Source organism: Chiloscyllium punctatum, chromosome 17, assembly GCF_047496795.1.
Source record: "Chiloscyllium punctatum isolate Juve2018m chromosome 17, sChiPun1.3, whole genome shotgun sequence".
NCBI lineage: Eukaryota > Metazoa > Chordata > Chondrichthyes > Orectolobiformes > Hemiscylliidae > Chiloscyllium > Chiloscyllium punctatum.
In genome coordinates this window covers 51,543,685-52,120,400 of record NC_092755.1, presented here as the reverse complement: position 1 = coordinate 52,120,400, position 576,716 = coordinate 51,543,685, and the positions used below count along the sequence as shown (strand labels likewise).

At 41.9% G+C, this 576,716-nt stretch overlaps 3 protein-coding genes, 2 long non-coding RNA genes, 1 pseudogene and 1 gene segment (V, D, J or C); 3 read left to right on the top strand and 4 right to left on the bottom strand.

Moving 5' to 3' along the window:
* Positions 1-6,059: 6,059 nt before the first annotated feature.
* Positions 6,060-9,815, bottom strand: LOC140487687 (immunoglobulin lambda-1 light chain-like; annotated as a pseudogene).
* Positions 9,816-33,831: 24,016 nt separating this feature from the next.
* Positions 33,832-36,368, bottom strand: LOC140487645 (immunoglobulin lambda constant 7-like). The segment is given in 3 exon segments: positions 33,832-33,932; positions 34,583-34,801; positions 36,335-36,368. Coding segments are annotated over 3 exon segments (354 nt in total).
* Positions 36,369-67,580: 31,212 nt separating this feature from the next.
* LOC140487829 (transcription factor HES-5-like) lies at positions 67,581-69,350 on the top strand. The gene is made up of 3 exons (XM_072587121.1): positions 67,581-67,731; positions 67,845-68,025; positions 68,130-69,350. The coding sequence occupies exons 1-3, from the start codon at positions 67,657-67,659 to the stop codon at positions 68,381-68,383; spliced, it is 510 nt and encodes a 169-aa protein (XP_072443222.1). The 5' UTR covers positions 67,581-67,656; the 3' UTR covers positions 68,384-69,350.
* Positions 69,351-103,369: 34,019 nt separating this feature from the next.
* LOC140487828 (uncharacterized) lies at positions 103,370-105,006 on the top strand. The gene is made up of 3 exons (XR_011962948.1): positions 103,370-103,508; positions 103,641-103,812; positions 103,932-105,006. It is a non-coding gene; the product is annotated as an uncharacterized lncRNA (long non-coding RNA).
* Positions 105,007-118,455: 13,449 nt separating this feature from the next.
* Positions 118,456-120,614, bottom strand: LOC140487827 (transcription factor HES-5-like). Its single transcript, XM_072587120.1, has 3 exons — positions 120,482-120,614; positions 120,202-120,379; positions 118,456-120,099 (listed from the first exon to the last, which is right to left on the bottom strand). The coding sequence occupies exons 1-3, from the start codon at positions 120,557-120,559 to the stop codon at positions 119,834-119,836; spliced, it is 522 nt and encodes a 173-aa protein (XP_072443221.1). The 5' UTR covers positions 120,560-120,614; the 3' UTR covers positions 118,456-119,833.
* Positions 120,615-150,035: 29,421 nt separating this feature from the next.
* Positions 150,036-152,221, bottom strand: LOC140487826 (uncharacterized). Its single transcript, XR_011962947.1, has 3 exons — positions 152,001-152,221; positions 151,803-151,913; positions 150,036-151,690 (listed from the first exon to the last, which is right to left on the bottom strand). It is a non-coding gene; the product is annotated as an uncharacterized lncRNA (long non-coding RNA).
* A 10,879-nt stretch (positions 152,222-163,100) lies between these two features.
* ppil2 (peptidylprolyl isomerase (cyclophilin)-like 2) lies at positions 163,101-532,943 on the top strand. Its single transcript, XM_072587119.1, has 20 exons — positions 163,101-163,224; positions 166,182-166,231; positions 168,808-168,853; positions 170,494-170,556; positions 186,465-186,516; positions 238,470-238,521; positions 243,576-243,667; positions 264,094-264,183; positions 290,486-290,561; positions 295,428-295,588; positions 329,897-329,972; positions 350,305-350,411; positions 379,371-379,460; positions 400,604-400,637; positions 454,354-454,471; positions 455,398-455,454; positions 519,897-519,969; positions 522,844-522,906; positions 529,104-529,246; positions 532,308-532,943. The coding sequence occupies exons 1-20, from the start codon at positions 163,193-163,195 to the stop codon at positions 532,405-532,407; spliced, it is 1,575 nt and encodes a 524-aa protein (XP_072443220.1). The 5' UTR covers positions 163,101-163,192; the 3' UTR covers positions 532,408-532,943.
* Positions 532,944-576,716: the final 43,773 nt, after the last annotated feature.

The following is a 576,716-nucleotide window of genomic DNA, read 5'->3' as shown; positions in this document are numbered from 1 at the left end:
GCTGCTCCTGGCCTATGCAAGTAAATGTTAGCTTTGCAGGTATGTAGTTTAAGAAGATCTGGCACCTTTTACTTAACCAACCACCGACCAGCTTGTATATTCTGGTGCAGCTTTCAAGCTCCACCATGCTTTTTGTTACCACTCTAATAAAATTCACTGGCTTATCCTGTTTTCCTACATCTGGCTTCCCAATGCTTTCCCTAAACCTTTTAACTTCTCTGTCCCCTTCAAGGGTTTCCTGTTTTCCCTGTGGTAAGTTATCCTGATGATCTTCACCAAGATCTACCTTTCTCTTTCCAGGTGAGGATTTCTATTTTCCCCAACTTCTATCCCTCACAAAATGAAATTGACTTTGGTTGTCTAACTTTGCTCTATGAACCAATTCATAATCATCAGCCATTTCAGCTGCTAATCTTGCCAGTCTAACTCTCTGCCCTTCCACATGGGTTCTCACTACTTCACGAAATCGACTTTTCAACTCCTCCAAAATAATCATCCCTCTAAGAACGTCATAGGTTTGCTCTAGTTTCAATGCCCTTATCCACCTATCAAAATTACTGTTCGATCCTTTCAAACTCAATGTAAGTTTAAGCAGAGACCCTTCTTAATTTCCTGAAAAGTTGTCTGTAGGCTTCAGGCACCAGCTCATATGCACTTAAGATGGCTGTCTTCACCTCTTCGTGCGCCCAAGATACCTCCTCTAATAGTGATGCAATCACCTCACTAGTTTTACATACAGGCTTTGTTTAGATCAGTAAAACTCTCATAGTCACTGGTCACCACATTTGTTTCGCCACATTTTTAAATAAGATGAAAAAGACTTCCACATCCATATCATTAAATTTAGGCAATGCTTGAATACGTTCCAACAATTTCACACCATGCGTTTGGTTACCATGAGTTTGCTTTTCCTCACCCTTTTCCTCTCAAAGCTTACCTTCAGCCATCATCTCCATGCTTTTAAGCTGAATATCCTGTCTAAGTGCCAATTTCTGAAGCTCACACTCTGTCTCTTTGTCTCTCTCTTCAGCTGACACAATTCGTTCTTTTTCTCTTTCCCCTGCTTTTAATTACAATTTTTGGTCCAATGCCTCTAACTCAAGCTGCTTCATTTTTCATTGACTTTTAACCATTTCTAGAGGCTCTGATGGTGTTTCCAGCAAATTTAAATGCTGACCTATTGCTAAAATAGTCTGTTCTTTTTCTCATGGAAGGAGACAACTCCAACCCCAGCTTGTCTGCTAATTCCAGCAGCTTGGCCTTAATCACTTTTTGCAATACTGCCAAGGTCACTTCTTCCACCCTCAGAAAACTGTTGGTGACTGAAAGGTCCATTGTTATCCCTAGCACCGTTTAAACCAACTGAAGTCAACACCCAGAACAAAAGTCAGTAACACCTACCATTCGCTCCCTTTGAGCCCAACAATCCTAATTCTAATTTGGAACTACAGAACAAATTCCGTAAAGACCCCTCAATCTGTTATGGGCCAAGCCAGACTCTCTCAAAACATTGCAAGAAAGTAGCTCAGACCCTAAATTTGCCAATTATTTTAAGCAGGTGTAACGCAGATATTCCAGGAGTGATGCAGCTGAACAAACCACTTTTTTTTAAAAAAAGCACAATTTATTTACAAGATTACTGAAAGAAACACACACAAAAGAAAACAGAATGCCAAATAATTTAACGTATCCATAAACCTAACATCTCATCCCAACTTAATTATGCCTTTCCAAATACTAGCAACTTTCTATAAAAGGTAAAATCAAACATAGGGTCTCACAGGACTGAAGTCAGAGAGAGAGTATCAGTCTGAACCTGCTTCTTTCGGTTCAGCAGCATTTTCACACTACGACTAAAAACCAAGCAATACCAGAGTACACCGGAGCTGGGAGAACTGGCCACACAAATGTTTTATTTAAAACTTGACAGCTTTCTGCCCGAGGCAGCATCAGTTAACCATTATCAAAATTGCCCTGAAAGTCTTCAACCACAGACATTTCTGAGTCTGTGTCTTTTGGAACCTCTGAAAAAATAAGCCAAGAACACCATACCCTTGTTAAAAAAGCACCATCATCACACAGTGAAATTCTCTTCAATAATGATCACACTGTCCTGACTTATGGCCTGTCACTCCTGCAATGTATAAAAAATTCAAAGGTGACACAACTCTTTAGATTAAACATCAGTTTGACCAAAACCAAACCAATTCATTACTCTGCATTCCAAGCCAAATATAAACTACTCAGCATTGTCATCTGGAAACGCAGTTGAATGCCATCAAACAATTTACCTGTTTAGAGAGGGTAATCTCATTTGACGCCACCACAGTCAAGAAAATGATCTACAGGCTTTAGAAAAGCAAATCGCATATTCAGAAGAACAAGTGCAGCTGAAACTCAAAGTGAACTAAGATGTAACAATAACCACTGCTCTGCAAGATGTTGAGCCATGGGTTCTACTCCAACATCATATACACATTCCCTGCCACAGCGTCCTCAAGATCTGCCTGCCGTAGGACCATAGCACAAACACTGAAGTCTTGGAAACAGCTAATATTACCAGCATCAACGTCAGTCATCTCAGCTCCAGGGCATCCCTGCAGGAGCTCCTCGGGGTAATGTTCTCGGCATAACCATCGTCAGCTACTTTATCAATGGCCCTCCCTCCATCATAAGGTCAGAAGTGTAAATGCTTGCTGATCCTTGCTTGACGTTCAGCACCATTCATTACTCTTCAGATACTGAAGCAGTCCATGTTCAAATGAAACAAGTTCTACAGATATCCTGGCTTGGGCTAAGAAGTGACAAGTAATATTCATGCTACACAAATGACAGGTAATGACCACCTCCAATAAGAAACAGTTTAACTACTGATAGTTGATATTCAATTATGCTGTCATCACGGAATTCCCCATGATACCCATCCGGGGGATTAGTATTAACAAGAAACTGAGCTGGACTCACCATGTAAGCATGATGTCGACAAGAGCAGGTCAAAGACTAGGAATACTGTAGCGAGCACCTATCCCAAGACCCTCAAACCATGTTTATCATCTACAATTCACAAGTCGGGAGTGTGACGGAATACTCACTACGTGCCTGGATGGATGTAGCTCCAACAACACTAAAGAAGTTTGAAACCATCCAGAACAAAGCAGCCTGCTGAATTAGCACCCCATCCAAAAGCATCCATTCCTTCCACCACCAAATCTCTCACACAGCAGAGTGTATGTATTATCCATAAGATGCACTGTAGAAATTCAGCAAAATGCCCTTAGACAGCATCTTCCAAACCCATGACCACTTCCTTCTCGAAGGACAAAGCCAGCAGATATATGGGAGCACAACGACCTGCAAGATCCCCTCCAAGCCAATCACCATGTTAACTTGGAAAACAATATCACTGTTCCGATGGAGTAATGAGGGATGGGCAATAAATGTTGGCCAGCCGGCTACGCCCACGTCCCATGAATGATTTTTTTTTAAACTACCATTCTGAAGATGGGGAAATACTTGTTTGAAGGGATAGCAAGCAGGGGTTGTACTTACCTGGACAAAGTTTAGAAATTGCTTAAAATTACTCTAAAACTATGTGTGAGTTGTCACACTCCTCGGCAAACAGTGGAACTGGGTGATTAGGTCTTGAAAACATTTTGGAGAAAGGTTGGTGTAATGTTTTCCTCTTCATGAGTGTTCAGACTAGGAGGCGCAGGGACAATGTGCTGTCCACTACCATCTGACATTGGCAACGGGTGAATTAGATTGTTGCAACTAATGAGCATCTGCCAAGCAATCTGAACAAGACAAAATGGCAAGGGAAAAGTTGCTTTGACAGGAAGACATTTTGCTTTTACATTCATGATACTCATTCGAACAAATGTTCAGTCTCAAAGGATAGATCTGAACTGATGAGCTTGGTTCTGCATCTGATTCAAATAGTCAATGTAAAGGAAAAGAAAATCACTTCAGTCTGTTAAAGGTAACGAATTAGGACACACAGGATGGTTAATGTCTTGCATTGGGCTGTTGGTTACTACTTATTTCAGAAATATATATTTCAAAAGAAGTGCGAACCTATGGCGAGATGGTTGTGTTGGTACATTCTACGTAAATAGCGAGAGAGGGGGCGGTGCTGACAGGTTCTCTCAGCAACATAAACAATGTGACTTGTTAGAATTATTACATTCAATGAAAGAATTTCGGACTGAGATCTCATGTATTACACCTGAGCAGTGTGCAAGGGTCTTCATGACAGCCAGACTGTGTTGACAATTTGCCAGATTGGGGAGGTCTCTGCACTATAAGATTGATGAACCTGCAACGGGAAACAAGAGGTTTGGAGAGCCTTCGGGGTGGTGGGGGGCGGGGGAGCAGGTTTTGGCGTGTAAGGACAGGGGATGTGCTATGATACATGTAACATTCAAGAAGCTTGATACCACTCAGAACAAAGCAGCCTGCTTGATTTGCTCTACATCTGCAAACATTCACTCCCACTAACGTGGGCTGTCAGGAGCAGCTGTGCATACCATGCACAAAATACAGAAATCCATTAGCCTCGTTAGACAGCAAATTCCAAATTCACTACCACTAGCATCTAAAAGGACAAAGGCAACATATACAAAGGTAGCACCACCATCTGCAATTTCCCCACGAAGTCACTCACCATCTTGACTTGGAAATATATTGTCATTCCTTCAGTCATGCTGGGCCAAAATCCTGGAACTCCTTCATCACATCATTGGTCCACAGCAGTTGAATAACGTCGCCCACATCACCTTCTCAAAGACAATTCGAGATAGGTGATAGAAGCTGGCCTACATATCAAAGCCTACAATCCCATGTTTCTTTTGCCTGAAACAAGACGGCATTGGTATTGGGAATAAGAGGGACAACGTGCTAGATGCACTTCTGAGGATTTATTGAGGTATATTCAATGAAACCTGGGTCACCAGGGAAATAAGATTCATTCTGCCCTACTTCGTGATATATCGGCCCTGATGAGACGTACAATGATCAATCGCCTCTTTATATGAACAGCACTGGGATGAATATCAACGCGGCTCGCCCAACACGAATCTACCTCTTGGTCATAGCCCTCTGTCACTCGCCTGGTGGAAATAGGACTTCCCGATTAAAGCCCAGGTCCATCATCGGACTCTTGTCCTTCCCATTGACATATTCATCCACAACGATTAACATTGAAGATTATCCCAGACTCTCTTAATTTTGACACACTCAAATCACCGATTCTTGTAGGTTCTCAACCTTGAAATTGGTCCCTGTTATTTGTTTAATGCCTCCGATTTTTTTTTTCTCTTTGTTCTGGTTTTACCTTCTTTGCCTTCTTTGCCCAACATGCGCACCTTCACTTTCACTATTCTTTCTTAACTTATTTACATTTAGAGCCGTTAAGTCTGTTTATTCAATACCTCATGCTTTGCAAAATTACTCTCCAGCGCTTTCCTCTCGTTTCCCAATTGCTTCGTGCTCCTTTATTGAATGCTAACATTCTCAGGCATTGTACCCTATGAGAAATATAAGACGTCTCTTTTTTTAAAATCTACGCAAATATAGCTACACACAGTCGCAATCACCTTATGACAGGTACTCTTTTGGACCATGCGGAACATTATGTTTCTTCAGACCGTTGAGCACTTTGCACGATTTACTTCCGGGGGTCGAAAAGTACTGACATCGCAATAGATTTGACTCATTTTGACAGAAATGAAAGACGCCGAAATGAATGCTGGATTTGACGTTCGATCAATTGTTTTATTGAGCTGCGGTATTGGGATAGATTCAGAATGGTTAAATACTTAAGACACAATCACATTGTTCCTGTCTTTTATTCAGATGTATAGATGCAAACTAATAATCATTGGCATTTCGGTTAACACGGCGAGGTTGTAAAAACCAGTTTCTTTTACGGACGTTTCCCCCGCGATGAGCACTTTTTAAAACTTAACCGGAATGCAAATAATTTCGACCGTATTGTTACATGGGAGGTATGAACAGGAATAAACAAGCTTTCTCAATTGAGACAAGTGCAGTTTCCGAAATCACATACAGCTCGATCTCGAGATACATGTCTGAAACGCAGTTCTCCGAGTCTCATGTTTGACCCCACAGGAGTAACACTCGTGTGAGTTCCACTCTGAGGCTGACAAGTTCAGCTAGCCGCTCACACTGAACGTGTTGTCCGTCTCCTGCTGGACTCGACTAGTCTCTACACCGTTCTCCCTTGACACTGCCATCTACCGTCCACTCAATCTCCACAGCGCCCGGGTTAAAACCGCTCACCAAACACACCAGGGTCGCTGTGTTCTTTTCCGTGATTTGAACTGATGAAGGCGGAAGGAGGGAAACTGATGGTTCCCGCGGACCTGTTTAAAATAAATTAGGTTCATTTGATTTAAGGGACTGAATTTTTCGAAAAGGAGATTTCTTCCAAGATAATACGATTTAAATTATATCAGTCATGGAATACAATGATTAGTTTACTCAGTTTTGCGTGCATTTTAAAGTACTATTTAATCCGAAAAGGATTGAATCGGAGACCGGTTTGGTTTCGGTGTGACGAAATTAAATTTTGGCAGTCAATGGTGGGCTGGAGTGTTTCAATGCGTCTGACTAAGTTTACAGAGAAAATATGGTAAAAACAATGACTGCAGATGCTGAAAACCAAATACTGGATTAGTGGTGCTGGAAGAGCACAGCAGTTCAGGCAGCATCCAACGAGCAGCGATGCTGCCTGAACTACTGTGCTCTTCCAGCACCACTAAACCAGTATTACAGAGAAAATACGTCTGTTCTACTTTGTAACGGTATCCCTTGAAAAACATAAGGAGCACCTTAGTATTGCTGCTGATGGCAAGTCATGTAGCTGCCATGGTTCTACAATGAGATACCCAGGTGCCCGCCACAATTACAAATAGTATTGATAATATGAAAACATGAACATATGTTAAAGTTGTTTTGATCTGCTATCGTGGAGAAATTGTTATCAGTTTTATTACAAGTGGTGCGATCAACTATTGCTAATGTAAAACGGTTGACTAATAGTCAACTCTCACTTCTTCTTGATATTCAATGACATTTTTATCGCATTATATCTCCACTGTCAATATTTGATAGTTATCATTATCCAGTCAGGTGTTTAAAATGGCTACAAGAGCAGGGCAGTGGCAGGAAACCTGCAACGAAAAACGCATTTCCTGTTTTCCCCAAGCCTGATCGGTCATTCAAATACAGTTTCCACCGTACTCTCCAAACTCGGCATCATCCCAGACAAAGCAATCCAGTTAACTGGCACCCCATACACCAGATTAAAGATGATACCATGTACAAATGCACTGCACCGACTCGCCAAGGCTCTGAGAAATATACCTTCTAACTCCGAAATCTCTGCTACCTGGAAGGAAATGGATAACATGCTTGGGGGTACCACCACCTGAAAGTTGTCCTCCAAAGCATACCCCACCCTGTCCTGGGACTGTATCGCCGTTAATTCACTATAGCTGCTTTTAACCATCTCTCCACCCCCTTCCGCGCACACATACTGTGAAACAATAGGATGCATGAGAAGTCATAACGTCAGCCGAAATGCGAACAGACAAGTATAAACAGGCTGCCCGCCCATTGGCAGCTGTCTTACTCTGCTACCAAGTCCAAAATCTCACCAATACTCACTCGTGCTGCTTGAATGGGAAATGTATATGTCTAAGTCTCTACGAGCAAGGATTACCTCGCAGAGATATTGTGAGAAGTTATGTCTGTTATTTCAGTCACTTAAATATTCCTAACTCCACTAATGCCGCACATAATTGTTTTGATTCGGATTTGGCCTTCACTCGTTATTGACATCGAAATAACCAACAACTAATGTCAGATTCCCACAACTGAAAGAACAGGAAATCTCTGTCTGTAGTGCACATTCTCATTACACTGGACTATCTGACATCAATAATCAGAGTGCAATAAAATGAAGTGATCGCGCTCCTAACTCCATGCTCACACTTATGTTAATTCTAACAAGACCGTGTACTGATTCAGAGCTCCACCAGATTTTGTTGATTACAATTAAGACCACTATATGCGCCGATTTTATTGCAATCTCGCATACGCTTCTTCAGAGAAGCATTCGTGCTTCTTTGTGGATCATTTTGAGATGTCAGTTTTCCGTTGGATGCACCGCAATGAGCCAATGCACAATAAACGAAGAGCTTCCCCGTCCCTTCCACTTCACTCTCTGCGCTCAGTTTCAATCAGCATTCGGACTGAACTTCCGTTGTAGCTCAATACTGCGAAATTCTATGCAACTCTCGTCGCAGCTAAGAACGCTAAGGGAGCCGAGAACCCAAAAGACTAAAGGCGAAAGATACCAATTCTGAACAAGTGTCACTGGACATCTCCGAAGATGCTGCCAGATCTGCTGGTATTCTCCAACAATTTCTGTTTCTGTTTCAGATTTCTACTGTCCGCGGTTCTGTCTTTACTAAGGCTCAAGTTACCACCATTTTTGACTTTTCAATACCCTTCGTGTTCTGAAAAGGCGGTTTACGTGGGGTTACTTTTCTCGTATCTATTCAAGCACCTGGCGCTGGGCACCATCATTTTCGCGTGAAAATCGCTACTACGTCTTTTTGATAGAATGTTAGAGAGACAGGAAAAAAAACCATTATTGAGCTCAATCTCCTCACTGCCCATGGATCCACTCATTGTGTTCCCCGGCGACGATCGGCGACAAATGTAAAGAGTCCGAAATATATAATTAAAATAACAAGGAATATAGATTGTGGGCATCTACAGCCAAATAAAACCCAGAAATTTCTGGAGAAACTCAGCAAGTCTGGCAGCATCTGTGGAGAGAAAGCAGAGTTTACTTCAAGTTCTGATGAAGAGTGACCGGACTCGAAACGTCAACTCAGTTTTCACTCCACAGGTAACGCCAGACCTGCTGACTTTCTCGAGCAATTTCTGTTTTTGTCACTTGGACCTGTCCCCGTCCTCTGACACAGAGACTCTGGCGTCAGTTGTTATTGAGGCTGCGGTTAAGCAGCACAACACAGAACAAACCCTGGGCTCATTCAGCAGAAGACCTTTACAAACCTGAGAGACTCAGTTCTTAAATAGTTAATAGGGCAGTTCCAGATAATTTGGAATGAAATTATATTCCATTGTGAACAGGATGTTACATCTGTTGCTAAATAGAAAATAGTCACATATAGTACTTTGCTCTTAAACTGAATCAAATTTTAAATTCTTTAGGAAGAGGGCTTTTACTCACTGCCCACAATCAGCTTCGTGCCTGTGCCGAGAAGTAAACGTGGTATTCCATATGGCGCAGTAATAGTCCCCGGCGTCTCTCGATTCAACTCTGCTGATACTTAATATTCCTGCGTTGCCGGAGACAGAGCCCGAAAACCGATCTGGAACACCTGAGGCTACCAGCCCAGTGTTTAAGCAGATACCCAGGAGCATTTCCAGGTTTCTGCTGATACCAATCAATGGTGGCGCTTCCTAAGGAGGCACCAGACGGAGTGCAACTAATCTGGACGGTCCCCCAGGGGGAAGTCGATTTTGAAAGCGGTTGGTTTACCGCAATCTCTACGCTCGAAACTGGAGGGGAAAAAAAGCATTAGAAATCTTAGTGCTGTGTACTTTGATCAATTATTGAAACTATTGAATATATACGCATTGGAAAGGTCACCCCAAACAATCTGCACAAAATAGATTTCACAGTAAATCTAAATGTGAGAACATTCACCTGCAACACAGAAACAGAAAACAACAGTAAAACGTGCCCAGTCAGACATGGTGAAAGGTTTAACCAGGCTGAGTTGCATTGAGAGCTGTTTAACCAGTTGGATTCAGTACCTGAAAGGTTCACTCTTTTAATAAGACCGGACACCAAGAAGGTGTCGCCCTTTGCTGGTATGCAAATTAATAATTTCATCTCACCCAATCAGTCTCTGAAACCTAAAGACAATCTCAAAATCCCTTCAGCGAACAGCAAATACACGAAGAGTAATAGAAAACCAAAATGCAGCGGTTGCGGAAATTCCAAGATTAAACAGAAAATACATGTCTATATCAGTGCAGGAAATATCATAGAGCGAGAAATTGGATCCATGTTTCATTTCGTGACCTTTCTATAGTAGCTCAACTTGCCAAAAGCCTTAACCCGCTCCCAACGTGTATTCTGTGTGTTCTATATTGCTAAAATTGACTTGAGTCCTCGAAACGAGCACAATAAAAGATGTCAGAAACAGATGTAACATTTTGAGTCCAGCGACTTCTTCAGTTCCAAAGATCGTGAAACGTCACTTTTCTTTTCTCCACAGACGCTGCCAGACCTGCTGTGTTTCTCCAACGCTGTCTGTTTTGTTTATGATTTTCAGCATTCGCAGCATTTTTTGCTTATTTAAAAAAATATAACTTAGCTTCTTTGACACATCTACCCAACACCCAAATGTCACAGTGTTCCGGGTAAAGTGATGGGCTCCAGTCCTCCCAGCAATGGCTCCGACGCCACAACGCAGAATAATTGGTCACTGGGAAGGACAGTTATACTCACAGTACTTCCTGAACTGATATTGCCAGAATCTTCTGCTTATTCTCCGAATTTCAACATCCAAAGATCTTCAGTTCCAAAGATCGTGAAACGTCACTTTTCTTTTCTCCACAGACGCTGCCAGACCTGCTGTGTTTCTCCAACGCTGTCTGTTTTGTTTATGATTTTCAGCATTCGCAGCATTTTTTGCTTATATAAAAAAAATAACTTAGCTTCTTTGACACTTCAAATGTCTTAAGGGGTACCCTCCAAAGTCAGGGATATGACGCAGGCCCACTGATCAACCATATCTCATTAAATTGCGGAACAGGGTAGAGGGGCTGAATGGTCTAATCCCATCTCTATGTTCCATTGATTCTCCATTGGTCAGTCATGGCACCAAACCAGGTTGTGAAAAGAAATTGGGCGGAAAGGTAACAAATGGGGTTGAAGAACGGTCTCCGGCGTCCAATAGAATTGGGAAACCCAAGTGCGGGTGTTTTGGCCAACACGCGATTTCCATTGCAGATTGAATTATTAATGAAATCCCAATAATGTCTCACACAGCCAGGACGGTAAGAACAAACCTTTGGATTGGTGATTGAAGAGGTGATAGGTCAGTAACGCAGCAGATGGTGGGCTAATGGTCCATGGGTCCAAAAAGAGCCTGTGAATGAGTATAGAGTTAAATTCACATCGTTACTAACTCTGCTTTCGCTTCTTCGCCAACGGTTGCCCCCCTTTTGCTGAGATTAACATCTGTTATTGATACCGATTAAAAGTTTCTTCAGTTGGGGATATACCTTTATTCAATTTCACTATGCAAGTTTGGCAATTCATGTGAAACTGTTCTTCAATTTCTGATGAAATAACGCACCCGGAAGAGATTGCCACTTTCTTTCCACAGAAATCTGCAATGCCTGTGTTCCCAGGATTCTCCTGTTTTTATTTTGAAGGTTAAACTAGTTGGACCTAAGATGCAAGTATTTTGCAATCAAATCTTTTTATGTTTCATTCAAGATATATTGTTCTAAATACTTCTAGAAATGTTCTAGAGCCGTTTTCTGTAGAAAAAAAGATAATGTAAGAAGTAAAATGTGCTTTTTTCCAATAGTTTTGTGAAACTGGGTGAGATTTCAGGAAACAGCGCGTTTTAGTAGCATTTGAATTTATTGGAAGGAACTTCACTTGACAGTATAGCACAATTTCATATACGAAGCATTTTCTGAGTTTTCAAGTTGTGATTATTTACACGGGCTTCCTTCTGTTACGGGGGTATCCTTGTCTGTTATGGACAGCTGCGACGAACCCTCTTCTACTGAACCCATGAGCTTCATGGACACCTTTCTCAAAATGACGAAGTCATGGAGATGGCGTGGGGGTGGGGAGGGGGGGAGCAGTGTTTCAATGATCACAGACTCTCCCTTCTTCAAACTGCACTTTTGAGGTGAGCACAAGTATTACCACACAGCCATCGCTGCCCTCACATGCGCCCCCTGCTGCTCCATATCATGATGTCTCTCTTCTTCCTTCAAAACCGTTCGATATTGGCTAAACTACTACGTCAAAATTTGAGGTTTGACTTATTTGTCTCCTATACTAGCGTCACTTAACCTTTGGCCCAGTGCACACAGCAGGATGATCTTATACCTCTATCGGTTCTTCCTTTCTCATCAAGATCTGAGATTATAACTCAGGTAAAGCTGTTGCGAAACATGACAACGATCTTAGCTCCGCGCTCAAGGGAGTGCTTGAGGATATTCTCATAATAGCCCAAACACCTGAAACGGTTTTTCACTACCCTACCGATCCTTGCAGCAGTTGGCTCGATGAATACATGGGCCTGATGTGAAACTCTTCCACTTCGATTTATTGATTCAAAACGAAATCCAGCCAGGCATAAACAGGTTAATTTTGCAACCCTTCTCTCGGCGGCCCTCCCTAAATATGGTGTGGAGGAGCCGATGTTGGCCTCGGGTGGACAAAGTTAAATATCACACAACACCAGGTTCTAGTCCAACAGGTTTATTTGGAAGCACCAGCTTTCGTAGCGCTGCTCAAAAAACTAGTGCTTCCAAATAGATCTTTTGGACTAGAACGTAGTGTTAGGTGATTTCTAACTTTGTCCTCCGTAAATATTCGTAGATTGGAAAAAAGTTACTTGGGTCTGATTCAACGCTGGGACCTCGGTGATTTATACAACACATTAATGGCATAATTCAAGTGAAAATAATAACGTATCCAAGTTTTCTGATAATACAAAGCCAAATGAGAATGCAGAGTACAAGGCGGCGGAGGACGCAAACAGGCTGAAAATTCATAAAGAGGGGTTGATTGAATCCTAAATCAGATCAATGTGGACAAATGTGAGGGATGTAAACGCCTGAAGTATATTTGCATCTTTCTCGTATCCATGACCTGCCCCTGCAGATAATTCGGCGCTGGGTTGCTGCGGGACTAAGTTGCAGCCGCTGTCAATTCAGCGACTGTCTCATATAAATGAACGCATTCTAAATTGGCTGGCAGAGTAGACACAAACACTTGTGTTTGTCTCGGCTGAATGCAACATTCTGCTTCAAGACAACCTTCATCACAGCAGTGTTGAAAAGACCTGCGATCAAGTTCTACCCTCAAGATATTTAACTCGTTTTGGGACAAATTAAAATTTCCCCAAAGCATCTGTCACTTTCTGCAGGTAGGTTATCATTGTCTCATTAGTGGAAAGTGTGCACCCGTCACTCTATTTTTTTAGTATATATCTGACGTGTCCTATGTGTTGGTGAATAACGTGAAACGTGTACTTCTAAATTTGCAGGGGGTTTCCTTGTCTGTTATGGACAGCTGCGACGAACCCTCTTCTACTGAACCCATGATATGAGCTTAACGGACACCTTTCTCAAAATGACGAAGTCATGGAGATAGCGTGGGGGTGGGAGTGGGTCGGGGGGGGGGGGGGGGTGGTGCAGGGTTTCAATGATCACAGACTCTCCCTTCTTCAAACTGCACTTTTGAGGTGAACACAAGTATTACCACACAGCCATCTCTGCCCTCACATGCGCCCCCTGCTGCTGCATTTCACGATGTCTTTCTTCTTCCTTCAAAACAGTTCGATATCACGTTTGTGGAAAACCCACGGTTCTGCTGCAGGAACAACTTTCCATTGTAGACACTAAGCAGTTGCCACTGCTGAATTACTGCCGTCACCAATTGATATCCCCATTGACCCTGCGGACTGCTCAGAGAATTACATTTATAATTATTAGATATAACTAATTTTTTTGTTCATACGTGATTTCCATTTTCAGCTCATGACGTCCTCCTTGTACACAGAGTCACTGCGTCATACATCACGATAACAGATTCTTTGGCGCAAATAATCCATTCCGAATGTAATCCCGAACTAAACTCGTTCCACCTGCCCACGTTTAGCCCATACACTTCCAAACATTTTCTATTTGCTTACTTATCCAAATGTCTTTTAAATGTTCCCCCATCCACCACTTCCCTTGGAAGTTCAGTCCACACATGAGCCTCACTCTGTGCAAAAACGTTGCTCCTCATGTCTTTTTAAAATATTTCTCCGCTCACCTTTAAAATATGCCCTGTGTCTTGAAATTCCTCACCGCGGGGAAGAAAATCATATGCTATTCACCTTTGCTATACCCCTTGTGATTTTATAAACCGCTATAAGGTCGCCCCTCACCCTCCTACGCTCCAGTGAGAAAAGTCCCAGTCTCTGCAGCCTGGCAACGTCCTGGAAAATCTCTTCTGAACCCTCTCTAGCTTAATGATATCATATTTATAACAGGGTGATCAGAACTGGACACAGGACTTCAAAAAACGCCTCACCAACCTATTCTACAACTTCAACATGATGTCTCAACTCCTCTACTCAAAGCTCTGAATACTGAAGACAAACGTCCTAATCGTGTCCTAATCCGTTCTTAACTGATCTACATGTGGCGCACACTTCAAACAATTATATGCCTGACTCCCTGGTCTCTCTGTTCTACAACAATAGCTAAGACCTTTTTAACTGTATACTTTCTTCCTTATTGTATTAAAGTGCAATATCTTGCATTTATCAAAAATAAAATCCATCTGCCACTCCGCAGCCCATTGGCCCAACTGATCAAAATTTATTTTAGTCTTAGGTAACCTTCTTCATTGTCCACTATACCGCCACTTCTGGCGTCATTAGCATATGTAGAAGTCGATATCCTCATTCAATTCATTCATATAAATGACAAACAAAAGTGGATCCAGTACGGAACCCTGCAGAACACCGCTGGTAACAGGCTTCCAGCCGAAGAGACAACGCTGCACTCGCACTCTCTGTGTCCTACTGTGAATGCAATTTTGGATCCAATTGGCAAGGTCGCCCTGAATCCCATGTGATCTTACTTAACTAATTAGACTACGCTATGGAGTCTTGTCAAAGGCTTTGAAATGTCCAAGTAAACATCCTAACACTAGATGGAGACGGGTTGCTAGTTTCCAAAAGTCGCCAACTCGCCCTGTTAGGTGAGCTAATTTAGGAATGTTTCCCACCCACCCAGATGGAACTTCATTCGAAGACGTAGAATATCCGTGGGATCCGGTGGGGATGTCGTTGGTGGCGGGGGGGCGATGTTGGTGGGAGTGCAGCTGCGGTGTGGTTTCAGTATCCCCATCTGTGTGAATATACTGAAGCAAAGAGCGCGCTGTAGGTTCAAGCTCTGCTGTTTGTTTTCCGGTTAGACAATGATAGAAACTCTGCGGGAATATCTGCGGTAAACCTTCACATGAAATCACTGGTCCGATTATAGGTGAAGTGATCTGAAGCCAGGCTGGTGCTCCCGGGTTTGGACGAACAAGCCGCTCAATTCCTCAATGAAATTCCATGGCCACAAATCCCATTTCAGCCCTTCATAAGCCCCAGCCAATCAGCATCTTCTTGGTATTTCCTTTCAGTTCGCAAAAGCTCCGAACCCGATTGGACAGCGCTGCGTTTTGAGAATGGGGTCGGGGCATTTGTTGCCTCTCGGTCACCGATGACCAATGACCGAACTGATCTGTTTTAAACGCCTGGATTTACTTCCGAGTTTCTAAAGAAAAGCCAGCAAAAACCACAAACTTCATCCTGCCCCCTCAAAAGACCATCCTACAACCATGCTGTGCTGGCCGAGTGCCTGTTCCCCCGAGTGGAACGCTATAGCTCAGTTAAAGAGCACTCAACAGACATTCTGCGCCCTTCAGTGACCCTTCAGAGAAAAAATAATGAAGACTAAAAATCTTGACGATCACTCACCTTGCCTTTCACGACATTTCATACGATCATTACTGCTATTAAATCAAAAACAAATTGAATGGTTGCTCGTGCGGGGCGAACTTTACAGATAATAGTTAATGACAAGACTAGCTTTATGCTTAAAAGAACAAAGAAAATATACAGCCCAGGAACAGGCCCTTCGGCCCTTCAAGCCTGAGCCGATCCACCTGTACTGTCTGAACCTGTCGGTCAATTCCTAAGCATTTGTATCCCTCTACTCCCCGCCTAGTCATATATCTGTCCGGACGCATCTTAAATGAATCTACCGTGCCTACCTCTACCACCTCTGCTGGCAACGCATTCCAAACACCCACCACCCTCTGTGTGAAGTACTTGCCACGTGTATCCCCCTTAAACGTCCCACCTCTCACCTTGAAAGCATGACCTCTGGTTGTTGAATCATTCACCCTGGGAAAAAGCTTGTCTCTATCCATCCTGTCTATACCCTTCATGATTTTGTAAACCTCAATCAGGTTCCCCCCCATCCCCCCCACCCATCTCCTTTTTTTTTAGTGAAAATAAACCTAACCTACTCAACCTCTCTTCATAGCTAGCACCTTCCATACCAGGCAATATCCTTGTAAACCTTCTCTGCACCCTCTCTAAAGCGTCCACATCCTTTTGGTAATGTGGCGAGCAGAATTGTACACAATAAATGCGGCGGAATCAATGTGTTGCACAATTTTAACATGACCTGCCAGCTCTTATACTCAATGTCCCGTCCAATGAAGGCAAGCATACTATACGCCTTCTTGACCACTCAATCCACCTGTGCAGCAACTTTCAGGGTACAATGGACCTGCACTTCCAGATTTCCCTGTCCATCAACTTTTCCCAAGGCTCTTCCATTCATTGTATAATTCGCTCAGGAATTAGACTTGCCTAAATGCATCACCTCACATTTGTCTGGATTGAAAGCCATCTGCCACTTTTCTGCCAACTCTCCAGTCTATCTTTATCCTCCTGTATTCTCTGACAGTGCCTTACGCTTTCTGCTACTCCACCAATCTTGACATATTGCTCTGGAAAACTCTTCTGGATGCTTCGTACACACTTTACTCCATCCAGACCTCTGACGCTAAGTGTATTCCAGCCAATGTTGGGAAAATTAAAATCTCCCAGCACCACTACCCTATTGCCTCTACATCTATTCATAATCTGTTTACCTATTTGTTCTTCTACCTCACGCTGACTGTTGGGAGGTCTGTAATACAGCCCAACAATGTAGCTGCACCCTTCTTATTTCTCAGCCCCACCCAAAATGCCTCACTACCCAAGACCACCATAGTGTCCTCCTTTAGCACAGCCGTGATATCGTCCCTGACCAGTAATGCAACTCCACCCCCTCCTTTACTTCCCTCCCTGTCCTGTCTGAAGCGTCTATATCATGGAACATTTAGTTGCCAATTATCATGCCCTTCCTTCAACCAAGTCTCTGTGACGGTAATAATGTCATACTCCCAGACACCAATCCAAGCCCTAAGTTCATCTGCCTTACACACTATACTCCTTGCATTAAAGTAGATGCATTTCAGGCCACCAGTTCTTTTGCGCTCACCTGCTCTCTGCCTATTCTTCCCTTTATTAATGTTATCTTCATAATTCTTACAGTCTCCACCTCGCTGCCTACTTGTTTTCTCTTCTGGTTCCCAGTCCCTGCCACATTAGTTTAAAACCTCCCCAACAGCAGGAGCAAAACCTCCCTCAAGGACATTGGCTCTGGTCTGGTTCAGATGTCGACCATCCCTTTTGTAATAGTCCCACCTTCCCCAGAACCGGTCCCAAAGTCCAACAAATCTGAAACCCTCCCTCCTATACTATCTCTCAAGCCACGTGTCCATCCTGCCTATTTTTTAATTTCTATGCTGGCTAGCTCGAGATCACTACCTTTGAGGTCCTCCCCTTTAACTTCTCTCCTAGCTCCCTGAATTCTTCTTTCAGGACCTCATCTCGCTTTCTACTTATATCGTTGGTGCCTATATGCATCAAGACAACTGGCTGTTCACCCTCTACTTTTAGAATATTCTGCAGCTGATCAGTGACATCCCTGACCCAAGCACCTGGGAGGCAACATACCACCTGGGAGTCCCGTTTTCGGCCACAGAACCCCCCTATCTACTCCCCTCACAATAGAATCCCCTATGACTATGGCCCTACGAGTCTTTTTCCCACCCTTCTGAACAGCAGTGCCTGCTACGGTGCCATGATCTTGACAACTGCTGCCCTCCCCTGGTGAGCCATCTCCCCCAACAGTATCCAAAAGGGTATGCCTGATTTGGAGGGAGATGACTGCAGGGGACACCTGCACAGCCTTCCTAGTCTTTTTCTGTCTTTTGGTCACCCATTCACTGTTTCCCTCTGCAATCCTAACCTGCAGTGTGACCAGTTCACTAAACGTGCGATCCACAACCTCCTCAGCATCGCAGATGCTCCACAGTGAGTCCATTTGCAGCTCCAGAGCCGTCATGTGGTCAAACAACAGCTGCAGCTGGACATACTTCTTGCAAGTGTAAGAGTCAGGAACGTCTGACATGTTCCTAAGCTTCCACATCAAGCAAGAGTCACATGCCACGGGTCTGAGGTCCCCTGCCATTGTAAGCTTAGCTTTATATTAACTAACTGAAACCAAACAATGCACTTAAATAAAAGCCTTACCTTCAGGGTCTTTATTTTCCGGTTAGAGGAGGGGGGCGGGAGTGAGATACTACACGTGTAGTATCTCAAGTTTAGCCACTGCCCAAATATAAAATAAACCCTTACCTACCCAGCAGCCCTCACTTTGCTTCTCGTTCTCTCCTCGCCCCTCTGGCAAAATGGAGGCCCGACTCCCGAGGTAAGTCCCTTTTTATGTGGGAAAACTTACCCTTTCTGGCAGTCTTCGCTTCACTCCTCCTTCGCTCCTCGCCACTCTGGCAAAATGGAGCGGGATCAATTTTATTAAATGAGGACCATCCACATGAACCTTAGAACTCTCAACTTCTAAGCATGGAATCATAGGATCATACAGTACAGAAGATACCATTTGACCCATTGAGTCTCTAGCACCTCATTCAGACTGTGAAAAAAACAGACCATTGTTATGAAGATGTGGGTGTACTGTCCCTTTAAGAGAGTTAAAAGCTAGCAGAACTACCTGACAGCACCAAGTGTTCTGAATGAGGTTACAATGTAACACTTGGTGGAAAGATTAGCTGGGTTGCCTAGAAACAATAAAACAGATTTGAATTAGGCCAATCAGTTTAAATTATACCCCAAAAAATACCAAACTCCAATCCAGAATGAATTTCGTATATTTGACAATCTTAAAAGCCAATAACACAATCCAATGCTTTGGGGGTATAAAACTGGGGAAAATTGAACAGATGGGAGGAGAGCTGCCAAGCAACCCGCATCTGCAGACTGCCCAGAGAATAGCTCTCTTGAAGGTATCTTTATCATTCAGTGATCTGTGAAACAGAAATCCCTAAGAAGGAGAAAAGAAGACTGAGGAAGAGAAGATTTGACATCTGGCTGGTTTTGAAAATTTGAATTTTTGGTAAATCTTAATCAGTGGGCTTTATTGGACTAGCGTTGTAGAAGGGGTAGGTAAAAGATAGGTTGGAGGAAGGAGTTGTAAATAGTTGTTAGTTAATTATTCTCTGTTACACTTTAAGAAATAAAGTTGTTAATTTTTACTAAATAGTTCTTGGCCTCACGAATTTTCACAGATTACTGCACGGGATAAATCTTTCCAGTGTTGCTGGTTTAAGTTGAGCAGGAGGGTTTACCCCGTATCGCAGCACTACATATTCATATACAAATCCTGTCAAAATGCCATTCTCATTCAGTGGCTGCACTTACCATTGAACATGTCGGCAGGATTGCGTATGCGCAATGATATTGTCAAAGAATCAAAGAATTCCTCAGTGCGGAAGGAGCCAATTGGTTGTTTAAGTCTACACCCAGCCTGTGAAGAGCATCCTGCCAAGACCAACAGCTTGGCATCATTGCAACAATCAAAAGATCTGTGACAAAGGATTTAGCACACTCTTGGCACCCGAAATTTTGATATTCAGAATTTTGTTCTCTCTGACTATATATTTCCACAAACAATATTTGTGTCAAACCACGTTTTATTTTGTCTGCCTCTGTACGTGAGCCCGAGTTCCAGGTTTTAAATGAATATAATTTAATTACTGTTGCCCTGTCATGTGTTAAACAATAAGTGTTTGCCAATAAACAATGTTTTTGCTCGTGGAAGTAAGATGTGAAATGTATTTGTCGTGAATAACAGTCAGTAAATACATTGCTCAATTTGGTCGTTTGAAGGGTTAAGATTAGGATTAACCCTAACCCAACCCTTTCTCTCAGATTTTGAAACAGTGAAGCTCGATTTTCGGCGCATTAGTTTAATTTTGGTCACAACTGGTTCGTGGCAAACAGAACTGTATACAGCAATTTAAACACGGGTTTACCGATGATTTTTTTAAATGGAAAAAGTATTTCATTATTTCTTGTCCATTATTTTTCTACTAATGCATAGTAAATTCTCATTTGCGTTCACGGCAGCAAGTAACAATGATACGATTCCACTTATTGTCTAACAGATAACCGTTCATACTTAGCACTTCTTTTTATCATTATTAAATAATAGTCTATTCCCCAATTATTTAAATTTTGCAATATTGCATTTCATTTTCTAAACAATTATACAATGATAAGATGCATTCAAATCATGCACTGGATTGCTCTGCTTAGCTTTGAAATCTCGCATTTAGCGTTCAGTTGTAGTGTTACAAATGTATTCTTAATTCCATGCTCCAAATCACAAACATCTTAAATAAAACCTGTCCTCAACAAACATCGTTGGGCACCTAAAGGGATTTTGGAGTCCATTTGGCTGGTGAGTGGTTTGCCATGTAACCTGGCATTAATGGGGTTGTTTCAATTCCCACATCGAATGACGATTACCATGAAGCTCCTTTCTTCACCCGTCTGGCGCCTTGCTCAGGGCGTGGTAACCTTTAGGTCGAACTTCTCCCTTGAAAGGTCTCCGAGAACACAATTTTCCAGACGGTGAACCCCAATTCCTTTTCCATGTGAAGCATTTTATGAGCATTAACAACTTATATTTAATCATTACAATACGTTTTATTTCTATATACTGCAGTGAATATACCCAGGGTCTGTTCAAACAGCGAGTCCAGTGAACGCTTGATATGCCCTTTATGAAGCAAACCTGGGTTTATTTAAGTAAGGAGACAGTATAAAACAGTTCTCCAGCTATGGCATCAATAATGTCCTATATAATTGTAGAAAAAATTATTTGTTCTGAAACTCAAATCCCTTTCCAATAAACGTTACATACCACTTGTCTTCCTAATTGCTTGTTGCGCCTGCAGTGTCATTCAGTTATAAAGACATCCCTGGCTCTCTGAATGGAAAGATCACCAGATTTTCATCATCACTTACCTTATCAATGTTAACAACATCACGTTGAGTCACAGTATCTTCTCTCACTCATGTCCTTGCCCAAACATCAAAGCTATTCATCATCCCCACCCCCAAACCCCACACCTCCAACCCCCACCACCCACAGCTTCTTTGTATCCTCCATCCACCTGACTATAATCATGATACCACTTGGCCATATCACGCTACTCAGCCAGGACATTGCAGTTATTAAAGTATAGTGAAAATTGTACAGGCACAAGTATTGATACTGCAACACCCTGTTAGTTAAAGCATGTCAACCAGCAAATGGCCTTTTCATTGCTTATTTCTGTTTCTTGTCCAGGAACCAATGTCATTGTGAACTAGCCTGTGAGCACTAGAGTCATAGAGACGTACAGCATGGAAACAGACCCTTCAGTCCAGCCCATCCATGCTGACCAGATATCCCAACCCAATCTAGTCCCACCTGCCAGCACCCGGTCCATATCCCTCCAAACCTTTCCTATTCATATACCCATCCAAATGCCTCTTAAATATTGCAATTATACTTCCTCTGGCAGCTCATTCCATACATGTACCACCCTCTGCGTGAAAAAGTAGCCCCATAGGTCTCTTTTATATCTTTCCTCTCTCACCCTAAACCTATGCCCTCTAGTTCTGGATTCCCCAACAACAGGGAAAAGACATTGCCTATTGACCCTATCCATGCCCTTCATAATTTTGTAAACCTCTAAAGGTCACTCCTCAACCTTTGATGCTCCAGGGAAAACAGTGCCACCCTGTTCAGCCTCTCCCTGTAGCTCAAATCCTCCAAACCTGGCAACATCCTTGTAAATCTTTTCTGAACCCTTTCAAGTTTCACAACATCTTCCTGGTAGGAAGGAGACCAGAATTGCATGTGTGGCAATTAATTGACCCTATTTTGAAAGTCTTAATAGATCATGTCCATTGGTACCACTACTGAAGCAGCCACTGACTGCTTTTGAGTAACCTATTCTTGAGCTCCTAATAACATTATCACTAAAGTTAGGTCCGCAGGTCTGGAATTCCTTATTTATTTCTTCCACTTTTCTTAAGGTTATGTTTTCCAGCAACAAACCCTCAGAAACTTGGAAAATATAGGAGATTCTGGTAACACATAAAGAATGCATTTCTGCATGTACTGTGGCTAATTCCCAAAGATACCTATAATCACAGAGATATTTCACAAAACTCCTCATAATTTTATGCATCTCATTTGCGTCCTTCCTCAATCTAATCTGCTTGATGGTAAACAATCCTGCTGTGTCCAATCTCTCTTTATAATTGAAAATCTCCAGCCCAGGCAACATCCTGATAAATGTCCCCTGCACTCTCTCCAGTGTTATCAAATCTGTCTTACAGTGAGGATTCCACAACCACACACAATACCCAAGCTGTAATCTAGCCAATGTCCTATACAGAGCCAGCATAACTTTGCCGCTCTTAAACTCAAAGCCCCAGCTAACAAAGGCAAGTATTCCATGCCTTCTTAACCACCATATTCACCCGTCCCAGCATCTTAAGGGACTGACATGCCTGTGCATTAAGGCCTTCAGATCCTCAGCGCCTCCCAATGTAGTACCTTTCATCAAACTGGAGGAAGGGAAGGAGAGATTCAAATAAACTGTTTAATCATTTTACTCCTTTCTCAGCGGGGCACGAGAGTGGTCCTTGGATTTTTTTATATCAACCTGTAGATAGCCATTATTCAGTTGTCCAAAAAACCTACCTGTTTCATGAATGTCCTGGAGGGATGGAAATCTGCCATCTTTGATAGCTCTGGCCTACATGTGACTCCAGATCCACGGCAGTGTGATTGCCACTCAATTTCCCTCTGAAATGGCTTAACGAGCCATTCACTTGTACTAAGCTCGACAGAGTCTTGAAGAAGAAATGAAACCAGATGGATAACCTGGCATTGACCTAGGCACCGAAAAAGACAATGGCAGAAACAGCCCTGTTGACCCTGCAAAGGTCTCCCTACTAACATCTGGGGGCTAGTGCCAAACTTGTGAGAGCTGCATCATAGACTAGTCAAGCAACAGCCTGACTTAGTCATACTCAATTACATGCAATGTCCCAAATACCACCACCACCACCATCCATGGATAAGTCCTTTCCTGGCTGACAGGACAGACCCAGCTGAGGTGTCTGCACAGTGGTAAACAGTTGGGAGGGAGCTGTCCTGGGAGTCCTCAACATTGACTCTGCACCTCATGAATTCTCATGGTTTCAAGTTAAACATGGGCAAGGAAACCTTCTGCTGATAACCACGTAGCATCCTCCTTCTGCTGATGAATCCATGCTCCTCAAAGTTGAAGAATATTTAGAGGAAGCACTGAGGATGGCAAGGGCACAAAATGTACTGTGGGTGAGGGATTCAATGTCTGGATACTGGGAAAAAGATAAATCAAGAAAAAGGCATATAAGAAAGGCATTACAATCATGGCAGGACTTCAATAAGCAAGTGGACTGGGTAAACCAGCTTAGTAGCGGACTTCAAGGAAAGGCATTAGTGGAATGCCTGCACAATGTTTTTTTTGAGCAGCTGTGGGAGAGCCCACGAGGGAACAAGCAATTACTGCAGTAGTGGGTGGCACGGTGGCACAGTGGTTAGCACTGCTGCCTCACAGCACCAGAGACCCGGGTTCAATTCCCGCCTCAGGCGACTGACTGTGTGGAGTTTGCACGTTCTCCCTGTGTCTGCGTGGGTTTCCTCTGGGTGCTCCGGTTTCTTCCCATAGTCCAAAGTTGTGCAGGTTAGGTGAATTGGCCATGCTAAATTGCCCATAGTGTTAGGTAAGGGGTAAATGTAGGGGTATGGGTGGGTTGTGCTTCGGCGGGTCGGTGTGGACTTGTTGGGCCGAAGGGCCTGTTTCCACACTAATGTAATCTAAAAAAAGCAATCCTGGATTTGATGGTATGTAACAAGGTGGACTTGATTGCGAAACTAAAGCTGAAACAATCTCTGGGATGGTGATGATAAGGTGATAGAATTCACCCTGCAGTTTGAGAGGGAGAATCTGGAATCATAAATGTAACTATAAAAACATGAGGGAGAGTTGACCTAAATTGATTGGAAGGGGTACATAGCAGGGAAGTTGTTGACGCAGAAAAGCAAGAGTTGTTGGAGGTAATTCAGGAGGCACAGCAGAAATCTATATCGTGGAAGAAGAAAGATGCTGAGGGAGGACAAGTCAACCATTGCTGACAAGGAATGTCAGGAGCAGCACAAAATCAAAACAGCAAGCATACAATATCATGACGGTTCCTAAAAATACAATGAAATATGAAACTTACGTAGCTTTTTTTTAGATAGCTGAAAATTAAGAGACACCCAAGAGCGGACAATGGACCGCTGGAAAATGACGCTGGCGACATAGGAATGGGGAAGAAATAAATGGCAGAGCACATGGGCAGGCTCTATGCCCCAGTTTTCGCTGTGAAAGACATCAGAAGCATACCAGAATCTGATGAGAGTTGCAGGCAGAGGTGAGTGTAGTGGTCATCATTAAAGAGAAGGTACTGAGATAGCTGGATGGTGTGAAGCTTCATAAATCATCCACACCAGATGGATGACAAACTAGAGTTCTGAAGTAGACAGCTGAGGAAATTGCAGAGACTTATAAGGTAAATTTTCAGGATTCACTAGAATGAGAAAGGGTCTCAAATGACTTGAAAACGGCTAATGTAAACCCCTTGTTAAAGAAGCAGGGGAGGGATTGGAGGGGGAGGCAGAAGAGAGGAAACTGTCGGGTTCTTATGCTGAAATCATCCTTGGAAGATTTTAGAGTCTTAGGATGAGATTGTGGAATACTAGAAAATATAGGGTAAAATAGTGTTGAGTCAGCATAGCTTCGTCAAAGGGCTGTTGTGCTTGACAAATCTGCTAGAAATCTTTGAAGAGGTAATAAACAAGTTAGACAAAGGACAGCCAATAGATGTGATCTCTTTGGATTTCCAGATGCCTTTGACAATGTGCTGCAGAGGAGGCTGCTAAGTAAGATAACAGCCCATGGTGTTAGGGGCAAGGTAACAACATGTATAGAGGACTGGTTGACAAAGCAGAAAGCAGAGCGTATGGATAAAGGAGGTTTTATAAGGATGGCAGCTGACAATTATTGAAGTTCTGCAGGAGTCTGTGTTGCGATCAATTATTCTTTTCATGCATTAATGATCTGGACAAAGGAATTGAGGATATCATTGCTAATTTTGCAGATGACACAAATATAGGTGGAGGAACAGGTAGAGTTGAGGATATAGCGAGACTGTAGAAGGACATGGACAGGGTAGGAGAGTGGGCAACGAAATGATAGATGGAGTTCCATGTAGGAAAGTTTTATGTTATGCACTTTAGGAGGAAGTATACAAATATAGTCTAATTTCTAAATGGGAAAGATTCCGGAAATATGAAGGACAAAGAATTCTCTTAATGTTAACATGCAGGTTCAGTTGGCAGTTAGAAAAGCAAATGCATCATTCACATTCATTTCAAGAAGGTTATAATGCAACTGCAGATATTTACTTCAGAGGCTGTATAAAGTTCCAGTCAGACCACATTTAGAATATTGTGAGCAGTTCTAGACTCCTACCTGAGAAACAATCTGCTGGCCTTGGAGGGTGTCCAGAGGACATTTACCAGAATAATCCAGGGGATGAAGAGTTTGTTACATTTGGAGCAGTTGAGCACTCTGGGTCTGTCCACAACAGAAATTAAAAGGATGAGAGGGTGATCTGGTTGTACTTACAGAACACTGAGAGGCCTGGATAGAGTAGATATAGAGAAGATGTTTCCACTGGTAGGAAAGACTAGGACATGCAGGTGCCACCTCAGGGTGAAGGGGCAGCCCTTCACAAAGATGAGGAGGAATTTCTTCAGTCAGAGTCATACAGTCAGAAAGTCAGAGAGATGTACAGCACTGAAACAAATACTTCAGTCCAACTCATCCATGCTGAACAGATGTCGTAACCTTATCTAGTCCCATTTGCCAACTCTTGGCCCATATCCCTTTAAACTCTTCCTATTCATACTTCCATCCAGGTGCATTTTAAATGCTGTAATTTTACCAGTCTGCACCACTTCTGCTGGCAGCTCATTCCATAAATGCACCACCCTCTTTGTGAAATGTTGCCCCTTAGGTCTCTTTTATATCTTTCCCCTCTCACCCTGAACCTATGCCCTCTAGTTTTGGAATCCCCCACCCCACGGAAAAGACCTTGTCTATTTATCCTATCCTCGCCCCACACAATTTTATAAACCTCTATAAGGTCACCCCTCAGCCTCCAGTGCTCCAGGGAAAACAGCCCCAGCCTATTCAGCCTCTCCCTGCAGCTCAAATCCTCCAATTTTGGAAACATCCTTGTAATCTTTTCTGAAAGCTTTCAAATTTCACAACATCCTTCTGATAGAAGGGAGACCAGAATTGCATACATTATTCCAAAAGTGGCCTCACCAATGTCCTGTACAACTGCAAACTGACCTCCTAACTACTATACTTAATGCTCTGACCAATAAAGGAAAGCATACCAAATGTCTTCTTCACTACCTACAACTTCACTTTCAAATAACTATGAACCTGCACTTCAAGGTCTCTTTGTTCAGCAACACTCCCAGGGCCTTATCATTAAGCGTTTAACTCCTGCTCTGATTTCCTTTTTCAAAATGCAACACATAGTATTTATCTAAATTAAGGTCCATCTGCCACGCTGCAGCCCATTGGCCGATCTGATCAAGATCCCATTGTACTCTGGAGGTAACCTTCTTCGCTGTCCACTACTTCTCCAATTTTGGTGTTATCTGCAAAATTACGAACTATACCTCTGATGTTCACATCCAAATTATTTATATAAATGGCAAAAAGTAGTGGACTCAACTCCAATCCTTGTGGCACTCCACTGGTCACAAAACTCCAGTCTGAAAAGCAATCCTCCACCACTACCCTCTGTCTTCTACCTTTGAGCCAGTTTTGTATTCAAATGACTAGTTCTCCCTGTACTCCATAAGATCTAACCTTGCTAACCAATCTACTGTAAAGAACCTTATCAAATGCCTTACTGAAGCCATCACTCTGCCCTCATCAATCCTGTTAGTTACTTCTTCAAAAAGCCCAATCAAGTTCGTGAACACAAAGCCAAGTTGACTATCCATAATCAGTCCTTGCCTTTCCAAACACATGTTAATTCTGTCTCTCAGGATTCCCTCCAACACTGATGTCAGGGTCACCAGTCTATAGTTCCCTGGCTTTACCTTACCACCTTTCTTAAATAGTGTCACCATGTTAGCCAACCTCCGGTCTTCCAACACCTCACCTGTGACTATCGATAACACAAAATATCTCAGCAAAGGGCCCAGTAATTCCTTTCCTAGCTTCCCTCAGAGTTCTAGGGTACACTTTATCAGGTCTCAGAGATTTATCAACTTTTATGCATTTCAAGACATCTAGCACCTCCTCATCTGTAATATGGACATTTTTCAAGATGTCACCATCTATTTCCCCACATCTGTACTGTCAATGTACTTGTCCACAGTAAACACTGATGCAAAATACTCATTTAGTATCTCCCTCATCTCTTGTGGCTCCACACTTAGGCTGCCCTGCTGATCTTTGAAGGACCCTATTGTGTTGCTAGTTACTGTTTTGACATTTGGATTCTCCTTAACCTTATTTACCAGAGCTATTTCATGACCCCTTTTTGCCCTCCTGATTTCCCTCTTAACTATATTCCTAATGCCTTTATATTCTTCTGAGGGATCTCTGCTGACGATACCTGACATATGCTTCCTTCTTTTTCTCAACCAAAACCTCAATTTCTCTAGTCATCCAGCATTTCCTACAACACCAGCCTCTCCTTTCACCCAAACTGGACTGTACTGTCTCTGGACTTTCGTTATCTCATTTTCGAAGGCTCATTGCTGCAGAGGACTGTTGAGGTCAAGTCACTGAATGTATTGAAGACAGGCATAGGTTCTTGTATGGTAAAGAGATCAAGGCTCACAAGGAGGAGACAGGAGAAAGGGATTGAGAAACAAACCAGACATGATCAAGTTATGGAACGAGTTCAGTGGGCTGAAAGACAAATTCTGCTCCTATGTCAAATTGTGGGAAGTATGGGTTCCGTTTTACTGGACAAATATTTAATGAATTGCTTGGAATTACTATGAAGTTGTATGTGGGTTCTCGCTTGCAATCCTAAAGAGACATTGGAATTGAGTGATTGGGCCTTGAAAGGTTTGTACAAAACAGTTCCCTCAATGGTTTCAAATGATGCCCAAGTACTTACATGCCATCTGATCAACAGCTCTCTCCTCCATGAAATATCCTCTTCTCAGAGATGTTCAATTCAGAATTCCAGACTGAAAATATACTGTGAAATTTAGAAAAGAAAATTTCTGGGTTAAGAGCTTGTAAGAAAACAATATGGATCCATGATGGGATGGCAGTGGTGATGCCTTCTGTATAAATATAGGGGACTGCCAGCAATTCTGATCAGTAGATACAGCATGGCCCATTGGGAGTTGAAAACCAGGGTGTGCAAAATAGAGTTATTAAGTTAAATGAAACAACTGACACCTCATGTAGCATGCGTGAGTGGTCTGTGAATGTCTTCATCGTACTATTCAATGGTGACAGTTTAACAGATTGGGGAGGGCTCCAGAACACAGCAGTAACACCAGAATCATAGATCGTAGAGATGTACAGCATGGAACCAAACATTATCAAGGCATTCATAGCTGAGCATTTAGAAAACAGTGGCAGGATCAGACAGAGTCAACATGGATTTCTGAAGAGGAAATCATACGTGACAAATCTGTTGGAAATCTATGAAGATGCAACCAGTAGAGTTAACAAGAAGGAGCTGTATATTTCGACTTGCAGAAAGCATTTGACAAAGTCCCACATAAGAGATTATTGTGCAAGGTTACACCACATGGGATTTGGGGAGGTGTATTGACATGGATAGAAAGTGTTTAGCAGAGAGGAAACAAAGAGTGGAATTAATGGGTCCTTTTCAAATTGGCAGGCAGTAATTAGTGGGGTGCCACAAGGATTTGTTCTAGCTATTCACAATTTCTATTAATGATTTTGATGATGGAACAAAATTTAACATCTCAAAATTTGCAGATGATACCAAGTTGGGAGGATGGGTGAACTGTGATGAGAATGCAGAGACCCTTCAGTATGATCTGGACAGGTGGCGTGAAGGCAAATTGTATGTTGGCCTCCATTACAAGAGGTTTCAAGTACAGGAGCAGGGATGCATTGTTCCAGTTGTACAGTACCTTGGTGAGGCCACATCTAGAATACTGTGTGAGGTTTGATCTGCTTTTCTGAGGAAGGATGCTCTTGCTCTTGAGGGAGTGCAGCAAAGAGTTAACAGGCTGATTATGGGAGGGCAGGACTGACATATGAGGAGAGATGGACTAGTTTAGGATTGCTTTCACTGGAGTTCAGACCAATGGGGTGGAGGTGGGGGAGGGGGGGATGTCATAGAGAGTGGGCGAGACAGGGTAAATGCAGGGAGGATATTCACGATGGTGGGTACATCCAGAACCTGGGGTCACAGTCTGAGGATTCTGGGTAGACCATTTAGGCCAGAGATGAGGAGACATTTCTTCATCCAGAGAGTGGTGAGCCTGTGGAATTCATTACCTCAGGAAGTAGATGATGTCAAAACATTGTATTCATGAGCAGCTAGGTAAAGCATGGGCCAAATAGGATCAAAGGTTATGGAGATAAAGCAGGATTGAGCTATTGAATTGGACACAACTCCTCCCACCCTGCCTCTTATAAAAACATTATCCCTTATTCCCAATTCCTCAGCCTCTGCCCCATCTGCTCACAGGAGGACCAGTTCTGTCACAGCACACACCAGATGGCCTCCTTATTTAAAGGTTTTCCCGCCCATGTTGTTGATGATGCCCTCCAGGACATCTCATCCACTTCCTGCATCTCTGCCCTTGAACCCCACCCCTCCAACCACACAAGGACAGAACTCTCCTGGTCCTCACCTTCCACCCCATCAACCTCCATTTACAGCGCATCATCCTCCACCATTTCTGCCACTGACCAATGGACCCCACCACCAGAGATATATTTCCTTTTCCATCCCATCTGCTTTCCATAAAAACCGTTCCCTCCGCAACACCTTCGTCAGGTCCATGCACCCCCCCCCTCTCCCCCACCAACCCACTGTCCCATCCCGGCACCAGCCCCATGTCACTGCAGGAATTGCAAAACATGCACTCAAACCTCCCCCTTCACCTCTGTCCAAGTTCCCAAAGGATCCTTCTGCATCCATCAAAGTTTTACCTGCACTTCCACACATGTCATTTACTGTGTTCATTGCTCCTGATGTGGTCTCCTCTACACTGGGGAGACAGGACGCCTACTTGTAGAGGGCTGCAGCGAACATCTCCAGGACACCTGAACCAACTAACCCCACTGCCCTGTAGCTGAATACTTCAACTCCCCCTGCCGCTCTGCCAAGGACATGTAGGTCCTGGGCCTCCTCCATCACCACTCCCTAACCACCCAATGCCTAGAGGAAGAACGCCTCATCTTCTGTCTTGAGACCATCCAAGCCCACGGCATCAATGTGGATTTCACCAGTTTCCTTTTCCCCCCTCCCCCTCCTTATCCTAGTTCCAACTATCCAATGTGGGCGACACGGTGGCACAGTGGTTAGCACTGCTGCCTCACAGTGCCAGAGACCCGGGTTCAATTCCCACCTCAGGCTACTGACTGTGTGGAGTTTGCACATTCTCCCTGTGGCTGCGTGTGTTTCCTCCGGGTGCTCTGGTTTCCTCCCACAGTCCAAAAATGTGCAGGTTAGGTGAATTGGCCATGCTAAATTGCCCGTAGTGTTAGTTGCAGGGGTAAATATAGGGGAATGGGTCTGGGTGAGTGTGCTTCGGTGGGTCGGTGTGGACTTGTTGGGCTGAAGGGCCTGTTTCCACACTGGAAGTAATCTAATCTGCTCTCATGATCTGTCCTACCTGTCCATCTTCCTTCCCACCTATCTGCTCCACCCTCCTCTCTGACCTATCACCTTTACCCCCACCTCCATCTACCTACCCCACTCTCAGCTGCCTCACCCCCTCCTATTTATTTAACCCCCCCCCCCCAAGCTCACAGCCTCATTCCTGATGAAGGGCTTTTGCCCAAAACATCAATTTTCCTGCTCCTCGGATGCTGCCTGACCTGCTGCGCTTTTCCAGCACCACACTGTCAACTCTAATCTCCAGCATCTGCAGTCCTCACTTTCTTCAATTGGGTTGGGCGATCAGCTATGTGATGAATGGTGAAACAGGCTCTAAGGGCCGGATGGCCTCCTCCTGCTCCTATTTTTGTATGTTTCTATGTTTCTTCAGTCAAACTCGTCCATACCAACTGAATATCTTAAATTAATCTAGTCGCATTTGCTGCGTATTGGCCCATATCCATGTTATCCCTTCCTATTCTTATATTCATCCAGATGCCTTTTAAACATTGTAATTGTACCAGCCTCCATCACTTCCTCTGACAGTTCATTCCATACACACACCACCCGCTGCATGAAAACAAAACCCTTAGGTCCAATTGAAATCTTTCCCCTCTCATCTTAAACCTGTGCCCTCTAAGTTTTGGACTCCACAACCCGAGCAGAAAGACCTTGACTATACATCCTATACATGCCCCTCATGATTTCATCAATCTCTCTAAGGTCACTCCTCAGCCTCCCATGTTCCAGGGAGAATAACCACATCCTATTCAGCCTCTCCCTATACCTCAAACCTTCCAATCCCGGCAACATCCTTGTCAGCCTTTTCCTAACCCTTCCGAGTTTAACACCATTATTTCTATAGCAGGGAGACTAGAACTAAGAGAGTTTCCAGGAACAATGATTTTTCGCGTGTATAGACAGGCAATGTGGCTTGATGTATGCAGTGCTTAGGAAGCGTGATATACGCAGAATAAAGCAGCGTGCATGACAGGCACCCTATCTACAAATATTCACTCTCCCTATCACGGACGCTCAGTAGCACCAATGTGTGACATCTAAAAAGTCCATTACAGATAGTCACAAGCCTCCTTATACAGCACCTTCCAAGCCCAGGACGTGTTTCATCTGGAAGCACAGCATATATATATGGAAACGTCACTAAGTTCCCTTCCATGCCACTCCTGACTTGAAAATATATCATTTTCACTGTCATTCGGCCACAATGCTGGAACACCACCACCGCCCCGCCCCCCAACTACACATCATTGAGTGACTCCGCCCCTAACGGTCCACTGTAGTTGAAGAATGTCGCTCACACCACCTTCTCAAGGGCAATTAGTGACAAGCAATAAATGCTGGACGAGATAGCACAGCTCACGATCCCAGAATGCTTTCCCCCCTCTAACCTAAGTAAACCTTTACTCTAGTCAGGAAGGTATCAGTTTGGAGAAGCAATCACAATGTGCTAGCCACTCTTCCGAAAGTTTAATCCATATTTCCCTTGGGATCACTGCGGAAATCGGATTCATGCAGCCCTTTTACGGGCTCTGATTCGATTCGCAATGAGTCACCTCCTTGTTATAAAAGGGCATGTTTAGGAACCCCTGGTCGGCATGGATGAGTTGGGTTGAAGAGCGTGTTTCCGTGCTCAATGACTCTATACGAACAGCATCGATTTACGAGAATAATATCAGCGCTGCTCACCCGGTACCAGTCTGGAAAACGGTACACATTGAAAGTGGGCAATATGTTGTTTTCACAATAATGGAATGCTGGTTATAAAGCTGTTCCTTCGGTCTCAGCCCGGATACAATCGGGGCTCCCTGGTTTAAGCCCCGGTCCATGACTGGAATCTTGTTCTTTGTATCCACATGTTGATCTGCAATGATTTAGATTTAGATTACTTACAATGTGGAAACAGGTCCTTCGGCCGAACAAGTCCATACCTATAGCAGGACGAGCGACCCACCCAGACCCATTCTCCCACATTTACCCCTTCACCTAACACTATGGGCAATTTAGCACGGCCAATTCACCTAACCTGCACATTTTTGAGCTGTGGGAGGGAACTTTGGGGTCATGCGGAAGAGTACACTTGATCCGACCTTTGATCCCTGCACGTTTTTTCCCTTCGGGAGCCTGAATAATAAGAAGTCACGATAAAATTGACTCGCTTTGACAGGAATTAGAGAGACGAAAATGAAGGCTGCATTTGATGTTCGATTAATTGTTTTCTTGGATTCCTGTGTTGGGATAGATTCATAATTATTAAGGACTTAGCATACAATCAAATTATTGCTGTCTTTTGATCGACCTGATTGCATGTATAGATGTAAGCTTTTAAAATGTTCCAGTTTAAATCGGCAACTCTGCAAACAAAAGGTAACTTTTACAAACGGAAGTTTCCACCGCGACGACCATTTGTTTTAAAAATAACCGAAGTCCAAACAATTTCTATCGTTTTATCACATGGGAGGTATGAACAGGAATAAACAAGCTTTCTCAATTGAGACAAGTGCAGTTTCGGAAATCACATACAGCTCGATCTCGAGATCCTTGTCCGAAACGGAGTTGCCTGAGTCTCATGTTTGACCCCACAGGAGTAACGCTCGTGTAAATTCCACTCTGAGGCTGACAGGGTCAGATAACTGGATTAGTGGTGCTGGAAGAGCACAGCAGTTCAGGCGGCATCCGAGGAGCAGTAAAATCGACGATTCGGGCAAAAGCCCTTCATCAGGAATACGGGCAGAGAGCCTGAAGCGTGGAGAGATAAGTGAGAGGAGGGTGGGGGTGGGGAGAAAGTAGCATAGAGTACAATAGGTGAGTGGGGGAGGGGATGAAGGGCAGAGGAAATGACCTGGGAGTTGCAGTGGGAGAGGGACTCCCTGAGATTCTTGTAGAGAGAGGAGGATGTTTTTACCTAGTTGATTTTAACCCTACTGCGAATCCTCTTGCAAGGATGCCTGTCTTGAAGAAGTTTTCCTCCTCTCTCTACAAGAATCTCAGCGAGTCTCTCTCCCACTGCAACTCCCAGGTCATTTCCTATGCCCTGCAACCCCTCCCCCACTCACCCATTGTACTCTATGCTACTTTCTCCCCACCCCCACCCTCCTCTCACTTCTCTCTCCACCCTTCAGGCTCTCTGCCTGTATTCCTGATGAAGGGCTTTTGCCCGAAACGTCGATTTTACTGCTCCTCGGATGCTGCCTGAACTGCTGTGCTCTTCCAGCATCACTCTAATCCAGAATCTGGTTTCCAGCATCTGCAGTCATTGTTTTTACCTAGAGTCAGATAACTGCTCACACTGAACGTGTTGTCCGTCTCCTGCTGGATCCGACTGGTCTCTACACCGTTCCTCCTGACACTGCCATCTACCGTCCACTCAATCTCCACAGCGCCCGGGCTAAAACCGCTCACCAAACACACCAGGGTCGCTGTGTTCTTTTCCGTGATTTGAACCGATGAAGGCGGAAGGAGGGAAACTGATGGTTTCCGCGGACCTGTTAAAAATAAATTAGGTTCATATGAGTTAAGGGACTGCGTCTTTTAAACAGGAGATTTCTTCAAAGATAATACAATTTAAAATATGTCCATCCATGGAATACAATAAATAGTTATAGAGATGTACAGCATGGAACCAACCTGTCCATGCCGACCAGATATCCCAACCCAATCTAGCCCCACCTGCCAGCACCCGGCCCATATCCCTCCAAACCCTTTCTATTCATATACCCATCTAAATGCCTCTTAAATGTTGCAATTGTACCAGCCTCCACCACTTCCTCTGGCAGCTCATTCCATACACACACCACCCTCTGCATGAAAAGGTTGCTCCTTACATCTCTTTTATATCTTTCCCCTCTCTCCCTAAACCTGTGCCCTCTAGTTCTGCACTCCCCGATCCCAGGAAAAAGACTTTGTCTATTTACCCTATCCATGACCCTCATAATTTTGTAAACCTCTATAAGGTCACCCCTCAGCCTCCGACGCTCCAGGGAAAACATCCCCAGCCTGTTCTGCCTCTCCCTATAGCTCAAATCCTCCAACCCTGGCAATATCCTTGTAAATCTTTTCTGAACCCTTTCAAGTTTCACAATATCTTTCCGATAGGAAGGAGACCAGAATCGCACCCAATATTCCAACACTGGCCTAATCAATGTCCTGTACAGCTGCAACATGACCTCCCATTCCTGTACTCAATACTCTGACCAATAAAGGAAAGCATACCAAACGCCTTCTTCATTATCCTACCTACCTGCGCCTCCACTTTCAAGGAGCTATGCATGCGTTTCAGTATATAGTTTAATCCGAGAAAGGTTGAAGGTGACAGACTGGTTGGGTTTTCGTTTTGAAGAAGCAAAGCTGAGATTCAATGATAAGCTGCAGTGATACATTGGGTAGGACCGAATTTACAGAGAACAAAACAATTTATGTCTTTTCTAGTTTCTTAATGGCAGGCAGAATAACGCAATATCTACAACACTTTATACAGCTCCATGGCTCTCTATTGAGATATCAAGGTGCCGGCAACCATCAAATAGCATTATGAAAACATGAACCTATGTTAAAATTGTTCTGAAGTGCTATCATGTGAAGAAATTGTGACCATTTTGTTATAAGTGATACAGTCAGCTTTTGCTCATGTAAAACAAGTAACTGATGGACATCTCCCATCTCTCCTTGATATTACGATGGCATTACACCCTTACTAACAATAACCATTGGATTACAGTTGAGCAGGAATTGAACTGGAGCAGCCATATGATTACAATAGCCACAGATGCAGGGCATAGACTGGGAAACTTCCAGCGAAATACGCACTTTCCGATTCCCCTAAATCTTGTCGGCCATTCAAATGCAGCTTCAACAGTACTCCAGCAGCTCCACACCAGGCACCCCATTTATCATCTTAAACACTGTATCATGTACAAAATGTTTTGCATCAATTCACCAAGGTTTGGACAACTGCATCCTCTGCCACCCGGAAGGACATGGATAGCAGATATGTAGGTATAAAACCACCTGTAAGTTGCCTCCAAGACATACGCCAACCTGTTCTGGAGCCATATTACCGTTTATTAATTGTGGCTGTCTCTAACTGCAGAAGCTCCCTCTACGTTTACACCCCAGGAACACACCCTCATGAAATCTGCTCGCCACCACGTTCTCCAGATCAATTAGGGATGGGCAGTGGACGCTAATCGAGCCAGTGACACTGCCTTACACCAGCCTCCTCCACCCCTCCACCTCTCCTAAACCCCACCCCGCCACACATACAGACACATCGCGCGAAAGAATGAGAGATTAAGAAGACATTTTTAATCCTGAAATCAACAGATATGCCAACAGAAAAGTATAAATAGATTGTCCGCCCTGTAGCAGCCGTTTTACTCCTCCAACGAATCTTTAAATCTCACGATTTGGAGATGCCGTTGGTGGACTGGGGTGTACAAAGTTAAAAATCACACAACACTAGGTTATAGTCCAAAAAGTTTAATTGGAAGCACTAGCTTTCGGAGCGTCGCTCCTTCATCAGGAAGCTCCGAAAACTAGTGCTTCCAATTAAACTTTTTGGACTTTCACCTAGTGTTGTGTGATTTTTATCTTAAAATCTCACCAATGAGCGCTCCTTGAATGGGAGGTTTAGATCTAGATTACCTCGAGCAAGAAGTATGTCTACAAGATGTTCTGCGGGGTTAGGTATATTATTAAAGATTCCCAATTCCACTAAGGCTGCTCAGAATTGTAACTTCTGTTTCGCCCTTCGCTGATCACTGATATTGAAATAACCAGTAAATGAGATCAGATTCCCACAGCCTGTATGTAGTGCACATTCTCAATGCACTAAACTACCTGAAAATGTCAATAACCCGAGTGCAATAGGATCAGGTATTTCGTGCTCCTGAGCTCACGCTCACCTCTGCGTTCATTTTAACCACACTCTGCGCTGTTTCACCAGGATTTGTTTGTTACAGTAAAGTCCGGGCTGGTTTCATTGCCACTTTGCACACACCTCTTTAGATAAGTGTTTCCTGCCTTATTTGCTGTCGTCTTGTGAAATCAAAGCTTTCCATTGGGTGCTCCGCAATTAGCCAACAGGCAACAAATGAAGCAATTCCTAGTTGCTTTAACTACACCCAACGCGTTCAGTTTTTCCATTGCAACTCAAAGCTGCTATATTCAATGCAACAATAGCCGCAGCTAACAAAGCTGAACTCCTAACGTCTTCCACCCCTCCAAACACAATAAATACAGCGGCCCCCTTGTCTTCACTTTCCACTCCTCCTGCATCCGCATCCAACCGATCATCCTTAAACACTTCCGCCAACTCCAATTAGACCCCACCGACTCAGAACATCTTCTCCTCCCCACCCCTCTCTACCTACCGCCAGGACCGTTCCCTTTGCCACACCTTGGTTTGCAACCCACTCCTCACCAGCCTCCTGTGACAGCTACCCGATGAAGGAGCAGTGCTTTGAAAGCTGGTATTTCCAAATAAACCTGTTGGACTGTAATCTGCTGTTGTGTCGCCTCACACATCGAGTTCGCCCCCTGCTGTTCCATTCTATGATGCCTCCCTTCCTGCTTCAAAACAGTTTCTATATCACCGTTGTGAAAAACCAATCGTTCTGTCCTTTGACCAATATTCCTTTACTGAGTCGCTGTCACTGCTGAATCACCGCTGTCACCAGCTGATGTGGCCATTGACTCTCTGGACTTCTCAGAGGTGAAAGTTTGTAATTATTAGATGCAACAACTAATTTTCTTGTTCAGTCTTGATTTTTATTGTTTCAGCTAGTGACATCCTCCTTGTTCATCCGAACATTAGATTGAGTACTGTTGGTGATCCCCAAATTGCCTTGTTTGGGTGAGCTAACTCAGGAACGTTTCCTGTAAATGTCACGCAGCAGTTTAAAAAAGGGTGTAGGCAAAAGGAAGGTGACTATGAGCCAATTAGCTTAACATCTGTAGTCAGGAAAATGCTGGAGGCTATCATTAAAGAAGAAATAGTGAGACATCTGAATGGAAAATGTTCGATCAGGCAGACGCAGCATGGATTCAGGAAGAGGGGAGGTCATGTTTGACAAACTTGCTGGGGTTCTTTGAGGATGTAACAAGTGTGGCCAATGGAGGGGAACGGGTTGATGTTCTATACTTGGATTTCCAGAAGGCGTTTGATAAGGTGCCACACAAAAAAAAACTCATCCATGAGATAAGAATGCATGGAGTTGTGGGAATGTACTAGCATAGATAGAGGACTGGTTAACCAATAGAAAGCAGAGAATTGGGATAACTGGGTGTTTCTCTGGTTGGAGATCAGTCCTGAGTGGAGTGCCACAGTGGTCAGTGTTGGGCCCACAGCTGTTCATGATATGTATAAATGGTTTGGAAGAGGAGACTGAGTGTAATGTATCCAAGTTTGCTAATGACACTAAACTGAGTGGAAAGGCAAACCGTGCAGAGGATGATTTAGATAGGTTAATTGAGAGGGCATGGGTCTGGCAGATGGAGTACAATGTTGGTTAATGTGAGGTTATCCATTTTGGGAGTAAAAATACTAGGTCAGATCATTATTTAAAGTGTGAAAGCTTGCAGCATGCTGTTGTGCAGAGGGACTTAGGAGTGCTCGTACATGAATTGCTGAAAGTTGAGTTGCAGGTGCAACAGGTAATCAGGAAGGCAAGTGAAATATTGGCTTTCATTGCGAGAGGGAGTGTATTTAAGAGCAGGTAGGTACTGCTGCAGTTGTACAAGGTGTTGGTGAAGCTCCCACCTGGAGCACCCCCCCCCCCCCCCCCCCCACACCCACACCTGGAGTATTGTGTACAGTGCAGTATTGTGTGCAGCTCTGGTCTCCTTACTTGAGAAAGGATATACTGGCTTTGGAGGTGGTGCAGAGGAGATTCACCAGGTTGATTCCAGAGATGAGGGAGTTACACTATGAAGAGAGGTTGAGCTGCTTGGAACTATACTTGCTCGAATTTAGGAGAATGAGAGAGGATCTTATAGAAACATATAAAATTATGAAAGGGTTAGATAAGATAGAGGCAGGCATGTTGTTTCCATTAGTGGGTGAGACACAGACTAGTGGAATTGGCCTCAAGATTATGAGGAGTAGATTTACGACAGTGGTAAGGAGGAACAGCTTTTCCCAAAGAGTAGTGAATCTATGGAATTCTCTGCCCAAGGAAGCAGTGGAGACAGCTTCATTAAATATATTCAGGACATAGTTAGATGGTTTTTCTATGGTAAGGGAATTAAGGGTTATGGTGATAATGCAGGAGCTGAGACAATGGATAGATCTGCCATAATGTTAATGAATGGCAGAGCAGGCTCGACAGGCCAAATGGCCTACTCCTGCTTCTATTACTGTGAAACTATGAAACAATGACTGGGAGCAGGTTCTGAGATGTCACAAAGCCCTCAGAATCTGGGTCTGATATATGAGACTATGGTTTCAGTATTTCTGCATTGGGAATTTGCACCCCTAGTTGTGAGAATACACTCAAGCAAAGAGCACACTGTAGGTTAAAGCTTTGCACTTGGTTTCTAATTATCATTCAGAGAAAAAACAAACCTGCGGGAATACTTGCAGTAAACCTTCAGAACAAATCACATGCCCGATTCAAAGTGAAGTGATCTGAAACTAGGCATGAATGCTCTGCTCAACGTCACAAGGATTGGTGCTGGGTCTACTGTTTTTGGTCATTTATATAAATGATTTGGATGTGAACATAGGTGGTATAGTTAGTAAGTTTGCAGATGACACCAAAATTGGAGGTGGAGTGGACAGCAAGGAGTACAACAGGATCTTGATCCAATGGGCTGACGAGTGGCAGATGGAGTTCAATTTGGACAAATGTGAGGTCCTATGTTTTGGAAAGACAGGACTTATATAATCAGGCCAGGACTTATATAATTAACGTTGAGAGTGTGTTGCTGGAAAAGCACAGCGGGTCAGGCAACATTCAAGGAGCAGGAAAATCAATGTTTCGGGCCGGAGCCTTTCATCATTCATCATGATGGGCTCCGGCCCAAAACGTCGATTTTCCTGCTTCTCGGATACTGCCTGACCCACTGTGCTTTTCCAGCAACACACTCTCAACTCGGATCTCCAGCATCTGCAAACCTCACTATCTCTTTATAAACTTAATGGGAAGATTCTGGGGAGTGTTACTGAACAAAGGGACCTTGGACTACATAGTTTCTTGAAAGTGGAGTCACAAGCAAAGAGAGTAGTGAAGAAGGCATTTGGTATATTTTCGTTAAGTCGCATGTAGATAGGATAACAAAGTAGGCATTTGGTATGCTTTCCTTTATTTGAAAGAGCACTGAGTATAGCAGTTGGGAGGTCATGCTGTGGCTGTATAGGACATTGATTAACTGATGTGAACCAGTTGAAAACAAATTTCTCCCTATTTGCTATTCGTCATTGTTTATTGGATAATATTGGCATCGTTATTGATACATCCAATTAAATGACAGAATTTGCTGGCTAATCAAGCAGTATCCTACTTTTCATGGATTGGACTCACTAACCTGGACAAAGAAGGTGTGTGGCTTTGGAAAGATGTGGAAAGCTCTTTAAGTATGAGGATGAAAGTAAATACATTGTGTCCCTTTTAATAGGCGATTAACTTTAGGACAAATAGTGAGTGTTACTTTCAGTGAGCTTAGAATTTATCAGATTCAGACACACCTGCCTGGTTAGCACACAATCTTGGGTTTGATAACTAAGTACCAGAAGTCAACATAACCTGGTGCTCAGTCAGGCAGAAGCAGGTTTCTAGACTAAATCTATGAGAGCTGTCTATTGTGGTCTAATGGCCAACATATGTGGATTCATTGCACCCATATCCAGAGTCAGTGTGTGATGTACTTGGTGGACACAGCAGTAAGTCTTGCAATGACTTGAAAACTGAGGGAGACAGCACAAAGGCTTTTGGAAATTACACAGGAGGTTCTAATGGAAGAGGTCCAGAAGGATGTCCGAGATCAATGAGAGGGAAGCATACCAACTAGCTTTCCTCATTGTCCTCGTCCTATTGTCCCACAATCCTATAATGGCTGCTTTTCCTGGCCTCATGTCCTCTTCTCAACCTTCATCCACACCAAAGTAGGCCTTAAAGAAACTGCCTGGAATACATACCCTGTTTCCTGAGGTTTCACAAGGTGTTCAGTACAATGGAATGATGCAGCACTTGCTCTTTTTTAGAGAAATTGTCAGAAAATTCACAATGGAGCTTATTCAAGGAACAGATACTGTGGATTCTTGATAAGTGTGTACTGTTCAGGCAGGGAGGAAGTTGTCGAACATGGGAGCTGTGGTCTACTATAGAAGTTGAATCTCTCTTCATTCGGAAGAAGAAGGATTATGTGATGGCTCATTTAGGGTGCTTGAGAGTTACAAGTTAGCCAGGAAACACCTAAAGAAAGAGCTAAGAAGAGCCAGGAGAGGGCGTGAGAAGTTGTTGGTGGATAGGATGAAGGAAAATCATAAGGCTTTCTATAGGTATATCAGGAATAAAAGAATGACTAGAGTAAAATTAGGGCCAATCACGGAAATTAGTGGGAAGTTATGTATGGAGACAAAGGAGATAGGGGAAGCACTAAATGAATACTTTTTGTCAGAATTCACACTGGAAAAAGACAATGTTGTAGAGGAGAATACGGAGATGCAGGCTACTAGACTAGATGGAATTGAGGTTCACAAGGAGGAGGGGTTAGCAATTCTGGAAAATGTAAAAATAGGCAAGTCCCTGGGCCAGATGGAATTTATCCCATGATTCTCTGGGAAGCCAGGGAGGACATTGCCGAGTCTTTGGCTTTGATCTTTATGTTGTCATTGCCTACAGGAAAAGTGCCAGAAGACTGGAGGTTAGCAAATGTTGTTCCCTTATTCAAGAAAGGGCGTAAAGAAACCCTGGTAATTACAGCCCAGTGAGCCTTATTTTGGTTGTGGGTAAAGTGATGGAAAGGGTTATAAGAGATAGGATTTATAGTTGTCTAGAAAGGAATAAGTTGATTAGGGGCAGTCATCGCGGTTTTGTGGAGGGTAGGTCACACCTCACAAACCTTACTGAGTTCTGTGAGAAGGTAACCAAACAGGTCAATGAGGGTAAAGCAGTTGATGTGGTGTGTATGGATTTCAGTAAGGCATTTGATAAGGTTCCCCAAGATAGGCTATTGCACAAAATACAGAGGCAAGGGATTGAGGGTGATTTAGTGGTTTAGATCAGAAATTGGCTAGCTAAAAGAAGACAGAGGGTGGTAGTTGATAGGAAATACTCAACCTAGAGTTCAATTACTCATGGTGTACCACAAGGATTTCTTTTGGGATCACTGCTGTTCGCCATTTTTATAAATAACCTGGATGAGGGCATAGAAAGATGAGTTAGTAAATTTATGGATGTCACTAAGGTCGGTAGAGTTGTGGATAATGACAAAGTATGTTGTAGGTTACAGAGGGACATAGATAAGCTGCAGAGCTGGGCTGAGAGGTGGAAAATGGAGGTTAATGTGGAAAATGATTCACTTTGGAAGGAGCAAGAGAAATGCAGAGTACTGGCCTAATAGTAAGATTCTTGGTAGTGTAGATGAGCAGAGAGATCTTGGTGTCCATGCACATAGATCCCTGAAAGTTCCCACCCACGTTGATAGGGTTGTTAAGAAGGCATACGGTGTGTTAGCTTTTATTGGTAGAGGGATTGAATTTCAAACAATGAGGTCATCCTGCAGCTGAACAAACTCTGGTGTGGCCGCACTTGGAGTATTGCATACAGTTCTGGTCACCAAATTATAGGAAGGATGTGAAAGCTTTGGAAAGGGTTCAGAGGAGATTTGCTAGGATGTTGCCTGGTATAGAGGGAAGGTCTTATGAGGAAAGGCTAAGAGGTGACTTAATTGAGGCATATAAGATAATCAGAGGGTTAGATAGGTTGGATAGTGAGAGCCTTTTTCCTAAGATGGCAATGGCTAGCATGAGGGGACATAGCTTTCAGTTGAGAGGTGATAGATATAGGGCACATGTCAGAGGTAGTTTCTTTACTCAGAGAATAGTAGTGGCGTGGAACGCACCGTCTGCAACCATAGTAGACTTGCCAACTTTAAGGGCATTTGAATGGTCCTTGGATAGGCATATGGACAAGAATGGAATAGTGTAGGATAGATGGGCTTCAGATTGGTTTCTCAGCAGATATTCTAAGTAACACACAACTCATTAAAAAACACTAGATGAATATTCCTAACATAGGCTTCAGCTGCTTTCCCAAGTATATGGGCTAAATCTAACCATTTTTTGTCTAAATCTCATTTTCAGGAAGTTGACCAGAGGAATAAGATATTTAGCAATGACTAGGAATATTCACCTATTTCTTATGTTTGTACAAAATGAGATTGCAATTTATGAGATGCCTATGTGAAGAAAATGGTAATAAAATACTGAGTTTTTCTGTCCTGTTCAGAAAATATTCTAGTTAGTGTAGAGTACACTCTGCATTCATTCAATTGAATGACTGTAAACTTGTGCTCAGATTCCTGTGATATGACAATGAATCACAGCCAGCTGAAACATGCTGTTTGAACCCTATTATTTGATCAAAAATGTTGCTACATTTTCAAGCACCATTTAATAATGCTCCCAGTCTTGCAGGTGTGTATGCTGTTTACTTTGAATCTTCCAGAGTTTGGGGTATCTGTGTCCCTAACCCACTATATATCAGATACTGACTGAACATCAGTTGTACTTGTGCTATGGTCTCTGACTTCATCAAAGTCTTAAACCTCAGAAGTAATCGCTTAGTCTGCTGAAGATATGGGAATTTCATTTTGAACTTGATTGAAGCAAGTATTTGAGTCTGCTGAAGATATTTTCCTAATCAACCTGCAATACGTAATGATACATCTCTTGAACCCAGACCTTCTGACTAAGAGGTAGGGGCACTACCATTGTATCACAAAAGTCCCTCAATTCCAATGTTATACTGAAGAAATTTCTGATTTAAGCTCTGCAGGGCTTGACCAGGAAGTTTAGCGATCTGCAGACCTAATTTTGGTTTATATAGGCATTTTTTCTAAACTTACTCTGAAACAAATTCAAAAATAAGTATAGCTTCTATATCAAAATTAGAACACACGAAACTGGCTGGTAATTGTGGCGTTTTACAATCAGTAGTTCCCCTCCCCTCAATGACCGCTAGAGGGAGCCAGACTCTAGGAAATGGAAGGAGTAAATGACTGCAGATGCTGGATTTAGTACCAAAAACAACAAATGTGAGAGATCACAGCAGGTCAGACAGCATCCATGCAGAGAAAGCAAGCGAATATTTCGATCTGGATGTCTCTTTCTTAGAGCTGAAGTGAATTATGGAGGGGACAGCATTTATGCTATAGTTTGGGGGTGGTTGCGGGAGGAGTGGGTATAGGAGAAAGGAAGGGGGAGAAAATATGTTGACAGTTCAGATTCAGTAATCAGAATGTGAGAATGGCAGAGCAATGGTGACAGACTGGAAAGAACAGGCCGTCCCACTGGGGTGGAGGGAGGGGAGAGAGGACATGATAACAGAATGGAACATATAAAGCTAAAAGGGAAGAAATGGGAAATGGTTCACAATTTGATGGTGTTGAATTCAATATAGTGTTAAGTCCAGAAGGTTGTAAGATGCCTAGTCTAAGATGAGATGTTGTTCTCCAGTTTGTGTTGTGATTCACTGGAGCACTGCAGCATGCCAAGGACAGAATGCCTTCCATTTCTTTTCGCTTTACTTCATGTCCTTTCTCCCTTCCCCAGACCCCAGTGGGACTGTCTGTTCTTTCCAGTTAGAGACAAAAAAACTGCAGATGCTGGAATCCAAAATAGACAGGCAGGATAACACAGCAAGCCAGGCAGCATCAGGAGGTGGAGAAGTCGACATTTCAGGTATAACCCTTCTTTGGGTCCAAAAGTGTCAAATTCTCCACCTCCTGATGCTGCCTGGTTTGCTGTGTTCTTCCAGCCTCTTGCCTGTTCTTTCTAGTCTGGCAGTTAGACATACCATTGTTCTGCCCTTCTCACATTCCAGTCACTTAATCTGAACTATCAACATCCTTTCTCTCCAAGCACCACACTACCATTACCGTCCCTGACCAAATTATAGCGTCAATGCTGTCCCCTCCACACTTCACTTCACTTTAACTCTGGTGAAGAGTCACCTAGACTCAAAATGTTAGCTTGCTTTCTCTCATGGATACTGTCTGATTTGCTGTGATCTCCAGCATTTATTGTTTTCAGTCCAGGAAATGGAATCCACTTTGACCTCCAGCTAAAGGAGGAAAATCAGGCAAGAATATTTTCTTCACCATAATCATCTAAATCCTTTCTTCGCATAGCTAGGTTGTAATTTCCAGAGGTATAAAGGTCCTGGTGAATTTCCTCTGGAAATATTCCCCTTACCATGAAAGGTAACGGGGTTGTCTTCACTGAACGGTTGAACCAGAACATTAAATGAGATTATTTAAGTTTTAAGTATGCATGAATTTATCATAAAATAGCTAGCAATCTACTTATACAAAGAATATAAAATACCCAGCGAAATAAATCTTGCAAACGAAGTGTAATTAGTTCTTACATTGAGAGAGATTTCTGGCATATCAGGGAGGTGGAGTGTTACCTGGACACAGTGTTTCAGGATGCAGTGATGCTCCTTAGATTAACTACAGTTGTCAGGGACAGGAGGGTGTGACTATGAATGAGGTGGTTCAAGGAATCCAGGAGATGCTGCTGAAGGAGCCTCAACCCTTCAGATTTTCTAACAGGTTTGAGATTCTTGCTCCCTGTATTGCTGAGAGCAGGGACTGTAGGGAAGATGAGCAAACTAACCAAAGCACTGTGGTTCAGGGAACCATGCAAGAGGGGAGAGTAAAGAGAAATGTAATTGTAATCAAGGATAGTATAGTCAGGGGAATAGACATTGCTCTCTGTGGTCAGGATTGAGAGTCCTGAAGACTGTGTGGCCTACCTAGTTCACGATATCTCATCTGGGCTGCAGAGGAACTTGGAGTAGGAGGGGAACTATCCAGTTGTAATAGTCTACATCAACACCAACCATATCAGTAGAAAGAGGAAAGAAGTTCTGCTGAGGGAAAATCAGCATCTAGGGGCTAAGTTAAAAAGCAGAACCACAAATGTAATAATCTTCAGATTATAATCTGAGCCACAAGCTAATTTGCACAGGTTCAACAAGATTAAAGAGGCTGAAAGATTAGTGTTGAGAAAGGGGTTCAAATTCATGGGACATTGGCACCAGTACTGGGGAAGGAGGGAGCTGTTCTGATGTTATGGGCTCCACTGGAATCATGCTGGGTCCAGTGTCCTGGTGAATCGTGTAACTGAGGCTGCAGGTAGGGCTTCAAGTTAAATAGTGGAGAGGGAGGGTTTAAATACATGGAAAGTTATGGAACAAGGGAGCGGGATAGGGCTCAGCAGAGATTATTAATTTTACCAGAACAAGTAATAGGACAGAGAATATGGAAATGCTCAGGAATCTAAATTTCAGACATAGCAAGCAAGAGGACAACTGTGAGAAAGGGGGCAGTCAATACAGGACTGAGGGTGTTGCACTTAAATGCATGCAGTATATGAAACAAGGTAAATGAGCTTGTACTGCAGATGGAAATCACCAGGTACAATATCATGGTCATTACAGAGACTTGGCTGCAAGGAGAATTAAATTGATTGATTGGTGCAGTTATTGTTCCACTTTTGTTTGCAAATACAGTGAAAATATTGTACAATGTCGACATAAAAATAGAAGTTCAACATTATAGTCATTCATAAGTACATAGCCTTGGGCCTGGATTCAGGCTCTTCCACCCCAACATGAAGTAGTCAGCTAGCCTGGAGTACCTTCACTATGCCACTGCTGCCGTACAGTTGCCATTCGTCGGTGCCATCTTGACTCTACTGTTGCCACTGCCCACCACGAGTCTGCATTCATCAGGTGATGATGAAGAAGCAGCGCTCCAAAAGCTAGTGCTTCCAATTAAACCTGTTGGACTATAACCTGGTGTCATGTGATTTTTAATTTTGTACACCCCAGTCCAACACCAGCATCTGCATTCACATGGCAACTACACCAAAGAATGCACATCCTATTGAGGGGACAAGCAGATGGGCGGAGGGGCGGGGTTGCCTTGTTAGTAAGACACGAAATTAAATCAATAGCAAGAAGTGATATAGATTCAGAAGGCGTAGAATCTGTGTGGGCAGAGTTGAGAAACTGCAAAGGGGAAAAGGACCCTGAAGGGAGATATGTACAGGGTCCCGAGCAGAAGTCAGGATATGGGACAGAAAATAAATCATGACATTAAAAAGGCATGTAAGAAATGTACTATTATAATAATCAAGGGTGACCTCAATCTGGATTGGGATAATTAGGTTGCAGCAGATCCAAAGAAAAAGAATTTCTGGAATGCCTATGAAATGTTCTTGGGGCAGCTTGTGAAAGAACCCACTAGGGAAGAGGAAATTCTGGATTTGTTGGTGTGTAATGATGGGGACTTGATTAGGGAGCTTAAGTTAAGGTGAACAAACCCCTGGAGGCAGGGCAGTGACCATAATATAATAGAATTCAACCTGCAGTTTGAGAGGGAGAAGCTGAAATCAGATGTAACGGTATCAGAATTGTATAAAGGTAATCTAAACAGGATGAGGGATTCTCAGAGTTGGTTGGAATGGCAGTCTAGCAGGAAAGACAGTGGAGCAGTAATGACAGGAGTTTCTGAGGGCAAATTGGGAGGCAGAGCAGAAATTCATCCCAAGGAAGAAGAAACCTACTAGCAGGAGGAATAGATAACTATGGCTGACAAGGAAAGTATAAAAGCAAAAGAAAAAGGATAGTGTGTGGTGACGATCAGTGGGAAGTCTTTAAAAACCAGAAGAGGATAACTGAAAAAGCAAAAGGGGGAGAAGGTGAAATATAAGGTTAAGTGGGTTAGTAATATAAGACAAGATTGGAAGAATATTTTTAGATATCTATAAGGTAAGAGAGAGAGAGAGGCAAGAGTGGAGTTGGGGCCACTGGAAAATGAGGCTGGAGAAGTAGTAATGGGGAACAAAGAAATGGTGGAGAAACTGAATAGGTACCATGCACAAGTCTTCATGATGGAAGGCCCAAGTAGCATATCAGAACTTCAAGAGAGTCGGGTACAGAGGTGAGTGGCAGTCACTAAAGAGAAGGTACTGGGGTAGCTAACAGGTTTGAAAATGGACAAATCACCCAGACTGAATGGACTACACCTCAGGCCTCTGAAGGAGATAGCTAAGGAGATAGTGGAGGCAATGATGGTGGTCTTTCAGGAATGACTGGAGTTAGGGAGGACTGGAAAATGGCTTATGTAACATGCTTGTTTAAGAAGGAAAAGAAGCAGAAGACAGGAAATGTATAGGCCGGTTAGCCTGAACGCAGTCATTGATAAGATTTTAGAGCCCATTTTATTAAGAATGAGATCATGGAATACTTGAATGTGCACAATAAAACAGCATGGCTTTGTCAAGGCGGAACACCATTGATAAATCTCTAGAATTCTTCAAGGAGGTAATGAGCAAGTTAGACAAAGGAGAGGCAGTATTTCATGCAAAAAGATTTTTTTCGTGAAGTTAGATTTTTTTTAGTCACTTGTGGAATGTGGGCTTTGTTAACTGGCCAGCATTTATTGTTCATCTGTAGTTGTCTATGTAATCCTACAAATTTGTTCTGTGAAACCTTTTGGGCAGGCAGTTCTAAAAGGATAATGGAGAGCATCAAATTCATCTTGTTATAAGAAAGGTAAGCTTATGGAGCAAAGAAGTAGGAACATTTGTGAATTAAGAATGCAAGAACTAAATATAATGAAACGATGGAAGTTGTGAAGCCATTGGTTGTCCTGGTTGATATTTTGTGGACAATCTTTTACAAAGTTTTTGACAAAATGCCACTTATTAGATTGTTAGCAAAATTGAAGCCAAATGCATTAAAAGGGCAGCATTATTATAAAATACCACTCAGAAAAAGAATCAGAAATCATACTACCCACCACAACAGACCAAGGCACATAAACAGCAAGTGCAACATAACACCAGTGCTTCAACAGAGGCTCACTGATGATGTTACCTCGCATGGTGATGAAACATCTGACAACAAATCTACCAGCTCAGCAAGCAAACCTACAACCTGACAGTACACGGTACTCCAGCTCACCAGCACCCTGTACAGCCACAGCATGACCTCCCTGTTTTTAAAACTCCCCCCTCCATTACTGAAGGACAATGAAGTGCGGCATGGTGGTTAGCACTGTTGCCTCACAGCGCCAGGGACCTGGGTTTGTTTCCACCCTAGGCCGACTGTCTGCATGAAGTTTGTACATTCTCCCCATTTCTCCGTGTGTTGCCTCTTGGTGCTCTGGTTTCATCTCACAGTCCAAAGATGTGAAGGTTAGGGTGGATTGGCTGTGCTGGATTGCCCGTGGTGTCAACGGGTGAGCAGGCTATGGTGGATTGGCTGTGCTAAATTATGCATAGTGTCCTTGGATATGCAGGTTAGGGTGGTTTGGCCATGCTAAATTACCCATAGTGTCCTTGGATGTGCAGGTTAGGGTGGTTTTGGCCATGCTAAATTACCCATAATGCCCAGGGATGTGCAGGGTGGAGTGGTTAGGCCATGCGAGATTGCCCTTGGTGTCCAGGGATGTGCAGTTTGGAATGGTTTGCCCATGCTGGATTACCCGTGGTGTCCAGGGATGGGTGGATTTGCCCTGCTGAGTTGTCCATGGTGCCCGGGGATGTACAAGTTAAGGCGGTTTGGCCATGCTGGGTATGCCTGTGATGTTCAGGGATGGATGGCTGGGGATGGATTGGCTGTGCTCGATTGCCCATGGTATCCAGGGATGTGTAGGTCGAGCTGGATTGGTCATGCGGGATTACCCATGGTGTCCAAAGCTGTGTAGGTTAGGTGCATTAGTCAGGGCAAAATGTGGAGTAATAGGGTAGGGGATGGGTCTGGATGGGATACCCTACAGTGGGTCAGTGTGGACCTGTTGGTCCGAAGGGCCTGTTTCCACACTGTTAGGATTCAATAATTCTTGATTCTATGTCTAAAAGACAAGATGCAGAGAATAATAGTGATTCATTCTGTTTCAAACCACAGAGTAGTATATAGAGGAATTTTGCAGGGATTCGTAATTCGTAATGTTTTTAATCTACATTAATGACCTGGATTTAGATATACGTCGTATTATTTCAATGATTGCGGATAGTCCCAGACTCAAAAATATAATAAGTGGTGTGGAGAGTATAGACTAGCTAGAGAAATAACCAGAAAGTTGACAAATAAAATTTAACACAGAAATGTGAAGAGCAACAGCTTTGTCAGATGAATGCAAAACAGTCATATAAATTAAGTGGCACAATTATAAACGAACGTCTAGATCAGATAAGCTCAGAGGCAAAGGTACATAAATCTTTGAAGGTGACAGCACATGTTTCAAGCACGTTATATTCAGGACCCATGGTTTAATAAACAAAGACAATTAACTATTGGAGGCAGATGTTCGCAGGTAAAGGGACGGCTGGAAAATGGGAAGCCTTCAGAAATGAGATAACAAGAATCCAGAGGAAGTATATTCCTGTTAGGGTGAAAGGGAAGGCTGGTAGGTATAGGGAATGCTGGATGACAAAAGAAATTGAGGGTTTGGTTAAGAAAAAGAAGGGAGTATATGTCAGGTATAGACAGGATAGATCGAGTGAATCCTTAGAAGAGTATAAAGGCAGGAGGAGTATACTTAAGAGGGAAATCAGGAGGGCAAAAAGGGGACATGAGATAGCTTTGGCAAATATAGTTAAGGAGAATCCAAAGGGTTTTTACAAATATATTAAGGACAAATGGGGAACTAGGGAGAGGGACCCTCAAAGATCTGCAAGGTGGCCTTTGTTTGAAGCAACAGAAAATGGGGGAAAATCTAAATGAATATTTTGCATCAGTATTTACTGTGGAAAAGGATATGGAAGATGTAGACTGTAGGGAAATAGATGGTGACATCTTGCAAAATGTCCAGATTACAGATGAGGAAGTACTGGATGTCTTAAAACGGTTAAAAGTGGATAAATCCCCAGGACCTGATCAGGTGTACCCGAGAACTCTGTGGGAAGCTAGAGATGTGATTGCTGGGCCTCTTGCTGAGATATTTGTATCATCGATAGTCACAAGTGAGGTGCCGAAAGACCGGAGGTTGGCAAACATGGTGCCAATGTTTAAGAAGGGTGGTAAAGACAAGCCAGGGAACTATAGACCGGTGAGCCTGATCTCGGTGGTGGGCAAGTTGTTGGAGGGAATCCTGAGGGACAGGATGTACATGTATTTGGAAAGGCAAGGACTGATTCGGGTTAGTCAACATGGCTTTGTGTGTGGGAGATCATGTCTCACAAACTTGATTGAGTTTTTTGAAGAAGTAACAAAGAGGATTGATGAGGGCAGAGCAGTAGATGTGATCTATATGGACTTCAGTAAGGCGTTTGGCAGAACTGGCTCAAAGGTAGAAGACAGAGGATGGTGGTGGAGGGTTGTTTTTCAGACTGGAGGCTTGTGACCAGTGGAGTGTCACAAGGATCAGTGCTGGGCCCTCTACTTTTTGTCATTTACATAAATGATTTGTATGCGAGCATAAGAGGTACAGTTAGTAAGTTTGCAGATGACACCAAAATTGGAGGTGTAGTGGACAGCGAAGAGGGTTATCTCAGATTACAACAGGATCTGGACCAGATAGGCCAATGGACTGAGAAGTGGCAGATGGAGTTTAATTCAGATAAATCGAGGTGCTGCATTTTGGGAAAGCAAATCTTAGCAGGACCTATACACTTAATGGTAAGGTCCCAGGGAGTGTTGCTGAACAAAGAGACTTTGGAGTGCAGGTTCATAGCTCCTTGAAAGTGGAGTCGCAGGTAGATAGGATAGTGAAGAAGGCATTTGGTATGCTTTCCTTTATTGGTCAGAGTATAGAGTACAGGAGTTGGGAGGTCATGTTGTGGCTGTACAGGACATTGGTTAGGCCACTGTTGGAATATTGTGTGCAATTCTGGTCTCCTTCCTATCAGAAAGATATTGTGAAACTTGAAAGGGTTCAGAAAAGATTTACAAGGATGTTGCCTGGGTTGGAGGATCTGAAGTACAGGGAGAGGCTGAACAGGCTGGGGCTGTTTTCCCTGGAGCATTGGAGGCTGAGGGGTGACCTTATAGAGGTTTACAAAATCATGAGGGGCATGGATAGGAGTGGGGGTGGGGGAGCCCAGAACTAGAGGGCATAGGTTTAAGGTGAGAGGGGAAAGATATAAAAGAGACCTAAGGGGCAACTTTTCCACACAGAGGGTGGTACGTGTATGGAATGAGCTGCCAGAGGATGTGGTGGAGGCTGGTACAATTGCAACACTTAAGAGGCATTTGGATGGGTATATGAATAGGAAGGGTTTGGAGGGATATGGGCCAGGTGCTGGCAGGTGGGACTAGATTGGGTTGGGATATCTGGTCGGCGTGGACGGGTTGGACCGAAGGGTCTGTTTCCATGCTGTACATCTCTATGACTCTATGACTCTATAACTGAAAACAAGGAAGTTATCTTAACCTTTTTAAAATCATTGATTGGACAAAATATTGTTTTCAGTTTTGGCAACCACACTTCAGAAACAATAACAAGACTTTGAACTAGCCAACCCTTAGTAAGTTAAAAAGTCACTTTGGTTAAGTCACCTGTTAAACGAACAGGTTTAATTGGAAGCACACTAACTTTCGGAGTGCCACTGTTTCGTCAGGTGATTGTGAAGGAGCAGCGCTCCAAAAGCGAGTGTGCTTCCAATTAAACCTGTTGGACTATAACCTGGTGTTTTGTGATTTTTAACTTTGTACACCCTAGTCCAACACCGGCATCTCTAAATCATAACTTTTAGTAATGTAGGGAGACTAGAGAAACTGGGAGATTTCCCTCTAAGAGCAGTGAAGGTTAACACAAGTTTATTAGATGTCCAAAACCATGAAGCATTTTGATGCATAAATAAGGTAAACCTATTTCTAATGGGAAATTTGAAATGATCTGGAATGCGTTGCATTGAATGGTGATAGAAGCCAAATTGGTATTAAACTTTGAAGTATAAGTACACGACAGGCATTGCAAAATGCAAGTATCTATATAGCTCTTTTAAGCAGCTGGCACAGGAATGATTGCAAAGTGACTTTCAGTGTCATATCGTTGTTTCTCTCTTTGTTTCACTGCCAGTTGTTCCATGACAGAGTGACATGCATTTGTGAAAATTGGCCAAGAATTTCCTTGTAGGTTCTCTCAGTTCACACCAAACTGCCACGGACACCCCTGGCAAAACAAAATTACTTTATTCCATCATGAAAATCGCCTTTGCCTAATACAGTTGGTGCAAGCCTCTCAGTTGGATCGTATTAGCGTTAAGATTCATTCTATGGGCTTGAACACAAAATTTATATGTGGGAGTTGCGACCCATTTGATCAATCATTGAATTGATCAATCTTTCACTCCACTTTGCCAGGTGGAGTGAAAGATCGTAACAGCACTAATCAATGAACAGGAGATGAAGACTCCCCAAATATCCCCATCCTCACTGATGGAAGAGCCCAGCACGTCAGTACAAAAGAGAAAACTGAAATATTGGCATCGGTCCTCAGCCGGAAGTGCCAAGAAGATGAGCTAACTTGACCCTCTCCTCGTGGCCCCAATAATTTGATTCACTTCACAGGATAATAAGAAATGGCTGAAGACATTGAATACTACAAACACTATGGCCCTTGCTAATGTTCTGGCAATAGTCGTGAAGACTTGTGTTTCTAACTGTGCACTTAGCCAACTGTTTCAGTACAACTATAACATTGGCAACACGAGAAAATTGCCTAAATATGTCCTGTGCACAAAAAGAACAATAAATCCAACCCAGGTAGGAGCAATTTACTGCAGATGCTGGAATCTATACTGAAAACAAAAGATACTAGTGATTATAGGAGGTCTGGCAGTATCCATGGAGAGAGAGCAAGCTAACGTTTCAATTCCAGATCTGACATGAAGTGTGGAGAGGGCAGCATTTCTGCTATAGTTGGGGGATGGGCGAATGGGAGAGAAGAATGGTGACAGAGAAAGTAACAATACAGCCAGAAGAAACGGAAGACAGTCTGTGCTCGGCATGCTGCAGTGCTCCAGTGAATCACAGCGCAAACTGGAGAATAACATCTCATCTGCAGACTAGGCACCTTACAACCTTCAGGACTTAATATTGAGTTCAATGCCTTCAAATTGTCAACCATTTCCGGTTTCTTCCTTTTCTTTGAGCTTGAACTGTTACATTCTGTTATCATGTCCTCTCGGTCCTCCCCCCAACCTTGTGAGTCTGTCCTTTCAAATCTGACAGTTAGACACACCATTGTTCTGTCATTCTCATATTCCAATGACTTAATTTGAACTATGAATATCCTTTGTCGTCCAGCGCTCCACCTCCCCACGCCCCCACACATACAAACACAAAATTAAATGCTGTCCTTTCCACACCTCACATTAACTCGAGTGAAGAGTCATCTGGACTCAAAATATTAGCTTCCTCTCTCTTCCCATGGATACTGCTTGACCCACCGTGATCTCCATGAATCCAACCCAACTATATACCACCCTGTGAGAAACAGAGCTCACAATATAATAAATTTCAGTCCAAGTCAAATTCTGAAGCAGTGAATTTTATTGAAATGTTCTTGCAAGAAAAGGAGTGACTGGCAAGTAGCCACACGATCCAGAAATTACTCCACAATTTATACAATTTAATTCTCGGTACTTCCCCATTTACCTCATTGGCCTCCAAACCTACTGATATTCCTTTTTGTGTTCTGCCTCTACCCAGCTGCGCTCTGCCCTTGTTTACTTCTCCCCCTACTCCAAGCTGGGTGACCCTCCCCCCTATAAGTGACTTGGCTCACTTCAGTGCTGACATGAGGGAAATTTGCTGAGCTTGGAATATTTTGATGTTCTTTTTCAATTTATCTATTTGTCTGTAACATCTTCCATTGTTTGCAGGCATGTTCCATTCTAGTATGCACATTTTAGCTAACTCAGAAGAAACAATGTATCCCTTTACATAGTCTTCATTCTTGTATGCACATTTTAGCTAACTCAGCTCTTTGCTGAAATGATTATACACTGGTGTAGGTTAGTTCATTCACCTTGCATAAGCAATCATGGTTGCAGAAGTAACCTACTTTACCTATATCCCACAACCCTATTAGTGGATCATTGATGTGTTTTCAAATGACACTTGAAAAGGAATAACCAACTCGCTGATACACAGATTAGGTTCCATTCGCACCATTCAGCCTCTGACCTCACAATAGCATTGATCCAAAGATGGACATAACAGCTGAATTCCATAGGTGAGGTGTGAAAGACAGCCATTGACATCAAGACCTCATTTGGACAAGTCAAGTGTCAAGGAACCCCAGCAAAACTGGAATCAAGGGGAAATCTGTGTTTGGAGTCAGACCTGGTACATAAGAAGATAGCTATGGTTGTTAGGGAGCAATCATCTCAGTGCTAGGACATCTCTGCAGGAGTTCTTCAGGGTACTGTCCTAGGAGAAAGTGAGGACTGCAGATGCTGGAGATCAGAGCTGAAAATGTGTTGCTGGAAAAGCGCAGCAGGTCAGGCATCATCCAAAGAGCAGGAGAATCAATGTTTCGGGCATGAGCCCTTCTTCAGGAATCTACTGTCCTAGGCCCAAATATCTTTAGCTGCTTCGTCAATGACCTTCCCTCCAGTGTCAGAGGAGAAGTGGGTATGTTTGCTGATGATTTCACAAACTTCAGCACCATTTCTTAGACTCTGAAGCTGTCTGTGTTCACATGCAGCAAGACCTGGACAACATCCAGCCCCTGCGAAGTGCACAATTAATATTCATACCACATAAGAGCCTGCCAATGATCAGCTCCAACAAGAGGGAATGTAACCATCCCTCATTGACTTTCAATGGCATTACCATTGTTGAATCCCCCAACATCAAATGCCACAATAAGGTTACTATTAACCAAAAAGTAAACTTGACCAGCAATCTAAATAATGTGGCTACAACAGCAAGTCAGAGGTTAGGAATTCAGTGGTGAGAGACCAGGAGATCTCCTGTCTCCCCAAAGTCTTTAGGTAAAGAGTGAAGTTGGAGGACAAAATTGCCTGGGAATTTATGATATACCTGATAGGGTACCATACATAATGCCAGCAACATGAACAATTATTATCAAGAAACAGTCTGCTGTTTAGAATTTGCTTTTTAAATATCTTCTATTGATTCAGTGGAAGTATCCAAAATAACATGATTAACTGGCTGGGATAGAGAGTGCTTTCCTTTTACTTTACTATTCAGTTAAGTGCACCTCAGATGTGCACTTGTGATGCCAAGGTATACAAGCCAATAGGTTAATGCTGGAAAATGAGATTTGAATAGTAAAATGGTGCTGTTGACCAGCACAAATGCATTTGGTGTATGGGCCTTTTTCTGTTCTGTAGGTTTTTATGATTCTATGATTCTAAGTGAAATCCCCACTTTTGGTATAATGGGATGTCTGTTCTCAAAAAGTTAATAAAAATAACAGAAGAAAATAACAAGAATAGAAATATCCAAAGTGTACAGAACTTTTTGGGAAATGGGAAAATAGAGTTAGGCTATTCACATTATAACCTTCCAGATATCACACCCAGGTGTTTACAACTACACTAAATAACTGTATATATTAATATACAGCCTTTCAGCTGTTCAACTCTTTAAGACGCATAGTTGTTGTCACAGAGTCATCCAGAATGGAAACCAACCTTTCAGTCCAATTCATCCATGCTGACCATTTACCAAACTATAGGAGTCCCACTTGGTGTTGAAGATTGAGCCCAGTATGTGGAAAGAATGCACCATTTTTTCTGGGCAAATGACACTGGGGCAGACAAAAACAACAAGCAATTCTCTTGACAGCATGTAGACCCACAGCTTTTTTGGTTATTGGGAGCCTAACATTGCCTGAGGCACCAGATATTAAAACCTTTCAAAAGTTGACAAATTTAGTTAAGGAATATTATGACCTCAGGCCTCCTCTAACTCTGAGATGCTATCACTTTTACTCTGCATTTCAAGTACCGGGGAACCATATTGGGATTTTTGACGAGGTTAAGATAACTGGCAGAGGCATGTGATTTTGGTTTAACCCTAGATGAGTTGCTGAGAGACCATTTGGTATGAGGGATTAATGATATGACCATGCAGAAGTGCCTACCAGCTGAAAACCAACTGAACTTCAAACAGGCATTACGACTAGTTTTGTCATTAGAAAATGCAACAAATGGAGCCTCATGAGTTGCAGAGCATTCCGAAGGACATGGATACCCTTGGCAGGGTGACTGAGCATAAGTGCAAATAGTTGCATAGCCTCACTCAGGACATATCCTGAACAGAAGGACTCTAGGTCAGCCCACACTAAAACCCCAAAACAAAGCCAATCCTCAGCCAAATGGTTAAAATTTTCTTCAGGATCTGGGCCACAGACCATTGTAGTTACTGTCGGTATGTGGATTCAAGATAGCAAAAGATATCCCACCAGGTCTGAATTGAGTAAGAAAACTCATAAATCAGTATCCAGGAGACTGCAGGAACTGGAACAGTTCAATTGCTTAGCAACATTTAAATCTGAACCAATCAAAATTAACATCTGGTTAAATGGTCACCAGGTTCTCATGGCAGTTGATCCCAATGCTGCAGATCCTGTCTTTACCAAAATTCAAATAGTCTTCAGGTACCTTGGATGAGTATGCCACCACCATCACAGACTTTATCAGCAAGTGTGTGGAGGACTACGTACCGAAGAAGTCAATCTAGGTGTTCCCTGACAGGAAACCTTGGATGAATCAGGACACACAGAACCTGCTAAAAATCGAGCATGAGGCCTTCAGATCAGGAGACCCACTCAAATATGAGGAATCCAAGTATAACCTTCGCAGAGCCATTAAGACAGCCAAGGACCAATACCGATCCAAACTAGAGACCCTGATGGACACCTGGCAACTATGGCAAGAATTGAATGACATCACAGGTTCTAAAAAGAGACAGTGCAAGGTAGCATATGATGACATATCCCTCCCAGATTGTCTCAACGCCTTCTATGCTCGCTTTGAGCAAAATTTCGGCCGAGAGGTAACACCTATTCCAACAAGTCCTGATGAACCTATCCCAACAGTTACTGCATCAGAGGTCAGATCAGTTTTCCTTCATGTGAATCCAAGGAAAGTGATGGGACCAGATGGAGTATCAGACCGTGCACTCAGAGCATGCATTGAACAACTGGCAGTGGTCTTCTCAGACATCTACAACCTCTCCCTGCAGCAGGTCACTGGCCCTGCTTATTCCAAGAGGGCCAACATCATCCCTGTGCCTGAGAAGGCTCATGCAGCATGTCTCAATGACTACCGCCCGGTGGCCCTAACTTCAGAGGTCATGAAGTAAGTGCTTTGAAAGGCTAGTCATGGCAGGAATCAACTCCAGCCTCCCCACTACTCCAGATCACCTACTGGACTGACAGATCCATGTCAGATGCCATATCACTCGCCCTTCACTCAATCCCAGAACATCTTGACACCAAGAACAGCTCCATAAGTATCCTACTCATTGACTACAGTTCATCCTGCAACACTATTATTCCCTCGAGATTGATTACTAAGTGTAGTGATCTCGGAATAAGCCCCACTCTCTGCAACTGGATCCTTGGTTTCCTGACCCACAGGCCACAATCAGTGAAAATTGGAGTCAATATTTCATCATCACTACCACTCAACACTGGAGCCCCCCAAGGGTGCATACTCAGCCCCCTACTGTACTCACTGTATACCCATGACTGCGTCACCAAATACCAGACTAATGCCATTTACAGGTTCGCTGGTGACACCACCATAGTCGGTCGAATCTCAGATAGCGATGAAACAGACTACATACGGGAGGTGGGAAGACCTGGAAAAATGGTGCACTGAGAACAACCTAGCTCTCAATGCTGGATAAACCGAGGAACTCATTATTGACTTTCGGCAGGATGTAACTCATGCCCCCCTACACATTAACAGCAGAGGTGGAACAAGTGGAGAGTGTCAAGCTCCTGGGAGTGGTCACCCACAACAAGCTTTCTTGGACTCTTCATGTGGACACACTGGTTATAAAGGCCCAACGATGTCTCTTCTTCCTTAAGCAGCTGAGGAAATTTGGCATGACGGCAAATACCCTTGCCAACTTTTATAGGTGCGGCATCGAGAGCATTCTGTCTGGATGTATCACTACCTGGTATGACAACTGTACCATTCAAGATCGGAGATGGATATAGAGAGTGGTGAACTTGGCCCAGACAATCACAAAGCCCAACCAAGAACACACACACCAGCCAGTTTCGCAACAGTTTCTACCCTACTGCTGTTGCATACTGAATGGACTCACAAACCCCTAACATTCACCTGTAGCTGTGTTTTTGTTTTTGCCACTAATTACCTATTATTTACTATCTATGTGATCTGCCTGTATTGCTCGCAAGATAAAGCTTTTCACTGTGCCCTGGTACATGTGACAATAAATTCAACTCAATTCAATTCAATTCACTCTGGAATCCAACCCTGAAGTTTTCATAAGACCTCGGCCAGGCTGAGAACCTGTATGGGGAACTTTTAAAGAGTAACTTTAGTCCTAGTCTCTTCTGAGAAGCAGCTTGTTCAGTTACCACTGATTATCATAAAAGGCTCAGGCCCAAGCCTGATGGGATAAAATTGGTGGAGAAACATTCAACTTGATTGGCTCAAGATTTTTCAATTAGAAAATGGCTGCCTGAGTGAAGTCTTAATTAAATATTCAGACAGTTTTCTGGAAAGCCCAGGGATATCAAAGGAGGCAAGGCCACCTTACATGTTGACCAGGAAGTAATTCCATGATTCTGCAAGCACCAAGCAGTGCCATTTGCCTTATGTGGAAAAGTAGAGGCAGAATTCAGGAGTAAACAGCTTTTTTGCAGCTGCATAAATACTCAAGCCCTTGGATAGAGGACTTATATGCAAAACTGGCAGGGGAATTGTCCTTCAAGAAGCTGGACTTGAGCCATACATATCTGCAATTACGATTAGATGAGGATTCCCAGAAGTATGCTCTAATTAATAGCCTTAAGGGTTTGTACCAATGTATAAGACTGCCTTTGGGATTTTATCAGCCTGTGGCATTTTCTAGTCAACAATGGAGAACATTATACAATGTCTATCCCAGGGGCTAATAACCAGGAAGACCAATAAAGGGCATGTAGAGAACTTGGACAGGTTGCTTAAATGTTTCTCCGAGTTGGGTGCACGCCTTAAGAGGGAAAACTATGTGCTCCAGGCACCCCAAGAGACCTACCTAGGCAACAGAGTCGACAGACCAGGTTATACCCCTTGGACGATGAAGTGAGGGCAATCAAAAATGTTCTGGCTCTCACTTCTGTACCATGGCTTAGGTCTTTCCTAGGATTTGTGGGTAAGTACAAAGCTTTATACATAACCCAGTCTCCATCTTGGCAGCCTTATACCTGCTATTGTAAAACGGACAGTCTTGGAAAAGCTCTTGTAGCCAAGAAGTAGCCTTTAGGGAAGTGAAGCAGCTTCTATCATCATCCAAGGTATTGGCACATGACAATCTCAAGTGAGATGTGGTGCTGACATGCAATGCCTCCCCATATGGTATCAGGGTAATGTTGGCTCACCGGTGATGTAGCAGTGGAGGAATGTCTGATAACGCATGCTTTCTGGACTATGGCTGATGCTGATGAAAATTTTATGCTTGAAATGTTTACTCTCCTTCACCTCAAATGCTGTCTAACTGGCTGTGGTCTTCCAGCGCCACACTCTTTGACCCTGAATGAAAATATCTCCAGATAAAGATGGAAGGTTTGGCAGCCATTTTTGGTGTACAGACGTTCCACCAATAACTTTGTGGATGTAAATCTGTAATCGTAATGGACCACAAACTCCTGCTAGGGCGACTCAAACAGGACAGGCCTGTGCTGCCCATAGCTTCCAGTGAAATTCAGCGGTGGATTCTTATCCTGAGAAAAATTGGAACACTGTCCAGGAGGCCAAGTGACAAATGCCGATGTCTTGAGCCACCTCCCACTGGCGGGTATATCACCAGTTGCACCACCACTAGAAGAGTCCATTCTGATTTTAACCTTTCTGGACACCCTTCTGGTCACTGCTGACAATATCAGACCATGAAGACAAAAAGATCCCATCCTGGCAAAACCAGAACAGCTACTGGTGATGGGGGAAACAAAAGGGCTGTCACAATTAGGATTAAAACCTTTCTGGACCTCGTGAGACTAAATCAGCGCAAAGGATGGTATATTACTATGGGGAGCAAGAGTGATTGTCCTGAGCAAAGGTTGCTGCCAGATATTGGCTGAAATCCACCAAGATCATCCAGGGGTTTCCAAAATGAAGATGTTGGTGAGAAGTTCTGTCTGGTGGCCAAGATTGGATACCAGTGTAGATGGTAGTTCAAAGTTTGTGAGAAGATTTGTAGATCGGGTGCTCGTTGTTGTGGTTCTGTTCGCCGAGCTGGGAATTTGTGTTGCAGATGTTTCGTCCCCTGTCTAGGTGACATCCTCAGTGCTTGGGAGCCTCCTGTGAAGCGCTTCTGTGATGCTTCCTCCAGCATTTATAGTTGTTTGTCTCTGCCGTTTCCGGTTGTCAGTTCCAATGTAGATGGTAGTTGATAGGGCAATGCTCAGAGTGCCAATAAGGACAAACTTTACCACCAGCAGCTCCTTCACTTTCATAAGTATGACCGGATAATCCCTGGACTCTGTTACAAATTGACTATGCCGGCCCTTTCATGGGGTCTATGCTTTTAGTCATTATGGACACACATTCAGAGTGGTTGGACGTGCATAAAGTTCATTTGACAGCACAGTGATGATGATTGAAAAACTGCGAGCATCTTTTGCAACACACAGGCTCTCAGAAGTGTTGGTCACAGATAGCAGGGCTTGATTTAACAGCAGAAAATTTGTCTATTTTCTCAAGTCGAATGGCATTTAGCATGAAAGGACAGGTCCATATCATCCATTGTCCAATGGTCTCATGGAAAGAGCAGTCCAAACTTTGAAGGCAGGCTTAAAGAAACAGACTCTTCTAAGTGAGAGAGACAGCTTCCTTCAGGGGTCGAAGTTTGGTATCGAGACCATGGGAATGTCCTTGCATGGGTACGAAGCATGGTTGACATGAGGTCAGGTCCTGTGATGTACAAAGTTGGGGTAAGAGGGGAGATCCTGACCAAGCATGTAGACCACATGAAAGCTGTAACTTTGCAAACAGGCAGGAGCAAAAATACCCAGCCCCTCAGAACATCCAGCAAGGCTGTTAGAACCTGTGGGTTCTCCCTTCCACCTTGCATCGACAAAACCTTTGAGGATGAGATGGACACAGTAGATGTCACAGCATCAATGCCATTGCCACCTGAAGAAGATACATTTCTTCCGAGATGCTCTGGGCACAAGGGGTAGGTTTGTTGAATGTCGTCAGTAACCGAGGTAGAGTCAGACGAACCAGACCTTGTATGAAAATGCCCCAAGAGAAACTGCAGGAAATGAATGAGCCTGTGCCCCAGAACTTAAGAGGGGAACAAATGTAGTGAATGGAACAATGTCAGCCAGGTGGCCTCATAGACTATGAGTTCCCTCATTGGGGCTATTAACTTGGTCCAATCATGGAGTGCTGGCTGACAGATATAAACAGAAGTGTCAGGGGTTCTGCTCACTCTCGGAGCCAACTCTGAGCTAGCTGGGTCAGTGTCATATACAATGCACATGTAAATAAAGGGTGACATGGTGATATTGGCCTTCATGGAGTTACTCCAGAAGCAATTCTGAGATTCTGTGAAAAAGCCCAGAAGATGAGTTCATAGGTGTGTTTTCAGCAGATTCCTAAAGCAGCATTTTTAGTGGCAACTGGAGATTAGGTCTTTCTAGACCTGGTAAGGTGGAACAAGACAGGGTTAATAACAGAGAGAAGTTGGGGCTAAGAACCATATTTTGAATTTAAGTAATAGTAGTTATGACAAAAGTGAACTGGGGAACTAGTTTAAGCCATTTGTTTGCAGTAATTTTTTTTGGAAAGGTATTTAGTAACACTCAATAAATAATATTCCAGTGGAAAAGATTGTCCAGAGAAGGTTTCCCTCGCTGGCAAATATCCCCAGACAATCTTTAGGTGGCATTTTCTGATGAATAAATTTAGGCCAGAATATGGGAGGAGGGGGTGGCATAAGGAGGTGATGGGGCGATCTTTTCTAATCTGCTTTCAATGGTGCCCAAGGATTGTTTTACATTCACCAGAACAAGTAGGCAGTGCTTTGCTTTAATGCCATTCACCAACTTCAGCACTTGAATCATGTAGCATCCCTTCCAAATGACACTGAATCCTCTTCTGTACCCTCATGACAGAGACAATGCAGAAAACTTATTCTAAAAAATGGTACACGCGCAAACCAAACATAGTTAAATCTCAAACAAAAACAGAGAATTTACTGAAGAAACTCAGCAGGTCCGGCACCATCTGTGATGAGAAAGCAGGGTTAACATTTTGGGTCCAGTGACCCTTATCAGACTTCCAGCATCCACAGTTCTTCATGTTTTGTTTACAGTTATGGCTCAGTTCTATTAAATAAATCTGGGTATACAATCTGGACATTTAGGTATATGGTGATACTAATACATAAATATGCTTATAATCTGTAAGTGTATTGAATCTATGTGCAAAACCTGCAGAGGTTTAAAATAGACAATAGACAATAGATGGATGGATACATGAGTCTGGATGGATACATGAGTCGGAAGAGTTTAGAAGAAAATGAGACGAATGTTGGCAAATGGGACTAAATCAATGTAGAATATCTGGTGGGCACGGACGAGTTGGACCGAATGGCCTGTTTCCATACTGTACAACACTATGGCTATAAAAATGTATTTGTTAAAAGTACTCATTTATTAGTCCTGTGCAGCTATGATCTCAGGGTGAAATCTCTGTGGAACACAAAATATCCGTGTCGAACTTCTTGTAAGATTATTCGGAAAGATTACGCAAAACTGCTCTTTTATTTTGAAAAAAATCAATTTTCAAGAGCTGTCCCCTGTTCGCAGTTCACACACCACTTGCGTATACATCACTGGGGCATAACGCTTCATAATCTCAATTGCTTTAGTCCCTGAAATAAAATGAATGTCTCCATTGAGCTGCAATTTTACGTGCCCGGCAGCTTTCTGAATGTCCAAGTACTGCTTATTAAAGCGTGTGGTACCAGTAAACAGTAAGAGTGTTTGGGGTTGGGGCGGGGGGAAGTGGTATGCTATTATCTGACACGGTTAAGAGCACGCTTCGCCTCCAGAATGCATGCAGATGTTGCTGGCAGTTTCCCACGTGTCTAGAAGAAAGGCCAGTTTAGTAGCGGTCACAAGCCTGACCTGTCCATAAAAAAGCAAATGGACCGCAGTAATTGGCCGCGCATGCGCCTTCGCTTCCTCTATTCTCTTTCAAAAGCAGCAATTAAAATTAGCGCCTGACACGCCAATCCCAGTTTCTAGGGCACAAATATTAAAATGGAAGCCAACCCACAGAAATATCTGTTATACCTCTCCCATAGATTCATTGGTTGCCAGTAAAGGTATTTTCTAGTCATTTCGAACCGTGACTGCAACTTTGGGCTTCTTTCTCTATCTGGTCCTCGGCAGGTCTCAGTCAACCGAGTCTGTCACTATTCAGGAATCGAGATCAGAATTTCTACTCAACCTGGTCAGAAATATTACTACATATCTCTAGAGCAGGTGGGAATTGAACCTAGGCCTTCTGGCTTAGAGGAGGGATATTAACGCTGCGCTACAAGGGCCCTAGTAACTCGTCATGTTCACCTATAAAGTTTAAATATCAATCAAAGGATAACTTTTGTTTAAACCCCTTTTTTTAACACGGTCCCGATTCGTAAACAAGTACTTTCTCCACTCCCCTTCTTGCTACATTGAGCAGCTGTCCTTTCCAGCATTGATTTCTTGCTGATTCCCTGCAGTGTCGGATTATCATAACACCCATTTTGTTTACAAAAACATGAAAGAACTGCGGATGCTGGAAATCGGAAACCAAAACAGAAAGCGATGGAAAAACTCAACAGGTTCGGCAGCATCGACCTTTCATTAGGGGTTAACTTTTATTTATATTTTTTAAAGGAAGAAACGTGATACCAAAATAATGAAGACCCCGCCCAAATGAACTGATATTGTGATCCCTCTGAGAAAATGCAACCATGTACCTATGACTTTAAGATTTTATTGTAATCTAACAGCCTGAAATGTATCAAAATTGTGATTAGTGCTAGAGCGTGATTCATATAGAATTCGGCTTTTGATGCAGGTGAACAAAGCCAATTTTGAAACTTCCGCATAAACTCTGGGTCGTGCAGGTGTTTCCTATGTTCCTGAGTGAGACGAACAAGCTGAACTCACGGTGGATTGATCTGATCCAAGACATTTTCTGCAGCGCTGAGATCTCTGATACTGCCCGTTTCCCACGTGTTAAGAAACAAAGAGGACGCGTGCAGCTGGTGCCTTTCAACAGAGACTTGGCTCACATCATTTATTCGGGCATTAACCACCGAACAGTTGGTGAAATGGATCTGAAAAACTAACAGAATGTTGCACATACAGACTCCCACGTTTGAACAGATCATCTATTTTTCCTGTCTCTCCCACACACATCAGGCGTACACAGCGATGCACAGATACAAACATTAAACAATTATTAGGTACAACAGTCGGGTATTCATTTTATTTAAATCCCGCTGATTCAGTAACTTGATAATGGAAAACATGAGTTCCAGCAAATATTTCAGGACTAGAATATTTTTGCAAAGCGTTAATGCCATAAGATTAAAGTTATTGCAATCTGCTTCTTGGGTGCAACAATGAAGATAATTTGTCTTTGATCATAATGTTTTGGGAATTGATTTGTAATACACCCATGATCCTCTCTACTTTTATTTTGAAATGATATATTTCTCCAGCTTTAATTCAGCTGGATATGGTTGTGTCAACTGAATTAACTGGGAAACGGCAAATATCTAACCTTGCAGCAGGGGGCGCTCTACTACGGTTTAGATGATGTCACTGTGAGGACGATTTATTCTGCTGAATTTAACATGGTGTAGTTGATCAATGATGCTTATTGGTACCTGAAATGGAAATAATAACCTTCTTCACCTCCATCAAAAAAATAACAAATTCTATGTATTTACAAACAGAGCAATAACGAGTTGCATTGATTCACTCTCTTTGCTTGTGTTCTTTCCAATGCTACAAATCTTGCCTGAGGAAGTTCATTTTTGTACACACAAAAGTCTCCTGATTTAAACTCAAACTACATGATATATTTTCTTCTATATTCTTTAGGGGTTCTGAAACAGCTTATCAGCATGAAGTTTGCTAATATTAAATTGAGAAATGCAAAAGTATTAATAAACCTGTTCAAAAGAGGATCCCAATAGCTTGCCTTTCTGACCTATAGCAATACATATTAAGATGATTCCGATTTCCAAAAATTACCAATTGTGGGACTAAAAAGACGAGAGGAGACTGGAAAGAACTGTGAATGAAATGTTAGAAACTGGAAACGGAAAATGTACTCGTTTGAAAATTTTTTTTACTGTGAACGGTCACTTCTTAAAACGGACTGGAAGCTCACACCGATTGGATATTAGAAACGCGCAATTAACAGTAGTGGACAGAATGAACGTCCTCCGCATGCTAACATCTGTGATCTCAGGTTTTATTCTTCAAAGTAAAAAGGATGCGGGGGGGGGGGGGGGGGAGATTTCTTTAAAATGGACCAGCGGTGTACGAACAAGCATACTTTCTGTCACAGAAATCCCTCCATAACAATGACAGGAGGATCTTTCCCAGGGTCCTATAACCTCAGATGAGAGTAATTTCCTCTGACTTACTGTGTCATACGTGCCGTCCAGATGGTCCTCAGAGACTGCTGCAGACAAAGGATTGAAAACGGCCCTTAATTCAGCATTTAGAAAGAAAAGCTTCTGCTATTGTGGCTCCGACGCTTTCGATTGGCTGCCGACTGTGGGAAACACCAAGAGCAACAGGCACACGCTCTCTTATGGGTAGGAGGGCGGATAAATAGCGTGGCAGGACCCTTTCCCTCAGCAGCGTCTCTCCAGCCGATCCCAGTCTCAAAGCTAACTGCGGCGCAGTCTGCTCCGAAAGAATGACTCCTAAGACCTCCGGAGGCAGTCCAAAGGAATATTCCGAGGAAAAGATCACACGAAAGGAGAAGTACAAGGTAAGCAAGTCTCTGCGCTTTTTTTTAAAAACGGAATGATTCAGGGTTTTTTTAAACGTCTTGTGTTCTACATGAAAAGCTGTTGTTAATTCGCTTCGCTTTTCCTTGCTCAGTTGATGAAGCCAATTATCGAGAAAAAGCGCCGAGATCGCATCAACAGCAGCATTGGGCAACTCAAGGCTTTATTGAGGGAAGAATTTCAGAATCAGGAGCCCAACATGAAAATGGAGAAAGCTGACATCTTAGAGATGACCGTGAATTACCTGAAACTGCATAACCAGAGAATGTTCACAGGTATCTGTCACTGTGTGTTTGCTGATAAACCAGACTCTGTTGATAGCTCGTTGTCATTACCCAATAATATCCATCTAAGCCGGTTTGTTTGCTTCTACCTGCAGTGACCTACAGCAAGAGCCTCACCCAGAATTTTAAAGAAGGCTATTCCCGCTGTCTGCAGGAGATTCAGCATTTCAGCTTCTCCCCGGAGGGCACAAGCGACGTGCAGAACAAGCTGGTGAACCATTTGCACAGAGCTCAGGAGCCGGCTAAGGGCCTGTGTTACCCACTTCCTCCCCTTCATCTTCCAGCCTGTCAACCGGTAACCAAACAAGAACTGAAACCCAGCGTCACAGCGCTCTGGAGACCCTGGTAGGGAGAGGTGAAAGACGTTTGCTGTGAGCAAGGAAGAGAAAGTTACACGCGTGAAACGCTAGAGTTGTACCCTAGTGTGAAATAGTATTCCATAATGGAAGAACTGTTATTTAATGCTCTTCTCTGAAGAAAATCTAAATTATTTTAATATATGAATTATTTTCGTTTAATTTTAAAACGTACCGCCAGGTTATGGAGTATTCTGCAATATTTGTAGGTGACTAATATCATACATAAACTGGCAGCTAACTCAGTCATTGGGCTGCCTATTATATGTCGGCAGTGCTATCCGAGCTGTCCTTTTATAAAGGAATGTCAGTGATGTGTTGTGAGTAGTCTTCTCACTGAGGACTGTCTGTATCTTTTTTAAAAGGAAGTGCCTTGAGTTTATGCTGATGTACCAGTGTGCAGACGAGTGTCATAGAGTGCCTTGCATTATCGTGAGTTTTTCAACATTTAAAGATCAATCGGTTCGATTGTTCCTTGTGTATTGTTAGTGTGACAGATATTTTACTCTGTTCCATTTCGTAATATTCCCTGCATATTACAGGAACTTGCTGTTTGTATTATCTCCTGCACATTGATGCAAATTCTTCTTTGGCTATCTAAATGCTAGGAGAAAATGAGGACTTGCAAAAGGGCTTATGCCCGTTATGTAGATTCTCCTGCTCCTCGATGCTGCCTGGCCGGCCGTGCTTTTCCAGCACCACATTCTTCGACTCCTATCCAATGCCCTTGCCCTGTAACAATGCGGGGTACGAATCAAGCCTCAATCCCAAGTTTCACTGTATATTGCATTGTAACAATGCTGATCTAAATATATTCCTCTATTCATGGTTCTGGTTGTAAATATGTCCTATCTATACTGATGGTGAATCCATGCACAAGCTATAATCACAATCCTATGTTAAAATCGTTATTTCATTGTAACAATGCTAATTCTGAATAAATGATTGCATTGACAGTTCCTTCTCTGTGTCTAACTGAATGTATGTTAAGCAGTCCGTAATCCGTTTATAGATGGCAATTACACCTGTGCCACTAAAAGTCAAAACAGCTGAGATATGCTTATAAGGTATTTTTAGTGCAGATTTCCCACAACTTATATTATATTGATTTATTTAGGTAATTTCTCATTTTTATTGCTTAAATTAACGCTGTTTGTGTCTTTTAATGACACTTCATGTAAAATCTTTCAGACATGACTGATTGGGGGAGTGAATCAGTGTTCAGCTGCTAATTGCTGCCAATATTTTGACAGAGAGGATTAGCATAGAGTCCCAGTGATGGCACATACCTTACTCTCTGTCTCATATTTTCTGTCCAGTTCTGGTTGCTTGCTGTAATTTCTTCATTATTAGCATCATTTTATTCCAGCAAGTAAAGATATGTTGTGAGACAGTGGTAATTTCCCTACCTCTGGGATAAAAGGCACAGGTTGAAGTCTCACTGGCTTTAGTTCTGTGTGCTAACAGGTCTGAACAGGTTGATTACCATATCAATTACCACAAGCAAATTTACATTAAACAATTATTAGTTAATTAATCTTGGGTTGAGGCAAAATTTGTATCGCATTCATGAGTTAACCTTTCAATGTTTGACTTGACATGTACCCAATTACCACATTAAGGGTGGCAAGATCTGGATTTCATAGAGGAAAAGGCAAACGTGGAAACTGATAGGAACTCAAATATATCCTCAAAAGTTTAATGCAAGCATCATTCAGCTTTGTAAGGTTAAACTGGGCCTGCAGAGTTTTCCAGTAGAGTCTGTGTTTGGCTTTGGAGAAGGGGGATGGGGCAACTCAGTAAAAGACATAACTTGATAAGACTAAGAGAATAATTCGACATAGCTAATTGACTGAATGCACATACTTGGAAATGTACATCCACAACAAACATACTAAGTAAGGGCAGAAGTAGACATTCAGCCCCTCGAGCCTAAACCACTATTCAATCTGGTCATGGCTGATCTATTTGTATTTTGAATTTCACGTCCCCATTACCCTTGATTGCCTTGCCTAAGAGAAATTATCCACCTCTGTCATTAAAATATTTGAAGACACTGCCCCCAGAAGGTGTTCCATAGTCCCATAACACTTTGAGAGAACATAATTCTGCTCATCTCTGTCCTGAAAGGGCATGCATTTAAGATCACAGATTATGAGAGAGAGGGCCCTAATGGAAATGGCACAGGGCAAATAATTAAGAGGGACAGAGCATAGGTTCAAATCCCTTCATGTTAGTGGTGATGACCATGAAACTCTCCTCAATTGCTTTAAAAGAAAATCTTATTCACTAATGTCACTTAAGGAGTCAAATCCATTATGGTTATCTGGTCTGGCCCAAATGTGACTCCATGCTCACAGCAATATGATTGGCTCTTATTTGCCCTTTGCAATACCTGATCAAGTCACTCAGTTCAAGGTCATGTAGTGGTTCTGAGCAAATGTTGGCCTTTAAGTTGACAGTTGAATAGATTAGATTACTTACAGTGTGGAAACAGGCCCTTCAGCCCAACAAGTCCACACCGACCCGCCAAAGCGGGACCCACTCATACCCCTACATTTACCCCTTACCTAACACTACGGGCAATTTAGCATGGCCAATTCATCTGACCTGCACATCTTTGGACTGTGGGAGGAAACCGGAGCACCCGGAGGAAACCCACGCAGACACGGGGAGGACATGCAAACTCCACACAGTTAGTCGCCTGAGGCGGGAATTGAACCCAGGTCTCTGGCGCTGTGAGGCAGCAGTGCTAACCACTGTGCCACCGTGCCGCCCTGAACACAGGTGGCATTTATCGGAGTGTCAATGAGGGGAGAACAGGTCATGGAGTCAAAGAGACAAATAGAATGGAAACAGTCCCTTCGGTCCAACTCATCCATGCTGACCAGGTTTCCCCAGCTAAACTAGCCCCATTTCTGAAGTGAAAGCAGAAAGCCCCCTATACCCAGAGCCAGCCGGCAGCACCACCATTAACAGGAAGCAGCGAGCAAACATAAATGGGTATTTGTGAGGTTGGCAAGTTGAAGTAAGTGGAATGTCACAGGGCTCAGTGTGGGACCTTACCTATTTAGACCATACAAAATGTGGTGGCAGTGACAGTGAATTATATTGTGGATTGCTTAGAAGTGTGGGTGAACTGGGATCAAAGTAGTTGTTATCAGTTCAATGTACAATTTTACCAGTACAATGTACAATTTTATCATTACAATGTACAATTTTATTTTGTTTGCACACAGCTATCTAATTTAACAACTTCTATTGAATGACATCCACTCTAAGGGTTGGAGTATAATTGATCTTAAAATATTTTATTCATAACAATGTAGGACTCTCCATTGTTAAAAAAAGTTGCAGAAATAAAGTTGTCTTGATTTGCAGAATAATAAGGCAATGACCAGACATTTTTTTAAAGATCAACACCTTTCATGTCAATTGTTATTTGCAATAACATTCATTCCATTTCTGGAGTTTAATTTCCTTATATCTATGCTGGGACAATAAGCAAAATTGTTTTGACAAGTCTTTCTATGATTTCTAAAAGGATGGGGCTAACATTTTGTCAATAAGTATTCAGACTAATGTTCCAGAGACATGTCTTCAATTCCACTATAGTTGGGAGATAAATCAGTAATGAAACAGAAAGTTTGAAAAGCAGTATCACAATTGGCATTGACTTGGGAACTAGAAATGGCAAATATAGAATAAATGTGTCACCTGTAAAGCTGACCTCACTATCTTGTGGGGACGTGTCACAAACTTAGATAATACGGCCAAGTAGTCCTCAGTATAGGCCTTAAATAGTCACACTCATCAAATCAAATTTTAAATTCAACATCCTAGATATTTCACCATTATCCCTATTGTGTCCCATCCCACTGCCATAATACAACTGCAGGTGTTCCTTGGTTTTATAAAGCACTTTCCTTCCAACATAAGGTCAGAAGTCAGAATATTTGCTGATAGTTTTGTATCATTGCAACTCCAGAGATACTGACATTTGTTGCCGACAGATAGTGAGACCTGATAATCATTCAGGATTGGACTGAAAATTGGCAAGGAAGAGTTGCACTGAACAATTTCACACCAATGATGACTAAGGAAGAATCTAGCCTTTTGACATTCAAGAGACATTGCCTCAGGAAAGGCAATGGTCTAGTGCTATTATTGCTGGACTGTTAATCCAGAGACCTAAGTAATGTTCTGAGACCTGGGTTTGAATACTGCCACAGCAGATGGTGAAATTTGAATTCAATAAAAATCTGGAATTAAAGGCTGTAATGACTGTGAAACCATTGCTGATTATCAGGAAAAACCCACCTGATTCATTAATGTCCTTTAAGGAAGGAAACGACCATCCTTACCTGGTATGGCCTACAAGTGACTCCAGACCACAGCAATGTGGTTGACTCTAACTGCCCTCTGGGCCATTAGGGATGAGCAATGAATAATAGCCAAGGCAGCAACATCCTCATCCCACAAATGAATTTTTAAAAGCAGCAAATGACATCTCTGAACCCACCATAAACATCTATGAGCTTTCCATTGACCAGAATCTTAGCTGGATGTGCCATATCAATACTGTGAGTGTGAGACCAGGTCATGGGCCTAGAATGTTTCAGTAAATAATTCTCCTCTCTTGACTCCACAAATCCTATTCACTATCTGCAAGCATACTCTCCACTTGTCTGGTTAAGTTCAGTTTCACCAATGCTCAAGTTCCTTGATATCATCCAATGCAAAGCAGCCCACATTTTTCAGAATCTCATCACCACCTAAACATTCACTTACTTCACCAGACAGCACACTGACATTACTGTGTACTACATACATTGGAACTGCCGCCCCACCTTGAGAACACTTTCCAAACTCACAATCTCTACCACCTATACAAGTCAAGGTAAACACATCTTTGCAACATAACCAGAGCTGTTCTCCTTCCAAATGAGGCATCATCCTGACTTGTAACAAAATGGCAATTCTTTCACCTTCACTGGATTAAAATCCTGGAGCTCCCTTCCTAACATCACTGTATATGCACCAATATATTGTCACCACCACCTTCTGAAAGATAAGGATAACAAATTTATTGCTGACTTTGCCAGCCGCGCTCCCATCTCAAGAACGAATAACAAAATGGTGTGCTGCAATGCACCTTTTTATCTTAATATGTGAAACAAGATTTCCAGATGTCCAATTTCCACTCTTCAAGTGTGGCTCAACTCTGAAATGTCGATAAAATTCACAGTGAACACTTAAAACAATATCAGGTTGCTAAAGAGGGATCGGATTTCCTCTCAGGATAGCTCATACCTGACTATCAAGTTAACTCTCGAGATTACTTTTGCATAATGCCCAAAATATTGATCCTCCTGCTTTTCGGATGCTGCCTGACCTGCTGTGCTTTTCCAGCACCACACTCTGGACTCTGGTCACCAGCATTTGCAGTCCTCACTTTCTCCCTGTCAAGTTAAGTCTGTTCAATTAAACTGTCACAGAGCAGATCAAATAACTTCAGTGTGAAGACAGCAACAATTACACTGTTACATTGTGAAGTAATTGACAATTGACAAATGAAGGAAAAATAAAAGATTGTGGTACATGGAGTGGGAAAAAAGTTCACTTTAGGATGGATGCTTTTATGAGCTTTAACCTGTATTGTTCCATTTGACTACTTATACTTTCTACAGGGTCCAGCCTGTGCAGCTACTGCATAGGCTCAATATGGAATAAGTAGTTCATTGCCATGACATTAGTAACTCCCTCTTTAATGAGGTGAAACAAAGTCTGTCTCAACTCAACATTCATTCAAATTTCTACCTGAAGTCAGAGTTTTCACCTTTGGCTTGAAATATGAACAGATGAGTACTGACTGCAAGTGGATGAAGAACAGAAGGCTAGGTATTCGGCTTGATCAATGACATATTTATAGTTACTCAGACTGGTAACAAAACTACTTCTATGATTGCAAGTGTTTATAGCAGGAATCAATGGCAACATGGTTTGTAACATGGGACCTGCCTAATCTGCTGTGAATCTTCGCCACTTTTGCCATGCAATTTGATGGGCTGTTGACTTTGTTTTGGTTACATGTTCTTCCAGTGCTTCAGTGCTGGCTGTGTAATGCATTTTGCATGTTGCTAGGCAGCTGGAGACAAGCATCAGAAGCTCCAGTGATCACAGTTTGCACTGCCTGTGCCCTGGTGCTGATGTTACTCTACTCTGTGAATATATTCCTGTCCGCAGCCCACTCCTGGAGTATGCTTGACTCTGGTAAGGGTTGGCTTTGTCAGTGCCAGCCTAACAGCTGCCTCTATCTGTATCAAATGACTCATTGGGAATTAGATTGAAATTACATGATTGAGTTTTTAAAATAAATTATAAAGAAGATTTTGAAAGCAAAACAATGGACATTGTCTATGTGGACTTCTGCAAGGCATTCAACAAGATTCTGCATGGCAAACTGGTGAGCAAGGTTGGATCATATGGAATCCAGGGAGAGCTAGTCATTTGCTTACAAAATTGGCTTGAATGTAGGAGACAGATGATGGTAGTGGAGGGTTCTTTTTCAGACTGTAGGCTTGTGCCACAAGAATCAATGCTGAGTCCACTGCTTTTTATTACTTATATGAATTATTTGGATGTACCTATATGAGGAATGGTTATTAAGATTGTAGATGACACCAAAATTGGTGGTGCAGTGGACAGTGAAGAAGCTTATTTTGATCATTGGGTCAAGGAGTGGCAAATAAAGATAAATGTGATGTGTGACATTTTGGTAAGGCAAATCACTTAACAATCGGGTCCTGGGGATTGTTGTCAGACAAAGGGACTTTGAGGTGCAGTTTCATAATTCCTTGAAGGTGAATTTGCAGGTAGACAGGGTAGTGAAGCAGGTGCTTGGTACAGTTATCTTTATTGATCAGTGCATTGAGGATAGGAATTGGAACATCATGTTGCAGCTGTACAGAAAATTGGTTGGGCCACTTTTGGAATATTGCATTCAATTCTGGTCTCCCTGCTACAGGAAAGATGTTGTTGAAAGGATTCAGAAAGGATTTACAAGGACATTGCCAGGACTGGAGAGTTTGAGCTCCAGGAAAAGCTGAATAGGATGGGGCTACTTTCCCTGGAGTGTTGAAAGATCAAGGGGTGATCTTTTAGAAGTTTATAACATCATGAGGGGCCTGGATAGGATGAATAGACAAGATCATTTTCTCAGGGTAAGAGAGTCCAAAACTAGAAGTCATAGGTTTTAGGTGAGAGGGGAAAGAATTAAAAGGAACCTAAGGGGCAACTTTTTTCAGGGGGTGGTTGTGCATGGAATGAGATGTTAGAAGAGGTGGTGGAGGCTGGTAGAATGATAACATTTAAAAGGCATCTATCTGAAGGCATCCAAAATAGTTCAAGTACCTTAGATAGGTCAGTTTTTATCCATTGTGTGCAGGAGGGTTTCCTGACACAGTATGTAGATAGGCCAACAGCAGGCAAGGCCATAATGGATTTGGTACTGGGTAGTGAATAAGGCCAGGTGTTAGGTTTGGAGGTAGGTAAACACTTCAGTGATAGCGGCCACAATTCAATTATGTTTACTTTAGTGATGGAAAGGGATAGGTATATATTGCAAGCTGAGGTGAAGGCAATTATGGTGCAATTAGGCAAGATTTAGGATGCATAGGATGGGAAAGGAAACTACAGGGGAAGGGCACAATTGAAATGTGGAGCTTGTTCAAGGAATAGCTACTGCATGTCCTTGATAAGTGTGTACCTGTCAGGCAGGGAGGAAGTGGTCGAGCAAGGTAACTGGTTTACTAAAGAAGTTGAATCTCTTGTCAAGAGGAAGATTATGGCTAATCATGGATAGTAGTGAGAAGTTGTGCATGGAGTCTGAAGAGATAGAAAAGGTGTTAAATGAATATTTTTCATCAGTACTCACACAGGAGAAAGACAATGTTATCAAGAAGAATTCTGAGATACAGGCTATTAGATTAAATGGGATTGAGGTTCTTAAGGAGGAGGGGTTAGCAATCCTGGAAAATATGAAAATAGTTAAGGTGCATTTATCCCGTGATTCTCTGGGAAGCCAGAGAGGAGTTTGCAGAGCCTTTGGCTTTGATCTTTATGTTTTCATTGTCTACAAGAATAGTGCCAGAAGACTGAAGGATAGCAAATGATGTCCCTTTGTTCAAGAAGGGGAGTAGAGACAACCCTGGTAATTATAGACCGGTGAGCCTTACTTCGGTTGTGGGTAAAGTTTTGGAAAGGATTGTAAGAGATAGGATTTCTAATCATCTAGAAAGGAATAATTTGATTGGGGAAAGTCAACACGTTTTTGTGAAGGGTAGGTTGCACCTCACAAATCTTACTGATTTCTTTGAGAAGGTGACAAAACAGGATGATAAGGGTAAAGCGGTTGATGTGGTGTATATGATTTCAGTAAAGTATTTGATAAGGTTCCCGTAGTAGGCTATTGCAGAAAATATGGAGGCATGGGATTGACGGTGATTTAGCAGTTTGGCGCAGAATTTGGCTAGCTGAAAGAAGTCAGAAGTTGGTGGTTGATGGGAAATGTCCATCCTAGAGTTCAGTTACTAGGATTTGTTTTGGGGCCACTGCTGTTTGTCATTTTTACAAATGACCTGGATGAGGGCATAGATGGATGGGTCAGCAAATTTGCAGATGACACTAAAGTTGGTGGAGCTGTGAACAGCGCAAAAGGATGTTGCAGGTTATAGAGGGACATAGATAAGCTGCAGAGCTGGGCTGAGCAAAGGCAAATGGAATTTAATCTGGAGAAGTATGACATAATTCACTTTGGAAGGAGTAACAGGAATGCAGAGTACTGGGCTAATGGTAAGATTCTTGGTAATGTGGAAGAGCAGAGAGAGCTCTATGTCCATGTGCATAGATCCCTGAAAGTTGCCACCCAGGCTGATAGGATTGTTAAGAAGACGTATGGTGTATTAGGTTTTATTGGTAGAGGGATTGAGTTTTGGAGCCATGAGGACATGTTGCACCTGTACAAAACTCTGATACAGCCACATTTGGCATATTATGTGCAGTGCAGGTCTTCTCATTATAGGGAGGATATGGAAGCGTTAGAAATGGTGCAGAGGAGATTTACCAGGATGTTGCCTGATATGGAGGGAAGATCTTATGAGGAAAGGCTGAGGGACTTGAGGCTGTTTTCATTAGAGAGAAGAAGGTTAAGAGGTGACTTCATAGAGACATGCAAGATGATCAGCGGATTAGATAGGATGGACAGTTAGAGCCCTTTCTCAATGGTGATGGCTAGCAAGAAGGGTGATAGATGTAGGACAGATGTCAGAGGTAGGTTCTGTGCTGAGAGAGTAGATTAGATTCCCTACAGTGTGCAAACAGACCATACGGCCCAACAAGTCCACACTGACCCTCCGAAGAGCAACTCACCCAGACCCATTCCCCTACATTCACCCCCAACTGATGCACTTAACAATACAGGCAATTTAGCGTGGCCAATTCACCTGACCTGCACATCTTTAGACTGTGGGAGAAAACCGGAGCACCCGGAGGAAACCCACATAGACACGGGGAGAATGTGAAAACTCCACACAGACAGTTGCCCAAGTTGGGAATTGAACCCAGGTCCCTGGCGCTGTTAGGCAGCAGTGCTAACCACTGTGCCTCTGTGCTGCCCATGGTAAGGGCATGGAATGCCCTGCCTGCAACATTAGAAGACTTGCAAACTTTAAGGGATTTAAATGGTCATTGGATAAATATATGGATGTTAATGGAAAGGTGTAGGTTAGATGGGCTTCAGATTGGTTTCACAGCTCGGCGCAATATCGAGGGCTGAAGGGCCTGTACTGCACCAGAATGTTCTATGTTATATGTTCTACCTGAATATCTGAATAAGAAAGGTTTAAAGAGATATGGGTCAGCTGCTTCAAATGGGGAAAATAGGAGATCCGGTTAGCGTGGATGAGATGGACCAAAGGGTCTGTTTCCGTGCTGCATAACTCTATGACTCTATGACTCCATAACTTACTGCCACCCAACTATCTTGCTCTGTCTAACACATTTACAATCTGAATAAACATTTCCACAAATGATATATTCGCAAGTGTTAGTATTTAAGTCACATCAGGCTCAAAGGGCTAAGTGGCTTACTCCTGCTTCTATTTTCTATGTTTCCATGTGGTTCCTGGGATCTTGATGCTTTGGTGGTGGCTGAAGATGCAGTTGGTCTAGGCCAGGGATTCCATTGGCCCGGGTTTTCCTTGAGGCTTCCTCAGCATCTTCACAGATGCATGATTGGCCTGCCCTGGTCTGGGGTTCCTTTAGGTAGCTTTGGTGGTGGCCTGGAAATCCTTTCGGCAGCTTCCAGGGCTGTTTTCATCGGCACGATCTGGATCTGCCTGTGGCAACTTCAGTCAGTCTGTGACAATATATAGCATTTTCTTCAGCATCGTTTCTTCTTCTATTATCATGGAAGGACTGTTAATCTGAACTTTTTAGCTCTATTTTTTTCATTTATTGATTTGATTTGATTTTGTACTTTTGAAGGTCTGTAATGTTAGACTTTTTATTTTTTTGAAATTTTCTAAATTTTATTCTTATGAATTTGCACTCAAGAATCTGTACTTCAGTACCTTTGTACCTAAGATGTCGCTGTAAGTGGTGACTTGTACACTTTTCACTGTACCCATTTGAGTACATGTGACAGTAAAGGTAATTCATTTCAATGTTACTATAACTCATAATTTCCTTACTGATCAAAAATCTATCTCAACATTGAATGTATTTAACAGCCCAGCCATGAAAGTCTTCTGTGGTAAAGAATTCCACTACTCTCATAGGAATAAACGTTTTTCTCATTTCTGTATTACACAGCGACCTCTTACTCTGAGATTATTCTCTCTTGGTCTAGGCCCTCCCACAACCCTCTCTAAGGGTTGGCATGGTGGCACAGTGGTTAGCACTGCTGCCTCACAGCGCCAGAGACCCGGGTTCAATTCCCGCCTCAGGCGACAGACTGAGTGGGTTTGTGGGTTTCTTTGTGGGTTTCTTCCAGGTGCTCTGGTTTCCTCCCACGGTCCAAAGAAGTGCAGGTCAGGTGAATTGGCCATGCTAAATTGCCCGTAGTGTTAGGTTAGGGGTATTGGTGGGTGGGCGGGGTCGGTGTGGACTTGTTGGGCCGAAGGGCCTGTTTCCACACTGTAATCTAATCTAAAGTCTATCCTGTCAAGCCCACGAACAATCTGATGTGTTTTGATAAGGTATGCTTTTAGTCTTCTAATCCCAAATGGGTACAAGCTGAACTAACTCAATGCTTCCTCATAAGAAAATCTATCCATACGCAGGATGAACCTACTAAAACGTCTCTGAATTATCTCCAATGTCAGCATATCTTTGTTTAGATAAGCAGACCAAAACTGTCCACGGTATTCTAGTTGTTGTCTGGCTAATGTCTTGTATAGTTTTAGCGAGGCCTCCATATGTTTACATTCCATTCTCTTTGAAACAAATGCTAACATTCCACTTGCCTTTCTTGTACCCACTAAACTTGAATGCTTGCTTTTTTGATCTGCAGTCTTTTCCCTTATAAATAAATAATCAATTCTCCTATTCTTCCCGCCAAAGTGTGTAACTGACCACTTCCCCAAATTATATTCCATCAGTGAAAGTTTTGCCCACTCATCTCACTTGTCACTATACATATCCCTCTGCAGACTCTTTGCATCATCCTCACCTACTTGTCTTCCCACCTATGTTTGTGTCATCCAAAAGTTTGGCAATAGTATATTCAATTTTTGTCATCCAAATCATTAATATATATTATAAATAATTATGACTTGTTAATCCTATTGAACTCCACAAATTGCAGGCTGCTGTCTTGCAAATGTGCTACTTATTTCAACTCTCTTCCATCAGTTAGTTCATTTCTATCCATGTTAACATACTTTCACCAACGCTATGAGCTCTTAGCTTAAGTGGAGTACCTTATCAAATACCTTTTGGAAATCCAAATGTATTACAATGACAAGTTCCTCTTTATCTACCTTGATTGTTACCTCCTCAAAGAACTGCAATAAATTTGCCAGGCATGATTTCCCCATAAAGAAGCTATGCTGACTCTGCTTGGTTTTATTATGTGTGTCTAAAACTCTGCTATTGCAATATTATAATGGACTCTAGCATTTTTCCAATGACAGTTGTTGACCTGACTTGCCTATCCTATCTTTCTCTTCTCTGTCCCATTTTGAATAAGGATTTTATATTTTCAGTTTTCCAATCCTTTGGCTATCTTCCTGAATCTAAGGATCCTTGGAAGATTACTCCCAGTGTAGCTACAATTTCTCTTACTGCTTCTTTTCAAGTTTGACAATGGAAACCATCAGGTCCAGGGTACTTATCAGTCTTTAGCCTCATTACTTTCCTTAATAATTCTATTTTTTTGTGTGTATGATCATGATTATGTTTATTCTCTTCCCTGTTGAGCTCTTTAATTATTTAATATTTTGGGAATTCTATTTATGTTGTCTGTGAAGACTTATGCAAAGTATTTCTTCAACACCTTTGCCATTTCCTGGTTCCCTATTATCATTTCCTCAGCTTCATTCTGTAAGAGGTCTATGTACAGTATCGTCTTTTGTTTCCATTCTGTAATATTTAAAGAAGCTCTTATTGTCTGTTTTTACATTAGTTACAGGTTTGCCCCTTATTTCCTCCCTCTTTATTATTTTATTAGTCATCTTTTGTTGTCTTAATTAAAACTTTCTTGATTCTCTGGTTTGTCACTAACCTTTTACACTTTTTTTTTCTTTCAATCTGATACTATCCTTAACTTTGATCGTTAACCATGATTGATTTATCCTCTTCATCATTGGCATATGGCTTTGATGAGAGTCGCAAACTACTTTCTGAAACAGCTGCTATTGTCTTTCAACCACCTTTTCGGTGAAACTCCATTTCCAGTCAATTCTAACCAACTCATTCCTCATCTCTATATAATTACCCTTACTTAATTTTAACAGGATTGTTTCCAACCCACATTTCTCCCTATCAATTTGACTGTTAAATTCTGCCATATTATGGTCACTTTTATTGAATGGCTCCTTTACTCTGACTTATACTCCTTTATCAAACTTGTCTCACATATCGCCATAGTTAAAATAGCTTAACCCTGGTCAGATCGACAACATATTATTCCAGGAAACTGTCCTGAATATTTGCAATGATGTTCTTCATATCTGACTTTGCCTCTACATGAAGGTTAAAGTTTTGCATAATTAACATATCCTCTTTGCAATCCCCACTCTCATCCACACAACTTATAAGAATCTTATTACTTTAGGACAATTGCAGGGACAGAGGCTCCTTGAGGGCTGACCACCTGCCTCACCCACCATCACACCCTCCTGAAAGTGATCACAGACCAAGAGTGAATTAACCAACCTAAGGGGTGAGTTCATTTTCTGAGCAAACTGTCCTGGAAATTGGATATTTTGACATCTGTCATGGATATCTGTTGGAATAGATGATTAATGTGATTATATCTGCACATGTAGAAAAGCTCAAAGTTCCTCAAAGAGGAATCATGTTTATTCAATTTATTGGAGTTCATTGAGCAGTAATATGGGTTGTGGATAAAGATGAGCCTATAAACATATATCCTTGGATTTTCATAAGGCATTTGATAAGGTCCCACATCAAAGGTTTATTTTTCCACATGATGAGGGTATCACTGGCAGCATTTATTGCCCATCCCTAACTGCCCTGAAATTAGTTAAGAGTTAACCATATTGCTGTGGTTCAGGAGTCATAGACCAGGTAGAGCAGATTAGGTTAGGAGGGCTGCTCTTTCCCCAAAGACCATTAGTGAACCAGATGGATTTTTCCAACAATTGGCAACAGTTTCATTGTCATTATTAGACTCTTAATTCTAGATTTTTATTGAATTCAAACTCCAAAATCAGTTATCTGTGATGGTAGGATTCAAACCTGGATCTCAGGAACATTACTTGAGTCTCTAAATAGAGTCTAATGATAATACCTCTGGGCCACTGCCTCCCTGAGCAGAAAATAAAAGCTCATGATATAAGGGGTAAATATAGATATGGATACAAGATTGGGTGGCTGGCAGAAAAAAAAGAGTGTGCATAAATGAGTCTTTACCTGTTCAGTAAGATGTAATGAGTGCAGTCCTGCAAGGGTGCATTTTTGGGCCTCAACATTTTACAGTTTACCTCAATGAGGGGAGCAAAGGCATGATAACTAAATTCAGAGATGACACCAAGATAGGTTGGAGAGTATGATGTGAAGAAAACACAAGAAAGTTACAGATGAATATGGATTGGATGAGTGAATGGGTAAAAATCTTGTGAAAATATTAAGGTGTTCACTTTGTTGGAAGAATAACATAGCAATGTACTATTTAAACAGAGAACAACTACAAAATTCTGAGATGCATAATCAAGAATGATAATAAGATGCTATTATTGCAAGAGGAATTAAACATAAAAGTACGGATGTCAATCTTCAATTATACAGGCATTTGTGAGACTACACTGCAAATACTGTGCCCTCTTTTGATCTCCTTATTTAATGTTAATGTATTGAAGGCAATTCAGAGGAAGTTCACTAAACTGATATCTGGAATGAATAGGCTGTCTGATGAGGAGAGCTTGGACAGCCTTGATCTGTTTTCAATGGAGTTTAGAAAAGTAAAGATTGACTTGCTTGAAATGTGATCTGAAATGGGCTTGAAAATGTAAATGTGGAAATGATTTCTCTTGTAGGCTGGTCCAGAACGAGGTGGCGCTGTTTTAAAATTAGGGCTCACCCTCTCAAGAGAAGAGAGACTTATTTTCTCTCAGAACATTGCATGACTTTGAAACTCTCTGCCTCAGCTTATGGTGGATATAGGGAAATTGAATATCTTAAAGACACAGGTTATGCAGTGGATTTACTGGTTATCAGGAAAGATGGGAATGTGGAATTTCAAACACAGACAGATCAACCATGAATGTCTGAGCAGGCTCAAAAGACTGAATGGCTTATGTCTGTTCCTTCTTTTAAATTTTACATGCAGAGTTTCCTGCTTGATATTTGCTACTGGCTAGAATCCACTCTCAGATTGTACCTCAGAAAAATGCTGCTAATATAACATTAGAAATATTTATCCATAATCCATTTACATGTTGACCTCAGTGATTTGTTTTCATTGGAATGATGGAAGATAATTCACCATTCAACTCCACAAGCCAATTTTTTTCAAGGTGTTCATGGTTAATCTGTATCAGAACTCCACCCACCTGCCTTGGCTTCATATCACTTAATATCTTTCGTTAACAGAAGTCTCTCCATCTCAGATTAAAAATTATAAATTCAGCTGGCACTGATTATTTTTCAGACAGAAAGTTTAAAGTTTTTAATAGGCTTTGATGGCAGAAATCTTTCTTAATATCCCCTGAGTGCTCTGGCTTGAATTTGAAAGTGAGGTCCTTTTGTCCTTTTGTCAACTAAAAGTAGAAAAGGATTGTCCCTACCTATTGATATGATTCCTTAAAGATCATTAAAAATCAATCAAATTATTTATTAGTCTTCTCCTCCAATTTATTTAATCACAACCCTGGAAACATTACGGCAATTCTGGGTTTCATTCGTTCCAAGGTCATTTTTTCCTTTCTAAGGTGTGGTGCCCAGAATTGTATTCTATACACTAGATGTACTATAACAGGAGCTTTACATAACTGTAGCAAAATGTCTTCACCTTTGTGTGTAGCTCTGTAGATACAAAACCACCATTTTATTAGGCTTTTTGATCAACGCTATTACATTTCACTGATCTGTGCCCTTTAATCCATAAATTTATTAGGGTTTCCGCAAAGAAAATACATAAATCTATTAAAAATGTAATGCTTACTTATATCGAAATCCAACTGTTATAGTTTTATTCTTTCACATAATGACTTTCTTATTTTATGCTCCTCGAACGTTTTATGCCAATATTTGAGTAATTGGAAAACTCATACTTTCTCAACAATCTGTTCAGAGATGTTATTCTAAACCTCTAGGATAGATTGGACTTGAACCCATTACTCTTCATCCAGACTCAGGAACTATACCGCTGCACCAAAGAGTCCCTGTATGAGTCTATCTTGTGTCATGTCATTCTTAAATATAATGAATGGTTAGAGTCTAAGAACTGATCATAGTGGGAGTTCCAATTCCTTCCAACTCTAGTACATCCAAACTCCTGCTTTCTATCATTTAATTAATCTCATAATTAGGTCAAATTTGTTTTCTTTTGATTCATGAGCTTTCAATTGAACTTAAACTGAACCCTATTGAATGCTTTCTGAAGCACTATATAAACAATATATATAAACCTGTCCCTGTCCATTGTTTTTAATCATTAGATAAATTATGTATGACATACAATTTCCAAATTCATGTCAGCTTTCTCAAACAAATTCAAAATTATCTAAGTGCTCACTAGTCCATAGATTCCTGCAGCATTCCCACAATAGATGTTAGATTAATGAGTCATTTTCTTCCTTGGTGTATCTTCCTTGCCTTTCTGCAATGTACTGGGAAATATTCCAGTGGGATGTGGAGTTTTGCCAACAGCATTGATTCAGTTCCCACACCCACAGATATTATAACGAAGGACTCTCTTTCTCAACCTTTCTCCTTGCCAGTGGAGTGGCGACCCTCAGTTTAAACCACCACCAGTCATCTCTCTCTAATTATAGAGCAGCCCTATGTCAACTTTATCTTTGCCTTTTTTATTCTAGTGGTGTCAATGTTTTTTTCCAAGAGTAATTTGAATACTGGGTGAATCTGTATCCTGTATATCATCTGCATGAAACAAATGATTATCAAAGGGGAATTGTGTTGCATCCACATTATGTTGCTACAGCTTTTCTTTTGTATGTTCAAAAGTTATTAGCATATGAAAATATAATTAAATCCAGCAGATTAAATGGAATTTTGTTTTATACTTAATTACCTTTTTGCCTGTTTCTTTCACCCCAGGAAAGACTTTTGCATATTTCCTGATCAGAGCTCTGGAGCCGCTGGGATTTGAAGCTGGCCACTGCACCATGAGATCTCTTAGGGATGGAGGAGTTTTGTTTTCCCTTGAATGGTTTTGTTTATTTTTAATAATTTTCTAATCAATCTGTTCAGAGATGTTATTACACACCTCTGGGAGTTGAACACAGATCTCCCGGATTAGTGCTTTTATTGCACCACAAGTGACCACAGGAAGGACTTTTGAATGACACACCGTAATTACATACAAAAATTGGTATCAGTAATGGCTAAACGCAGACATTTTTCTAATTGACCTGTTCAGAGCAGGCAGGACTTGAACTGGGCCTCATGGCTCAGAGGCAGGGACACTACCACTGCACCATAAGAGCCCCCTAATGCCAAAATCCAAGGGCAGTTTGTAAAGTACTAACACTGTCTTAATCTGTGGGAATGGTTTGTCATTTCTACCTAGCAAATATTAGTTTGTTGTCTCTGCTTGGTTACAGATTCCTCAGTCCTGTAATTCTAGCTACATATGGCACTTGTGTGTCCCTACACCTGGACCAAGAGGCCTGGGTTCATGTCCCACCAGCTCCAGAGGGTTTTTATTATTCATTCATGGGCTATGGGCATTGCTGGCTATGCCAGTATTTCTTGCCTGTCCCTAATTGCCCAGGAACAATTGAGAGTCAACCTCATTGCTGTGGATTTGGAGTCACATGTAGGCCAGACCAGGTTAGGATGGCAGTTTCCTTCCCAGAATGACATTAGTTAACCAAATGGGGTTTTTTTCTGACAATGGACCAAGGTCATCGTTAGACTCTTAATTCCACTTTTTTATTGAATTCAAATTTTGCCATCTTCAGTGGCAGGACTCAGATCCAAGTCCCCAGGATATTACTTCAGTCTCTAAATTAACACCTCTGTGTAATAACATGTCTTGATTGATTAGAAAAGTAGATTACATGAAGAACAAAGGTCAGTGCGTGACTTTTGCCAAAAAGCAGTTGCAACTGATGTCTAGATGCCAATGCCTTCTACTGATTACTGTACCTGCAATATCTGACTTTTGTTTTTAATAGTCCTGCTACAGATGCTATCTGCAGTACGAGTTCCTCCCGTTACAGGCCATTGGTTTGAAGACAGATATGAAGCAGTTGCCACAGCCACTTTTGCACTTGGTGCAGATTAGTCGCGGTCAGGTCTAACAGCTGCTCGCTCAATGGCACTCCACTCAGTCTGATCCCATTGAAAAGAGCTGACACCCGGAACAGGGAACCGCAACATGTATTCCTGAAATTTCCAAAGTCTTTTGCCATTTCAACATACTACCTAAATAGTGACCAAAATCCATAAATATACTTTTTAAAAATCAAATGAAATAACATGACCAGAAATCAATTGTCAATGTACAATTTCTAGGGCATTATTTGGCCCAGCAACAGGAGACAGTATGGAATAGAGGATGAATGGACTGCAAAGACCAAGTGATGAAAGTGACAGTGGTAAATGACACATTCTTGTAAGGACATTTCTCCATGAAGTCACAAGATTACCTCCCAAATAAATGTAGAGGTGTAGCTACTTGCAATGATTGGGCTCCAGTCTATCAATGTCAGTGATGGGACCGCGATAGCCCCCATTTTCAGTTGTGTTGGCTTGAAGTTGCAAGATTCCCATATGCCACTGAGACAAACAGGTCAGAGGCGCAGCTATCACCAACACGACAAAGCAAACCCCCTACGTTTCATGAGCAGACGTTACTGAGGAACATATCCAACTACTTTCTGGTGAATGCTTGGATCTACAAGAGTTTCAGAATAGCTGGGTACCGCAATTAATATCACCAATAGACGCATTCATTATAAATGCGCACGGTTAAACATAACCTTTCATTATATCAATATTTGCTGATAAATTCCTGTGTGCGTATATCTGGACTCATAGAATCCCTAGTGGGAAAGCAGGCCATTCAGCCCATCAAGTCCATAGTGACCTTCCAAAGAATGTTCCACCCAGACTCACCCGTTACCCTATCCCTGAAAATGCAGTAGCCAATCCACTTAAGTCGCACATCTTTGGACTGTGGGAGGACACTGGAGCACCCGGAGGAAACCTACGCAGACATGGGAGAACATATAAACTCCACACAGACATGATTTGGAGATGCCGGTGTTGGACTGGGGTGGACAAAGTTAAAAATCACACAACACCAGGTTATAGTCCAACAGCTTTAATTGGAAGCACACTAGCTTTCGGAGCGACACAACCACCTGATGAAGGAGCGTCGCTCCGAAAGCTAGTGTGCTTCCAATTAAACCTGTTGGACTATAACCTGGTGTTGTGTGATTTTTAACTTTGTCCACACAGACAGTTGCCCAACGGTGGTATTGAACCCGGGCCCTGGCACTGTGAGACGGCATTGCTAACCACTGAGCCACCATGTGATAAAGCAGCGCAGCAGTGACATATATGCTCTATACCACTAATCAAAGGCTCTTGTGGCACCCTTGTAATGTCCTGAACTCAGAGGCCTGGGTTCAAATAACATCTCTGAGCATAGCATTGGAAGTAACAAAGAGGATTAATGAGGGCAGAACAGTGGATGTTATCTACATGGACTTCAGTAAGGCGTTCTACAATGTTCCTCATGATAGAACGGTTAGCAAGGTTAGATGTCACGCAATATAGGGAGAACTAGCCATTTGGATACAGAACCATCGCTCCAAGGTAGTAGATAGTAGATCCAGAGTGGTGGTGGAGGGTTGTTTATCAGACTAGAGGCCTGTGACCATTTGTGTGCCAAAAGGATCGGTGCTGGGTCCACTGCTTTTCCTCATTTATATAAATGATTTGGATGTGAGCAGAGAAGGCATTGTTAGGAAGTTTGCAGATGACACCAATATTGGAGGTGTCGTGGACAGCTAAGAAGGTTACCTCAGAGTGCAACAGGATCTTGATCAGATGGACAGAGAAGTGGTGAATGGAGTTTAATTTAGAGAAATATGGGGGGCTGCAGTTTGGAAAGGCAAATCAGGGCAGGACTTACAAACATAATGTTAAGGTCCTGGCGAGTGTTACTGAACAAATTGCTCTTGGAGTGCAGGTTTATAGTTCCTTGAAAGTAGAGTCACAGGTAGACAAGCATTTGTATGCCTGCCTTTATTGGTCAGTACATTGACTATAGGAGTCGGGAGGTCATGTTGCGGCTGTAGAGAACATTGGTTAGGCCACTGTTGGAATATTGTGTGCAATTCTGGCCTCCTTGCTATAGGAAGGATGTTGCAAAACTTGAAAACATTCAGAAAAGATTTAGAAGGATGTTGCCAGGGTTGGTGTGTTTGAGCTACAGAGTGAGGCTGAATAGGCTGGGGCTGTTTTACGTTGGAGCATTGGAGGTTGAGAGGTGACCTTATAGAGGTTTATAAAATCATGAGGGGCATGGATGGGGTGAATAGACAAAGTCTTTTCCCCGGGGTGTGGGAGTCCAAAACTAGAGGGCATAGGTTTAAGATGAGAGGGGAAAGATATATAAGGGCAGCTTTTTCACGCATTGTCCCTATATGGAATGAGACGCCAGAGGAAGTGGTGGAGGCCGGTGCAATTACAGTATTCAAGAGGCATCTAGAAGGGTATGTGAATAGGAGGGGTTTAGAGGGATATGGGCCAAATGCTGGCAAATGGGACTCGATTAATTTAGGACATCTGATCGGCCTGCACGAGTTGAACGGAAGGGTCTGTTTCAGCTGTACAACTCTATGATTTTATAAGAAAACAAAAATGGTTTGATCACAAGAAAGGGAGGGACTTATTGCAAAACTCCAATAAGACGGTTTCACAATCAGTGTGAATACAACGTTCTTATCAAGAACAGCTTAACAATTAGCAATCAAAATGTGGACCATATTCTTGATGCAGATATTAGAACAGGAATAAGGAGTCCCAATAAAATAATAACAATGTGGTACTGGGTATTGAGACCTTCGCTCATAACTGCTGCAGGCGGAAGCTTTCAAAATCCTTATTTAAGCCGTAGGTCCAATGGAGAAATCCGAGATTCTCTGCTGACAGGTTCATCTGGTTTTAGGGGAGGAGCATGCCCAGGATCTCCTAACGTCAAATAAACCTGAATCTGGCCGGAATTACAACTGAGCAGCTGTCCCGTGCAGATGCTGCTTTCAGTCATTCTGCAGGCGATAATCAAACAGTTCCTGCTGCTCTTCCACATTCTGGAGAGAGTCGGTCAGCAGTATGGGAAAATCCCGAGAGACCCGGAGCTGAGATGTACCTGTACAACAAAAAGCAGGACTGCCAGCAACAAGCTGGTATTCTGAAAACACCGAACCATATAGTGCAGTGTCTCAATCCCAAACTTCCCAACAACATAAAGGTGGAACAATTGGAGAGCAAGAACTTGTTGCATGAACCACCAGAAAATCTGTTTCAGAAGCCCCATTAATCCCAGCTAGAATCTAGCCCGTGTCTTGTTCGTCTGCCTCACCTCGACACCTTCTAGCCGCTTCAACCAACCGCCAGGAGGCAGGACAACGCTCCTCCCAGTGAGTCCAGGATGCCTGCAAAGGTGCACTGTAGAAAATTGATTTGGAGACGCTGATGTTGGACTGGGGTGTACAAAGTTAAAAATCACACAATAACAGATTATAGTCCAACAGGTTTATTTGGAAGCACTAGCTTTCCGAGCACTGCACCTTCATCACGTGGTTGTGGTGAATAAGATTGTAAGACACAGTATTTATAGCCAAAGTTTTTACTGTGATGTAATTGAAATTATATATTGAAAAGACCCGAATTGTTTGTTAAATCTCTCATCTTTTAGAATGACCATGTTGGTTTCAGTTCTTTCATATGTAAATCGCAAAACAGTGTTTAAAAGTTACATACTCAAGTGCACTTTAACAATTGGTGTCATGTCGGCCCAGGTAAGGTATTAACTCCCTGTGAGGCTGTCTGTGCCATTATGGGCAGACTGATTCTGATCTTGAAAAGAGGATTTACAGAATCTTACATGGACTCATGCAGTTTTTGAGCACAGTACAATATAATTCTGCTTCTGCATAAAGCTCTCGTGGCACATTGGTAGTGGACCAAGCTTTCGACTAGGAGGCCAGGGTTCAGGTCTCAGCTTTCCAGAGGTGTAAGATAACATAAGCTGAAGTTGACGGGGCAGCTCGGCAGGTCTGGCTGCTTTTCTTCAGAAGGGTCACTGGACTCGAAGCGTTAAGGCTACTTTCGTTTCACAGATGCTGCCAGACTGCTGACTTTCTCCAGCAACTTCTGCTTTTGTTCCAGCTTTTCAACATCTGCAGTTCTTTATTTTACTTTAGTGTGAAATCACATGTCTGAATAGTTTGATCTAAAATGTCTACACAAATCTCTTCAGAGCAGTTCCAATATGCTGATCCAATCCGTGTTGGTTTCGCTTCCACAAGAGTAAAAGGGGAAGGGCAAGATACTCCAACACTGGAAGATTCGCTCAGTGTCACACTAACTTCACAGCCCAGGTTATATTATCAAGTCCACAACAGAACGTGAGATCACGACCCTTCACAGAAGAGAATGTCACCAAGCGAGGCAATAGATATGGACTATCATTACCGTCTCTCTCCATTGTCCATAAATTCGCACAGTGCTGATAGGCACATATTGCAGGACACCGGTCATATATCATGGCACTTAAAACGAGATCTGAAGTTACCTTGAGTAGATTATAACATTCTTCCAATATGAAGAAACATAACTGTATTCTTCACTGGGCTTCTGTTAATCCTGTTCTGCATCACAGTGATGTGGCCACAGTCTTGTTGCATAGAACTGTAATCTTAAAAACGACTTCAAAAATAAAGTCTTCGAAGAATCAAATTAAAAATAAGCAATTTAAAATGATGATCAGTAGAGTAACTCTCTGAATCCAATGTATTACCCGGTTGCTCTCAGTCTGCCTGGTTTCATATTGCTCAGTTTACTGGATAGCTTCATCTATCAAAAATGTAAAGAGTAGTTATCAAATAATCCTTTGCGATCTCTGACATATTAGAATAGAAAGATTTCTCCCTCATAGACAATTACGTGCACGTTACTACACGGCAGAAGCGATTGTGTTAATCTGGTTTATGCTCTCAGTCAGTTTCAGCGCGAGAAGAGAATTTAAAAAGAATTTAAAATGACAGAAGCACTCTTTCAATATTATTCTGTTACAGTGCCAGTTCCTCTTACATGACCAAGTCTTGAAATCAGATGTAGAGGCAGGAACCATAAGACCATAAGACCATAGGAGCAGAAAATAGGCCATTCAGCCCATCGAGTCTGCTCCGCCATTCAATCATAGCTGATAAACTTCTCAATCCCGTTTTTTCCCGGTAACCGTTGATTCCCTTGATACTCAATAACCTATCGATCTCAGTCTTAGACATACACAATGGTCTGGCCTTCACAGCCTCCTGTGGTAATGAATTCCACAGATTCGTCATTCTCTGGCTGGAGAAATTTCTCCTTATCTCTATTCTAAAAGGCCATACCCTCAGGTGCTAGTCTCTCCTATGGATGGAAACATCTTCCCAACATCCACCCTGTCCAGGCCATTCAGTATTCTGTATGTTTCAATTAGATCCGCTCCCCCACTTCCTTTTAAACTCCATAGAATATGAACCCAGACCCCTCAAACTTTTTTCATGTGGGACCATTCTGAGAACCTCCTCTAAACACGCTCTAGGGCCAACACATCCTTCCCGAGATGTGGGGCCCAAAACTGCACACAATACTCCAAATATGGTCTGACCAGAGCCTTATAGAGCCTCAGAAGTACATCCCTGCTTTTATATGAATGTCCTGTCAAAATAAATGATATGATTGCATTTGCCTTCCTCACTCTTGACTCAATCTGCATGTTTACCTTGAGAGAATCCTGGACAGGAACTTCCAAGTCTCTTTGCACTTCAAAACAACCTTCTCACACAAACTTGCTCAGCTACACGTAAGCCTCCAATAACTGTTCATCTTCATTTCCAAATAGAGTAATACAATGCTAAGTGCAGATAATCAGATAGGACGTGAGCAAACTATCCATCGCCTTCAATGTGACACTGCTTCTAATCTGGAATGCAGGTTGACACGAGGAAGCAGCTCCAGCGATCTGAATTGGCTAACGATTTCTAAGGACAGTTTTTTTTTGCAAATTGTCAGCATCCCCCACTTTGGTAAGGCGGTGAACTGTCTACTGGGTTCAGTCTGAGTAGAAACAGAGAACATTATCTGGATTTTGAATTATGAGGAAGTGCTTTGTATCTAAGATCGGGCAAAAGGTGCAGAGCAGTCAAACCATGTTGCCCCTTTGTACGCAACCTTCTGGTAATAGTGACCAGAGTGACTGGGCGTTCAGCTGAAATTCAAAGAAATTCGTAAGACAGGAACAGTCTGATGGACAAGAAACCGACTTCAGTTCTTGTGTGGTGGACGAGGTGCCTTACCGGAGACTGGTTGGCGATTCCAAGGTTTACGTCTGAATTTAACTCGTGTTGCGAACTTACTCTATCTGAGCTCTGTTTCCCTGGCGAGGTCCACACAGTTGCAAATCCCAAGTAACTATTTCAGTAATTCACAAACATGTCAGTCAATATACAATACAGTTGGTGCTAATCTATCATGTTTGATTATAATCTGACTCTCGCTATATTTTACTTTCGATGGAGTTCTATTTACGAATACTTTTTACAAATGATTTTTTTTTCCAGGATTGAGGGGATCTGGCCTGGACCCTCTGTGGTAGGACTTGAAGCAAGGATTTGACGTGATCTTGTTTGCTCTAGCCCAGCCAATTTAGAGTGGAAACGCGTGATTTCTTCTGGTTTCCCACAATCCAACCTGCAATGGTTTCAGTCAGGGAGCACAATGGCTGTTCGTTCCTGAATGAGGATTTAGCAACACTGTTTGACTTATTGTTGAAGGGAAGGCTCGGGAAAGTTAGCATGGATCAATAAGCCTAAACAGATCAGCCCTACCGCCGCCGCCCCCATCCCCAGCCCTAATCTCGCCACTTCACCATCACGTACAACTATCTGCCTCATTCTGTACGTTTCCTCAATAAATGCTCCTGCGAAATATGAGTCTTAAATCGGGCAAAAAGTTTCGATATTAATGCAGTCATAGCTTTTTTCATAAGAATGACACATCAGCGGTGGGACGGTGGCTCAGCAGTTAGCACTCTTGCCTCGCAGTGAGACTTTCGACGGGTTTGCACATTCTCCTCGTGTCTGTATGCGTTTCCTCGGGGTGCTCCAGTTTCCTCCCACTGTGAAGATAGTATCACTTTAAAAATGTTATTTTTGGCCTGGGGTTCTTTGAAGAGAGGTTGTAAAGACAGAGGTACCCAAGCGCCGAGAGCGTCTTTAGGCTTTTTTAAAAAAAGTTTAATAATGGAGGGGGAGGGGCCAGTTCTCCCAGTTCAGGTTTCTCTACTTTTTATTTAACTATCGAAGTCACAGGATGTTGGAGTCCAGAGGGTTGCGAACCTCAGTAAATGATTCCTAACTGACTTTCTCTGAAATCTCTCTGGATGTGGCCCCCTCCTGCTTGTAAGAGTCTGTGTTTGAATTTATCTTTTTGTCAAAGGGTGTGTTCACGGATTGGAACAGTATCAAGTTTTCCAATAGTTAAGTTATTCTAAGTTCCGCTTTTCGTTTTTCAATGTGGTGTTTAAATAAATTCTGTTTTGCTTAACGCCAAGTGGTTTGACCAGCTGTATCACACCTGGAACACCCACTTCACATGTACCTTTGAAATAAGAAGTTAGAGCTTAGGCTACCTTCTTAAAATAATTTGAAGGGACCTGGCCTGGACCATAATGGCTCAGTTACTGTCTCCTTGACTTGTCCGACCTGCCTATCTTCTTTTCCACCTATCCACGCCACCCTCTCCTCCTTGACCTATCACCTTCATCTCCTCCCCCACTCACCCATTGTACTCTATGCTACTCTCTCCCCACCCCCACCCTCCTCTAGCTTATCTCTCCACGCTTCAGGCTCACTGCCTTTATTCCTGATGAAGGGCTTTTGCCCGAAACGTCGATTTCGCTGCTCGTTGGATGCTGCCTGAACTGCTGTGCTCTTCCAGCACCACTAATCCATAATGCCACAGTCCAAGCAAGGTTAGGTGGATTGGCCATAATAAATTGCCCATAGTGTCTAGGAATGTGTAGGCTGGATTAGGCATGCGGAATGCAGAGTTACTGGGACTGGGTGGGATGGTCTTCGGAGAGTCATGTGGACTCGATGTGCCTTATGGCCTGATTTCCATTTTAATGGAATTTTGATTTAATTAGACCATTTCATTTACTTAGCTACAGTGTTCTCTTAAGGGACTCACACTTTAACTCAGTTTGATTTGGCTTCGATGGTTTTTTTTAAAGTTTATTGTAAAGACCCCATGAGTAGCTGAGATTCATATTGGTCTGTGGTCAGACGTTGACAAGGATAAGATTAAACGCTAAAAGCAAAGCACAAAGGGGTGCAGGATTTTATAAACAAGGGCAGAAGTTACAAATGCAGGGAAGTTATGTTGGACTTGTCTTAAACTCTGGTGCAGCCTCATCTGCAATGTTGTGCCAGTTCTCGCCACCATACTTTATGAATATTTTGGAGATACCGGTGTTGGATTGGGGTGTACAAATTTAAAAATCACACTACACCAGATTATAGTCCAACAGGTTTAATTGGAAGCACACTAGCTACCGGAGCGCCGCTCCTTCATCAGGTGATTGTGGAGGACACAATTGTAAGGCACAAAATTTATAGCAAAAATTTACAGTGTGATGTAACTGAAATTATACATTGAAAAATACCTTCATTGTCTGTTGAGTCTTTCATTTGTTCGAACACCATGATAGCTTCACTTCTTTCATGTGTAAATCACAAAACCATTTTTTAAAGTATGAATTCATGCAGTTTTTGAGCAAAGTAAAATGTAACTCTGCAAGTACAAATTCACCCCACAAAATATATGTGTGCATGTGGGTTTTTGTGTCTGTCTGTGTGTGTGTCTGGGTTGGGGGTTGTGAGTGTAAGAGAGAGGGTATATGTGTGTGTAGTGAGTGTAGAGTGTCTTAAATCTGTGAGGGGTGTCCATGTGAGTGTGTGTGTGGTGGGGGTTTGTGAGTGTCTGTGAGAGAGAGTGTATATGTGTGTGCATGAGTGTAGAGTGGTCTAAGTCTCTGAGATAATGCCTGTGGGAGTGTGTGTGTCTGTAAGGGTGTGTACACACGGACACACACACACACGCACGCACGCACACACACGCACGCCCACACACTCACGGACACACACACACACGCACGCACAGACACACAGACGGACACACACACATACTCACGCACAGACACACGCTCACGCACACATACATATGCACACAGACGTATATAATACACTCTCTCTCACCACACACACACACACACACACACACACACTTCCAGTTGCCTCGTTGTGTTTTCCGTGATATGCAGCTAAAATCCCCACTCCAAATGTGAGCAGATCTGACCATAAATGCAGCGTTGAAACTTAATACAGCATAGAGTCTTCCGGAAATTGTTTTCTTTTCATTTAGAAATGGTTTCGGAAATATTTATACAAGACTGAGCTCTATTTAAATTTTAAACAAAGGATGTAAATTATGAAAACTCCGCATTAGAGCGGGCAGAAATATAGTAAGGAAAATATATTTACCAAGCGATTTAGGGGGTGACAGGCAGGAGTGGGTGGGAGCTCGCCTCCTGGTTGTGGGGTGGAGGAAGGGGAAGAAGCAAATTGGAAGCAATCCTCTGAGAGTTATGTTGCGGATCTTCACTTTTTTAAAAAAGCAAAATATTGCGGATGCTGTACATCTGAAATAAAACAAACAGAAATTGCTTCCAAAACTCAGCAGGTCTCCAGTATCTGTAGAGAGAGAAAAAGAGAGTTAAAGTTTCATGCCTGCTGAGTTTCTCCTGCACTTCCTGCAGATCTTCGTTTCTTGTTCCCCAAACTAACTCAGTCTTTTTGTTTAAAGGTGCAGTTAAACCGGAGTTTTCTTGTGCAGGTTTACAAATGTACTGATAAAAATGCTTGCACTTCTCTGTCTGAGTTCATTACTCTGAACATTACTTAGAACATATCACAGGAGCCGAACATTGTACTGTTTGCAATAACTGGATCAATTTTAAACCACAACACAATGTGCTGGTCTTTCAAGCTAAAGGCGTATCGATTCCACAGGCCAAGTTCTGTTATTATTTACTGGACTGAATTAAGTCCACTGACAAGTTGCACCGCTAGCAAGAACAGGGAGAGTGCTAATCACACTGCTACATTGTACAGTGATTAACAACTGGAGAAGTTTCGGCAATTAGAAGAGTTAAGTAAATAAAGTTTCAGATTCACTTCGTCCCTTGTAACAGTGACCTTACAGTAGAATTTGATTTGATCAAATTTATTAGTCACATGAACCGTGATACAGTAAAAAACGTTGGGTTGCGTACTAACCAGACAAATTATAGTTTACATTGAGTATATCAGGGTAATAGAACGGACTCCAAAATATAGTGTCACAGCTACAGAGAAGGTGCAGAGAAAGATCAACTCTAACATTTGAGAGGTCCGTTTATATGTCTGATAACAGCGAGGAAGAAGCTGTTCTTGAATCTGTTGGTACGTGTTTTCAAACTTTTGTATCTTCTACCCGATGGAAGAGGGTGGAAATTCGGTATTCTGAGAATCCCTGTTAACCACATGCGTTTTACTCAGTAATTGTTGGGTGTTTGGATGAGTTTGGGTAGGACACTCGCGAAAGAAGAGCTGAATCTAGAGGGAATGAATGTGTCGTCTGTGCAGGCCAGATGTTGTTGCTTTTGTAAACCATTTGCAAAGAGTCGGTGACCCGGCAGAGCCGATTGGACCCCGAGTGTGGGAACTCCAAAAAACACATGAAATCGCGGGACTGCCAACCTGTGACTCTCCACCAGACTAGCGTCGAGAAAGAGCAGGATGAGGAAACCTTCAGTGAAAGTGACTTCAGTCTCGCTATTACACATTGCACACTGTGTGATCATTGCGTGAAAACCGTGACAACATTACAATCAGCGAAGTTAATGCTGAGTTAAATAGCTCTGTAACCCGGTGATTTTTTTTCACAATTCAATTCTGTTTTTCAGTTGACGGATTTAATTTCACAGGAAAGTTGTTGAAGAGGGGCATCACTAACGGGGAATTTACCGTTTCTAATATAGGCAACATCATGTGGTCTGATTTCTGCAACAGCTACACTGTTGCTCTAGGATGTACCTTATATTCACAGCGGATCCATGCAGTGGTTCCAATGACTGAAGCAATTGGCGAGGCGCTTTGATCATAGCCATTACATATCTGTGAATGAAACATGAAGGCAAATATTTTCTGCTTTTCTGTTGTCACTTAGTCCTTTTGGCGCACTATGTAATACAAATTCTGAGAACTATTCTGTAAATTAGGCCAACAAATCAGTACAGCAGGAAACGATCCATAATGGCACAATGCACTGTATTTTAGAAAGCCCATGATCCGCAGCGTATCACTGTAGATGTCTAATATAAAGTGCTGTGTTTGGTCACTGTACGAACATATCAGCATTCAAGTCGCCTTGCCTCTTTACACGGAGTGCAGTCTACTCATATTTCGGCTGGTTGTGCCCCTCCATAATTCCTTCCTTTGGTATTGGTCGATTCATGTATATGTGTATCCTGTCTCACAATATTGGCTCGATAGAAACATAAAGTAATGAGGGTGCCCAGTAATCCTCATGTTGTCTGCTCTTTCATACAGTCAAGGTAAGGATTTCTGAGTGCTTAAACCAGCGAAGCTCACTCACATCCTTCTAATTACGTTGTGAATATGACAAAATATTTCGGCTCTATTACTTTGCCACCTGGATTATTCAAAACATTTATACTCTTTCAGTATAGGTTGAATTTTTTTTCCAACTACCGTCTCCAAATTTCCCGTAGTCGAAATCGCATCGAACTCCGATATTGCTTAGCGTCTTTTCTTCATTTTTAATTCTCTATTCTGCATGTTTCTGAACTATAATGTTTTCGCTGCACGCGCATTTCCTAAAACAGATCCTCACGTTCTGTTTATTTTTTCCCGGTTCTCCTTATTAAAACACGAGTCTATAATGTTAACGGTGATGAATAAAAGAGCAATCAAGCCTGTCATACCACAACATTGCAGCGTGTGCCCTTCAGGGTCTAGATATTAAATTGCTAGACTAGTAATCGAGAGATCTGAAGAAAAATCCAGAGAATTTCAATTCAAATCCTATCTTGAAATCATGATAATTATGCTATCTTCACTTATATTGCCACTAAACTCTTGTTTTGTGTCTTTACTTGTCCCATTATTATTTCCCCTTGCCATGCATCATTATCCCTTTTATTCTTAAAAGCCGCCCTATTGTTTTTTGCACCTCCCGCTTCTCTGACCTTTGTACTTGCTCAGATGTTGTTACAGCTCGAACTGACGCCCTGAAGCGTTAACTATGTTTATCTCTCAATACGTATTCCCCGACCTGTTGGGTTTTTAACGGCCCTTTTTCGGTTTCCCCCTTTTCCAGCTTTTCAATTGCAATATTTTGCCTTCATTTTATAGGAGTATTTGAATATTCACTTTAAAATATCTGGATGCCACCTACGAGGCTTTTAGATTAGATTAGATTACATCCCCTACAGTATGGAAACATGCCCTTTGGCCCAAAAAGTCCACACCGACCTTCCGAAGAGTAACCCAACCAGGCCAATTCCCCCACCTTATATTTACCCCCGACCAAAGCACCTAACACTGTGGGTAATTGAGCATGGCCAATTCACCTGGGGGGCACATCTTTGGATTGTGGGAGGAAACCTGAGCTTCCATGTAGACGCTGGGAGAATGTGCAAACTCCACACAGCCAGTCACCAGCGTCCCTGTGCTGTGAGGCTGCAATGCTAACCACTGAGCCACCGGACTCCGTCCAAAGCTCTACATCTTTGTAAAAAAAAACAAATACATAAATGTTTTATTGATTATAACATTTTAGAAATTTAAAGTGGAGTAGCAAAATGAACTATTTGGGTGCACGTTCCAGCAACATTTGAAACAAAGTTAATGAAAGAATTGGAAAGAACTTAAAAATGTTAACACCATTCGGCCAGAGTTTTATCATCAATTGTTGGTAACTACCAAAATGTTCATATTCTCAAAAAGCGGAATATGTTGTGTTTTGTCGAAACATTAAAATGCTTAACATCGATGTTGTCTGGTCGTTGACAGTAAGTTGGTTGATCATAAAATGGAGCTGCTTTAACATTAAAACCAAAACCATGCAATGAAATTACAGTACGGGGAAGGGGAGGGGGGGGCGGGGGTCATACTACGAGATTCTCAGGATTCTACTAGAAGTGTTAACGGTCCAGCAACATATGTCATAGTGAAGTCAAAAGCTGTTGGAATCTAAATATATTTTAAACAAATGCTTCTTATCTTAAAACAATTTTGTCTGGCTGTGTATATGTTTAGTTTCCGCTACGTTTCACAGCTTCACCAGATTCAATTCGATTAGGAGATACAGGGTACTGTTACATTTCTTGACGTCGATTGCTTGTGCGTGCATTTCGTTTGGCTATCAGCTAGGAAAATATAATTGGCTATTGTTTCACTAAATTATTAACTAAGCCGCCGAACAAATGGGACTATGCAGACATGGGAGAGCAGCTGTTGCATCCTGACTGCGGCAGGTTGATGTTTGTGGAATGCTTATGATCCGAGGCAGCTCTAGAAACTTAACAGTGGAATTGCTATTTTGGAGATAATGTGACACAGTGCAGGTGTTCCTAGCTTTGAGTCAGAGGGGCAGAGATCAAGTCCCACCTACTCCAGACCAGTAACAGATCTGCAAAGGCTGTTTTAAAAATAGATCGAGCTAGAGAAATTCTTGTTGAAAACATTGTGTGTCACCAGACACGGGAAGAGATATTTGGACAGCTGAAGAAGTCGATATAACTCTTTGGTTAAGTAAGAGTTTCCAGCTGGTCAATGATCAGAGAAAGACGATCTTGACGATGAACCCGATTGGTATAGGGTCCGGGAGGCCCTAACATTTATCAACAGGAAGAATTGCAATCTATGTGGATGAGAACCAGGACCCTGAGTTGTATGGTCAAACTGATAGTGGCACCATGGTAGAGGAAATCATTCAAGAGAGTGAGGAAGTGAAAAGAAATATGATAGAGGATACTAAAATTAAGGGTTGAATGCTGTTTTCTGCAACCACAAGATTATGTTGTCCATAGAGTTTCAGGATTAAAGACATTTCATCAAGAGCCAAGAATAGCTTGAAGAGTGAGTGGCAGAATTCAGTTGTCATTGTCTCACTTAGAATAAGTGGAACTAGGAATAATGCTCTGCTGTGTGCGTTTGAGGGGGTTAGGGTCCAACTTAAAAAGCAGAACCTCAGGTGGAAAAAGCGTTTTAGGATCCAATTTGCTCGGAGGTAATACTACACACTTCTGGAGAAGGTTGGGGCTTGAATCTGGGTCTCCTGACTCGGAAGTAAAGACATTACCAGTGGTTCACAAGAACCTTCCTCAGAAAGAGTGCTGTCTAGATTGTTACTTAAGACAGGTGTCAACTGACATACAGATAGCAGGTTAAGAGGATAAATGCGTGGCTGAAGGAGTGGTGTAGGACACGGGTGCTGTGCTTCGGGGAAAACAAGTTTGCTTCACTGGGCTAGATTCTCTTAATTGCGCTAGAACTAGTGTATTGGCAGATTCAATGACTGAAGCAACAGAAAGGTTTCGATAAAATAAAAGGATTCAAGAAAGGGAAATAGCAACAAATGAATTGTCAAGATCGGGGTCATATTCTGGGGAAAGGTAAGCGGTGGGTCAGGAAGGACCAGTGAGAGTGCCAGGAGAATCATACAAAAATGCCAACGGTAGCGGCATTGCATCTAAAGGTGGGAAGCATTCGCAACAAGTGAAATCAATTAATAGCAGAGACAGAATCAATCGGTTTAAACTAATCCCCATCACAGAGGCACAGCTGTAAAGTGACAAAGGTTGGAAACTACATGTTCCACTGCTCTTAATTTTCTCAAGAAATTAAGGGTAACCTTGATAATAATGGATGAGAAATTTACATTGATAGGAAATAGTCGTACGTAAGATAAAACAAGGAGGACAATCAGTGAGGATAGAGTTAAGAGACAGATAATTTCGATGAGGGTTATTCACAGTTATTCACCCCTAATAGTGCAGGGTAAACACTGCGAAATTAGAGACATTCCCAGAAAGGTTCATATATTAATCACGAGGGTCTTTTCTCTTAATGTATATTGTACAAACTATATTTGCAATAGCGGCGTGGCAGATGAGTTCCTGGAATGTAAATAAGATTGTGTTCGAATCTAATATATCCAGGAACAAACACGGGAACAGAATGTAGGCCTAGTATAGCGTGTAGTTTAGTCCCTTCATCTAAGGAAGAACGTCATTACTGTAGAAAGAATGCAACAGAATTCCATGAGATTGCTTCTTGTGATGAGAGAGGCTGGCCTGTGACTGAGAAAGCTCGGCCCATATTTCCATCAGTTTAGAAAACTGAGTGACGATTTGACTGAAACATTCACAATTCTGAGACTTTTGAAGGATAAATGCTGAGAAAATGCTTTCCAGTTGTGGAATCCAGAACTCAGAGCTCCAGCCTAAGAATAAAGCGCCAACCACGTTGCAATAAAACGAGGACATTGTTTTTTTTTATTTGAAAGGTTCAAATCATTAGAATTTTCTATCCAAGAAGCCCTGGGTGATCAGTCATTGAGTATTTTCATAGGCATGAGTTGGATATATTTTGTGGTGTATGCATGTGGACATGGGGATAATGCCGGGAGGTGGAGTTTAGTTAGCAGATCAACCGTACTACCACAAAACTTAGAACGGGCGAAGGCCATTGGGCCCCTCGAGTCTTCCTCACTATCCAATAAGACCATGGTTATGATGTGGCGTCAACTCCTGACTACCTTCGATTTCCCTGCTAGTCAGGAATCCGCCTATCTCCGTCTTAAAAATATATATTCAGTGGCTGCCTGTTCAATGGCAGAATGACCCAACGCAGTGACTATGCTATGCTCTTAAAAACTCATGATTCGTGGACATTGAAATTGTAGTCAACATAACGGATCAATCGCAGGCTCAGTATTCAAGGTGACTGAGCAGGCTTGCGCTGAGCTGTTACCTGGTGTAGACATCTAACCGAGAAGGGAAGTTGTCAAAACAACACCGCAGTAGATAAAATAAAATAAACTCCAAATAATTTATCCTTAAATCCGGATTATATGGAAACGCAAAGAAATGTTCTCAAGTGAGCTATTTAGTTACAAATTATCTTAACATACTTCAACTCCAGGCTGTTCCAGCGTCTATTGTGAACTTCAATAACTTGACCGATTAAGTTATATTTCAATTAATATTAATTTCAGGGCACACTTCGAAACACTTCAACATTCGAAAATTATTTCAACATTCAAAATATCTACAAACTGTTTAATGGATCAATCAGCGCTGTATGATCTTGACTGGAATTTATTTTATTTTTAATACAGTTTTTTGAACACAGAAGGCTAAAGAGGAGACAGATGTGCTTTTTGTTTACCTCTGTGTTGGGTGGCATGTTGGAGAATTTGTCTCAATTTCTCATAATCTGCGGCCCGGGATTATTGACTCATACCAGCTCTCCAGATGGTCCCATGCATTCAGTACAAAGGAACGTCAGCGTGGATAATTCCCCATTCAGAAAGAGCACTTTAGCCATTGTCCCTCTGACAGCAGCGATTGGCTGCTGAGTGTGGGAAACGCAAAGAAACTCGGACTCACGCTTCTCCCTGTCCTCTCGGAGCCATAAATACCGGAGATGTTGGTCAGAACCGCAACAAACAGAAGCTTTTAGGCTCCACTCCACAAGAGTTCACGGAGTGCCTGGAAGAATATCACTATCGTTTGGAGAGAGAATTTGGAAACGGAATCTCTTAAACTAACAACATAAGGTAAAATTATATTTAGAATATGTTGGATTAGCTTTGGCAGTCTATTTATTTTTTAAAACCATGATGTTTATATTGTGTTACATGGATATTTGGGAGTTTTCCTGAATCACTAAAATGTTCGCTCTTTTTCAGTAAATTCTAGGCGACAGGGAGAAGAGGTCGACAGGAGCATGCATCTCTGGTCTGCAGTCTTGGACTGGAAACACATTCAGAAACCAAGACAGATTCAAGCCTTTGCGCGGTAGCCGGCTGGTAATGAGAGGCGATTGTCTAAAACGCTTAAAAAGCAACAGCTGGATCCCGGGTAAGGCACCGTGTCCCTTACAAGCAACATTTGATTAAAAAAAACCCTTTACAATTCTTTCCTGTTCCCCAATCAGAGTGTATCACTAATTTTGTTGTTCTTCTTCTTTTAACTCATAGCCATGAGATTCGTATTGGAGAATCCAGCGGGTTCGACTCAAAGAAAATGATTTTCATTCTGAATTTATTAAATGGCTTCCCTCCAAGACGGGACACGGTCTGTGTACTTTCCATTCAGGTAAAGCGAGCCGGGCCTGGGGTTCAGCTCAACAGCGCCGTACATCGGGACAACCCGGCAGAGCTACAAAATAACGAGTGGATATTTTACAGACAGAAGGAAAGGCCCTGACGATAAATTACACAGACAAAACCAGAGATGTACTCTGGCGAAAAACAGTATTCCAAAGTGGAAGCAGTGTGATTAAAACCTTCATATTGAAGGAGATTGTCAGTTTGTTAAATGAATATTTCTGATATTTACCTGTACATCATATGGGAGCTGTGTATTGCAATATTTGTACAATATTTAATAACTTCTCTGTATATTCACAGTGAATGTCTATAGTAGTTGGAATAGCGACAAAAAGTATGTAGGAGGAATTTCTCCGTTTTGATTATTGTTGAAGTGCGTTGGAGATTGCAAGAAATCTGTCTCTTTACGTACAAGTTTGTATTTTGATAGAAAAAAAGGATACCCAGTAAACTGGGCAATGTATTTTACAATGTGAGAACAAACAGACCTGGTACTCCAGATACTTTAAACAGAAATGTCCACGTGATCAGTTTTATAAGTTAGTCAGAGGGGTTTCACTTAATCTCTCCATTCGTGGGAGCAGATCTTAAAGTTTAGCTCTGAGTACCACCCGTGATTACGTGGTGGTGATAATAAACGGATTCACAGGAACCCTCTAATAATTACAGTCAGGTTTCTTCATGTTGAAGAATGGGTAGTTTACTACGAGCATTAAGCAGTTACTCATCAATATAATGTCATATACATGTCCAATGTTTCACAATGCTGTTGAGTTTCTCAATGCATGTTCTTAATGAAATGTCCAGCGGCTTGAATAATAACCATGCGTTTGGTAGAACTTTCTCCAGGTACTCTGTCATGGATGGGAAGTTGATTTGTCTTCTTGTTGAAGATTATTTGTACTTTTGTGAAAGGCTGAATAAATAATGATTCTGTAAATGAGTTCAATTTGTGGAATGCAGTGTGTAAAATACATGGACCACGCCAGAAGGAAATCGATAATGAAGAAGGCATTGACATTTCAGATAGCAGTTCTAGCTCTCTGGAATATCCAAGAGACAGAAACGGTTTATCTTCGTCTTGGGTTGTTTGCACGAAAACGTTCAATATTTTAAAGTGTCGGATAGAACCACAAGAACGGCGCATTCTCCGCCTTCCTAGAACGAGCATGGGTTGACCTGTGAGGGAATATTACACTCGGCATCAACGTGGAGTGGTGAGGACATGTTTCCCCAGGATGTCCTGGCCCTAACGTTCTGACAAGCGTGTGACTTCCAACGCATTGCACTGCAATCTCAATGATTTACACCCAGAGCGAATCTTGAGCTGCTCCCGGGAGACGTGGCTCCAATGCAGATGGGAATTTTATTCATTGCCGGAGGTAAAAACTCAGCTTTCCAGCCGCGGGATGAAACGAGCCAGTTCATTTCAGGCAAGCGTGGGGAGCTCATTTACACAGCACGCTCACTAAAATGCAATTTTACATTTCTCTTCCCAATTATATTCTGTACAATCAATAGGGAACTTTAGACTCCAGGCTGCATACAAAGTGGTCAGCGGATGAGATAGTCAATTTGCTGGGGTTGTAGTGAACAGGGGATTTTAGTTCCTTTCTATGGAATCATTAAGATCCATGATGAAGAACTGGTAGAGGCAGCGTGAGGAGTCCAAGGTAAGGAGGCTGTCCCGGGTAAAGGGAGGGAGGGAGGCAAGAGCAAAAATTCCGGAGTAGGGAAGCTGGCAGAGGGAGAGGAGGAATCCCGAATGGAAAAACAGGAAGATTAGGGTAGTGGGGTTAGCCAAGGGAGGGACTGCGTGTATTTCTTTATTACTTTATTTTTCTACTTCATACTAAGAAGGTCTGTAATGTGTAACTTCTAATTTTGTTTCTTTATTTTTCTGCGTTGCACCTAAGATTTTGCACCCAGGTGCCTTTGTACCTCAGATGGCGCCGGAAATGACGACATTTTACACATTCACTATACTCCTGTGCCCATGTATTTGGATGCATGTGACAATAAAACGTAATTCTAAATCTTAGGAGTTGAGCTTCCTGTGAATGGGTGAGAGAGGGGATTTCCAGGTAGGGATGGTAGGACAGAGATGGTCCTAAAGGTCAGTTTTGTCTGGGGCGTGAACTGAACGGACTGGATAGCAACAGGAGCATTGACAATGGGGGGAGGGGGTGGAAATGGGAAGCAGTGCAATGTCAAACCCAGGGTAATATTCGGCTACTGCTGATCTCGTGCCAGGTCATAGAAATACATACACAGGTGGTGAAGATAATGGGAGGTGCCAGGGCTGGCATGGGATAATGATGGATATCCTGTAAGAGGGGAGAGAAGTCATGTGGCACTTGGTGATTATAGGGTCAAGTGTAAAGGGAACCGCTCAAGAATAATAAACGTGAGAGCAATGATCATTCTGGACGTGTCAAGGATGAATGGGTGACGTTGGTAAAAGGGCAGGGAAAGGAGAAAAGGTGGTGGAGCATGTTTCAAATTTAACGCGCACCATTTTGTGAGCCTCAACGCTGTGAAATTAGTCTGCAATCCTAGCTCCCATGCGACTTCCATCTGCACTCGCACATTTACATTGCTTGATGCCTTTAGTGTGCCAGCTTGCAGTGAGAATTAAATGTCACTTATCCTTATGTTCCTCTGCCCCTGTGCTCGCATAGGCTTCCCATATTAAGTGCCCCTCAGTCAGTTCACTATGCAGCACCAGGTCTTCCCCAGGATAGAGCACCTACCCAGGGGCTGATGTTTTGCTCGATGAGAATTGAGGATTATATCTGCAATAAATGTCATTGGTTGCGAATCCTATCAGATCAAATGGTTCAGTCGCAGTGACAGATAGAGGCAATGAGGAATTGACAGGAGCAAAGGGGTGTGATGGAAGGTGGTTATAGGAAGGGAGAAAAGCTGCACATACCATCATATAGATGAGTTAACTCCAGGAAAGGTAAGAGAGATAGGCAGGTAGTGCAGGAGCCTTCTGTGGCTATCCCCATTTCAAACAAGTATGCTGTTTTAGGGGGTAATGGATTCTCATGGGAATGTAGCATGAATAGTCAAGTTTCTGGTATCAAAACAGGCTCTAACGTAATGAGGGGTACATCAGGTTCCAAGCAATCAATTGTGTAAGGGGAGTCACTAATCAGAGGCACAGACAGGCAGTGGACCAGCAGTGGAAAATCCGAATGGTGTGTTACCTCTCTGGTGCCAGGATCAAGGATGTCACAGAGAAGGTGCAGAATATTCTCAAAGGGGAGAGGGACCAGCAGGCGGTCACTCTACACATTGGAACCAATGACATAGGAAGGGAAAAGGATGAGATTCTGAAGGGAGAAAGTTAGCCAGGAATTTTAAAAAGAGGTTCTCGATGGTAGTAATATCTGGATTACTCCCGGTGCTGTGTGCTAGTGAGGGAAGGAATAGGAGGATAGAGCAGATGAATGTGTGGCTGAGGAGTCGGTGTATGGAAGAAGGATTCACATTTTTGAACCATTGGAATCTCTTCTGGGGTGCAAGTGACTTGTACGAGAAGGACGATTGCACCTGAATTGGAAGGGGACTAATATACTGGCAGTGAATTTGCTAAAGCTGCTCGGGAGGTTTTAAACTAGTAAGGTGGTTGGGTGGGGGTGGGGGGTGGCTGGGACCTTGGGAGATAGTGAGGAAAGAGATCAAAATGAAATTGATACAGTTGAGAAAGGAAAAGAGTCAAACAATCAGGGCAGGCAGGGACAAAGCAGAGATCAAGGTAGGACTGATAAATTAAACTACATTTTATTTCAATGCAAGAGGCCTAACAGGGATGGCAGATGAACGCAGGGCATGGTTAGGAACATGGGACTGAGATATCATAGCAATTGCAGAAACATGGCTCAGGGATGGGCAGTGGGCTGTGAATGGAATTATATTTGCCAACTGTCTGCCTCTCTTCCGAGGTTATACTGCTGTCTGGGTGGCCTTGGAGAGGGAGCACACGGTGTCTATCCATGCTCTCGATGTCTTTAGAGAGAGGTGGGCACCATGGGGGAATACAGTGTTTTATTTCTCCCTCCAACTCCATTTTGCTTTAACCACTTCCCTCTCTCCCGACCTCCCCTTACTTCTGATGGCTTGCAATGCACATAATGGGCTTTACTTGTAAATATTTATTTGGCTACAATGGTGATTGCTGATGGTGATTAGTAGTTAAAAAAGGAAATAAACACACATAAAGACACAGTCATTTTGGTGGTGAGGAAGGACAGGCAGCTTAATATTCCAGGATATAAATGCTACAGGAAGGATAGAAAGGGAGGCAAGAGAGGAGGGTGATAGCGTTTTTGATAAAGGATAGCATTTCAGCTATACTTAGGGGGGATATTCCTGGGAGTACATCCAGGGAAGTTATTTGAGTGGAATTGAGAAATAAAAAAGGGATGACCGCTTTATTGGGATTGCATTATCCAGCCCCGAATGGTCAGCAGGAAATTGAGAAACAAATTTGTAAGGAGATTTCAGTTATCTGTAAGAATAATAAGGTGGTTATGGTAGAGGATTTTAAATTTCCAAATATAGTGTTAAGGGTTCAGATGGAGAGGAACTTCTTAAGTGTTTACAAGAAAATTTTCTGATTCAGTATTGTGGATGCAACTACTAGAGAAGGTGCAAAACCTGACCTACTCTTGGGAAATAAGTCAGGGCAGGTGACTGAGGTGTCAGGACAGGTGAGGGAGCACTTTGCGGCCAGTGACTATAATTCTATCAGTTTTAAAATAGTGATAGAAAAGGACAGACCAGATCTAAACATTGAATTTCTAAATTGGAGGAAGGTTAATTTTGATGGTATCAGGCAAAACATTACAGATATACTTTAAAAACTGCCAGAGGAAGCGGTGGAGGCTAGTACAATTGCAACATTTTAAAGGAAGCTAGATGGTATATGAATAGGAAGGGTTTGGAGGGATATGGGCTGTGTGCTGGCACATGGGACTTAGATTGGGTTGGGATATTTGGTTGGCATGGACAAAGGTTTTGTTTCCATGCTGTACATCTCTATGACTCTATGTTGGAGGCAGATGTTCTCAAGCAAAGGGATGGCTAAAAATGGTAAGCCTTTAGAAATTAGATAACAAGAGTCCAGAGAAAGTATACTCCTGTCAGGGTGAAAGGAAAGGCTGGTAGGTATAGGAAATGCTGGATATCGAAGCAAATTGAGGGTGTGGTTAAGAAAAAGAAGGAAGCATATGTCAGATGTAGACAACAGAGATCAAGAGAATCCTTAGAAGAGTATAAAGGCAGTAGGAGTATACTTAAGAGAGAAATCAGGAGGCAAAAAGGGCACATGAGATTGTTTTGGCAAATAGAGTTAAGGAGAATCCAAAGGGTTTTTACAAATACATTCAGGACAAAAAGGTAACTAGGAGAGAAAAGGGCCCCTCAAAGATCATCAGGAAGGCCTTTGTGTGGAGCTGCAGGAGATGGGGAAATTCTAAACAAGTATTTTGCATCAGTGTTGACTGCGGAGAAGGACATGGAAGATATAGAACGTAGGGAATTGGATGGTGACATTTGAAAAATGTCCATATTACAGAGGAGAAAGTGCTAGATGTCTTGAAATGCATAAAAGTAGATAAATCCCAAGGACCTGATCACATGTTCTCTAGAACTCTGTGAGAAGCTAGGGAAGTGATTGCCAGGCCCCTTGCTGAGATATTCGTATCATCGAGAGTCACAGGCAAGGTGTCAGAAGACTGGAGATTGGCTAACGTGATGCCACTTTTTAAGAAGGGTGGTAAGGACAAGCCAGGGAACTAGAGACTGGTGAGTCTGACATCAGTGGTGGGCAAATTCTTGCAGGGAATCCTGAGGGACAGGACTTGCTTATATTTGGAAAGGCAACGACTGTTTAGGGATAGTCAACATGGCTTTGTACATGGAAAATCATGTCTCATGAACTGGATTGAGTTTTTTGAAGAAGTAAAAAAGAGGATTGATGAGGGTAATGTGGTGGTCATGATCTATATCGACTTCAGGAAGGTGTTTGACAAGGTTCCCCATGGGAGACTGGTTAACAAGGTTAGATCTCATGAAATACAGGGGGAACGAACCATTTGGATACAGAACTGGCTCAAAGGTAGAAGAGAGAGGGTGGTGGTGCAGGGTTGGTTTTCAGACTGGAGGCCTGTGACCAGTGGAGTGCCACAAGGATCAGTGCTGGGTCCACTACTTTTGTCATTTATAGAAATGATTTGGATGTGTACATAGGTGGTATAGTTAATACGTTTGTAGGTGTAGTGGACAGCAAAGAAGGTTACCTCAGATTAGAATGGGATCTTGATCAGATGGGCCAATGGACTGAGAAGTGGCAGATGGAGTTCAATTTAGGCAAACGTGAAGTGCTGCATTTTGGAAAAGCAAATCTTAGCAGGACTTATACATTTAATAGTAAGGTCCTGTGGAGAGTTGCTGAATAAAGAAACCTTGGAGTGCAGGTTCATAGCTCCCTGAAAGTAGAATCACAGGTAGATAAGATGGTAAAGAAGGTGTTTGGTATGGTGTCCTTTATTGGTTAGAGCATTGAGTATAGCAGTTGGGAGATCGATCATGTTGCAGCTGTACAGGACATTGATTAGGCTACTTTGGAATATTTCATGCAATTCTGGTCTCCTTCCCATCGGAAGGATGTTATGAAACCTGAAAGGGTTCAGAAAATAATTACGAGGATGTTTCCAGAGTTGGAGGATTTGAGCTACAGGGAGTGCCTAAACAGGCTGGGGCTGTTTTCCCTGGAGCATCGGAGGCTGAGGGGTGACCTTGTATACGTTTATAAATCATGAAGGGTATGGATAGGATAAAGAGACAAGTCTTTTCCCTCTGGTCGGGGAGTCCAGAACTAGTGGGCATAGATTTAGGGTGAGAGGCGAAAGATATGAAAGAGACATAAGGGGCAAATTTTTCACACATTCCATGTGTATGGAATGAGCTACCAGAAGAAGTGATGGAGGCCAGTACAAGTGCGACATTTAAAAGGCATCTGGATGAGTATATGAACAGGAAGGGTTTGGAGGGATATGGGCTGGGTGCTGGCAAGTGGGACTAGATTAGGCTGGGATATCTGGTCAGTATAGTCGAGTTAGAGGGAAGAGTCTGTTTCCACTGTACACCTCTTTCACTCTCTAACTGCCGGCCAATCAACCATCGGCAAACTCTATCAAGCGGCAGCGCCACCGGGAGACTGTGGCTGCAGCTTGTATTACACTCAATGGATGTCGAGGATCATCTCTGGAATCGGCGGAAAGAAATGGGGATGGTTCCAATCAGGATTTCCTCCCGAACCTCCCTCGATGGTGGCACTGGGTTCCTTTGAGTGTAGGAGACCCTGAGTTCTCAAATTAACAGAACACAGTTGTGGTTCTCCCTGCATGCTGCGTTTCCCAATCGCCATTGGCTAACACCATTGTATTTTGCTCTTTTCCTGCAGAACAGAAGCTCAACCAGTTGATAACCATAGGAAAAAAGTAAACGTGATTGACAGATTAGAAATAGCAAATCTACTTGTATCGTAAGGGAGACCAAAACACAGGGTTTTAAGAATAAGGTGGTCCCTTATAAATCTAAGTAAAAAGATTTCAGACAATAATCATTTACCCAGGACACGCTTGGAAAAGTGAGATTGACATCGCAAGGGGTAGTGATGGCAAAATGTTAGATAAACACACAAGGAATGGAACAGTTAGGTATTTGTTCTTGACCGGAGGAGACTTGATGGGCCGAAGGGCGTTTGTTTCGTGCTGGGAGATCGCTATGACTCTACGTCTAGGATGTTACTTTGATAGAGTTAAAGGAAAGCGGCTGGGGATGGTGTGGGGGTAGGGTAGGGTTTCGGAAGAATAAACATTATATATAGAATATAGGACAGTTCCTGTAAATTTCTCTGTTGGACATTTTGTCTGGCGAATTTCAAAGCGATTGAACAGCGTCTTCACCTTTTACTTTTAAAGGAATTGGAGAAAACAAATCTCATGAAGTTTATCACGTTGCGAATACACAGCGACCAGGACCTTAATATTCGCAAAGTTAAGGAAAGTATGTTGCGGAAGCCTGGACTTAGGAGATTTGGATTTTGGGATATCATATTGTAGCTGTACAGGAGATTGATGAGGCCACTTTTAGAATTCTGATCTCCCTGCTATGGGACAGATGTTGTGAAACTTGAAAAGGCTTCAGAAAAAAACACACTAGCAAGGATGTTGCTGGGATTGGAGGGTTTGAGTTATAGAGAGAGGTTGGGGTAGTTTTCGCTGGGGCGTCGGAGGCTGAGGGCTTTATCAACCTTATACAGGTTTATGAAATCATGAGGGGCATAGCTAGGGTGAATAGCCAAGGTCTTTTCTCACGGTAGAGGATTCCAAAACTAGAGGGCATAGGTTTAGGGTGAAAGGGGAAAGACTTAAAAGGGACCGAAGAGGAAACTTTCTCATATGGAGGATGGTGCGCGTATGGAACGAATTACCACAGGAAGCGGTAGAAGCTGGTACAATTACCGTATTCACAGGATGTTGCTGGCTAAATCACCATTTGTTAGCCATCCCTAATTACCCATGGAACAGTTAAGAATCAGCCATCTTGCTGTGGCTCTGGAGTCACTGATCACTATTCAAAAGCTGCTGAAAGGTATGCCGCCAGTTCGCGGCAAAAAAAAACCCCGAAATTTACAATCAGAACTGATGCAGAGTCACCAGACTGGAAACATTAACTCTGCTTTCTCCCCACAGGTGCTGCCAGACCTGCTGAGTTTTCGCCAGCAATTTCTGGGTGTTTTTTTTTGTTTGACGTCACCCGCAGTTCTTTGTTTTCTTTTCTCGTTAGTTCGTGGTACTGCCCGTCACTAACTCGTCGTGTTGTGATGAGTTCAAACCCCGCTCACCCCTTCTGTTTTCTGCCATTCAATACTCACCCATTTCCGGTAACAGATCAAAGCACTGTTTCCAGGAAGCATCCAATGAACTCTCACTGGGACGTGGGTTTGCCTCCAGTCTTGTCTTTGGGGCAATGCTTATTTAGCTCCCATACCAAAATCAGAGAATCAAAGAATCCCTGCACTGTGGAAACAGGCCATTTGGCCCAACAAGTCCATACTGACCCTCCGAAAGTAACCCACCCAGACCCATTCTCCTACCCAATTACTCTACATTTCTCATGACTGCTGCACCTCACCTCTGCATCCCTGAACACTGTGGGCAATTTAGCACGGCCAGTTCACCTAGCCTGCACGTCTTTGGATTGTGGGAGGAAACCAAAGCACCCGGAAGAAACCCGCACAGACACTGGGAGAACGTGCAAACTCCACACAGACAGTCAGTCGCTTGAGGATGGAATCGAATCCCGGGTCCCTGGCACTGTGAGGCAGCAGTGTTACCACTGAACGGCCGTGCTTTATTTAAAAATGATTGCAGTTCTTGATAAATATTAATTTTGCAGTCACATGCCCATCAGCATCTGGGCTATAATTGGATTATGAAGAGGAGAAGGCTTTCACTAACCTGTCATGCATCGAGTGAAAATGGAGCCTGAGACCTTTCTGCACTCAGTGACGGACTATGATACATTACGGATATCATGAGTAAGACCCTTAAGGGAATACTGTGAGACACAGCACGGTTGTTTGTTGGTTGCCATGTCTATATCTTGGAGTGACTGACAGCAACGACTTCAATAATCCATCATTTTCAGTCAGTCACCTATATTTTTAAAAATTGCAACACACGCCGCTGCTTAAATTCTCAAATAGAGCGGCCGATTTTGGGGGAGCTGAAAATGCACTTTTTTCACTTACAACGACACTTGCAGACCTCGCTCCAAACTCATATCCTCCACGACTTCACGGCATGTGTTCCTCCCTTAAATACTTTATTATATTCCGCTTTCAAATATCATCTAGAACCAAATGTTACTGTTGTGGTCTTTCGCCAAACGTTCGTTGGAAAGTTCAAATAAACTGTTTACTTTGTTAGCGTTCTCAAAGAAACAAAGCGGCGGTCCCAGGCCCTCTATTTCTCTCCTCATTGCATGCCAGCTGCTTCTTATTCAGTTACTCAGCCAACCCTGGGACTCGCATTGTAAAAAGAAAGTGGGACTCGCAGTCCTGCAGGCGACAATATTTTTCTTTGGGTTTGAGCTTGCCTGGGTTATGTCGGTCACCGTACACACATTTTGACGTCGCACTCATTTGCTCTGAATCTTGCACGAGTGTTAAACGATTAACGTGAAAGGCACTACATAAGTGCAACTTGTTACTTCTTTTACGATACCATAAAACTTTCCTTTCTAGTATTTATCTGGACCAGGAGGTTGTACCTCTGCGATCATCGCAACAGCGCATTCTGAGAGCATGGATGTTTTAGACTCCAAACTCGTTCAGATTTACCCCTGCACTCTTCCCGTTTTACTGAGGTGCTAACCCTACAGTGGGAAAGCGGAGCTGGCTTGGGGATGTGAAAACTGAAATTGTCCACTCCCGAAAATTTCAATTTAAACTTGCTTGGGTTGTTCAGAGGCCTATTGTCCTTTCACGCGCTATCTCCAAATGCCACACGACTTGATGAAATATATTTTTTTTTCTGTTGATTAAATTAACCAAGCAACTCTCTAACATGACCCTGCACACTTTCTCTCATCCCCATCCCTCTCTCTCTCTCTCTCTGAACAATAGGGTAATCCATTGTCAGCTTGCCGCGCACACACAAGTTGCTTTCTTTATAATCTCTTCATGTGACAGAAATTCTCCTGCCCAACAGAAAGCTCTCTGTGTGCGTTTACTGACGCAGACAGAGCTTCCGTCCTTGTTCTTCACATGGAAGTAAATTGGCTTCATATCTACCGGAAAGCCAATGCTCTAATATTTAGGTTATTGCCAAATCGTTTCAAAAGAATCCAGGGATCCAGCGGAGATTTGAGTTATGACTGGCATCAGCTTGAAAGAGAAGCTGGGTAGAATCATGTTTGTCATTCTGTCCATATCTATCTATCTAACTAGCTATCCATTCTTCCATTTATAGATGTATCTGTCTGTCTGTCTGTCTATCTTTCAACTGGAATACTAACGCCCACTCCAATGCCTTTTTTGTCGCATTATATTCACTTCATTCACTTCGAATATCAATGCTGTACAACTGCACCTAATTGGACAAAATGGCGTTAAATATTTCTCAATCAACTAATTCGGAAAAATTGGGAGACAATATTATTCAACATTTAGAAAGAATAGGGTTAAGCAAGAGCACTCCTCTTATGAGTTTGCTAGTGGAATGCCGTGTCTAGCTCTTTTGAATTTGTTGAGACAACATGGATTTTAGCAAGGTTGTTGGCAATAATAGACATGGCAGAACCCCATGGGATTCATGGCAAGAGACAAGATAGATCTAAAATTTGCTCAGTGACGGGATGCAAAAGGTTAATGCTGATGGGTGTTTTGTCTCTGGCAATTACTTTCAGTAGGGTTCCGCAGGGTTCAGGGTCAGGACTAATCAATTTCATGATAAATGCGAACGAATAAATGTAAACATGCGGGGCAAGGGTGATGAAGGAGATTAAGAGGTTAAAATTATTGCAGAATATATAATATTTGGCGATGAGATTGGTGGTGAGGAAGAAAGTTGTAGATTACAGGGAGAGATTAACGGTTTGGTCAGATGGGCAATAAAATACTTATTAAATTAAATATGAAATTAAATTTAGCCTGCTGAAGTAAATTAATTCCACCTCCTGGATACCTTCTAAATTACATTAAATCAAATTCTGAACATGCTTTCCATGCTTTTATAGTTTTTGTGATACAGTGATAGTGTCACCCCTCTTAAAACAGCAAGCTCGGAGTTCAAGTCCCACCTGGCCTGGAGATGTGGCATAATATTTCCAAACAGGTTGCTTAAAACAAAAGAAGGCATCCTTCATTTGAAAGGGTAGGCGTAGATCAGACGCGCAAGGAAACTGTGCTAGAACTGTGTAAGACATTAGTTATGTCGCAATTAGAGTGCCTATGAGAAGTTTTGGTTGTGATATTACGGATGGATGTAATCACATTGCAAGAGCACACATGAGGTTTCCCAGGATGTTGGCAGAAATGGAGAAATCAGCTATGAATAAAGATCGGTTAGACTGTGGCTATTCACTTTGGAACAGAGAAGGCTGAATAAAGATTTAATTGATGTATAGAAAATTATGAGGGGGCAGACAGAGTGGATAGGAGAGGCCAATTTTTCTCCCTTATCGAGGTGGTGAATAATAGGGAGAAAATAATTATAAAAAAGAAATGAGAGTTGATGAAAATGCTGATGAGGTGGTCAAGGAACTCGATGCATGAAAGGATGCTCAAACCCTCAATGCTTTCAAAAATAGACCAAAAACTGAAAGTGAGTTTAAGCTGGATCACTGCTTTTTTTCTATTTCTGCACAGATACAATAGGTTGAATACTGGCTCCCTGTGCCATAATTTTCTATCATTCTAATTTCTCAATTTCGAGTCGAACAGTGTGGCACTGGAAAAGCAGAGCAGGTCAGGCAACATCCGAGGAGCAGGTGAGTCGACATTTTGGGCATAAGCCCTTCATCAGGAATGCTGCCTGACCTGCTCTGCTTTTCCAGCGCCAAACTTTTCGACTCTGACTCTCCAATATCTGCAGTCCTCACTTTCTCCTAATTTCTCAATTTGCCAGTTATGGGGGAAAAAATCTAGCACAAGATCAAACTCTGTCTTCAAAGAGTTAGTTTTGAAGAATTTCAAAGGATTCAATCCCCTGTCATTGAAACGTCAAAATTAGAAACAAAGGTAGACCATTCGGCCCTTCGAGTCTGCTCCACCATGCAATATGATCATGACAGATCAACCAACTCAGTACCCTGTTCCCACTGCTTTTCCATACCCTTTGATCCCTTTAACCCTAAGAGCTATAACTAACTCGTTGAAAACATTCAATAGTTGGCCCCAATCGCTTTCTGTGGCAGAGAATTCCACAAACTCACCACTCTCTGGGTGAAGAAATTAGGCTGTCTCCGGGATTAGATTGAGCAGATCACTTCATAGTACCTGTATTTAATATGACAAATACTGTCCTTCTCAATGGGTTTATAATTTTCTCTTAAATGATTCACTGTTCATTGAACAAGCTACTGAACAAAGTAAAGCTGAATTATTCGCCTATACTTGTTGCATGGCTACCATTGGTAACAAATGGAATTTGGTCAATTCACAAAGGGCATAGATTTATTAGTACTTTGTTTTTTTTCAGCGCTAATGACTTGAAGCGTGCTGAAGAAATTGGATTCGCTAAACTGGAATTTTCTGTTATTTTCCGCTTGTGTCAGCAACTCTTTCCTTCTGTCTTAAAAACCAAAGCACATTGAACGTTGTCGATCATCGCTGTGCATTAGTTCATCGAAATTAGGGAGTCGTGCATTACAAATCTAATTGTTGGACATTAAGAAGTGCTAGCTATTTAGAAACTGATGCACAGTTACTGAATGACCTGAAGTGCAAATATGTTAAATATACACAGTATCTTATTTTTAGTTTCTTGTCTAGTTTCTTGATTGTCTATTAATCAAACTAGTACCTTTCATTTACTCATTTAACATAAGCCAATGTATGATCACCCCTCATAGATCTTTGCAGCCATGCACTGTTTGCAATTCGTTTAGCTATTCCTCTTTTTATTATTCATCCCATCGCTGGCTGGGTCAGCATTTATTGCTCATCGCGAGTTGCCCTTGAGAAGGTGCTGAGAAGCTGCCTTCTTGAACCGCTGCAGTCCACGTGCTGTGGATTGACCTTAGAGAGGGAATTCCAGAGTTTTCGCCCTGCGATGGTGAAGGAACGGCGATGGTTCAAAGTCAGGTTAGTGAGTGACTTGGAGGGAACCTTCTATATGGAAGTAGTCGTGGTTTGATTGCGATTTGCTTTTGCCAATTGCTTACTCATTTGAATACTAATCCCCTTTCGCTAAAGGAAAACATTAGCTGGCTTCACAGACAGAAATTTAGAAATACCATTGGTACGACAATACTACATTTTTGATCCCAGACACCGGCATAAGAACTGTAACAAAAACAAAAAGTGCTGGCGAAACCCAGCAGGTCTGGCAGCACCTGTGGAGGAAAAACAAAGTTAATGTTTCAAGTCTCGTATGACTCTTCTTTAGAGTTTTATTCAGACTTCCAGAATCCACAGTATTTTGCTTTTATTAACGGATAGATCTGTGTTCCACAGATAAAGGAGACAGGGAGAAAATTAAAACAAATTTACGAACATTCAGGTCGTATTGCCTTTCGTGAATTATAGTGAACACAAGTCTGAAAAATCGGATTATCTAAATAACGTAAATAACTCGCCAATATTAGCTTCGTTTTAATCGATTTTATTCACGGTTGCATGTATATAATACAAGGCATCGTGTACATTCAATCGGGATATATATTCTGACATTGCAACTTATAATTGGATAACAGCAACTTCTGCAATTTTTTTTTCCCAAGTCTATAACTTGCGTTTGTATCGCTCTCTTGAGACAGATGAAAGCAAGCCACCAAGTAATTTATAGGGAACAAAAGCGGGCTCTCAGTTTGTACAGAGGGCGATAATTCAAAGATTTAGCGTGTTCCAGAGATGTGAGAAGGCGATCTTTCTCATGAACTAAATAGTGGATAAAATTTCAGCAAAAGATTCCAAGGTCGCCCAGCATTTAGTTCACCCTGAACAAGAAATCAGGAAAATTGCTGGAATCCTACCAGAGACACCACGGAACTAGGAAAAGTTTTGTTTTAATGATACAGCTTTGCCAATGATGGGCCTATTGGAAATTATGATTGAAGGAGTCTCAACATACTGTGGAATAGTCAGCATGTTGACTGAATACCAATGGCTTCATTGAATAGACGTGAAAGCATGTATTAATCACTGAGCAATAGCCGGAAATTATGGTGAATAGAGATCAGTTATGAGATTCTCCAAGCTAGTGCTAAGGACAGAAACGGAGGCGCTCATGCCTTGATTTCACTGGAACAGCTAGGAATGGAACCAGGAGAGTACAGTGCTGTAACGTTTGAGGCGGTTAACTGCGGAAAGGGTGACATTAGGTGCTCAGACTATATGTGGCCAGTCAGGTTAGGTAAATGCCATGCTTCCGTTCTTTGTCTAACGGATGTGGGACCTGGGCGGCGAGGTAAGAGCCCACTCTCGACCTGGCGACAGTGAAGACATGAAAGGCAATTAGAAGAGGGGCATGCGACCAGTAGAGGGCGATGGTGAGAGAGTGCAGGGAAATCCATCTCTGTGAGAGGATCAAAGAGTTGAAAGGCTGTGTATATGGTGAAGGAAATCGTGTAGTCACTGACTCATGAGTATTCTGGCAACACTCAGGGACCCGCCCGCCTAACCTCGTTACAAACTGACCCCCAAAAATTGCAGCGTCTCTTCACCATGAAGAAGTAAAAACGATCCCTTTCCAGGATCTGCGAGCACGTTTTTATTAATCACATTGATGACGATTATTGGAACGAGAAGTCTGACTAACCAACCGATAGCGCAAAATCAGGACATTCTTTATACAATGGCGCGCCCCGTAAATCGGGGGAATACGCTTTCTTCAATGTGAAGCAACCCTCACTACAGTTCCACTTTTACCACAGTTATCGCTGACACTGGAGAATGATTCTCCTACATCGTCTTCACCACCATCTGCAAACGGGGCAGAGTGTCCCACCCGTTCAGGCTGTGCGTTTTACCAGGGTCTCCAAAGGGATGCCTGGCTACACTGAGCTGCCCGCTCGCTGCCGGTCTGACAGGGAGCAGAGGACAGAAGACAGACAGGATAAGTCACGGAGGTCTTGGCCGGACACGGTGGCTGTCTTCTTTGGAAGCGTGTCACCAACTTCTTCTGAATGTCGCTCTTGTCTTCTTGAGCAGAGAAAAAGCGCAGAGCCTCTTGCAAACATCGAGAGTATCCTTCGTTATAGTCACGCTCCGGAGTGTTGGCCGGGCCGCTTGCTACAAAACAGGGGAAAATATTGAGAAAACACTGAGAGTCACTTAGACTACCTGGAACTGAGTGGATGGAAAGCAAGAAACGACAGGGATGACGAGCCTTACCTCTGAGCTGTTGGCTGTGGTACTTCAGGTAATTCACGGTCATTTTTAGGATGTCAGCCTTCTCCAGCTTCATATTGGGGTCCTCCGTTTGAAATTCCCTTCCCAGTAAAGTCTTCAGCTGGTTGATGCTGCTGTTAATCCGATCACGGCGCCTTTTCTCTATCGTGATCTTCATTATCTGAAAATAGAGCGGATTAAGTAAGTTTTTTTTTGATCTGGCTATAAGCGTTGAACGTCCTCAGTGCCGACGTTTATATTCACCGCATTCTTTTATGCTCACTTTGCTTTTCTGCTTGGCAGTGAATTTTTCCTCCGAGTATTCCTGGTTGATAACGTCGGCAGTTCTGGTCGGAGCCATGCCTGACAATTCAAAGAGACCAAAACGGGCTTTGCGCTTTTTGTAATACGGCAGGCGGGAATCCTCCTCTATTTATACCGCTGCATTTACATGAAAAAAGCGTGAGTCGGTGTTTCATGAGGTTTCCCACACTCTCTGGCCAACGAACGCTTTCAGAAGGACAATAGCCGCATCGTTGCCTTGTAAATGCCAAACTAATGATGGGCTTTGACATTGCTTTTGCGTGGGAATCTCTGAGGACCATCTGGACAGTCCGTGTGACAGAGCAAACCCGGGGGCAATTAGTCACGTTCAGAGTTATGAGAATCTGAGAAAGGTGATTTCATGTTCCCTGACACGGAGTCATATTACGTTGCAAAACGCCACTTTGGCATCGATCTCATTCTAAAGCAGAGATCGGTGGGCACCAGAATTAATATCGTGAGATAGAGTTTATGACCAAAGGAAGGTCATCTCCACGAGATGGACTGGCTTAATTACGCATTCTGCAAACGGAATTTAAATGTATTTGTCTAACTTCCTCCTGCAGGATAGTAAAGGACGTACGGCCGATGTGAAATAAACTGGGGAATGCACTGAATTTTGATCGTAATATAATCGCCAAATAGCTCTACCTAAATGCTAATTTCCTGAGGTGTTTATTGTTTTCTTGTACCTTTCATTATAGTTTATTTTAGGTAGTTCTACAGGATAGTTCAGCAGAACTCCGTCCTTTAAGATCGTATGTTCAAATCCCACTCCAAAGATTTGAGCACAAACCCCTCGCATGAATTCTTCGGTAGTACTGAGGGAGTGCCGCACTGTTGGAGGTGCTATCTGTGAGGTGAAACCAGGTCCCACCAGCGCTCTTAGGTGGCTGTAAAAAAAATCCCAAAACAATCCTTCAAAGAAAAACAAAGAGACTGTTCCTGGTGTTCAGGCCAATAGTTATCTCTCAATCAACATATCGACAAGTAGATTAACGTTTTATTTTCATAATACTGTCTGTGGGAGTTTGCTGTGCACAAATTAGCACTCCAGAAGTGCTTCAACCTTTGTAAAGGGACGTCGTGGTGCTACATAAATGCAAGGCGTTCTTTTTTCCACCCTGTTTTGATAACGTTAGGTACAGGATATTCTAATTACTATACTATTACAGGGTGGAATTCCGCTCTGTGGAGCCGCGTGTTTCGGTAACAGTAACAGATGTGTCAGTATAATGACTTGTCTTCCAGATGTTTAACAGGTGACACTCTTGCGAGCTAAACGAGTCAGAGAAGCTTGCTCGTGGCAGCAGCTCAAGCAGGGACAGCTGTTTCTAACTTAAGCTTGTGTATTGTGCTTTGCGCTGGGCCATTGACCCGTCACCTCTCAAAGCTGACACGTGGGAAACTTTCAACAACAATTAACTGTCGCCTGAGGAAAGAAAACGTGAATCCTGGCATCCTCCTCGCTTGTGACTTCCATTGACTTTGTTTTTGCATCAGGGTTAGCAGCTGATATTGACCATTTATTAAGCTTCATTTATCAGTAACTCAATCAATATGATGCACTCTCAAAAAAACCAAGAAATGTACTGATGATCAGATATAGTCCGTGCATATACATTTCACGCCGTACTGCACCGGTACCTTGGCTGAATCACTTTCAAACAGCAGTACTGGTCAGGTGGGCCGAAAAGTGGCAATTCCACGGAAGCAAGGGAAATGTCACTGAATAGGAAGAACCTGGGCTCATTGCAATGCACCTCCACAGATCCTTGAAGGTCGTGGAAAAGGTCGATCAGATGGTTAAGAGGACTGATAAGATATTTTATTTTATTATCCAGTGCGTTGGAGCAAAAGAACTGGGACGTTATGATAAAACTATTTAAATGTCACAGTCCATGTCAGCACATTGCAGGAAGAATGTGACTGAACTGGATGGATACTCAAAAGAATGTTGCTAGGAGTAGGGAAATTTTTATCTTTGAGAATGGATTGTAGAGTTAGGATCGTTCGCTTTGGGACAGAGCAGGGTGAGTGGAAATTTTAATTGGTTGGATAAAATTATCAAGGACCTCGATAAAGTGCCGAGAAATGACAAACAAAATCAGAAATTGCTGGAAAAGCTCAGCAGATCTGGCAGCATCTGTGGAGAGAAATCAGAGTTAACGTTTCCAGTCGAGTGACCCTTCCTCGGAACTAGAAATGACATATTGGTGTTAGGAGAGATGACAATAACCAAGAGGGATGGATTTAAAGTAATGTTTCAAAGGTTAGAGCCGAGTTTGGGAGAACTGATTTAACCCAGGGAATAGTGGCGTGTGCAATTCGTTATTTGAAAGTCTGGTACAAGTAGAAACGCCCATCACATTTTGTTTTTTAAAAAGTACTTGAATATGCATTTAAAATATTGCTCCCTCAGTGCTACAGACCAAAGAGTTGGGAGACACGAATAGCCTAGATACCTTTATATCAATGTTAAAAATCATACAACACCACGTTATTGCCCAACAGGTTTATTTGAAGTGCATTCGAAGTGCTGCTCCTTCATCAGGTGGCTGTTCAGCAGGATAAAAAAACACAGAAGTTATAACAAAAGGTCAGTGTCATGCAACTGATCCGATTAATAACAATCAATGTTTATTAAGACGTAATAGCAGTTCAGATTTGTTCAATATATCGGATCAGATGCATGACACGGTAATCTCTGCTATAAATTCTGTGTCTTCTGATTCTGCTCCACAGCTACCCGATGAAGGAGCAGCGCTCCGAAAGCTAGTGCTTCCAAATAAATTTAATGGATTATAACCTGTTGTTGTGTGGTTTTTAACTTTGTCCACCAGTCCAACACCGGCATCTCCACATCCTTTATAACAATGGTCACTGACATGATGGTGTGTCTTCTTGTGAGCCGTGACTGTCTGTTTCTATGTTTTCACAAGATTAGTGTAAAACACAGTGTCTCAACACCAGTAAAGTTAAAAAGAAAGCCGGCTTGATGGCATAATATGTCTCCTTAAATAATAACTCCTCCACCATGCACTGTAACCATTGGCCAAACGCCTTCGCTAAGAAGCCCTCTGCCCCACAAACATCAGCTGTTATATCCTTGCATGGGAACACCAGTTCTCCAAATCATACTGGTTTGGAAATATGTCCTCATTCCATCAAATCCCTGGATTAAAATCCATATTTAACAATCCCTACTTTTATCACATGGGCAACAGCGGTTCAAGAAGGCGCCACCACATTCTCAGGAGCATTTATCTGAGTGGATAATAAGTGGTTGGTCTTGCCAGCTACGCCCACATTCCACGAATGAATAAAACAAAACAGTTATTTCCCAGATGTTTGCCAAGTGCAGCACTGAGGCTTTTACAAAGCTCTAATCATATATATCAGAGCGTGTCAGTGCCTTTCAAGTCCATATAAGTGCGGGGCTTTTGTGCTGACGGTGCAGCTGTTAGACTCGACCTCTGCTAATCTGCAACGCGTGGGAAAGAGACCGGAGCAGCCGCCACGCATCCACTTTCAAACACCATCAAACACCAGGAGTAGGCTGTAAACAAGAACACCTCAATAGCGTATTCGCAGCGAGGGGTAACATCTGTAGGACATAAAGAAGAGGATGGACTTGCAGAACTTGTTATCTATAACTCGAATTACTGTATTTAAGAATTAAACAACTATTGTGCTTTATCAAAACTGATAAACTATTAATGCATGTTAGTAAAGACAATGAAGAGGTGCGTTTTAAAACAAAAACAAACTGAAATCCGGGAGATTACAAAGTTATATTGCATTATGTTGTGGATAATTCATTTGTCTATATACATTTCTGTTTTGGATGAAGAACAGCTTATAAGGGTTCTCCATAATAACAAACAATTGAAATGTTTGAATGCTGCAAAGTAATCATTGAGAAACGGTGGAAAATGTTTCTTTCCTCCGCTAAACAGCTGAACATTTCTAAACTAAATAACTAACAAATACTCAAGAAATTCAGGACATCACAGTAAAGAACCAGTTCCAGAAACGTAATGGTAATTGTTACATTTCGACACTAAAGGCGTAGGTTTGTTTCCGAATGAACTTATGCTTTGTGAGCACGTTCCTATTTATGTGAAATTCTATTCTAACAGGCATGTTATCCAGCTTGAAGTTAATATGTTCATCATTTGGATGTTAATATTGGCACGGGTTAATTTCAAGCCGGACCACACTTCAAACGTAGCAAACAAAATAGCGACGAGGCGTTACAATTATCTTCTCTGGTAGCAATCGTTTTTAGCTGAGCTATATTTGTTGTATTTCGTGAATGGAAATACAGGATTTCTTTCCGTCGAATGGTTTCCTTTACTATTAATATTGTTTTGCTTCTCTGTCATTAACGCTGCAATGCAAGATTACATTAATACCCTTATTCACATCTGGACTTACGGAAGTAACTTCACCTTGTACTATATATCTGCAAACTGAGCAATGACCCACCTGCCTCTCTGTCTCGTTTTAAGTAAAACTGATCAAATAATAGCAATGAAATTAACCGCAAGATAAGTAAGTAAATCAGAAGCAGGAGTTGGTCAGAATAAATAGATGTGAATGTGAAAATAGTACCTGCATTTGTATAGCAGTTTAACGTGGAGAAATATGTCGTCATTTTGTTTTCTGTATTTTTGACTGAGAACTAAAATGAGAGAAAAAACAGGACTCTTCCAAACTAAAGGATAGTGGAACGAATTGCTGCATTTCTACAAACAACGTTACTGAAACGCACTGTGTATGATATTTACACTACTGCTTTGTTCAAGCAGTGATAGAAGCTGTTTGTAGATGGCAGGAAACCCGTGTTTATGCATGTGTGTGTGTGCCTGTGTCTGTGTGTGTGTGTGTGTCTGTGTGTGCGTGTCTGTGTCTGTGTGTGTGCGTGTCTGTGTCTATGTGTGTGTCTGTGTGTGTGCGTGTCTGTGTCTGTGTGTGCGTGTCTGTGTCTGTGTGTGCCTGTGTGTGTGCGTGTCTGTGTGTGTGCGTGTCTGTGTGTCTGTGTCTGTGTGTGTATGTGCGTGTATAATTACATTTGGTTGATTAGTTGACTGTGCAAATGACCATCATCAATACGGAAGATCATTGGCCTGAGGACAATTCTCTTGTTCCTGGGTAGTGAACAGCGTGTGTGTGTGAACAAGACAGTGAGAAGCCTTGGACTGCTGGAAGAACCAGTGGAGTCTCTCTATCTCTGCTGTAAAAGTACCTGATGCCTGATGAAAGCTTCATTTTACCCCCCCCCCCCCCCACCCAACGGTTCCTGTTAGTTATTGTCTTTAACTAGTAATTAAAATACTTTGTAGCTAGTATACCAATTGCCCAAAGCCATCTGCAAACATGATAAAATAACTTGGAGAAGGCTGGCAGAGTTGTCGGACAGTTGTCTGACAGTCTTAAGTGAACTTCAAAAAGCAGTTTATTTGATTTGGCATGTAAGTTAGTGCATCTTTGTCTGCTGACGATAAGAAGAGAGCTATAACTAAAGTACTAGCATGGGCATTTGGATTTAATCGAAATGCAAGAGACAACTGAGTGCTCCACATAGTCAGAACCAGTTGATATTCACCTATTGTTGGAGAAGCTTGAGCATGAAGAGGAGATGAAAAAACTGGGGATGGAATTCCAAAGGGAAACAAGTGACAAAGAAAGTGAAATGAAATTAACAGTCAAGAAATGGAAATGAGAAAACTAGAATTAGAATTGCAATGGGGAAGATAAGAAAGGGAGACAGGAAGAGAGAGAACACAAATATCGGCTTGAAATAATGCATGAAGAAACCAATAGCAGCTGCTGATGTAGATTCTGACAGGGAGAATTCCAACTATAACCCAAAGTCCAGTAAGGAAATGTTATGCTTCTACAATCCAATAGGAAGGATGTTATAGAGTCGAGTCATAGAGACTTACAGCACAGAAACAGACCCTTCAGTCCAACTTGTCCATGCCGACTAGATATCCCAAACTAATCTAGTCACATTTGCCAGCACTTTGCCCTTATCCCTCCAAACCCTTCCTATTCATATACCCATCCAGATGCCTTTAAAATGTAATTGTACCAGCCTCCACCACTTCCTCTGTCAGCTCATTCCATACATGTACCAAGCTCTGCATGTAAAATTTGTCCCTGAGGTCCCTTTTAAATTTTTCCCCCTCACCCTAAACCAATGTCCTCTAGTTCTGGACTCCCCCAACCCAGGGAAACACCTTGTCTATTTACCCTATCCATGCCCCTCATGATTTTATAAACCTCTAAAAGGTCACCCCTCAGTCTCACCCCTCAAGGAAAACAGCTCCAGCCAATTCAGCCTCTCCATATAACTCAAATCCTCCAACTCTGGCAACATTCTTGTAAATCTTTTCTCAACCCTTTCAAGTTTTGCAACATCTTTCTGATCGGAGGGAGATCAGAATTGCAAAGTTCCAAAAGTTACCAAACCAATCCCCCGTACAGCCGCAACATGACCTCCCAATTCGTATACTCAGTGCACTAGCCAATGAAGGCAAGTGTACCAAATGCCTGTCTACCTGCAATTCCATTTTCAAGGAACTATGAACCTGGATCCCAAGGTCACTTTGCTCAGCAACTCTCCCTAGGACCTTACCATTAAGTGTATAACTCCTGCCCTGATTTGCCCTTACAAGATGCAGCACCTCACATTTATCGTAATTAAACTCCATTTGCCACTCCTAGGTCCACCGGGTCCATCTGTTCAAGATCATATCGTACTCTGTGATAACCTTTGTCACTGACCACTACATCTCCAATTTTGGTGTCATCTGCGAACTTACTAACTATACGTCCTGTGCTCACATCCCAATCACTTATATAAATGACAAAAAGCAGTGGACTCAGCACTAATTGTTGACACACCACAAGCCATAGGCCTCCAGTCTGAAAGGCAACCCTCCACCACCACATTCTGTCTTTGACTTTCAACCCAGTTCTATATCCAGACTGCTTGTTCTCTCTGTACTACATGAGATCTAACCTTGCTAACAAGTCAACAATGAGGAACCTTGTCAAATACCTTACTGAAGTCCATATAGATCACGTCTACCATTCTGCCCTCGTCAATTCTCTTTGTTACTTCTTCAAAAAACTCAATCAAGTTCGTGAGATATGATTTGCCACACACAAAGCCATGTTGACTATCCATAATCAGTCCTTTTCTTATCCTTTCTTATCCTTTCTTATCTTAAGTAAATCCTGTCCCTCAGGACTCCCTCCAAGAACTTGCCCACCACTGACGTCAGGGTGACCAGTCTATAGTTCCCTGGCTTATCCTCACCAACCTTCTTAAACAGTGGCACCACATTAGCCAATCTCCAGTCTTCTAGCACCTCACCTGTGATTATCAATGATACAAGTATCTCAGCAAGTGGCCTGGCAATCACTTCCCTAGCTTCCCATAGAGTTCTAGATACACCTGATCAAGTCCTGGGAATGTATCCAACTTTATGCATTTCAAGACATCCTGCACCTCCTTCTCTTTTTCAAGATATCACCATTTATTTCCCCACATTCTATATCTTCCATGTCCTTCTCCATAGTAAACATTGATGCAAAATACTTGTGAAATTTAAAATGTCCAGAAAAGATTTACAAGGATGTTGCCAGGGTTGTAGCGTTTCTGCAATAGGGAGAGGCTAAATAGGCTGGGGCTGTTTTCCCTGGAGCATTGGAGGCTGAGATATGACCTTATAGAGGTTTATAAAATCATGAGGGTTGTGGATATGATAAATCAAGGTCTTTTTCCTGGGGTGGGGGAGTCCAAGACAAGAGGATATAGTTTGAGGGTGAGAGAGGAATAAGAGGAAGTGGTGGAGGCTGGTACAATTGCAACATTTAAGAGGCATTTGGATGGGTATATGAATAGGAAGGGTTTGGAGGGATATGGGCCGGGTTCTGGCAGGTGGGACTAGATTGGGTTGGGATAACTGGTCGGCATGGATGGGTTGGACCGAAGGGTGTCTTTCCATCCTGTATATCTCTATGACTTTATGACTTAAAAGAGACCTATGGGACAACTATTTGGAATGAGCTGCCAGAGAAAGTGATGGAGGCTGGTACAATTGCAATGTTGAAAAGACATCTGGATAGGTATATGAATAGAAAGGACTTGGAGGGATATGGCCCAGGTGCTAGCAAATGGGACTAGATTAATTTAGGATATCTGGTCAGCATGGATAAGTTCAACCAAAGGATCTGTTTCCATGCTGTATGTCTCTCTGATTCTATGAATCTAAATCCCACCGAAATGTGAGTGAAAGTTTATGACGGCACTCTTTATGACCTGGTAGAGTTGAAAATCAATGGTTGAAGTGTTTCCAATGCAATAAAGCAGGTCACATTCTTTAAGAATGCTAGAGATTGTAATGCAAACTTACGGAATTTATTAGAGTATGAATCCAAAAACAGAACTCAAAAAGATCAGATTCTATCTGTAGTGATGACTAACTAACAGGGAGTAAACACTACTGTGAGTGCAGAAAAGGTCCAAAGGGTAGATGAGACAGATAAAGGGATTTTTTTTTCTAAAGGGAAGATAACCCTCTTTTCTTCAAATAATACAGCCTAGCTATACAAAGGGCTGCAGGGACTACACAAACTTATTTTGCTGGTGAAGGGTGTAGTTTTCCTTCTAGGAGGTTCAATGAAAACCTAAGTGTTGTTAACAGGATGGGTGGTAAGTGTATCCCAGTTCCATTATACAATGTCCAATTGACATATAACTTGTTGTCTGAACTAGTGATAGTCAAGATAGTTAAGAAATTGTGGACAGAGCTGATTACTTCTGGACATGATTTGACTGGAGCAGCAGTTAGAACTTCACCTAAAATCATGGAAAGTCCAAGTGAGGCTAAAGAGATGGAACAGTTGTATGAACAGATTCTGGGTAATATTCCATTGTGTGTAGTGGCCAGAGGATTGGCTGAACAAAGTCTATCAGTCCACCAACAGAGAGGTCATAATAACATCATAATCAGATGTTAGTTTAACTAAAAGTCTCTGTAACAATGGAGGTAATCATTTTTTAAAAAAATTAAGGCTCAGGAAGCAGATCCAGAATTAAATGCATTAGCATAGACAACTCAAGCTGAGGCTGAAGGAGTTCTGGAGTGCCATTATGCTAAAAGCATATTTTTGATGAGGAAGTGATGGTATCCTCACAGATCTGCATATTAAGACTTAATCATCAAATAGTGGAACTGCCCAGATATCATAAAGAGATGTAATGAATAGTACATGAAATTCCTATGGTAGGACATATCGGAAAACAGAAAACTCTAACATAGATAAGAAGGCATTTTGCCTGGCTAAGACTCCATAATAATTTTGTGCAGTTCTGTAAAATGTGTTTTGTGTGTCAGGTAATAAGAAGGCTCAGTACAGAATTAAACCAGCACTTTTGAAATGCATACCAGCTTTTGAAAAACCATGAAGGTGCCGGGTATTTGGCTCAGGGGGGCTGGGGTGTGCGCCAAGTCTTGGGAGGAGCGTATCAGCGAAGTGAGGCAGAAACTGGGCAGATGGAAGCTACGGTCGCTCTCCATCGTGGAAAAAAACCTGGTCATCAGGTGTGAGACACTGTCATTGCTGTTATACGTGGTACATGTCTGGCCTATTCCCAGAACCTGTGCCGCTGCAGTCACCTGTGCCAACTTCCAATTTATATGGAGATCAAAGATGGACCTGGGAGATCCAAGATGGCGGCGACTCAGCAAGTCTGAGTCTATAGTGCTCCTCCCAAGACCTAGGCAAAGTGGGCCACCCTCCTCCACCACACTCACCAAATCATTTAAAATAGTTTTTACTTAATGTAATTAGTGGTTCAGTACTAAATTTAAACAGTTCAGTCTCCTGTAAAAATGACTTGAGGGAAAGGAGCCCGCAGCTCTCAGCAGGCAGGAACCCCTCTCCCACCCTCCCCAGCTGCAGCAGAGACGTCCGCAGCCGCCCCGGGGGACTTACCTACGGTGGCGAGCATCACAGAAATAATCTCCAAACTCGAGGCGAAGGTCGATGCTTTCATTGAAGAGTCCCGAAGTCGAGGGAATTCATTCTCGGCCGTGCTACTAAAGGCCACGACCTCCGAGGCTATTGCAGAATCGGCCGTGGATCGGATCCGGACTCTTGAGCAGCAAGTCCGGACCTTAGCGAATCACATTGACGACCTCGAGAATTGAGGTCGTCGCAAAAATATTCGTTTGCTGGGCCTTCCCAAACAGGAAGAAGAAGGCCAGCTTAGAAGGTTCCTTGAATAGTGGCATCCACAGCTTTTAAATCTGGAGGCTGGATCAGGCCAGGTAAGGGTGGAATGGGCCTACTGGGATGCAATACTTGGGCCCGGTTCAAACCAGCGCCCCCGCCCAGTCCTGTTCCGGCTGCAGAGTTATAAGGTGAGGCAGATGCTCTTGGAAGCCTCCAGAAATCTTGGGAAAGAACTCCAAGCCATGACTTATAAAGGATCCAAGATTACGTTATTTCAGGACTTTTTCCCAGCTCTGGTCCGAAAGAGGAAGGCGTTTGATGAAGCGAAGAAGCGTTTAAGGGATTTAAACATTCAATAATCCTTGTGCCACCCAGCTATACTACGTTTCAGCTATGAAGGGTCCGTGTATAACTTTGGATCACCAGAGAAGGCCAAGGAACTTTTGGACTCTCTTAGATAAATTATAAGAGTTAATTGATGTTGTTTTGCCCTACCCCCACCCCGGTTTACCCCCCCTTTTTTTTCCCTTTCATTACCTTACTGTTTAACATTATCTCCGGGGGGGTGGTTAGAAGGGTTTATTTATTCATCCTTTACTTAGCAATTTTTCTTTCCCCTTTTATATATATATATATATATATATATAGGCCACGAGAGTCTAGTTAATGTAGATGGGGGGAAGGTGGCTACCTTATCTTATTTTACCTTTGTCCTTGGGAGCGGGGTTGTTTTCCCCTGTTATTTTGTATTAATATATTTAATTATTATTTGCTGAGACTGTAATTTTATAGTCATATATGTTCATATATAGTATTAACATTACCAAATATATGCAAGTGTTGGTGTGGGTTGGGGGTTGGGGGAGTGGATAGGGTACTCACTGTTAGTTGTAGTTCAGTAGTATACTTGAATTTTCTTTATCCTATCGTGGGGTGCCTGGGTCAAGGATGGGGCACTGGGAGAGGTTATGATGGGTTTTTTGGAAAGGAAGTGATGCCCCCGGGAATAAGGGGGAAGATCTCCGTTTAAATACATTTTATACTTTTTTTATTATTTAGAAATAGTTTTTTATTATATTGATCTGAATGTATTAAAGAGCTTTTATTTTTGTGAATTTTATATGCTCTATGCTCGGGATGTTTTGGATAGGGTTTCTTCTCCCGGGCGGGTCTCGGACTTGCCCGGTGATTATGGATGATCGGTCGATTAAATGGTGCACCTGGAATGTCATGGGGAGTAATTCACCAATCAAAAGGAGGAGAATATTATCGAACCCCAAGAAGGAGCGGATCGATATGGCGCTCCTATAGGAGACACATTTAACGGATAAAGAACACCTGAAATTACAACAGGGAAGAGATTATTTTCCATTCTCTCTTTCTGTGCAGGGAGAAACATTTTGGTAAACTGGGTGGCTGAGGGTCCTCATGGACTTTTGAGCTGGCACAGAATGATTATGGAATATACTCCCCCTGACTTCCTTACAAATATGGTGCACCAGGAGACAAAGCCAAATTATTCCATAAAAATATGGCAGCCTTTCTTGAATTACACAAATATGGTGCACCAGGAGACAAAGCCAAATTATTCCATAAAAATATGGCAGCCTTTCTTGAATTACACAAATACAGATATCTCAGTCATCCTACAAGGGCCTTTATTTAATTGAGAGGGTGAACCTGGCTGGTCCGGGGCCCCCTGGGAGAGGAATCCTGCATGAATACGGGTTTTGTTGTGATCTGATGTTAATACATTCCGAACATGTATAACACTGCTCAATTTATGTGTTATCCGTTTGGTTTTTTTTTTCTCTTGAATAATGTAAGAATTTTAATCATACACTCTGGTTAGTTGCAAGTTAGATAAGTAGTTAGTTGAGTTTTGTCTTTTTTTTCTCTTGGCATCTCTTTTTCTTGTTTGACAGATTTTGGTTATCATTTATTTACGATTTAACTGTATATCAATGTTTATACTTGGGTTTTTTTTAGTTTTCTTTTGTAAACTTGTAAAAACATGTTAAATTTTCAATAAAAATATCTATTAAAACAAAAGATGGACCTGGTTCGAAGGGACTCGATGTATAAAGATCTGGACAATGGGGGAAAAACACACCCAATGCCACCCTCACCCTGATGGGCACCTTTGTGTATGGCTGCATCAAGCTGTGCGTGGATCCCCCACACGCAAACACCAAGTGTCACTACATACTGAAGTTCTACCTGTCTCAGGTGTTGCGAAGAATGGGCCTGGCCTTGCTGCCACGGAACGCTCCGAGTAGTTGGACCATTCCGTATCACCTGTCCTTCGTGGAGAAGTTTATGAAGAAAAACACCTTTGACCACAAGTCCATCAGGAAGTGGTCAGCACGTAGTGTCCTTGAGACCCTTCGGGAACAGGAGAAGGCAGATCCTATCGAGCGGTTCCCTGAGCAGACTATCAAAGTCACACATCTCCTTCTGGAATGTGCCGACATAGAAGAGGTCTGGAGAGGAATGCAGTGGTGTTTGTCGAGGTTCATCCCAAGCAGCGCAGTGACGCAGGACTCCGTGCTCTACAGTCTGTTCCCTGTGATGCACACCGAGATGAACATCAACTGTGCCTGGAGGACCATCAACTCGGTGAAGGATGCTCTCTGGGCGGTCCGAAACCTGTTGATCTTCCAGCTGAAGGAGTTGACCCCGACTGAGTGTTGCAGACTGGCACATTCCAAGGTCTAGGACTACGTGTTGAGGAACGCGCTGAAGCTTGGGGCAGCTGCCATCAAGGCGCAGTGGGGAAAGACCACCGTGTAACATCTGCCTGCCTAAGAAGAACAGGGGGCCCACCCAGTCATTTGGGCTCTGCTGACTCCTCAGTAGAAGAGCTGAATAGTAAATGTACAGAATTGTATATAGGACAAATACATTTCGATGTCTGTATGTAAAGAAATGTAATGTGTGCGCAAGAATGGCATGACCAATTGTAAAGAGATCCAAATAATTTTATGAATTAAGTATATTTTTGAAATTAAAAAACCATTTAATCAGGTGATAATAGATTGTTTAGGACTGCTACCAAAACAAAAGCAGCGTATACAATTATGGATAGAACAAGATGATTTCCAGGAGCCATTCCTTTAAGGACCATTACAATGAAGGTTGAAGTGGAAAAATTAACTCATTTTTTTTATTCATTAAGGACTAACAATTGAGATACAATCTGATCAGGGTTCCAACTGTAGCCATGAAGTTTTCCATGACATTATAAGCATCTATACATATAAAACAATTGACGTTAACTGCATGTCATCAACAAACATTGAGATACCATCAGATTTTCAAAATTATAATTAAGACATATTGCTCCAAATACCCATGAGTTCGGGATTAGCTTTCTTATTATTTGCTGCCAGAGATGCTCCAATTGAATCATTTGTCCATTTGAATCCATTTGAAGTCATTTTGAGTTAATTTATGGCCATGAGATTAGTGTTCCTTCAAAATTGATTAGAGAAAAGTTCTTGAAACAAAAAGATAAATGTTCAATGTTGGAATGCATGTCAATATTTCTGCAAAGACTCACTGTAGTGTGCAGGGTAGTACAAGAGCATTTGAAGGCTTCACAAGTGAAAATGAAAGAATAGGCTGGCAAACACTCTGCAACTAGAATGTTTCAAGTGGAGGATTGACACTGTTAACTTTCTAAGGTAAATCCTGAAAGCAAAATTCAAAATACCAGGTAGTCAGGAAGATTAATAGTTTGACTTACCTGATAAGACAATCCGATTGTAGGAAAAATAATTGGTTATGCCACGTAAATATGTTAAACCAATATCATTTAAGGAGGAACAAATGTGTCAGATGGTAAGAGTAGTGAAGGATGATAGAGACAATAAGAGTGATGTCCAAAGAGAGATACACAGTTTTCATTATGAACCTCACAATTCATTTAGCCAAGGCAGAAATACTGGAACAATTCGACACTGTATTCTCATAATTAGAGGATGGAAATGGGAGAGTATTGCATGACTCTTAAGGAAGTGTAAAGTAACCTGATAAGATACACTTGGATTCATTGCTTAGATTGGGCATGATATGGTGCAGGAGAGTCAATATTGATAAACAGCACCTCTGTCAGTTGAGCCCAGAAAAATAAGCTCAAGTGGAATCAGAGATTCATAGAGTCACAGGGTCATAGAGTCATACAGGACAGAAATGACACTTTGGCCCAACTCATCCATGCCAACTGGGAAATCAGAAGATTGGGAAGACTACAAAAACAAACAGAGGATAACAAAGAAAGAAATAAGGAAGAAGAGGATCAAATACGAAGGTAAGCTAGCCAGTAACATTAGAAATGATAGTAAAAGTTTCTTTCAATACGTAAGAAACAAATGAGAGGCAAAAGTAGAAATTGGGTCATTCCAAATTGATGCAGGAAGGCTAGAGCTGCGAGATAAGGAAATAGCTGAAGAACTTGATAAGTGCTTTGTGCCAGTCTTCATAGAGGAAGACATGAGCAATATCCCAACAATTAAGGAGAGTCAGGGGGCAGAGTTGAGTATGGTAGCCATTAAAAAAGAGAAAGTGCTAGAAAACTAAAAGGTCTAAAAATCAATAAATCTCCAGGCCCCGATGGACTACATCCTACAATTCTGAGAGAGGTGGCTTCAGAAATAGTGGAAGCGCTGACTGTGATCTTTCAAAAATCACTGGAGTCGGGGAAAGTCCCAGATGATTGAAAAATTGCTGTTGTAACCCATTTGTTCAAGAAACGATCAAGACAAAATATGGAAAATTATAGGCTAATTAGCCTAACCTCAGTTGTAGGTAAAATTCTAGAATCCATCATTAAGGATGAAATTTCTAAATTCTTGGAAGTGCAGGGTCGGATTAGAACAAGTCAACATGGATTTAGTAAGGGGAGGTTGTGCCTGACAAACCTGTTAGAATTCTTTATAGAGGTAAAAAGTAGGTTAGACCAGGGAAACCCAGTGTATGTCATCTATCTAGACTTCCAAAAGGCCTTTGGTAAGGTGCCTCACGGGAGGCTGCTGAGTAAGGTGAGGGCCCATGGTGTTCAAGGTGAGCTATTGGCATGGATTGAGGATTGGCTGTCTGACAGAAGGCAGAGAGTTGGGATAAAAACTTCTTTTTTTGGAATGGCAGCTGGTGACAAGTGGTGCCCTGCAGGGTTCGGTGTTGGGGCCGCAGCTGTTCACTTTATATATTAACAATCTGGATAAAGGGACTGGGGTCATCCTGGTGAAGTTTGCTGATGATACTAAAAAGTTAGGCAGACAGGCAGGTAGTACTGAGGAGGTGGGGAGGCTGAGGAAAATTTTGAGACAGTTTAGGAGAGTGGTCTAGGAAATGGCTGATGAAATTCAACATGAGCAAGTGCGAGGTTTTGCACTTTGGAAAAAGGAATACAGGCATGGACTATTTTTTAAACGGTGAGAAAATTCATAAAACCAAAGTACAAAGAGATCTGGGAGTGCTAGTACAGAATTCTCTAAAGGTTAACTTGAAGGTTGAGTCCGTGATTAAGAATGTAAATGTAATGTTGTCATTTATCTCAAGAGGGTTGGAATATAAAAGCAGCAATGTGCTTCTGAGACTTTATAAAGCTCTAGTTAGGCCCCATTTAGAATACTGTGTCCAATTTTGGGCCTCACACCTCAGGAAGGACATACTGGCTCTGGAATGTCCAGCGGAGATTCACATGGATGATCCCTGGAATGGTAGGTCTAACATATGTTAATCAGCTGAGGATCCTGGGATTGTATTAATTAGATTTTAGAAGGTTGAGAGGAGATCTAATAGAAACTTACAAGATAATGCATGGCTTAGAAAGGCTGGATGCTGGGAAGTTGTTTCCATTAGGCGGGGAGACTAGGACCCATGGGCATACACTTATATTTTGAGGGAGTCAATTTAGAATGGCAATGAGGAGACATTTCTTCAGCCAGAGAGTGGTGGGCCTGTGGAATTCATTGTCACGGAGTGCAGTGGAGGCCGTGATGTTGGTTGTCTTCAAGGCAGAGATTGGTAAATTCTTGATCTCGAAAGGAATTAAGGGCTTTGGGGAGAGTGCGGTTAAGTGGAATTGAAACGCCTATCAGCCATGATTAAATGGCGGAGTGGATTCAATAGGCCGAATGGCCTTGCTTCTACTCCTATGTCTTATAATCTTATGGTCTTATCATTAAGCGTATAAACCTGCTCAATCTGGAAAATAATTTGCTTGAACCGCTGCTTTATTCCTGATGAAGGGCTTTTGCCCGAAACGTCGATTTCGCTGCCTCTTGGATGCTGCCTGAACAGCTGTGCTCTTCCAGCATCACTAATCCAGAATCTGGTTTCCAGCATCTGCAGTCATTGTTTTTACCTAGTTGGTGTTCTCTGACAATGTTTGTTCCTGGACTAAATGGATGAACCAGATTATGGTCTCGACTCTGAAATGTAAATGTCATCATGAAAATTAAGTCACATAGACTTCCATGGCTAGAAGATCATATTGATACTGTTGGCAGTGCCAAAATTTAAGATTGATGCATTGAAGAAGTGCAGACAAGTGTCATTAGCATTAATCGCTAAGGAGATATCCACTTTTATCTCACCAAATATGTTCTACCAACACTGAGTGATGCCATTTGGATTTACAAATGACCTAACTACATTCCAAAAGGGTATGAATCCAATTGCAATTGTACCAGCCTCCACCACTTTCTCTGGCACCTCATTCCAGACACGCACTCCCCTCTGCATGGAAAAGTTGCTCATTAGGTCCCTTATAAATCTTTCCCCTCTCACCTTAAACCTGTGCCCTCTAGTTTTGGACTCCGCTACTCTAGGAAAATACCTTGGCTATTCACCTATCCATGCCCCTCATAATTCATAAACTTCAATAAGGTCAACCCCTCAGCCTCCAACACTCCAGGGGAAATAACCCCAGCCTATTTTAATGGCTTCCATAACTCGGTTGTTAATGTAAACAATGTTGTTGTAATGCATGAGAAGGGCATGTCAGACAAATGGAAGTCTTGTTTAATCAATTACAGTTGCCTTGCTCCGTAATAAACTTAGTGAATTTGCGAAAGCTAGAGAAATTGCCACAAACATATCATAGGACAAGGAAAGGTATGCCAAGAATAACAAAAATGAACACTCTATTAGAATTTACAGGTAAGAATCTAAAGGAGAAGTCATGATGTTTTAAGGAATGTGTGGAATGAACTAGAAATTTGTGTGTAATTTTAGCATAATAGCTGTATTTTTAATGAATTTGTTAAAGAAACAAGCAAAGATGATATGGTCAGCAAATGTCAGGCAATTTTTGAGAAGCGGAAGACGATCCTAAAAAATGAACTGTTATTGGCCATACCTTGATTTTCCTAGAATTTTCAAAGAGAAATTAATGGTAATGATTTGGCAGGAGGTGCTGTTTAATTGCAGGATTATGAGTCAGGAATAGAAAAACAGTGATGCAATATTTGAAGAAACTAAACCAGTGTCAGATAAAATGCTTTGCTTTGGGATCAAATAAGTACTGATCCAAACTTGAATTTGGTGTTCAACCAGAGATACAAATTCAGCCAAGTGAAAGTCTATGGTTCTTTAAATGTTATGAAAATGGAAGAAATTTACACTTGATTGTTATAATCAAATAAATGGAAATAAGTTGGGACATGGGCAAGGTATGATGCTGGCACATCTGCTTCTATGTAGGATGAAACATTTATGTAATTTACACTGCACAAATCTGGTTCAATCCACAAATGTTTATACATATATACATCTTGGTGCAAAGAAACACATTTGCGCATCCAATTATACATGTACCAAGCCTGCACACATTGAATCCCATGCAATGTAATATACACTTGCACACATATATGCATATATAGATTCTTCTGCAAATATTTAATTTCTCTCACATATATTGCATAGCTACATAATCATGCCAATATATACTACTACACAGAAGTATACACTAGCAAATATAAGTGAATAGATACATACTTACACACACAAACACACGCAAACACAAAGATTGAATTATGTAAACAGATGATTGAAAAATGTCTGACTTAGTCATAAGTTATTAATAAGGGTATGTTCACAATCAAACATATTGATATGCATATAAACAAAAAGACTTGACTTAGATAAATAGGCAACAATGATGAGTGTAGACAACAATAGCTGATCCAATAGAGAATAGAAAAACATTCCGCCATGGGGGGTGGTTTAAGTACATAAATGCTACAGCACAGTGTAATGCTTTGATCTTTGAATAGATTACAAAGGTGTTTTCCAAACCTTTATAATTCTATGTGGTCTGTTTAGCTTTTATTCAGTAAAATTCAACCATATCAAATTATTTGTTTTGAAATGATTGCAAATGACTTGACCTCTGACCTACTTTATGTGATTAATTCATGACAATTCTACAATTGTCAATTCCGAGAATCAAAGTCAACACTAAAAAACATAAAATCGGTGGTCACTAAATTCCATTCTTGACTTAAATGGGTAGAAGCAGAGAGAATTCTGTTTATCATGCAAAGTGTAAGAATCAGAATAACAATTTCACAGATTGAAGTGCAGCTTGCAAAATCCAGGCTTTAGAATTTAGCATACCACTGTAAAGCCCTAGTATTCAGGATATCCATGAAAGGGTTGAACATAAGATAGATAACCTCCAGCTCTCGAGTAGTTTGGTTGTTGTGCCTTCTCTAATTTTCCTCCTGTGGGATGTTTAGGTGGTAGCTCCACAGAGGCTTGAGCCATGACTTTCTCGTCAATCATTGATATTTCTCTAGTTCTTTTCTACTCAATCCAGTTCAAGTAACTTACGTATATTATTCCTCTCTATCTTTATGTTTGTACAAAGATATTTAAAATGTTAACTAAATGCCATAATTTTGGACTTCATAATTGAAAGCATTAAGTACAAAAGCAGGGAGATAATGTTGAATTGGAATAAAACTCTGGTTAGATCTCAGTTGGAATCTGGGCGCCACACAGGTGAAGATCCTTGAGATGCTGCAGAGGTAAAATCCCAGGATAGTTCTAAGGATTGAGTAGGTTTCAGTTACAAGATTAGCAAAGAAATTTCTCTTTGCAACAAGGAGGGGAGATTTGATAGAGTTGCATCAGATTTTGTCAGGATAATTAAGGAGCAGGAGGGAGAACAACTCTTCATAGTAATTGATTACTTAAGGACTAGGAGAAACATAATTTTTGGAAAGAACTGCAGAGGAAATGTGAGAAAAATCTTTTTGACACAATGAGTGGTAACAACTTTGAAGTTACTGTCTACAAGGATAATTGATACAGAAACAATCCGTAATTTTGAAAGGAATTTGAATGGGCACTTCAAGAAAATAAATTATTGGGTGTAGGTACTAATGGTAAAGTGAGTGACTAGATTTCTCTGCATGGAACCACATGGATTCAATAGGACAAGTAATCTCATCTATGCCGGAAATAACTCTATGATTCTGCTAATAACTTCTGATTAACTAAAGAGAATTTATTATAAAGTTCAAATTTGTATTTGATCTGAAGAGTCATATTGGACTCAAACTATTAATCTTGTTTCTCTCACTCCACAGATGCTAGCAGATCTGCTGAATTACTTAACATTTTCTGTTTCAGATTTCCAGCCCCCCCCCCACAGTGTTTCACTTTCATTTGAGGACATCACTCATGAAGACCTAGCATCACTCAAATTTATGCTAGCAGCAACAGCTCAGAGATTGGCCTTTGCTCTTTAGATCACCTGCCTGCTGAAGGAGACCCTCCACATACATGGCACCTATGTTCAGGTATAATATTCTGTTCTGGGTCATGCGTGTTTTTAACAGTTTGTTGTGCTTATTGTCTGTGGCTGCTGTGGATATTCCTCCTGGCTTGGGATCATCAAGACAATCACAACAGATCCTTACTTTTCACAAAAAGACTATGAAAATAAACACTACCAATCATCTTAAAGTCAGCTTTCTTAATAGCAATACAGCATTAGGTGCAGGCAACACAACAGCAACAATGTCAAGGATGAGGCTATCAGCAGCAAAAGTGCTCATGTGGCACAGGAAATGTTCGGAGATTGAAATATGTGATCTCAGTGACAGTGCAGGTTTGTGTCAGCAAGATTGTGAACAATCTGGCGCAGCCTCAATTGTCTGAGAGAAAAGTGGCTATGTTGGCTACGCACAGTGGCTCAGTAGTTAGCACTGCTGACTCACAGCACCAGGGGCCTGGGTTCAATTCCCACCTGGGGTGACTGTCTGTGTGGAGGTGTCTGCATGGGTTTCCTCCAGGTGCTCTGATTTCCTCTCACAGTTCAAAGATGTGCAGGTTAGATGGATTGGCCATGCTATACTGTCCATAGTCTTCAGGGATGTGTAGGTTAAGTGCATTAGTCAGGAGTATATGTAAAGTAATAGGGTAGGGAATGGGTCTATATGAGATACTCTTCCGAAGTCCATGTGGGACTGTTTCTACACTGTAGGGGATTCTATGAAACTGAGTTTGTGGCAGAGACTGAAGTTAATAGCTTTGATCTTCCCAATATCTAAATAGCTCCACGAGTTGAAGACGCAAATGGCATGATCCACTTCCTGTGTTCTTATGACACTTTTTAACCCTGGCTCCTAGGAGATCTCAAACAAACCTCCAGAATGCTGGAGAAACTTAGCAAGTCTGACAGCAGCTATGAAGAGAAAAGCAGAGCCAGCATTTCGAGTGTGGTATGACTTCAGTTTTGCCAAAGAATTTCAGATTTCAAACATTATGCGTTTATTAGTAGGAAATCTCTGTTTTATTTGTAAAAAAAGACTAAATTGTTTATATCCGCCTGAGAGCAGACAGGTTGTCAGTTTAACGTTTCATCAAAAGCCCCTTCTATCTCAGTGCAATACTGACCTGTCAGTCAGGCACGTATTCACCCAATCAGTATGATTTTGTAAATTAACAAGAAACGTTTTATGAATGTTAACGGCATTTTTATTGTACTTTCGGTTTCCATTTCTGGGAGTCCTCTTTGTGGGTCAGTAGCACTCTTTGAGTCATCGTTAAGAGACCGGTGCGTACAGTGGCACCTGAGGTAGGTCTGGGATACCCTGCCTCTGAGCCCACAGCAGCTCCATCAGATGGTGAGTGTGGGTCTGAATTTCTTGGCGTTTCCCACACTCGGGCAGCCAATCACTACTGCCGGAGGGACAATGACCCAAACCTCTCTTTTCTGAATGAAGAATTAGCCACAGCGTTTTGACTTTTTCTTTAGAGCCGAGTCTCAAGGGGACCATCTGGAGATATGGCGTGAGCCAGTAATCCCGCGCCAGCGGGGCTCGTGTAAGGTCATGAGAACTGGGGGAGGGGGTTGGTCTCACACGTGGCACCCTACACACGGGCAAAACAATCCGTACTATGGAGCACCGCTTCATGCAATCTCATTGAGCTTCCCATATATTAGAGCTGATCTTTCTCTGCATCTTCTGTAACATCGTATTCTGTTCTATTATCTTGCTGTACTTAAGTTCACAAAATAATGAGGGGCATAGATAGAGTTAACTAGCGGTAGTTGTCTTTTGCCTAGGATTGGGGGAGTTTCATGACTGGGGGCACATTTTCAAGGTAAGAGGAGAGCTTTAAAAAAGACATGGGGGCAATTTTTGTTTACACACAGGTTTGTGTGTGGAATGACCTTCCTGAGGAAGTGGTGAATTTGGGTACAATTTCAACGTTTAAAAGACATTTGGGTAAGCAGTGAATATGCAAATTTGGAGGGATACGGGCCAGAAGCAGGCAGGTGGGACGAGTTTGGTTTGAGATTATGTTTTGCATAGACTGGTTGGACCAAAGGGTCTGTTTCTGTGCTGTGTATTTCTATGACTCTTTAAGTTATGAATTTCATACAAAACAATATTTTCACTGTATCTTGGTGCATGTGACAATAATAAATCAAATCAAAATCATTATGCTGGAATTTACAAGCACCAGTTTCTGGCTTAATGCAGCAAAGGCACAGTTTGTTATGTTGCAATAATTATAAGCTGTCGGAGTGCGATCCAAACACGAAATATGTGAGAAACAAAAACAAAATGTTAGAATGTGTATTTTGGCGAAATTAAAAGCGGCAAGCAACTTGCTAGAAAACAACTAGTAAGAGAGGTTCTTTCACATGTTCCTCTTTCACTCGTGCCTGGGAAGAGCTCGCTTTTGGGGGAGGGGGGTGAGGATCCGGGGCGACGCTGACTATTGTCCTCCCGGGGAACCTGTGATGCTCAGATGAATGAGCTCATTCGCGGCTCATTGAAAGGCAGCAACTGAGCGAATTCCTTTGTCTGCGGCACGTGGGAAACTGCAGGAATAACTCACTCCAGGAAGACGGCTCGTCGGGGTGTTGAATTCCCGCCTGTTTTTACGCCTCAGCCCCCCTCCCAAATCCCATGTATCAGAACCACATTTCAGGCACATTGCCAACCCATTCACCTCTGGGATTTAGACCGAGCGCCTCGTTTCTATTCAGAGAAAAAACAACTTCACTATTCGAACAAATCCACCAGAAAACACAGACCAATTGATTTTCTGCCCGTGTCAAGATGTTTATCTTAAGTTAGTGATCTTTTCAAAAAGGAAAGACTGTTCCGTTGCGCAACATAATTATGTGTTCTGATCGAATTAAAGCAACGGCAGATTTTTCTTTAAAACAAAAGCAGAAGTCGTTGGAAAAGCTCAGCATCTGTCTGACAGACCCGTTCTGTTGAAGGGTCACTGAACCCGAAACGTTAACTTTGATTTCTCTGCGCAGATGCTACCAGACCTGCTGAGTTTTTCCAACAATTTCTGTTTTTGTTTCTGATTTCCAGCATCCACAGTCCTTTAAAACAAAAACTCTCGTCTTTCACCCAGTTATGTCCATAAGACCATAAGACATAGGAGTGGAAGTAAGGCCATTCGGCCCATCGAGTCCACTCCGCCATTCAATCATGGCTGATGGGGACTTCAACTCCACTTACCCGCATTCTCCCCGTAGCCCTTAATTCCCCGAGACAACAAGAATCTATCAATTTCTGCCTTGAAGACATTTAGAGTCCCGGCCTCCACTGCACTCTGTGGCAATGAGTTCCACAGGCCCACCACTCTCTGGCTGAAGAAATGTCTCCACATTTCTGTTCTGAATTTACCCCCTCTAATTCTAAGGCTGTGTCCACGTCCTAGTCTCCTCACCTAACGGAAACAATTTCCTAGCATCCACTCTTTCCAAGCCATGTATTATCTTGTACAATCTTGTACAATGTCACATCGTTGTGAGTTAAAACCTGCACCTCCCCAGACCCTAACCTATCGGAACCATGGCATCTTCCAGTGTGGTTTCCTCCGGTGCTCCGGTTTCCTCCCACAATCCAAAGATTAGGTGGATTGGCCATGCTAGATTGCCCATAGTGTTAGGTTTATTAATCAGAGGGAAATGGGTTCTGGGTGGGTTACTCTTCAGAGAGTCGGTGTGGACTTGTTGGGCCAAAGGGCCTGTTTCCACACTGTCGGGGATCTAATCTAATCTTAAAAAGTCTGGAAGCAAGTCTGCCTTTCTAACCCCTTCACCAACAGCAACAAGTCTAGAGGGATTATAATCGTAAAGCTCAGGACCGTAGGAGTCCTTTTTGGCAGTTTATTTTCTCACACCCTGTTTCTTGTTCTGCTTGCACCTTCTTTTCACAATCTGTGAACATCCTCTTAACTCATATTTTTTCTCATGAAGCAATCTAATTTTTTTTATCCATACAATTGGTCGCTCCCCAACATAGCACCTTACAGCTAATTAACTACTCGCCCCACCCTTTCTCCCAAATATGCACACGTTCCCTGTTAAATAAAAAAAAACCGCGGATGCTGAAAATTAGAAAAAACAGAAACTGCTGGAAAAGCTCTACAGGTCTGGCTGCATCTCGCAGTGGATCCGAATCGATAACTCCGATTTCCCTCTACAGATGCTGCCAAACCTGCTGAGCTTTTCCAGAAAATTCTGCTTTTTGTGTCTGACCTCCAGCATCCGCGGTTTCCAGCGATTTCTGATTTTGTGCTCTCCTGTAATATTTATCAGTCCCGACAAAAGGTCTGTGAACCCAAAAGACCGACTATTTCATGCGCTCTCTGGCCTTTTGCTGTCCCGGTTAGTGAACAGCTTGAGCGGATTCTTTTTTTTTTTGACTGTGGGTTCTTTTGCTTTACTTAGTCTGTACTCAGTTTAAGGGGCAATTTGTTGAATTACAATTCCAGAAACTCTGTGCAATAGCTCTCCCACTGCCTCAGTGTAGTTGTGAATCGGCTGATAATGTGGAGCAAGGCAATTCCCAAAATTGCCTTCAGAGATGACAGTTAAGGAGCTATATATATCTTAGTGCCAGTGAATTCATATTGATTTGATTGAAATCCGAAAATCTACGTTTCACAGAAACCTAAAAAGTGTTACAGCGCAGAAGGAGGCCATTCGGCCCGTCGTGTGCTGTTTTTTTGCCAGACTGTCCCAGCCAGTCCTGCTCATGCCTTTAAACATTTTATCCGGTTCTGTTTTGAAGGCAACAATTGAATTGGGCTCCACTCCACTCTCGGGCAATGCATTCCAGATGAGGACCATTTGTTGGATAATTAATATTTCCTTCGAATGGTTTGTGGGTCCTTCGCCACTTCAAAGCAGTGTTCCCAGCTCCTCGATGCTTCTACCTGTTCGGATGGTTTATCTACGCTTTCCGAAACCCTCTCGCTACTTTCAACCTCTCGACTAACCCTCCCCTTAACATTCTCTACGGAGAACTGTCCCAGTTTCGCCATGCTATGGATGTAATTAAAATATCGAAGCAATTTCCTTTTGTTTACTTACGCTCTCCAATACCAGAGTTGAACACAATACTCTAATTGAGAAGGGAGTAGTGTTTTATAAAGGTTCCCCAAACCTCCTCTGCTTCATACTCACTAACCCTGTATGCTCTATTAATCACTTTCTCAACCTGTCCTGTCACCTTCAATGATTTAAGCCCAGGTCCCACTGCTCCTGCATTCTTTTTTTTAGAATTGCATACTTCCTTCTTTCTCTGAATTGAATGACGTCCACCACATACCTGCCCAGGCTATCTATGTCTTATTGAAATCTATCACTAACCGCCTCACAGACACTGCTCATCCACACGATTACTATCAATCAAGTATGAACAAAATTGCAGGACGACGAAGAAAGACCAGGAGACAGGGAAGAGCTATCGCTGGAACTATAGGCCGAATGGTCTTCTACGCACGCAGATTCTATTTAACAGAAGTAGTGTAAGTTTGCCACTAGACCAGTTTGCAATATACAGGGATTGAAGCAGTTCTCATGAGGAGACAATGGCACGTTCATTGTCCATTAAATGGAGGGAAAGTCGCACACTACTTTTTCTTCAATTGCACTCTCTTTAGTCACCAAGGCCTTGCCCTCAGCAACCCGTTGCCCATTAAAGTTCAGCTCCTTCAGGGTTATTTGCTTTGTGTTGTTGGTCAGGTCTTGACCTTTGACCTACTTTGTGTTAATGGCACGTGGGAAATTCTCAGCCACAATCACCCGATTGCATGAAGCAAATCCGTCACTAAATTGGAGAATAGCTTTGGTCACAGTCTTACAGCGCCTTGTCTTAAATAATCGGCAGCTATTGATAATGGGAGAAGGACCATCTCTGGGATCATATTCCGGAACACTGTCTGATTATGCTATTCTGCAATTCTTCCATCAATTCGGAGCAAACTGGAAGATACACACAGCTGTTGAGTACCTTAAAGGAATATTGAGCCAGGCATTTTAACACTTGGCAGCAATCTCTAGGAGGCAAAAAATACGTTCAAATGTGCCGTTTTGATTTTGATTTGGTTTGATTTATTATTGTGACCCAGAGAGTGGTGGCTGTGTGGAATGCTCTGTCCCAGAGGGCAGTGGAGGCCCAGTCTCTGGATTCATTTAAGAAAGAGTTGGATAGAGCTCTCAAAGATAGTGGAATCAAGGGTTATGGAGACAAGGCAGGAAGAGGATACTGATTAGGAATGATCAGCCATGATCATATTGAATGGCGGTGCAGGCTCGAAGGGCTGAATGGCCTACTCCTGCACCTATTGTCTATTGTTACAATACCGGAGTACAGTGAAAAGTTCTGTTTTGCGTGCAGTACAGGCAGATCATGCCATATTAAGATCATAGGGCGATTGAACAGAGCGCGGAATACAAAGTTACCTCCGCAAAGGAATTCCACAAAAAGGAATGATTTGGAGATGCCTGTTGGACTGGGGTGTACAAAGTTAAAAATCACACAACACCAGGTTATAGTCCAACAGGTTTAATTGGAAGCTCTAGCTTTCGAAGCGCTGCTCCTTCATCAGGTGGTTGTGGAGTACACAATTTCAGTTGCATCACACTGTAAACTTTTGCTATAAACTTTTGCATAGACCACCTGATGAAGGAACAACGTTCCGAAAGCTAGTGCTTCCAATTAAACCTGTTGGACTACAACCTGGTGTTGTGTGATTTCTACCTTTTAACACAAAAAGGAAGATCAACTTAGATTTGAAATTTGAGACACCCATTCAGAACAGCGGGAAAAAAAGCTGTCCTTAACCTATCGGTACGTGTGCTAAACCGTGTGTTAGAGTGTTGCTAAAATAAGAGCAGGAGGAATGTAACAGAAAAGCATTAAAAGGTATTTCCCTTAAGAGACCACAAACCTTCAGAGCAAAAGTAGCTCATTCAGCCCATCGAGTCTGCTCAGTCATTCAATGGCATCATAATTGATCTGATAATCCTTCATAACGTACAACAAAGAACGCTGATGCTGGAGATTCGAAACACAAACAGAAATTGCTGACGAAACAGTGTTAGCAATTCTAGTCCAGTGACTCTTCTTCAGAACTTTGACCTGCTGAGTTTCTCCAGCAATTTCTGTTAATCGTCAACTTGATTTGCCTGCCTTTTCCCCAAGACCCTTGACTCTATTACTGATCAAAATCTGTTCATCTCAGCCTTGAATATACTTAAAGGTTCCACAGTCCTCTGGTGAAGAATTCCAGAGAGCTCCTCCATCTTAAATACCTCATCATCTCTGTTTTAAATGGGTGACCCCTGGATTGTGCCCCCAGGTTCCATATTCTTCACTAAGGGAGGGACCTCTCTGCATATACCCGGTCAAGTCCCTGAAAATTTGTATGCTTCAATAAGGTGCCTCTTATGCTTCCAAACTCCAAGTACAGGCCAAATCTACTCAACCTCTCTTCATGAAGTAATCCCTCCATACCTGGGGTCAGTCTTGTGAGCATTCTCAGTATATCTTTCCATAAATAAAGTTTATGCTTCATTCATAGATTTTAATCTACAATGGTAAAAAAATCACGGTTAGCATCTCCAGTAGAAAACGCTATAAATCTACACAGTACTCCTGTCCGCAGCTCCTTCTCTGTTTCCTAGGGTTGCAATTATTCGTGCGATAACACTAGAGGGAGCACATCCTACACATTTGGCGTTAGCGCTTGCTCATTGAACAGAGAGCTTTTCAATGTGACTCCGTATTTTGTCTGAATTACGCTTAGTTTCTTTTGCATATCGGTCTCTGACAACGGTTTTCCTTTCCAACAAAATAATTTAATGGGAAGAAATTGCAACTTTTTAGAGAGCAACCACATTAACGGAGAGGCTCATGTGTCTAATAGGGTGACATTTAAGGTAAAAACTATTTAAAAAAACATAAAACAATACTTTTTTTTCAAATGATTCCAGAAGTTAATGCAAGATGCTTGGAAATTCCAGATAGGTATTTTACCCTGCACGCCAACAAAAAAATTAAGAAAAACTTGAACAATTACAGTATGCAAGCAAATGATTCATACAAAATGGGGTCAAAATCCAAGGATTAAGACTCAAATTATCTACTAACTTAATTAGTTACTCATCCGTGGTTAATAATACTGCACCTCTGTGCTATTTTGATACTCACTGACTCCATTTCTCTCCTTAATCCGCCTATCATCTCAGGATAATATTGCTCTGCTGTTTAACCTCCAGTGCACAGTACAATCTTTGGCAGTCTTTCGTGGTTCACGAAGATGTTTTATTTTAAACTTGTCTTTTCTGCTTTGAAACTTAGTAAAAACAAAACTAAAATGTTTTATTTTAAACTTCATGTCAGAGATCTTAAACCGAGACCACCCAAACTGGTGAAGAAGCACCTGTGAAGGTGCCATCCATCTTGAGCATCACTGACAAGCCTAGATAGAGACCATCTGCAAACAGCTGAAGGAATATACAAATTTCCCAGCATTCCACCCATCCACCTCTTCAAGCACTACTGCTCTAGCTGTGGCCTAACCAAAGTCCCATCCAGTTCCAACATGACTTTCCTGCTCTTATAATTTATTCTTCCCCTGATACAGGCAAGTGTCCCTTATGCCTTTTAAACTATCTTATTAACCTCTCCTGCCACCTTCAGTGAATTGTGGACACACATCCCAAGATTCCTCTGAGTTTCCTAATGTCCTGAAGCAGACTCATTTTTTTTCAGAATGTGAAGGAGGCAATGAAAATGATGCCAAGTGATCAGATTTGATGGGGGCTAATTAACTGTTTCATTGAGAAATGTCAAGCTGTTTCATTTCCAGTTGCAGATTCTGCTCCCTCTACAAAGCTGAAAGTAGTCAATCCATGCATGCCTTCCTTGCATTTACTGTGTATATTAGGAAGCTGCAATTCTCAGCAGCAGGACTACATACTTGACCATAATGGTGCCAATAACAGAGGGAGCTAGGGTCCCCAGGAGTCTGCCTTGCCCGTCTATGTACATTTTTAGGAGGATAAATCTACATATCTACATGGTCCACTTCAGAATTACACTGCAGTGGCCTCGCTTCCAATGCTTTGCTGAAGCCACAATATGGATGAGTTTGAAAGAATAGAATTAAATCCAGTTGAATAATCGACGGTGATCTATTTCAGCTAAATAGATGATACTGCCATCAATTTTCAACATTTGCCCGCCATTATTAGTGTTCAAATTGCACATTTAGTCATGAGGTGGGTGTGTGAGCAGAACTACCCTAGAAAAAATAATGATGCTACTCTTCTTTAATCAAATTTTAAACATCATTGATTTATAAAAATATATGCATGTTTTTCCAAGGGAGGATACACAAAAAGATGAATATAGTGCAGTGTACTCAGTAAATCGATGCACCGTTCATACAAGTCACAACACACAACGGTAGCTTAAAATAATTTTATTGGAAGTTTGTATTAATGCCCAGCATATTTACATGTATGCTGTAGTCTGAAATATATTTTCCAGAACAGTGCAACAAAGCAGTGTCGCGCTGCAAATCACAATTTGCCAATGTCACTCAATGTAGATCATTCATTATTAGCTCAGCAACATGATTTTAAATCCTTTCAGTTAATCACCATCACAAAATAGATACTAACGAGAGAACCAAACCAGCTGCGGTGAGCTCATCTATTCAGAATTATTGAAGTAATTCACATTTCTCCATCGCTTCTTCCCCTCATCTCGACTGTTTTGTTCAGACGCCCATCCAAACACTGATCAGTTTTTGCCTAGAGAAGTGCTTCTTCACTCCCGTTATAGTTTTTCTTTATATCAGTTTTAATCTATGCTTCTCTTGCTCTATGATTCAGATTCCGAAATAGTATCCCTAACTTTATTCCTTTGAATGCTGAGTGTATCTTTACATGACCTCAATAAAACATTAAAATATTATACCTTTCAAGCCATTCATAGAATGAAGAGCAGGCTAGAAGCTTTCAGGGCTCCAAATACCTGCTATTACTTTTTGTTTAAACAAAAATACTGATCAGCTTCAAAAAGTGAAATAACATCATCCCTTATATAGGGCAACAATCGCCTGTACAAAGTAATTTTGCAGCCCCCTTTCTTATATTTTACAGTCTTAGGTTTTACTATATCTTCTTTGTAATAAGGAACTGTTTTTTTTATTTACACAGAGCTTTTATTGTACTAACTGTATAAAACCTTCCCAGACTGATACAAGGGTTAGTTAACTCTCTATCTGCGACTCACTTCAGGTACTGCACATCAATTCCGAGAGATCTCTCCTCAACAACAAGTCACCTATTGACACCTACTTAGAGAAAGATGAAAAATAGTACTTTAAAACTACCCTTCTCTTTCGATCTGAAATCGCTTTACTGTACTTATTAGAATATTCTTACTAACCTTTCGGTGCGACAGTTATATGATTACAGCAACTTCACGTATAACTGCAATCTTTACAATGAACCTTCATAACGCTGAGAGGAAGTGAAACATCGAGGGTCTAGAAACGTTCTACTTCAACTTTATTCGAATAAAGTGCTCCGTGAATTAATCTAGATTTCTGCAAGAGACACAAACTCTTCATCAGAATAAACTATTCTCTGTTCCTGTCACACTTCAACAGGGACTTTAATATTAAAGGGTTCCTGCTACATAATTTCACAGCTATTACAACGACCCGAGAGACTATTGAGGGAAGTTTGTCGAAAACGGGCCATGAACTATGACATCGCTCGACTGGGGACCAAATGCTAATAAAGTATCCACCTCCTTCAATGTGAAGATATTAACAACGGTACTTCCATTGTGGAATACTGTCTAACACCAGAGGATAAACGGCTGGTGTCTCTATTGTGTAACTTCCACTTCCGGAGTCATATAAAATGTCCAGGTGTTTCAGCAGCGCTGGGCCCGAACGTTTTGCATGGCCGGGCCTGACAAGACGAGAAATACATATTTGAAGCTCGGTTCAAACGGCTGGGGATTTTCTTCTTAATTTGCATCTCAGTGTAACGAGTTGGCAGCAGGTCCGCGACTGCTCTGGTGTGCAATCAGTGGAACACGAACTAAAACACACGCAGATAAAATCTTATGTTACAGCGAAATTGATCAGGCAAACAAAACAAAATTACTGACATCATCTGTAGTCAATAGCATGTCAGAAACTCGGTGACTTACCCGAAACTTGTTACCGATTCCGTTCCAGGAAGTCATCCTTCCTTCCCAACGCAATGACTTCTAAATGTCCGAATTTAGCCAGTGCAAAATCTGCAATAATGCGTTTAACATCTGAAAAAAGAGCAAGGACACATTTTAACAAATGATTACTATCAATCAATTCGCGCCAATCTCAGCCTGTAGTCAATTTAACCTTACTTTAGCTTTCTCGAATTGCAATTGATATGGATTTGTAAGTAAGTCGACACCTTCTTGGAACTGGTAGTAAGCGGAGATGCGGGCTGCGGTTCTGACCAACATCTCCTGTATTTATAAGTGCGAGAGGACAGGGAAGAAGCGTGAGTCCGGATTTCTCTGCGATTCCCACACTCAGCAGCCAATCGCTGCTGTCAGAGGCACAATGGGGAAAAAGCGTTTCTCTCTGAATGAAGAATGATCTACAGTGTTTGAAGGGAGACCATCTGGAAAGTTGGTTTGAGCCAGTAATCCTAGGGCAGCGGGACTCGTGTAAGGTCATGAGAAGGGCGAGGGGTGTGAAAGAGCCGCCCATCAGTGTCACTGAGCACGGGGTGAAAGTTATACGTTTGTCTAATCTTCAGCATCTGGCGCGAAAATGAATCAAACAAATGTATTTTTTTCTAATCTTACGGCCCTCCCACTGAATCAAGTTCCCTGAAGTGTTCGGCAGTTCTTTTATCTGAATGTTTTGTGTGTGAATGGCTTTAATACCTTGTGGATTTTCAAAGGGAACAGTTTGAACAGAAAATGTTGGAAACACACGAAAGCTCCATTAGCCTCTGGATCAAGGACAGACTGATATTTGGATTGAGAACAGGAAATGTGAGATTCAGACCCTTGGGATTAAAACTGAGAGAACGCCAACTAATAGAAATAGGTATAGAAAGAGCTGGAATGAGGTGGAGATAGTGTAAATCCAAAAACAGCACATTTCAAAAGGAATTTCTGTTTGAAAATGCAGCTCCACATTTGCATGCAGTTGAGAGCAAGAGCTGTGAAAGAATCGTGAAGGATTTCTGGGGTTAATGGGCAGGGTCACAGTTCCCATTTGAGGTGCAGTTTGTACTTGTGTCTAATCTATGTTCCAAAGGGAAAATCCTGCGCTGCTGAAGTCTGAGATAGAACCAGAACGGGTTGGAAATACACAGCAGTCTCGGTAGCACCAGAAACAGAGAAAAAGTCTCCCCATTGTAGGTTACTGCAAAAATACAGAGGCATGGGATTGAGGGTGATTTAGCGGTTTGGATCAGAAATTGGCTAGCTGAAAGAAGACAGAGGGTGGTGGTTGATGGGAAATGTTACTAGTAGTGTTCTGCAAGGATCTGTTTTGGGTCCACTGTTGTTTGTCATTGTTATAAACAACCTGGATGAGGTGTAGAAGGATGGGTTAGTAAATTTGCATTGACACTAAGGTTGGTAGAGTTGTGGATAGTGATGAAGGATGTTGTAGGTTACAGAGTGGCATAGATAAGCTGCAGAGCTGGGTAGAGAAGTGGCAACGGAGTTTAGTGCAGAAAAGTGTGAGGTGATTCACTTTGGCAGGAATAACAGGAATGCAAAGTACTGGGCAAATGGTTAGATTCTTGGTAGTGCAGATGAGCAGAGAGATCTTAGTGTTCCATATACATAGATCCCTCAAAGTTGCCACCCAGATTGATAGTGCTGTTAAGAAGGTGTATGGTGTGTTAGCTTTTATTAGTAGATGGATCGAGTTTCAGAACCATGAGGTCATGCTGCAGCTGAACAAAACTCTGGTGTGGCCACACTTGGAGTATTGCGTGCAGTTCTGGTCACCACATTATAGGAAGGATGTGGAAACTTTGGAAAGGGTTCAGAGGAGATTTACTAGGATGCTGCATGTTATGGAGTGAAAGTTTCAGAAGGAAAGGTTGAGGGACTTGAAGCTGTTTTTGTTAAAGTGAGGAATGTTGAGAGGTGACTTAATTGGGGCATACAAGATAATCAGAGGGTTAGATCGGGTGGACAGTGAGAGCCTTTTTCCTAGGATGGTGATGGCTAGCATGAGGGGGCATAGCTTCAAATTGAGGGGTGATAGATATAGGACAGGTGTCACAGGTAGTTTCTTTACTCAGAGAGTAGTCGGGGCGTGAAATGCACTGCCTGCAACAGTTGTAGACTCACCTACTTTGTGGGCATTTAGATAGTCATTGGATAGGCATATGGACGAGAATGGAATAGTGTAGGTTAGATGGTCTTCAGATTGGTTTCACAGGGCGGTGCAACATCGAAGGCTGAAGGGCCTTACTGCGCTATAATGTTCTATGTACAAGCTTTCAGAGTGCTGCTCCTTCATCATCTGAAAGCTTGTAATTTCAAATAAACCTGTTGGATTATAACCTGGTGTCGTGTGACTTCTGACATCACAGAGTGTGGAGGTAGCAGAAGACCTGGAGTACGTCAATCATCTCAGATTTACCTGATATCTTCCTGGTGATTGTTACAAACAATGACCTCGTTGCCACATAGAGGTATACAGACCCTTTTTGTAGGATTTTCTGCACACAAATGTTTTCAGTTTGGTTCTATAGTCCATTCCCCCCTCTCGATAATGCCGGATCCTTGTGTTTGGAATGTAATATGCAGTTTTTTTAACTTTTTGGAAACCCAAGAAATTCATCTTTGCCACTCTGCATGTCCAAAGGGAGCTCCTACCTGAATAACATTTTCCCCCCAGTTTAATTGTGGTGAACAATGATGGAATATTATTTCATAGACTCACAAACACTTACAGCACAGAAGTGAGGTACTGGGACTATGGAGTCATAGAGACATACAGCATGGAAACAGACTCTTCAGTCCAAGCAGAGTTTTGATTAGAGTGGTGCTGGAAAAGCACAGCAGGTCAGGCAGCATCTGAGCAGCAGGAAATTCGACATTTTCAGTAAAAGCCATTCCTGATGAAGGGCTTTTGCCTGAAACGTTGATTTTCCTGCTCCTCGGATGCTGCCAGACCTGCTGTGCTTTTCCAGCACCACTCTAATCTAAACTGTGGTTTCCAGCATCTGCAGTCCTTACTTTTGACCTCTTCAGTCCATATCCTCCATAATTCAAAACTAAACTAGTCCCACCTGCCTGCACTTGGCTCATATCCCTCCAAATGTTTCCTATTCATATAGTTATCTAAATATCTTTTAAAAGTTGTCACTGTACTCGCATCCATTACATCCTCTGGAAGTTCATTTCACATATGAACCACTCCCTGTGTAAATAAAAATGCCTCTCATTGTCTTTTTAAAAATCTTTCCCGTCCCACCTTAAAATACATCTCCCAGTCTTGAAATCCCCTACCTGAGGGAAAGGACACCTGCCATTCACCTTATCTTGACAGTGCCAGTCAACTAAGATCTGGCTACAGCAATCCCATGCCCTTGTCTATTCCTCTGTATCTGAATACTGCTTAAACATTATGAGAGTTTCTGACTCTTTCAGGCAATTAGCTCCAGAGTCTCTGGCTAAAAAAAAATTCTCAACTTTCATTTAGCCTCTATCTCTTAAGTCTAATCCCCCTGATTTTTGAACCCCAACTATGAAAAAAAGTTTCTTCCAATGGCACCTCTTCTCCTCATAAACATATACACCTCTATTAAATCTCCAACTCAATCTTTGCTGCTCCAGAAAAAACAACCTCGGCCTAGTCAATCTTTCCTCATAGCTCAGCCCAGGCATATCCTGTAAATTTCTTCTGCAATCCAGTCTAGTACAAACATAGATTGCAGGGTGGCAGATGTAATCACACTATAAGAAAAAGGAAGGAAAGGAAAAGAAATTATATACCAGTGAGCCTAATGTCAGGAGTGGGGAAATGCTAGAGATTACTATAAAAGATGTGGGCGCCACGGTGGCACAGTGGTTAGCACTGCTGCCTCACAGCGCCGGAGACCCGGGTTCAATTCCCGCCTCAGGCGACTGACTGTGTGGAGTTTGCACGTTCTCCCCGTGTCTGCGTGGGTTTCCTCCGGGTGCTCCGGTTTCCTCCCACAGTCCAAAGATGTAAGGTCATGAGAAAGGTGAAGGGAGTGAAACAGCAGCTAGTCAGTGTCACTAAGCAAAGTGAAAGTTGTTTATTTGTCTAATCTTCAGCATCTGGTGCCGAAAATGAATCAATCAAATGTACATTTTAAAAAAATCTTAAAGCCCTCCCTCTGAATGAAGTTCCCTGAAGTGTTCAGCAATTCTTTTATCTGAATGATTTGTGTTTGAATGGTTTTAATACCTCATGGATTTTCAAAAGAAACAGTTTGAACAGAAAATGTTGTAAATACATGAATGCTCCATTAGCCTCTGGATCAAAGACTGAAATTATAGATGAGATTGCACAAAGCTGGTATTGGGTTATGAAAGGCAAATCACATTTAACCAATCTACTGCAGCTTTTTTTGAGGCTGCAACAAGTAGGAAAACAAAGAGAGATGTGTTACATTTGGACTTTCAGAAGGGAGATTTTTCTCTTATAAGAGATTAGTTGGTAAAATTAAAGCAAATGGGATAGTGGGTAATATATTGGCTTGCATGGAGAATTGGTTAAAGAGTCATCAAGATGTACAGCATGGAAGCACACCCTTCGGTCCAACTTGTCCATGCCAACCAGGTATCCTAAATTAATCTAGTCTTATTTCCTAACATTTTGCCCATATTCCTCTATATCCTTCCTATCCATGTACAGACCCAAATACATTTTAAATGTTTTAATTGTATCATCCTCTACTGCTTCCTCTGGCAGCTCATTCCATACATACACCGACCTCTGCCTTTCCCCTTTCACCTTAAACCTATGCCCTCTGAGTTTGGACTGCCCGACCCTGGGAAAAAGATTTTAGGTAGTAAGCCTACCATGTCACTCATGATTTTATAAACCTTGATAAGGTCACCCCTCAACCTCCGATGCTCCAGCGACAATAGCCCTATTCAGCCTCTCCCTATAGCCCAAATCCTTCAAGCCCAGCAACATCCTTGTAAATCTTTTCTGAATTCTTTCAAGTTTAACAACGTCTTTCCTGGAGCAAGGAGACCAAAACTGAACACAGTATTCCAAAAATAGCCTCACTAATGTCATTTATAGCTGCAACAAGATATCCCAATGTACTGACCAATAAAGGCAAGTGTACCAAATGCCTTCCTCACTACCCAAGATTTACAAGGATATCTACCTGTGACTCCACCTTCAAGGAACTATGAAGCTGCATCCCAAGGTTTCTTTGTTCGGCAACACTCCCCAGAACCTTACCATTGAGTGTATAAGTCCTGCTCTGATTTGCTTTTCCAAAACACAACACCTCACATTTATCTAAATTAAATTCCATCTGCCACTCCTCAGCCCATTGGCCCATCTGATCAAGGTCCCGAGATACGCTGAGATGATCTTCTTCATTGTCCATGACACCACCAATTTTGGTGTCATCTCAAATTTACTAACCCTCCTCCTATATTCATGTCCAAATTATTTATATAAATGATAAAAAGCAGTGGATCCGACATGACAGATAAGAAACAGAAAGTCAGAAACTGGAGCATGCAGATAAGGGGAGAATGTGCAAACTTCACACAGATAGTCATCCAAGGGTGGAATCAAACCCAGCTCGCTGGTGCTGTGAGGTAGCAGTGCTATCCACTGAATCACCATGTCGCCTCTATGTTAAGACTAGACTGAGAGGAGAGATTGGTTTGATGGAGCCTGTATTCATTAGAGTCGAGAATGATGTGACAGAATTTGATTGAAACTTGTAAAATTCTAACGAGGCTGGACAGACAAGATGCAGGAGGATGTTTTCCCTTGCTGGGGAGTTAGAACCAAGGGACACTTTCGCAGGATACAGGGTAGATTATGTACAATTGAGGTGAGGAAAGATTTCTTTGCTCAAAACGGAGTAATCCTATTGAATTCTCTTCAGTAATTTGTCAAGGCCAAATTACTGCATATATTCAAGAAAGCTTAAGATTCATTTTTAGATTTTACAGGCATGAAGGGATAGGGGAGAAAGTGGGATTATCGCATTGAGACAGATGATCGGCCATGATCATATCGAATAGTGGAGCAGACTTGAAAGGCTAAATGGCTAACTCCTGCTATTAGTTTCTATGTTTCCTATAATGTGGTGACCAGAACAACACATGATTCTCAGCCTAACCAGTGCTTTGTATAGTTCCAGCATAACCCTCCTTTGGCTGTACTCTCTGCCTCAGCTAATAAAGACAAGTATTCCACATGTCTTCTTAACCAATTTAATTACCTGCCCTGCTATCTTCATAACTGTGCATATTCATATTAAGGTCCCTCTGATTTCATTACTTTCCAGGATCCTATCATGCATAACGTAATCCCTCCCCAAATGCATTACCCTCATACTTTTCCAGATTGAAATTAGTTTGTTACTGCTCTGCCCACCTAACCTGTCCACTGATTTCTTCCTGCAGTTTACACATATCTTCCTCACTATTTATCATCTTACCAGGAAATTACAGGGCTGAAGTCCCCAGACATATCTTAACTAAGAGAATAAGGGCCCTTGTTTTTATTTCACTCTTATTCTGGCTTAAGGATTGATTAGAAATATTGTACTCTTGTTTACAGCATACAATCAACCACAGCACCTTATTCTATCAAATGTCTAAAATATTAATGATTGATGTAAAGTTTTAAATTGTCCTGACCGCTGTAACTTAAATCAAAATCCAGGCACAGAAAACAAGAGAGAAGTACTCACCAGTTTAGCTGCTTCCCTGTAACATTACACTTTGATCTGATTCTGGGACCTGACTGCTCTCGCTTCTCCTTTTAATCACATTGCTGCTGTGCATGAGTCCCATTGCAGGTCTGCTGCCAAACTGTCTGTTTCTCTGCAAGTGTCCACGCCTCTCTGCTGTAGTGCAGAAAGTTTGATACTCTTATTCAACATCACAACCCAATCGAAAGCTTGCACTGGTTCATGGGTCATTCACACAGTCTGTATGTCTGTCGAGCATCTATTAAGTGATGGGGCAGTTTTGAGACAGGCACATTTTATTGATTCAGTAGAAATACTTTGCAGATATGGTAAACAGAATGGAGTAACTGTTTCCTTTGGCAACCAAGCAATTGCTTTAACTTAGCCTAGGGTAAGTGCCTGAGTAATGACCTCCCACTGTGTGAGTGGAGTAGGTAGAAAAGTCACCAGCCCATTAATGGAGACAAAAGGAGTTTGAAATTGTTCCACATTCTGGATCATTGGCAGTGGAGTTGAATTGGTGGCGAGTTTTGTCTTGTGAGTTAATGCAGTGAGGGCAGTAAAGGGGACCCTGTAGGTAGCACTGAATAGTAAATGACATGGTGGCTATTTCTCTAACTGATTACCCAAACTGGTGACTTCAGAAATAGCCTGGATTGAAAGCTTTTAGATTGCACAATCCCATAATATGAAATCTTTGAATCTTCCCAGTCTGCTGGGGATCTAGGAGTTAAATAGAGGATATTTTTAGAATAAGCTTCCACTTTTCCTCTGAAAGGATGAACCCTTATTCTCCAAGGCACACCACAATTTTCCTATCAAGATGAGGTGGTAAAGCCATTTATCTTATGTAGAAAAAACCCCCAAAGAACTGCAGAGGCTGGAAATCAGAAACAAAAATAAACATTGCTGGAGAAACTCAGCAGGTCTGGCAGCATATGTGGAGAGAAAGCAGAATTACCATTTTGGATCCAGTGACCCTTTTTCAGAACAGTTCTGACCTGCTGGTTTTTTTCAGTATTTTCTGTTTATGTTTATCATTTATCAAATACAAATAATTATTTGCATACATGTATTGAAATAGTAACTGCACACATGCTATTGCAACAACTGTTATATGAGTATTGCTGAATACTACACATTTTACTGAAGCTTTTAGTTTTGCATTCATCAGGAAGTTTGCAAGAAATACCCCAAAGTAAAAATAAAACATTTATACTATATGAGAGGACAGTGTTGTTTGGTTGGCAAGTGGACTCGGATTGCCATGGAGAATGCACCATGTAATGATGATTGACAGAAAACTGTCAAGGTTTGTTTAAATTCTAAAACAGAGAAGTTGCCTCTGATTGGTCAAGGCATTGCCTCAGACACAAACTCTATTCTATATTGTTGATTTGAAACAGGTGCTACATGCGTACAGGTTCTTCCTGTCTACAAAGAACTGGGCCCTGTGTATTAATGCATGTAGCTTCCAGTAAACAGAAGTGCACCACATTGCAAGTCTAACTGACAATCCTAAATTGGTTGTTAGGATAATTATTTGCACACTCAGGATTATTTGACATATGCTGTCTATTTGTAGAATCACATCTAAAATGTTGGACACCATTGCACACTTTGTAAGTGTGTGTAAGTTGAGTACAGTCAGTACCTTGGTTATTGTGAACAGTTGAAGGGATATGCTTGTATGCTTATATTTGATACAGTCTGCCAGTCATTGGAATGTATGGTATACCTAGCATCACATCAGCATTGAAATTCATACACGACATTACCCATTTGTGTGATGGACAGCGTTTTCTTTTAGCTTAGCAGCAGTATCTTCTCAGTGGTGAATATCACTCATGTTGCTACTGCATAGTAGCAATGAAACATAGCTAACTTCATCTGTTGCTCAAACATTTGAGATAACTTTCTCTTCCAGTGTAAAATGAGATAGACTGAGCATGTTTAAGGATGAAACGTGATGGCCTTTGGTCCATTCATATATTTGTATGATATAAATCAAGAAGTGATATAATCCAGGGTCACCATTATACCACTGGATGGCTTTGATGAGCCGTATCAAATGATATTTTCCTTATCATGCTTTCTCTTCCCACTCTCACACCATTAGTTCTAGAGTCCACCAGAGATCTATCCTTCAGCTCCTTTTTATTCCCACATTAATACTGCTCCTCAGTGACAACATCTGAAAATTGTTCATTTTCCACAGGTATGCTTATGACACTTAGCTTATCCCAATATTACCACACTTGACTCCTCCACTGTCTTTGACATTATGCACATCCAATCTCCAGTACTGGGGAACAGGATCTGTCCCGATCTAAATAATAGTACACTGAAGTTATTGTCACTGCCACAAGTTGTTTCTCTGCTCACCATTTCCATTCATGTGCCTGACAACCATTTGAAGCAAAGCTGATAGCTTGCAATCTTGATTTTGTGTTCTGCACTTTTCCCATTTTTCAACCTCACATAAACTGTGTCATCCAAACTGATGTCCACATTTTAACCCGCAATAAGTCACACTTGCCCTTTACCTCCAGTACTTGCTAACCTCCATGGGCTCCCAATCTGAAAATAGCTTAAGTTTAAAATCTTCATACTTGGGTCCCACACTTCTTTATCTTTGTAACCACCTCCAGCACCCAAAGCTTTTGAAAACTCTGCACTCCTCCAATTCTGGCATCTTGTGCACACCCAATTTGAAATATTACATTATTGTAACGGTGCTTTCAGTTGCCTTTGTCAGCCACATACTCTGAAATTCCACCTCAAATCTTCAAATCTATTTTTCTTTCTCTCTCCTCCTTTAAGGTGCTCCTTAAAACTTAGCTCTTTGACCAAGCTTTCACCCAACTATTCTGTGGCTCAATTTCTTTTCTTTCTGTGGTTTGATGTTCAATTTAATTGTTAAGCAGCTTGGAATTTTGTTTTCCATGCTTTAAAAATGCAAGTTGTTGTTGTAAATATTAACCATCCCCACTTTTGTAAAATCAGTTTCATTTCATATTGTAAATGTGACCCCAGTTTGTACTGAAACCTGTCTTAATTAATGCTATTCTTTGCAACATTATGAATGCCTTTCTAAATTTAACACTATCCTGAATGCCCCAGATAAGGCACAGATAGATTTTGCTTGTTGAGATTTTATTTTTCAGTGGAATATATTTTTATTAATACTTTACAATCATGGAATAATTATTTTGAATTGCTTTGTTAAACGTTTTCCAGTGTCTATTTATTGGTGTTCTATTATTTGATTTGATTCATTATTGTCACATGTATTGAGATACAGTGAAAAGTATTATTTTGCATGCTATCCAGGCAAATCATAGCATATATAAATACATCAGGGTAATGGAGCAGAGTGCAGAATATAGTGTGACAACTACAAGGAACGTGCAGAGAGAAATCAAATTTAATATTTGAAAGGTCCGTTCACAAGTATGATAATAGTGGGATGAAGCTGATCTTGACTCTATTGGTATGTGTTTTCATACGTTTATATCTTCTGTTCGAAGGAAGAGGCTAGAAGAAATTATAGCAGGGGTGAGAGGGGTTTTTGATTGTATTGGTTGCTTTCCTGAGGTAAAGGGACATATGGATGGAGTCAATGAATGGAAGGCTGGTTTCTGTCATGGACTGGGCTGTGTTCATGTCTCTCTCTAATTTCTTGTGGTCTGGGCACAGCAGTTGCCATACCACACTATGGTGCATTTGGATAGCTTGCATCTACACATGCCTGGATTTCCTTAGCCTTCTGAGGAAGTAAAGACATTAGTGTGCTTTTTAACCATAGTGTCAACGTGGATGGACCAGGACAGATTGTTGGTGATCTTTACTCCTAGGAAGTTAAAATTCTTGACCAGTTCCACCTCAGCAGAATTGATACAGGCAGGTGTGTGCCCTCCACTCTGCTTCTGGAAGTTGATGACAAGCTCCTTTGCTTTGCTGACATTGATGGAAAGATTGTTGTCTTTACACCATTCTACTAATCTATCTTTCATTGTTAACCCTTGTGTGTGTGTGTGTATATGTATTTTAATAATCCACATATTGTGGGCATCACTGGCTGAGTCAGCATTATCGTCCAAGTCTAATAGTCTCTTGACCAAGTATTGATGAGCTGCCTCCTTAAACCACTGCAGTCCATGTCCTGAATGTAGTGATCTGGTGGCTCTTGGGGTGTAATGGTCGTGACCCTATCTCGTAAACAAAAGGACCAAGCTTCACGTCTCACTGTTTCTGACCCTCCCAAAGGTATATCACAACACAGCCGAACAGATTGATTTAAAATATCTATATAACGCCACAATTAGTCAAATAAATTCATAATTACTTCTCCTATAAACATTCGGAAAACCGTATAAATTCGATCCATTTAGAATGAGTGAAAAAGTAATGATTTGCCTTTTACAAAACGGACCCAAGCAGCAGATGCCCCCGTTTCTGCTTTTCTCAAAGACTCCTTTGTAAACTTCCCAGATGGCGCGGGTCGGAACGTTTCTCTCCGCGCCCCGGGTTTGCCCGGCCCCTTATTACAGGCGAACCGGTTGTCAGGCAGTGAGCGCAGTTCCGGCGCTAGGAGCAGTTGTTTGAAGTTGGAGTTTGTTTGAGGCAGCGGCAGCGGATCCGGACGCCATGGGGAAGAGGCAGCACCAGAAAGATAAAATGTGAGCCTCAAGTTCTCCCTGCAGTTGGGAGAGCGATTCCACCTCCACTTACCCTGCTTGTGACACTCAAACAGCTCACTCGGTTCTTTGCGAGCCACCCTGAGTACCTGTCCCTCTTTGATTTTGCATTCTCATGTTTCTTTTCAAATCCTTCCACTTCTTGCCACTCCCCATCTCTGTAATCTCAACTCTCCAATGTTGTATCCTCTTGGGCATCCTTGATATTAATTGCTACGCTAGACCCTAAATTCTAGAGTTAACTCTGTATTCTTTAAGATGCTCCTTTAATAGCTACGTGTTTTGATTCACCATTTGGTCTTCTTTTGTACTGCCTGTTGTTAATCAGTGCTTGAAGCACTAAATTAGGTGGCATGGTATGCTGATTTCTTGTGTAGCACTTCCTATTTCAGTGAAATTTTAACATTTTATTTCCACTCTATCTTCTGAAGGTAACAATTCTTCCTACCTTGCACCATCTCAGCTCTGTGTCCATTATTTAGGTGATCCTGCAGATGTTCCATGGAATAATGGAATATAATGCATCAAAGGCCACTTGAGGGATTGGAAACAGCCATTAATCTTGAGCATCTGGAAATGACAGTTGCATACCTGAGATTAACTGTAAATATTGCTGTTATTCTATGCAAAAGGATCCACGGCCTCCATTTTGTAAAGTTTCTTTTCATTTGTTCATGAGACGTCAGCATCACTGATTGGGCCAGCAATTATTTCTGATCCCTGATTGCCCTTTTGAATGGTCACCTTCTTGAACTGAGGTTAGGTGTACTTACAGTGCTGTTAGTAAGGGAGTACCAGGATTTTGAATAAGCAACAGTGAACGTAGAACATTACAGCTCAGTATGGGCCCTTCGGCCCTTGATGATTTCACAGGTTGGTGCAACAATCTGAAACCCACCTAACCTACACTATTCCATTATCATCCATATGTTTATCCAATGACCATTTAAATGCCCTGAAAGTTGGCAAGTGTACTCCTGTTGCAGGCAGGGTGTTCCATGTCCTTACTACTCTCTGAGTAAAGAATCTACCTCTGACATCTGTCCTAAATCTATCACTCCTCAATTTAGAGCTATGTCACCTTGTGTGAGTCATCACTGTGCAAGGAAAAAGGCTCTCACTGTCCACCCTATCTAAACCTCTGATCATCTTGTGTGTCTCTATTAAGTCACCTCTTAACCTTCTCTCTAATGAAAACAGCTTCAAATCCCTCAGCCTTTCCTCATATGATCTTCCCTCCATAAGTGAAAGAATGGTGATAATAATTCCAATTCAGGATGATGTATGTATTGGAAGGAGACATATCCGATGTTGGGGATATAAAAATATGGGCATTTTGAAAATTGCAGAGAGAGAAACTGTCACTGAGTGAGACCCAAGAATCTAGGAAACACTCTATCAAAGGTACCTTTTTCATATGAAACATATTCGCAGTAAAAAGAAAGAAAAAAGATGACCCAGGGAGATCCTCAGTCAGAAGAAGACAGACACTGAAGATGGCATTGACTGTGTGGTTTTGAAATTAAGTTGATGTAATTCTAATAAGTGTCTTATTGGAACAGTACATTGTTATAGAGTTGGAGGCAGATAATAAGCAGTTAAGAGAAAGGGGGGTTAGAATTGTGAATAGTTGTTGTTTAATGTCCACTTTTAGAGTTAAAAAAGAAATTGATATTATTTTCTTTAAATAGTGGAATTTGGGAGTTCTCTGTCACTCATATTTTCAGAGATTGTGAGGCAAGATGAGATTTACTGGATGTTTGGTTTAATTAACTGAGAGGTTCACTGCTGTGTTACAACAGCATTCTGCTGCTGTTGTGCATCAGTGTTGCTGGGAGTGAATGCTGAAGGTGTTAGAGAGGGTGCCAGTCAATGGAATGCTTTTTGTCCGGTATTAAGCTTCAAGAGTGCTATTGGAGCCACACTCCTCCAGCATGTGGAGCATATTCCATCACATTTTTGATTGTAAATAGCATACCGGCTCTGGGATGCAAATTGCCTGAGCTTTCCTTTGGAACTGGAAAGTTTTCCAGTAAACATTGCAGATATTGTGCTGAGGAGGGGACTGGGTGATTCGATTGACAGGCATATTATTGGGGAAGGGTAGAGTGTGCGTGCTGTCTTGGAGTATGTCTTGATCCAGCTGTCCCCTGACTCAATTCAATTCTCTTGCTCTCTTCTGCAAAGAACAGATTTAACTAGGATACATTTATTTCGTCACTTATCAGGGATGTATTCTTAGCTTTGCTGTTTAAAGCTGTCAATTTTTATGTACATTCCTTTGGGTGACCTGTGCATTCCTAAATTATAATCTGCTCCTCTTTTCTGTCAATGGATGAGCATGTCACTGGCAAGATCAACATTTATTGCCCGTGATCTAAGTGTCTTACCAGTCCATTTCATATGACAATTAAGAATGAGTGCACTGCTGAAAGTCAGGAGTGACATGTAGGCCAGACTGGGTTAAGTTACCTGAAGGATGCAAATGAACAATGTGTTCTTCATGACAATTGGTGATAGTTTAATGGTCACCACTATAGAGACCAGTTCCAGATTGTAGATATTTTTAATGAAGATGTTCAAAAGTTTTTTGACATACCTCTGGAGCAGTTGGAACTTGAAGCCAAGCATTTGTAACTCAGTGGTAGGAACACTACCACTGCACCATGTGATCACCCGGTTCCAGATTTTAATTTTTCCCGTTATATTCCGAAGTGCTATTACACACAACAAACAGCTTTTTCCACCACTACATCACCTGTGGCAACAATTCCAAATTTTATTCGTTGATTTTAAATTCCCTAAGGTGCTGTGATGGACCACAAACCCAAGTGCCCAGAGCATTGGATTAAATCTCTTGATCAGTAATCTAGTGACATTACCCCATCACTGCATTCTACTGTTTATAGTATTGCACTGAGTTTTATTTTCTTTTGCAGGTACATTACCTGTACAGAATATACAAATTTCTATGGTGGCAAGAAAGCAGGTAAGTAGGATTTGCACTGCACTGGAGTACCAGGGTTTCCGTTGATCTCGTTATTACACTGTGTAAACTGTATTTTCTATCTTACTGTTGATGCAAATTGCTTTTTAAATACCCTTTGATATTAGGTGATCTAATAGTTGTATAATTGGGTACATTTGCAGATGTCTCTTCCCTTTGGTTTGAGTTATTAATGATCGGCCAATAGCTGAGTAAAATATTACTGACACTCACAGTTTACAGATTCTTGTAGGTGGATATATAGTGGAACAGCGCTTCAGTGAAGTACAGTTAAAAGGCCCTGTTTTGTGCTATCATTCACTAAATCTGAATGTCATCCGCAAACAGTGTCAGTTTCCACGTACCCTTTGCTGGCACCAGTTTACCTCAACACCACATCTCTCGACCCCTTAACTGTGCATAAACTGTCTAACTTCATGCTCAATATTCAGTACTGAGTGAATGGAAATTTTCTCCAACTAAATATTGGAAAGCCATTGTCTTCTTAAATTCCATTCCTTAGCGACAACTCCATCCATTCCTAGCAATTGTGTGAAGCTGAACAGACTTTTTATAACTTTGGTGTTGTATTTGACCCTAAGATGAGCTTCTAATCACATATTTGCACCATTGTTAGTATTGCTTATGTTCATCTGTGTGACATAGTCACATCTGCCCCTGCCTCATGTTCATCTGCTGAAACCCTCATTCATGACTTTATCGCTAGACCTGACTCTTCCAATGAACTACTGTCTGACCTGCTACATTCTATACTTCAGAAATCTAAAGGCATCCCAAATCTATGCATCCCTTGATGTAACGTGGACCAATTCTGCTAATCTATCACCCTGGCTCTTGCTAATCTACAGTAGTTCCCAATTAGATAAACCTCAGTTTTAACATTCTCATTTTGTTTTCAAATCCATCTATGGTCTTGATCCACCCTATCCCTGTAATGTGCTCAAATTCCCAACCCACTGTGAGATCTAATTTTGATCTTTTGAGCATTTCCAAGTTTATTAATTCCACCATTGACAGCGATGTCTTAAGTTACCTATCCCCCACACTCTAGAATTCTTTATGAAAACCTCTCTACCTCTCAGCTTGTCTTTTCTCCTATAGGACATTTTAACCTACTCTTTGACCAAGGTGTTTGTTATCCACCCAAGTATTGCTTCATGTAGTTTGAGTCATACTTTGCTTGAGAAATTAGACAAAGAAGAGCCATTGGCCTTGATCAATTTTGATTTTCAGAAGACATTTGACAAGGTGTTGCACAGGAGGCTGCTAAAGATATCAAGAGCCTGTGGTATTAGGGGCAAGGTATTGGCATGAATAGAGAATTAGCTGACTGGCAGAAAACAGAGTGTGGAGATAATTGGATCGTTTTCAGGATGACAGCCATTGACTAGTGGAGCTCTACAGTGGTCAGTGTTAGGACCGTGACTACTTAGATTATACATTAATGATCTCGATGAAGGAACTGAGGGTATTGTTGCTAAGTTTGCAAATGGCACAAAGATAGGTGGAGGGACAGGTGGCGTTTAGAAAGTGGGGAGGCTGCAGAAGAATTTGGACAGGCTTGGAGAGTAGGCATAGGAGTGGCAGATGGAATGTAATGTGGGGAAGTGTGAGGTTATGCACTTTGGTAGGAAGAATAGAGGTGTGGACTATTTCCTAAATTGGCAAAGGCTTCAAAACTCTGTAGCACAAAGGAACTCGGGAGTCCTAGCTCAGAATTGTCTAATGGTTGACATGCATGTTAATTTAGTGGTTAGGAAGGCAAATGCAGAATTGTCATTCATTTGAAGAGGGCTAGAATACAAGAGCAAAGATGTATTGCTGAGCCTGTATAAGTCTCTGCTGAGATCACATTTAGAATATTGAGAGTAGTTTTGGGCCCCATATCTAAGGAAAGACTGGTGTTAGAAGGGGTCCAAAGGAGGTGTAGAAGAATGATCCTGGGATGAAGGTGATGTTGTATGAGGAGTGATTGAGGAATCTGGGTCTGTACTTATGGAGTTTAAAAAGATAAGTAGAGATTTCAATGCAACTTACAGAATACTGAGATACCTGGATGGAAGAGACATGGATAAGATGATTCCATTAGAAGGAGAGACTAGGACCCAAGGTGTAGCCTCATCATGATGGCACAACCCTTTGGAACCAAGATGAGGAGGAATTTCTTCAGCTGAGGGTAGTTGAGTAATTTAAGACAGAAATAGATAGGTTTCTGGTTAGTAAGTAGATCAAGGGTTACTGGGAGAAGGCAGGAGAATGGGATTGCGAAACATATTTGCCATGATCAAATGGTGGAACAAACTAAATGGGTCGAATTACCTAATTCTGCTTTTGTGTCTTTTCTTATGGTCTGACGCTCCTATGGAATGTCTTGGGGCATTTCTTTATGTTAATGCTGCTATGTAAATAGAATATTATATTGTTATCAAGTTCCTTGGTAGACTGGTTTGTATGTTGCTAAAATCCTCTTTTATAAAACATGTAGTTGGATCATTTGATTAAGATGTTAGGTAATTTCCTTCAAGAAAATAATTACTGATATTTCCTCCCCTTTGCAGTTATTCCACAAGCTAACTTCCGCCGCCTGCCCTTCGATCACTGCAGGTAAGGCCTTCTGGTTGCTGCTATGCAACAGTGTATTGTGCTCCTGAAAATACATTGCAATAATAATACAATAAAATTCAACTGCAGATTGCATTGAAGCTGAGAGACTTGGAACAGTGATTCAGTGTGAATCATTTGAATTTCCTACACTAAGGCCATGGCTTGAAGTCCATGTACTGTTCTTAGAATCCTCACTATTATCAATATCCTCAAGTTCCTTCCTGCCCCTCTTTCTGATATCCCATTCCGCCATCCTATTAGGCTGCAATTCCCTGAGAAATATTAAAGTGAAAGAGACTAAAGAAATATATATCTTTCAAGATACTCATATGAATTTGCAGATTCCAGTTTTCTTTGTTTAATTCATCAACCACTCTGTCTAAAATTTTACACATCATCCAGTAAAATGATAACCATCACATATTGAGTTATAGTATGATTATGTTTGCAATCTGTGTTAGGAGATTATATATTGTTTCTCCCTTTCAAATTTGCAACTGTGCTACCAGGAATTCAGAGTATTGGGTTATGGTTTGATGTCAGTTCCGATATCGCCAACCCTTGTTCATTCGTAAAGTTTTCCCTGAATTCTTTGAAACTTTTGAGAAATGAAAAGTGTGTTTCCAGCTCCATCTCATTATAGGTGCTTAAAATGTGAATCATTTGATTTTGTTTCAATAGTTTTGCTTTTAACGGTGCTGACAATAATACATAAAGATCCACTTAGTTCATTCAGAAACCAATTTTCCAGCATTTTTCGAAGTCTTGACTGAGTATTTAAGTTTAAATATTGAATTGAAAGAAGTCCTGCCACCTTCAATGATCTGTGCACATTACACTCTGGCCCCTCTACTCCTGCACTCCATTTAGAATTGTACCCTTTGTTTCATGTTGTCCTTCAGCGTTCCTCTGAACAAAGTGCGTCACCCCTCGCTTTTCTGCATTGAACCTCATCTGCCTATCCCCTCACTCCATCGACTTGTCAATCTCTTTGATATTTTGGATAAATAAGGCATTAGCATTTTGCATGTCTTTAGCATGCTGTATTCCCCCATCATTGAGGATAGGAATGCTTGTGGAGCATTCTCCCTCTGATTAGTTGTTTAATTATCTACTACTATTCATGATTGGCTAGCGGGACTGTAGAAGGGCTTTTGCCCGAAATGCCGATTTTGAAGCTCCTTGGATGCTGCCTGAACTGCAGTGCTCTTCCAGCACCACTAATCCAGAACTGTAGAACATAGTCTGGCCAAATAACTATTCCAATTTGTGAATCAATTCCAATATTTGATACAAGACATTAACCAATTTAAAAGTGATCTTTGGGCATTTTATGCACCTCGTACTGTGCAGACAAGTAACATTTAATCTCTCAGCTGTGTCCTGAACATAAGTAGGAAAAAAAAATGAAAATTAACTATTTGCATCTTGTTTCTTGGCAATTATTGTCAAAGTTATTGTCCAGAAGGCATTCCCCAAAGAGAATGTGCGTGCATTTTAATATGATCAGGTGAGAGGACTGAATATACCTCAATATTGTCAGTCCTGCAATAAGTGTTTATTTTAATTTTGCACATTAAAGACATTTGGACTTAATACTGGCCAATTCTTCCTTATCTAACTGTTGCGCTCTCTTCCAGCTTATCTCTTCAACCTTTTGAGTACCCTGTATGTACCCCTGATGGAATGGTGTTCGATCTCCTGTGAGTATAAAAGCCTTATTTGCACTTAGTACAGTGACGTCTTGTTTTAAAATTGCATTTCAGTTTGAGTAAGGGAGAAAAGTGCTGCAGTGTGAAATGGTTGCTGCCAGACTAGTTTGTGACTTTTGTCTGTACATAGAAAAGTAAAGAAGTCTTATCTACCACTTTGGAAGATGTGTTCTAACTAAATTTAGCACTGTCTCCATTTTCTGTCCTATTGATCTAGTCAGTTTATTGCTCCCTTTTTAGGCTGCTGTGTTTGTGTTTGCCTCTGTATCTTGTTCTTGTATTTAGAATGCTTGTCTCAGCTCCTGCTGAAATCACACACAGATGCTAGCTGTCTCTGGATAACAGATATGATTACTGAATGGCGTCTCAGACAGAAACAGTTGACCATTGTACATTGTAACTTCATTTATCTGCCTATCAATCCTTAATTCAGCATACCACTGTTTTGAGAAGCTAATTAATTTAAACAAGGATTTTGTTTTTTAAAAAAAGTTGTTTCTTAACTCACTCACGTTTGTCATATTGTTAAAAATGACTAAAGGACCATGAGTCATTATGATTGGAGTTACAATTATTCATGTGTAAGCAGCTACCTCCTTGAATTTTTGGAGTGAGATGGGAATCGTGATTGTTTTGTTTTTCGTCAGAATATTTTGTAAATATTGTATGCAATCTTAAGCTCATTGATCATGGTAATATTGTTATGTCAATGAAGTTAGAGAACCAATAAAGAGGTTATTGTTTGAAATCAGAAGTAAACACTGTGAGAGTTTGTGGGCAGCTTCTGAAAGGAAAGTTGGGTTAATATTTCTCTGAAGCATCTTCAGAGCTGGCGAACAGTGAACTACTATAGGAGAAAATGTGGACTGCAGACGTTGGAGAAGGGTTTATGCCCGAAACGTCGATTCTCCTGTTCCTTGGATGCTGCCTGACCTGCTGCGCTTTTCCAGCAACACATTTTCAGCTCTGCAGACGCTGGAGATCAGAGTCAAAAAGTGTGGCACTTGAAAAGCACAGCCGGTCAGGCAGCATCTAAGCAGCAGGAGAGTTGACGTTTCCAACATAACCTCTTCATCAGGGTGAAGAGCTTATGCTCAAAACATTACCTGTCCTGCTCCAGTGAGCTACTGTAGTCTTAAATTAGTGCTGACATTTAAACCTTGACAGCCTGGTTTTACTGTCTGTGTACTATTGTAGTTTCGATGTATGCTGCTCAGGTATTATTGATCATAGTTTCATCAGTATCATAGAGGCACTGAGGTTTGAAGTCACCATCCACCTTTAGAAGGTACAGCCTTTTCTATTTCTGGCTTTTGGCATAGTTTACGGTCTATGCTGTGGTAAATGAATGGAAGAGGCAGACAGTAAGTGCAAATGTTTTATTTGAGCAGTTCAAACTATTTAAGATGGTGGACAAGTGAGCACTTATTATTGATGAAACTTGCCTGTAATTATTTCCTTCAACTTTGTCACCACCGACTGCAACTATTTGCACCATTAGGTATAAACAATAACTGCAGATTCTGGAAACCAAATACTGGATTAGTGGTGCTGGAAGAGCACAGCAGTTCAGGCAGCATCCAACGAGCAGCGAAATCGACGTTTCGGGCAAAAGCCCTTCATCATTTGCACCATTAGTCTATCAGACACAGAAGCAACTATGTTTTACTGAATCAGGTGTCTGCAGTGCCATCTACTGGATATAAATGGGAATGCATACTTCAAACTTAATAGTGGCTTCCCTAAGTGTATGTGTAGAAGTGTATTAACAGGCTCTAACACAGTCCATGAGTATTCTCAAAGTTAGAGGTCATTTAGAAAATGACACGTAGTAGAAAAGGCAGTTGTAGGCATTTTCAGATATATTTTCATTAAGGTTCAATATTTGTCAATTAATGATTGTCCTTTAGTTCCTTGCCGGAGTTAAATATGTTGTTAAAATAATACAGGAATCTGAGGGCAGCTGCAAATGGAAACATTTTGAGCTGCAAAGAGAAAAATTGTAATAGACACAAGTCCATGTGATAAACGACAATACTGTTAAATTTGGAGATTTTTGGATACTTTACATAATATGTTCAGTAGGTGACAGTTGGAATACAATATAATTTTAATGTACAACTATTACTATCATAGCAGAGAGCCAAGAGTGGGAGCATGCATTTAAGTGAAGGTTGTTGAAAGGATTGAGGTTACATTAATAGAACGTAGAATACTAATTGGAAGTAGTTGGTTGGGCAGCATGGTGGTTAGCACTGCTGCCTCACAATGCCAAAGACCCAGATTCAATTCCCGCCTCAGGCAACTGTCTGTGTGGAGTTTGCACATTCTCCCTGTGTCTGCATGGATTTCCTCCGGGTGCTCCGGTTTCCTCCCTCAGTCCAAAAATGTGCAGGTCAGGTGAATTGGCCATGCTAAATTGCCTGTAGTGTTAGGTGGAGAGGTAAATGTAGGGGAATGGTTCTGGGTGGGTTGCTCTTCGGAGGGTCGGTGTGGACTTGTTGGGCCGAAGGGCCTGTTTCCGCACTGTAAGGAATCTAATCTAATCACTTTGGTGACATTTAAGAATTTAGAGCAGAATGGATCCAAGATGGCAGCACTCTGAGTGATCTGCTGTGCTGCGCTCTGTGCCATACCCCTGGGCAAGGTGGACCTCCCCTCCCCTCTGGGCCAGACCCGCGCCCCCGCGCAGTCCTAGTGCAACTCCTGCATTATAGAGAAAAACAATTAATAGTTGAAACAGCAAGAAGACTGGGAAGGAATTCACAAGCTTTAATATACAAAGGCTCAAGGATATTTTTTTTCAGGACTTTTCAGGAGCCCTAATTAAGAAGAGAAGGACATTTGATGATGTCAAGAAAGAATTAAGAGATCTGAACATTCAATACTCCTTGAGGTACCCAGCCATGATGCGTTTCGCCCATGGGGGTACAGTATATAACATTGACTCCGCAGAAAAGGCAAAAGACTTTGAGAAATTTTTGAATTGAAGGACCTGAGTCGGGCTGGGAGGGGAGGAGGCATCATTGCGGACAATGGTATGGGGATTTTTTTATTGCCATATTTTTACTTCTCTCCCCCTTTGTGGTTACTGGTTTAATATGTACAGTTTTGTTGTAAAATTGAAATTATTTTATATATCGGTTGATTGGGTATTATCTAGGTCTCTTTTTTTTTTACTGCTGTCCTTTTGATTTTGTATTGGGGGTGGCTATATCTGTTTTGTTAAGGGTTGTAGCTCCTCCAAAAATACTAAGAGAGTACTGAACAAAGTGCAGGTATGCCAGCTAAGATTGATTCCAGGTTTGGTGGTCTCACTAGATGCAGAAAAGGCAATTGATCAGATAGAATAGCCATATCTATTTGAGGTCCTAGAGCGCTTTGGTGTGGGGGATTCCTTTGCCAGATGGGTGGTGGTATTGTATAATGATCCTAAGGCGGCAGTCATTACAAACGGTATTAAGTTAAATAACTTTAACATTGGAAGAGGTAGTCGACAGGGGTGTCCTTTATCACCACTGTTATTTACCTGGGCGATTGAGCTGTTGCTGAAGCTATCAGGAGGGATCCTGAAATAGTAACGCCAAAGGTGGGATTGGGGGAGCATAAGATCACCCAATATGCTGACGGCATCCTTTTAATTTTGGCCAGTCCTCGACTGATTCAAACAATTAATTCATATGGTGGTTTCTCAGGTTATAGGATCAATTTTACAAAATCGGAAGCCATGCTGCTGGGGGGATTAGTGGAGGTGCCTGATCTGAAAGATGGAATACAGTTCCTGTTTAGATGGTCATCAAAAGGTTTTTTGTATTTGGGCATTTTTATTACCCCTTCCTTCCACCAGCTGTATAAAGCTAACTACGTACAACTGCTACAGAGGATAAACCAGGATTTGCAGCGGTGGAAGGGGTTAGCGTTATCATTGTTAGGCCAAATAGCCCTGATTAAAATGAACGTCCTTCCTCGATTACTGTACCCCATGAGAATGCTCCTGCTGGTGTTACCTAGACAAATGTTATGAGGCTCGATGGTTGGCTAGGCCCTTTATTTGGTGCCACAGGCACCCTCTAATTAAATTCACTAAATTGCAGCTTTTACAGGCAGAGGGAGGGGTGGATCTTCCAGATTTGAAGAAATACCAAATAAGTGCTCTATTTACATATGTTTGTGACTGTGTACGGGGAATTCGGAGTTGATTTGGCTTGATATTGAAGCCTCACAGTCAAAATGTCCTTTTAATTATTTTATTATTTATGGACAAGATGAAATCCATGACCCAACAGTGTAAAAGTCCAATTATTTTAAATACAGGGAGAGTCAGGGAGATAATGAGGCAAAATGAGGGCAATTGGTCTAAGCCTTCGCCATTTTCCCTGGAGCTTCGGAGGCTGGGGGGGGTCACCTTATAGAGATATATAAAATCATGAGGAGCATGGATAAGATAAATAGACAAAGTCTTTTCTCAGAGATGGGGAGTCCAGAACTAGAGGGCATAGGTTTAGGGTGAGAGGGGAAAGATATAAAAAAGACCTAAGGGGCAATTTTTTCACACAGAGGGTGGTACGTGAATGCAATAAATTGCCAGAGGAAGTGGTGGAGGCTAGTGTAATTGCAACATTTAAAAGGCATCTGGATGGGTATATGAATAGGAAGGGTTTGGAGGGATACGGGCAGGGTGCTGGCAGGTGGGGCTAGATTGGGTTGGGATAACTGGTCAGCATGGATGGGTTGGACCGAAGGGTCTGTTTCCATGCTGTACATCTCTATGACCCTATGATTCTATTTACCCCATTGGTGGGAGCCCAAGGATTTAAACCTGGGGCAATGGACTCTGGCTTTAATGCATGGGAGAATAATGGAATCTTTTGTCTGAGGGGCAGGTCTTGATGTCATTTAATCAGTTAAGTCAGAAATATGGATTGTCTAATCGGGACCTTTTCTGATAAGGGACTATATACAAAAGAAGACCACGCTCCTGGTACAGTGTTACAAATCAGATGTGGAGAAAAGAGTGCACCAGCGTATGATGCTCTTTCACTTAGTACTTCATATCATGTACAGAAAGGCCGTGCCCTGGGGGACATGGAAGGACTCTGTAGGACGTGGAATAGAGAGTTAGGAGAGGATATTTAATCGGAGGTTTATGGGAAGGCATATAGGGAAATGTAAGGAAAATTTCAGTGTGTAACAGAGTGCAGGCCATGCAATTGAAGATCTTGCATAGGGCTCATATGGCACCAAGAGGCTAGCTAAGTTCAAGAGAAGCACGTCACCAGGGTGTCCCAAATGTAAAATTAGTACAGGCACTCTCGCACACTGCTACCAGTCACGTTGTAAGATCCAGAGATACTGGAGTGCTATAGTAAGGGAGCTAAAGGACATCCTGGGGATTGAAGTTAACGTGGATCCAGTATTTCTTTTTTGGGGTTGCCAAATTTGCCATATTTGGGGGAACACGGGAAGAGATTGCGTAACATTCTAACCCACTGTGTGAGGAAGAACATTATAGTGAATTGGACATCAGAAAATCCACCAGGTCTTATAGGGTGGCGTAGGCTGGTAATGGAGCATCTCCCACAAGACTACCTCACAAATATGGTGCAACACAAATGCAACAGTTTTACAAGATGTGGTGGCGCTGACTTATCAGCAATATTAACTAGGGCTGTGGTATTTCCGTGGAAATCAGTATGGGTGCCCATGGGGCCCTGGGAGGAGGAGACTGGGGGAGAAAGAATTTGGGTACTGTAGATGGTGCTCCCACGGATGGGAGCCTCCGTGGAGGTGTGATGAGTGAGATATATCTCACTGCTTTATTCTAATTTAATTTAAGTTGTTTGAATTTAATTTAAGTTAGTATTTGTTTAATACGTTTGTAGTTTAAGTTAAGTAGATATGTATGTTTTGGTAGAATAGTAAGTTGTTCATTCACAACAGTACTGTGTTCTGGCTTTGTTGTACTGCCTTTTTTTCCTGTTTTGTTGATGATTTTTTTAAATTGATGAATGTTTTGTAAAAGATTTAAAAAAGGTTTTCAATAAAAATATTTATTAAAAAAAACCACAGAACAGTACTGGCAAATGGGACTGGATTAGGTTAGGATATCTGTTTGGCATGGGTGAGTTGGACCGAAGGGCCTGTTTCCATGCTGTACATCTCTATGACCCTATGAGTACAGCACAGTACAGGCCCTTCGGCCCTTGATGTTGTACAGACCTTTTATCCTACTCAAAGATGAAACAAACCTACATGCCCTTCATTTTGCTATCATCCAAGAGTTGTTTAAATGTTTCTAATGCATCTGACTCTACTACCACTGCATTCCACGTACCCACCACTCTGTGTAAGGAACCAACGTCTGACATCTCCCCTAAACCTTCCTCCAATCACCTTAAAATTATGCCCTCTTGTGCTGGCCATTTCTGCCTTGGGAAAAAGTCTTTGACCATTCACTCTATCTATGCCTCATCATCTTGTACACCTCTATCAAGTCACCTCTCGCACTTCTTCGCTCCAATGAGGAAAGCCTTACCCCTCTCAACCTTTCCTCATAAGACATACGCTCCAGTCCAGGCAGCATCCTGGTAAATTTCCTCTGCACTCTCTCTAAAGCTTCCTCACCCTTCCTATAATGAGGCGACCAGAACTGAAGACAATATTCTAAGTATGGTCTAACCGGGGATCTATAGAGCTACAGCATAACCTCTCTGCTCTTAAACTCAATCTCCCTGCTGATGAAAGCCAACACACTATACACCTTCTTATCAACCCTATCAATTTGGATGGCAACTTTGAGGGATCTATGGTCAAAGATCCCAGCATCTCTTTGTTCCTCCACACTGCCAAGAATCCTACCTTTAACCCTGTAATCTGCATTCAAATTCGACCTTCCCAAGTGAATCACTCCACACTTTTCCAGGTTGAACTCCATCTGTCACTTATCAGCTCAGTTCTGCACCCTGTTGATGTCCTGTTGCAACAGCCCTCCACACAATGTACCACTCCACCAACCTTTGTGTTGTCAGCAAACTTACTAACCGGCCCTTCCACTTCCTCATCCAAGTCATTAAAAAAATCACAAAGAGCAGAGGTACTAATGTAGATCCCTGTGGAGCACCACTGGTCACCAAGCTCCATGCTGAGTACTTTCCATCTACTACCACCCTCTGTCTTCTATGGGCCAGCCAATTCCGTATCCAGACAGCCAAATTTCCCTGACTTTCTGAGTGAGCCTACTGTGGGGAACCTTATCAAATGCCTTGCTAAAGGTATGTACACCACCTCTACTACTCTACCTTCATCAATATTTTTTGTCACATCCTCAAAGAATTCAATAAGGCTTGTGAGGCATGACCTGTCCCTCACAAAGCCATGATGACTATCTCTAATCAAACTATGGTTTTCCAAGTAATCATAAGTCCTGTGTCTCAGAATCCTCTCCAGTAATTTGCCCACCACAGACGCAAGACTGACTGGTCTATAATTCCCAGGGTTATCCCAATTTCCTTTCTTGAACAAGGGAATAACGTTTGCTACCCTCCAATTATCTGGCACTACTCCAGTAGACAGTGAGGACACAAAGATCATTGCCAAAAGTGCAGCAGTCTCTTCCCTCGCTTCCTGTAGTAACCCAAGGTATATCCCATCTGGCCCAGAGGATTTATCTATCTTTATCTTTCAAAATTTCAGCACATCCTCCTCCTTAACATCAACCTGTTCGAGCAGCAGTCTGTTTCACGTTATCCTCACAAAAATCAGTGAATACTGAAGCAAAGTATTCATTCAGGGCCTCCCCCACCTCCTCGGACTCCAGGCACAAGTTCCCTCCACAATCCCATGATTGGCCCAGCCTCACTCCAGCTGTCCTCTTTTTTTTCTCACATAAGTGTAGAATGCCTCAGGGTTTTCCTTAATCCTACCCGCTAAAACTTTTGCATGCTCCCTTCTTGTTCTCCTAAGTCTATTCTTCAGTTTCTTCCAGGCTACCTTGTAACCCTTAGAGCCTTTCTGATCCTTGTCTCCTCAACCTTAAGTAAGCTGACTGCTTCTTCTTGACTGGATGTTTCACATCCCTTGTCACCCAAGGTTCCTTCACCTTACCATCCTTTCTTTGTCTTAGTACTAGATAGGTTTGTTCCACTATCAGCAAGTGCTCCCTGAACAACCTCCACATTTCTATCATGCATTTCCCATATCTGTTCCCAATTTATGTTCCACAGTTCCTGCCTAATAGCATTGTAATTCCCCCTCCCCCAATTAAATACTTTCCCATACCTTCTCTCCTATCTCTCTCCATGAGTATAGTAAAGGTTAGGGCGTTGTGATCACTATCACTGAAATACTCTCCCACCGAGAGACCTAACACCTGGCTTGGTTCGTTGCCAAGTACCAAATCCAATATGGCCTCCTCTCTCGTCGGCCTATCTACATATTGAGTCAGGAATCCTTCCTAGACAAATCTCCATCCAAACTGTTTGAACTAAGAAGGTTCTAATCAATATTAGGGAAGTTAAAGTCACCCATGACAACAGCCCTGTTACTTCTGCACCTTTCTAAAATCTACCTCCTAATCAGCTCCTCTGTGTCTCTGTTGCTTTGGGGGGGGAATCTGTAGAAAACTCCCTACAAAGTGACTGCTCCTTTCCTGTCTCTGACTTCCACCCATGCTGACTCTGTAGATGTACCATCCTCGCCAACCTTCTTTTTGCAGCTGTGATACTAGCCCTGATACCACCCTGCCACCTCTTTTACCACCACCAACACCCCCACCCCACCCCACCCCATCCAACCCGGTCAGAAATTATTTGGAGTGTTGTGTGTCATTCTGATCAGAATTTTAGAGGTGAGAAGCTTTTTAAAGTTCATTTGTGGGATCTGGGTGTCACTGGGTGGGCCAGCATTTAATATCCATCCCTATTTCTCCTTGAGAAGGTGGTGCTGAGCGTCTACCTTGAACCGTTGCAAACCGTTTAGTGTAGGTACACCCAGGGCCGTAGTGGATGCCCAGGTGTTCCTTTTTTCAGACTTTCGAGCAGTTGATCCAACTGAATAGTTTGTTAATCCATTTCTGAGACCAGAAGGGCTTTTCTGTGAATCGACAATTTCATGGTTATCATTAGATGTAGAATTCTAAACTTTCATTGAATTCAGATTCCACCATCTACGGTGGTGGGATTTAATCCCAAATCCCCAGAATATTGCCTAGGTCTCTTGAATACTGGTCCAACTTAATGAACTGAGTTGGAAAGGGTGGACGCTCGGAAATTGTTTCCGTTAGGTGAGGAGACTAGGACCCGTGGACACAGCCTTAGAATTAGAGGGGGTCAATTCAGAACAGAAATGCAGAGACATTTCTTCAGCCAGAGAGTGGTGGGCCTGTGGAATTCATTGCCACAGATTGCAGTGGAGGCCGGGACGCTAAATGTCTTCAAGGCAGAGATTGATAGATTCTTGTTGTCTTGAGGAATTAAGGGCTACGGGGAGAATGCGGGTAAGTGGAGTTGAAGTGCCCAGCAGCCATGATTGAATGGCGGAGTGGACTCGATGGGCCGAATGGCCTTACTTCCACTCCTATGTCTTATGGTCTTATATTTCTTTGTAATTTGCTTGAAATGCTACAACCTGCAAGGCTATGGATGAAGTATTGAAAAGTGAGAGCTTTTCTTCAGTTGGCAAAAGTGAACAATGCTGAGCAGCTACCGTCTTGTGCTGTAAATTCCTGATTCCATGTTACCCCCTCTCACTCAAGTTTCTTTTATTTACTTGTGGGATGCTATTTTGTAAAAGCTAAAATTTGTTGCACAACCCCAATTATCTTTGAGCAGATGGTGGTGAACTGCCTTTTTGAACCACTGTAGTCTGTGTGGTGTAGGTGTATCCGCAGTGCTTTTGGGATAGGAGTTCCAGGATATTGACCAAGCAACTGTGAAGGAATGACTGTATTGTTCCAGGTCAAGATCCTGTGTAGCTCAGAGAGAAACGTGCAAGTGCGGGGTTGTATTCCATGTATCTGTTGTCATTGTCCTTCTCGGTGGTAGAGTTTGCAGTTCTGGCAGGTGCAGTTGAACGAACCTTGGTGAATTGGTAGAGTGAATCTCATGTGGTACATACTGCTGCCACTGTGAGCCTTTGTTGGAGAGTATGAATTTTGAAGATCTTGGGTAAGGTGCTGATCCAGTGGGTGATTTGTTCTGCATGGCATTAAGCTTCTTGAACATTTTTGGAACTGCACTCAGCCATGTAAGTGGGTCATATTTCATCATAATCTTGGCTTGTGCCTAGTAGATGATGGACAGGCAGGGAGATGAGATTATATTATATTAGATTAGATTCCCTTCAGGCCCTTCAGCTCAAGTCCACACCAACCCTCTGAAGAGTAACCCCCCCCCACCCCCCGACTAATGCACCTAATAGCTATGTTCAATTTAGCATGGCCGAATCACCTGACCTGCACGTCTTTGGAACGTGGGAGGAAACCTACACAGATTCTGGGAGAATGGCTGGATTTGTTTAAGAAAGAGTTGGATAGAGCTCTTCAGGATAGTGGAATCAAGGGTTATGGTGATAAGGCGACAGGATACTGATTGAGGATGATCAGCCATGATCATTTACTACCTAAATGGAGTCAAGTTAGGTAAAGGGGCAGTACAAAGAGATCTGGATGTTCTTGTATACCAGTCAATGAAGGCAAGCATGCAGGTACAGCAGGTAGTGAAGAAAGCTAATAGCATGCTGGCCTTCATAACAAGAAAAAATGAGGTACGAAGGTAAGCTGGCCAAAAATATAAAGGAGGATCGTAAAAGCTTTTTTTAGATATGTGAAAGGCAAAAAAATGGTTAAGACTAAAATTGGCCCCTTGAAGACAGAAACAGGGGAATATATTACGGGCAACAAAGAAATGGCAGAAGAATTGAATTGGTACTTCAGGTCTATGTTCACTGGGGAAGACACAAGCAATCTCCCTGAGGTAATAGTGGCTGAAGGACCTGAACTTAAGGGAATTTATATTTGCCAGGATTTGGTGTTGGAGAGACTGTTAGGTCTGAAGTTTGATAAGTCCCGGGGCCTGATGGTCTACATCCCAGGGTACTGAAGGAGGTGGCTCGAGAAATTGTGGATGTGTTGGTGATTATTTTCCAGAGTTCAATAGATTCGGGATCAGTTCCTGCAGATTGGAGGGTGGCTAATGTTGTACCACTTTTTAAGAAAGGTGGGAGAGAGAAAGCAGGAAATTATAGACCAGTTAGTCTGACCTCAGTGGTGGGAAAGATGCTGGAGTCAATTATAAAGGATGAAATTATGACACATCTGGATAGTAGTAACAGGATAGGTCAGAGTCAGCATGGATTTATGAAGGGGAAATCATGCTTGACTAATCTTCTGGAATCTTTTGAGGATGTAACTCTGAAGATGGACGAGGGAGATCCAGTAGATGTAGTGTATCTGGTCTTTCAAAAAGCATTTGATAAAGTCCCACATAGGAGGATAGTGAGCAAAATTAGGGCGCCTTGTATTGGGGACAAAGTACTAACTTGGATTGAAAGTTGGTTGGCTGACAGGAAACAAAGAGTAGTGATAAACGGCTCCATTTCGGAATGTCAGGCAGTGACCAGTGGGGTACCGCAGGGATCAGTGCTGGGACCGCAGCTTTTTACAATATATATTAATGATATAGAACATGGTATTAGTAATAACATTAGCAAATTTGGTCTCCAAATTTGAGGAAAGACATTCTGGCTATTGAGGGAGTGCAGCGTAGGTTCTTGGAATGGCAGGACTACCTTACGCTGAAAGACTGGATTTACTGGGCTTGTATACCCTTGAGTTTAGAAGACTGAGAGGGGATCTGATTGAGTCATATAAAATTATGAAAGGATTGGAGGCAGGAAACATATTTCCGCTGATGGGTGAGTGCCGAACCAGAGGACACAGCTTAAAAATACGGGGTAGGCCATTTAGGACAGAGATGAGGAGAAACCTCTTCACCCAGAGAGTGGTGGCTGTGTGGAATGCTCTGCCCCAGAGGGCAGTGGAGGCCCAGTCTCTGGATTCATTTAAGAAAGAGTTGGATAGAGCTCCCAAGGATAGTGGAATCAAGGGTTATGGAGATAAGGCAGGAACAGGCTACTGATTAAGGATGATCAGCCATGATCATATTGAATGGTGGTGCACGCTCGAAGGGCAGAATGGCCTACTTCTGCACCTGTTGACTATTGTCTATTGCCGGATGGCTCGATCTGCTTTTAGGGACATAGGAACAGGAATAAGTCATTCAACCTAGCGAACCAGCCAGCCTTTCAGTTAGATCATGGATCAGTTTCTACCTCAATGCCACTTTCCCGCACTTTCACCATATCCCTAATATTGTTTGTTCCCAGAAACCTGTCGATTTCTGGTTTAAAGATGTTCAATGATTGACATAGCACAGCCCTTGAGTGTAGAGAATTCCAAAGATTCACCATCCTCTGAGTGAAGAAATTGCTCCTCATCTAGGTCTTAAATGGCCCAACCCTTGGGGCTGTGTCCTCTGATTCTAGAGTCACCAGTCAAGAGGAACATCCTACTTACATACACTTAGTCACACCCTGTGTAAGAGTTTTAGAAGTTTCAATTTGGTCACCTCTTATTCTTCAAACTCTAAGGAATACAGACACCACTTATTCATTCTCTCTTCACTCAACAATCCAGCCATGCCAGGGATTAATCTGATGAACCTCTATGACACGTATATCCTTCCTATAATAAGGAGACCAAAACTGTACACATACTCTAGATGTAATTTCATTTTTGTTTGGTTTTTTTGTAATAGTTTTTAATTCAACTGAATGGCTTGCTATGCCACATCAGAGGGCACTATGAGTCCTAAGCATTGTACATGTAGGCCAGAATGGGTAAGGATAGCAGACGTCCTTTCCTTTTTGACATTAGTGAACCAAGTGGGTTTTTAATGACCATCCTGTAGTTTCATGTAACTGCTGCTGAGACTTGTTTTTTCATTTCTGATTCGTTAAGTGAATTTTTTTGTGTTTTGAAATTGTCTTTCTGAATTAATAGCCTGGGTTTCTGGTTTTCCAGTCTTGTAATATTACTCATATGCTACCCATATCCTCAAAAGTATTCAAAAACATTTTATCCAGCCAAATTGTTTCTGTTTGTGAAAGGTTCAATCATCAGAGAATGAGTTCAAAAATAAAATGCATGATGGAAGAATCACATTCGTTGATTTGTGCAAGAAAGGTCAATCAACTTAGAGTCATAGAGTTGTACAGCACGGAGACAGACCCTTTGGCCCAAACTGGTCCATACTGACCAAAATGTCTATGCATGCAAACCCCATTTCCCTGCACTTGGCCCATTTCCTTCTCAAACATTCCTATCTATATATTTGTCCAAGTGCCTTTTTAAATGTTGTTAGTATACCCGCCTTAACCACTTGCACTGGCAGCTCATTCCATACATGTACCACCCTCTGTCTAAAAAAAAAAAGTTGCCCCTCAGGTGCCCTTTTATACTTTCCCCTCTTACCTTAAACTGATGCCCTCTAGTCCTTGATTTCCCCAACCCTGGGAAAAATACTGAGTGCATTCACCCTTTCCATGCCTCATGATCTTTTACACTTTGATAAGTTCCCCCCTCAGCCTCCTCCAGCCTCTCCCTATATCTCAGACCCTTGAGACCTGGCAACATCCTTGTAAATTTCTTCTGCACTCTTCCCAGTTTAATAACATTCTTCGTATAGCAAGGTGACCAAAACTGAACAACAGCACTCCAAGTGGGGCCACGCCAACGTCCTGTACAACCGCAATGTAACTTCTGAACTTCTACACTCAGTGCCCTGACTGATGAAGGCCAGTGTGCCAAACGTCTCCTTTACTGCTCTGTCTACCTGTCATTCCACTTTCAGAAAGCTGTGAACTGAACTCCAAGATGCCTTAAGACCCTACCATTCATCATGAAACTCCTACCTTGATTTGACTTTACAAAATGCAAGGCCTGACACTTATCTATATTAAACTCCATTTGACACTTCTCAGCCCACTCTCCCAGCTGATTGAGGTCCTGCTGCAATTTCTGATAACGTTCCTTCCTGTACACGATACTGTCTATTTTAGTGTCATCTGCAAGCTTACTAATTGTGCATTGCACATTCTCATCCATATCATTGATATAGATTACAAACAGTAATGGGCCCAGCACCGACCCCTGAGGCACTCCCCTAGTCACAGGCCTTGAGTCCGACAAATATTCTTCCACTATTACCCTCTGCTTCCTTCCATCAAGCTAATTGTGGATCCAGCTTCCCCTGGATTCCATATGATCTAACCTTCCAGAGCAGTCTACTGTGTGGAACCTTATCAAAGGCTTTACTGAAATCCATATAGACTACATCTGCCACCCTGCTCTCGTCAACCTACATGGTCACTTCATCAAAGAATTCTAACAAACTCGAGAAGCATAATCTTCCACACAGAAAGCCATGCTTGCTACTCCTAATCAAACCCTGTCATTCCAAATGCATGTATATCAACTCTCAGAATCTTCTCAAGTAATTTATTAGATTAGATTAGATTAGATTAGATTACTTACAGTGTGGAAACAGGCCCTTCGGCCCAACAAGTCCACACCGCCCCGCCGAAGCGTAACCCACCCATACCCCTACATCTACATCTACCCCTTACCTAACACTATGGGCAATTTAGCATGGCCAATTCACCTGGCCTGCACATCTTTGGACTGTGGGAGGAAACCGGAGCACCCGGAGGAAACCCACGCAGACACGGGGAGAACGTGCAAACTCCACACAGTCAGTCGCCTGAAGTGGGAATTGAACCCGCTTCAGGCGCTGTGCCACCGTGCCGCCCACAGATGTTAGACTTACTGGTCTGTAGCTCCCAGATTTTTCTTTGCAGCCCTTCATGAATAAGGACCCAATATTTACTTACCCTCAGTCTTTCGGGACCTCTCCCATGCTAATCATGATGCAAAAATATCAGCCAGTGCCCCTGCAATTTCTTCTCTTGCAGTGTTCTTGGATATATCTGTCAACACCTGAAGATTTATCCACCTTCATACATTCTAATATGTCCAACACCACCTCTACTGTGTTATGCACTGTCCCCAGATATCACCACTAACTTCCCCAAGTTCCCAAGTCTTCATGTCTTTCTCCATGGTAAACATAGAGGAGAAATATTTACTGAGAACCTCTGCCATCACCCCCTGCTGTTCTACACTTAGGTGTTTACTTTGGTCCTTGAGTGATCCTATTCTCTCTCGAGTTATTATTTTTCCTTTGTACTGCAAATGTCAGAAACCTGAAATGTTAAAAAGTAAATGAAATTCAGCTTTGTGGTATCTAGATTGAATCAGAAAGGAGAAAAGTCACGTTAAGTTTTTAAGTTGCTGATGCTACTTCAGACATTTTTCCGATGCTGACATTTTATGTCTTTATTAAAAGACTTGTGGATTATTGCCATTGTGAGCTCGGAGTATGTATTTTCTTGTGAATGGAGAAGGGACTGAAGCGTATGGTAATAAAAGCAGCAGATGTCAAATTCAAACCATGTCACAGGATAGACTTACTGTCCCTTCACAAGCATCCAGTCTTTAACTGTTGTACCTTTTTAGAAAATCTTTTGTTTTTTTTTGCATTTTTCCCAAAAGCAGCTTAATTTTATTCTGAAATGGAATTCATAAAAACAAATTATTTAGTTGCTTATTATATTCAAATATGTTTTGGACAGGAAGTATTGATCAGTTATATGAATTAGAGGCACATATGTTAATCCACCGGTGAAAGGGTTCCTAATTCAGTGCACCAGTTAAATAGTTCATGAACTTCATTGTAACTTATCTTCTGTGTGTCTGTTTTCCAAAATTTTGTTTCTTCTTACAGGAGTATTATTCCATGGATAAAGAAATTTGGAACCCATCCAACCACTGGCGAGGTAAAATTCCTTTACTATGTACTTTCTGTTTTTCATTCAGTATAAAGGTTTCACAAAAATCTTTCCAATTATATTAAAAGAGAAAAGATACTCATGGGTATAGTGAGTTGTTTTAAAAAAATTAGAATAAGGAAGTGGAGTAATGAATTGTAGGGCAAGCGGATAACATATCTGACATTTCGGGAGAACTCATAGTGCATAAAAATAATCTCTATGAAGTTAACAGAGATGGAAACAGTATTAGAAGAAATCCAGGCACTAAAGATGGAAGATTTTTCAAAGCCTGCTGGTCTCTGCCACAGGATCTTTCAAATATTCCTTGAATTTGGAGTAGTCCATTCTGGCTGCAAAATATTGAGCATAACTATATTATTTAAGAAAGATAAGAGAATGTAAAAAGTTACAGATCTGCTTGTTTGATAACTTTGGATGGAAAGTTGATTAGATTCCCTACAGTGTGGAAACAGGCACTTCGGCCCAATTAGTCCACACCGACCCTCCGAAGAGGAGTAACCCACCCAGACCCATTCCCCTTACGAATGCACCTAACTCTAGGGGCAATTTAGCATGACCAATCCACCTAGCCTTAACATCTTTGGACTGTGGGAGGAAACCGGAGCATTTGGAGGAAACTCACGCAGACACTGGGAGAATGTGTAAACTCCACACAGACAGTCTCCCGAGGCTGGAATCGAACCTGGGTCCCTGGCGTTGAGAGTCGGCATTGCTAACCGCTGAGCCAACGTGCCGCCAAGTTATTGAAACCTATAAAAAGGAACAGAATGACTTGGAGGAATAGGGCTGATCAGAATTAATTACTGTGTATTTGTAAAAACAAGATCACGTGTGATGTACCTTTTAGAACACTTAAAGAAATAACAGCAGTAATAAACAGGAAAATGTCTATCAACCTAGTTTTATATGGAGTTCCAAAAGGCATCTGTCGGAGAATTGAGCCCAATTGATCAGAGACCACAAACAAGGATCGCAGTGAAATTGACAAATGGTTTATTAAACAAAGCGATATCGCGGGAAAGAAATTAACCTGGCTGACACAGAACTGATTCTCTGCACAGGTAGCCAAATGCTCTTCCCAGAACAGAACGTGCAGGCATGTTTAAAGGGGTACAACACAAAAAGGTGATAATTGTAAAGCAGTTACAGTACAATGATGAAAATTATAAAGAGATTAAAACAAGAATAAACTGAATGGAAGTTAATTAAACGTCCTGTGGTAGCAATTCATTTGTAATTGACACAGGAGATTCCAGCCATCTCTGAGAGTGGGTGAGAATGTCTTTTAGAGGATTCTTTGTATTTCCCAACCGCGTGAATATGTGTAAATGTCCCTTCTCCTGACATTCAGTTGTGTCCATTGTGTTCCTCCTGTGATTGAAGTCTTCCGGGGTGTCTCAGTCTGCCTCTTTGTTTCTGCGATATCGGTTTCAATGGGAAAGGAAGTGCCGTTAAGGTATTGGAACTGCAGTACTAATCTGGGCTGGGAGCTGAATGTGAAAGCTGTTTTAGGAAGTGTATTCTCTTGTCTGGGAATGGCTTAGCCATGTCTGGTTTTTTATGTTAACCCTGTTTGGCCAAGACTGGGGCACTCTGGGTAGTTTCTGTATGTGTTGGCAGGCTTGATTTCTGTGTTTTACACGCCAGCTTCTGTGGTTTTTATGTGGCCACGCTGTGGGTGAGCAGGGTGGCAGATCTTTCCCCACAGCATCCAATAAAATTCCACTTATGGGCAACTTTTTCCTCTATGGAACTCAAAGGACACACAGCATTAAAATCTGAATCAGGCCTTTGAAGAGAGAATTTTGGAAACATTTTTCATACAAAGAGTGATAGAAATGTAGAACAGTCTTGTACAAAAAAAGGCAGTAGGCACTAATTTAATTGTTAATTTTAAGTAAATAGCTCTGTAGAGTTTTGCTTTCCAAAATATTAATGTTTTTTTAAAAAAATCTTGATGCAACTGTTATTGGAATGCTGAAAAGAAACAGTCTAGATAAAACCAATGATGTGCTGATTGTCTCTTGGAAATGTTGTGTGTTGATCACCAAACTGATTTTGCCAGGTAATTGTATTTATAACATAAATCAGCCGTGAGCTCATTGATGAACAGGCACAAGAGTCCCATCATAGTCTCTTGCTGCTGAACTTCTTTCCTAATTCTACTGATGTCATTTGTACCTTATATATTGTTAGGCTTAAAGTACTTAACAGGTTCCTTAAGGTCTGATCAAAATGATTACAAGAAGACACCTGCACTGATATATAGGGGAAAGTGAAGATTGCAGATGCTGGAGATCAGAGCTGAAAATGTGTTGCTGGAAAAGCGCAGCAGGTCAGGCAGCATCCAAGGAGCAGGAGAATCAACGTTCCGGGTATGAGCCCTTCTTCAGGAATAGTCCATTCCTGAAGAAGGGCATATGCCCGAAACGTCGATTCTCCTGCTCCTTGGATGCTGCCTGACCTGCTGCGCTTTTCCAGGAACACATTTTCTGCACTTGTATATAGCCAATTTATTAGCTTTATCTACTTAATTAGCTTAATCTAATTAATATATATACAAGTTTAATGAGCAAATCTATTAATTTAAACTGCTTTATACACATTCACACTAATAATCCTTCACGCCAGGGATGTTGGACAGCTGGCACTTGGAGCCTTATCTCAGATTCCATGGCATTGCTTTCCTGAAACTCAGACCAATGGTGACGGCCCATGGCCCCAGTCTCACAAACCTGGCCCAAAGGGAGTGCCCAACAAGTTGACAAAGTCCCTGACGTTCATGCTATTCTGGTTACATGCTCTATTGCCAGTTTGAGTATTTTCAGTACTTTTCTAGGCATTCTACTGTGCGGCACACAAGTTGAAAACCTCTCCAGATTGCTCTATGTAAACTACATAAAAGAATGATTTGGAGATGCTGGTGTTGGACTGGGGTGGACAAAGTTAAAAATCACACAACACCAGGTTATGGTTCAACATGTTTATTTGGAAGCACTAGCTTTTGAAGCACTGCTTCTTCATCAGGTGTTTGTGGAAGGAGCAGCGCTGTGAAAGCCTGTGCTTCCAGATAAACCTGTTGGACTATATCCTGGTGTTGTGTGATTTTTAATTGTTGTTTCCACAGACAGTGAAGGTCATGCAACCAAAACAAGGTGTTTTTGACATCAGGCCTATTATCATATATTTTTGTTGTAATGTCTCATTGTCATATCCAGTTAACCCTTAACCAATAACCCATCATGGTGTGGTTTGGAGATATCACTTTTAAACCCACCACTACATTCTGGTGTACCCCATTTGGTCCAAATGTCCTGTTTTGTTGCTGATTAATCTATGTAATATTGTGATCTCTGTGAAATTAAATAATGTAAATAAATGCATTAATAAGCATTCTATGATACTGGCGTTCAGCGTTTTTACCTCTAAGTTAATTTCCTTGTTCTGGAAAAAGGCTCAAGAATGCACATGGCTAATACAGAAGTAAAACATAGGTGATGCTGCAAATCTGACATAACAACAGAAGATCAGGCAGCATCTTTAGCAGAAGAAATAATTCTGACCAATGAGTATCAACCTAACTGTCAACTCTGTTTCTTTCTCCACACATATTGCCTGGTCTGAGATTTTCCCAGGGTTTCCTACACTTATTCCACAAAAAGTTGAGGTCAGAGATTTTTCTTTTGAATAAGAAAGGCAGATTTTGAGATGTGGTCACCAGGTGCTGGTTCATGCAGTGTCCCAGATTTGCAACTGAAATGTGACAGCAGTTGAAAGCATGTCCACTATGAAAGAAAGAACCTGCATTCGCTACACCACCTTTCACGTTCTTAAAACATCTCACAGGCAAATCTTTATTTTAGAAATGGCTGCAAGTTCTGCAGCGCAAAGGCATTGCAAAGAGGAACCTGACATATTTGAAAAGCAACAGACATTTTAAAGACTAACACAGCTGTCTACTTTGTGTTTTTCTGAATGTTCTGTTTATATTTCCAATCAGGCTTATGGTTTACTGTAGCAGGGCGGGCGAAGTGATGGCTGTGACCTACTTATCTGTCAAGCTGGTAGTGTTAGCGGCATATTTGATGTGGTTTGATTTATTATTGTCACATTACCTAGGTACAGTGAAAAACTTTGATTTGAGTGCAATGCAGGCAGATCATACCAAACAAAGTACATAAGGGTAATAAACAGAGTGAGGGACACAATGTTACAGCTGCAGAGAAAGTGCACAGAGCGCAACATCAACGTAAAAGTTAAAATTTGAGATGTCCATTCAGAAGTCTAATGATAGCAGGAAAGAAAAACTGTTCTTGAATCTATTCGTACGTGTAACTGGGTGGAAGAGAGTGTAACCAGGATGGGAGGAGTCTTTTGATTATGTTGGTTGCTTTTCCAAGGCAACAGGAAATACAGATGGAGGCAAAGAATGGAAAATGTGCATACAGATGCTTCCTGCAGTCTATCGTGCCCACCAGGTATCATGGATGGTATGTGATAAGCAGGGGCCAATTTGGCATTATGGATAATCACTCCTTTTAGATCTATGGTCACAGCTGCCCTGTAATAAATGTTGCAAACAAATCAAGGCTGATGTAATTCTAGCTTTCAAAACATTTAAAGAAAACTAATGATGTGAACACTCAGTGGTATTTTATGAAAAACCTTTAGTCATGACTCCTGCAAACTCTGTTTTTTTGGAAATCCATTCAAGCTATCAGAAGTAAATTAGCTTTAGTGGAAAGTGAGTGTCACTGGTTTGGATTAGAAAGTGAGAAGTAATTGAGCCCCAAGTACTGTACCATATTGGTTGTGGTTCAGTAGCAGTACAGTGCAATCAACTAGATCATTAGTTGTGTTGCCTCAGTAATACTCTAGCTATAACAGCACAGCATCAGGTGCAGATGCAGAGAATAGTATCAGTTGTCATTCACCAGTAATAGTTATATTATCTGGAGTGTGTATTATTGCATCCACAGTACTGTAATGTCTTTGGGGTATGCTTTAGTAAACCTGCTACACTGTACCAACTGGAATATGAGGCACAATGCAATACTGCTGCACTATAGCTGATACAGGAAAGCTGCGCATTACAGGTGATATTTCAGTTGATATTGCATTGCCAGTGTACTTTAGCTGAGAGCTAAAACTCTTTAAAGACTAATTTAGCCATTTGACAGCATTTTTAAATTTCCCACTAGAATCATAAATCAAATCAAAGGTTTACAGGAAAGCCACACACACAGACCAAGTCCTAAACTATGAAAGCAACCACCCCAACACACACAAACAAAGTTGCATCAGGACACTATTCAAAAGGACCACAACACACTGCAGCACACCAGAACTACAAAAAGAGGAAGAGGAACACCTATACAAAGTATTCGCCAAAAACGGATACCCTCGCAATTTCATCAACAGATGCCTAAGGGAGAGACAATGGAACGAGGACATGCCGCAACCCAAAGGACTAGCCACACTACCATACATCAGGAGCATTTCTGAACTGACAGCCAGACTACTGCGACCACTAGGACTCATAACAGCAAACAAACCAACAGCCACACTCAGACAACAACTCACCAGAATGAAGGACCCGATACTCAACACGAGCAAAACTAATGTAGTGTACAAAATCCCATGCAAGGACTGCAGAAAACACTACATCGGACAAACAGGAAGACAATTAACGATCCATATACACGAACACCAACTAGCCATGAAACGACACGACCAGCTATCCTTAGTAGCCCCACACACTGATGACAAGCAACATGAATTCGACTGGGACAACACTACCATTATAGGGCAAGCCAAACAGAGAACAGCCAGGGAATTCCTAGAGGCATGGCACTCATCCACAGACTCTATCAACAAACACATCGACCTGGACCCAATATACTGGCCACTGCAGTGGACAGCTCGAACTGTCAACCGGGAGCGGCAGACACAGGCCACTATAAATACCGGAGAAAACAGCACAGAAGCACTTCACAGGAGGCTCCCAAGCACTGAGGATGTCACCTAGACAGGGGACAAAACGTTTGCAAGACAAATTCCCAGCTCGGCGAACAGAACCACAACAGAATCATAAAGCCCATGCCCACATTGCCATGAAGTCAGTTTAAACATCACCATCTCTTAAAATAGTACAACTTTTCTCAATTTTCCCATAACTGTCCCATAAGGTTTGTGTAAATTTCTTGGGACTTTTCAAGGGAACACCGCATCTGGTTACAGAGCAGAATGGTGAGGAACCTGGGAGCGAATAAGTGCTATGTGAGGCAGCAATGAGCAAACAATTGGAATGCTGGACTGTATTATGTAATCCATCAAGTACATGAGAGGGAATGCCATCCTATAGCCATACAGTGCTCTGGTTAAATTCTGCCTTGAACATGGCATCCAGTGATAAGATTGGGATGGAGCATTCAAATGGTGACTGAGGTGAAGTGATGATGCTGAAATATGTCATGGAAGAATAGACTGGAAAAACTGCAGCACCTTTGTGTTGTATGGAAACAGCTAAGAAGGGAACCTTTTGAGGCCTATCATTTTGATGCTGAACAGCACAGAGAAAATTTAGAACACCATTTAGAGTAATACAAGTTATAAGTAAAATGCATGTGCAGAAAAAATATTGAGAAACCATGTCAGGCCGAACTTCAAGGACCACCTGCATAACAATTTGGTGGGGACTATACAATCCTTGTATTCAGAGCTGAAAATGTGTTGCTGGAAAAGCGCAGCAGGTCAGGCAGCATCCAAGGAACAGGAGAATCGACGTTTTGGGCATCAGCCCTTCTTCAGGAAAGGAATCCTTGTATTCAATCAAGATACATCCAATGACAGGGATGCAATGATTTTTATTCATGTGAATAGATGAGCTCAGAAAGCTGAATTGAGAGTGGGGTGCTGCAAAAGCACAGCATGGTCAGGCAACACACAAGGGGCAGGAGAATCGACCTTTCGGGTATGAGCCCTTCATCAGAAAGTTGAATGTTAAGCCTCCCCTATATTAATGTTATAGTCCTTACAAAGCAATAGGTTTGCAATGAGTTTGTTTATGCATTTTTCTTCCACTAGATGGTAGTCTTAAGCTGCTGAAAACTTCCTTGTTTCTGGATTAGTGGTGCTGGAAGAGCACAGCAGTTCAGGCAGCATCCAAGGAGCTTTGAAATCGATGTTTTGGGCAAAAGCCCTTCATCAGGAATAAAGGCAGTGAGCCTGAGGCGTGGAGAGATATGCTAGAGGAGGGTGGGGGTGGGGAGAAAGTAGCATAGAGTACAATGGGTGAGTGGGGGAGGGGATGAAGGTGATAGGTCAGGGAGGAGAGGGTGGAGTGGATAGGTGGAAAAGAAGATAGGCAGGTCGGACAAGTCATGGGGACAGTGCTGAGCTGGAAGTTTGGAACTAAGGTGAGGTGGGGGAAGGGGAAATGAGGAAACTGTTGAAGTCCACATTGATGCCCTGGGGTTGAAGTGTTCCAAGTCGGAAGATGAGGCATTCTTCCTCCAGGTGTCTGGTGGTGAGGGAGCAGCGGTGAAGGAGGCCCAGGACCTCCATGAGCTCGGCAGAGTGGGAGGGGGAGTTGAAATGTTGAGCCATGGGGCAGTGTGGTTGATTGGTGCAGGTGTCCCGGAGATGTTCCCTAAAGCGCTCTTCTAGGAGGCGCCCAGTCTCCCCAATGTAGAGGGGACCGCATCGGGGGCAACAGATACAATAAATGATATTAGTGGATGTGCAAGTAAAACTTTGATGGATGTGGAAGGTGCTTTAGGGCCTTGGATAGAGGTGGGGGAAGAGGTGTGGGCGCAGGTTTTACAGTTCCTGCGGTGGCAGGGGAAAGTGCCAGAATGGGAGGGTGGGTCGTAGGGGACCGTGTACCTGACCAGGTAGTCATGGAGGGAACGGTCTTTGCGGAAGGCGGAAAGGGGTGGGGAGGGAAATATATTCCTGGTGGTGGGGTCTGTTTGGAGGTGGCGGAAATGTCGGCGGATGATTTGGTTTATGCTAAGGTTGGTAGGGTGGAAGGTAGGCACCAGGGGCGTTCTGTCCTTGTTCGGTTGGAGGGGTGGGGTCTGAGGGTGGAGGTGTGGGATGTGAACGAGATGCGTTGGAGGGCATCTTTAACCAGGTGGGAAGGGAAATTGCGGTCTCTAAAGAAGGAGGCCATCTGGTGTGTTCTGTGGTGGAACTGGTCCTCCTGGGAGCAGATACGGCGGAGGCGGAGGAATTGGGAATACGGGATGGCATTTTTGCAAGAGGTAGAGTGGGAAGAGGTGGGTTTGTAAAAATATCAGTGTCAAGTCGGTCGTCATTGATGGAGATGGAGAGGTCCAGGAAGGGGAGGGAGGTGTCAGAGATGGTCCAGGTAAATTTAGGGTCAGGGTGGAATGTGTTGGTGAAGTTGATGAATTGCTCAACTTCCTCGCGGGAGCACGAGGTGGTGCCGATGCAGTCATCAATGTAGCAGAGGAAGAGGTAGGGAGTGGTGCCAGTGTAATTACGGAAGATCAACTGCTCTACGTAGCCAACAAAGAGACAGGCATAGCTGGGGCCCATACGTGTGCCCATGGCTACCCCTTTGGTCTGGAGGAAGTGGGAAGATTCAAAGGAGAAATTGTTAAGGGTGAGGACCAGTTTGGCCAAACGGATGAGAGTGTCGGTGGAAGGGTATTGTTGGGGACGTCTGGAGAGGAAAAAAACGGAGGGCTTGGAGGCCTTAGTCATGGCGGATGGAGGTGTAGAGGGATTGGATATCCATGGTGAAAATGAGGCGTTGGGAGCCGGGGAAACGGAAGTCTTGGAGGAGGTGGAGGGCGTGGGTGGTGTCTCGAATGTATGTGGGGAGTTCCTGGACTCGGGGGGATAGGACAGTGTCAAGGTAGGTAGAGATGAGTTCAGTGGGGCAGGAGCATGCTGAGACAATGGGTCGGCCAGGGTGGTCAGGCTTGTGGATCTTGGAAAGGAGGTAGAAGCGAGCAGTGCGGGGTTTCCGGACTATGAGGTTGGAAGCTGTGGGTGGGAGATCTTCTGAGGTGATGAGGTTCTGTATGGTCTGGGAGATGATGGTTTGGTGATGGGGGTGAGGGGTCATGATCGAGGGGGCAGAAGGAAGAGGTGTCCTCGAGTTGGTGTTTGGCTTCAGCGGTGTAGAGGTCAGTATGCCAGACTACCACTGCGCCCCCTTTATCCGCTGGCTTGATGGTGAGGTTGGGATTGGAGGGCTGCACGTTGTGAGGGTGAGAGGTTGGAGTGGGGGAGGGGGGTAGACAGGTTGAGGCAGTTAATGTCCCGGCGGCAGTTCCTTGTGTCAACCTTAACATGATGTTACAAGTTTCTTATTTAGTTCCCTATTTGTGCACTCAAGTGTCCGTACACAGGCAGGCAAATTGCCTGAATCCTGGCCTCTCCCACTACTGCTGTGTAACCGTTTATGACAGTAATCATACAGACATCTCAGTGTGAACTGGTCTGTCCTTTTGCATGCTATAGGGAAACTCTTAGACTTAATTTGGCTGAGTGCCGCAGGTCAGATCAAAATCTTGCTATGTGAGGAATTAAGAGAGTGAGTTTTTTTTTCCTTACTGTGCTGTGCACAACACACTGGAGCTCCAGATTGGAGGGTAAATTATGGTGCCAAGGTGCTACTAATGGTTGGAAATTGTCAGGTAGAAGCTTGGGATCTATTATACTACTTTAGGACCGCTAAAATAAAATAAAATTTGTTCATACACCAAGCACAGAAAATGTTATAATCGAAACATTTTGGAGCAGGGTATGTTTGTATATGTGTTGGATCACACTTAATTGTAGAGTTATTGGGTCAGTTGAATAACTGAGTGGTAGTGAGTGTATGAATTTAGCAGAGCTTAAGGACAGCCCATACTCTTGTAATGCTTTGTATGTAAAGGATGACAAACAAATACCTTATGCTCTCTGTTATTTGCCCCCAAATTAATAAGCCTCATTACAATCCACTGACTGTGTTTCCTCAAGCCGTCTGTGAATCAATAATATTACAACACACATTCTGCTCAAGATTATTCTGTTCAAGTGTTTCAAAAGTGACACTCTGTAATTATCTCAACAAATAAGTTAAACTCTGAGCTGTCAGCAGCATTGCACCTTCAGTCACATTTAATTTTGAAGCTTAGATTCTTTCCATTCTGCCTCTGACTTGACTAATTGTTAAACAATGTGAAGATAATTTATAATCCCAACAGCTATTTGGATATATCTGAGCTGGCGTTGGGAGCTACTGCATTTTATTGATTAGGAGGATCAGTCAGAAAGTAGTGGGTTGAAGCTGACGTTCAATGTTCTTGTGGTTTAGCCTTTGTGGAGTAAAAACCTTGGACCTAAACTTCAAAATATTTGTGAGGTCAATGACTAAATTTAGTTGAGTGTTAATGCAGATTAAGGATGGGAATGTGATTATTAACCAGGCAGTTAGGGGATAAAAGTTTTAAACATTCGTTCAGGAGATGTGAATATTACCATCCCTAACTGTCCACGAGAAAGTGATGGTGATCTGCCTTTCTGAACTGTTGTAATCCCTGTGGTGTAGGTGCGTCTGCAGTGCTGTTGGGCAGAGAGTTCCAGTGATTGTGAAGGATATAGTTCCAAGTCAGGATGATGAGCAGCTTGGAGGGGAACTTGTATGTGATCTTCCCATACATTTCCTGTCCTTGTCCTTCTAGATTGTAGTGATTTGGAAAGTGCTGTCTAAGGGGCCTTGGTGAATTTCCATACCATATCTTGTAGATTGTATCTGCTGCCACTGCATTGATTGTGGGTATTGTAAATGTTTGCAGATAGGGTGCCAGTCAAGCAGGTTACTTTGTCTTGGATGGTGCCAAGCTTCTTAAGTGATATTGGAGTGATGGGTATTCCTTTGCACTTCTGAGCTGTGCTTTGAGAGATGGTGACAGGCATTGGGAAGTCAGGAGGTAACTTACTCGCTGCAGGATTCCTAGTCTCTAAACCACTCTTGTAATTACTGCAGCTACCTGGCTGGTCCAGTTCAGTTTCTGATCACTGATAAACCCAGAATGTAGATAAGGCAAGATTCAGAGATGGTAAGGCCATTAAATGTCAAGAAGCAATGGTTAGATTCTCTCTCGTTGAAGATGGCCATTGCATTAAACTCCTGAATAGTCAGCTCAAGCCTGGAAAGTATCCACTTGTTGCTGTATTTGAACTTGATTTGCTTTCGTATCTGAGGAGTGGTGATAGGAGGACCAACCTCTGAGATTCTATCTGTCCCATTCTTATTACCCCATTCAAGCTCTGAGATTTCTTGCTCTCATCAAGATGCCTGTACCTGAATTTGTTCAGCCTCAAAAAGATAGAAGAAATGTAATGTATAATAATATTTTATGGGGACAGATTTTTCTGGATTGTCCATTCCTGTCTATGATGTCTTGCTGGTGATTGTGGTAGTTTGAGATTGAGATTGCTTTCACCTGCCACTCCTAGGTGTATTAAACTCTGGAGAGTTCCTTGGCCAATGATGTAGTTGTGGGAAGTGAACTGTTTTCAAGTGGTGCTCTGGCTATGACAGATGAGGCATGATCCAGATAAGAACTGTCCCAACCAACTAGAAAATGGCAGAGAAGGATGATTTATTCACTATGACCTAGTCATTGACTGCAGACAAGTTACGAAGAATGAGAAGGGATAGCTTAGTTTTGTCTCAGTAAAGGTTTTTGATAAGAACCATTTCAGTATTGTGGTAGGGCAGAAGCCTGATTTGAGAAATTCAGTCATGGAAAATGGGCATTGATCTGGGAAGTAACAATGTGTAGAAAAAAGATTGGGAAGGAAAGGAGGATGGAGGTGGAGCAATAGATTGCAGTGATGGTGCAATCGCAAGTTGTGATACTTTGAGAAGAGGGTTGTTGCCAGAAAGCTGAGAAGATTTAAGCTCAAAGTACTCAGCCTTTCTCCATAGGATGTTACCAGCATCAATCTAATTGAACCTTCACTGTATTATCACTCAAGGCACATCTATGTGCTATATTAGATAGATATAAAGAAAAAAACTGCACAGTACTCCAGATGTAGTTCATTTTTGTTCATTATACTCGTCCACCTAAATTTCTCCTAGCATCAATTTTTAAACGGTTCACACCTTTATACTTAAAGCTTTTCTATTATTATCAATAAACAACTTTACACTTCACTCACATTATAATATACCTTCTTGCCAATTAATTTAAGCTGTTGATATCTCTTTGCACCTTCTTTGTGTTTTGCTCATCAAAGTACTTCTTGGTCTGTTTGGCTATTTGCAACATTGTTTATAATTTATTAATGTCCCATTACTCATTCCTGCATGCACCCATCAGTCACAGCCTCATTCTTTGAGATGCCTAGTTTATCCCAACTATGCTCTGTGTGGTAACTTACCCCACCCCTGCTCATATATTACTCTGAAATCCATGAGCCCTTATCTTGCACAGTAACTGTTTGGGTGGCAACTTATCACATGTTTTCTAGAAATCCAAATGTACTATAACTCCTGGAACCTATAACTCCTTGATCTATCCATCTTGTTACAGTCTCAAAAACACTAATAAGCTTTTCAAAATCAGTTTTCATTTTGTAAAATCTTTAGGTTGTCTGTCTATTTTGTGATTTTATTAGGTATGTTATTAAGGCCTCCTGCTGTTGTCATGTTAACTAGCCTGTGTTTTATCCAGTATGCCCTTTCTATAAATGTTTGAAAAATCATAAACAACGGATCCATCATCTCTGCAGCTCCCTTTTTTTAAAACCCTAGGATGTAGGGAGTGTAAGTTTCTCTCCTGATATAAATCATTTGATTTATCTCCTCCTTAATGGCTCCTTGCTTGTGTTCTGTTTCTGGTGTGTAACTTGGTCTGTTTAGAAATATAATTGTGTCTATTCACAAAATATAAGAGCTTTCACAGGGACATAACAAGGAGGAGAGTAGCTAAAATGAACTGCTCCCAAAGAGACAGGAGATATTATTGGAGGCATAAGAATGTTGAACAAATGTTTATTTTAGCTACTCTCCTTGCTATGTCCCTATGAAAGCTCTTCTAACCATTGGGGCACTTTTTATTCTGAAAATGGTTCCTATTTTCCAGGCCACATGTAGCCAAGAAAATCCAATTATGGAGTAAGAGATTGATTTTATGCATTTAGCACAATAATGCACAAATTTCTATTGATTTATACATATTGTCTTATATTATGCATCTTACTTGCTTTGTTCTGGTGCTGTACGGCATGCAATCTTAAATTTCCAGGTTGTTGTACCTCTTTTTTCAAATGATTTTGTGTGGCCACTTTGGTGGTTAGATCTGCACACTGAATGTTGTGTTTCTAAAATGATGGCACCAAATTGTGCTGTCTGTTGGTTCACAATTTAGAATGTTTTCTTTTCATTTCTTCTCCCCCAGTTAATCATTGCTTTTGACTGATGCAGCAGGGGGCTGTGGATAAAGATGTCATCATTCAGCCCCTGCATTTGAAAACATGGGAAAAATGATTAGGAAGCTAAGCACAATAACTTTTTGTTCATTTTTGTTCTTAAAAACTTGAAACTTGAGTTTTGGGTCAGATGTACTTTTTCAGTTGACTGTGATGATAAGAATGTTGAAAAGCATTCCTTTTGTCATGAAAATTTAAAAACAAATAGTTAGCAAGAGACAGATAATTTTAAACATCCTGGCGTGCTTCAGTTAATAATTGTTTTCAGTTTGGAAGTTTATAATTTTTTTGTAATATTAGCTGAATTGAAAATCCGGAGAGTTTGTTACAATGAGCTTTGTTTGCTCTCTTTGTTCAAACATGTTCTCGCGTGATTTTAATACACTTCTTTTGAGTTCCTGACCTTCTGTGAAGTGCTCAGTGAGAAAATATTCATTAACCCTTGGCATACCATTACATTACTAATTACATATATGAGTTGCAGAAAGGTAAACATTATTCCAGTTGACGTAGTTGGTAGAAGTTGAAATGGAGGCTCCTTTGCTGATTCACCCAGCCAATCTTGCTGAAAAGCTCACCATTGCCGTATGATTGGATTTGGCTCCAATCCCCTTGGTTATTGAGGTTGAATACCCTTTTGACAACCATAGTCGTATTGCATGGAAACAGACCCTTTAGTCCAACCAGTCCATGCTGAACATAATTCCAAATGAAACTTGTACTACCTGCCTGTTCTTAGTCCATATCCCTCCAAACCTTTCATATTCATGTACAGAGTAACCTCGATTACTTAATAGAAAACTCTGAGCCCAAAAGGAAAGACATTGAATCAATTAACCAAATAATCAATTATCTGAACGAAGTGGTGCCCACCCATCTCATTCAGATAATCGAGATTCCTATGTACATATCTAAATTTCTTTTAAACATTGTAGCTGTACTGACATCTCCACTTCTTCAGGAAGTTCATTCCACATGCGAACTTGTGTGTAAAAAAAAAGTTGCCCCTTATGTATTTTTTTCAATCTCTCTCCTCTCACCTTAAAGGTTTGCCTCCTAGTCTTTAGATCTCCCATCCTAGGGAAAAGACAACCACCACTAACTCTATCTGCACTCCTCATTATTTTATAAACTTCTATGACGTCACCTGTCAACCTCCTATGCTCCAGTGAAATAAGTCCCAGCCTTTCCTGCATTTCCTTATAACTCAAACCTTCTATCCCTGGCAACATCCTGGTAAATGTCTTCTGAACTCTCACCAGCTTACTAATATCCTTCCTTTCACTGGGCGACCAGAACTGGACACATTATTCCAGACGAGGTCTCACGAATGTCCTGTACACCCTCAACATGGCTTCCCAATTCAGGGATAACTTATCAAAACAGCACTGAGCTAGTATACTGGCCACTGGTCAGGTAAATCTTCAGCAGAATATAGAGCTACACACAATGAATTGATGCCTTTCAGGAGAAAGCAGATGGTAGAAAAACTTGAGTTGGGCAAGTCGAAAAGCTACAGTAATAGGCCATAAATAATTGAGATTCATCAGTCTAAGATTGAGCCTAACTTTGAAATCACTGGATAAGGACAAAAGAAAAAAGTGTACATTTGTAAAGCATCATTTGCAATCTTGTGATATCCAAAAGTTCTTTGCAGCAAATTGAATACTTTATAAATATAGTCACTGTTACAATCTAACAAATTTAGCAGTCCAGTTTGTGTACAGCAAACTCTCAAACAGCAATGTTATCATGACCAAATAATCTCTTTTTTTTGTAATTCTGGGAGAGAGATAAATATTGGCCAAGACACACATTTTTTTTCAGTATTACGATAGTTAAGCAGCAGAGATTTTCTATTAATTACAAAATATTTAAAAATTGCAGTCACGATTTTCCTGTGTGTGTGTGCTGTTTTTGAGAACTGTTGCATGCTTCAGTTAATGGAGCTGCTTCACACTTGGGTTCTTGGGTCTGGTTGTAGTGTTGTCCTTTTACAATGCTGCTGAACTGCAGCAGGTTGAGACATGTTTGCCCAGTGTACACCATAATCCCCAAGAGTCTAGTTATGCAGCATTGTGCTTTATTTTGAAGCTGTTGAGCTTCTTCCTGAGGTTAGAGCTATAGGAGATCATTGTGATCCAAAGTAGTGTATTTACCTCTGTGCCATTTGCACAGTTTGTATTCGACTGTTGTCAAGCTGATAAAAACCTTTAATCAAATAATTTTTAGTGCCATATATTTAGTGATCCAATCAAAATTGCTTCAGATACACAGGGAAATATTCAAAACCTAGGGATGTTTAACATAGTGCACTTAATTGAGAGACTGAGAATTCTCTCAATTAGAATTCTAATTATCATTTAGAATTGAGAAATGCTAAACAGTTAAATGAGCAATAAATGGTTTATGATTCCTCCGAACTCCAATTGTTTCTTTTTGGAAAGAGGTTTACTTTTCCAAACTGAATCTTGACCTTGAATTTCTATTAGAAGCAAGTTACATTTACGTAGCATTATTATGTAGAAAACTTCCTCGGAGTCTTTGGAGTAGACAGGCTGCGCTTGTGATAGAGTTAGTAAAGGTGACCAGATTGGAAAGGTTACATAAAACTTAGTTTCAAAAGAATAGCAGTTGGGAAAGGTCCTTGTGTACTGTGCTGTGTATGTTTATGCTTAGTTAAGTGGATTCGTAGAGAAGTGACAGCAAAACATACAGGGAGTTCTGGGCAATTAAGTACAACCAGTGTGTTGTGTCTCATCCTCCAGCTTGTAGCAAGCATATATTGTTTATCGTAATGTTCTGAAAATGCGTGGCTTGCCTGTCCAATATTGAAACAACTAATATTGATATCTCTAAGAGAACAGTCTGTTTCAATGTCCATTAAACCCTTCAGCTCTTCATTGCAAGTGGATTATGTTTTAATGCTGTCTTACTTTGATCATAGTTCAGTGTGTAAAATGTTTGAACCTGAAATTGTCAGTCATATGTCACTGCTTATGTGCTCACTTTGGTGCCCCTCAGGGAATGTGTTGTAAATAAATCTAAAGAGGACATTAGCCCCGAAGTGGGAGAAATAGTTGTATTTCATACGTTATTTATTCCTCAAAGGTCTCAAAGGTTTTGAATGGAAGCCTAAATTCTGGGAAGTGAAAATGGCATTTTCTGGTGGACTTTGTGCTAATGAGGTTAGGAATAGTTTGCACCATTATTATGCGAATGTAATTTGCCTGTTGAATGTGATGGCGAGTATTCCATTTAAACAGTGTTTGTTTTGTTTTCCATGTTATCCGTTGGCAGTAGCTGAGTAGCATCCACTTTTCAGCTCATTGCTGCATCTTGCATCATCTGAATTTGTTCAGCTGAAATTTCCGTTGATCTGCTTGTTCTATTTCTCTTCCATTGATAGGTTTTTCAGCTGCTGAACCGAGATTTTAATTTCAACTGCTGTTGTGATGTAGTCAATCCTGCTGTTTGTGTTCATTTTTTTTTGTAAATATATTTATTTTTAAATTTTTTTAACTTTACAAACATATAATATTATTGAAAAAAAACCAAATATCAGTATAATAAAAAGAAAAAAACACAAATTACAATACAATGACTATCTACTATTACAATACAATGACTATCTACCCTATAATACAAAGCAAACCCTAACACTGTGCAAAGCAACACCAAAAAATAGGAAGAAAAGCAAAAAATAATGAAAAAAACCCCACAAAATAGAGAACAGCTATGTTTGGCGCAAAGCTCTTGGCAACATCAATGGAAGTCTTTGAGATAGCATGTAGATTAACCTCTTAATTTGAAGCCGCTTTTGTTTTGTATTGAATATGGTCTTCATGCTTACATTCCATACACCATAGGGTGGAAATGGCAATCAAGAACAAGATCTAGTCCATTATAAGCAGTGCAGTTAATGCCTTGTCAGTAGTAACTTTGTAATTAATGATCTGTTTTGGCTAAATTAAACTAATGTCTATTTTAAGCATGCATGTTTTGAGTACTACAGACTGTATTGAACAAAAATTCCAAAGCACTGCAGATGCTGAAAATCAGAAATTGCTAGAAAATCTCAGCAGTTTCGATTATTAGCACGCAGTCCTCGCAGTGCTCACCTGGAATGGTTGGGTGCAGGGTAAAGTGCTATCTGGGATAAGGTGGGGGGGGGGGGGGGGAGGGGAGATGAGGAAAGTGGCGAAATTAACATTGATCCATTGTGGATTGGGATATCTGGTCAGCATGGACGAGTTGGACCGAAGGGTCTATTTCTGTGTTGTACATCTCTAAAACTCTATGGTTAGAAGGTCTTAAGGTGAAAGATGAGGTGTTCTTCCACCACGTGTTGGGTGGCTAGGATTTGGTGGAGGAGGAGGCCCAGGACTTGCATGGCCTTGGTGGAGTGGGAGTGGGAGTGGGAGGGGGAGTTGAAGTGTTTGGCTACAGGGTGGTGGAGTTGATTGGTGCGTGTGTCCCGGAGATGTTCCCTGAAACTTTCTCCCTTTAGTTGGCAACAAGAATGCCATCATGTGAGTAAATATACCAAATTATACATTTTAGCTACAATCTTAATACAAGTAACATTATTAAGGAAGCTAGTTTAACTATGCGAGTAGGGCAACCACTTCTATGTTGTATGTTTGGGGAGAAAAATAAGTACTTTTCATTTTTGCTGACTGGGTAAATGAGCCATCTACTATTTTACTGAATGATATGTGACTTTACAAAGACTTGCCTGATCTCATGAGGATGGTTTCTGAAGGATGCTACATTTTGCTTCAGCACCTCAATCCAGGGAATGAGGAAAATGAGAGAGAATTTGCAATCCATTTTGCATCTCTAGCTGATGTATGCTTGAACTTCAGGGGAGGATAAGACTGGCTTGAGCTTGAAAAGTCAGCTCATGTTTATTATCAAGACTTTTCATGAGGAAAAGTTAACTAATTGAAGGGCTGTTATGCCTGGGCACGAATCACTGTTTTTTAGAAAATGGGTGAAAAATATCAATAAACAGTTGTGCTATGCTGATGCATGAAGTTTGGCCTGATCCAAAAGAACCCATGGCTACAACTGAAGCTCCACCCAGAGTTTTAATAGCTTCTTCAAAGGAACAATATAAATAGAAATTGCTGACTGTCCACAGGTGTGATGACAGCAACAATGCTTTTGTAACATGCAGCACTTTTAATTGAAAACACCTCACTGTTTGGTAAGCAAACTTCACCTGTATACTTACTTGAAATTGCAATTCATTGCAAAGTGACTCAGCATTTCTCTTCCATTAACATCTGACTTAAATTTAGGGGAGACAGCTCAAGGCAGTAGTAGAAAGAAGGTTTCTGCAGCGGTTGCAAACAGTACTTTGTTATTGTTGTGCCGATGAAGTTGATTACAACCTAAACAACCTCTGCTTTCCTCAAGTCTGCATCCAAGCCAGTGCCTGACCTTTGTGAGCTACCCCTCCTTTCCCACCAGAATATGGTTGGGTACTGCTTCCCTTTTGCCATGAGAAGATTTGGGAAAGCCGATTGCGTTGACTGGGCTTGATTTCTTCTTTTGACATCATTTGACCATTCTGCTGGGTTGAGCTGATCGTGATGACAGTTCCCCTGCATAAATTTAGCGTTCTTACCCAAGTTACACAGCGTTTTATCCGATCGATAATAAACAGTAATCGAGGAAGTAAAACATGTTGTCTCAATTATTTTACATTTATTGAAGTGTAAAAATGAAACTGCCAATTAATCACATATGCCTTGTGTGAATCATTGAAGTAATGACGTTGAAATATCCTTAATAATCTGAATCTGTGTCTAGGTAATTAGAGTAGACACTACTATTGCTGTGGGAATGTTATTTGACATCGTGAATGGTCAGGTCTTAAGGAGTGTAGTGGAACACAGGAACCTTAGAGTTCAGGTTCACAATTCTCTGAAAGTAGAGTTGCTGGTAAACAAGGCAATGAAGAAGGCTTTTGGCACATTGGCTTTCATCAGCCAGGATGTTGAGTGTAGAAGTTGGGAAGTGATATTGCAGTTATATAGGATGTTGGTGAGGCTGTACTTGGACCACTGCTCAGTTTTGGTCACCTTGTTATAGAAAGAATGATATTAAACTGGAAAGAGTGCAGAAGAAACTTACAAGGATATTGCCAGGATTCAAGGGTCTCAGATACAGGGAGAGGTTGGACAAGCTAGGACCTTTTTCTTTAAAGCATACGTGACTGAGGGGGGCTCTTACAGAATTGTACAAGACCATGAGAAGCATGGATAGGGTAATGCACTCAGTCTTTTTCCCAGGGTTGAGGAATCGAGGACTAGAGGGCATCAGTTTAAGGTTAGAGGGGAAAGAATAAAAGGGCACCAAAGGGGCAACCTGTTTTACACAGAAGTTGGTACACGTATGGAATGAGCTGCCAGTGTCAGTGGTTGAGGTGGGTACATTTAACAACATTTAAAAGGCATTTGGCCAAATATCTGGATAGGAAAGGATTAGAAAGATATGGGCCAAGTGCGGGAAATGGGGTTAGTGTGGATAGACATTTTGGTCAGCATGGACCAGTTTGGACCAAAGGGCCTGTCTCTGTGCTGTAGGACTCTGAGTCGATGACATTCCATAATTTTAAAATGAACTCTTCGGGGTTAGTCACACTATCTAATAGTACTTATAAAGTTATACCTTTGTTAATAATCCAAAGCATAAAGCTATAACCTTTTGAAGGGATTTTGATTAGATTAGATTACTTACAGTGTGGAAACATGCCCTTCGGCCCAACAAGTCCACACCGCCCCGCCGAAGCGTAACCCACCCATACCCCTACATCTACATTTACCCCTTACCTAACACTATGGGCAATTTAGCATGGCCAATTCACCTGGCCTGCACATCTTTGGACTGTGGGAGGAAACCGGAGCACCCGGAGGAAACCCACGCAGACACGGGGAGAACATGCAAACTCCACACAGTCAGTCGCCTGAGGCGGGAATTGAACTCGGGTCTCAGGCGCTGTGAGGCAGCAGTGCTAACCACTGTGCCACCGTGCCGCCCACATTTACAGCAAGATTAACTGAATTACTGTGAAAGTAGAAGTTTCCATCGATTTTTAAATTTCTCATTGATTGCTTTCTGGGGTTCCTCAATAGTGCAGCTCTGGAGATGTAAACAGTAGAAACACTAACAGTGACTTCTGGATTTCCATGTTTAACTGAATGTATAGACTCCAGATGTTGCTGGCAGTTTCTGCGAAATAATGATTGAAAATGGTGATTTTTTTTTTACCAGCGTAACAACCAAGAGATCTGAGCCATGATCTCATGCCATTAGTGTAGCAATATTAATCCCTCAAACCAACATCATTTTTGGATCCCCTTCTAGGAAATTTATTTGCTAACCTGACAAGATGCATTCCCTATCCCAGCCAGCAACCTATTCCAATCCGCTGACACACAGGGCTGATTTAAAAGATACAGTCTTGTCAGCACATTTGAAGTATATCCATGAAAATCCGAGCATATGACTGTAACTGGAAAATAGCTGCTTGTTTACTTATTTAAAACATCTTAGTATATCAGACTGATGTGAATAACAGGGTGAAATATTTTATCATTTCGAGCTCAGATGCATAGTATGTTAAAGGGGCAACACTACAATTTACACTTCTTCCCACCCTACCTCTTGCAAAAATGCTATCACATATTTCCAATTCCTCCGCCTCCGCAGTATCTGCTCCCAGGAGGACCAGTTCCACCACAGAACACACCAGATGGCCTCCTTCTTTAAAGACCGCATTTTCCCTACCCACATGGTTGAAGATGCCCTCCAATGCATCTCATCCACAGCCCGCACCTCTGCCTCAAACCCCACCCCTCCAACTGCAACAAGGACAGAACCCCCGATCCTCACCTTCCACCCTACCAACCTTCGCATAAACCGCATCATCCGCCGACATATCTGCCACCTCCAAACAGACTCCACCACCAGGGATATATTTCCCTCCCCACCCCTTTCTGCAAAGACTGTTCCCTACATGACTACTTGATTCAGTTCCATGCCTCCCAACAACCCACCCTCCCCTCTTGGCACCTTCCCCTGCCACTGCAGGAATTGCAAAACCTGTGTCCACAACTCCCCTCTCCCCTCCTCACCTCCATCTAAGACCCCAAAGGAGCCTTCCATCTCCATTAAAGTTTTACCTGCACATCCACCAATGCCATTTAAGAGTGCTTTAGGGAACATCTCCGGGGCACCCGCACCAATCAACTCCACTGCCCCATGGCCCAACATTTAAACTCCCCCTCCCATTCTGCCGAGGACGTGCAGGTCCTGGGCCTCCTTCACCGTCACTCCCTCACCACCCAACGACTGGAGGAAGAATGCCTTATCTTCCGCCTCGGAACACTTCAAACCCAGGGCATCAATGTGGACTTCACCAGTTTCCTCATTTCCCATCCCCCCACCTTACCCTAGTTCCAGCTCAGCACCACCCTCATGATCTGCCCTACTTGCCAATCTTCCTTCCCACCTATTCACTCTACCCTCCTCTCTGACCTATCACCTTCATCCCCACCTCCATCTATCAATTGCACTCTTAGCTACCTTCTCCCTAGCAACACCCCCCCTCCCCATTTATCTCTGTCTCCTGGAGGCTCCTTGCCTTCGTTCCTGATGAAGGGCTTTTACCCGAAACAACGATTTACTGCTCCTCGAATGCAGCCTGACTTGCTGTGCTTTTTGACTCTGATCTCCAGCATCTGCAGTTCTCCCTTTTGCCTCCTACAGTTTATAGAGTCTATTCGTTTTCAGTTTGCAAAATATCAGCACAGTAAAGTACAAAGCAAGCAATTGATTCATTTTCAGGAAACGTCTGTGGAGATCCCGAGTAGGCTGGGGAAAAAAAGTCCCATGATATTGCTATGTTTAATTCTTTATATAGACACATAGATCTGAAACTAGGAATTGCTGACAGTGTAACCACAAGAATAGAAAATCTCATTTCAGTTGTCCTTTATCAGCACACTGCTGCTTCCTTTTATAACTTGTGGAAAGGAATAGTGCTATCTAATCACATCTCTGTAGAAGGACGAGGTTTTTCTGGTTCATTTATAGTGCACAGCTTTGCAATGGAAACAAGTGTTAGGAAAGCAGTCTAAATATGAACACAAGCATCTGAAAAATGATGTGGCCCCACCCTTCACCACTATTTTCTCCTTGAAAGTGCTGACTGCTATTGAGATTCATTCCATTATGTCTGTGTTTCATCCAGGTGTTGATTTTTCTATGTGTCTTGTTGATGAGCATTGAAGAGCTACGCATATTGCAGCCAAACCTAATCCTCTTTTCTATACTATTCAGCAGGAGTTCCTGGCTACTAATCAGGAACATGACCTTTGGATTTGCATTGGAAAAAGGGTATCAAACCTGTTCAGAGGCACTGAGGCTAGTTAGAATTCCCCTATGATTACCCATCCTCATTAAAATCAGATGACTTGGAACAAGCTGACACCTTGGCTTAGTTTCACAAAGAAAGATACATTTACCAATTGAGCCACTGCAGATGATAGCGATTGTCTCTAGTGGCAGGTTTTAATGTTAGTTTATATCATACTTCCTCAACTGTCTCACTCAATCGTAGAGGTGTCTGTGATCTCTATCTTTTGAACAAATCAGCAGTGGAAGGAGTTAAGATTATAGCTTCATGGAATTAGTGCACAAATTCCTTTTCCAGTATCCCATTTAACTACTCGGCTTTCACTTCTTCCCATAAGTTTCTTTTACTCGTAGATTCAGGTCAATGTCCACTCAAATTTAGAAACCTTTGAATTTCTGAGCAATTGTCCTTTGAGTCATTGCAGCTGAAAGCATCTTAATGTAATTTCTGTGTCCTCAAGTGTGCCACTCACACAGATGTGAAAGAACTGATTGACTTTACAACAGTGACTGCTTTGTAATGAACTTGTTGGTTAGTCAACAAAGGCATGTTTTGACCACTCAGCCATTTGTTCAACTGACATAACTATATGCCTGAACTTTAAAATGCAAATAAGTAAAACCCACGTTTAAATTAATTTATCGGATTTAAAATCCTATCAGATGCAATTTTACATCTGCTTTATTGTATTTTCATGTCGCTGTCAACTGCTATTGTGCTTAATCTGAGCCGTGTAAGTTCTAATGATATTACACTTTATCACGCTCTGTGGTTGTAATGCATTGTGACAAACTAGTTAAAAACTGCTAATTAAGATTTATTTTTTACAACATTTTATGGGATGTTGTCTTGATCTTCAGAACATCTAAACTGGCATTGAAGAACTAAGATTTCAGCTAAATAACTTTTGTAGGATGGAAGAGTGTTTTAACAACAGAGCAATATTTGAAAAAAAAAGCAGTAAATGCTGCAAACGTGCAACTGGTCAGACAGCATCTGTTGAGAAAAAAGCAGTTCATGCTGCAGGTTTATGACCTTTCATCAGATTTCCTTTTTTTTAAATATTAAAGTTTCAGACTTTTTCATTTTTTTCATTCAGATATGATAATTGATACCTGGATTGTTTTTCTATTTAAGAAATGGATGCTGAGTCAATTGAAATTTTAAAGAATGAAATTGACAGATTTCAATTAAATAAAAGTATCAAGGGCTATTCAGTAAAGGCAGTGAAGTAGTGTAAGAGTCATAGAGATGTACATCATGGAAACAGACCCTTCAGTCCAACTAGTCCATGCCGACCAGATATCCCAACCCAATCTAGTCCCGCCTGCCAGCACTTGGACCATATTCCTCCAAACCCTTTCCTATTCGTATGCCCATTCAGATGCCTTTTAAATGTTGCAATTGTACTAGCCTCCACCACTTCCTCTGGCAGCTCATTCCATACACGTACTACCCTCTGCATGAAAATGTTGCCCCTTTAGGTTGCTCATCTAAACCTATGCCCACTAGTTCTGGACTTCCCCCACCCCAGGGAAAAGATTTTGTCTATTTATCCTATCCTTGCCCTCATAATTTTATTAACCTCTATAAGGTCACCCCTCAGCTTCCAACACTCCAGGGAAAACAGCACCAGCCTATTCAACTTCTCCCTATACCTCTAATCCTCCAACCCTGGCAACATCCTTGCAAATCTTTTCTGAACTCTTTTAAGTTTCAGAACATCTTTCCGATAGGAAAGAGACCAGAACTGCACACACTATTCCAACAGTGGCCTAACCAATGTCCTGTACAGTCACAACATGACTTCCCAACTCCTATACTGAATACACTGACCAATAAAGGAAAGCATACGATACACCGGCTCCGCTATCCTATCTACCTGCAACTCCACTTTCAAGGAGCTATGAAACTGCACTCCAAGGTCTCTTTATTCAGCAATTGATATCCAAATCAGCCATACTCCTAGCTAGATCAGTGGAAGAAGTTTTAAAAAACTGAATGACCTTCTCCTGCCCTTATGAAATAACATGCAAAAAGGTGTGACCTAATATATTAAGCAACACCTGGTAGGAATAAATTGACGTCTGAACTCCTTCCACATGGTATACTTGCAGCTGTCAATGTAAATAGACTCTATTCCATCAGCGTAGATGCAAACCCTTATTGTTGATGTGCAAGGCCAATTTAATTAAGTGAGCCATCCCTTCCCCACAAAAGCAAGATTTAATTCTTCTTATTGACATCTAATCAACTTGTGAGCAATAGCTAACTTTCAGGATGTAAGTTTGCTTGCTAAGCTGGAAGGTTCACTTTCATGAAAATGAACCTTCCAGCTCAGCGAGCAAACCTACATCCAGAACCTCAATGAGCTATAAATCTTCTCAAAACTTGCTAACTTTCACGTAGCGTATGTTTCATCAAATTTTAGAGATAGCTACTGGCAATAATAAAACATTGTGAGATTTGCAAGTGTGATTTTTTGCAGTTGTGTGATTGTGTGTAATCACAAACATATTTGCCTATCCATTAGTCTCCACAGCCAGAAATTAATCTTTCACACTTTAGGAAGTTAAGAAAAATAAATCTCTTTGAATTAATGTCCTCTCTTTGAAATTAACCACCTTTTAAAAAAAAATTGTAGATAGGATGTAGATGTCGCTGACCAGGCCAGGAACTGTTGCATCTCCCTAATGGCGTAGGGAGCAGTTAAGAATCAAGAGTCAATGTTGTCGATCTGGAATCACATGGAGGCTAGACCAGGTAGAGATGGCAGATTTCTTTCTTACAACACATTAGTGAACCAGATGGGTTTTTAAGACAATTGACATCAGTTAAATGGCCACCATTAGACTAGTTTTTATTTCAGATTTTCATTGTATTCATGTGTCACCATCTGCCATAGTGGGATTCAAGCCTATATCCTCAGAACATGAACCTGAGGGTCTGAACTACTAGTCTAGTGACATTACAACCACACCACTTGTTCTGCAAGACCAAAGGATGTAGAAACAGGAATAGGCCATTCGACCCCTCAAGCCTGCACTGCCATTCAGTAGGATCCGATATTCCTGTTTTCTATACTCTTGATTCTTCTACTGATCAAGAATCTGTCTATCTTACCCTTAAATATACATAAGGACTCTGCCCCCACAGCTGTATGTGGCAAGGAGTTCTAAAGATTGTCAGCCCTCTTAGAGAAGAAATTCCTCTTCATCTCTGTCTGATACTAGCATCCCTTAATTCTGAGATTATGCCCCTTGAACCTAGTCTCTTTCCGCGAGAGGAAACACCCTCTCCGCATTTACCTCATCAAGCCTCTTAAGAATGCTATATGTTTCAATGAGATCACCTCTTATTCTTGTAAACTTCAGCCTTTGCTCATAAGATGACCCCTCTAAGCTGAGGATCATCCTAATGAACCTCCTCTGAGCTGCCTCCAATGAAATTATATCTTTTCTTAATTAATGGGACCAAAATTGCTCATAGTATTCCTGATATGGTCTCACTAGCACCTTGTAAAGTACAGTAAGACTTCCTTACTCTTATACTCCAAACCCTTAGAAATTAGGGCCAACATTCTATTATCCTTACTGATTACCTGCAGCAAGTATGCAAACTTTAAGGGTTTTATGCACTAGTCCCTTGAGTCCCTTTTTGTTGCAACTTTCTGCAGTTTCTTTACATTTCTTTACACCCTCAAAACATTTCTGTTCCTTTATTCTCCCTTCCAAAATGAACAACTTTGCAATTTCCCACATTACACTCCATTTGCTAACCTTTTGCCTGCTCACTTGTCCTATCGATATCTCTTTGTAACCATTGTGTATCCTTCTCACAAACTGCCTTTGCACCTATCATCGTGTCATCTGCAAACTTGGCTACATTTGCTTCCTTCCTCTAAGTTCCTGTGAGACATATCAAGATACCAAATTAATGCTTAAATAGTTTAAAAGGAAGAGGTTTTAGTAACTATGTAATGACACTGAAATTCTTATCCACGCCTTCCTTTGAACCTTAAGTTTTGTTAATGCTGTTCTAGCTAATCTTGCATGCTTCAACTTATACAGAATGCCAAGCACAAGTCATACCTATACAAAGCCAAACTTTTGTTTTTCTCGAGTCTAATCATGTTAATTTCAGCATTCTCATCCTAATTTTTAAATCATTGTGTGGTTTCCCCCCTTTGAATGTTTGGATCTTCCTGTTTTCTGTGCCTTATGTTATTCAACACTGAGCTTTCTCACTGTCCCCATTCCACTGCTCGTTGCCTCTTGTTTGAACATTGCTGCATTCTGGAATTTTCTGTGCAGTTCTTTGTCATCCCTCTACATACTTTGTTATATTCTTCACTGTTCAATTATGATGAGAAGAATTCCAACAATGACTTCTTCTCCACCTTCAAAACATTACATTATGATTCCCCAAAGTATCTGTCCTTGGTACCTGGAAAATTTTCACTGGTGCGAATTATCTGATGGGGTTAGCTGCCATATATACTATGATGACACCCCCTAGCTCTAGCTGTTCATCAGATTCCAGCCTTGGGTGACTCTGTTTACATGTCCATATGGGTTTCTGCCGGGTGCTCTGATTTCCTCCTACAGTCCAAAGTGTGTAGGCTAGGTGGATTGGCCACCTAGGATGAGTTTCGGTGGGGTGGTCTTCGGAGGGTTGATGCAGACTCATTGAGAAGAATGACCTCTTTTTGCTCTGTAAGGATTCTGTGATTCTAATTTTTTTTTCTTTGTCTGTGTTCACGTCCGTGCCATATCTTGATATACTTTTTCAAAGTTTTATTATCTAACTGTGGTGGATGCTGGGACACTGAATAAATTTAAGGAAGGGATGGACTTTTAATTAGTAGTAAGTTAAAAGGTTATGGAGAGCAGACAGGAAAGTGGAGTTCAGACCAAGATCGGCTATGACTGTATTGAATGGCGGAGGAGACCCCAGGAGCTGAATTGCCTACTCTTGCTCCTATTTTTGATGTAAAATGTTAAATATTTGATGTTTTTGAATCTAAAAGTAAATGTGAATAAATTCTGCAAATACTTTACAGTATAGGCCCAAGACCAGTTCAGTAAAGTTAAAAATGTATCTAAAATGACTGACAAGAGACTGAACAGCAGCAAAAATAATAAATGAACAGTGAATCAATGTGAGAGAGTTCATTTGGTTATATATATTTCCCTAAATGGTGTGCATTTGAAATATTATTCCAGTGAAATACTAATATAAATTTGGAGTTGAAATTGATGCATTTAATCTCCTTGTGGTATTGTACACAATGTGGTTTGTTTGTAGGTTTGGTGCCATAATGTGACTAGTCGTATGATGTATTTATTTCTTTAGCAATATTGCTCAATGTAGATTTCAAGTGCGTAGCGTTGATCTGATTTATGATTTTTTTCCATCTTTAGCCCTAAAGTAGATTATAATATTTTTGGTTTGGACATTTGTAAACATTTTCCATCTTACGATATCAACAGCACATTTTAAAGAGAAGAACACAAGTTCTTTGTCAAGTAATTACCTGCAGACATCAGAATATTGACTTGAAATCAATAAAGCTGAATGATCTTTTTTACAATTGGTAACATGCTTCTTTCCCTCAGCCCCCTCCACCTTCCAGAAATTTAATGAAAAGGAGCCAGTTGCTGTTCCTTTTATTGGGAGGAGAACAGATATTCTGTTGCAAATGAAACTGGTGTTTGCACGATTAATGGGGCAGTGACTGACACAGGAAGGTGGATTCCAAATTGTATTTTTCATGAATTTCTTTTTGATTTCTTATGATACTACCTCGCTACAGATGAACAGTCACTGGCTTTACATTTATCTCAATAGGTATCCATGTCTCGGTGCCAGCTGCACAGCCATCTGATTTGACTCATAAACACGGCTTTGTATTTTTGCCTATGGAGCAGGCCTGTGGGCTCAAGTGATGAAGGATGACGTCAGAGAGCTGGCTAATCTTGTTCACTGTGATTACTTGTCAGGAAACTGGGTCACAGCAAAGAGAGACGGATATTAGGATTGCATTGTTTTGGCTGCTGCCCTTTTGGTGCCAAGCTACAGGGAGTCTGGCACAGTGCATTCTTCAGTATTGTACCGTCAGATTGCAGTACCCTGCAACTGTCAAAACCGCTGTCAGTAGGCACTTGAGAAAATGAAGGGGTAGTTTTGTCTCTTGGGAGCTGTTATATCCACACTTTAAAGGAACTAGAAGGATGAATCCTGAGGCAATGTCTAGACTAAGCGTTGAATATCAATGACTAGTTTTCTTGCCCTCCCTTGTGAACATTCTCCTTATTTTCTTTATTTACAAAGCAACACATTTAAAAGTGTAATTGTTGTACTCTGAAATAATCCTTGTACCTTAATCAATTAGTGACTGCTTTTCAAGGCAAGCCATTCTATAAGAAACTTGGTCTCTATGCCTCTTGCAAGTGGGAGGAATGCTTCAACCAGAAAATTAATATTAAATTAGGAAGGGAGCAAGTGTATTTACAAAGTCTTCCTTCTGCTTATCTGATATTTCATGTAGATTTTTACGGATTAATTGAAGGTTTTATAGGCCGGAACTGTTGGATTCTAACATAAATAATAGCAGTGTCCATAAGGCCCTTGAATTTGAAATTATCTTCATTGTCAAGTGGTTGGATGAATAGTTTTATCTTATACTGTGGTACAACTGACCTGAGGGAATGAGTATTGAATCTGATCCTGGTAGCTGCTTCACAGGCATTGAACTGGAGAGCTAATGAATAAATCAACTTTTCTTTATTTTAATATGCTTCAGAATTTGTAGTGTAGCCAATGATGGTTTACTTTATCTATTGATACTTCATGTAGATTTTTATGGATTGATTGAAAACTTTATAGGCTAGAACTGCTGGATTCAAACATGAAAAATAGCTTCATAACATGCGCATAACACAGCCCAAAAGCAGGCAGTTAAGTGAACTGTTCCATGTTGATCATAATGCTCCAAACAAATCCCCTGTCATCTTTCTATATTTAGATTTATTTTAGATTTCAGTGAAAGCTGGGCAGCAGTTGTCAATTATGTTTTCTCAAAGGGAAAGGTACACTCACAGGAAATGGAATTTGGAGATGAGACCACAATTTGAAAGATTAGACCAAATGAATTTTCCATTGTCTGTGAAATGGCAGAGTGTAGAGCCAGAGTACCTTTGAGATCTGGCTCTTTTCTACTCCCCCTCCCTTCTTAACTGGCCTTCTTTGTTAGATAGCTAAGCCAAGTAATTTGATGTTTATAGTTGAACTCAACTGAACTTTTAAGATGGAGAATGGCAGCCAACTGATGATAAAATGTTTCTCAAATAATAATTTGATGTTGAGAATGAAAATTATGGACTCTGTCTTTACTCGGTTGTCTTCTATCTCTCTCGAACTCTTAAAGAGTTAAATACTCTTATTGTCTTCATCAAAAATATAGTTGCATTTGATGACCAGTAGGTGGCTGAAAATAAGAAGTTAAGCAGGATCTAGTGCACAGCCTTGTAACTCCTGTGGTTACAATACTATTGTTGTTATGTTCATGTCCAGTTGACGATATAGTACGTGCCATAAAATACCAGCCTTTTTTTAAGTAAAGTCAGAATGTGACAGTGGATTGAGAAACCTCTGAAATGTAGAGGGTAAATGAGCAAGTTTCACATGGGACCTGGTGTAAGCATGTCAACTTCAGGCACTGAGATTGAAGAACTTCCGAAGTGCAGAATTTGATCTGAAAACAGATCACCAACTGATGAAAGGTTACAATGACTAAACTTCTGCAGTTGCTTTCTGTTCAAAATGTTTTTAGACATTTGATAGACTTGGCAATAGGCACATGAACTTCCAGTCATTTTGATGTGTTTTTCTATTACGCACAATTATGTGCCCCACTCAAGACGGGTAAACACTGTATCGGGACAAAGAGGTAAAAACAATGACTGCAGATGCTGAAAACCAAATACTGGATCAGTGGTGCTGGAAGAGCACAGCAGTTCAGGCAGCATCCAACGAGCAGCGAAATCGACGTTTCGGGCAAAAGCCCTTCATCAGGAATAAAGGCAGTGAGCCTGAAGCATGGAGAGATAAGCTAGAGGAGGGTGGGTATCGGGACAGATAAAATGTAAGCTCTCGATCCTGGCTATGGTGCCTTAGTGGTTAGCACTAGTGCCTCACAGCACCAGGGATTGGGTTTGATTCCAGCCTCAGGCGACTGTCTGTGTGGAGTTTACACATTCTCCCCGTATCTGTGTGGGTTTCCTCCAGGTGCTCCGGTTTCCTCCCACAATCCAAAGATGTGCAGGCTAGGTGAATTGGCCATGCTAAATTGCCCATAGCGTTCAGGGATGTGCATTAGTCAGGGGTAAATATAGAATAATAACGTAGGGGAATGGGTCTGGGTGGGTTACTCTTCAGAGGATCAGTGTGGACTTGTTGGGCCGAAGGGTCTGTTTCTACACTGTAGGAATTCTGTGATCAGTGAGACCAAACGTATGGCCATGGTTGATAATTTCAGAATACCAACTTGCCCATTAAAAGCGGTTACAAAAGAATTGGTGCCTCTGCCCACATTTTAAAATGTAGCTATTTTTTAACAAAACAGTTCAATTTTTTAAAAAGTGTAATTCAAATGGAATATTTAAGTTGGGTGGCTTGAACTTTTTTTGAGAAATGTACTAATTGTTTAAACTACTCTAACCACTGTGCTTGTAGAAAATTAGAATTTCTTTCATTCAGCTAGTGGGCATATTTGGCTTTGAACTCATAAAATACCTCATTAAACATTGCTGTCCCCTCAGAAAAACAAGGTATGGATACTGTGTTAGTATCTTTTGGCATACCAGATAGCAAAGTATATTTGCTAGAACTTAAAGCATTCAGATTTCAATTTGAATCCCACTGTATGCTCTATATACAACAAAGTTAAATCCAAGACACAATCCATCATTACAAGAAATAGGATAATGAGCACTAGGAGTAAGAGTAGACAATTCAACCCCTGGAGTCTGATCCTCCATGTGATACAATCTTGGCTGATTTGAGTTTGACCTCAATTCCACTTTGCTGTCTGCTCCCCTTTAACCAGTTACTAATTAAAAATCTGTATCTCAAACTATTCAGTGTCCCGCATCAACCCCGCTCTGCGGTAGTGAATTCCACAGCTTCGCGACCCTTTGATAGATATTATTCCTTCTCAGCTGTTTTAAATCTGCCACCCTTAGCCTAAGACTGTGACCTCTTGTTCTAGATTGGAAACATCTGCCCTTTCGTATCATGTGCACCTCAATTAGTTCACCCCTCATTCTTCTAATCTCTGGAAATTATAGGCCTAAATTGTTGTATCTATCCCCTGAGGACAAGCCTTTCATCTTCAGAATTAGTCTAATGAACCTTCTCTGAACTGCCTACACTGCAACCACATCCTTCCTCAAGAGGGCCAAACTGGTCGCAGTACTGGATGTAGTCTCTCCAGTGCCTTGTACAGCTGTGACAACGCTTCCATGCTATTATACTCTATTCTTTTAGTAATAAATGCCAAAATTCAATTTTTCCTACATATTACTTGCTGTACCTACATATTAGCTTTCTGTGATTCATTGCCACAGGGGAACCCAGATCCGTTTGCACTGAAGCAGTTTGAAGTTTCTCTCTGTTTAGATACTTTTCATTTCTATTCTTCTGACCAAAATGGCTAATGTCTCACTTAGGAGAAAGTGAGGAATGCAGATACTGGAGAGTCAGAGTCAAAAAGTGTTATGCGTTCCTGATGAAGAGCTAATGCTCGAAACGTCTACTCTCCTGCTCCTTGGATGCTGCCTGACCTGCTGTGGTTTTGAGCACCACACTTTTTGGACTCGAACCTCTCACTTAGCCATGTTAAACTCTATCTGCCAAATTTTGACCTATTCACTTAACCTTTTCATATCCATTTGTAAGTTTCTTATTTCTTTGCAGCTTGCTTTACCACCAAATTAAATGTCATTTGCAAATTTGCTACTGTACCTTCTATCCCTACATGCATGTCACTAATATAAGTTGTGAATTATTAGGGTCTGAGGACTGAACCCTGTGGCACCCCACTAGTTACAGCTTGCCAATCAGAAAAAAGACCAGTTTAAACAGGGAAATCAGGAGGGCAAGAACGGGACATGAGATAGCTTTGGCAAATAGGGTTAATGAGAATCCAAAGGGATTTAATAAATACATTAAGGGCAAAAGGGTAAGTAGGGAGACGATAGTACCCCTCAAACATCAGCATGGCTGCCTATGTCTGGAATCGCAGGAGATGTGGGAGATACTAAATGAGTATTTTGCATCAGTATTTACTGTGGAGAAGCACATGGAAGATATAGAATGTGGGGAACGAGATGGTGACACCTTGAAAAATGTCCATATTACAGAGGAGGTGGTGCTGGATGTCTTAAAATGCATAAAGGTACATGAATAGAGGCATATAGGCCAAATGTTGGCCAATGGGTCTAGATTGATTTAGGATGTCTGTTTGGCATGGACTAGTTGGACCAAAAGGTCTGTTTCCATACTGTTCATTTCTACGACTCCCTGCTTTCTCTTGATTAGCCATCCACTATTCAACCTAATATATTACCCTCAAACCCCAATTGCTGTAGAGATAGGGCAGAGAAGATTTAACAGAATATTGCCTGTAGCTTTTGATAAGCATCAGGGTTATAGTTAACATTCCGTGCAGTTGGGTCCTTGTACAGTGCCAAACTCTCGTGTAGACCGCATCAAGTTAAGATTTCGGGCAACATATTTGGTAGGGATTTTCCTGCGAATGCATGTTAATTATACTGAGTAATATCACTATGAGCAATCATTTTTACACATACTTGAAATTGAAAGTTACTTTTGGTAAGGTTTTGGTTCAAACTATTGGCTCAATAAAACTTGCAGTTGTCTAGCTCCTTTAAGATAGTAAAACAAACTAGAAGCCTCACAGGACCATAAATAATTGTCTGACTCCAAAACCATATAAGGAGATATGGGGCAGATGATCAGAAATTTGGTCAGAAGGTAGTTTTTCAGGAGCATTCTTGGAGGATAAAAGAGATCTCATAATTGGAAGAGGTTTAAGGACTACATTCTGGAACTTATGACCTAAGTAGTTGATGGTATGACCACTGACAGTAGAATAATAAAGATTGGGGATGCACAAAATGTCAGGATTGCAGGAGTGCAGAGATCCCACACATTGCATTTCTAAGAAAAACGTTTCCTGAGACCAATTCATGTGAATAGTGCTGTGCTTGGTAAGCATTAATATCTTAAGTTGGCCTTTTCTCATTCCTAACTTTGGCCATACTGTTGATGAGACGCCAGGGAGGTAAAGTTCAGAGCAGAGATATTTCCATTTCTCTTTCAAGTGACTTTGACAGAACCCAGGGAGCTCTGTCAGCTGTACGTGGCATGAGTGATGGGTGGAAAGATAAATTGCCTTTCACTGGTGAGTCACAGTACATCACTAGTACAGTTCGCAAAATTAATATCAGCCAGGTGTTCAATCTTTATATTAAAATTGTGATGAGCTGACAGTTGTAGGAGAATTGAAGCTTAGAAAATGATTTCCAAGTCCAGTTCTTTTATACTGTAGTTCTTAAGTCTAGACCTTAATCCATGCAATGAAGAGATTAGAGTGAGGCTCAAATCAGAAGTGAACCTAATCTGGCCAAAACTTAAATTAAATAGACCTGCTACCCTGGAAAGTATTTTATTAACGATTTATGGATTATTCTCTGCTGTTGAATGAAACAATTCATCTCCTTTCCCTTTCTGAGCCCCTCTCATCTTTGAGTTTTACATTGGAATCCAGCAGCTAGTGATTAAACAATTCAAGCGTTTTGAACTCCACACGTGGATGAAGCTTCAAAATGAAAAATTGTGAAATTTAATGGGACCTTTGATAACAGCCTACTAATTCCTGCTATTTGCTTTGTGTATCAACAGTCTTCCCATTTTCAGGTCCTATTGTAGTCTTAACTACAAAAAAAAACTTGAGGAATTCAAAAGAGCTTCCTTAAACACAACTTATTACTGAATCAGCTATGGTATAGATAATCCTGGTAATTGGGTCTGCATTTATATATTTCCAGCAAGGAAATAGGATAGTGGTTTGCCACTTTTGGAATAATGTGTTCAATTCTGGTCTCCTTTCTATCGGAAGGATGTTGTGAAACTTAAAGGGATCAGAAATAATTTACAATAATGTTGCCAGGGTTGGGGGGTTTGAGCTGTCAAAAAAGTGGATATCGAGCAAAGGAAGATATTTGGACGCACCACTTCAAACATGATCAGAGGTGTTCTTTGAACACTGTCTGCTAAAGGGAAGTAGTCAGGCTCAGATGTTTATGAAGGGAATCCAGAGCATTGGGCCTAGGACACTGAGGGCAGAGGGTCAAAGAATAGAGGAATGTACAAGAGCGAAGTGGATTTTAGGGTGGGGCCATTGGGATGAGGAAGACTGTGCATTGTAGGATGAAAGAGATAATACTGAGAAATTGAAAAGCATGGTCCATAAAGAGACTTGAATATGATGTGGATTTGAAATTTAAGACTTCAGGGTCTGGGAGCCAGTGAGGACAGGAGTGTGTGCTTGAGCATTTTTATCATAATATGTTACTAAAACTTGGCTATCATTTCTTTTAATGTGCAATTTGTAAATATGGAAGTGACATTTACTATCATCCAGTGATCAGTTGGCAGTTCCATATATGGAACTAATCTAATTATAAATGCCTCACTAAGTTCTTCACTTATATTGATGAAAGTTCTCAGCTGGGGAGAAGTCTGGTGCAAATTTGTCAATTAAGCAGTTGTCACTTACTACTTTTGATAATAATTGTACCTTTTTTCCCTTGGGATGTTAAACACCCCAGTCATTGTTGTGTTAAGATTTCTTGAAACCTCTGTTGTTTGCTTGAACTCTATGTAAGTAATATGCCTTGAGCTATTGTTAAGTAGCAGTTGGCATGTTGGGTTATTGCTGTTTCTATCTACTCAAGCTTCGTGTCTGATGGAAGAAAGGAGTTCAGGGAGGTGCCTTGAAAATATAGCTTTTCAAAATGGCCTGAACATTTCAGGCATCCAATTGGTAAATGGATTACAGAGAATTGTACTGATCTTACAAAGCAAGTAGTCCCCAGCTGAGCTGAAATGGCCTAGTTTCAGAATGGATTGCAGCTAGAGCTTTAGGTTGGCCTCAATGTCTCACAAGAGAAAAAAACATGGAATTGTGAGCATTGTCTGGTGATCCCTGCTGAAATTCCAGTTATCACAGGACTCAGCTGAACTACAATACCTCCCACAGCCTGCCAAACTGCTTAGATTTGTCCATAGTAAATTAAGTTGAATTAGTTATTGAAAGACAGCAGGATTCATCTATTTGGAGATCTGGAAATTGATGAGAAAGGACAACTCAGTAATGTCGGATGACAATGATAGAGGGAATGATAATTAGGGTGTGAAAAGAAGAGTACAAATAGAAGAGTGAATTAAAAAATAGTGACCAGAATACAGGGACAGAGGAACGCATTGGCTAGGGGAAACTGGCCAAGGATGCTAAAGGGATAGGCGATGGCTAATATTTACTCTATACCAGACATGGATAAAGTTCAACAGTTGTACATCCCTGTCTGGTGTAAAAGTAAAACAGTGAAGACGACTTAACCATGGCTAACAAGGGAAATCAGGAACAGTGAGAAAGCCAAAGAGGAGGCATATAAATTGGCCAGAAAAAGCAGCAAACACAAGGACTGGGAGAAATTTTAAAATTGCCAGAGGATGACAAAGGGTTTAATTCAGAAAGGGAAAATAGAATATGAAAGTAAGCTTGCGGAAAACATAAAAACTGACTACAAAAGCTTCTATAAATATGTGAGGAGAAAAAGACTGATGAAGACAAATGTAGGTCCCTTGCAGTTAGAATCAGGTGAATTCATAATGAAGAACAAAGAAATGGCAGACCAATTGACCAAATCTGTCTTCACTAAGGAGGACACAAATAATCTTCAGGAAGTGCTAGGGGACAGAATGTCAAGCATGAAGGAGAGGTGAAGGAAATCCTTTTCAATCAGGAAATGGTATTGATGGGATTAAAACCTGAAATCCCCAGGGCCTGATGCTCTGCACCTCTGAGTATTTAAGGAAGTGGCTGTAGAAATAGCACGTACGTTGGTGATCATTTTCCAGCATTCTGTAGACTCTGAAGGAGTTCCAGTGAACTGGTGGTTAGCTAATATACTCCACTTTTTAGAAAAGGGGGGAGAGAGAGAAAATGGGGAATTGTAGACTGGTTAGCCTGACATTGGTGGGGGGAAATGCTGGAGTCAATCATTAAAGATGTAATAATTGAGCATTTGAAGTAGAGACAGAATCAATTCTAGTCAGCATGGGTTCACTGAAGGGAAATCGTGCTTGCCAAATCTCCTGGAGTTTTTTGAGGATGTGACCAATAGACTATGGTGAATTAGTCAATGTTGTGCATCTGGACTTTCAAAAATCTTTTGATAAGGTTCCATACGACATTGTAAGGAAAATTAAAGGTCATGGTATTGGAGATAATGTTTTGAGAGAGAACTGTTTGGCGGACAGGAAGCAGAGAGTTGGAATAAATGGATACTCTTCAGAGTGGCAGGCAGTGATGAGTGGGTGCTGCAGGGTTCAGTGCTGGGACCTCAGCTGATCACAATGTACATTAACTGGAATGAATTGAATGCAGTATCTCCAAATTTGGAGATGACACTAAGCTGGATGGCAGTGTGTGCTGTGAGGAGGATGCTAAGAATTTGTAGGGTGACTTGGACAGATTGGCTGATTGGGCAAATACTTGGCAAATGCAATATAATTTGGATAAATATGAGGTTATCCATTTTGGTCACAAAAATAAAGGAGGGCAGATTATTATCTGAATGGTGGCAGTTTAGGAAAAGGTGAGGTGCAACAAGAACTCTTTGTCATGGTGGAACAGTCACTGAAGGATGGCATGCAGGTGCAGCAGGCAGTGAGGAAAGCTGATGGTATTCTCTCCTTCGTAGTGAGAGGTTTTGAGTATAAGAGTAAGGATGTCTTGTTGCAGTTGTACAGGGCCTTGGTGAGGCCATACCTTGAGTACTGTGTGCAGTTTTCATCTGCTAGTCTGAGGAAGGGCATTGTGATTAATGGAGTCCAGTGAAGGTTCACCAGACTGATTCCTGGGATGACAGGGCTGACATATGAAGAAAGACTGTTTCGATTGGGCTTGTATTCACTGGAATTTAGAAGAATGATTGGAGATCTCATAGAAACATATAAAATCCTGATGGGACCGGATAGGCATAGATGCAGGAAAGGTGTTCCCAATGTTGGGGAAGTCCAGAACAAGGGGTAAGCCATTCGGGCTGAGATGAGGAATTTCTTCACTCAAAAGTTGTGAACCTGGGGAATTCTCTCCCACAGGAAGCTGTTGGGTCCAGTTCATTAGGTATATTCGAGAGAGTTGGATGTGGCCTTTGTGGTTAAAGGGATCAAGGGTATGAGGAGAAATTGGGAAAAGGTTATTGAGACTGCATAATTAGCCATGATTGTATCAAATGGTGGTGCAGCCTCAAAGGAACGAATGACTACTCCTGCACCTAGTTTCTTTGTTTCCAAGAGATGCTGAATAGGCTGGAGCAGTTTTCCCTGCAGCCTCAGAGGCTGATCTTGTAGAGGTCTATAAAATCATGAGGGGCATGGATAGGCTAAATAGACAAGGTAGTTCCCTGAGATGTGGAAGTCCAGAACTAGAGAGCATAGGTTGTGGGTGAGAGGGGAATGGTTTAAAAGGGACCTAAGGGGTAACATTTTCAGGCAGAGGGTGGTGTGTGTATGGAATGAGCTGACAGAGGAAGTGGTGGAGGCTGGTACAATTACAACCTTGAAAAGGCATCTGGATGGGTATATGAATAGGAAGGGTTTAGAAAGATATGGGCCAAATGCTAGCAATTGGACTAGATTAGTTTAGGATATCTGGTTGGCGTGGACGAGTTGGACCGATGAGTCTGTTTCTGTGCTGTACATCTCCATGACTCTATTTAGTTCTGTTCCCATTGCTGTAATTTGAATTTCAAACTAACCATTATAAATGCACGAAATTGTATCAATTGCCAACAGAGTTAGAGTGAACAACCGAAGTTTAATGTAAGTGGCCGACTGAATTGATGAGGTGTATTCCTTAAGATTGTATCTCATGATCTCACACCTTCAACAAGCCCACCTGTTAAAATGACCTTTTTATCTATCTTCTTTTTCATACGTAACTAATGAACCTGTGTGGGAGAGCAGGGAACCAGCTAAGTGGCTTTTTAAAGTGTAACATACTGTTTTTTTCTAGCTACAATAGTGGGTAAAGTGGGTTCTTTTTTGTTTATATGATTTTGTTGAGATCTGTCTCTTGATTAAACTTGAAAAATATAAGGGCTTGTGCTGCTCCTCGGATGCTGCGCTTTTCTAGCACCCCTCTCTCAACTCTGATCTCCAGCATCTGCAGTCCTCTCTTTCTCCTAGGGCAACCTGGAGCAATGTTTTTTTTTACAGCAGTAAGACTGCTATTTTCTGGGTCTGTAGATAATTTAGGTGCAAAGATGGGCCTTAGTAGAATGATGTGGGTGATTAGGGAGAGTTTCCATGTCACCGATGATTATGTCTGCAGGAAGTGTGTTTGGTTTCAAATCCTATTGGATTGCATGGATATTTTGGAGTGGCAGTTAGAGGCAATGAGGAATTTACAGAAAGAAGGGGGTGTCATGGATGGTAGCTGTCAGAAGGGATAAAAAAAGCAACAGATACAGTCAGATAGATATGTTTCTGTCAGGAAGGGTAGGAGAGGGAGGCAAGTTGTGTAGGAATCTCCTGTGGCTGTCCCCATCTCAAACAAGTATGCTGTTTTGGAAAATGTATGGGTGAGGGGGTGGACTCTCAGGGAATGTAACCAGGTTTCTGGTCCCAGACTGGCTCTAATGTAACGAGGGGTACGCCAAGTTCCAAGCAATCGGTTGTGATAGGGAATTCTCTAGTCAGAGGCACAGACAGATGTTTCTGTGGCTGACAGTGAGCAATCAGAACAGTGTGTTACCTCCCTGATGTCAGAATAAAGGATATTTCTGAGAAGGTACAGAATATTCTCAAAGGGGAGGGGGACCAACAGGAGATTGTTGTGCACATGGGAACTAATGACATAGGATGAGAAAAGGATAAGATTCTAAGGAGAGAATATAGGAAGTTCGACAGCAATTTATAAATGGATTATCTGGATTACTCCCAGTGCTGTGAGCTCGTGAGGGTGGGAGGAGGAGGAGGAGGAGGAGGATGGAGCTGGTGCAGGGAGAAGCATTCACAGTTTTAGATCATTGGAATCTCTTCTGGGGTAGAAGTAACCCGAATAAGAAGGACTGATTGCACCTGAGTTGAAAGGGAACTAGAATACTGGTGGGAAGGTTTGCTGCTGCTTAGGAAGATTTAAAATAGTAAGGGGCCAGAAGGAAAGGGTGGAGGGTGTGGGGATACAGTGAGGAAAGAGATCATTCTGAGACTGGTACAGTTGAGAAAGGGAGCAAGTCAAACAGTCAGGGCAGGCAGAAACAAAGCAGAGAAGAAGTTAGGCTTGATAAGTTAAACTGCATTTATTTCAATGCAAGAAGCCTAATAAGTAAGGCAAATGAACTTGGGACATGGTGGGAATATGGGACTGGGATATCATAGCAATTGCAGAGACATGGCTCAGGGATGGACAGGACTGGCAGCTTAATGTTCCAAGGTATAGATGCTATAGGAAGGGAGGCAATAAAGGAGAGATTTAGTGTTTTTGATTAGGGATAACTTTGCAGCTGTACTTAGGGAGGATACTCCTGGGAATAGGTTATTTGGGTGGAACTGAGAAATAAGAAAGGAATGATTGCCTTATTGGGATCGTATTGTAGACTCTCAATTGTCAGCGGGAAATTGAGAAACAAATTTGTAAGGAGATCTCAGTTATCTGTAAGAATAATAAGGTGGCTATAGTATGATTTAAATTTTCCAAACATAGCCTGGGACTGCCATGGTGTTAAAGGCTTGGATGGAGATGAATTTGTTGTGTGGACAAAAAGATTTTCTGATTCAGTATCTGGATGGACCTACTAAAGAAGGTGCAAAACTTGAGCTACTGTTGGGAAATAAGGCAGGACAGGTTACTGAGGTGTCAGTGGGGGCACACTTTGGGGCCAGTGACTATAATTCTAATAAATTTAAAATAGTGATGGAATGGATAAACTGGATGTAAAGGTTAAACTTCTATATTGGAGGAAGGCTATTTTTGATGGTATTAGGCAAGAACTTTCAGAAGTTGTTTAGGAACAGATGTTTACAGGTAAGAAGACGGATGGAATATGGGAAGTCTTCAAAAATGCGATAATAAGAGACCCGGGACAGTACATTCCTGTTAGGGTGAAGGGCGAGACTGGTAGGTGCAGGGAATGCTGAATGACTCGATAAATTGAGGATTTGGTCAATAAAAAGAAGGAAGCATATGTTGGGTGTAGAAAGCAGGGATTGAGTGAATCCTTAGAAAAGTGTAAAGGTATATTTGAGGGAAATCAGGAGGGCAAAAAGGGGTTTTGAAATAGCTTTGGCAAATAGAGTTAAGGAGAAACCAAAGGGGTTTTATAAATACATTCAGGGCAAAAGGGTAACTAGGGAGAGCTAGGGCCCGCTAGGCTATCTAAGGATCTCTGTGTGGAATCGCAGGAGATGGGCTAAACTAAATGAGTATTTTGTATCAATGTTTAATGTGGAGAAGGATATGGAAGATATGGAACATGGGGAATTAACTTGTGACATCATGAAAAATGATCATATTACAAATGAGGAGGTACTGGACGTCTTAAAATGCATAAAGGTAGATAAATCCCTGGGACCTGATCAGGTGTACCCTCAAAATCTGTGGGAAGCTGGGGAAGTGATTGCTTGGGCCCCTTGTTGTGGTACTTGTATCTTGTATCATGAATAGCCACAGATGAGGTGCTGGAAGACTGGAGGTTGGCTAACGTGGTGCCGCTATTTAAGAAAGGTGTTAAGGAAAAGCCAAGGAATGATAAACTGGTGAGCCTGATGGTGGTGGGCATGTTGTTGGAGGGAATCCTGAGGGACAGGATTTACATGTATTGGAAAGGCAAGGAGTGATTAGGAATAATCAACATGGCTTTGTGCACTGGAAATTATGTTTCGGGCATAAGCCCTTCATCAGGAATGAGGCTTGTGGGCTGAGGGGCTGAGAGATAAATGGGAGGGGGGTGGGGTGGGGCTGGAGAAGGTAGCTGAGAATGCAGTAGGTAGGTGAATGAGAAGATGATAGGTTGGAGAGGAGGGTGGAGTATACATTTACCTGTACCTCCACCAATGTCATCTACTGTATCTGTTGCACCCGATGTGGTCTCCTGTACATCAGAGATACAGGATGCCGCCATGCAGATTGTTTCAGAGAACGTCTTTGGGACACCTGCACCAACCAAACCCATTGTGCCGTGGCTTAACATTTCAACTCCCCCTCCCGCTCCGACAAGGACATGCAGGTCCTGGGCCTCCGCCATCGCCAAACCCTTGCCAACCGACGCCTGGAGGAAGAACGCCTCACATTCCACCTTGGGACTCTGCAACCACACGGGATCGATGTTGGTTTCAATAGTTTCCTCACTTCCCCTCCCCCCAACATTATCCCAGTCCCAAGCCTCCAACTCGGTACCGCCCTCCTGACCTGTCCATCATCTTTCCCATCTATTTGCTTCACCCTCCTCTCCGACCTATCGCCTTCCCCTTCACCTTCACCTACCTATTGCATTCTCAGCTACCTTTCCCCTAGCCCCACCCCCATCCCATTTATCTCTCAGTTCATTGATTCTCCTGCTCCTCAGGTGCTACCTGACCTGCTGTGCTTTTCCAGCACCACAGTCTAAACTCTGATCTCCAGCAACTGCAGTCCTCCCTTTCTACTTATGGAGTTTTAGAAAACCATGACGGGCATTGATAGCGTAAATAGACAAGGTATTTTCCCTGGATTGGGGGAGTCCAAAATAGACAGGTTTAGGGTGAAAGGGGAAAAATTTAAAAGCGACCTAAGGGGTGACTTTTTCTTGCAGGGGGTGGTGTGTATATAGAATGAGCTGCCAGGGGAAGTGGTGGAGGTTGGTACAATTACAACATTTAAAATTCATCTATATTGGTTATGAATAGGAAGGGTTTAGAGGGATATGGGCCAAACGCTAGCAAATGAGTCTAGACTTATCTAAGATATCTGGTCGGCATGGATGAGTTGGACTGAAGGGTCTGTTCCTATACTGTACACCTCTATGACTCTATTTGTTTTAATGCTCTTTCTTTGTTTACCCCAGATTGTTTGGTGTTATCAATATACAGTAATTGACGCTAAATATCCGAAGACTCCAGGGCAATCCTGGAGTGTTAGCAATTGGCAGCCCCAGTTATGACTGCTATTATGCTGAGCAGGTGCTGCATTGCTAGAGACACTGACTCATGAGAGACTTTAAAGACTGTGGTCTCTGTTCAGATACTGTTTAAAAGATTCTATTTCTCCATTCAAAAAAGGACAGATGTTCTCCTACTGTCCTCATTAACATTTCCCCTTAATCAGTACCAGCAAAATTAGTGAATAATAAGTTATTCAGCTTTTTGATATTTGTTGGACATTGCTATTGGGAACGAGAGCTTCTTTTCCAATGTAAAAAAAATCATGGCCCTCCCAAGTGTCATTTATTTTATAGCCTTTTAAAATGTTTTGGCATTATGACAAGCCTCAAGGCACCAGATTTCTTGCATTGCATTCTTCCAAGTTTACAGCTTTCCATATACAGCTTGACATGCCTTATGGTTGTCACTTTACAGTTTTAATGAAGAATTTTGAAATATACCCTCATCTGTCTGTAAATTGCATGGAGCAAATTTTGTACAGTTTAAGGTTTCTGTTAAATTTTCTGCTGTGAATAACTTTATAACAATTTCTGCATGTAAACCAGGTTTCTGATGGGTAGAAAGTTTCATCTTTCATTTGCTGCTGCATTACGACAATCATCAACAGGGTTGTGCTAAACTGATTATTGAGCAATAAAGAGAACACTGTAGAAGTATGGGAGTAAAATGATTTTTACTGGGAGTGTTAATGAGAGGCCTGGAATAATGATCCTGAGATAGCAATTGAAATCCTGCCACAGCAGTTGGGATTTTAAATTCAGTGAATTTAAATCAGTTTTTTAAAAATAAAAACAGCTAGTGTCAATAATGGTGCCTCTGAAAATATTGTATTATAAAAATCCATCTGGTTCATGAATGCTGTAAGGGAAGGAATCTGCTGTCCTTTCCTTACCTGGCCTAGTCTTGTTTGCATGCTCACAGCAATGTGGTTGACTCTGAAGAATTCTTTGATATGGCCTAGCAAACCACTTAATTGCAACCAAGATGCAGTCTTGTTACCACATTCTTGAAGATAGTTTGAAATCAGCAAAATAAATGCCAATGATGTCCTATGAAAGAATTTTAAAATTCACTATATTTCCTATGAATTCAGATGTGAGACAAAATCCATTATCAATATTTTAACAATGTGACCTTCAGGTTATATTTAGTGAAGAGTGCTGCATTTGACTGATTCAAAATGTTGGTAACATTCAATTCTGACCAGCAAGAGGGAGGGGCTTATTGCAAGTTCACTTGAGTTCAAAGGTTACAGGCAGTGAGTGAGTGTGTGTGTGTCAGAGAGAGAGGGAGAGAAGCACAGTTCATGTTAGGAGTGCTGTAGTTAGCTATGTTGCTGAGAGGCAGCTAAATTGTCAGATTCTTTGGAAGGGACTCAAAGTGAGAAGTTGAACAGCTGGATGGCTTTATACTGTGAGAACATGGGAGAGGTTCAAGGAGTTAGTGTTGGAGTCAGGTCTCAGAAGAAGTCCTGGAAACTGAGAAAGTGGAGAAATTATTAGTTTTGTGTTGGGGAAAGTTGTGAGGCTCAGAAGAAGCCTACAAAGATAGTTAGCTCAAACAATGAATTGAAAAGCTGAAAGATATAAAAGAGACCTGAGGGGCAACTTTTTCACGCAGAGGGCGGTACGTGTATGGAATGAGCTGCCAGAGGATGTGGTGGAGGCTGGTACAGTTGCAACATTTAAGAGGCATTTGGATGGGTATATGAATAGGAAGGGTTTGGAGGGATATGGGTCGGGTGCTGGCAGGTGGGACTAGATTGGGTTGGCATATCTGGTCGGTATGGACAAGTTGGACTGAAGAGCCTGTTTCCATGCTGTACATCTCTATAACTTTATGACTCTAAGCGATATTCGCTTGATACAATGAGCAAGATTGGAGCTTGGGCTGGTGGGAGGAAAATCAGGGGCAAAACTGGTCTGGTGAAACTGGCTGTTAGTGAAGAGCTTGAGTCACATTGGTTGCCCTTCTTTTCAAGGTCAGTCAGAAGGGAGGAGTTGCCGTGAATATTCACTAGAAAGCAGTTCTTGAGAGGGAGTTTCACGGCCTAGATTGGCAAATGTGAAGAATTCTAATCTTTTGTGAAGTTTAATGATACAAGATAACCTACTGTGTCATTAATACTTGGGGAATTGCTAAGAAATCCATTGGGTCTGTCTTAATCACATTTGCTATTTGATATATGCTGTGGGTGTTCAATCACATTTTATTACCCATATCAACCACATGTTAATTCTGTATGAAGAATGTAAGTCATAGATTATATTATTATTCTTAAACTAATTGCTGTTTTTCAAACCTTGGAATCTCGTGGTATTATTCTCTTAGGCATTTCTCTGAACCCCACTTTGTTTTATTTAAAAATAAAAATTAATATTCTCTTGCCAGATTGCAACATAAATGTGTGGTCTGGTATGGGATTGTAACAGATAACAGAAGATATAATCATTTTGAACCACTGAATACTAATGTTCAGATTTTTTTAAACAAATAAACTGGCTCGCAGCTACAAATAACTTGATGTATGTTTAAGAAACTAAAATCCATTTACATATGCTTTTATCAACTTTAAATCATCAGCTTCTTTAAAATTTAGCAAATTGGCATTCTATCGCTTAGTTGATGAACATTGTGCAGTTTGGATATATGCTTCCGAGATCTGATATTGCATACTTCAACCATGTGAGTGTTAAGCTCTCACGAAGCTGGTGTCACCTCTCCTGAACTCCGAAACTGATTAAACCATTTCTTGGAGAAAACAAAAATGTTCCGACTGCTAACAGTTTAATAATTTGGACATCATGGCAGCCAGTTGCCTGTACTTCTTCACAAGTAGCCAAACATTTTACAACCTTTTCTACTCCAGTGTATATGGAATGCTACAATTAAGAAATCTCATCTGGTCAAGGGGAATTTTTTCCCTGTGATTGCAATAAATTGCCTTTATGCAACTACTTCAGATTCCAATGCAGGCTTGGAAACAATTTAAGTACTGTGTATATATACCAAGAGTCTCTATCCCATGGTTTTTAGAGATGGGGTTGATTTAGATTTGAAGTAACAGATGTTTTTTGCTTTCAGAGATCAAGTGATATTCCTGTAAGGTTGTTTGCAAATCCAGGACAGGGAGAGAAATCCTACACTTGATGTGTTCCTATTCTCAGTGTTGGGTTATGGAAGAATTGAGCTGGGTCAGGCTTTGCTCTTTGCCCTTTTGAGAAAATAGCTGCTTGGGCTGGTCCCCTTTGCTGTTTGGCTGCAGATGTAAGTTGGCTGATGCTGTCTGCAAGTAAAGTTTTATGTTCAAAAATCTGAAGAACAAAAAAAAATTCAACGAAGTAATTCATTTAAAGGAAAACCCGCTCTTCTTCACTAACCCTTTGATGAGAACAGTTCCACATGTCTACATTTTGTCCTTGTATCTATTTTACTCAGTCAGTGTGTATCACAGCCAACTTGCTTCTCATGCAATAATACATAATATAGTACAGAAGTCCTTTGGCTCATCGAGTCTGCATTGACACGTGAGAAATACCTGATCTTCAACCTGAACCCATAGCTTTGAATGTTATGATGTGCCAAGTGCTCATTAAGGTACTTTACAAAAGAGAGGTAGGAGAACATTTTCTAGCACTGCACTCTCGAATTTGAGCTCCAGCATCTGCAGTCCTCACTTTCTCCTACTTGATTTTCACCTCACTGCCTACCTTAAAGAAGTTCTCCTCCTCTCTCTACAAGGATCTCAGTGAGTCTCCCTCTCACAGCGCCAGCCAGGTCATCTCCTTTGCAGTCCTGATAAAGGGCTTATGCCTGAAACGTTGACTCTTTTGCTCCTCAGATGCTGCCTGACCTGCTGTGCTTTTCTAGCACAGCATTCTCGACTTTAGTATTCTCGACTTTACAAAAGATGCAACACACCGCTACCACCTTTCAGGCAGTGCATTCGAGACCATTTTCACACTCCAGTTAAAAACATTTTCCCTCACATCCCTACGGAAACCTCCTGCCCCTCACCTTGAACTGGTGCCCCCTTGTGACTGACCTTTCAATTAAGGGGAACAGCTGCTGCTTATTTACTCTGTCTATACTGCTCATAATCTTGTATACCTCAATCAGGTCATCCTGCAGTCTGCTCCAACTAAACCCAAGCCTATCCAACCTTTTCCCATAAGTTAAATTTTCCATCCGAGGCAGCGTCAGAAGTGAACACAGTACTCTAAGCTATGGTCTCACCAAAGTTTGACACAATTCTAGTGCGAATTCCTTGCTTTTGTAATCTATGTCTCAATTGATAAAGGGAATCATCCCATGTGCCTTTTTTATCACCGTGATAATGTGCCCTCCATTTTCAGGGATCTGTGCACAAAGCTGATGTCTCTTTGTTCCACAGAACTTGCTAGTGTCATGTCATTCATTGAATATACCATTGTCAAATTACTCCTTTCATAGTGTATCACCTCACATATTTCAGGGTTAGATTTCATCTGTCACTTATCTGCCCATTTAACCATCCTGTTCATATTTTCTTGGAGCCCAAGACACTCAATCTTGCTGTTAACCACTCGACCAGTCTTTGTGTCAACCGCTAATGTGCAAATCTAAGATCCCCACAAAGTCAAATTTGTTATTTATATAAATGCCAAAAAATAGGGGACCCAGGACAGGCCCCTATGCCACTGGGCATTAGCTTCCAGTCATGAAGCAGCTGTCTGTCATCACCCTCTTTTTCCTACAACTGAGCCAAATTTGAATCCACTTTACCAAATTACCCTATATCATGTGTGAATTTGTCTACTTAATAAGTCTCCTATTTTGTTCTGACCCAGAGTCCGTACATCAGAAGTCAGTTTATGGTGATGACATGGGAACACTGGCCAACTTTATTTTTCTCTCCTCTCCAGCGAAAAAAATTGTAATATTCCCGTTGGTTAACTTCACCACTTAAATAGGAGAGACAGGGTATTCTGTGGCAAGTCAATCACTTGCAGACTCTTCAAAGCCTTTCCTTCACCAAGAAGCACAGATACATGCATTCTGGAACATTCGCTGTTGCCTGGATGATTGCATCTCCAAAACTGCTCAAGACTTTTGACAATATTCAAGACAAAGTTGTTCACTTGATAGGCAGCCCACCTTCACCTCCAAACAGTTGCCCCATCCACCAGTGTATACCGTCTACAAGGTTCACTTTGGCAACTTGTTGAGTCTCCCTTATGAACACTTTCCAAATTAACAAACTCTAATACCTTGAATAATTAGAACAAGAAGCTTCGAGTCACCACCACTTGCAAGACCTTTCCAAGTCTTGCGTCATCTTGACTTGGAAATATATCATTGTTCCTTTGTAATTGTTGGATGAAAATCTTGGAACTCTATCTAGGGATTGTATTGTAGTTTTACTTACGTCACATGGACTGTTGTGGTTTAAGTAGGTCACTCAGTGACGCTTTCTTAGATGAAATTGGGAATGAAAAGTAAATGTTGGTTTTGCCAGTAACTACAATCCTAACTGACTCAATCTCTCCTCATACGTCAGTTGTGCCATCCCGGGTATAAATTTAGTAAACATTCGCTAAACTTCCCTGTGGCAAGAAAATCCTTCTTCAGGTAAGGAGTCCAAAACTGTGCACAATATTCCAGATGTGGCCTCCCCATTGCTCTATTTAATTGCAGGGAAGCATCATTGTTCCTGTACTTGATGATCAAAGTACAGTTTGCCTTCTTTACTGTCTGTTGCACCTGCATACTTACTTTCAGCAACTGGTGCATGAGTACCTCCAGGTTTTGTTGAGTATGCCCCTTTCTCAATTTACAACCATTCAAATAATAACTTGCCTCCCTAATTTTGCTACCAAAGTGGGTAACCTCACATTTATCATGTTATATTGCATCTGCCTACTCACTCAGCTTATCCCAATGCAACATCTCTGCAGATGTAAGACTGTTAATTGTTTACAGAAATGCATAAAGTGCTCAACTTTACTTTCCAATGGAAAAGAGTGGCAGATTGTGGTCAGCCCACACAACAACAATGGCTTGCAATTATATTGGGTATTTTATAGTGAAACAACACAAGGTGCCCACACATAAGCATAAATAATCAAAATTTGACATTGAGCCATATAATAGATGTTAGGGTCAGTGCTCAAAAATTTGTTAATACACTAGGTTTTTAAGAAGTGTCTTCAAGGGGGAGAGAAAAATAGACAGACTAAGGGAGGAGTTTTGGCTTTAAACATCCAGGCAGCTAAAAACATGGTCAGCGGTGGTGGAATGATGAAATTTTTTTGTGGAAAAAGCCAGAATTGAGAAACATAGATGTCTTTGAGAGTTTAGAGTTGAAAGAATGTAGGGATAGAAAGGGACCAAATCATGGAAAGGTTTCAAATCAAAGGCATATGTTTTAAAATTAAGGTACTTGAGACATGAACAGGAGTTGATAGGTGTAGGTTAGTGAATGGAAGAGCTGGGTTAGTGAAACCTACTATGGGCATCTCCATTATTTTTGCAAGATTTTATTTTGGTGGGGAATGTCGATTTAATTTTAGAGGAGCAGCAGCAGCAGGAAGAGAACTGGGCTTGAAGAAATAAGAGAAAATAATACGACTCAAATGTGGTCCATTATAAAAGATTTATTTACTAGCAGTGCACTTGGACAACAGTGACAGGATCAGACAGAATAAGCATGGATTTACAAAAGAGAAATCATACTTGACAATCATCTGTCGGAATTTTTTTGCAGATGGAGCCAATAGAGTTGCTAAGGGAGATCCAGTAGATGTGGTTTATTTGGGCTTTTGGAAGACTTTTAATAAGGTACCACATAAGATGTTAGCATGCAAAATTAAAATGTATGTGATTGGGGGTAGCATACTGACATGGATAGGGAACTAGTTGGCAGGCAGGAAACAGCATAGGAATAAGTGGGTCTTTTTCTGAATGGCCAGTAGTGACCAGGATTGGACCCCAACTATTCACGATATGAATTAATGGTTTAGATGAGGAAACTAAATGTAATATATTCACATTTACAGATGTGAAAAATGGGTAGGAGGGTGAACTGTGTGGAGAGTGCTGAGATGCTTCAGTGTAATTTGGACAAGCCGAGTGAATGGACAGATGAAGTAAACTATAGATAAATATGAGATTCTTTGCTTTGGTAGCATAAAAGGAAACAGGTTTATATCTCAATGGTAACAGTTTGGGAAAAAGTGACTCGCATTGATATCTGGGTATGCTTGTGCATTATTTGCTGAGGGTAAGCTAACTCTATCACAAGTGCAACAGATGGTGAAGTAGACAAATAGTTTGTTGGCCTTCACAGTGTGGGAATTCAAGTGCAGGAATAGGGACGTATTGCAGCGATGTCTTGCTGCAATTGTACAGGGCCTTATTAAGGTGACACGTGGAATATTGTGTGCAGAGTTGGTCTCCTTGCTTGAGGAAAGACGTTTTGCTTACGGAGGGAGTGTAACACATGCATACCAGACTGGTTGGTAGGATTCATGTATGAAGAGAGACTAGATTGGATAGTACTATATTCATTGAGTTTAGAAGAATGGGGTGAAGTTTGAAAAAAACCGATACAATCCAATGGATAAAGTCAATGCAGGAAGGATGCTCCCAATGATCAGGGAGTCTAAAACCAGAGATCACAATTTAAAGATATCGGGTAGGCCATTCATCACGAAATCTCCTCAGCCAGATATTGGCTGCCACAGTATGTGGTTGAGGCCAAAACATTGACTATTTTCTAGAAGCAGTTAGGTACAGTTCATTGGGTGAAAGTGATCCAAGGGTATTCGGAGAAGGCAGGAGCAGAATATAGAGTCTGATGATCAGCGTGATCAAGTTAAATGTGCTTGATGTGCCAAATTACCTACTCCTATTTTCTATGCTTCTATTTTTTTGAGTCATCAGCAGAGTCACTCAACAGTATATTTAGTTCACACAGATTGGTAGGGTTTGTTAGTTAAGTACGACCTTTTAATTTGTCCCTAGGCAGACAGGGCAGCATTCCTAATTGTCCCAAGTGTATAATGAGTCAATCAAATAGTGTGGTCTGATATTGTCTATAAGCCAGCCCATGTTCCCAACACTGATTGATAGCAATAAACATGGTTTGTTTATATAATCTGGGTGCTATCTTGACATGCCTTTTCAATTTTGGTTGACATATTATTAGATTTATTTTGCCAACCTCTCCGGTCAATTTTAAACTGTTGATACTTGCCCAAGACCATAACCGCTCCACTGCACCCAGTTAAGAAAGAAATGGTGGGAGGGACCAATGTTGTGGTCAGTTGTGTAGTGGATGGGTAGATGGAAATGCTTAACCTGTTGCGCTGAATGAAGAAAGGCTAAGAATGGGCCTGCCTCAGCTTTCTGTCCTAGCGGTACTGCTTTATAATGTAAGATATTACAGAGGTGTATAGCCTTTGTTTTATTGATTGTATTTCAAACTAACTTTGTTAGTTATTTGCTAACTTTGTTTATCAAATTCTTCTTTTTTCGATTTCAGAAATTGGATGTTAAATCACTCATCAAACTGACCTATCACAAAAACAGTGAAGGTATGTACTTGCTGCCTGTTGCTGTAACAACACGGTATTCCATGTTCCATAATTTTCTTCTGGATTACAGAGCTTTAGGTTTTATTCCTAACAAATAGGCAATGAATTATGCCATTGCTCCAGAAAGAGTTCCATTCTTTCTTCCACTTGACACATAGAGACCTCAACATGTTTGAAAAGATGTGTGAAAAATCTGAACAAAATTGATTCCTTTCGCACTAACTAATTGGAATATTGCAGCACAAGAGCTTAGATTTGTGCAACTCCACAAATGTATTAAACTCAACTCTGAGGATACTTTAGGCAGGGTTTAGTTAAAAGTGGCAACTTTTTGAATGGTAGATAATGTGCCATGTTAGAGAGGAGAAAAAGGGGCAATAATTCTTGCCAGCAGACTCACTATCAATGTCCTGGGGGTTACCAAAGACCAAAAATTGTACTGGACCAGATAGAAATACTTCGGCTGCAAGAGCAGGTCAGAGGTTCAAGTCAGGAGTATAATAGAATACTCTGCACTCACATGGATGTGTGCAACTCCAAGAAAACTCAAGAAGCTCAACACCATCCAGTTCAAAGCAGCCTGTTTGATTGGCATTACATCTACTATCTTAATCATTCACTCACTGTACCACCAATGCACAGTGCATATGTGTGCTGTATAGAAGATGCACTGCAGCAACTTACCGAAGCTCCTTTGACAGCACATTCCAAAAAATGTGGTCTGCACCACCTAGAAGGATAAGAGCAGCAGGTAGATGGGAATACCACCTAAATTGCCTCCAAATCACTCACCATTCTGTTTTGGAGCTAAACTGTCATTTTTTCACTACCGCTGTCAAAATCCTGGAACTCCCCTTCAGAGTGTATAGAGTGTCCCTACAACCCAAATACTGCATTGATTTGAGAAGGCAAGTCATCAACGACTTCTCAAAGGGTTGGGCAATAAATGCTGGGTTAGCCAGTGATGCCAATATCCTCTGAACGCATTTATTAAAAGACACCGAAACAGTCTGGTTGTATAATGCCTTTTACTAATGCCAAAACCCAGGTCAGTTGTTGCTGAAATTTGATTGATTCACATTTGGGTGTCCTAGCATTGTAAAATAACAATGGATTTGCTCAAACCTGTTTTGCACAAGGAATGTGCATGACAAAACGAATCTTACTATGCTTCTCTGATCTGAACACTGCTACAGCCTAGACAGAAACCTGTTGTCATGGTTAAGATATTGTGCAAGAATACACTTGGCTAAACAAACTGAATGCATGCAAAACTTAGACAATGCCTTTAAATTTCTTTTAATGGCATCACCTCCAGCAAAAGCATAGGTATTTATGTAATTGTTTATGCGTACTGTACAGCACTCCACCTTGGTCTGAATTTAATGTGCATCATTTCAAAAGTGAGGGAGTATAGCCTATGAGAACGTTTATCTGATACCTAGAAACCTCTGAAATGCTGTTTCTATCTTCTGTTCAATTAGCATCTGACTTTATAACTTGCAGTTTGAATGAATGCAAATATAAAGTAAGAAGAATAAACTCCCAAGGTCACTTCTGCACTTTTACAATTGGAAAGGAATCTGGCTAATTCCTATAGAAAATTATCTGCTTGTATCTGAGGAAAACGAAGGTTTTAAAGCACAAGAGTTCCTTCTTTCTCTCTTCTACCTGCAGATTGTTGCTAGTATTTGGAAACTGAAGAGGTTAGGCCAGTGCTGTTTCAGTGACATCTGTGGTGACTGAGCCTCTGTGCTGTTAGTGTCGGTCCATTGTTGTTCTTTCCCATTTACACGGTTTTAAAATGAGCCAGAGTCATAGTTTAATGTTCAGTGAATGGTGTCAGAATGGTTTTATCATTTAGTTAGATTCCAGTTCCCTTATTGAATAAGTTAAACAAAGTATACACTGTAGCTATGCTGTTTGAAGACAGAAAGTCATTTTACAAGAATGGTAATTTCAGTTTTCCATGTTTTATTGTTTGGTGACTTTTGGTTTAGATATACTTCCTCAAACACCAGGCTAAAACTACTCACTGACCTCACATTTTGTACACTATGTAAATGACTCTAATTCAGATTTGTTGAGAAATCTCTGCTACGATCCCTTGCACAAGTTGTTAGATTGTATTTGCAATGCCTGATCTTGAAAAGCCACAGTTTCCCTAAGTTAAGCAGTTAAACAATAGTAAAGCTAAAGCCATTATCTTTAACCCCAGCCATAAAGTTCCAAAATTTGCTACTGAACCCATTCCTATTCCAAGTCACTCTCTCAAACTGAACCAGAATACAGGGCGACCGCCATATCTGCACAATCATTTTCCATGGTTTCAGTTACCCGCGGTTTACCGCCGCCCAAACATATTACAGGGAACGTTCCAGAACCATGGACTGGGGGTTGCCAGGAAGGTAAATTTCCCATTGAAATGAATGGGTTTGCTCCTATCCATCGATAGGTCTTGGAACATAACCCCGTGGATTCAGGGGCCTGCTGTATTGGCATTCTCAGCCGGCTAATTGATGTTTTGCTGAATTTCTATCCCGAATCATCTTCATAAAAAACAGCTTCTTTCACTTTTGCATAATTGCCAGACACTGTCCCTACCTTAGTTCAGCTTTTGCTGATTCTTTCCAGATCTATCTATTCCAATGCTCCTTGGGCTGGAGTTTTGCCCTCCACTGTCAGTATTCATCTCTTCATCCCTCTGGACCCACCTGGTTAGGTTTACTAAGAGATTTATTGTCCATTTAAATTGGAACAAAGGCATATATGGTTAATAGTTTTGTGACTTGTCACGATGCAGCAAAGTTCAAGGTCTTGACTATGTAGTTGCTCTTCTGGATGTTAATTATAGAACACAGTTCCATGTTTTAAGAGATCTTGGTTCTTTGCTGGATTTGTCTCAGTTGGTCATTTTTCAGCCTTGCACACCACATCCAGAGAAACAGACACCTTCACAATCTGTCTTCAAAACAGCATTGTCTTAGTCTCAATTCCCCTCATGCTTGGTAAGGCCTGAAGTACCTTCCCATTTATATGTTCTGTAGAAATTCTGTTAGTGCATTTCTGCAGCAGTTACTGTTTCACAAGAGGTAATTGATTTTTAATGTCTCATCCCATAAATACCTGAGAAATTTCAGAGTGATGTGAAATGGTAGGTCTCTCATGCTCCACAGGGGCTTTATTATCCATTTCCATCCCTTTTTTGTAGAAAGCAAAATTATGGAATTTGCAGCAGGCTAGTCTATCTATCAGCCTTGCTGTTTAAAACAAAATCGCAATTGTCTTTTTAGAGTCGCAGTTTTAACAAATCCAGCCATTTTAAAGGAAAATGATAAGTTGAATTTTTGAGGCAAAAAAGCCTTCTTGTAAGATGACAAAAATACATATTTTTCTTATTATATTTTGATTTCAACCTACTGTAGCTAAACTGGAAGGGGCCATTTTGTTGAATTTGACTTATTGTGTTCAAGTACTTTATAAATTGGCTGCCTTCACAGTAACGAAAAAGGTAACCAAAAAAGGTTGCTAAGCTTTAAATACTATAAAATGGCACTAACTAAGAGGTGTTGTCAGTAAAATATTACTTGTTGTTAAGAAACCCCTTCTTCAAATGTTTCTTTTTAAGTCAAATTTAGTGACTCCTAATTCCAAAGATAAATCCTGTTGCAACAGCAAAGTATACACTCCCATGTTCCTGAACACACACAACTGAATGCCCTGCGCAGGTGGATCCTCACCTTCCTGACCCATACACTACAGCCAGTGAAGATAGGCCACTCCCCACTGTACCTCCTCTATGGTAACCCTCAACACTGCAGCCCCCCAAGAATGTGTTCTCGGCCCCCTTCTGTACTCTTTGTACACCCACGACTGCGTAGCCAAATTCTAAATGACTGCCATCTACAAGTTTGCTGATGACACCACTGTGGTAGGATGGATATCAAATGATGAGTCAGAACACAAAGGAGATAGAGGGCTTGGTGTCATGGTAACAACCTCTCTCTCAATGTTGGCAAAAGAAAAGAACTGATCATTGACTTGCAAAAGAAAGGGGGAGAACATGCCCCATCTACAACAGAGGAGTGGAGGTTGAGAGCATTGACAGCACCAAGTTCCTAGGAGTGACAATAACCGACGACCTGTCCTGGGACTTCTCACGTAGATACGATAGTCAAGAAGACACAACAATGCTTCTTCTTCCTCAGGTGACTTAGGAAATTCGGCATGTCCATAAGGACCCTTCACAGATACGCCACAGAAAGCATGCTACCCGTGTGAATAATACTCAAAACACCCAAGTTTATTTCCCCATTTACTTTGCCCTTTGAATCCTATAATTTAATAATTGTTAAATGCTGATTTATAGGAAGATGGGTAAATTGAATTTTTGTGGTGCATAGGTTGCCTGGTATTTTCCTGCAACAGGTGTTTGGGCAGTTAGAAATCCATTACTGCATGGAATGAAGCCTTTCAGCTCATTCAGTTCATACTGGACTTGAGGCAGAAGGCACAGTACTTATTAAATCATCTCATTGTGCTAGCTATTTTAAAATGTTATACATTCATACTGAATGTTACAACCTTATTTGAATACCTGGATTTTTAATATTTCTGCAAATGATCATCAGAATAGCTAATGAAATTAAAATTGCTCTCAAATAATTTCATCCAAACCAGGGTAATTTAAAAAGGCTTTGCATTCTGCTGTTAATGGTCCAAAGATGATAGTGTGTTGCTTTTCACTTAATTTCATTTTTCATAATGAAACAACCGTTATTTTCTGTATTTGGTACAAATTCACTAAAAGAACGCATGTTGGACATCTTTGAAGAAGAGCCATATCGGACTCAATGCTAACTTTGTCTTTTCTCTCTGCAGTTGCTGCCAGATCTGCTGAGTTGCTCCAGCATTTGTTTGTTTCAGATTTCCAACATCCATAGTGTTTTGCTTTTATTTGTGGAATTATGGTCAATTCTTTTCATAAAGATTGATTTTCAAAGTCTGCCAGTTATAGAAAGGAGCAATTGTAGTGACTGTTTCCCTTTTCTTAGGAAAGTACCATTGTCCAGTGATGTACTCTGTCTTCACAAACAACTCACATATATTGGCTGTCAAGACGACTGGAAATGTCTATTCATATGAGGTAGGTAACTTTGCTTTGGCAGACCAGTTCTCAACGATTTCTCTGATCATGTTATGCCGGACGTTTTCATCTGATTTCTGGTTTTCTTTGTCAGTTAACCAGTTTAAATTTAAGTTGATTAGCCTGAGTATAGCTGTGTTGTGCAAACCACCCAGTTCTCCCTCTATCAGGCTGAGGTAAACCACTCTTTCAGCAGTTCAACACTCTCAGGGGCTAATGTGATATTAATATTCAAGCCAAATATTGTTGAGTAAGAACCATAAGCTACAAAACAAAATTCTGAGAACCGTCATAATTATTTTTAAGCTTTGTATCCTTCTTCCCTACACTCTTTCCTTCTTCCTCCTTTCTTTTGTTTTAACATTCAACTTATTTTGCTTTTCCAGCAAAACTCTGATTGATTTAGACTATTTTCTTTCCCTAAAGTTTGAAAGCTCTTTAACATGCAATTTCTTTTTCGTACACTAAAAAGGTTTGTCTTTCAGCCAAGCAAATTTCAAAGAATATTAAAACATAAGAAATAGGAGCAGATCATTTGACCCTTCATACCTATCTTGCGATTAAACAAGATCATGGTTGATCTGCCTCAATTCTTCTGTCGTGGCAGCTCTTCATAACCCTCAACGCCTTGAAATGTCAAATATCCACTTACCACCTCTTTAGATACTTTCAGTGATTTAGCTTCCACGATAGGGTGGCACGGTGGCTCAGTGGTTACCACTACTGCCTCACAGCACAAGAGTCCCAGGTTCGATTCCAGACTCGGGCAACTGCCTGTGTGGAGTTTGCACATTCTCCCCGTGTCTGCGTGGGTTTCCTCCGGGTGCTCTGGTTTCCCCCCACAGTCCAAAGAAGTGCAGCTCAGGTGAATTGGCCATGGTGTTAGGTAGATAGTTAGGTAGTCAGAAGGGGGGTGGGTTGCTCTTCGGAGGGTTGGTGTGGACTGGTTGGGCCGAAGGGCCCGTTCCCACAATGTAGGGATTCTGATCTAATCTAATCTAAACTCTGTGGGCTAGAGAATTCCAGGCTCCTGTAACTGTGTCCCCTAATTTGAACTTCCGCACTAGTGGAACCTGTGACGATGCTGCTTCTTCAACATTGAGTCATAGAGATGTACAGCATGGAAACAGACCTTTTGGTCCAACCCGTCCATGCCGACCAGATATCACAACCCAATCTAGTCCCACCTGCCAGCACCTGGCCCATATCCCTCCAAACCCTTCCGATTCATATACCCATCCAAATGCCTCTTAAATGTTGCAATTGTACCAGCCTCCACCACTTCCTCTGGCAGCTCATTTCATGTTATTCTGTCCTTGTATTTCTTTTTTCAAGAGTGGTCGTAAAGGCAGAGCTTCCAATATGTCTGGATTTATCTACTTGAAAAAACTGTTAAGGTTTTTTTTTAAAAAAGCACTTGTACAATGAGAAAGAAGTGACCAATTCTCTCAGATCTGGGATTTTTCTGGTTTTGGTTTTAGTTTGGTTTTAGCTGGGGATCCAGACAAGTTGCTTGACGCAAAGAAACAACTCCATGCTTATCCCATTTCTCTTTCTCTCTCTGTCTCTCTCTCTCTCTCTCTTGCTCTCTCTATGTTACGCAGTCTGTGTCTTTCACTTTGTGGGTGTCTCTCTCTGTGCGTGTCTCACTCTCTGTGTGTGTCTCACTCTCTGTGCGTGTCTCTCTCTCTCTCTCTCTGTCTGTCAGCGTGGCGCTCGCGTCGACATCACGCGCTCTCTCTCTCCTACTCACTTCGCTCTCTCTCACTTTGCTGTCTATCTCCAGTCTCTATCTCTGTCTCTCTGTCTCACTTCACGCGCTCTTTCTCTCACTTCACGCGGTCTCTCTCTCACTTCGCGCTCTCGCACTTTGTGCTCTCTCACTTCGCACGCTCTCTCTTGCACTTCACGCTCTCTCGCACTTCGCTGTCTCGCTCCTAGTGCTCTCTCGCACTTCGCTCTCTCTCGCACTTTGCTCTCTCGCACTTCGCGCTCTCTTGCACTTCGCGCACTTGCTCTCTCACTTCGCGCTCTCTCTCGCACTTCGTGCTCTCTCACACTTGCACTCTCTTGCGCTTTGCGCTCTCTCACTTCGCTCTTTCTCACACTATGTGCACTGTCACACTCCGCTCTCTCTCGCACTCCGCTCTCTCTCGCATTTTGCTCTCTCTCTTGCACTTCGCTCTCTCGCACTTCGCTCTCTCTTGCACTTTGCGCGCTCTCTCTCGCACTTCGCGCTTTCTCACACTTGCACTCTCTTGCGCTTTGCGCTCTCTCACTTCGCTCTTTCTCACACTATGTGCACTGTCACACTCCGCTCTCTCTCGCACTCCGCTCTCTCTCTCGCACTTCGCTCTCTCTTGCACTTTGCGCGCTCTCTCTCGCACTTCGCGCTTTCTCACACTTGCACTCTCTTGCGCTTTGCGCTCTCTCACTTTGCTCTTTCTCACACTATGTGCACTCTCGCACTCCGCTGTCTCTCCTGCACTCCGCTGTCTCTCTCTCGCACTTCGCGCGCTCTCTCTCTCGCACTCCGCTCTCTCGCATTCCGCTGTCTCTCTCGCATTTGGCCCGCTCTCGCACTTGGCACGCTCTCGCACTTCGCCCTCTCGCACTGCGCCCTGTCTCTCTCTCTCGCACTTCGCTCTCTCTCGCACTTCGCTGTCTCGGTCCTAGTGCTCTCTCGCACTTCGCTGTCTCACCGTGCTCTCTCACTCACTCCGCTCTCGCTCTCTCACTCACTTCGCTCTCGCTATCTCTCTCACATCGTGCTCTCTCTCACATCGCGCGCGCTCTCTCTCTCTCTCACACACACACATCGCGCTCTCTCTCTCTCTTGCTCTTTCTCTCACTGTTTGTGCTCATATCCCATGGACAAATTTTTAAAAAAATTCTTGTGTCGTCAGACTGAGTAGTGGGATATTGCAAGCATCAGTAGTGAGCCCCATCTATTCACAGTATATGCCAATGATTTGTTAAGAGCAAGTGTAATAATTCTAAATTAGAAATGGTGTGTTGTAAGGGAGTTGTAAAACATTTTCAGAAATATTTGCACAAGCTTATTGATTGTGCAAAATCATGGCTGATGGAATATAATGTGGAAAAATGGAGGTTATCTGCTTTGGGAGGGAGATCAGATGAACAGAGTATTCCTTTAATGGTAGCAGGTTAGAAAATGTAGATGTGCAAATGAACTTGGTTGTTCTCGTCAGTTAATCATTGCAGGTTAAATTGCAGGTGTAGCCAAGTTAACAGGCTAATGGAATGTTGGCTTTTAGTGCAAGAGATTTTGAGTACGGGAGTAGTGAAGCCTTGCTTCAGTCAAATAGATTTTGGTTCGACCCCATCTGTGCAGTTTTGTCTCCTTATCTCCGTAAAAATGATATTGACTCAGAGACAGTAAAACGAAGGTTCACCAGACTTATTCCAGTGATGGTGGGTCTGTCCCTTGAAGAGATGTTAGGCAAACTGGGCCAAGTACTTAAAGGGATAGACAGGATAGATGCATGTAAGATGTTTCGGAGATTAGAACCAGGAAAACAATTTGTAAATGAGGGGGTTGCTATTTCAGACTGAGATGAACAGTATTTTTTATTAATGATAGTAATCTTTGGGATTCAGTACCCCAGACAGCTGTGGAAACCCCGTTTGAGTATATTTCAAGTAGAGATAAATAGTCAAACATTTGTCCATGTTGTAAAGTGCTATGAGGATAATGAATGTAAAAGACATTAAGTTTTTGATTAGCCCTGGTTGTATTCAGTGGCAAAGCAGGCTTGATGGTCTGAATGGCCTACTCCTGTTCAAAGATGTTTAAAAGAGAAAGCAGTGCTTGGCAACTTGTCCGCCATTAGTCCTATTGCTTTGTCTGCCATGACAAAAGCTGCTACGAGATCTTTCTTTCCTGTAGCACCTTGTTTATCTGGTATCTTTGAGATGGTTTTAGCATTCTCTTCCATAAAGACCTTTGTGAAATATTGGTTTAAGTTATTTGGCACTTCCCTGTTCTCCATGATGAACTCTCCCGTTGCATTCTCCCAGGGTCCCACACCTACTTTAGCTCCTCATTTTATTTTCACGTACCTTTAGGAACTCCTGTTTGTTTTTACATTTATTCCCAGTTTACTTGCATAATCAATGGTCTCCCTGTTTTTTTCGGCAGAAGGGCCAGGGTTGTCTAGTTAGTAAGAAGTGAAATTGAATTGTTAGCTTGAAGTGATGTAGGGTTGGAAGGTGTAGAGTCTGTGTGGGTGGATTTGAGAAGCACAAAGGAATAAAAAAACTTCCTGATGGGAGTTATGTACAGGCCCCCTTGCATTAGTCAAGATGTGGGACAGAAAATAAATCAGGAGATAGAAAAGGCATGTAAGAAACTCACTGTTCCAAAGCTGAGAGAGACCCAGTATGCAGCTGGATTGGGAAAATCAGGTTGGTAGCCGAACTTTTTAAAAAAAAAGAATTTGTGGAATCTATGAAATAGTGTTTTGGAGTATCTTGTGGTAGATCCCACAGGGGAAGAGGCAATTTTGGATTTAGTGATGTGCAATGAGGCAGATGTGATTAGGAAGCTTAAGGTGAAGGAACCAGTCGGGAGGCATTGACCATAATAGGACAGAATTCACCCTGTAGTTTGGGAGGGAGAAGCTCGAATTAGCTGTAATGGTGTTACAATTGAGTAGAGGTAACTAGAAGGGCATGAGGAAGGGGCCAGAGTTGGTTGGAAGGGAGTCTGTCAGGAAAGATAGTGATGCAGCAATGGCAGGAATTTGTGGGGATAATTTGAGAGGCAAAGGACAAATTCATCCCAGAAAGAAGAAACTTACTAAGGGGAGGATGAGGCAATCATGGTTGAGAAAGAAAGTCAGGGACAGCATAAAAGCATAAGTAAAAACACACAATGTGGTGAAGATCAGTAGGAAGACAAAATGATGATGAAGTCTTTAAAACCAGCAGAGGAAAACAAAAAAAAAAGTAAGTGGGCAGAAGATGAAACATGAAGGTGAACTAGTGAGTAATATAAAAAAGAAGATTGCCCGAGTTTTTTTAGATGCATCAAAAGTGAGAGAGAGGCAAGAATGGGGATTGGATCACTGGAAAATTATGCTGGAGAAGTAGCAATGGGGAGCAAAGAAGTGACATAGACTGAACTTTGTATCAGTCTTCATTATGGACACTAGTAACATATCAGAACTTCAAGTGAGTCAGGGGGCAGAGATGAGTGTAGAGTTCATCACTGAAGAGAAAGCGCTGGAGAAGCTCAAAAGTCTGAATATAGATGAATCATCTGAACCAGACAGACTACAGCCCAGAGTTGTGAAGAGATAGCTGAGGAGATTGTGGTGGCATTGGTGGAGATTTTTCAGGAATCTCTGGAGGGCTGCAGAGGATTGAAAAATATTTAAGAAGGGAGGGAGGCAGAAGGCAAGAAATTTTAAGCTGGTTAGCCTGGTCGCAGTTAAGATTTGAGTGTCTCTTATTAAGGATGAGATTGCAGAGTACATGGAAGTGCATGATAAAAGAGGGCTAAGTCAGTACTGCTTCGTGAAGGGGAGGTCATGCCTGACCAGTCTGTTAGAATTCCTTAAGGAAGTAATGAACAAGTTAGACAAAGTGGATGTGATCTATTTGAATTTCAGAAGGACTTGGACAAGATGCCACACTGAATGCTGTGAAATAAGAAAAATGTTAGAGTTAAGGACAAAGTACTGGAAAGGATAGAGAAACGGCTGACTGGAAGAAGGCTGTAAATGGGGATAGAGAGGAATTTTTTGGGATGCGAACTGACAGCTAGTGGAGTTCCACAAAGGTCAGTGTCGGAACCACAACTATTTACATTATACACTGTGATCTGGATAGAGGAACAGAGGACATTGTTGCTAAGTTTTCTGATGACGCAAAGATAGGTGAGGGGACAGGTAGTGTTGAAGAGGTGGGGAAGTTACAGAAGGACTTGAACAGGCTAGGAGATTGGGCAAAGAAGTGGCAGATGGAATACAATGGGGAAGTGTGAGGTTATGCACTTTGGTAGGAAGAATGGAGGCATGGACTATTTTCTAAATTTGAAGCACAGAGGGACTAAGGAATCCTAGTTCAGGTTTCTAAGATTAACATGCAGGCTGAGTTTGCATTTAGGAAGGAAAATGCAATGTAAGCATTCACTTGGAGAGGGCTCGAATACAAGAGGAGGAGTGTACTGCTGAGGCTGTATAAAGCTGTGGTTAGACCATGTTTGGAACATTGGGAGCAGTTTTGGGCCACATGTCAAAAGAAGGATGTGCTAGCCTTTGAAGAGTCCAGCGAAGATTTACAAGAATGAACCCGGGAATGAAGGGTTTGCCATATGAGGAGTGATTGAGAATTCTGAGTCTATACTCAATGGAGTTTAGAAGGATGAGGGGGAATCTTATTGAAACCTACAGAGTGCTGAGAGGCCCAGATATTGGATATGGGGATGTTTCCACTAGTAAAACAGGGCAATGCCTGAGACAAAAGGCAAGACTCTTGAGGACCAAGATGAGGAAGAATTTCTTCAGACAGAGGGTGGTAAATCTGTAGAACTCGTTACTGCAGAAGGCTGTGGAGGTGAAATCATTGAGTGTATTTAATACAGAGGTAGATAGGTACTTGGTTAGTAAGGGGATCAAAGCTTACGGGCAGAAGGCAGGAGAATGAGGAAGAGAAGCATATCAGCCATGATCAAATAGTGGACCAGATGAGATGAGGGCCCTAAATTACTCTTCCTCAGCCTGAATTAGAAATTCTTGGGATCACTACCCATGAGAGAACCCTTAACTCCACGATCTCTTATTAATTCTCACTCATAACCCATCACTAAATGGGTCAGACCATGTTTTGGAGTATTGATCACAGTTTTGGGCCCCATACCTCAGGAAGGATGTACTGGCCCTGGACTGTTCAGAGTAGGGTCACGAGAATGGTCCTAGGAATGAAAGCATATGAGGAATGTTTGAAGACTCTAGGTTTATACTCTATGGAGTTTAGTAGGATGAGGGAGATCTAATTGAAACTTATAGAATGCTGAACGGCCTGGACAGCGTGGACATTGGGAAGATGTTTCTAATTATAGGAGAGACTAGAACCTGAGGGCGCAGCCTTAGTGTAAAGGGAAGACCTTTTAGAACAGAGATAAGGAGACACTTCTTCAGCCAGAGAGTGGGGAATCTATGGAATTCACTGCCTCATGAGGTTGCAGAGGCCAGGTCACGCTGTAAAATTAAGACTGAGATAGATAGATAGGTTCTTGATTGACAAAGGGATTAAGGGTTATGGGGAGAAAGTGGGAGAAATGGGGTTGAGAAACTTACCAGCCATTATTAAATGTCAGAGCAGACTCGATGGGCTGAATGGCCTAATTTCTACCCCTGTGTTTATCATCTAAATCTGAAGTAATCTGTTTTCCAGGACTGGACAATGTTCTGTGCTAAGAACAATCTCTGATGCACAGATGTTTCTTCAATTTACCCTTTCCCATCGGATTTGTCCAGTCAACGTGCAGCATGAAATCAGCCATGATAGTTGTGGTGCTATTCTGGCGTGCCTCCGTTATTTCCTGATTTGTACTTTGCTCCATATTATGCATTTCTTTGTTGATCTGTAGATGGCACACACCCATCCCTTGCTGTTCCTTACTCCACCCAAACTGATTCCTCATCACAATACCGATTCCAAACCCCAATCTATTGCATCTGTATTACTCCTCATACTACACTGATAAAATGCTTTATTAAAAAAAATCCACCTCTATTCCTTTTTGCATGTTCTTCTAGACCATTATCTACCCTTAGAGTGTAAAGGCAGTATGAGTATATTTAAGAGGGAGATCAGGAGGTCAGAAAGGGGACATGAGATAGCTTTTGCAAATAGGGTTGAGGAGAATCCAAAGGGTTTCTATAAATACCATTAAGGACAAAAAGGAAACTACAGAGAGAATAGGTCCCCTCCAAGATGAGCAAGGCAGCCTATGCGTGGAGCTGCAGGAGATGGGGGAGATACGAAACGAGTAATTTGCATCAATGTGGAGAAGGATGTGCAAAATATAGAATGTAGGGAAATAGATGGTGACATCTTGAAAAATGTCCACTTTACAGAGGAGATGGTGCTGAATGTCTTGAAACATAAAGGGTGGCATGGTGGTACAGTGGTTAGCACTGCTGCCTCACAGCACCAGAGACCTGGGTTCAATTCCTGCCTCAGGCAACTGTTTGTGTGGAGTTTGCACATTCTCCCTGTGTCTGTGTGGGTTTCCTCCGGGTGCTCCGGTTTCCTCCCATAGTCCAAAAATGTGCAGGTTAGGTGAATTGACCTAGCTAAATTGCCTGTAGTGTGAGGTGAAGGGGTAAATGTAGGGGAATGGGTCTGGGTGGGTTGCTCTTCGGAGGGTCGGTATGGACTTGTTGGGCCGAAGGGCCTGTTTCCACACTGTAAGTAATCTAAAAAAAAAGTAATCTAAAAAAAATAAAAGTGGACAAATCCCCAGGACCTGATAAGGGGTACCCTCAAATTCTGTAGGAAGCGAAGGAAGTGACTGCTGGACTCCTTGCTGAGATACTTGTATCATTAACAGTCATAGGTGAGGTGTCAGAAGACTGGAGGTTGGCTAACATGGTGCCACTATTTAAGAAAGGGGATAAGGAAAAGTCTGGGAACTATAGACTGGTGAGCCTGACATTGGTGGTGGGCAAGTTGTTGGAGGGAAGCCTGGAGGACAGGATTTTCTTATATTTAGAAAGGCAAGGACTGATTAGGGTTAGTCAACATGGCTTTGTGCGTGGGAAATCATGTCTCACAAACTTGATTGAGTTTTTTGAAGAAGTAACAAAGAAGATTGATGAGGGCAGAGTGGTGGACGTGATCTATATGGACTTCAGTAAGGTGTTAGACTCCCATGGGGAACATTGTCAGGTTAGCAAGGTTATATCTCCTGGAATGCAGGGAGAACTAGCCATTTGGATACAGAACTGGTTTGAAGGTAGAAGGCAGATGATGATCGTGGAGGGTTGTTTTTCAGACTGGAGACCTGTGACTAGTGGTGTGCCACAAGGATCGGTGCTGGGTCCACTAATGTTCCCCATTTATATAAATGATTTGAATGTGAACATAGGAGGTATAGTTAGTAAGTTACCAGATGACAGCAAAATTGGTGGTGTACTAGATAGTGATGAAGGTTATCTCAGAGTACAACGGTATCTTGATCAGATGGGCTAATGGGCTGAGGAGTGTCAAGTGGAGTTTAATTTAGATAAATGCGAGGTGCTGCATTTTGCAAAAGCAAATCAGAGCAGGACTTGTACACTTAATGGTAAGGTCCTAGGGAGTGTTGGGGAACAAAGAGATCTTGAAGTGCAGGTTCATAGCTCCTTGAAAGAGGAGTTGCAGGTAGATAGGATAGTGAAAAAGGTGTTTAGTATGTTTTCCTTTATTGGTCAGAGCATTGAGTATGGGAGTTAGGAGGTCATGTTGCAGCTGTACAGGACATTGGTTAGGCCATTTATGGGATATTGTGTGCAATTATGGTCTCCTTGCTATGGGAAGATTGTTGTGAAACTTGAAAGGGTTCAGAAAAGATGTCCAAGGATGTTGCCAGGGTTGGAGGGTTTAATCTATAGGGAGAGGCTGATTAGGCTGGGCTGTTTTCCCTGGAGTATCGGAGGTTGAGAGGTGACCTCATAGAGGTTTATAAAATCATGAGGGACGTGGATCGGATAAATAGACTAGGTCTTTTCCCTGGGGTGGGGGAGTCCAGAACTAGAGGGCATAGGTTCAGGGTGAGAGGGGAAAGATATATCAGGGACGTAGAGGGTGGTGTGTGTTTGGAATGAGCTGCCAGAGGAAGTGGTGGAGGATGGTACAATTACAACATTGAAAGGTATCTGGATTGGTATATGACTAGGAAGGGTGTAGAGGGATATGCGCCGAGTGCTGGCAAATGGGACTAGAGTAGGCTAGGATATCTTGTCAGCATGGACGAGTTGGACTGAAGGGTCTGTTTCCATGCTGTACACCTATATGATCACCCAGCAACCACATCTCTGTGTTAGCTGTCAAGTTGTATTCATTTATTTCTATTTGTGCTGTAACCTCATCTATCTTATTACAAATGTGGCATGCATTCAGATAATGAGCCCTCGACTTTACCATTACTACTTAGTCTGTTCCACTTTCTGTTGCTATTTCTGCTCTATATGTATCATCTACCCCTTCCTGTCACATTTGCATTATAGTTCACCCCAAACTGCTTTGCGCCTCTGCTGTTTCATTTCTTCCTGATTTTTTTTTTTAAACGTCTCTTCAATTGAAACTGCAAACCCCCAACCCACCCACTCACAACTAATTAGTTTGAAGTTCTATCTACAGCCATACAATTCACCAGGGCTCTGCTCCCAACAGGGCAACTGTTTCTTTCCCCATTACTGGTGCCAGTGCTTCATGAATCAGACCCATTTCTCCCACACCAGTCTTTGAGCCATGTATTTTCTTCGTTGATCTCTTAATCCTATGCCAATATGCATGTGGCTGGGATTGTCATCCTGAGATGAGATTATCGTCTTTTTAAAAATTCTTTTGTTTAGTCCCGAACTACTTGTAATCAGCAGAACCTCTTTCCTAGACCTAGCTATGTCATTATGCCTAGATCATGAGAACTGATTCCTTCCACTCTCACTCCAAGTTCCTCTCCAGCCCAGAAGAGAGATCCTGGCACCAGAGTTCAGCTGCATGGTATATGGCACTTCCTTTTCTGCAGAGAACAGTATTTATTCTCCTAAGAATGCTATCTCCGACTTCTACAAAATCTCTCTTTCTCCCCCAATTTGAATGTTCATCTAGAACACTGTATTGAGGTCACTTTGCTCATCCTGCCTGCAGTCTGGATCCTTGTTCACATCAGAGCAAGTATCTCCCAACTGTTAGATGAGGGCACTGGCAGTGGCCTCTCCAATGGTAAACTCTGGTTCCCCATCCCTGTCTCAGTCACAGTCACGCCCTCCTTTCACGGCTAAGTAGGATGTCATAAACTGTAGGGTATGTGTGAGACTGTCTCCTGAAATGCAGTGTCCAGGGATTGATCAGTCCCTGATGTATTGCAATGGCCACAGCTCAGACTGCAACTCAGTAACTTTGATCTGAAGTTCTTTGAGCAGCAAACCCTTGCTGCAGATGTGGACTTCGTGGGTTTCACTGACACCCACCAACTGTTACAATGCAACATGCACAGACTGATCTCAGAATCTGACATGGAAATCTACCCATGTCACAGTAAGGCTTAAAAATCTGAATCTATTGCTTTGTTGTTCCCCTCTTAATTTCTCATTGAGTGAAAATCTAATGTGCTTTCAGCACTTAATCATAAACTATCCTTAGAATTTTCCTATATGCAGTATGGTTCTTTCTTCTGTTTTCTGGGAATCTTTCCTCAAGAATATGTCCCCTAGTATTTATCACAGGAGCGCATGCAATAAAACGTGGCCCACTGAACTGGATAAATTTTGGATCCAAAATTATCCTTGCCACTTCTGTAAATCCGCTACAATGTTTCACTGTCCTGTCGCATTTTGAATTGTAACAGTACTCCATGTGAAGCGTGTCCAATATGTTGAACGAGGCTAAAATAACCTGTCTGCTTATTTAAAAAGCAAGTGACCTTGAAGTTATTGAATGGTCAGTCAATCTTGCTCGTGGCAACTTACTTTGCAGGGGTGTTTACAATGAGTGTTATATTTACCAATAGATACCTAACTGTTCCTTTCACTTTTATGTACTTTGTCTCTTTTGCCAATGTGTTTAGTTTCACACTGACACTATTAACTTTGAACAATAAATCTGAAAACCCAATAGCTAACTGAAAGAACTACACCACAAATTTTCATGTTTTTGGGTAGACACATGAATAGGACACTACTTGGATGCTGCCTGAACTGCTGTGCTCTTCCAGCACCACTAATCCAGAATCTGGTTTCCAGCATCTGCAGTCATTGTTTTTACCACATGAATAGGAAAGGTTTGGTGGGATATGGTCCCGGAGCAGACAGGTGGGACTAGTTTAGTTTGAGATTAGAAAAAGACTGGTGAAGACTGTAGGTCCCTTGCAGTTAGAATCAGGTGAATTCATAACGGAGAACAAAGAAATGGCAGACCAAGTGACCAAATCTGCCTTCACTAAGGAGGACAGAAATAATCTTCCGGAAGTGTTAGGGGACAGAATGTCAAGCATGAAGGAGAGGTGAAGGAAATTCTTATCAATCAGGAAATGGTATTGATGGGATTAAAACCTGATATATCGGCAGGGCCTGATGCTCTACATCCCAGAGTACTTAAGGAAGTGGCTGTAGAAATAGCAGGTGCATTGGTGATCATTTTCCAGCATTCTGTAGACTCTGAAGGAGTTCCAGTGGACTGTTGGTTAGCTAACATAACTCCACTTTTTAGAAAAGGGGGGAAGAGAGAGAAAATGGGGAATTATGGGCTGGTTTCGGTGGAGGGAAAATTCATTAAGGATGTATTAATTGAGCATTTAGGAAGCAGAGACAGAATCAATCCTAGTCAGCATGGGTTCACTAAAGGGGAGTCATGCTTGCCAAATCTTCTGAAATTGTTTGAGGATGTGACGGAAAATTAAAGGTCATGCTATTGGAGGTATTGTATTGACATGGAGAGGGAACTGTTTGGCAGTTAGGAAGCAGAGAGTTGGAATAAATGGATCCTCTTCAGAGTGGCAGGCAGTGATGAGTGGGTGCTGCAGGGTTCAGTGCTGGGACCTCAGCTGATCACAATGTGCATTAAGTAGAATGAATTGAATGCAGTATCTCCAAATTTGCAGATGAGACTAAGCTGGGTGGCAGTGTGTGCTGTGAGGAGGATGCTAAGAGGCTGTAGGGTGACTTGGACAGACTGGCTGTTTGGGCAAATACTTGCCAAATGCAATATAATTTGGATAAATGTGAGGTGTTATCCATTTTGGTCACAAAAATAAAGGAGGGCAGATTGTTACCTGAATGGTGGCAGTTTAGGAAAAGGTGAGGTGCAACGAGAACTCTTTGTCATGGTGGAACAGTCACTGAAGGATGGCATGCAGGTGCAGCAGGCAGTGAGGAAAGCTAATGGGTATTCTCTCCTTCATAGTGAGAGGATTTGAGTATTAGAGTAAGGATGTCTTGTTACAGTTGTACAGGGCCTTGGTGAGGCCATACCTTGAGTACTTTGTGCAGTTTTGGTCTGCTAGTCTGAGGAAGGGCGTTGCGATTGAGGGAGTCCAGCGAAGGTTCACCAGACTGATTCCTGGGATGACAGGACTGTCATAAGAAGAAAGACTGGATCAACTGGGCTTGTATTCACTGGAATTTAGAAGAATGACAGGAGATCTCATAGAAACATATAAAATCCTGATGGGACTGGATAGGTTATATGCGGGAAGGATGTTCCCAATGTTGGGCAAGTCCAGAACAAGGGGTAAGGACTGAGATGAAGAAGAATTTCTTCACTCAAAGTTGTGAACCTAGGGAATTCTCTCCCACAGGATACTGTTGGAGCCAGTTCATTAGATATATTCAAGAGAGAGTTGGATGTAGCCCTTGCGGATAAGGGGCATGGGGAGAGGGTGGGAATGGGATACTCAGATTGCATGATCAGCCATGATCGTATTGAATGCTGGTGCAGGCTTGAAGGGCCAAATGGCCTACTCTTGCATCTAGTTTCTGTGTTTTTATGTGATAGGGCAAAAAAGTAAGAAGAAAATTAAAGGCTTTAATGATGAATGCTGTGTGCATTCAAATAAAGATCAACAAATTGATAACATTACTAGATATGAATTGGTATGATATGATGGCTACAATAGAACCATAGTTTCAAAGTGACCACAGCTACGTACTGGATATTCAAGGATTTGTTTTCTGAAAGTATATGAAGTATGGGAAAGGAGGTTGGGTAACTCTGTCAATAAAAGATGCGATCAGTACACTGTTGAGAAATTATCTTTGCTTGGAAACTTATGATGTGTAATCAGTTTGATTGGAGGTGAGAAATGGCAGGTAAAGGAGTCTCTGGTATGTGTAGATTGTAGCTCCTTAATAGCAGTGTAAGCATGATTTTATAAAAGTGAAATCATTTTTGACAATTCTATTAAGGAGTCCTTTGAGGATGTAACAAACAGGATGGATAAAGGGGAACAGTAGATTGTATTTCTTAAAGCAAGGTACTGTATAAAGGTGAGGGCTAGTGGTGAAGGGAGTATTTTATTAGCATAGGTAAAGAATTGACAAGCTAACAGAAAGCAGTTTGGGTAAAAGGGTCATTTACAGGTTGGCAAGCAGTAGTAAGTGCTGCTGGGCATTGTTTCTTTGCAATCTATATTACTTATTTAGATAAAGATACCAGAGGGTATTGTAGTCAAATAACTGACAATGCAAAGATGGGTAGGAAGGCAGTACGTGGGGAGGCCATAAAGGACCTGGAAAGAAATAAAGGTAGATTACTTAGACGGTCAAAGATTGAACAGATAATGTATAAGGTGGGAAGATGTGAGGACTGAAAATGTAAGGCTGTCCAGTTTGGGAAGATGGAAAAGCAGTATATTATTTAAACAAGAGTTGCAGAATGCTGTAAAAGAATAGAGTTGAAAAGTGTGGTGCTGGAAAAGCACAGCAGGTCATAAGCATCTGAGGAGCAGGAAAATCGACGTTTCGGGCATAAGCCCTTCTTTCAGGATGAAGAAGGGCTTATGCCTGAAATGTCGATTTTCCTGTTCCTCGGATGCTGACTGACCTGCTGCGCTTTTCCAGCACCACACTTTTCAACTCTGGTCTCCGGCATCTCCAGTCCTCACTTTCTCCTGTAATAGGATAGAATCTGATGAGCTTGTACATGAGTCTCTAAAGGTTAGCATATAGGAAATACAGTAAGTAAAGAGGCAAATAGACTGTTAACTTTTGTTGCAAACAGCATGAAGTATAAATGGGAGGTCTTGCTATAATTTGCAGTACGTTAGTGAGAATGTGACTGGAGTAATACGCACAGTTTTAATCTCCTTTGTTTTAGGAGCAACTTACTTTCATTGGAAACAGTTCAGAGAGTGTTCACTTGACTGATTCCTGGGGCAGTTGTCATATGAGAAACATTTGAATCATTTGACTCTATATTCACTGGAGTTAGAATAATAAGGTGATCTTACTGAAACATGTTAAGCCTTCTCAGAAGTTACAGGTAGATGCTGTGAAAATGTTTTCCCTAATGGAGAAATTTAGAACCAAAGAGCACAGTTCAAAAGAATAAATCTCCTATTTAAGGAGATGGGTTTTTTAAACCTCTGATCTCTGGAATTCTCAAACTCAGAGAGCAAAGGAGTCTGGGCTTTTGATATATCAAGCCAGGATGAGACAGATTTCTGATCGTCAAGACATTTGAGAGTTATGTGGAGGGAGCCGGGAAATTGGAATTAAAGCCAAATCTGATCAGGCATGATCTTAGCAAATGGCAGAGCAGGCCTAAGCGGCCATATGGCTTCTTCCTTGTTCTGTTTCTCGTATTAGGGTGTTGGTGAACCAGACAGTAGCAACATCATTTCCTTTGTGGGAGAGTAGGATAAGGGTTGAACATTTAGTCATGTACTCTTTGTTCTGAAGATGTAACCAACATGATTCTGATTATCAGGATGACCACAATGATATAGGATCATAAATATTTACAGTGCAGGAGGAGATTCTTCAGCCTACTGTATTTGTGCTGGCTGTATGAAAGAGTAATAGTGCTTAGGCTCATATTTCAAGCTTTTTATGTAACCCTGTAAGTCATCTTCAAATACTCCCTCCTGAAACTTTTTATGGATTATTTATTTCTAATAACTTTAATTACTGAATTGCGAAGCCTCCAGCTAATGTCTAACTAGTACCTTAAAAACTTTCAGCATAGTCTCTTTGCTTTTATGTTCTATGCCTACATTTGTAAAACCAGTAACCCGTATGCTTTTTAATCCCCTTATCTACTCTCCATGTCACCTTTAATGGTTTGTATATTATGTAGATCAAGTTCATTGCTTATCTACACCTTGGCATACCATGTCATATATAGCTCTTTCCCTAATAGTCTCTTCACACCTATCTCCAGCTGTCATGATTCTATCCATTTCACCATCCTTAAGCGTACAGCTATCCTTAATATTGTTTACTACATTGTCAAATTTATGGATGATGTAAAACTTTATAATTGTTTAGGCTGTTTATAACAATTCAAAATATTAATGGACTCAAAACTGCATCTGAAAACCTCCATCAAACAGGACACTCTGCTTCCCATTACAAAGCCAATGTTAGATTCGTAATCCTATCATCCCCTCAATTTCAACTTTTTATAAAACCTGTGTGTAGTTTGTTTAATGCCTTCTGAATGTCTGTACATGCAACATCAAGTGCACCACTTTGTTCAAGTTTCTTTGTTTCTTCCTCAATGAATTTGATGAGTAAAGTCATATTTGATTTACATGTAACAAATCCAAGCTAGCCTTTCTTGATTAATGCATACCTTTCCAAATGAAATTTTATTTTGACTTTGATGATCCTTTCAATTGACATTGATCCCTTCAACGAACTTCTGCACTACTAATATTAACCTGACTAGCCTATAGTTTCCTGGTTTGTCATTCTCTCCATTCTTGAATAATGATGTAGTATTTGCAGCTCTTGAGCCCTCTTGTACTGTGCAACTGAGTACATTGGTGTTTGAAGCACTGTAACCAATGCCTTTTGCTATTTCTACATTTGATTCTTTCAGTGACCTAGGATACATTCCATAACAATGGGGGAATGGCTGGTGTTTTTGGGCTCAATTTATTATTATCTGGTAATCTGTTCCCTTAATCTCCTCTTGCCTCTGATCTCAATTTTATCATGCTTTACTTTTTATAATATTCTTGATTATTAACTGCCTCTTGCTCCTAGCATATGGCATAAGCCTCCTTTTTTCTGTTTTGTTTTACATTTAATATCGAGAGCACATTAGATGTGGATGCCCAATCTGTTATTTCAAAGGAATAGTCCTAATTTGTACCTGAAACATATCTTCCCTGAATGCCCACTATTCCTTTGTTACCAGTTCACCCTGCAATTGCTTTTTCTAATTACACTTGTACAGGGCTCGTTCTCCAACCACTGCTGTTATCTTTTCTCCAGTTGAATATATTTGCCATCTTTGTTAAGCTTCTTTCTGCAGTTACTGTAATCTAAGTTGTGATGACTGTTAGAAGATGATTTGCTACTGTCATGTATGCACCTTGCCCTGTTTATTTCTCAGAACCAGATTTCTATTCCTTTTTATCCGTGTTGAATTGGAAACACATTGATAGAGAAATTCCTCCTGTGCTGTGCACATTTCAGAAATTCTCTCTGTCCCTAACTATTGCACTACTTTTTCCATCCAATAGAGTATATATGAAATCCCGATATTGCAGCACTGCTTTTTATTAAACCACCTTTTGAAATTTACCTAGATGTTTGCTCATCCATTACCCCTCTCTGTTTGAAGACCTATTTTTAAAATAAAACTCCAAGCAGTGACACAACCCCTCTCATTTCACTCAAGCTTTGGAGATTCCTTCGTATTGGAATATCCTTTCTATTCTAGTTAATTGAATTAAAATCCACCTTTGAATTCCATTTTGAATAGGTGATTACATTCGCAAAGGCATTCTCCATTCTGTGCAGACATTCCTTGCCTGTTTCCCAACAACTTCTACCAATGTTGTAAAACATCAACAGATACAGTCTGTGGAATAAACAACTGAAGTGATGTGTTTTCTGTGTCGCTATTTGTCCCCATTAACTCTTGTCTCTATAAATGACATATTGGACCTTGACTTTATGTCTGAATAACACTTGAGCTGTTGATATGCCAGTATAAATTGCAGTAGTAGTAGTATCTTGGTGGTAGTTATGGCGTTTATTTGCGACATATCCACTGATGAGCAAATGTTGTGTTACACAGTAACAGATGGCAAACTTCTGTGCTGGCATCCTTTGGTTTAAGTTGATATGCTATCCTGCAGCAATATTGAACCATATTATACTTCACTGTGTATTGCTTGGGATTGGCATATGCTATGCATGTCAGAGTTTATTGTGCCGAAGGTCACTAAATGTATTTGCAGTGGTGTATTTTTGGTTACCTCTATTACCAAATGATTTCAGGCTAATAATATAGTCTTCATTCACTGGCTAATCCTCAAGCTTTTCTGAAACAGCAGAAAGGTCCTGGTGATATGGAATTCTTCATTCTCATTTGATGAAGTCCATTTTAATGCTTTTGATTTTCCATGGTTGATAATAAAGATAAACTTGACTGCTTTTTATTGCTGGCATTTATAAACAAACAAATGTTACTTTCTAAACTAAACCTGACATCATCTGATTGCAAAACTGACTGCAATAAATTCTGAACAAGTTTCTATCAAAATGTCTTTTAAAATTATTGTAGCATTGGATCCATGGTTACTTGGCCACATGGATTCAAAATTGGCTTGCCTGTAGAAGGTAGTGGTTAGCGGTGGAGGGTGTTTTTTAGCCTGGAGATCCATGACTAGTGGTGTTCTTCAGGAATCTGCACTGGGACCTCTGCTGCTTGTGAGATATATATAAGTTATTTGGATGAAAATATGGGTTAATAAGTTTGTAGATAATACAAAGTTCGGTAGGTTTGTGGATAGTGTAGAAGGTTGTCAAAGAACACAGTGAATATAGATCAGTTACAGATATGAGCGGTGAAGTGGCTGATGGAGCTTAAGCTGGTTAAGTGTGAGATGCTGCACTTTGGGAGATCAAATGTTAAGGCTAGCAGGACCCTGAAGAGCAGTAATGTACAGAAGGATCTTGTGGTTTAAGTCCATAGCTCCCTGAAAGTGGCCACACAAGGTGGTAAAGAAGGCATATGGCATGCTTGCCTTTATTAGTCAAGGAATTGGGTACAAGAGCCATATTACAGTTTTATAAGACTTTGATTAGGCCACACTTAAGTATTGCGTACAATTATGGTCGCCACATTACAGGAATAGTGTGGAGGCTTTGGAGAGGGTGCAGAATCGGTTTACCAGGATACTGCCTGCATTAGAGTGCATGAGCTCAAAGGAGAGGCTAGAAAAACGTGGGATGTTTTCTCTGAAGCGGCGGAGACTGAAGGGAGACTTGACAGAAGTCGATAAAATTATGAGATGTGTAGATAGAATTGATAGTCAAAATCTTTTTCCCAGAACTGAAATGTCTAAAGCTAGGGGGTGTGCATTTAAGGTGAGGGAATGGTACAGTCTGGAAAGCACTGCTGGGGTGGTGGTGGAGACAGATATGACAGGGGCGTTTAAGAAGCTTTTAGATAAGAACATAAATATTCAATGAATGCAGGGATATGGACTAAGAACATGCAGAAGTGAGTAGTTAAATTTGGTGTCGTATTCGTCACAGCATCGTGGGCTGAAGCGCCCTTCCTGTGCTATATTATTCTGTGTTCTAAAGCTGGTGTTCAGGCAGTTCTGACCCTGCAGAGACAGACCAAAGAGTAGATTTTGTCATGACGGGAAGATAAAAAGATAGCTGCCTGATTTGGGCTGAATATAAACCTGAGGGAGCAACACCTCCTTTTTCAGTTTGGCACTAGCTGCCATCTAGCTTGACATTGAATTTCACATCATTGGAGTCAAGGGGTGGGTCTGGGTGGAATGCTCTTTGGAGGGTCGGTGTGGACTTGGTGGGCTGAATGGCCTGCTTCTACATTGTAGGGATTCTATAACCTCTGCTCCCATTTTGCTTTTCTTTTTTTTCAGATTTCAGTTTTATTCTTGTTTTGCTTTCGGGCAATAGTTGATTTCTCTTTTGTTATGTTTGACTTGTCCCATTACTACTCCCTTTGGCCTTGCACTACCAGTCCTTTTCTCAATTAATTGTCCTCTCTAATCTGTTTAATGTCTTCAACTCTATAATAGATCATTTTGTTTTTATTGTCCCCTCCCTTCTTTCATTTACTTTAAAGATTGTATCACTTTCCCCAATTCAAATGAAAGGTTATTGATTTGAAAGGTCAACTCTGTTCCTCTCTACAGGTGCTCATTTAATTTTAGTTTTTTATTTCAGATTTCCAGTGTCCATGACATTTTGTTGTTTTTTTTTCTTGATTTTGGCCTTGCTGCGTTTTTTATTGTCTTCATTTTTTTAGACATAAAAAGACTATAGCTAACAGTATAGGGAAAATTATACCACGTCAGAAAGGGTCTTCAATTTTGTATTTCATGTGAGTGATTGAGCAGCATCCTTTGATGGTCCCTTTAGAGGGAGAAATGATGGTCACTTGTTGTAACTGTCATAAATGAGCTTGCAGAAGAAACTTCTAACATTTTATGTGTATACGGAAGCTTCTTTAGTATTTTATTTCTCTTCATTTAGGCTGTGGAGCAACTGAACATTAAGACCAAGTGTTTCAAAGATCTCCTTAACGATGAGCCCTTCAAAAGGGAAGATATCATCACGTTGCAGGTACAAAGCTTCTTTTGCTCTCTAATATCAAGTATTTTTGACACTAATTGGGCAGTTTTTCATTCTGCATAATGCAAGTTTTTGATCATGGGATTGAAAGGTGCTGTGGGAGGAGTGTGGATGAATTTCTACAGTGCATCTTGCAGGTTATCACTCAGCAGCAGTGTGTACAATGGTGGGGTGACTGAGTGTTTGTGGATGTGGTGCCAGTCAAGTGGACTGCTTTGACCTAGATGGTATCAAGCTTCTTGAATGTTGTCAGAGCTGCATTCTTACAGGCAAGTGGAGAATATTCCATAACAGACTTGACTTAGACCTTGTTAATGTTGGACAGTTTGGGGAGTCAGGAGTTGAACTATTTGCTGCAGTATTCCTAACCCCTGACCTGCTCTTATAGACACTGTACTTGCATGTCTCATCCAGATCAATTTCTGGTCAATGGTAATCCCCAGGATGTTGACAATGAGGGATTCAGATGGGTTTTTCTAATAATTGACAATTATTTCATATACATCATTATTGTCCTAATTACAGATTTTTATTGAATTCAAATCTGTCATCAGACATGGTGGGGATTTGAACATAGGCCCCTGCTGCTCCACTGAAGGAATTTTTAAAAAAATGTAATTGGCTTTAAATTGTTCAATATGTATTCAAGGCTTTTAGAAAAACTTGCTGTGTGTTTAAAATGATGTGCTTCATAAAACTACTGCTATCCATCCTTGATCTTCCCAGTGGAGATTGTGGAACCCTGAGCTTGTATTTAATCTTAGGAAACTGAGGGATAGGATTTATGACCATCTGGAGGAGCATGGCTTGATTAAGTGCAGTCAGCACGGCTTTGTGAGAGGCAGGTAATGCCTCATAAATCTTACTGAGTTCTTTGAGGATGTTACTAGACAAGTTGATGAGGGTTGAGCGATGGATGTGGTGTATATGTACTTCAGCAAGGCATTCGATAAGGTTCCCCATGGTAGCTCGTTCAGAAGGTCAGGAGGAATGGGATACAGGGAAATTTAGCTGTCTGGATACAGAATTGGCTGGTCGACAGAAGACAGCGAGTGGTAGTCGAAGGAAAGTATTCTGCCTGGAAGTCAGTGGTGAGTGGTGTTCCACAGGGCTCTGTTCTTGGGCCTCTACACTTTGTAATTTTTATTAATGATTTGGATGAGGAGATTGAAGGATGGGTTAGTAAGTTTGCAGACAACACAAAGGTTGGAGGTGTCATTGACAGTATAGAGGACTGTTGTAGGCTGCAGCGGGACATTGACAGGATGCAGAGATGGGCTGAGATGTGGCAGATGGAGTTCAACCTGGATAAATGCGAAGTGATGCATTTTGGAAGGTCAAACTTGAAAGTTGAGTACAGGATTAAAGACAGGATTGTTGGCAGTGTGGAGGAACAGAGGGATCTTGGTGTGCAGGTACATAGATCCCTTAAAATTGCCACCCAAGTGGACAGGGTTGTTAAGAAAGCATATGGTGTTTTGGCTTTCATTAACAGGGATATTGAGTTTAAGAGCCATGAGATCTTGTTGCAGCCCTATAAAACTTTGGTTAGACCGCACCTGGAATACTGTGTCTAGTTCAGGTCACCCTATTATAGGAAAGATGTGGATGCTTTGGAGAGGGTTCAGAGGAGGTTTACCAGGATGCTGCCTGGAATGGAGGGCTTATCTTACGAAGAGAGGTTGACTGAGCTCGGACTTTTTTCATTGGAAAAAAGAAGGAAGAGAGGGGACCTAATTGAGGTGTACAAGATAATGAGAGGCATAAATAGAGTTGATAGCCAGAGACTTTTTCCCAGGGCAGGAATTGTTAACACGAGGGGTCATAGTTTTAAGCTGTTTGGCAGAAAGTATAGAGGGGATGTCAGAGGTGGGTTCTTTACGCAGAGAGTTGTGAGAGCGTGGAATGCATTGCCAGCAGCAGTTGTAGAGGTGAGGTTATTGGGGATATTTAAGAGACTGCTGGACATGCCTATGGTCACAGAAATTTGAGGGTTCGTACATTAGGTTTACCTTAAATGAGGATCAGTGGTCGGCATAACATCATGGGCTGAAGGGCCTGTTCTGTGCTGTACTGTTCTAAGTTGTGTAATGTAGATTTTCAGACACTTAAGATGACTGCAGTAAATTTTGTGGTGGGAATGAAATTGTCTGAAAGGTCTTGTGACTTTTAAACTTGGAACTTTTCTGTCATGTTTTTGTAAGGTTATTTCCCAGAGAAACCCAATTCTTAAAGAGGATCATCAATGCAAGATTTCGACTTCTTCTGTTTCCCCCACCCCGCCCCACCCACCCAAAAGCACTGGCCTATCACATCAGACCTTCCAAAAACACACTGTGTGCATCATTCAAATTCAACACTATAATTCTTTTAAGTAGCTAACAAATTTCACTCCTCAGTTTCGCTTCTAATTTCATGACAGCATGATTAAATAGAAAGTTTAAAATAAAAATCTGTTTCCTAATGCTGTATAGCAACGGGTGAGATGATGTCTTGGCAATCACATTAATTAGGTTTTAAATATAATGATTATGTTAGATAGCTGTTGAGTATAAAATTGCATGCATTCTTTTCCTAATAGTTAAGGAGTAAAGCACAAGTGCTTGATGTGGATGGAATTAACTGCTGGCACATGATCATTTGCTTTATATTTCTCTGCCTATGTATTTTAAAAACAGCTGTTCCAGGAATCAGTGACAGCTCGATTGATGCCGCCTTTTGTGGTAACTGAACTTTCTACTTTAATGTAAGCTTGTCCGTTTTGAGGCATAAGAAGTTTGGACACTGTCAGTCTAATAATTATCACATAGAGAATGTCCTCAGGATTAGAAGAATTCAGACAACCTGGCTCCTGTACTCGGATGAAAGCAAAAATCTTACAGGTTGAAATTTGAAATAAAAGCATAAATTGCTCAGCAGTGTCTCTGGAGACAGTGATGCAGATAATATTTTGGGTTGATATTTCATCAGAACTGGTGGAAACTAAAGATATATTTTAAGAAAGTATGGAAGCAGCGAAACAGGAGGGAATTCCCATTTAAAATAATGCAAGGTTTGTTTGAGGGAAATGAAGGAAGGAGCAATAATGAAAGCTAGAAGTGAATAATAATGACATAAGGAACAAAAGGAGATGTGAATGCACTGTTTAACAATTTTTCTTTGTGAAAAAAAATTGTTTTACCATTTGAAGTATCTACTGAATAACCACCTCTGGAGAGAATTACTAAGGAAGCTGCTCGGGAAGAAATTTTATGAAATCTAGATGAAACAAAGTTGGAGTTCTGGAATGAGCCCTGCTTTGTTTGAGGCCTCATAGTGATAAACAATCAAGTGGTCCACTGTCAGTTTTCTATTGACGTTGTTTCTGAACTGTTGCTGAGTAAACTTGAGGATAGCATGGTATGACTTCTTATTCTCATCACTGCAGAAAAAAATGTTTTGTCTTCACTGAGTATCTGAGATTCACTAGATATGGTCAGGATTTCTATGCTGAAAGTGAAACTCTTCACCACTCTAACATGTTATCTTCGAGGTGTAATGTGTTCTGGACTCACTTCAAGTCATGTTTTATCTAAATTAAAAATGGTATAAAGATAGAATCTGTCAGCACCAGAAGACCAAAAACAGATCATAACTTGTTTTATTTAAAAAAAATCATCCTTTAAATTTTTTTTTTGTACTAGACTTTGCTGGACTATAATATGGCTACTACCAATGATGCAAGTTGACTGCAATTTCTGGAAAGTTCCAATCATCAATTACCAGAACAGAGCTCAGTCACCATCCTCAGGAGTCTCATAGCCTTGAAATGTGTGAACAATTTAGTTTCCTTCTTATTGTTGTGTCATCAGCAAATTTGGCAAACATGCCTTCTGAGTTTTCTAAGTAATTTGTACAAACTGTGAATGGTTAAGGTTCCAGCACCACTTCCTGTGGCACCCCATTGCAAAACATCTTGGCGACCTGAAAAAGCCTTACTCATGCCTACTCTTGGCTTCTTGTTAGTCAATTTTGAATCCATGCTAGTATGCTCTTTGGTACACATTGATCTTTTATTTTCTGCAATGACTTTTCATGTCATGCTTTAACAAATGCTTTCTGGAAATCTAAGTGCAGTATATCCTCTGGTTTGCCTTTATCCACAGCATGGCGTACCACTGCAAAGAACCCAAATAGATTGATCAAAGGTGATTTCTCTTTCACAAAGCCATGTTGAGTCTGCTTCATTACTTTGCATGTATCCAATTGCTCTGTTGCAACTTTTAATTTCAAGACAGCATGATTAAATAGAAAGTTTAAAATAAAGTCTATTGTAACTGCCTAGATATATGCAACAATGAGAAGTGTTTTGCCACCACAATCTGATATCATTTAAAGTCACAAGAAGAATAAAAAGGAATTATTTAAATTGGAGTTCATCTTCTGATCAAATTGGGTCTCAAACACGGCGCCATAGAGATGTACAGCACGGAAACAGACCCTTGGGTCCAACTTGACCATGCCAGCCAGATACCCTCAATTAATCTAGTCTCATTTGCCAACACTTGGTCCGTATCTCCTTAAACCCTTCTTGCTCATATACCCATCCAGATGCTTCAGCAAGATTGCTGTTATGTGTTCGGGGCCTCAAGGAGTCCCCTGCTTTGGGCACTTCTACTGCCAGGAGTCCCCCGCTCCTGGCACCGGCACTGCCAAGAATCATCCAACACTCGGCCCACTGCTGCTAGGAGTCCCCACCTTGGACTTCTTGCCATCATCAAGAATCCAAGCTCTGGGTCTACCACTGCCAGGAATCCCTGCTCCAGTCCCTGCCACTGCCAATCCAGTTTTTAAGACTACTGCCACCAGGAATCACCACTTCACGCACTGCCACTGTCAAGAGTCCAGGCTCTGGGCACTGCCACAGTCAACAGGAATCCCAATCTATGCAAATGACGCTGAAGCCGCTGCCCTGTTATCACTGCTCCACACTCGAAGATGAAGAAAGTAAAGGACAAGACAAAATATGCAAGGGAGAGAGAGAAAAGGATGCCATTGTCCTGGAGCAGGCAAGCTCAGAAGCCCGAATACCACCTGCCATGCTTGCGCTGCCACCTTGTTTTTTTTCCCCTATGCCAGGGGAATTATTTGGTCTGGGCCTTCCTTCTTACTGTCTCCTTCCCTCTTTACATAAAAAGTTACTAGCCATCTTCCAATCTTATGGAATTGTCCCTGAATCAAGAGAGTTTTGGAAAATTAAAACCAATATGTCAATATCTCACTAGCTCCTACTTTTAAGACCCTAGGATGAAGTCCTTCAGTATCTGGGCACAGTTAGCCCTCAGTATTATGCTTCTGTTCATTGTGATTTTTTTCTCTAGGTTCCTCCCTCCCTTCCTTTTTCAGATTTATCACCAATTCTACGATGTTACTTGTATCCTCTAGAGTGAAGACTAATTCAAAAAAACTGTTTAGTTCATCTTCTATTTCCTTATCTTCTGTTATTAATTCTCCAAACTCAGTGTCTATTGGGCCAGTGTTCACTTAGTTAACTTTTATAATGAAATTCTTACTATCTGTTTTCATATTTCTTGTTAACTGTCTCTTTTACTTTAATCTTCCCTTCCTTGTTAATATTTTGGTCATTCTTTGCTACCTTTTGCTCTCAGTCCACTCTTCTGACCTGCCAGCTGTCTGAGCACATTTATATGTTTTTGCTTTAAATTTGTTAGCAACTTTAACTTTTTTAGTTAGTTGTGGATTGTGGATCTGTGCCATGGAATCTTTTTTTACTCCTCCTTATAGACAGAAGGACAACGTAATGAAAGAAGTTCAATTTACCTTTCCCTTGTTTGTAACAAATTCAAAACTGCACTGCGGTATACAAGCTAATGAATTTGATAGGGTTAATCTGTGAGCTCTGCCCCTGATGTTCATATATCCACTGGACACATCTGACAGACAATTCTTGGACTCTGCCACAGTTTCCTGACAGAGGCATGCGTGTCCTACCTACATCATGTCAGTAAATGTTAATGTACCTAGGAACAAATGTAACCAGTGTATAGTTATTGAGATGTGTAAACTATTTCCTGTTTTCTAAGGGAAGAGTTTCTTTTGCCAAGATTATTTGTGTTCCTTCTTCCACTACATATGACAGTTTATCCCTTTAGACAAGCATAGGAAGGAGCATTAGTGGCACCTATCCCAAGCACAAGTTGGTACCTAGTTATCTCCTCATTTTATAAGCAAGTGACAACAATGGCCTTCTCACCAGTGTTGTGACAGACTGACTCTTTAGTCTCTTCTGCATCATAAACAACACAAACAATATTCATAGCTTGTTCATATATGATTCAACAAAGAGAATGCAATTCACTTTTTGTGATTTATCATCTTGTATACCAGGCTGAGGCACAGAAATGTTGCTGTTAAAAAGGACAGCTACTCTTTGCAGTTGATGATGTTTGAGTTGACAACCTTTTGATCAAACTGATTTTGATGCATTTTCATGCAGTTGGATCTCATTCTATTCAAATATTTTCGCCCTCACATTAATAGACATCAAGTTATTGAAGCATAACTTGAGTCTGTACAAATGTAATGAGGAGGAAATGTGTAGGTGGTGCATATCTGCCAGGTTGATGTGTAAACAGTTTCATTTCATACGCTTAACTATTCGAATAAATGTTGGATTAGCCAAGGTGCAAAGTGTTGGCCATCCTGCTTCTAAATTATAAATAAACTAACAGTAGCATTCTTAGAATTTCACAACTGTTGTATCAGGAGTTGCTTCAGAATAATTTTGCTTAATTTTGGCAATTCTTGAGAAAACAAAGGGAGCAATTTAAAAAGCAGATGTTGACCTTTTACTGAAATGGTTAAGCACTGTTTTCCTTTTGATTCAATTAGGCTAGAAAAATATATTTACAATCTGAAATACTCCACTATTTAGCTTGTTATGACAAGAAAGTGTTGGGGCAGGCCTATGAAAATGATTGTATTCCCACTCCATCGACTAACTGCCAATTCTTAACCAAACAGAAACCACAGGCAATTTCTTTTGAATTTGATGACTGAAAGATCCAAGACGTGAACATTTTAAATCAAATTTACACAAGTTTCACAAGTCAAATCATTACTCTTTTCCATCCTTTGACCCTGTTAATATCTCTTTTTGGTAGTGGGTAGCTACCAAAATTAATAGATGAACTAGCTCTGATCTTTTACTGACTATAAGAGAAGTAAATGTGAGTCCTACAGCTATTACAGCGAAATGATGAGGCATGGTATAAGGACAAGTAACTTTTTCTTTATTGCTCTCCATACAGAATGCTTTGTTAATTCATCAGTGTAATTCAAGGCGTGCTGACTGTTGAACTTCTGGAAAATGCAGAGGGTGTTGGATTCTCGGGAATGTAACACAATCAGCCAAGTTTCTGGTATTGAGACTGACTCTAATGCAATGCGGGGTACATTGGGTTCCAAGAGATCGATTGTGTTAGGGGACTCTCTAGTCTGAGGTACAGACAGACGTTTCTGTGGCCAGCAGCGAAAAATCAGAATAGTGTGTTGCTTCCCTGGTGCCAGGACCAAGAATGTCTCAGAGAGGGTGCAGACAAGGGGGAGAGGGGCCAGCAGGAGGTCATTGTACACATTGGAACCAGCGACATAGGAAGGGAAAAGGTTGAGATTCTAAAGGGAGATTACAGAGAGTTAGGCAGAAATTTAAAAAGGAGGTCCTCGGGAGTAGTAATATGTGGATTACTCCCGGTGCTATGGGCTAGTGAGGGCAGGAAAAGGAGGGTAGAGCAGATGAATGTATGGCTGAGGAGCTGGTGTATGGGAGAAGGATTCACATTTTTGGATCATTGGTGTCTACTTTGGGGTAGAAGTGAGCTGTAAAAGAAGGATTGATTGCACCTAAATTGGAAGGGGACTACTATACTGGCAGGAAGATTTGCTAGAGCTGCTTGGGAGGATTTAAGCTTGTAAGGTGGTGGAGTGAGATCCAGGGATATAGTGAGGAAAGAGATCGATTTGAGACAGTTGAGAACAGAAGCAAGTCAAACAGTCAGGGCAGGCAGGGACAAAGCAGAGGACCAGGTAGGACTGATACATTAAACTGCATTTATTTCAGTGCAAGAGGCCTAACAGGGAAGGCAGATGAACTCAGGGCATGGTTAGGAACATGGGACAGGGATATCATAGCAATTAGAGAAACATGGCTCAGGGATTGACAGGACTGGCAGCTTAATGTTCCAGGATACAAATGCTTCAGGAAGGATAGAAAGGGAGGCAAGAGAGGAGGGGGAGTGGTGTTTTTGATAAGGGATAGCATTACAGCTGTACTTAGGAGGATATTCCTGGGAACACAGTCAGGGAGGTTTATTTGGGTGGAACTGAGAAATAAGAAAGGTATGATCACCTTATTGGGATTGTATTATAGACCCCCAGTAGTCAGAGGGAAGTTGAGAAACAAATTTGCAAGGATATCTGTAAGAATAATAGGGTGGTTATGGTAGGGGATTTTAACTTTCCAAACATAGACTGGGACAGTCATAGTGTTAAGGCTTGCGAGAGCGAGGAATTTGTTAAATGTGTACAAGACAATTTTCTGATTCAGTATGTGGATGTACCTACTAGAGAAGGTGCAAAACTTGACCTACTCTTGGGAAATAAGGCAGGGCAGGTGACTGAGGTGTCAGTGGGGGTGCACTTTGGGGCCAGCAACCATAATTCTTTAAGATTTAAAATAGTGATGGAAGAGGATGGACCAGATCTAAAAGTTGAAGTTTGAAATTGGAGAAAGGCTCATTTTGATGGTATTAGGCAAGAACTGATTGGGGCAGATGTTCGCAGGTAAAGGGACGGCTGGAAAATGGGAAACCTTCAGAAATGAGATGATTAGACTCCAGAGAAAGTATATTCTTTTTAGGGTGAAAGGAAATTCTAGTAGGTATAGGGAATGCTGGATGACTAAAGAAATTGAGAGTTTGGTGAAGAAAAAGAAGGAAGCATATGTAAGGTATAGACAGGATAGATCGAGCGAATCCTTAGAAAAGTATAAAGGAAGTAGGAGTACACTTGGGAGGGAAATCAGGAGGGCAAAAAGGGGACATGAGATAGCTTTGGCAAATAGAGTTAAGGAGAATCCACAGGGTTTTTACAAATACATTAAGGACAAAAGGGTAACTAGGGAGAGAATAGGGCTTCTCAAAGATCAGCAAGGCGGCCTATGTGTGGAGCCGCAGGAAATGGGGCACATACTAAACGAGTATTTTGCATCAGTGTTTACTGTGGAAAGGACATGGAAGACATAGAATGTAGGGAAATAGATGGTGATATATTAAAAACTGTCCATATTAAAGAGGAGGAAGTGCTGGATGTCTTGAAACACATAAAATTGGATAAATCCCCGGGATCAGGTGTACCCTAGAACTCGCTGTGAAGCTAGAGAAGTCATCGATAGTCACGTGTCAGGTGTTGGAAGACTGGAGGTTGGCTAATGTGCCACTGTTTGAGAAAGTTGGTAAGGACAAGCCAGAGAACCTTAGACCAGTGAGTCTGACATTGGTGGTGGACAAGTTGTTGAGAGAATGTATTTGGAAAGGCAGGACTGATTAGGGCTAGTCAACATGGCTTTGTGTGTGGGAAATCATGACTCACAAACTTGATTGAGCTTTTTGAAGAAATAACAAAGAGGATTGATGAGGGCCGAACAGGTAGATGTGACCTATATGGATTAGAGTAAGGCATTCAAGAAGGTTCCCATGGGGGACTGATTAGCAAGGTTAGATCTCATGGAATACAGGGAGAACTAGCCATTCGGATGCAGAACTGGCTGAAAGGTAGAAGACGGAGGGTAGTAGTGGAGGGTTGTTTTACAGACTGGAGGCGTGTGACCAGTGGAGTGCCACAAGGATTGGTGCTGGGTCCACCACTTTTCATCATTTATGTAAATGATTTGGATGTGAGCATAAGAGGTATAGTTATTACATTACCAAATGACACCAAAATTGGAGGTGTAGTGGACAGTGAAGAAGGTTACCTCAGATTACAACGGGATCTTGATCATATGGGCCAACGGGCTGAGAAATGGCAGATGGAGTTTAATTTAGATAAATGCGAGGTGCTGCCTTTTGGGAAAGCAAATCTTAGCAGGACTTATACACTTAATGGTAAGGTCCTCAGGAGTGTTGCTGAACAAAGAGTGCAGGTTCATAGCTCCTTGAAAGTGGAGTCACAGGTAGATAGGATAGTGAAAGTGGTGTTTAGTATGCTTTCCTTTATTGGTCAAAGTATTGAGTACAGGAGTTGGGAGGTCATGTTGCGGCTGTACAGGACATTGGTTAGGGCACTGTTGGAATATTGGGTACAATTCTTCCTATTGGAAAGATGTTGTGAAACTTGAAAGGGTTCAGAAAAGATTGACAAGGATGTTGCCAGGATTGGAGGATTTGAGCTATAGGGAGAGGTTGAATAGGCTAGGGCTGTTTTCCCTGGAGTGTAGGAGGCTGAGGGGTGACCTTATAGAAGTTTACAAATCATGAATTGCATGGTTAGGATAAATAGACAAAGTATTTTCCCTGGGGTGGGGTTTAGGGTGAGAGGGGAAAGATATAAAAGAGACCTAAGGGGCAACATTTTCAAACAGAGGATGGTATATGTATGGAATGAGCTGCCAGAGGAAGTGGTGGAGACTAATACAATTGCAACATTCAAAAAAACATCTGATATATGACTAGGAAGCGTTCGGAGGGATATGGGCTGGGTGTTGGCAAGTGGGACTAGATTGAGTTGGGATATCTGGTCGGCATGGACAAGTTGGACCGAAGGATCTGTTTCAGTGCTTTACATCTCTATGACTGAATTCTATTTTTTTCTGTTTGTGTAAATATTTCTCAGGATACTTTTATAGATATTTTGTAATCTGAATTTAGTTTGGATCCAGCATTTTTTTTGTTGTATAAATTGTCATGACAAGGGATCAGACCCAAACTACTTATAGACAGACTTTAAATTCCAATGTTTATTGCTTAGAAGAGAACTGCTACAGCTAAACAAGGACTGTTGATATTAACTCATTGACTGTCAGAATCCTCTGTGAGCTTGTACACTCCTATAACCTGTGTCACTCCTATAACCAAATTAGGGAAACTTCAAGCACAAACTAAAAAGGACAGGATAGTGAAAGGCTGACTACCCATCTCCTTCTCACCATGAAGCTATCTCCTGCAGACAAGGTTGATTTGTGCTATTCGGGGGATATGCCAAAAACAGGGTTCAAAACTGACTGCAATCCCTGGTATGTGTGTTTTAGTGGTGTGATGAACCAGTGTGTGAACTCATGTGCCATGAAGATTACACAAACTCACTCCCTTGTTAATTCAAGAAGGACCTTGATTAAATTGACTTCTCCTAAACGTAAATTTGTTTGATCTGGAGAAGGATGTACTCGGGAAAAGGATCCTCGTTTTAGAATTTTGACACCAATTGAGGGGAAGATGAATAAAGGGGAACCGGTTTATCTGTCTTTATCTGAATCTTAATGATTTGGTGCATCTCATTTGGAACAGTAGTAAATTTCACCAGGGATCAGTCATAACTGTCAGAATTTAATATATGTCACAATGTCTGAGCTCCGATTCTCCTAAATAAAGATGGAGAAGAGATACTAGATGTCCTGTTTATCACTTGCAAATTCTCTAAGATTACTGTTCCCTGACCAACTCATGGTTTCAATGTACACAGGCCATCACAGATTGCTTTTATGCTTTCTCTGTATAGAAGATGCAATAGTTGCCTTTTTTTTAGCTTGCACTTGTATAGCAGTCTTCACTGAAAAGATCGTCACTTTTGAATATAAAGAACTGCTTATTTTAATTAAAACTGATCTGACCGAAAGAAAATCAAAGCCTTCCCCATTCACTCTTAATACTGATTGAGAAACAACAAGAAGCTGTGTGTTCTCATCAATCTGTTTCGTTATTACTGTGCAGCATTGCAATAAATTCCTTAATAATGCTATTCTTCAGATTTATTCAGATTTAAATATCTAGTAAGAGTTTTTCCATTATACTGATGCACACTGTTTCGATATGGCTATGATATCCGAAATGAGCCAACAAGAGTAGGTGCTTTTACTGAAAACAATCTTGTATCAACAGGAAATACTGAAAATGTTCTAAAGAATAACTGGCATTTCCTACAGGTAAAATGGGTTATCACAGCTCTGTGGTTGACCTTTTTGTCAGGTAGACTTTTAAAAAAAGCTATAATTTCTCTTTGCTGTTTCTGATTCAACTGCTTGGCGTTGTTTCAGTTTCAGATTTTAGCATTTTCAGGTTCTAACTTTTATATTGCTACAGCAACAGCGGTATCTGTATACTGTGCTGAGGTGCACACAAACTGGGCATGGATGTAATGGAAGGCATCACTGGCCTCCTGTAATTGCCCTTAATCGGCACAACTGAAATAAAACATAGGCAGAATACAGACTGATTCTTGTGGTTTTGCTGGACTATCCACTGTAACTAATTATTTTGAAAACATCAGAGAATGTCAGCCGTGGCTCGGTGATGACTCCCTCACCACTGAATTCAATGAGCATATCATCTAATGCGGAACAGAGAGAGTTCTATCTGTCTAAACACTCAACAATTCCTCAACCCACATCACTTTTTAAAAAAATCTTGGACAATTATCTGCTTGATTTCTTGTTTCTGGGACCTAGCTTTGTTTAGATTAATTCACTTGATTTCACCTGGTGATACTTACAGCGTTCATGCTAAATAGCTGCCCCAAATTAATTATTGTTTCTCTCAAATTCTTGTATTCAAAATATACTGATCACATTGACAGTCTATATACTCAGAATTAAAACTATAAATTTATATGACAAAATTTTGTATTTCGACATAGGTAAAATAGACACAGAATCGACACCAACAAATAGAACTAATGAAACGTCTGTGTTCTGTTCTGCGACATTTGAGTGAATGGATCAAATGACTCGATATGAGATTTAAGAACTACCAAATTTGGTAGCATTGGAATGGCAGGATTATAATTTAAAGTGCAATCTTATTTTTATTTATTCAGGAATGGCTGGTCAGGCTGACATTTATTGCTCATTCCTAATTTTCCTTGAGAAGGTTGTGCTGAGCTGACTCTTAGACTAACTAAATCCATGCACTGGGAAGACTGGTACAAGGAGGTGCACACACACAGTGGTGTTAGGAAGGGCATTCCAGAATTTGACCCAGCAGAGGCGAAGGAACAGCGATGTGGCTTTAAATCAAGATGGTGGTATGGGACTTCTTACTCATCTGCTTCCCTTGTTCTTCTAAATAGTACATGTTTTGGTCTGGACAGTACTGTCAAAGGAGATTTGGTGAGATGCTGCATGTGAGGAGCATCACCTTAACTATTTTCCTTTGTGCTAGGTATGATTCCAACTAGTAGAGAGCTTTACACCGATTTGTATTGAATTAATTTTTGGTTGCGATCCATGATGCCATCATACTCTGTCAATCGCTGCCTTGATGTCAAGGGCAGTCATTCTCATCTCACCTGTGGAAGTCAGCTCTTCTGTTCATGTTTATACCAAGGCTGTAATGAAGCCAGGAGCCAATTGCCCTAGCAGACAAACTGGGTATCATTAAGCAGGTTATTCCCAAGAAAATGTCTCTTAATAATACTGTAAATGATCATTTCCATCAATTTGCTGATGATCAGAATAACAGGATAGTACCTGACTGGATTGGATGCTTTCTGTACTCAGGACCTAACTGGGAAAGCTTCCACTTTGCTGAGTAGATGTCCATTTTATAGCTACACTGAAAAGACTTGGCCATGGCCTAGTTATGGAGCATGTTGCCAGGGGCTATAGACTTTGCAATATCTAGTGTCTTAATTTGCTTCTTGATAACGGATGAAATGAGCCAAATTAGTTGAAGACTGTTGTGCCTGATGGACCCAAACAAGGAGGAAGACAGATGGTTCATCCAATTGGCACTTCTGGCTGAAAATGGATGCAAATGCTTCAGTGTTTTTTGCGCTGCATATGACAGGGCTACCGGAACATTAAGGATGGGTCTATTTGTGAAGCCACTGCCTCTGATTAATTTAATTCTCCACCACTGTTCATGGCTGCATGTAGCAGGACAAGAAAGCTTCAATTTGACCATTGGATCACTTAGTTTTATTACATGCTGCTTGCAATACTTGTCAAATAATCCTGCACTGTGGCTTCACCAAGTTGACACCTCATTTTTAGGTTCTATCAAGTGTTGTTCTTGCCATGCCTTCCTATACTCTTTATTGAACCAGGGTTTCTCCTCTGGCTTGTTGGTATTGGTCGAGGAGGGGATATGCCAGGCCATGAGGTTTTAGGTGCTGTTGCTGGCCCACAGGATTCGCGGATGCCTAGTCTTGAATTGTTAGATTTGTTCAAAATTTACCCCATTCTGCACAGTAGTAATGCTTCACAACACAGTGGTGTTCTCAGTGTGAAGTTGACGACTTTACCTCCACAAGGACTGTCGTCATTAGTTCTATCAATATTGTCATTGATAGATAACAGTATGATGTAGCATGCGTACTTTTCTGAAATTTTAGTTGTGTAAAATGTGACATGAAGCTGGAATGACTTCAAATCTCAAATTTGAAAATTTACCTGGCACAGGATCAAATGCAGCTGCCAACACCTAATCTGTTGCATTTTTCACCTTTGACATGGCAATAGCTAGAGATATCTAAGAAAGGGTCCACTGGCATGGTTGGGATTCCTCAACTGCCACCATCCACCCTTTTGCCAACCCTGAACTTTCTGAAATTTTGAGGAGTGGGTGAGACCAAGAGCAGCTTGACTGCTCTTGCCCCAGTTAAGGTCCGTAAGTGGCTATTTAATGATGACTCAAGATTGGCTTTTTGTCCAGCCCCAAGTTTGTGGCCAGCAGGAGGAAGTCAGAAATGGTGGGGGGAGAACTTTGCAAGTTAGTTTACTCGGAAAGGGTAAGGCATGGCATCCACTGTGAATCCCGTCTCCCAAAGGGGGAGACCCCTACCCCCTCCCTGTCCTTGTCACTCCCATCATTTGGCATCCCCTCAGCTAATCAGAGACAGTGGCAGCTCTCTGAGATGCCAAGTGAGGGGCAGAAGTTCTGCCCGTAGCCAATTGACACTGCAGGAGATGTATTCCCTCCTGTCTCTGCCTTTGGCATGGTAGGAAACCCAGCTACTTGTTAAACTCTGTTCTAAGACTGACTATGGATGCAGTGGGAGGATTGTCTTTGCTGCTGTATGAAACATCTTTTTCAGGGGTGATGGGGACGTGGCAGATTTTCATTTGTCACCATCTATCTGACAGGAAGTATTTATGGAAACCTCTTCAGTTTTATTTTTCCCTTCCCTATTGTAAGCTGGTGCCAGGTTTTTACAATATCGTATTAACAGTTCTGAGTGAACATGGGCCTCGTCTGCCCAACAGTTTCTATTGAAAAAAATATTATAATTTGCAATTGAAATAATCTGAGTAAAACATTTAATCCTATCATCTGATGTAAAACTAATTTCTCTGGCATAGTTTCCATCCTGGTCTTATTAGACTTGCCTTGGAAAGTGCTAGAAGATAATCCCCATCTGTTGCAGAATGTTAACCAGCCACCTCCAGTTCATTCTTCAAACGTTTCTTTCTTTTTAAGCCTCATAGATAACCAAGAAAACTCTTATGAAATCCTGAATGGATAAATGATCCCCAATCCACAATAAAATGGAATAATAGTGTTCTGCTGATTATCCTTGCTAGCTTCAACTCCCTAGTGTATAATTTGTGGAAATGGATATTTTGAACATATCGAATTTTCTCGGCTGAAGTGGACTATGCTACTTCAAATCTGATTGTAAATTGTTAGGGTTAAGTAACTGACAGGATGGCAGCAAACAAATCCCAGTGCTCCTCTTTGTACTGGAATCTTTATTGACTCATGGTATGTTTAGTACAAAACCACTATTTCCCTGTTTCTGTCAAATCATTATTGTGGATTGCAGCCTCATTTGTCTGGGGATAGATAGCAAGGATTGAAGCCAAGCATTTTCACTCACTCACGTTCTCTCTTGCAATGTAGGCCCCTATTTCTGTTCACCCAATGTTAGTGTTTTCATCTGATTAAAGAGATCTTGGGAAGCTACTTTTCAAACATAGATCCTCAATCCATTGTGAAACATCTCTAAAGTCAATTTATCTTGTGCTGACTGCTGCAGACATACCACCAAAATCTATCATTGGAGGCATAACCAACTTGATGCTTCCAACCAAAGTAAAGCACAGCTTATGTTTATATAAACTACCCTGTCCTCTTCCACACTGCCCACTATCTTTTCTTTGGTAAGAACACCACCAACTGCTTCAGTGTGACATTTTGTTTGTCACACCACCCAATGCTGGTCAACCTCTGCATAGGATTGCTATACTTTTGCAGTAGCACAAGGGGTTGGGGATTTAGCAAGAAGCGACAATTTTCAACTGGGTCCAGGAACAGAGGGAACTTATAAAGTTGAATACAGAATAGGACAGGGACAGGGATAGGCTGAAGGGCCTATCAGCCCACCATGGCAGTGCTGTCCAGGATACCATTCTAAACTAATTCTATCTGCCTGCACATTGTATAAATCCCTCTGTTTCCTACCTATTCATGTGTCTGTCTAAGTGCCTCTAAAACATTGCTATTGTATCTGTTTCTACTACCTCCTCTGGAAAGCCTTTCAGGCACCTACCACTCTCAGTATCAAAAATACCTGCCTCTCTCATCTCCTTTAAACATTTCTCCTCTCAACTTAAACCTATGCTACCTAATATTTGACATTTCCACCCTGTCAAAAAGACACTGACTATTTACCCTATCCATGCCTCTCATAATTTTATAGACTTCTATCAGATTGCCCCTCAGCCCCGATACTCTACCGAAGACGATCTAGGTTTGTCTAACCTTTCCTTATATCAACTGCACTTCAATCCAGGCAACATCCTGGTAAAACTTAAGATTGTTTTTTATAAGCAAATTTGTGAATGTGGCAGGAGAAGTTGAGAAGGCTGCTCTAAAACCACATTACACTATCAGCTTTAAAAACTGAGGAAAAGAAAGCAAAGAACTACACTTGATAGGTCCCAACTGGAATGTTATGGGCATTGTAATTAAGGAATCAGTCAAAGCCGTGATGAATATTTGCGAGAGTGGAATTTCAGTTACATGGAGAGACGGGAGAAATTGGGTTGTACTCCTTAGAGCAGACAGGTTAAGGAGAGATTTAACAACTGTTCAACATTGTCACATGCAAGTAAGTGGAATACTGTAGTTCTTTCGAAGATTTGATATTTGCACTATGAGCTGAATAGTATCTTCCTGTGCAGGATAATTCCATGCTTATGCTGTAATATTTAGAAGCCAAACCTAGTAGATGTGAGTTAATGAGGTACAAAGATCAGGGTTGCATTTGAAAAACTGAAGATCCACATGGCTTGTTTGACATAACTGGTGTTGCAGCCATGTGTGTAGGTCTCCCAATTGTCATGCTGTTTACAGTGGCAATCTTTGTTTCTGTCCAAGTATAAGCCGCATCTAAAGGAAAGCAGCTGCTTCTCGTGGCACAGGTCCAAGACCTTCAGTTGAAGATCTGTAACCTTAGTTTTGATTTGTTTGCTTCCTGTTATTTTGAAATATTATTTTGAAACCTTGGGCAAACGAGAAGTGCCAGAACCTGAACAATAGAATATTTTTTTCCTACCTAGGATCACTGATCTATAATCAGTCTTTGAACAATAATAAGTATAATAATGAATACCATACTAAGCAGGAAGTTGGGTAGAAATAGGGGAAGGCTGTTCAACCCATCAGTTCTGTACTGTGATTCAGTTGGGTAATAGCTGTTCAGTACACAACCCCGTCAATCCATCTTTGTTACAGAACTCTTATACTCTGTCTAAACAAAAATCTATTGACTTCGGTTTTGAAAGTTTCAATTTAGCTGTTCCTCAAATAAACTGGTGTGATGGAGTTCTGGATTTCCCCTACCTTTTCTTTGGCAAATCACTTCTGAATGATTTAATTCTAATTTTAAAGATGTTCCCATTGTTTTCGACTCTTCTGCCAGAGCAAATAGTTTCTCTCAATCTGTACATTGGAGGAGAGCTTCTATAATAACAGCTTAATAAATAACAGTCATCTGAGATTTAGGAAAGAGTTATGCTTCTTTCTGACCTTACTGAAGCAATTTGTAGATCTAAAATAGAATTTGGAAGCGCCTATGAGTTTGTTCAGTTAGACTTTAAGAATGTTTACTGAAAGCCCCACATGTGTGAGTACTGCTTCAATTACAGATCACAGGAGTTGAGGGGCAAGCATAGTTGGATCCAACTTTAAGAAATGAATGGTAGTTCTGCAGACATGGCCAGAATTTGATGTGGCTTGAAAAAACGGGAAATTTGGGACCCAAAATGTTAGATATTTGACAGCAGAAGGAAAGTTGCAATTAGATTTGGCAAACAGAGTGGCAAGCAGTGGGAGCCTATTTATAATACATTTAAATATTTTGCACAATCCTTAAAACACAACCCTGGCAGATTAAATTGTACCCTTGCAAATAAATCTGCAGTCTAAATAAAAAACTCATCCATTAAGATTCAGAAGACCTGCAGCAGGTGAGGTAGTCTTTCTGGTGGATTTAAACTGAGTTGCAACTATTTATTGATCTAAAAGGGCTGGGGAATGTACAGGTTGTTCTACTATTACGCTTGTTAATGTGAATTCACTATAACGCGATTGGTGAATTGGAGGCACTGTTTCTATAGCGTGAACTTTAAAAGCATGTATTGGTTATAATGCAATTCCAGCCACATTAGTTTAAATGGTGCTGTTATTACTCAATGTTCTTATAACACAGGGTTACACGAGAATGGAATTATTGTTTGCTAGCAGAACGTTCTGTATTGATGCATTGAGATCAGGGTTGTGGCTTTGAAAGGAAAGTGGGATATGGCTGTTGGAGAGAATGGAGGTACTAGCTGTGTAAGGGGAGTCCAGTTGACAACCACTGGAGGATTCACCTGCCACAGCTGCAGGTTTGACCCTTTTAGCTTCACCTGGAGGTGCTTGGGTCAGAGGGGAATCCAGTGCACCTTCAGAAGTAGCATGAAATAATACCCCATAACAATTTGCAGGTTCTCCTCCTGCTTTCTACAACATGCCCAGAGTGATGAATATAGGCCCAAGAATGTATTGGCAACCAGTGTTAGTTTTAGGGGACTTGAATTTCCATAGCTGTCACCAACCGCCCCACGGAGGAAGCCATGCACTCACATGACAGAACCATGATAGCATTCAAGATTTGGCAGGACTCCTGTGCCATCCCCTGAAGTCTGCATGTAGCGTCTCTACCATAGTCACTGACAGTCTCTGCATTTCCAGCAGGTGTCTCCCTATTGTTACAAGAAGCAAACCATCAGCAGGGACCTGGTCTCCAGTGGCGCTCCAACTGTCACATCCTGCATTAGTAGTGGATGTTTGTCTGTAATGTGCTCATCCAATATGAACCCGAACTTAATCATGAAATGTGTATCTACCAATGTGACTGCCTCTGTTGGTGGAGGGTGAGGGGACAGATATGATATGGTCGCAGTTTGAGTTGGATGTTTCTCTTTGTTATGAGGACCTGCAGTAGGAAACACTAAGAGTTAGCTCAGATTTATGTATGATCTCATTCCCACCTACCTCCTGTTCTTAACACTCGGTTCGTCACTCTGATTTAATCAGATCCCCTGCACTGTGGAAACACGCCCTTTGGCCCAACAAGAGCACACCGACCCTCCGAAGAGGGACCCACCCAGCCCCATTCCACCTACATTTACCTCTGACTAATGCACCTAACACTATGGGCAATTTAGCATGGCCAATTCACTTAACCTCCACATAGAGTCATAGAGATGTACAGCATGGAAACAGACTCTTCGGTCCAACCTGTCCATGCCGACCAGATATCCCAACCCAATCTAGTCCCACCTGCCAGCACCCGACCCATATCCCTCCAAACCCTTCCTATTCATATACCCATCCAAATGCCTTTTAAATGTTGCAATTGTACCAGCCTCCACCACTTCCTCTGGCAGCTCATTCCATACACGTACTACCCTCTGTGTGAAAAAGTTGCCCCTTAGGTCTCTTTTATATCTTTCCCCTCTCACCCTAAACCTATGCCCTCTAGTTCTGGACACCCGACCCCATGGAAAAGATTTTGTCTATTTATCCTATCCATGCCCCTCATAATTTTGTAAACCTCTGTAAGGTCACCCCTCAGCCTCCGATGTTCCAGGGAAAACAGTCCCAGCCCTGTTCAGCCTCTCCCTGTAGCTCAGAATCTCCAACCCTGGCAACATGCTTGTAAATCTTTTCTGAACCCTTTGAAGTTTCACAACATATTTCCGATAGGAAGGAGACCAGAATTGCTCACAATATTCCAACAGTGGCCTAACCAATGTCCTGTACAGCTGCAACATGACCTCCCAACTCCTGTACTCAATACTCTGACCAATAAAGGAAAGCATACCAAACGCCGCCTTCACTATCCTATCTACCTGCGACTCCACTTTCAAGGAGCTATGAACTTGCACTCCAAGGTCTCTTTGTTCAGCAACACTCCCTAGGACCTTACCATTAAGTGTATAAGTCCTGCTAAGATTTGCTTTCCCAAAATGCAGCACCTCACGTTAATCTGAATTAAACTCCATCTGCCACTTCTCAGCCCATTGGCCCATCTGGTCAAGATGCTGTTGTAATCTGAGGTAACCCTCATCGCTGTCCACTACACCTCCAATTTTGGTGTCATCTGCAAACTTACTAACTGTTCCTCTTATGCTCGCATCCAAATCATTTATGTAAATGACAAAAAGTAGAGGGCCCAGCACCGATCCTTGTGGCACTCCACTGGTCACAGGCCTCCAGTTTGAAAAACAACCCTCCACCACCACCCTCTGTCTTCTACCTTTGAGCCAGTTCTGTATCCAAATGACTAGCTTTCCCTGTATTCCATGTGATCTAATCTTGCTAATCAGTCTCCATGGGGAACCTTGTCGAACGCCTTACTGAAGTCCATATAAATCACATCTACTGTTCTGCCCTCATCAATCTTTGTTACTTCTTCAAAAAACTCAATCAAGATTGTGAGACATGATTTCCCACGCACAAAGCCATGTTGACTATCCCTAATCAGTCCTTGCCTTTCCAAATACATGTACATCCTGTCCCTCAGAATTCCCTCCAACAACTTGCCCACTACTGAGGTCAGGCTCACCGGTCTATAGTTCCCTGGTTTGTCTTTACCACCATTCTTAGACAGTGGCACCACGTTTGCCAACCTCCAGTCTTCCGACACCTCACCTGTGACTATCGATGATACAAATATCTCAGCAATAGTACCAGCAATCACTTATCTAGCTTCCACAGAGTTCTCAGGTACACCAGATCAGGTCCTGGGGATTTATCCACCTTAAACCGTTTCAAGACATCCAGCACTTCCTCCTCTGTAATCTGGACATTTTGCAAGATGTCACCATCTATTTTCCTACAGTCTATATCTTCCATATCCTTTTCCACAGTAAATGCTGATGCAAAATTTTCATTTTGTATCTGTGGGAGGAAACCGGAGGATGCGGAGTAAAGCCACGCAGACACTGGGAGAGTGTACAAACTCCACACAGACAGTTGCCCAAGGCAGAAATTGAACCCAGATCCCTGGAGCTGTGAGGCAGCAGTGCTAACCACTGAGCCACCGATGTTTTAAGATGCTGACCTGTCTGATGTGACAAAAATGTCAAGCTTCCTCACCTGTTTCTGCAGTCTCCTCTACAGTAGGGGTTGGTAGACAGATGTCTGGTATTCTGTTGGCAGATTGGTGTGCTCCCTTGTGTTGAGAATTCTTTTATCTTGCAGACAAATAGAAGGGTTACACATGATCACAGTGGGAAAATAACCCTTTTATCAGCATGTTTATCTATGAAAAAGTCCTGTGATCGCCCTAATAATTGTTCCCTACATGCACTGTCCTGCATGAGGTACAACTTTCACAGCTTGAACTGGCTGCATGTCCACATGTGCCATCTGGTGTTCAGGCCTGGATCCAAGCTGCTGTATGGCATTCCTCTACAGTCTCTACCTTTGTTGTTTGATGCTTTTTGTGTGTGCCACTTTGCAAAGACTGCACTCCAGTTACCCCTGTGGAACACGAGGTTGTTGACCCCTTGCAACATTGAACTCCGTCTCACTTGTGGACATGATATGGAGATGTTGGTGTGGGACTGAGGTGGAGAAAGTAAGATGTCACCAGCTTTCAGAATGCTGCTCATTTTGTCAGGTGAAGTGGCTTCACTTGACGAAGGTGCAGCACTCCGAAAGGTTGTGATTTTAGATCAACCTGTTGTACTAAACCTGGTGTTGTGTAACTCCTCACTTGTGGACCCTATGGCTGCTGACCTTTGCTGCCCCCTGCAGCCAGGAGGGAGGGCGTCCTGCTGTCATCAACGGCCATTATTAAAAAACATTTCTTTGTTAAATTGGTTGAGAGCTATTTAAATTGCGTTGTAGTGGTGGATAGAGGATGCTCTATTGTTTTGTGGAATGAATTCTGTAATGCAAATTGACAAGATAAGTGACAAAGGAAATTGAATGTTTGCAAATTAAGTTTTGCATATTAGAAGGAAGTTCAGCAATAAGGATATTTTATAGAATTTGGACAAGAATACTTGACACTTCCAATATTGAGAAAATATGCAAGACCTAATTGACAATTGGAATATGCAACTGAAAATCGGTGGACAAGCATGTCGCTATCATACAGAAACTTTATAATCTGTTACTCAGACCTTAGAATATTGCATGCATTCTGACAACTACTTACTTGTAATGGAAAATTTCCAGGCAATACCAACAAGAATTATTCAAACTACCAAGGGCATTCAATGTGAGCAAATATAAGGAAAAACCTGACCTTTACTGTTGGGGAAAAAGTGTTAAGGAATATACTCATTGAGGGTTATATGGTGTTATGTGATAAATCCAGGGTATTACACTTGTCTGTTGAGCCAGCAGAGTCAGATAGTATAAACTTAAATTGGTGAAATGTAAAGTTAAAACTTAGTAAGCATATAGAGTAGAGCAAATTACCTTTTAGAATAGGGTGGCACAGTGGCTCAGTGGTTAGTGCTGCTGCCTCACAGCACCAGGGACCCAGGTTCAATTCCAGCCTTGGTCGACTGTCTGTGTGGAGTTTGCACATTCTCCCCGTGTCTGCGTGGGTTTCCTCCGGGTACTCCAGTTTCCTCCTACTGTCCAAAGATGTGCAGGTCAGGTGAATTGGCCATGCTAACTTGTCCATAGTGCTAGGTACATCAGTCAGAGGGAAATGGGTCTGTGTGGATTACTCTTTGGAGGGTTGGTGTGGACTAGTTGGGCCAAAGGGCCTGTTTCCACACTGTAGGGAATCTAATCTAATAATTTACCAGGTCAGATGGTATATTCAAACCTATTGGGAGAGCTCAAGGTGCAGTTAAATGCTAAGTCCTGTGAATTGAAGCTTTGGCTGAGCTTCTTTGGCATCTACTTGTGCTCTACAAATTTATGGATAATTGAACCATTTAGATTATTTCTTTTGTCCCTTTGTCTCACCAAAGGGAGAGGACAATATATAGCCAAATGGACACTATGAAATCGCTTAGATTTGGAATACTATCTAGTATATTGCACAATGACAAGCTGGATGACATAGTGGTGTTATCACTAAATTATTAGTACAGAAACACAGTCAATGTTCTGGAAAACTGGGTTTGATTCCCACCGTGGTGCTGAATTTGAATCTAGAGTTCAGTACAAATATCTGGTATTAAGAATCTACTGATGACCTTGAAACCATTGTCAATTGTCAGAAAAATCCATCTGGTTCACTAATGGCTTTCAAGGAAGGAAGTCTGCCATGTTCACCTGATCTGGCCTACATGTGACGCCAGACCCACAGCAATATGATTGGCTCTTAACTGCCCTCTGAAATGACCGAGCAAGCCACTCAGTTGTATCAATCCTACAAAGCCTCAACAAAGAGAGATAAAGGAGTGGACCACCTGGAATCAACCTTGGCAGCAGAAAAAGCCCTCCTTGCAAAGACTTTCTTGCCAACAAATTGCGAGAGCTCTCTCAGCAATAGCCTGACATAGTCATGTGCACAAACTCATACCTAACAGAGAATGTCCCAGATGGCATCATTGCCATCTGTGGATATGTTCTGTAGCACCAGCAGTGCAAACACAGCAGAGGTGGTGACACAGTGGTGTACAGTTGGGAGGGTGTGGCTCTGAGAGTTCTCCAACATTGACTACAGGCCTCATAAAGTCTCATAGAATCAAGATGGGCAAGGAACCCTCCTGCTGATTATCACATACTATTTCCGCGCCCCCCCCCCTCCCCTCAGCTGATGATTCAGTGCTCCTCCATGTTGAACAACAGTTGGAGGAAGCACTGAGACTGACAAAGCTGCAAGATGTACTCTGGGTGGGGAATTTCAATGTTAGCTGCCACGAGTGGCTCAGCAGCAACAATACTGATTGAGCTGGTCAGGTCCTAAAGACTAAAGTTGCTGGACTGGGTATGCAGCAGGTGCTGAGGGACCCACCAAGAGGGAAAAACAAACTTGACCTCATGCTTAGCTATCTGCCAAATCTGTCCATTGAATCTGTCCATGACCATTTCTGTAAGGGTGACCACTGCACAGTCCTTGTGGAGATTATGCTTAATGAGTCAGACTTCAAATAGATCCAACAACTCCATGGGGCACTGAGTCATCAACAGCAGTAGAATTGTACACCAGCAAAATCTGTAACCTAGTCGCCTGGCATGTCTCCCATTCAAACATTACCTCAAGCCAGGAGATCAATCTGGTTCAATGGAGAATGCAGGAGGGCATGCTAGGAGGAGCACCAGACAAACCTAAGGATGAGGTGTCAACCTGGTGAGGCTACCAAACAGGACTACTTGCATGCCAAAGAGCATAACCAACAAGTGATAGACACAGCTAAGCAATCCTATAACCAATAGATCAGTTGTAAGCTCTGCAGTCCTGCCACATCTAGTCATGAATGGTGGCGGACAAATATCTCCATTTTCAATTATTCAGTTCCCGTATCTGAGGAGGAATGTGCTGGCCTTGGAGAGGGTTCAGAGAACGTTCACAAGAATGGTCCTGAGGATGAAGGCTTTGCCATATGAGAAGCATTTGAGAGCTCTGAGTCTGAGATTTAAAGCATGTGGGGTGGTGACCTCCTTCAAATTGAAAATGTGCAAATTCCACACAGACAGTTTTCTGAGTCTGGATTCGAACCTGGATTTCTGGCACTGAAGTGGCACTGCTAGCCACTGAGCCACATGCCGCCCTTCTTTTGTGACAGATACAAGCTGAAGAACAGGCTTCTTGTGAAAGGGAAAGAGTAGGAGAGCACTGAGACTTTTCCCACTTGGCTCTAGGAAGCCCTGCGAGTCAACACAGGAGAATGGAGAATTAAAATGGCAAGTTTAAATGAGAAAGTGAATTACATACTGACAAAGTGCTGCAAGTTTAAAATATGCTGATATTCTGACTCAAAACTCAGAATTTGCCTGACTGGAAAATGGGTTCTTCACTTCTGTCACCCAGTCTCTTATTCCTCTCTTGTATTTTTTTCCCTCTGATCTCACTTTTTGGTCTTTATTTGCCTGTCTTACATTTTGAGTTTTTCTTGCTTCTCATGTTGCAGTTTCTGAATCCTTATCCTGTTTATCCCACTACTCTTCCAATGTTTCTTCAGGTTGTTGTTGTTGGTTGCAAAGGCTAGTTGTGCACTGCATGTTTGGATGCTGGGGTTTCCCATACAATTTTGCTGAGTTTAGTATAGAATTCACATATCATTTGCACAGTGAAATGTTCAATTATATTAAACTGAGAAATGAAAGAAAACAGTTTCAAGTTGTTGGTTGGTCACCCTGCTGTAAGAGCTGTGACAAGTGAGGGGCTCCAAACATTTCTCCTTTCAGTATTGTTCTATCCCAGTCCCTCAAAATTATCTTGCTGCATTGATTTTTTTATTTAAGCAGGATGAGATGATACTGCAAAGTTTCCCTCTTCACTGGGGATAAAATTCTAAAACTATGTTTTCATTAAATGAATAAGTAAAGTTCCTTTTCTATTTCCTCCATGTTACTTGGTCTGATGAGTAACCTTTCACTATCTGTTTTGTCTGCAGGATCCATCCAATGTGGACAAGTTTAATGTTTCAAACTTTTTCCATGTCAAAAATGACCTGAAGGTGCCTGATCCAGGTAAAACAAAAATCTCTGACTGATGGACTTCTGTATCATTGTTAGATTTAAAGTAGTATCAGTTGATCATGTAAGTCTTTTGCACAAAACATTTTACTATGGGCACATTCCTTTAAGTGCCCAAAGTGACCTCATAGCTAGCGTACACACTGTGTAAATACACGAACATGTGGCTTCATGAAACCTATTATGAAGCTAATATTTTTATGTTTTCAGAATGTTTTCCATCATTTATATGCCTTCAAATGTCGTTTAGTCTCACAGCTGAATTTTGTGGAACTTAAAATTATCCCAAGTGTCAGAGGTTTCTTCAGTAATTTGTGCATCTGAATTTGCAGAAGGAATAACTATGTTTAAAATATAAAGAAAGTTGGGAGTGGGCTGTATAGCCATTCACTATACAGTAAGATAGCTGATGATTCTGTACCTCAGTTCCCCTTTCTTGCCCCATCCTCATGCCCTTTGCTTGCCTTTAAGACCAAAAATCTGGTAATCCAAATTGTATTTAACAAATTGCTGTCGACTCTGAATCAAACATTGTCTGAAGGATCTAAATGAATTACTGGGGAGTGACTTAAGCTATAGCAGAATCCACTTCTCTGATGTTTGTCGCTGGTTGAACTGGTGTAGGAGAAATGAGTCTTCATTTATGATTATTCTCTGTGATTTATTTTAGAAAATAGTTATTATAGGAATCCAACATTCTAGTCTAATAATTTAACTCGCAAGTGACACTTAACACAACTGTGACTTGAATTAAACTGGATGTTGATTAGGAGTGAAAATCTGTCAGCTGAAGTGATCCTAAAGGCAAAAGAAAGAACGATATTGCTGTTATTTTTCTGTTAATGCTGGTGGTGAAAACAAGCAAAGGAGTTTGTATTTTGCTGTATAACATCAGGCAATCCAAATAGATTCATTCTGTTCTTAAATAAAGTAAGTAGTGTTACTGGAGGTGATAAGATACAACAGCATAGGATGTAGATGAAACAAGCTGCTTAGGTAGGGTTGAGGATGAGGCAGACATGGGAGTATAACCAAGGCTATTAGTGTAATAGGCTAAATGTAGAGAAGATGGAAAGTTCTGAGGAATAGCCCTAGTGATAGTTTGTAGAGAAGAAACAGAATATCTGAAGTGAGGATTCTTTTCCAAATCTTCAATTGAAGTTATTTGTTTAAGTATGTAAAAATGACAAGACAGAAACGATTCAGTCCAGCTAATCCATTTTGGCTTCTCATGCATGTGAGAAGTCATCCAGACTCTGCACGCCCCCATAATCCTTCATTATTTTTGTTTTCAAACAATCTATCTCTAACTGTGAAGTAGCTTCTTGAAGCAACAAAACAGTTCAAGTATTCAGTTATAAATGTAGGAATAAAACACTTGCTGAGCCAACATCACTTTATTTCCTGTGAATTGGGCTATCCGTCATATCCCCTCAAGGAGAGTTGCAACTAGGGCGAACAACAATATAAGTACAACCTGAATGTAAACCATACTTAAATATGTGTTGAAGTGAATTATCCCCATCTGTTTGAGCCCAGACTGCTGAACTGTGACTGGAAACTGAAGAGCTACAACAGAATGGTTGCAGATCTTCTCACTTTTCTGTAGAAATGTGATGGGTAAACACAGAAAAAAAGACTAGAAATCGTGGAGAATTTTTGTCTGGTCATTTTCAGAGTCGAGCGCACACTTGATTTCATGGTATTTATTGTAAAGAATTGATGTATGGGGAAGATAGCTACAGTATGAACACTTAACAGAAAGATTTGAGGCATATACAAAATATTTGCTGAGAATGAAGATTCACACACAATAATTGTACTGAATAATTATGAATTTGTCTGCACCTATTGCCACTGCAACTACAGAGAGTGCACTCAACACCTATGTAGTTGCAATGCCTCTGTTATCACAGCTAGTGATGCCACAGGTAACTGCTTGCATCACAATGTAGGTTAATTCAAAGGATTAATTTTCAAATGTTTTGGTGATCGCAATATCCGCACAGCCCACTCCCAATACTTGTCTGTCCCATTCCAGATCCCTCACCACCTCCCTGTTCTATCACTATTTACCATTATCCATGAGTGCGAGGATAGGAACAGAGTGATCAGGGAAATAGCCAGCACAGTGAAAAGCAGAGCAACTACTGTAACATTTATTTGGCAGTAAAGAGAGCAATGATTGGAATATCAAGTGTGGTGAGACTGGAACGAGAGCAATATGAGCATTATTCAGGTGTACATCTGTCAGTGGCAGTACATGTGCCTGTCGGTAGAGTGGATGTAGACTTACTTGTTATAAGAGTACATCTATAATTTGCACTTGATTTTTGTCAATGCTTGGCCAAAAGATCTACAGTAACTGTCTTGTCATCTTAATATTGTTCATCTTGTTGCAGCAGGACTTTATTTCCATGATTTCTGTCCCAGTGCAATGGAAGGAGATGTGGTATATGGATTTAATTTGTTTTTAAGTTATTTAAGATTGATTTCTTTGAAAGACCAATTTAAAAATAGATATTATTCTTAATGGATGTAATAAAATAGAATTGGATGTGAAAGATTTCAAAAAAATTTTGAAAGTATATTAAATAATTGGATGGAATAAAAACTGTCGCATGTCTGTATAGAAAATGTACTGTCAATAAACCAAGGAGGTATGAATTTTTTTAAAGATGTGACTGAGACACAAACCTTGAGATAAACTAAATTCTATAGAAGTGTGTGTCCAGTTACTTGTCAAATCAAAATGAAATGGCCTTATACTGAAGGATCCTGGCAGCTGTATAAAACAGATCACGTTGACATTTACCAGTTTTCTCTGAAGAGGCACAGTGTTTCAGACCAGCAAGCACTGTATTTATTAAAGCAATCAGTGCCAAATTAATTGAGTTCTTTTATGATAAAATTTCCTTCATGATAAAGGGTGCAACTTAAGTAACCAAAGATGTCTATTTTTACAGACCTATTTAGCCCAAGGGAAATGTTCTATTATTTTTGACAAATGGCCCCATCAGTTTTATTACCCAGATCAAAAAAAACAGTTCTACTGAAGTACTTTGACTGTAAAAATTCCAGAATAAATGCTGTTTATTATATGGTGAAAGCATGCAACCATAAAACAAGGGAAAAAAACTAATTTGTCAACCTGAACAGCCAGCAAGAGAGACTTGCCAGTCCTCTGATCCTGATGGTCCAAATTTGAAAGACTTTTGAGTGAGCTTGAAATTTACCAATAAATATTTTGATTTGTCATACACAAACCTGCTTAGCACATGTCCTGAGGTCATTGCTGCATTATGTTGATTATGTCTCAGTGCTGAGGTTTTTTCAGGCAACAGCCTTGTACCTTCTTGCACTTCTGGTACTTTGTTCTTGTCTGTGTTAATCAAATAATGGAAGAACTGACAAATAACCGAAATGCATTGTGGTTCTACTTTGCACTTGATTCTATCATGTTTCTACAGTTTGTAGGATCTGCAGTGACTGTATTGTCATTTTAATATTGTTCATTTTTATTTCCCTGATTTCTGTGTATATGTGCACTTCTCCATTCGAAACAGGAAGATATATGGTTTCATCCCAGGTCCATCGTGAATTAATTAACCTCAGCTGCACAGCCAAAGGCTGGTGGGAATATGTTATCCATCCTATCTCTTGAGTTAGGTGTATTGCAAATTGGGCAGCGATCTTTGTTCCCAATGCATGAAGAGTTGGCTTTGATGTTCATTAAAATCCAGTAAGCCACAGGTGTTTTCAGCTGTGACTCTGATGAGAAGTATTGCCAATTCAGCAATATAATGGAGGACAATCGCCATCCATGGAAGGATACAATAGTTAGATTTAACTGATGGCAAAACCAGAAATCTCTTCTAGAGCTCAAAGTGGAAGGCAGCAGATGGAGGGGCCCACCTAGGTGTAGTTTGACAATTCATGTCACAAAGCAGTTGCAGATGAGCTACAGTGCCTGTCTGAGGACATTGGAAGTCAGATGAGCTTGGTGAACAATGATGGTGTACAGTGGCAGCAGATTTCCCAGCAGGCACAGGTACAAGAAGCAGCTGAGGAAAAGCAGGCATTCTCAAGATTCCAAGACTATAGTTTACAGAAACATTTCGTCCAAGGTTGTTTTAACTATTCCAAAAGGTCAGCTGAATGACTAATTCAGATATATGGTTATGAGGAGAAATTGAGAAGTTTGGACCTGTACTGATTGAAGTTTAGAAGAATGAGAGGAGACTGTATTGAAACATACAGTATTCGTCAAGGACTTGACTAGGAAAATATGGAGAGGTTGTTTCTCTCAGTGGGGCAATCTAAGACCAGAGAGCATCATCTTAGGATAAGAGTTTGTATGCTTAAGACAAATAAGGAGGAATTTCTTCTCTGACAATAGTGAAACCCGTGAGCCTGTGTCATTAAGTAGATTCAAGGTTAAGATAAGCAGTTTTTTTAAATTAGTAAGTGAATCAAGGAGTATGGGGGAAAAGACAGGAATGTGGAGTTGAGAATCATCATATCAACCATCATTCTCACTGAATGGCAGAGCAGACTCAGCTGGGCTAAATGGCCTGTTTCTGTTCCTCCATCGTCTAAACATATGGAAGTGTCTGGTTTGAGTGACACTCAAGTGTTCCATCACTACTTTCTCAGCTTTCACATTATCCTGTGCAGTTATTTATTCAGAATAAATCAGCTGTTATTTATAACAATATATTTTCAATAAATTGTGTACTTTAATAGTCTAGACTTATTAATAATTCAGAAATTCTGGTGTCCTGAATTCCCACACTGATTTACTGTGCACTACACAAGGATCCTTTAGGATTTCTCACTTATACACTGCCTGTTTTCCAGAGGAGGAGAAAGCAAGATCAGACCCATCATACTATCTCAAAGCCACCAGTCTGGAACTGAAGGAGACTTTGAGTGAGCTGTACAGAGATTATAAGGGAGATGAAATCTTGGCATCTATCATGAAAGAACCAGAACAGAAGAAAGTGGATAAAATAAATGCGGTGAGTTCAAATATCAATAAGTACATAAAGACTTTACATCTTTTTTCAATGAAGATGCCATGTTAAATGAGAGAATCAATAGTTCACTGCTTTTTGGAAAATATGGAGTGAATGTCAATGGATCACTTTTGAGGGGGTTTTCAATTTTATAATAGAACCCTAATGCTTTAATGTTGTCGTCCAATTAAGTAAAAAAAAAACCCTCTCATTTACTGGAAGATTTCAGCTAATTTCCATTTTAAGTAGATAAAATTAATGGATAGGAAAAAGTGAGGACTGCAGATGCTGGAGATCAGGGTCGAGAGTGTGGTGCTGGAAAAACACAGCAGGTCAGGCATCATCCGAGGAGCAGGAGAATCCACGTTTCGGGCATAAGCCCTTCATCAGGAATGGATGAAATTAATGGATAATCAACTGACCAGATGCGAACTTGAGAGGTTCACATTAAGTAAACTAAAAACAAAGCTAAAGTGGTTGATAGGAAGCCCTGTTTTCTGAGATTTGGATATGTTTTCATATCACTAAATCTTTAGTTTTATATGTACTGGAAACCAAAGCTGGTATTTTGAGGCTGATTGGTAAGATTTTCTTTAAAATAATCAGAATTCATTTTGGGTTAGGAATCAATGCTCTTGATGATAATCTCAGATGTCTTTTATTTGAGTTGGTGCACATTTGGCGACCCTCTGCCACTACCAACATGTGACATGGTTCCATGAATTACACAGTTAAACTTGTTGATATTCTGAAATAATATCAGACAATCCTGGAAATTTACAGCATCTGGAATAAAAAAAAGTCTGACCAAGTTGTCAAAAAGATTAAAACTGTTACTGCTCTTTTCCAATGCTGACAGACTTGCAATGTATTAATGGTGTTCTCTTTTACTGTAGTTCATTAAACTACCAAATTCTGTCACCGTAAGAGATTCCAATTATTTTGTGGTTGTCTACTCATAAGTGCCAACTGCATCTCCAGGTACTAAATAGCAAATGTTGGATGTAAAGCGATGCAGTACAGAAATTGTGATTTCCTTACCGCTTGTGTGGCATTGAATTCACTGAGAATGAAGTGAATCCCATATTTACAGAGTCAATCACATGATTCTTTTTACTACAGATCCCGTAAAACAATCCCTTTACAAGCCTCATCAGTACTATCATGTTATGTGCCTGATGCAAGATGTTAGAAGTCAGGCAGATAATTAAAAATAAAGCTTCATGCAACATGAGTAGTTTTACCAAGCAGCATCTTTTAAATGTGAGAAAGAAAGCTGATTACTTCTTGCCATTCATGAGTTACAAGGTTATGTTTTTCCATCATGTAGATATATGATTCATTTACAATTTGTTTTAAGCTTGTCCGTTTCAGCTGTACTTCATTGATCATGCTTATTGGCAAACTGATTAAGAACCAATAGAAATAGATAGTTGGGTTTAATCTTGGACTCATTGGCATGGCTGGGGGACCCAATGTTAGTTCTTGCTGCTTTGTCACTGCATTGTATAAGATGATCAGAGGGTTAGATAGGTTAGACAATGAGAGCCTTTTTCCTCGGATGGCGATGGCTAGCACAAGAGGACATAGCTTTAAATTGAGGGGTGATAGATGTAGGACAGATGTCAGAGGCAGTTTCTTTATTCTGAGAGTAGTCGGGACATGGAATGCACTGCCTGCAACAGTAGTAGACTCGCCAGCTTTAAGGTAAAAACAATGACTGCAGATGCTGAAAACCAAATACTGGATTAGTGGTGCTGGAAGAGCACAGCAGTTCAGGCAGCATCCAACGAGCAGCGAAATCGACGTTTCGGGCAAAAGCCCTTCACCAGGAATAAAGGCAGTGAGCCTGAAGCATGGAGAGATAAGCTAGAGGAGGGTGGGGGTGGGGAGAGAGTAGCATAGAGTACAATGGGTGAGTGGGGGAGGAGATGAAGGTGATAGGTCAAGGAGGAGAGAGTGGAGTGGATAGGTGGAAAAGAAGATAGGCAGGTCGGACAAGTCAAGGAGACAGTAACTGAGCTGGAAGTTTGAAACTAGGATGAGGTGGGGGAAGGGGAAATGAGGAAGCTGTTGAAGTCCACATTGATGCCCTGGGGTTGAAGTGTTCCGAGGCGGAAGATGAGGCGTTCTTCCTCCAGGCATCTGGTGGTGAGGGAGCGGCGGTGAAGGAGGCCCAGGACCTCCATGTCCTCGGCAGAGTGGGAGGGGGAGTTGAAATGTTGGGCCACGGGGCGGTTTGGTTGATTGGTGCGGGTGTCTCGGAGATGTTCCCTAAAGCGCTCTGCTAGGAGGCGCCCAGTCTCCCCAATGTAGAGGAGACCACATCGGGAGCAACGGATACAATAAATGATATTGGTGGATGTGCAGGTGAATCTTTTGATGGATGTGGAAGGCTCCTTTAGGGCCTTGGATAGAGGTGAGGGAGGAGGTGTGGGCACAGGTTTTACAGTTCCTGCGGTGGCAGGGGAAAGTGCCAGAATGGGAGGGTGGGTCGTAGCGGGGTGTGGACCTGACCAGGTAGTCACGGAGGGAACGGTCTTTGCGGAAGGCGGAAAGGGGTGGGGAGGGAAATATATCCCTGGTGGTGGGGTCTTTTTGGAGGTGGCGGAAATGTCGGTGGATGATTTGGTTGATGCGAAGGTTTGTAGGGTGGAAGGTGAGCACCAGGGGCATTCTGTCCTTGTTACGGTTGGAGGGGTGGGGTCTGAGGGCGGAGGTGCGGGATGTGGACAAGATGCGTTGGAGGGCATCTTTAACCACGTGGGAAGGGAAATTGCGGTCTCTAAAGAAGGAGGCCATCTGGTGTGTCCTATGGTGGAACTGGTCCTCCTGGGAGCAGATACGGCGGAGGCGGAGAAATTGGCAATACGGGATGGCATTTTTGCAAGAGATAGGGTGGGAAGAGGTGTAATCCAGGTAGCTATGGGAGTCAGTGGGTTTGTAAAAAATGTCAGTGTCAAGTCGCTCGTCACTAATGGAGATGGAGAGGTCCAGGAAGGGGAGCGAGGTGTCAGAGATAGTCCAGGTAAATTTAAGGTCAGGGTGGAATGTGTTAGTGAAGTTGATGAATTGCTCAACTTCCTCACGGGAGCACGAGGTGGCGCCAATGCAGTCATCAATGTAGCGGAGGAAGAGGTGGGGAGTGGTGCCGGTGTAATTACGGAAGATCAACTGTTCTACATAGCCAACAAAGAGACAGGCATAGCTGGGGCCCACACATGTGCCCATGGCTACGCCTTTGGTCTGGAGGAAGTGGGAGGATTCAAAGAAGAAATTGTTAAGGGTGAGGACCAGTTCGGCCAAACGAATGAGAGTGTCGGTGGAAGGGTACTGTTGGGGGCGTCTGGAGAGGAAAAAACGGAGGGCTTGGAGGCCCTGGTCATGGCGAATGGAGGTGTAGAGGAATTGGATATCCATGGTGAAGATAAGGCGTTGGGGGCTGGGGAAACGGAAGTCTTGGAGGAGGTGGAGGGCGTGGGTGGTGTCTCGAACGTATGTGGGGAGTTCCTGGACTAGGGGGGATAAGACAGTGTCAAGGTAGGTAGAGATGAGTTCAGTGGGGCAGGAGCATGCTGAGGCAATGGGTCGGCCAGGGTGGTCAGGCTTGTGGATCTTGGGAAGGAGGTAGAACCGGGCAGTGCGGGGTTTCCGAACTATGAGGTTGGAAGCTGTGGGTGGGAGATCTCCTGAGGTGATGAGGTTCTTATGGTCTGGGAGATGATGGTTTGGTGATGGGGGGTGGGGTCATAGTCGAGGGAGCAGTAGGAAGAGGTGTCCTCGAGTTGGCGTTTGGCTTCAGCGGTGTAGAGGTCAGTGCGCCAGACTACCACTGCGTCCCCTTTATCCGCTGATCTCACCCTCACAACGCACAGCCCTCCAATCCCTCTGCTCCAATCCCAACCTCACCATCAAGCCAGCGGATAAAGGGGGCGCAGTGGTAGTCTGGCGCACTGACCTCTACACCGCTGAGGCAAACGCCAACTCGAGGACACCTCTTCCTACTGCCCCCTCGACCATGACCCCACACCCCCATCACCAAACCATCATCTCCCAGACCATACAAAACCTCATCACCTCAGAAGATCTCCCACCCACAGTTTCCAAACTCATAGTCCAGAAACCCCGCACTGCCTGGTTCTACCTCCTTCCCAAGATCCACAAGCCTGACCACCCTGGCCGACCCATTGTCTCAGCATGCTCCTGCCCCACTGAACTCATCTCTACCTACCTTGACACTGTCCTATCCCCCCCTAGTCCAGGAACTCCCCACATACGTTCGAGACACCACCCACGCCCTCCACCTCCTCCAAGACTTCAGTTTCCCCGGCCCCCAACGCCTCATTTTCACCATGGATATCCAATCCCTCTACACCACCATCCGCCATGACCAAGGCCTCCAAGCCCTCCATTTTTTTCCTCTCCAGACGTCCCCAACAGTACCCTTCCATCGACACTCTCATTCGTTTGGCCGAACTGGTCCTCACCCTTAACAATTTCTCCTTTGAATCTTCCCACTTCCTCCAGACCAAAGGGGTAGCCATGGGCACACGTGTGGGCCCCAGCTATGCCTGTCTCTTTGTTGGCTACGTAGAGCAGTTGATCTTCCGTAATTACACCGGCACCATTCCCTACCTCTTCCTCTGCTACACTGATGACTGCATCGGCACCACCTCGTGCTCCCGCGAGGAAGTTGAGCAATTCATCAACTTCACCAACACATTCCACCCTGACCCTAAATTTACCTGGACCATCTCTGACACCTCCCTCCCCTTCCTGGACCTCTCCATCTCCATCTCTATTAATGACGACTGACTTGACACTGACATTTTTACAAACCCACCGACTCCCACAGCTACCTGGATTACACCTCTTCCCACCCTACCTATTGCAAAAATGCCATCCTCTATTCCCAATTCCTCCACCTCCGCCATATCTGCTCCCAGGAGGACCAGTTCCACCATGGGACACACCAGATGGCCTCCTTCTTTAGAGACCGCAATTTCCCTTCCCACGTGGTTAAAGATGCCCTCCAACGCCTCTCGTCCACATCCCGCACCTCCGCCCTCAGACCCCACCCCTCCAACCGTAACAAGGACAGAATGCCCCTGGTGCTCACCTTCCATCCTATCAACCTTTGCATCAACCAAATCATCCATCGACATTTCCGCCACCTCCAAAAAGACCCCACCACCAGGGATATATTTCCCTCCCCACCCCTTTCCGCCTTCCGCAAAGACCGTTCCCTCCGTGACTACCTGGTCAGGTCCACACCCCGCTACGACCCACCCTCCCATTCTGGCACTTTCCCCTGCCACCGCAGGAACTGTAAAACCTGTGCCCACACCTCCTCCCTCACCTCTATCCAAGGCCCTAAAGGAGCCTTCCACATCCATCAAAGTTTCACCTGCACATCCACCAATATCATTTATTGTGTCCGTTGCTCCCGATGTGGTCTCCTCTACATTGGGGAGACTGGGCGCCTCCTAGCAGAGCGCTTTAGGGAACATCTCCGAGACACCCGCACCAATTAACCAAACCGCCCCGTGGCCCAACATTTCAACTCCCCCTCCCACTCTGCCGAGGACATGGAGGTCCTGGGCCTCCTTCACCGCCGCTCCCTCACCACCAGACGCCTGGAGGAAGAACGCCTCATCTTCCGCCTCGGAACACTTCAACCCCAGGGCATCAATGTGGACTTCAACAGCTTCCTCATTTCCCCTTCCCCCACCTCATCCTAGTTTCAAACTTCCAGCTCAGTTACTGTCTCCTTGACTTGTCCGACCTGCCTATCTTCTTTTCCACCTATCCACTCCACTCTCTCCTCCTTGACCTATCACCTTCATCTCCTCCCCCACTCACCCATTGTACTCTATGCTACTCTCTCCCCACCCCCACCCTCCTCTAGCTTATCTCTCCATGCTTCAGGCTCACTGCCTTTATTCCTGATGAAGAGCTTTAGCCCAAAACGTCGATTTCGCCAGCTTTAAGGGCATTTAAATGGTCATTTGTTAGGCATATGGATAAGAATGGGATAGTGTTAGTTAGATGAGCTTCAGATTGGTTCCACTGGTCAGCGCAATATCGAGGGCCGAAGGACCTGTACTGCGCTGTAATGTTCTATGTTGTTTAGTGGTATGATCACTACTGCTGAGGCAGACTGATATAGTTCTGTTTTTTTTGACTCTGCCCCAATATACAGCCATTTAAGTTTATCCAAGTTAATTACTATGTGTCATCCCTTCACCTGATAACATAAGTTGTCCAGATCATCATATATCTTGAGTACTCATGTCATCTGGCAATGCTGGGTTGATATCATCAGGACATTTAGTATACTAGAAGTGCCCTCCCCATTTTGTTTTAAAATAAGTGGGACAGAAATGGCCCTTTGGTACTCTGCTGCTTATTATCTGAAAACATTATTCCAGTGATCACTAGTATCTGCCAAGTCCGCAAACCAAGTTTGTTATTATACTATTTGTCCTTATCACCTCTAAGCCTCGTGCTTTCACTAAAAGTTTCTACTTATGAAGATCCAAATTGATGTTATCTACTGTATGCCTCTGATCATCAAATGCATTTCCATCTTAAAAGAATCTTAGCCGATTAGTACCCAGAGACTTATTGTTTCCAAAACCACATCACAAGTATTTTTGGATTCTGTATCATTTAATAAACATTGATTGCAACCAGGAAAATGTATTCAAGCATTTACCACACTGACAGTGTTGATCAACTAGTCTATAATTCTTTTATTTTAATCAAACAGTTGTTTTGAATAATTGGATTACATTAGTTAGTTCTCAAGTATAGCCCTGATATTTAAGAAGTTTCAGAAGAACATTTAATTAGTCCCTTGCCTTTGATATGTCTGTATACTAATGATCAAATAAATGCTACCCTGACAGCTATTTGGCTTGATAGCTGACACAGTCTCTCTTTGCTGTTTGGCCTGGTCATTATTTAAATGTATAAAGATGCATCAGAAACTGTTTCTTGTTCCTAGCAGCTGCAGATCCTTCCAGTCTTCATGTTGAAGGTTTAATAAATACACAAATGTAAATGATTATAGTATTCCAATCATTTCAGTGCACTGGTGCATGGGAGACTGTTATTGCCAAATGCATTCGCTGATTAACTACTTTGATTTTGTATCATTGAACCTGACAGTTTTTACTAATGAAGCTTGAAGAATTCCAGCAATTTTCTGATGACCCCTATTTCTGATGTGATGCTATACTGATCTGCAGTATCTTGTTTTCGTGTGTCAACACTTGGCCAGTGCTGAAAGTTCTATTCCAAAAGGCTAATTTAGAAGAATGCGAAGTGATATAATTGAAATGTTCTGAATGTGTTTGATGGGGTAGATGTTGAGGGATCATTTCCACTGTTTGGGGGATCAAACATTAGGCACACTCTCAGGATAAAGGATGAACCACTTAGAACCATATTGGAAAGAAATTTCTTCACTCGAAGCATTCTAATTCTATAGAATTTTCTACCCTGCGTGATTGTTCATGTATTTGAAGATTGAGTTGAAATTTTGGGCCTTGGAGAATTGAGGGATATGTGGAGCATTTGGGAAAGTGAAGTTGATGTCCAAGCTCTGCCTTAAGTATTTTAAATTATGGAACTGCCTCGATGGTCTGAATATTCTTTTAAGTGCGCTAGAAAGTACATGTGCATTGTTATTCCAACTAGTATGTTGTTGGATTACTTGGAAAACTAAACACTCCTAGCTACAATGGCCTGATTTTTTCCATCAATGGCAGTGGTCGTAATTGCACATTTGTACCAGATTCTTTTTTTAATTTATTATTTACTGGAATGTGGATGCTGCTGACTAGGTCAGCATTTGTTGTCCATCTCCCATTGCCCTTAAAGTTGTGTTGACCTATCTTCTGGAATCACTGTAGCCTATATGGTGTAGATATATTTTAGCAAAGGGAATCCCAGGTTTTTGAACCAGTGACAGTGAGGGACGGCAATACAGTTATAAGTCAAGTTGGAATGTGACTAGGAATGGAACTTGTAGGTGGTGGTGTTCTATGCGCTCACTGCTCTTGTCTTGTTTTGAAAGTGCAGATGAGTCTTGGTAAGTTGCTGCACTGCATATAGTAGCTAGTATACATTGCTGCCAATAGGCATTGCTGGTAGATGGGACACCAAAGAGTCAGTCAAGTGAATCCAGATAGGCCAATCGAGTGAATGTTTGTCCTAGATTTTGTCCAGTATCTTGACTATTGTTGGAGCTGCACTCATCCTCAGATTCTGCAGCAGTCCATGTGCAAATGCACAAACACCTGGACAATATCCAGCTTTGTGCTGACAAGTTGCAAGTAACATTCACATAAGTGCCAGGCAATGACCATCTTCAACAAGAAAGAATCTAGCCATCACCCCTTGATATTGAGTGCCAACATCATCACTGAATCTACCAACATCCTGGGTGTTACCATTGACAAGAAACATATCTGGACTCACCACATAAATATTGTGTTTACAAGAGCCAGTCAGAGGCTAGGAATATTGCAGAGAGTAACTTGCCTTATACCACCCAAAGCCCATCCACCATCTATAAGATGCAAGTCAGGGTGTGATGGACAGCTGCCTGGATGGGTGCAGCTCCAACAGCTGCAAGAGGCTTGACACTATCCACGGCAAAGCAGCCCACTTGATGAGCACAACATCTACAAAATTACAGAGAGTTAGGCAGAAATTTAAAAAGGGGGTCCTCAAGTGTGGTAGTATCTGGATTACTCCCAGTGCTATGAGCTAGTGAGAGCAGGAATAGGAGGATAAAGCAGATGAATGCATGGCTGAGGAGCTGGTGTATGGGAGAAGGATTCACATTTTTGGATCATTGGAGCCTCTTTTGGGGTAGAAGTGACCTGTACAAGAAGGACAGATTGCACCTAAATTGGAAGGGGACTAATATAAACTGGCAGGGAAATTTGCTGAAACTGCTTGGGAGGATTTAAACTAGTAATATGGGGGGGTGGGACCCAGGGAGATAGTGAGGAAAGAGATTGGTCTGAGACTGGTACAGTTGAGAACAGAAGAGAGTCAGGCAGGGGCAAGGTAAGACTAATCAATTAAACTGCATTTATTTCAATGCAAGGGGGCAGATGAACTCAGGGCATGGTTAGGAACATGGGACTGGGATATCATAGCAATTGCAGAAACGTGGCTCAGGGATGGGCAGGACTGGCGGCTTAATGTTCCAGGATACAAATGCTACAGGAAGGATAGAAAGGGAGGCAAGAGAGGAGGGGGAGTGGCATTTTTGATAAGGGATGGCATTACAGCTGTGCTGAGGGAGGATATTCCTGGAAATACATCCAGGGAAGTTATTTGGATGGAACTGAGAAATAAGCAAGGGATGATCACCTTATTGGGATTGTATTATAGAGCCCCCAAGAGTCAGAGGGAAATTGAGGACCAAACTTGTAAGGAGATCTCAGCTCTCTGTAAGAATAATAGGGTAGTTATGGTCAGGGATTTTAACTTTCCAAACATTGACTGGGACTGCCATAGTCTTAAAGGTTGAGATGGAGAGGAGTTTTTAAGTGCGTACAAGACAATTTTCTGATTCAGTATGTGGATGTACCAACTAGAGGAGGTGTAAAATTTGACCTACTGTTTGGAAATAAGGCAGGGGAGGTGACTGAGGTGTCAGTGGGGGAGCACTTTGGGGCCAGCGACCATAATTCTATTTGTTTTAAAATAGTGACGGAAAAGGATAGACCAAATCTAAAAGTTGAAGTTCTAAATTGAAGAAAGGCCAATTTTGACGGTATTAGGCAAGAACTTTCAAAAGCTGATTGGAGGCAGATGTTCGCAGGTAAAGGGACAGCTGGAAAATGGGAAGCCTTCAGAAATGAGATAACAAGAATCCAGAGAAAGTATATTCCTGTCAGGGTGAAAGGGAAGGCTGGTAGGTATAGGGAATGCTGGATGACTAAAGAAATTGAGGGTTTGGTTAAGGAAAAGAAGGAAGCATATGTCAGGTATAGACAGGATTGATCGAGTGAATCCTTAGAAGAGTATAAAGGAAGTAGGAGTATACTTAAGAGGGAAATCAGGAGTACAAAACGTGGACATGAGATAGCTTTGGCAAATAGAATTAAGGAGAATCCAAAGGGTTTTTACAAATATATTAAGGATAAAAGGGTGACGAGGGAGAGAATAGGGCACCTCAAAGATCAGCAAGGTAGCCTTTGTGTGGAGCCTCAGAAAATGGGGGAGATATTTTGCATCAGTATTTACTGTGGAAAAGGATATGGAAGATATAGAATGTAGGGAAATAGATGGTGACATCTTGCAACATGTCCAGATTACAGAGGAGTAAGTACTGGATGTCTTGAAACGGTTAAAGGTGGATAAATCCTCAGGACCTGATCAGGTGTACCTGAGAACTCTGTGGGAAGCTAGAGAAGTGATTGCTGGGCCTCTTGCTGAGATATTTGTATCATCAATAGTCACAGGTGAGGTGCCGGAAGTCTGGAGGTTAGCAAACGTTGTGCCACTATTTAAGAAAAGTGCTAAAGAGAAGCCAGGGAACTATAGACCAGTGAGCCTGACCTCAGTGGTGGGCAAGTTGTTGGAGGGAATCCTGAGGGACAGGATGTACATGTATTTGGAAAGGCAAGGACTGATTAAGGATAGTCAACATGGCTTTGTGTGTGGGAAATCATGTCTCACAAACTTGATTGGTGAGATTGATGTGGAGAGATTGGAGAAGAGAGATATTAAGGGACATCTAAGATAAGCATTCACAGTTATAAAGACTTTTGATATATAGAAGAGAGTGGGAAAGTGTTTTTTTCTGACAATGTTAAGAGCTGAAATACGCAGCCTGAGAGGGGTTGGAGTCAGGTTTCATTGGAATTTTGACGAAGTGATTGGGCTTCTACTCGAAGCTAACTAGTTGGCAGGGTTTTGTGAATAAATGTGGAGTGTGGAGCTAAATAAGCCAGCTCTGGTAGAAAGTTGATAAAACTGTGCTGCATTTATATGGTCAAGCTATATGAACGCAGATGCTCATTCCCTGCAGCAGTTATCACACACAAGATGTGCCGTTATTTATTTCCTACTTTTGGCTTTTAATTTTACAGACTGGTTTAGTTGTCCCAAACAGTAGAGACCGGGAATTCCAATCATTAACAACTCTAAGAGAAGAAATCTTTGCTCATCTCCACTTTGAAATGGAAACTCGTCATTTTGGAATGATATTACCTAGTTCTGAATGATATTACCTTTCATCATTCATCCAGTCAAGCCATTTAAGAATATTCTAACAAGATCATCTTTCATTCTTAAAAATTCCAGTAATGTCGGTCCAGTTGCCAGACCTTTCCTCATGAGTGTGTCCATCCAGAAGTAAGGAGACCAAAATTGTCTGCAGAATTAACTGTGGTCTCTCAAATGCTCTGTACAATTTCGCGAGACTTCCATATTTTGATATTCCAATCACATTTCAATAAAGACCAATATTCTGTTTGTATTCCTAATTATTTGCTATACTTACTTGCTAAATTTGTGATTCATATGTGGACACTCAGATCCGCTGCACCACAATATTCTGTAGACTCTTTCAATTAAAATAATATTCTGCTTCTTTCTTCCTCCCACCAAAGTGGACATCTCATTTTTCCATGTTATTCTCGATCTCTTAATTTTTGCTTGCTTTTGAAAAGGGCGGCACGGTGGCACAGTGGTTAGCACTGCTGCCTCACAGCGCCAGAGACCCGGGGTCAATTCCCGCCTCAGGCGACTGACTGTGTGGAGTTTGCACGTTCTCCCCGTATCTGCGTGGGTTTCCTCCGGGTGCTCCGGTTTCCTCCCGCAGTCCAAAGATGTGCACGTCAGGTGAATTGGCCATGCTAAATTGCCCGTAGTGTTAGGTAAAGGGGTAGATATAGGGGTATGGGTGGGTTGCGCTTCGGCGGGTCGGTGTGGACTTGTTGGGCCGAAGGGCCTGTTTCCACACTGTAAGTAATCTAAAATCTAAAATTCTTGAAATACTAGCTGCTGATCCAAACACTGCAATGAATGACTTAAATTTAAAAGAACACAAGTTTAAATAGTAGGAATTTGAGAGAGTAGGATGTAAATTTACATGATAGACTTGTATATTACCCTTCTGAGAAGTGAAAATGGATCATATAATTAATAAGAGCTATTTTTAAGACTATTCAGAGTTACATTAACAGTAGTAATATATTGGAATTAATTATACAAGGATTTTGATAATATAATAGGAATATCAATACATTTTCCAGTTGTTCTGGTATTTTCATTTCACTTCTGTAAATACACCTCTGGCCTTGTCATTACAAAACTATTTAACATAGTAACATGACACGCTTTTTTTTCTCCTGTTTGGTGTATCTACTGTCTAGTTAGCGTATTGAGTTTCTTTTTGACTTGAAAAGGTCCAGTGCTTTTAATAGTTCCACTGAGCCAATTAATAATACTAACGCCTTCCAACAAGGAAAGTTTGAACTTTGGCATTTTTTCCCGGTTGAAGTTTCACTGTTTATTGAGTACTGTCCTAATGCTCTTTGACCAACTCTTTGGAATGTGAAACATAGGCAGGAAGCGTAATCTCTAGCTTTGCTTTCTTGCATTTTTAAATTAGTTTGGATGGTCTTCTCACCTCATGTAGATTGTGAAGGATCAAAGATGGCCTTTAGTAGAGTGACATGCTCTTCCTGTCGGATGTGGGAGTTTAGGGAGAGTTTCCGTGTTACTGTTGATTATGTTTGCAGGAAGTGTCTTTGGTTGTGAAGCCTATCAGATCACATGGATCAGCTGGAGCGGCAGTTAGAGGCAATAAGGAATTTACAGGAGCTGGGGATGTGATGGATGGCAGTTAGAGGAAGGGAGAAAAGCTGCAGATACAGGCAAGTAGATGGGTTAACTCCAGAAAAGGTAGGAGGGGTAAGCAGGTAGTGCAGGAGTCTCCTGTTGCTATCCCCATTCTCAAACAAGTGTGCTGTTTTGGAATATGTAGGGGTGATGGACTCTCTGGGAAATGTAGGACGATCAGCCCAGTTTCTGGAACAGAGAATGGCTGTAATGTAGTGAGGGGTGTGTCGAGTTCCAAGCGATCGATTGTGATAGGGGACTGTCTAGTCTGAGGCACAGACGCATGTTTTTGTGGCCAGCATTGAAAAATCAAATGGTATGTTGCCTCCAGGGTGTCAGGATCAAGGATATTTTGGGAGAGGGTGCATAGTTTTCTCAAAGGGGAGACAGACCAGCAGGACGTTGTTGGAACTAACAACATTGGAAGGGAAAAGGATGAGATTCTGAAGGGAGAACGTAGAAAGTTAGACAGGAATTTAAAAAGGAAGATCTTGAGGGTAGTAGTATCTGGATTACTCCCGGTGCTATGAGCTAGTGAGGGTAGGAATAGGAGCATAGAACAGATGAATGCGTTGCTGAGGAGCTGGTGCAGGGGAGAAGGGTTCACATTTTTGAATCATTGGAATCCCTTCTGGGGTAGAAGTTACTTGTACAAGAAGGATGGATTGCACCTGAATTGGAAGGGGACTAATATACTGGTGGGGAGATTTGCTAGAGCTGCTAGGGAGGATTTCAACTAGTAAGGTGGGAGATAGTGAAGAAAGAGATCAATCTGAGACTGGTACAGTTGATAAAAGAAGCGAGCCAAACAGTCAGGGCAGGGAGGGACAAAGCAGAGAACAAGGTAGGACTGATAAGTTAAACGGTTTTTGTTTCAATGCAAGGGGCCTAACAGGGAAGGCAGATGAACTCAGGGCATTGTTAGGGACATGGGACCGGCATATCAAAGCAATTAGAGAAACATGGCTCAGGGATGGACAGGACTGGCAGCTTAATGTTCCAGGATACAAATGCTGTAGGAAGGATAGAAACAGAGGGCAAGAGAGGAAGTGGAGTAGTGTTTTTGATAAGGGATAACATTACTTCAGTAGTAAAGGAGAATATTCCTGGGAATACATCCAGGGAAGTTATTTGGGTTGAACTGAGAAATAGGAAAAAGAATGATAACCTTATTGGGATTGTATCATAGACCTCCCCCCCCCCCCCACCCCCCACCCCCAAATAGTCAGTGGGAAATTGAGAAACAAATTTGTAAGGAGATCTCAGTTATATGTAAGAATAATTTTGTTTTAGTAGGGGATTTTAACATTCCAAACATAGACTGTGACTGCCATAGTGTTAAGGGTTTAGATGGAGAGGAATTTGTTAATCATGTACAAGAAAATTGCCTGATTTAGTCTATGGATGTACCTCCTCCAGAAGATGCAAAACTTGACCTCCTCTTGGGAAATAAGGTAGGGCAGGTGATGGAAGTGTCAGTGGGCGTGCACTTAGGAGCCAGTGACCATAATTCTGTTAGTTTTAAATAGTGATGGAAAGGATAGACAGGATCTAAAAGTTGAAGTTCTAAATTGGAGGAAGGCTAATTTTGACGGCAAAAGTTGATTGGGGGCAGATGATTACAGGTAAAGGGATGGCTGGAAAATAGGAAGCTTTCAAAAATGAGACAGCGAAAGTTGTGAGACAGTACATTCTTGTTAGGGTGTAAGGCAAGGCTGGTAGGTATAGGAAATGCTGGGTGACTAAAGCATTGAGGTTTTGGTTCAGAAAAAGAAGAAAGTATATGTCAGGTGTAGACAGGACAGATCGAGTGAATCCTTAAACGAATATAACTGCAGTGGGTGTATTCTTAAGGACATCAGGAAGGCAAAGGGGGACGTGAGATAGCTTTAGCAAATAGGATTAAGGAGAATCCAAAGGGATTTGATAAATATATTAAGGACAAAAGGATAACTAGGGAGAGAACAAGGTCTCTCAAAAATCAGTAAGGGCAGCCTATGTGTAAAAGTGCAGGAGATGGAAGAGATACTAAACAATTATTTTGCATCAGTGTTTACTGTGGAGAAGGACATGGAAGATATAGAATGTGGGGGAATAGATGGTGACATCTTGAAAAATGTCCATATTACAGAGGAGGAGGTGCAAGATGTCTTGAAACACATAAAAGTGGATAAATCCCCAGGACCTGATGGTGTACCCGAGAACTCTGTGGGAAGCTAGAGAAGTGATTGCTAGGCCTCTTGCTGAGATATTTATATCATTGATAGTCACAGGTGAGGTGCTGGAAGACTGGCGGTTGGCTAAAGTGGAGCCACCATTTAAGAAGGGCGGTAAGGAAAAGTCAGGGAGTCTGACATCAATGGTAGACAAGTTGTTGGAGGGAATCCTGAGGGACAGTATTTACTTGCATTTGGAAAGACAAGGACTGATTATAGATAGTCAATATGGCTTTATGCATGGGAAGTCATGTCTCACAAACTTGACTGAGTTTTTTGAAGAAGTAGTGAAGAAGATTGATGAGGGCAGAGCGGTGGACGTGATCTATATGGACTTCAGTAAGGTGTTCGACAAGGTTCCCCATGGGAAACTGATTAGCAAGGTTAGATCTCATGGAATACAGGGAAATCTAGCCATCTGTATACAGAACTGGCTGAAAGGTAGAAGACAGAGGGTGGTGGTGGGAGACTGGAGGCCTGTGACCAGTAGTGTGTCACAAGTATCAGTGTTGTGTTCATTGCTTTTCGTCATTTATATAAATGTATGAATATGAGCATAGGATGTATAGTTCGTAAGATTGCGGATTACACCAAAATTGGAGGGGTAATGGACAGTTAAGGTTATCACAGGTTACAATGGGATCTTGATCAGTTGGGCTAATGGGCTGAGAAGTGGCAGATGGAGTTTAATTTAGATAAATGTAAGGTGCTGCTTTTTGGGAAAGCAAATCTTAGCAAGTTATACACTTAATGGTAAGGTCCTGGTGAGTGTTGCTGAACAAAGAAATTTGGAGTGCAAGTTCATAGCTCCTTGCAGGTAGATAAGATAGTGAAGAAGGCATTTGGTATGCTTTCCTTTATTGGTCAAAGCATTGAGTACAGGAGTTGGAAGGTCATGTTGCAGCTGTGCAGAACATTAGTTAGGCCACTGTTGGAATATTGTGCGCAATTCTGGTCTCCTTCCTGTCGGAAAGATGTTGTGAAACTTGAAAGGGTTCAGAAAAGATTTACAAGGATGCTGCCAGGTTGGAGGATCTGAGCTATAGGGAGAGGTTGACTAGGCTGGGGCTGTTTTCCCTGGAGCATTGGAGGCTGAGAGGTTATCTTATAGAGGTTTAAAAAATCATGAGGGGCATGGATAGGATAAATAGACAAAGTTTTTTCCCTGGGGTCGGGGAGTCCAGCACTGGAGGGCGTAGATTTAAAGTGAGAGGGGAAAGATATAAAAGAGACCTAAGGGGCAACCTTTTCATGCAGATGGTGGTACATGTATGGAATGAGCTGCCAAAGGAAGTGGTGGAGGCTAACACAATTGCGTCATTTAAAAGGCGTCTGGATGGATCTATGAATAGGCAGGGTTTGGAGGGATATAGGCCAGGTGGGACTAGATTGGGTTAGGATATCTGGTCGGAATAGACGAGTTGGACCAAAGGGTATGTTTCTGTGCTGTACATCTCTATGACTATGACTCGATCTGAAACTGTAGCAGGCGGGTTATGATAGGGTATTCTTCCCCTCCTTTAGCTCTTGGAGGAGTGGCTATACTGGTAAGAAGGAACCTCCCTTTCCAGGTAACTGCACAAATTAAGGATGAACATGGCCAGTTCATCATTCTTAAAAGCTCTAATACATAGAGAAGAGTATGGCGTCTTGAAAGTGTATTGTCCCCCCAGTGCACACTCTTAAATTTCTAATTGATGCAGTCGCTAAATTAATGAGCCTTGGGGTGTGCTGCATGATCATAGGAGGGGATTTTAATCACCTAATAAATCCCAGGGTTGACAGGGTGCCAAGGGGCCCAGCAGGTACGCCTGGGCAATCTAAGCCATTGGTGGACATGTTTGAGGATTTGGGATTAATGGATGTGTGGAGGTATTTTCACCCTAATGGAAGAGACTTTACTTTCTATTCCAACCCACACAAATGCCATATGCGAATTGACATGTTTTTTATGCCATAGGACTGTTTGGACAGAACGTTGGTGTGCAAAATTGGGATTATAGCTGTCTCAGACCATGTGCCAGTATACTTAGATGTTAAATTCAAGGGTGGACATTGCCCTGGCACTGGCACGTGGACCCATTCCTGTTAGATTAGATTACTTACAGTGTGGAAGCAGGCCCTTTGGCCCAACAAGTCCACACCGACCCTCCGAAGAGCAACCAGACCCCTTCCCCTACATTTACCCCTTCACCTCACACTACGGGCAATTTAGCCAGGCCAATTCATCTAACCTGCACATCTTTTGACTGTGGGAGAAAACTCACGGAGACACAGGGAGAATGTGCAAACTCCACACACAGTTTCCTGAGGCGGGAATTAAACCCGGGTCTGTGGCGCTGTGAGGCAGCAGTGCTAACCACTGTGCCACTGTGCCGCCCAAAGGGATAGCAGATTTGTTGGTACATTACTAGAGTTCAGGGCCTTGTGGGATATCAATTCTGGATTGGCCAATAATCCAGCAATACTTTGGGAGGCCACTAAGGCATATTTGCAAGGCCTGATCATTTTGTATTCAGCAACTCGAAGGAGGCAGAGGGAGGAGCAACAATGAACACTGGAGGCCCGACTGCAGATAGCTGAGTAAGCATATTAAAATAGGCCCTCTTTGGTAAAGCTGCAGCGGGTCACGGCTCTCCAGGCTGCTCTCGACTGATTGCACATACAGGTGGCAATAAAAGAGGTCTCCTTCGCTAAACAAAAACTGTTTGTTTGAATTTGGAGATAAGCCAGGTAGATATCTGATATACGTAGCTAGGAGGAAAAAAAACTTTCCAATCTATTATGTCTGTTAGAGAGAAGGCTGGCACGGTTACCTGTGAGTTGAAGAAGGTCAATGTTAGATTTCGGGAATACTTGGCAGAGTTATATCGGGCGGAGGCGGTGCAGTGAGAATGCAGTCCTTTTTTTGAGAACCTGGACCTCCCCAGTATAAAGATGGAATACACTTCCCTGTTGAATGCACCTATCACAGAACAGGAAGTGCAGGAAGCAATAAAGCATCTCCAAGGTGGCAAAGCACCGGGACCGGATGGATTCCCAAGTGAATTTTACAAGGAATTCATAAATGTGTTGGTGGAGTCACTTCTGGGGAGCTATTCATATGCACAGGATTGTCTGCCACCCTCTCTTAGGGAGGCTAACATCGCTCTCATTTTAAAGAAGGGGAAAGACCTTGAAAAATGTGCTTCATATCGACCAATTTCGCTGTTGAATGTAGATTTTAAAATTCTATCCAAGATGCTGGCCCTGAGGTTGGAAAAGGTGTTGCCCCATATTATAAAAGAAGGTCAGACAGGTTTTGTGAAGGGCCGTAGCTCCTCCAACAATATCAGGAGGGTATTGAACATAACTTACACTATGCCAGCAAAGATTGATCCCAGGTTTGGTGGTCTCCCTAGATGCAGAAAAGGCATTTGACCAGATAGAATGGCTGTACTTGTTTGGGGTCCTAGAGCTCTTTGGTTTGTCAGATGGGTGGTGGTATTGTATAATGGTCCTAAGGTGGCAGTCATCACAAACAGCACGAAGTCAGATAACTTTAATATTGGGAGAGGTAGTCGACAGGGGTGTCCTCTTTCACTGCTGTTATTTACCTTCGCAATTGAGCTGATAGCTGAGCCTATCAGGAGGAAACCAGAAATAGTGGCGCCAAGGGTGGGAATGGGGCTGTATAAGATCACCCTATATGCTGATGACGGCCTTTTGTTCTTGGCCAATCCAGAGGAGTCTGTTCCTTGATTGATTCAAACAATTAATTTATTTGGCGGTTTTTCTGGCTGCCAGAAGCCATGCCGGTGGGGAGATTAGTGGAGGTGCCTGAAGGATGGAATGCAGTTCCCGTTTAGATGGTCATCAAAAGGTTTTTTGCATTTGGGAATTTTTATTACCCCTGCCTTCCACCAGCTGTATAAAGCTAACTATGTACAACTACTGGAGAGGGTAAAACAGGATTTGCAGCGGTGGGAGGAGTTACCATTATCATGGTTAGGCCGAATAACCCTGATTAAAATGAATGTTCTTCCTCGCTCCCGTTGTTGCTACCCAGATGAGTGTTTTGGAGGCTCAATGATTGGCTAGTCTCCTTTATTTGGCGTCACAAGCGCCCCCAATTCAATTTACCAAATTACAATTTTCGCAGGGTGAGGGAGGGGCGGATCTTCCGGACTTGAAGAGATATCAAATAGTGCCCTGTTAGCATATGTGGGTGACTGGGTATGAGGGAATTCAGAGTCGATTTGGCTTGACATTGAAGCCTTGCAGTCGAAATGTTCCCTAGTTGATCTATTATTTATGGATAAAATAAAATCTGTAACTGAACAGTGTAAGAGTCCAATCATTTTAAATAAGGTGAAAGCCCAGAGGATAATGAGGCAAGACGAGGGCAATTGGCTTAATACCTCGCCATTTACCACATTGGTGGGAGCCCAAGGATTTAAACCTGGGTCAATGGCCTTCGGCTTTAAGGCATGGGAGAATAAGAGAATTTCTTGTTTGGGAGATTTATTCGAGGGGGAGGTCTTGATGTCATTTAGCCAACTTAGTCAGAAATATGGATTGTCTAATAGGGACCTTTTCCGGTATTTTCAGATAAGGGATTATTTACAGAGGAAGACCACGTTCCTGGCTCAGTTTTACAAGTCAGACGTGGAGAGAAGAGAGCTCCAGTGTACGGGCGCTCTTTCAGTTAAGACTTTGTATCATTTACAGAAAGGATATGCCTTAGGGGATGTGGAGGGACTCTGTAGGACATGGAATCCAGAAGTAGGAGAGGATTGGAGGTATGGGAAGCTATATCGGAAAATGTAAGGAAAATTTCAGTATGTAACAGTGCAATTGAAGATCTTACACAGGGCTCATTTGGCGCCAGAGAGGCTAGCTAAGTTTGAGAGGCTTGTCACCAGGGTGCCCCAAATATAAAATATGTATAGGCACTCTTACACACTGCTACTGGTCGTGTTGTAAGATCCAGAGATACTGGAGTGCTAAAGTAAGAGAGCTAAAGGACATCCGAGGGATTGAAGTTAACGTGGATCTGGTATTTCTTCTTCTGGGGTTGCCAAATTTTGCCCTCTCTGGGGGAACACGGGAAGAGATTCTGCAACTTTCTTATCCACTATGCAAGGAAAAACATTTTAATGAATTGGACATTGGAGTCCAATTATGGGGTGCTGTAGGCAGGTGATGGAGCATTTCCCCAAGACTATCTCACAAATATGGTGCACCACAATTCGGAGCAGTTTTACAAGACTTTGCAGCCGTTTATAAATTATATTGAATTATCAGTAATATTAATTAGTGGGGGGGGGGGGGGGGGGGGAGGGGGGGGGAAGGGGAGGCTGGGGGAAAAGAATATGGGTATATTGACTGGTGCTCCCAGGGATGGGAGCCTCAGTGGAGGTGTGATGAGTGAAAGAGAATAAAGTAGTGAGATATAATTTAATTTAAGTTATTTTGAATTCAGTTTAATATAATTTTTGTTTAATTTGTTTGTAGTTTAGTTTAAGTAGATACGTTTGTTCTGATGGAATAATAGGTAGTTCATTACTAATAGTATCTCGATATGACATTGTTGTACTGCCTCTAATTTTTCTGTTTTTTTGGTATTATTCCTTTTCTGTATATATATGTTTTGTAAAAGATTTAAAACGGTTTCTAATAAAAATATTAATTTAAAAAATTGTCTCCTACTTTCCAGAAATGTTTGTTCAAAGTCATTTTTAAAACCCAAACCGTGCAATAGACTTTGCCACAACATTCCTGTGTTATGTTCAGCACCTTGATATACTATTTGTTTCAAAGAGATACAGATTCTCTTAAATTTGATGAACTGAAGTCCCAGTAAAGGCCCCCACTTGTTATGGTCCCAGCTGATGTTACTACAGGGCTGAAATCTAGCTTGATTATTTAATGTGGTGGTCATTCATTGAAGCATAAGCACACAAAATAGCAGATTTTTTTTAACAGTACAACAAGTTTATTACATTTGTTTTATTGTATGAAAGGAAAAATGATAAGATAAAACAAACCAAGCTATCTAAGTAAGGAACACAATGTAGACAACCATTATAATACACAGGTTTTCAACTTATTTCCTAATATATCACTTCACAGAAATTCAAATCCAAAGAGATTACTCCTGTATCAAAGTTTTAAACTCATTGCAACTGATTCTTTCCAGTTCATTCCTGTGAACTATGAAGTCTTCTTTAATAAATATTCACAGTTCAGAAAGTTTAGATTTTCTCAGTCTTTTAATAACCTGTAGATTTCTATCCAAACACTCCTAGCCTGCAAGTTACACAAACTAACTTCTCCTTTGATAATTTATTCCTTAAATTGTCCTTTTCTCCTTTCTAGGAGGTAAACTACATTGTGTTTCTGACCTCAGCATCTGAGCGTGCTCAAAAACTTTGGATTTCCAAAGTGATAGTCAATGCTTCATTATTCTGAACCAAAACAAGCTAATTTGCCTCAATGTTTACATATTCTGTTGTAAATTCAGCACGAACAAACATACAATCTAACATGAACCCCTGTAAAAGTCCTTGTTGACTGACGGACAATGCATTGAGTCACTATTCTAGAAAGGACTTTCCCTGACCTTTTTTTATTCAAACCCTTCTTAAAAATAGTCCACACCACATGACACTGCTTTGCAATCCAAATGCTAAACAATTATATTCATCTATATTTATATACTCACATCGTAACTTTCATCATAGCTGCTTTCTATGTATGGGGCACTTCTGTCTTAGCACCTCCTCCAATTAATCGAACGTTCATTTATATCTCTGCATGAGCTCAACCATCATCCTTGTCATATTGTTTACAAGATATTTAGCATATTTAGAATGAATTCCACATTTTCGATTGGTTTTTGCTTATTTTCTATCTGTGTCATTTTATATTGTTAACCAGCCAGTGCAGAAATTAGATTAGATTACTTACAGTGTGGAAACAGGCCCTTCGGCCCAACAGGTCCACACCAACCCTCTGAAGAGCGACCCACCCAGACCCATTCCCCTAGATTTACCCCTTCATCTAACACTACGGGCAATTTAGCACGGCCAATTCACCTAACCTGCACATCTTTGGACTGTGGGAGGAAACTGGAGCACCTGGAGGAAATCCATGCAAACTCCACACAGACAGTTGCCTGAGGCAGGAATTGAACGCGGGTCTCTGGGGCTGTGAGGCAGCAGTGCTAACCACTGTGCCACCGTGCCGCCAAATGTATCCCTTTTGTTTGCTCTGTGTTTCTGGATCATCATTGCTTCTGTATTCTCACTGTAAGTGCTATTATTTTGAGTGTTGCCAATTAATCTCCTCTCATCAGTATAAAATGTTAATCCCTCTTTACATTATTTGGAGACGCTGGTGTTGGACTGTGGTGTACAAAGTTAAAAATCATATAACATCAGGTTATAGTCCAACAGGTTTATTTGGAAGCACTAGCTTTTGGAGCACTACTCCACAACCACCGAATGATTATGTGATTTTTAACCTCTTTACATTGGTATTCTGATGAATGCAAGGCAGAAAGCTTTGACAATATGAGTTTTTGTCAATAATGCTCAGGTTCTATACTACCAAACAACTACTTGCCAAGTGTGTAAACAGTATCATGAAATTATGTTGCGTTTAACACATTTGTCCATTAACTGTAGACATCTTTGCGGAAAGATTTGTATTCATTAAAAATAATAAACATTCTATTGGAATCACTTGTTAATAAATACAAGAAGGATAGAAAGGGAGGCAAAAGAGGAGGGGGAGTGGCATTTTTGATAAGGGATAGCATTACAGCTGTGTTTAGGGCGACTATTCCTGGAAATACATCGAGGGAAGTTATTTGGGTGGAACTGAGAAATGAGAAAGGGATGATCACCTTATTGGGATTGTATTATAGACCCCTAATAGAGGGAAATTGAGAAATAAACTTGTAAGGAGATCTCAGCTATCTGTAAGAATAATATGGTCGTTATGGTAGGGGATTTTAACTTTCCAAACATCGACTGGGACTGCCATAGTGTCAAAGGTTGAGATGGAGAGGAATTTTTAAGTGCGTACAAGACAATTTTCTGATTCAGTATGTGGATGTACCGACTAGAGAAGGTGCAAAAACTGACCTACTCTTGGGAAATAAGGCAGGGCAGGTGACTGAGGTGTCAGTGGGGGAGCACTTTGGGGCCAGCGACCATAATTCTATTTGTTTTAAAATAGTGATGGAAAAGGATAGACCAGATCTAAAAGTTGAAGTTCTAAATTGGAGAAAGGCCAATTTTGACGGTATTAGGCAAGAACTTTCAAAAGCTGATTGGAGGCAGATGTTCGCAGGTAAAGGGACAACTGGAAAATGGGAAGCCTTCAGAAATGAGATAGCAAGAATCCAGAGAAAGTATATTCCTGTCAGGGTGAAAGGGAAGTCTGGTAGCTATAGGGAATGCTGGATGACTAAAGAAATTGAGGGTTTGGTTAAGGAAAAGAAGGAAGCATATGTCAGGTATAGAGAGGATAGATTGAGTGAATCCTTAGAAGAGTATAAAGGAAGTAGGAGTATACTCAAGAGGGAAATCAGGAGTACAAAACGTGGACATGAGATAGCTTTGGCAAATAGAATTAAGGAGAATCCAAAGGGCTTTACAAATATATTAAGGACAAAAGGGTAACTAGGGAGAGAATAGGGCCCTTCAAAGATCAGCAAGGCGGCCTTTGTGTGGAGTCACAGGAAATGGGGGAGAAACTAAATGAATATTTTGCATCAGTATTTACTGTGGAAAAGGATATGGAAGATATAGACTGGAGGGAAATAGATGGTGACATCTTGCAACATGTCCAGATTACAGAGGAGGAAGTGCTGGATGTCTTGAAACGGTTAAAGGTGGATAAATCCCCAGGACCTGATCTGGTGTACCTGAGAACTCTGTGGGAAGCTAGAGAAGTGATTGCTGGGCCTCTTGCTGAGATATTTTTATCATCCATACTCACAGGTGAAGTGCCAGAAGACTGGAGGTTGGCAAACGTGGTGCCTATGTTTAAGAAGGGTGGTAAAGAGAAGCCAGGGAACTATAGACCAGTGAGCCTGACCTCGGTGGTGGGCAAGTTGTTGGAGGGAATCCTGAGGGACAGGATGTACATGTATTTGGAAAGGCAATGACTGATTTAGGATAGTCAACATGGCTTTGTGCGTGGGAAATCATGTCTCACAATCTTGATTGAGTTTTTTGATGAAGTAACAAAAAGATTGATGAGGGCAGAACAGTAGATGTGATCTATATGGACTTCAGTAAGGCGTTTTGACAAGGTTCCCCATGGGATACTGATTAGCAAGGTTAGATCTCATGGAATACAGGGAGAATTAGTCATTTGGATACAGAACTGGCTCAAAGGTAGAAGATAGAGGGTGGTGGTGGATGGTTGTTTTTCAAACTGGAGGCCTGTGACCAGTGGAGTACCACAAGGATCGGTTCTGGGCCCTCTACTTTTTGTCATTTACATAAATGATTTGGATGCGAGCATAAGAGGAACAGTTAGTAAGTTTGCAGATGACACCAAAATTGGAGGTGTAGTGGACAGCAAAGAGGGTTACCTCAAATTACAACAGGATCTTGACCAGATGGGCCAATGGGCTGAGAAGTGGCAAATGGAGTTTAATTCAGATAAATGCGAGGTGCTGCATTTTGGGAAAGCAAATCTTAGCAGGACTTATACACTTAATGGTAAGGTCCTAGGGAGTGTTGCTGAACAAAGGGACCTTGCTGTGCAGGTTCATAGCTTCTTGAAAGTGGAGTCTCAGGTAGATAGGATAGTGAAGAAGGCATTTGGTATGCTTTCCTTTATTGGTCAGAGTCTTGAGTACAGGAGTTGGGAGGTCATGTTGCGGCTGTACAGGACATTGGTTAGGCCACTGTTGAAATATTCTGTGCAATTCTGGTCTCCTTCTTATTGGAAAGATGTTGTGAAACTTGAAAGCGTTCAGAAAAGATTTACAAGGATATTGCCAGGGTTGGAGAATCTGAGCTACAGAGAGAGGCTGAACAGGTTGGGACTGTTTTCCCTGGAGCGTCGGAGGCTGAGGGGTGACCTTATAGAGGTTTACAAAATTGAGCGGCATGGATAGGATAAATAGGCAAAGTCTTTTCCTTGGGGTCGGGGAGTCCAGAACTAGTGGGCATGGATTTAGGGTGAGAGGGGAAAGATATAAAAGAGACCTAAGGGGCAACATTTTCACGAGGAGGGTGGTACATGCATGGAATGAGCTGCCAGAGGATGTGGTGGAGGCTGGTACAATTGCAACATTTAAAAGGCATTTGGATGGTTATATGAATAGGAAGTGTTTGGAGGGATATGGGCCGGGTGCTGGCAGGTGGGACTAGATTGGGTTGGGATATCTGGTTGGCATGGACGGGTTGGACCAAAGGGTCTGTTTCCATGCTGTACACTTCTATGACTCTAAATGTCTAATATGTCGGAATTTGTCTGTACTGACTGCAACTGAGGCAATAAAAGACAGGCTGACATTTCCTTTATTTGACCAGTTATTTTTCACCAAAGCCTTTTAACTCTCCCTACCTGACTACTTAAATACCATATTCCAGTGGAGGACAGAAGAAATGCTTCAGAAATATTCTGATGCTGTCTTTGAAGCATGTCCTTGAAGCATTGTCCTTGGTGACTGGAGAAGCTTGCTACTAATCATTCAGAATGGAAACAGCTTGTCAATCAAGTTTACCATCATGCTTCAAGTCCCAATACCTAAAAAATGATGGTGGCAGAGAGGAAAGAGAATGAAGCAGACCCTGCTTCTGGGGCAGTCACTTTACTGTACCTTCTGCATTGTGTTCTTAAAGGTTCATTCTGTTCAGTCAAATGAAGACCCAATGTCGGAACTTGTGAACCTGAGTAGACATCATTCTTCAATCGAGGGACAGCTAATGACAATGACCTGACTTTGTCTTGTGTTTTTTTCTGTTTGCTTTCTATCTCAAGTTCTTCCACTCTTGGGCTATGCTATCATATTATTAAATATTGACCTGTGTAGACATATTCTTGAATATACTGTACCACTTATCGTAGCGGCTAATATTACATATGTAAGACAACAGAAAACTTGTCAAAATTCACATTTAACCCAAACATTAAAATTCTAAATTTCATATATTATGATTTCCTGAAAACTTTAAATGATTAGGCTGGAATGAGCTATCCTTCGTAAATCCATCTTGATTGTACAATTAGCTCATGCCTTTCTAAGTGTTTGCTAATTTCATCCAGTATTACCGATTCTAGAAATCTAAATGACCTGTGAGGTCTAGCCTTGTCTCTTTTCCCTTTGTACAGAAGGCACTTCATGAGCATTTTGGAACATTAAGGTGTCTTGCTGTTTCCCTTTAAGTTTGCCATTAGTTTTCCTTCGTACTCACACTTGGCTTTCCTAATCTCTCCTTTGGCATTGCTGCTCTCATTGTTTTCTTCTTGGTTCTCCTCTCTATATTCATCATTTCCCTCATTTTTAAGTCCAATGTTTGCTCAATATCAAACTTATTCTTGGATTTACAACCACTGATGTGGTATTTTTGCTCCTCGACCAATGAATTTTACCTGTATTTTCTGTATCTGTAATTGCTTGCCTGCTGTTTGATCTATTATTTTTCAACTAATTTCAATGAAATTCTCTTTTTACTTATTGAATGTACCAAATTTTCAGTCTGATCCTTTTGTCCTGGCATTTTGTTATATTTTCTACCTGAATCTTGTTAGGCTACATATAGTTACTATTTCCTAAGAATTTTTTCACATTTCTTACCTTTTCTGATTCGATACCCAGAACTAAATCTAATGCCACATTCTTAGACTTGCAACATCCTGACAAAAGAAACACTTCTGCATGTTTTTTTTAGAAGATTGTATACCAGTGTTAATTATAAGTTTTATTAGTCCCTATTACTGCAACATCTTCAAGTCCTACAGCCCCTTCATTGCAAATTGAACTCACAATTTGTTTCACTGTCCACTTGTGATCCTTCCTTCCCTTCAATCCATCTTATGACTTCAGCTGTTTAGGCCTCTTGCTCTGTATCTATCTCTGATCTCTCATGGCATTCTGCCATCACCTGTCTGCGTTAAGTCCCTCCTTAAAACTCACCACCTTAGCAAACCTTTTGCCTAATCCCTTTGACTTTGGTCCATCTTTGTCACATTGTGCCTCTGTGAACTGCTTTGAGACATTTTTATACATTAACGGCACTATATAAATGCAAGTCATGATCCAGTCTCTTTGGCATTGGTATTAACAGACTCATAATAATATATGACTGTGCAAACTTCCCTCCTATAACATTCCTTTGGAAATTTGTTTGTGATTTGTATTTAGCCCCAATTTGGTGTAAGTACCTTTTATTGTTTCTTAATTTAATCCACGCAGGATCCATCTACGCACCGAGATCAGTGGAAAACTTAGATTTCTTGGTCTTTAATCATGTCAATAATAAGGCAACCATGCCAAGCTTTTTACCTTTTCCATATATTTTGGAAATTTCATAGCCAGGAATATTTAGTCCTGAGCCTTGCTTCAGCAAAAACCATGTTTCTATTGACGGTCCAGCATCATTTCCATTCTAGTTAGCAACTCTTGTTTCTCAGAAGTGATATCCATAGTGTAAAAAAGTGTTTCCTCTTATCAATCCATGAATTGGTATCTTTAATCTGTTTTCTCCCAAACTAGTTTAACTTTTGGCAACTGAATAATCACTTTACTATACTTTTTAATCTTGGCACGTAACTGTTCAAACGCCTTTTATAAGACTTCTTTCTTGTTTTTCCCTTTGTTATTAGTTTCATTGTGATTGATTACTTCAGCTTACTCCTGCTCCCTCTTCCAGAATCATTATCTGTTCTTTATGTTCCTTTCATTACATTAGAAAAGCAACACCTTGATACTCTTCATGTCTGAAGATCTATCTGTCTATCATAGAATCACTCTCTAGAAATACTACTTACATTTTTCTCAACACTAGATTCTTTCCTTCCTCATACCCGAGGTAACCAGTAGTTTTACAATGGTGCTTGCAAGTTTCCTTCCATGCATTACCATGGATTTTTTTTTTCCCCTGAGCAGTGTCAGAATGGACAAGTATTTCTAATGCTGTCTCTGCCAAATTGTCATCTCCCGTTTCTTTCTCCTCATTGCTGCAGCATATACTTCATTTCCTGTTATTCCACTCTCACTGCTCAGTGACTAAATCTTGCACTGCACTCAAGGAACTCTCCCTCTCCTTGTATAGTAGATTATCTCTGTGTCTCCAATTTTGTAATTTTAAAACAATACAGAGAAAATATTGGAGAAACTAGGCAGGTCTGGAAAAACTGACACGACTGAAGTCTGATATTACCAAAGAAGAATCTTATTGAACTCGAAACATTAACTCTGTTTCTCTCTCCACTGATGCTATCAGACTCGCTGACTTTCTCCAGCATTCTGTGTTTGTTTCAGATTTCCAACATCTGTTGTATTTTGCTTTTATTTTTAGTAATTTTGAGTTTGACTTTTACACCAAGTTGCATTTTAGGGTTTCAACACCATAAAAAAAGTGTTAATGGTATTGTAGAAACAATAGTTGGATAGCAGTTTCCGTTTCGGCAATAGAAGAATGGTTTTGTCATTGGATTAATGATGTAGAGAGTAGGAGTTAAACCTCACCATTTTTAATTGGAATTTGGTTCTTAAAATTTGGAAATGAATGAAAATTCTGATATATGCAAGTATAACTGTAAAGCTGTTGGATTGTTCTAAAAATCCAATTCATTTACTCATGTTCTTTAGGGAAGGAAGTGTGCTATCCTCACATGGACTCGCTGAAATGTGACTTCACTCTTACATTAACATGATTGATTCTTAGCTGAATCCTGAGCATATGGAATAAACCATTCAGTTGTATCAAAACTGTTACAAAAGCAACTCCTCAAATATGAGCATTTTCAACACATACAATGCAGGTCAGAGAGATTCCCATTACCAACATCCTAAGAATAACTATGGCTTGGTAATAAAATGCCAGCCTTGCCAGTCATGTCCATATCCCAAGAATGTTTAATTTTTAAAGGCAATCTGAGATATGTACTGAACCAAAGCAGAGAAAACTGAAAGAAATGTCACTTCAGGTTGTACATCTGAAGGATTAAGATGAGAAAAGCTGCTCTGAATATAAACAGAAAAAAAAGGGCTGAAAGCTGTGTTTACCATAACTTGCAGAATTAAACAGTAATGTGAAATAATAGAAGATAATTATTCTGTTGTATAATAAATAAAATTACACATCCTTGTATGTCTTGCAATTATGAAATATTGTACATTGATAGCAACAGTAAACATTTAAAACAACTACTTCGATGTAGTAGATTCCATTTGCAATCCATCATGAGCGGGTCTGGTCTCAGCATGGGAATGAGTACCTTACTCATCCCCACCCCAATTGTTCTGTTTCTGTCATATCAGGAGGTGCATCTGGATGCAAGAGTTTTTAACCAACTTTTTTGCATGTTGATAATTTACTGTATCAGCATTTATAATGAAAACTGCCCTGATCAAGCTGTAATTGCACACTCCCACTCACTGGAGGCACTAAGTGTCACAATTAGCGGGAATCTACTTAGTTTTAAATCACACAACACCAGGTATAGTCTAACAGGTTCAATTGGAAACACTAGCTTTGGAAGTGCTGCTCCTTCATCAGGAGGTTGTCGCAACCACCTGATGAAGGCGCATCGCTCTGAAAGCTAATACTTCCAATTAAACCTGTTGGACTATAACCTGGTGTTGTGTGATTTTTAACTTTGTTCACCCCAGTCCAACACCAGCATCTCCAAATCATACAGTTTGACCAGTTTATAAAGGTAATTTATATTGCAAATGAGAATCTTTGTCTTCATTATGGAAATATTCAAAACGAAAGGACAAATATTGCAATGGGAGTATCATCAGTGCATCCTGGTACAGTTAGTTCACTGCCTGCAGGCCTTCCCTCATCTGAAGTCCGCACCAGTTTTGATACACTGTGTTAAGCTACATGATTCGAGCTAGTAATATATTAAAGCATCTTAAATCTAGATGCATACATTTATTTGTTTATGTTTATAAGTACCACCGTCGTAATATTGTATTGCATGTTCTCACCTGGAAGTCTATAGCATGCTGTTGCATCATCGAGTTCCTCAGCCTGTTCTGTAGGGAAACAGCTATGCTATAACTACTTCTGGTTCTCTGCTTTGCAAGTTGCTGTAGGTTTCTTCACATAATCAAGGGCAGAACGTATACAATTAATGATAGGGACCTGGAGAGTGTTTTAGAACAGAGAGACCTAGGGTTTCAAGTACAGTTCATTAAAAGTTGCATTATAGGTATACAGGATGGTAAAGAAGGAACTTAGCACTCTTGGCATCATTGCTCAGACTGTTAAGTGTAGGTGCTGGAGTTGTGCAGGACATTGGTGAGGCCACGTTTGGAGTACTGTGTACAGTTCTTGTCGCTCTGTTATTGGAAGGATATAGAGGATGCTGAAAAGATTCACCAGAACGTTGCCAGGACTGGAGGGTTTGAGTTATAAGGAGAGGCTGGATAAGCTGAGACTTTTTCACTGGAGCATAGGAGATTGAGGGATGACCTTATAGAGGTTTATAAAGTCATGAGGGGCATTATTGAGGTGAATAGCAAACATCTTTTCCCTGTGGTGGGGGAGTTCAAAACTAGAGGGCATAATATTAAGATGACAGGAAAAAGAATCTGAGGGGCAACGTTTTCACACAGAGAGTGGTTCATACATGGAATGATCTGCCAGAGTAAGTGGTAGATGAAGGTACAGTTATAACATTTAAAAGACATTTGGATAGGTACATGAATAAGAAAGGTTTAGAGGGATCTGGCCCAAATGCAGGCAAATTGTACTATTTTAGTTTGGGAAACTTGCTCAGCATGGATGAGTTGGATTGAAGGCTTTGTTTCCTTTCCACAAAAGGACTTGAATATCCACCTTGAAACCTCCTGCTTAATTTAAACCAGCAACACCGAAAAGATTTATTCTATGCAGTAATCTGTGAAAATTCAAGAGGCCAAGACCTAGTTAAAGGAAAAGTAACAACTTTGTTTCTTAAAGTATAATAGGGAATAATTAACTAACAACTATTTACAATTCCTTCCTCTAACCTATATTTTACCTTCCCCTTCTACAATACTAGTCTGATAAACCCCCCCAATTAAGATTTACCAAAATTCAACTTTTCAAAAGCCAGCCAGACGTCAAATATTTTTTTCTTCTTAATAAGGATTTCTGATTCACAGGTTACAGATCAATAAAGCTACCTTTAAGAGAGCTATTCTCTGGGCAGTCTGCAGATATTGGTGGCTTGGCAGTTCTCCTCTCAACTGTTCAATTTTCCCTGGTCTTATACACTCAAAGCATTGGCTTTTAAGATTATCAATATACTAAAAAACTGGATTGGAGTTTGGTATTTTTCAGGGTATAATTTAAACTGATTGGCCTAATTCAAATCTGTTTTATCGTTTCCAGGCAACCCAGCTAGCTTTCGACCAAGTGTTACATTGTTACCTTATTCAGAGCACTTGGTGCTGTCAGGTAGTTCTGCTAGCTTTTAACTCTCTCAAAGGTAAAGTACACCCACATCTTCATAACTGTAGCGATGTTAATACCTCATCCCACCCATCCGTTATTATTAGTCACAGCAGAGGATAGCTTGATGTTTTAGGCTGTAATTGGCAAAACAGAAAACCTCCTTTTGGGGCCTTCAGTGGTTATCAGATGCACGCACTATTAGGTCCGAACCCCTTCCCGCTGCTCTTGATCTTGACTCCCACTACCCTTCCTCACTCACTAGGGTCTGCCACCCAGGCTGCACCGATACCCGCTTTCTCTGAAGTCTGGAATCCATAACTACTACTTTGGGAATGCCTGTAGTCCCAGCACTGATCACCACTAAATCCTGGTGCTACTGTGACTGCCGAGCTACTGGCCAATCAGATTGGTCAGCATCTCTTCAAAGTGGGACTTCCTCCCCAGGTAGGGAGCAGAAGTCTCCACCTTGTGAAATTGCTTGAACTTGCTGCAGGGCTGCCGAGTTCAGAGAGTACATTCCCTACTGACTCTTCCAGTGGTGGAGCGAGAATCCCTGCCATGTCAAAACCTTGTCCAGTGCTTCTCATTTAATCAGTGAGTATTTGTATAATTAAATGTGACGTGAAACCTGATGATTTAGGTTACCCCTTTAACCATATTTGTATGCGCGTAAATATCTGCAGTATATCCTATAGGTCAGGTCACCCTCAATTGTTGAGCAGGTGAAGAAACATAAAGTAAATAATTTATTCTGTTTTATTGCAACATAAAAATGATTGGTTTAGTGTCTATCACAGTGTTTATTTGAGTAGTTTATCAAAATGGAATCCCAAAAACTACTGCTTAGCCTCACTAATGTGTGTAGTGTCTGACTGTTTTAGTTACTAGGAAACAAGCCAAGAGAGCAGCATGAAATAATTTTCGAAATCATTGGTTTCTCAAAAAGGATTCATCAAGGTGCCACACATGAGATTACTACACAGAATTAGAGCTCGTGGAATTGGGTGTAATTCTGTTTGTTTTGGTTGAGGATTTGTTAATGGCGAAAAAACAAAGCATTAGGATAAACAGGTTCATTTTTGATTTGGCTGATTTGTAATTTTTGGGTGTCTTAAGAGTAAGTGCTTGGGCTTCAGCTATATGCAATCCATATCAATAACACAGAGGAGGGTGCCAAGGGGCCCTCTTGTGGCACAGTGATAGTGTTCTGACCCCTGGACCAGGAGGCCTGAGTTCAAGTCCCATCTGCTCTAGTGATGTGTAATAACACCTCTGAACAGGTTGATTAGAAATATCTACAGGAGGAGGGTTGAATGGGAATAGAATCTAATTTATTGACAGTACAAAGTCAAATAGAAAAGTGAGCTGTGAAGATGTAAAGAGGCTGCAAAGTGGTATTGATAAGTTGTACGAGTGGGTGAGAACATGGAAGATAGAATCTTGTGCGGAGAAGTGTGAAGTTCTTCACTTTTTAAGAAAAATATAAAAACAGGATATTTTTAAAATAGAGAGCGATTGGGGAGTATTGATATTCAGAGGAGCTTATGTGTCCTTGTACACACATCAGACAGCTAACATGTAGTGACAGGAAATTAGGAAGACAACATTATATGGGCTTGTATTACAAAGGGAGTATAAGAGTAAAGATGCTTCAGTATAATTACTTAGAACCAGAGTGAGATTGCACCTGTACAGCTGTTTATAGCTTTAGTTCCCTTACCAAAGGCAGAATATGTTTAGTGTGTAACAAGGGTTCACTGGGCCAATGTTCACTGTACAGCCATTGTGTCTCTTCACCCTGTTTGCTGCTTTCCATTTCCTATCTCCCTTTCTTCCCCATGCTATCACTATCTCACTCCCTGATTCACTTTCTTGCCACTGCTCTCCCAAGTCCTTTCTCGCTGGAAGGGTTTTGGAGAAGGAAGTGGTGACAGAGAGGGTCAAGGAGGGAAATGGTGAGCAAGCAGTAAGTAGAAAGAGTCAGTAAGAGGAATTTTGGACACATTAGGTTCAATGCCAGCTAGTAGCTTTTATTCAAAAATTGACAGGTCAGAAATGCAAGCAATCTAGGGATTCTGAGTCTGTGAATCCTTATCACATGATTTCTTACGGGAAAGTAATTTTCATGAGGCACTTTTCATTTGGCTTTGCTGTTTTTTTTGCTAGTTCCTTCCCCTGGACTGGGAGGCCTGGGTTCATGTCCTACCTGCTCTAGTGATGTGTAATTACGTCTCTGACAGGTTGATTAGAAAAATAAGCGAAATAGGTAAATAATAAAAATATTATAATGTCATTCATTGTTGAAAGTTTGCAAAATAAACTGCCATAGCCAATATCAGTCTCAGGACAGCATGTTAAACAATTCAGAATTTTACAGCCCAGATCTCAATTGTTGAGCATGTTCAAGAAAATAAAGTAATGTAGGTATGTGGGGATTATCTGATAAGGTTTAGTTGTTGTCTGGAGTTGGCAGAGGTAGATTGAATGCTTTAACTCTTCCTATGATGTTCTAACATGCTTACTCATATGTCAAAATCACAAATCATGGAGAAAAATAGATTTAATCAGATCGTTGTTGTTCCTTCCTACAGGCACATTACTCCACAGGAAAAGTCTCTGCTTCTTTCACATCTACAGCAATGATGCCAGAAACTACGCATGAAGCAGGTAATTGGATTAGATCCTCCAGTTACTCTAAATAATGGATTCAAGTCTCTTCTAGTTTGCAGTATCAAAGTTTGAGGCTGCTCATACTTTCTGCTGCCTATCTAATTAAAAACAGATTGTGCTGTTTAATTAGCACACACAGATCAGTGGTCATGTTCACCTCTGCATGCCCATATCTAAAGATTCAAATTGAGAATATTGATCATCGTCTGATCCAGCTTAGCAAAAAGATGTTGGATTTTGATGTTTGGTTTGGAAAGGACAAAAGAATTGAGAAGAAGCTAGAGCAGTTCTGTAAACTTGGTGATTTGACATTTCACAGTGTTACCTTGTTACTTTCACATGTAATTTGCAAAACAGCAAAAAGAGAGGAATCAACAGTTTCTCTTAACCCTTTTAATTTCATGACTTAGCAGCATTAAAACAGTGCAAAACAAAAGTCAATGAAATGTAATGTTGGTATTGCTGCTGCCATTATAGTTAAAGGTTAAAGATCTTAAAGCAGTCATAGCTTTTTTATCAAGTTGTCTGCAAAATTGATGGCACAGGCTAAAAAATAGTCATTGTACATATTGGGACTGGTCCGTCTTTGAGTTGCTTTTTGTCATTTGTGGTCATTTGCAATATGATTTATTGGTTTCAAACCTTTCTGCAAAGGAAAGCCCCAAGACAACCATAATGCTGCTGGTTTGAACACTTGCCTTGATTGCCCTCAAGAAAACTCCATTATTATAGCAGATTATTTATTAATTGTTCATTTTATATGTTTGCAATGTGTACGCAGACAGAAATCTGCTAGGAAGTCAACTGAAACATGAATCCAATAATCCCGTGAAACACAGTATATTTCCGAGACTCCAGTTTAAAAACTTGTAGTGGGCTGTGAAAAATTGCTGAACCTTTGTATGTGTCATTTGGGTCAGTTGGTAGTGAACACTAAAATGGGAGTAGATCCATTAGCCATGCTTTATTGTAAGCAAACTAAGAACTGTGGATGTTGAAGATCTGAAACAAAAATAAAAATTGCAGCTCTGGCAGCATCTGTGGACAGAAAGCAAAGTTTACCTTTCAATGAAGTGGACGGGGGGAGCGGAGAGGATTGACTGGAGAGATGAATACAGAACCCAGAAAGAGAATCAAAGTTACTCAGACAAAAGGGTGATAGATTGTAAGCCCAGAAGAAGAAAACTGATAACTGAGGCAATACGTAGGTGAAAAATAGATTGACTATGTTGAAAGCAGCCTGTGGCATGACGAGGTCTGGGGTGTGTCAATGGTTAAAGGACATAAAAGGTGGTTTTCAAGTTCTAAAATTATTGAACTTCACATTGAGTCCTGAAGGCTGCAGGGTCCCCACTGAACATTATACTGTTCTTCCAGCATGTGTTAATCCTTGGTGGAGCAGTGTAGCAGGCCCGAGACAGAAATGTTGGCCAGGGAAACATGGTGGTGTGTTGAATGGGCAGGCAACTGGAAGTTTGGGATCATTTTATGGATGGAGGGTAGGTATTCTGCAATGTGATCGCCCAGTCTGTTTGCCATGTATCCACAGTTGAGGGGGCTTGATTGTGAACAACGGATGCAGTAGACTAGATTGAATGAAGTGCAGGTAAATTGCTGTTTCACGTGAAAGGTGTGTCTGGAGTTTGGAGTCTTGCATAGTGAGGAGGGAAGAGGCAAAAAAACAAGTGCTGTTCCTTCTGTGATCACATGGAAAGATGCCATGGGAGTACGGGGAGGTGTCTGCCATCAACATCAGCAAAGCGAAGGAACTGATCGCGGACTTCAGTTATTAAGAGAGTAGTAATGGTTTTTTCACTCTCACCAGTGAGGGTTCAAACACTTCAACTCACAATCCAGGTTGACACTGTCTGAGTGTATTGTAGGAGGTGTCATCTTTATATGAGATGTTGAACTAGGGACCAATCAGCTTGCACAGCATGTTTCTAAAAATAATCATTGACTATTGCCATCTGACATCTGTTTTTTGTGGTGACAATTGTTTATTTAACCAAATGATATTGAAATCAAATTACATGCTCCTTTGTTTCCTTTCTATCAACCCTTGCTGTATGCAAGCTGTTGTATTGCCAGGAGCATCATGACTGCATTTCAAATCTGCTTGTTGTATTACAACTTTCGAATGTTCTGAGAACTGATATGGCTCTATTATAGTTAAAATTGTATCCATCTGTTAGATCTTTTATTGTGGAAAAGGACAAAGATAAGCCTGAAATCAAATTTCTAAGTTGAGAGGAGGGCCAACTTTAATTTAATTTGGTCAGAATGGTCTTGGAACAGGTATTTTTATGTAAATCTGTGTCAGAGCAGTGGACATATTCAAGAAGGCAATAGATTACAAAGGGATCTTGATCACTTGGGCCAAAAGGTCAAGGAGTGACAGATTGAATTTCATTTGGATAAATGCAAGGTTTGGATTTTGGTAAAACAAATAGGACAGGACTTTTACAGTTAATGGTAGAGTTCTGGGAAGTAGAGAGATGTAGGGGTTCAGGTACATAATTCCTTGAACGTGTCACCTGCAGACAGAGTAGTGTGATGATACTTTGACTTTTAAGAGATGTATTTTGTCCAGTTTTTTTTAATGAAGAGAGGTTGAGGCAGAGGTGGTTACTGGTCTGTTCCCAGTCAAAAACGTAAACAGCTTGTAGGCCATGGGGTTGGAACAATAAAAGCATTTTGAAAGGGTGGAGTCATGCTTCCATAGAACACAATTTTAATTTAACTTCCCACAGTTGCTGAGGTCTTGAAGCTGGATGTGGAAGTTCTTATTCTTCTCTCTCTCTCATAGCAAAAAGCTGAGATTCTCTTCCTGCTGCCAGAATTGCATGTGTGGTAACCTATTTTAGTGAATTTGCCTTTGCCAAGGATGTGTATGGAATGTTACTGTGTTGGAACAAATGCTGTTTAATAGGGAAATAATCTATTGTCCTGTTAAGTTTTCCAATACAGCTAAGTTCTTCCAATTCTTCATTCTTTTGTTCGTATTTTAATTACATGTAAGAATAAGGTGTATTTTGCTTTAAACCTGGTGGTTTGACCAATTGAATTGCATCTAGAATGCAATGCCTTACACTTGCCTTAAAAAAAAGGAAAAGCTGGGGACCAGGCTAACTTCTTAATATATTTTGAAGGAGTTTAGTCTGTCTCATAAGTGATTAAGAAGGCATCTAGCTCTCTTGCCTTATTGCTGAGACCTTTTGAGTATAGCAGTTGAGACATCATGTTGAGGTTGTGCAGGACGTTTGTGAGGGCAAGTTTGGAGAACCTTGTGCAATTCTGGTTGCCCTGCCATTGGAAGGATATTATTAAATTGGAGAGGATTCAGAAAAGATTTACCAGGATGTTGTTGGAGAGTTTGATTTATAAGGAGAGGTTGGAAAGACTGAGACTTATTACACCGGAGCATAGGAGATTCAGGGGTGACCTTATAAAGATTTATAAAATCATGAGGGGCGTAGATAAGTTGAATAGCGAAGGTCTTTTCCCTAGGGTTGGGGATTTCAAAACTAGGGGTTGTACTTTTTGAGATGAGAGAGGAAAAATATTTAAAAGGGACCCGAGGGGCAACCTTTTCACACAGAAGGCGGTTAGTATATGGAATGAACTGCGAGAGGAAGTGGTAGATGCAGGTACAGTTACAATGTTTAAAAGACATTTGGGTATGTACATTAATAGGAAAAGTTTAGAAGGATCCCGGCCAAGCGCAGGGAAATGGGACTATTTTAGTTTGGGAAACTTGGTCAGAATGGACAAGTTGGACTGAAGGGTCTGTTTTCAAGCTGTATGAGTCTGTGACTGTATGACTCTTGGGAGAGTACAGGACCAATATTTTCCAATGATGATAAAGGTTGGGACCAAGAAATCAAGGAAACCCTGGATATTGAAGCTTATACAGGATTGGATGAAGAGAAAAAGAGCCGTTGCGTATTTTCAAAGGAACTCATACTCAACAAGCTCCACAGTGAGATCAATTGGTAATTTCCCATGAACCTTGATAAGTCTGATTTCCCCGTATAACCAGAATCTGCCCATTTCATGGGACATCGGCATCAGTTTTGGAACCGGGGTGATCTGTACCAATGGGATAGTCTCCACCTGAACCAATTTGGACCCAGTGTTCTGGCGAAAAGAATAAATAGGGTGGTCACTTGGACTTTAAACTTGCGAGTCAAGGGGGAAGGGAAAGGGAAAGCAACAGGGAATATGGAGTCAAGTCGAAAGATAAGCAGCAGGTTAGCATGTGTGCAGGGTTTAAGTTCAAAGCAGGCTAGGAATGAAGCAAAAAGGAAGGATAACTTAGGACATATTACGAGAGATGTTGGAAGTCATGAGGATAAGAAAATTAGCATTGAGGCACTTTACCTGAATGCTCTCAGTATTCGTAACAAAGTAGATAAATTAACGGCACAAATCATTGTGAATGATTGTGATGTGATAGGCATCACAGAGACGTGGTTGCAGGGGGTTCAGGATTGACAGTTAAACATCCAAGGATTTACTACTTATAGAAAAGATGGGAAGGTGGGTGGAGGGGGTGGGGTTGCCTTGTTAGTTAAGAATGTAATTAAATCTATGGCACTGAATGACATAGGGTCAGATGATGTGGAGTCTGTGTGAGTGGAGTTGAGGAACCACAAAGGCAAAAAACCCATAATGGGACTTAGGTACAGGCGTCCCAGCAGTGGTCAGGACCAGGGGTGCAAGATGTACTAAGAAATAGATAGGGCATATCAGAAAGACAAGGTCACAGTGATCATGGGGGCTTCAATATGCAGATGGACTGGGTGAATAATGTTGTTGGTGGATCCAAAAAAAGGGAATTCATGGAATGCTTACAGGATGGCTTTTTGGAACAGCTTGTGACGGAGCCCACAAGGGAGCGGGCTATTCTGGACTTAGTGCTATGTAATGAGCAAGACTTTATAAAAGATCTTAAAGCAAGGGAACACTTAGGAGGCAGTGTTCATAATATTCATGATTTGGAGATGCTGGTGTTGGACTGGGGTGTACAAAGTTAAAAATCACACAATACCAGGTTATAGTCCAACAGGTTTAATTGGAAGCACACTAGCTTTCGGAGTGTTGCTCCTTCATCAGGTGATAGTGGAGGGCTCAATCCTAACACAGAATTTATAGCAAAAATTTACAGTGTGATGTAACTGAAATTATACATTGAAAAATTGATTGTCTGTTAAGCCTTTCATCTGTTAGAATATCGTGATAGTTTCACTTCTTTCATTCGTAAATCACAAAAAACCTTTTTTTAAAAGTTGCATTCTCGGGTTAGCTGTTAACAATGGTGATAGCTAGACAATATGTTGAAGGTACTTACTGGATTAGTGATGCTGGAAGAGCACAGCAGTTCAGGCAGCATCCAACGAGCAGCGAAATCGACGTTTCTGGCAAAAGCCCTTCATGTTGAAGGTGTTGACCCCCTGTGTTCTCTGTCTATGCCATGATGTTTAGGAGGTTGTGGTCCAGGACATTCGGCCTCGGACTTTCGGGTGACCTTCCTCCAAGGTGGACTTCGGGACAGGCAGCAGAGAAAAGTGGCTGAGCAGAGGCTGATAGCTAAGTTCGGTACCCATTGGGAGGGCCTCAACCGGGACCTTGGGTTCATGTCACATTACAGGTGACCACCACTGCACTGTAAACACACACAGATACTCCTATACTCTCACACACACACAGGCACTCCTCTACACACAGACGCGCACACAGACACCCACACGCACCGTTCCAGACACACATATTCCCAGACTCTCACTTGCACCCCCTCACAGACACTCTGCACTCACTACACACACACATACACTTTCTCACACTCACAACCCCCAACCCAGACAGACAAGCACACACACGCGCGCACACACATTTTGTGGGGTGAATTTGTACTTGCAGGGTTACATTGTACTTTGCTCAAAAACTGCATGAATTCATGTAAAACTCCGTTATCTCACTTTTTCGATTAGAATCAATCTAAACATCATGGCATAGACAGAGAACACAGAGGGCCAACACCTTCAACATATTGTCCAGCTATCAGCATTGTTAACAGCTAACCTGAGAATGCAACTTTTAAAGAAAAAGTTTTGTGATTTACACATGAAAGAAGTGAAACTACCACAGTATTCTAGCAGATGAAAGGCTTAACAGACAATCAATTTTTCAATGTATAATTTCAGTTACATCACACTAAATCTTTGCTATAAATTCTGTGTTAGGATTGAGCCCTCCACTACCACCTAATGAAGGAGCGACGCTCTGAAAGCTAGTGTGCTTCCAATTAAACCTGTTGGACTATAACCTGGTGTTGTGTGATTTTTAACTGTGTTCATAATATGGTAGAGTTCAGTCTGCAGTTTGAAAGAGGGAAGGCAAAAACAGATGTAACGGTGTTACAGGGGAATGAGAGAGGAACTGACAAAAATCAACTGGAAGCAGGGCCTAGTGGGGAAGACAGTAGAGCAACAATGGCAGGAGTTTATGGGTGTAATTGAGGACACAGGACAGAGGTTCATCCCAAAGAAAAGAAAGATTATTTGAGGGGGGATTAGACAGCCATGGCTGACAAAAGTAGTCAAAAATGTATCAAATAAAAAAAGAGAGCCTATAAAGTGGCCATGAGCACTGGGAAATCAGAAGATTGGGAAGGCTACAAAAACAAACAGAGGATAACAAAGAAAGAAATAAGGAAGGAGAGGATCAAATATGAAGGTAAGCTAGAAATCACACAACACCAGGTTATAGTCCAACAGGTTTAATTGGAAGCACACTAGCTTTCGGAGCGACGATCCTTCATCAGGTGATTCATCACCTAATGAAGGAGCATTGCTCCGAAAGCTAGTGTGCTTCCAATTAAACCTGTTGGATTATAACCTGGTGTTGTGTGATTTTTAACTTTGTACACCCCAGTCTAATACCGGCATCTCCAAATCATGAAGGTAAGCTAGCCAGTAATATTAGAAATGATAGTAACAATTTCTTTCAATACATAAGAAACAAAATAGAGGCAAAAGTAGAAATTGGGCCGCTCCAAATTGATGCAGGAAGGCTAGTGATGGGAGATAAGGAAGTAGCTGAAGAACTTAATAAGTACTTTGTGTCAGTCTTCACAGTGGAAGACATGAGTAATATCCAACAATTAAGGAGAGCCAGGGGGCAGAATTGAGTATAGTAGCCATTATAAAAGAGAAAGTGCTAGAAAAGCTAAAAGATCTAAAAATCGATAAATCTCCTGGCCCCGATGGGCTACATCCTAGAATTCTGAGGGAGGTGGCTGAGGAAATAACAGAGACGTTGATTGTAATGTTTCAAAAATCACTGGAGTCAGGGGAAGTCCCAGATGATTGGAAAATCGCTGTTGTAATCCCCTTGTTCAAGACAGAATCATGACAAAAGATGGAAAATTATAGATCGATTAGTTGATAAAATTCTAAAATCCATCATTAAGGATGAGATTTCTAAATTCTTAGAAGTGCAGGGTCAGATTAGAATAAGTCAGCATGGATTTAGTAAGGAGAGACCATGCCTGACAAACCTGTTAGAATTCTTTGAAGAGGTAACAAGTAGGTTAGACCAGGGAAACCCAGTGGATGGTACCTATCTAGACTTCCAAAAGTCCTTTGATAAGGTGCCTCCCGTGAGGCTGTTGAGTTAGGTGAGGGCCCATGGTGTTCGAGGTGAGCTACTGGCATGGATTGAGGATTGGTTGTCTGACAGAAGGCAGAGAATTGGGATAAAAGGTTCTTTTTCGGAATGGCAGCTGGTGACAAGTGATGTCCCGCAAGGTTCAGTGTTGGGGCCACAACTGTTCACTTTATATATTAATGATCTGGATGAAGGGACTGGGGCATTCTGGCGAAGTTCGCTGATGATGCGAAGTTAGGTGGACAGGCAGGTAGCACTGAGGAGGTGGGGAGACTGCACGCAGTTTTAGACGGTTTAGGAGAGTGGTCCAGGAAATGGCTGATGAAATTCAACGTGAGCAAATACGAGGTCTTGCACTTTGGAAAAAAGAATACAGGCATGGACTATTTTCTAAACAGTGAGAAAACTCATAAAGCCAAAGTACAAAGGAATCTGGGAGTGCTAATCCAGGATTCTCGCAAGGTTGGCTTGCAGGTTGAGTCCGTGATTAAGAAAGCAAATGTAATGTTGTCGTTTATCTCAAGAGGGTTGGAATATAAAACAGCAATGTGCTTCTGAGAATTTATAAAGCTCTAGTTAGGCCCCATTTAGAATACTGTGTCCAATTTTGGGCCCCTCACCTCAGAGAGGATATACTGGCACTCGAGCATATCCAGCAGAGATCCACACGGATGATCCCTGGAATGGTAGGCCTAACATACAATGAACAGCTGAGGATCCTGCGATTGTATTCATTAGAGTTTAGAAGGTTGAGGGGAGATCTAATAGAAACTTACAAGATAATGCATGGCTTAGAAAGGACGGATGCTGGGAATTTGTTTCCATTAGGCAGAGAGATTAGGTCCCGTGGGCACAGCCTTAGAGTTAGAGGGGGTCAATTTAGAATGGATATGAGGAGACATTTCCTCAGCCAGAGAGTGGTGGATGTGTGGAATTCATTACTACAGAGCGCAGTGGAGTCCGGGACGTCGAATGTCTTCAAGGCATAGATTGATAAATTCTTGATCTCGCAAGGAATTAAGGGCTATGGGAGAGTGCGGGTAAGTGGAATTGAAATGCCCATCAGCCATGATTAAATGGTGGAGTGGACTCAATGGGCCAAATGGCCTTCCTTCTACTCCTATGTCTTATGGTCTTATAAAGTAAAACAAGGAGCTGCAGATGCTGGAAACCTGAAGCGCACAAACTAAAATTGCTGAAGAAATTCAGCAGGTCTGGCAGCATCCATGGAGAGAAAACAAGTTTAGCATTTTAAGTCCAGTTCTGAAGAAGGGTCAGTGGACTTCGTTATAGAGTCATACTGCAAGGAAATAAACTATATGGTCTAAATAGTTCACGTCAACCATGTTCTCAAACTAAACTAGTCTCATCTGCCTGCCTTTGGCCCATATCCCTCCAAACCTTTCCTATTCATGTCCTTATTCAAATGTCTTTTAAATATTGTAACTGTCTCTGAATCCACCATTTCCTCTGGCAGTTCATTTCACACATAAACCACTCTGTGTGTAAAACATAAGTTGCCCCATATGTCCTTTTCAAATCTTTCTCCGCTCAGCTTCATGAACTTTATTTTCTCTCCATAGATGCTACCACATCTGCTAAATTTCTGCCCACCTGTCTTAAAAAATGTTAAATGACTCCTGTCTCTATTGCTGCCTTAGACAGTGTTCCAAAGCCTTTGACAAGGTCCCACATGGGAGACTGATAAAGAAGGTAAAAGCACATGGAATCCAGGGTATCTTACAAGCTGGATCCAAATTGGCTCTGTGGTAGAAGACATCGGATGTTGGAAGAAGGCTGTTTGTATGACTGGATTTTGGTGTCCAGGGATCAGAGCTTAGTCCATTAGTGTCTGTAATATATATGTAAGCAGTATAGTTGAGAATGTTGGGATGGGATGATAAATAAGATTGTTCATGACTGGCCAGGTGGTTGACAGTGAGGAAGAAGGTCTTAGGTTACAGGAAGGTATAGGTTGGTCAGACGGTTAGAGCAGTGACAAATGGAATTTAATCCTGAAAAGTGTAGGGTGATACATTTTGGAAGAAGTAACAAGACAAAAACAAGATACGAGGTATGAGCAGTCTTGGACGTATTTGTCCACAGATCCCTGAAGGAAGCAGGACAGGTCAATAGGGTAGTTAAGAAGGCATCAGACACACTTGCCTTTATCAGCCTAGATTATTAGAGCCTGTAAGTTACATTAGAGTCTTACAAAACTTTGGTTAGGATGCAGGTGGAGTGCAGTATGCAGGTCTGGTCATGACACTGTGATTGCAATGGAGTGGATGCAGATGAATTTTACCAGGATATTGCTCAGAATGGAGCATCTCAGCAATGGAGAGAGGCTGGATAAGCTCAGATTGTTTTTTTTTAAGAGCAGAGAAGATTGGGGGGGCGGGGGTTTGGTGGGGGCCTTGATTGAGAGAGATAAGATTAAGGTTCATGTCTAGAGTGTAGAGGGAGCAACTGTGCCCCTTAATTGAAGGTTTGTGTAATGAGGAGTGTAATTTTAAGGTGGAGGTCATGAGGTTTAGATGGGATTTGAGGCAAGTTTTTTTTAACCCAGAGGATGGCAAGAATATAGAATGGACTGCCTGGAAGGGTAATAGAGCCAGGAAAACCTTACAACCTGTATAAAAAAGTATGTGGACGAACACTCCTGAAATATCATAACATTCAAAGCTGTGCACCAATTGCTGGAAAGTATTAGTGTAAAAGGTTGGTGCAGACTTGATGGGCCAGAGAATCTCTTCTGGTCTGTATGGCTCTATACTTTGTGTGAACTGCCAACAATGCATTTACATATTCCTTAATTAAGGTCACTAAAACTGCTTCCAACATTTGAGATGTGATTGCACAAATACCCTGAATAACCAAAGCATGACATCCTTACTTACATTTTTTTTATATGGAGAGGAGGCAAGGCAATAAATGGCATTTTATTAAGACGTGTAGAGGAATCTTCGAGTACATGTCCACAAGTCCTGAAGGTAAAATGACAGGTGTATAAGATAATTAAAAAGGCATGTAGGATACTTTCCTTTACTAGTTAAGGCATGCATATAGGTGTAGATGGTTATATTTCAATTGTATACAATGCTAACTAGACCACAACTGGGGTAGAGTTCTGATCACCACATTACAGGAAGAGAGGATATAGATGACATTTCAGAGAATGCTAACAGGGTCTGGAGAATTTTTGCTAAAAGAAGGAATGGGCCAGGTTGGAGCTGTTTTCTTTAGGACACAGAAAACTGACCCAGGATTTAATTGAGATGTATAAAATTATTGGTAGGTGGAGTGAATGGGAGGATCATAGTTCCTTTAGCAGAGGGGATTGGTGACAAGGATCATAAATTTAAATTAATTGCTAGAAGGTTGAGAGGAGAGTTAAGAATATTTTCATTCATTCAGCAGTGGGGGTCTGGAACTCACCGGTTGAATCGGTGGCAGAGTCAGATAATATCATTATATTTGAAAAGAACATGCATATACATTTGAAGGACTGCAATGTACAAGGGAGATTGAGCTGGAGAGTGGAATGAGGCTAATGGATATCCTTCCAACCAGTACAGCCACCTTGGATGAAATGGCCTCCCCTTGAGCTATAAATTTCTGTAGAACACAACCCCTACAGTGCAGAAAGAGACCATTTCACTGTTTGAGTCTGCACCAGCGCCCCCAGACTCAGGTCCCTACCCTATCTCCTAACACAGCATTTCCCATTGACTAATCCACCTAAGTTGTGTGTCTCTAGTCACTATGCACAATTTAACAGATCCACCTAATTTACAATTCTTTGGACTGTGGGAGGAAACCGAAGCACCCGGCGGAATCTCATGCAGACGTGGGGAGAATGTGAAAACTCCGCACAGTCACCCGAGAGTAGAATCAAAGCTGGGTCCCTGGCGTTGTGAGGCAGCAGTGCTAACCACTGAGCCACCCTGTCGCGAGGTCGATATGAAACCCATCAAATTGTTAAAAGAGAAAGCAAAGAACGTTGCTGACAATTGTGGGAATAGGATCAAAATTGATATTCAAAATAGGAGACATTTGCATCCTAATTGTGGGAGTACTTGCATGCTACAGATAGCAGCTGCTCATTGAAAGGACAGTTACCCTGTTCTTGATGAACCAAGATGGACAATAAATGCTGACAACATCCATGTTGCAAGAATGTAGAACAAAAATTATAATTGTTGTGGCAGGAAATTCCACCTGCAGAAGAACATGCCATATTTCCTTTCTCACTTTTACCCTCTCTGAAAGGGAAATATGCTGCCTGTAACTTAATTTCCTAAAACCAGATCTCCTCCTCAATATTATTATGTAATAATACATATTATAGTACATATTGTAGATTGTACACCTCTCAAAGCTATGAAGCAGTAGCAGTGTCCTCTTTCTTTGATCCCTGTTGGCTCAGATGCCGCTATGCTACTTTTACTTAGTATATTCCTTCCTCTGTAGAACTAGGAGGCATAGTCTAAAAATGAGGGCCGACCATTCAGGAGAAATATTAGGAAGCACTTTGTTATTAATTTTAAATCTGAGATAGATACATTGTGGTTAAGCAATGGTATTAAGGAATATGGGCCAGAGGCTGGAATATGGAATTAGGTTACAGATCCGCCATGATGTTGAAACAGGCTCAAGGGGCTGAATGGCCTACTCTTGTTCCTTTATATTTATCTTTCATGGCAGGTTACTGTGCTTGCCATCAGAAGGGTGTACTCATCAGGGCGGATTGACTTTCTTTGGGAGTACTTATCCTTAAACAAATCACCCCGACCTTGTCCAACTAATTTAATGTTGTTTCCAGCATCCAGCAGCCTCTAGAACACTTGGCTCAGGAATGGTATGAAGGTATTCGGTATCAGAAGGAGTGCATGGGAGCTAAAGAAGGGACAAACAAATAAATTGGAAACAAAAAGTCAGAATATATTTTGCTGAAGGATGTAGAGGACAGCTGAATTGTAGAACATTGGAACAACAAATTTATTTCCTAAGTCAAAGGCACTGAATACCAAGAGTATCTTAAGATACAAAGACTTAATTCAAACTTAGAGGGCCATGAACCGAAAGTTACTGCCCCGGGACACTCAATGATACAGCTTCCATGAGTGAGATTTGGCATTCTGATTAAAGTACCCCCTCCATATCTTTTTCAGAAAACTCTGCAAGGATTTCATCTTCACCCTCTGCTGCCAAGCGTAAGGTGTGACATTTTGATTTTAGTATATCCTAATGAGTTGAGGGAACTCCCAGTGTATTGCATGTTCTGGTAGGTTGAGGTGCTGTTTATATTTACAGCTGATCTTGTATGCCTCAAATTGGCAGTGTATGTAGTTTTTAGTGACTGACTTGGAATCTTTGTTGCTTTAACAGACTACAGAGATTGGAGAGAATGATAATTGTTTTATTTCCATCCAAGCATTAAGTCAAATAATAAAACGCACATCTATTTGTCTATATCCACTGGCTAAATAGTCACCAGTGGCAAATTACTGCTTCACATTGAACATTTACAACAAGTTCTTGCATGTTGTTATGGTTGAATGTATTTTCTTCTTTGCTATGCTAATCAGATGTAGAGGCAAAACAGCATTGTCCTCTTTCTGCGAGTAGTGAAAGACTATGGGACAGATCTTTTTCATGCTTATAAGTCAAGAAAGCTCCTTAATTATTGTATTATTGTACAATTCTTTGCTTAGTAAAGAGGTATCTGTAGGCTTTCTGAGGATTGAAAAGTGGAAAGCGTAACCCTTAGGCCATTAACCAATAATCCAAAGCAGCTTTATAGAGCAGGCTCAAAAAAAAAGTTTCCTTTTATGCACACACGTTCCCTCCCACCCAACCACATCCTCACTCGCTCCACCACATCCTCCCCCACTCATTGCCAATCAGTCTCATAAAAGAGGATGATGTTGTTTGAAGTGGAACTTTGCATCCAGGGTCGATACAGGGCCCAGCCTGTCATGTTAAACGGCGTGTGATGAATGAGAACCTCATTGGCTCTACTTCAAAGACCCATTTTGATCCTTTCTTAGATTTATACACTTGGGCATCACAGAACACATTTTATAGTTCGAGGTAGAAATTCAAATCTAATCCAAATGTGTTTCTAGACTATTTATCTATGTTGCAGATAGTAGCAGGCTCACATTTTAAATATGCTTTCTGAGGTAAATTCCAGGGGCATTGGAACATGTGGCTTTTTAGGTAGTGGCTGCTTTGTGCCACAGTTCCTGTTACCACCTTTACATGATCCCTGTTGATACTTTGAAAAAAACAAAAATCATGTGATCTCACATCTGATGATATCAATTGACTCAACATACAATTCTTTCATGGAAACATCATTCCAGATTTCTGCTCCTGCTTAGGTGAAAAGGCACTGTCTGATTTCACTCCTAATGCTTTAACTCTAATTTTAAGGTTATGCCATTTCGAGCTGGTTCCCCCCACCCAAGGAAATAGTTTCTCTGTATCATGTCCAACAAATCTTTCAATTTCATTTTGCTCAATTGAATCATCTAACTGAATCTTCTAAACTCAAGGAATTCAAATTTATGAAAGCCAGTCTTGTAATTTTAATCTTTAAGAGTCAATAAAATACGGGATGGGAAAAACACAGTGGGTCAAGCAGCATCAGAGGAGCAGGAGATTCACTGTTTCAGGAAGGACCCTTCATCAGGACTCAATCTTTAAGTCAAGGTATCATTCTGCTGAATAACTTTTAGGCCATTGGACCAATCCTGAAATTTGTATACAATACTCCAATTTGTATACTTTCACCCAAGAAGTGTACAAACTTCCACTTCACATGCCTATCCTCACTTGTTTCAATTCCTATCATATAAATTGCACTTGCATTTCTAGTTAGGTATTGTATAGTTGCTCTAACATCTCACCTGGACAATTAAACTCTTTCTGTATTGCTCTGAATCTCTTGTCCAGAAATTATTCTAATTCGTCTGTCTTGAACTTGAAGTACATGACCTTATATTGACGTAGTTTTGTTCACTAACCAAGTCTGTCTATGTTCTTTTCTATCTTGCTGTTCCTGACACACAGTGTACTATGTTCTTAACTCCACATCATCAGAAAACTTAGAGATTCTGTTCTCTGTTATTTCATCAAAGCCTTTTTTGATATATAGTGAAAAAGCTAAAGTCCTAGTATAGGTTCTCAGGGTGTACTAATCGTTACAGTTCAGCAATCTGAGAACATTCCCTTTACCTCTATTCTGTATGTCTCCAGCAGTCAAACCAGTTACTAATAAGTTGGAACAGCTAGGTTTGAGATGTAAGATGTCTATGTTATGATCAAGCAAAATGCAAGTTGATTTACTGAGTGCTCAGTTATAGTCGCTGTAGACAAGATACTTAAGATTAACTAGGACTTGGTGCTCCTAGAGCTGACAAATAAGCATCCACAGCACCCTATAAACCTGTGTCATTACAATTAATTCATCTCCTCCATTCTATGTATCCCTCCTAAATTCCATTTTTACATTCTTACTCTCATCTTTACATTCTTACAGTAAAAATACCTCATGTTGAGTTCAGCATGTGCACAACAGAATAAGAAAAATAATGGATTTGACCAGAATCGTACTGTACCTTCCATTCTTTCAGTCTCCCTTGTTCCTTTCCCATCTCATTTCGTACATAGGATATATGAGAAAGAGAAGCACTGCCTGTCTCCCACCCCCAGATCTTTTTCCTATCCCTTTCTTAATGCACGCCTTTTCTTTCCCTTTTGTGTATCACTTTCTCTTTCAGTCACATTCTTCTCCTTATATAGCACTCTGCCCCTTCTCTGTCTGGTTCTAATACTGACATGCTCTTCCACTACTTTGCCTATTATCTGCCATTTCCCATGCCTGAAAATTCACATTTGTATCCTTTGTAACAGACCCAGGTATGACATGAATAAACTCAGTGATGGAATACATTGGGAACCATAGCTGTTTTCTCCTTCCAAGAGTGTTCCTCTCAGTACTTGCCATGTGTCATCTCAAACAATGTAACCAAAAATGTTATTTTCAAAAATAAATGTAATTTGCATTTGATTGAATAAATGATTGTTTGAAGGAATTATATCAGAAAGCACACAGCAGCACCAAGTATATTAATCATTGCAATTCATTCTTGTTCATTAAGCATCCTCTGCAAACGGTAGGAGGAAAATCTGGTTTGATTGGTTCAGAAGTAATCAGATGCAAGATGTGCACATGAAAGTGTACATGACAGTACATAAAATCTCAACTGTCCCCACATAATATCAAAACCTAGAAACGGTAACGCAACACCATCCCTAGTTTTAGCCAAGCTAAAGTTTCATTTTTAAACAACTACACAAGGTCTAATGTACAGAGAATTATGGCAGTTAAAATAGATTTCTGTGATTGTGGCTGTCAAAGGATTCCACCCTGAATGGCAACGGAACAACTTCCCACTCCAGAAATTTGAGTCCCAATACTAGAGCATCTAAAATCTATACCTTTTTTTAATAGCATTAGTTAGAAAAATATTAAATTCTATTGGGTCAGTAGGTCACCCATTCAAACCTACAACTGTTTGTTTTCACAATGTACACATTTTAGCATAATGTAGGCTGTCGCAGAAGCACTATAATTGACATTCATGTCCAAGTTGCGGTTTCCACCACAGATTCCTAGTATTACCTTTCAAAGCTTACAAAATTACTTTTTCAATCAGATTGTTTGAATGTTCTGTCATGCTTCCAGGAATTGAACCTGGATTTTCTGGCCCAGAGCTATGGACCTTGCTGCTACACCACAAGACTCTAATCTTTCACAGCTTACATATGAGTAACCGCTGCTCCAGCCAGGTAGAAGAGAGCAGCTTGTGCTTTTCCACCATACTTCAGCAAGGAGTCTCAAGAAACCGGAAGTAGACCAGCGAGATTACAAGAATTGCTCACTACGCCACAACTGATCTGCTGAAGACTGGGGGAAACAGCTTCAAAATTTTCAAAAACAAATCAGATAAATACCAGAATGGAAAATTTGGTGTGCTATGTGGAAAGAGCAGGACCATTAGAATCATTTGAAAACTCTTTCATGGGATGGATTGCGCCTAAATTGGAAGAGGACTAATATACTGGCAGGGAAATTTGTTAGGAGAAAGTGAGGACTGCAGATGCTGGAGAGCTGAAAAATGTGTTCCTGGAAAAGCACAGCAGGTCAGGCAGCAGCCAAGGAGCAGGAGAATTGACGTTTCGAGCATAAGCCCTTCTTCAGGAAGGGAAATTTGCTAGAACTGCTTGGGAGGATTTAAACTAGTAAAGTGGGGGGTGGGACCCAGGGAGATGGTGAGGAAAGAGATCGATCTGAGACAGGTACAGCTGAGAACAGAAGTGAATCAAACAGTCAGGGCAGGCAGGGACAAGGAAGGACTAAATAAATTAAACTGCATTTATTTCAATGCAGGGGGCCTAACAGGGAAGGCAGATGAACTCAGGGCATGGTTAGGAACATGGGACTGGTATATCATAGCAATTACAGAAGCATGGCTCAGGGATGGGCAGGACTGGCAGCTTAATGTTCCAGGATACAAATTCTACAGGAAAGATAGAAAGGGAGGCAAGAGAGGAGGGGGAGTGGCATTTTTGATAAGGGATAGCATTACAGCTGTGCTGAGGGAGGATATTCCCGGAAATACATCCAGGGAAGTTATTTGGGTGGAACTGAGAAATAAGCAAGGGATGATTACCTTACTGGGATTGTATTATAGAGTCCTCAATAGTCAGAGGGAAATTGAGAAACAAACTTGTAAGGAGATCTCAGCTATCTGTAATAATAGGGTAGTTATGGTAGGGGATTTTAACTTTCCAAACATCGACTGGGACTACCATAGTGTTAAAGGTTTAGATGGAGAGGAATTTTTAAGTGCGTACAAGACAATTTTCTGATTCAGTATGTGGATGTACCTACTAGAGAAGATGCAAAACTTGACCTACTCTTGGGAAATAAGGCAGGGCAGGTGACTGAGGTGTCAGTGGGGGAGCACTTTGGGGCCAGCGACCATAATTCTATTTGTTTTAAAATAGTGATGGAAAAGGATAGACCAGATCTAAACGTTGAAGTGCTAAATTGGAGAAAGGCCAATTTTGACGGTATTAGGCAAGAACTTTCGAAAGCTGATTGGAGATAAAGGGACGGCTGGAAAATGGGAAGCCTTCAGAAATGAGATAAGAATCCAGAGAGAGTATATTCCTGTCACGGTGAAAGGGAAGGCTGGTAGGTTAGGGAATGCTGGATGACTAAAGAAGTTGAGGGTTTGATTAAGAAAAAGAAGGAAGCATATGTCAGGTATGGACAGGATAGATCGAGTGAATCCTTAGAAGAGTATAAAGGAAGTAGGAGTATACTTACGAGGGAAATCAGGAGGTCAAAACGGGGACATGAGATAGCTTTGGAAAATAGAATTAAGGAGAATCCAAAGGGGTTTTACAAATATATTAAGGACAAAAGGGTAACTAGGGAGAGAATAGGGCCCCTCAAAGATCTGCAAGGTGGCCTTTGTGTGGAGCCACAGAAAATGGGGGAGGTACTAAATGAATATTTTGCATCAGTATTGACTGTGAAAAAGGATATGGAAGATATAGACTGTAGGGAAATAGATGGTGACATCTTGCAAAATGTCCAGATTACAGGGGAGGAGGTGCTGGATGTCTTGAAACAGTTAAAGGTGGATAGGTCCCAAGGACCTTATCAGGTGTAACTGAGAACTCTGTGGGAAGCTAGAGAAGTGATTGCTGGGCCTCTTGCTGAGATATTTGCATCATCGATAGTCACAGGTAAGGTGCCGGAAGACTGGAGGTTGGCAAACGTGGTGCCACTGTTTAAGAAGGGCGGTAAAGACAAGCCAGGGAATTATAGACCGGTGAGCCTGACCTCGGTGGTGGGCAAGTTGTTGGAGGGAATCCTGAGGGATAGGATGTACATGTATTTGGAAAGGCAAGGACGGATTTGGGATAGTCAACATGGTTTTGTGCATGGGAAATCATGTCTCACAAACTTGATTGAGTTTTTTGAAGAAGTAACAAAGATTGATGAGGGCAGAACAGTAGATGTGATTTATATGGACTTCAGTAAGGCGTTCGACAAGGTTCCCCATGGAGACTGATTAGCAAGGTTAGATCACATGGAATACAGGGAGAAGTAGCCATTTGGATACAGAACTGGCTCAAAGGTGGTGGTGGAGGGTTGTTTTTCAGACTGGAGGCTTGTGACCAGTGGAGTGCCATAAGGATCGGTTCTGGGCCCTCTACTTTTTGTCATTTACATAAATGATTTGGATGCGAGCATAAGAGGAACAGTTAGTAAGTTTGCAGATGATACCAAAATTGGAGGTGTAGTGGACAGCGAAGAGGGTTATTTCAGATTACAACAGGATCTTGACCAGATGGGCCAATGGGCTGAGAAGTGGCAGATGGAGTTTAATTCAGATAAATGTGAGCTGCTGCATTTTGGGAAAGCAAATCTGAGCAGGACTTATACACTTAATGGTAAGGTCCCAGGGAGTGTTGCTGAACAAAGAGACTTTGGAGTGCAGGTTCATAGCTTCTTGAAAGTGGAGTTGCAGGTAGATAGGATAGTGAAGAAGGTGTTTGGTATGCTTTCCTTTATTGGTCAGAGTATTGAGTACAGGAGTTGGGAAGTATGTTGCGGCTGTGCAGGACATTGGCTAGGCCACTGTTGGAATACTGCGTGCAATTCTGGTCTCCTTCCTATCGGAAAGATGTTGTGAAACTTGAAAGGGTTCAGAAAAGATTTACAAGCATGTTGCCAGGGTTGGAGGATTTGAGCTATAGGGAGAGGCTGAACAGGCTGGGGCTGTTTTCCCTGGAGCGTCGGAGGCTGAGGGGTGACCTTATAGAGGTTTACAAAATCATGAGGGGCATGGATAGGATAAATAGACAAAGTCTTTTCCCTGTGGTCAGGGAGTCCAGAACTTAGAGGGCATAGGTTTAGGGTGAGAGGGGAAAGATATAAAAGAGAACTAAGGGGCAACGTTTTCACGCAGAGGGTGGTATGTGTATGGAATGAGCTGCCAGAGGATATGGTGGAGGCTGGTACAATTGCAACATTTAAGAGGCATTTGGATGGGTATATGAATAGGAAGGGTTTGGAGGGATATGGGCCGGTTGCTGGCAGGTGGGACTAGATTGGGTTGGGGTATCTGGTTGGCATGGACTGATTGAACTGAAGGGTCTGTTTCCATGCTGTACATCTCTATGACTCTAAATGACGTTGTTCTTTGTAGTATTATTTTTGATTCGATAACATTTATGGGAAAAACTATCAAGGGCGAGAAACAAAAATAGTGAATCTGTCGTACAACTGTCTAGTTGTATAATGATGTCTCCCAAAAGAGCTGGAAACACATTATGTAAACAGCTATAAAATGCCTTTAAAACACTCCTCAATGACATGACAGCAGTTTGTCCAATTTATATTCCTGAACTATTAAATGGTAGGTTTTTTACCTTGCTTGGCTGGATATGGATTTTTCTCCATAGCTTCTTGTTCTCTTCCAATTGCAGTAAAGTCTGAACTGCCAATCTCTGAGACTTCTTGAACCTGTTTTGAAGATTTTATGTTCTGGATTTGCCTTCACAGCTGCAATTGAAGATGACCAGGTTCGTTATCGCTACGTCAAAAAGAAGGGATATGTCCGACTCCACACAAACAAGGGGGATCTGAACCTGGAGCTGCACTGTGAGATGGTTTGTACAAATATTAACTAACTGGGGTGGGTGTTGAGTTAAGGTAGATTTAGCATCTTGTATATTTTTAAATCTTTTGATGCAATATGAAAGTTTAATGATTATTTTCAATAAGACTTCAGGCTTAAAAAGCAAAAGTTTCGTCTTGTACGTGCTCTATTTGCCAGATGCCCCTTTCATCCCTACTTCTTGAAAGTTATTTGCAGTATCATTTAGTAAAATGAACAAAAGCATACAAACCTTAAGTATTGCTACATCAACTTTAATGAATTATTTATTCAAGGCAAATGAAATGAATTATCTAAAAATCACAGTGGTTACAAAATAAATTGTCTTTTTCAAGTGGATGCTTCAGACTCTGTATTGATATTGATGATCACCCTAAAGTCCAGTAAATAAATGAGAATGTTCAACTTTATAAAATCACTCACTCATCACAGCATTCCATTGCATGGCACAAATGAAGGAATGAACGAACAGGGCGTTTATCATTCCTACTGTGATGATGTCCTGCAAAACACAAATGATCCACACGATAGTCGTGAATGAAAATTTTCTGGTTGTGACTGTGGTGCATTATACTAGGTAACGCTTCTTGGCATATTCACAGTCTTTGATGCAGTCGACTATACCATCCTCTAATGCTTCTTCTCTGTAATTCATTTGAAAAGTCACACAATGGCTTTGATCCAGTCAGAACAATAGTTCTGTCAAATACAAACCATAGAAATACTTCCAATGCTTCTCTTTTCACCCTTCCTTCCAAGGCTCCAACTCTGTATTTCCCCCATCCTGCACAACCTGCCTTACCTGTTTCTCATGGTCCAACAACTGCACAGGCCTAGTTGACCCCATAGAACTGATTTCCTATCACAACTTCTTTTTTTCTGCCATTCATATGCAAGACTTTTTGCACTATCCACCACTTTATTTAACCTGGCCCACACTATGTTCTTTTCACTATGGGCATCCAATCCCTCTATACCTCTGCTCCACCAGTTAGATGGCCTGTAGGCGCTCTCCTTTTATCTGGAATATAGGCCCAACCATTCCATACCCCTCTTCCCCCGCAGCATCCTGTCTGAACTCATTCTCACACTGAGCAACTTCTCCTTTCTCTCCACTCACTGTTTTCCGAAGAATGGGATTGCTTTGAGAACTGAGTAGGTCCTAGCTTTATCTACTTTCTCATGCGATATGTGGTACATGTTTTATTTGAGTTCAACTCAAGGCCGTTCCCTTACCTTTATTCTTAACAATTAGATTGGTGCATTTCCGGCAGTCACCCTGAACTGAAATTTTAATCAACTTGTGATCCCATTTCCTCCTTCCTTCACAAAGTTTACCTCACACTCTTTCTTTCTTGACTTCTCTGTCCTCAGTTCAGTATTGCAGTGGAAACTCACATGGGTCTGAGCTGTGTCTACTATATTGTGGGAAATGTGGGAAAAGTTCCAGTCATATTTAGGCTTTCTTGCTTGCCTATTTTTCCATTATGTTTATGTCTTTGTATAGGTGCTATTTCCTGCTTTCATTCTAAATTGGACTTTAACATCAAATTTGTTTCCACCTTTTAACCTTCTCCTGTCTTCACCAAAGGTCCTTCACTGACTCGTCCCTTCCTTGAATTATGTGTCTTTATTTCTGATGCTATCGATTAATATTCACTATAAGCTCCACTGACTCTCACACCTACCTTGATGATATTTCTTCCACATCACTTCCTGTAAGCAATCTATTGGAGTCCCCAGTTTCTCAATTTCCATTGCATCTTAACTAATGATGCCACCATTGCTTACAACGTATCTTCACCCTTTTCCTTTCCCTCGCATTAACATGGTAGGGTTTAACTTGTTTTCCATATTAACAACCTCCATATTTAGCAAGTCACGGTTTGTATCATATGAACATACAAGCCCATGAATTAGATGGAGAAGTAGGCCATTTGACCTCTCCAGCCTGCTGCCCCATTTGATACTGAGATTTTCAACTAAAAGGCAGTCTGTCTCTATCCTTAAAAGTATTCAATGATCCTGCTTCCACTGCTCTTTAGAAAAGAGAATTCCACATACTAAGGCAGCATCGTTCAAACCCACAGCTGTTTCCATTTAGAAGGACGCGAGCAACAGTTACATGGGAACACCACTACCTGCAATGTTCCCCTCCAAACCACTTGGCATCCTGACTTGAAATAGATCAGCATTCCTTCATTATCGCTGGGTCACAATCCTGGAATTCCCTCCCTGAGGACATTGGGAGTCAACCTAAAGCAGCACATGGACTGTAGAAGTTCAATAAGGCAGCTCGAGGGCAACTAAGGACAGGCAATAAATACTGGCCCAGTCAGCTACACCAAAGTCCATGAGTGAATAAAAAAAATCAGGGCCTTCCGAGAGTGGAAAAAGCCTCACTTCCGTCTTGAATTCAAGGCTCCTTATTTTCAAATTGTGCCCCTTCCAATCTCTCTTACAGGGTTCTTGCAGTCAGCCATTCTGTCAACTATTCTGAAGGTATTGTATGTTTCAATAGATTAGCACTCATTCTTTGGAATTCCAACTAATACAAGCCTTTTTTTTCCCATTAGATCACCCTTTCATTCCAGGAATTGGTTCAAGATTGTTATTAAAGCAATTACATCCCCACTTAAATAAAGAGACTAGAGCTGTACACAGTGAAACAGATGTGCTCTTACAAATGCCTTCTGTAACTACTAAGACTTTCTTAACTTTTTCCTTCTGTCCTCCTCCCTCTCACTTCATCCACTCTCCTGACCCCACCTCCTGTTGAATATTTATTATCCCTTTTGATCTTCTGCTCTCTGATGCTAAATGTTCTGTACTTAGCAAAGGTCTTAGTTTTATGCCTTGTGCCTCCACTTCAATGAAGTTTGGGCACGACATGATGTTGAACTCTTGTTCTGTCACCTTCAACACTGTGCCCATTTCTTTGGACAAGAGTCATAGAGTTGTACAGCACGGAAACAGACCTTTCGGTCCAACTCGTCCATGCCGACCAGATATCCTAACCTAATCTCGTTCCATTTGCCAGCACTTGGTCCATATCCCTGTAACTCCTTCGTATTCATATACCCATTCAGATGCCTTTTAAATGCTGTAATTGTACCAACCTCCACCACTACCTCTGGCAGCTCATTCTATACACGCACCGCCCTCTGTGTGATAAAGTTGCCCTTAGGTCCCTTTTATAATATTCCCCTCACCCTAAACCCTCCACTTCTGGACTCCCACACCCCAGGGAAAAAATCTTGTCTATTTATCCTATCCATGCCCCTCATGATTTTATAAACCTCAATAAGGTCACCCCTCAGCCTTCCATGCTCCAGGAAAACAGCCCCAGCCTATTTAGTCCCTCACTATAACTGAAATCCTCCAACCCTGGCAAAATCCTTGTAAGTCTTTTCTGAACCTTTTCAGGTTTCACGACATACTTCCGATAGGAAGGAGCCCAGAATTGCACATAATACAGCTGACCTGTCCTGTACAGCTACAACATGATCTCCCAACTCCGATACACAATGCTGTGGCCAATAAAGGAAAGCATACCAAACACTGCAACTTTACTTTCAAGAATCTCTGCCCATCCCTTTACCCATCTCCAACACTCTCCCTCCACCAAGGTACCTCTATCTCGCCTTTCACCTACTCTGGACCTGTTTATTGAAAAATGTCAATGTGACAATGGTAGCCTCACCATCACCGCCACTTGCCCAATTGAACCTATTTCCCTCTGAGCTGACTGCACTTCAAATACAACTCTGACTTTGTAATCGAGCTTGCCGACAAGGATGGTCCTATTGTGTCTGTTGAGGAGGCTGAGTGCCAGCTCTTGGAAACTTCCTCTTATCCCTTTGACTATGATGCCACCATTGAACACCAGACTATTGTATCCACATCATTTATTTGGCTTCTCTCTCCACAGGCATTGTCTGACTTGCTAAGTATTTCCAGCATTTTTGTTTCTATTTTTATTTCAGTAGAAGTGTTTTTCATGTTCAGTTACTTATCAAGGAAATAGATCAAAATCTCCTGAAGGGGATTGACAGTGACTTAAGCATTTATATTTGCCTTTACAACTGTAGTATGTTCAAAAATGTGTTATGCCCACTGGAGTGCATTAAATTGAAGTTACTGTTATAATGGCCCAGATTTCATGATCGGTGCGAATGAGCTGCACTTTCAAATGCCCCAAGCAGTTTCAGTTTGCTTTTGTATTCGTGGAATCATGTGGAAGTAGGCCATTTGGCCCATCGAGTCCACATCAACCCTATATGGGAAAGGGAATCTGGAGAACCTGTATAAACATGGCATGCTTCTCTGTGCAGAGGAACCTCAATTCTCTGAAGGACATGGATGGGGAGTATTTCGTTTGGTTAATTGAATGCCGAATAACACAGTTTAGCCAAGCATTGGGACCTTGTGATCTTGCCAGATAATCCAAAATACAGGTAATCGAATGCCACATAATTGAGTTTCCTCTGTATTTCCTTGCCAATCAGCTCAAAGACTCCTCATTGAGGCACAGAGTGAGAATTAAAATACTTAATTCAATGGCAAATTATGCACAGAGAAAAAGATATGAGTGCAAGATGAGACAAAATGTTTAAGAATGTAAAAGTTTCAGTTTTCTCAATGTCCAACAATAATTAATATCTCAAGAAATGAGTTAATTAAGATATATCAAACCATTAGCAATTCAGCTGTGCTGGAATGGATGAATCTTAACCATTTCCTCAAATAATGGCACAGACTGGATATAATTGTTGGATGTTGTTATCTGATGTCACCTTCAATAATGGTTGTACTGTCAGTATTTCCATTACTTTCACCATGAATTCCAAGTTGTTGCAGGCATATGGAACGAGATTAGGTTAGGATATCTGGCAAATGTGTATGCATCGATGTTGCACAAACAATGTGGTAAATATCTGGACAGTTTATGTTTTGGTGATATTGGTTGAAAGGTAAATGTTTGCTAAGGAAGAATTCCCTTTCTCATCTTGGAGAAATGCCTTTTTTTAAACAGCCAAGTGAGATGGGAGAAAGGATTTTATTTGAAGGGTAGTACTGACTGGATATTTTGCCTGATTTTGGGGGCTCCTAAGTCTCAAACACAGAGTTTGAACTAACAACTTTTTGATTCAACAGCACTGTATTGCTCCTTGGCTGATGGCATCCATATCAGGATTCTAACTTGGGGTTTTCCTTTGTTTTGTCACACCACAGTGTGCATTTATACTCGTGGGACAATTGGGCAAGGATAGAAATTAATACTAATTGCTGACTGTTTTCTTGAAAAATTTGCAATGTTTCCATGCCCCTATGACTATTTCAGTCCATTGATTCCTGAGCCGCTCAAACCAGGCTACTGGCATTGAGGAAACATCATCGGAGAGGTTTGCACAAGGGACACATTTAATTAACAAGGGAAGCATATGTGCTTAAATTTGTGTTCCTAGCTTTTGTGGTAGCTTTGTACAAAATGCTAAAAATCACAACACCAAGTTATAGTCCAACAGGTTTATTTGAAAGTACAGGCTTTCAGTGCGTTGCTCCTTCGCCATGTAGCTAGTGGGGCAGGATCATAGGACACAGAATTTGTAGTAAAAGGTCAAAGTGTCACACAACTGATGGGATGTATTGAACAAACCTATATTGCTGTTAAGTCTTTAATCACCTAGAAAGTGTGCTTTTATTAGTGCTATTTACAGCATTAACCACCAGGCGGTGCACAATGCTAGTGAAAGAAAACTGTGTTAGGACAATAATGATCAGGTATCTGCTTACCCAGAAAAGGCAGCACACACCTGACCAAAATGAGTTTCATGTTACTGATCCCTTGGGGAGTGTATTTCAGAACTTTAATATATGTACTGGGACTGCAGCACCCTGAACCCACATCTAAAGAAAATTAAAATCCACCCTGTTCCGTAAGTCTCAGAATTTCTTGGGTAGAGTCTAGAGAAAAGTGCAGATGCTGGCATCCAACCACCACCACCTTCCCCCTCCCCCCCAAAAAAAGTCTGCAGCTCCCCTTACACCCACCCCCAGCCCCGAAGAAGGGTTACATCCAAAATGTTGAATTCTCCAGCTCTTGATGCTGCCTGACTTGCTGTGTTCTTACAGCCTCCTGTTTGTCAACTCTGAATTTCTTGGGAGCATCTGTAGCCTAATGATTTAGTTTAAATAGTGAGCATTTATTTGCAGTTGCGATGCAACTTCCACTTGATGAAAAGTGGGAAGTTTCCACATCTATAGTGGTATTAAAATTGCTGGAGAAACTATACTGCCACAACCAGATAATGGAGTGACCTTAGTAGCACATGATCTGAGTTGATAGATGTGAGAGTCCCACCATTTAGCAAGAGGAAAGTACATAGGAAAGGTAATGAGGGGAACAACTTTAATTTGCTTTTCATCTGGTTATTTCTGACTTTTTTTTTGTGTTTGCTGTTAGTTTCCCCATTATATTCGCTGAGCAACCTTATTTTGAAGACAGCGGTGAATATACTCATCCTTGACTGTTTAAATGGAATTATCAAGTTGTGATACTAACCTTTCTTCCCTTCAGTATGGTCTTAATCAGTAGATGGATTAATGCAGCCTGTTTTGAATTATTTTTAACAATGAGCTATAGTGGCCTCTGCCAATTCCGCCTGTGCTGTGTATTTGTGTGGAGGCTGTGGTGGGGCAAGTGTGGGGCATTTTTTTTATTATCCATTTATGGGATGTGGATGTTGCCGACTGGCCAATATTTATTGCCCTTCCCTAGTTGTCCTTGAGAAGATGTTGGTGAGCTGCCTTCTTGAACCACTGTAGTCCACCTGCTGTGGGTTGACTCACAATGCCCTTTGGGGAGGGAATTCCAGGATTTTGACCCAGTGACAGTGAAGTACCAATGATGTATTTCCAGGTCAGGCTGCTGAGTGTCTTGGATGGGAACTTGAAGGTGGTGGTGGTCTTCTACCCTTGTCCTTATGGATGGAAGTGATCATGGGTTTGGAAGGCCCTGTCTAAAGATCGTTGGTGAATTTTTGCAGTGCATCTCGTAGGTGGTACACACTGCTACTACTGAGTATCGGTGATGGAGGGAGTGGATGTTTGTGGATGTTGTGTCAATCAAGTGGGCTGCTTTGTTCTGGATGGTGCCAAGCTCTTGAGTGTTATTGGGGCTGCACTCCTCATCCAGACAAGTGCGAACTATTCCATCACATTCCTGACTTGTGCACTGTCAATAGTGGACAAACTTTGGGGAGTTACTCACTGCAGAATTCCCAGCCTTGGACCTGCTCTTATAGCCATTGTATTTATGTGGTGAGCCCAGTTGGGTTCCTGATCAATGGTAACACCCAAGATGTTGATAGCTGGGTATTCAGTGAAAGTAACACCATTGAATGTCAAGGGGCAGTGGTCAGATTGTTGGCCATAGCCACATTTGTGTGGTGTAAATGTTACTTGCTAATTTTCAGTCTAAACCTAGATATTGTTCAGATCTTGTTCCATTTGAACTTGGATTTTTTCAGTCTGTGAGGAGTTGCGAGTGGTGCTGAACATTACACAATCGTCAGCAAACATGCACACCTCTGACATTATGATGGAGGGAAGATCATTGATGAAACAGCTGAAGCTGGCTGGGCCTAGGACACTACCTTGAGGAACTCCTCCAGAAAATTTCTGCAGAGATGTCCTGGAGCTGAGATGTCTGATCCCCAACAACCATACCATATTCCTATGTGCCGAGAAAGTTTGCCCCCTGAAACCTATTCATTCCAGTTTTGCTGGAGCTCCTTAATGTCACACCCGATTGAATGCAGCCATGATATCAGGGCTGTCACACTCTCACCTCACCTCCAGAATTCAGCTCTTTTTTCCGGGTTTGAACCAAGGCTGTAATGAGATTAGAGTTGAGGAAACTGATGTTTCGGGCATAAGCCCTTCATCAATTCTCCTGCTCCTCGGATGTTGCCTGACCTGCTGTGCTTTTCGAGCACCACACTTTTAACTCTGATCTCCAGCATGTGCAGTCCTCACTTTCTCCCTGTAATGAGATTATGTGCAATTATCTTCAATTCCTCGTTAGTAATTAGCCTTTCCTGAACATTCACTTGAACAGCTCACTACTATATTCATGAATATTGAATGTAATCTGACAACTTTCTTTCCTTAATGAACCTTGCTGCTTTTAGTTTGTAAAGACTAGATTTGTCAGCATTGCAGTCGGCCTGGAAAAGCTGCTGTCTTTGTTGTTCTATAATGTTTTTGTCATCTGAGTGTTGCACCAAGCTTTGTGTTTTTACGCTAATGTTGTGTAATATTTCAGTCAACCTTCGGGCCAACAGCAGTTTGGTTATGGGAGCTTTCAGTTCCCTTGAGTGTGATAGAACTGTACTAGGTAAAAACAATGACTGCAGATGCTGGAAACCGGATTCTGGATTAGAGTGGTGCTGGAAAAGCACAGCAGTTCAGGCAGCTTCTGAGGAGCAGGAAAATCGACGTTTCGGGCAAAAGCCCTTCATCAGCTACCTACTTCCAGTGTTTAAAAAAAATAGGAAAGTTATCTATCCCTGTCAATCCTAAAAGCTAGCAGAAACATGTAGCTAACCCACATGCATTATTTATGTTCTTGTTCTAGAATAATTTCTGCACATTTTATAAAAGTAACCCCCAGTGATAGAGGACTAAGTAACTGGGTTCATCACTTTCCTTAATCTGTTCATGGGAAATAAGATAATTCAGTCAAAACATAAGCATAGTGTAAGACAGTGTGCAATTCTCCTTCTCCTTTGATGCTGCCTGACCTGCTGCGCTTTTCCAGCAACACATTTTTAAGCTCTGATCCCCAGCATCTGCAGTCCTCACTTTCTCCCTGCAATATTTTACGACCAATCTGTGAACCATTTTGCCTTGTCTCACTGAACAAAATAATTGACTGTTCACACTGATTTAGTGTTTTTCATTTTCCTGAAAAGTAGAGGCCTAAACTACTAAGTTTTTCCATTTAACAGGAATTTTTGTTTTGGTAAAATGCCAACTCCAAACATTTTCTCTGCATTACATCAGCTATGAATGAATGGCCTACATCAGTTGTTCAGAGAAACGGAATATCAAAATATTTTTGAGGAATGCCTGGCAAACTAAAAGTGTTCTTGAAATGAGACGAGAATATCTTTGAAAGAAATTTGAAGACTTTTCTGTGTACGTTAAAAAATAAAATCAATGGGCACCTGAAATTGGCTTCTGTATATATCTTCCTACACAGACTGAAGATATCTGCATAATGAACTGAGGACTACAACAGTTCTACCAGTAGATCAGCACATGAATTAGGTGCACGTTAGACATCAGGTACTAGATTTGAAATGCATAAAACCTTCCAAAATAACTCAGCATTTCTTACTCAGTAATCTCAATTCCTTTAATCCTTATTCCTAACTATAGGAATGGGAGAAGGCCAATCAGCTCTTTCAGCCCTTTCCACCATTCAATGCAATCATGCCTGATCTGTGCATCAGTCTAGTTTCCTGCCTTTGATCCAAATCCCTAAGTAAACAGTAACCTATTGATCTTAATCTTGAACATTTCAATTGACCCAGCATCAGTAGGTTTTCAGGCAGACTTCCACTCTCTTTTGTGTGAAGTGTTTATTAATTATTGCCCAAGAGAGATGCAAATTGGCATGGGAGCTAACAGAACACAAGAATTAACCCATGGCTAATATGCTGCTTTGGGAAAGAGTGGTCCTTTTCATGGACACACAACAATTCTGGGATAGAAAGAAGCTGTACTGATGGGATGGGCTTGACCTAAGCCAGAATAGGACCTATATTCTGCAAGAAGGAATAAATATGGTAGTGACAAAGGCTTTAACCGAGTCAGAGTGGAGGAAGGATCTACAAGAAATGTAAGCAGCCTGAAGGTAAGCAAAACAGAACAAGCAAATAAAAAAAAAGAGTAAGGGTGGACATTGGCAAAGGAATAAATTGAATTATAGACCAGAGTCCAAAAAGATGGTTAAACATGAAGTGACTATCTACATCAGTGGACCTGAGATGGAGATGGTTGAGAGTGTCATGTTCTCGGGAGTGATGATCACCAACAATCCTTCCTGGACTGCCCATGTTGATGCGTTGGTCAAGAAAGCACAACAATGCCTCTTCTTCCTCAGGAGGCAATGGAAATTCAGCCTGTCTGTAAAGACTCTAATCAATTTTTAGAGGTGCACCATAGAAAGCATTCTATCTGAATGCATCATAACTTGGTATAGCAACTGCTCTGCCCAGGACCGTAAGAAACTACAGAGAGTCGTGAACACAGCCCAGTCCATCAGGCAAACCAATCTTTGGGGTCCATCTACACCTCTTGCTGCCTTGGAAAGGAGCCAATATCATCAAAGACCCCTCCCAGCCCAGTTATAGTCTCTTCCAACCTCTTCTGTTGGGCAGAAGACTGAAAAACTCAAACACACAGAGATTCAAGAACAGCTTCTTCCTCTCTGTTTTTAGACTTCTGAATGGACCACTCAGATATCAAATTAACGTTGATTTTGCTCCTTGTGCACCTTCTCTGCAGCCATAACATTGTATTCCCAGCTCTGTTCTGTTACCCTAATGCACTTGGTATGGTATAATCTGCCAGTACTGCATGCAAAACAAAACTTTTTACTTTACCTAGGTATTTGTGACATTAATAAATCAAGTCAAAAATAAAAGACAGGGCATCCTTTTAAAACAAAATAAATTTCTTCTTATTTATTCTTCTAATATAGCATTTGCTGTCTGCCCATAATTGCTCTTGAGGTGATGGGAGGCTTATGAACTTCTTCTTAAGAAAGAGTTGCTTTCTTGAATTACAGAAGCCCATGAGGTGTAGGTGCATCCACAGTGCTAAACTGGCAGTAATATTGCCAAATAATGGTGCAGAGAAACAACGGGGCTACATTTAAAACTGTATTGAAAAGAGTGCAGAAAATAAAATTCCACTGAAAGGAAAGAACAAACTAAATTCATGCATGATCAGGATTCCAGGGACAATAAATCTCACCCTCTAGTCAAAGGCCATCACCTCTCTTGCTCAACAGCCTTATCAGTGAGGCAGTGACTGAAGTGGGAAGAACATCACTGGAAGCTTACTGTCACAAAGCCACCCAACATGGGTAAGTGATGGCAGGAGGGGGTCAGCAACAAAGGCAGAAAGTGACTCTCAGCACAGCTACCTCTACCCAATGGAAGGTTCCTTAATCAGGAATGGGTTGCCCTGGACAACTTAAGCAACCTGCACAGGTTTGTTTGGCCCGCCCTATGTGACATTAATTGCGTACTTAAGGGTCTCAATTGGCAACAAATGGAAAGGCCCATCAGTGGAATCTAGTCAGGGTGACTATAGGATTGAGATGGTCATACATGAGTAAAAGTACTTCCCTCCCTTCAAATTCAGTAAAGAGAAGGAATGAAATGCTGCCTACACTATCTTCAAATATGAGATTTTGTAATGGGAACTGGGACATGTCTGAACCAAGCCTGCTTTCTTGTGGGATATGTGAAACATTCTTTGTTCCAGTCCCCACTGTGCAATACAGAGCCCTTAATTATGTTCATGCTGTTTAATGCATTTTTGCTCCCACCACTTAGCTTTTGCCACAGGACCATGATAGAGATCCCCTTGAGCACTGTTTCTGCCCTACAGTCTCTATATTCAGTAGACCATTGCTGATAATCCAGCAGGCAGTTACCATGAAACAGCCCTTCTTTACCCCTCACCTGTCAGCATTTTGAAGAGATGTTTTCTTGGTCCACTTCCACTTGCTCCTGCATCTTCTGTGCCATCTTGCAGGAGATGCACCACCTGCCCTCACCCAAGCTTCTCCTCATCAAAGCCTCAACTACTTGAGGTTAAACAATGGTAGGTATGCACCACTAATCTTTCAATTTAGTACACTGTATTCACTGTCATTCTGATGTGCCCTGTACATTGGGGAAACCAAATGCAGCATGGATGAGCATTTTCTGAAATCTCCATGCCCAGTCACTTGTCATTATAATTCTCCACCTAATGTCCACCCCGACTTTTCGATCTTTAGCCTCATGCAATCTACTAATGAAAGTAAGTCATTGCCATCCAAAAGCTCTGCAGCTCCTCTTTCAACTGAGTACTTTACAGCCTTCTGGATTCGATTTATATTGAACAATTTGAGATTGTAGGCTCTGTTCTTTTTTTCTACTGGTTTTAATTATCACTTATTTCCTTTGCTTTTCAGGAGCCTGCTATTCACACCTTCTTTAGAAACATGTTCACTCCCTTAAGGCTTGGAACTTGAAAACGTTACTCATTTAATCTATTTGGCCTTCCACCCTATCACAGATGTTCCCTTTTGTTCTTTTTCCTATCCTCCTCCCTTTCACTTGCCTGTTATGTTTATTGCTTCACCCAATTTTAATGAAATGCCATAGGGTTGAAATGTTAGATCTGGTTCTGTCCCTGTGGATGCTACCAAACTGCAATATATCCATCATTTTTTGTTTTATAACTTATGCACAATTTTTTTGCTGGCACAATCTCAGTGCAATACTGAGGGAGAGCTATACTGGGAAGTGCTGTGTTTTGGACAGAATATCTGTTACATCCGCTTGAGAAGAAAACATAGATTCCATGGAGCTAGTTAAAGACTAGCCAGTGTCCTGGCCAGGACTTACCCTTTAAAACGCACCTTTAAATGTAATATGTGGTCATTTATTTTCATGCCACTTATTGAACCTGGCTGATGGATATTAACACTCACTTTCAGTGCAGTGATCTTATGGAAGCAGAAAGCTGTTAAATGGTCTGTATCTGCCAGACTCCACCCCCCCCCCCCCCCAATCCCCCTGCCATACCAATCAGCGAATGCTGCGAATACCAGGGTGAAGACAGAGGTAGTATTGAAATTGGAGATACTACAAAATTGAATAAGAGTAAGTGCATGAAATGCCAGAAGTAGTAAAAGTGGAAACACAATCTACTTCATTATGCACCTTTGATTATGTGAAGATTGAAAGGACAGAAATTGCTGAGACACTGAGCACCATTTTCTAACCTGCCTTAGATGTACAATTTGTTCTCCAGGTTGGACAGTTAGAGTCATAGAGGTATACAGCATGGAAACAGACCTGTCAGTCCAACTCGTCCATGCCAACCAGATATCCTAAAGAAATCTACTCCCATTTGCCAGCATTTGGCCCATATCCCTCTAAACCCTTCCTATTCATATATCCACCCAGATGCCTTTTAAATGTTGAAATTGTACCAGCCTCCACCATTTCCTCTGGTAGCTCATTCCATATATGCACCACCCTCTGTGTGAATTGCCCATTCGGTCCCTTTTAAATCTTTCGGACTCCCCGACCCAGGAAAAAGACCTAGTCAGTCCACCCTATCCTTGCCCCTCATGATTTTATAAACCTCTACAACATCACCCTTCAGCCTCGAATGCCACAGTCTATTTAGCCTCTTGCTATAGCTCAAACACGCCAATCCTTGTAAATTTATTTTCTGAACCCTTTAATGTTTCACAACATCCTTCCTATGGCAGGGAGACCAGAATTGGACTCAGTATTCCAATAGTGCCCTAACCAATGTCCTGTACAGTTGCAACATGACCTCCCAACTTGTACAACCAATAAAGGCAAGCATGCAAAATGCCTTTGACACACTACCCTGTCTACCTAGGACTCCATTTTCAAGGAAGTATGAACCTGTGCTCCAAGGTCCCTTTGTTCAGCAATACTCCCGAGGACCTTACCACTCAGTATTTAAGTCCTGCCTTGATTTGCCTTTCCAAATTGAAGCACCTCCCATTTATCTAAATTAATCTCCATTTGCCACTCCTCAGCTCATTGGCCAATCTGATCAAGATCCCGTTGTACTCTGAGGTAACCTTCTTTGCTGTCTGTTACACCTCTAATTTTGGTGTCATCTGCAAACTTAGTAACCATCCTCAAAAGAAGAAAGAGGGACATGTCCACTGTTGCTAAACTACCTTGTGTGATTGGAGAGACTTCAATGGAATTAATTGGTACCTTGAAAACCATGGGTGATAAATGAAAACCAGCAGACTTATTGAAGGCAAACAGTGCTTAACTAACTTGATTGAGTTCCTGGGTGAAGTGAGATAGAGAGTAAATGGTGAGGTGCAGAAAAGGAATTGCATAAGTAAATCCATTGCTAACTTTCAAGATACTAATCAAGTATTTTGCATCAGTGTTAACTGTGGAGAAGGACATCGAAGATATAGATTATGGAGAAATAGTTGGTGACATAGAGGAGGAGATGCTAGCTGTCTTGAAACATGTAAAAGTGGACAAATCCCTAGGACCTGATCAGGTGTACCCTAGAACTCTGTGAGATGCTAGGGAAGTGATTGCTGGGCCCCTTGCTTTAGATATTTGTATCATCAGTAGTCATAGGTAAAGTGCTGGAAGACTGGAGGTTGGATAACTTGGTGCCACTATTTAAGAAAGGTCGTAAAGAAAAGCCAGTTAACTATAAACTAGTGAGCCTGATGTCAATAGTGGACAATTTGTTGGAGGGAATCCTGAGAAACAGGATGTACATGTATTTGTAAAGGCAAGGACTGATTAAGGATAGTTAACATGGCTTTGTTTGCGGGAAATCATGTCTCATGAACCTGATTGAGTTTTTGAAGAAGTAACAAAGAGGATTGATGAGGGCAGAGCGGTAGACGTAATCTATATGGACTTCGTTAAAAATCACACAACACCAGGTTATAGTCCAACAGGTTTAATTGGAAGCACACTAGCTTTCGGAGCGACACAACCACCTGAATTGGAAGCTAGTGTGCTTCCAATTAAACCTGTTGGACTATAACCTGGTGTTGTGTGATTTTTTAACTTTGTCCACCCCAGTCCAACACCGGCATCTCCAAATCATAAATATATGGACTTCATTAAGGTGTTTGACAAGGTTCCCCATGGGACACTGGTTAACAAAGTTAGATCTAATGGAATACAGGGAGAACTAGTCATTTGAATACAGAACTGGCTCAAAGGTAGAATTCAGAGAGTGGTGGTGGAGGTTTGCTTTTCAGAGAGTGGTGGTGGAGGCCTGTGACCAGTGGAGTGCCAGAAGGCTCAGTGCTGGGTCCACTACTTTTCATCGTTTATATAAATGATTTGGATAGGATGCTCAGTTGAAAGAGGAGCTGCAGAGTTTTTGGATGGCAATGACTTACTTTCGTTAGAAGACTGCATGAGGCCAAAGATAGATTATTGGATTAGATTACTTACTGTGTGGAAACAGGCCCTTCGGTCCAACAAGTCCACACCGACCCACCGAAGCGCAACCCACCCATACCCACCCACCCCCACATCCACACCTTCACCTAACACTAACGGGCAATTTAACATGGCCAATTCACCTAACCTGTACATTTTTGGACTGTAGGAGGAAACCGGAGCACCCGGAGGAAACCCACGCAGACATGGGGAGAACGTGCAAACTCCACACAGAGTCGCCTGAGGCGGGAATTGAACCCGGGTCTCTGGCGCTGTGAGGCAGCAGTGCTAACCACTGTGCCACCGTGCCGCCCACAAATGTTTAGTATGTTGCAGATGGCACCAAAACTGGAGGAGTAGTGGACAGCGAAGGAGGTTACCTCACAGTACAATGGGATCTTAATCAGATGGGCCAATGGGCTGAGGAGTGGCAGTTGGAGTTTAATTTACATAAATGCGAGGTGCTGCATTTTGGAAAGACAAATCAGAGCAGGACTTATACACTTAATTGTAAGGTCATGGGGGTGTTGCTGAACAAAGAGACCTTGGAGTGCCGGTTCATAGTCTCTTGAAAGTAGAGTCGCAGGTACATATGATAGTCAAGAAGGCATTTTGGTATGCTTTCCTTTATTGGTAGAGCATTGAGTATAGGAGTTTAGAGATCATTTGTGGCTGTACAGGACATTGATTCTGCCACTTTTGGAATATTGCATGCAATTCTGGTCTCCTTCCAATTGGAAGGATGTTATGAAACATGAGAGGGTTCAGAAAAGATTTACAAGGATGTTCCCAGAGTTGGAGGATTTGAGCTATAGGGAGATGCTGAATAGGCTGGGGCTGTTTTCCCTGCAGTGTCGGCGACTAAGGGATGACTTTAGAGGTTCATAAAATCAAGAGGGGCATGGATTGGGAAAATAGAAAAGGTCTTTTCCCTGGGGTGGGGTAATCCAGAACTAGATAGCCTGGGTTTAAGGTGAGAGGGGAAAGATATAAAAGAAACCTAAGGGGCAAATTTTTCACAAAGAGGAATGAGCTGCCAGAGGAAGTGATGGAGGTAGGTAAAACTGCAACATTTAAAAGGCATCTGGATGGGTACATAAATAGGAAGGGTTTAGAGGGATATGGGCCAAGTGCGCCAAGTGCTGGCAAAAGGGACTAGATTGGGTTGGGACATCTGGTCTTCATGGACGACTTGGACTGAAGGGTCTATTTCCATGCTGTACTTCTCTATGACTCTATGACTTTAAAAGGAAATTAGATAAATACAGGAAAAATAAATTTTTGCAAGACTCTGGCACATGAGTAAGACTCTGGGATAAATTGCATAGCTCTTTCAATGAGCAGGCATGCTGGGCAAATTCTATAATTGTAGTAATTACATTTCAAAAATCTGACTTAAGCTATAGTGCTTTGCAACATTTTGAGGCTGTGGAATGTTGTGTATAAATTAGTTCTTTCTTTCATTAGCATGGGTCAATGATGAATAGATTATTATGAAGACCAATTTCCATTATTAGTCATTTGTCATAAAATATTTGGATTTCTCTGAATATCATCCTATGAGGAATATGTCATTGAATCACTACTGCCCTGCGCATGGATTTCAAATAGTGAATTAAAAGTCTGTATTTTAATATTATTTTAATAATAATTTGCTGAGTTTATTCTGGAAAACAGGTTCCATTAGTATTTAATTTCTGTAGCAGTGAGTGACATGGCTGCTTTTTATATTTTTGCAGAGCTTTCCAATGCAGTCACTTCCATCTTCTACCACTATTGTTTGTGTAATTAGCCGCAGCTACAATCATTTCCTCTCTGTGCCAAAGCTTGTTTTGTCTGCTTTGTGTTACTTGTAGGAGTTCTGTCAGCCTTCCAGTCGAAAAGCAACAGATAGTATAAGGAACCTCACGGGAGTGGGGATTAAGGAGAGAAGTGTTGTACTACTTGGATATGTAGTTGCCTCTCCTGTTTAGTTAAATGTTTTTGCCCTCTGTTTGGAGTACTATAGGAGTTCTAAGTTTCTGAATGATCTTAAATCCTTGAATCATGCTTCATTATTTAGCTTCTATTGGAAATGTACCTCAGGTTGAGTAAAAGAAGCAAAGTTATTCAAATCAACTTGGTTTCCATTGGAAAAATGGGTGAGAAGGCAAAGGATTCTGTACCTCTCTAATCTTGCTACCTTCTTAAACTCTCTTTTGGTGACCATTAAGCCCATCCAATCTGTAGCAGTTTATTTGCATGGTCAATTTAACTAGTCCTACTTCACTCCCTTTCTTCTCAGTGCTGAAAATCTTTTTACATTCAGATACTTATTCAGTACTTAATTGAAAAACAGAGTTGAATCCTCATCCATATCCCTTCCCAGAAGGACAAAATACATCCAGAAACCCTAGCCACTCTCCCCTACATCAAAGACATCTCGGAAATGACTGCTAGACTATTCAGACCCCTCAGCATCATGGTAGCCCACAAACACACCAATACACTAAAACAGCAACTAATGAACTTGAAAGACCCAATACAGACAACGAGCAAAACTAATGTCATTTACAAAATACCATGCAAGGACTGTAACAAACACTATATTGGACAAATAGGCAGAAAACTAGCCACCAGGATACATGAACACCAACTAGCCACAAAAAAAAATGACCCACTCTCACTAGTGTATCCTCACATACAGATGAGGAAGGACACCACTTCAACTGGGACAACACATCCATCCTAGGACAAGCCAAACAAAGACACGCAGGAGAACTCCTAGAAGCATGGCATTCCAACCGGAACTCTATCAACAAACACATCGGGTTAGACCCCATCTACCACCCCCTGAGAAAAGGAACAGGAAGTGACTTCACCACAGGAAATGACATCACCAACCCAAAGAAACCCAAACATATAAATAGAAAGCAGGCATTTTCAGCATTGCTTCGCCTGAAGCCCACTGAAGATGTTACCTAGTAGGGTAACGAAATATCTGGAAGTTAATCTTGCAGCTCAGCGAGCAAACCTACATCCTGAGCTACAAATCTTTTCAAAACTCACTAAGTACATCCAAGATCCCCAATACTCAATGGATGATAAGAAGCTTTCTCAAATTGCATTCGAGTATTTTGACAATCTTTAAATACATGTTCTGTCATCCCGCTGCCAAAAGGAGCAGTTTCTCTCTCTCTCTACTCTGTCTGATGATTGTGAATATCTCTATCAAATCTCCCCTCAAGCTTTTCCTCTTGGGGAACTTCTCCAGTTGTTCTAAAGGATGTTCATAACTGAAGTCTGCCAGCCCTGTAAACATCTTTTAAAATCTTTCATGTACCCTCTGGAAAGCCATGGTGACCAATTATACCATATTTTAAATATTGGTCACTGCCGGTCCTAAAGTGGGGCTTTCACCAGGCATCATGATGGATCCCTAGGAGGAAAGGGGGTGTCCAAAAGCAAGTGACTTCCTTTGCCACCCTCCCACCCTCACTCTCTTCCCCCTCCCCCCCCCCCCACACACCGATGTTAGATCCTCATTCAACTACAGAAATAGGGATCCTACATAGTAGGCTGCTGTCCTGCAGCATTCCCAAGTGGTGAATTCCTAGCCCTGCTGGTTGCGTATCAGTGGTTGTGGGATGAAGCTTGGAAGTGGCCATTTAAGGTCTCTTGGCTTCTGGGCAGGAAGGCCATATAGAGTTATAAAGTCATAGAGATGTACAGCATGGAACCAGACCCTTCGGTCCAACCCGTTCATGCTGACCAGATATCCCAACCCAATCTAGTCCCACCTGCTAGCACCCGACCCATATCCCTCCAAACCCTTCCTGTAGAGTCTCTTCTGGCACATACCTTTCCACTTGATATCACAGGACCTTCCCATCCCTCAGAACTCATCCCAGTGAGACAGCAATACTCACTTTTGCCTAGACATTAGATTCTGCCTAGTACTCCAGCTGAGGCCAAACTGGAGTCGAATATATGTTCGTTCATAACATTCTTGCATTTGTACTCTTGATTTATAAAGACCAGAATCCTGTCTGTTTCTTTCACCATTCTATCAACCTTACCTGCCCCATTTCATGATTTGTGTACATGTACCTGGCAGCCTGTATCCCTTTTTGAATTGCACCCTGTATTTTGTATTGCCTCTTCACTCTTTCCAGCTGTCCCCTCTACACTTTCTAACTACACATATAAATTCACAAAGAACAGGTTAAAGCCCTCAACTGTTGTGTTGGTTTGAACTGTTTATGATAAATTCAGTAGCATTAGTTCTTGGCTAGCATTGTGCTATCAACATGTGATTGTGAGGGATTCCAAGTATATTTAATTACCTATGAAGAAATGGGAAGCTCACCAGTTAATTTGTCATACAGTATGTTTTTCATTAGCCATTGAAATCAGTGAATTTATGGTCTGTTAGTGTCCACAACACTTACTATTCCTGAGACACAAATAACAGCTTAAAACTGATTTCATGCAACAAATAGTGGGAGAGCTCACAAAGCTGGCTCTTAAACTTTGCTTACTCTTGCCTGTGGAAAGTTTAAAAAAAGACGTGTATAAAAGTTGGTGCTGGAAGTGTACCAGCAGAAATTCTGTATCCTCAGGAAACAATATGACCAGCAACTTGACAGCCTTAAGCGCCTTGCTTTTGACCAGTTGGCGTGAGCATTTTAGGGGAATTTTGGAAGGCCACTATGAAATAATTCTCAGTGAATTTAAACCTCCATCCATTTCTGGATGGAATGTACCTAGAGGAACAGAGTGTGATGTCTCCAAGCAATGGAAAGGATAGAGGTGGGGAGAGTGACAGCACCAATGTGAGAGTGACAAATGTTGGAAGTCCTTGGCAGGACACAAAATTGTTGAGGTGAAAAGTGAAGCTGAGAGACCTGTGTATTTTAACTCTTGGAAGGTAGGCATGAATGGACCAACTGCTGGAGGGCATGGGAAAAACCAGTTGGATTTATTGGGACACAACTACCCTGTCCCTCCGAGCAGCTTCTGAATTTGCTTTCACGGTTAATCTCTGGCTATATGCTATTCCTTTAATAAAACATGTTGCAATTAAAGTTCAGTATGCCCGTAGGTGATCTGGTTTATGATCTGTGATCATGACACGTTCCCTGCAGAAAGAATAAAATGAGATTCATTATATCATTACAAAAAGGAAAAAACAAAAATAAAAGACCCCAAACAATAGACACACATGCACATTTATTCTTCTATGTTGATCAATTACATAGATTCAATTCTAACCAGGTCTCCAGGCTCTGGTCAAAGCATCTGCAATTACATTTGATTTCCTGGTAATTTGGGTGATTTTCAGTGATACAGTTGAAGGATCAAACTCCAGCAGAATAACCTGATATTCTGGGTCTTGAACTTTTCCACAAAATTTAACAGATTGTGGTCAATATAGACTGCTACTTCTGGACCCATTTCAGACATCTAAAAATAAAAACTGAAAGAACTGCAAATTGGAAGCAAAACAGAATTTGTTGGAATAGCTCAGCAGGTCTGGCAGCATCTGTGAAGAGAAATTAAAGTTAATGTTTCAGGCCTGATGGCCCTTCCTCAGAACATCTATCTAAACATGTTTGTCGACCAGCAATAAAACAGGAGTTTGGTCTGTGCTGTGGAATTTAATTTTGCATTCATGGGATGTAGACTTGGTTGGCTAGGCCAGCATTTATTGCCCATTCTTAGTTGCCTGGAAGAATGTGGTGATGAGCTGCTGCTCGAACTGCTGCAGTTTCTTTGGTTGATAGACCCACAGTGCTGTTAGAAAGGAGTTCAAGAATTTTGACCCAGTGACACAGAAGAAATGGTAGTATAATTCCAAGTCATGATGGTGAGTGACTTTGGAGTGAAACTTGCAGGTAGTCCTGTTCCCATATATCTGCTGCCCTTGTCCATCAAGATGGAAGGGGCCATGGAGTTGGTAGGGGGCTGTCAAAAGAGCCTTGTTGAATTTCTAAAGTGCAAGTTGTGGATTAGTACACAATGGCGAATGTTGATTGTGGAGGGAGGGAATGTTTGTAGATATTGTGCCAATTAAGTAGTCTGTTTTTTTTCTGGATAGTGTCAAGCTTCTTGGGTGTTGTTAGATGTTGCACTCATCTAGGCATGTGGGAGTATTCTTCTACACTCATCACTTGTGCCTGGTAGATGGTGAACAGGCATTAGGAAGTCAGGTGACGAATTATTTGCTGGAGGATTCCTAGTCTCTGACATACTCTTGTAGCCAGAGTATTTCTATAGCTAGTCCAATAGTTTAGTTTCTGGTAAATAGTAACCCTCAGGCTGTTGATACTGAGAGATTCAATAATTCTAAAGTAATTGAATGTCAAAGGGTGAAAGTTTGATTCTCTTGTGTGGCATAAATGTTGCTTGTCACTTGTCAGCCCAAAGCTGAACATTCTGAAGGAAGGTAATTGTTGAAGCAACTGAAGATGGTTAGACCAAGGCCATATATCCTGGGACTTAGATGACTTATCTCCAACAGCCACAAATATTCGTCTTCAAAGTTTGTGAGAAGATTTGTAGCTTGGGTGCTCGTTGTTGTTATTCTGTTCGCCGAGCTGGAAATTTGTATTGCAGACGTTTTGTCCCCTGTCTAGGTGACATCCTCAGTGCTTGGGAGCCTCCTGTGAAGCCTTCTGTGATGTTTCCTCCGGCATTTGTAATGGTTTGAATCTGCCGCTTCCGGTTGTCAGTTCCAGCTGTCCGCTGCTGGAAGGAAGAAACCATGGTCTCATTCGATGTAACGGCACTGTTCACCTCTATCAACAAAACCCTACCCAGAGAAACAATAGCCAACCTGCTGGAAATACAGAACAGACAACAGGACATTGAACCTATCAACAAAGACTGCATACTCAAACTACATGACCTGTGCCTCACAGCACACTTCACATTCAGCAACCAAATATATGAACAAATCAACTGCACACCCATGGGCTCACCCATCTCTGGACTCATAGCAGAAGCGTTAATGCAACAATTAGAACAAACAGTCTCACCGCAAATTCAACCCAAACTCAGGGTCAGATATGTGGATGACACCTTTGTAATCATTAAAAACACAGAAATAGAGAACACACACCAGATTATCAATGCCACACTCACAGGAATCTGATTCACTAGAGAGGAAGAAAAGGACAACCAACTCCCATTCCTAGACGTGATGGTACAGAGAACACCGAACGGAGAATTCACCACAAAGGTATACAGGAAAGCCACACACACAGACCAAGTCCTAAACTACGAAAGCAACTACCCCAACACACACAAAAGAAGTTGCATCAAGACACTGTTCAAAAGGGTCACAACGCACTGCAGTACACCAGAACTGCAAAAAGAGGAAGAAGAACACCTATACAATGTATTTGCCAAAAACAGATACCCATGCAATTTCATCAACAGATGCCTAAGGGAAAGACAACGGAATGAGGACATGCCACAACCCAAAGGACTAGCCACGTTATCATACATCAAGAGCATTTCCGAACTGACAGCTAGATTACTGCGACCACTAGGACTCATAACAGCACACAAACCAACAGCCACTCTCAGACAACAACTCACCAGAACGAAGAACCCGATACCCAGCATGAGCAAAACCAATGTAGTGTACAAAGTCCCATGCAAGGACTGCACAAGACACTACATAGGACAAACAGGAGGACAGCTAACGATCCGCATCCATGAACGCCAACTAGCCATGAAACGACACAACCAGCTATCCTTAGTAGCCACACATGCAGATGACAAGCAACATGAATTCGAATGGGACAACACTACTATTATAGGACAAGCCAAACCGAGAACAGCCAGGGAATTCCTAGAGGCATGGCACTCATCCACAGATTCAATCAATAAACACATCTACCTGGACCCAATATACCGGCCACTGCAGCGGACAGCTGGAACTGACAACCGGAAGCAGCAGAGACAAACCACTACAAATGCCGGAGGAAAGATCACAGAAGCGCTTCACAGGAGACTCCCAAGCACTGAGGATGTCACCTAGACAGGGACGAAACGTCTGCAACACAAATTCCCAGCTCGGCGAACAGAACCACAACAACAAATATTCTTCTTTTGTGCCAGATATAATTCCAACCACAGAGAGTTTGCCCCCAATTCCCATTTGACTCTAGTTTTACTCAGGCTCCCAGATGCTACAAGAATGCATAGGACAGTGATTAAAGCCCTGGTTTATCTGTTATTGGTGGCCTAATATTTTAGTGTGTGGATTTGTGTGCTGTGTGGGTCACAGCACTGATAATAGCTATTTAAGCATCTACTATACATAAAATAATGGAAAGTGGCCTGTCTCTCACAGAGAGTGCTGCCAGTCAGCCGCTGCTGAAAGAAATTTGGACAAAACTGTTTCATACAACTTACAAAGCCAAGAATCTCAAATGACTTTTTGACAGTCAAAATCAATACTGCTGCTAATCTGCAGTACAACGAACACAACATTTAACTATCCACTCTTCACAGACAATTCAGAGATTGATTCATAGAGTCTGTGTCTGTATGTTGTGTTACTATTTCTTCTTGAGTTTAAAAATAAACACCTTTTTCTTAATTCAATACCTTTTAAAACAAATAGCTAATTTTGAATCTGGGAGAAATGTATACAAAAGGGAAGGGACCTTTTTTAAAATTAACCTTGATGTGACCAGCAAAGGGGAAGGTGAATAAGCAAGATGACCCAGTTACCCACCCAGGAGCTTCCTGGCTTACTGGTGAGGTACCTCATCTGGAATCCTAATAAATTGGGGAACTTGTAGATAGGTTGTAATACAGCTTACCCAGAATCAAAATAAACTGGGGACCCTTGCCCTGGGACTAATCGTAATAATTGTAACTGCATTTGTTCTACCTCAAATCGATAGCTGATGAAGAATTGAACTGGAAGCAATCTTCTCACATTTTCTAACTTATTTACAAAATTATACACTGCAAGCCTACACCTTCAAACCTAAACAACTCAATTTTCTCCAGACATAAGAGACTTGAGTGAATTTCTGATTAATACCCAGAACCGATATACAATTAAACACATTTAATATGCAATTAACATTGAACACAACAGATGTATGGCAATGAATCATTAAATTTAATTTTTCACAGCAAATAGATTTTGAAAACTTATTAATTAATGCATCACAATGGATACTTGGGCTGAAAACTTGAGTTGTATTGGCTCTGCACGATGTCTAGTTTTTTTTAATGGTGCTGGAAGAATGATCAAAGTGTTATTTTCTGGGACATATTGTGAAACTTTACTGTCAGAACTGACGATGAGCTACCTGCATACTTATTGTCTTGGCCACAGTGTTCCTTCTTAATGTTCTTTAGATTAGGTTACTTACAGTGTAGAAATAGGCCCTTCGTCCCAAAAAGTCCACACCGACCCTCCGAAGAGCAACCCACCCAGACTCATTCCCCTACATTTACCTGTTCACCTAACACTCTGGGCAATTTAGCATGGCCAATTCACCTAACCTGCACATTTTTGGACTGTGGGAGGAAACCAGAGCACACGGAGGAAACCCATGCAGACATTGGGAGAATGTGCAAACTCCACACAGACAGTTGCCTGAGTTGACAGTTGTTCAGAATGAGTTACAAAATCTTGTGAACATAACTCCTTTTGTCAGTGGACAGTATATGTATTGAAAGCTATGATTTGAGGTATGCCGGAAATTTCTCCCAGTGAATTGACAAAGTTCTGAGTGGCTTACTTATTTCAATGCTTGGTACATTTAGATTGCAGCACAGCCACACGTGCACACTTCCCCTTTGACACTTTGGTGTTCCAGACTGATTGGCAGGAGCCCAGTTAAACTTCAGTCTACTTCCATTTTTGTGTAGAAGTTAAATGAACACTTATTTGTTGCAAGCAGAGCTCTGGATAAAAGTTTGACTTCCATCTGAAAAACACTTTTTCCTGGTCTGTCCCTTGCTCTGTCTGATTTGGAATGTCTTGGAGCTAGATTTCCAAATTGATTTTGTACCAGTCATGTCTAGCTGTTTTCTTAAATCCACGACTATCTTATTAAGGCAGAGAACTTTAGGATACAGCAATTAGGAAAGAAATATCACCCTGTACCTCGAGTATGAATTTACTTAGATGCATTGTTTCAGTTGAGATTTTATTGTCTGTGGAATAATAACTCCTTATACATGTAAATATTTCCAAAGAATATGAAGGGTATTACATCCAGTATGTGCAGTAGTATTCAACTGAACTTCTGGTTTGCTTTGCAGCTAACCCTGCTCCTTCACTGGATGTACATTAGAGTCATAGATTTGTACAGCATGGAAACAGACCCTTCAGTCCAACTCTTCATGCCAACCAGATATCCTAAGTTTAATCTGGACCCATTTGCCAACATGTTGCCCAAATCCCTCTCAACCCTTCCTCTTCATGTACCCATCCAGCTGCCTTTTAAATGTTGTAATTGTACCAGCTTCCACCATTTCTTCTGGCAGTTCATTCTATATGCACGTACCACCCTCTGTCTGAAAAGGTTGCCCCTTAGATCCTTTTTAAATCTTTCACCTTAAACCAATGTCCTCTAGCTTCGGACTTCTCAGTCCTGGGGAAAAGACCTTGACTGTTCACCTTATCCATGCCTCTCATGATTTTATAAACCTCTCAGGTCACCCCTCAGCCTCTGAAGCTCCAGGGAAAATAACCCCAGCCTATTTAAACTCTCCCTAGAGCTCAAACTGTATTAATGTTCAACATTTTATAGTTTTAAGCTTTTCATGATTTTAACCTGAATCATCAGCTGTCTTGTTGTCAATTCTCATAATGTTTCTATATTTCTTTGCAGCCTCTCTATTTCTTCCCCTCAGGTTATATTTCCACCTAGTTTTGTATGTTTAGCAACTTTACAAGGAGAGAGAGTAATTTGTCAAAATTTTTAATATAGATTGGAAGTAGGTGAGATCTGAACAATGTGACTTTCCACTACCCATAGCCTGCCATCTTCGAAATGCCTCCTTTATGTTTTCTCTTTACTTACTGTTCCTTAACTAATCCTTTATGTATGCTTATATATTACTCCCAACTACACCATCCCTTATCTTGGTTTTTAAACATTTGAGCAGAACCTTATTGGATACTTTATTTAAATTAAGCCATTCCCTATTAATTGGTTTCCTCTTTACCCCATTAGTTACATTCTTAAAAAAATCTAATAATTGTGTCAAGCATTATTTCTGCTTGTGAAACCATCTTGATTTCATCAAATAAAACTATGATTTTCCAAATGCATGGTGAACGTTTCCCTAAGAATAGGTTTCACGATTTGCCCCGTGGCTGTCAGGCTGGTTACCTATGGTTTCCCATGTTCGTTCTGTCTCCTATCTTGAAAATTGGTGTTATATTTGTTAACTTCCAATCCATTGGGACCTTGCAGCTATGACCTTTGAACCTGAGAATGTGGACCATCAAATCTTGTAGATTCATAAATGTTTACAGCACAGACGGCATCTTTTCAGCACTGGTCAGCAAACATCTGACTACACTAAGTTCATTTTCCATCTCTTGGCACACGGCCCTGGACACTAAGGCAACACAACTGACAATCTAAAAACCACTTAAATGTTATGAAATTTTCAATTTAGCCACGTTCAGGCAATGAATTCTAGACCTACACCACCCTCTGAGCGAAAAACGTTCTCCTCAAGACTGATTAGCAAGGTTAGATCTCATGGAATAAAGGGAGAACTAGCCATTTGGATACAGAACTGGCTCAAAGGTAGAAGACAGAGGGTGGTGGTGGAGGGTTGTTTTTCAGACTGGAGGCCTGTGACCAGTGGAGTGCCACAAGGATCGGTGCTGGGTCCTCTACTTTTTGTCATTTACATAAATGATTTGGATGCAAACATAAGAGGTACAGTTGATAAGTTTGCTGATGACACCAAAATTGGAGGTGTAGTGGACAGCAAAGAGGGTTACCTCAGATTACAACAGGACCTTGACCAGATGGGCCAATGGGCTGAGAAGTGGCAGATAGAGTTTAATTCAGATAAATGCGAGGTGCTGCATTTTGGGAAAGCAAATCTTAGGAGGACTTATACACTTAATGGTAAGGTCCTAGGGAGTGTTGCTGAACATAGAGACCTTGGAGTGCAGGTTCATAGATCCTCGAAAGTGAAGTTGCAGGTAGATAGGATAGTGAAGAAGGCATTTGGTATGCTTTCCTTTATTGGTCAGAGTATTGAGTACAGGAGTTGGGAGGTCATGTTGTGGCTGTACAGGACATTGGCTTGGCCACTGTTGGAATATTGCGTGTAATTCTGGTCTCCTTCCTATCAGAAAGATGTTGTGAAACTTGAAAGGGTTCAGAAAAGATTTACAAGGATGTTGCCAGGGTTGGAGGATTTGAGCTATAGGGAGAGGCTGAACAGGCTGGGGCTGTTTTCCCTGGAGCGTCAGAGGCTGAAGGGTGACCTTATAGGGGTTTACAAAATTATGAGGGGCATGGATAGGGTAGATAGACGAAGTCTTTTCCCTGGGATCAGGGAGTCCAGAACTAGAGGGCATAGGTTTAGGGTGAGAGGGGAAAGATATAAAAGAGACCTAAGGTGGTACGTGTATGGAATGAGCTGCCAGAGGATGTGGTGGAGGCTGGTACAATTGCAACATTGAAGAGGCATTTGGATGTGTATATGAATAAGAAGGGTTTGGAGGGATATGGGCCGGGTGCTGGCAGGTGGGACCCCCTAGATTAGGTTGGGATATCTGGTCGGCATGGACAGGTTGGACCGAAGGGTCTGTTTCTATGCTGTACATCTCTATGACTCAATGAACTCTGCTCTGAACCTTCTGCCTCTTAAAACTGTGCCGCCTTGTTAGTTACACCTCTACTAATGGAGAGTACATACTGATTTTGGGATCTGACAGGAAAGTGGAGTTGAAGCCAGAGTTAAGACATACTGACTGTTGGGCTGTATACATGATTCTTATTTCTGTCTCTTCCATTTTTCTGTTCTTGTGTGTCTTCCAATGCATCCCATTTATTCTCTTCATAATCTTAAACACCTCTATCAGGCACACTCTCAATCTTCCATGCTTCAGTATCACCAGCCTACCTAGTTTTCCTCATACCCTTCAGCCCAGGAAACATTCTGGTAAATCTCATTTGCACCTCTCGAGCATAATTACGTTCTTCCTATAATGTGGTGACCACAACTGCATTCTGTATTCCAGTTGGGGCCTAACCAGCATTTTATATGGTTCCTTCCTGCTCTTGTATTCTACAATCTTAGCTAATAAAACCATTTATTGGATGTTAGTCCTTTTTTCTTCTTCTAGTACTTTTCTCCTGCTGATATTGATTATGTAGCTTCCTCTCATGTTTAGCATCCCTATTTCTGGTCAGCAATCTGCATCTTCTACTCTGAAAACAAGCACAAAGGAATTGTTCAATGTGTCTACCATTTCCTTCGTCTCAATAATTAGTCCTGTATTTGCTTTTAAGGGACCAACATTTACTTGGTTACTTTTATCCTTTTTATGTGCATGTATGAACTCTTACAATCTGATTTTGCATTCTTGGCTAGTTCATTCTTTTTTTTCATCAATTTTGTATCCAGTTTTGCTGACAAAAGATTTAATGCTATTTATTACCTCTGTTTGAATTTTACAGACTCCAAAGGCATGTGAAAATTTCATCAAGCTCTGCAAAAAGGGATATTATGATGGAACAATCTTTCATAGATCAATCCGAAACTTTATGGTGGGTCTACTTCTACTGATATATAACCTGCTCCATGTGCAATAGGTTTGAAATGTCTCTTTTACAATATCACTCACTGTGTTGCAAGAACAACGCTCAATGCCCTTAAAAGAAGCCTTCACATAGTTTTAATGAACCCAAGAATTTTAAGCAGTCTTTATGTTGTAAGTTTCATTGAAAGAAAAAAGACAGGTCATCTTTAAGAATTTGACAGTTGTTTCTTTTTCAAATCTGCTTTGCTGGAAGCGTTTCACAAATTGTTTGCAGATCAGTGTTCAACTCGCAACTTAAGCATTCACTGAACTGGTCATACTGTTCACCGGTTCTTCTAAATGCGATTAAAATTTATTTTTTTTCCCTTGAAAGTGATAACATTGAGTCAGTATCTTTGAAAGGACTTAGTTTTAAGAAATAGTTTATAAATACTGAATGTAATAACTGGCTTTCCTGTAACCTTAATTAGAAAGAGTACAATTTAATTCAGAGTTATGAAATGAAAATTTACAGACAATGAAAGTGTATTGTACTTTCTAATCTTGCAGTCTTCCCTGTTTTGACATGATGGTACACAACTTGAGCCAGTGATTTTCAAGAAATTGCTTGTTTCACTATGGGCCATTTTTGTCCGTCCTTAAACCTGTCTGTTGTCAGCCTTTACCATCTCTCCTATTCCTTCCTACTTAATAGTTTGCATAGAAGACTGTTTAGTAAAATTAGATCATAAGACCATAAGACACAGGAGCGGAAATTAGGCCATTCGGCCCACCGAGTCTGCTCCGCCATTCAATCATGGCTGGTAGGTTTTTCAACCCCATTTTCCCGCTTTCTCCCTCTAACCTTTGATCCTGTTTTAAATATTCTCTGTAACCTGGCCTCCACAGCCTTCTGTGTCAATGAATTCCACAGATTCACCACTCTCTGGTGAAAGAAGTTTCTCCTTATCTCCGTTCTAAAAGGTTTTCCCTTGATTCTTGGACTATATCTCAGGTCCTCGTCTCTCCTTCCAACAGAAACATCTTCCAACAGCGTCAACTCTGTCCAGGCCATTCAGTATTCTGAACGTTTCAATCAGATCCCTCCTCATCCTTCTAAACTCCATTGAGTATAGTTAGAGAGTCCTCAAACATTCCTCATACGTTAAACCATTCATTCCAGAGATCATTCTCGTGAACCTCCCCTGGACCCGCACCAGGGCCACTACATCTTTCTTGAAATATGGGGGCCCAAAACTGCTCACAATACTCTAAATGTGGTCTGACTAGAGCTTTATAAAGCCTCAGACAGTGGTGATAGAGGGCTGTTTTTTAGATTGGAGGCCTGCAACCAGTCGTATTCCACAGGGATTGATGCTGGGTCCATATTATTTGTTATTTGTATAAATCATTTAGATGGCAATATGGTTAGTAAGTTTGCAGATTACATCAAAGTTGGTGGTATAGTGGTGAGTGAAGAAGGTTATCTGATAGTATAACTGGATCTTGATCAAATGGGCCGAGGAGTCGTAGATGGAGTTTAATAGTACATAGTTTCTTGAAAGCAGTGTTACAGTTGGACAGGGTGGTGAAAAAAAGCACTTGCTTTCATTGGTCAGAGCATTGCGTATAGCAGTTGGGATGTCATATTGAACTGTAGAGGACATTGGTAAGGTCACTTTTGGAGTACTGTGTACAGTTCTGGTCACCCTGCTATAGGAAGGATATTATTAAATTGGAAATGGTGCAGAAGAGATTTACAATTATATTACCGGGACTGGATGATTTGAGTTTTAAGAAGAGGCTGGCTAGGCAGGGACTTTTGTTTCTGGACTGTAGGTGGTTGAGGAGTTACCTTATAGAGGTTTATAAAATCATGAGGGGCATAGATAAGGTGAATAAAAAAGTTATTTTTCCTATTTTCGGGCATAATTTTAAGTTGAGGGGGAAGATTTAAAAGGGATCTGAGGGGCAACCTTTTCACTGCGAGAGTAGTTTGCATATGGAGAGAACTGCCAGAGGAAGTGGCAGATGCAGGTACAGTTAGAACATTTAATGTATGTTTGGTCAGGTACATGAATAGAGCTGAAAAATGTGTTGCTGGAAAAGCACAGCAGGTCAGGCAGCATCCAAGGAGGAAGAGAATCGACGTTTCGGGCATGAGCCCTTCTTCAGGAATGAATAGGAAAGGTTTAGTGGGATTTGGGCCGACGCAAGCAAATGGGACTAGTTTAGTTCAGGAAACCTGACTGGCATGGGTTAGTTAGACCAAAGGGTCTGTTTCTACACTGCATGACTCTGTTGCTTTTTGTTCCTTTGTGATAGGGCAATGCTATTGGCTGGCAATCCTCCAGGAAGTTATAAATCCCTGTAATGTAGGGATAGGGCGCAAGATTGTGTGCACTGTACAAATTTGCAGTACTAGATGACTGCAATATGCTGTTGCTCTGCAAACCTACCTGAAACTTTTGAATATTTAGGTCAAACAGTTGTGTTCTTGAAAATTTTGAAAATGAATGTAGTGAACAGGCTGGGGCTGTTTTCCCTGGAGCGTCGGAAGCTGAGGGGTGACCTTATAGAGGTTTACAAAATTATGAGGGGCATGGATAGGATAAATAGGCAAAGTCTTTTCCCTGGAATCGGGGAGTCCAGAACTAGAGGGCATAGGTTTAGGGTGAGAGGGGAAAGATATAAAAGAGACCTAAGGGGCAACTTTTTCAAACAAAGGGTGGTACGTGTATGGAATGAGCTGGCAGATGATGTGGTGGAGGCTGGTACAATTGCAACATTTAAGAGGCATTTGGATGGGTATATGAATAAGAAGGATTTGGAGGGATATAGGCGGGTGCTGGCAGGTGGGACTAGATTGCGTTGGGATATCCTGTCGGCATGGACGGGTTGGACCGAAGGATCTGTTTCCATGCTGTACATCTCTGTGACTCTATAGAGCAGTTCCTTTCTGTTTTATAAATATTACCTTCATAATGAAATACAGAGTTGAAACGTTTATGAAATAGCTAGTTTTCATGTTCACACTATCCAACTTATTAGCCCAGTGAGTCAGCAGACAAATCTCTCTCCTTTGGATGTGGTAGAAGTCCTTTTTTCTGCCTCTGACAGCAGTGAGTGCCCTCCCTGAGTTTTTATTAAATATTATTAATTCTGAGTGAACACAATTCCACAGGATAAGGCTATTCAAAATGTAATCTTGCTCAGAGAGCATTGGAGTAACTGGATTGCAAATAGTAACATTTACCTTTGTGCATTTGGATTCTAGCTATGCTGGTCATGTACAATTGGAGAATTATCTGTACGTAGCCTGTGTTGGATGCAGTAGATGGGAGTGAAATCTTTCAACTCATCCTTGCCAGCATCCCCTGCATTCTGCCAGTTCTGAAGAAGTCATATTAACATTGAAATGTTAACTCTGCTTTTCTCTCCACAGATGCTGCTGTCAGACCTGCTCAGTTTCTCCAGCATTTTCTGATTTTATCTCCTACATTCTGACTGGTTTAACCAAAATGTTGAATGATGATCCATTCCCTTATATCAGAAGGATGTTGTGAAACCTGAAAGGGTTCAGCGTACATTTACAAGGATGTTGCCAGGGTTGGAGGATTTGAGCTAAAGAGAGAGGCTGAATAGGTTGTGGCTGTTTTCCCTAGAGCATCGGAGGCTGAGGGGTGACCTTATAGAGGTTTACAAAATTATGAGGGGCATAGATAGGATAAATAGACAAAGTCTTTTCCCTGGGGTCGGGGAGTCCAGAACTAGAGGGCATAGGTTTAGGGGAGAGGGCAAAAATTTAAAAGGCACCTAAGGGGCAACTTTATCACGCAGTGTGGTGTGTGTATGGAATGAGCTGCCAGAGGAAGTGGTGGAGGCTGGTACAATGGCAACATTTAAAATCCATCTGGATGGGTATCTGAATAGGAAGGGTTTGGAAGGCTTATGCCCAAAATGTTGACTCTCCTCCTCCTTGGATGCTGCCTGACCTGCTGTGCTTTTCCAGCAACACATTTTCAGCTCTGATCTCCAGCATCTGCAGTCCTCACTTTCTCCTATTACAGAAGTACGGTAATCTAAACATTGCCTGTCAAAATTGAAGGATTTATCTACAGCAGTGATATTGTTGACACAAAGCATTACAGCAATTTTTGTTTTTATTTGTTCATGGTATCTGGACATCTGTGGCCAGGTCAACAATTATTGCTCACCACCAACTGATCTGGAGAAAGTCATACTGAACTGCCTTCTTGGAATTGCTGCAGTCCTTCAGGTGTAGGTACACCCACAGTATTGTTATGAAGGTAGTTCCAGCACTTTGACCAGCAACAGAGAAGGAACAGTGATGTATTTCCAAGTCAGGATAGTATATGTCTTGGAGGTGAATTTGCAGCTGGTGGTTTTTCCCATGTGTCTGTTCCTCTGGTCTTTCTAGGTGCTGAGATTGTAAGTTTCTCATCTTTAGAGGGTGCTGTAGAAGGAGAGTTGGTGATTTGTTGTAGTGCATCATATAGGTTATACGCACTGCTTCCACTGTGGTGTTGAAGGGAGTGAATGTTGAAAGTGGTGGATGTGGTGCTACTCAAGTAGGTTCCTTCGTCCTGGATGGTGTCAAGCTTGTTGAGTGTTGTTGGAGCTGCACTCATCCAGGCAAGTAAGGAGTATTCTATCACACTCCTGAATTGTGCCTTGCAGATGGTGGACAGACTTTGGTGAAATGGGAGGTAAGACCATATCTGGAGTACTGTGAACAGTACTGATGTCCTTATTTGAAGAAGAATATAACTATGTTGGAAACAATTCAGAGGCTTACAAGAATAATACTGGAATGGGTAGGTTGCTTTATGAGGAAAGGTTGGGGAGGCTAGGTTTGTATCTGCTGAAGTTTGGAAGAGTGTAAGGTGACTTGATTGTAACTTAAGGTCCTGAGAGATCTTGACAGGGTGCATACTTACTGGGACAAATGAAGCTGATTCTTCGAATGTTTTTTAAGGCAGATGTAAATAGATTATTGATGAGAAATTGGGTAAAAGGTTATGGTGGGTAGATGGTCTGATCGATCAGCCTTTGATGAGCCTAGTGGTCGCTCCTGTTCCTAATTTGTATATTTGTATGTATGTTTAGAACCATTTCTTATTTGAATTTGGCCCAATCTACAGTTTCAGTCTTTGGGAACGCCTTTGTCCATCTTTGCACCACCACTATCTGACCTACACTGGGATAGATAAAGTCGCCCAACCCAATCCTGCTACTCAGCCCTTTCTTTCCCCTCCTTCCTGAGCACCTTGCGTTGAGAAATCTTTCAATATACCTTATTACGTATGCACAATTCCCTCATGACATCTTTCTTATTTATCTTGCGTTCACTGCCAAAACCTTCTGGGATTCATCCCTGTTTAAATCCCAGCTGTGTACCAGGTGAAATGCCACCAGCCAGTAAATAGCCTTCACAGTATACATAGTGGGAAAGAAATTAAAAAGAAAAGCTTCTTTAGGCACATAACTGGGTCAGGTGGCATTTAATTACAAATAGAAACACATTCATAAATCTAATGCTACTTTGCACCATCACCCATCTGATCAACTGGCGTACTAATTGTAGATACACAAATGAAGCTACAAAGGCTATGCATCTTTGGCACCATAATAAGTTAGGACTCTTCTAAAGGGGTATTACTCTATATCTAATGCTTTTTAAAAACTTATTCATTTTTGTGAAATGTGGGTGTTACTGGCTGGCCAGCATTTATTGTCTATCCCTAGTTGCCCTTGAGAAGGTGGTAGTGTGCTGCCTTCTTGAACTGCTGCAGTCCACCTGCTGTGGGGTGACCCCCAATACCCTTAGGGAGGGAATTCCAGGATTTTGACTCAACGACAGTGAAGGAACGGCAATATATTTCCAGGTCAGGATGGTGAGTGGCTTGGAGGGAAGCTTAAGGCTGGTGGTGTTCCCATATATGCTGCCCTTGTCCATCTAGATGGAAGTGGTTGTGTGTTTGGAAGGTGCTGTCTGAGGATCTTTGAATTTCTGTAGTGTGTTTTATAGGTAATACACACTGCTGCTACTGAGGGAGTTGGAGGGAGTGGATGCTTGTGGATATAATGCCAATCGACAGGGTGGTTTGTCCTGGATGGTGTCAAGCTTCTTGAGTGTTGTTGGGGCTGCATTCATCCAGGCATATGGGGAGTATTCCATCACACTTCTGACTTGGGCCTTGTAGATGGTGGACAGGCTTTCGGGAGTCAGGAGGTGACTTACTCACTGCAGTATTCTGAGCTTTTAACCTGCTCTTGTAACCACTGCATTTATGTGATGAGTCCAGTTGAGTTTATGGGCAATGATATTGACCAGGATGTTGACAGTGGAGGATTCAGTGTTGGTTACACTGTTGAATACAAAGGACTAGTTGTTAGATTGTCTCTTACTGGTGATGATCATAGCCTGGCATTTCTGTAGAACAAATATTACTTGCCACTTGTCAGCCCAAGCCTGGATATTGTCCGGATTTGTTGCATTTGAACATGGACTGCTTCAGTATCTGACAAGTTGAGAATGTTGTTGAACATTGTTGCAATGGTTGGCAAACATCCCCACTTCTGACCTTATGATGGAGAGAACGTCATTGATGAAGCAGCTAAAGATGGTTGGGCTAAGGACACTACCCTGATGAACTCCTGCAGAGATGTTCTGGAGCTGAGATGACTGACCTCCAATAATCATGACCATCTTCTTATGTGTAAGGTATGACTCTAACCACACATGAGTTTGCCCCGGTGCCCATTGTTTCCAGTTTTGCTGGGGCTCCCTGATGCCACATTCAGTCGAATGCAGCCTTGATGTCACGAGCTGTCACTCTCATCTTACATCTGGAATCCAGCTCTTTTTTCCATATTTGGACCAAGGCTGCAATGAGGTCTGGAGCTGAGTGGCCCTGGGGTAACCCAAACCAGGCATTGCTGAGCAGGTGCTGCTTGATAGTATTGTTGATGACACCTTCTGTCACTTTACTAACGGTCAAGAATAGACTGATGGACCGGTAATTGGCCAGGTTGGATTTGTCCTACTTTTTTTGTACAAGACATATGTGGGCAGTTTTCCACATTTTCAGGTAGATGCCAGTGTTGTAGCTGTACTGGAACAGCTTGGCTGGGGGAGTGGCAAGTTCTGGACCACGAGCCTTCAGTACCAGAATCTTGTCAGGGCCGGAGCCTTTGTAGTATCCAGTGCCTCCAACCGTTTCTTGATATCACATGGAGTGAATCGAATTGGCTGAAGACTGGTATCCTCAATGTCTTCATCTTCTTTCTTGGAAGATTATTGCCACCCTTCAGTGCCTATGCATTCCCTCTTTGCCTGCTCTAGCTGTGTATGGCACCACATGCTAGGAATGTGCACACATCCTGTGTGGACTGATGACCCTAGACTGATGCAAGCATCTAAACCTCATCTTCAGGCTCCAGAATAGTTCTTAGAAGGAACAGACTTCATAGCAGCTTCTAGGGCAAACTTCTAAGATGTGGTACTAATGATCACAGATGACTTGCACATTGTTGGAATTGAATCCTTTTCTATTGACATAGTCGTCTGCATTATGATGTGGTACATCCAATGTAACATGTTCAGTCTACAGTGCCCTGCACCTGCAGGACATCCTCTGTGTTAGTGAAACCTCCTGCTCAGATTGTAGCACTGCCCCTCTCACAGTTGAAGTGACATGGCACAATAGCCTTGATACCTTTGTGGTTTGTGGATTAAGAGATTCCACATTAATTCTCAGTGGATCATTGGAAGCAGCCAGCCAAATAAAATCTTAGTGCTACAATTTTGAAAGCCACTGGAATTAAATAGCCATTTATCCATTCAGGCCACAAGTCTTGCTGCAGCAAATGACACAGTTCAATCATGGTGTCCCAGCATATCTTCGATCTGCAGTGACACTCCACCTCAGCCTGAAGGAAATGGTATCAAAGATGACCGTCTCTGGGCCACTTGTGCTACTACTTCAAGTTAGAAGTACCTTCAGCAATCCTTTCATGTGGACAATGGTCAGCAGCCATGGGAGGTTGCTGCTGGTCCTGGACTTGCTGATGCATCTGTCCCTCCTCAATTTCTCTGAACCTTCATTGCACTGTGGCCACAGTGACAATTACCCTTGTTGTGGATGTAACCATTGGTTATGGTTCCAATGAGCTGATCAGGGAATATCTGAACCAGAGCAGGTCCTTAGGAATGTAAGCAGTTAACATTAGCATCACACACAAATGACATGCTTGCACATGGACCTTTGACGTAGTGGATCGTACTCTGATGTAAATGGCACACCCCTTGTCGCATAAACACAATACAAGTTTGAGAATGCAGGAGGATTGCTGAAACTTTGCCTTGTTCTGTCCCCTCCCCAACCTTGAGAAGGTGGTAGTGACCTTCCTTCATGAACCACTGCAGTCCATTTAATGTAGATAGATCCATAATGTTATCAGGGAGATAGTTCTAGAATTTTGACCCAATGACACTAAAGGAACAGCAATATATTTCCAATTCAGAAATGGTGCATGGCGTTTGGGGAAACTTGCAGGTGGTGGTGTTCCCATGTTTCGGAACATAGGAACTGGAGGGGGCCATTCAGCCCATAGAATTAACCTGCCATTCAATATGGTCATAAAATAGAGCAGCGCCTTTTACTGACTCCATCCCAATAACCCTGTGCTTCACTCAATCACAAATCTATCAAGCTTCACCTTGAACATATTCAAAGACTGAACTTCCAGGTCCTCTGGAGTTGCGAATTCCAAAGGTTCACACCTTCTGAGTAAATAAAGATTTCTCATCTTCGACCTGGTAGCGTCTGCTTTATTTTTAAATTATGCTGCTTGGTTCTAAATGCCCTGACCACGAGAAATATCTTGCCTACATCTTACCCTGTTTATCCCTTTCAGTATTTGTAAGCTTCAGTGACATCACCTGTTGTTCTTCGAAACGCTAGAGATTACAGGAAGTGCATGCCAAACCCCTCTTCAAAAGACAGTCCCGCAATCCTGGGAACAAAGTCTGGTCAACCTTTGTTGCATTCCTTGTGTGGCAATAATATGTTTCTTGAGATAAGGAGATGAAAACTGCACACAGTACTCCAGGTGCAATCTCCTATACAATTAAAGCATTCTTTACCACTCCTGTATTCAAATCCTCTGCAATATGAGCCAATATTCCAGTAGACTTCCTAATAACTTGCTGAACCTGCATGTCAGCCCTCAGTGACTTATTGACCAGGGTATCTCGGTCTACACTTCCCAACCTTTTACCATATAAGAAATATTCTGCATGTTTATTTCATCTCCATAGAAGAAGCTAACTTCACTTTATTCCACATGGTATTCCATTTATCATGTTCTTGCCCATTCATTAAGCTTGTCCAAATGCTCCTAAACTGTCTTACGTCTTCCTCATTTAGCTATGTATCATCTGAAAATTTGGAAATATTACATTTGGTACCTGCTCCCAAATCATTGATATATATTGTGTATAATTGAAGCTGAGGTCCTGATGGTGTTGTACCCCACTGATTACAGCTTACCAAAGCAAGAATGACTTATTTATTCCTACTCTGTTTTCCGTGTTTCAGCCAATCATTAGTCTACACCGGTACATTTATCTCCTATCCCATGTGTTTTAATTTTTCTAACCAACCTCCTATGGGCCTTCCGAAAATTTTATACAATGTCCATCAACTCTTCTTGACCAACTTTATTAAAAAATATCTTCAAATACCTCAAGTTTATCAAACATTATGTTGCATTTGCAAATTCACTCTGACAGTGTCCAATCAGGTCATTATCATCCAAGTGTCTACTTAGCCCATTCTTTACAGAGGTGTCATGAAGATGTACAGCATAGAAGCAGACATAAGAATATACGAACTCGGAGCAGGAGTAGGCCATCTGGCCCTTTGAGCCTGCTCTGCCATTCAATACGATCATGCCTGATCTTTTCGTGGCCTCAACTCCACTTACTCACCCTCTCACCATAACCCTTAATTTGTTTACTGTTCAAAAAATTATCTAAGCTTTAAAAACATTTACCAAGAGAGCCTCTACTACTTCACTGGGCAGGGAATTCCCTCTGGGTGTAGAAGTTCTTTCTCAATTCAGTCGTAAATCTGCCCCCTCCCACCCCCAATTTGGAAGCTAAGGCCTCTTGTCCTAGTTTCACCCGCCAGTGGAAACAACCTCTCTACTTCTATCTTACCTATTCCCTTCATAATTTTATATGTTTCTTGAAGATTCTCCCCTCATTCTTCTAAATTCCAATGATATAATCCCAGTCTACTCAGTCTCTCCTCATAAGCCAACCCCCTCAACTCTGGAATCAACCTAGTGAATCTCCTCTGCAACCCTTGTAATGCCAGTAAATCCTTTCTCAAGTAAGGAGACCAAAACTGCAGCAGTACTCCAAGTGTGGCCTCACCAGCACCCTATGCAGCTGCAACATAATCTCTCTGCTTTTAAGTCCAAACCCTTTAGCAATGAAGGACAAAATTCCATTTGCCACCTTAATTACCTGCAGCACCTGTAGACCAATCTTCTGAGATTTGTGCACAAGGCTACCCAGAATCTTCTGCACAGCAGCGCACTGCAATTTCTTGCCATTCAGGCAATAGCCCTTTTTACTGTTATTCCTACCAAAATGGATGACTTTATTGTACTCGATCTGCCAGACCTTTGCCCATTCACTTAAACTGTCGATGTCCCTTCGCAAAGTTTTGCAGTCCTCTGCACACTTTGCTCTATCACTCATCTTAGAGTCATCGCAAACTTTGACACATTAGGCTTGGTTCCCAACTCCAAATCATCTACGTAAATTGTGAATAATTCCGATCCTAATACTGATCCCTGAGGCATATCACTAGTCATGGATTTCCAGCCAGAATAGCACTCATATGTCCCCGTTCTTTGCTTTCTATTGGCTAACCAACCCTCTATCCATGCTAATTCATTACCAGTAACACCTTGCATCTTTATCTTATGCAGCAGCCTTTCGTGTGGCACCTTGTCGAATGCCTTTTGGAAATCTAGATACACCGCATCTGCTGGGTCCCCATTGTCTACCGTGTTTGTAATATCTTCATAGAATTCCAAAAAATTAATTAAGCATCACCTGCCCTTCATGAACCCATGCTGCATATGCAACATGACAATTTCTATCTAGATGCCTTGCTATTTCTTCCTTGATAAAAGAGTCGAGCAATTTCCCCACTACAGAAGTTAAGCTAACTGGTCTATAATTCCCCATCTTTTGTCTACCTCCCATTTTAAACAATGGCGTCACATTTGCTGTTTTCCAATCTGCTGGAACTGCCTCAGAGACCAGTGAATTTTGGAAAATTCCCACAAGTGCATTTTCTGTTTCTCCCACCATCTCTTTCAGCACCCTGGGATGCACTCCATCAGGACCAGGAGTCCTGTCTAGCCGTAGCTCCATTAGCTTGTCCAACACTACCTCTTTTGTGATAACTGTTGTATCCAAGTCCTCACCTACCTTTGTCTCTTTGTCAGCCACTGGCATGTTATTCATGTCCTCCACTGTGAAGACCGACACACAAACCTATTCAATGTCTCGGCCATTTCCACGCATTCCATAACTAAATCCCCCTTCTCGTCATCGAAAGGACCATTGTTTACTTTAGCCACTCTTTTTCATTTTATATATTTATAGAAATGTTTGCTATCTGTCGTTATATTCTGAGCTAGCTTTTTTCTCATAGATTATCTTACTTTATTGCTCTTTTTGTGGCTTTCTGTTGACCTTTTAAAGCTTTCTCAGTCTTCTAGTTTCCCACTGATCTTGGTCACTTAGTATGCCTTCTCTTTCAATTTGACAGCCTCCCTTATTTCCCTAGACACCCCTTTTCCTACAGTCCTTCCTCTTCACTGGCATATACTTTTGCTGAGCACTTTGAAAAATTGCTTTGAAAGTCCTCCACTGCTCATCAACTGTCCCAGCATAGAGTCTTTGCTTCTAGTCTACTTTAAAATTATCGCGGATACATTCAATGAACACCTCCTCAAGGCTATCCTAAGCAACCTGGTTTGACCGATCAACATGTAAATTAAAATCCCCCATGATAATCTCCGTACCATTTTTACAGTCATCAGTTACTTAGAGTCATCACGTCACAGAGATGTACAGCATGGGAACAGATTCTTCGGTCCAACTCATCCATGCCGACCAGATTTCCCAACCCAACTTCTTTGTTTACTGCCCGCCCCAATGTGATATTATTATTTGGTAGCCTATAGATTACACCTATCAGTGACTTTTTCTTCTTAGAATTTCTAATTTCCACCAAAATGGATTCATTCTTATTCTCCACAAAACCTATACCATTTCTCACCTCCGCCCTGATGTTGTCCTTAACTATCAGAGCTACATTATCTCCCTTACCTCTCTTCTGTCCTTCTGAATAGGCTGATACCCCTGGATATTTAACTCCCAGTCGTGACCATCCTGCAACCATGTCGGCACAATGGCTACTAAATCATATTAATTCACAATGATTTGTGCTGTTTAACTCATCTACCTTGTTACGAATGCTATGAGCATTCAGGTAAAGTGCCCTATTGCTAGTTTCTGTACCCTCTGTATGAATCCCAATATCTTCTGAGTTATCCTTTCTCTTTACTTCTTTCATATTCTGCAGTTAAACCCTCCTGCACACATGCTAACCTGCTGCTTTCCTTTTTATTTATGATGATACTTGCTGTTGTTTTCCCCTTCCCTTCCCTTCCCCCAGCTCACCCCCTTCGATCCAACTTGTCCATGCAGATAGCCTAAATTAATCTAATCCTATTTGCCAGCATTTGGCCCATATCCCTCTAAACTCTTCCTGTTTGTATACCCATCCCAGATACCTTTTAAATATTGTAATTGTATCAGCCTGTACCACTTCCTCATTCTATACACGCACCACCCTCTGCGTGAAAAAACGTTTCCCATTAGGTCTCTTTTATATCTTTCCCCTTTCACCCGGAACCTATGCCATCTAGTTCTGGACTCCCCAATCCAGGGAAAAGACCTCGTCTATTTACCCTATCCATGTCCCTCATGACTTTATAAACCCCTATAAGGTCACCCCTCTGACGGTCCAGGGAAAACAGCCCCAGCCTGTTCAGCCTCTCCCTGTAGCTCAAACCCTCTAACCATGGCGACATCCATGTCAATCTCTTCTAAATCCTTTCAAGTTTCAAATGTCCTCCCTATAAGAGGGAGCCGAGAATTACACCCGAAACATTGATTTTCCTGCTCCTTGGATGCTGCCTGACCAGCTGTGCTTTTCCATCACCACGCTCTTGACTCTAATCTCCAGCATCCGCAGTACTCACTTTCGTCGGGAGTCCAGAATTGCACACCATAATCTAAATGTGGCCTAACCAATATCTACCTGCGACTCCACTTCCAAGAAACTACGAACCTGCACTCCAAGGTCTTTTTGTTCAGCAGCACTCCCCAGGATCTTGCCATTAAGTGTATAAGCCCTGCCCTGATTTGCCTTGACTAAATGCAGCACCTCACATTTATCTAAATTAAACTCCCTCTGCCACTCCTCGACCCATTGATCCATCTGATCAAGATTCCATTGTACTCTGAAGTAACCTACTTCGCTGTCCACTACACCTCCAATTTTGGTGTCATCTGCAAACATACTAACTATACCTCCTATGTTTGCATCCAAATCATTGTATAACTATTGAAAAGCAGTGGAACCAGCACCAATCCTAGTGACACATCACTGGGCACAGACCTCCAAACTGAAAGGCATCCCTCCGCTACCATGGTCTATTTTCTACCTTCAAGCCAGTTCTGTCTTCAACTGGCTAGTTCTCCCTGGATTCGACATGATCTAATCTTGCTAACCAGTCTACCATGAGGAACCTTGTCGAATGCATCACTGAAGTCCGTATAGATCACACTCTCCACTCTGCCCTCATCGTTACCTTTTCAGAAAACTCGGCTTTTAAGATTGTCAAGATACTAAATTCAAATTGGATTGGAGTTTGGTATTTTTCGGGGTATAACTTAAACTGATTGGCCTATGCTGTTTCCAGGCAACCAGCTATCCTGGCTACTGGACCAAAAGATTACATTATGTCTTGTTCAGAACACTTGGTGCTGTCTGGCAGTTCTCCTAGCTTTTAACTCTCTTAAAGGCATAGTACACCCACATCTTCAGAACAAAAGTGAGGACTGCAGATGCTGGAGATCAGAGTCAGAGAGTGTGGTGCTGGAAAATCACAGCTGACCGTGCAATCCCTAATCAGTCCTCGCTTGTCCAAATACATGTAAATATTGTCCCTTAGGATTCCCTCCAACAATATGGGTGGCACAGTGGCTCAGTGGTTAGGAGTGTTGTCTCAAAGCACCAGGGATGTGGGTTTGATTCCAACCTGGGGCAACTGTCTATGTGGAGTTTGTACATTCTCCCCATGTCTGTGTGGGTTTCCTTCAGGTGCTCTGATTTCCTCCCAAAGATGTGTTGGTTAGGTGAATTGACCATGCTAAATTGCTCATAGTGTTCAGGGATGTATAGGTTAGGTGCATTGGTCAGGAGTAAACATAAGGTAATAGGGTGGGGGATTGGGTGTGGAAGGGTTACTGTTTGGAGGGTTGATGTGGACTTGTTGGGCCAAATGGTCTGTTTCCACACTGTAGGGATTCTATGAGTCTGCTCCCCTCCCACCCAATGTTAGGCTCATCAGTCTACAGTTTCCTGGCTGTTCCTTACCATCTTTCTTAAATCGTAGCACCACGTTAGCCAACCTCCAGTCTTCTGGCACCTCACCTGTGACTATCAATGATATAACTATCTCAGCAAGGGGCCCAGCAATCACTTCCCTAGCTTCCCACAGAGTTCTAGGGTACACCTGATCAGATCCTGGGGATTTATCCACCTTTATGCCTTTTAAGACATCCAGCAACACTTCCTCTGCAATATGGACATTTTTCAAGATGTCACCATCTACGTCCCCAAATTCTTCATCTTCGATGCCCTCCTTTGCAGTAAATACTGATGCAAAATATTTGTTTAGTGTCACCCCCATCTCCTGTGGTTTCACGCATAGACTGCCCTGCTGATCTTTGAGGGGCCCTAGTTACCTTTTGTCCTTAATGTATTTATAAATTCCCTTTGGATTCTCCTTAACACTGTTTGCCAAAGCTATTTCCCTCTTAAGTATACTCTGACTGCCTTTATACTCTTCTAAGGATTCACTCGATCTCTGCTGTTTACACCCAACATATGTTTCCTTCTTTTTCTTAACCAAAACCTCAATTTCTTTAGTCATTCAACATTCCCTACACCTACCAGCCTTGCCCTTCACCCTAACTGTCCCTGGACTCTCATTTGATTTTTGGAGGCTTCCCATTCTCCAGCCGTCCCTTTACCAGTGAACATTTGCCCTTAGTCAATTTTTGAAAGTGCTCTCCTAATACCATCAAAATTGGCCTTCCTCCAATTTAGAACTTTAACTTTTAGATCGGGTCTATCCTTTTCCATCACTATTTTAAAACTAATGGAATTACGATTGCTGGCCCCAAAGTGCTCCCCCACTGACACCTCAGTCGCCTGCCCAACCTTATTTCCCAAGAGTAGGTCAACATTTACACTCTCTCTCATAGGTACATCCACATGTTGAATCAGAAAATTTTCTTGTACACACTTAACAAACTCCTCTCCATTTAAACCCTTAACACTCTGGCAGTCCCAGTCTATGTTTGGAAAGTTAAAATCCCCTGCCATAACCACCCTATTATTCTTACAGATAACAAATTTACTTATGAATTTGTTTCTCAGTTTCCCTCTGAGTATTGGGGCTTGGTAGGGAGATGTGGTGGTGGTCTATGGTACAATCCCAATAAGGTGGTCAAGCCTTTCTTGTTTCTCTGATCCATCCAAGTAACTTCCCTGGCTGGCTTCCCAGGAATATCCTCCCTAAGTATAGCCATAATGTTTGCCCTTATCAATAATGCCACGCCCCCTCCTCTCTTGCCCCGCTTTCTATCCTTCCTATAGCATTTGTATCCTGGAACATTTAGTTGCCAATCCTGTCCATCTCTGAGCCACATCTCTGTAATTGTTATGAATCCCAGTCCCATGTTCCAAACCATGCCCTGAGTTCATCTGCCTTCCCTGTTTGGCGTCTTGCATGGAAATAAATGCAGTTTAATTTATTAGTCCTGACTCATTCTCTGCCTCGTTCCTGTCTGCCCTGACTGTTTGTCTTGCTCCTTTTACAAACTGTACCAGTCTCAGACTGATCTCTTTTCTCACTACCTCTCTCAGTCCCACCCCCCACCTTACTAGTTTAAATCCTCCCAGGCAGATCTAGCAAATTGCCCCACCAATATACTAGTCCCCTTCCAATTCAGGTACAATCTGAATTCTTAAACTGGTCATTTCTACCCCAGAAGAGAATTCCAGTGGTCCAAAAATGTGAACCTTTCTTCCCTGCACTAGCTCTTCAGCCATGCATTCATCTACTCTATCCTCCTATTTCTACCCTCACTAGCTCGTAGCACTGGGAGTAATCCAGACATTATTGCCCTTGAGAGCGTCCTTTTTAAATTCCTGCTTAATCTCCAATATTTTTCCTTAAGAATCTCATCCTTTTCCCTTTCTATGTCATTAGTTCTAATGTGTACAACAACCTCCAAGCACCCTTTTGAGAATATTCTGCAGTTTCTCCAAGATATCCTTGATCCTAGCACTGGGGAGGCAACACACCATTCTGAATTTTCGCTGTTGGCTGCAGGAACGTCTGTCTGTGCCTCTGACTAGAGAAATCTGATGTGCCCCTCGTTATGTTAGAGCCGGTTTTGGCACCAGAAACTTGGCTGTTTGTCCTCCATTCCCTTGAGAGTCCATCACTCCTTACATGTTCCAAAACAGCATGCTTGTTTGAGTGAGAATAGCCACAGGAGACTCCTGCACTACCTGCCTACCTCTCCTACCTTTCCTTGCAGTATCCTGACTGTATCAGCAGTTTTTCTCTCTTCCTATAACTATCATCCATCACACCTCCAGCTCCTGTAAATTCCTCATTGCTTTTAACTACTGCTCAAGCTGATCCTTGTGACCTGATAGGATTCGAAACCAAACACACTTACTGCGAACATAATCGTCAGTAACATGGAAACCCTCCTCAGTCTCCCACATCTGACAGGAGGAGCACATCCCTCTTTAAAGGCCACCTTAACAACCTACAAACCCAGAAAATAGTACAAACACTTTTCCAGGCTAACTTAGTACCTATGTTTTATATTTTTTAAATTTAATCAAGAGACGGATCTCAATAAAACATAATCAGAAAAGAGCCTCATCTACTCGCTATTGTAGATTTACAAAACAAAAACCAAGGACAACAAGGTTACACTTAAAAACTATGCACTTAGCTGCTCCCATGCTGTGACCTCTCCCAGACAGGTTCTTCCACGGTCAGCTGTGAATTTCGCTGTTAATTTTTCTTAGGCACGCTCCAATGTCCAGAGATACTTGAGCTCAAACAGCAAAGGCAGTAGCTGTGCAGAATCACTGCTGTGTTAGATAGCAGTGTAGGTTTCTTTCTGGTTTGATTCACTGACCATGTGTTCTCTGCCTTTGTCTCTCTTCCTCCTTTTTAAAATGCTGCTGTTCTGAACTTGTTTCCCCAAAGTTGCAAAGCAATGCAACAGCTTATAAAACAGTAATTACTGCTCCTGGATAATTCAGGGAAGTCAGCTCTAACACCTAAAACACTTCAAAAAAGGAACAGCTGTTGCAGGTACAATTTTTTCCAGTCCTCCATCTTGGATTACCCAGAATCCTTCAAAGGTCCTGCATTTTGCCCAACACTGAGGTAAAGCTATCAGGCCTGTACTCCATTTTTCTTTCCTCTCACTTCTTTCATGAATACTGCCGTGATATTGCTACCTTCTAATCCGCAGGACGATTTTGCAAGATAACTACCAAAGCAGCAACAGTCGCAATAGCTACCTCCTTCGACACTCTGATATTTAAACTACCAGGTCCTGTGTATTTATCAGCTTTCATCCCCTTTAATTGCTCCAGTATAATCATCTTAGTAATGCTAGTTTGTTTCAAATTCTCATCTCTAGCCATTTGGATATCTAGGTCTGGATTGCACCAGTGCTGTTTGCAGCATTGACTCCTGGTTCCCAAAGTTGCTGCCATGTCTAGGCCTCAGAAATCTACACAGAAGAAAAGGTTGACGATAGCGTTGGTTCTGGGAAATTTCTTTTATCTTTCTCAGTGAAAACAAACACAAATTAATCTTCTATTTTCTCTGCCATTTCTGATGATAGGCAATTGCTTTGAAACGTTGTCACTGTTTCTTTCTTCACAGATGTTGTGTAACCTGTTGAACATTTCCAATATTTTCTGTTTTTAGTATAATTACAAAGGTTAAGGCTGATACAAAAGTTGAAAATGTACTAATCATTAAGCAGTGTAGTGGCTGATGTCAGGTGACTTGTGTAAATTTATGGCAGATGCAAATTAATTTGGGTAAGTGTGAAATGGTACATCATTGGAGAAACAACATGGAGAGGTGATATGATTAAAATGGTACTATTTTGAGGAGAGAGTTGAAGTTGTGAGATCTGGGTATACATATAAGAAGTCCTTGGGATAGTTTACTTTGTTAATAGGGAAACTTTGATTTCACATTTGACTCTGAAATGTGCTGACAACTACATATTTGCATCATTATTAAGGCCACCTCTTTCCAATTCTGTTTCATCTTCCATCTTCACACTGGTCTAAGCTTATCTACTCCTCCAACCTGCATTCGTTACCTCTAGACTTTACGATTCCAACAAGTGTTTGTAGTTCTCTAACATTCTATCCTCAGTTAGGATTGGAGGGTTTGAGCTCTAGGAGAGGCTGAATGGACTGAGGTATTTTCCCTGGACCATCAGAGGTTAAAGGATGGTCTTTAAGAGGTTTATAAAATCGTGATGGCGTGGATAGGGTGACTAGCTTTTCCCCAGGGTAGGGGAGTTCAGATATAAAGGGTATAGGTTTAAGGTGAGAGGGGAAAAAGTACAAAAGGGATCTAAGGGGCACCTTTTTCACGCACAGGGTGGTGCATGTATGGAATGAGCTACCAGGCCAAGTGGTGAAGGCTGGTAAAACATTTAAAAGGCATCTGGATGAGTATATGAATAGGAAGGGTTTAGAAGGGTATGGGCTAAGTACTGGCAAATGGGACTAGATTAATTTAGGATATCTGGTCGGCATGGGGTGGGTTGGACCTAAGGGTGTGTTTCCATGGTGCATGTTTCAATGACTTTGCTTCCCATGTCTTAACTTGTCCCAAGTCCTATTTGGCTATCACCCATGTTCATTGATCTACATTAATGCCCTTTTGTATGTTGTCTTGATTCTCATCCTTGTTTTGAACAGCAACATGGCCATGACCCTCCCTGCCTCTGTAATATCCTCCAGCATTATAACCCCCAAGAAATCTCTGCTCCTCCAATTCAAACCCTCTTGAGCACCCCCACTTTTAATTGTTTCACCACTGGAGGATATACTTCAGTTGATGAGGCTTTGTGCTCAAGAGTACCCTTCCTGTACTTTTCAACTTCTTTCCTCTCCTCCTTTGACACAGCAATGGCTTTGCAAACCACTCAATTCAAGGAGGAAGATCCTGAGATGAGGGGATCCTTGTGGTCGTTCAGATGTGAAGACTGGGACCTGTTTTCTCCCCTGATTAATTCCTGGAAAGGAAGGCTTGTGGGTGGCCTTTCTGCCCAGTTGTCAATTAAGGCATGTAATGGACCAGTTAATGCCCAATTTAGGGCCTCATCCTATCACAAGTATTAATTATGCAGCAACAGGCGGAGATCTTGCCATGCAGGGAGAGCAGTGAATAAGTTTTGGCTGGTTTATTTGCAGCATTCCAGGCAGGTCCTTCCCTTAATGGCTTTCAGTGTCTGCTGGAGCTGCTGTTTGACAGAGCTGCTCCCATCCTTTCACTCTGCCCATTGTCCTTCCCCCGTCCCCGTCAGCAGTGAACCCACCCTTACTCAAGTTTCTCTCGGATAGGGTGGTTCTTGACGAAGGTCCAAGTGCAACACCCACAGCAGTCACCACACCAGTGGGTGCTGCTGAGCTCTGATTGGCTAGCAATTCTCTGGTTTGCAGGCTCTCCACCCAACTGCCACTGCTCCCATCTCCCCTGTGAACCTAAGAGCCTCAACACTGGCAGCTTAATTCCATTAGGGTTCTTGGAGATCAGATTAGTGAAGTTGTCACTGACATTGGAAGGCAGGGCACCACAGAGAGCCACCCCACTGTTCTCCTTTGTTTCAGGAGACCAGATATAAATTTTCATTTGAAAGAATATATGGAAAGTGTAAAGGACTGAAATATCATTTTCAGAGAACTCACATAAGAATTCAGGATTGCATGATTATTCTTTGTGTAAATGTTTTTGCTTCTATATAAGTGATTACCTGATGAGAATGATTTGTTATGTTTCTGGAGCTAACAGTCTGAAATTGTAGCTCCATTAACCCATTATCACCCTGTACTGAAATAAATGTCTCCTTTGCAAACTACAGATTTGTTTGTGGGACCACGTACATGTCTTAACTGTCACCAAGTCCCTTGTTCTTGGCACCTCAGTCTTACAAGACAATATTGGATCTAACACCCCAATGACAAGATTATCACATATGATTTCTGATGTCACTCACTTCGCTGTGCCACAACTGAGTGGGATCATGTCATCAATATGCTTCCTCAAATCCTTTATTCCTCCTGTGCTCAAGCTGCTTCTTGCTCCTGGTTCTTTATTGGGCCATCCTTGTGTGTTACTATGCTTCTGTCTTTGGGTACTCCACCCATAGAGGCTCAAACTTGTCAATTCTATTCCCACTTTCAAACACCAGCCCTATTCACTTCTCTTTACTTGTACCTTCTTGCCAGCCTCCAGCTTATTGGTTTCCATTTTTCCATCCTGTTATTGCTCACAATCTATCTCCAAAACGTAAATTGTCTCTGCATTCTACACAAGGTTGGGACATCCAATGAGATTCTTTGCTGTATAAGAAGGCTGCTATAAAAATCCAGTTGTTGCTATTAATACGAAGCGTTTTTCTTTTTCCAGATTCAAGGAGGTGACCCCACTGGTACAGGCACTGGTAAGATCGTATTTTTACAGCCGGTCATTTTTACAATGTGGCAGTGTTGTCTTGTAAAATTCCTAGAAAGCACTTGACCATTTTACTTACAAAATAAGGTACCTATGACATGGGGGAGCTGGTGTTGAACTGGGGTGGACAAAGCTAAAAATTGCACAACGCTAGGTTATAGTCCAACAGGTTTATTTTGGAAGCACTAGCTTTTGGAGCGCTGCTTCTTCATCAGCTGGTTGGGAGTATAAGGTCATAAGACACAGAATTTATCGCAAAAGTTTACAGTGTCATGCAACTGAAATGATATATTGAACAAACCTAGATTGCTGCTAAGCCTTTCATCTTTTAGAATAGGTGCAGGTTTCGGTTTATTAACATGTAAATCCCAGAACTTCTTTTAAGTCACATTCTCAAGACAACTTAAGATTTTATAAAAACCATGATATCTCAGGTCAGACAATGCAGTAAAGATATGAGGTTAGAGTCTGTCTGTGTCCCAATCTTGAGTCAGACTGGTTCTGTTTCCAAAGTGGAAAGGTACAGTGACACAATCATAGCAATATGATCTCAGCATCACAATCAGGGCGGCGTGGTGGCTCAGTTGTTAGCATTGCTGCCTCCCAGCACCAGGGTCCCAGGTTCGATTCCAGCCTCTGATGACTGTCTGTGTGGAGTTTGCACATTCTCCCTGTGTCTGTGTGGGTTTCCTCCGGGTGCTCCAGTTTCCCCCCACAGTCCAAGTGCAGGTCAGGTGAATTGGCCATGCTAAATTGTCAATAGTGTTAGGTACATTAGTCAGAGGGAATGGGTCTGGGTGGGTTACTTTTCGGAGGGTCGGTGTGGATTTGTTAGGCCGAAGGACCTGTTTCCACACTGTAGGGAATCTAATCAACCGAGGCAGCATTTACCCACAGGACATTCTTTATCTTACAAGGTTGGAATGGAAGTCATTGTGTTTTCTTAATTTATTGAAGAAGGGAGATTGATAAAATTACTGTCCCTTTCCTTAAGATGATAAATAACATGCACATTACTGATTCTTGGTGCAAAACAGACAATATATGAAGCAACAAACATTGGAATTCATCAGAATGACCAATAATCATGTCAAGACTGTGTGACCCAGCTCTTCCTGGTTCAAAGCTGCTTCAGACTCAAGGCATTCAGTCAAATGGCTTCAGTCATCAGCAGATGATTTTGGAAACAAAAGATTACTCTCACATTTTGTTTTTGAAGATCAGGAGAGTCCTGAGACCAGGTGAACTTGAGGACTGCAGATGCTGGAGATCAGAGTCAAGATTAGAGTGGTGCTGGAAAAGCACAGCAGGTCAGGCAATATCTGAGGAACGTTTCGAGCATAACTCCTTCAGGAGTTTTTGAGGGAGGGTGAATCGAAGGGGGCTGAGATAAATAGGAGGGGGGTGGGGCTGGAATAAAGGTAGCTTGGAAGGTGATAGGTAGATTAAGGTGGGGGCTGATGGTGATAGCTTGGAGTGGCAGGTGGAGCGGATAGGTGGGAAGGAAGATGGGCAGCTAGGACAGTTCAAGAGGGCGGTGCCGGGTTAGAGGGTTGGATCTGGAATAAGGTGGGGGAAGGTAGATGAGGAAACTGGTGAAATCAACATTGATGCTGTGTGGTTGGCGGGTCCCAAGGCAGATGATAAGGCGTCAGGAATTGGGTGGTTTGAATTTGGCAGCGGAGGAGGCGCAGGACTTGCATGTCATTGGCAGAGTCGGAGTGGGAGTTAACGGGTGCGTGTATCCTGAAGATGTTCCCGCAAATATTCCACAAGTTGGCATCCTGTCTCTCCAATATGGAGGAGACCACATTGAGAGCAGCAGACACAGTAGATGAGGTGTTTGGATTTACAGGGCCATCTCTGTCAGATGTGGAAGGATCCTTTGGGGCCTTGGATGAAGGTGTGGACGCAGATTGTGCACCTCTTGCGGTGACAAGGGTAGATACTGGGTGCGGCGGATGGGTTGTTGGAGTCGTGGACCTCTGTGGAATGTTGATATGGGTGGGGAGAGAAATATGTCTTTGGTGGTAGGATCTGACTGTAGGTGGTGGAAATCTCCTGGTACAATGCATCATCCTGCGCCACTTCCACCAACTACAGTCAGACCCTACAACCAGAGATGTATTTCCCTCCCCAAAGCCATCAACATTCCGCAGAGATCATTTCTTCAGTGACGCCCTCGTTAGGTCCACGACCCCACCAACCCACCCTCCACTGCCAGCACCTACCTTTGCAACCGCAAGAGGTGTATAGCCTGTGCCCACACCCCTCCCCTCACCATCCAAGGTCCCAAAGGATCCTTCCATATCCAGCAGAGATTTCCCTGCACATCCAAACACCTCACCTACTGTGTCCGTTGATCTCAATATGGTTTCCTCTACATTGGGAAGACAGGATGCATGCTTGCAGAATAGTTCAGAGAACATTTCCGGGACACACACACCCAACAACCCCACTGCCCTGTGGCCGACCACTTCAATTCCTCCTCCCATTCCGCCAAGGGACATGAAAGTTCTGGGCCGCCTCCACCGCCGAATCAAAGACACCCAACACCTGGAGGAACGAACGCCTCATCTTCTGCCTTGGGACCCTCCAACCACACAGCATCAATGTCGATTTCACCAGTTTCCTCATCTCTCCTCCCATCACCTTATCCCAGATCCAACCCTCCAATTCTGCACCGCCCTCTTGAACCGTCCTACCTGTCCATCTTCCTTCCATTTATCCTCTCCACCCGCTGCTTCAACCTATCGCCATTGCCTTCATCTACCTATTGCTTAAAAATGTGTTGCTGGAAAAGCGCAGCAGGTCAAGTAGCATCAAAGGAGAAGGAGAATCGACGTTTCGGGCATAAGCCCTTCTTCAGGAATGAGGAGGGTGTGCCAAGCAGGCTAAGATAAAAGGTAGGGGGAGGGACTTGGGGGAGGGGAGTTGGGAATGCGATAGGTGGAAGGAGGTTAAGGTGAGGGTGATAGGCCGGAGAGGGGGTCGGGGTGGAGAGGTCGGGAAGAAGATTGCAGGTCAAGAAGTCGGTGCTGAGTCTGAAGGTTGGGGCTGAGAAAAGGTGGGGGGGAGGGGATATGAGGAAGCTGGAGAAATCTGTATTCATCCCTTGTGGTTGGAGGGTTCGTAGGCGGAAGATGAGTCGCTCTTCCTCCAGGCGTCATGTTGCCATGGTCTGGTGATGGAGGAGGCCAAGGACCTGCATGTCCTTGGCGGAGTGGGAGGGGGAATTAAAGTGTTCAGCCACGGGGTGGTTGGGTTGGTTGGCGTGAGTGTCCCAGAGGTGTTCTCTGAAACGTTCCGCAAGTAGGTGGCCTGTCTCCCCAGTGTATAGGAGGCCACATCGGGTGCAGCGGATGCAGTAAATGATGTGTGTGGAGGTGCAGGTGAATTTCGGATGGATATTGAAGGATCCCTTGGGGCTTTGGAGAGAAGTGAGGGGGGAGGTGTGGGCGCAAGTTTTGCATTTTTTGCGGTTGCAGGGGAAGGTGCCGGGAGTGGAGGTTGGGTTGATTAGATTAGATTAGATTAGATTAGATTACTTACAGTGTGGAAACAGGCCCTTCGGCCCAACAAGTCCATACCACCCCGCCGAAGCGCAACCCACCCATACCCCTACATCTACATCTACCCCTTACCTAACACTACGGGCAATTTAGCATGGCCAACTCACCTAATCTGCACATCTTTGGACTGTGGGAGGAAACCGGAGCACCTGGAGGAAACCCACGCAGACACGGGGAAAATGTGCAAACTCCACACAGTCAGTTGCCTGAGGCGGGAATTGAACCCGGGTCTCTGGCACTGTGAGGCAGCAGTGCTAACCACTGTGCCACCGTGCCGCCCACTATCTGGGTTGGTGGGGGGTGTGGATCTGACAAGGGAATCGCGGAGGGAGTGGTCTTTCTGGAACGCTGATAGGAGTGGGGAGGGAAATGTATACTTGGTGGTGGGGTCTGTTTGGAGGTGGCGGAAATGACGAAGGATGATCCAATGTATCTGGAGGTTGGTGGGGTGGTAGGTGAGGACTAGTGGGGTTCTGTCCTGGTGGCGATTGGAGGGCCGGGGTTCAAGGGCGGAGGAGCAGGAAGTGGAGGAGATGTGGTGGAGAGCAACGTCAACCACGTGTGAGGGGAAATTGCGGTCTTTGAAGAAGGAGGGCATCTGGGTTGTTCGGTATTGGAATTGGTCCTCCTGGGAGCAGATGCGGCAAAGGCAAAGGAATTGGGAATATGGGATGGTGTTTTTACAGGGGGCAGGGTGGGAAGAGGTGTAATCTAGGTAGTTGTGGGAGTCAGTCGGTTTATAGTATACGTCAGTGTTGAGTCAGTTGTCTGAGATAGAGATGGAGAGGTCTAGGAAGGGGAGGGAGGAGTCTGAGAAGGTCCAGGAAATTTGAGGTCGGGGTGGAAGGTGTTAGTAAAGTGCATGAACTGTTCAACCTCCTCGTGGGAGCACGAGGTAGCGCCGATACAGTCATCAATGTAGCGGAGGAAAAGGTGGGGGGTGGTGCCAGTGTAGACCATCTCAACCAACCCAACCACCCCGTGGCTGAACAGTCCCAACCCTCAGACTCAGCACCGCCTTCTTGACCTGCAATCTTCTTCCCGACCTCTTCGCCCCCACCCCCCTCTCCGGCCTATCACCCTCACCTTAACCTCCTTCCACCTATCACATTCCCAACGCCCCTCTCCCAAGTCCCTCCTCCCTATCTTTTATCTTAGCCTGCTTGGCACACCCTCCTCATTCCTGAAGAAGGGCTTATGCCCGAAATGTCGATTCTCCTTCTCCTTTGATGCTACCTGACCTGCTGCGCTTTTCCAGCGACACATTTTTAAGCTCTGATCCCCAGCATCTGCAGTCCTCACTTTCTACCTATTGCTTTCCAAGCTGCCTCTCCCCCCCCCCCCCCAAGCTCCACCCCCCTCCTATTTATCTGTCAGCCCTCCTTAGACCTACCCACATTCCTGATGAAGGGCTTATGCCCAATAAGTTGAGGCTCCAGCTCCTCGGATGCTGTCTGACCTGCTGTGGTTTTCCAGCGCCACGCTTTTGACTCTGATCTCCAGCATCTGCAGTCCTCACTTCCTCTAGGGCGTTGTGTGAGATGGACAGTGCCAGTTTGATATGGAGTCTAACTTTCCCAAGCCTGGTAAAGTCTGTATTGTTGAAATTAGCATCATTCCCTAAACACGTTATGCTCAGTGGAATAAATAAAACTAATCTGGTCATCTCTTGCTGCTCATATTACTGGCGGTCATAAATTGAGGTCAACTTGGTTCATCTTGTAGAATATTAATTGTGGCAGGAAACATTTGAAGTATAGTGTAGCTGTTCACTTCAAAGAGGGTTAGTCATTGTCTGACTAGCACTATTTGGACTTGTCTGGAAACAGTATAAGAAGTTTTAATAATCCATATACTTGGTGTTGTTTTACTAGAACTGAATATGCTACTGTTCAGTGGCTTATCTTTTTTTGTTACTTCGAAAAATGCTGTCTGAGAAAGGGTTGAAATGTTAAGTCTTGCCTTTTATCTGTTTTATGTTTTTATCTCTCTTTCATCAAATTATTCCAAAACTGTGTGCTATGATGTATTTTCAATCATGCACAGCTTATTCTACATGATTTTAATAAATCCATGCGAGAAATTTTTCATGTTGCATTTGCCAACAGAGCACAGATAATTCCAAATTCTGTTATGAAACTTGTATTGATAATCAATTTAGTCATTCTGCCACTTTTACACAACCCTAATATTCTCATCAGGAACTAGATAGTGTTTCAGGCAGAAGAGCATGATATTCATATCTCCTCAGCACATTAATGAATTTTTTAGGCCTTCCTTCAATACTGATAGAAGTCAGTTTAGTACCATTCCCATCACTAGCAGGAACTTCTGGAATCTGAAGTATTTAAGAAGCAGGTACATGCCTTTTGCACTACAAAAAATTACTGTGAATCAATCTATTTGGTTATTTCTGCTGAAACATATAAGGCCAAAGATTGCACCATAAATTGGTGTTTCCTGAAATTGTTCTTCATGGCATAAGTAATTTTGTCTTGACAAAAGATAAAACCTTTGATAAAGACCTTAACACCAGGCATTTTACTTTCCTCATCTGCAAATCAGATTATAAAAAGCCTCAAAATAATACACCTATGAAAAAACTGAAAGCAGGTTTAAAATAAGTGTCTTATATTTTTCCTAAGGAAGTGATGAAATAGCTATTTCAGTGCTCTCTTCTTAAAATGCTGCTGGTCTTTGTTATTTGATGAGTTAAATTGAGTTGTGGAGCTCAAGGGCTTGATATTTTTCAATTCTGAGCAGTTTGGAAATTGTACCTAAGCGCATCTATTGAGCTATATTTTGAAACCATAATTTCAGATTCCAAACAAAAGTTATGATCCAAATTTTCCACTCCGACATCGGAATCAAACCTGGTCCCATAAACATTGAATTTAATGTTTGCCATGCAAAATGTCTCACTAAGCCATTGCCAATAAAATAATCTTCATAATAGGTCTCAAAATCTCCAAAATTGCCAGTTTTCTTTTTTCCACTCAATATTTCCTCCTCATCAAGGCTGCTAGTTTCATTTTCTTAATGAGAATAACATTGGTGAAAATCGAAAAGTTCAATTTAGGGAAAATAGAATTGCTTTTCCATACCCACAGTTTGCATATTCTCATGCAGGCCACTGGTGGGTGTTGGACCAAATCCTATGAAAATGTGTCGTATCACTCAATTTTCCAAGCTTAATTCATTTTCAGAGCTTTAAGCTGCATTTTTTTTCAGACTTGGTAATGATTGAAATCAAGTGGCTTGCTAGGACATTTTGGAGGGCACAAAAGAATCCATGAGTTTGCTGTGGGCCTGGAGTCACATGTAGGCCAGGTAAGGATGGTAGATTCCCTTCCCTGAAGGACATTAGTGAAATAGCTGGATTTTTCTGACCATTGGTAGTGGTTTCAGGGTCATCATTAGATTTTTGATTACAGATATTGTTTATTGAATTCAAATTTCGCCATCTGCCATAGTGGAATTTGAACTTGCGTATTCAAAGCATTAGCTGAGTTTCTGGATTAATAAACTAGTGATAATACCACTAGACAATTACCTCCCCAGTATTGTGGGTCTGCCTACAGTGGTTCAGGAAGGCAACTCTCCATCGCCTTCTCAAGGTTTGCTTCTATTGCTCATCCCTAGTTCATATATGGTACAACTGATTGACCACTTCAAAGGTCAGCAAATAGTCAACCATGGTGTGGGATTAGGATCACACTTAGGCCAGGGTGGGCCAGCATAGCCCATTTCCTTTCCTAAAGCATGTCCTTTTGGCTTGCTACTTGGGCTTTTACCACAATATGGCTGTATTGTGGTTTCTTTTAGTGATGTCCATATTTTATTTTGTGAGTTTTAGAAAAAGCTCAGCTGATATTTTCAAACTGCTTAGCAGCAATTGAGTTCACATTCTCTGAATTATTAGTTTAATGACAAAACTTGGTTTAACATGCATGTGGAATCAATGCCCCTCAGATATCTATGTTATCACATGAGTTTCAGACAACAGTTTGAATTGTATGCATGTATAACATTCATCGAATAGAATGATCTTACCTCAGCCTTGTTTTGATTTTCTGTGAATACGTAATGTCTGTCTCTTTATTAGGGAATAGTTCAGGGAAATTTTGAGCCTCTTAAGCAGCCTGCTGCTCCTGAAGACTATGACCTGGCAATTTTCTTATGTTAATTAAATTTCCCTTGGCTCAGCCTCCTCATTCTGTAAATCATTCTTCTGTAAAGCTGCAACTGCATCTTTACGACATAAGGATGATTTACATGCTGCAACACCACATAAGTCTCTCCTGTTTTTGGCTGAAGTTGATCTTGGTGACAGCATGTTTGAAATGTTCCAGTTAATGGTATTTACTGGTTAGCATTAATATGTTCCAGAAACCACCATATAAAGGGTTTCTTAGTAAGGAAAAACATTATTTGTGCAATGAAATCTTTTTGGAGAAAGTGAGGACTGCAGATGCTGGAGAGTGAGTTGATAAAGCATGGTGCTGAAGAAAGCACAGCAGATCAGGCAGCATCTGAGGAGCAAGGGAGTCGACATTTCAGACATTTCTTAAGAACTGGGCCCAAAACGTTGACTGTCTTGCTGCTCAGATGCTGCCAGAGCTGCTGTGCCTTTTCTAGCGCCACACTTTGTCAACAATGAAATCTTTTAACAACTTTTACCTTATTGATACTGACCAATTTTCTGGGTGTCTTAGGGAGACGATATTGAAACATAAAACCACAGTTGTGCAATATTTAAAAATACGGAGAATTATTTCTTATGGCTTTCAATCCATTCTATTATAAAGAGGGTTTTTTTTCTCGACTTACCATTGGGTTTTATTTTAAGCAACCTCATTCCAGGATGCCTTTTTCAGCGAGCTGTTCACCTGAGGCCCGACTTGATGCCTAGTTGTTCTGGTGGTTCAGATGGATGTGAAGATTTTCTATGGCATTATTGAAAGAAGAACAGAAAGTTCTCCCAGTAGCTGATGTTCCTCCCAGATGAAGTGACTAACTGTTCATCTTTTTCTGCCATGCTTGGATGCAAGACAGAGGTGACCAATGTCCTTTCTAAGCTGCGTGGTTGTGCAGCACCTGAGCAGCCTTGCTCAGGCCACACACAAGGTTAAAGTACTGTTTAAAATACTATGCAAACCAATTTAAAGGGCCGGCTCACAAAAAGAATTAGTGGGACTTTTGGCAGTATTCATACTCAATTTAGCTAACTGTACAATGTTCTGAAGACATCATTATTTGAGACATCAATTCAAATTTCCTTTTTTATTATTTTCTTCCTCTATAAAAAATTTCACTTTCTACTGTTACATATATTTCTTTCCCATCCTGAACAATCACAGTTCTTCAGATCATGCTGCCCAGGAAACAACCCTGTACGAGTTACCTTTACTACTTCCTCTTGCATCAGGATCCTTCTCGCATTTCTGGTCATTTCCATGTCCAATCATCCCACTGTCGTCAGTCCTTTCTTTCTATAAATGGTTTCAGCAGCTCCAAATTCCTTTTTCTTCTAGCTTCCTTTTTGTGCTCTCCAAAATATCCAGTCCTAAGGAGAACTCATCCTCATTCCAATGTCTGCAACTTGTCTTCGCTCCATTGCGTCATCTTTGATAAAATAAAAATAATTTCTCTTGTAAATTTATCTGGCATATTCTCATTGCTAATCCAGGTAATTATCTGGAAATTTTCAGGTTTATGTTCATACAAGTCATTTATCCTTGTTAACATCACTATTTTTGCACAAATGCATAACTATAGAACTCTTTGGTTCCTTTGTTGCTCCCATCTCTATTTTATCTTCAAGTTTTCAAACTACTAAACGTCTCAAACCCTGCTGTGCTTCTCCTTGTCAAAACCAGGCTCTTCTGCATATTTGGTCACTCCTACCCTTTCTCATCCTAGTGCACTGTCTATTTTTGATGATCTCTTTTCAGTTACAAAGAAAGTTCTTTTTAATTAAAACTATTGGCCTGATTCTTCTGAAATCCAGAGTGGCAATATCTGGGCTGAACTCTATGTGTCAGAACCCTGTGGAAATCCTGACGCACATATGTGTATAGTAATTGCATGGGAAGCTTAAACCTCTGAGAAGTTAATTTGCACTCACTGTGACTCTGGAAATCTTTCTTACACTCGCTGTCAGAGGCTGGTACAGTTGCAACATTTGAGAGGCATTCGGATGGGTATATGAATAGGAAGGGTTTGGAGGGTTATGGGCTGGGTGCTGGCAGGTTGGACTAGATTGGGTTGGGATATCTGGTCGGCATGGACGGGTTGGACCGAAGGGTCTGTTTCCATGCTGTACATCTCTATGACTCGGGCTAGGTTTGTGGTCCTCATCTGGATATTTACCTTGGAAATGTTACACTGACCAAAGAACTCCATGATTAGCTACTTTAAAGTAACTGAGCATTAAAACCAATTATCCCTGACATGTGACTCTCTTTCTCACTCTCAGCATTAGCCTCCTGCCTGAACTATCCCAAACCCCAGTGACCTAACCAGAGATAACTACACTCATATCCAATTAAACACCATAACACCAACTCAATCCAAATATCTACACCCATTCCCGTTACCCACTGCCTCACCATTCAGTCACTCACTGACTCACTCAGACACACGACCTCCCACTCATTCAGATACTCGGCCACCCAATCACTCACTCGCTTGGACACTTAGCCACCCTGTCACTCAGCTCACTGCTTACTTGGACACTTGGCCTCATGGTCACTCAGGTACCTGCTCATTCAGGCACTCAGCCTCCTGGTAACTCAGCTATGTGCTCTCTGAGTAACTGCTGACTTGGATACTGCTAATTGGGTCACTAGTTGACTCGGGCACAGTTGACTTGGTCACCTGTTTACTTGGATGTTGTTCACTCGGTCACCCAGTCACTCAGCCATCATCTCACCCAGTCACCGGGTTGCTAATCAATGAGTGTCTTGTGATCTTTTACAAACATGCCTGACTATGGTCATTAATGTCATGAAAATTAGACATTTCTCTCTTTGCCTCTCTGTTCCTGTTCTTGGCACTCGTGTCGTTTGATATGTGCCCTGATCCCGAGCCAGAAAACCCGACTGGAAGTATCATGTGCAGAAACATTGAAGATGGCCGCAGTGCAAGCTGCATCGCCACTGACTGAAACATCACAGCCATTATATTGGTTCTCCTGATTTACCACCTCCCTTTCCCTGTTTCCAGTCTATGCTTTAGTCCTTCATTTGAATCATCAAATTAAAAAGGAACATCATCTTTATAGACTTTTGATCAGGTTAAGTTGTGAGTTTTAAAATGGTGATGTTGCTGACATCATCATGTTAATCAGATCCATTTGGCAATCTGTTTTTTGTGCGGAATAAGTTTAGAGAACATCAGCAAGGCTACACCTTGACTTAAATGATCCCATTGTGAGGGCAAACTGAGGGATACACACCTCTTTCTTGCAAGCAAAACTGTGAAGGAGCAAGTTGAAGAGCTGATCCACCTGTCCGATGGCTGGCAGATTGATTGTGAAGTGTGGGTGGGAGTTGCACATGGGACCTTGCAGAATCATCTTCATTGTAGACTGCAAAGGAAATACTGGGAAAATTGAAGATTCCGGAGGGGATTTCTCTACACTTCGAACCCTCTGAAAGCATCCATTTAAATTAGAGAATTCAAAGGCTTTACTGAAATTAATAAATAGTTGTTCAGGAAACGTTAGCTTATTTGCAAACCTCGTGTAACTCCGAAGTAACCATTAAACTGACTTTGATCTTGCCTCTCGCATCCTGAACTATAAGTACCACAGACCCTCAATACCACCTGCTACTGGATTACGCCCTCCCAAAACAAATGCATCAGATCCAATAATACCCTTCCTCTGGAACCTGACCTCTTTCCCCAGAACCGGCAACATTGATCACCACCTTCCTTGCTGCCAGATCCAATTGCTCAACGCTCCCCAGCTCTGGACCAGATTCTCCCCTTCCTCTGCTGTGGACCCCATGCCCTGGCGCTGAACATTATGTCTCCCACCCAATACAACCTACCTGAAACACTCCATCTTCTAGGTGGCCACCATGCCCTCTGCCACCCTAACCTCATATTTACCTCACAGACTTAACAGTTGTCAGCAGCTGTCAAAGTGGCAGCTTGGAATGCTGGGCCTTTAGAGTACTCAACTGTTGGATTCTGCAAAATGAGAAAGAGGGTGGTTCCCCCACCCCACCCCTTTTAAACTATTCTACGCTGCCAGAGGGCTGTCAGAATGCAAGTAGATCCCTGCATTTCCGAAGGAGCCCTGATCAGAATCTCCTGACAGGGATATGGAGCTCTTTTGTTACATAAAAGCGGTTTCTCACTCAGATCACTGTGCAATCGTCATTCAAAAAATCTGGCTAACTCTGACAGAGGTTATAAATTCATGACCGTCATGGATAGGGTAAACAGATGAGGTCTTTTCGCCAGGTTGGGCAAGTGCAAAACTAGAGGGCATAGGTTTAGGGTGAGAGGGGACATTTAAAAGGGACCTAAGGGGCAACTTTTCCATGTAGAGAGTAGTGCATGTATGGATTGAGCTGCCAGAGGTAATGATGGAAGCTGGTACAATTACAACATTTAAAAGGCATCTGAATGGGTGTATGAATAGGAAGAGTTTAGAGGGATATGGGCCAAATGCTGACAAATGGAACTATATTAGTTTAGGTCAGCATGGACGAGTTGGACCAAAGAGTTTTCATGCTGGACATCTCTGTGACCCTATATGCCTTTGTATTAATTCAGATGATGATAAGAGTATTATAAAATTGGCTATAAGTTAGGTAGCTTGCAGATTAGGGGTTACCTATAACTTGGGAAGTACCTTTGTCTGAATTGTTAACTTGGGCAATTGGGTGGATATTTGTGGTAAATATTAATATGATGGAAATAGAGCTGAATTTCCAACTTGCTGGATGAGTGTCTGACAGGGTTTTGAATCCATGCCACTGTAATCTTTTTGAAATTATATTTCCTATTTCCTGACTTGTCCAGCTTGAATTTTATGGCTTTCAATGTTTTTAAAGCTCTCTTCTTGGTGTTGATATTAGCATGACTCCAAGATCTGTTTGTATGAGAAACAAGTAAATAAATGAGATTTGATTTTGAACTCCTAAAGAAATTTCAGTCTTCAGCATTGTGTTTCGGTTGTCAGCTGTCTACTTCATGTACTCTTTCTTAAAAAGAATGAGCTGAAAATTTGCAGGCTGCATATCAACGATGTCAATTGCATACACACATTTGTGCCTAATTATGCATTCCTGTTGCACAGAACATTGCAACGATAGCGCTAATACTTACGGCTTGCTGTTTATTTGGCTCAAGGCTCCCTCATAATGCTGTCCATAAATGTAAAAGCTTGGATGTCCCATTGGAAAAGAATATAGTTTCTGAACTTAGTTGGAAATAAATGGTGAGAATTAATTTGTACAGGGGCCATTAGAAGGTCAAGCACAGTGGCTTGGATGACTATTACAGATTACAATTGATATTGAGATTCCCAGATTCTATATTTCAAAAGACGGTGGCAGTACTTAAATGGCAGCACTAATTTTAAAACGACTTCATGTCAGGACACAGATTGTACTGTAAATACAATGTAGTTTAGCATCTGTTTTTCTTTGAAAAGTGCTAAAGCTATTTTAGCATCACTTTAGTAGTAATATTTCCTGTGTTTGGGCCCATGAATGTCTCAATTGTCAAATCTGTCCATAAATTTTCCTCTTATTGCCTCTGTGTTTAATTCTGTATTTTTTTTTGTTTTAATTGGATTATTTTATGGAATATTTATTTGGAACAGGCCATGTGGTTCAACTGATCGACAGTGATGCTTCTGTTCCACATGTACTTTCGAACACCCTGTTTGAGCTAACTTCTAATTCCTCTTTTTCAAATATTTATACGATTCCTGTTTAAATGCTACAGCCTCTACCTCTAAAGCCACTTGTGGTGAATGATCCCAAAGCTTAATAGGCCTCAGTTCAAGAACTTGCCTCCTCCCTTGCTCCTTGAGTTTTATGAAGAGAACTTTCAGTCTTTGAGTGCTCCATGTTTCCCTTTCATTCTATAGTAGAAACAGTTTTCTGCAATTTACCCAGAATAAGTTTTGCTGTTTTGCTCAGCCCTATGCCAAGAACACTTCTAACAGCATTGTCACTACTTGCTATGTTGCAGGAATGATGGTCTCCATGCCTGCTGCAATCTCCCGTTTCCCTCTCATCTTCTCACTCAACTTCAATTCCCCAACTTCTAACACCATTCTCTCCATACCCAAGCTCCAATTTGCCCAAGTTCCCTTCATCCCTCAGTTTCCCTTTCTCCCTCAGATCTCACGGATACAGAACTGGCTCAAAGGTAGAAGACAGAGGGTGGTAGTGGAGGGTTGTATTTCAGACTGGAGGTCTGTGACCAGTGGAGTGCCACAAGGATCGGTGCTGGGTCCTCTACTTTTTGTTATTTACATAAATGATTTCAATGCGAGCATAAGAGGTACAGTTAGTAAGTTTGCTGATGACACCAAAATTGGAGGTGTAGTGGACAGCAAAGAGGGTTACCTCAGATTACAACAGGATCTTGACCAGATGGGCCAATGGGCTGAGAAGTGGCAGATGGAGTTTAATTCAGATAAATGCAAGGTGCTGCATTTTGGGAAAGCAAATCTTAGCAGGACTTATACACTTAATGGTAAGGTCCTAGGGAGTGTTGCTGAGCGTAGAGACCTTGGAGTGCAGGTTCATAGATCCTCGAAAGTGGAGTTGCAGGTAGATAGGATAGTGAAGGCGGCGTTTGGTATGCTTTCCTTTATTGGTCAGAATATTGAGTATAAGAGTTGGGAGATCATGTTGCGGCTGTACAGGACATTGGCTAGGCCACTGTTGGAATATTGGGTCCAATTCTAGTCTCTTTCCTATCAGAAAGATGTTGTGAAACTTGAAAGGGTTCAGAAAAGATTTACAAACATGTTGCCAGGGTTGGAGGATTTGAGCTATAGGGAGAGGTTGAATGGGCTGGGGCTGTTTTCCCTGGAGTGTCAGAGGCTTGAAGGGTGACCTTATAGGGGTTTACAAAATTATGAGGGGCATGGATAGGGTAGATAGACAAAGTCTTTTCCCTGGGGTCGGGGAGTCCAGAACGAGAGGGCATAGGTTTACAGTGAGAGTGGAAAGATAATAAAAGAGACCTATGGGGCAACTTTTTTACGCAGAGGGTGGTACGTATATGGAATGAGCTGCCAGAGGAAGTGTTGGGCGCTGGTACAATTGCAACATTTAAGAGGCATTTGGATGGGTATATGAATACGACGGGTTTGGAGGGATATGGGCCGAGTGCTGGCAGGTGGGACTAGATTGGGTTGGGATATCTGGTCGGCATGGACAGGTTGGACCGAAGGGTCTGATTCCATGCTGTGCATCTCTCTGACTCAATGACTCTAAGTCTCACACTTACCTTGCAAACAAATTTGGTGAAGGTATGAGACATTTGACCTTGACATAGAAGTTGGCAGACTCCATGATTGCAGCTTTTCAATATAATTCAGAGAAGGCGCACAGGCATCAATACAACAGGCAAATCACAGTGAAAAGAAATTATGTGAAGAAATGATTGGACACTCTGTTAGGTGATAGGAATGGCAAACGCATAACAGGCAAGTAAACGCTACAACTTCCTGGGGATCTACCCTACAAGTGACTCTGATCCCCAAATTCTAATGTCTCTCACCCTCCAATCACCATGATCCCAGTGCTTCCTCTGTCCGAGCCCTAATCTCCTCCTTTCACACAGATCTTTGGTCCCTTCCTCCTGACCTCCATCCTTTTATAAACCCTCTTGTGGACTGTTACACTTAAATTAAGCAAAATGTTTGTCCCAATTTTATTTTGTTTCTAATTACGTATCATAAAATAAATTTTTTCCCATGTAAATTGATGCTAAAATAAAATTTAATGCAAACTGTGTTAACATAACTGAAAACATTCTTATAATCTTAACTGAATGAACCTGAATCCCCCTCCTTAATTGACATGGCTTAAGGATGTAATAATGTCCTGTATAAGAAAATTACCAATTTAATAACTTTCGAAAGATAATTAACATATCATGTTCCAGAATTTTGTTTGTATCTTTTCTATGTTAAGATATGCAGCCGCTCTGCTTGGAAACATTCTTCCTTCCAGTGATCTTAGCATATTATTATTCCTGTACCTAAGCAAGTAAAACTTTCTACTTATTGACATTACTACTGAGTGAATCTAAATAATAGTTCAAATCTATTCCACATTCCTTCAATGTGTAACCATTGTCCACAGTGTATTCAACATTTATTTTCATTTGTTCACTGACTGTGGGCATCTGTGACTAGATCAATATTTTTTGGCCATCCTATATTGCCCTGAAGAAGGTGGTGTCAAACTCTCATTTTGAACTGCTGTCATTCCCAGGAATTGGGGAGAGCTAAGCGCAACCACAATGTTGTTAGAAAGGAATCCCAGCATTTTAACCCGGCAACCATCAAGAAGCAGCTTATAGTTCCAAGTCAGGATGGCATGTGGTTTGGTGGAGAACTGCCAAGTGATGGTACACCCATGCATCTGATGCCCATGTCATTCTAGGTGGTACAGGCCTTGGGTTTGGAAGATACAGTTGAAGGAGCTGTGGTGAGCTGCTGCACTGCATCTTGTAAATGGTACACACTGCTGTCACTTTGCGTTAGTGATGAAGAGAGTAAAAATTGAAGGTGATGAATGGAGTGTTCACCAAATGGGCTACTTTGCCAACAATAATGGCAAACATTTGGAGTGTTGTTGGACCTGCATTCATCCAGGCAAGTGGGTAGGTTTCCATCAGGCTCATTGACTTGTAGATGGTGGACGGATTTTGAGGAGTCAGGAGTTGGCTTATTCACTACGGGATTCCTAGCCTCTGACCTACTCTTGTAGCCAAAGTATTTATATGGTAGGTCCAGTTCAGCCCCTGGTCAATGGTAACCCAAAGGATAGTGGTTGTGGGGAATTCAACAATGGCATTGCCATTGAATGTATTAGTCATTATCATCGAATTAAATGTGACCAGTACACCCATTACTGGAGTGAACGTTTTGTGACCAGATTTCCCTCAAAGTGATCAGTATCATCTTCCAGTTCCAGATGTTGTATTTTCTTTGCAGCCTCAAATCCTGCATTTCCATGTTGGACAATATGCCATGTTAACAGTTTTGCAATCACATGTAGGCCAGATCCTTTGTTGGCTCTGTGATTTACTTGCCTGTTATTCTTACTCCATACTTGGCATCTGACAGATTGGCGGAAAATGTCCACACCCTTATTTCCTTTGGCTATTGGTTGATTCTCTATCTGACTGATCTCAGAAGTCTGCAGTCATTGAGTCTTCCATCTTCTGTAGCAATGCTGACTGTCTGGTTATGCCACTTAGATTGCTTTCCCAGGGATAGTTTTTTTGAATGGATCAAGCATCTGATCCAAAAGCATGTTGTTTTCTGTGGATCTAACTTGAATTAAGATCAGGAGCCTGCCCACATACACCACTTTAGAGTCATGGAGCTGTGCAACACGGAAACAGACCCTTTGATCCAACTTGTCAATGACAACCAGATAGCCTAAATTAATCTAGTCCCATTGCCAGCATCCCTCTACACCCTTCCTATTCAGGTACTTATCCAGATGCCTTTTAAATGTTGTAATTGTACCAGCCTCTACCACTTCCTCTGGCAAATAATTACATTCACACACCACCTTCTGCATGGAAAAGTTGCACCATGGGTCCCTTTTAAATCTTTCTCATCTCACTATAAATCTATGCCCTCTAAGTTCTAGCACAGTCCAACAGTGTGGCAGCTGAATACAAAATTCATCAAGCTGCAAGAAGAGGGAGAGAATTCTTAGTGTAGCAAGAAAGCAACCTCCTATGGGAGCAATGGTATGGAGCAAAGAAAAAAATTACATTTCATTGCATATAAGGAGAGAGAGAGAGGGAGAGACATTTTGGTGTATTTGTATGAAGACAAAAGATACCATTGTGTTGAGAATCAAGATTGGACGTGCAGATGAGTTGAACTAAGTATGCACTGCAAGTTATTAATAAAAAATAAATGGTGCAGGAGAGCTATGGCTGAGAAACACTGTTGCATGCAGTTTTGGCTGCGATGGAAGCTGGGATGGCAGACATTGAGCTTATTATCAAATAACCATCCCTCTTCGCATCATGAGAGATGCTGCTGGAAATCCATGACATTTTGAATTTCCGTGTAGAGGTGTGCTTTTGCACTCAAGGTGAGAGATTGCAAGCTGAAGATTAAACATTTTTCACAACATAACCGCACACTAAGCTCAGTAATTCACCAGACCCATCATAGGGGATTGGAATTCCATGTAACTGTCATTTGTTATTTTGGCAAAGGGTATAAAAAACATATCTCAAATTCTTTTTTAAAGGCAGTGAACAACTGGGCCTTTGAGAACATGTAGATTCTCAGATCCATGCCAAATGTTTGCTTAGTCTACAGATCTCAGCTGCATTAAAGGTACTTCAATCAACTCCGATAGTGAGGTTGAAAACTGTCCAGTCGGATTACCGTTCAGACCCCTCCTTACAAATGGGCATTGGGTGATTGTTTTACTGTTTCATGGGATTCAAACATCACTGGCAGGGCCAGCATTTAGTGCACTAGAGAAGGTGGTGCTGAATCGCCTGTTTGAACCACTGCAATCCGTCTGATTGTAGGGAAACCTACATGATTGATTTGGGTAAATGCATGTTGGAACCGACCCAAGAAACTGTGCTGACACAAACATGCTGATGGATTTAAACTCTTGCTGTAAGAAAACTGTGTGTTAAGCTTTTGAAGGTGTTCACAATTGTTGGATAATTTATTCCCTATAACAAACAACAAAGCATAAAAGACCAAGATGGGGCTGTTAGCAAGGGAACTCCAGGTTTTTAGACACAGCGACATTGAAGAAATTGTCATATATATCCAGGTTGGGATGTTGTGTGGTTTGGAGAGTTTGCAGAAAGTGGTGTTCACATACATCTACTGTATTTGCCATTCTAGGTAAAAGAGATATGTTTGAAAGTTAAAGGAGGCTTTTAAATCTTTTTTCCCCTTGCAAACACACAGACTGTGGATTCAGCCATTTCTGTAGTTTCTAATATCTTTACATAATGAAACGATACGAAAGACCACATAATGCCTTCTAACATGAATGGAGAATGCTGCACGTTCAACTGTGTAAGCATTAAAAAGATTGTTGTATGCTACCAAATAGTTACAAGGTGTATTGGCTTGTATTTACCTCAAAATAATGAAAAGCTAGAGATTTTATAACTAGAGATGGACATTTTTTTTGGCAGTTTAATATGCTGTTGAGTTTCAAATTTAGTAAACAAGCTAGAATAATCTGCAATATAATTGTTAGTTTGAAAGGGCAACTTAATTGACAAGCAAAGAATTTGACAGTTATCTTCAGATACACAATAAAACAGGTACCATTTCCTTATAAGTACTATCTTACAATAGCTTTTGATAACAACATAATATTTGAATTTATTTCAATGTGGTCCCTTGAAGACCAATTTCCATGCAAGGCTGGCTAGAATTGTGTCTGTCAATAAGTTACAGAGCAGCTATAAAGTTGAAGTAGTGCAGGCAGTCACAGAGGAGAAGTAGGAAGAAAGGCAAGTACATAATGAAATCTGATCCAGAATTCAGATTTTTCACTTTTTTTAAAACTTTATTGAGAATAAATTACCCTACAACAGTGGGCATTCTTAAAAGCTGAAATGCAGCTTCCTTACAGTAGGAATTTAACTCTTATCACAGCTTTCTTACAAGCTCTGCATCTCTTAAGCCAGTTCCCACTTTTCTCCTACTGTTAGGCGCAAGTCTAGCTGTTTACATCAGTTCTTTTGGATGAAGAAGAAAAGAAATCATTGAATCCATTTGCCTGTTTCCTAAACAGTTTTGTTTTTCATTTTATTTGTTCAGGGTCTGTGAATCTCACTGGCAAGGTCAGCGTTTATTGCCCATCAGTAATTACCTTTCAAAAGTTGTTGGTGAGCTACTGTCTTGAGCAGATGCAGTTGTTGTGATATAGATGTTTTCGAGAAAAAATTGCAGGATTTGACTGGGGATAGACAATGAAGGAACAGTGACATAGTTTCAAGTCAAGATGATGTGTGTCTTGGATTAGCAAATATTCAAATGAGAACTTTGAAGGCCGAAGTGGAGACGGGTTCCATGTGAACAGCAGTTGAACATGGGTCAGTTGGTCCTCAGAGATAGGCGACTGCCGTTCTGAAGGGACGGGCGATGGCCTCCGTTGCCCTCAGCCAATCGAAAGGGAGTGCGGTTCAGATATCTGAATCCGGAGTGGCGGAGACGGGTGCCTCACGGCGTCCAGTGTGGTAACGCAAACGATCCTGGAGATACTGCATTATCTAGAGTTCATGGGTTGGAAGCTGCTGTGAAAAGAGCCTCACTGAGTTCCTGCAATATGTCTTGCTACTGCCATTGCACAATGGTGGTAGTGGCAAGTCCTTTAAGGCAGAAATAACTATCTCCAAAGTTGTTTGAGGCCATGTTACACTGATTGGACTTTGGTGGGCACTGAGGGGGCTTCTTTTATTCAATAATGGGAAGTGGACATTAATGGCAAGGGCAGCATTTATTGCCCATCCCAAGTTGCCCCTTGAGAACGTGCTGGTGAGTTGTCTTCTTGAATCACTGCAGTCATGTGCTGTAGGTAGGCTGTCAAAGCTGTTAAGAGGAGAGAATTTCTGGGGGTACATTATCTCCCCGTCCAACTCCATTTTAATTGATTTTCCTCCCTTTCTTCCTACCTTTCCCTATTTATTGTTGTTACATGACCTCTGGAAGCTGAGCCTGTTAATTGTTACTGTTTAGTTGGTTTAATTAGTTAATCTGCTACTGAGTCAGACTAAGAGCTGATCTTTCGTTCCTGACTGCCTGTCTCTCTTCCGTAGCAGTGTTTGTGTCCAGATGCCCTTTGAGAGCGAGAGAGAGCGTGTGATGTTTATCAACACATTTGAGGCATTTAGAGATACCTTGATGGCTAGAGTGCATTATCTCCCCCTCCAACACTTCTGATTTAGACCACTGTCTCCAACTTTTCATCTGTTTTCGTTGTTATTGCATTGCTCCTGGAGGACAGTGCTTGTAATTCATTAACTCATACAGTTGTAGAAACATTCGGTACAAAAGCGGCCCATCAGCATATTGAGTCTGCACCAACAAACTACTCTAAATCTACACTAGTTCCTTTTTTCAGCATTGGCCCATAGACTTAAATGTTATGGCATTTCAAGTGTTCATCCAAGTACTGATTTGTGAGATTTCCTGGCTAACTACCTTCTCAAGCAGGGCATTCCAGCTTCCCACCACCCTCTCAGTGAAAAGGTCTTTCCTCAAAGCCCATCTAAATCTCTGCCCTTTCACCTTAAGATTATGCCCCATTGTTATCGACCCTTTGAGGGGAACAGGTGCTTTCTATTCACTCTTTCCATGCCTCTCATCAGCTTATACACTTCAATCAGGTCCCTCTCAGCCTTTTCTGCAGTAAACGACCCAAGCTTATCGAGCCTCTGTTCATAGCTAAACTGCTCCATTCCTGGCAACATCCTGGTGAATCTCCTCTGCAACAACTCCAGTACGATTACATCCTTCCCATAGTGTGGTGACCTGAACTGCACACAGTACTCCAACTTGGCCTAACCCAAGTTTTGTACAGCTTCAACATCACCTCTTTGCTGTCATAATCTATGCCATGACTGATGAAGGCAAATGTCTTGTAAGCTTTTTAACCTGCCTATTAACTTAACCTCCATCTTGAGGGATCTTCAGACAAGCAGACCAAGATCCCTCTGTTCCTCTGAGCTTCCTAGTGTCCTGCCTTTTACTGATTACTCTGTTTCTTGTTCCTTCTTCCAAAGTGCATCACCTCACACTTTTCAGGGTTAAATTCCATCTACCACTGATCTGCCTGCCTGACCAATAGTTCTTTAACCTAAGACCTTCTTCCTCACTCAATCATCTGGTCAGTCATCAGGCCATCTGCAAACTTACTTATCATTCCCCTACATTCTCATCTATACTATTTTATCTATATTAAGACACCCTGTAGTACACCACCTGCAATGGTCTCCATCAATATCAACAACCTTCTACCACCATCCTCTGTCTCCTGTCACTAAACCAATTTTGGTTTTGCAAAGCTAGCCCGAATCCCATGTGCTTTTGCCTTTATTATCAATCTCCCATGTGGGACTTTGTCAAAGACTTTGCTAAAAGCCATATAAACCACATCAACGATGTTGCCCTCACCTTTACATCTAGTCACATCTTCAAACCGATTGTATCAAATTTGTTAGGAATGACCTCCCTCTAACCAAGCCATGCTCACTATCCCTGAATAAATCTTGCTGTCTCCAAGTAGAGATTATTTTCTCCTTCAGAATTTTCTCCAATAGTTTCCCTACCACTGATATCACTTGTCTGTAATTCCCTAGTTTATCCCAGCTACCTTTCTTGGAAAATGGAACCACCTTAGCTGTCATCCAGTCCTATGGCACCTCTCCTGTAGTCAGAGAAAAATTTGAGTCAGGGCTGCAGTATTTTCCTCCTCTTGTCCCACGGCAACCTGGAGCACAACGACTTTGGGGATCTGGAGATTTGTGCACTTCTAAGCACATCAAAACCTTCAAATTATTTGATTTGTCAAAAGATAATTTGGTATGGACTTTTCAAAATATAGAGCTGAGTTCTTTTAAACTGTTGTATTTTAAGTTGTTAACTTGGTGATTTGGTGCTCCAACAATGTGTAATACCATCTCACAAAATATTTTTAAAAAGATTTTTGAGTTCTTTTAGTCCGAGTTAAATTGAGGAGGATGGTGAGAGGCTGTGGGTTGGTGTCCTGTTCCTGGTGTCCTGGCCCAGGAGCTGTTGGGGAAGTTTTTTATGTTGGTGCTAGGAAAGTGTCTGTCAGTGTTGGTTATGGTGGTGCAGGCTGAGGCTTTGTGGACCTGTTTTGTTTAGGGCCTGTAGCACCTGAAGGATATTATTGAATTGGAAAGGACGCAGAAAAGATTTACAACAATGTTGCCGACACTAGAGGGTTTGAGTTATAAGTAGTGGCTGGATAGGCTGGGACTTTTTTCACTGGAGCGTAGGAGGTTGAGGGGTGACCTTGTAAAGGTTTATAAAATCATGAGGGGCATGAATAGGGTGAATAGTGAAAGCCTTTTTCTCAGGGTAAGGAAGTCCAAAACTAGAGGGCGTGGGTTTAAGATTAGAGGGGAAGGATTTAAAAGGGACCTTTAAAAAGGCGAGTTGAGCTGATGGGTCTCTTTCCATGCTGTTTGATTCAATGCCCCATTCCTTATCGCATGTTAGATCCACACACACACACACACACACACACAAATAACGCTACAGCAGTGCAGCTCAGGAGTCTAGGATAGGAATGTCTGGAAAGAAAGGACAGGTCTAGTTGGGAGGGTTTCTGAGGACTCAGACAGTATTTTCTGAAATTTATATCTTGTGAATCAAGTGTGGAGTAAATTTGGAAGTTTTACTTTCACAAAAAGTGTTGAGTTTTGCTGATCTTTGTACACACAGTGTGAAGGCGATGCAGGCAAGTCAGAAGTCCTCCTCATGGACCTGCTCCTGGGCCTGGCTATGATAGCTGTCAACTGGTCCAGGCAACAGGTAGTTGAGATTATGGTAGTTGAGATTTCCAACAGGCTGCTTCTCATCCATTTGTGTCCAGGTGTCCAACAGTACCCTCTAAACTGTGGGGGCTGACGTATATTATTTTACAGACTAAACAATTCACATTGCATTCCACATCCAGTACTGGAACCTGCATGTCATGATGTCTTGTCTTTACAAATCAATAGTGGAGTCTTGATTTGGGGCAAAGTGAGGACTGCAGATGCTGGAGATCAGAGCTGAAAATGTGTTGCTGGAAAAGTGCAGCAGGTCAGGCAGCATCCAAGGAGCAGGAGAAGGGCTCATGCCCGAAACGTTGATTCTCCTACTCCTTGGTTGCTGCCTGACCTGCTGCGCTTTTCCAGCAACACATTTTCAGCTCTTGATTTGGGGCACCTACATCAATCATCCTTATGTTAATATGCCTGGTAAAGGTCACGATTTTATGCCTTTTGATGAAAAAGACAACTCGCTATTCAAGCAAACGTGCTGCTAGCTGAGATCAGAATGAGATTTAAGAGTAATTTTTGAAATTGGTAACACTATAAAGCAAAACAGTAGGGAAAAAAAGTGATAAGGCCTGTATGCAAGTGCTGACATGGTTTACTGTGGTGAGCTATACAGCATTTGGATTAAAACACTATCAATGGATGAGTCAATTTTTATACTTCTTCATAGTGTCCTGCATTGAGTATTAGATGTATCAGAGTGGTGGCACTCTTAACTCTAGTGATTATGGCATCAGACCTCATTGCAGAGAATTGAGAACAATACAGAGAAATTGCTGCACTGTTGGACCTTAACCCAAGGAGAATGTGAAAGATCACATGGTACTGTTTTGAAGAAAGGCGGGAGAGCATTCCCTGGCGTCCTTGCAAATCTTACACATTTAATCAACAACACTAAAACAAATCATGTGCTCCTTGTCATGTTGGTATCTATGGATGTTTACTATGCAAAAACGGCTAGCCTATTTGTGACATCCCGTCAGCAATTGTAGATCAAAGGTACTTTGTTCACTGTGAGGTGCTTTGGGGAGTCCTAAGGTGATGAAAGACTCTGTATAAATGTAGGGTCTTTTTTTGGCTCCTCTTTGGGATATGAAATCTGTGCTTATAGGTAGCTGACCCAACCAAGGAATGATGAGCTTTGCAAGTCTGTACTATTACATTCATGACTTTACCTCATTGTTTGATGAGCAACAAGCTTAGGTAAAGCTGATGAGTGAAACTAGAACTAGGGGACTTAGCCTGAAAATAAGGGGGAGCAGATTTAGGGCAGTTGAGGAGGGAATTCTTCACCCAAAGGGTTGTGAATCTGTGGAATTTCCTGCCCGGTGAAACAGTTGAGACTACCTTGTTGAATGTTTTTAAGGAATTAAGGGTTATGGTGAGTGGGTGATTAAGTGGAGTTGAGTTCACAAAATGATCAGCCGTGATCTTATTGAACAGCAGAGCATGCTAGATGGTCTACTCCTGCTCCTATTTCTTATGTTCTTATGGATGCATACTTTTTCTGTTTAGAGGTAGATTACTTTGAGCATCCTTTATGCCATATTCATCCATGCAATGTTTATTTATTGTAGTCCGTCTGCCCTAGGATTAGTGCTCACTACAGTGACTGAGTTGGAAGTGTAAATTTGTGGTTTCCTAGTGTTTACAGTCTTCGTCTTTCATGAGCACAGAGAAGTATCCATTGTTCACTTGTTTCAAGTAGTTTTTGTGGTATTGGGGCATTATTTGCTGCAACTGTGCTGTTGACCTGAGGTAGCTCCTGTTCAGAACTCTGGATGGCATCAGATAGTTACAAACATGTCAGCCTCCTGCGCAGGGGAGACATAACGCTGCAGTGGAAGGTGGATCATTAAATATATTCAAAGGTGATTTTGATAGATTTTTGATTGACAAGGGTGTCAAAGATTAGGGAGGAGTGCTGGTTGGAAAATGAAGTCAAGGTTTACAAACAGATTGTCATAATCGTATTGAATTCTGGACCAGACTGGATGGATTGAGTGCCTGATTCCTGCTCCTTACTCCTGTGATCTTATGATCCTTGATTTGATGTGTTTATCTTTAAGTGGACTTTGCATCCACTTAGTAATAAAACTGCATAATAATCTGTGAGTAGGAGAGCCGACAACGTAGTGTTTATATAAAATAGGCTATCAGTGGATCAGTAAATTGCAGGTTATTTACACTGAACCCACTGCAGAATTAAACTCACACACCAGCTTTAGGCTGCTTTATTGGTCTTGCACTTACTGCTGCAAAACTTAAATCAATCACTTCGACAAAATAAGTACAGCGCACAGAGCAGTAGCCATAAATTCAATTATCATTCAGTAATGCTGAGGGCGTAATAGAAAAAAAAATGCACAGTTCCATTTTTTTGTTCCTAAATGAAGCGTGAAAGAATCTTAGAATCCCACCATTGTGGAAGCAGGCCATTCAGCCCATTGAGTCCACACCAACCTTCCAAAGAGCATCCCACCCTATCACTGTAACCTTGCATTTCTAATGGCTAATCCACCTCGCCTACATATCTGCAGACATGCAGGTAATTTAGTGTGGCCAGTCCTCCTAACCTGCACATCTTTTGACTGCGGGAGGAAATTGAAGCAGCAGGAGGAAATCCATGCAGACATGGAGAGAATGTGCAAACTCCACATTGACAGTCATCCGAGGTGTCAAACCCAGCCCTGGCACTGAGGCAGCAGTGCTTACCCACTGAGCCACCATGCAATAATGACTTATTAGCTAGAAACAGGTTGGAATGCAAAATGGCCTGGCGCTTAGGGTTGGTATTACGTCAGCGGATTGTTACCCTGACATCTGGCAATGGTTCAACCAACTTGAGATAGGATTTTAGCCTTTTATGCTGGAGTTACCTGTGTTGTCATAAATCAGCTTGATGCCAAGAATGTTGGTAGAAGTATTATAGTCCCAGTATTAAGATTAATCAGCCGTTAAGAATTATTGATTTAAGTAGCTCTTTATTTTTGAGTAGATTTGAGAGGTATCATGGAAGAATGTTAGTTTAATACTATTTGACGATATAACCAATATTGAGTATTAAAAATCTAACATAAATGTGAGATGAAAATGCACAACACAGCATCTGAAATAGAAATGAGAGGTTAATATTTTAGGTGAAGACCCTTCAAAGTGACCCCATGTGACCAGCCATCTCCCGGCTTTCTCAAGTCATAACAGACTGTGTCACTCTGACATTTTCTTTTTTTTGTTAGTTTTTCAAAAAATCTCTATTGTTTTGCTTATAGGTAAAATACTATAAGGTAGATCAAATGACAAGTTGAAAGTGACCTTGTGAGGAGCGCAGTGAGTGGGCTCACTACGCACACGCTATGCACCACAGCACTATGTCTCATTCATCACAAAACAGCCTGGAGGAGGCTGGCGTTTACTAAGAGTCCTCCTCACTTTAGGTACAGAATAGCAGATGAATTTGAACATTAATTCAAGTCATTGCCTCATGGAGCACGAGGCAACCTGATTGGCTATATTGTATTTCTTCCACCCCCTTCCCAAATACTAATAACATTGAGGGAATGTTGATGAGATTTCTGCTGGCAACAGTAAGGCAATGAAATCACAACCTGAACTGATGTCTCAATCTGTGTGCACATTCAGACCTGCATTCCACATCTTAGCCCCATATCTCCCTCGATAATTTAACAATTGAAATCTTGAGTTTTAAATGTGATAAATGAAAGCAAGCCCCTGATGTCAGGCTGCATCTATACCTAGCTCTCTGTTTTCCATTCATTGCTGCTTGACCTTTACTAAGTAACGTGTCCCCAAGCACGGAGTGTTGCATTGAAATTCGCAGCAACAGTTGCTTCTTGTATCCTAGCAACCAGCTAATGGATGACTGATGATGCGGATCAAATCTGAAAACCCCTTCACAGGTGCTTTTGCTGACCACTGTATGACCATCTCCACAGGAAGCTTCAATTAACTCGTTAAAGCCCTTTTTCTTTTAAGCAATCCTAGTTTATGCATGCAGCGTGTGTATTTATTAGCAGTAAATAAGGACATTCATTCTGTAAAGCTTCTGCCTGCAGATAGCAGCACACTTGCTTTCAATAAAGATCCAAAGCCATCCAATCCAGACTATCTTGATCTGCAATAATTGTAAGAATTGTAAGTCGCTTTGTAACAAGAAGAGCAAGCAGCCTTGTATGCCAATCATAAGGAGGCTGAAACCTTAAGAAGCAATATTTAAAATCTCCAGTGTTGAAACACCACAAAAAATGAAGAGTACCTTTAAATATAATCCTTACCTCTATTTTTCTTTTGTCTTAAGTCTGATTTGAATTTTCATTTTAAAAAGTGGTAGAGCAACAACTTGAACTTATTTGTATTTTTAATGTAGAAAAAGGCACCATCCAGTTTAATAGGAGAGTAATTATTTTAAATGACAATTGAGTCCAAGGGATGATATCAGGAGATTAGGAATGTATGAGCATACCTTAAAGAAAAGAGACAGAGAAAACCTGCAGTCATTGACGATGGAGTACATTCAAAGAGATTTCAGAATCATAGGATCCCTATAGTGTGGATACAAGACATTCGGCCCATCGAGTCCACACCAACCCTCTGAAGGACAGCCCAACCAGACCGAACCCCCCCTACCCTATCCCTGTATCCTTGAATGACCTCTGGTTAATCCACCTGGACACTATGGGCATTTTAGCGTGGCAAGTCCGCCCAACCTGCACCTCTGTGGGCTGTGGGAGAAAGCCAGAACACCTGGAGGAAATCCAAGCTGACAGAGAAATGTACACACTGCACACAGACACACACCTGACGGTGGAATCAAATCCAAGTCCCTGGCGCTGTGAGGCAGCAGAGCTAGCCACTGAGCCACCATGCTGCCCATCAAGATTGCCTTAAAACAGACTGGTTCCACTTGATATCAAAGGAGCAGATTTTTTCCAAAAATATACTTTCCATATATTTTATGACCATTCAAAGTTGACTTTGCACAGGGTGCATGCCAAATCGGTTTCAGCCAATTAGAATGTTACTCACTACATTTACACATGTTGGTAATGTTTACAATATTTATTACATGTCAAATATGCTTCAATGAACTATAATTGTAAAGCCTTGGCTGATGGCCTTTCACAATTGCACTTTGCTGCAGATGTCCTAAGTTTTAGTGAATCCCTCAACATATAGTTCTGGACCTTAGAGTGTGTTAGTTTGTAACACTCAGTTGTGGACAACTCTTTGTACCTTGTTCAAGCAGACCAAAGAATATTTTTCATAGATTTGAGGTCCTGCAGCTGCAGTTGGCATTTATCTTGCTAAGCACCCTATAAACAGTGCCCAGAGTACAGAATATTGCGTTACAGAGCTGCACAGATTGATTGTCAAGAAATTTAACTGCATCTCTTTCCACATCTTTGCAAAGGCACTTTACGGAAGTATGTGAGATGGTCTGTTCACTATGACAGGCAGCTTGAGGTCAGCATTTGGAGAGATGGAGACTCCAGGTATCTTGGAAGATGTGACCATAAGATAAAGGAGCAGAAAGAGGCCATTCAGCCTATTGAATCTGTTCTACCTTTCGATGAGATTGTGACTGGTCTGTTAACCTTCAACTGCCTTATCCACATAACTCTTGATTCTGTTACTAATTAAAGATAGTCCACAGCTTTGCGTATACCTAACGACCCAGCCTCAACAGCCCACTGCATAAATAATTCCCCAGATTCACAACCGTCTGAGAGAAAAATATCTTCCTCATCTCTGTCTTAGACATACAATCCTTTATTCTGAGATTATGCCCTTTGGTCCTAAACTGTCCGACAAGGGGAAACAACCTCTTCTCATCTACCCCATGAAACTCTTAATTAATTTTGTTTTAATAAGATCTCCTCTCATTCTTCCAAACTCCAATGAGTGCAAGCGCAAACCACTCAGCATTGCATAAGAAAATCCTTCCAAACCTGGAATCAACCAAGTGATCCCTGTTTGGACCTGCCTCCAGTGCCAATATACATGGAAGCAGCCAAGTTGCTTTCTGTTCTTGTTCAAACATTCTAGAGATGAGGCATTTTACCAAATTACCTTGACAGTCTGTTCAGTGAACCATTCAACAGCATCCTCCATGTGTTTTCCCGCAAGGCCTCGAGGATGTTTTCCTGCGGGCCTGTTGGATTTGAGGTCAAAAGTGTTTTTCTGCATTAACTTTTCCACAAAGGAGAGGTGGTATGGTCTAGTCCTACCTTTTGTAGTGAAAGCATATGATGGCTTTCAAACAGTGTGCACAGTGTTGTAAGGCTGTCTCTCAGGAACTGGAATTTCTGACTGGGTCACAGTGAAGCTACAGTAGTTGTATCCCTCCCTCTGAGCTAAGACGCTTGGGTTCAAGTCTCACCTGCTCCGGATGTGTGTGATAACTTGATCTGAAAAGGTTGATTGGAAAATATCTAAACAGACTTTCTAGTATTGGGCTCTAGCCAAGGAATATGTTGACAAGGTAATGACATGTGCAGCTATGAAGAGAAAAAAAACGAATGCTCTCAATTTTTAAATAAAATCCGCTTACCCTCCTGTGCAACACTTCGGGACATTTTCTTATTGTTGAGCGTTGTTGTTAAGTACTCTACCACTTTCTAAAAAACAAAATCCAAAAGCAAGAGGAAAGAAAACAGAGGTTTTTATCAAAGGTTTGCTATTCAAAGTCATATAGCACAGAAGCAGACCCTTTGGTCCAACTAATCCAAGCAACCACGATCCCAAACTAAATTAGTCCCACCTGCCTGCATTTAGACCGGGTTGGTGACGGTTTGCTACAGCACATTCACCACCACCGGTTAGGCACTGCCAGTTTGCCACCAGTGTTTCTCCACTGGGGTCATTTGACTTCTGGAGACTATTTGCCACTGGAAGTATATATATGTACTGATTGTCTTCCCTCCTGCCTGTTCTTTCATACTTCTCAGTCCCCTTTATTTATACAACAATATAGTACATATTGATTAAAAAAAGAGGTGAAATAAATATCATTTTATTGGTTTATATATAAAAATGAGTTACAAACACTTGCGGTGGCGAATTGTCCTCAGTGGCCAATGGGCGGTGGCGAAACGTCCTTGGCGGTGAAACGGCAGTGGCGAATCGGCGGCAGTGAATGGTCCCATCCCGGTTTAGACCATATCCCTCTAAACCCTCCGACTCGTGTCCTTGTCCGAATGTCTTTTAAGCATTGTATCTGTACCTACATCCACCTCTTCCTCTAGCACTTCATTCCATATACGAACCACTCTGTAAAATCGTTGCCCTTCAGGTCCCTTTCAAATCTTCCTCCTTTCACGTTCAAAGTATTCCACTTAATTTTGAACTCCCCCACCTTAGGGAAATAGTTTGTGCTATATACCTTATCTATGCTCCTCATGATTTTAATTAAACCTTTATAAGATCACCCCCCCTACTTCATACACTCCAGGGGAAAAAAGTCCCAGCCTATCCAGCCTATTTTTTTAATTCATCCTCCATTCCCCGCAACATCATGGTAAATAATTTCTAAACCCTCTCCAGTTTAATAATATCCTTTGCTATAACAGGGTGACCAGAACAGCACACATTCGGAATGATGTTTTTCGTTAGCCTAATTTAATCTCTCACCACCACAATAGATTTTTTGCACCTGCTATTCTGAAGCATTGACAAGTACTGTGGCAAGCACAAACCCATTTTTCTTATGTAAAAAACTTTAGTATTCAATATTTTACACATGTAATCTTGAAATGAAATTTCATGCTTGTTTGCAGGAATTTTGAAATTATTTCAAGTAGTCCAGATTCTCTGACACTTTCCATTCTGCACGTGTTATTTTATGATAATTGTCCATCTATTTGAGATACTTTTCTTAGAACTGAACAATTAGCTATTAGAAACTGAAAGAACTATGGGTGCTGTTCATCAAAAATAAAAACAAAAGTTGCTGGAAAAGCTCAGCAGATCTGGTAGCATCTGCGAAGATAAATCAAAGTCAATGTTTCGGGTCCAGTGACCCTTCCTCAGAACCCTGCTGTTACAAAAGGTTAACCGTGCTTTCTCTTAAATTGACTAATAGAGCCTTGTGAATCCTGACCTGTATATAGCTTAAAAAAATGAGGTCGCAAAAACAGTTTCAATTAGTTGCATGTTAGTAAAACAAGGAAGCAGTTAGTTGAGCAGCACCTCGCTGCTTGTAATGTTAGCATTCAATTGGAAATGTCAGCCTTTTCATCAATAATACAGAAATGGCATCAAGGACAAGTGAAAGCTGACGTGATTTTGTCATCACTGTGCAGTGTAGGGAGAAGGATGATTCCTTACCTGTGGGGAAAGTGCTGCGTCCATTCTCTTGGAACTAGATTAGCGTCTTCACTGACATCATGCTCATAATTATCACCAACTGATCTAAATTAAACAGCATCAAAAAAGCTTCTCAAACACTGATTCAGTGCTTGTTTAAAAGTCCATTGAACACCAAATAAAGCAACACTGTAGTATTTTGTTTTCATTACACATCTCTTCTTTCAAAAAAGCTCTCTGAAAAGATTTTAAATAGGTCACCAAGGAACACAAATCCCTATGATTATGCCGAGGACATGAAACAAAGTTGGTCATTTCATTCCTTACGTTGTTTTATTGAATTTTATTTGGTGTTTATGGGAGAGTTGGGGTAAGTGTTACATCATTTACTGGAATCCTACAGCACAATACAAAAGGTTATTAATTTTAGAAACATATTCTTGTGACAGACATGCTCGTAAAAAGAAAAACAAATTTTCAGAATAAGCAGGGCAATTAAGAAAGCTAGTGCCAGTTACAGGGCATTATACCTGCCACCGGCAATGTCCTGCTGCCCTTCCCACTGAGGGTAATTAACATTTTAAAAAAGCTTATTAGGAGATTTTTGGGAGGGGAGAATGGAATGTTTAAAGGAGTGCTTTAGGGTTTTGTGAGCTAAAGGGAGGTAGCTACAAATTAGGAAATCAATCAACATTGCCCTGGTATCAGCTCAGACCCATAAGAGGGCAAGTGGGGAATTTGGGTATTCAAAGCTTAGCACTGCCCAGATGGCAAGGTGAATGGGCGTTGAGCACCAGGCATTGAATAGAGTTGACTGTCCCTGGAGTCATGGGTACAGAGGACCCGGTGGACACCTCCCCATAAAGTAGGCTGCAGTTAGCCGTGGAACATGTCTGTCTGATTTTGGGATGGTAAAGATATGGGGCAACTCCCTCCACAGGAATGGTGGGGCCCTCAGTAGCAAAAGTATGTAGAAAGGGAACAAAACGAAGAAGGCAACTCCCCTGAGTATCTAGTGTCAGATACAGAAGTGCCTGCAAAATGATTGTGATTCTCTCAAGGCAGACGGTCAAACACATGTATGATCACTGCCATCTCAGCACTGGTCATCATACCCTGCCAGTAGCCATCAAATGCACTATGGCCTTGAGCAACTTCATTTCTGGCTCATTTCAAGATTTAGCTGTGGCTGTTGGTGGCATGTTGCCAGTGCCTGCACGTCACTGATGCCAATGTCAGACAGTACATCCATCACACAACAATTGCAGCTTTGCAGTGATGATGGGCATTGGGTTTTGCCACCATCACTGGATTGATTATACTGCGCCCACATGACCATCAAAGCATCAGAGATTGCTTATTTACATTCACCTGGAGGAAGGGAAACTGCTCAGTGACCACAACTGGAACTTAATCTTACGAGGAATTCTGTAGTGAGTAACTCACCTCCGTCTCCTCAATCTCTGCCTACCATCTATAAGGTCCATGTATGATAGAATTCTCTCTACTTGTCTGGATAATGCAGCCTGCTTGACTAACACCTCATTCAGCACCTTCACCATAATTGCAGAGGCAGCTAAAAATCACTAAGTCTCTTCCAACAGTGCAGTCCAAACGTAGCATCCTTACCACTTGAAAGGCCAAGGACAAAGATGCATAGGTAGACCAAAATCTGCAGGTTTCCTGCCAAACCACCCATCATCCTGACTTGGAAATGTACCACTCTTCCTTCAATGTTGCTGCGTCAAAATCCTGATGCTCCTTCCTTAACAGCATTGTGGGTCTACTTATACCAAATAGACTGCAGCGGTTTAAGAAGGCAGCTCACAACCACCTTCAGAAGGGCAAATAAGATGGGGTAATAAATGCTGATCCAACCAGCACCACCTACATCCCATAATTGAATAAGAAAGGCATAAAACGTATTCAGGAAAGCGGGAATACTGATTTGAAGTTACAATTAATTCTGCCACGATCAATTGCACGTTCAAAGGGCTGAATAGCCTACTTCAACTCCTTGTTCACATGTAATTGTTAATTGACAATTAATGCTGACTTATATAGTGGCATCTTCATCCCATGAACAGGTTTTCAAAAAAAAATTCACTTGCTTTCCTGGCAATCTTACTGACTGTTCTCCAACTGTGACCTTCACAGCATACTTATCCATCAGGCAACCAGCTGCTGTTTGTTTTTAACCCCTTTTTTATATATCCCAGGAAGTGTGAAACACTGCCATGTCAGCAGGAGGGTTGCTACGAAGAGAATGCATTGTCCCTTCCTTTTAATTTTTCTGTTTGAAATTTTACTGAATCTCTACAGATGTGGCATTCCATGGCATCACAGCAAACTCAGTCAGTCACTGAATTTACATCTGCAAACATCTTTTGGCTGTAGCAGTCCTCTTTCAAAAAATCCATTTGATTTAAATGCATGTCCATAACTGCTTCAAGGTTCTGATCTGTTGTCATGACACCTCTAATACCCTGTTGCAAGGACCTCCGTCACTGAGGTCTTTGTACTCTTTTGCTAGCATGGCTGTTCTTCAAGCTCTGGAACTTGAGGATGATAAGGCCCCGGAAGGAGGTGACAGAGGAAAAGCAGGGGTGAGATGACGGTGAACAAAGGTATTCCTGCAGCATGATACTGTGGCCACCTCCTGTAAGAGATCTACCTCCCCTCCTTCAATATTCTCTAACATTATGGAATACATTGCCTTGGAAATGTGGTGGAAGTAGGGTCGATTGAGGCATTCAAGAGCGCATTGGATAATTATTTGGAAAGAAATGGTGTGCAGGGACATGGAGTAAAGGCAGGAGATCAGCACTTGGTAATAGAGCCAGTGCAGCCTCTATGGGCCTATTCACCTTCTCCTGTGCCTTAACAATTTTGTGACTCTGTGATTTGTCCAAGCTGACATTGATGAAGAGAGGCACAGTCCTTCTGGGTGCCAGACTGCCAGCTTTCTTGGAACATTTAATTCCCTCTAGCTCTGAGGAAAGTATTGTATAATAGCTTTTTTTCCTGAAGGATAGGTAACAGACTCTGTAATGGCTTCTCTGCAGTGACTAAATATGTTCCACACTTCATCTTACCCACCTTAATTCCCATCTCATGACTTTAAGTGGACAGTAAATCTATTTCTTTATTGATTAAGGCTTTCCACCGTGAAAATCTGAAATGAAATGGTTTCCCCTTCTTACAAGATGTGAGTTTCTCGCCCCAGAACAAACCCAGTTCCTGTTTCTCACCTCTATGGTGAAAATTCAATCCTATGGATCCAGTCAGACATCAGACAAAGACATTGTGGTTTATCTTGTTTTTGTGACCTCACTGTCTCATGTCAAGCAGTTCCAATAGGAGCAAGTGTTATGCCTTACTAATTGAAGATGTCATGACTAATAGAGTCGTAGAGATGTAGGGCACGGAAACAGACCCTTCTTGTCCATGTCAACCAGATATCTAGTCCCATTTGCCAGCACTTGGCCCGTATCCCACTAAAGTCTTTCTATTTATATACCCATTCAGATGCCTTTTAAATGTTGTAAATGTAATAACCTCCACCACTTGCGATAGCAGCTTATTCCATACATACACCACCCTCTGCATGAAAAAGTTGCTGCTCAGATCCCTTTTATATCTTTCCCCTCTCACCTATGCCCTCTATTTCTGGACTCTTCAACCCTGGGGTTAAAAACCTTGTCTATGCCCCTCAAGATTTTATAAACCTCGATAAGGTTACGCCTCAGCCTCCAATGCTCCAGGGAAAACAGTCCCAGCCTGTTCAGCCTCTCCCTATAGCTCAAATCCTCCAACCCTGGCAACATCCTTGTAAATCTTTTCTGAACCCTTTCAAGTTTCACAACAACCTTCCTATAGGAGGGAGACCAGAATTGTGCACAATATTCCAAAAGTGGCCTGTACAGCTGCAACATGACCTCCCAACTCCTATATGCAATGCTGTGACCAATAAAGGAAATTGTACCAACACCTTCTTCACTCTTCTATCTACCTGAAACTCCACTTTAAAGAAAATATGAACCTACACTACACTCCTACACTCCAACTCTTTGTTCAACAACACTCCTCAGGACTTTACAATTAAGTGCATAAGTCCTCCCTTGCTTTGTCTTTCCAAAATGCAGCCCTCGCATTAATCTAAATTAAACTCCATCTCGTACTCCTTGTCCATTGGCCCATCTGATCAAGATCCCGTTGTTCTCTGACATAACATTCTTTGCTGTCCACTACACCACCAATTCTTGAATATTCCGATATTTGAGAGATTTCTCTTACAGTGAAAAAGATGTTGGTAGTGGAAGGTAACTAGGAGATGTGAGTTGGGATCCCAAACTTGAGCATTCAAATTTAGAATTTTCAGAAATGGCTCACTGCCCTGAGGAGAGATATAACAATCCATATTAGTATATCAACTGAAAGTTAGCTCGGAACTTTGAAGATGTTTGCAGACCTGACCATTATATATTGCCAAATGAGGATTCTTTGATTGAAGTTACTTGCTGTGCACTGAGAAATTACAACACAAAACGTAAGAGTTACCTCTTGCTGCTCTAGGTTAGCAGGATGGATTGAAATTTCTTGTAAGCAATTTGAATGACCTGGAATGCTACATAACTACCAAAATGGGAACGAGCTGATACACAAACTCTTGCTTAAATTAGTCATGGGCTAACTAGCAGTTCACTTGTTTGTAGGTTGTGTATGACTCCTTGCATATAGACGATATTGGCATTCATTAGTGTCTGGTACGTTTCATCTTTTCCTCCTTGCCAAACTCTGAGGTGTCCAAAGTATGTAGAAGTTAAATGTGGAAGCTGGTCATTTGGATCAAGGATTCCACTTTAGCAACTGAGCTTCACTTGAGCAAATATTTTCAATAATCCTTTTTCTTCATGCACCTTGAATGTGGCCATTCAATACTGGACTCCGTCTGCCTCTGTCCCACACTATTATACAAACATATGAATTAGGAGCAGAAGTGGGTCGTTCAGCTGTTCTGATTTGTGGGGTCTTGGCTGATTTGTTTGTGCTTTGAATTCCACATTCCCACACACTCCCAATAACCTTAGATTCTAGTTAGGTAAAGCAACCTGCCTCTGCCTTAAAATTATTCAATGACTCTGCCCCCACCACCTTCTCAAGCAGAGAATTATGAAATTGTATGACACCACACCCCCCCCCCCACCCCACCCCGAGTGATTTTTTTTTTCTTTACTCAACTCTATCCTAAAAGGGCAGCCCCTAATTTTAAAACTGCTCCCTCATTCTGGATTCACCCATAAGAAGAAACATTTACCCAGTCATAATTTTAAATGCCTCTAGTATATCACCCTCTAATGAAAAAGGCTAAATCTTTCAGGTTTATTATCTGAACTGAGTTCCTCTATTATCAGTCACTATGCATGTTCTTGGTCAGGTGTCCCAGTTTCTGACCATGACTGTACAAAACTAATCTTAAATTTATATTGCTGTTGCTTTCATTCTTCACTTTGAAACAAATCAGCATTTCAAACCCCCCCCCCCCCCCCCGCCCCGCGTCCCCCGTAATTGACTGGTGATTGGTAACAGATGGAATAATCTGTACAACTACAATAGCCACCTCCAGTTTCTTAATCAATGGTTTCATTGTGGGTATGCATGAAATATCACTGGCAAAAAGGAGAATTAATTAATTTGACCTGAAGTCCAACATCTACCTCCGGATGTGTTCTTATGAGCATCTTTTAACAATAAGGTGTGCCAAAATATTTTGAAGCAAATTAAGTATTTCTTTTTGTGTTTGTGATTACCATTTTACTGTTGGAATGTCACCAGTCTATTTGCATGCAGCAAGCTCTCAGCAAGCAGCGTGACCATGTTAATCATTTGATTGAGGGTAAATATTGACTCGAGAATTCCTCCCCTGCAAGAGTGCCATGGGATCTTTTATGCTTACCTAACAGAACAGATGGGACTTGATTTAAAATCTTATTCAAAGGCAGCACCTTCAACATGCAGCAATCCCTCCTCACTGAAGCGTCAGCCTTGCTTTTCTAGTAAATGGCCACTATACTTAACTGCTTTCATTGTTTGTCTATACTTTAGGTTTTTAACTAAGACAGAAGTGAATGATGGTATCTGCCTTAATTAGTTACTTGTCTTTCTAGCCTAATTCATGAATGCTATCCAGACAAAATCTCCTGCACCTCAGACCCTGGATCACCTTTGCTTTGCTATTTATTACACTAAAATTGGTTTCACATTTTCATCCTATATTTTCCTCCTATTTGCATTTGTGGGGTTCTGTGGATGAGTAAACAAGAAAGGAATTGTTCTAAAAACAGAATAAAGTCAAAGCGTTCAGGAAAAGGGTAAGATGAGGGAGAATATGAAGTAGTTGCTGGTTGGTTTTTAGTAGGTGTGCATGCCTACGAAGTGTTGATACATAATTACAACAATGATTACAAGGACGCACAAGGAAGTACTAGTTGGAATAGGTTGAGTGGCTGAAAGCAATGTTTTTGGCTTGATGCCAAAGGTTAAATGTACTCTAAACTTTTAAGAATACTCTGCAATGAAGAGCAATAGTTGTGATTATTTCATAATTGTGAGGTCTGCACTACTTTACCACAAGCCAAACCATGGGCGCGCTCAATAAACTTAGGGCCTGAGTTCAGAATACACACCCAGGATTGCTTCCACCAGAACTGTTCAGTTGTCATCATTATTTGCAGATCTTACTGAAGTCAGCAGTGGTAACTACAATGTTTTGAAACAAAACTGCACATCTCTGCATTTCCTTTCTGTGCAGATTGAAGGAAATGATGCATTCATTGAATAATTCACTCCCGGTGCAGTGCCTCACATCATCATAGCTGTCAACTACAACTTCTACAGAGCATTTACTTTGTGCTTCCAAAACACATTCTGTTATGATCAAGACTTAACCTCTTGAAAAATTTTGTTTATTTTAATTTGGTACCAGTAAGTCATGTGCTTATGCAAATGAATTCCTAAAACTTGTATGGTTTATTCTTCTTCCCAAAACTCAGTTACTTGTTTATAACTTCAGCAAGTTCTGTTTGCTTCTCTTAGTCCCTTGAGTTCCAGGATGACTTGTTCCACTCCAATCCAATGGTGTCTGAGATGGCTGATAAATACAAGGCATGTTCTGAGACTCCACCACAGGGGAGGCAGGTGGTGATAGAAGGATTGTTGGGAGGTTTCTGTTCTCTAACACCTCAACTACACCTCTGCACATTGCTGACAAAGTCTCTCAATATGTTTGATGTCTTCAGTTCAATCAGACACAAAGCATGACCTCCCATGAATTGGCGGTATGGTTGACCACTTCAAACATGCTTTCAGAGCATTTCGAAAGCATTTCCACTACTGCTTACAGAGTTTGGAGCAGAGCAGTTGGTTCGGGAGTCTGGAATCGGGTAGACAAACTGCAGGTTCACAGATCAGCCCTGTGCAGGATGACCATCTGTTCTGGATCTCCGGGTGTTTGAAGTTTGCTTTTGTCACTAGGTTATCTGCTATGTCATTTCTCTGCAGATGCAGGATGGACTTTTGCATACACAGTGCACACTTCTGTGGGTATGTAACACCCCTCCACTCACCCAGCCACAGGCTCTCAGGATCAGTAATGCCAATCCAACCATTATCCCATCCGTGCTCGACTGCTGTCATTTATTTCCAGGAAGCTGGTCACCTCCCCGCTGTGCTCCCCGGTCACCTCCCCACTGCGTTCCCTGGTCACCTCCCCGGTCACCTCCCCGCTGCATTCCCAGTCACCTCCCCACTGTGCTCCCCGGTCACCTCCCCGCTGTGCTCCCCGGTCACCTCCCCGCTGTGCTCCCCGGTCACCTCCCCGCTGTGCTCCCCGGTCACCTCCCCGCTGCGTTCCCAGTCACCTCCCCGCTGTGCTCCCCGGTCACCTCCCCGTTGTGCTCCCCGGTCACCTCCCCGCTGCGTTCCCGGTCACCTCCCCGCTGTGCTCTCCGGTCACCTCCCCGCTGCGTTCCCGGTCACCTCCCCACTGTGCTCCCCGGTCACCTCCCCGCTGTGCTCCCCGGTCACCTCCCCACTGTGCTCCCCGGTCACCTCCCCGCTGTGCTCTCCGGTCACCTCCCCACTGTGCTCCCCGGTCACCTCCCCACTGTGCTCCCCGGTCACCTCCCCGCTGCGTTCCCGGTCACCTCCCCACTGTGCTCCCCGGTCACCTCCCCGCTGTGCTCTCCGGTCACCTCCCCGCTGTGCTCCCCGGTCACCTCCCCACTGTGCTCCCCGGTCACCTCCCCGCTGTGCTCCCCGGTCACCTCCCCGCTGTGCTCCCCGGTCACCTCCCCGCTGTGCTCTCCGGTCACCTCCCCGCTGTGCTCCCCGGTCACCTCCCCGCTGTGCTCTCCGGTCACCTCCCCGCTGTGCTCCCCGGTCACCTCCCCGCTGTGCTCCCCGGTCACCTCCCCACTGTGCTCCCCGGTCACCTCCCCGCTGTGCTCCCCGGTCACCTCCCCGCTGCGTTCCCGGTCACCTCCCCGCTGTGCTCTCCGGTCACCTCCCCGCTGTGCTCTCCGGTCACCTCCCCGCTGTGCTCCCCGGTCACCTCCCCGCTGTGCTCCCCGGTCACCTCCCCGCTGTGCTCCCCGGTCACCTCCCCGCTGTGCTCCCCGGTCACCTCCCCGCTGTGCTCTCCGGTCACCTCCCCGCTGCGTTCCCGGTCACCTCCCCGCTGTGCTCCCCGGTCACCTCCCCGCTGTGCTCTCCGGTCACCTCCCCACTGTGCTCCCCGGTCACCTCCCCGCTGTGCTCCCCGGTCACCTCCCCGCTGTGCTCCCCGGTCACCTCCCCGCTGCGTTCCCGGTCACCTCCCCGCTGCGTTCCCGGTCACCTCCCCGCTGTGCTCCCCGGTCACCTCCCCGCTGTGCTCTCCGGTCACCTCCCCACTGTGCTCTCCGGTCACCTCCCCGCTGTGCTCCCCGGTCACCTCCCCGCTGTGCTCCCCGGTCACCTCCCCGTTGTGCTCCCCGGTCACCTCCCCACTGTGCTCCCCGGTCACCTCCCCGCTGTGCTCCCCGGTCACCTCCCCGCTGTGCTCCCCGGTCACCTCCCCGCTGTGCTCTCCGGTCACCTCCCCGCTGTGCTCCCCGGTCACCTCCCCGCTGCGTTCCCGGTCACCTCCCCACTGTGCTCCCCGGTCACCTCCCCGCTGTGCTCCCCGGTCACCTCCCCACTGTGCTCCCCGGTCACCTCCCCGCTGTGCTCCCCGGTCACCTCCCCGCTGCGTTCCCGGTCACCTCCCCGCTGTGCTCTCCGGTCACCTCCCCGCTGTGCTCCCCGGTCACCTCCCCGCTGTGCTCTCCGGTCACCTCCCCGCTGTGCTCCCCGGTCACCTCCCCGCTGTGCTCCCCGGTCACCTCCCCGCTGTGCTCCCCGGTCACCTCCCCGCTGTGCTCTCCGGTCACCTCCCCGCTGCGTTCCCGGTCACCTCCCCACTGTGCTCCCCGGTCACCTCCCCGTTGTGCTCCCCGGTCACCTCCCCGTTGTGCTCCCCGGTCACCTCCCCGCTGTGCTCTCCGGTCACCTCCCCACTGTGCTCCCCGGTCACCTCCCCGCTGTGCTCCCCGGTCACCTCCCCGCTGTGCTCCCCGGTCACCTCCCCGCTGCGTTCCCGGTCACCTCCCCGCTGTGCTCCCCGGTCACCTCCCCGCTGTGCTCTCCGGTCACCTCCCCACTGTGCTCTCCGGTCACCTCCCCGCTGTGCTCCCCGGTCACCTCCCCGCTGTGCTCCCCGGTCACCTCCCCGTTGTGCTCCCCGGTCACCTCCCCACTGTGCTCCCCGGTCACCTCCCCGCTGTGCTCCCCGGTCACCTCCCCGCTGCGTTCCCGGTCACCTCCCCGCTGTGCTCTCCGGTCACCTCCCCGCTGTGCTCCCCGGTCACCTCCCCGCTGTGCTCCCCGGTCACCTCCCCACTGTGCTCTCCGGTCACCTCCCCGCTGTGCTCTCCGGTCACCTCCCCGCTGTGCTCTCCGGTCACTTCCCCACTGTGCTCTCCGGTCACCTCCCTGCTGTGCTCTCCGGTCACCTCCCCACTGTGCTCCCCGGTCACCTCCCCGCTGTGCTCCCCGGTCACCTCCCCGCTGCGTTCCCAGTCACCTCCCCACTGTGCTCCCCGGTCACCTCCCCGCTGTGCTCCCCGGTCACCTCCCCACTGCGTTCCCAGTCACCTCCCCACTGCGTTCCTAGTCACCTCCCCACCGCGTTCCCTAGTCACCTCCCCGCTACATTCCCCAGTCACCTCCCCGCTGCGTTTCCCCGGCCACCTCCCCGCTGCGTTTCCCCGGTCACCTCCCCACTGTGCTCCGTGGTCACCTCCCCACTGCATTCCCCAGTCACATCCCCACTGCATTCCCCGATAACCTCCCCGCTGCGTTCCCGGTCACCTCCCGGCTGCGCTCATCAGTCACCTCCCTGCTGTGCTACCCGATCACCTCCCCAGTTGCCTCCCCGCTGTGCTCCCCGGTCACCTCCCCGCTGTGCTCCCCGGTCACCTCCCCGCTGTGCTCCCCGGTCACCTCCCCGCTGTGCTCCCCGGCCACCTCCTCGCTCCGTTCCCGGTCACCTCCCCGCTGCGCTCCCCGGTCACCTCCCCGCTGTGCTCCCCGGTCACCTCCCCACTGTGTTCCCAGTCACCTCCCCGTTGTGCTCCCCGGTCACCTCCCCGCTGTGTTCCCAGTCACCTCCCCGCTGTGTTCCCAGTCACCTCCCCGCTGTGTTCCCAGTCACCTCCCCGCTGTGTTCCCAGTCACCTCCCCGCTGTGCTCCCCGGTCACCTCCCCGCTGTGCTCCCTGGTCACCTCCCCACTTCGTTCCCGGTCACCTCCCCGCTACAATCCCCAGTCACCTCCATGCTGCGTTCCCAGTCACCTCCCCAATGTGCTCCCCGGTAACCTCCCTGTTGAGCTCCCCGGTCACCTCCCCGCTGCGCTCCCCGGTCACCTCCCTGGTCACCTCCCCGCTGCGCTCCCCGGTCACCTCCCCGCTGCGCTCCCCGGTCACCTCCCCACAGCGCTCCGTCGTCACCTCCCCGCTACGTTCCCGGTAATCTCCCAGCTGCGCTGCGTGGTCACTTCCCCGCTGCATTCCCCAATTACCTCCCTGCTGTGTTCCCGGTCACCTCCCCGCTGTGTTCCCGGTCACCTCCCCGCTGTGTTCCCGGTCACTTCCCCGCTGTGCTCCCCGGTCACCTCCCCACTGCGTTCCCGGTCACCTCCCCGCTACGTTCCCGGTCACTTCCCCGTTGTGCTCCCCGGTCCCCTCCTCACTGTACTCCCCGGTCACCTTCCCACTGTGTTCCAAGTCACCTCCCTGCTGCGCTCCCAGATCACCTCCCCGCTGCGTTCCTGGTCACTTCCCCACTGTGCTCCCCGGGCACCTCCCCAATGAGTTCCAAGTCACCTCCCTGCTGTGCTCCCCGGTCACCTCCCCGTTGTGCTCCCCGGTCACCTCCCCACTGTGCTCCCCGGTCACCTCCCCACTGTGCTCCCCGGTCACCTCCCCGCTGCGCTCCCCGGTCACCTCCCCACTGTGCTCCCCGGTCACCTCCCCGCTGCGCTCCCCGGTCACCTCCCTGCTGTGCTCCCCGGTCACCTCCCCGCTGTGCTCCCCGGTCACCTCCCCGTTGTGCTCCCCGGTCACCTCCCCGCTGTGCTCCCAGTCACCTCCCCGCTGCGTTCCTGGTCACTTCCCCACTGTGCTCCCCGGGCACCTCCCCAATGAGTTCCAAGTCACCTCCCTGCTGTGCTCCCCGGTCACCTCCCCGTTGTGCTCCCCGGTCACCTCCCCACTGTGCTCCCCGGTCACCTCCCCACAGCGCTCCGTGGTCACCTCCCCGCTACGTTCCCGGTAATCTCCCAGCTGCGCTCCGTGGTCACTTCCCCGCTGCATTCCCCAATTACCTCCCCGCTGTGTTCCCGGTCACCTCCCCGCTGCGTTCCCGGTCACTTCCCCGCTGTGCTCCCCGGTCACCTCCCCGCTGCGTTCCCGGTCACCTCCCCGCTGCGTTCCTGGTCACTTCCCCGTTGTGCTCCCCGGTCCCCTCCTCACTGTACTCCCCGGTCACCTCCCCACTGTGTTACAAGTCACCTCCCTGCTGCGCTCCCAGATCACCTCCCCGCTGCGTTCCTGGTCACTTCCCCACTGTGCTCCCCGGACACCTCCCCACTGTGCTCCCCGGTCACCTCCCCGCTGTGTTCCCGGTCACCTCCCCGCTGTGCTCCCCGGTCACCTCCCCACTTCGTTCCCGGTCACCTCCCCGCTACAATCCCCAGTCACCTCCATGCTGCGTTCCCAGTCACCTCCCCAATGTGCTCCCCGGTAACCTCCCTGTTGAGCTCCCCGGTCACCTCCCCGCTGCGCTCCCCGGTCACCTCCCCACAGCGCTCCGTCGTCACCTACCCGCTACGTTCCCGGTAATCTCCCAGCTGCGCTGCGTGGTCACTTCCCCGCTGCATTCCCCAATTACCTCCCTGCTGTGTTCCCGGTCACCTCCCCGCTGTGTTCCCGGTCACCTCCCCGCTGCGTTCCCGGTCACTTCCCCGCTGTGCTCCCCGGTCACCTCCCCACTGCGTTCCCGGTCACCTCCCCGCTGCGTTCCTGGTCACTTCCCCACTGTGCTCCCCGGACACCTCCCCAATGAGTTCCAAGTCACCTCCCTGCTGTGCTCCCTGGTCACCTCCCCGTTGTGCTCCCCGGTCACCTCCCCGCTGTGCTCCCCGGTCACCTCCCCGCTGTGCTCCCCGGTCACCTCCCCGTTGTGCTCCCTGGTCACCTCCCCGTTGTGCTCCCTGGTCACCTCCCCGCTGTGCTCCCCGGTCACCTCCCCGCTACGTTCCCGGTCACCTCCCCACTGTGCTCCCCGGTCACCTCCCCGCTGTGCTCCCCGGTCACCTCCCCGCTGTGCTCCCCGGTCACCTCCCCGCTGTGCTCCCCGGTCACCTCCCCGCTGTGCTCCCCGGTCACCTCCCCACTGTGCTCCCCGGACACCTCCCCAATGAGTTCCAAGTCACCTCCCCGCTGCATTCCCAGTCACCTCCCCGCTGTGCTTCCCACTCACCTCCCCACTGTGCTCTGCGGTCACCTCCCCGCTACTCTCCCCAGTCACCTCCCCGCTGCATTCCCGGTCACCTCCCCACTGTGCTTCCCACTCACCTCCCCGCTGTGCTCTGCGGTCACCTCCCCGCTGCGCTCCCCGGTCACCTCCCCGCTACGTTCCCGGTCACCTCCCCGCTGCATTCCCCGGTCACCACCCCGCTGCATTCCCCGGTCATCTCCTCGCTGCGCTCCCCAGTCACTTGCCCACTACATTCCTGGTCACCTCCCCGCTGCGTTCCCGGTCACCTGCCCGCTACGTTCCCGGTCACCTCCCCGCTGCGTCCCCGGTCACCTCCCCGCTGCGCTCCCTGGTCACCTCCCCGCTACGTTCCTGGTCACCGCCCCTCTTTGCTCTCCCATCACCTCCCTGCCGTGCTCCCCAGTCACCTCCCCGCTGTGCTCCCCGGTCCCCTCCCCGCTGTGCTCCCCGGTCCCCTCCCCACTGCGCTTCCCGGTCACCTCCCCGCTGCGCTCTCCGGTCACCCCACCTCCTGCGCCCGCCCATCACCTCCCCGCTATGCTCCACAGTCACCTCCCAGCTGCGTTCAACGTCACCTCCCCGCTGCGCTTCCTGGTTGACTCCACACTTTGGTAAAGGACATGGAAGATATAGAATGTAGGGAAATAGATGGTGACATCTTGAAAGATGTCCATATTACAGAAGAGGAAGTGCTGGGTGTCTTGAAATGCGTAGAGGTGGATAAATCCCCAGGACCTGATCAGGTGTACCCTAGAATTCTTTGGGAAGCTAGAGAAGTGATTGCTGGGCCTATTGCTGAGTTATCTGAATCATCGATGGTAACAGGTGAGGTGCCGGAAGACTGGAGGTTGGCAAACATGGTGCCACTGTTTAAGAAGGGTGTTAAGGACACGCCAGGAACTATAGACCAGTGAGCCTGACGTTGGTGGTGGGCAGGTTGGTGGAGGGAATCCTGAGGGACAGGATGCCCATGTATTTGGAAAGGCAAGGACTGATTCGGGATAGTCAACATGGCTTTGTGTGTGGGAAATCATGTCTCACAAACTTGATTGAGTTTTTTGAAGAAGTAACAAAGAGGATTGCTGAGGGCAGAACAGTAGATGTGATCTATATGGACTTCAGTAAGGTGTTCGACAAGGTTCCCCATGGGAGACTGATTAGCAAGGTTAGATCTCACGGAATACAGGGAGAACTGGCCATTTGGATACAGAACTGGCTCAAAGGTGGTGGTGGAGGGTTGCTTTTCAGACTGGAGGCCTGTGACCAGTGGAGTGCCATAAGGATCATTGGGTCCGCTACTTTTTGTCATTTATATAAATGATTTGGGTGTGAGCATAAGAGGTATAGTTAGTAAGTTTGCTGATGACACCAAAATTGGAGGTGTAGTGGACAGCAAAGAAGATTACCTCAGATTACAACAGGATCTTGACCAGATGGGCCAATGGGCTGAGAAGTGGCAGATGGAGTTTAATTCAGATAAATGTGAGGTTGTTCATTTTGGGAAAGCAAATCTTAGCAGGACATATACACTTAATGGTAAGGTCCTAGGGAGTGTTGCTGAACAAAGAGACCTTGAAGTGCAGGTTCATAGCTCCTTGAAAGTGGAGTCGCAGGTAGATAGGATAGTGAAGGCGGCGTTTGGTATGCTTTCCTTTATTGGTCAGACCATTGAGTACAGGAGTTGGGAGGTCATGTTGCGGCTATTCAGGACATTGTATAGGCCACTGTTGGAATACTGCGTGCAATTCTGGTCTCCTTCCTATCGGAAAGATGTTGTGAAACTTGAAAGGGTTCAGAAAAGATTTACAAGGATGTTGCCAGGGTTGGAGGATTTGAGCTACAGGGAGAGGCTGAACAGGCTGGGGCTGCTTTCCCTGGAGTGTTGGAGGCTGAGGGGTGACCTTGTAGAGGTTTATAAAATTATGAGGGGCATGGATTGGATAAATGAACAAAGTCTTTTCTGTGGGGTGGGGGAGTTCAGAACTAGAGGGCATAGGTTTAGGGTGAGAGGGGAAAGATGTAAGAGACCTAAGGGGCAACTTTTTCACACAGAACTTTTTTACATGTCTGGAATGAGCTGCCAGAGGAGGCTGGTACAATTGCAACATTTAAGAGGCATTTGGATGGGCATATGAATAGGAAAGGTTTGGATGGATATGGGCCAGGTACTGGCAGGTGGGACTAGGTTGGGTTGGGATAACTGGTCGTCAAGGATGGGTTAGACCAAAGGGCCTGTCTCTGTGCTGTACATCTCTATGAATCTAGGTATCTAGGTAAGTTTGCTTCTATTCAGGCATGTATAGCTATTTTCGTGGGTTTCAGTATCGTGTAAGTATTTTTTCATGTGGCAATGTTCACATGGATGCAAGTATGATCAAAACCTCTGTGTGCATTGTGAAAACAGACAATGCAGGAAAAGTATGTGCAGATTAGGAAGAACTAGCCACTTGGATGTAGAACTGGCTGGGCTGGTGGAAGTCAGAGTGATGGTGGAGGGTTGCTTTTCAGACCGGAGGTCTATGACCAGCAGTGTACCACAAGGCTTAGTGCTGGGTCCATAGCTTTTCATCATTTATAGAAGTGATTTGGATGTGAATGTAGGAGTATGGTTAATAAATTTACAGATGACACCAAAATTGTTGGTGTAGTGGACAATGAAGAAGGTTACCTCAGAGTACAGTGGAACTTTGATCTGATGGGTAAGGAGTGGCAGATGGAGGTTAACTTAGATAAATGTGAGCTGCTGTATTTTGGAAAGACAAATCAGAGCAGGACTTGTACACTTAATGGTATGGTCCTGCGGAGTGTTGCTGAACAAAGAGACCTTGGAGTGCAGGTTCATAGTTCCTTGAAAGTGGAGTCCCTGGTAGACAGGATAGTGAAGAAGGCATTTGGTATGCTTGCCTTTATTCATCAGTACATTGAGATTTGGAGTTGGGAGGTCATTTTCCAGCTATATAAGAGATCAGTTAGGCCACTTTTGGAAAACTACAGTTCTGCTTCGGAAGTCTCCCTGCTATAGAAAGGATGTTGTGAAACTTGAAGGTGTTCAAAAAAGATTAACAACATGTTTCCATGGTTGGAGGGTTTGAGCTATAGGGAGAGGCTGAATTGGTGAAGTCTGTTTTCCTTGGGAGTATCAGAGGCTGAGGTGTGAACGTATAAAGGCTTATAAAATCATGAGGGGCATGGATAGGGTGAATGGCCAAGGCCGCCTTCCCCAGGTTTTTAACATGGAACTGCAGGCCTGCAGTTATGTTAACTTCCCTGCATTTAATTTTTTAAAATTTCTCTTTATCTTTGCACGTCCTCCATATTATCTACATTCACCATGGTTGGCTTGCTAATCCATTTTAATCATTCCTTTGTTCACTGTTGAAATAATTTGCTTTTCAAAATGGCATTTTTTAAATTAGGAAACTAAAGTGTAGGGCAGATGCACCCTCCAAATGTTTGTATCTTTTCATATTCACCACAAACGACCCAATTGGGGATTTATAAACCTCTTTATTGTCCACTTGTATCTTATTATCACATACCACTATTGTTATAGAAAAGAGTATTGTCCTATTTATTATTAGTAAACTACAAAGTACACTATTAATAAACGTAAGTAAAAGTCACATGAGCTCATATACAGATCAATGCCTACTTTCTCACAAACTCTGAACACCTACCTTTAGTGACAGCAAATACAATGTATTCTCTAAATGTATACCAACATTTATCAAACAGAGTTTTAAATCCTGTACTAGGCAGTTACAAACCATGAACATCAAAGTTTACTTTAAACTGCAACCAGAATGGTAACTGAGAAGATGTTCATGATGAGCAGTTTTGCACCCTATTAACTCCTCAGTGATGGGATTAATTCATGGGGTTACATATGCTGTTAGTTTATTTTGTAATTAACTGCATTGTTAATTGCTGCAAGCTTGCAAGTGTTTAATCTATCTGCATTTCTTTGGCAAATTTCATATCTAGGAAAGTAGCATAATTTTAAGGATACATTTACAAGACCCCTGTTGAAAATGCAGGAATTTTTAGCTAAATTTCTGGACAATTTGTGTTATTGTACTGTTAGTTTTACCAAATCTGGGGTAATCACAACAGCTTGCTCTGAGCCTTACCAGTGAACTTATTGGTTCTTAGAAAACTGTGGAGTTTGCAATCTGCCCACCTCAGGCATTTTGGAGCTGGAAATTCATATCATAGAGGATCCCACTGATGCATGGTTTTAGAAGCCAGCGGAGATGTGTGCTCTCGCTCCAGAATTCTTTCAAGACCTCTTCTTCAATTATTTTTTATTTGTTTTGATAATGTCATGTCAATGTTGCTATCTGTTAATGCTGGAAGATGATACTTTTCAACATCTAAACTATTTTGACACTCAGAAGATGGTTCAGTCAAATGCAACCTATAGAAAATCTCATTCTGCAATATAATAATTGTGTATTTTGAGATGTGGTGTGAGGTTAGGATGAACATGAGATCACATGAAATTGAATCGGGAGTAGGCCTTTCGGCCTTACAAGCCTGCTGCACCATTCAGTCTGACCATGGATGATCATCTATTTCAATTTCACCATCATATCATTTCCACAGTTTTAAATTCATTTAGAAACCAAAAAAAATTATTGATCTTTATCTTGAATGTGCTCAATGAGTAGGTATTGACAGCCTTCAGTGGTAGAGAATTTCAAAGATTTACAATATTTTTAGTGATCAAATCTCTTCATAATCCTAAATAGCTGGTCCTTTATTCTGAGACAATGTGTCCTAATTCTAGATGCCCCACCCAGAGGCAACATCATTCTGGCAACCATCCTATTAAGCCTTTGAGAATTTTACCAGGTCAATGTGATCATCACTCATTCTTCCAAGTTCTATGGGATATAGTCCTCACAGTACAATTTTCTTATCACAGGAATCAGTCTAGGGAAACATTATTACAAGGCTAAATAATCCTTTCTGTGACAGGGATGCCAAATCAAACATTATTTCATAGATTCATAGAATAGAATCAGTGTGGAAACAGGCCATTTGGCCCGACAAGTCCACACTGACCCTCTATAGAGTAACCCATCCTGACCCATTCTCATACCCTATTACTCTACATTTACCCCTGACTAACATACCTAACCTACACATACCTGAACACCATGGACAAGTTAGCACGGCCAATTCACCTAACCAGTACATTTTTGGATTGTGGGAGGAAACCGGAGCAACCGGGGGAAACCCACGCAGTCACAGGGAGAATGTGCAAAGTCCACACAGTCAATCGCCCGAGGCTGGAATCGAACCCGGGTTCCTGGTGCTGTGAGGCAGCAGTGCTAACAATTGAGCCACTGTGTCACCCATTAAACAGATTCAGCCTGTAAAATTGCGGTCAAATGTCTTCACTTATGTCTTGTCTTGAACAAGCAAATAAAACTCAGATCCCTTTATAATATAGACCATCATATAATTTACTGTCCAAGTTGCTGTGCCTAAATATTAATGTTCTGTGATTTGTGTACAGAAACACATTTGTGTACTGGTTCTTCCCAGTCTCAACTGTTTTTGATACTTTTTGTTCTAAAGTGAATAACTTCACACTTCCATGCATTATATTTCATTTACCATGTTCTTAAGCACTCACTCAACTTCTACATAGCCCTGTGCAGACATTTTGCATACTCACCACAGATTACCACTGTGTCCTGTTAGCAAAACCTTAGGTACTTTGGGATACTTTGCATTCGGTCCTCTCAGCTAAACAATTGCCATAAGTTAAAGTTGCAGCCTTGGGAGAGAAAGCATGCTTTTCATCATGTTTTCAGAAGTTTTCCTTCTCTAAGATTTTCTTGCATATCGATTTTTTGTAGACTAATTGATGGAGATTAATTGCTATGATTTGTCAACAGTTCAATTATCCTTATGTCATGGAACCACCAGGATGACAGAAGGTGATATAAATGGGCCATGGTGTTTTTTTTAAAATCTAACTATTCCCAAGTTCCAATGGGCATAATGTATACTCAGTTGTTCTTGTATTGAGAACTGGCATCCCAAGTTCAATATTTGATCATTCAAAACCATTTGAAAAACCACCCTGTCATTTACAAACTAATTTCTTAGGGATCAATACAACAACTTCTAAACACTGCTGTCTTAAAAATGTCTTATCCTACAGGTTTCTGTTGCCTTTCCATTCTGTCTTAATTCACTCTCTTCTCACCTTTATTCCCTTTTCGATCCGTATATTTGTTTAATGCCAATTGGTCCTATTTCTTCCTCTATCTTTTACATATTAGCGTTGTTATTTTCTTTAGTTAGTTACAGAAACAAACCATTGTGCTAATCTTCCGTAAGATCTCAGCTTTCATACTGACATCCCTGCACCGTTATCATGATGATCCTCCAGCAATTTGTCATCCTTTGGCAAAATGTAAAAGACCTGTTAAAATCATAGGGAAAAAGTGAGGACGGCAGATGCTGAAAATCAGAGTCGAGACTGTGGTGCTGAAAAAGCACAGCAGGCCAGGCAGCATCTGAGGAGCAGGAGAATTGATGTTTCAGGCATAAACCCTTCATCAGGAATGAGGATATAAATTTCCATGCAGGATCAGTTGGTTCCATAGGCAGGCACTGAGGAAGGAGATGTGGCTGAAGAGCTTCAGGGCAGATGAGATGGCCTTGGGGGTGCAGTGAGAGAGACTTACTGAGATCCTTGTAGAGAGAGGAGAACTTCAAAGTAGGCATCCTTGGAAGAGGCTTTGCAGTAGGGTTAAAATCAACTAGGAGAAAGTGAGGACTGGAGATCAGAGTTGAGAATGTGGTGCTGGAAAAGCACAGCATGTCAGGCAGCATCCGTGGAGCAGGAGAATCGATGTTTCAGACAGAAGCCCTTCATCAGGAATGAGCATTCCTGATGAAGGGCTGAGGTCCAAAACATCAACTTTCCTGCTCCTCAGTTGCTGCCTGACCTGCTGTGCTTTTCCAGCACCACACTCTTGACCCAGTAGAATCATAGAACAGTTCTAACACAGGAGTAGTCCAGTCAACTAATTGAGTCAATTCTGGACTTCTGCAAGAGTAATTCAGTTGGCCCCACTGTCCCCTCTTTGCCCCACAATAGGTCTGCCATCAGCATTCTGTCAGGCAGCATATTCCACAAGAGCACATGAAATAAGAGCTGGATTAGACAATACAGGCCATTGAATCTTTCCAGTAAGTTTGTTGAAAAAGGATTTCTGTTGATCTGTTCAAATTATTCTGTGCTATTCTCAGTCCATTTATAAGTCTTCTTTAATAATAGATGCCAGCATTTCACCAATGACTAATGTCATTCTAATTTCCTTATAGTCCCTGGTTTTCTCTGTCCCTTCTTTCCTGAAAAGAGGTGTTACATTTGTCTGCCTCCAACCTAGTGACCTTTCCTGAATCTAAGAAATTTTGGAATACACCAGCTAAGGTATCTACTGTTCTTTTAAGAGCTCTAGGATGTGTGTCAGCGGGACCCAGGGATTTATTAGATTTTAGTTCCATAAGTTTATCCAATACTTTTTTCAATTCATATTAATTATCTCAAATTCCTCACTCTTTTCCCCTCTTAGGTTGCGTTCAATTTCTGGTATGCAAATTGTATCTTCTACTGTGAACGATGCCACATAATGTCCCTCCTGATAATTTCTACAATCTCCACTTCTACTAAGGAACTAAGACTTACTTTAATTATTCTGTTCCTTCTTATCCACTTGCAAATACTCTTAAAATTTGTTTTTATAATCCTGATTAGTTTAGTCTCCTGTTTTTTTTTGTCCCCCATTTGGTGGACCTATTGTTTCTAAAACAGTCTCAACCCTCAGACTTGGTGTTGTACTTTGCAATACTATAAGCTGTTTGTTTTAATTTGATGCAATCCTTAACTTCCTGAATGAGCCATCTGGCTGAATCTATCTTAGTGTATGTTTGTTTTGTAATGGACTAAAATTTTGTTGACTTTTGAATTGTTATGGACTAATTGTAGTAATTAATCTCTATAAATTATTATACAAAAGATCTAGACGGGATTAATGCCATTCATGGGCAAAATTTGACATTATGTGGCCCCATTATAGCCTCAGTGTGCAGTGAAATACAACTGACAGATTGTCAAGTCTGACAGTCCTCCGGCTAATTGCCAACATTTATTTGGTGAACTGACACCATGATTTATCAGAAAAATTAATTTTCAGAATCATTCTAATGTATAAGAGTGAAATTACAGTTTCTAGTATTTAAATACTGCAGCAGCCACTAGAATTGGAAGGTTTTGGTACGCACCACCTCTTTGGCATCGATGGACAGCATTTACAAGTGTGACATTGATGATGTTCTTATAACAGCCATTAAGCTAGTATTTTTCAGCCATGTATTCGAAAACAAAACAGTACATTTAGAAGTGCATCATCGCATTAAGCATCTAATTAGTGGTTACTCTTATGCTTTGACTTCTTAACTTGATTATAATCATTACTTGGAAGAAACAATGATATATGTCACTTTTTTTGAGAACATTTCTGACATTCCTCATCCACTTGCATGTTTGGGAGAGCATCAGTACAGACTTGCGAGACTGAAGCATTCCACTTTCCCTTGCAATAATTCCCAAAGTCTGCAAAGATATTTCTTATGCTCATTGTGCGCAACGTGAACTGCTTGTTATTGAAAGCCCCAATGATACACATGGTGATATCAAAGGCAAGATGCTGGAAACCGAAATAAAAACTAGAAATATTAGAAATACTCAGCAGCATCATTGGAGGGAGAAGCAGAATTCATGTGTCACATTTATGAACTTGCATCAGAACTTTCTACCAATATGTTTCTCCCTGTCTTCCTTCAGGTGGAGAGTCATACTGGGGAAAACCTTTCAAAGATGAGTTCAAACACAACCTCTCACATGCAGGGCGAGGTATCCTCAGCATGGCCAACTCGGGACCCAACACCAACAAGTCGCAGTTGTAAGTAATTGTCAATGGCTTCTATTTACTCCAGTCCTTCAAGTCAGAAGATCATTGCAAAGTATTTTGTTGGAAAAACATTAAGAGCTCAAAAATATACAGAATCTATTTCTTAATCGATTAGGCATGCATTGTGCAAAACCATAATTTTATGTTTAAGTGGAACTGTTCTACCTTTTATGTATACAGGATTAAGTAAGGAACTACATTGTAAGGCTGTAGGAAATCTGATTCTCATTTATCACGTGGCAATTCCTTTACCCACACCCAAAATAAAATCTTTAGAAACCTTGATACATAACCATAGAGTAATGCACAGCAATAAAGCTTGTTTCACTAAATGGATAGGATTATTAGGAAATGTAATGAAAGAAGTGAGTTCAGTGTTGGACTCCACATCTCTCTCAAAACAACCAAATTGGAAGCCATTATAATGTCATTAGGTTTCGCAGGATCAGATCCAAATGTTGAACATCCTCATTCAAAATGCAGAGGTGTCTTCTCTGCCACAAATTGTCTAATCACAAATATAATTCGCGATAGGAGAGCAGATTTGTTTTGAAGCCGATAGCACCATAAATGGAAGCAGCTTTAAGTATCAATATGTAATGGCCCAGAAAACGTTTGTTTAGTAAAGTAAAAGTAAAGCCTATTCAGCTTTAACTACAGAAAATGTAGTTTCTGACTTAAAAATGTTAAATATTCCTTGTTAGCATCTTCTAAACCTGGACATTTTTATGGTTGTAATTTTAAAACTTAATTGGTTCCTACCTGGTGCACACAAGCAGTTAGTATTTTTCATTTTTTTAAACAGTTTCAATCAATTTTCAGCTTAAAGCAGTACTGAGAAAGTTGAACAAGATGTTTTCACAAAATGGTGACTGTGGTTGAAGAGTTCTTTTCTTTTCACCCTTTTGTCTTCTCAGCTTCATTACATTCCGCTCATGTGTCTATCTGGACAAGAAGCACACAGTGTTTGGAAGGTAAGAGGTACTGCAAATACACAACTGGTCAGTCAACATCTGTGAAGAGAACCACAGGTTACTATATACTGGATGTATGCACTTGTCAGTAACCCTTTACAAACTGGGTATTTCTCACTTTTTGAGGACATGGAAGACCTAGGTAGTTCTCTTTTACAGTGTTTCCTTTCTTCTTTCCCCATCTTGAACCCAATGTTTGCTGTTTCTTTCCTACCACAGGAAGGAACATCAAGATGGAACTGTATTCTCTGTGCCAAAAGTTTCAACTGGTGTTAGGAAGACAGGGGAGAAAATGGAAATAAGCTAGCACTTCTCATTGTCCTCTTAAGACACAGTGTTCAGATTCACCAACCTGCATTCAAATTCTTGGATTTGTATTTTAACTCACAATGATGCAATGAAAAGGTAATACGTTAACTAAGAACTGCTAATCATTCCCAATATTTTTGAAACACATAACTGGAAAGCTGAAAGAAATTTTCTCCAGGCGTACTTTGTAGTTGGAAAACTATGAAATCTGAGACTGGGAACAACAACAAAAATTGGCAAGTGGAAGGAGATAAGGAGGGTTCTGCTCTGCTAGTGTTAGAGAAAACTCACGAGAATGTTTTACAATATTGGTTTTCACATTGTGGTCTTCAGACTCGATTCATTCAAAGAAGGGGCCATATATGCTCTATGACACCACATGCTTGCCCTTTGTTTGTTACTTTACTGGCATGTTATCTCTGTTCTGGATAAGAATTAAAATAGGTTTGCAGTTTTAATGGCCCTGTATTATCTTCCATTACTAACACAAACATGTGAAGACTCGATTTGGAGGTACCGGTTCGGTACCCATAGGGAGGGCCTCAACCGGGACCTTGGGTTCATGTCACATTACAGGTGACCACCATTGCACTGTACACACACACAGACACTCCTACACACACACACACACACTCGCACTCCTATACACACATACACACAGACACCCACACACATCCTTACAGACACACACACTCCCACACTCACACATGCACCCCCTCACAGACTTAAGACACTCTGCATTTACTACACACACACACCTTTTCACACTCACAATCCCCAACACAGGCAGACACACACACACAGACAGACAAAGATCCACTTGCACACATATATTTTGTGTGGTGAATTTGTACTTGCAGAGTTACATTGTACTTTGCTCAAAAACTGCATGCATTCATGTAGAACTCTGAGCTCAAAAACTGCATGAACTTATGTAAAACTCTGTTATCTCACTTTTTAGATTAGAATCAATCTAAACATCAGGTCATACACAGAGAACACAGGGGGCTAACACCTTCAACATATTGTCTAGCTATCACCATTGTTAACAGCTAAACCGAGAATGCAACTTTTTAATATATAAAAAAGGTTTTGTGATTTACACATGAAAGAAGTGAAACTATCACTGTATTCTAACAGATGAAAGGCTTAACAGACAATCAATTTTTCAATGTATAATTTCGGTTACATTGCACTGTAAATTTTTGCTATAAATTCTGTGTTAGGATTGAGCCCTCCACTATCACCTGATGAAGGAGCGTCGCTTCGAAAGCTAGTGTGCTTCCAATTAAACCTGTTGGACTATAACCTGGTGTTGTGTGATTTTTAAATGTGAAGACTCAACATTGTTTCTTAAAAGGGAAATCCTGTTGAACCAATCTATTGAAATTCTTTGCAAGAGTAGCATATTGTAGATAACGAGGAGCCTGTTTAGTTAGTGTACTTGGATATCTAGAAGGCATTTGATCAAAGGTTAATGTGAAAAATAAAAGCTGGCGGTGTAGAGGGTCAGATATTAGCACAAATAGAAGATTGACTGACTGGCAGAAACAAAATATGCGTAATTGGGTCCTTGCCTAATTGGCAGGATGAGACAAGTGGAGTCTCGCTGGAATCTGTTCTGGGACGTTGACTTCTTAGAATTCAAATCAATGGCTTAGCTGAGGGGAACAAAGGTGTGGTGGTTCAATACACAGATGAAACCAAGATAGGTAGGAAAATATATTGTGAAGAAGACATACAAGAAATTTGCAAATGGCTACAAATAGGTTGCGAGTGGAGACAGATTGAGCAGAAAGAGTATAATGTGGGAAAATGAAGATTTTTATATTGGGCAGGAAGAATGACAAAGCTGAGCATTACCTAAACTGACCATGTCTGCAGAATTCCAAGCTGCAGAGTGATCGAGCTGTTCTAGTGCATTCATCACAAAAGTTGTATTCAGGTGCTACATGTCATTCAGAAGCCTAATAAGATACCGTCCTTTATTTCAACTCAAGAGGAGTTGAAAATGAAAGTCAGAATGTTATGATTCAGTCGTACAAGTGAGGCTGCAAATCGAATACTGTGTGCGGTTTTGGTCTCTTTAGTTTGGGGAAATGCAAATAGATAGTACAGTTTAAGGGAGCCTTACTGTGGTTGAGTGTGAGTATGTTGTCATTTTAAAGGTATGTTGAACAGGCTGAGCTTGTTTCCATTGGAATGCAGAAAAGAAGAGTTGATTGAAGCATTCTTGAATGGTCTTGACAAGATGGACATAGAAATGACATTTTTTCTTCTGGAGGCTAGCACTGCATGTAAGAGCCTTTTCCAAAGAAAGAAAATCCACTTTTACCACTGGCTCTGTCAGTACAAAACCTTGTCAATAAGGTGACAATGACACAGCAAAAAGCAACTTTCTGAACAAGCAAACTAAAGAAATGGAGTTGTTGGAAATCTGAAAGGAAAACAAATTGCTGGAGGAAACTCAACAGCTATATTTGTGAGGAGAAAACAGAGTTAATATTGAATAAAAACCGACAGAATTGCTGATGCTGTAAATCAGAGACAAAAATATAAATTGCTGGAAAAACTCAGCAAGTCGGGCAGCACCTGTGGAGATAAATCAGAGTAAACATTTTGGGTCGAGTGATCCTTCCTCAGGACCTCAATTCTGAGGAAGGGTCATTTGATCCACGACATTAACTCTGATTTCTCTCAACATAGTTAATGTTGGGTCCAGTGATCCTCGTTCATAATATTTTCAAAGACTTCCAACATTCAAAATGATTCCCAAAACAGCACAAACAGGAATACTGCAAGGTCACATTAATTTAATTGAAAGGAAATACATTTTCATGATAGAAATATGAAAACAAATTGGCAAGAAGTTAGAAATAGCAAGTCTGAGCTAACCACAAAGAGAAGAAGGACAAATAGAGAGAGAAGGTTGCAGACATTTACAGGAAGAGTGTTTGATGAACACAATAGGGATCCACAATCGATGATTTTCAAAACCCTGCTGCTAATGTTTGGGAGAGTTGACATTTCCCAGCGCATTTATTATGTAAAACGTGCCAGCAATCTGCAGTGTGATAAACATATGTACAGTCAATTAGCCCAGCCAGACCGAGAAAAATCTCTACAGTGCCTGCATAACATTGGAGTTATCTGTATACATCTGTGTAGCTAATAGTTTCTCCCCTCTGTTCTTTAATCTTGATCTCTTGAAATGATTTATTCCAAATTATGGAAATTAAATGAAAGCTGTTAAGATGCCTATTCTATATAGCTAGAAGCAAGACACCTGAATTAAGGAAATGGAACCGATCTCAGTGTTACTCTTGTAATGAAGTGTTCACCTTACTTCTGAGAAAATTGTTTTTTGGGCTATTTTCATGCATATTTTCTTCAAATTTGGTGACTGATTTAGAAGTTTGATTCTCTGCAGACATTTTGGTGTGAGTGAAGGATCAGAGCAGCAAAGCTTTTTTCACTTGTAAAAACTAGATTTAAGATTTGAAAGCTCATCATTAGAAAGGAATAATACTATGTATACTTTGGTTATACATGAGCTATGTGGTAAGGTGCTGAATGGTGTTTTGAGTTCATACTTTATCCAAAATTTCATGCAGTGCTGTTATGTTCTGGGTTTAATCTTTAGTACTTGAACAAGAATAACTTTAAAAAATGTGTCAGGTGCCTTTATGATTTTGGTGTTAAAACACTTGAGTTAATTGTGTTTGTAAACTGAAACAAATTTGCAGTCCTGCCTGGCTCAAGACCATGCTTTCTGTAGAGGTGGAGCTCAATTTTAGTGAAATGACAGAAAAATCCTCATTAAGCAAAAACTATTCAGTCAGGAATGCCATTTAAATATCTTTGCTGTATAGCAACTATTCTGGTCAAGAAGCCATAGCAAAATTGAAGTAATGGATATCAGACGCAAAGCACCGGGACGCAGGCACCCTGCAAAGGATATTAGTTGTGGTCTTTGGAATTCAGTTATCTCAGCTACCAGGCAGTCATTTCCTTAGAATAGTTCCCTAGGCCCAATAATGGTCACCTTTGTCATCAAAGACCTTTCGCACAATGTTAAGGCCCGAAGTGATATTTTCAGAAATTAAGACCATAAGACATAGGAGCAGAAGTAAGGCCACTTGGCCCATCGAGTCCACTCCACCATTCAGTCATGGCTGATGGGCATTTCAACTCCACTTACCTGCATTCTCCCCATCGCCCTTAATTCCTTGTGACATCAAGAATTTATCAATTTCTGCCTTGAAGACATTTAGCGTCCCAGCCTCCACTGCACTCTGTGGCAATGAATTCCACAGGCCCACCACTCTCTGGCTGAAGAAATGTCTCCGCATTTCTGTTCTGAAATGACCCCCTCTAATTCTAAGGCTGTGTCCACGGGTCCTAGTCTCCTCACCTAACGGAAACAATTTCCTAGTGTCCACCCTCTCCAAGCCATGTATTATCTTGTACGTCTCTATTAAGTCTCCCCTTAATCTTCTAAACTCCAATTAATATAATCCCAGGATCCTCAGCCGTTCCTCATATGTTAGACCTACCATTCCAGGGATCATCCGTGTGAATCTCCGCTGGACACGCTCCAGTGCCAGTATGTCCTTCCTGAGGTGTGGGGACCAAAACTGGGCACAGTACTCCAAATGGGGCTTAACCAGAGCTTTATAAAGTCTCAGTAGCACAACAGTGCTTTTATATTCCAACCCTCTTGAGATAATTGACAACATTGCATTCGCTTTCTTAATCACGGACTCAACCTGCATGTTACCTTTAGAGAATCCTCAACTAGCACTCCCAGTTTCCTCTGTACTTTGGCTTTACGAATTTTCTCACCATTTAGAAAGTAGTCTGTGCTTTTATTCTTTTTTCCAAAGTGCAAGACCTTGCATTTGCTCACATTGAATTCCATCAGCCATTTCCTGGACCACTCTTCCAAACTGTCTAGATCCTTCTGCAGCCTCCCCACTTCCTCAGTACTACTTGCCTGTACACCTAACTTTGTGTCATTGGCAAACTTCGCTAGAATGCCCCCAGTCCCTTCATCCAGATCATTAATATATAAGGCGAACAGCTGCGGCCCCAAGACTGAACCCTGCGGGACACCGCTTGTACCGGCTGCCATTCCAGTAAAGGACCTTTTATCCCAACCCTCTGCCTTCTATCAGACAGCCAATCCTCAATCCATACCAGTAGCTCACCTCGAACACTATGGGCCCTCACCTTGCTCAGCACCATCCCGTGTGGCACCTTATCAAAGGCCTTTTGGAAGTCTAGGTAGATAACATCCACTAGGTTTCCCTGGTCTAACCTACTTGTCACCTCTTCAAAGAACTCCAACAGGTTTGTCAGGCACGACCTCCCCTTACTAAATCCATGTTGACTTGTTCTAATCCGACCCTGCTCTTCCAAGAATTTAGAAACCTCATCCTTAATGATGGATTCTAGAATTTTACCAACAACCAAGGTTAGGCTAATTGGCCTATAATTTTCCATCTTTTGCCTTGATCCTTTCTTGAACAAGGGGGTTACAACAGCGATCTTCCAATCATCCGGGACTTTCCCTGACTCCAGTGACTTTTGAAAGATCTCAACCAACGCCTCCGCTATTTCCTCAGCCACCTCCCTCAGAACTCTAGGATGTAGCCCATCGGGCCAGGAGATTTATCAATTTTAAGACCTTTTAGCTTTTATAGCACTTTCTCTTTTGTAATGGCAACCATACTCAACTCAGCCCCCTGACTCCCTTTAATTGTTGGGATATTACTCATGTCTTCCACTGTGAAGACTGATGCAAAGTACTTATTAAGTTCTCCTGCTATTTCCCTATCTCCCATCATTCACCATTTGGACTTGGAAATGTATCCATGTTTCTTCACTGTCACTGGGTCAAAATCCTGGAATTCCTTTCCTCAGGTGGACTGCAGTGGTTCACAAAGGCAGCTCACCACCACCTTCTCAAGGGCAACTAGTTGCAGGCAGTAAGTACTGACCAGCTAGTGACACCCAAATTCCACAAAAATGAATAAATTGACAAAAGAGATGAATAAATAATCACAATTAGCCTGGGGAGAATAAGGAGGTCCTTTAATTCAAGTCCACTAAACCCTTATCGACTGCTTTGTGAGCACCAAGTTTATGTGATTTCGATTGTACTTGAGTTGAAATTAGTATCTTATCTGCTTCTGAAAGACGGGCACCAATATCTTCCTGCAGGTGATTAATATCCAGCATGTGAGTCTGCTGACGGAATGACCAGCCGTTGATCTAACAATGCACCACAGTGTGAATTGAGAAAACATGTTTATTTGTTTTGATTTGACAATAAACCGGGTACAGCAGGAGTGAAGTAGCAGGGTCATATATTTTGTGATACACTGATCTTATTAGAGCGCAGAGTTTACAACGTTATACCCTGGTTATCATTGAGTATTAATTAGTTCACAAAATTTTGTGTTTCCCCGACACTTGGATTCAGGAAATAATAGTTAAAACATGGGACAGATTTATGTCTAAACTGAGAATGTATGGGAAATAGGTGGAAAGGAGTAGAGTAACAGATCGTCATTAATGGAACAAAGTATGAGAATCATGCTAAATGAGATAGCCGGGTATAGTTGGGAGTATGACGTTTCTCATTTGTGCTGTCTTTCAAAAAAGATGTCCCAAGAAGTGTTGTCTGCCTTTTCAGATCCAGTGACACTTTTTCAAAGAAGAATATGGGATTTCTCCATCATGTAATCTTCAACCAGTGTTCAGCCTGTTCAGAGATATTATTTCACACCTGTGGAGCAGGTGGGACTTGAACTTGGGCCTTCTGGTTCAGAGGTAGGGGCACTACCACTGTACCACAAACACCCCAACCAGTGTTACGAAAGCAAACAATTTGGTCGTTATCACACAGCTGTTTGAGGTCTTAATAGTCTGCAAGTTGCCTGCCATGTTTCTTCCAAGACTGCAGTGACTCCACCTATGATGCTTCTAAAGTATTCTATTGATTTTAAACCATTTGGGTTATCCTGAGATTACAAATATTGTTTGCTAAATTCAAGTCTTTCATGTAATAATAATTTGCAAAATGATCAGATTTAATAATAATATCAAGGTGATGGGAACAACCAAATCTGGTTGGACAACCAAACCAAGGAACTTAAGTATATGTGCAGGTTTTTAAAAAAGTGTTTATCATCTATTGAAGAATTCTCAGTTAAAGGTACTGTAGGAGCAAGACTCATATGAACACTTATATTTGGAGCTGAAATTAGCCACTTGGCCTGTCGGGCTCAGTCTGGCCATTTAAAAAAATTCTTTCTTGGATGTAGTCATTGCATTTGATGCAAAGTTTGTTGCCCATTCCTAGTTTCTCTTGGACTGCTTGCTTCTGGAGACCATTTGAGAGTCAGCCATATTGCTGTGGGTTTGTTATCACATGTAGGCCAGGCCAGGCCAAGACGCAACAACAGTTTTCCTTCCCTAAAGGAGATCATTGAACCAGATGGATTGTTACACCACTGAGAATGGTTTCATGGTTAACACTATGCCAGCTTCTAATTTCAGATTTTTAAAGATTGAATTTCGATTTCACCATCTGCCATGGTATGATTCAAATCCATATCCACAAAGTATCAACCTGAGTTTCTGAATTAAGGTCCAGTGACATTGCCTGGGGAAAGCATTAGGGTAGTAATAATATAGTCATGCAGATCTATGTGTATGCTTTGAACTCCATGTTCCCATCTACCACGATATACCTTTGACTCTTTTTAGGTGAGGGGATCAATAAAACTCTGCTTTAAAAGTATTCAGTAGCCAGAGCCTCCACCGCTTTCTGGGGCACAGTTTTAAAGTTGCATACTGTATGAGTGAAAAACGTTTTCCTTATTCCTGGTTTAGAAGCATCATCCCTCATTTTTAAACAGTTCCCTTTAGATCTGAACTGATCCAAAGAGGAAATGCCCTTTCCATACCCACCTGTTAAGACCATTCAATCCATCCCTCAGTCTTCTAATCTCTAATGGGAACAAGCCTCGTCAGTCCAACCTTTCTTCATAAGATAATCTACTCATTCCAGGTATCAATCTGGTAAACCTTCTCTGAGCTGCTTCCAACACATTTATATTGTTAAATAAGGAGGCCAAAACTGCATGCAAATGTTATTTCACCAATATCCTCTATAACTGAGGTATAATATCCTTACTTATATGTTCAATTCGTCTCATAATAAAAGATAGCATTGCATTAACTTTTTTTGTACTTGCTGTACCTGCATATCAACATTTTGTGACTCAAACACAAAATTCCTCTGCACCTCAAAATTCTGTCATCATTCTCGGTTTTAGAATGGTTTTAGGATGTTTTTAGTTTTATAAAAAATGCTCTACTTTTTTTATTCCTTCTGCCAAAATGAATAACCTCCCATTTTCCCACATATTCCATCTGGCAGATTTTTGCCCACTCACTCAACTTCCCTACATTCATCTGCAACCTCTGCATGACCTCTTCACAACATACTTTCCTATATCTTTATGTCATCTATAAGCTTAGCTACCATGCCTTTACTCTCTTCATCTAAATAGAACTGTTGATTTGAAGTTATTAGATTAGATTAGATTAGATTAGATTACTTACAGTGTGGAAACAGGCCCTTCGGCCCAACAAGTCCACACTGCCCCGCTGAAGCGCAACCCACCCATACCCCTATATCTACCCCTTACCTAACACTACGGGCAATTTAGCATGGCCAATTCACCTGACCTGCACATCTTTGGACTGTGGGAGGAAACCGGAGCACCGGAGGAAACCCACGCAGACACGGGGAGAATGTGCAAACTCCACACAGTCAGTCGCCTGAGGCGGGAACTGAACCCGGGTCTCTGGCGCTGTGAGGCAGCAGTGCTAACCACTGTGCCACCGTGCCACCCAAAATTCCAGTCTCCTCCTCTTGATAACTAAATCAATATAATTTTAAGCCCCACAAGTCTACTCCCAGTTTGAAATTCAACTCTAATCATATTAATAGCACAACTGAAATGCCACAGTGCCACCCCATAAATAATCAACATGCATCATGAAGATGTCTGCAACTTTTTATAGTACAAATGAAGAATTGCAGAATCTGCCTTTAATTGAGCACAATCTGTTTCCCACAAAACAGATCTTGTCAAAAAATAGCATGCCCTGAAAGCAGCATTCAGGCAATGGACATCTGTCTGGCTTACACAGTTTTCCTACTGCATATGTTGCCTCTTTAGATAGTTTTTTTTTAATTCTCCCTGAAATGTATCGAGTGAAATAATGCAGCTTCCATGTCAATCAGCTTAAATTCCCATAAATGTGTGGCAAAAAGCTTTAACAATTCTTAAGATTACTTTTCCAACTGTGAGAAGAGTCCATCATGATATCCAGTTGCTCTTCGAAACCCCCAAGTCCCTGCACAAGGACATTTACAGTACTACAAATTCACCTCTGAAACAAAGCTTAAGAATAAACTCCAAATTCTCTTTTAAACCGTCTAACACCCTTAGTTTTGCCTTTTTTTTTGTTTCTTGGCCACCACCTATACTTCAGAGGACCTGTGCTTTTAGTCCCATTTCAGTATGTTCTGTGATATTTATTTCGCTTTCTAATCTCTTAAAGCTGCAGCATCCATATACGCCAGGACACCTGCAGCTTCCTGCATCATCTAAAGCTCTTTACTTTGGTATATTATTTTCTGATATGTGTCATTTTGCACTCATCATACTTGCAATGGCTTCCTCAACATCATCAAATGAACCAATATTTAAACATTTCCTCTTTATCAATCAATGCATCTCTCTTTTAACTAGACCCCACTGGAATATGTTTCACCCAAGGACCCAGTCTGTGAATGTGATAGCTCTGTCTGTGGGTCATAATTATTCACATTACCATTATACAGCCCTTGATCTACTGCTGTTTGTTCTTAGGAACCTAATCTTTGAGCACAGCACAAGGTGCCCAGTTTATTTCATCAGCTGATCAGAGACGGAGCTTTAGTAATTCCAATTAATTATAAGGCATGAATCTTGATAGTTTGATTACCATGTACTATCTTACCATCATGACCTATTAGTTTACCTTTCCATTCCTTATATCCTCTCTTTTATGGCATATTAAATCTCCTAAACTGCTCTCAGTTTTAGATGGTCTTATTAAATGCCTCAGTGCATTCTACATTTTCTTCAAGATCCCAACTTTGTGAAAGCCACCTTCCTGCATGTAAATTACTCAGATCTAAGAGAAAAGGAAACTTAAGTGACATATCTTTTCCAGCAGGGCCAGTATGACACAGAATAGAAGGGAATTGGGGATTTTGCCCATTGTTTAATTGGTAGGGGCTATATCCTCCAATCATCTGGAGTGATTTTATTTTTAATGATCCATCCATGTCAATTTGTAGTCTGGTTGATCAGTTAACATTTTATCCAGAATTTCAATATAGCATGATTCAAGTTGCAAATCTCTTGCTAAAAGGTAGTGTATTCATGACCATAGTCTTCATTGTCACATATGTCTGTGGACTTGTCAGTGACTCATCATTATCAATCAGACACTTTGCTGGTGTCTCTGGTCAATACCCTTTCTCCATGATTGTGTAAAAACAACTGTTTTAATTTGTATTTTGGAAAAAGATTAAATCTTGTTATTAGGTCTATAAAATGTAAATTGAAAATATTTCTTTCTTTATCCTACATCTGTAGATTCATGGCAACATCAGGTTTTCATAACAGGATTGCTTATTAACTGACTTCTCAAAAATAATTTTGTTGTCATGTTCCACATCAGGTTTCATTTATACCTTTCTCATGGAAGATTTACTCACTATTTGTGTATCCCCATAGAGACTGCACTAGCACTTATAAAACACCTTACTCCAGCTATTTCAGATGGAATTACAACTCTGTTTAGTGAAGCCAATGTGTTGTCATTATGCAACACAAAGCAAGTAGCACTTTCATGTTTCTTAATCTTGTCTCTTGCTACTTTGTAAATCAAAGTAACTTTTTAACTAATCTGTCCGACGTGGTGCTGAAGCACCAAGTACGAACTGGTGCTGCATAGTTACAAGGAGTCCACAGCTAGCACACTCGTCAAAGAGCTAAAAGCGCAGCACTCTTAACTGCTCTCTGAAATGGCCTCGAGAACCAATCACTTAAAGGACAATTAGGGATGGGCAACCAATGTCAGCAACATCCCCATTTCATGCAAGAATAAAGAAAAATTGATGATACTTGTTCAAGTCACACCTGAAGCACCTATCAACTGTTTCTTGTGTTTCCTGGGATTAATTTTGCATTATTTTTCCAAATTTTGTCTTCTGCTGGTAATAGCCAGATCTGTTTAAATCAGATTTAATCCGATTTTGTTCCCTCCATGCTTTATTCCCCTGGTTATAGTGCTGTCTTCATTCAGTACTGGGCTAGTTTAAAACCTGATCATCATTGAATTGTCTTTTCTTTGCGTCACAACCAAATGTCTCATTTATTCCATGAAGGTTGAAAGAAATGGCTTTTCCTCAGGTCTGAAGAATAGTTCTCTTCTCTAAGAACCAAACACCAGTTTGGACCCGGTGGCTGTCCACCATGTGACATGTTGACACAATTCAGTGATTTAGGTACTAGTATCAATACAGACATCCCTAAATTTGAATTATGTCATTCTGTTATATTGTCGGCTAAGTCCATGATATATTTTACAGTGGAATGTCCTATTTAGTGAAAGCTATCTAATTCTGACGATGGTTCATCTGCATTTCATTGATAATCTTCATGCAATTTTCATCCAACTGTTCTAATAGAGAGTCCAAACTTTCCATTCCATTCATATCGAAAAATGCCTTTAACTTTTGGAATGTGACAACCCCAAGACCAAACCTTCTTTGCTTTTTCAAGATTTGAGGACATTGGGGATAATCATATGGCCCCCTCTAAACTTCCTATTGGCCATACCCAATAGTGGCCTCTAGAATTTTAATTTTAAGATTGAAACTTTTCTCCTTAGTTTCTAACTTTTACCTTTAGGCAACCAAATATAGAACTATCCAATTTTTATGCTGTTTAAAAGACTTTTAATTGCAATACATATTGCAACCATGCACATCCCAACTCACTAACCAGAGTATCAATCTACAATTTATACATCTTTTGGAGAGTTTGCAATTTTACAAAAATGTATGCGTTTTAATTAATGTGGCACGATATAATGCAACTACATAGCAATTGGGCCTTGACCTTCTGGCCCAGAGGTAGGGACACCACAACTGTACCAGGCTCATGCCCGAAATGTCGATTCTCCTGCTCCTTGGATGCTGCCTGACCTGCTGCGCTTTTCCAGCAACACATTTTCAGCTCTGATCTCCAGCATCTGCAGTCCTCACTTTCTCCTTGCTGTCTTTCGAGTCTGCCATGTTGTCAATGCAGTCAAACATGTTTTTGTGCCGCATCATGAAATCTGAGAGCACCTCTACAGCCTTAGCAGCTTCAGCTGGGGAAAATGGTTAATGTGCGGTCAGGCTTTCAGCAGACTCTTCAGGCACGTCAAGGTGATAATCTTCCTTTTCTTCCATTGCTTCCAATGATAGATATATTCCACTTGCCTGATCCATGCCTTCAGGTGGTTTTGTTAGCCTTGCATTGTGTGGTTAATGTCTTGACATTTGCAAACCAACACACTTTCCTGAATTGTTTTATCAAAAGAATCAGCAGCATTTTGGTGCATTCCATGCTTCACTTTCCGCTATTATGTGGTTCATCTGTAAACACGAGCAATTTGGTAAAAATGGTATAAGAGTCCCATTTCATCCAACTTAAAAATGCTTCTTGGTGTATACTCATTCAGGACTTGCGCCAGATGTTTTTGCAACCATTGCTACAGGTCTGCCTGTGATTTTATACTTCAGTGTGACATAACTGCTCTGTGGTTGGCACAGTCATATAACAAGCAAGTATGGGTTTGGCTATCGCCCCCGATGGATTCAGGCTTATCACAGGCATTCTTCTATTGAATTTCCTTTCTGTGCAGTAATGACTGACAGCTTTGTCAGCGCTAGAATTTTGAGTTATCTGAATTTCAGTCATCATGTTTTTTTATGTACAAACCTCGAATGAAAATTCAGTTTGAAGTAACCATCAGCCAGTGTTGTAAATGGAAGTGTTTCTATTTCTATAGGTGTGACTAGATTCTTCACTTGGCACTGGCCTTTGTAATGCCAACATCATTTATTATGATAAACCATTCATTTATATCTTAGTATTGTATTGAGAATCTAAATTATGCTTAGACATATGTGAATAAATGATCCACCTGTACAATTCACAAGCAATAAAACCCTTCAAACATAATGGTTATAGTACAGAGATGACTGCTTGTTCTATCATATCCATGCTGGTTCTCTGAAAGAACAATTTACCTAATCCCATTCCTCCGCCTTTTCCCTTCAGCTCTTTTCCCTCTCCAAACAATTATCTAATTGTCTTGATGCCTTGGATGTCTCTGCCTCTGCCAACTTTTCAGCAAGTGCATTCCAGCTCCTAGTTACTCACTGAGTAAGGACGTTTTTCTCAGTTGGAATTGCTTCTTTGGTCAGTCACCTTAAATCAGTGTCTTCTCGTTCTCCATCCTTCAGCCGATGAGAATGGTTTCTGCCTATCTAATCTGGCCAGGCTATTCCTAATTTCAAGCACTGCTATCAGATCCCCTCTGAGACCTCTGTTCTCCCGGGAGAACAGCCCCAGCATGTCAAATCTATTCCTGTAATGGCAATTCCCTACCCCTTGAACCATTCTCATGAATATTTCCTGCATCCTCTCTAATCTTTCTTAAAGTTGGCTGCCCAGAATGGTCACAGTATTTCAGTTGTGGCCGAAATAGTATTTATACTTGTTTGGTGTAAATGTCTTGCTTTTGTGCTGTATTTTTAAAAAGGCTCAGGATGCTATCTGCTTTGTTAAACACTTTCTCAATCTGCCTTTTCATCTTCAGAAATGTAAAACATATATTTCCTGATCCCTTATCATGCAACCACTTTTGAATTCTACTTTAGCACTTCTCGTTCTTCCTACTTCACACTTCTCTGCATTAAATTTGTGTAAAATCTTCCATTTGTTCACTCATTCCTTTTATAACCAAAAGAGAAAATGCTGGAAAATCTCAGCAGGTCTGGCAGCATCTGTAAGGAGAGAAAAGAGCTCACGTTTCGAGTCTAACTGACCCTTTGACAAAGGGTCGGTTAGACTTGAAACGTCAGCTCTTTCCTCTCCTTACAGATGCTGCTAGACCTGCTGTTTCCAGCATTTTCTCTTTTGGTTTCAGGTTCCAGCATCCACAGTAATTTGCTTATATCCTTTTATAGTTTATCATTATCCACCATTCATTTTAGATTGTGAAGCATTGGTTATGAATTACAACATTGCAATTTAGTATTGAGATTTGTATGCGGTACATTTGACGCCAATGTCAGAGTATACAAGTGATTCACAGAAATTTCTAGTACACAACAAAGCTGCAAGTCCCTGTAAATTAACCCAGCATCTTCGAAGAATGTTTTGCACACAGTCCTGAAATATAGAAAATGCTAAACACCAACTGATTAATCTAGAACTCTGCAGTTGTACAAATTCATTATCAGTCTCTTTGATTGGTACACACTAGTCAATCTTCTGTCTTCAGAATTTGTGATGTATAACATTGATGTTAGCCTTTGACTGTGCCATTCAGTCACTCCTTAGTTCACTAGAGATTGGTTCATTGGGCTGTTGGAGTGATGGATGGACTGATATATGTTTGGAGATGGATTGTGAAGGAAACTGTGATTCTTAACATGACGTGCTCAAAATGACACGTGAAGTTGTGCTGCAAAGTGCTATCTTTGCTTACCAAGAACCTGTAAACTGATCTCTGTTGCAGCACTTGATGAGCAGTAATAACAATTGATAATTAAACTCAAGAGCATTAGATCATCTCTATACCTCTGAGATTCCTGAAAGCAACACTCCAGATTTTAATTAGTCTTTACTTGTGGCTGTCTTATGACCACAGAGATTCAAACCAATGAAGTAGATGATTTAATTCCATTGTCTGAGCACGAAGTTCACAAAACGTGGTACCATCTGATGTATGAGTTAGTGTGCACATTTTATGTTGTACATTTCAATAAAAGCTGCAGTTTACACTTAAGTAGAATTCATAAACTTGGAACTGAAAGGCATATAGTCTGCAAAGATGTGACCTTATCACCCAGATCTTGGATTAACCATGACTTCACCCTGCTCAGTAATGTATCTGCAGAGGTATTTTTGTTTTTAATGAATGGCTAATATGATTCCAGTAGGACAGAGTTAGCTGCTTACAAGGTGAGTTGACTCCATGGTGAGAGCTAAAATTGTTTGAAACTTGTCGAAATTCAGCACAAAATGGGGAATATCCTGCACAGTGGTGGCCTGCCATCAGATGTCCCTGTTACACTCATTTGCAAATTGATCAAAGCTGGTTGGTTAAAATGTGCAACTGCAGTGTAATTATCTTCATTATTGCAATGTTCTTTTATTATCTCAACAAGTTTGTTCCACTGTGAGAAGCAAGAATACTAACAAACATCTGAGTACTTCTTTCTACTGTCGAGAGATTTTCAGGGTTCCATGTTGCCACATGATTGTGAAGCTACTTTTTGCAGTGAAAAGAAAAGGCAAGCAAAGGGTGGCTGTGGTCCTGAACAGAGGCAACCTTCTTATAATGACCTCCGCTTTGTGGTTATGATGAGGTAGCAGTCAGCATTTGCCTTTGTTATGCTTTAAACTGACATCAGCGCCTTTACATGTGCAGTTTAATATAGAAATCCAGATGTTACTTTGATTTTTTTAACTCCTCCACAGAATGCAGTATTCAGATGGAATTGTCAAATTTCTTCATCCATCCTAAAATTAATGTGTATTTATGATATTTCTGTTTCTATATTAAGTCATTGTATGCCCTTAAGAGCTGTCTCCAAAATTATGAATAGGTTAGCTGAATTGGCTGTGCCAAATTGCCCATGGTGTTCAGGGATATGCAGGCTCAGTGGGTTAGTCAGAGGAAATGTAGAATAATAGGGTAGGGGAATGTGTCTGGACGGATTGCTCTTCAGAGGGTCAGTGTGGACCTGTTTGGCCAATTGGCCTGTTTCCACACTGTAAGGATTCTGTGATTCTATGTGTGTGGAAACCCTGAATGTTACTTTTGCTTCCTTATCTGGTAGAGTGATTAGCTGCTTTGCCTGCTTGGTGACACCACTAATGCAGAATGTCAGAGACCCCATAGAGCTAATGCAAGAATGAAACAAACATCATGAAAGGTGAAGTCCGTGCCAGAGAACACTAGAGTTTTGTCACGGTTGCTGACCAGAGGATCCTGGCCAAATTATGGAATTATAGAGTTCTACACGGAATCAGACCTTTCAGTCCTAACTCGTTCATGCTGACCAGATATCCTAAATTATAATCTAGTCCCATTTGCCAGTGTTTGGCTTGTATCTTTCTATCCCCTTCTTATTCATATACCTATCCAGATGCCTTTTAAATGTTGTAATTGTACCAGCCTCCACCACTTCTGGCAGTTCATTCCGTACATGCACCACTCTCTGTGTGAAAAGGTTGCCCCTGAGGTCCCTTTTCTATATTTGCTTTCTCACCTTATACCTATGTCCTCTAGTCTTGAACTCTCCTAACCTGGGAAAAAGACCTTGACTATTCACTGTATCAACACTCTTTGTTGGAAGGTCACCCCTCACCCTCTGATGTTCCAGGGAAAATAACCCCAGCATTTTCAGTCTCTCCCTATAGCACAAACCTTCCAACCCGAGCAACATCCTTTTCTGCCCCCTTTCAAATTTAACAACATTGTTCCTATATCAGGGAGAGCAGAATTGCACGTACTATTCCAAAAGTGGCCAAACCAATATCCTGTACAGCTACAACATGACCTTCCAAAGCCTATACTCTACTTACCTGGAAAATGCTCCCCAGGACAATGCCATTAAGGGTATAAGACCTGGCCTGATTTGCCTTACCAAATGCAACACCTCTCATTTATCTAAATTAAGCTCCATTTGCCATTCCTCAGCCCATCTGATCAAGATCCTGTTGTACTCTGAGATGACCTTCACTGCCCAAGTTCCATTTTGGGGAGATGATGATGTCATTGGACTAGTAATCCAGATGCCCAGAAATATTCTGGGGACACAGGTTCAAATCTCACCATGGCAACTGCCAGAATTTAAATTCAGTTAAGGACTAATTCTGGAATTTAAAAGCTCATCTCAGGAATGGTGACCATGAAATTATCACTGATTGTTGTAAATTCCCACCTAGATCATTAATGTCCTTCAAGGAAGGAAATCTGTCATTCTCACCCAATCTGGGAGAAAGTAAGGACTGCAGATGCGAGAGATCAGAGTCAAGAGTGTGATGCAGGAAAGACACAGCAGGTTAGGCAGCATCCAAAGAGCAGGAGAATCGACATTTCGGGCATAAGCCCTTCATCAGGAATTAAGTCCTGATGAAGGGCTTATGCCCAAAATGTCGATTCTCCTGCTCCTCAGATGCTGCCTGACCTGCTTTGTCTTTCCATTCTCACCCAGTCTGGCCTGAATCTGACTCTGGTGAGCAGCTCTGGCAGTTAGGATTGGCAACAATATTCACTTTGCTAGCAACACAATGAAGAAATAAATGAAAATACCTCATCCACAAAAATAAGTGTAACTGCTGATGATGGATTGTTAAAGCTAGGTTTCTCTAGCAAGAGTTTAAACATTTTTTGGGGGGGTTGCATTTTACCTTTAGCATTTGTGGACAATGCAATTTCAATTTAAGTAATTTTCCATCAAGATTATTGCGTCTTGTTTCAGCTGAATTTGCAAGAAACAAATTGCTGAGGATGAGAGTTTCCGTAACTTTAATGACGCGACTCCAAATCAAGTACATCAACATCTGAGGTGTTGTACTGAAATACTGCAATACCTCAAATCCTGCATTTATGCACTGTCGTGTTTACCTGGCATGTTGAAATAGACTGGTCTCTACCACTGTCTCTTCATGAGAGAGTCTGTTACTAATGTTGTGACATCTGTTCTATCCTGACAGGGAGGGAAACATTTCAAAATTTCAGTGCATCCGGCCATGATCTTGTGCCAGACTCACTTACGGTCCAGTACTTCGCAGCTTACACTGTTCTCATTGCTGTAGGGAAGACCATTTGCTTACACGCATTTACTGACCAATCTCAAGATAGTTCAACGACAAAGAAATGTACTGTAGCCTTGGTGGTTCAAAATGGTTACCATGCCAAGCTCATTGGTTCACTGTTGATCAGGATCAAATCCAGTTTGGGGATTGTGTCTGCCAAAAATCAGGCCTGTCCTTGATTTTCAAATTCTGGATTAGTGGTGCTGGAAGAGCACAGCAGTTCAGGCAGCATCCAAGTAGCTTCGAAATCGACGTTTCGGGCAAAAGCCCTTCATCAGGAATAAAGGCAGTGAGCCTGAAGCATGGAGAGATAAGCTAGAGGAGGGTGGGGGTGAGGACAGTCCCCATAACTTGTCTGGACTTGTCCGACCTGCCTGTCTTCTTTTCTACCTATCCACTCCACCCTCTCCTCCTTGACCTATCACCTTCATCCTCTCCCCCACTCACCCATTGTACTCTATGCTACTTTCTCCTCACCCCCACCCTCCTCTAGCTTATCTCTCCACGCTTCAGGCTCACTGCCTTTATTCCTGATGAAGGGCTTTTGCCCGAAACGTCGATTTCGAAGCTACTTGGATGCTGCCTGAACTGCTGTGCTCTTCCAGCACCACTAATCCAGAATCTGGTTTCCAGCATCTGCAGTCATTGTTTTTACCTCTGGATTTTCAAAATGCTGCCCTCAATGTTATGCATAATTTTTTCAACAATGTCATTGGCTAATACCACTGTTGGTCATTCAAAATCACTTGTTGATCCATTTCCATGTTGTGCTCGTTTAAGTATAGACAGGTGTAAGCCCATAGTCATTCTTGCCCATGAGAAAAGTCTTAGCATTGCCCACATTGCACCTGTACCAGATACCTGCCAGCTTTTACCAATTCAAAATAACCATAAGTGAGTCCGGTACAAGAACGTAGCTGGCTGCAATGAAAACCACACAGCCAAGTACAAAACTGGAGGCGTGGCCACCTTAGATAAAAGAAAAGCATTTTGTATGTGAGGTATCAGCAGTCTTGCAGGAATATCTGCAGTTCGTGAATACATCAAGCATGGGACAGATCTCTTGTTTTCAAGAGGCAATGCTCCTTTAACGTTTTCTCTGTTTAAACAAAGTATGAGCTGAACAGGTCACAGAACATTGACTTAGTCACAGAATTGCCAAATACATTCGGGACACTTCTCAAAAAGCCCAACAATCTGCCACTCACATAGTATTTAGGTAGTTAAATGAAAGCAAACTACTACAAATTCTGGAAAACTGAAGTAAAGACAATGTGCTAAAGAAACTCTGGTCTGGCAGCATTTGTGGAGAGAGAAACCAAGTTAACATTTCGAATCCAGTAAGGACTTTCCTTCAGAACTCCATGCTCACCATCAAGTTGTAGATATTCCTGTACAATATGCATGCAAAATAGCATTTGTTACTGATTGGTGTACTCATGTCTGACCTTGCCAATGGCACTCACTTCCCATGAAGGAATTTCTGAAAATCATTACAGAAGTGTGTGTGTGTGTGTGAGAGAGAGAGAGAGTGTGAGCAAGCGCATATGCTCACTCTGGGAGGAGGTTGACTGTAGGTTCATGACTATAGATTAAGCAGTGTGAGTATGGGTATTTCAAACTGTTGGGATATTTGAGACATCTCTGGGTGTATACAGGGGCTTTTTAAAAAATTCATTCACAAGAAGTGGTTACTGCTGTCTGGACTAGCATTTAATGCCTGTACTTAGTTGCCCTTGAGAAGTGGTGGTGAGCTGCCTCATTGAACCACTTCAGTTTGTTTGGTGAAGATTCACCCACAGTGCTGTTAGGGAAGGAGTTCCCAGATTTTGACCCAATGACATTGAAGAAGTGGCGATTATGTTTCTAAGTCTGGATGGTGAGTAGCTGAGAGGGTGACTTCAGATCATGGTGTTCCCATACATCTGCCACCCTTGCCCTTCTAGATGGTAAGCTGTGAGTTTACAAACACTGTCTAGGGACCCTTGGTGAATCTCTGCAATGTATATTGTAAATGATATTTCTGAGTGTTGGTGATGGAGGGAGCGGATGCTCATGGATGTGTTTCCAATCATGTGAGTTACTTTGTTCTGGATGGTGCCATGTTGTTTGAATGTTGTGAAGCTGAACTCCAAGCAAGTACTCCTTCACACCCATGACTTGCATCTTGTAGCTATTGGGCAGGAATGAGGGCATATTCAGCTACGTGTATGCACCAAGATACAGTGGTGTGTGTGTGTGTGTGGGAATATACGGGGGTATATAAGGATAATACACACACAATCTGTGTGTGTGTGTGTGTGTGTGTGTGTGTGTGTGTGTGTGTGTGTGTGTGTGTGTGTGTGTGTGTGTATATGTGTATCATGTCTGTAGTTATATCAGTTCTAATAGTCCCAACAATGTAAAGAAACACTTGCTCAAAATTCTCTCAGAACTGTAGAACAGGATTACTACAGACATTTTTAAAGTCCAAGGCCAAGATGTTTGGTGGCAGATTACTTTTGTAAAGTTACCTTTCATCTGGCAAGACAAGCATATTACTAGTACCAAGCCATTTGAAGATGTATGTAAGGAGTTGAGTAGATCCTCTGTCTTTCTGCAATACAATTATTTGTCATAGCTTGCTGTGTGCATAGTGAAAGCAATGATCATTAGGTGGAAGGCAGCTCGTTAAGACTTCAGGATTGTCACGTCAAACTTGTGAGCTACTCCTCAAAGCAAAGATCTGCTTTTGTCTTGAACTCATGTTTGGAAGACAAATCCATGCAGTTCTTCCATCGCACCTGCCTCCTACCCAGCTGAATTCATGCGATTCTGTGTTGGAGGGAAGAGACAGAATGTTGCAGAGGGACAGTCGAAGAGCATTTAGGCAAGTACCTCAACTTCACCCAGGTCAGAACATGAGAGTACAAGACATGTTACCTGAAAAAGAAAGTCCCTTAATTTAACTTCACTTTATCCTACCTTTAACTGAATCCACATTTAACCCTAACTCTTACTTTCACTCCAGAACTTTCACTCTTGGCTTGAAAAAAATACTATCCAATTTGAGTGTAGGTTTCAACTCATGGTTCTTTGTTCTCTGAAGATTTCCTTCAGTACACATGCTTTTCACATATGGTCTGGAAGCTTCTTCTCCTCTGAGAAAATTCCTTTGTTCGGTTAACTCACCTGAAAAATGTGCTCCTTTCCAGAAAGATCTCTGGCACTCTGCCACTGAATTGATCAAAGCCTGACCACATTGTTTGATCTCCGCCAATAGAATTTCTTGGTAAACAACTCCTAAATGTTTACAGCAAGTCATAAACAGTGACATTTTATGCTCTATATAAGGTAGTAGTGGTGCCTATGTCTAGAGACACTATGACACTTGCTTTATTTGATCAAGTCAGAAGGCTACTGAACACAACATATCCTGGCTGCCATTTTAACTCAGTCAGAGTTTAAACTGATTTGACCAAAATTCCCAACATGCTTGATTGTACCTCTTAATTAGCCTAGTAGCCATTTTTGCTACTAGTCACCTGACCACAATAACACCAACATTTGTATAAGTGGAAGGACACTGAGAAATTGTGTTCGGCTAAGGTGGTATGACCTTACAATGAGCAACGGTCATGTTCTAATATAGAACAGAAAACACATTCAAATTTCACATTGTAATCAAAGGATAATTTAGCCATTGAAAATATTTTATTAACATCAAATAAATACATGTGCAACAATAGTGTAAGACAGAATACATTCTCAGTGAACAGTCCATGCCAATTTACAGTGGCAGATAATGCAAACTCACTTGAAATTGCAGAACCACAACCTGAGAACTGCACAAGAATTCGATTCAGTTGCACTATTTATCCATCTAAATGCCCCCATGTGTAAGAATAATGTGTGTAAATGCAACTCGTCAACCACACAATACCCACTCTACATATAAAATCTCTCTTCGAGTAAATAGCCAGATAAATTGAAACCAGAGAACGTTCTTAAGATTAGCCTATTTCCATGACAACATAGCCTGCTCTGGGCTATCCTAAACCTGAACTTTATTGATCACTCATTTACAATTTCTACCTTGATCTACTGAATGGTTCTACAGACTTTTAGGGTTCACTGTATGCCTGAAAATAATTTGGCTCTTAAATCCCAAAATAAAATACCTCTCTCTGTACTCCCATTCTTTCAAGCATTGCAGATGTCATGCTTATGGTTCTTTAGCTAAGTAAACATACATGCTGCTTTTTAGCTCTTCCTTCTTTTCAATCTAGAACCTGAAGGTTATATTCTAAAACACATGGACAATGAACTTAATATTTATAGACTTTTCTGATTATCTAAACCTTCAGTATTTAATAATACAAATAATTTTAAGCACCACATCCAACATTTTCACATACCATTTATTAGAGAACTTAATGAAGTAAGATGGATTGATTAGGTGCAGGGTTCTATCATAAAAGATATAATTTCTCTGTGAACCTTTTAATCTAATCCTCACTTGCCTATCTTATTTTTCATCGCAGTTTTGTACCCAACTGGCTTTGTATTTGGCATCACTCTCAGTTACCAATCCTTCATTTTTACTGTCATGCCAATTTGTATATGCTGCAAGGAATTGAAATGCTGTTAATGTTGGAACGCCAGTTGAGTTATTCTGTGATAGTATGATTTTATGTTGTGTACTTTTTCCTGATATAGCTTGGGCCTTAGATATAAGTTTCATTGTAGTTTGAAGTTCACTGTAGTGGAAAATTAGTATTTTTATTTCTGTATTTTATTAATTATGCTCTGCATCCAGTGAATGGAATCCCTATGGCATCGACCAAGTGATGTACTTCAGCCTTGAAACTGTTCACTTCTTTACTTCTCCCTCTTGGTTGATGATGTTCAGGCTCGCTGGAATCTGTTAACCTTTGATGTTTTCTTTAGTATCTTGGGAAATAATCTCACCCTGTCTGCAGAAGCCAGGGCCAGCATCCAAATAAACTTCTTCACTTAAAAATAATTGTTTTATCAGTGTTTTTCAAATTACCCTAAGGAGGACTTCTATTTTTATGCTCATGTGAAACATGTTAGTGTTGGGGAAGAGGATACTTTTTCTCAAGCACTTCTAATTGAAATATAGCACTCACTCTAATCTATGTCAACACCTACATTGACTTCTGAAAAATGGGGAAAATATTCAAGAGAACTTCACAGAAACATAGTTTAACAAAATGAAAGCCAAGCATTAGGAACAGTATATAACTTTACATTGAATTTGTATGTGTGTATAATTTATATTGAGTATATGGTTTGTGTATTGGATTGGATTGATATTTGTGTGTTAAGTAGGGAAAGACATGGTTTTAGCTTCATTTTTTAGTCATTCTTGTGAACTTGCTATTGGGGTACCTGGAGGCCTGGTTGTTTACATGCATTTTTTGCTGATATTAGAGCTGTCGAAGTGAACATAGGTGTAGGCCATTCAGTGCAATCATGATGACTGATTTCAACACCTTTTACCTATCTTCACTCCCATAACCCTGCACCCTTAAACATACATAAACAGAAGCTCTGAGAGTCCTCTATGGAAGCCTCGCAACCCACCGAGTGAAAAAGTTTATTTTCATCTCAGACCATAGTATCTGTTGTTTTAAGTAGTAGTGCCCCCCCTCCCCCCCAACTCAGGCATTAGTTGGTTCCCAGGTTGCTGAACAGCTTGGAGATGTCAGTGCTTGAGTAGAAGCCATTAGATCTCTGCAGCAAAAAGCTTCTCATCCTGAAAATAACCTTTAAGTCTTCCTAAGCAGTTGTTGTGAACAGTGGCACTTCAGCAGTAAGCCAGAGATGTTATACATTTGAACTAGCCACCCTGTATCTTCTACAAGCCAGTGGATGTCTCAGGCGAATAAATCGAGGAGCAGCATGTCCTGACAAGTCAAAAGGACCAGCTCAGTCAACGCTATGCATAGGGACCACTGAATAGCCTTCCTAGTCCTTCCCTCCACCCACAACATCTATTTCTTTTGCCTGTCTGAGTCTGGCTATATGTGTGTAGAGGGGAAGTTTATAAGTAAGCTGCAGTTTTAACTATTAGATGTATATGTCGATGATTTACAATTATTTACCTGTGGCCAGAATCAGTTTGTAATAAATAGCCATTTTTGTTAAGTACAGAAACCTGCTCTGAACTTTCTGTCAACCTGGGTCTGAAAGACAGACTAACTGAGAAATTTGGCATACTTTTTAAAATCTTTGACTTTTGTGGCAACTCTGAGAATAGCCGGGTTTGATTTCCAGTGAGCTACCCCAGTGATGAATAACACTAAGCCGGTCTAAATCCTGCTGCTTTGCATCTTCAGAAGAGATGGGCATTGTTATTATAATTTATTTTAAAAAGCTGAGATAAAAGAAACAAAAAAACCTGTTGCCTAGTGACAGAGATCCAGGAGTATACTGGGGAGACAGAAAAGGCTAGAAGTCAGTCAGCGCGTTTGTTTGTCAGAGTAGGGAGAAGAGTATTGAACTCTCTAAGAAATCCAGCAAGACCACAGAAATGCACAAAACAGAAATTGCTGGAGAAACTCAGCGGGTCTGGCAGCATCTGTAGAGAGAAAACAGAGTTAATGGACATCAAGTCCAGTGAGCCTCTTTTCAGAGGTGAAAGTTGAGTTTTGGGAACTTGTCTATTTGCCGTGAAGTGAATTCAGTTTGCAGTTTGCTTTGGGTGTTTTGTGTAGTTTGTGGGGTTTTTTTTGGCTTAATCAACAGTGTACCCTTGGTGTTAAATGTACATGGGCACACTCTTGTGAATGTGTTAATTAATTGACCTTGACAGTTTAAAGAAAAACGAGGTTAAGTTTCACAAGCAATATTTCACACTCAGAGCTCACTTGCCCAATATTAACATGAACTGGAGTCACATTTCAAATCATTATGTCAATTTGGTTCAAACTTAGTCTCAAAAGAAGCAAACGTTCTGTGCTGCAATAGTATAGAATCATCTTGGACAATTACTTCTGAGCAGCAGATGGCCATGGATTTGAACTTGGTAAGATCACATCAAGCCTATGTACTTTGGACTAATATAGCTTATAAAGCGAGACAACATTTCTTCCAGCAGTCTAGATTAAATTTGTATCCAGTCTCCAAAAGCAAAGCAACAACCTGCTAATCCATTAAGTCATCTGTTTTGGTAAAGAGATGGGAGCAAGAGTGGGTCATTCAGTCTGTCAAAAGTGTCCCACTATTCTGTTTGATTAAAGTTGATCTGAACCTCAATTATCTTTCTGTCTCAAATTTCAGTTCACCCATCATACACATTTTTTAAGAGTAGCAAATTCTAGCATTCTACTGCTCTTTATGTAAGAAACGTACTTTGTGATTTTGCACTTCAAAGTTTTCACTTTATAAATTTCCAGATCTGTGCAGGTTAAGTGAATTGGCTGTGCTAAATTGCCCAAAGTGTTCAGGGATGCGTTGGTCAGGTGCATAAGTCAGAGGTAAATGTACAGTAATAGGGTAGGAAAACGGGTTTGGATGGGTTACTCTTCAGAGGGTCAGTGTGGACTTGTTGGGCCAAATGGCCTGTTTTCACACTGTAGGGATTCTATTCTATTCTATTCTAGATGTGAATAAGTTGAGCAGCACCGGAACCAGGAGATTAATAGTTTTGAACATCTCCGTCCCTTCATCAAACTCAATGAAATATAAACACTTGTGCAGATATATAAGGAGAGCAGGTGTTGGTGTCAACTTTTGAACGTTCTGACAGCCAGATTTGGCCTAAAACCAGATTCTTTTGATTGTGTGCAATGAGTTACGTGTTGCAGGCAGATCATTCTCAGAAAGCTCGCACTATTTGCCAGATAGCACAGATTGCAGTTTTGTTATTTCAGAGAAATTGGCTTCAGCTTTGTTTCTGCTTACAATGCATCCACTGTGCATGACATTTTTCATTAATCTTTCTCAATAATTCCCATAGCCAGAATTATGTTATTTCCTCAATCATATCTATGCTAGGAAGTAGGGGCTTTATTATTTGCAGAATCAGATGAGGAGTTGCAGGCATTATGCTGCTACTACATATAGTTGTCCTAGCTGGAAATTGAGTTTTCCTTCCTGCCTGAAATGTGTCTAATTTGTTCTCAATGTTGTTTCACATTTGTATAATCTGTTCATAGTCGCCAGCTTCTTTAACAATGATGATTGTACGAAGCTTACAGTCCAAGCGTTCTGTTCTCATGATTCATTTAATCTGTTATTCAGTATCTATCCTTTGGATGTAACAGTTTAGTTTATTTATTTTCTGCCCGGAAAATATGCTTTACCTAGTATTTCTGTCCAGTTTTGAATGGCACACCGCTCATGATAATGCTTAGTTGCAAATTTGCCCATCATTCTGTTTACCCACTGTTCAAACATTAATATTCATTTCATACAGGACAGAGTGCAAGCTTATGACCATTTCATATAACATGATACTGATAGGCTGAGCAATCATTGATTATTGAACAGCACATTGCCTGAGATGTGCAGAATGGCAATAATGTATTACATGTTGAGAGGCAACATTGCTTGCAATAAAATCTTTTTAGCCCTTACACTTGTTACTGTCTTGTATGACACTACAGATTTTGTTGAAAACTTGCAATGTATGACTTTGCACATTAGCTTTAACAACTAACTGATAATTAAGGGTAGTACATTCATATCTTGTCTATTTTATATGTTTAAGCTGTGATATAAACGTTTCACAGTGCAATTAATAATTCATTGGCCTCAATTTCCCATTGTTAGACATGCTGAGATGGGACTAATGTTATTTTTCCCATCTGATGTTAGTTAACATTTCTTGACAGGAAAACAAGTGTTTGGTTTTTTTTTACACAATACCAAGTAATGAACAGTTTTGACTCTAATACTGGCCTACATCTGTCAAGCCAGAATGATTTTCGCATTTTATTCTTGAAGTTCCTGCACAACTAACAATAAGTAGTTGTCTGAGGGGAAAGACAACTATTGTAGTCTGGGCCAACCCCTTCCTCTCCTCCTCCCCAAATAAGATTCTGTACCTATTTCTGGGTTAAGGAGCCTGGAAATGTTCCTGTTGTTGTGTCTTTGCAGCTGGATGTGACATCATCACTTTGGAAGTACTCCATACCATTATTATGTTGAATTAGATAAAAGTCAAGTCAAGCTTTATAACTATAACAGATGGGTGTATGTGGCTAAATTACAGACAGTAAATAATTGTACATTCCACAGTTCTTTGAGCAGAATTGGATTTTAAGATCATCTGGAAGCTAAATGTAAAGATTTGTTTGTAGGTCAGGATAACTGTAGAACCTACCACCTTCCTCCACATCGCTTGCAAAGGGACAGAATGGTCGTCCCAGGAAGAATTTGAAAATTATGCATGTTACTTTTTAACTTGACATAAACTAACGACATCAAGTTTTCCTGAATTTGACCACTATGAAAACCTTGGGGAATAGATTCATCCAAATAAAAATCTGAAATGGAAAATGCTGGAAATTTAAAAACAATTTGCAACAACTCTATATAGCAGGGGTTACACCAAGACTATAACTGAAAGATTCATCTCTTTTCCCTTTCTATTATGATTAATTTTGAGTTAGGAAAGATTAAGGCATTAACTCCTAGGGAATTTTTTAGTCCAGTTCAAATGTCTTGTTTCTATCTAAACAAACTGCCAGCCAGAGTCACTGTTTAATTCCTTTTCAAATAAAGGCAACACAGCACTTTCCCATTACGGCAGTTCAACAGTCGTGTAATGTAATTCATTTTGTGATGTGTGGGAGTTCTACCCAACTTTCTGATTTCAAGGCTCAAGTCAGGCTAACCCTGATTAGCTGAATTATTTTGTTTCTGAAAATAAAACCTACAAATAGATGTCCACTTGAGTATTGGTAGGTTAGTGTTCCACAATCTGAAACTGATAACCCCAAAACCAGAAGGTACAGCAGGTGCGAATGTGTGACATCTGAGGTCAGTTTGTTGGTGGAAACGAATGCTACAAATGACCCCCTGTCTATGACTAATACAAAATGGCAACCTTAGTACCTGGTAAGTAGTTTTGGTTTATTTTCAAACAGTGACACCCCCACCCCCACCCCACAAATCACTGACATCAGAAAGGTTAGCATGCATACAAATTGCAGGTCTGTACAACGAACAATAGAGTTGAATACTCGTTCACATACAGTGCAGAACATTGGGGCTTTTAAGCAAGAAACTTGAGGAACTTTATTCAACTTTTAATTAAAATTTGAAGGATTGCATAGTTTCCCAGATCTGCAGTAAGTGTGAATGTAGTATTCATTGATACTGACATTCAAGTCATTAGCTTTGAGATGTGGATCAAGTTTCCTTTTACTGCACAAGGGTTGATGTGCTTTCTAGTGGACTGTTTTCTTTTTCTTGAATTTTTTTATTGAGAAATCTTTTTACAAAATTATAAAATTACAAAAATATAACAATCTAAAATTATAACAACAATATCAATGAACTACCCTACTCTACAAAACAAATCAAAACTACACTCACAACAGATCAATACATAAATAAATGACACCACACAGCGCACCCACACTGAAGCTCCCAACCTTCAGGAGCATGAATTATTACACACTTATTTATTCGGGATTCTTCCTCTCAGGGCACGAGGCTCACTAAACCTAATCATCATGGCTAAACAAAGGCCCTAATTTTAAAATGGCAAACAAATCTGCTTCCAGGTAATTCGAAAAGGGCTGCCACGTCTTATAAAAATGTTCCGTTTTATGGTGCACCATGTTTGTGAGGAAATCTAAAGGGATGTGTTCCACAATTAACTTACACCATCCCAATAGGCCTGGAGGGCTCTCACACACCCAGCTCATCTGAATGTTCTTCCTCACACAGAAAGTGAGAATGTAAAATAGCTTTTTCCTATGTGCATCTAAGGAAGATAAATTCAGCAAGGCCAAGAGAAGAGAGACTGGGTCTACCTGAACTTCGGTCCCCAGGACCCCTTTTATTACTCCTGCCACAGTGCTCCAGCACCTATGAAACTTGTTGCATGGCCACACACAATGATTGAGCTTACATTGCACTTGGGGCACATTGGAGATGCTCCCTTTTGAATTTCACAAGACAATCTGGGGCCAAATGAACCCTATGAAGAACCTTCAACTGCATGGCGTGTGTTACAGATTGAGATCTATCTTGCGTTCTCCCAAATGTCCTCCCATGTTTCTGAGGGAATCTCCATGCCCAACTCTTGTTCACAGACCTCTCATAGTCACTCAATATCATTTGAGGCACTGCACCCCAGTAGGTCATAGAGAGTACTAACCGAGAGTGTGCTTGTGGCATGAAGCACTCTCTTCTCTGTGTCACATCTATAAGGGTTGGTCAAAAACATTGTTTTGCTTTGGATAAAGTCCCTAACCTGAAAGGAATGAAAAATGTCTCTGCTGGGCAATCCATATTTGTGGCTTGTTTGGTTGAAGGACATCATAATCTCCCCCTCAAACAAGACTCCCAAACAGGAGACTCCCCTAGTCGCCCAAAGTTTGAAACCAGCATCCATCAATCCTGGCTAGAATTCCAGCGTACCAATTATAGGGGTAAGAAAGGAGGTTTTAAATAAACTGGCCAGTCATTCGCAAAGGATAGAAGGAAACTTAGTTGGTATCTCTTAACATTCACCCCCCACCACAACCCTTGAGGCAGTTGCAATTTGGCAAGCTTAATGAGGGACCACCTGCGATACCAAATAAAAGAACTAAGCCAACCAGTGAACCTCCGCAATGTTTGCCTGGAAAACATCAGTGGGAGCATTCGCATGGGATATAACAAACAAGGAAGAACATTCATTTTGATAAGTGCTGTTTGACCTAACCAGGAGATCGGAAGGGCCTCTCATTTTTGAAGATCTTGTCTAATCCTGTCAAGCAAGTGAGCAAAATAAGCCTTAAATAACTGATCAAAGACGGGAGTAACAAAAATAGCTAAGTAAAGGAACTCTTTCTCTTCCCCCCCCCCCCCACAATCATTTAAAGGGGAATCATAATTCACCTTCAATATCAGGTATCCCCTTAAGACTCCCCATGGGCATAGCCTTCAACTTTGCAAAATAGATCTTCTATCCTGCAAAAGAGCCAAATTAAGGAAGACGTATTAAAACGGGGTGCAAGAAACTGCCAGGTTTGATAAGGTGAGGAGAACATCATCTGCATATAATGTGATCTTATGTGCCCTTCATCCCACTTCTGGGGCAGCTAGGTTGGGGTCCATCCAGATAGCCAACGTAAACAGTAGCAGCGAGAGGGGACAACCTTGCTGACTGCCCCTACCAAGACTGAAATTACTGGATCTTACACCATTGGTGAGACCCACAGCCAGAAGATCACTATACATGACATCCACCTATCTGATAAAGTTCTCACCTAGACCAAACCTTTGCAGGGTATCAAAAAAGATATGGCTGTTCCACTGGTCAAATATCTTCACTGCGTCTAAAGAGATCACCAATCAATGGTGAACTGATCATTGCTGACACACTTGGACCATGTTTAGTAATCTTCTAATATTATTAGAGAACCTGTGGCCCTTTCTGAAACCGTCTGGTCCACCTTAACAACAGAGGACAACACCCTCTCCGATCTCAACACAAGTGTCTTGGGTAAAATTTTGAAGTCGAAATTTAACAGCGAAATGGGCCTATATGAAGCACAGTCCTCTGGGGTCTTCCCTTTCTTGAAAATGAGAGAGATGTTAGCCTCTCTCCGGGATGGCAGGAGGCAGTCATGACTGTACGAATAGTTGTACATGTCAACGTCTTACCACCTCCTGTATATCTTGCACTGCCAAAGGGGCATTAAGAAGAGATGCCTGTTCTGAGGTCACACCTGGAAGGTACAGGTTCTTAAAAAAGACTTCATCTCAGCCAACCTGTCCTCACAGCAAGTAAGAATCCCAGTGCTGTCTCTGATTGACACAATGGATTGGGGGGCACTCTTTTTATTCCTGGGCAGATATGCCAGGTATTTGCCTGGCCTATCATCATGCTCAAACAGCTATTGTTTCGCAAAAGAGAGTTACCTCTTTGCTCTGTGAGTGAGCATGGAGTTCAAAGTAACCCAGAGAGCTGTGACTCACTGCAATTTAGTCACCGATGGCGCATCAAAATATGCTGTCTCAGCTGCCTTCAACCATGCCTCAAGCAGACACTGCTGTCGCTTCCAACTGGCCGAATAAGAGATAATTATCCCCCGAGCGTAGGCCTTAGCAGTCTCCCAGATTATAGATGGGTTGCTAGCCATACCTGAATTGATAGTCAAGAATGCTTTAAACTCACTCGAGAAGTACTCAATAAACTTACTGACCTTAAGAATAAAGGATCTGTGAACCTGTTTCATTGCCCTTAATCTAACTTCCAAGTTCACTGCTGCATGATCAGAAATGGCCATGTTTCCAATTTTATAGGACATTACCAAATCCAGAAAAACCGAGGGAGCTGAAAGAAATGGTCAATCCTAGTATGACACTTGTGCGGATGACAGAAAAAGGTGAAATCCCTACCCGTAGGGTGGAGACATCTCCAACCATCTACCAGCCCCAATTCCACACATAAGTCAACCAGTTGCTAAGATTGCAGAGAGATGTTTGGGCATTCTACCCACTGTGAGGTCCATAAGGTGACTAAAATCTCCCCCTATGATAGTGTGTCATGTTACAAGGGCAATCAACTTAGAAAGTGCATCATTCAGGAATTTAAGGGGGTTTGCTGGGAGACACTAAACATTTAGAATGCCAGACTCTTCACCATGTATTAAAGCTTTAAGGATTATGAACCGCCCATATTCATCTTTAATTTAATCTAATAGCTTAAATGAGAGATTCTTCTAGACAAGTATGGCCACTCCTGTGCTCTCACTAAGGACAAAAAGAACATCTGATCAAATCCATCCTTCTGTCACTTTAGATGCTCCTTATCATCAAAGTGAGTTTCTTGCAACAGGGCAATATCAACCCTCTCCTTCCTGAGACTTGAAAGTACATTTTTTTCTCTTGACTGGCAAGTGACTCCCCTTCATATTCCAGGTGCTTAGCCAAATTCCTCTCTAACAACCCTTGAATCCCCAAGATGAAGAACATTACTCATGATGTGCCGAGTGTAAATAAGTGGAGACTCATGGAGCCTAGAACGCACAAACACTGAAACTACGTTCACATAATTTTTAAAAAATGCATCTACTAAAAACCAACAAACTAAGCCAATTACAACGTACAAAAATATGAAGGGAGACTCTCCCCCTGCTCACAGGGGGCGATTACACTCCCCTCACATACCTCCATAATGCCTTCTAACTTAAGCTGCGCCCCAAACTCAGGCAAAGGATAAAAGAAAAATAGATATTATAAACAAAGAAATTAAAGTGGGCATTTCACCCATCCCCACCCATACATTGACCTTAATTATCACTCGAAAAACAATCCAACGACACTTTCGAGAATACAATAATGAAGAAAAAGGAGAAGTACACAAGGTAAAGAGCAAAAAAAAGGGAAAAGAAAAGAGAACCATTATTGTTCATGTTCTTTGGACCATCCAGTCAATTTCAAAGTTCCAGAAAGTTCTTTGCTTTGTCTGATGATTCAAATACATGCACGGACCCTTCATGACTGCTGGGCGCCTGATGAGATATTGAATATCCAGATTCCTCAGTCTCTTCTTCACCTCATCAAAGGACTTCCTCTTGTGGGTCACGTCTGCAAAAAAGTCCTTAAAAAAACCTTGAATCCTTTATAAATCAGGGTCTGGAATCGCACTAGGACCGGGCCAGGGTGCTGATCGGAACCAGGCCTGCACACCGTCACCCGGTGAGCTCTCTCAATCCACACCTGTCCTACCTCGGCCTCCCAGCCCAGAAATTGCGACAACCAGTGTTTGAAAAAACTGGCGGGGCTGCTCACCTTCCTCTCGGTCCAACAGCCCCACCACCCAGATGTTCTTTCTTCGACCTCGATTTTCAAGGTCGTCGACGTGCTCTACAAAGGCCCCGTGCATGTTTCTCCAGGACTGGACCCATCCCCTGAGACTCAACTATGGTCTCTGACATTGTGGTCTACTGCTCGACCTCATTCACTCACTTCCCGAGACTGTGCAGCTGCTGCTCATGCTTCTACAGCATAGCCGAGATTGGTTCCAGCCTGGTGCGATTCTCTTCAATCGAAGCTTCGATCTTCTCCCAAAGCTTCACAAACTCTGCAGCCAAGGTGAGACCATCAGGATTTCAGTGGAGGCCAAAGCTGCGGCCACGGGCATGTCCGATGCTGCAGGGGAATGTCCTGCATGTTGCGATTTATTCGGTCCTTTGTCTCTGGTCAGGTTCCCTTACTAGAAAAAGGTATGTAGCAATTCTACTAATATTAAGCTATTGATTTTCTCCAAAGTAACTTAGATGGGGAGGGTAAAAGCATTATTCGCCTGAATTATGGTGCAGAGCTCAGCAAGGCAGACCTGTTAGATTGCTGCAATCTTGTATCCCAATGGACTGTTTTCTACCAACAGCCCATGAATCACATGAAAAACCTTCCTCTTTTAACACCTTCTGTCAAAAGCATTGGGAGATACAACTGCCAGAACAGATCCTGAACAGCTAGTTCTCAATTTAGCACTTAGCTATCATAAGAAGAACTCAAATGTGTGCATAAACCTGGTTCCCAACAGTTATAACTCCCTCCCATAAGAAACTGACTACCTAAGGATCCTTACGTATATTTTTCTCCACCTCTTTCTTTCCTTTCTTTCTTTTCTTTTGCGGCCCCTCTCGAACCACTTTTATGTTTACAGCCTGGATATGTCCAGTTTATGCCTGATTTTCACTAATGCACCTCCAGCCATGATCATTGGGTTGATCTTTCCCAGTATTCACATGGATAAGTAACTGACTGAGTCATATAACACACGGAATAAAGGTGGGTGTTTTTCTGACCGGAGATGTGTGACTGGTGGTGTTCTGCAAGGATTAGCGCTGGGACGTCAATTGTTTGTAATATATTCTCCTCCAAATCATTTCTATATAAGTGGTCTGATTAGTAAGCTGAAGGACAACATGAAGATTGGGGGAGCTGTGGGTAGTGAGGAGGATTGCCAGAGGATACAGCAGGATATTGATAGGCTGGAGACTTGGGTGGATTGAGTTTAATCTAGACAAATACAAGGTGATGAATTTTGGAAGATCTAATGCAGTAGAGAAGTATCCAATAAATTACAGAACCCTTAGTAGCATCAACATTCAGAGTGATCTAGGCACATAGATCCACAGTTTCCTGAAAGTGAATAAGGAGGTCAAGAAGGCATATAAACATGTTTGACTTCATCAGTTGGGGCAAAGAGTATAAAAATTGGCACGTCATTGTTGCAGCTGTTTTGAACTTTACTTGGGCCATGTTTGGAATATTGTGTACAGTTCTGGTCACCACACTACCAGAAGGATTGGAGGCTTTGAAGAGGGTGCAGAAATGGGTTTACCAGGATGTTGCCTGGTTTGGAGCGTATTAGTTATGAGGAAAGATTGGACAAACTTGGTTTATTTTCACTTGAGTGTTGAAGGATTAGGGGCGACCTAGTAGAGATTTGCAAAATGATGAGAGGCGTGGATAGAATGGATAGTCAGTGTTGTTCTCAGTGTAGAAATATCAATTACTAGCGTACTTATGTTTAATATAAAATGGAGTAAGTTTAAAGAAGATGAGAGAGTTAGGTTTTTTACACAGAAGATGATAAGTGCTTGGAATGCACTGCCAGAGGGGTTTTGGAGGCAGATATAAGAGCAATGTTGAAGAAGCATCTTGTCAGATATGTGAATAGGCAGGGAATAGAGGGAAATGTACCATGTAGTGGCAAGAGATTTTTAGTTTAGAAAGGCAGTGTGTCAGCACAGTCTTGGTGGACCAAAAGACCTGTTCTGAAATGTACTGTTCTTTGTTCTTTAGTTTCAGTTTTTGTTTCAGACCTGCAGCATCTGCAGGAACCCAGTCTGCTGATGGAATTTTAATTTTTGTCATGTTCACTAATGTCCTTTTTGTGTAGAAAATCTGCTATCTGTGTTTGACCTAGCCTGACATGTGACTCCAGTCTCATTGCCACGTGGTTGACTCTTAACTTGCCCCTGAAATGACCTAGCAAGCCACTTAGTTTAACTAGAGATGGACAACAACTGCTGCCCTTGACAGCAGCATCCGCATCCAGTGAAAGAAAGAAATAAAATGAATTGTAAAGCTGTCAGCTCAGAGCTTGTCCTGTAAACATTAATTGAATCCAGAAACCAGGATTCCTACTTAGAATTACAAAAAGTTAATTTTAAAAATAACATTGCTTTACCTTTGACATGGGTGTTAAATCTAATGAAATCGATTTTTTTCACGAGTAGCTGGCTAAATGATATACTATGCACTTTTTGTCTAAATTTTGATTTTGTTGTGTTTCCATTGCTGTTGTACTTAGGGAGTTATATAACTATCTGAAACCAACATCTCAAAATTTGTTTATAATCTCCCTGCTCATGGACTCCACAACATTGAAATATATGCACACTTCGTGATTACTTCAGTTCATAAATTTAACTGACACCTATAAAGTCTTAGTAACTTCTTCCAGGATGTAATTGCATCTAGTCAATAAAAGAAGCAGTTCAGTAATCTCTCTCTTGAGAGAGAGAGCAAGAGACAGTTCAGAAATCTTTAAGAAAACAATTTAAGAAGAACTGACAGATTAACGTTCATGAAAGCAAACGTAAACATATATAGTTAGAAATATTGTATTTAGAGATCTAGTATTTTATCTAAGAGGTACGTTATTCATTTAATCATTGTCAGATAATGCATTTAAAATTTTACATTTGAAATGACGCTGATTGAGGCAGTGGAGTTTAGGAACCTGACCTGGAGAATGTGGTGTAGGAACTTGATGCAAGGAATGGGGTGTAGCAGCCTGACCTAAGGTATGCTGTGTAGGAGCCTGACCCAGGGCATGGGGTGTAGGAACCAGACCCGGGGAATGGAGTGTAGCAGCCTGACCCGAGGCATGGGGTGTAGGAACCAGACCCGGGGAATGGAGTGTAGCAGCCTGACCCGAGGCATGGGGTGTAGGAACCTGACCCAGGGAATGGGGTGTAGGAGCCCGACCCGCATCAAGGGGTGTAGGAACCTGACCTGAGGCATGGGGTGTAGGAACCTGACCCAGGGAATGGGGTGTAGGAGCCCGACCGCGTCAAGGGGTGTAGGAACCTGACCTGAGGCATGGGTGTAGGAACCTGACCCAGGGAATGGGGTGTAGGAGCCTGACCCACGTCAAGGGGTGTAGGAACCTGACCTGGGGAATGGGGTTTAGGAGCCTGATCTGGGGAATGGCATGGAGGAGCCTGACCCAGGGAACAGGGTGAAGGAGCCTGACCTGGAGAATGGGGTGAAGGAACCTGACCTGGAGAATGGGGTGAAGGAACCTGACCTGAGGAATGGGATGTAGGAACCTGACCTGAGGAATGGGGTATAGAAGCCTGACCTGGGAAATGCAGTGTAGGAAGCTGACTTGGGGAATGGGGTTTGGGGGTCTGACCTGGGTAAAGGGATGTAGGAACCTGACCCGAGGAATTGGGTGTAGGAGCCTGATCTGGGGAACGGGGTGTAGGAACCTGACCCGGGGAACGAGGTGTAGGAACCTGACCTGGGGAACGAGGTGTAGGAACCTGACCCGAGGCATGGGGTGTAGGAACCTGACCCGGGGAAATGAGGTGTAGGAACCAGACCTGGGGACTGGGGTGTAGGAACCAGACCTGGGGAATGTGGTGTAGGAACCAGACCTGGGGAATGGGGTGTAGGAGCTTAACCTGGGGACTGGGGTGCAGGAGCCTGACCCAAGGAATGGGGTGTAAGAGCCTGACCCGGGTAAAGGGGTGTTGGAGCCTGACTCAGGTAAAGGGGTGGAGGAGCCTGACCTGGGAAAAGGGGTGTTGGAGCCTGACCCGGGGAATGGAGTGTAGAAGCCTGACCTGGGAAATGGGGTTTGGGAGTCTGACCCGGGTAAAGGGATGTAGGAACCTGACCCGGGGAATGGGGTGTAGGAACCTGACCCGGGGAATGGGGTTTGGGAGTCTGACCTGGTTAAAGGGATATAGGAACCTGACCTGGGGAATGGGATGTAGGAGTCTGACCGGGTAAAGGGGTGTAGGAACCTGACCCGGGGAATGGGGTGTAGGAACCTGACCCGGGGAATGGGGTTTGGGAGTCTGACCTGGTTAAAGGGATATAGGAACCTGACCTGGGGAATGGGATGTAGGAGTCTGACCGGGGTAAAGGGGTGTAGGAACCTGACCCGGGGAATGGGGTGTAGGAACCTGACCCGGGGAATGGGGTTTGGGAGTCTGACCTGGTTAAAGGGATATAGGAACCTGACCTGGGGAATGGGATGTAGGAGTCTGACCGGGGTAAAGGGGTGTAGGAACCTGACCTGGGGAATGGGGTTTAGGAGCCTCACCCGAGGCATGGGGTGTAGGAACCTGACCTGGGAAATGCGGTGTAGGAACCTGACCTGGGGAATGGGGTGTAGGAGTCTGACCTGGGTAAAGGGATGTAGGAACCTGACCTGGGGAATGGGGTGTAGGAACCTGACCTGGGGAATGGCATACAGGAACCCGATCCCGAGGAATGTGGTGTAGGAGCCTGACCCCGGACCTTTCCAAGGCATTCAATATTGAAAGGAAAAATTGCTTTATAAATTTGAATTTATCTGGATTTCAGAGCAGCTGTATGTAATGTGTGGCAGTGGACAGTGTGTCTGGATGCAAGGTGACTGATGCAGCTTAACATATAACATGACACTAATGCTGAAATAATTCCTGGAGTATGATAATATAAATCTTTCTATCCCTGTCTGAATCCTGTGGCCTTATTGTGTTCTGTACCTTGTCTGTGTGCGAGAGCTTTGTAGTGACTGGCCACCATGAAGTATCCCAGTTTATCCTGTTATTGCACTTTCACCTCTAAGTTGTGCTATAATTTAACCAAACTAGTACTGTCTTTGGACACATTCAACATGGTATCCAGTGATTAGAGCGCAGGCTGTTATATGAATTGCAACAGCATTAATCACTAGAAAAAAAATGACAATAATTGCCAGAAAATATGGACTCGTTTTGCAGTGAATCCTGGGAGACTGGATCCCAACTCACAGACATGTTTGCAGTGCAATAAGCCAAACTCTCAATGGCAGCTTTTCTCATACATTGTTATTTTATTAATACTATTATAGCTAGAATCCCTTCTAAAGTTATTTTCATGTCCCTTCTGAACTGCACATAGCCTTGAGGAATGTGCTTGTTGTGAAAGTGAAGACTAAGTTAACACCAAGAGTTTGTGTAGCATTTCTTACAGCGAGGCTGCAAGGCCTGAGGATTCCCCAGGGACAGGTAGTGCCACAGATGGTTACCTGCACGGACTGTGAGCTGCTTGACAGTGAAATCAGTGAGAAAACCCACTCAGGCCATCTGGGTAGTGGCTCATTGTGCTGTTTGCCACTTTGCAGTGACCCTACAAACAAGCTTTTCCTCCCAGAAGCTTGTTGTGATAATAGAATTGTGTATGCAAAATCACCAAGCTGGTGATCACATAATTTGTTTTATACTTTAGTCTGTGTCTAGTACAGTTACATTGGTGTATCAAAACATCATAAATAGAAGCTATATCATATAGCCTTGTTCCTTGAACTGTCCCAATAACTTAGTATTGTGAAATCTGATCTTTGATTTGAAGTTCACTTTATCAAGCTATCCCTCTGTCAATCCTTTGTTATTTTCAATGAATGGTGAGAGGGTGAAGGTGAAATAATTCAATGACCCCGCAGTGGCAATAAGAATACAATTAACTTTGGTGGTTCCTCAGATAGGAAGGGGAAAAATCAGCGCAAATTTCCTCTTGACTTAAATCTAGTGCCCATTACTAGAAAGTGAGTATATGAATGTTGGCTAAGGTCAGAGTTCGCTTTCGCATTGAATAGTCTGCTAACATCTGAAGTCTGAAGACAGCTGAGTGAGGTGCTGGAAGTTTACGTACATTGTGTACCTGTAAGTGTAGTACCAAGGTCCCTACCACTGGACCAGGAGACCTGGGTCCACGTCCCACCTGCTCTAGAAGTGTGTCGTAACATATCTGAGCAAATTGATTCAAAATATTCCATACTTGCAAGAGATAAGCAATAAAAATAGGAAGTGCTGGGGAAGTTTAACAAGTCTAGTAGCATCTATGGAGAGATAAGTGAATATTTATCTCTCAGAGAATTGCCAAATTCAGTTTTATACTGAATCCTAGGAGATTGGAGTTTTCCAAGTGAACATTTTAAACTGAGTTCCGCAGAAGGATCATAACACCCACCAAACATCAATGCTGTTTCTCTCTCCACATATGCTGCACACCTGCTGAGTTTTTCCAGAACCTTGTTTCTTACTTCAGAATTTCAGCATCTGCAGTATTTTGTTTTTATTATATGCTACTAAACAAGAGACCAAGGTTCAAGTCCCTCTTAGTCCTTTGGCAAGGTTCCACATTGTAGGCTGCTCTGGTAGGTTAGATTGCATGGAATCCAGAGGGAGCAGGCAAATTGCATACACAATTGGCTTGATGGTAGGAAGCAGAGTGTAATAGTGAAAGGATGCTTATCAGACTGGAGGCCTGTGACTAGTCGAGTGCCTCAGGGGTCAGTGCTAAACCCATTGCTGTTTGATATCTATATCAATGATTTAGATAAGAATGTATAAGGCATGATTAGTAAGTTTGCAGATGACACTAAAATAGACAGTATCATGGACAGTGAGGAAGATTATCAGAAATTGCAGCAGGACCTTGAGCACCTTGGGGAATGGGCTGAGAAATGGCAAATGAAATTTACTATAGATAACTGTGAGGTCTTGCATTTTGGAAAGTCAAATCAAGGTAGGAGTTTCATTGTGAATGGTAGGGCCTTAAGGAGTGTAGTAGAACAGAGGGGCCCTTGGATTTCAGGTGCACAGTTCTCTGAAAGTGGGCAGTCAAGAAAGCTTTTGGTACATTGGCCTTCATCAGTCGGGGCAGTGAGTGTAGAAGTTGGGAAGTTATGTTGCAGTTGTACGGGTCATTGGTGAGGCTGCACTTGGAGTATTGTGTTCAGTTTTGTTCACTTTGCTATTGCAAGAATGTTACTAAACTGGAAAAAGTGCTGAAGAAATTTATAAGGACTCAAGGATCTGAATTATAGGGAGAGGTTGGATAAGCTAGAACACTTTTCTTTAGAGTATAGAGGACTGGGGGGAAATCCTATAGATGTGTATCAAATCATGAGAGGCATGGATAGGGTGAATGCACTCAAATCTTTTTCCCAGAGTTGTGGAATCGAGGACTAAAGGGCATCAGTTTAAGGTTAGAGGGGAAAGAATAAAAGGGAACCTGAGCGGCAACTTTTATATACAGGAGGTGATACACATATGGAATGAACAGCCAGTGGAAGTGGTTGAGGTGGGTACATTAACAACATTTAAAAGGCATTTGGACAAATACATGGATAGGAAAGGTTCAGAGGGAAAAGGGGTTAGCACGGGTGGACATTTTGTCAGCTTGAACCAGTTTGGGCCAAAGGGCCTGTCTCCGTGCTGTAGGACTTTATGACTCTGTGATTCTCTAAGAGTGCCATAACGTATCTGAACAGGCTGATTTTTTTAAGAATGCCAAAACAGTTGTAAGTGATTGAGTTTGGTTTTGCTTGATCTTTGGGCTGTTGTGACATCATGGTAATATCCCCACCTCTGGATCAGAAGGTCCAGGTTCAAGTCATACCTGCTGTGGTGCTTTGTCATATGTCAAGATTAGAGTGGTGTTGGAAAAGCACAGTAGATCAGGCAGCTTCTGAAGGGAACAGGAAAATCGATGTTTCGGACAAAAGTCCTTCATCAGAAATTCAGGTTTTCCTGCTCCTTGGATGCTGCCTGACCTGCTGTGCTTTTCCAGCACCACTCTAATCTTGACTCAAATCTCCAGTATCTACAGTACCCACCTCCGTCTTTGTCATAATGTGTCTGAATAGCTTGATTCACAACACTTTTTAACTGCTCGAATCAGTGTTCTGAGAAAACGAGGAGAAATAAATGCAGGGGATCAATCACTCAAAACTGATCGAGTTCATAAAGTTCAGTGGGTCATTTCAATAAGCTTAGCAATGGGCAAGGAGCATGGAGCTCAGTGAGGTCAGCAGCTTGCATTACCTGTGGATTACCAAAAGGTAATCAGAAGCCTTCATCAGCGAACCCCTTCAAATGCAACTCCAGTGCCACGTCAGCTAATCCTGGATCCAAATGGGATTGTGATAATGAGGAGTATATAGCCTATGTGTGCGTGCAGGATATTGTATTTAAATCTCTTAAACTTGACTCTTCCACTAAGTATGTTTGCAAAGTGAATTTTGAGAACCAGTAGTCTAGATTGTAAAATCTGATTCATATATAAGATTCCACAACATTGACTGTAGGGCATCACCGTGTGTGAAACTTCTTAACAAACCTGAACCATAAGCTGTCCACAGCTTATATCCTACTATTTAATGAACTAAGTGGCCTTGATATTCAGTAATCTAAAGTCTGGATTTCTTCTGTCTGTTCTTAAAACAGGCGTGAGATAAGAAATGTGAAGAACACCAACCATTTTCATTTATTGCTATCTCAAGAATGCGTTGTAAAAACTGACTATTCTGATTTATTTTAAAAACTTGCATTTATATGGCAATGTCTTTAGCACACTAGCCATGACACTTTACAGCCAGCTAAACAGAATCATAGAATGTTACAGTACAGAAGGAGGCCATTTGACCCATCGTACCTGTACTGGCTCCTGAAAGAGCTACCCAGCTATTCCCATTCTCCAGTCCTATCTCTGTAACCCTTTTACTTCACTTTCAAACATATATTCAGCTTTGTTTTGAAGCCTCCTATTGAATCCAACTTCTACCACTTTTCCAGGCAGTGCATTCCAAGTCCTAACAACTCCCTGAGTGAAGAAATTTCTCTTCATCTCATTCCCAGCTCTCTTGCTAACAATCTTGAAAGCCTCTGAGACTGAGAGGAGACATTATAGAGGTTTACAAAATCATGAGGGGCATAGATAGGGTGAATGGCCAAGGTTTTTTTTCTCGAATCAGAGAGTCCAAAACTAGAGCGCATAGATTTAAGGTGAAAGGAGAAAGGTTTTAAAAGGGTAACATTTTCATGCAAAAGGTGGTGCGTGTAACAATCTGCCAGAGGATATGGCAGAAGTGGCAACAATTACAGCAATTAAAAGGCATCTGAATGGGTACATGAATAGGAAGGGTTTAGAGGGATATGGGCCAAGTGCTGGCAAATGGGACTAGGTCAGCGTTGGATGTCTGTTCGATGTGGATGATTTAGATTGAAGTCTGTTTCTGTGCTGTGTGACTCTAAGTGACCAGAAATGTCATTGTGTCTGTATGGCGGCATTTTGTTTCCATTCGCATTTTTTTCATATAAGCATATGTCTAAATTGAAACCGCGTATTCTTCTAAAGTAATTTAAATTGATGTATTTTATATCAGTCAGCCACCTCTGTCTTTAAAAAAAAAGCATTAAACCTGAGGAAAATGCATGCTGCAAAAAAATGTTTCTGAGATGGGAGAGTTCGAAGCTGGAAGGCATATTTTTAATGTGAGAAGAGATTTTAAAAGGATATGAGGGACTTTTTTTTTACACAGAGTAGTTAGTGTGTAGACTGAACTGCCAGAAGAAGTGGTGGATACAGGTACAGTTACAAATTTTAAAAAGATATTGGAATAATTACATGAAAAGGAAAGACTTGGAGGAGTATGAGCCAAATGCAGGCAGGTGGGACTAGTTTAGTTTGGGAATATGGTCAGCATGGACTAGTTGAAGCAAAGGGTCAGTTTCGATGCTATATGACTCAATGACAGTCCAAACGTTCCATCATAATATAAAGCACAGCAGAGACTGACTAAAAGATTAATCTGGAGTAAGAAATTAGAGTATGAGGGGAAGCTAGCTAAGAATGTAAAACTAGGAATGTAAGATTTTCTACAAGCATTTAGAAAGGAAACAAGTATGTAGAGTGAATGATGGACCCTTAAAGAGTGAAAATGGGGCATTACTCATCATAAGTAAGGAAGTGGCGGGTGAAATTAATAAATATTTTGCTATGTCATTACAATAGGGATACAAAAAAACCAATCCTGTAACAGCTGTAAGACAAAAACTGGAAGGGAGAGGTGAACTCTGCAAAGTTACAATCACAAGGGAAATGATACTGAGCATGCTGCTAGTTCCCAGGGCGGGTGGCAGACTGACATGATGGGCTTCATCCTAGGGACTTGGAAGAGTTTGCTAATGAAATACTAAATGTGTTGCTGTTAATTTTCCAAACTTTCTGAGATTCAGGAAATGTTCAATTGGACTATAAACTAGCAAATATAATCCCTCTATGCATTAAGGGAGAAGAGCAGAAAACAAGCAACTGGAGGCTTATCTGTTATGGAGAAGATCTTAGAATTGATCATTGAAGAGATTATAGCTGTGCACACAGAAAAACTCAAAGTAATCAGGAAGAGTCATTATGGTTTCATCAAAGCAAGATAACGTTTAGCCAATTTATTGGAGTTCTTTGAAGGACCAACATGCACCGTGGAAACCGTGGAACCTGTGGTAGCTAAACTTGAAAATGACACAAAGATAGGTAGGAAAATAGATAGTGAAGAGACATAGGAAGATGCAAATGAACATAAATAGGTTGACTGAATGGGGAAAGATCTGGCAAATAGAAAATGTGAAGATGTCCCTGTTGGCAGGAAGAATTAAAAAGAGAGTATTACTGAAAAGTGTGAGAACAAGTGTGAAATTCCATGCTGCAGAGGGATCTGGGTAATACAGTGCATGAGTCACAAAAAGTTGATATGCAGCCACAACATATTATCAGCGAGGCTTATGGGATGCTATCTATTTTATTGAGAGGGATTGAACATAAAAGGGAGCTGTACTTCAGTAAAACAGGGCATCAGTGAGATGCATCTCATTTTAGTCTCCTTACTTAGGGATGTAAATGATGTAGGTGGTTCAGAGAAGGTTATATTGGATTCATTCGCGAATAAATGGGTTGCTTTATTAGTGTAGGTTGTACAAACTGGGCTCCTCTCCACTGGAGTTTAGAAGAGTGAGGGGTGACTGGATTGAAGTTTACACAGTTTTGAATTGTTTTGACAGGATGGATGTGAAATGATGTTTCCTCCTGTGGATGAGTCCAGAATAAGGTGCCACTATTTTAAGATTAGGGATCATTCTCTCAGGACAGAAATAAGGGCGATTTTTGTTTTCTCTCTGTGAATTATAGAGTCATAGAGATGTACAGCATGGAAACAGATCTTTCAGTCCAAATCATGCATGCTGATCAAATATCCTAAATTAATCTAATCCCATTAGCCAACAGATGTACCAGCCTCCACCACTTCCTCTGGCAGCCAACAGATGTACCAGCCTCCACCACTTCCTCTGGCAGGTAAAAACAATGACTGCAGATGCTGGAAAGCAAATACTGGATTAGTGGTGCTGGAAGAGCACAGCAGTTCGGGCAGCATCCAACGAGCAGTGAAATCGACGTTTCGGGCAAAAGCCTGATGAAGGGCTTTTGCCCGAAACGTCGATTTCGCTGCTCATTGGATGCTGCCTGAACTGCTGTGCTCTTCCAGCACCACTAATCCAGCACTTCCTCTGGCAGCTCATTCCATACACACACCACCCTCTGTGTGAAAAATATTGCCCCTTAGGTCCCTTTTAAATCTTTCTCTTCTCACCCTCCAGTTTAGGACTCCCCTACCCTGGGGAAAAATACCTTGGCTATTTTTGTGCAACTTTGGAACTCTAACTTAAAAGTGGAAACGGGGAGAGTGAATATTTTTCGCAGCTTCATCGATTCTTGTTCAGAGGGGAATCAAGGTTTTTTTAGAGATAAATTGGGATGTGGAATTCAAAACAGAAACAGATCAACCATAATCTTAATAAATGGCAAAGCAGGTTCGGGGAGTGTACTGGTCTGTTAGTGTTCCTATTTCATATGTTGTACCTTCTGTACAGTTTAATTCAGCAAAGGATGCCATTTCCTTACTACTCCTCCTGCCAGATTTTGTTGAACTATTGATCATGGTTTGAAAAAAGAACAAGTGGCCCCTGCTGGTGTGGTAGAATGTGCCAGTAATAAAATCTTCCTCATAGCACTATATGGGAGACAAACCATTTTAAATTTACTTAGTAACGTCTTGCCTGCGCTTTGGAACATCCTGAGAACACGAAAGGCTAAACGCAAGTTCTTTTGTTTGGGGATTTTTCTTTACAATTTGTTTAACTGTTGTCAGAATCCCTGGGGTGGTTAATTGATATTTAAGATGTCCTTCTTTAACAAGGCCAGCTCTCTGCTAAGCACAGAAACAAGGTGATGATATGTTGGTGCTGATTTCTGTATTCAGAAAATTCTGCTGTAATCTTGAACACCCATGCATTTGGCTAGTTCTACCTCTTCGCTTTTTGTTTTGTTGCCATTGATAACCTGTTGGGTTCATATTATTTTTCCAGTGTGATTCTATGATACAAAGTCAGACTCTGGGAAAATGAAGAAAACAAATGCTTTCAGCTGCAATGCAATTTCCTGTCAAATAAGCACCTTGTAGATCTTAACTTGTTGTCAACTATTTAGCACATCTGAGTTGATTCAGGTTAAGGCAGTTGCAAGGCCAAGCAAGTTTAATCTGAGATAACAGAATTGTCCCGCTTGTAAATTTATGTTGAGCAGCAGCTTGACTGGCACCACATCAACTTGCTCCATTACTGATGCTCAGCAGCAGCAGTGTGCATTGTACAAGATGCACTGCAGGAATTCACCAAACATCCTTAGATAGCATCTTCCAAAACCATGACCACTTCCATCTAGAAGGAAGAAGGCAGCAGATACATGGAAACACCACCACCAGCATGTTCCCCTCCAAGGCACTTGCCATCTTTACTGGGAAATATACCACCATTCCTTCATTGTCACTGGGACAAAATCCTTGAATTCCCTCCCTTAACAGCATTGTGGATCTACCTAAGGCACATGGGCTGCAGTGGGTCAAAAAGGCAGCTCACCACCACCGGAGGATGATGAATGCTGGCCCAGCCAGCATTACCCACATAATACAAGTGAATAAAAACATATTGGTGCAAAAACCACACAGCTATGTTCCAGTATACCCGAAGCAGAATGGCATAGATTCAGCTGTAGGACTTGTGCACTGAAAACACAGCCTGTGTTAAGCCGAGGCCCCTCAGCATGCTTTTCTTAGGGGCTATCAAGTGGACCAACATTTAATCTGTATCTGTTAAAATTAGCAAAATATTTCACAGGGCTAATTGCCAAAGAATTCAGCCAGAAGACTAAAAATGTTACAGGGCTCATTTTCATACGCTCATGTACCCCTACAATTCGGACACATTCAGCAGTTCAGTCAAATCCTGTAATTGATTTTAGACCTTGCTTTGCACTGTCTTCTAGCCTTTGCTGCTGGAGCTATTATGGTAACAACTGGACAAGAAATCTGCCTTCTAGATGTGTGCAAACAGAGACAACACATTGCCATATGTTTATGGCTAAAATTGCCTGTGTATTTATAGTCCCATGCACAAGGCACATCTGTTATGTGCTCACTGTTGTCTTTGCTGCACTTTTCTGATTTTGACAATTCCCAGCATGAACTTCCTGTCTAGCAGTAGTTTGAACTTATGTTCATTCAACAAAAATAAAGGATAATAGTTAAATTTCTGTTTATTCTGTCAGTCAAGGCAAAGCATTTGGACAGAACATAATACTCAGCTGATGTTATCACTGGTACCTCAAACAGCGCCATCTTCCTTGAGCATATCTTGGCAAACATTTTTGTTATTTGCAAAAGGAATAATGTCATTACACTTCTGATCACAATTGTATCACATGCAAATGATAGAACAATGTGTTCCAGTATGTGTATGTATTTACAAAAATAATTTAAAACAAGCACTTGCATTTATTTAATGCTTTTCACAAACTGAGGTTGCACTGAAATGTTAGCAGCCAATTTACTACGGCTGACACCCTACATTTCCTGAACAGATGTCCATTGAAAGAACAACATTGAACTTTTGTCCAATTTGAGTGACAAACTCATTAACACAACAACTCATCGAAGCCATGACAAACTTGGTCTGCGTTTAGAAAGAAAAATATTTACAATCCCCTCATTAAAAACAATGGAGTGCTAAACATTGACCTGTAGGCTTTACTTTAAACCTAACAAAAAGTTTACGATTGCGTCTGCAGCTTCTGTGAAGTTGGCAATTGTTTCTCAGACATGCCTTCACACCACAGCAATAACACAGTGTTCTTGTTTGAGATGCTACATCCCCTACAGAAAATTGCCTGCCCCTCATGCCATACCCCAACATGCCTTTCTTGTGAGCACACTACTTGGCACTGCAGCTGTGCACTAAGCCATTGAGGACTATCTGGGCTATGCTTGTAAGCCCGTGATATATCTATACTGCACATACAAATTCCTGCTAATTGTCTGGGTGGATCTATATTGAGGGTCACAGGCATTAATAACTTTACATGAATGACAACATGCTTCCAGGGCATTGAGTGCACAGGCAGCTGTTGGTTGCATGCAAACCTGACAAAAACAAAATGTTAACCACTCCAGTATCTACTTGAAATGAGATATCAAAGGAGAAATTTGAAGGCTGTCATCTTATCTCTGGATTTGGCGGACAGTTAGAAATTATTTGAGCTTAGCTTTTGTGGCATTTATTAGAATCCTTCAGTAAGATTGCTTGTTATCCTGCATGCATTCGCTTAGCAAGTTAGTTTAGATGCCTTGGATCTGGGATTGGATTACATCTTGAACTCGCTGTCTAAACACAGATTATGTGAGAAACGTCCTCAAATACAAACAAAGCAGCATTTGTTCTAACTTCATCCTTGAATGGCAATGTCAAGCACGTTCTACCAACATGTTCCAAACCATCCTTGAAGTTCTTCCAGAATTCTTTCAAGAGTCAAAAATGTAAAAGGATAAAGCTTGTCTAGTGAATACAGTGTAACTGGAGTTTTCAAAATAGCTGACAAGTTTCCATTATTCTGGATTCATGGAAGGGTTAAGATTTGTAGAATTGGTGAGAGATTAGCTAGCTGAGTTGAAAGTTGATAAAAGATTGTGTGTCAAAAGACCAGCAACTGGATTTCCACATGGGTAAGTAAGAAAGATTTCATAGTGAAATCTATGATTTTATTGAGGAAATCTTAGATTTCCCAGAAATTTCCCTGCTCCCTTTTTTTCCAGAAGTGCAGATCTTTACTAGACACATCAGATTGGTTGAAAGCAACAAGCCTTGTGGCAGGAGATTAAAGTGATATTAATTAACCAAGAAATGGAAGTTGAATGCTGTGGTAAATCTTTGACAGTCGGTTCTTCTGCAATCTTGAAAAGTACAGCAAAAGTTCGATATGGGGACTGTGGATTTTACAGGCACTGTACAAATTAGCAGAATGTTGCCTGATGCTAGTTGAGCAATAGTGTTGTCTGCTAATCATTAAATATATGCTTTACCCTTCTCTATGATTATACCTTTTTCTTACATAGTTTCTGATAGCTGCCTCACTGTTAATCTGTTTTTACTATATTTTGGATCTTTGGATAAGATGTGATCTCTGGAATATTGCAACATTTGTTATAACATTTAATCATTTTATTTTCCTGAATATTGCACACTGCAAAGATATTGTTTTGAAATGATATAGATATTGTTTTGAAATGTTTACATGTTATGGCGTGTAAAATATGAAAGAAAAAAGTTGGTTTGGAGCAAACTGAGGAACATAACTCAGCTGTGTGAGTGCACTCAGCTGAGGAAGACTGAAACGCTTGCTGTGAGCAGACTTCCAGAGGCAAAGGAATAGAATGTGTATGAGATTGCCAACATTCACTGAAAATATCCAGTTGATGTGAGATGATTGCCAATCATTCTATTTCTGTCCCAGGATATACCTCAGGGGCACTTCATTGCCAATCAGATTAGGTGTTTCAATCCTACAGTAAAGCCACTTTGCAGTGGGCAATTTTGGATACCTTATCTTCAAAGAACATTTGTTAGAGCAGATTAAGGAGAGAGCATGTAATGGTAAAAATATTAACTGGTTATGAGCAGATACTGACAGAAGTGATAGCTTTTCTGCTGCAGAAATGGAAATGTGCCTTTCTCATTTGAAGATTTTACATGTCTTGACGTCACACTTAGCACAAGGAAGTTATTTACAATGAGCTACAATCACAGAATAGGAGGACTTAAGGAAAATTAGTGCACAATGATCAGAGCTGGAGAAATGTGATTTTTCTTTACCCTTGAACATATTTATGTTTAACTCCCAATGCAAAACAATTAATGAATCATGTTGAAAGGGCTTTACAAAAAGCTATTGATATGGCTGAGTTTATCACAGCCTGACGCACTAGAGTCATGCTGATCAGTAAGTCCTGAGTTTAACCCTACTGAGTATAGCAGACCATGTGAAAAGCATTTATATAGCACCTTTCACAGCTGCAGGAGATTCCAAAGCATCTTATGCCTACTTAAATGCTTTATTTGAAGTGTAGTCACTGATGTAGCACAAGACACTTGGCAGCCAGTTTATGTACAGCAGGGTCCTACAACAGCAGTGTGATAATGACCAGGTCATTTGTTTTATTGTGGGAATGGATATGTATTACTAAGGGACACTTTTAAAATTGGGAATTGTCCTTTTAAGACAGAAATGAGGAGAATTATATTTTCTCTGAGAATTATACAAGCGCTCTGACAATTGATGTAGGCTCATTGGATATTTTTACAGCAGAATTAAATGGATCCTTGTTAGGTAGGGGCAATCAGGCATTATCAGGTCAAGAGGAATGTGGAATTCAGCATGCAAACCGATGAGTTTTGATCTTGTTGAATGATAGGGCCTGAGAGGCTGAACAGACTACTTCTGCTCCTATATCCCCAGGATGTGGCATGGGTTCTTTGATGTCCACCTGACAAAGCAAACTCATCCACAGGTTGGAGTAGCAGGTATCTTTGGGTAAGAGAAGGAGCAACCAGCTAGGATTCCAATCGGTATCTGCAGGAATGTGCTTGTGGTTGGCTTGATTGAAACAGAGATGGCTCTTGGACTGTGTGCAATCCCATGCTCGCTGACATCAGCACCTTCTAACAAAGACAGGAGGAAATTAACAAAAGAAATGCAGCTCTCCCATTGTCAATAATAAATATTGACATCAAAATGTGGACACTGATTGCAAATACTACTGAAGTTTATTGGAAGTAGATATTGACTGGTGCACAGGTGCAGAGGATTTTGCAGCATTTATAAAATTCCTAAACATTCTGCTGCTGCTGCGTGAACAATAGAGATAGAGCTTTGACTTATCGGTCAGTCATTCGGAGAGACCGCTATCCGACAGCAGAAATGTAGCATTAAAAGATTTGTCAGCTTGTATCAGTGCATGAATAACGGAGATTCTGTAATATTTTCATGCTCCTCAGTAAGAGAAAAGCAATGTTGCAATTTATTGACAAGAGGGAGATTACAATGTCATTAGTGAAAATTTCACTGAATTCAGCAGTGCGAGCTCTAATTGTAAAGCAGTTAAACATGACATACTTTTCTGATTTGATCAAAAAATATACAAAGAATTACTTTTACAAAGAGAAAAAGCAGTCAGTGAGGCTGACCAGTCTCTTTGACCTAGAGTGTTAAGGGAAATGGGTGTCAATACAATGGGTGCATTGGTTGTAATCTCAGTGAATTGGGCACCACAAATGTATTATTTTGTGCTCAAGGAAAGAAGGGGGCAGAAAACAGGAAACTATAAGCTATTTAGTCTAATGTATGTTATAGGGGGTAAAGCTTGAATCTGTTATGAACGAACATGATATTTAGAAAATCATAATACAATCAGGCAGACTGAACATGGTGGAAGGAATATTGGTTTGACAAATCCATTTATCTCTTTTGTGGTTGTAGCAAGCAACATGGATAAAGGGTGACTGGTGGATGTCATGTAAGTAGATGTCCAAAAAGCATTCAATAAAGTGCCATGGAAAAGATTACTATACAAGTTAAGAGTTTATGGTGTTGGGAAGGTGATGGCATTATGGTAATGTTGCTGGTGTAGTAATTTAGAGGTCCAGGCTAGTGCACTAGATGCAACAGTTTAAATTCTACCATAGCAGCTATAAAATGTAAATTCAATAAATAAAATCTGAAAATGTCAGGTAGTTTTAGCAAGGGTGACCACTAAATTATGCACCTTCAGGGTGACCCTGGCTGGGAAGTGAATGTTCCAAGGGTATTCAATTTAAGGAGGGTGCTAGAGTAATCATTATGTCTGCATATTGACTGGGCAAACTACATTAGCAATAATCCTGTGGCGAATGAATTCCTGGTTGTCCTCTGAGGAAAGGTTAAGCAGATTGGGCCGAAATTCTTTGTAGTTTAGAAGAGTGAGAGGTAATCATTTTGAAACAGAAAGATTCATAGTGGGCTTGACTGGGTAAATGTTGAGAAGATGCTTCCTGCCATGGAAGAATCAAAAAGAACAGTGGCTAGAGGGGCTAATTTTAAGAGGGAGATGAAAATTGTTTTCTCTGAGGGTCATTCATCTTTGGGGTTCTCATCCTCAGTGAACAGAGAAGACTGGCTCATTGATTAGATTCAAGGCTGATTAGACAGATTTCTTTGAACTACAAGGGAGCCAAAGGCTATAAGGGACAGGCAGGAAGGTGAAGTTGAGGCTTTAATCAAGTTGGCCATGATCTTATTGAATGACAGAGCAGCTCCAATTTCTTATCGTCCTTTGATTTTCTTGACTGTTAATTCCACTATTGGGACAGAGACTGGAAAGAACTTTTGGTTTTTCTACAATGGGAGGGACAAAGTCACTACATTCTCTCCACAATAGTTTCAGAAGTTTGTCACATCATCCAGTTGAGTGCTGGCAGTATCAAAGGTGAGTGCTGCAAGCTACTTAAACAGAGGATTGCAAATTTTAAATTGCATCTTTCGGTAATGTCAGAGCAGCTTAGGAGCAGCAACCCTGGACTTTTTTCCCCACCTTGAAGACACAAAATACAATTGCAACTCTCCCATTTGAGGTAACAAATTCAATACAGAACAAGAATTAAATCTGGAACCATTGGAGTCTGAGTTGATGAATATAACTGGGCCAGTGCAGAGTTAGGATCTGAATCTTATGAAGTCTTAATTTTAGGATATCTGATCCTGGATTTTAATTTCTTGCAACATTCTGTTTAAAGATACTGCCTAACAAAACTGGAGGAATTAGTAATGAATCAGCAAAAGGAAATAAATTGTCCTTCCGCGGTGCAACTTTAAATTGTTAAAACGTGGATATAAAATGTTAGTGTGGCTCAAACTGTTGAGAATGTGTTAATATTCAATTCTGTATGTATTTTTTAAAAATCCTTTACTTATTATTATTGAATATCTTTTTCTTAATTTGGTCAAACACCCCATTGAATTATCTCACCTTCTTTCTTTGAATATTAAACAGATTGGTATAATACCCAAGCTGGTGTGTAAAGGCAACTGTGCATTGAATGTAGGTCAGTTCTCATGCTCTCTCTCTCTCTCTCTCTCTCTCTCATTCTCTCTCATGCACATACACACACACACACACGCACATTCACTTTCTCACAAGCACTCTCACACTCTGACACACTCACCCCGTTGTTACCTTCCCTGTCATGGTATTACAGCACAGCGGCACAAGACTGCTGAATGAATAACTGTAGATTTGTCCTTTTGAGGTTTAACCTTGTGTAATGATGTCACCCATGTTGCTATTTAAACATGGTGTTTGCCGAAAGGGAGCTATAGTTGATCCATAAAGCTGACACCAGATTTCTTCAATGGCACAGAGATACAAATGTCTGTCTTCCCTTTATTCAGGAGGCTTACCATTAAGTGAATGTGAAGTCTGAGTTCAGCTGAGTTAAATGGAAATCTCTCCAAATAAATTACAATACTGTTACATTCTAAATATTATATTCTCCTTGACAGAGTCTAGTACGTGTGGCTGGTTAGGTTGGCTTATGCCCAAGAGGGATCCCATCAGATATAAATGTTTGCATTTAAACACCATCTTTCATAACCTCAGGAAGTTTCCAAGTGCTTGACAACCAATGCAGTCTTTTGAAATGCAGATATTGTGATAAGATAGGAAATGTGAAAGCCAGTTTGCCAAATGTGGAATCTTGCTTTGTACAATGTAATAATGTCCATATCATCTGTTTTAGAGATTGTGGCTGAGGGGTAAATATTGGCCAGAACATCAGAGAAACTCCAAGATTATCGTTTATGACCAATTGGGAGATTTAATGACAGATGTCACAAATATGCTTTCTGTAATGTACTGAAGTATCAGATTATGCGCTCATGACCCTGGTATAAAACGTGAAGCCATAATATTCTGACCCAGCCAGACTTCAGAAATCTTTAGTCGAGAGTGTGATGCTTTATACCAGATCCACCACCACAGACTTGCTGAGGGTACGTACGGATGTATTCATGATGCTCGCAGTTATTTCTCTTCCATTGCACCCTCCCCTCCCTCACTCACTGAGTCGCTCGACATTAAAGGATGAACCGAATATTAAGTGTCAGTGATATAAACTCTTGCCTTTCATATAGCTGCTCTAACTATGATAAAGAGTTCTGCTGCAGACTCGAGCGAAATATGCTGGACACAAATTGCCATATGACATTGCAACTCCAGTTAGGGTGCTATGAAAGGCCCTGTCCTGTGGACAATATTTTGCTCATCAGTCATTTAACAAAATGTTGTGCAGTTTATTTTCAGTTATCCAGAGGCACTGACAGCTGAGTGATTAATTTACTAAGCTGTCTAATCTTCACTGATAAACATACCTGCTTTACAAAGGTGACTGAGTGCTGCACTCTGTAAGGTGTTGGCTAGCCTTGCACCTTTGTTTGGAGGTACTGTCTTTTGGATGAAAAGTTAAATTGGGCCCCTGGTTTAAAAATCAAAGTTGTTTTTGTTTAATTAAAAACTACAAATCTACTGCATTGGAAAGTTTCAGTGAGTCTGCTGCATGTTTCATACCAGTCATGAAATTTAAAGAATTCTACATGCAAACAGGTACTTCAAGTGTCCCCATGTTGATCCTTGGGTGACCCTTACTTTTGTAAAGTAATTTGACAATTGAAAATCACTGCAAACGTAACCTTGATGAGAGTGATGGTTTCATTGTGAGAGATTTTTCCACTATGGCGTGCTGACTTTGAATTCTGTCAAACGTAAACGACCTTTAGATTCACTAACACTTATCAATTGAGTAAAACTCTCACCCAATCAAATTGTTTTTTCCAGCCACGTGCATTATTGAACCATGTCAGTATTTGTCTGCATCAGTGTAATGTTTCTCTTACCTTTTCATGGTCACCAGAAAGCACTTTCAACACGACTGGAAGGGTTCCTTTAAGATGATAGTTGAGAATAGTCCTGCTGGTGCTATACCCAAATCATAATGAATCTAGCATTATAGAAGGAGACCATACAGCCAAGCATACCTATTCAAGTCCTGTACAAGAGCTGTCCAAATAGTCATTGAGCTCAGCAGTAGAAAACAAGGTGGTGTTCCCACTCCAAATATCACCTGTTCCTGCAAGCAAATGCATCTGTATGGATGATTAGTGAGGACAAGTAAGAATGTGAAGAGCAGTGGCAGGTTGTCAACATCACTGAAGGGTGCAGGATTATTTATGCTTTGAAAAGCAAAGTTCACACGGCACGTTAGCTCAGTGGTTAGCACTGCTGCCTCAGAGCGCCAGGCACCCGGGTTCGATTCCTGGCTCGGACAACTGTCTGTGTGGAGTTTGCACATTCTCCCTGTGTCTGTGTGGGTTTCCTCCCACAATCCAAAAGATGAACAGGTTAGGTGAATTGGCCATGGTAAATTGCCCATAATGTTAGGTGCATTAGTCAGGGGTAGATGTGGGAAAGGGGAATAGGTCTGGGTGGGCTATTGTTCGGAGGATCAGTGTGGACTTGTTGGGCCGAAGGGCCTGTTTCCACACTGTAGGGAATTTAATCAGGAAAGGACAATTGAGATTATTAAATTCATACTGGCTCTTTTCCAAAACAATCTAAAATCATTTCACCATCCCCTTAGCACTGTATTTTCTTCTGCTGAAATTATTAATCACGTTTTCCTTCAGTTATCAATAAGTGGGATTTTTGTTTCTGTTGGTTACTGCCTCTCCACGAGGATTAATTCAGACTGTTGCTGTGCAGCATACTCGGTGCTTCACACCTTGGACTTGAGAACAAAATCTGTGACTTCCAGCATTTCATAAGAATTTCACCAGACTTTCACACCATTATTAGATTAAATCATTTCATGGAATTTTAACATGGGTATAGTATTCTCAACCAGAGAGACAGAATACCAACAAATGATCAAGTTCATTCTGAATAGGACAAAGTAGGCTGTGACCAGATATGTGTAAGGCATAAAATTTAAGACGATCACAACTTCCCTTCCCTTCCCACGTGGTTGACGATGCCCTCCAGCGCATCTTCTCCACTTCATCCACCACCGCCCTTGAACACCACCCATCCAAATGTAACAAGGACAGAACCCCCCCCACCCCGTTCCTCACCTTCCACCCCACCAACCTCCACATACAATGCATCATCCTCGCCACTTCTGCCATCTCCAAATAGACCCCACCACCAGAGATATATTTCCCTCCCTACCCCTATCAGTGCTCCGAAAATACCATTTCCTCCGCGACACCCTTGTCAGGTCCACACCCCCAACCAGCTCACACCCCACTCCTGGCACCTTTCCCTGCCACTGCAGGAAGCGTAAACCTGTGCCCACCCACTCCCCTCACCTCTGTCCAAGGCCCCAAGAGATCCTTCCACATCAGTCAGAAATTTACCTGCACCTTTACCAGTGTCATCTACCGCATCCGTTGCAACCGGTGTGGTCTCCTCTACATTGGGGAGTCAGGACGCCTTTTTGTTGTTCGTTTCAAAGAATATCTCTGGGATACCCGCACCCACCAACCCCACCGCCTCATGGCTTATCACTTCAACTCCCTCTCCTACTCCGTCAAGGACATGCAGGTCCTAGCCCTCCTCCACTGCCAAACCATTACCACCCGATGCCTGGAGGAGGAACGCCTCATAATTCACCTTGGGACCCTGCACCACACAGGATAAATGTGGATTTCAACAGCTTCCTCATCGCCCCCCCCCCCACCCCCACCCCCCCCTCACACCCACCTCCCCCTAATACTATCCCAGTCCCAAACCTCCAACTCGGCACCACCCTTCAGACCTGTCCATCACTGTCCCCTCTGACCTATCACCTCCTCGCTCACCTTCATCCACCTATCGCTTTTTCAGCTACCTATCCCCAAACCCCACCCCCTTCCATTTATCTCTCAACCCGACCCAGAAGTCTCATTCCTGATGAGGAGCTTATGCCCGAAACATCGATTCTCCTGCTCCTTGGGTGCTCTCTGACCTGCTGTGTTTTTCCAGTACTACATTCTCAACATAAAATTTAAAACCTATGTGTGTCTTTGTAATGACCAGGCATTCCTTCTAAACTGAGGTCACATTACTATGTGAAGAGGAAAAAATATACAAACAGTAAAAGACCCTCCAACAATATCCAAATGCCTAGTGAAACTGTTGTCACCGGTGTTGATTGAGAGCATCATGTTAAAGCACTGGGACTTGGAGCATTGTTTCCTCATATTGCAGTGATGCTAGTTCTAACTATTCAACATTTGGGACAGCTTAGGTATTTGAGGTAATTGCAAACTAAAAGAAGTCTAAAGTGATTGTGTAGTCAGCTATGCAAAATGTTTACATCACTCCCATGATCGGTGCTTTTAAACCGAAAGATGTTGTAGCCTTGAACTTTATAGAGTCATACAGCACGGAAACAGCCCTTTCAGTCCAACCAGTCCGTGCTGACTTATAATCGCAAATTAAACTAGTTCCCTCCAAACATTTCTTATTCATGTACTTAGCCAAATGTCTTTTAAACACTGTGACTTCTTCTGGAAGTTCATTCCACACACAAACCATTCTCTGTGTAAAACAAAAATTGCCGCTTGTGTCTTTTTAAAATCTTTTTCCTTTCACCTTAAAAATATGTCCCCTAGTCTTGAAATGTTGAAATGTTGCCCCCCCCACCACTGAGGGAAAACGCACCTACCATTCATTTTATCTATACCCCTCATAATTTTATTTATCTGTATAAGGTCACCTCTCGATCTACACTCCAGTGCAAAAAATCCTAGCCTACCCAGCTTGGCCTTATAACTCAAACCCTCCATTCCTGGCAACATCCTGGTAAATCTCTTCTGAGCCCTCGCCAGCTTAATAATATCCTTCCTAAAACAAAGAGACCAGAATTGGCCACAGAACTCCAGAAGAGGCCTCATTAATTATCATGTTCTTATAGGTAATATCAGTACACAGTTAATGGGGTGTCAGAGATGACATGAGGCTCTGTACATTGACCCCATTTTCTTTGGTGTTCTAAAGAATAAGATGTGATCTCATTGAAACATTCAATATTTTGGAGGCACTTGACAGGGTAGACATGGAGGTTACTGGGGAACCTGAAACAGTGGCCACAGTCTCAGGATAAGGACCAATCATTTAGTACTGAGCTGAGAAATATCTTCAGTGTTGTAAAGCTTTGGAGTTCGCTACCCTGGAAAATTGTGGATGCTTCATTGTTGAGTCAGTTAAAGGTTGGGATACTCTTGATTTTTGGTTTCTTGGGATGTGGGAAGTAGTTGGGAAAATGGAGTTCAGACAGATGATCAGCCATGATTTTGTTGAATGATGACACAAGCTCATGGAGACATCCACTCCAATCCTTATGTTCTTACAACATGCTGCATTTCTGTTTTACGCTTTAAGGTTGAGACAACAATAACAATGATATTTAATGTCAGATTTATCTTGCTGTGACATCATCTGCTATACCTCCATCCCTTAATCCATGTCATCGCTTCTTTTCTGTACCCAGTCTCTTCTCAGCAGACTGTCTGCAGCTGACCCTTTTAAAAGCAGAAAGAATGGAACAAATTTAGAGTGATCCACACTGGGAGCTTGCTATGGTTTGTTTTGAATTGTGGAGCATTTTTTATTTGTGTGTCGCTCTATCTTAAACCTGTAGCTAGTAAAGTTTTTAGGGTCTTTAGTGTTAAACTGCACTGGTTTAAATTGCATTCAGTTTTAATAACTTCATGGTAGTATTTCTGCAAATCACATTCCTGATCATTATCAAGCAGGTAATTCCTATCTGAGAAGACAAGCAAAAAGAGATGTGCTGCTTGCTTGAGTTTGCCCAATCCAGTATATGAAAAATTACATTTCTTCAAACCTCCAGAAATGTCCAACATTTTCCATTTTCCCAATGAACGAAGATGCTAAATGTAATTTGATCCATTTAGTGCTCTTTATCATCCTGTGAGATTTGCTTTTCTGGGTTTGTTTGTTGAAGGTGGTTGGAGAGGAGCTCTCTGGCATGTTTCTCCTCTGAGGGGTCCTATTGGTGGATGGTAAAATTGAAGCCATGTAATCTTCTGGGAGAGGTAAGAAAAACCCAAAACGAAACTAGGAGCCAGGAGACGAGATAACATGCAGGCACCTCAAGCAATCAAAATCAGTCCAGTAGATCAATTGGAATACAAAATATTAGCATACTCATTTAGTGAGAACAATGGAGGCTTCTGGAAGTTTGAATTACCTTAGAAGGCAATTGGGTAAATTCATGCCAGTCCCAATAAGGGAACAACTGCTCTGGAAATTCCTCTCTAACCTCTTCAGCCAGTCAAAACAATTCTGGAATGCGAAGTATTACAATATAGATCAAAGGCTGCACAACAAAGAGATTTACCATCAAAAGCTAAACAAGGATATTTTGCAGTGCATCGTAGAATACTTGGATAGCTCGTGCAGTGCAGCACCATCTACAGAGAATCTGGGCCCTGTATAAACCGCACAAGTAACAGTAAGTCCTTTAAATCAATAAACCTGGAACTGTATGCTCGACTGGTTAATTTAGTTTCTAATTAGGTACAGAAAACAAAGTAAAGGAAGGGAAAGAAAGTGCTTGGGACAATGATATAAAAGACTAAGGATTATTAGAAGGGAGGATAGAGGACAACCAAAGCACAGAAACAGACTCTTCACTCCGACTCGTCCATGCCGACCAGATATCTGAAATTAATCTAGTCCCATTTGCCAGCACTTGGTCTCTATCCCTCTAAACCCTTCCTATTCACATACCCATCCAGTTGCCTTTTAAATGTTGTAATTGTACCAGCCTCCATCACTTCCTCTGGCAGCTCATTCCATACACACATGAGCCTTTGCATGAAGAAGTTGACCCTTAGGTTTCTTTTTACACCTTTGCCCTCACCCTAAACCTATGCCCTTTAGTTCTGGACTGAGAAATGACTTTGTCTATTTATCCTATCCATGCCCTCATGATTTTATAAACCTCTATAAGGTCACGCCTCAGTCAGTCTCTGATGCTTCAGGGAAAACAACCTCAATCTATTCAGCCTCTCCCTGTAGTTCAAACCCTCCAATCCTGGCAACATGCTTGTAAATCTTTTCTGAACCCTTTCAAGTTTCACAACAGCCTTCCTATAGGAGAAAGACCAGAATTGCACACATTATTCCAAAAGTGGCCTAACCAATGTCCTGCACAAGACCTCCCAACTCCCATACTCAATGCTCTGACCGATAAAGGAAAACGTACTAAATACCTTCTTCGGTATTCTATCTACCTGAGATTCCACTTTCAAGGAATTATAAACTAGGTAGCACTACAGCTAATTTTACATTATATTTAACTCACCAGGCAACTGAAAAGAAATGACTATTAGAAGTCAGGCAGTTACCTGCAGTGTACATCTCTAACTCATGCTCTTACACCATTGGTAATTAGTTGAAGACTTTGGAGGGTGTAGTTTGTTTCCTTGGTTGTGGAATGGGATATGATTTAGGGAATACCAAATAATATCAAACCAATCAAAGAATTTATTCTTCAAAAACCCGCAATCTAATTTAGAACATGTATCTACAGATTAGATTGTGGCCAGGTCCTCCAGCACCTAGAGAAGCAAAGCTGTCAGTATTGGCGATGAAATTTAGTGCCTGCAGTAGAATGGTTAGTGCAGTCTCAACAGATGTTACATCTTTTATTTATTTATGACCTTCATCTTTAATTCATATCAGGCATCTTTGAAAGTATGTCAACTCTTTATGCAAAGTAGTCTTTGTGCCTAATGAACAAACAAAATTGCACCTTTGAAAGCTACCTTAAGTATTCTTTCCGAACATCTGAAACATTTATTGAAGTGTTACTATTTGTTATGAAACCACCTAGTAAAGCAGTGATAGTTGGCTCTGTTGAAAGATTATAAAGGAAATTGATTTTTTTTAATTCTCTGACATGGATAGAGATATTGGCTGTCTGACAGGAAACAGAAGTGGAGAATAAACAGGTCTTTTTCGGAGTGGCAGGCAGTAACTAGTGAAGTACTGCAGGGATCAGTGAATCATAGAATCCCAACAGTGTGGAAACAGGTCATTTGGCCATTGGGTCCTCGCAGCCCCTCTGAAGAACATCCTATCCAGACCCAACCCCCAGCCCCGCCCCACCCCCACTCTGTTCCTGCATTTCCCTGGATATTATGGGCAATTTAGCCTGGCCAATCCACCTAACCTGCACATCTTTTGATTTGCTTGGACATGCTTGGAGCCCACCTTTTCACAATATGTCAGAGTGGTTTAGATGAAGAAACTAAATATATTATCTCTGAGTTTGCCTTTCCTGACCATTCTATGTGATGAGGGATCTATTAGAATGGAAGTACAGCTTCACATTTCTGAAGGAACCCTGAGCAGAATCTCCTGTCAGAAATACAGAGCTCGTTCATTGCATGAAAAGGGAGTGCAATGGTAATCTGCATGAGTTAGCCACTTCTTGGAAAATCTGATTCATTACCTCTTAAACTCTACCACTTGGGCCAAGTTTAGATTTGGTGGAACAGCTCCTTAGACCAGAAAGTCAACCTGATTAGCCACATAAACGCTGTGATGCCATGCAGGTCAGAAAGAATTGGCTCACGCCTTGACAATTCAACACACACTCGGCCGAAATCTGAAGTATTCTCAACTTTCCTGGGTAGAGACAGTTGCAGCCATACCCAGAAGATTAGATTGGATTCCCTACAGTAAGGAAACAGACCCTTTGGTCCAACAAGTCCACACCGACTCTCCCAAGAGTAACCCACCCAGACTCAGTCCTCTACCATACATTTACCCCTGACGAACACACCTAACACCTATGGGCAATTTAGCATTGCCAGTTCACCTGACCTGCACATCTTTGGATTGTGGGAGGAAACCGGAGGACCTGGAGGAAACCCATGCAGACACAGGCAGAATGTGTAAACTCCACACAGACAGTTACCTGAGGTGGGAATCAAACTCTGGTCCATGGCACTGTGAGGCAGCAATGCTAACCACTGACCCACCATGTAGTCTAGAAATAGTCTAATCAAACAAAACTCTATGCAACACCCTAAACACTGACTTCAGTAATTAATACAACTCATGCCACCATAACTGCAATGTCTACTATTTACATGATGCACTGTTGAAGCTTCTTTGACAGCCCCTCTCAAACTTCCAAGATTTAGAGTTACACGGGTAGCAGTGGATGCTCCTTTAAGTCACAAACAAGGATGTTGGTTCATATGCCTTTCCTTCACAGACACAGAATTAAAATCCTAGATCTTGCTTTGCAGTAGCATTGTGGAGGTATTATCCTCCAGACTGCAGCAGGACGTCACTACACCTCATGGCAATTAGAGATGGGCAATAAGTGCCATTGTTGCTATCCTAGAAACATCGAAAAAGAAGGAGCAGGGTAGGCCATTGAGCCCTTCGAGTCTGCTCCACCATTCAATATAATTATGGTTGATCATTTAACCAGGACCATGTTCCAGCTTTTTCCTGGTTGTTACAACACGGGGTAAACCCTTTTGCGAATTTGAACCAGATCCAAAGAAGAGCTCACCTCCCGTTGTAATCTGCTAAAGAATGAGTGACCAAGAACTACAGAAGTCCCTCTATGTAAAGAAAAAATTTTAACAATTTATTCTTTAACCCCAAGAAACACAGGAACATTAACAACTATCTACACAGGAATCCTACTTTGACTGATTAATTTATCTACCTCCCACTCTACAACAATATACTGATCTGATAAAACCCCCCGATTAAATTTGACGAAAAGAATCAAATTTCAAAAACAGCCGGTTGTTGCTGTTCCCTTGGTGTCTTTGTCTGTACTTTCCTGGGTCTTTCTTCAGTCTTTTGCTTCACAACTTTGATATGAAAAGGTACCTTTCAGAGAGCGATTCTGCAAGCCATCTGTGTTTTTTGGTGCTGTTTGTCACTCTGGCTAACTGTTCAAAATGTCCGATTTTATATACCCCAAAACATTGGACCGTCTCATTGGATGTCATCAAAACATTAAAATTCAAATTTGACTGAATTTTGGTATCTTGGGGCATAATTTTAATTGATTGGCCAAATTCAAATTTGTTGTGTACCATGGCAACACAGCTTCAACTATTTGTTTCACAACCAAATGGTACATTTTAAAACATTTCAGCACACTCTGTGCCTCTCTAGGTCCGTGCCAGCTTCCACTCTCTCTTAAAGGTACAGTATACACCTACACCTTCATAACACTCTTTTCTTTGATTCCTTTAGCCCTAAGAAGCTTAGCTAACAGAGCTAACGATAGGTGGATGAGGCACAGAGTGAGAGAGAGAGAAAGAGAGAGAAAACAATAGTTGGGCAGACAAAGGAATGGGTAAGATCAGCCTGGAGGAATCAACAGCTGCTAATAGGTAGCAGCCCATGTGAAGACAATGTCTGGTGTGTAGGGGTTGGGCGAAGGTGCTCAGGCCCTACAATTATTGAATTTGATACAGAGTCCTGAAGGCTGCATCATGTCCCCAAGAGGAAAATGAGATGCTGCACATCTAGCTTGTACTGGATTTCACTGGACCACTGCAGCAAACCCAAGGCAGAGATGTTGGCCAGGGGACATGGTGGCATGTTGAAATGGAAGGCAACAAGGAGGTCAGAGTCATCTTTGCAGACAGAACATAAGTGTTGTGCAACGCCGCAGCCCAGTCTGTGTTTCAACTCCCCAAAGTAGAGATCACATAGGGCGCAACGAATACAGTGGACTAAATTGAGATGGATGCAGGTAAATTGATGCTTCACTGGAAGATATGTCTGCGGTAATGACTTGTAAACTGCAGAGGCAAGTCTCCCACACCACTTTCTATCTCGCCCGGACCATGACCCCACCATTGAACATATTGTCTCCACAATGGACACAAGAGGCAAGAACTGGAAGTTGGATAGTTTATCAAAATTTCAGTTTTATGTCAACTTTCAGTTGATGTTCACACAGAAATAAGAAAAGAGAAGTGAAAAGTCTTCATGTGTGCTCATATTTAACTGAATGTCTGTTAACTGTATCTTGTAACTTCGTTTCTTCTTAACTACATATGAATTGGGGATGTGAATTGTGCAGCAGTTATAAAATAGCTGTAATTTTCTTTCTGTTTAAATTTCAGAGTCGTTGGTGGTTTTGAGACCTTGACAGCTATGGAGAATGTGGAGAGTGATGTAAAGACCGACCTGCCAAAGGTAAGCCTAGTCTAAAGACAGCATGATCTTTGAGAGCACAAACTGGATTTCCCCCACGCTGGAGCAGAAGCAGGTTGTGGACCTGGAAATCTCGCTTCTGTTTCAGCACTCCCCAATCTTGGCAAGGGAGGGAGAGAACATTGCCTTCAGAACTGCCCTGCACCTACCATCACAGGGATCGGGGAGATTAAAAGCCCATCTCTTAAAAGATTTCTAATAATCCCAGATGAAGCTAGCAATTTGTCAGATTGGCTGAATGAAAGAAAAGGCACCACAAGGGGCTAGTCATAGATAAAGAGAAGTTTATGAAGGTCAGTAAGGATGCTTTCTAAAGTTTGTGTTTAACTCTCTGAAGGTAAAGTTACAAAAGCTCATTTGCAGGAATGGAGGCAGATTAAGGACTTTACCAGTTCAATGATCATTACCCTTCTGGAATGATCTGGGCATCAGGGGTGTGTGCATGAATAGACTCCACCTGAGCATGAGGCCTTGAAGCCTGCAGATGGCATTGGTGCAGCACCCTTGTAAATCAAAGCCAGTGGAGATGAGGCCAGTGTAGGACAAGTAGCACTGGATGCTAGGAAGGTGAAGAGAGATACAAGAGGCACAAAGGAATTATCTTGAGAACAGGATCTGTAAGTAAAGGTAAAGAGACCTTTAGGTGACTGAGATTGAGTGGCAAAGGAAGATGTGAATCACTGGGCAGAAAGTTAGAGACATCTGCCTTTATTAGCTGCACACGTCTGTGGTATCTCTCAGGCAGCTGTACACTGGTACACACATTGATTACAGTTAAGAAGAAACGAAGTTACAAGAAAAGATGCAGTTAACAGACATTCAGTTAAATATGAGCACACATGAAGACTTTTCACTTCTCTTTTCTTATTTCTGTGTGAACATCAACTGAAAGTTGACATAAAACTGAAATTTTGATAAACTATCCAACTTCCAGTTCTTGCCTCTTTATCAATATGCTATATTCATAACTGATGGAGCATCCCAAACTCAGAATGCACTGAGTTCAGTACATAGATCAGTGCCATGCAGTACTCCCCCTGACAATAGGCTTGGTGTTCTGCTGCACTTTTCACTACATGGCCCTAAAGAGCTGTGAACCTGGAAGGACAGAGGATTCAATTTATCAGGAATGGACAGAGGGAGGAACAGACAGGGACATGTGAGAGGGATTGGAGGTAGAGGCAGCTGATGCTGAGCAGAGAGGTGTTCCTGTCATCCTCCTCCAGGAAGAAGACCCCTCTCCTCTATCTCCTCAGTACCAGATCTCTTGATGCCCTGTGGCTTCTAGCTTTCCTGTGATACAGTGGCAGGCTTTGGCACAAACTCTATCAGGACAGCCAGTAGCCTCAGTGATAGTTTTCCTTGGGATATGCAGTGCACCCACATTCCTGTTCTCAGTGGTTTTTATTGGTCAAAAACATCTGTTTTGGAAATTCCATCTGTTTTCCACCAAAGATGAGTTTCTGACAGAAAAACATATTTACCTCCTGTTTCCCATTTCCAAGAGAAAAATCCAGCCCATGTTTCTGTTCTCCCCTTTTCTATCATATCATAATGTCCAGCTAGCAGTTAATATGCTATCTTCCAGTTGACGTAGCTATTGCTAGAATGAGTTCCAAGTTTTTCCTCGTAAAATTTCTATCACATCATGATTTTTAAATTATTCACTCTTCTTTTCTTGTATCATGCAGCGATGCTGTGTTGATGCCATTGTGTGAAAGGATAACCTCATCCGTAGTTAATGTGCCTACAGATGTCCTGGCCTTTCACTGTGCTCACGTGAGCAGCACTCATTACTGAGGGTCAATTCTTCTGCCTATTTTAATGCCATGGTCTAATGAGATGTTGGTGAAACTGAAAATCTGATTGTCCCCTGAATATAAGCATCTTTGTCCTGAGGCCACCAGTAGCAACAAGATGCCATTCTGTAGTGCCTTTCATGTTGAAAAATGTTCTAAGGCACTTCACATTTGTACAATCAGAAACAGAAGTCATATGTCTGGAGCTCTCTGTCTATCAGAATTCACTTCCGAGGATTGCAAACTGAAGTAAAATATAAATAAATTTAAAACTAAGCCTTTGTGAATGCAGCTTATTTCTATATTATTATGTTAAGTATATTGGGACAACTTACCGTTAATGGAGTATTATACTTGTGTACCTCGCCTTAATTACTTGCCAAAAAGAGTGTTTTGATCTAGTGTCATTGCCAATGCATTTTGTGATATTGCCCATCCATCCATCTGTCAATACTCCGTAAGTGTCACAGACGTTTGAAGGTAGTCCATGCTTTTCATAACAGACTGAATCCCTTAAGGATTTGGATTAAGGTGGAATATCTGTCAAGATCCCAATCAGTTCATAAGATGAAAGAAAACTTGCATAGTTTTCTGTGTACATCATTGTACTCGGTACTTAAGTGAAAAAACTTACATTATTAATTTTTAAAACTAAATTCAAAATAAACATGCATGGCATGTAAGTCCTTCAATTCTAAACTGTCTCATGCTTTGCCCAAAATATTCTAAGCTGCGATCCAACATTAAATTCATGAATCACATCTCAGCCCCAAATAGAACATTACTTTTGGTGAAAGAAATGAAAATTGAATTGTTGGTTCTGAAACTTAATAAGTAGATGTAATTGAAATATTTTATCAGCTAGCATTTGCACCTTGCTTTGACTAACCGCTGAAATCATAGATAGCCAAGAATTTTGGTCGGGGTCTCCTGGCTGAATACTGGTCTTTGTGTATTTATGCTAATTCCCAGAAACTCTGTGTTTCAAACTGTGGCAAAGTTCATTTAGCATCCACGTTCCCAACAGTTGAGCTTTGTTTTTTCTCTCCACCTATAGGAAGAGATCAAAATTGAGAGGACAGCAGTGTTTGTGGATCCTTTTGAAGAAGCAGATGTTTTGGTAAGTGCTTGGCAAGATATAATCATTTGTTCAGACATCATCTCCTTTAACTCTGCCACAGCCTAAACTTAATGGTGATAATTCAAGTAAAATGAGCACATTATTTGAACCTGTATGAGCCATAGGGCAACTAGAGTTAAGAGCCAGCCTGCCTTTAATGGAACATTGATCTTTGGCCAAATAGCTTATATTATAATAGATCACCTTGCCTGAAATATTTGGCCTAGTGTATGTCAGCTATGACTCAGTAACACGTTTCTCTCAGAGTCAGAAGTTAAAAACTCATGTCCCTTTTCGGACATTTCAGGACACAAATCTCAGCTGACAAGCCAGTGCAATACAGAGGGAGCACTGGGCTGTTGAGGTTGAGGTCTCAGATGAACATAAAGGATCCCATCTCAGTATTTTGAAGCAGTTTGGGAAGTTATCCATGGTGTCCTGGCTATTATTTATCCTTTAAGCAATATCACATAGAAGGTGGAATAACTGGTCATAATTGTATTGCTGTGTGGCATTTGGCTTCTATATTTGCTGGATTTAAAAGGTCTGTCCATTTCAAAAAGACCTCATTGGCTGCAAAGTACATTGGAATGTTCTGAAGTTTTGAAAAGACCTTTATACTATCAAAGGCAGTTTTCCTTTTTCTCCTTTCTCCCACTGAGGCTCAGCTGAGCTTTGTATTCCTCAATACATCAACAGAGATGTAGCAGAGTAGACATTTCAGACTTTTCCATTCACTCTTTAACAGCGACCTCAGCTGGAACTGGGTGAGGAAAAGGCTGACGCTTCTTAATGTTGCTGTATCAGTGGTGCTGCTGACTGAGTCTACATCAGAAGACAGCTGATTACAGTGTAGTCTGTGATGTCAGCACTATCAAAACCATGAGACAGTAAAGAAATAATCTATATTTATGCAACACGTCTATTGTATCCTGAGGACATTCCAAAGTAACTGACATTCACTGAGTTATTTTTCTGGTTTTAGTCACTTTGTGGAGACACACAGGTGTTTTAGGTGTTTCTGTAAGTATCTTAAAAAATAATTAACTCTGAGTGTTGGTACTCTAGGAAGTGAGTCTGGAAATCATAATGGAAAATACAGAGATGGCAGAACAGGTATTTTGTATCAGTGATCACTACATAGAATATATATCATCCCAGAGATAGCTGTAGTCAGGAAATAGAGAGGGGGCGGAACTCAGGAAAATTGCAATCACCAAGGAAGTGTGCAAAGAACCTCAGTCCTGATTGAATTCATTTTAGGGAGTTTAAAAGAGATGGCAAGTGAGATAGTCGATGTGTTGGTTCTAATTTTCCAAAATTCTCCAGGATCAGGTCCATTAAATTGGAAGTTAGTGAATGGGGGAATGTGATTTAAAGTAGGAAACTATATGGTAGTATCTTTCTTCCCCACTGTAATCAGACTTTTGAACGGACCTCTCAAATGTTAATGTTAATCTCACTCTCTCTCTCTCTCTCTCTCTTCATCTTCTCTGTGGCTGTAACACTGTATTCTGCACTCTTGAGCTACCCTGATGCACTTTGTACGATACGATCTGCTGGTATAGCACACAAAACAACACTTTTCAAGGTATCTCAGTACCTGTGACAACAATAAATCAAATCAAATGTGGATGTTGCTGGCTAGATCAGCATTTATTACCCATTTACAGTTAGCTTAATATCTGTCATAAATAGTGTTAGAAACTTGCAGGACATTAAAAGAAAATGTTTAAGGCAAATTCAACATAGTTTTGTGAAAAAGAAATCATGTTTACTGAAATTTATTAAGTTCTTTGAAGTAATGACTTATGCTATAGGTAAAAGGGAGCCAGTGATGTATTGTACTTGGATTTCCAGAAGGGATTTGATAAGTTACCACATCAAAAGTTGTTGCAGAAAATAAAGACTCACTGAGTAAGGAGTAACATATTGATATAGATGTAAGATTGACTAACTGACAGAGAGCAGAGTCAGCGTAATCGATTGACAGAATATCACATGTGGTCCACCACAGGCATTACCATTTTATTGATTTGTATAAATTACTTGAATAATGGTACCAAAGATATGGTTGCTAAATTTACTCATGACACAAAGATAGAAAAGTTAATGAGACAAGATCTAAAAAAGGCTCCAAAGGAAGACAGATAGGTTTGATAGGCTAAATGAGTGGCAAAGATCTGGCAAATGGAGTGTAATGTTGGAAAGTGTGGAATTAACCATCTTGGGAAGAAGAATAAAAAAAAGCATATCACATTTTGAGTGATTACAGAGGTGTGAGCTGCAGAGAGATCTGGGCATCCTAGTGCATGAATTGATGAGAGCACATCTGGAGTACTATACAAGGTATAGTTTTCCTTCCTTATGGAAGCATGTAAATACACTAGAAGCAGTTCAAAGCAGTTCATACCTGGGTTGTTTGCATTGTCTTATGAGAAAAGGACAGACAGAGTTTAGAAGAGAGAACTTGATTAGGGCATATAAGATCTTGAGGGGAACTTGATGGATTGGTTGTAGAGAGGATGTTTCCTCTTGTGGGGGAATCTAGAACTAAGGGTCACTATTTTTAAAAAAAAAAGGTCACTGATTTAAAATGGATGAGAATTTTTTATCCTCTGAGGGTTGTAAGTCTTTGAAGCTCTCTTTCTCCAAAGTGGAAGCAAAATCTTCTAGATTTTTTTAAAGACAGTGGGAGATAGATCCTTGATGAGCAAGTGGGTGAAAGCTTATCAGGGATTGTTGGGAATGTGGAATCGATGTTACAATCAGATCAGCCATGATCTTATTAAATAGAGGAACTGGTTTGAAGAACCAGATAGCGTACTTTGACTCATAACTCAGATATTCATATGTTTTGAATTAATATAAATTACAACCAATAGGAAGGATATTTTAGATTCCTGATGAAGGGCTTATACCCAAAACATCAATTCTCCTGCTCCTCAGATGTTGCCTGACCTGTTGTGCTTTTCCAGCACCACACTCTCGACTCTGATCTCCAGCATCTGCAGTCCTCACTTTCTACTAGGATATTTTAGATGGCAGGGATGAACAGGTAACAGCATGCAGTATCAAAGACCTCCCACCTCTCCCCCTATCCAGTCTAGGTGATTACCTTTTAACAAATTCATAGTACACGTTACACACCTGCAAGGCATTGAGTGCTGGAACCCAAGTGAAGTCCAGGTGAAACATTTTAACAGCTAGTCATGGGACTTAATGAATACCCTCAGTCAGTTTACAACTCCTAGCTTTTTTTAACAGATCTTTAATGTAGTAAAATATCCCAAGGTGCTTTGTGGGAGAGTTATGAAACAAAATTTGGTATTGAGCTTTAAGGAGGATGACCAAAAGCCCATTCAAAGAAACTGTCTTTAAAGAGCACCTCAAGGGAAGAAAAAGAGGCAGATGAATTGAGCAGGTGTTTTGCATCAATCTTCACTGGAGAGAATGTAAATAACAACCCAGGAATGGCTGTAAATCAGAAAAAGGGAGGGAGGCAGGTCACTCAAGAAAATTATGTTCACCAAGTCCAGGTTGTGATCAACTTAATCTGATGGTCTTATCAGACAAAGCCATGACTATCAGAGATGACGTAATTAAACTTTAAATAGCAGTGTCCCTACCTCTGAGCCAGGAGGTCAGGTTCAAGTCCTACCAGATATCTGTAATTGCATCTCTGAATAGTTTCATTAGAAAATATCTAAAATGCTCATGAGGCCAGAGTTGGAGGAGAATGGGTTGTAGGGCTACAGGAGATTACTAATAGGAAAGATCAAGGCCATGCTGAAAATTTAAAATAAGGTTGAAATTTTTGAAACCAGTGTTGATGAATCAGAAAACAATGTAGAGGTGATGGGTGACTGGGATATAGGCACATAGCTTTGGACGATGCTTGATGAAAGACCAACTTGATGCTTGATGATGTAGCAGACCAACCAGGGGTGTGTTGGTTTAGAGACCACAGAGGCTTGAATGAAGCTTTAAACAGCAGATGTAGAGGTCGAAATAGACAAATGCAGAAGATGTGTTGAAACTCTGAAAGGTCTGAAAATGTTTTTTTTTCCCAGTCTTTGGTTGAAGCAATTTCTTTTCATCTATTTGGGCAAGCAATGCGACAGTTTAAAAACAAGGGAGGGAGGTGAGAGAAGTGTTTCTGAAGTGGAGTTGAGTGGTGTTGGTGTATATGTGGAAAGTGACAGCAGCACATAAGTGAGGTTAAGGGGCTATAGTGGAGCAGCGGTACCGGCCCTACCTTTGATCCTGAAGACTGGGGTTCAGGCTCTTCTGGTACACTGGTAGTACCCTTTCCTCTGGGCCAGGAGGCCTGGTTTTGTCTCACCTGCTCTGAGGTGTGTCATAATATCTCTAAACAGGTTGATGAGAAAATATCTATAAGTCAGAAAAAAGATGGGGCCAATGAAATATCCTTAGGAATGGTCTGCAAGTCTGTAGGGAAGCCATTACATCTGGCTGTATCTGGAATGTTCTAGAATGGAACCAACAAGTGCAGTCCCATCCAGCTAGGCTACAGCAAAGAGGCTTTACAGGAGGATGATGTGATTAACCATGTCTTGGACTGTAGGCATACCAAGGAAGTAAGGAAGGACCTTTATCGCAGTCACATCGGATGTGATTTGTGATTCTGATAAGAACAGCTGCAGTATTTTGGCTGGGGAGAAACCTAATTGGAGGAATTCAAATGTGGAGGTCTAAGAAAGACAGTCATGGACTTCAGGAAACAACATCACATTTGCAGGCTTTGGACAAGGAAGGAAGAAGTGTAGTTCACTCAGACTGAGGTGTCAAGATGCGTTTTATTTGTAAAGGAGATTTGGGATAACTTTGAAAGAGAGGAAGAAATTAGCTGAGGGGAAAGAACTGTTAACAGTATCTACTAACAGAGGAGTCAGGAAGTAAGTTGGATGGCCACCACTTTAGTGGGAGTAGGGTCAGGAGAGCAGGAAGTAAGCTCTCATAGGCAAGATGAACTTGGAGAGGGCAGCTTTAGGGCTAGACATGGCAAGGAAATCTAAGGGAAGTGGGTAAAGACAGCTGAGAGGATGGTCTAAATCAGACCGAGGAGTTTAATAAGAAAATTTCCTGTGGGGAAAGACGCCAGGCAGTATCTCTGCAGTTAGAGCAGAAGCCAATAGTGTTTTTAGACAAGGCAGATCTGCTGGTGAATAACTGATTTAGTTATTCACCACATTCATCAAAATCTGCTGTGAACTGAGTATTGTCAACTACATTGCAGTCACTTAGATGTTTCTGAGTAATTAACTGCCTTTTTATTATGCACTGAAATTTGTTTTAAACCCACATCAGACCTCACCTCCAAAATTAAACGCATAACAAAAATTGTGATTTGGTTGAACACATTTGGATTTTTTTCTGAGCTTCCAACTAAACAGTGTGCCAGCGAGCTGACTGGGAGAGAGTTGCCTGAGTGTTTCTGAAGCAGAAAGTGTAGAAAGCCAATTGGCATACACCGTTAAAACAATCTTGGTTAGTAACAATATTTGCACTTCTCTTCACTGTTGGACTCGACAATTTCTAATTGACATTTTCCGCAGCAGTGTTATTTAGGCCTACTGCGTGACAAGCATGGTATAATAGTTTCGCAGATCTTTTCATACCAAGAGGGAGAAGAGCATTGTTCTTGATCCTGATCAGTACATCACTTTATTCAATGTAAACTTCAGGTTGTTTCATTGAGTGTTTAGACACCACAGAAGAAAGGTTTATCAAATATTTTACAATGGGGACCACCATTTTTAATCTGCATTAATTATTAACAGTCTGCCTTTTCTACTTGGCCTTTGAGCCATGGAACTGGGTTGGTCAGAACTGATGACATGTGAAAGTTCCACCTTATTTTCTAATAAAGTAATGGTTGGTTAAGTGTCAAAGGCTATATAGTAGATTCAGATTAATCCAAATTGCCAAACAGAACTAGCCCAATGAATTTCCATTGATACCATTCACCCTCAAGCCTGTTTTTCAATCAGAGATTACAGTTTGAAGACATCACCACAATAACTTCAGGATGAGTGTATCACTTTGGAGTTGAATATTAAAGCATCATCTAGTGGAGGTGGCTATTTCAAGACCTGTAAAGTTGTATATACTACAGGGTGAAAGTGTCTTGCACAGTGTGAAAGTTGTATTACCAGTTGTTTATTTGTTGTCAGATCGCCGAAGAACGTGAGAAAGCTCGGAACAAGGAGGAAGAGGAAAAGGCCAAAGCAATGCCAGTTGTGCCTAAAAGTAGTTCAAATGATGGCCCAAAAATCTACCGGCAAGGTGTTGGGAAATACATTAACATGGCAGCTACGTAAGTGACTTTTTCCATTCTCATAGCACTTCAAAAAGAACTCTGAAACCTTCACAACAAATGTGCAAGGTTCAGGAAAATGAGGTACTGATTTTAGCAACAAAAAATGTCATCAGATGCTCTAAAGGAGAGTCACAGGGCTCGAAACGTTAACTCTGCTTTCTCTTCACAGATGCTGCCAGACCTGCTGAGGTTCTTCAGCAAGTTCTGTTTTTGTTTGTCATCAGATCACTTGGTGGTTTGAAATCACTGCACTAACTGTCTGATGCTTCCAACTACTTGCATTTTATCAATGTGTAGCAATTTTCATTTTTAATTTTGCTTTGACAGTTCTTCAGGCATTTTTATACACTTGCCTTGCTGTTTTATGGTGCTCTTCAGTGGAGACAAACAGAGCAACTTTGGATACTATCTACCCCATAATATCTGATACTGCTCCACAATAAATGATGAAAGGTGCAAAAATAAAATTGTATATGATTAAAATTTATAAATGCTGGGAATTTCGTAGAATTCCTATAATGTGGAAATAGATCATTCAGCCTGTCAAGTCCACCCAGGCCCATCCCTACCCCTGTAACCCTGCATTTCCCATGACTAATCTACCTACCTTGCACATCCTTGGACACTATTGTCAATTTAGCATAGTCAACCTACCTATCCTGCACATCTTTGGAGTTTTGGAGGAGACTGGAGCACCTGGAGGAAACCAACGCCGACACTGGGAGAATGTGCAAACTCCACAAAGTCAGTCGCTTGAGGTGGGAATTGAACCCAGGTTCCTGGTGCTGTGAGGCAGCAGTGCCAACTACTTAACCACCGTGCCGCCCCCAAAAAAGGGACAGTAGTTCAAACAATATCAATAAAGAGAACAGATATCTTGTGTACCCTCATTAAAATGGTTTTGCTGAAGACTGCATAGCAAAATGTCACGACGTGCTGCTGACTGGTCAGTATGTTTTTCCATCATTTCCTCATAGGATAACAGTTGGAATTGCCTGAAGTAATTGCCTTAGGTGGACAGTCTCTTGGTTTTAATTGTCTGTAGCTCTGAGGCCATATCAGTCAATCACAATTGGACAGCAAGCTGTCTTTGGTCTTTGCTGTTAAGGGCCCTTCTTTGGAGCATGGTTTACTTTGATACTGCAAACACTTTGTTTTTGCTTCAGAACACTGACATATGTTGGTTTGCTACCCTCTTGATTCTGTGTACCTGTCCCTTCTTCAGCCTGAAGTACAGGCTTAATGTGTGAATAACTGCTGGTTTTGTAACCTCGCCTTACTTGTAGGATGTGTTTTCTAACCATTTCCATCACAATTCAGCCCAAGCTGAAAATCACCAGTCCTTCCACGACAGACAAAGACCAAATCTATTTAAATATGGCACTTGTTGTATAAGAGTAGAAAGTCCTGGAGATACAATTTATGACTAATTAAGTCCACAGACATATGATTATATTATTCCTGTGATCAATCAATGACAATAATAGATGGCATTAATCTCGTGCTTTTATCAGACTAAAGTATCACACTAAGATGATCCACAAGATGAATCTACCAGGTTTTGACATCGAGCCAATGTTCCTCTGAGCAGCACAGATGCACAGCCAGACTATAATAAACAGGCTGCACACTACCAGTATTTGTTCAAGAAGCATGCGTGCGTGACCACTTGATGCATGTCAATGTCTGTGCAGTGCAATAAACTAACACACGTACAAAAATGAAAGGGACCATTGTAAGCCAAATAAGGAAGATATTAGGATAGACGTTGAGAAGCATGGTCACAGAAGTAAGCTTCCAGGAGAACCTTTGGTGGTGGGGGGGTGAGCTCCTGAGAGATTCAGTACAGTAATTGTAGAGTTTAGAGTTCAAACAGCTAAAAGCACAGCCAGCAATGGTAAAATAATTTTAAAAAGTTTGATTTTTAAGGACAACAGATATTTTCTTTGGAAATACATACAGGAGAAAATGGAAATTTAGGCAGCTTTGTTACAGAGAAAGAACTCATTTTTCTGTACCTTAAGGGAAATTGAACTGTATGTTTAATTAATGATTACACAATGATATGTATTTTTCTGAAGAAACTGGATTTTGATACATTTGTGGAACATGCTGACACCAAATGTCTTTGAAAATAAAATGTAACTGTGCAACAACAGGATTTAGATTGTTTGTAAATGTCAGTTTCATTCTGAATTGGGAGGAAATATATCAGTTGAAACACACACTTGTAAAAAGCCTACAGCAATCAAAATTGCACTTTTTCTCTCTCTCTCTCTCTCTCTCTCTCTCTCTCTTTAAGTGCCAAAGAAAAATACTGAAAGACTTTGCAAAAGGAAAGAAAATTTGTAATTTAAGCAAGACCTAGGTATAACTGACCAGCTACTAAATTATGACTTGTCACAGTTGGTAGCAACAAGATATCATCACCAAAATGAAGGCTGGCACCTGAAAAGTCAGCTCACTCCACTCCTTTCGGCTTGGACTTTGATCCACAAACTTTGTTGTTTTCTGTCCATATTTTCCACCCGCACTACTCCTAAAAAGACTCTCAACTGTCTGTCCATCATGTGTGTGTTTGAATTTAAAGACAATTCAGTTGAAGTTTGCATATTTGTCATAGATTAAATTTTTGTCACATGTTAGAGGATAAATTTGTGCAATACATAAAGTTTGTTTTGTAATTTTGTTTTTCCTTGCTGAAACCTGTTCTGGGTTCTTTTTTATCTCGGTTAATAGTGACAGACAGGGATTTATCATCTTCGAGATGAAAGTGCGTGTTTCTGTGCCGTATGACAGTAATTTATACTCATGTTGATTTATGAAATATTGGAGCTTGGTTTCCACTACACTATTGGCCACAAGGGCATGACAATACTAAGCCACAAATGGAGGAGGTTACAGAGACAGGGTTGAATGAGACTGTGAATGAATTTGAAAACAAGAATGACATTTTAAATCAAAGAATGTAAGTTTTGTTGCACTACTCTGGTTTACACTATAATCTCGTTTTCAATTGGCCCATCACGATTTTCATGTTTTTTTTTGTCTAAACTAGAAAACGAGTGGCAGTGGATCAAGATAGTAGCCCGTCCACCAGCAGCAGCAGCAAAAAGATTAAAGGGATTACTGGTTTTGGTAACTTCAGCTCATGGTAGAACTGAAGCAATCAGCAAATGAAGAGACCAGCAGCAGACAGCAGTGTTGGCACTCAACTCTACAAGATCTCTTTCACATTCAAAAGACCTATAATATCATAGGTTGCCAAAGAAGTGACTGATATTCAATGTAAAGTACTCTTTCTGCAATAAGTAAATGTAGTGAGGTAGTGAAGCATAATGTTAAAGTTTCCATTTTTAGTGTATATGAGAGTGTTGCATTTGTTTCCTTGATGATGGACCAGGATCTGCATATTGTTGCAATCTGCTGATGCTATGACCAGTTATCATTTCTCTTTTTATTAAAAAAACATAAATTTTCTTCATGTTGCTCCAATTAAACTAACATGTTTCTTAGCTGAGATGATTCATCCTGCTGTTTGGTGGTGCGATCCTGTTGAATTCACACTTTCTCATATGGAAGCTAAGCAGATGTAAAAGGACATTGCTCATGTGTTTGTTTCCATTGCAGTGAGTAACTCTGGCACTGCCTCTGACCGGACGACTCAAATAAAGCTCATTTTACTTTCATAAAATGATTGAAACATTACAGAGTGCTCTTCCTGCTCCAGTAACTTCTGCCGCTTTGCTAAGGACTAAACAAAGCTCAACGTGAGTACTGTGGCTACAATAAAAGGACTTTAGTCATCAAAATGGTCTAATCTACAATGTGTAGGGGCAGGAAATGGCTCACTTGAATTAATTTGAGTGCAGACCCGGCTGTCTGCTGCTTCAACAGGCCCCAACACTGATGTTGAATTTGACGCTGAAGTACCCAGTTGGGTAAGATTGAAAATACATATGAGGTGGGACCTAGATATAAAATGATCTAATATTTCTTTTCCCCCTCATTTCCTACTGAGAACAGAGGACATTGTATGCTTGTTAATCAGAAGGCTTATTTTCTGCAAACATGGAATTGGAGTTAGCAATCACATTAGATTGCTTGGGAAAGGACTCAAATCTGAATCATCCCCAAATTTTCATGTACAAGTGATCACAGTGATTTGTATATTTATTTTTGATGCATCTTGTCTAATTGTTATCATTGTATTAAAATACAGTTCCAGTTAACTAGCATTTCGGTCTCTAACCGAGAACAAATTCCTTCAGAACAGTAAATCCATTGCCTTTGGTTTGGATTAAAAACTGAGGAATAAGTTTAAAGTTTACTAAATGCCACATTGCCCATCCTAGTCACCGAGAGGTAATGGGAGGACTGATTCAAACCATTGCATTCCTGAAGTGTTTTTGCAGTGCTGTTAGGCAGGGTATTCCTGCACATTAAACCAGTGACAGTGAAGAGATGCATCTGTTTGTTAATGTCAGAATGTTGTGTCTTGAAGAGGTAAGAGGAGTGTGGTGCTGTTTCCCCAATATTGCCGCTCTTTAACAGCTGAAGTAACAGGAAAGAACTGCTGTCAAAGATACCTGGGTAAGCAAATGTGAATTCTGTTGATCATTATACAGCTATACTGAAAAGGTGGATGCTTTCACTCTGACTCCCATGGACCTCAGCTTCTTTTACGATCCTTGGTACCACACTTAGTGAATTGCTAACTTGACGTTAAGGACAGCTACTCCTACCTCTCCTGCCAAATAATGTTTACTTTCATGTCTGGATCCATCTGGTGACTGGATTCAGTGAGCTGGTTATTGGTGTCACTTGATGGTGCTTTTAAGAATTAATCCTAACTCTCTTGAGAGGTGACTAATAGCAGAATAATTATTACCTGTTGTTTATTGAATAAGGACATGCCCAGGCAAGCCTGCAAATCATCAGTTAACTGCCAGTGTCATCTAGGCACTGAAATAGCTTGGCTGGTAAACAGGGTATTCAACATTACAACCAGAATATTGTCAGTATCCTTGGCTGTGCCCAATGAACTCAACAGCTTCCTAATGTCATAGATATGCCAAATTTGTTAGGCATTGGCATTACATAGTGGTTGAAGGGATAGAGGCTTCGGGAGGAAGTTTGTCCAATCACAGATTCTTTATCCTTCAGTTTTATTAGATTAGATTAGATTAGATTTCTTATTAGATTTTATTAGATTTCTTACAGTGTGGAAACAGGCCCTTCGGCCCAACAAGTCCACACCGCACCGCCGAAACGCAACCCACCCATACCCCTACATCTACCCCCCACCTAACGCTACGGGCAATTTAGCATGGCCAATTCACCTGGCCTGCACATCTTTGGACTGTGGGAGGAAACCGGAGCACCCGGAGGAAACCCACGCAGACACGGGGAGAATGTGCAAACTCCACACAGTCACCTGAGGTGGGAATTGAACCCGGTTCTCTAGCGCTGTGAGGCAGCAGTGCTAACCACAGTGCCACCGTGCCGCCCATACACTAGCTGTTAACAATTGAGAATATTTATGGGATATCATGCTGGATCACTTAATAAAAGGTTAATTCATCTAATTAACGATTTTTACTAAAGACATTAATGTTATAATGCAATACAAACTTGGAGATGGACAAGCTTTGGTGTATATGCGTACAGCTGGTAGCATTTCTGATAACTGCATTACGTAGATAGCCCTTCTGAGAATTTGCGCAAATATAGCTGCTATTTACAATAGGCTTCAACATCAGATTTTCACCTGTTGTCTGTACAGACCAAGCTGTCAAGCCAAGCAGATTGACTGGACTCGATCCCAAGCCACGTAGACAGTCATGGGCTGCTTCTTGAACTTGCCTCTTTGCAAATAATGCAATCATAAAGGTTCCCTACAATATGAAGAAGCAGTTAGCAGTAACTTAAGAGTTGAAAGTATTCATGTGCAAAAGTGTTAAAATATATGCACATGACAGAAACCCACTGTCATAGACACCTTAAAAAAAACCTCCTCCTGAATCTGGAATGTAATGAACAACAATCCATGTCACAAAACTAGCAATAGGTAGCACGAGGTTGATAGATCAGTCACTAGCTATGCCTGACCTGGATCACAAGATCTGGATAACGTATTAAAATTGTATTCCCACCATAAATGAACAAAAAAGAAATAATTAAAGGAATTTACATTGGAAAATAATGTTATAATGATCGCATATCATAAAATACGAATAATAATCTATTTAGAGGATTAATTGATTGGAATTCTGTTTTGCACATTGTCAAAGTAGTCATTTATGGAGCAGAATTTCAATTGCTGACCTCTCATCCTGATGTTTTCCATAGTATAAGCAGATATTCCATAATATAAATCAGAGGGAGTCTCTTACTATTCATATTTGGGACATAATTGCTGCTAGTAAGATCAACATTCATTGCCTGTTATTAATTGCCCTTGAGAAGGTGCTGCCTTCTTGGGCCATTGCTGCCCATTCCAGGTTTCTGATGCAACAACAGTGAAGGACAGCAATATGGTTCCGAATCAGAAAGATATGTGATTTGGTAAGTAACTTTCCCCTGTTGGTGTTCTGATGCATCTCCTGCCTTTGTCCATCTAAGTGATAAAGATTGGTTTGGAAGGTGTTATCAAAAGATTCTTGGCCAGTTGCTCATTTCCAAATTTTAGGCTTTTGGCGGTTCATCTGGTTTCTGATCTTTCACTTTTATCCTATTGTCGGAAAGGATGTAAACTCATTGGGCTAAATAACACTGCCTTTTAAACTTGGGACAGCCATGTTGCACTGGAGAGGTGAAAGGGAGGTGAAGCAAACCACGTGTTAGAAGTTAGCTGATACGGGTTTGAGGGGATCACTTTGTAGAAGAGAAGCACTGCCAGTGTGGCACTATTGGTAAGAGAGTGGGAATCCAGCATTGACACCAAAGAGTGATAACACCAACACCCTGTCTGTTGTGGACAATAATGAGAACTTGGCAATTTCAAATCTTTGTCAGCTGCAGGGACTGCAGCACCATGTAGCTCTGTTTTGAGTACACATAGGTAGCCTCAGCAGAATCACAGCATATATCCATCATGTACTTTGCTCTGTTACTGTGCCTGCAACTAACAACATAATTGTATCTGATTTCTGCCTATTTTGATTAAAAGTACTCAAGTCCCAAGTATCAGGTTCAGGTGCAACTTGGGTTGAAGCCTGCAGCCTATATTCTGAAACTGTTGAGCTCCCTAATGCTGGGTATCCAGGCTCTACTGGCAACTGGCTCTGACCACAACTTACTTCTGTTATTCAAGTGTAATACCATTCTTCATTTTGGCTTGGTCCCCGAAGGGAGTAAAATTATAAGACTAAATGAACTTTTCTGAAGGACGTGCTGATAATGCCCAGTTGACTACATTAGATATTGGTTTGGTGTTGGGGCTTGCTTAAAGATAAAAATTAAATATCATAGTGCCTGATTAGAAAGAAGAAAACTGCATTTATATACCATCTCCCACATTCTCAGGCCATCCAGTAGTTTTTATTACTTTTAAACTGCGGGTATTGGCCTTGGAGCCAAATTTAACAAACACTAAATGACCAGTCTGATGGTGCTGTTGGTTTATGAAAAGGATAATTGGATCTTTTAAATCTACCAGAAAAAGCAGGCAGGTCTTTGTTTATACATCACCCAAAGGGTTTACAGAGCCAAATCATAGAATCCATACAGTGTGAGAGCTGGCCATTCAGTCCATCTAGCCCACATCAACTGTCTTAAAAGCACTCACCCCATCCCTGCACTACCATATGGATAATTCATCTAGCCTGTACATCGTTGGACTGTGAGAGGAAACTTGAGCACCCAAGAAAACCCACATAGACACAGGGAGAATGTGCAAACTCCACACAGTCACCCAAGGTTGGAATCAAACCTGGATCCCTTAAGCTGCAAGGCAGCAGTGCTAACCACTGAGCCACTGAACCACTATGTAGCTTAGAAGTGCTTTCACATCAGCATTTGTTTTGGATCAATAATTCTTTCCCTGTAATCATTTAAATAAACCGAGCCTTAACTTTAATGGCCCAATCTGCCAAGATTTAAGCATGATTTAAATTTCCAATTTATTTATTTTAATGAGCCAGCTCTGTTATAAATCTGTTCCAAATAAATTTGGTGCAACCATTTATTCATAAGGATGTTAATAGTCTTGTATATCACCCAGAGTAAAGGTTTGTTGATGTTGTTGTCAGCAGTGAGAAGAAATGTTGATCCTTGCACAGTCTTTGCATTTTAATGATCATTGTTAGATAATATTCCCAAGCATAGCTAAATAATTTAAATCGCCTTCAGATTCTAACCAGTGTGAGGATGTTGAGGATAAATCGAGGGAACTAATTCACCTATTCGAACTGTTGTAGGAGCCTCCAGCTCAAGTTCATTTATGCTTCTAGCAGCAAAGGGAATTCTCAACAGTTTGTGTGATTTGGAATTAAACCAGGAAACTTCTATTTCTGGTTGACCTTAAATTAGACAAGTCCGAGAGCTTACCCGTCACATACTGGCCTTTAAATAGAGGCATTTCTAAAGATAGAAAGAACTAGGATTTATATAGTGTCTTATCGCATCACTTAATTGCCCCAAAGCACTTCACAGGCAATGAAGAACTTTGCCACTATTATATAGACAAGCAAATGATTACTTATACAGTCAAGTTGTTGAAAGCCAATGTGACCTCACCGAATTCTGTTCACCACTGGCACAAGTACTAACATCCATAAAAAGCCTAGTCAGTGGAAATAACTTGTGCATATGCAGTAGACTCTGCTGTGCAGGAGAAATACAAATAGTGTTATTTTCATTCAGCTGATGTGATGGTCAGGGAACTGAATTGTGCTATAATCTGTGTGAGTAAACCAAAGCAAACCTTTAGTTTATCAGCAAAAAACAAAGGAATTTATATGAAGTCTGTAATGTTATAAAATATTGTGAAATAGTTCACTGAGCCAAGTGCAAATGCTGAGTGATGTTAGTGTGTTGGGGAGACAACTAAAGATTAAGTATTGCATTCAGCCTGAGCAAGAGATTAGAATGGAGTTCTCACAGGGAGGTTTGGATATCAAAGTAAGTCAGGAAATGATAAAGACTATAAATATGTCACAGTTTTATGAATAGGTAAATCAAAAGTATATCCGCGAGTGACAGAATTGATATTTAAGATGAGATTTGGGTCTATGGAATTCAGAGATGGTCACTAGGAAATTGAGTCCAAAATGAGAGAGCCACACAAGGGGACAATGTGATTTTGTTGTCACTAGATTATCTGGACCAGCTCCACCTGTCGATGATAGTAACTGTAGGAACAGTGATTGCACAGTTCTTGTGGAGGTGGAGTCTTGTCAGAAGCCACCCTCCATCATATTTTGTGGCACTAACACCTTGCTAAAGAGGAGCAATTCAGAACAAACCTAGCAGCTGAAAACCAGGCCTGGATGAGGCACTGAGGGACATCAGAAGATTGGCATTCACTGTGTCTGTTACTTCATGGTTTAGCATTTTCCTCACTCTACTATTGCCATCAAGCCAGGGGGCTAACCTGCTTCAGTGAAGAGCATGCAAGAAGTAGCACCAGCCATACCTAAGGAAAAAGTAAAGGCCAACCTGTGAAGCTACATCATAAGACACATGGATGTTAAATAGCAAAAGCAGCTTACTAAAGGCAAATAATTTTGTCACAATGCTAAAAGCTGACAATTAAACAACTAACAGGAGGAGACAGCTCCACTAGCATCTCCAGCTTTAATGACAGGCCACAACTTCTGAATGCAAAAGCATTTCAAACAGTCTTCAACCAGAAGTGCCAACATTGACAGTCTGTCTTGATCTCCTCAGGTCACCACTATCAAAAACTATTAGTAGGAGCAAGTGTTCTTTGTTCGGCATTTCATACCTGCTCTACCATTCAATGAGATGATGGTTGATCATCTACCACAATGCCATTGCTCTACATGCCTTCGATCCCTTGATATTTTTAAAATGTAGCCTCTGTCATGAACATACTCAATGGCTGAATCTCCACCACCCTCTGGGCAAAGAATTTCAAAGATTCACTGTCCCCTAAGTGAAGAGATTCCTTTTCTTCTCAGTCCTAAATGACCTGCCCTTATTCTGTAATGTGTCCCCTGATTCTAGAAAGGCACACACACCCTACTTCTGCAGCCAAGGGAGACAACCTTTCTGCATCTACCCGCCTCAAGCCCTATGTCTATTCTACTCCCCAGTTCCATGTGTTCTAATTATGTTTACTAACCTCTCATATGGAACCTTATTGAAAACCTTTAGAAAAGCTAAATATACCACATCCACCAGTGCGCCCTTCCCTATTCTGCTAGTTGCTTCCTCTTAGAAAGAAAACTGAGGTAGGTTTGTTTTCCGTTTCATAAATCCACATTGACTCCCCCTAATCTGACCATTATTTTATGTATCCTGTTATAACATAACTTCATTATTATTGTAGATTCTTAGATTTTTCTCACAGTACTATAGTTTCAGCTTTAGTCTCCCTCCTTGCTAATTAGTTACATTTACATCCAGCTCTCAGCTAATTTATGTCATTATGTGCAATATCAAATGTTACTGAGTGTATTGCATGCAGCAAAGGATGTCCAGGTTTTGGCAAATACTTTGATGTTAAACAGCATTGCCATCACTGAATCATCCCTTCTGCCACCACTAACCACTTTCATTTCCACCCTGGCACCACTTGGGGTTATCATCAATCTGAAACTTAATAGTACCAGGCACATAAATACTGTGGTGCCTACAAGAGCAGGTCAGAGGCTGTGCAGTCTGTGAAGATTGCTCTCTTGACTCTTCCCCCCCCCCCCCCACCCACCCACCCACATAGCATTTCCATCATCTGCAAAGAACAAATCGGGAGTGTAATCCACTTGCCTGAATGTATGCTGCTCCAGCAGTGGTCAGGAACCTCAGCACCGTCCAGGACATCACAGCCCACTCAGTGGCACCCCATACAACACAGGTTTGCTTCAATTCTAGCACATCAGGATTGCAGTGTACATCATGTATAAAGTGCACGGTAGCATCCAAGTTACAACCTCTACCACTTAGGTGTTCAAATGTTCAAAGACAGTATGCGGATGAAAACCCCATTTTCTAAGATCTTCTCCAAGTTATCCATGCATTTGACTTGAATATATATCAGTTTCATCTGTCACTGGGTTACAATTCTGGAATTCCCTCCCTGATAGCTCAATGGGGGTACTATCACCACATAATGAAGTGATTCGAAAAGGCACACCACACCGTTTTCTAAAGAACAATTAGGAATGGCTAATGTCAGCAATGTGTGAAGGAAATTTTAAAAATCATTGTTACAGTTAGACTCACTGAGAATGAATTATTGCCAAGGCTAAATGTGAGGAAAGAGATTGTCATAACTTTGGAGAGTGACAAACATTAGGAACTTGAAGAAAAGGATTCCTCCCCTGGTCTGGCCAAGCAAGCCATTCAGTTGTATCAATTGGTACAAATTCTCAATAAAAAATGAAACCAGATAGACCACCTGGAATTGACATTGGCACCAGAAACGGTCACGGCAGAAACAGCCCCGTCAACCCTGCAAAGTCATCCTCGCTAACATCTGGGGGCTAGTGTCAAACTTGGAGTTATCTTACAGATTAGTCAAGCAACAGCCTGATATAGTCATACTCTCAGAATCACACCTTATGGACAATATCTCAGGCACCACCATATGTTCTGTCCCACTGGCAGGACAGAGGTAGCAGCACAGTGTATACTTTCAGGAAGGAGATGCCCTGGGCAACGTCAACATTGACTCCAGACCCCACAAAGTCTCATGACTTCAGGTTAAACATGGGCAAGGAAAATTCCTGTTGACTACTACGTACCGTTCTCCCTCAGCGGATGAATCAGTATTCCTCTACATTGAATGACACTTGGAGGAACAACTGAAGACGGTAAGGGCACAAAATGTATTCTGGATGGAGAATTTCAGTGTCCGCCACCAACAGTGGCTCAGCAGCAGCACTGTTTATCAGGTCCTAAAGAATAAAGCTGCGAGACTGGGTCTGTGGCAAATGGTGAGGGAAATACATACTTGACCTCATCCTAACCAATTTGCCAATTGCAAATGAATCTGTCCAAATAAGAGTGACCTCAGCACTATCCTTGTGGAGACCGGGTCCCGTCTTCACATTGAGAATGCCTTCCATTGTGTTATGTTGCATTACCACCATACTAAAGGGGACAGACTTGAAACAGATCTAGCAACTCAAGGTTGAGCATCAAAGAGGCATTGTGGACCATCAACAGCAGCAGAATTGTACTCTAGCACAATCTGCAATCTCATGACTTGGCATATCCCCCCTCAACCACTACGATCAAGCAAAGGCATCAACTCTGGTTCAGTGGAGAGTGCAGGAGGGATACCAAAAGCAGCACCAGGCGTGTATACATATAGGCCTGGCACATCAGAATATGGTCATGGTTGTTGGTCAGTCATCTTAGCTCCAAGGCATCTCAAGGTCGTGTCCTAGGCCCAACCATCTTCAGATGCTTTTATCAATGACCTTACCTCCATCATGAAGTCAGAAATGGAGATGTTTGCTAATGACTGTAAAGTGTTCAGCACCATTTGCAACTCTTCAGAAAATGAAGTATGTTCAAAATGCTACAAGATCTGGACAATATCCAGACTTGGGCTGACAGGTGGCAAGTAACATTCACACCTTACAAATGCCAGGCAATGACCATCTCCAAAAAATGACAATGGGGTGTTACAAAAACAATTCACTATCAATATCCTGTGGATTACCATTGACTTGGAACTCAACTGGACTCACCATATTAAAAAAAGTGGCTACAAGAACAGGTCAAAGGCTAGGAATACAGGGTGACTACTCACTTCTTGACTCACCAAAGCCTGTCCCCCATCTACAGGGCATAAAGTCAGGAGTGCGATGGAATACTCCTCATTTGTTTGGATAGGTGCAGCTCCAACAACACTCAAAGCTTGACACCATCCAGGTCAAAACAATCCACTGTTTGTCTCCACTTCCACCAACACTCAATAGCAACAGTGTGTACAATGTTTTACATGCGCTGTAGAAAAAAATTCACCTTTGACAGCACCTTCCAAATCTATCATCACTTTCATCTCGAAGAACAAGAGCAGTAGATACATGGGAAGTTACCTCCAAGATCCCCTCCAAGCAAGTCACCATCCTGTCTTGGGAATATATCACTGTTCCTTTACTGTCACTGTGTTAAAATCTTGGAATTACCTCCCTCAGAATATTGTGGATCAACTTACAGCACATGGACTGCAGTGGTTCAAGAAGGCAGCTCAGCAGCACCTTCTCAACAGCAACTAGGGCTGGGAAGTAATTGCTGGCACAGTCACTGATGCCCACCTTCCACATGTGAATTTAAAGAAAAAGCTTTGACAGCAATGAATTTATCCAGGTCCTTTTACCAGATGTAACAATATTCACTACAGCCATTCCATCAAAACAGTGGTGTACATTTTTGAGTTTTGATGTTGGGTTATACATTGCTGGTTTAAAAATTGACCTGTTGGAGTGACACCATGACCAAGATCAGGAAGGCCTCCTCTCTAAGGGAGCAATTGAGGTCACTGGTTCTCATTGTTAGGGGAAGGGGTTTTAATCAAGCTACATTGTTTCCAAGAACAAAAATTTGCTGAAGTTCCATTTCTGGAAAGGAAGTTGACCTCATCAAAGCTGGAAATAAATGGCTCTCGCAACCCTGAGCATCATCAGGTATTCTATTGAAAGTTCAAGGTGAAGTCTCTGGCTGTAGCATTGAGTTGAGAATTTGAGGTCAGGACAGAGGTTCGGGGCAAATTCATCTGTATTGGATTTTGTTTGTGACTGTAATTAAGTTTTAGGCTCCCCAGACATGTTTGCAATTTGATTCAATAAGTGGAATGATTCAAGAGATTGTAAATCCATAATGAAGAGTTGCTTTCAAGTTCATTATTCTTCAGCTCCAAATCAACACTGGATATCAAATATGTGTGATCTCAGTCAGTAACCTGTCCTTTTATATTTGCACTTTAGCAATCTGATGGATTATAATGTGTGGGAGGAAATCTGGTCACTGCCAACTGTAAAGTTAACTGAAATTAACTTTAGCATTGTCTCAAATGAGTTCCAAGCCAAAGATTCATAGTATAAAAACAGCAGTAATTCATATATAGGTTCTTGAATAGATTGCTGAGAAAAATGTAAATATAGCACTGGTACAGCAGTGAGTACAGTTTTAAGCATGAAATCAATCTGTGCTGACCATCTATGGGAACTCTATTATGCATCCAAATAATGTGGTTCCTAACCTCCAAGTGATGGATGTTGGCACTGACTATAAAGTGTACAAGTGTTCCAATTCTCATTGCAGTGTCTCTCACAATAATGAAAGTCTCCTTTCCTCCCAAAAATAAAAATTAATTGTTGTGACATCCTATGACTCAGGCAATTTCAACAGTCTCACTGACTGGAAAATAATCAACATGGCCTTTTTTTTTGGTAACTTGTATCATTCATTTACTAGGAATTCTGGAAATTAGGTCCAGGATCTAAGGCTCCCAGGACTCAGGCCAGGGTTTGCTGAGCTGCAATGATCCCTGCACTCCTGAGGCTTTAGAGACTTGGATAACCTACAGTTCAAAAACAGTGGAGAGGACAACCAGCAGTCCCTTCAAAAGATCCTCCAATATGACCTCAAAGCATCTCTGAAACAATCAAACATTCCTGCCAACTCAAAGGAGTTCATATCTTGTGACCAAGATCGTTTTTTCGGGAAGGCACTGTATGCCGCAAAAGACTTCCATCAGGAATGGCATAAAGCAGAGCGTACAAACCTCCCAAGAACTACAGAAAGTGCACCCATGGCACTTCTCAGATCACCCACTGGACTTCTTGGCCAGTTCCAAACCCGTCAGTGCAGAATGAAGGTGAGTCATACTTGATTCTGAGAGACTACCTAACATATTCTATTGGCAGACAGCAAAGATGACATTGTGGGAGCAAGAGAAAAGCCAATACAGGTTTAATTAAGTCAATGAAAATGGAACCAGGCCAGTGTTCTCTCATTCAGCTGGACAATGGTGGAAGATGCTGAAGGAGATTGATGTGGTCAACCACAGTAAAGATGCAAACCGATTCAGAAAATAATTTCACGTGCAAGTGCATTTGACTCCCAAAACAAAGTTTGTCCACAGTTTACCCACTGTTCACAATCTTTGGCTTTTGTCCTTGGAACATCCCAGTGATCATGCTGTTAAATATACTGAGCTTGTTGAATCCACCAGAATTGTTCAGTATATGTTGAAGGCTGCCATTACACTTTGGAAGCACACTCTAGAAACAGATATGCAGATAATAAGATCTCCATTTGAGAATGGCAACTGAATCCTAGTATATCTAAAGGAAAGAAGAACAAATAAAATTACAGCACAGGAATAAGCCCTTCGACCCTCCAAGCCTGTGCCGATCCAGATCCTCTATCTAAACCTGTCACCTATTTTCTACAGGAGGCAAGACATAACCTCTGGGTGCTGATTTTTGACACCCATGTTATTTTAGCATCAGAGTATTTCAAGCAGTCGCTACACAAAATCATAAAAATCACTTGTGGGAATGCATTTCTTGTTCACACTTCATTCTTTCTTTCCTCACAATTCAAGATTATACATTGCTGTCTTTATATCATAAGACAAACCCACACCTTTAATACCTATGCCAGTTTTTGAAGAGCCATTCAGAAACTTTATAGTAGATTGTGTGGAACCATTACCCAAAAATAAGGCAGGGCACCAGTTTTTCCTTACAGCTATGGTTGTGACACCCCAATTTTCAGTAGCTGTCCTTTTGAGGGCAACTTACAGCTTAAAATAGTGGTGGGAAAATTACGTGTTTTTTAACTTGTTATAGACTTCTGACAGAAATACGTTTGGATAAATGATCCAACTCCGTCTGAAATGCTTCAGCACATCAGAAGTAATTTGGGCATAGAATAACTGAGGTTTACCGCATGTAATCCACAAACACAGGGAGCTTTGGAGAAAAAAATACCAAACCCCCAAGGCTAATAATTAAGGCATATTTTTGTGAATGCCTGTAGGATTGCAAAAAGAATTGGATCTCTTCATATTTTCTACCAGAAGTTCCCTCAATGAATTTACTTAGTTTAGTCTATTCATGTTGAGCTATGGTCAAGGAAAGGTTTTAAGACAAGAAAGCAAATTTTCATTGTTAGGTAATGTGTCCATGTTTCTGGAGAGACTTGCAAGAACATGCAAAGTAGGACAGGAGCATTTAAAAGCTTCACAGGCAAAAATGAAAAACAGACAAACATGCTGCAACTAGAATATTTAAAACACAATGAATGTTAGCATTATTACCGTCATAGGGTGAAACGGTGAAAGCAAGTGTGTTAGGTGCTAAGAGTAATGGAGGAAGACAGACTATAAGAGTGAGATTTTAAAAAAGAAGTAAATAGTTAATGAAGCTAACCTCCTGTAATTTAATTAGCCAGTGCTAAAATACTGGGACGTTTAGATCGTATTTTCATACTTGAAGGATAATGGGAAGATTTAATAAGCTTTACTGAGGAAATTGAAGGAAATCTGTAGAGATACACTACGGTGTGCAATGTTAGCCAGGCAAGGGAATCAGTTGAAAATATGAAAAGGACAAAGTATCAAGAATATCTATAAATCATGCACAAAGAAAGAATAAGTATGAATAAACATATTATTTTTTGTGTTTTATTCTTTATTTGTTCTGCTTACCTTATGAAAAATACATTTACAAAAATCATTTTAGCTCTTCAAAAGTAGAGGCACATATGGACTACAATTATTTTGCTTGAAATATAACCTGAATAATTGAAGTTTGGCCTGTTTTGCAGAGAATAACTGGTGTTCACACATTAGTTACATAACAGCATGGGATTTTTACTGTAAGATTTGATATCTTTGCGGTACTAATTGAGAAAAAGTGCCTTTTGGTTTAATAAAAGAAATTTCCCAGAACAGCTTTTGGATGGTTTTGAAGTAGCACTTCTGCCACAGAACTGAGAGGAGAACAGTTGGTTTCTTAGACCTTCAAATGCCTTCAAGTAAACCAGCTTGCACTCCCTCTTGTTCTCACTCCTCATCTGTGAATGGAAAAGAAACTATACTCAAAGACTTTGTAAAGAAAGACATCATCTAACTCCAGTCAAGACCTAGGTCCAACTGACCAGTCATCAAATTGAAGTGCACCACAGTCAACAACAATGTGATGCCATCGCCAAAAACTAGAAAAATGCAAAGGAAGTCACTCATTGAGGTTTGGACTCTAAATTCGCAGGCTTTGTTCCTTTTTATCTATATTTTCTATACACAATGTTTTTGCAAAACCCTCCATCTCATTTATCCTGCCCATCCTATTTATGAATAATTGTGTGTGTGTGTGTGCGTGTGTGTTTGGATTTAAAGGAACTGTAGTTTAAGCTTGCATTTTAATTATTAATAATACATTTTTTTCACATTTAAAGGATATGTCTGTTATAATAAATAATTATTGTTTGTTGAAACCTGGTGTGAGCTCATTTTATCATTCTTAGTGGTCACAGTCAGACATTAACCATCCAAGTAATTAAGTTGGCCATATATCACATTTTTAATATATCACAGAGCTGATTTCCAGTGCATCCTTCCTGTTGCAAACTTCTATGTTAACCTTTCACATCAATTTTGCTCTTTTAACTGGCATTATGTACTGAAATGCTATACCACTAGATGGCTCTGTGGAGCAAGGTCAAAGAGAAAATGTCATCTACCAACGGAGGGCAAACCTGGGTAAAGCTGGTAGAGTTAGGTAAGAGATTCTATAAATACCCTGTTAACAATTCATCAATTCACGCTAGTGCAAGAGCACAGTGAAATATTTACTGAAAAGCTCTGTCAAACAGGCACAATCCTTTATCCTGATAATTCCACTACACCCATGATAAACATTTACCCAAGTAGAGGTGAACATGCATGTCTAAAAAGAAACCATTCTTAAAACCCAAAGGTCATCGTGTAAGCATGTTCATGTCAACTGATCTGAATTACAGCAGTCACGAGGCTTTGAATTAAAATGATAGCCAATAACTCAAGGTGGTGCAATCTCAGATGTTCTCAGACTAAAAGGCTTGTAAGCGATTCTCTGTGGAGATGAAGAGCGGCAACTGACCCAGTCTGTTTAAAATAGCAAGGCACACAGCTTCCCATGGGGCCTACACTGATAATTCACCTGTGTGTATTTGTAATGTATCAGTACAGGTAGAAGAAATATTGGTGGGGAGATCACATCCTTAGCATTGACATTGAGAATTATCTCAAAACATAATCACCCAAAATGATTCCATTCAAAGCTTGTGATATTCCCCTCCAGCAAGTTGCAACAATCTTTGATGCAAATTGCAGAGTATTACATTCTTGTTGTTAAGCTCTTTTTCTGTCAATTCTGCCACAAACTGACTGTTAAAATGTTTAATCTTCTTTTATCTCATTACAACTCACATTTATATAGTCTTATTAACATTGTAACACATCCCAAGGTACAGGAATGCAATCAGACAATAATTGACACGAAGCCAGGAAAGGGAGCATTAGTGAAAGTGATAAACGTTTTGATAAAATAGATAGGCTTAAAGAATTTTTCAAAAGAGGAGAGACAGACTCTGGGGCCTAGAGCCTGCATGTGGTGCAATGTACTGTCCCTTACCTCTGGACTAGGAACCCCAAGTTCAACTCTCACCTGCTCCAGATGGGTGTGATACCAAATCAGAACAGAATGATTAGAAAATGTAAAAGCATCTGGGGTCTTCATCCCTTCTGGCTTTTCTTTGTAATTTCCCTCCTTGACATCTTTTCTCTTTACCTACCTTTTCTCTTTTCCTACGCCTTTGTCCAGTCTGTCTATTTCTTATTCCTTTTTTTTTGGCTTCAGCAAGTTTTACAAGTATCGTGATTACCCCAACAGACCATAACATCAATCATTTACTTCAAGGTCCTAGTGACAATTTTGTTCCTCTATTCTAATGTCAAGGAATGCACACCTACGAATGAGTTGCTGTTCTGGGGAAGGTACAACATAGGACTACTCGCATGTCAAACATCATAACCCCAAATGATAAAGCTAAAAAATCTTGACACTCGGGGGATTAGATCTAATCTAATCTGTGTAGTAATGCCACATCAGCCGGGAATAGTGGTGGACAATTAAACAGGAGGTGGACAATTAACAAGGCTCAAAAAATATCCAGCATCCTCAACAATGGGGAAGCCCAAAACATCAGTGCAAAAGACAATGCTGAAGTGAAGTGCTAGGAATGAGTGCAAATAGCAGTGCTAAAGCCAGGAAGGCTGCGTGAATGATCATTTTGACTTGCTCCGGAGGTTCCTGTGCCTCAGATGCCAGTCTTGAGCCAAGTCGAACCATTCCACCATATCTTCGTGACAAATCTCTGACATTGTCTTTGGTAACAGAAAAATCCAAGAGAAATGATGAGAACGACGCCATTGCACTGACCAAAGCATTTGATTCAGTAAACCACAAAGCTGTGTGAATTGTGCTCCAGAGATTTGGATGCCCAAGAAACTTTATCACATTCCTACAATTACTTCATGATGATGTGACTGCAATCGTTTTGAAATAGAGCATATGAAAAAGGTACCTCCCAAGTCAGAACTCGTGTTTTCCCAGGCATTTCCTGTATGAAGAGAGACTGAATCGTTTCAGAAAGGATTTACAAAGATGTTGCCAGGAATGGAGGGTTTCTAGATACAGACTGGAAGGACTGGGATTTTTCTCACTGGAGTGTAGGAGCTTGAGGGGTGACCTTATTTTGGTTTGGAGGCAGAGGTAAGGTGACTGACAAGGGTCCAGGAATGTTCGAACATCCCAAGTTACAAAATTTAAAGTTGTCTTTTTTTGACTGAAAAGATGGTGAGCTCACAGGGTACAGTTTCTCAGCCAACAGAAAGTGAGCCAGCCTATCTTCAAGCATCTTTTCCAATTTGGAATGCACAAAGGGTATCCTGAAGAGGACACTTCAGTCACACACACAGCTGCCCAAAGGCACTGTCTCCCAATGAAGGTGTCCAGTGACCTTCAAGCACCATTAAATGTGAGTCAGTTCTTTACTGAAGGCTCACAGTCTCCCAGAATCACCAATTCTTCATCGCTATGGGAATTGGTAGATGGATCCTGGACAAAGTCAGGCAAATGACATAATTTAATGTGGGGACCTTGGGAACATGGTCATTGTTGATAAACCTCAGTGACGTGCTGAGCTGCAATGACCAGGACTACCTTACTGTAATGCCTTTTGTTCAAACATGGACCAAACAGTTGGATTCCAGAGGTGAGCTGAGAATGACTGCCCTTGACATCAATGTCTCATTTGACAGGGTATGGCATCAATGAAACTGAACTCAGTGAAATCGGAGAAATCTCCCAACTGGTTGGAGCCATACCTGGCACATAGGAAGGTGGTTTTGGTTGTTGGAGGTCAGTTATCTCAGCTCCAGGACATCTCTGCAGGGCTTCCTCAGGACAATGTCCTAGGCTAAACCATCTTCAGCTTCTTAATCAATACATTTCCCAAGATGGTGGTGGAGTAAACCACTTCAGGCAGAGTTCGTCCGCTTCATCCATTTTCTTTTTTTCTCTCTTCTCCTCTTTCTTCTTGATCTCAGACTTCCTACCACAGTATGGGCTCAGACATCTGGCCTCATCCTCACGACTTCAGTGCAGACCCCAGCAAGGCATCCTCTTGGCCCAGTCTCAAGATGATTCCAGATTGGTCTCCCAGCCTTGAGGAGACAGAGTGGGGTCTGGAGCCAAGGCCCAGTGTGGGTTCTTGGTGTAGAGTGGGTTGGAAGTTGCTCTTTCATTTCTCTTTTTAAAGATATTGCTGAAACCTGCAATGCTGGACTTTTTTTTTCCATAAGAGCTCGTATTGAAGAATCTGTGCGTAGGTACCTTTGTACCTAAGATGGCACCACAAATGGCAACTTGTAAACTTTTAGTGCATGACAATAAAGCTATTTCAATTCAATTACCTCCCCTTCACCAGAAGGTCAGAAGTGGGGATGTTCACCAATGATTGCACTATTCATAACTCCTCGATACTGCAGTAGGCTGTACGCAAATACACCAATACCTGGCTCAGGTTTGCACTGGCAAGCAGCAAGTAATATTCATGCCACACAAGTGCCGGAATGGCCATTTTCCAACAAGAGAGAATCTAACCATTGCCTCTTGACGTTCAATGGCATCATTATCACTGAATTCATCATTATCAACTCCTGCGGGTTACTATTGACCAGACATTGAATTGGACTAGACAGATGAATATAGTGGCTAGAAATCTTGCATCAAATAACTCACCTCCTGACTCCCTAAAGCCTATCCACGATCGACAAGGCACAAGTAAAGAGTATGATGGAATACTCTGGATAGTGTAACTCCTACAACACCATCCAGCTTATGCCCGAAACGTCGATTCTCCTGCTCCTTGGATGCTGCCTGACCTGCTGCGCTTTTCCAGCAACACATTTTTCACCACTTTATTAGCACCACATCCACAAGCATTAACTCCCTCCACCACTGTCACTCATCAGCAGAGTGTACTATCTTCAAAATGCACTGAAGAGATCCACCAAGGCACATTCCAAAGCCATGGCAACTCCCTAGTAACACAAGGGCAGCAGATAAATGCAAGTTTCCCCTCCAAGCCATTCACCATCCTGACACATTGCCATTCCTTCAGTATCGCTCCCTCCTGATCGGCACTGTGGGTCTACCTACAGCACATGGATTGCAGCAGTTCAAGAAAGCAAGTCACCATCATCTTCTCAAGAGTAAATAGGGCTGGGCAATAAATGCTGGCATAGCCAGCGATGTCTATATCCAATGAATGAATTTTAAAAAGGCTTTTTGCACCTTCATAGATACTGAGATGCATCATGTGTTCTGGCATTGAGGACTTTTGGACCACATACTTAGGCCAGATTTCTTATAAGTAGTTTTAAAGAGATCAAGGATGATATTCAATCATTGTGCTGATAACACTGAAGTTGTCTGCAGACTGGCGATCATGTATCTCTCTCTGGTGGGTAGTTTGGTTTTGGCGCAGAAGTGGCTGTCATTAAAGGGTGTTCCATCTAGGCAGGATTTAATACTGCTACGATAAAGCGCTCCCTGGCAGAGCCCATAAAGGGAGCCAATGCTTCGCTCCAACTGTGAGGGCAAATGAAGGATAGCCAATCTACCTTAAACTCTTCAATCCATTGGAAACATAAAGACTGGGAGTAGGAGTAGGCCATTCAGCCTGTCAAGCCTGGTACACCATTCAATATGACCATGACTGATCCTTTAACTCAATGCTATGTTCTCACTTTCTATGTTCCTGAATAACCACAAGGTTTGCTCTTTTCAGAGGCAACTCATCAACCCAGTAATCTCCTTGGAGAATTTAATCAAATTGGTAAGATATGGCCTTTCTCAGAGCTGTGTTGTGAACCCCTCATAGCACCCTCTCTGTTACGGAGCCAGTTTTTTCTCTCGGTGAATAGTTTTTACAGGCACTTCTCAGCATGAAATCCAGCTTCAGCTGAGCTAGCTAATTACAACAAAGCAGTAGAGAAGCCAAGATAGCACTGGCTGTTGCTGGTGGAAGGACTTCATGCCGATCACTGAGTAAAACTAGTTTCCACCTGAGCTAAAGATTTAAACACAAAATCTTCCATTTATCATTGCATTATAGATGCCTATAGCACAGAAGAACAATAAAATATTCTGAACAATGCCAAAAATGATCTGATTTTCTTTATATTAGACAGTCAGTTGATGGTAATACTTGATCTGACGCAACCTACAAATCAATCAGGAAACAGCGATAGAAAGAAACCCATTCAGGATTAAGATCATTAGATTTTAATTTATAGTCCCAAAGGCGCATACAAGAGAAGCAAATTAAAACAGTAAGTGCTGAAAATATTTCGCAGGTCTGGCAGCATCTGGGGAGAGACAGAGTTCCCGGACCAGATTTTCCAGTGACCAATAATTCATTATTCCTGCTCCTGGATGGGAGTTTTGCATGGGGACCCTGCAAATTTCCCAACATAGAAAACTAGGAGGGAGTTGCCCCTTTGTGTACTTGTTCCCTTTGACCTAGCATCCAACTTATCTGGCACTGTATCTACCTTGCACCTGAGCCCCTACCAACCTCCATTTTACTGCCTACCCACCCAGCATCCTAACCTTACACTTAACCTGACAAACTCTTCCTTTCACAGGAGTTGTCAAAGTAGCTGTCTATGATGCTGGACATTTAAATCAGAGAATGTAGCAACTGAGGTGCTGTGTAAGAGGGGGTATGGTTTGCCTTCCCCTGAGTATTTGCATTGGGAGGGAGCTGTCAGATTTAAATTAGTGCTTTGCATTTCTGCAGGAGCTCTGCCTGTAATCTGCTGTCAGAAAGACAGAGCTCCCTCTTAATGCAGCATTCTGCTTGTAATTGACATTCCTCAGAAAATCCAGCCCGTCATTTACGGTTGATGACATTTGATCAGAAGTTCTTTATCAGCGTGATGTCCTTGATCTAATCTCTTTTAGGACTAACAAGAATAAAGCTCGACAGACCAAAACAGGTCAATAACAGAGAGGGTACTTCTTATAGCACTGTTTTGTTTTTAATGCATGCCCCAAATGGCACACTCTTGGTGATATTACTTATTAATCATAGAATCATATAATTCCTACAGAGCAGAGGGAGGTCATTTGGCCCATCAAGTCTGCACCAACCCTCTGAAGAGCAGCTCACCCAGATTCACCCCCTGCCATATCCCTGTATCCCTGCATTTCCCATGGCTCACCCACACAGCCTGCACATCCTTGGACACTGTGGGCAATTTAGCATGGCCAATCCAACTAACCTGCACATAGTCATAGAGATGTACAGCATGGAAACAGACCCTTCGCTCCAACCTGTCCATACCAACCAGATATCCCAACCCAATCTAGTCCCACCTGCCAGCACCCGGCCCATATCACTCCAAACCCTTCCTATTCATATACCCATCCAGATGCCTTTTAAATGTTGCAATTGTACCAACCTCCACCACATCCTCTGGCAGCTCATACTATACACATACCACCTTCTGCCCTGAGGTCTCCTTTATATTTTTCCCCTCTCACCCTAAACCTATGCCCCTCTAGTTCTGGACTCCCCCACTCCTGGGAAAAGACTTTGTCTGTTTATCCTATCCATGTCCCTCATGATTTCATAAACCTTTGTAAGGTCACCCCTCAGCCTCCGATGCTCCAGGGAAAACAGCCCCAGCCTGTTCAACCTCCTTGTGCTTGTTGAGAGGGTGTTGCTAGGGATAAGGGGGTGTGTTCTGGCACGGGGCAAAGAAGAGGAAATATCTGGGGGTACCACACCCGCTCCCCTCTGGGATCTTGCTGTGCCCACTTTGGCCTGTGGGTCAGCCCTTACACATCAGAGCAGCCTGTTTACAGGGCCTGGGCTCTGTTTGCTGATGGTCTGACAAGAGGTGTGCTTTATCACCACTCCCCCTCCCCCCTCCCCCCACCTTCCCCAGCACTGACCACCCTATTGATGGGGCTAATGTTTACAGGACAGGACAGAGAGATGTGAACACATTTTAAATGGGAGGGAGGAGGAGAGGGCATTTCAATCAGAATGGAAGGGAATGGAGAGAGAAAGGGGGCGGGTGGGGGGAATGTGCAGAGAGAGGGAGACAGGGGGTGTTGGAGAGACAGATCAATTCTTGAGAGCAGGGGAAAGCTAAGCAGAGATGGAGATATAGATAGGGACAGACAGGGGAGAGAGAGAGGTAAAATGAGGGGGGAAGGGACAGTGAATGGGAGGGAGTGGAAGAAGGGATTTCTTTGAATTTCAATGTTAATGTGACATTGTGCAATGTGTTAATGATGCAATAATTAACTGAAACAGCTTCACAGGGGAATGAGAGAGATTGTGCAAGGCAGTGAGCGGTGGGATCTTGCTGTGCTTTCAGTGTCATTGTTGTATTTTATTTCCAATCAATTTTTATTTCTCTCTCACTGTTCCTTCCATACTCCCACCTTCTCCCAGAGGAAGAGATTGGATCCAGAAGCTGAAACTCGGGATGGTGCAGAGACTGAGAGAATCGAATCCATTCTGCCATGAGGAATGGTCAGATAAGAGCCGGAACCAGAGACAGAGACAGAGAGAGAAAGAGAATAACCAGAAACTGTCCTGTTGTTCATTTACACACTCACATGGGGGATAGAATTGTGGGTTCAGGCCATCACTCTGGGATTTTTACCACACGGGCTGGGGCAGGGACAAAGGGGCAAAAAGATGGAGAGGGAGCTGTTGCACAGTCTGATCCCACAGATGTCACTGCCTCCCTCTCTCACTACAGCTCCCATCTCTACCTCTGGGTTCTCAGCTCTCTGTCCCTCTGTCTGTCCCACACCTGTCCTTCAATCCCCATCTCCGTCCTCTTCACATTCCCCTGTAGATTCCCTTCCTATAACTCTCGGGATCCTCCCTCTTTCCTGGAACTGTTGGAATTGTTCACTCTCCCCAGACCAGGACAAGGGTGAGGGCGGTGGGGCAAATGTTTGGGGGAAGGGCAAGCGTTGGGTGGAGGGAAAAGGTCTAGGGGTGGGCAAAAATGCAAGGGCAGGAAAATGGGGATGGCCCCCCTCATTTGCTTAATTGGGACAAATTCAAAAACCTGGGGAGGGCAGAAAAATGGAGGGGGACAAAATGAGGGCAATTACTTTTACCTCCCACATTTTTGTCTCTGGGCACAATTGGCAGGGGGGCAAAATTCTGGAGGGGCATAATTGCGCAGGTGTGGAAAAATGAGAGCCGCAAAATAGTGGGCACTACAGGATGGGGAGAATCAAATATGAAAGGAGGGGAATATATGGGGGAGATGAGGTTGTGCAGCAGAATACAGCTACACCAGGAGGGGGGGCAATTAGACAGAAGGGTGTGTGGGTTGCAAAACTGAGGACAGACACAACATCTGGGGAAGGTAATTGGGGGAGGGAGAGGGGTGGGGGCATTTTTGGGGAAGGGAGGAACAGGGTGCGGGGCGGAGTGGGATCAAATCAAACCTCTTCTCAGTGGCTTGGAGGCAACAAGGAATGGCAGGAGACTAGGATCTTGCTGTGTATCGCCGTGGGCAATCTCTGCACGTGCTAACAGTGTGGAGGGGGGAAAATGCAGGATAGGGTATCAGGGAGAAGAGATCTCCACAAGGGAGGGGTTTTAACGAGGGCCATTCAAGGACAAAATCAGGAGGAGCTCGGGACAGGACCCACAGCCTTCCATGAGGGGAGGGAATAGGCACGATGGGTCGAATGGTGCTGTTCCTGAGGAAGAAAGGATTCAGGTCTGGGATCTTCCTGTGCGTTGATGGAGGGGGAAACAGCCATAGGCTGATGCATCCGCACAGACTCATTTCCCCCAGAGGGTGGGGCTCGAGGAGGGGGAGTATATAGGACACGGAGGGAGGGAGGGAGGGGAGGAGGGGCTTTTATATCAGGGGATAATGGAGGGGGAGAGTCAGGGCCAACAAGGAGACTGAACAATCTGGGGGGAGATAGGGTGCAAAAATACAAGTGGTGGTGAATGGGGAGCAAGGGGAGTCACATAATTGGGGTCAGACAGAAAATTTAGGGAAGGGGCAGAAACAGAAGAGGGGAGGGGGATGAGGAAATGAGGGCAATTGTGTTCCAACAGCCCAGTTTTGATCCTTAACTCACCCCCATCAACACTGAGTGCCCATTGGGGGTGGGGGAGAGGGACTGAGGTATGATTTGTGTGGGTGGGGGGGGGGGCGAGAGGGGGAGTATTGTGAGGGGTGATGTATAGGCCACAGAGGGAGATGAACTGGGGCAGAGTCGGGTTGGGGGTGGTGTAGGTCAGAAAACAAAGCATTCAATGTTTTCAAGGATCCCGATCCAGTTCTGAGCACTGAATGGATAAGAGAGGATGGGGGGGGGGGGGGGGAGGTTGAAGAGGACTGATGGTTTTATGGGGAATGGTATCACCAAACGGTTTCTGTAGCAGGATTATTTGGGGGTGGGGGGGGGGGGGGGGTGGTTATGTGAGGATCAAGTTGTATTTGGATGGATAAAGAAAGCTGCATTAAATTACCGTCCAGTTAGAGAGATCCTCTTTTTAATCTGTCATTATATCCCAAATGCTGTAGGGGGCAAAGTCGGGAGGGGGCATAGATTAGCCATGATAAATTGCCCCATATGTTCAGGAGTGTGTAGGTTAGGTGCATTAGTCAGGGGTAACTGTAGATTAATGGGGAATGGGTCTGGATGGGATATTCTTTGGAGGGTCGGTATGGACTTGTTGGGCTGAAGGACCTGTTTCCACACTGTAGGGGTTCTATCGGGGAGTGGGTGGAAGTCGGGGGAGCCGGTTTTCTCTCAGGGGGTAAAGTTGGGGGGTGTAAAGTCGGGAGGGATAAAATCAGGAGGTAAATTTGGGGAGTAAAGACAGAGAGAGAGAAAAGAGGAAAGACAGAGAGAAAAAAGTAAGAAAAAACAGTGTGAGAGAAAAGACAGAGAGACAGAGAAAGAGAAAAAAGAGACAAAGAAAGTGAGAAAGAAAGAGAGAACACAAGACAAACAGAAAGGTGGATGGAGAGACAGAGAGGGAAGGGGAAAGTGAGGTAGAGAGAAAAGTGAGGTAAGGGGAGACATGGAAAGGATAAGGAGAGCATACTCACTAATCCAGCTGCTTCCCACTCCCGCTCCCGAAAGTCCCTCTCTCTCTCACTCACTGTGTCTCATCGGGGACAAAGGCAGCTTTAGGAAAGCTCAAAAGGGTCAAACCTGGGATTGAGATTCAAACACAACCCACACATTCTCACTCTCTCACACACAGACACAGAGAGACACTAACTCCCCAAATACTCACCCCTGGGCACTCCACATCTTTGGACTATGGGAGGAATCTAGAGCACCCAGAGGAAACCTATGCAGATACGGGGAGGACATGCAAACTCCACACAGACAATCACCTGAGGCCAAAATTGAGTCTGGCACTGTGAGGCAGCAGTGCTAGTCACTGTATCACTCAATCCTGGATTTCTACCAATTAACCATTTTGTGGTGTGGGAACTAAGAGCAATGTGTATTGAAAAAAATCCAAGCTCACACAAGACCAAGGAGCCTCAAGATTGTCAGTGAGAGATAAAAGTGTGGTGCTGGTAAAGGTCAGGTAGCATCCGAGGAGCAGGAGAGTCGATGTTTCAGGCATAAATCCTTCATCAGTGAGAGATCTCAGGCTGAGCTAGATTCACACTCTGATACCAGGCATGTGATCCCATAGCATCTCCTACACTGTCCTCTCTATTCAGCTCAAACATCCTCTGCTGAATCTTCCAGTCTCAGCCATGCCAGCATTTTGACACGTACACTCATTTTATGTTAGCATTTGTTCACAATCTCTTGGTCTCCCTGCAAGACCTGTGCACACCTACTTTCATTTCACTGTCTCACTGTCGTTCTCTCTCTGTCTCTCTAGTCAACACTCTCTATGCCTCATTGTTCTATCCCTCACTGAACTTAGCATCACATTTACAGAAATTATTTACATTTATCTCCCACAATCATGCTTTCAGCTTCACTATTTCCCTGCTTTGATCATTTTTGTAAAATTTAATTCTTTTTACCACCTCCCTGTCAACTTCCTCTCTTTTCTTCCATGTTAGTTAGCATGCTGTCCCTCTCATATATTCTCACAGCCTTATTTAGATTAGCACATTCTCTAATGTAGTATCTAAACATTCCATAACCTAGAAAAGCTGCAGGTAATTACTATAAGTTGAAAATTTTTTTTCAATTCTTTGCTCCCCATTCCAACTACTGTCTTCGTGATTACAAGTGGTGAACAGTTCTGTTACCGAGATGAGTGGCTGTGTCTGACAATAAGAATGAAGAGGTGGCTGAAACGTTAATGTCATAGGGACACTAACAGTGTATGAATTATCTATATATTAGTCTTGGTTCTGTGTCTTAAATTTCACCTGAGTCAGCTGTGCGACAAAACCCAACATAAGGATTTTGGGCAAAGTGGGCATGCTGAAAGGGCAAAAAAATGTTCATTGTGCCAGACATAGGGGGCTCCCCTCAGCATTTTGCATTACAAACTTTAAAATTAAACACTAGCCAAATAAATGTTGACTGGGACCTTTCTTCCAGAACTACAGTTTGCACTGCTCCAAAGCCATTAAAACCCTTGAAAATGACATGAGCATCACAGTCCATCATCTTACAAATTAGCTAATGTTTAACAGAAACGGAAGACACAGGCCTGGTCTTGGATTGGATGGGATTTAATCTGATTTGTTGTTTATTTAAACTTTTTTTACTTTTTAGTTTAAATTTTGTGGGGATCTGTTATCAGTTAGATGAAGGGATGGGAGCTTTCTCCAGGGGTTAGAGTCCCAGGATCAGAGTCTGAACATTGAATAAAATTCCCTCGGGCCTCTTCCAAAAATGTATGACCTTCACCAGATCACAGTTCTGTTGACAGTTTCACACTGTGGATTCCTACCCAATAAAAAACAGTCTTTCACTGACTATCTGTCTTAATTTGGGACTTCGTAAATCTAAAAGGAACTTGGAAAGAGTTAAGTTTAAGAGTTTTAAAGCAAATTATATTTAACCCAGGTTTAAGTGAATGCATTGAGCTCAAAGGTGATTAATTTGCTCAAATATTTAGCACTGTGCTCAAACCTCAAATGGGCCTGACACCCACAACCTTGTGACTGAATTGAGTGTGTTACCACTGAGCCACAGACACTTTGTCTCATCTCGGCCTCACCCATGCGTGGTACATTTTACCACTGCAATTATACTATAATTATACACCACCATTTCTAATATAAAACTATTGTAGTCTTATGCCTTCTCCAAATGATAGGATAAAACAGAGATTTTAGTTAAATATAGGGAGTCAATACTGGAATAAGCTCCAATATCTCTCAGACAAGCAAAAACCAAAACTATGAAAACCAAAAAGCTCTGCACTTGGCACAGTTAGTCAAACAGTTTGATTTGTTGGCTGTCCTAATGGCCAGTGGAATTTTCTACAGCAATGTGTCATCTAAGCAGTTCATCGGGTCAGAATTGTTGTTCAAATGAACTTAAATGCCATGCGGAAATGGGATTGGAGTCATTGCCTGAAGCCAAATAACTCGTCATATTTTCACAGAGCTGCCAGTGTGAATGAGAGTATGCACGGGTGCTATGCGTCCTTAATTCAGAATGAACCGCGAGGGCTGGTCACTCACAAATACTGTTCTCAGAAAATTGCTTCACATCAGCACTGGCTTTGAAGGTGTTGTTTTGGTGTCTCGAGGCAGGTTCAAACTCTGGTCATCTGTACAACCAGCTGAACTTCCCTACGGAAAACCACCCCGGCTGCTCTGGCAGGTGAAGTGGGACAGGTTCCCTCAGTTAAACTCCACTGCAGAAGTTAGCAAATAGATTGCTGCCCTAACCCTATCCCTCCAGTATTTGAAACATAGTCAAATTCACAGCACAAATACAGGTTTGACCTTATAGTCTCTACGGAAACCTGTTTACAAGGAGATCAAAGCTGGAAACTAAGTATTCTGTGAGTTTTTGAAAGGACAGAAGAAAAGGGAAGTGAGGCAGATTTTTGGTACAGGATGAAATAAGTAGAATAGGAAGAAATGATCTTGGATCAGAAGACGTGGAACCCATACAAATGGAGGTAAGGATTAAAAAGTGAAAGAAAGACAGTGTTATGTGTAGTCTATAGGCGCCTAACAGTAGCTATATGATGGGACAAAGACTAAACAAAGGCATCTAACAAAGATGGTGCATTAATCATGGGTGACTTCAATCTTCATGTAGATTGGGATAGTCAGTTTAGCAGTGGAAACCATGAGGAAGGATTCATATATGGAATTCCCTAGAACAATATGTTGTGGATCCAAATAGAGCTCAGGCTATTTTGGATCTGCTGATGTGTAACATGGCAGTTTGTGCACTTCCATTTTAGCAGAGTAACAGATCCTCTAGGGAATGATGAACTTAACATTATAGAATCTAGTATTCAGATTGAGAGATTCATGGAATCCGTACAATGTAGAAGCAGCCATTTGGCCCATCAAGTCTGCACCACCCTCTGAAGAGTATCCTGCCTAGACCCACCCCACTACCCTAAATCCGTACCTCTGCATTTTCCATAGCTAACCCACCTAACCTACACATCCGTGGACACTACGGGCAATTTAGCATGGCCAATCCACCTAACCTGCACATCTTTGGACTGTGGGATGAAACCGGAGCACCCGGAGGAAACTCATGCAGACACAGGGAGAACATGCTAACTTCCCACAGACAATCATCTGAGACTGGAATCAAACCCAGGTCCTTGGTGCTGTGAAGCAGCAGTGCTAACCCCTGAGCCACCGTGGGTCAGAAACAACTGTGCTAAACTTAAATAAGGGCAATTACAGACATTTAAGAAAATTGTTCCTGGCGCACACTAAAGACATATTCCAGTAAGGAAGAATGATTCTAGAAAGGCCATAAGCCAACCTGGTTAATAGGGAAGATAAGGATAGCACCAAAAAAACATACAATGTCAGATTAGTGGTAAGCCAGAGGATTGGGAAAGTTTTAGGAAGTGATAAAAGATGACCAAAAAAAAGCAAGAGAAAATAAATTGAGGGTAAACTTGCAAGTAATATCAAGACAGACTTAGCAAGACCTACTTTAAATATATGCAAAGGAAGGGAGAAGCCAAAGTGAGAGTAGGATCCTTAGAGAATGAGACCGGGGAAATAATAATGAGGAACGAGGAAGTGGTAAAGGTGCTGCTTCAGACTTCCCAACCAGTCGATACTGATACCAAAATTACAAACTAATCAAGAGGCTAAAGGTGGAGAGACAATAAATACAGTAACTATCACTCAATCTGTATCCATTGGCAGCTAGCAAACAGGGTGGGCTGTTGCTGGGCTGGGTGGTGGGGGGGGGGGCATCAAGGGGGCAGGATGAGGGTTATGTATTGGTTTTGGTAAACGAATGCTCCTCACCCTTCTTCCTTGTATTGGTTTTGCTTTCACCTGATTTTCACCCGACATTCACCTGCCTTACACTTCCTATCTTGGCAAAAACTTAAAATCTTAATACTCAGAGATACTTAAACACCATTTTGTATTTTTCTAGAAGTTGAAGAAGTAATTATATCCATATATAGACACTTTCCCTTCAGAGTCCACATGCCTTTAAGTTTAATCCCGATGCCCGGATTGTGCACTTCCACATTTGGCTACTTTCTGCACAATAATAAAATTCCAAGTGGTTTTGAATACTTATTGAACAGGCATTAAATCAGCATAAAACTCCTGGAGCGAGGATAGCTTTAACCTAACATCAGGGCAAAGATATTCAAACTTGGTCCAGACCTCAAAGCAAGCATTAATAATTCTATTGCATTCTGGTGATTGGTCAGTGAACTGGCACGGAGAAGACAGAATTCATTTTTCTTATGGGTGTTTATAAGCTGTAATTGTAAAAGAACTTTATTGGAGATACTATACTGCTCATGTCTTAATAGCAAATAGTTTTTCATAGATTGAAATTAAATCAGCTCATCTCTCAACTTAACTTGTTCTGTGCAGATTCATTAAAGATATGAGGAGCCATGGATTGGAGTTGGGCGGAATGGTGGTTCGGTGATTAGCACTGCTGCCTCACAGTGCCAGGGTCCTGGGTTGATTCCACCCTTGGGTGTCCGTCTGTGTAGAGTTTGCACATTGTCTGTGTGGGCTCTTCTAGGTGCTGTTGTTTCCTTCCCACAAACCAAAGATGTGCAGGTTAGGTGGATTGGCCACACTAAATTGTGCAGACTAGGTGAGTTAGCCATGGAAAATGCAGGGATTGAGTACAGGATGGAATGTGATGGGCTGAATGGCTTGCTTCCACACTGTAGAGATTCTATGTGTCATGAATCAGGAAGTTAAAGAAATGTTATAACCAAGTGATTGGGAATTATAAAAAAAAGTCTCCTTTCAAAGGGAAATCAGGCACAGATGATGACTAGATTCCCTACAGTGTGGAAACAGGCCCTTCAACCCAACCAGTCCACACCAACCCTCCAAAGAGTAACCCACTTCCCTCTGACTAATGCACCTAGCACAATCAATTCACTTAACCTGCACATCTTTGAACTGTGGGAGGAAACCAGAGCAAACCCACGCAGACACAGGGAGAATGTGCAAACCCCACACAGACAGTCATCCAAGGCTGGAATTGAACCTGGGATCCTGGTGCTGTGAGGCAGCAGTGCTAACCACTGAGCCACCATGCCACCCTAAATATGCAACACTTTGACAACAGAGGAGTTTTGTATGATTGATTCCATAGATGATTGACAGTATTATGCAGCAGGGCATGTTATCTAGTTGTTATCATAGGCTATAGAAGGAGATCATATGCCCATTGTGTCTCTGCTGGCTCCCTGTAAAAATCAACTTCAGTCATAGCTCTATACAGCACAGAAACAGACCCTTCAGTCCAACCAGTCCACACTGAGCATGTTCCCAACTAAAAACTAGTCCCACCTGCCTGCATTTCCCTCCAAACCTTTCCTATTACTATTCACTCCAAATGACATCAAGGAAAGGTTGGAGACACTAGATACTGCAAAGGCTATGGGCCTTGCTAACATTTCAGAATAGTATTGAAGACTGGTGCTCCAGAACTGAAAGCTCCCCTACCTCTTCCAGTACAACTACAACACTTACATCTACACGACAATGTGGAAAATTGCCCAGGTATATCCTGTGCATAAAAAACAGGAGAAATCCAACCTGGCCAATTTTGCCACCCTATCAGTCCACTCTCAATCCTCAGTAAAGTGATGGAAGGGGTCACCAACAGGGCTATCAAGCAGTACCTGCTCAGCAATAACCTGCTCAGTGATGCCCAGGATCACTCTGCTCCTGACCTCATTACAGCCTTGGATCAAGCATGGACAAAAGAGCTGAATTCCAGAGGGGAGGTGAGAGTGACAGCCCTTGGTATCAAGGCTACATTCGACTGAATATGGCAAGAAGGAGCCCTAGAAAAACTAGAGTCAATGACTATCGGGGGCAAACTCTCCACTATTTGAAGTCATGCCTGATACATTGGAAGATGGTTGTGGTTGTTGCAGGTCAGTCACCTGAACTCCAGGACATCTCCACAGGAGTTCCTCAGGATAGTGTCCTTAGCCCAACCATCTTCAGCTGCTTCATCAATGGCCTTCCCTCCATCAGAAGGTCAGAGTGTGGATTATCGGTGATGATTGCACAGTGTTCAGCACCATTCTCAACTCCTCAGATACTGAAGCGTTCCATGTTCAAATGCAACAAGATCTGGACAATATCCAGGCTTGGGCTGACAAGTAGCAAGCAACATTTGTGCCAATAAGAGACAACATAACCACCTCCCCTTGAAATTCAATAGTGATACCATCACTGAATTACCCCACTATCAACGTCCTGGGGGTTATCATTGACCAGAAAGTCAACTGGACCCACCACATATACCACCTAGCCCTACAAGAGCAGGTCAGAGGCTAGAAATACAATGGGGATTTACTCAAATCCTAACTCCCCAAACTCTGTCCACAAGGCCCAAGTCAGGGCTGTGATGGAATACTGGCCACTGGCCTGAATGGGTGCAGCTCCAGCAACACTAAGAAGCTTGACACCATCCAGGACAAAGCAACTGCTTGATTGGCATTGCATCCACAAGCAGTCACTCCCTTCACCACCAACACTTAGTAGTGGCACTGTGTACTATCTACAAGATGCACTGCAGAAATTCACCAAAAGTCCTCAGATAGCACCTTCCAAACCCAGGACCACTTCCATCTAGAAGGACAAGGGCAGCAGATACATGTGAGCGCCTCTCCAAGTCACTCACCATCCTGACGTAGAAATATCTCACCGTTCCTTCAATGTCACTAGGTCAAAACCCTGGAATTCCATGCCTAATCGCATTGTGGGTCAACCCACAGCAGGTGGCCTGCAGAGGTTCAAGAAGGCAGCTCACCCCCACCACCTTATCAAAGGGCAACTAGGGACAGGAAATAAAAGCTGGTCCAGCCACAGTCCACAAGTGAATAAAAAAAGCTAATGAACTTATCCAAATATCTTCTAAGCATTGTAACTGTCCCCGCATCCATCACCTCCTCTGACCATTCATTGCACACACACAAACCACTTTCTGTGTAAAAAGGTTGCCCCTCATGTCCTATTTAAATCTTTCTCCTTTCACCTTAAAAATATGCCCCCTAGTTTGAACCTCCCTTCCAAAGGGAAAATAATCCCTTGAGTCTTAAAAGAGGAAGAGAACAGTGGTGTGAAGTTTAACTTAGCTGGAAGTGGCTTTTGCCCAAAACGTCGATTTTCCTGCTCCTTGATGCTGCCTGAACTGCTGTGCTTTTCCAGCACCACTCTAATCTTGACTCTAATCTCCAGCATCTGCAGTACCCACTTCTGCCTAGTTAGCGATCACCAGTCTGTCCCGCTCACAGTCTGTATTGTTAATTGCATATTAATTGTGTGTAGATGCTGGGCTTTACCTAGCAATTCCCTTGAATTCCTAAAAAACAGAGACAGACTGAGACCGCCCTTGTTGACATATGCTGGCAATGTGTAGCTCTGTAAAAGAAAACACTGCGTAAAGATTCTATCCTTCACCAATGGGCTTTCTGTTAGATTGTAATTATTCCTTTTAAAGCGTGTTTTGCTAAAGGTAGTTTGTTACAGTGCACAGTCCCTTTAAGATTAACATGTGCCACACAAATATATGTGCATCTTAAAAGGAATGTTGTGCATACACGGTTTATTTTTTTCCACACAGCCACAATCCTGACTGCTGCATGGTCATTTGCACAGCTTCGGGAGGAGATTATAACCAGCCCGATTCACTCTTGCATTGATCACCATAAATAGACAAGAATTGCCTGGAAAATAATACCTGTTCCAACTGTCCACTCTTCCCAGCAGCCGAATGATGTGGATCGATCACCCTGTGATTAACCTAACTACAATTACTGGTATTCTCTCACTAATCGACCTCTGTTATTCTGGCCGATCTAATGGAATCACTGCACGTTCCCCTGCAAGCTGCCGCCATTCTGAGTTGGAACTATATCGCCATTCCATCACCTTCATTAGTCAACTGGTGGATCTCCTTCCCTAACAACACTATGGGTGTCCCTACATCACATGGACACCAGAATCTCTAGAAGGCGGCTCACCACCAAGCAATTGAGGCTGGGCAACAAATGTTGGCCCAGTCAGTGATTCCCACATCCAATGAGCAAACAAGTACACAAGTTTTGAGAATAGACATGGGGTTGATGGTAGAAAGATTTTGAGGCTTAGGTTGACAATGCTGCATTTGAGAAAATACTTAGGTTTGTAGCATCTTTCATGACCTGAAGATGTTCCAAATCATCTTATGGCCAATGAAGTAATCTTGAGATTTAGTCACTGTTGTAATCAACAAATCATTTCTGATTCTTTGAAATTTCTGTCCAGTTGGTCCTGTGCTCCTCATTTTTCCTCGCTGTAAAGTTTCCTTTTTGAAAATTACTTTGCAATCTACTCCTGCTTCCTTTCAGACAACTCACTCCGGATCAGGGCAGAGATCAGATCTCTGTGTCAAAAAGAATTCTCATACCCCCACTTTTTTTTTAAATTAATGATTTTAAATGCACATTCTCTGGTTACCCTCCGTCCACTGTCAGTGGAAACAGAGTAGATAGAGAGAAACTGTCAAAAGTCTTCATAAGTATGGCAGTTAAGCTGTGCACAGCAAATTCCCCCAGACAATGCTATAATAATGACCAGATAGTCTGTTTTAAAGATTTTGTTTGTTGATGGACTCCAGCCAGGTGAAAAGCTGGTCACGTCCCTGCCTCTGAGCCAGAAAGCTTTGAATCCAGGACTACATTCTGAAGTTGAGTCATCAAGTCCAGGACTGTGTTCTGAAGGTCTCCGGACTCTTACACTGGACTCTAAACATTAACTCTCTCCACGTGCTGAATTTGTTCAGCATCCTCTGTGAAAATCCAGGACTGGACAGCCAGGAAGATGTGCACCTGATGGAGATAAACAGGTTGAGTAGCAACTTGAAAATTCTTCCAATACACACCAATAATACCATAAAGCTCATCCCATCACACACCATAGTTTCAAATGACAAGGTGCATGGAGAACTGGCAATGCAACTGAGTGACCTGTCACAAGCCAAAAAGCTAGATAGGCTGAGGCTTATTTTACTGGAGCGTAGGAGGTCGAGGGGTGGTGACCTTTTTGATGTTTATAAAATCATGAAGGGCATACATAAGGTGGAGTGACAAGGGTCTTTTCCTTAGGGCAGGGGAGTTCAAAACTATTTTTAAGGTGAGAAGAGAAAGCTTTAAAAAGGACATGAGGGGCAACTTTTTTACGCAGAAAGTGGTTCCTGTGTGAAGTGAACTGCCAGAGAAAGTGGTGGGTGCGGGTACATTTACAGCATTTAAAAGACATTTAGAAAGTTCAGAAGTAGGAAAGGTTTGGAGGGATATGGGCCAAGTGAAGGGAGGTGGGACTAGTTTCGTTTGGGATTATGGTTGGACCGAAGGGTCTGTTTTCATGCTGGATGACTTTGTGACTCTGTTTATTTTATAATTCTATACAGCAGAGAGAGGGAATCCTGATTATGTCACAGAAAATCATGCAGGATTCCCTTGAACTAATCAGATTGAACAAGCTCCTATCTGGTATCAAGGATTTACTGTATAATTTGAAGCACTGTTAAATCCAACAGGCAGGGTAGGCTAACTTTATAGATTTCGTACTGATTCTTAAATCATGTTTGTGCATTTCTGATTGTCTCTAGATCTGATGAGGATTTATTTCTGAACCAAGGACTTAACACCTCCACACTGCTTGATACAAGCCATGAACCTGTGTACAGATTTCTTGATACCTTCATTTGAATCGTGTATATAACTCATTAGCCCCTATGGTGCCCCCTTGCATATGATGTGAGTCTGATTCTCCCACTCGCCATCACAGAAAGACTTCACCACTGCCTGGATAATACAAAATGGATCAGCAACCCTGGCATCAGTGCCTAGTTTAAAATGTTGGTTTTGTACCCAGACTGGCACTGTCAGTCCAGAGCTGCCTTACATGATTAAAGACCATAAAAACTAGAACCACAATTAGGCTACATGACCCATTGAGTGTGCTCGCCATTTGATCGTGGTTGATATGTTTCTCAATCCCATTCTCATGCCTTCTCCCCATAACTAGTGATCCCCTTACTCATCAAGAACCTATTCAACTCTGCCTTAAATACACTCAGTGGCTTGGCCTCCACAGCCTTTCGTGACACTTGCAATTTGCAACAATCTTCCCAGAAAAGGGGAACACAGTTCCCCACTTGGTGAACAGGAGGTTTTGGTGAATGTGACAATGTATAAGAGGGCTACCCAGAGGAGGGCACAACACCAGACCCTGCCAGTCTGCTCCAGCAGCCACCAAGGTCACTGCCATCTCAGTCATTCGAATGAAAGCCCAGCAATGTAGAAAGAAGGTCAATGATGTTCTTTGTTCCACCAGAGTAATTACTCCTCCCCCCACCCCCACCCCATCTTCTCTCTCCAACCTCACTCTCACTCTGTCTCTGTTACTGCACCCACCTTCCTATCGGGTCAACCACGATCACTACTGGGTGAAAGTGAGGACTGCAGATGCTGGAGATTAGAGACGAGAGTGTGGTGCTGGAAAAGCACAGCAGGTCAGGCAGCATCCGAGGAGCAGGAGAACCGACATTTCAGGCAAAAGCCCTTCATCAGGAATCAGAATTCCTGCTCCTCGAACGCTGCCTGACCTGCTGTGCGTTTCCAGCACCGCACTATCACTATTGCCTGCAAAGTCTTTGCTCACTCACTCTCAAACCAACATGGCTTCAATGCTTCCTCAGCCACCTCACCGCATTCCATCTAGCAGCACCACAGCTAGGCCACCCACTTCCATTGCACTTAATACTTCCCTTTCCCTCAGTTAAGGAGAAAACAGCTCACTGGAGGGCATCGCGACCCAAGGCGGGTGAACAACATTCGGTTCCGCACCTCCAAAGCGCTGACTTGTCAGTGCCCATGCCCTGGATTGGCATCAGAGGCTGCCATTGATTTACCGTGCTGGAACACCCTGACTGAAAGATGCCTCCCTTGACTTGACTGAGCACTGCTGACAATCTGAGCTGACAAGCTTCCTGCTAGACACAAAACCAGGGAGCCTGTCATGGTTTTGAGCAGGCCTTTCAGTCTGCTAGCTCTGACTGAGCGGCAAAATCAAGGACAAGACAAGACAAGACAAGACAAGACAAGGCAAGGCAAGGATGCCATGAGAATGCAGAGAGAGGATCAAGGTGTCGGGGGCTGAGAGACCAAGTGAGAATCCTCAGGTGCAGTTTGATCCAGTTGACAAGTGCTTGACCCTGCACAAATGCCCTTGCTCCAGCATCACCATTATACCTCGAGGTGCCATATCGCCATGCTACAGTGCGGGTTCATGTGGACTGGAGATGTACCATGATGACACAGAGAGATTGGCAGGTGTCTGATACCAAGGTCCATGGGCATGAGCTGGTGCAGTTTCTGCCCCTTGGAGCATGCCCTGAGGTGCCCATGTCCCCAAAATGGAATGAGAAGAGTTGGAGTCGCCTGGTACCCATTCAGACTTCCGTGTTAAGAAATCCTGGCACCTCATTTTTTTGAGGTGGGGTTGTAAGATAGAAAGCTGCATATTAATGAGGTGAGAGTTAATGAAGATGCCAAATATCAATAAACCTTACTAATGGGTAACTCACTGCCCCCTGGCAAGTATCTCATCTCGACACCCAAAAAGCAACAAGTTGCTTCCAACATTAAGAAAAGCCTCACTCATTTTAAAAGGGAGAAGAACAGACAAAGGATATGAATAGGAAGGGTTTGGAGGGACATTGGCCGGGTGCTGGCAGGTGGGACTAGATTGAGTTGGGATATCTGGTCGGCATGGACGGGTTGGACCGAAGGGTCTGTTTCCATGCTGTACATCTCTATGACTCTATGACTAAATGATTAAACAAGAGCTCAAATCACAACTCAATCTATTGAGAGCCTCGTTTGCTTTAGAGGATCATATCTAATTGCTTTAAACTGCACCCCTGACCACCCATGCCTTCCGAAGCACGGCAGCGGGGCCTGTTGGTGGAATATGATTATTGGGATCATTTTGAATACACAAATGGAGTATGATTGGTGTCAGATTAAGGCAGGTTTCACTGCTTTGTGGCTGGTGTGTTGTTTGAGAACTGCAAATAGACTAAAGTCTAATTCCTAACATTGGCAAAATTAAGATTTTAGATTGGACCTAGCTGTAATAATGCCACTCAAATTGCCCCCCTCCACATTTATGCTAGCGCACAAGGGACTGTCAGGTGAGTGCCACTAATACAGGGTTTCCCAAAGTTTGGGGTAGGGGGGGGATGTTTCACAAACTGAAATCTCAGAGTCCTAATTTCCAAAGCAGCAGTGAATCACAGAAATGTTAGGGCACAGCCGGAGGCCATTCAGTCCATTGTGTCTGCACCAGCTCATTACATGGCTGCCATGGAGCTCTTGCTGCATTACAACAGCACACACCCCTGCTCTCACTGGCCTCCAGCCCACCCCCACTGGTCTGAACCCACCTCCACTCTTCTACTTCAGTCTCTCCTGCCTCACTCTTTATCCCTTGTTTAACCTCTCCTCCCTCCACCCCCCACCCACTAAGAACCCAAGTTGCTGAATAATAATAATTACAATATTATAAACATTAATTGCGCATGGTCAGTGAGTCTCAAATAGTTTGGTAATTGGCTATATTTTGGACAGTCCTGAGTTAGATACAAAGTATTAACTGCAACAGAAAACATCCATTAAATGTGAACACCGTGCTGATGTTTATGGCCCACATTCACTGCCACCCACATATTTTATTTAACCCTGTCAGCAACTCTCTCCATCCTGCTCTCACCCATCTGGCTCCTCGAGAATGCACGTTATTACCACTCCACTTTGAAAAAAAAACCATCCTTCTGAACTTCTTACTTGATTCATCAGTGACTCCCTCATTCTCCTAAATGGGAAAATCTTATTTGCATCGACCCTACTGAACCAGTTCGCAATGAATTAAAAGGGAGTGTAGGAGCAGAAGGATCTGGGTGTATATATACACAGCTCACTTAGAACTGCAAAACAAATAGAGACAGCAGTTAATAAAGTGTGCAGTGTTCTTGGCTTTATTAATAGGGGCATGGAGTACAAGAGCAAGGAGGTGAAATCTGATCTTATTCAAGACTCTTGTTAGAACTCAGCTGGAGTATTGTGTACAATTGTGGGTGTCACATTATATCAGAATAGCTCCAAGAATGAGTAAGTTCAGTTATGAGGATAGATTGAAGAAGTTGGGACTGTTCTCCTTGGAGAGAAGGCAGCTGGGGGTAAATTCGTTAGAAGTTTTCAAAATCATGAGTGGGCCAGACAGCAAGTAAATAGGGGGAGGCTGCTCCCATTTGAAAAAGAAAAAAAGAGAATGTGAGGGCATGGATTTGAAGTTAGATGTTCCAAAGAAGCAAGTATATGGTAAAGTCCCAGGGAGCAAAGAGACTTTGATGTGCAAATGCATAATTCCTTGAAAGTGGAACTACAGGTTGACAGGGTGGTGACAAAAGCATTTGGTATGTTTGCCTTTATTGGTCAGTGCTTTGAGTATAGGAGGGGAGGTCATGTTGTGTCTCTACAGGACAATGGTTAGGCCACTTTTAGAATACTGCATGAAATTCTGGATGGGTACCTGTATATGAATAGGAAGGCTTTAGAGGGAAATGGGCTAAATGCTGGGAAATGGAACTAAATTAATTTAGGCTATCTGGTCAGCATGGACAAGTTGGACCGAAAGGTCTGTTTCCATGCTGTACATCTCTGTGACTCTTGGTGTAAGAGAAACCTTTTTCACCTCAGCAAGGAGTTGGGGTCTGGATTGTACTAACTGGAAATGTGTTGGAGGCAGGTACAACTAAGTCACTCAAGTGGGGATTGGGTGATGGCTTGGATAGAAATGGTACTCAGGGATATGAAGAAAACGCAGGAGATTGACGTTAGGTAAGAGAGACATACTGGATAATAGAGCCAGTGCAGGCATGATGGGCCAAATGGCCTCCTTATTCGCCATAACAATTCACTGATTCCATGTTTATTCAGTCACCCCCTCAGCCTTCTCTTTTCTGGGGCCCAATCTGAACTCTCTTTCCTGGTGGTCAGAAACCTCTCAGCTTGAACATTGTCTTTGTAAATCTTTCTTTCGTGCATTTTCCAATGTGATATGTTCATATTTTTGCATCGTGCATTGTATCGAGACCAAAGCTTTACAAAATGTTGCAAGTGTCACCTCAGCAAGGTTCTACATAACTTATCAGCTTTTAAAACCTTTTTTTCCTTTAGGAATTAACCCCAGTATTTTGCTTGCATTGTGCTGGCCTCGTTATCCTGTGTAGACAGTTTCCATCTGTGAACTGCTGTGTCAAACCCTCTATCACAGACACTTCAATAACAAATAACAGAAAGGGCACTTTAGGAAGGGCAACACAATTTTATTTCGCAAACATCCTCTGTCTAGAATGTGAGGCAATATGTATGTGCTTTTCTTCCTTATTTTTGTAGTAAATCACAGCAGCTGCCAATAGCTTCAGGGCTTCTGTCAGCTTTCATTTCCCTCATGTCAGGAGTTTTAGAAAGATGTGTGCCAGGCAGCCAGTGATCGGCAAATGCTGATAGTGCCAGGGTAAGAAATGATTCAGATTCGCTTAATAAAAGGTCCTGTTTTCTTGGGAGAAGGGTTGAGACGTCACGGTCGTTTTGCCGAGAATAATAATTGAATCCTGCAGTCTATATGCGTGCATGTCTCAGCTCTGGCCCTCTCTGAAGCTCAAATAATTCAGTTCTGTCGGCTGCTGGCAATGAGCCAGAGATGAGTCACTCCTGTGAGATCAGAGCCTCACTGACATCATTCCCAAGAATAGAGTCAGGGTAATCGAACACTTCTGTAATTCTGACTGCACAGCACCACAGGATTTAAGTCTCACGAGCTGCAGACAATGTGAAAGAGGAATCTTTAGGGGAGGTTGTGTATGCTAGAGAAATTTTAGGAAAAATTGATTTCTTTGTTAATGTGTCACTCCTGGGTAAACTTAACATAGACTATGCTGTTTTAGTCGCTCCAACTTCCCCACCCCCCCCAACACTTTCCCCCACTCCCCACTCCATGTACCTTACATAAATGTTTGTGTCTGAAGCTTTGTCGTAAGTTATTCAACTGCAGTGACCATCACAATCGAGCCCAGTATTGTCTTAGAATCAGAGAATCAAAGAATGATCGCCTGAGAGGAAGAAGACATTCAGCCCATTGTCAATAAGAACAACTCAAGCAATCCATGTTCAAATGCAATAAGATCTGAACAATCTCCAGGCTTGGGTTGACAAGTAGCAAGTAACATTCGCGCCACATAAATGCCAGGCTATGACTATCATCAACAAGACAATCTAATCACTGCCCCTTGACATTCAATGGTGTTACCATCACTGAATATCCCACTATCAACATCCTTGGGGTTACCATTGACCAGAATCTTAACTGGACTCACCATATAAACACAATGGCTACAAGACCAGGTCAGAGGCTAGGAATATTGCGGTGAGTAACTCACCTCCTGACCCCCCCAAAGCCTGTTCACCATCTACAAGGCACAAGTCAGGAATGCAATGGAATACTCCCTAATTGCTTGGATGGTTGCAGCTCCAACAGCACTCAAGAAGCTTGACATCATCCAGGAAGCAGTCCCCTTGATTGGCACCAAATCCACAAGCATCCACTCTCTCCACCACCGACACTCAACAGCAGCAGTATGTACTATCTACAAGATGCACTGCAGAAATTCACCGAAGATCCTCAGACAGCACCTTCCAAATCCATGGCTACTTCCAACAAGAAGGACAAGGGCAGCAGATACATGGGAATACCACAATGTTCAAGCTCTTCTCCAAGTCACTGACCATCCTTAGTTGGAAATATATTGCTGTTCCTTCACTGTCATTGGGTCAATATCCAGGAATTCCTTTCTCCATGACATTGTGGCTCAACCCTTACCAGGTAGACTGCAGCAGTTCAAGAAGGCAGCTCGCCACCACCTTCTCAAAGGCAATTAGGGTTAAGCAACAAATGCTGGCCTGTCAGCAATGCCCACATCTCACAAATGAATTAATCAAAACTCTGATAGTCTCAGTGCTCAACCTTTACCTTGAAGCCATGCATATTTCTTCTCTCCTGATATTTATTCAATCCCTTCATGAAGGCCAAAATTGAGTTTGTCTCCACCTCACTTTCAGTAAGAAAAGGATTCATTTTATTTCCCGAATCCATCACAGTCCTTTTTTCTGTAGACCCATCAGGGCATGGGTACCTGAGGTCCAGTCATATTAAATTTGTATCATCCTTCCTGAAATCAGAATGTTGTCAAAACCTGTCTCCCTTCAGATGACAGAGCACAAAATTTACGACAATGCACAGATGCTGCTCTGAAGGAGGTATCATCTTTCCATTGAGATATTTGACCAAAACCCCAACTGTCCTCCAAATGGCAGAGACTTGGAGAAACACAGAAGACTTCCCAGTGATCTTGATGACCTGCCAATATCGCTGAGGTAGATGATCTGGTTATTAACACTTCGGGGATCTTGCTGTATACGTGAGACTGTTCATACTCTTCAGAAGTTACTCATTATCCATAAAGTCCTTAAGAATGAAGTGAGAAGTGCTATTAAGATGTCTTTCCTCTCCTAAGGAAGGGTAATAAATAACACTGAAAGAGGAGATGGGGTGTTGGGATGGAGACACAGTGTAGTGGTGTGTGGAAGATAGTGACCTAGAGGTATTGTCCTCAGATTAGTAATCCTGAGGCCTAGGCACATGATCTGAGTATGGTGGTAATTTACATGAATTAAGATCTGGAATTGAAAACTATTCCGGGCAATGGTAACTATGAAATTGTCATTAGCTCTAAAAACCTGTCTGGTTATTTAGTGAAGTAAATCTACCAACCTTACATGGTCTTGTCTATGTTGTATAAAGTAATAGTCCTGAAAGGATTAATGTCGGAGACTGCATTGAGCTCCACTCAATCTAACAATAAGCTACCTGCTTGAGTGGGAACAGTTTACAATCTTGTAGAATGGAAACCCTTTATCCTGGGTCCCCTTAGGGTTTTCCTTTACAGTGTCCATCTTTACTAATGTAACTGATACCTGATTTCTATCATGCAATACATCCTGTCTAAGCCAGAACCTCTTCTTGTTAAAACTCACTTGGTGACAAAAAGCTGCAACAAGCTGGAAGTAGTTGGCACCACAACATGTTCATCAGGCTACTCCAAACCCACAGCAATGTGGTCAACTCAAAACTGCCCTCAAAATAGTCTGGCAAGCTTCTTAGCTCAAGTGTAATTAGGACTGAGCATTTGCCAATGATTCCCAAATCCCAAGAAAGAATAAAGATGCTAAAGTTCGTGGTTAAAAATCACACATGAGGTTGTAGTCCAATAGGTTTAATTGGAAGCACTAGCCCATCAGACCAACTCTGCCATTCAATAAGATCATGGCTGGTCTTTATCGTGGACTCAGCTGCACTTACCCACACACCATAGCCTTTATTTCCTTTACTGTTCAAATATCTATCTATCTTTGCCTTAAAAACATTCATCGAGATAACCTCAACCGCTTCACTGGGTAGGGATTCCACAGATTCACCCTTTGAGTGAAGAAATTCCTCCTCAGCTCAGTCCTAAATCTGCTGCTCTCCCTCGTTTTGAGGCTATGCCCCCTAATTGTAGTTTCACCATTCCCACACCCCCAACACCTCCATGGAAACAACCTCCCTGCTTCTATTTTATCCCCCTCATAACTTTGTATCTTTCTGTAAGATTCCCCCTCATTCTTCTAATAAATGCATTGAAGAAGATGCTTTGGGATTAAATGTAATACTCTAGATCATGCAGGATGTTTATTGCCTTGTCCTTTAAGACGAAATATTCAGTCTCTCCTCATCTGACAACTGCCTTAGTGACGGTTAAAAACCTTGGCTCATAATTGTAATATTTTGCTGTTCTTTTCTCCTGAAGGGTGTTGGAGGGAGAAATTAACCCAGAAAACTGCAGTCACACTGGGGATACTCCCTGCCAATTGAGTTTGACCATTGGCTTTTCAACTTGCAGAACAGTCAGTGAATCAGGAATTGAGAGGAACTGGATTGGTTGGAGGAGCCAGTGAAAAGGGTCACATCAAGAATAAGGCAGAGCATTTTCACATTAAAAACAGAATGCGCTGGAGAATCTCAGCAGGTCTGGTAACATCTGTGGACAGAGAAACAGAGTTAATGTTTCAAGTCCATATGACTCTTCATCAGAAACAAACCTTGTCTTCAGTCCTGAAGAAGAGTCAAACTAGATTGAAATATTAACTCTGTTTCTCCCTGCACAGAGCTGCTGAAATTCTCCAGCATTCTGTTTTTATTTCTGCTCTCAGCATCTGCAGTATTTTGAATTTATCTCTGCATTTTCACATTGTTTTGTTTAGTGTCAGAACCTGGTTGAGTCCACAAAGGAACAATGCTTTGCATCCTCTTGCCTCACTGGTTTGTCTTAAACATGTCATTAATTTTATGAGAACTGTAATGAATTTAATTCTTCTGCCCCCTTGTCTCGGTTGACTTACCTCTAGGGAGAATTGTGTTGACTCCTTTTCCCATAAACTAATTACAACCACATTCCCCGAACACTTCATTGCCTAATACCTGGAATACCAATGATGGAACACACAGTGACTGAAGAATCAAGTCATTACTGGAATGTGACCACATTATAGTAGCAGAATTCATGATGGCATCACAGCTGATTACCTAATCCCCATTTTAGCTGAAAATAAGATTGATTTTGATCTTTTCTCTTCATAATGGGGGTTGGGAGCATTGTTCCCCTCGGCAACTGCCTCCCCATGTTCAAACTTGCAGCCACACACTCAGGTGTACATGTGAACATATTCAACATTCAATCTGAAAAACATACAGCCACCCACACTATACACACACACATGTAAACCCCATGCATATGCACTATCGACACAGACAATTGTGCACACAAACCCTAAACACAAACAC

Bases quoted from the DNA above. Each gene is read 5' to 3' on its own strand.
- LOC140487829 (XM_072587121.1), top strand. From the start codon at position 67,657: ATGACTCCTAAGACCTCCGGAGGCAGTCCAAAGGAATATTCCGAGGAA. The intron at 67,732-67,844 runs GTAAGCAAGTCT...TTCCTTGCTCAG, and splicing joins CACGAAAGGAGAAGTACAAG to TTGATGAAGCCAATTATCGA. The intron at 68,026-68,129 runs GTATCTGTCACT...TTCTACCTGCAG, and splicing joins TAACCAGAGAATGTTCACAG to TGACCTACAGCAAGAGCCTC.
- LOC140487827 (XM_072587120.1), bottom strand. From the start codon at position 120,559: ATGGCTCCGACCAGAACTGCCGACGTTATCAACCAGGAATACTCGGAG. The intron at 120,380-120,481 runs GTGAGCATAAAA...CTCTATTTTCAG, and splicing joins CTGCCAAGCAGAAAAGCAAA to ATAATGAAGATCACGATAGA. The intron at 120,100-120,201 runs GTAAGGCTCGTC...CCTGTTTTGTAG, and splicing joins CCACAGCCAACAGCTCAGAG to CAAGCGGCCCGGCCAACACT.
- ppil2 (XM_072587119.1), top strand. From the start codon at position 163,193: ATGGGGAAGAGGCAGCACCAGAAAGATAAAAT. The intron at 295,589-329,896 runs GTGAGTTCAAAT...TCCTTCCTACAG, and splicing joins AAGTGGATAAAATAAATGCG to GCACATTACTCCACAGGAAA. The intron at 522,907-529,103 runs GTAAGTGCTTGG...ATTTGTTGTCAG, and splicing joins TTGAAGAAGCAGATGTTTTG to ATCGCCGAAGAACGTGAGAA.